Raw genomic sequence first — 576,716 nt, forward strand, 5'->3', positions numbered from 1 at the left:
CAAAATATTCAAAAACATTTTAATAACTATAAATGATGTTGCTTTCCAAAATGAACAAACTTACAGCGCTATCAGAATACACAACCCAACACCAAATCATACTTTTTTTTCCTTTAAATTCTTTGGTATGAAATGTTACCCCTAGGTTATATATTTGTAATTCTTTGGTTACTATCAAGATCTGATGTTTTTCTTGTGTTTCTAAACTATCTCTGTGTCCTCTGATGTAAATTCTTTGTTTACATATTTATGTTTTACATATGAATTTGAATAATATATTTATAAATAAGTAACATTAGCCTTTGCCATATTTTATGCTATTGCTTTTCCCATTCTCTTGTCTTTCTTTTCCTTTTATTTGTTTCTTTTGCTATTGCACTTTGTGAGAGGTTTCATGCTATGTAGTCAAATTTAGGTTTTCCTAGAAAGTGAATACACTGCCAGAATATCTTCCATTTATTCATTAATTCCACAGATATGTATTGGATGCTGATGATTATGAAACAAAGTAGCAAAGATGAGAAGCCATTTGCTCATTCTACTCTTTTGCCAGCAATGTTTCACAAAGCACCTGACTCATTGACTGTTAGCAGACTTGGAATGCCTTGAAGACCATGAGCAGGATAGGGAACAGGTTCTCACATCTCTTGCCTGAATCACTGAATTTTTACAAAAGGTAAGTTCAGTGATCCTAGCCTTTGCCTGTTCCTGTACGTAAGATAATGTCTGACAGGATTAATGATTATGCCTCAAATTCATGACCAGATGTAACTTCATACCCACACTTTGATGAGACTTTATTTGTATTAACCCATTTTCATACTGCTATGAAGAAATACCCAAGACTGCGTAGTTTATAAAGAAAAAGGCTTAATGGACTCACAGTTCCACATGGCTGGGAAAGCCTCACAATCATGGTAGAAGACAAAGGAGGAGCAAAGGCACATCTTACATGGCAGCAGGCAAGAGAGCATGTGCAGAGGAACTACCTTCTATAAAACCATCAGAGGCCAGGCACAGTGGCTCACACCTGTAATCCTAGCACTTTGGGAGTCCAAGGCAGGTGGATCATCTGAGGTCAGGCATTCAAAACCAGCCTGGCCAACATGGTGAAACCCCATATTTCAAAATTAGCTTGGTGTGGGGGCACACGCCTGTAATACCAGCTACTAGGGAGGCTGAGGCAGGAGAATCACTTGAACCTGGGAGGCGGAGGTTGCAGTGAGCCAAGAGCATGCTACTGCACTCCAGCCTGGGCAACAGAGCCAGACTTTGTGTCCAAAAAAAAAAAAAAAATGAAATAAAAATGAATAAATAAATCCATCAGAGCTCATGAGACTCAATACCATGACAACAGCTGAGGGTAACCAGCCCCTTAATTAAATTACTTACCACCAGGTCCCTCCCTTGATACTCGGGGATTATGGGAGCTACAATTCAAGATGAAATTTGGGGAGGGATGTAGCCAAACCATATCATTCCACCCCAGCCCCTCCAAAATCTCATGTCCTCACATTTCAAAACCAATCATGCCTTACCAACAGTTCCCCCAAAGTCTTAACTCATGTCAGCATTAACTCAAAAGTCTACAATCCAAAGTCTCCTCTGAGACAAGGCAAGTCCCTTCTGCCTATGAGCTTGTAAAACCATAAGCAAGTTAGTTACTTCCTAAATACCATGAGGGTACAAGCATTGGGTAAATACACCCATTCCAAATGGGAGAAATAGGCCAAAACACAGGGACTACAGGGCCCATGCAAGCCCAAAATCCAGCAGGGCAGTCAAATCTTAAAACTCCAAAATGATCTCTTTTAACTCCATGTCTCACATCCAGTTCACATTGATACAAGAGGTAGGTTGCCATGGTCTTGGGCAGCTCTGACCCTGTGGCTTTGCAAGATACAGCCTCTTTCCCAGCTGCTTTAACAGGCTGACATTGAGTGTCTCTGGCTTTCCCAGACACACGCTGCAAGCTGTTGGTGAATCTACCATCCTGGGGTCTGGAGGATGGTGGCCCTCTTCTCACAGCTCCACTAGGCACTGCCCCAGTAGGGACTCTGTGTGGGGGATCCCACCTGACATTTCCCTTCTGCATTGTCTTAGCAGAGGTCCTGCATGAGGGCCCTGCCCCTGCAGCACACCTCTGCCTGAACATCCCGGTGTTTCCATACATCCTCTGAAATCTAGGCAGGGTTCCCAAACCTCAATTCTTAACTTCTGTGCACCCACAGGCCCAACATGTGAGCAGCCTGAGACTGCACAAAGCAGCAAGGCCCTGGGCCCAGCCCACAAAACCCATTTTTCCTCCTTGGCCTCCTGGCTTGTGATGGGAGGGACTTCCAGGAAGACCTCTTACATACCCTGGAGACATTTTTCCCATTGTCATGGTGATTAACATTTGGCTTCTTGTTACTTATGCAAATTTCTGCAGCAGGCTTGAATTTCTCCCCACCAAATGGGTTTTTCTTTCCTAACATGTCATCAGGCTGCAAGTTTTCCTTTTATGCTCTGCTTCCTCTTGAACGCTTTGCCACTTAGAAATTTATTCTGTCAGGTACCCTAAACCATCTCTCTAAAATTCAAAGTTCCACAGATATCTAGGGCAGGGGCAAAATGCCACCAGTCTCTTTGCTAAAGCATAATAAGAATGACCTTTACTCCATTTCCCAAGTTCCTCATCTCCATCTGAGACCACCTCAGCCTGGACTTCTTTGTCCATGTCACTATTAGCATTTTGGTCAAAGCCACTCAACAAGTCTCCACGAAGTTCCAAACTTTCCTACGTCTTTCTGTCTTCTGAGCCCTCCAAGTCTCTAGGAAATTCCAGAGTTTCCCACATTTTCCTGTCTTCTTCTGAGCCCTCCAAACTCTTCCAACCTCTGCCTGTTACCCAGTTCCAAAGTTACTTCAACATTTTCTGTTAACTTTATAGCAGGACCCCACTATCTCAGTACCAATTTACTGTATTAGTCCATTTTCATATCGCTATGAAGAAATACCCAAGACTGGGTAATTTATAAAGAAAAAGAGATTTAATGGACTCACAGTTCCACTTGGCTGGGGAGGCCTTACAATCGTGGCAGAAGCAAAGGAGGCGCAAAGGCACATCTTACATGACAGCAGGCAAGAGAGCATGTGTGGAGGAACTGCCCTTTATGAAACCATCAGATTTTGTGAGATTTATTCACTATCTTGAGACTAATGGGAAAAACCTGTCCCCATGATTAAATTACCTCCCACCAGGTCCTACCATTGACACACTGGGATTATGGGAGCTACAATTCAAGATGAGATTTGAGTGGGGACACAGCCAAACCATATCATTAATATAATTTCTGAGCACATTTAATGTAACTTCTTAACACATGCAGAGCAACCACCACCTATGTTTAAGCTATGGGGTGAAATAATGTTTTGGAGCAATATAACAAACTCTCTGAAAGATTCTCCCAGGTTGCAATACTCAGTCAGACTTCTGAATAAAATTAACTTTAATTATTTAAAAGCCTGTTTTTTTTCCTTAGTTGACATAACGTACCAGGATATTGTAGCTGGAAATACGTAGGAGGTTCTTGCTCTCACAAATCTTACATTCCAGTAAGGAAAGCAGACAATAAGAAAAAAGAAAAATGAACACAATAAATTATGATGATACAAATAAGGTAAGATGATAGAAACTGAAGGGAGAGGGAGACACTACTTCAGTGGGGTGGTCAGTGAACACTTTCTCTCTGCAAAGGTAGTGTGAAATCTGAGACCTGAATGATGAGAAAGAACTAGCAATGCAAACATCTGAGGGCTACACATTTCTAATATTTATTTTTTACTAGTTCTATTTCATATTAATTTTATGTTTAACTCAAACTATCTGGAACGTATTTTGGTACAGGAGTCCCCCTTATCCGAGGGGGATATGTACCAAGGCCCCCAGTGGATACCTGAAATCACAAATAGCACTGAACCCTATATGTACTATGTTTTTTCCTGCATATATGTATCTATGATAAAGTTTAATTTATAAATTAGGCATAGTAAGAGATTTACAAAAATAATAATAAAATTGAACAATTATAACAATATACTGTATAAATCTTACATGAATGTGATCTCTCTCTCTCTCTCAAAATATGCTGTACTTACCTATTGCCAGACCACAGTTGACCATGGCTAACTGAAATCATGGAAAGCAAAACCACAAATAGGGAGGACTACTGTATATGCTATAAGATAATGTGTGAATTGTCTATTGCTCCATAACAAACCACCCAAAACTTTGTGATGTGTCCAAGCCCAAGGATGCAAGGTTCCAAGGTTCCAGGTCCCAAGGATGCCAGGAAACAGGATTCCCGGGAGGCCATTGCTATAATGATCTACCACTATTTTTACCAAAACTGGTATTTGTATTAGGCTGTTCTCCCATTGCTGTAAAGAAATACCTGAGAATGGCTAACTTATAAAGAGAAGAGGTTTAATTGGCTCATGGTTCCATAGGCTGTACAGGAAGCATGATACTAGCATCTTCTCAGCTTTTGGGGAAGCCTCAGGAAAGTTACAATCGTGGTGGAGGGCAAAGTGGGAGCCAGCACGTCACATGGCCAGAGCAGTGAGAGAGGGGGGAGGTGATGCACACTTTTTAAATGGCCAGATGTCAGGAGAACTCAGTGTCCTGAGGACAGTACCAAGGGAGATTGTGCTAAACCATTCATGAGTAATCCATTCATCCACCCCCGTGATCTAATCACCTCCCACAAGGCCCCACCTCCAACACTGGGGATGACAACCCCACATGAGATTTGGGTGGGGACACAGATTCCGTATGAGTATTGTTATTCAAAAAATTTTGTACATAGTCCTTACCTTTCCCATTTCCTTGTGATACTCTCTTATTAAATTGTTAGAAGAAATAGAATATTTCAGCTGGGTGCAGCCTGTAATCCCAGCATTTGGGAAGGCTGAAGCAGGTGGATCCCATGAGACCAGGAGTTCTGAGACCAGCCTGGCCAACATGGCGAAACCCCATCTCTACTAAAAATACAAAAATTAGCTGGGTGTGGTAGTGCGTGCCTGAAATCCCAGCTACTTGGGAGGTTGAGGCATGAGAATTGTTTGAACCTGGGAGGCAGAGGTTGCAGGGAGCCAAGATCACACCACTGCGCTCCAACCTGCACAGCAGAGCGAAAGTGTCTCAAAAAAAAAAAAAAAAAAAAAAAAAAAAGCAGTATTAGTATTTCTAGGTATTCTGTTCCTTCTACACATCTATTTTGAGGCCAGTGCCATGTTATTTTAATTATTGTTGCTTTTAATCTGTCCTAATATTTAGCCATTAGGGCTAACCATTTCACTGTATTTCATTGTTCACAAAATTATTTGATTTCACCTGAAAGTTTTCTAACCAAATTTTACACAAATTTGTTCAAGTTAAAAGAAATGCTACTTGGATTTTTAGTGGGATTATACAAAATCTATTAATAAGTTTAATAGAAATTGACATCTTTATATTTAGTCTTCTCATCTGAGAACATGGAGACCTATTTATTTAAGATATTTTTAAAAATTATTTTTGGCCAGGTGCAGTGGCTCATGCCTGTAATCCCAGCACTTTGGGAGGTCGAGGTGGGAAGATTGCCTGAGGTCAGGAGTTCGAGACCAGGCTAGCCAACATGGTGAAACCCCATCTCTACTAAAAATACAAAAAATTAGCTGGGCTTGGTGGTGTGCACCCATAGTCCCAGCTACTCAGGAGGCTGAGGCAGGAGAATTGCTTGAATCCAGGAGGCAGAGGTTGCAGTGAGCCAAGATCACGCCACTGCACTCCAGTCTGGCAAGAGAATGAGACTCCATCTCAAAAAAAAAAATATTTTCAATAAAACTTTAAGCCACAGAAATCTATGATTAAACTATTACCTAAGTATTTTTAACATTTGCTAAAACACTTTATGTATTTTTTATTTGGTAGGAAATATATAAAAATTATATATGTGCATAATATCTATAATATTCATTATATATTCAAATTAGTTATTGCCAATATACAGATCATATTTTATGTCCAACTGTTCTTTCATTGTTTTAATAAGAATTATTTTAGTAATGAAAATTATTTAAAAACTTTCGTTTGACAGACTGGACTTTTCTAGTTCTGTAATATCTGTCAATTATCTTTTTGTCTCTTTATAGTATTATTTCTTTTTCACAGCTTGTTATGGCGCAATATTTATAAAGTTGATAGCAATTAGCTTTTCTTATTTTTTGTTTTAAAATTAAGGTTTTAGCACCTTTTCATTAAGTTTATCATTAGTTACTGGATTAGAATACTCATTATCATGTTAAAGAAGTAGATTTGTATTCCTCTTTGTTCGTTTGTTTTTTTCATTTAACTGCTGATGTTTAAGTATAGGATAGAGGGAGCTTCCTACCTAAATGAAGGACATGAGCAGCTGTAAACACCATTCAATATTGGAAAGAATAATTCCTTTTATCTGTGAATATATGAGATAGCATTGTTTATAATTTGTATGGTTAGAATTGTTAACCATAGTCTGTGTTTGAACTAGAATTCAATTTAGTTATTCATTAATTTATTATCGAGATATTCATTAAGTGAGTTAAGACAATTTGGCAACTAATACCAAATATGAGTATTCGATTGATCAAAATTACACACACACACACACACACACACACACAGGCACACATATATATATTTCTGGCTTCTCTAATAAAAGTTTTATAACTGACCCTCACAGTAAATCACGCCACAAAGCCTATCCCTGCTCTTTTTACTGTTGTTCTTCAGTTGAGTGACAACTTAAGATTGACCCTACTGAATCTAAGATCACAATTATATCACTCTTTATTCTTGCTCCCTCCTCTTACCTATGTCCCTTCCATATCTTCTTTTTACTTCTCTTTTTCCCTCTGCTTCCTTATGCACCAAGAACACAATTGTGTTACTCATTCACTCAATGAATATTTATTAAGCACTATGTACCAGGTATTGTGCTAGGCACCAGCAATATAGGAGAGAGCAAAAATTGAACAAATTCCTGACCTTACAGAGCTCACACACAGTCCAGGGGAGCCAGACATGAATAATAGAAGCATTTATACAAATGTAAAAGTCTTAATAGGAGAGTTCCTAGTGGGGGATCCAACCATTTAAGAAAAATCAGAGTAAGTTTCTCTGAGGAAATGGACTGGGCTGAAATTAATGAGTTAGTGAGGCAGATATGGATAAGAGGGAAGAGCTTTCAAGGCAGAGGAAACAGCCCCTCCAAAGATATGTGGCAGAACAGAGCTTGGCGTATTAGAGGAACTTCTAGAATTGTACTGGTCTTGCAGTTCAGAGAACAAAGGGGAGAGTGCTAAATTGCTAAGGGGAGAGGTTGAATTGCTAAGCAAGTGCCACCTCTCTCCATGGACTTGTGGGGTCAGGTTAGATTTTGGTCTTTATCCTAAGGGCAAAAGAAAGCGTCACAGTGGGAAAGATTATGCTGCTTCCAATGAGGAAAACTGGGAAATGCTGTAGGTACAGCATTTGGAAGGCCATTGCCACAGTCCAGGCAATGGTAGCTTAGACCAGAGTGTTAAGAGTGGAGATGAAAAGTGAAGGGAACTAATAGGAATTTTAGAATTACAACTCAAAGAACACAATGATAGATTGTATTTGGGAAGTAAGAGAGAGGACAATTTCAAGGACAACTTTTAAATATCTGGCTTGTACAACTGAATGCACGGCAGTGCCATTTTTTAAAGCATAGGAACCACAGGAAGTGGAGGAGGTTTAGGATTTATATACAAGTGAAGTCTGCTTTAAATATTTATCCAGAGTAATTTGAAAGGAAAACTTACATAAACCTATTATAAATACTTGTGTGACTACTAAATAAATGTTGTTACAAAATAAAATGAGTGGAAAAGATACATTTAATCAGGATAAGAATATAGAACCTGAGAAGGATTTTATAATGTATTTTATACTATATAGTTCAATTGCTACAGGCAAGTCTGTTTGCTACAAAAGTCTGTGCTAAAACTATTTTATGGAAGCATTTCATATCTAACAGTCAAAATGTTTTTTGGGGCTGGGCATGGTGGCACACGCCGATATAATCCCAGCACGGTGGAAGGTCAAAGTGGGTAGATCACTTGAGGTCGGGAGTTCGAGACCAGCCCAGCCAACATGATGAAACCCTGTCTCTACTAAAAACACAAAAATTAGCCAGGCGTGGTGGCGGGTGCCTGTAATCCCAGCTACTCAGTAGGCTGAGGCATGAGAATTACTTGAACCTGGGAGGCAGAAGCTGCAGTGAGCCGAAATCATGCCACCGCGATCCAGCCTGGGTAACAGAGTGAAATGCCATCTCAAAAAAAAAAAAAAAATGGTTTTCAGAGCAAGGTAAAGTTCAATAAAAGGAAATTAAATATGTAATAAAATACAAATAGAAAAAAGTAATTAAAGCCAAAGGGCTTTCATTCTAGTGTATTTATATCATTTCCTTGTATTTATATGTATTTCCTATTATGATCTTGATATGGCACCACCTTAAATTCCTTTTCAGTTTTGCCTGAAATACTTTTCTTCCCTCCTTCCAGTGAGCCATTTAACAATAGTTTGTTATTCTGCTATAATCCATTTCCATCTCATGACCTTCTCATTAACTTCAGCCTAAGTCATAATAACATTGCTTCGATACAAGAACAGAGCAACTGCCCTTCAGTGTCTCATTTTTTGAAATCCTGTGCTATTATAAAATGCCATAATGACCTGGACATAAAGTCCTGTCAAAAACTTTAGCAATGTAAAACTTGCTGTCTCATTAAGAGTATAGTCCTCCATTGTTAAACAAGAAACCACCGGCTCTATTGGCATAAAGCCAATCAATAGAGAGTTTAGTTCTACATGAGGCTGAGAATTTTCTACAAGTGTAATTAATTTTATTCAGTTGATTTGTATTAAATTGTACATTGATTTTGTTCATTAAGCATCTTGTGACACTCTGAAATCCCAGGGACATTTAGTAGATATTTTAATCATACCACATATTGTAAAGTATGGGACATCCTGAAAGATCTCTCTTAGGAAGATATCAGAATAATGGAAAGGGTAGGGAGGAATGTGTGTGTTTTATAGAAAATTGTAGAAATGTACTGTGGTAGGCAAAACAATGGCTTCCTAAAGATGTCTCTGTCCTAATCCCTAGAACTTGTGAATATGTTACCTTATATGACAAAAGGGACTTTGCAAATGTATTAAAGTGAGGATACTGGGATAAGGAGATAATAATGAATTATCTGGATAGGCCCAGTATAATCACAGGGGTTCTTATAAGAGGAGGGCAAGGGGGTCAGAGAGGAGAAAGAGTTGTGAAGACCAAACCAGTGGTCACAGTGATGAAGGACCAGCAGCAAAGCCATGTCTGTTGCTTCTAGAGGCTGGAGAAGACAAAAAACTAATTTTCCCCTAGAGCCTGCAGAAGGAACATGGCTCTACCAACCCATTTTGGACTTCAGACCTACAGAGGTGCCAGATAATACATTTGCCTTATTTTAAGCCACTAAATATGTGGTTACTTATTATGGCAGCAATAGGAAACTAATACAGGCACCTCGGCTGTTAGCCATGTTTACCTCACTGGAGGTTTGGAAATGAAGAGTTGAAGAGGACTTTTATTCTCCATTCTTCATGTTATTTGAACTTTTATCATGGATTTATGTTCGTTTTATTATGGATCTATATTGCTTCTTAAATAAAAATAATTAAGAGTAAAACTAGCTAATATTAAGTGAAAAGATAGTGTAGAAAATTGTATAGAAAATTTTCCAACCATGAAAAAATAGAAAAATATAAGAAGGAAACTTACTAAAATGTTATCCAGTTGTTTTTCCTGAGTATTAAGAGTGTGCATGTTCTATTTTCATTTATCCTCTGAGTCACTCAAGTTATTCAGTAAGTATCTGCTCTGTGTTAAAGAATGTGCTAGGAACTGAGAATGCAGTGGGGAATAAGAGAGACACAATCTCTGCTGTCATGGAATAAGGCAGATTAAACAGATGATCAGACAAATTATTAATTAATTATATTGTAATAAGTTCAACCTAGGCAAAATACCAGTTGAAATCATCATGCACTAGGGCAATACAACATAGTCAGGAAATGCTTTCCTAAGGAATTTCAGCTTGGAATTTAATGAGAACTTTCCAGTGAGAGACAGGAAATAAAATTCTTTACAAAGAGGACATACCCCCTTTTTATCAGGAGAAAAATGAACATTTTAAATGTTTTTTTAAAAGAAATAACTAACATTTCTCCATCCTTTTATATCTGGTAACAGCAGCTGCTCAGTGCTGGAAATGGTCTGCTCTTTCTGCTTGATTTAGCCAAATTCAGTTTAATGATCAGATTTTTTTTTCTTTTGTTCAAACACTTCAGGCAAATGAAATATTTAAGTGAATAAATTGAGGCCACTAGACAAAAAAGTAAAATAATAATGGTTAAATATCTTCCTTATCCAGAGCTCACATTATTAAACTATTAGATCTAATACCTTTTGATCATCAATCTATAAAAAAAAAAGCTTGTGATAGGCCCTTAATATTCACTGACCTTGACAGAAATAAGACCCAGTGTCTTTGCCAGTTGAAGTTCTGTTTTTGCCCAGCCAAAGCTAAGAAACACAAATGAAGAAGCAAAGTACAAGAATTATTTTGAAATCAACACAAAATGTATCACTAATTGAATTTTTCTCAAAAGAATTTCATAGATGAAATCTGTATCACTAGGTACTAAAAAGCAAGAATTTCAAATTTCTCAGCTTTAGAACCTTCTCTTATAATTTCCAGAGGAGTAGTAATTTTCCAGAAGATGGTTTGGGATTACTTTCAGCACAAGAGCAGGGAGAATAACATCCCTGTAATGAATAGGCACTGATGATTTCATAGTTAATGATTAACATCTCTAGAAAAAAACAAAAAACAAAATAAAAATAGAGAGGCTATTAATAAATGTCTTGCCACCAAAAATCACTATGTGAATAATATGTTAACAATGTTATTTAATTGAGCCTTTTTGTTTGTTGTTTGCTTGCTTTCCAAAGAGAGCAGCCTCTTCAATAAATAATTGTTTACCAAGGTTTTAGAGCCATAATAAAGCTATATCTGAAGTCCTCCTGGAATTTGGATAAATTGTTCATTCTAGTTAACATAGCTAACTTTTTTCTTTATTTCTATAATGGAAACTAACATTAGCCCTATCACATAGGATTGTTAAAAAGATTAAATGAAATAATAAATGTGAAGTGTTCAGTACAGTGTCTGGCCTATGGTAAATTCTCAAGGAAAGCTGGTGCCACTTTTTTTTTTAGTATTGCTGTAATTATTATTAGGAGTCAGGAAGACTTCGCTGGGGAGGCAACATTAGAACTGGATCTTCAGGAAAGGAAAGAATAAGAAGGAGTAAGGGACCTGTTTGGAAGAGGCAAGGGGCATTTCAGGCAGATGTACAGAAACAGAGAAAGGCATGTTGTGAGCTTTTGAGGAAGGATGAGCAACCCGAGTAACTGAAACAGAGAGCATGGGCTTGAATAATAGGAAATGGTACTAGTCTGTGAAGAAACATGTGCTCTCTGCCAGAGTGCTAAACTTCTTCTTGTGAATAGTGCACAGCTATTAATTAAAGCAGCCTGAAATGGTGGCATGAGCCTGTAATTCCAGATACTCAACAGACTAAGCAGGGAGAATCTCTTGAGCCCAGAGTTTGAGACCAGCCTGGGCAACATAGCAAGACCCTGTCTCAAAAAAAAAAAAAAATTAAGCAGCAAGGTAATATGATCAAATGTATATTTTAGGAAGACAGCAATAAAGAAACTAGAAATAGTTAGACCATGATAATAGTTCATGTGAGAAAAGTAATAACTAACACATAATGTTTATTATGTGCCTATGTTAATTGTTTATCATATATTTATGTGCATTAATTCTTGTAACAGCTTTATAAAGCAGATGTTATTATTTTTGTCATTTTACATATGTACAACTGGGGCATACAGTTTTTATGTAATTTGCCTCAGGTTCCATGCCCAGTAGATGTTGAAGCTAGGATTCAAATTCTAGTAGTCTTACTCTTGAATTTGCACACTTAATGAATATCCTTCACTGCGTCTCAAGTAATAAGAGTCAGGCTAGAGAGCTGGCAGGGTGTCCTGCACCTGCATACCAACTGGTCAGGAGGGTTAGTCAGGAGGTTTGCTTGAGCCTAAGGGTTTGAGGCTGCAGGGAGCTATGATGGAGCCACTGCATCCAGCCTGAGCAACAGAGCAAAACCCTGTCCCTAAAACAAAATTTTTTTAAGCTACTTAAAAAAATAGGCTAAAGAAAAAAATGTAAGAACAGAAAGGGAAGTTGTATTCAACAGAATTGACTAGCTTGTTTTTTTAATGCCATGAAGACTTATTGGGTTCCTATCACCTGGCAAGCACCTGCAGCCACAACAATGAAAAAACAATTTTTAAAAAGCAGCTGCAACAATACAACAATGAAAAAACAATTAAAAAGCAATGGAAAGGCCTGTTCTTATAAAGTGTGTTTGCCAATGAAGGAGCAGACAATATGTGGGGCGGAGGCACATTGAAGGGAGGAAAGGTAAAATTTTACCTCTCTCCTCTTAGGACTTTTTGGCTAGGGCTGAGAATTAAATTGACATAAAAGAAATGAGTATAAAAAGACATAAAAGAGAAAAGCATATAAATCTATTTAATATAAGTTTTATGTGGCACAGTAGACTTCATAAGAAAAGACCTAAAGACCGAGTTAGAATCGAACACTTACATACTGAATTGGACAAAGAGTAGTAAATTATGAGACTGTGATGAGGCAAAGGGGCTTGGACAGGGTAGTTAACTGGGTAGAGAAGTGACTAGGAAGATAAGGGTTAGTTTAACCAGGTTTGTTTGTACAGAATTCTCCCCCTCTCAACTTCCTATTACTGAAAATAAGAATAGAACTTTCTTTCCAGTGCAGGAGGATTTTTCCATATGGGGGTTTTGTCTTCAACTTTCAGAAAGAAAAAGGGGAGGATTAGAGCACCTTTCTTGCAGCCACTGTTGTTCTTTTTCTAAAGTGTCTTTATATCAAAAATAATCCTTATGCCAAAGTGGTGTGTTTGCAGATGGCATATTCTGCCATCCTTCATTTCCCTCCTTTGAACCTTCCCCAAGAAGTTTCATAGTTCAGAAGCTGAGTTGATAGATTGCAACCCTATCTTACCAAAAATCTCTTACTCCTGGAGAACAGGTCAGTTCCATTAAACAAACAGTTGTGTTTCACTTTAGGAGACAATGTTGCAGGTGGGTTCCTACCAAAGTTAGGCCTCTATATGGTCCAAGCAATCAGGCATTTCTCTGGAAACAAACAAACAAACAAACAAACAAAATATCTGTTTATGAGTCCAGAGGGTAGCCAGTCAAGCAGATTTCTAGGTATTGGGCTCGAAGCATCTTCTTTTGCTGTCTGAATGTCTCTGGTGATGTCATCAGGTGTTACGGGTGAACTTTATGAGTAGCCCACACAGAAACAGTCATGAAGCTTGTTTAAATATGAGCTTTTGTGGTGATTTCTATGAAGTTTATATCAAGTCATCCAGCTTCAGCTTGCAAGGTTTTGGGAAAGGGGCAGATTTATTTTTTGTGATTTCAAGTCAGAAAGGTGGGAGAAAATTGGAAACGTTAGTTTGGAGAGTCACAGCCAGATATTGGAGGAAACTAGAAGAATTCAGGATACAGTCCAGTTTGCAGAAAGATAACAAAACCTCAAAGACAATGAACAAGGCTAGAATTGAATTGCTCTAGTTTTCTATAGTACACATAATTTTTCTCTCTATAGTCACCCTCATGTTTACCAAACCTAATCATAGTAAGACTAATTTGTTTGTAAAATAAGTCTAGTCTCATTAAATTTGGCCTGATTATTTAAATAAGCAAAGCAAGAATAGTGACTGGTCATATAGACACTTTTTAAATCTGCTTTGCTGGAACTTTTAATAAGGAATCTCTGATTAGACTTTTATAAGCCTCTCCATTCCAGACTCAGTGGTACATGCCTGTAGTCCCAGTTACTCAGGAGGCTGACACAGGAGGATTGTTTGAGCCCAAGAGTTCAAGACTAGCCTGGGAAACATAGCAAGACATCATCTCTAAAAAAATTACAGTAAATATATATACATAAATAGTTAAACATAGAATTAAAAAATAAAATAAAGGCTGGGCACAGTGGCTCATACCTGTAATCCCAGCACTTTGGGAGGCTGAGGCGGGTGGATCACCTGAGGTCAGGAGTTCAAGACCAGCCTGACCAACATGGAGAAACCCCGTCTCTACTAAAAATACAAAATTAGCTGGGCGTGGTGGCACATACCTATAATCCCAGCTACTCAGGAGGCTGAGGCAGGAGAATCGCTTGAACCTGGGAGGCGGAGGTTGCAGTGAGCTGAGATTGCGCCATTGCACTCCAGCCTGGGCAACAAGAGTGAAATTCTGTCTAAAAATAAATAAATAAAATAAAATAAAATAAAAATAAAAGCCTCTTCAAGCTAGAAAGCTAAGCTAGGGACTTTGCATTAGACTTCACCTAACTATAGACTTAGATGAATTCCTCATTTCTCAAGCCTCTCAAAATACTGTGAGCCTCCTGGGCCTACCAGGAAGTGACATTCCTCACTCACCTGTAGGGTTGGGATCCTTTGAAGCCAGATACCAGTCTTTTTTTTTTTCCTAAGTGGCTTTATGGGGTTCATAAAATCAACCTTAGTTCATTAAAACTGTCTGGTTATATCTGATCCTATGCACATAATTCTCCAATATGACATTCTAGTCAAAGCCTTGGTAATATAACCAATGTTTCCAATTATATCATATTACAAAGAAAATATATTTTTATTGAACTTATATAAATAACTATATTGTCATGAAAATAATACTCAATAAGAGTTTCTGAATTTTGGAGGGATCAGGTAGGGAATAGATAAATGCTTCAAATCTGTTTCCAAAGTATACTTTACTAGATTGCTGCAAGCTGTAACTGGCTTAAACAAAAAACAGAAAAAGTGTTCTTTAAATCTAGAAAACAAAATATTAAAGCGTTAATATAATGGTTTAATAAAGTCATAAAATAATAATCATCCTCATCAGTTTATTTACTCCCATTAATTACTTTTTGTTCTGCTTAATCCTGGGTTAGAAGTTTTGTGAATCAGTCAGTTTAGCCGTTAGATTTTTAGAAATTCTTACCAAGCTCAGTGGTATGATCTTAACGTTATCAGAAGCCTGCACTTGTCAGAGTCTTTTCCATGAACCTCTTTAAAGATAAAGGAATTTTGTCTGTAGTTGATTTTGGGAAAGTATCAGAGTAAAACAACTATCTGTGAATGACAAATGCTTTTAAATGGCCATGGTCAAAAATCTCATGAGAGATCATTACAATACAATTGATAAGAAAGTTTGGTTATTTCTGTGGCATGCAACATTTTCAGATAATAACTAGAATTATGACTGATGACATTATACCAGGACATACCAGATTTCTAGAAATTTTATACAATTTCTTTAATACTTATATTAATAATATATATTCCTACAAATAACACATAACCCTAATTATTTTAATATCTCTCTTTCAGAAAGATAAAAAACAAATCTTTTGAGATTTTCCAGGGGCCCACTGGAAAATCCCAAAGTTACTTTGAGGTCAAAAGCACTTTATTTAGAATTTGATCCTAGGAGTTCAAATGTTGTCAAAAATGTCAAAAGGTTTAAAACTCTTGATAAAACAGGATCACAGATCACTTTGAAACAATATTCAGTTATCTATTGTATTAGTCTGTCTGTGTTGCTACAGAGGAATACCTGAGACTGGGTAATTTATAAAGAAAAGAGGTTTATTTTAGCTCGTAGTTCTTCAGCCTGTACAGGAAGCATAGTGTTGACATGTCCTTCTGGTGAGTGCCTCAGAAAGCTTGCAGATAAGTGAAAGGGGAGCCAACATATTACATCATAAGAGAGGGAGCAAGAGAGTTGATGAGGAGGGGGTCGGGCTTTTTAAAGAACCAGCTCTTGCATGAACTCATTACTACTCATTACCACAGGGAGGGGACCAAGCCATTTATGAGCAATCTGCCCCCATGACCCAACACCTCCTGCTAGACCCCACCTCCAACATCAGGGGTCACTTTTCTTTCTTTCTCTCTTTCTCTCTTTCTTTCTTCCTCTCTTTCTCTCCTTCTCTCCTCTCCTTCTCCTCTTCCTTCTTTGCCCTTCCTTCCTTCCTTCCTTCCTTCCTTCCTTCCTTCCTTCCTCTCTCTCTCTCTCTCTCTCTCTCTTTCTTTCTTTCTTTCTTTCTTTCCTCTGAGACAGGTTCTCACTCTATTGCCCAAGCTGAAGTGCAGTGACACCATCTCGACTCACTGCAACCTTTGTCTCCCATGTTCAAGCAATTCTCCCACCTCAGTCTCCCAAGTAGCTGGAACCATAGGCACATGCCACCATGTCCAGCTATTTTTTTTATTTTCTGGTAGAGACAGGGTTTCACCATGTTGGCCAGGCTGGAGGGGGTCACATTTCAACATGAGATTTGGATGGGACAGATTTCCAAACCATATCATCTAGTGAAAAGATTTCAAAGACAAATACACAAAGTTGCATACTTGTAAAAATAAAACAAAAACTTTGCTCTTGGCCTCAAGATGAAGCTGAACATCTCCTTCCCAGCCACTGGCTGCCAGAAACTCATTGAAGTGGACGATGAATGCAAACTTCGTACATTTTATGAGAAGCGTATGGCCACAGAAGTTGCTGCTGACGCTCTGGGTGAAGAATGGAAGGGTTATGTGGTCTGAATCAGTGGTGGGAACGACAAACAAGGTTTCCCCATGAAGCAGGTGTCTTGACCCATGGCCGTGTCCGCCTGCTGCTGAGTAAGGGGCATTCCTGTTACAGACCAAGGAGAACGAGAGAAAGAAAGAGAAAATCAGTTCGTGGTTGCATTGTGGATGCCAATCTGAGCATTCTCAACTTGGTTATTGTAAAAAAAGGAGAGAAGGATATTCCTGGACTGACTGATACTACAGTGCCTCGCCGCCTGGACCCCAAAAGAGCTAGCAGAATCCGCAAACTTTTCAATCTCTCTAAAGAAGATGACGTCCGCCAGTATGTTGTGAGAAAGCCCTTAAACAAAGAAGGTAAGAAACCTAGGACCAAAGCACCCAAGATTCAGCGTCTTGTTACTCCACGTGTCTTGCAGCACAAACGGCGGCGTATTGCTCTGAAGAAGCAGTGTACTAAGAAAAACAAGGAAGAGGCTGGAGAATATGCTAAACTTTTGGCCAAAAGAATGAAGGAGGCTAAGGAGAAGTGCCAAGAACAAATTGCGAAGAGACGCAGACTTTCCTCTCTGCGAGCTTCTACTTCTAAGTCTGAATCCAGTCAGAAATAACTTTTTGAGTAACAAATAAATAAGATCAGACTCGGGGAAAAAAAAAAAAAAACTTTGCTCTTATAATGTCTTTTTTGTTGTTGAGACAAGGTCTCACTGTTGCCCAGGCTGGAGTGAAATGGTGCAATCATAGCTCACTGTAACTCTGAACTCCTAGGCTCAAGCAATCCTCCCACCTTAGCCTCCTGAGTAGCTGAGATTACAAGTGTGCACTATCATGCCCAGCTAATTTTTCATTTTTTGGTAGAGACCAGGTCTTTCTATGTTGTCCAAGCTAGCCTCAAACGCCTGGCATCAGCCATTCCTCCCACCTCAACCTCCTAAATTAGCACCGAGATTACAGGTATGATTCACCATGCATGGCCTTCTTTCAAAATCTGTTAATATTTTGTTTTCTTAAGTAATCAAGGACCTGATAAAGACAACAAGGAGCACGAAAAATTATTTTGATAATTTGATGATTGGACAGGTAATGAAAACTCTTGTACAAACATCAAGAAAACTTTGTTATTTTAACAGAGAAAAGACCAAATTCTAGTTTGCTCACTTGCTTGCTTGCTCTTGGCTCTCTCTCTGCCTCTCTCTTTTCCCAACTTTCTATATTGACTTAATTTTTGTCTTTTATTCTTCTCTTTTTAAAATTACAAAACAATCTTAAATAACCTCTAAACTAGGACAAAATTATTCTCCTTTTCCCTCAACAAAATTCATCTTTTTATGCCTCATAACTTTTCTTGCCAAAAACACATCCTACTTTCATTACATTCTTTGCATACAGAGTTTTGTTTCTTATTATTTCCAGTAGTTTTATGACATATTTTTTTTCAAATTTTAACCTTAATAACCCTAATTCCCAGTAACAACGAGAAATAAGCAATTTTGAACTTTGTGTTGTATAATAACATTCTGTCATGGATTAGGCAAGTTGTGAACAAACCATTTTATAATTTCTGAAGGCATAGGCCTCCTTCATAGCATAATTATTTTAATGTAACAAGAACACATTACTAACAGGTCCAAATATCTTTTGTCTTTGTATCAATTAAGAAGCTCAAGTAGATGAACTTATATTCAGTAATTAATGTTTTTGTATTTCATCTTATTTGTAAATGATCTAAATATTCAATTAATATTTATCTTTTAACTTAACTGAGTATAACTTTAAGATTTCAAATTTCCAGAAAGATTTTGGAAACCGTATTTAAGCAGATACATTTTTATAAAACATAATCATTCTTGTAAAGTTTATTTGTAAACTTTCATCCTATTTACATGTATTTAATTGACTTATTCTTTAAAATTATGTTTTGATTACTCATGAAAATTCCATGAGACATTAGACAAAGCTAGTCCTCTTTTTAAACTGTTTTTCTTATTGGCAGTTTTTATAACCTATTAGGCAACCATCAGATATCATTGAGGCAAAGCACCAGAAAATTTAAACATATAGCTTTCTTCCCCTTTACCATCATGCTAGACATACATTAAGAAATTTACTTTTACTGTGTGTTTTATTTTTAAGTTGAATTTATAATCTTAAAAACTTAAATGTCAAATAGAGATAACGTGGCTTGTTTGACTAGTAACCCCAGGTAGAAAAAAAATAATATTTGAATTATATTTAACATTGATAACCTGAAGACATACCTGTTTTTATTAAACCAACAAACTTGAGCTAGCTTTATTTACCAAAAATGATCCCAGCTCGTATGAACTCGGAAAACATGTGAGTTAGTCTCTATATTTCTCTCTCTATAAGCATTTATGTTTTTTTCTTTAAGACAATTAAATAGAGCTCTTTTACAAGTTGCTTTTGGCAATACCATCCAGAGGTAGAAAAAATATTATATATATCAGCAATCGCAGTCATACATAAACACATGGCCCAGATGCAAACAGAGATATTACAGCTTTCATTCTAAAATTTTAGCCGTGAATCAGGTATAATAACACAGAACTCACTAGTTTATCACAGTTTATAGAAGAAAAGTTGGTTCCAAACTGTGTTTCAGGCAGATGGAAAAAGTTAAGTTTACCTGCTCAGCTGGAGATGACTTTTTAAAAATATTTGTGGAGAAGACTTTTAAGATTTTTTATTTGCTCTTCATAGGTGATCTTATGGAGGCTATGAACTAGATTGGGGGAAAGGAAGTGTTACTCATGGTTTGGAGTTGTTTGGTTTTTAAGCCACTTTTTTTTTTTTTTTTTTTTTTTTGGTTCCAGCTGGGCTAGGCATAGAAATTGTTTTAGTTAACTCCTCAGATGTTTACATTGTGAAGACATAGTAAGGTTTACATCTCCAAGGGACTGAGAAAAGATGTGGGTTTTCTCCAAGAAAGAGTTTTGGAATATATTTGCCTATTATTAGGTATATAGGGTAATTTTTTCTTTTTGTTAAATATTTATATTACTTTGAGTGTAATGAGGTGCTTCTTAGTGTTTCAAGACAGAGAGTGAATTGGTGTTGAGAAAAGGGGAATTGTTGAGGAGCAGTTGAGTATTATTTCAGAATGAGTGACCAAGAAGATGATGCTGTTTTTATCACAGATGGTGAATACAAATTGGGTTGTGGGGGCTAATAGTGAATTCAGCCTCGAACATTTAGAGTTTGAATTACTTACTTAACCTCCAAGCTAAAACCATTGGTCTAGACTGAGCTTACTAGTAAAAGAGTCAAGGGCAAGCATCAATATTTGTAAGTCATAAGGTGATCCATAAGTGATGATTCCACAAAGGGAGCGCCTGCAGATCAGGGCTTAGGCAGAGAAACATCAAAAGCCAATGTGAGGCCAGGCAAGGTGGCTCACGCCTGTAATCCCAGCACTTTGGGAGGCCGAGGTGGGCAGATTGCCTGAGGTCAGGAGTTTGAGACCAGACTGGTCAACGTGGTGAAACCCATTTCTACTAAAAATACAAAAATTAGCCAGGTGTGGTGGTGGGTGCCTGTAATCCCAGCTACTCGGGAGGCTGAGCCAGGAGAATTGCTTGAACTGGGGTGGTGGAGGTTGCAGTGAGCTGAAATTGTGCCACTGCACTCATACTCCAGCCTGGGTGATAGAACGAAACTCAGTCTCAAAAAAAAAAAAAAAAAAAAAAAAAAAGCCAACCTGAAAGGAAGCAATCAGTGAGGCAGAAGAACCAAAAGGGAGGTAGGAGGTGTGCTGAAGAAAACCGAGTAAGAAAAAAATTGCAAGGAGAGAAGGAGTAAAGAGAGTACATGCAACAAGTATCAGGAAAGGAGAGACCTAGGGAATCGGGGCTAGATTTGAGGATTCCAATGTCATTATTATCTTTGCAATTAAAAATCATTCCCCATTTTCCACAGAAATGGATGCAGAGCCTCATCAGTTTAATTTCTGCAACAACCAGTACAATTACTTACATGCAACTGGTATAGATAGATAGCTGTATATTTTATGTTTCTGTTTTATGATTATAATGAATCCTTGTTTTACTTCCTGTTATTATTTTGTGTTTCCAATAGAGAGGTTCAATTAAGAGGCTGAAAAGCTTCAGGAAGAAATTTAAGGTGAATTGAAATGAGAGAGTAACATCAGCAAGATGATGAAAATGGAAGATCCCCTACTATCACTCCCTCCAAAAAAAATACAACTAGAAACTACTTAAAGATGAGAACGCAACCCTGAGTTCACCACAATTCAAGGGAGAATTCAAGAAACCTCTGGGGCCCTCAGAAATGAGAGAAGCTGTGACAGGTAAGAAAAATGGCCATTTCAGACATCACAGCCCCCTCCATCAAGCTGGCATAATGCCACTCATAGAGAATTTTCCTAGACTCCTGGTTTCTGAGGTAAGAAGAAGGAGTTGGAAGTGGACATAGAAGTGGACATACAATCTCCCCACCAGTCTGGGAATCTTCTCAGGAAGCCCACTTTTGCCCCATCCTATGGGAACAATGGGAGTGCCAGAGGGCTGAATTACATGGGATGAACTGAGACAAAGAGTGGAACACTGATCATAGCAACTGGCACGTGGATCTTGGCCGTTACTCTTCACTCCAATCAGTATGGACACCACATTGAAGAGACTGGCTGGCACTATAGTGCTTTCGTGGACACAGTCTGTGAGAAGGCCTGAATCCCTGGCCAGATTTCAACAAAGACTAGGTGTTCCCATGGAGCCTCTACTGAACCAGAAACAACTAGAAACGTTGGGACTGAGTTCCAGTGACTGCTTAAGTCTTCCACAAACTGGGAGACAGTGGCAGGGCAGCAATATAGCTCCAGGGCATTGTTAACTTAGTGCTCACTATAAGTTTTCCCCAGACTGGGAAACAGTGGCAGGACGAAAGTTAGTTCCAATGCAGTGATTTAGTTCTGGTACTCACTATAAATTCTCCCCACCCCAGAAAATAATAATAATAATAATAATAATAATAATAACAGCAGTTAAGTTCTGATACTAAGTAGTGAAGGTCTAATACCAAAGAACACACCTGCAAGAACTGGAAGAGGTAGCTATCTCCTAAAATGTGAAGGTATTAAAGCAAAGCCTCAAGAACTGTAAAAACTCAGAGAACTATGACCTTACCAAAAGAAATCAACAAAGCTCCAGTAATGGAGCCAGAAGAAGTGAAGATCTAGGAAATGTTAAACAGACAATTCAAAATAATCCTCTTAAAATAGAGAATCACAAGAAAATATGGATAGAAAAAAAATAAAATTTGGAAAGTGACCCAGTAACAAAATGAGATATTTGACAAATAAATAAAAGAAATAAGAAATGAAACAAACAAATCCTTTATTTCTAGGATTTCTCTGTTTCTAGAAACCCTACAAATGAAGGACACAATAACTAAACTGAAAAACTCATTAGAAAGTTTTGGCCGGGCATGGTGGCTCAAGCCTGTAATCCCAGCACTTTGGGAGGCTGAGACGGGTGGATCATGAGATCAGAAGATCAAGACCATCCTGGCTAACACGGTGAAACCCCGTCTCTACTAAAAAATACAAAAAACTAGCAGGGCGAGGTGGTGGGCTCCTGTAGTCCCAGCTACTCGGGAGGCTGAGGCAGGAGAATGGCGTAAACCAGGGAGGCGGAGCTTGCAGTAAGCTGAGATCCAGCCACTGCACTCCAGCCCGGGCGACAGAGCAAGACTCTGTCTCAAAAAACAAAAAGAAAGTTTTAACAGCAGACTTGATTAGAGAAAAGAATTAGTAAGTTTGAAGACAGCACATATGAAATTACCTAATCAGAGGAGGAAAAAAGACAAAAGAATTTGAAAGTGTAAAGAGGAACTTTTTAAGAGTTATGGCACATGATCAAGCAAACTAACCTCTGCATAGTAGGAATTCCCAAAGGAGGCAAGAGAGAAAAAAGCCTAGAAGGCATATTTAACAAAACAATGGTGAAAATTTCCCAAAGATGGAGAAAGAGGACACCATTCAGATACAGAAATCTCAGAGGTCATCAATCAAATTAAACCCAAAGAGGTAATCCCTAAGGCATATCATAATCAAATTAGCAAAAAATCAGAGACAAAAAATACTCACTGCAGCAAAATAAAAGAAAAATATTACATTAAACAAAGCACCAATACAGCTTTCACTGGATTTCACAGCAGAAATCCTACAGGCCAGGTGAGAATGGGATGCTTGAAAGTGCTGAAAGAAAAAAAATTAAAAACTGCCAACTAAGAATAATATGTCCAGCAAAGCTATTAAAACAAGAAGAGAGATAAAGACTTTCCCAGACAAACAAAAACTGAAGAAATTTGTCAACACCAGACCTGTGTTACAAGACATGCTAAAGAGAGTTCTTCAATCTGAAAGAAATGTATGCTAACATGTAACAAGAAACAATCTGCAGGTATGAAACTCATTGGTAAAAGAAAGAAAACAGACCAATTCAGAATACACCAATAGTGAAATTAGGGTAAGTAAATGACCTATATCTTAAATATGAAGATTAAAAGACAAAACCACTAAAAAGAATAACGACAACAATTTATTAAGAGATGCGCAATGTAAAAAATGTAAACTGAAACACGAAAAAGTCAAAATGTGGTGAGAGGATGGTATTGAAGTGTAGAGTTTGTTGTTTCTTATATTTTCTTTGCAATAAAATGTAAGTTACTATCAGTTTAAAATAACCTATTATAAATATAAGAGGGTTTTTGTAAGCCTCATGTTAACCATAAAGCAAAACCTACAATATATATGCTCAAAATAAATAGCATGAAATAAAAATGTGCTACTAGAGGAAATCACCTAACCACAAAGGAAGAGAGTGAGAAAGGAAAAAGGGAAGAATTCACAAAACAGCAAGAAGTCAAGTAACAAAATGGCAGTAGTAAACCCTTACTATGAATAATAACTTTGAATGTAAATGGATCAAATTGTCCAACCAAAACACATAGAGTGGCAAAATTCAACTGTATGCGATCTACAAGTACTTCACTTAATCTATAAAGACATTCACAGACTAAAAGTGAAGGAATGAAAAAAGATATTTCATGCAAATAGAAACCAAAAAGGAACAGGAATAGGTTTACTAATATCAGACAAACTAGACTTGAAGCCAAGAGTCATTTTCAAAATGACAAAAAAGAAGGCCATTATTTAATGATAAAGGAGACAGTACAGCAACAATACATAACAATTGTAAATATATTTGCACCCAATACTGGAGCACACAAATATGTAAAAAAGTTAATAGACCTAAAGGGAGAGATTGACTACAATAAATAGTAGTAGGAGATTTCAACACCGCCATTATCAGTGATGACCAGATCACTCAGACAGAAAAGTAACAAAGAAACATTGGAGTTAAACTGAACTCTAGACAAGGGAACATAACAGATATTTTATGTTATGCTATATTATATTTTATTTTATATTACAGATATTACAGAACATTCCATCCAACAGCTGCAGAATACACATTTTTCTCAACAGCACATAGAAGATTATCCAGGACAGATCATATGTTAGATCCCAAAACAAGTCTTGACACATTTTTTAAAAATCCAAATCATATCAAGTGCATTTCTTACCACAATTATTCCAATTATTCCACCATTCTGGAATAAAACTAGAAACCAGTTTTTAAAAAAGGAACACTGGAAATTGTACAAACTCATGGAAATTAAACAACATACTCCTGAACACTGAATGGGTCAATGAAGAAATTAAACGGAAATTTAAAATTATCTTCAGACAAATGAAAATGGAAACATGACATACGAAAACCTATGTAATATATCAAAGCAGTTCTAAGAGCAGTTCTGCAGCAATAAATGCCTACATCAAAAAAGCAGAAAGACTTCAAATAAACAACCTAAAGATCACCTCAAGGAACTGGACAAGCAAAAGCAAACCACACTCATAATTAGTAGAAGGAAAGAAATAATAAAGATGACAGTAGAGTAAAACTGAGACTAAAACAATACAAAAGATTGATGATGCAAAAATTGCATTCTTGAAATAATAAATGAAATTAACAAAACTTTAGCTAGACCAGAGAAAAGGGAGAGGACTCAAATAAATAAAATCAGAAACAAAAAAGGAGATATTACAATGGATACCACAGAAATAGAGAATCATTACAGATTATTAGGAATAACTGTATGCCAATAAATTGGGAAAACTAGAAAAAAACAGATTAATTCCTGGGCCCTTACAACCTACCAAGATGAAACCAGGAAGAAATAGAAAACCTGAACAGACCAATAACAAGTAATGAGATGGAAACAGTAATAAAAAGTCTCCCATCAAAGAAAAGCCCAAGATCTGATGGGTTCACTGTTGAATTCTACCAAACATTTAAAGAAGAATTAATATCAATTCTACACAAACTATTAAAAAATCTTGAAGAGGAAGGAATACTTCCAAACTCATTCTATAAGGCCAGCATTACCGAGATACCAAAACTAGACAAATACACAATTAAAAAAGAAAACCACAAACCAATTTCACTGATAAACATAGATGCAAAAATTCTTAATAAATTATCAGCAAACTGAATTCAACAACATATTACAAAAGATCATTCCATCATAGTCAAGTGAGATTTATCCAAGAGATGCAATAATGGTTCAACATATGCAAATCAGTAAACTTGATACACCACACTGACAGAATCAAAAATAAAAATTGTATGATCATTTCAATAAATGCTGAAAAAGTATTTGATAAATTTCAACATTTTTCCCATGATTAAAACTCTCAACTAATTGGGTATAGAGGGAACATACTTCAAAAAAATGAAGGTGATATGTGAAAAACCCACAGCTAACATACTGAATAAGGAAAAATTGACAACCTTTCCTCTAAGATCTGGAACACAACAAGGATCCCCATTTTCACCACTTTTTCAATAGATTACTGGAAGTTCTAGCCAGAAAAATTAGGCAAGAGAAAGAAAATAAAGGACATCTAAATTGCAAAGGAAGAAGTCAAGTTATCCTTGTTCACAGATGACATGATTCTATGTTTTGAAAACTTTATGATTCCATGAAGAAACTATAATAACTGATAAACAAATTTGGTAAAGTTGCAGGATACAAAATCAACATATAAGAATTAGTAGCACTTCTACATGCCAGTGGAAACAATCTGAAAACAATCAATAAAGTAATCCCATTTATAATAGCTACAAAAAATTGAAATAGCTAAAAATAAATTTAACTGAAGAAATGAAAGCTCTCTACAAGGAAAACTATAAACACTGATGAAAGAAGTTAAAGAAGACTCACAAAAAATGGAGTGATATCCCATGTTCATGGATTGGAATAATTAATATTGCTAATATGTCCATACTACCCAAAACAATCTACAGAGTCAGTGCAATCGCTATCAAAAACCAATGATATTATTCACAGAAGAATAAAAAAACAATTTTAAAATTTGTATGGAACCACTAAAGACCCCAAATAACCAAAGCAAACCTGAGAAAAAAAACAAAGCTGGAGGTATTACATGACCTGATTTCAGAATATACTGCAAGGCTATAGTAATAAAAACAGCAGTACTGTTATAAAAACAGACACTTAGGCCCAAAGGAACAGAATAGAGAACCCAGAAATCAATCCACATCGTATTTATAACCAACTTATTTTTGACAAAGGTACCAAGAACATACTTTGGGGAAAGAACAATCTCTTCAATACATGGGAAAACTAGATATCCATATCTAGTTATCCAGAAAAATAAAACTAGATTCCTATCCTTCACATATTCCAATACCAAATATAAAGGGATGAAAGATTTAAAAATAAGACCTGAAACTATGAAATTACTAAAAGAAAACAGCGAGGAATCACTTCAGGACATTGGTTTGGGCAAAGATGTTTGGGGTAAGACCTCAAAAGCACACACAGTAAAACCCAAGAATAGACAAGTGGGATTACATCAAGCTAAAAATGTTTTACATAGCAAAGAAAACAATCTACAAAGTTAAGAGACAACTTGCAGAATGGAAGAAAATATTTGCAAAGCATCCATCTGAAAAGTGATTACTGAACAGAATATATAAGGAACTCAAACAACTCAATAAGATAAAAACAAATAATTCAATTTTTAAAATGGACTAAAGATCTAAATAGACATTTCGCCAAAGCAGACATACAAATGGCAAAGAGGAATATAAGAAAAGTGTTCACTGCCACTAATACAAATCAAAACTACAGTGTGATATCATCTCACCCCAGTTAGAATGGCTACTATCAAAAAGACAAAAAATAACAAATGCTGGCAAAGATGTGGAGAAAGGGGAATGCTCATATACTGTGGGTGGGATAGTAAATTAGTGCTGCCTCTATGGAAAACAGTATGGAAATCTTCAAAAATTTAAAATAAATCCACCATACGATCTGCTGGGTATATATCCAAAAAAGAAAGGAAATCAGTACACCAAAGAGATATTGGAGGAAGAAGCAAAGCAAGATGGCCAGATGGAACCCTCCAGTGATTGTCCCCACTGCAGGAACACCAAATTGAACAAATATCTTTGCAAGAAAACACCTTCATAAGAAACAATAATCTGTTGAGCCTTCACAGTGCCTTGTTTTAACATGATATCAAGGAAAGAGGAACTGAAGAGGATAGGAAAGACAGTCTTGCACTGGCTACAGTACCCACCCCCCATCACAGGAAATGCATGGAAAGAAAATCTATGTGCTTGGGGGAGGGAGAGTGAAGTGATTGTGGGATTTTGCATTGGAACTCCATGCTGCCCTATCGCAGAGGAACCTAGCACAGGGAAGAATTCTGCCATTGCCCATGGAGGGAGCATATAGAATAGCCTCAGCCAAAGTAGGATCCTCCACTCCAAAGAAGTTCTGGCTAGCTCCACCATTGACTCACTAAAGTCACCTGGAGTCCTGAATATATTTGAAAGGCAGTCAGGCCACAAGGACTGCAGTCTCTAAGCAAGTCCTGGTGCTGCATTGGGCTCAAAGTCAGTGGACTTGGGGTGCAGCAACCCAGTGAAACATCAGTTGCTACAGCTAAGGGAATGCTTACATCACCCCTCCAACAACTCCAAGCAGTACAGCTCAAGTAGACTCCTTCCACTTGCAGAAAAGAGAGGGAAGATTACAGAGGACTTTGCCTTGCAACTTGGGGACCAGCTCAGCCACAGTGAACTAAAGCATCAGGCAGATTCCTGAAGCCCCTGATTCCAGGCCCTAATTTCTGGACAGTATTTCTAGACAGACCCTGTGCCAGAAGGCAACCCAATGCCCGGAAGGAAAAGACCCAGTACTGGCAGGATTCACCACCTGATGACTAAAGAGCTGTTGTCTTTGAATAAACATCACTGATAGCCAGGCAATAGTCACCATGGGCCTTGAGCAAGATAATAGCACTACGCTGACTTCAGATGTGATCCAGCACAGTCCCAGCTATGGTGGCCAGGGAAGTACTTGCATCACAACTCCCCTAGCATGGAAAGAGAAGCTCCTGTTTGGGATAAATGAGGGAAGAAAATGAGAGATCCTGCTTGGTAATTCAGGGGATTCTTTTGGATCTTACCCAAGCCCTCTTCGAGCCTGCAAGTGTCACAGTGTTACTGGGCTTGGGGTGCTCCCTAGTCCAGATACAGCTGCAGTGACCAGAGACTTAGATGACAATGTTCAATTCTCTCTGAATATCTCAAAAGCCTTCTCAGGAAAGATTGGTACAAATAAGCCCAGACTGTGAAGATAAGAATAAATACCTAACTCTTCAATGCCCAGGCATCAACAAACATCCGTAGGCATCAGGACCATCCAGGAAAACATGACCTCACCAAATAAACTAAATAAGGCACCAGTGACCAAACCTGCAGTGATAGAGATGTGTGAGCTTTCACACAGGGAATTCAAAATAGTTACTTTAAGGAAGCTCAACAAACTTCAAGATAACACAGACAAGGAATCCAGAATTATATCAAAAATTTTTAACAAAGAGATTGAAATGTTTTTTAAAAAGTAAGAAGAAATTCCGGAGTGGAAAAATTCAACTGACAAACTGAAAAATGCATCAGAGACTCTAAACAGCAGAATTGATTAAGCAGAAGAAAAAAAATTAGTGAGCTTCAAGACAGGGTTTATGAAAATACACAGTCAGAGGAGAAAAAAATAGAAATGAATAAAAAAGAATGAAGCATGCCTACAAGATATAGAAAACAGCATCAAAAGTGCAAACCTTAAGAGTTATTGGCTTTAAAGAAGAGGTAGAGAGATTGAGCTAGAAAGCTTATTCAAATAAATAACAGACCTTTCCAAACCTAGAGGAAGACACCAACATTCAAGTATAAGAAGGTCATAGAACACCAGGAAGATTTAACCCAAATAAGAATATCTCAAGATATTTAATAAACCCTCAAAGGTCAAGGATAAAGAAAGGATTCTAAAAGCAACAAAAGGAAAGAAGCAGATAACATATAAAGAGCTCCAATGTGTCTGGCAGACTTCCCAGTGGAAACCTTATAGTCCCGGAGATAGTGGCATGACATATTTGAAGTGCTGAAAGAAATAAAACGTTTATCCTAGAATAGTATATCCAGTGAAAATTCCTTGAAACATGAAGAAGAAATAAAGACTTTCCCACAAAAATAAAAGCTGAGTGATTTTGTCAACACCAGACCTATTCTACAAGAAATGCTAAAGGGACTCCTTCAATCTGAAAGAAAGGGTTGTTAATGAGCAATAAAAAATTATCCAAAGTTACAAAACACTGGTAAGAGTAAGTACACAGATAAATACAGAATACTCTAACACTGTAATTGTGATGTGTAAACCACTCATTTACTGAGTAGGAATACTAAAAGACAAACCTCTCAAATATAATAACTACAACAAAGTTTTAAGAGGCAGAGTGTATAAAAAGATAAGAAACAACAAAAAGTTTAAAAAGTCGGGGAATGGGCCGGGCGCGGTGGCTCAAGCCTGTAATCCCAGCACTTTGGGAGGCCGAGACGGGCGGATCATGAGGTCAGGAGATCGAGACCATCGTGGCTAATACGGTGAAACCCCGTCTCTACTAAAAAATACAAAAAACTAGCCGGGGGACGAGGCGGGCGCCTGTAGTCCCAGCTACTCGGGAGGCTGAGACAGGAGAATGGCGGGAACCCGGGAGGCAGAGCTTGCAGTGAGCTGAGATCCGGCCACTGCACTCCAGCCTGGGCCGCAGAGCAAGACTCCGTCTCAAAAAAAAAAAAAAAAAAAAAAAAAAAAAGAAAAAAAAAAAAGTCGGGGAATGGAGTTAAAGTGTAGAACTTTTATTAGTTTTCTCTTTGCTTTTTTGTTTTTGTTGTTTTTCTGTAATCAGAGTTAAGCTGTCATGAGTTTAAAATAATTAGTTATAAGATATCATTTACAAGTCTCATGGTAATCTCAAATTTTAAAAACCTACAACAGATACACACAAAAAAAAAAACAGCAAGAAATTAAAGCATACTACCAGAGAAAAATCAGTTTTACACAAAGAAACCAGGAAGGAAGGAAAACCAAAATCAACCAGAAAATAAATAAAATGGCAGTAGTACCATATGATCCAGCAATCTCAATACTGGGTTAAAAAAGATAGGAAATTGGTACATCCAAGAGATATCTGCACCCCCACGTGTATTGCAGCACTATTCACAATAGCCAAAATTTGGAATTAACCTAAGTATCCATCAACAGGTGAATGGATAGAGAAAATGTGGTACATATACACCAAGCTTGTCCAACCCATAGCCCATGAGCCACATGTGGCCCAGGATGGTTTTGAATGTAGTCCAACACAAATTCATAAACTTTCTTAAAATATTATGAGGGTTTTTTTGGGTTTTTTTTTTTTTAACTCATCAGCTATCATTAGTGTTAGTGTATTTTAAGTGTGGCCCAAGACAATTCTTCTCCCAGTGTGGCCCATGGAAGCTAAACTGTTGGACACCCCCAAATGGAATATTATTCAGCCTCTCATTTGCAACAACATGAACAGAACTGGAAGACATTGCATCAGGCACAGAAAGACAAATTTTGCATTTTCTCACTCATATTTGGGAGCTAAAAATTAAAACAATGGAACTTATGGAACTAGAAGGTAGAATGATGCTTACCAGAGGCTGGGAAATGTAGCAGAGAGTAGAATAAAGAGTGGGGATAGTTAATGGGTGTAAAAATACAGTTAGAATGAATAAGATCTAGTATTTAATAGCACAACTGGGTGACTTTATTTTTTTTAAGTTCGAGGTACATGTGCAGGATGTGCAGGTTTATTACATAGATAAATGTGTGTCAAGGGGGTTTGTAGTACAGATTATTTCATCAGCCAGGTGTTAAGCCTAATATCCATTAGTTAACTTTCCTGATCCTCTCCCTCCTCCTACCCTCTGAGAGACCCCAGTGTGCATTGCTTCCCTCTATGTGTCCATCTGTTCTAATCACTTAGCTCCTACTTCTAAGTGAGGACACGTGGTGTTTGGTTTTCTGTTCCCACATTAGTTTGCTAAGGATGATGGCCTACAGCTCCATCCATGTTCCTGCAAAGGACATGATCTCGTTCCCTTTTATGGCTGCATAATATTCCATGGTGTATATGTACCACATCTTTTTTATCCAGTCTATTGTTGATCGGCATTTAGGTTGATTCCATGTCTTTGCTATTGTGTATAGTGCTGCAGTAAACACACAAGTGCATGTGTCTTTATAATAGAACGATTTCTGTTCCATTGGGTATATACCCAGTAATGGGAGTGCTGGATCAAATGGTATTTCTGTGTCTAGGTCTTTGAGGGATCGTCACACTATCTTCCACAATGGTTGAACTAATTTACACTCCCACCAACAGTGAAAAGCATTCCTTTTTCTCCACAACCTTGCCAGCCTCTATTATTTTTTGACTTTTTAATAATAGCCATTCTGACTGATGTGAGATGATATCTCATTGTAGTTTTGATTTGCCTTTCTCTAATGATGAATGATACACAACTGGGTGACTTTAGTCAACAATAGTTTATTGTATATTTAAAAATAACTAAAATAGTGGAATTGGAATGGCACTAATATAAAGAAATGATGGATGTTTGAGGTGATGGATACTCCAATTACCCTGATGTGATTATTACACATTGTATGCCTATATCAAAACATCACGTGGACTCCATAAATATATGTACCTATTATATACCCATAATAATTAAAAATCCGTTAAAAAAAAGTCCCGGTGCAGTGACTCATTCCTATAATTCTAGCACTTTGGGAGGCCCGGGTGAGAAGATCACTTGAGACCAGGAGTTCAAGACCAGCCTGTGCAACATAGCAAGACTTTGCCTCTAAAAATAAATTTTTTTTTTTTTTTTTTTTTTTTTTTTTTTTTTTTTTTTTTTTGAGATGGAGTCTCGCTCTGTCGCCCGGGCTGGAGTGCAGTGGCTGGATCTCAGCTCACTGCAAGCTCCGCCTCCCGGGTTTATGCCATTCTCCTGCCTCAGCCTCCCGAGTAGCTGGGACTACAGGCGCCCGCCACCTCGCCCGGCTAGTTTTTTGTATTTTTTAGTAGAGACGGGGTTTCACAGTGTTAGCCAGGATGGTCTCGATCTCCTGACCTCGTGATCCGCCCGTCTCGGCCTCCCAAAGTGCTGGGATTACAGGCTTGAGCCACCGCGCCCGGCCTAAAAATAAAAATAAAAAAAACCAGGAACGGTGGCAAGCACCCGTAGCACTAGCTACTTGGGAAGCTGAGGGAGGAGGATCACATGAGTCCAGAAGTTAGAGGCTGCAGTGATCTATGACTGCACCACTGCAATCCAGCCTCAGCAACAGAGTGAGACCCTGTCTCTATGATTTTTTTTAAAAAAATTTACAGAGGTATCTGCACTTCCATGTTTATTGCAGCATTATTCACAATAGCCAAGATATAGAAGCAACCTAAGTGTCCCTCAATGGATAAATGGATAAAGAAAAAGTGGTATATATACACAATGAAATATTATTCAGCCATAAAAAATAATGAAATCCTGTTATGTGCAGCAACATGAAGGAAGTGGAGGACATTTTGCTAAGTGAAATAAGCCAGACGCAATAAAATAAATATTGCATGTTCTCATTCATATGTGGAAGCTAAAATGTTGATATCATGAAGAAATAAGCCAGATTCAATAAGACAAATATTGCATGTGGAAGCTAAAATGTTGATATCATGAAGATAGAGAATAGAATGATGGTTACCAGAGTCTGGGAAGGGTAGAGGCAAAGAGGATATGAAGAGAGATTGGTTAATGTGTACAAACATACAGTTATATAGAAGGAATAAGTTCCAGTGTTTGATAGCACAGTAGAGTGGCAAAAGTTAATAATTTATTGCGTATTTCTAACTAGCTAGAACAGAAGATTTGGAATGTTCCTAACACAAAGAAATGATAAATGTTGGGGGTGATGATTATCCTAATTATCCTGATTTAATCATCATACATTGTATGCTTGTATCAAAATATCATATATACTCCATAACTATGTACAATTATTATGTATCAATAAGATAAACAAATAATAAAATCAAATTGGAAGCAAGTGTATGTTTTCCAAGGGGAAATGGGGGAGGGAGTATGGTGGAGGGACTTCAGATATCTGAAAAGACAGACGGCCAAAAGCAAAAAGTAGTGGAGAGACGGTAATTAGACCAACTTAGTGGCCTGGCTGAAGGTTCTTTTATGAACGTTGTTGGCAGTAAAGCTAGAAAGCTCATTAGTGACAGAACACAGAGGAGCTTACATGTAAGACTCAACATGTTTGTTTATTCTCCTGCAATATGCAAACATGTTGCATATTGTATATATACATGTTGTATATACAAACATGAGGGATCCCCACAGACTAGGAAGTAAGGAAGACAAAGAACCAGACTACCATTAATGTGAGGATGGTGTGCAGTAGATTGTGGGCAGCAAGGCAAGTTCGTCTTTTCCCAGTTAGAGAGAGGTCAGGTGAGAACTAGTCTCTATTAAGTGGAAGTTTCATCAATCAAGTCACATCTAGAGTTAGAACAAGAGACTGAAAAACAAATACTCTGTGAAACACTTAGACCCAGAGCCAGGCTAGAACATCCAAAATCTATTTACTCATCTAAAAAGCAAGTTGAAATGTGTGAGCCAAGCTATGGAGCCAAAACAGGGTAAAGGTAACCGAGAGATCCAGCCAAGATGGACAGAGCAGAAGGAGGCAACAGTAGGAAATTTGTAAGTTAGAGTGCAACTACTGGGTTAATAGGCTGCCACAGGCCCTTGGGGAGAGTCAGAATGCAGATGGGGTTGCAAATATAAGAGATATTTCAAAATAATAATGCATGAGATTCGATGACGATTAGAAACCAAAAACGAGAATATTTGTCAACACAGTGACCAGAAAAATGGTAATGCCATTAACAGAAAGAGGGAGAAAAGTGAGGGTTAGTTCTGAAAGGTGGGGAGAAGATGAAGAGTATGCTTTTGGACATGTTACTTTGAGGTGATGCTAGATCCTAGTAGAAATCTCTTCATGGTCATTGAAATGTGAGATTGGAGGTCAGGATGGTAACCGGGCATTAGTTAATGTAGATATGCCACAGGGTGGGGTGGTATAGAAACGCCTGAAGTTTCAAAGAGGCAGAGGGTAAAAAGGGAGAACAATCGAGAGCCAAAACCAGAGTCTCACTATTTGGGACAAAAGTAGCAACAGAAAAAAAAAGAAGTGACTGAAGAGGTAAGAAAAAACTTAGACTGATGAAAAAGGTATGAAAAAAATTTAAAAAGATGAATGTCACAGAACCTGGAGAGGAATATACAAATGGCAGTGTTCACTAGGTCAGAGTAGAGGCCGTGGGATGATAGCTTCAGGTACTCACCCATGTGTCTTCCAGTCCCCTCTACATCCTCATCCTCTGCCCATTCCCCAGCAATTCCTCACATAAGTAGCTCCCCCTACTTGGTCAAGACATCATTGCCTCCAGGGGTAAGGAGAAAGAAATGGTCAACACTCATATTTTGAATTTTTAAGTAGGCTCTTGAAGCAAGTGTATGTTTTCCAAGGGGAAATGGGGGAGGGAGTATGGTGGAGGGACTTCAGATATCTGAAAAGACAGACGGCCAAAAGCAAAAAGTAGTGGAGAGACGGTAATTAGACCAACTTAGTGGCCTGGCTGAAGGTTCTTTTATGAACGTTGTTGGCAGTAAAGCTAGAAAGCTCATTAGTGACAGAACACAGAGGAGCTTACATGTAAGACTCAACATGTTTGTTTATTCTCCTGCAATATGCAAACATGTTGCATATTGTATATATACATGTTGTATATACAAACATGAGGGATCCCCACAGACTAGGAAGTAAGGAAGACAAACTAGGAAGTAAGTTTTTGAGTATTAAGAGATTGAGCTGTAGAACTGAGGTCTGGGATTTCTTCTTATAAAGAGCCAAGTAATACACACTTGCCATCCTCTCAGAAGTTTCAAGAGCAGAAGGAGAAAGCTTAGTCCTTGACAGGTCTGTATGGAAGGTCCTTATCCTGCCCACTCCAATAACTGGTCTTCGGGAAGGGTGATGGATACCAGGCCCACCATAAAACTTTGGGAGATTTCCATAAAGGAATTTGTGTCTGCTTCATATCTGCAACTCTGAAAATGAAGCACAGATGACCTCAAAGAAGTGCTTTGGACACAATGAGATGAAGTAGTGGGGCAGATAGCCTGATGGCAGCTCTGGGTTGTTCATAGCCCCAAAGAGGGTTGAGGCTGACCAAACCTTCCCTTCACTCCAGAGAATAAATTATACAAAGGAAACAGCCAGAGGCCCAAATATCTTACAGTCCACAAAGACCACATCTGAAGATACCAATGTGGACTGTGCAAATAGGAGACCAGATGCAGATCCAGTGTACGTGAGCATGCACAATTACCAGCCACCTCAGCAAATTCCAGAGCAGAATTCTCCGCTTATCCAATGCCACAACGCCATATGTGATACCCCCAGTCCATGCTCCCTCGCCAAAGGAGATGCCATCCTGGGAGAAGGGAAGAAAGGAAAGTGCTCTGAACTAGACTTCATTTAAACCTAAATCGTTGGGAAATTACTGTATTCTCCTGAGTTTACCTCGAGTAACAAGATAAAGCTTTCTGCCATCAGGAGGAAACAGGAGCTAGAAGTAGAAATTAAATTTAGTTATGGAAAAATAAAGTGAGTTGCCATTTTCGCACACATGAATTTGTGTCTGTGAAACTTGTCTCTGCTACACATACAAGCCTAACAACTATTTTGATCCATGAAAAATCACAATATTCTATTTTTGATACAGACAAGGCACAAAAATGCTAAAAAAAATTAAGGACAAAATTGTGCTTAAGCAATAAGTAACAGTGCTGCAGGTTATGGGTGTTGGTGAAAAATAAATTTTGCATTCTGTTGTATATAATTGGTACATTCTCTCGGTTTTTATTACTGCTCTTCCAGCGATGGCTATAAAGGGTAGCAAATATCATCTGTACAGCTTAAGTATATCAAATGCCATTCAATTTCTATTCTATGAATATATAAATGGAATCTCCCAGAAACAAGTCAATAGAATGTTTTTGAAATTACTTGAACAAAAGATCAATGTTTACCTCAAAATATCATATCGTGGAAGAAGGTGCTTTTAAAAATTTATTCATTATTTTGTCTGAGGGATGTAAGTAAAATGTAGTGTAATTTAGTCTAATGAAAAAAGCTTTATAAAGAAAATCTAACTCCATTTACTACTCTGAATTAATGTCATAGAATACTTATTAAGATCAAAAGAACAGTGTGCTACCTCAGTGCCAAGCATTGTTGGATTTAATCAATTTCAGATGTATACAACCCTGGCTTTCCCAGGCACCCCAACCAGATAGCAGAGAGGCAAGGGGGTGAGTATAGCAAAACTAAGTAATGAATGTAGGCTTTGATGCTGAACTTTTACCCAGCAGAATTACAAAATTCATCAGTTTTGCACTGCAAAATTTCTCAGGAACCTCAACTCTCTTCTGTTTTAGTGTTAATTCCTTTATCAGACGGGACTTACTGGGAGGTTCAGGAAGTCTTTGTTCCCCATGGTTTGCTCAAGAGTTCTAGTCTTAGCATGACATTATCAGTCTAGATAGATCCCGTCTCAATTTCTGATTAGTCCTTTCAGGTGTCCATTACAGAAAACCTGTAATGGGTATGTAGATTAGTTCTACTTCTAGGTGCTTCCTATAGTAGACAAAATGTATTAACCCTAAAATACAAAAGGCATTTCCACTGCAGAAACCCAAAATCCATTCTCTGGCACATACCATGATTCATGATTTATCAAAGGCTAGAAAGCTCATGCCTGCCAGGGGGCTCTCAGAATAAGACCATCACGCTCTCAGCTTCTACTTATCCAATGGCAAGAGTAAGGAGTGGAGGCAGGGAGACTTATGTCCTCTTGAACTCACAGTCCATCATCAGCAAACTCTTATTTTCTCAGTCTCTTCTGTCAACATTTCTCTCACCTTCTTGCTTTATTGTCAGCTTGGCTCTCCCGAGAGCCCTCTCATGTGGTAGCTGTTTTTCTTTCATATTTCTGAAAATATTGGGCCTGCAGATAACACAGAAGTAGGCGTCCTCCTTTTTTCATTCCAAATAATTCTCTTTTCATCCTCTCTAAAACTCTCTAGCTTTGAATCTCATATCACCTGACTAGATGATACCATTGCCTCTTCTTGTTGCAGTCTTCCACCAGATTTCAATTACAGCTCACGGTCACCTTCTTCAACATTATTGCTGTCTTAATTCTTCCTGATTTCAAAATCCACATAGATGATCCTTCCAATACTCTAGCCTGTAACTTCCTTTACCTCCCCTTCTCCAGGATCCTGTTTATCACCACCATTGCTCATTCTTATGGTATATCTTAGACCTTCAAATTACCAAAAATTGCAACTCTTCCTTAACCTAAATTTGCACCATCCATCTTCCTACCACCATCTATTTCCCTTCCCTCCCCTCCGTTCCCCTCCCCTCCCTTCCCCTCCTTCTCTCCCCTCCCCTCTCCTCCCCTCCTCTTTCCCGACAATGTCACACTGCATCCAGGCTGGAGTGCAGTGGCACAATCTCGCCTCACTGAAACCTCCACCTTTTAGGCTCAAGTGACCCTCCCATCCAGCCTCCCAAGTAGCTGAGACTACAGATGTATGCCACCACACAAGGCTAATTGTATTTTTTGTAGAGACAGGATCTCACTTTGTTGCCCAGGCTGGTCTCTAACTCCTGGGCTCAAGTAATCTGCCTGTCTTGGCCTCCCAAAGTGCTGGGATTATAGGCATGAGCCACCACACTGCCACTATTTTTCTTAGAACGCTGTCTCCAAAGATAAGATTTCTGACCATGTCAAAGCCAACAATCTATTGATTCTATCATCTTTTCACTTTTCGTCACCTCATCAAGGTCCTCACAGCCCTCTTTCTGTAACTTAACTTCTGTGTTCAATTATTATAATCAGTTCTCTTGTATTCATGCTTACTTCATCATGCTTCAGCATACAGCTTAGATGCTTGGCTAAAGCCTAAACCTTGTTAAATCCAACTCTCAATTGACAACATGCTCATATCCCACATCAAATCCATTACCAAACATGTCTTCAGAATATAACCTAAACACAACTGATTTTTGTCACCTCCCCCATCAACTCCCTGGTTTTTATCAGCTCCACCATCAACATCCTGGTCTAAGCCACCAACATCTCTCTCTGGATCATTGTGATAGCCTCCTGGTTTCTCTGCCCTTGCTCCCTAGACTCTGTGCTCCAAACAGTAGCCATAGTCAATCTGCAAGTCAGATCATGTCATTCCTCTGCTCAAAATACTCCAATCACTTCCATCTCATCCAAAGTAAAAGCTGAAGTCTTCAGAAAGACCTACGAGGGCATATCAAACAAATATTTGCAGTAAATAAATATTTGTTGAATGAATGAACATGGATGCATAAAGGACCATTCAAAAATTCATCCATAACACCTGGGGATGCCTTCTCTGTGCTCTCCTCCCTTCAAGGCTAAGAACTGCAGACTCAAAATGCATCTGACAGGCTCAAAATTGACATCTGATATACCCTCCAAACCATTAGTGGAATTTTTTTTAATTCAATTTGAACTCTGTGAGGTCAAGATTCAAGTGTTTATTTTTATAGCCCTATCACTTAACATGGTGCCTGGCTCAGAGTAGACATGCGTATATTTGCTGTGTACACTGCAAAATAAGATATGTGGGGGAGGAAAGGATCTATGTAGAATTGGCAAACCTGCCCAGAGTGGTTGGAGAAATTTTGGAACCAAGAATAAATAAATAAATCCCTGTTGCTACTCCTCATAAAGAGTACTGCAAAAAACTCTCACCTGGGAAAGATCATCATCAGAACTTAGCAGCTGCAATTTGAAGAGCCTATTCCCATGAATTTCCCATTGGGATCCACATCTGAAATTCTAGTCTGGTTTCTCTGTCCTTAATCTTTTAATCAGTAGGGAACTTCTTCCAGTTGGCAGTACAACACAAACTTCCTGTACATCAGTGTCAGTTGCTTTAGAGGATAACTGCCTACTTTTTTGGAATGACCCATTGGCTTCTCCAAAATGAATTTCATCTCTGTCACATAGCCTATATTTTAAAGCAAACTATCTTAAATGAATTCCTCTCAAATGTGATGGAATATCACCCAGGTATTTTTGTATGACATAGTAACAGAGACAAACAGATAGAAACTTTGTTTTATTTACATAAAATAAAAACATGTATGCTTTTATATTTATAGATACTTTCTGTAAAGAAAAATAAGACACTACTAATAGTAGGTACCCTTTGGCAATGGGATAAAATGTTGGCATAGAAGGTGAAAAAGTAGAATTTTCTTTTTCACTTCTATATCTTCTGAAATTTTAAATCCTTGAGTTTATGTTCTTGAGTTGTTAATTTTTTATTCAACAAAGATTTATCAAGCATATAATGTGGGCAAGGTGCCTATTGGGTAGACCAAAAGATAACTATCATTCAGCAGAAAATATAATTTCAACAATAAAAATCACTTCGTGTGCATGGATACTGGAATATATGAGAGGAAAGGAAGAAATCCCAGGAGACAAAGAACAAGATTCTAAATTCAGTTTAGCAGACATTCCAGAAACCAATAGATGTTAGTGAATATTTATCTGGTGCCACTGATGTGGGGTACTAGCTTGAATTTCTTCATTCACCCTTCACAGTGACATGGGATGTCAGGCTAGCATCTAGCCTGTGCTAGACCACATGCTGGATTCTTCTTTTGACCTAACAGAGTAAGGGGCCACCTGCTGCTCCAAGATGGCAGGGGGACTCATGGTTCTCCTGCAATGAAACCCCGCTATTGCATCCCCTTCAGCTCTACTGGGAGTTTTCACCTCCTGCAGATTCTCAGCACACAGGGCATACTATATCCGCTGGATATACACTTTTCTTTGCCCCTAGAATAACACACAGGGGGGAAGGTCAAACTCTCATTCAATGGTGACTTTTCCCATTAAATCCTCACAGCAGGTGTGCAGAGGAGCTCAATATCATCCCTCCCACCCACACTTAGTGGTCACTTCTGCTTCTCAGCATGTGTGTCCCTGCAATCTGAGCTCCTCTTCTTCTGCTAAAGTCCCTGCCTAGATTTCTCCTCAATTTGGGAAGAAAGTTGTATTATTTGTATATTTTGAAAATAGCTTAAATTAAGAAAAATTCCTAATTAATCTTTATAGAAATTCTGCAGATGTACTTTGTTTCTGTGTTGGCATGTCCACTGGTCTCACTGAAGCCACTTCACAATAATAATAACAGCTAACATTTAATGAACACTGATTCAAGCTTTGCATGTATTAACTCATTAAATACTCGCAACTCTCTACAGTAGTACTAATTTTATCTCCATTGTTCAGATGAGGAAATTAAGGCATTGAGAGCTTCAGCCACTTCCCAAAGAGCATAAGTGCCTTGCCATAAAGGGCAGAGCCGGGATTTAGATCCCGTCCATCAGACTCTAGACCCTGCCTTCTTAACTACTGTACACTGCTTCTTCTTATCCAAAAATGATTAAAAAGGGATTTTTCTAAGAATAAAAAAAAAAAATGAAGTGGACTTCAGTTCATTGTAGGTTTTCAAAGTAAAATTTTGACCACCTAGTTTCTATTCCACATTGGTTAAAACACAATGACATATATATTACAAAGAAATTTGTTATTTAAAAAAAGTTCCTAAAATCCTGCACAGGGGTGCAGGACAGTTGTCTTGGTGAACTTGCTTTGCAAAATTGACACAGAAAGCAGGGTCTGGTCTGACAGAATCATGGCTCTAGGGCAAAGAAAGAAGGGCAATAGCGCCCATACCCAGCCCAGGGCAGAGACACCAATCTGGGGCAACAGGGACTATACATGAAGCTGAATGATCTATGGAGAAGAAAAGGTAATGAGTGGGATGTAGTTCACCCCCGGACTTGCTACATCGATTGAGGCAGAGATAAAAAATGTGGAGACAGGGGAGCAAGTCTCATGACCCTCTGGTTGTTGGGTACCTATGTGATTACCCATTCCTGGAGCCCAAGAGCTCAGGAAGTGGGTACTCAGATGGCTCCTGAGGCATCTGAGTGAGAATCAGTGCTTACAGTGCAGGTCTTCACAAAAGGGGGGACTCAGGATCTAAAGAACAGATATGGAGAAAAGCCACGGACATCTCAGGCAGCATGGTCGGTGTGTTGGTCTGATAAACGAACACTGCAGATCCGACGTCTCAAGCTGAATAGTGCAATTAGAGATGAGGCCAAGGCCTCTAGGTCCAGTGTCCCCATACCCTTGTCAGATAAAACGAGAAAAGAGAAGAATTCAGACCTTTGAGGGGTTCTTGAGTACTGGAACCTACATGACAATATTTCCAGGTCACCTTAGTGGAAGAAATAAACTGATGGCATCACAGTGACCCATGGTGCTTATCTGCTTATGTATGGAGGTCTTTGGACCATTCTGGGTCCCAGTCACTGTGATTTCTACCTCTGAATGCATTATAGGTATTGACATTTTGGCTGCTTCTGACATAGAATACCTTAGCGGGGATATGCCTTTCATAGCTAAGAATTTGATCCATAACAGCAGGGTATATCCATTCCTGTTGGCAACCTAAGCTACCTAAGCCCCCATGGGTAATTCCACTAAAGCAGTATTGCATACTAAATGGAAAAAAAGGACATTACTTTGTTAATTCAGGACTTGCTACAGACAGAATGTTGCAACCCATTTTGTCATAATTTAATAGTCCAATTTGGCTGGTCAAAAACACCTATGGGGCACGGAAACTGACAAATGGACTCTTGAAGGATGAATATCCAAGACATTTGGGCAAGAAGCCAAAGAAGTATCCCAGATACAGTCAAGCAAAAATGATCAGCTCTGGTGGCACCCACTGATAAAAAAGAGGCCCAACAGGTTGTAGGCCTTTTGGGTACTAAAGACAGCATGTACCCCACCTAGGTGTTCTTTTGGCCCCCTTAGACAAGGTAACCTGCAAAACCACCAACTTTGAATGGGGCCTTTGTAGCACCAAGTCTTGGAAGCTGTCAACAAGCTGTGACATAAGCATTACCCTTGGAACACTTAGAGCCTGCTAACCTGATGAAATTAACAGGTATCCTCAACCTTCACACATATTGACTGGAGTCTGTGGCAACAGAAAACTGCCACCAGCTTATGCCAAATTCCTGGAGTTTGGATTCATACATTGCCTGAGGCAGATATATCCCCTTTTGAATGGTAACTCCTTGCTTGCTATTGGTACTGATGGCGACTGAATATCTTATAGGTGGCATGCCACATGGGAAGTTGTGACCTGAACTGGCCATGTCTCTTGGGCCTCAAAAACCCAACCAATAAAGTTGGACAGGTTTAGCAGAGGTCAACGATGAAATAAGAATGAGACATTTAAGGTCGGGCCCAGGTAGGATGCAAAGGGACTGCTCGGCTCTGTGAACAAATGGCTAGCTTGTTATAAGAGACCAAGTGACCCACAGGGAATGCTTTGACCCCTTCTACAGATATCTGGAACCCTAGATTCAAGACGTGTATACCTATACAATATGACATAGTTTATTGGTGCCTGTGAGAAAAACAAGCAGATGGGGTCCACCGGGATGCAGTCACCACCTGGCCAGCGTATGGCCATTTTTTTTTTTTTTTTTTTTTTTTGGAGACGGAGTCTCACTCTGTCACCTAGGTTGGAGTGCAGTGGCATGATCTTGGCTCACTGCAATCTCCACCTCCCGGGTTCAAGCAATTCTCCTGCCTCAGCCTCCCAAGTAGCTGTGACTGCAGGCACACACTGCCACACCTAGCTAATTTTTTGTATTTTAGTAGAGACAGGGTTTCACCATGTTTCCAGGCTGGTCTCGAACTCCTGAGCTCAGGCAATCTGCCTGCCTAGGCCTCGCAAAGTGCTACGATTACAAACGTGAGCCACCGCACCCAGCCAATTGCCGTCTTTTGACTGAGACTGGATATGAATGTTCCACCCAATGTGCCAAACTTTATGCAGAGGTGATTCCCATCACTGCAGGGTATAAAACCCAAAGCAGGCTGATTTTCAGAATCTCAGCTGCCATGCGAGTGAGGCACACAGAGATAAGACTGCATCTGCCCTGGGCAGTTTACCTGAATCTTAAAGACCAGTTCACTATGAATCCTAGGCTTCTGTTGTCCCTTGCTGCCTATGTGTAAGGAATAAACATCCTTCACATAACTCTTTGTGGGCAAGTGTTCTGTTTCACTGGACTCTGGCAAGTGATAGAAATGGGCACGGCTCAAGGTGCAGTGGATGAGATTTTTAGGATTCTCTCCTGGGATTGATACCAGTGCACAGTGAACCTGCTTCACAAGGGGTATCATAGCTGTAGCATTCTAGCAAAAAACTAGGAAGCAGTAGCTAGGGAGTGACCTAGAAGTAAACTGAATCATAGGGATGCAGGGATAAGAACTAATAGCATCAGTATCTTTGCTGTTTTTTATCAGGACCACTTAATTCCAGGAATTCTCTACAAAGCACTGGCAAAGCCCTGAAGACCCACAGTGGAAGGATGCCATTTCTGCACTGGAAGGGTTTGCAGTTTAATAGAGGAGACAGAGATAAACAGGTAACTTTGATAAAATGTGATAAGTATCTCAGGTTTATACAGGGCTTTCTTCATGAGAAGGAGTTCTTGGAAGGCCTCCTGATAGAGAAAATGAAAATGCCTGAGCTGAATCTTGGATGGATGATTCCAAGATTCCATGTACATAAGCAAAAGCAATAAGCCATGAAACAGCAGTGTGTGTGTGTGTATGTGTGTGTGTGTGTGTGTGTGTGAGAGAGAGAGAGAGAGAGAGAGAGAGAGAGAGAGAGAGAGAGAGAGAGAGAGAGAGAGAGAGAGAGAGAGAGAGAGAGACGTTTGGCTAAGAGTGGTGGTATGAGGACTGAGGGGATAGTGTCTACATGTGGCTAATTCAAGCAGAATACAGAATGGAGTGGAAGGAAGAGAGATAGGGAAGAGATGAGCAAGGATAATATCTATTTGCTTAAGAGTTTGAACTTTATGCCATAAGTAATGGAAGCCATGACAGTACAGTCATATTACACTGAAATTGTACTTGTTATATTCATGGTGCCTTTACATGTAGGAAAACTGATTTTCTCATTAATTTTCTAGAATAGTTTTATCAATAGTTTTTTCATATTGAGATGCAACTGTTTTCTTATAAATTGCTTTCCTTTTTATTTGTGCTTTATGTTACACCTTAAGAATTATTTTTACTTTTGGGGGATGTATACACAGGTAAGAGCATCAATGGGTCTAATAGCATTGAGGACTGCTGGCAAGGACAATAGATCTCAGTCTTTGGATTTCAAAAGCCCCCTTAAGTAGATATCCTTGGTGTTCTTCCAAGATTAGGATTGGGTAAGATTTTTGTAACCCAATGTCGTTTGAGGCTTCCTTTCAATGTCCTTTGGGATTTATGGAAATGGCTTGATGCCTTAATTTCAAGGTTGATGGGATTACAGGGCCCTCTCTATATCCTTCCTATGTCTCCACTCAGGTATCTTCTATTGGGCACAATGTTCAAGCCAGTAGTTTCCATAAAAAACAAAACAAAACAAAATATGATTTGGAGACATCACAGGGGAATCATCTCAAAACACACAGTGCAATCCAGGAAGCCAGGGTGGTGGAGTGGCAGGTGGGGTCAGAGCAGGGAGGCAAGGGGGGGAACAAGATGATAAAAGAATGCAGTGAGAAAAATGAGATATTAAGGTAAGAAATACTTGATCTTTTTCCTAATGTGACCTAAGATATCTTATGTGATAACAAACAAAATAATTTATAGTTAATAATTTAAATGGCTCAAATATTGTTTTTTATATCCTGGAAATGCTAACATCATTTCCTAAATGAAACAAAATATGTTACCATTAATTACATCAGAAAGCATTCAGTTAGTGGCAAAATGTGGAGGAAAAATATGTATTTTAAGGAAATTTCTAAATCAAACTACAAAAATATTGATAGCATTATTAATTTAAAAATAATTAATCTATTATGCTTATTATATCATGCTAGAAATCCAGCCAAGATTTGAAATTAAATAACTTGCCATTAATTTTTGTCAAGACTTTAAATATTTTCCAGCAATGAAGCTCTATCAAATTAAACCAAATTTCATTCTTTCTTCAGGATTATAATCTGTCTCGTAAGTTATCCTTCCAGACAATGAAGTTAGAGCGTCTAACCTTTAATGTGTAACATTAATAAACAAAGAAGTAAAATAAATATTATGGAGAAACAAACTACTTCTTGGCAAAGAGGATACAACCTACATTTTGTGTCTGTTTTCATTTCATTTCTAATCTTTTCAGCAGTTGTGAAAACAACTTGACACACGTATCATACACTGATAATAGTAACTCACATTTGTATCACAGTATAAAACAATGCTGTGGGCAAAGTGTGTGTAATCAACTTTATTTTGCAGATGAGGAAACCAAATATTTTCCTGTGGTGTCAGGACGCCTACAGTGTTTAGAGTTGACACTCAGACCCAACCAAGTTTCATACTGTTCCCATCAGGCCTATAGGACAATATTTCTCAAACCGAAAATCAGAGTGCAAGGTCTGGTAGATGAAGATTCCTGTCCTTTGACCTGAGAAGTCTGATCTAGTCCTTTAATATTGCAAATGGGCCATGAACGCCTTGGGATGTCCTGTGCCAAAAGACATAAATCTTAAATCCTAATTTTATATACTAAAAAGGGAGAAACGATTACTCTTCACTTTTCCCATTTGAGGCTTTGAGTTGTAACCAACACCAAGGTTTTGGGAGTATCCTATTTCACTAACATCTTCTAATTTAATAAACCAGAAAGGAAAAAAATAAAGTAAGACAATTGTACAAATGGCATATTTAAAGTTGTCGAGCCTTGAGGTGAAATTTTCTGGTTAAGATCTCAAACCCTGGATCCAGAATGCCTAGGCTGGAAATTCCTCTCCACTGTACCCTACATCACTGTATGACCTTGAGCCAGATACTTATTCACTTTGTGATTCAGTTTCCTTGTCTATATAATGAAGATGATGATATCACCTGTCTCCTAGGGTTGTTGAGAGATTTCAATTAACACATGTAAAGTTCAGGGTGTGTCCACTATTGTTCATTTCACAAGTATTTATTGAGTGCTTACTAGGTACAAGGCACTGGAGATACAGGAAAAAAGACACAACACTCATGAAACTGTCTCTTTTTATTTTCCTTTTTTATTTTATTTATTTATTTTTGAGACAGGGTCTCACTCTGTTGCCCAGGCTGGAGTGCAGTGGCATGATCATGGCTCTCTGCAGCCTCAAACTCCCAGGCTCAAGTGATTCTCCTGCTTCAGCCTCCCATGTAGCTGGGACTACAGGTGCATGCCCTGATGTCTGGCTAAATTTTTAAATTTTTCTTTTGTAGAAACAGGATCATGCTATGTTAACCAGGCTGGTTTCTAACTCCTAGCCTCAAACAATTCTCTTGCCTTAGCCTCCTGGAATGCTGAGATTACAGGCATGAGCCACCATGCCTGGCCTGGAACTTACTTTCTTATTGGGAGAAGGCCATCCAATAGAAACTATAAACAACAAACTGTCAAACTATAATTTGTTAGGTAGTGATCAGTAGTATATAGAAAAGTGAGGTGAGAGGAACAGGAAGTTCTGGGGCAGTCAGGGAAAGGAGGTTTACAGTTTAAAATAAGGTTGTCAAGGGAAGGAACCACTGAGAAGAGGACATTAGGGCAAAGGCATGAGGAGGTTAGGGAATAGACCACATGGTAATTTGAGGGAAGAGCAGTCCAGGCAGAAGAAACAGCAAGTGAAAGGCCCTGAGAAAGAACATACTTGGAGGGAGCTGGGAATCACAGGGAAGCAGAATGAAGAAGACAGAGAAAGATGGGAATAATAGGAGATAGGTCATGAGGTCAGAATAAAGGAATGAAGAAGTATTGTGTGTGTCTGTCTGTGTGTGTGTGTGTGTGTGTGTGTGAGTGTGTATGTAAGGGTAGGTTACATAGGGCACTTTTGGCCACTGTAAAATAATTTTGGGTTTTTCTCTGATGTGTGATGGGTTTTGAGCAAAGAATGACATGATTGGACTTAATTTTTGACAGCACCACTCTAGTTGCTGAGTTGACAATACAGGGGGGCAGCAGAAAGTGAAAGCAGGGAGACCAGCAGGAGGCTACTGCAAAAATGCAGGTGAGAAATGATGGCATTTGGACCAAGGTGGTGGTAGTGATGATGGTGAAGGGAAGTTAGATTCTGGATATGTTTTGAAGCTACAGTCAACAGGGTGTGAGTGATGAAAGAAAGATTCAAGAATAATCCCAAAGCCTCTGGCCTGGCCAACTGGCAGAATTCACTTGCCATTAACAGAGGTAGAAAAAGCTTTACAGGAACAAGGAGAAGAGGGGATGATCAGGAAGTTGATTTTGGAATATTAAATTGGAGGTGCCAATTAGACTTTAGAGTGGAATTATCAAGTAGGCATTGTATACAAAAGTTTCTGTAGTTTGAGTAAAGGTCTAGACTGAGGACATAAATTTGGAAAGACTAAGGGCACATAGATGGCATATAAAGCCATGAGGCTGGATGAGATCACAAAGGGAGTGGGTCCATACAGCGAAAAACGAGGTGTCCAAGGGCTAAGTGCTGGTGCCCTTCACAATTAGCAGTCAGGGAGGTGAAGAGGAACCAACGAAATAACAAAAATGGAACCGTCAGTGAGGTAGACAAAATGTGGAATGTATCATTCTGCTGACTCTGAACTCCAACTGATTTTTTTTCATCTGCTTTTAAAGAAGCAAATATGGCACAACAACAAGGTGAGGCAGAGCCTATAGCTAGAAAGCACTTAGTGCTCATAGATGAGTGGGGACAACAGAATATTTGAATTTGCAGGTGTCTCAAAACATCCAGGAGGATGATTGCTGTAGTTGTAACATGGAAGAGAGAGAGTCATTGTAATCACAGGCAGCAGAAACATGGAAGAGAGAGAGTCATTGTAATCACAGGCAGCAGAAACATCGGGGCAGTGTTGAAATTGTGAGTACACATGATTAGGAGATCAGATCTGAACTAAGAAAATTCAGAAAGAAACATTTTTATTTAAATAATAAAAGATAGATATCTAGGTATAGGAAATATCTGGATGCTTTACAGCTTCTCTATTTTTATATCAATGGTGTGGGTTATGTTTGCATACATTATGTCATCCTGAATTAGGAAGCTTGAATGATGTTTTTGCTGTTTTTTATTTAATGGATGTTAGTGAACATCTTTTTTGGTGTGGAGAAATGCGATGGATAAATAGGAAAAATAAATTACCAGAAACAAAATCTCAGCATCCTTTGTTATTTATATGATTATAGAATTGGTAAATTATACTATTTTAGGAGTACATTCTTGTTACTTGTTATTCTTTTCACAAATAGTCTGTTTTCTCCATACTTTTTCCATCTGGACATGTACCTATTTAGCTCTTTAAAAGGAATTAAAGTAATTTTTTGATGTTTCAGGACAAAATACTCCTACTAGTTTGGAGAAAGAGAACTGGGCGCTAAAAATAACCTAATTGGCAACCTTTTGAGTATTAAATAAAACATTCTCATCTCTCCATTTCCACTGTTTAAAAAACAAATCTCAAGGATTTCATTAATGTCTAAAGTTTATTTTCACATTTTATTCCTATTTGTTTTCCTATGACTCATTAAAGAATTATATTTTAGCTTAAAGATTCTACAAAGTAATACCAATAACAAACAGACTTTAACCTCAGTGTGGTTCTTGGCAAGTGCGGGCTGTCTACAATATATAGTAGGAAAATTGTCTAAGGCTAAGAGAGTCATCAAACCTTATTCATACAAAGCAAACAGTAAGCAAGGACCAGGGATTCCGACTTCCCTATTATAGAAAAAGTAAGACTTGTGGGAAAGGTGGGGGAAAAAAGAAAAAGAAAAAGTAACACAGCCACAGCATACAGTAATCATACTAATAGTAATTGCCAATGTTCACCATTGTTTATGTGTCAGGAACTGTATTTGAACTCTATGCATTTTACTTCTAATCCTTATACAATCCAGCAGGGTAGCTATTATTTTATCTTTTGTAAAGATAAAGAAATTGAGGCAGATAGATTAAGCAATGTGCCCAAGACCACACACCTAATAGGTGGCAGAACTGAGAAATGAAGCTGCTGTACTTCATGTCAAAACAGGCTCTATCATAGATCGTTTTTCTGCCTCACACTACTTCTACAATACATTGCTTCTTGAAAGAATGTAATTATTTAGACTTTTTGTGATCCAATTTACTGTTTACTCATTAATAGTGTGTAGGGAGTCAGAAATCCAGACTTGACAACCCAGGTATACAAAGTCAATATATATACTTTATTTTGTTTATGACTGCTCTAGACTTCCCCTGAACCCCTCATTTATTGTCTTAAAGCTTAGTGTCATATAATCATTTAAGTACCCATTTGGGTAGTACTCAGTTTTAGATAAACATATATCAGCTCTTGGGCAGCCTTCCCTTGCCTCCCTTTCTGAAATCGTCGTGATGTGATAAGGGCAGGATGTGGCCTGGTGAGGACATGACAGAAAAGACTTCTCAGGCACCAGATCCTCTGCTTCCTCTGGTCTGCTGAATGATGTCCTTTCTTTAGCTGTTGCTTGACCTAGAGCTACTAGAACCCAAAATCTGAAGCTTATACAATTCATGATCTGGAATCTACTGGCTTAGTCAGGGGTCAGTCTCCCCAACTAACTCTGGCTCATCTCAGGGGAAGGGAAAGGGATGAATGTATTCTTCCTAGACTACCCAGGGTTACTTGATTGATGCAGTCATTCCTGGATGTAACCACTGTTCTCTTTTATGAATGCTTCCACCGGGGTAGTGGCAGAGTTGTTCTCCCATTTCTGTGATTTTCACCATTGATCCAGTTTCTGACCTACTGCCTCAGTATGGGATGAATGGGGACCCAAAAGACTCAGATCCCTAAAACTCTCCACAGTCACTGGTGGTACTTTGTGAGACTGGGCCTGCTCAGTTGGAGAATATCTATTTAGCATAAGGCTACGTCCTTTTTATGCAGGGCCCCTTCCTCTTGTGCTGTAGCAATCCCCAGCAAGCCTGTGCTCCCTCCCATCTCATGGACGCTCTGCTGTATCTCTCAGGAGTAGTGAGCTTGTAGGGAAATTTCTTCTCCCAGATCACCCGGCTTACTACAGTGATATCATCTCTTGCCAGTGATCTCTCCCTCACTCCAACAGCCCCAGGGCAGAACAGCAAGCCCTGGGTCAGCAGACAACCACCAGGATTTGAGATGTCAGACTTTTCTTCTGCCAGCCTCTCCACCAACTTTAGGAGGGCACCTCTTGGGCTCCCTTCCTTCAGCTTCAAGAAACGGAAGCATTTGAGTGTTTCCTTCCTTCCTCCATGAAAGAGGAGGAGATAATCCCTAAAACACTCTACTCTCCCAGTCCCCCGGGGCTTCTTATCTTTCTCACTAGTAAAGATCATCAGTTCAGTTTGGCCTCTTTCGCCTGGGAATAAACCAGAAGTCTCGTACCAAGAACAGAGTCTTTGTAAAACTCTGCACCAGAAAGTTTAGTAATTTTACTCTCAATAAGGTGTTATTTCTTATAACCCCACACTGTGTGTCACCTGGAGCTGGAAAAGTTCTCCTGTAATACTTCACACTGTCCTGTTAGTCATCCAAAATGATGCCAAGTCATTTAAGATTCAAGATATTTTATTCATTTTTCTTCAATTCTTAATATAACTGTGTTTTTGTTTGTCTTTTTTTGTTTGTTGTTTAACAGATTTCCTTCATTTCCCTTCATGTGATGGTTTCCATTATGGTCACTGAAAGTTTGAAAATTTATAAAATGACTGCCTTCTGATCATTGTTACCGGTACTTTTTTAAGGAATAATTTTAATCAGATGCCCTTTGTATAAAACACAGTTTTTCACATAGCAAGCACAGAATCATAAAACTCAGATGTAAAGAGCTGTTACACATCAGCTGAAACAAATTTCTTCTTTTACAAATGAGAAAACTAAGACTCAGAGGGTTAAGTAATTTGGCCAGTGCCATATTGCTAGTTAATTAGCAGAGTTTGGTCAGGACTCCCTAGTTCTTCAGAACACATATAAATCTTGTAGCTGGAATTATTTGTGTAATTATGAATGTATAGTCTGACTTACTCCGCCCCCAAACACACATACACATACACACACACACTTAAGCTCTTTTCAAGGGGGAATTATCTGTTTTGTTCTCTGCTGAATCCCCAGTGCCTATCACAGACTCCTGAATATAAAAGGTGCTTAATAAATACCTATAAAATAAAGGAATGAATGAATGAGTGGATATATTCAACAGATAGTGTACAGATACTACTATTATTTAGACAGTAGTGCTTGGTTTGGGAGATGTAAAGATGAATAAGACAGGGTCCAGAAGAGAGGCAGACACAGAAACCAAGGGCACAGGAGCCCAGGGGAATGATTCATTCTGGGAAATTGTGTTTATTCTGGTCCTACATTGGGAAGGCAGCTCTAGGAAATATGTACAGAGCAGGGCAGCCCTGAAGACCTTCATCACCTCCTGCAAGATCCAGTACATAGATCTCCACTCAAGACCTTGTACACTATTTCCTCTTAGACAATTGCATATTGCATTTCTGTTCTGTTTTATTCTAGAAGAGTGGCTCATAGTAAGTTAAAAATACACCAATGTGTCCACAATTTCAGTGGAACAGATGACTCACAGTTCAAATCACATGAAGGGAAATGATTATAAGTCAGCTGTGAACTTATTGGTTCCAGAATAATTCAAGGCACTAGCCTGCCTAGTTCAGTGAAGACACTGGTGGAATTTTTTCCATATATCGTCCACAATCACGTGTAGAATTGATTTCCCAGTCTTCTCAGGAGCCTTTTGATGTTGCTATGTGGTGCTATAATATTAGAGAAGTTATGCAATAGTCAGGTTCAATTATTTTTTCCATCAATGAGGGCACCAAAGGAGAGAGATGAGGTTCCTTCTTTTCTGTGTTCATATTCAAACTTCCAGTCATGGGACTGTGAAAAAGGACGTGCTCTCAGCTCATATTAGCCACTCAACAAATTATTACCTGATCCTATTTTCCTAACAACTAATGAGAAAGTGGTATGTGCCACTAAAAAAGAATGGTGAACACTTCCCCAGGGGCGTAAGTTCTGCCCATCTATTAGATTTACCTTCTCTTTCCAGGACGATGCCCAGGTTGGGCACTCCACCCTATGACTGAGGTAAAGGTGAAGGTGCAGCTGCTAGATGTGGAAACGGTTAAAATAGGAAGCAAGTTTATATCACCAGTTCCCTCGTGCTAACATGGGTCAAGTATTTCAATGTGAAATGTCTCTTTTAGCAATTTAGCAGTGGGCAATGGCCATCAGCAGACTGTTTTCCAAGGGTCATTTGGGTAATATAAACCTTCTGTATAGAGTAAAATAACTAAGAAGGCTGGTTAAATGAAGATAACAGATAAATAAAGAAAAAAATACATATCAAATCTTAGAGAATGTGGGAAATATGCAGCAGAGATATTCAATAAAAAATCTTTTGTTAATCACAGAAATATAATTCTAGAGAACCTGGAAAGTAAAGAATAAGTTATTTGGCAGTCTTGAAAACAACAAAAAGGGGGTATTTATGCTATATAGTGTGTTTTGGCTGATAGAGATAAAATGACCAAGATCTTGAAACTGAATGTCTAGAGGTGCTAAATCAACAGTGTTTTAAAACTCCTGCTAAATGACCAATGCAGAAACAATACGAGAAAGCAAACAAAGAGCTCATTTGTTTCATTGCATACAGTATGAAAGTATATCTGTGAATTGGGATTAATAAGGTAGAGTTCTTCAAAGAGTTCATTGGAATCATTTGTACATATTCATATGTACACTCATATTATACATAATTCAGAGTGGAGATGATAGTTTCTCCTGTAAAAGGAGGTACAATTAGCAGTATCAGTGGACATGTAAAGCTATCTGGAACTGTCTACTGGTCTGGTTCCAGTACCTCTGCTCCTTGCCTAGTTGCTGATGACTGCCATGAAAGTGGTGATAGCTCACCATAAAATCATATTTACTGTTCAGAGAGCCTACACATTTAATAGAGATCAATGACATTTACTAATATTTACACAAACACAGAAAGTGAAATTACGTTGGTAATGAATAATTTAAATATTATGTATTCTCAAAATCCTTGAAATCAAACTTTATAACAACAATGAGTACCAAATTGCTTCTATAAATATATTTCTTATTTATGAAGATTCGACATATTTATTGGTTGAGTGGTCTAATGCCATAAGAAGCAAATTAGATTACAGCAAAATCCACTCTTTATTCAATAATTAAAACATTTCTAAACTCTAGATGCTAACATCTTTTCAAGCATTCAAGACTTTAGAGATGGTTCAAAGAAAAATAAGCCAACAAACCCATGTTTACTAAGAACCAGGGTAACAAATAAGCTTAAAAATACCCACTTTGAAGTTGCTCATAAAGACTTATATCAGCTAGTTTTTATAGCTGATTCATTACCACCGTTTCTAATTTGCTTTAGAATCAGCTTCCTGAAGAGAATGAGAAGGTAAATGTGGGGAAGTAGAAGTAGCAAGGGCAGACTGAGGGCTGGCTATGGAGAAAACTGATCATCCCTTTTCCACACTCCCTTAGGTTCTTTCCACCACATCTTTCTCAAGCTCAAATGACAAACTATTGCTCCAGTTATAATGTTTTCGATGCATTGATATTAATCACCGTTCTTATTCTAGTACTCCATGTACCTTGCCTCAAAAAAGTATATTTTAAAAAACCCTACAGGATTTTATGGGAAGCAGTTATTTCATGATGCAGAGGCCAAAAAAGCTTTATGAAGAAGATGATATTTCAACAAGATCCTTGAAGCAGGAAGAATTTAGCCACGCAGAACTGGGGAGGTATTCCAGGCAGACAGAGTACTCGGATCATCAGACAAGTGCACTCAATCAATTCAATGTGCATTTACAATGTGAGAGAGGGAGTGATGGTTAATGAGGATCAGGGTCTTCAATGATAGATTAAGAAATTCAGTAGGTAATGAATTGGAATTTGGAGGCTGAGAATTAGGTTTGGTTTCAACTCTGCACTTAACCAGCTCAATTAACCCTTGCAGTAGTTCAGTGAGCTAGGGATTAATATGCTTATTTTCACAAAAGAGAAAACTGAGGCTTGGACTGGTTAATAAATTGTGGACATCAGATAGCTGAGTAAGAATAAGACCAGGCTAGAAATTATGACTCCACAGCCTATACTCTTTCTACTCTGGTTTTATAGTCTCTTTGGTTTAGTAGCCTTTTCTTTTGGGGAGACCATGAGCATTTTGCCACACCGGCTATGACTTTGTTTCCTAAAAATCTAGCAAGTGCTTGGCATATAGTACGTGATCAATAAATGTTAGCTAAATGAAAGTGTGGATATCTAGCAAACCATTGTCATGGCAGAACTGGAGCACAGAAAAGCCAAGGCTGAAGATAAACAGGTAAAACAGTTGCCTGCTGAGAGGCCATTGGTGTAACCATAAGATAGATGAGTTGAAAGGTGTTTATAATAAATTTTAAAAGTATTTAATGAATACTTCAGGCTGAGCATAAGAATACTTTTTCCTTTCACTCTTATCAAATTGTAGATATGAAACGCCAGGGTGACCGTCCCCATGAAGCCACCAGGGCCATGTTAGGAAACTTCTTTTGAAAGTGGGTGCTCAGGATAACAGAGATATACAAAAACTTCTTCTCTTCTGCTTTCATAAAAGTGACAGAGATGGGAGACAGCCAAGGATCCCCAGTGAAATCCCCCTTCAAACCTAAAACAGCCTGAAGGCTGACAGACCAGACTGCTGGTCCTAGATGAAACCGGGACCCAGAGGGAGAACTGCCCGTTTACCCACATTTTCTCAACTAATTCTTCCTGAATAATGCCCACATGAGCACTGGGGGGATGGGGTAGAGCCACAGGAATCCATTCTTCGTGCAGTGGGGAGGAGCCTGGCCTCCCACTCTTGGGTGGTGGCCTGATGTGGTGTTCAATCTGTGATGTGGGAACCTGTTAGCAAGACCTCTCCTTTTTTTGCTGAGAGCTTTCTTTTAATAAATTTTGCTCTCCTCATCTTTCAATGTGTCTGCATGTCTAATCTTTCCTGGTCGTGTGATAAGAACCTGGTTTTAGCTGAACTAAGGAGCAAAAACGTCTGCATCAAAAGTAGTTACAACATTGAGACTTCCAACATTTCATTAGCATGAAATAATCTTCGTAAATAGCACCTTCCAATTTCTGAAAATTACAAACAAGAATATTGTGGAAGACAAGAGGAACACAATACAACATTTCCTTAAAAGGAATATGCCATGGGCTTGTGTTATATTTTCTGGAGGTGAGATGATTAACGACCTCTGAGAATCTATTTAGAGCTTGTAATTTGAAAATAGATTAACTGATGAGAAGCTGTGTTTTGATCCAAATAATGGAAGTGTAACAACAGGCTAGTTTTTAGAAATGGCATGAACAAGGTCATAACAATCTTTTTCTGTCCTAATGATTGCGATTCTGTAAAACTGGTGACCAGGGACAGCTGGATGGGAAGGACACCTAGCACCAATTATCAGGGATTAGTAGACACTCTATTTGTTTGATTTAAATTGCATCCTGTTTGTTAGCTACAGGCATGAGAGATAATCGTGAAGGCAATTCAAATGCTCAAGCACAACTCATAGTCATGAATAGAGAAACTTGGGTCTATAACTTGTTGCAATTAGTCTTCTTTTCCCCCATATCTCAAGATTAGTTAATGTTGATAGAATTTGAAAATGATAACCCTAGAAATAATGGAGCAAATACATTTACAAATTCAAAGCACATCAAGCAATGGGGCTGCATATGCTCACAAAACAGAAGTAATACTTAAATGTATTATAAATTACTCAAATCATAATTTTAGAGTATTTATTATGTACATGACACTATGATAAACTGCATAAGGGTACAACCATGAAGACACATGTTTGGCTCAAAGCAGATGAGAAAAACAAAGGTACATAAATAAGGAAAAAGGCAGGATAGAGGTACAAGTAACATTCTAAAGAGGATAAAGCAAGAAATCACTTAAATCCATTAGGGCTAAATAAAGATGGCTTTTATAGAGAAGGTTGTCTTTAAATGGAGTCTTGAAGGGATGGAAATATTTGACTAAGTATAAAACAGGAAACTAATTGTATTTATCAGGTTGGTGCAAAAGTAACTGCAGTTTTTGCCATTAAAAGCAATTACAAATGGCCAAAACTGCAATTACTTTTGCACCAATCTAATATTTTAAGGGTAAATAGCCATGTGAGGCTAGTGAGTACCATAATGGACAGTGAGGACAATGGTAACCACTCACATTTTTCCACAAGAGAGGGACGGGACGTTCTTGGAGAAATGTTTTAGTATTAGTTTTCCTCTGCACAATCTAAAATGTTGATTTATTTGGAGAAGGGAGCTCTTTAACTTAACCACTACTCATATAGCTCCAGTAGATCTTTAATTTTATGATTTCATCTTATTAGAAAAACAGTGCAAATGTTAATTGTATTGCAGAAGGACAATTAATAGAAGAAACGTAGTTAAACAGACTAGATAAAAACAGGAACAGATGGTAAATTCTGGTAAGTTTTAAAATTTTCTAGCACACCAACATGAATGCCTTGTGACTACTGAGAAAAAACACATTTTATTCCTTGGATGGAAAGATTTTTTGTTACTCATCCTAGACTAATTAGTGTATGTGTCATTAATACATTGTCCATGAGACATATAGTAAAGACAAAAATAGGCAATGTAAACAAGTCAGAAGGGCATACTGGTCCTGATACATATGTATAACTTAGAAATTTTAGGCCTCTAGGCTCACAGAATTGCTGCTTGTCAATAATGATAAAAAGGGAGCATAATAAAAACTCAAATGTGTTCTTTGCATTCTGTGAAAACAAATTTTTAAAAATAAACTGATCTGTTAGTTTTTCTCTAGGACCTCCAAAAGTTTTTACTTCTAAGCATATGTTAGAATATTTCTTTAAATCAAAACAATAATGCTTCTCTCTGTATTTTACCTGCAGCTTTGAAACTTAGAGGGTCTTTGCAGTTCAAGTTGCTCCCTTATTTATATCTATCATAGCCAAGTTAGGTTGACTGGTTGATGGAAGAAGACTAGATTTGATGGAATTACAGATTTCGCACGGGTAGGTAAAATATTCGTGCAGAATAGACATTGAAGTTCTAAAACATTTAAGTTGCAAGCATATCCTGAAGCAAATGTAAATTCCTCTCTTCTACTCTCACAGGAGGTTACCCAACGTGTGAGTCAACCTAACATGTAGGTTACCTTTGGAGCTCAAATGGCTGCTATAAGCCAAGGGTTGCAGATGAAAATGAAGAAATATGGTCAGTAAGCAGTAGGGAGAACCTACCATCTGCCAGATGCCCTTCAGAGCCAGTTGTCCTGTTGCTTCTCTGGGTTGCATAGAGTTCCTTACCATCTATCTGTTAAATAATTTTGTAAGTTAGTAAACTTCTTGAGGCCAATTAATTATCTCCATACTATCCGCAGGCCAAAAACCATGAAGTCATAATTGAGGTTTTCTTTTTCTCTCATATACTACATCCAAGCTGTCAAGAAACCCTATTTGTTCTATCTTCAAAATATATCTAGAATCTAACCAGTTCTCATTGTCTCTACTGCCAACATTTGAGCCCATGCTTTCGTCACCTCGTACCTGAGTCACAGTAGCCTTCCAAGTGTTCTCCCCACTCCTACCTTTTCTCTCTTACCCATACCTAAACCAGCAGACAGACAAGCCTTTTAAAATGTAAGTCAGATCATCTTAGTCTTGGCTTGAAACGTTTCTCTAACTTCCCGTTAGAGAAGAACTGACGATGGTTTACAAGGCCCCAAGTGCTTTGGCTGCATTCCTCTCTGTTCTTCTCCTCCCTCACCCTGTTCCTGCTACACTAGCCTCCTTGCTGTTGCCAGAAAGTGCCAGGAATCTGCCCTTGCTAGGACATTTGAAGTGGTTGCTCTCTCGCTTTCTCAAACCTTTGCTGGAATTTCACCTTCTCAATGAGGCCTTTCCTGACCACTCTATATAAAACTGAAGCCAGTCTTCTAGTTCTCCTTTACCCTCCTCTACTTTTTCTTTTCCCATGGTATTTATCACCATCTAACAACAATTTCATATACTTGTTTATTACATCTGTTGCAAATTATCTCCTGCTCCTAGATAAATGCTCCATGCACGTGTTTTATTCACCTACACGTCTGACAGCACAGCAGTGCCAGCAATGCCTGGCACACAGGAGATGCACAAGAAATATCTGTTGACTGAATGAATTATCCTAAAACACTATTTTTATTGTGACTCGTAAATGATGTATTTATACACCATTATATTTCTAGACATTACGAAGACATTGCTTGAGCTAGATTTTCTCAGCACCTAAACATACTCCTGCATGGTAAATCAGGAATCCCTATATATGGCATTTACTCTTTCAAGCCATCATGGTATAATTTTTAAAGACTTCAACATATTTGTGTTTTAAAATAGAAAGTTTACTTTTTCCTGCTAGGGTACCTTTCTAAATTTCTTTGGCTGAGTCCTAAGCATTCTATAGATACAGCTATAGATATTTGATTCCTCCATTCATCTGTACCTATGATGACTCAGGGAAACATTCCCAAGAGCCTGAAGGATGCTCAGCCCTTTGGAAGTCCTAGTCATCATCCCAATGGTTATTCCGTTGTTGTTGTTGTTGTTGTTGTTGTTGTTGTTGTTTTGAGACAGAGTCTTGCTCTGCTGCCCAGGCTGGAGTGCAGTGGTGTGATCTCAGCTCACTGCACGTTCCGCCTCCTGGGTTCAAGCCATTCTCCTGCCTCAGCCTCCTGAGTAGCTGGGACTACAGGCGCCCAACACCATGCCCGGCTAATTTTTTGTATTTTTAGTAGAGACAAGTTTTCACCGTGTTAGCCAGGATGGTCTCGATCTCCTGACCTCGTGATCCTCCCTCCTCGGCCTCCCACAGTGCTGGGATTACAGGCATGAGCCACCATGCCTGGTCCCTAATGATTATTCTTACTCCCATTTCCTCAGCTACTTCCACAGAACAGACCTGGAGCCTCTGCCCCTTTGCTTCAAATCAACAACTCTGATTTTCATCATCAGTTATCACTAACTGATATGTTCTTGTTTATGTCCTTTTTTGTATTTTTTATCACTATGTGATGTTGTTTATGCATTTTTATTTGCGTATTGTTCATCTGCACTTCTTACACAAACTCTTCACAGAATTTAAGTTCCTTGACAGCAAGGATCTTGTCTGTTATCCACTGCTATATCTCAGACCCTAGCATCCTCTCTCAAGGCGTGATGAGAAGAGAGTCTATCCGAAGACATCTGACATGCAGTAATCATTTTGATTTATTAGAGCTTGCAGGAAAGCATTTCCAAATAAACAAAGGGCCAAGGGCCATGAGCCTTCTATATACCTACACATAGAATTTCATCACAGGGAGTGAGAGGCCAGCTTTCCCACAGCAAGGATATAATTAATGGTCCTTGTCCTTTCTCTTTCCTCTCTTTCGAACCATTAGCTTGACTTTTAAGCATTATACCTCTCTCATGTAGCCCCTCCCTACAAAGCCACAACTTCCTTTGCAAAAGTGATTATGAACATCTTCCTCTTTCACACATCTCTCTCCACCCTGGCACACACCAAAATACACTGATTGTCCCTGCATAAGGCTACTTGAAAACTTGCCGTATCACCATTTACTACGTTTTTCAGGCTGTCTACAGTTTTTAGTGCAGTGCAGTCTTTCTTATCCATTCTCTTTTTACAAGCAAGTTGCCATCACTTGTCTGGTAACACTAAAGTACACGTAGAATTATGCATTTCTTCAAGGGAAGACAGGTGAGCCGTGCTCTGCCAGATTCTTGTCTGTAAAGGATGACCTTGAAAAGTCCTGGAGAAAGTGGCTTCTTCATTCCTACGTGTTTCACCTCCACTGTGCATGCTCACAAAGTAAGCCTTAATGCCACGGACCATCGTACTTTTCAAGCATCATTGCATAGGAAAGAGACACTGCTTTCACTACTGCCCTAGCCAATCTTAAATAAGGTAAAGAAATACTACAAGTTGGGACTGTAAGTGAAGAGGCATATTCTAAGGGCAAAAACCAATTTCCATGGAACTGAGATACCTGCCTCGTTTAAGGCAACCATATGACACACGGGTTCACAAGTGTTAAAACTTCATTTACTCCCGCAGGTAAAACAAAGCTGTACCTATAGTTAAGGCTTGAGCTGCAGTTGCTTCCGGAACAAGAAATAGAACCAAGAAAATATCTGCAAAGATGCACTTGAAATGGACATTCAGACTCTATAGTTTTTTAAAGCAGAGGCAGCGTTGCTTCTTTCTCCAGCCAGACTCCAGATACCAGTGCCTACCAAAGTGTCCTCTCTCACACACCCTCCTATACTGTTAGGCTTTGTGGGAAGTTAGAGATCATATTCTCTGGGGGCACGGACTACGGACTGTCTCCCAAACAGGCAATGAGAAGACATCTTAGTAGGGAATTGAGTCATCTTGGGAGCTGGGAGGAAGATGGGTTACACCTTGACAATGGTCTGCAGCAGGAAGATCCATCACCCATTATGCCTTAGCGCACCCACCCATACTCACTCATATTCCCCCAGGGGTGCTCTGATGCGACACTGTCCACGGGCTGCACACTCCTCAGGTCTAATTAATGATGCCCACCCTCCCCACCTACTAAACACATTTGCAATTTAAGCATCTCTAGCTCTCCACTACCACCCACCTTTCTCCTCCACTGTCCCTTCCTCTCCATAGAGATAATTAACTAGTTAACTACTTATTGGTCCTTCAGTTGATTAGGATTTCAGGCTCACACTAAGGCCTTATCCTAAAGTCTATAAAGATTTGTGACACCGACAGGGAAAAAATTTGAAACCAGCTAGCAAAACTTTCCTGAAGGAGAGAGATAATCAATATCTAAAAATTATCTTAAGGGTTGGATTCCATACCATGAATCCCCCTTTTCCTCCTTCCCCGCAGCTCCCTATAGTGAAAGATAGGTAACCTTAAGAATAAATGATAAATCCTGTGACTATTAGGTTTTTCCTGAGAGTTCCTCGGGGACCCGGAGGTAACCGTGTATATGCGTGCGTGTGTGTCTGTGTGTGTACAAGGTCCGGAGAAGCGAAACGGTGGCGGGTTCCTACAGACCCCGACCCTGTTCCCTTGGCCACCTGGTCCCGGGTAGCTGCATCCTTGCGCGGCGCACGCATGGAAGCGTCGCGCTCTGGCGCCGGTGCGGCACCGAGGGGTACGACGGCGACCCCCTGCGCGCGCCCGCCCCCACCCCCGCACCTCGCGCCCGCCCGCGCAGCGTGACCGGCAGCCGCCGCAGACCCGGTTCGGGGAGGCGCGGAGCGCGGCGCGCTGAACCGGAGAGGCAGGCGGGCGGGCTGCTGCCTTGCGTCCGCCACGCTGTCCTCCCTCCTCCGCTCCCTGCGCCCCACCCCTGGCGGCCGCGCTGCCTGGCAGCCCGGGAAGCCGCGGCACAGCTGCTCGGCGCCTGCAGCTCCGGCTCAGGGACTGCAACTGAAGCGGGGGCGGCGGGAGCGCGGAGACCACAGACCCCGGGGAGAGGCGGAGGGGGTCCCTGGCCTGGGCGGAGAGGCTGAGCTGAGTGCGTGTGAGAAAGAGGGCTGCACCGCTGCTCGGCGCGGACTCTGCCAGCCCCAGCGCCAGCCCCGGCTCAGGTCGCCGCAGCCCGGGATCCTCCCCGCTTGCGCCCCAAGGCACGCGCGGCACAGCCATGAACACCAACGATGCCAAGGAGTATCTGGCCCGGAGGGAAATCCCTCAGCTTTTTGAGGTAGGGGCTAGGGCTGGCCGACGGGCGGGAGCATCCGGGGACTGCATCTCGGGGGTTCCGGGTGAGGCAGCCGCGCCCCGTCCCACCTTCCCCACGCGGGGCATGTAATTGAAGGGGCTTGCAGAAGCGCACTCGCCCGGTCGCCCGCGGGTAGTCGCCTTTCCCGCGGGTTGCCAGGGTCCCTGTCAGATGGCTGGGCTTAGAAGCCTGCATCTTGCAGATCAAGTTTCAGTCTTCCAGCAGGGTTCTGAAAGCAGCCTGTCCCCATCGCGCCCCTCGGATGTGGACACCCAGGGTGGGCTCCAGACCGCGGCCGGGCCGCGCTTTCTGGGGGCGAGGGCCAGGCCAGGTGGCTGCACTATCGCCCAGCAGCGAGTAAAGATTCGAAACTGAGGGATCCAGAGCCCTAGTCACTCTACTTGTCCAGGGTTGGAACCCCTCGAGGAAAGAGGAAATGTGGACGGAGGCAGCCCTCCCCGGAGACAGCTTGGAAGAGAGGGATGAAGATGCAAAAAGCAAAACCCAACCTATCGAGTGCCACCTCCCCGGTGACAGGCCCCCAGCGTTGCTCTGCGCTTTCGCTGAATGAACTCCTGAGCACGTTTTTCCGTTGCCTAGGAAGGGTTGGGCCGCAGGTTTCGCCAGTGCTCGACAACCCACCTGGAGATAGCGGGTCCGGGAGGAAGCTGCGAGGTGGGCGGACTCCTGTTGCTCAGTCTTCAAACCGAAGCACAGCATCATCTGCACCGGGACCCGGAGTAGGGGGACACTTGGAGACTGAGAGAGAGGAGGCTTGAGGATTGAACCTTAGTCGGTTCTAAGCCACAGCCCCTGTCTCAGGTCGTTTTGGCTTCCTTTCCTTCTCTTCGTATTTGAATTTAAAAACATTCCTGAATCTCAAGTGCTTTTGCTTGAAGTGGGGGGAGGAGGAGAAAAGAATAGAAGCAAGCCAAGCTTCCTAAGAGAGCTCTGAAAGGGGAAATTCATTCTCTGCAAACCTCGTTCCCCATTTCTGAAAACTGATAGACTGATATCGTAAACTAAAGGTCGTGAGGGGGTTTTCCCTCCCGATTTGAGGGATTTGTTCTGTTAAAAGGAATTGTAAAGCACCACTGGAGAAAATAATTTTGCCTCAGTTTCCCTAAGCTGTCTTTAAAATGGGTTGCCATAATTACAGATCTTCTTTTCTTTCACCTGTATAAGCCACCGTTTTCAGGTCATCTGAAGTCAAGATTTCCAGGTGAACCACTCACTGAGCTTAACCGTGGTATGTGAAGCCCAAATCTACCAAATGTGTTACTCCTGCGTGAAAATAATTAGGTGGTGTTGCATAAGGACAGGTCTTGAGAATGTGTGGGAATCTTAAGGGTTGTTCATTTTTGTTTTAATTTTCAAAAAGTAAATATGGAAATTAAGAGGCTAAGGTTTTTCTCACAAAGATTGCTACTGAGATATATTTCATTTCTACGCTTCTGAAAGAATCATTAAAAACATCTGTAGGAGGACCACGTGATTGCAAAAATTCCTACATAGTACATCTTTTTTGTTTATAAATGTGGGTACTGTTTTTCCTCCTTGGTGGGAGGTAACCACAGAGAATTTTGATAGTTTATTAAAATCTACACCGTGTATGCAAATAAGTTATGGCTGGCCTTTTTGTTAAGGTTTTATGTTTTTTATTTACTTTTCTGCATATGAATGGGATAAATAATGCACACCCAGAAAAGGAAGTCAACTTGCTTGGGTGAAATACAGTAATGGACTTAGATTCACTTCTGGACAGTAAGAAGATGTAAGTAGACTGCTGGTGACCTCCAAAGGCTACATCCTTCAGTAAGACGAATCTGTGCTATGCGCAGCTCAAGAGGGAAGGAAAATCTGGCAGTTCTCCGTGTGATGAGTGTAGACTGTAAAACTAAATACTTAAGGTTTTTAAAATGGATTTTGCCCACCACAATATTCTAAGTGTACAAAGTTTAACAATTAGCTATCTACTAAACACCAAGATATTGGCCCCAGCTGTGGATATTAGAGGCCATTATAGACAAACTGATTATTGTATTGACGTATTGTCAGACAAGTAAATATATCTAACTGACCTTTTCAGATTTTTTCCTAATTTAAGACATCATGTAAGCCAAATGGAATATGGGATATCTCTGGTAGGTTCATGTTTGAAATGTGTTTCCGGTTTTAGATTTTTTTTAAACCACTTATTATTTTATCATGAGTTCTTAATTCTGGCTAACTTTATGGTGTGTATATTGATCTTGTACCTTACAACAGAGATTTGGCAATCAATTTGAATACTGTGGAAAGTCAAATTAGATTATTCAAGGTCTCAAAGGGTTCACTCAGAGACTGAGCAATAATATGTGCTGGTTGTCTTCAATCCCTGAGAGTGGCTGGCTATTAGAAAAAAAGATCTGAATTATCCGTGAAGGAATGGAACTCATGGCCCCATTTTAAAATCAATGCCCTTTGGAGAACCAGTTTTGTTTAAGGACGCTGGAAATGTATATTTTCAGAAAACAGTCATTGAGTGTGTTCACCCATTTCAGGCAATAGTAGGGATTAAAAGAGGGCATTTTGCAGATGGCACAGAGAATCTCATGTTTTCTTTTATCTCACACCACATTTCTGCAACAAGTACAGAGAAGAACATATGGGTTTTGGAATCAGAAACATTGAATTGAAATCCTGGGCCTAGGTGTTTCTAGTTGAGTAAACTGGAGTAGTCACTAACATCTCTGAGTTGTGATTTCCTAATCTATAAAATGGGGGTAATAAAGTCACACAGGGCTGAGAATGCACTGGGTATGCAAATGAATATATGACACAGAGGCTTTTATTTATTAATAAGATTAATACTGGCTTGGCATATGGGAGAAATGTGAGAAGCTCAACTGCAATGTGTGTGTATATAGGACAGATTTTGACAAACAAACTGGATTGGATGCCCAGGTAGTTTTTTCTGCTCCCTCTGCAATTGAACTTGGCTGATGAGGTGCACACTGTAGCTTACTCTATTTAGGATTTCAGAAAACAAACGTACCTGGTGAGAATTGCCTACCATTCTGAGCAAATTACACAGGATATAATTGAAAATAAAATACTGTATTTAAACAGATGTCAGCCCTTCAAAGGGTGTTTGGATGCTAACAATGTGTATTGGTAAGAATAATCCTTTATGCTTTTGCCATGAAATACTCCAAAGGAAAATCTTTTGTACATCAGTCCAGCTTCCAGGAATCAGCATTTCCAAACTGGTAGCATTTTTGGAAACTAGTACCAGTGACACATCAGACACTATGAACCAAAAAAGCAATAGCAGGATCATGCCTTTTTTCCTTTCCCATCTGGAATCTTAGTGGATATTGTAGTGACCTACTCTATGTCAAATAGTAATTTTTTTTTTTTAGTCTCAGACCTCAATTTTTTTGAGTCTCACTTAGATTTGAGCTTTGAGGGATTTTTTTTTTTTTTCCCAATTGGAAAACAGTTAAATATGCACCTACCAAATGCCAGGGAAAGCATCAGTATCTGGGGATTGAAAAATGAATGAGACTCACTCTGTGTTGTTGAAGAGCTTATAATTTAGAAGAAAGACCAGTGCATAACCCAGTGGTTTCAGTATAAATGACAAACAAGTATGATGTTTTATGCTGGATACCATGGGAACACAGAAGAAGGGGTTCACAGACCAACCTAGGGATTCAGAGAAGACTTCCTGGTAGTAATAATAACTAAAACCACCAACAAAGTTTGTTGGGCACTTACTGTGTGCCACGCACTTAATGTGCACTGTACAAATATGAAATTATTTAATTCTTTAAAAACTCTATGAGGTATTTATTATTACCCCGATTTTATAAAAGAAGAAACTGAGACTTAGAGACATAAAGGGTGGGTAGGAGTGAGACAAATAATGACTGGGGCATTTTCACATGCTGCATTTTATCTCACTGTGATAAAGTGAATGGCTCTTCCATTTTAAACGATCTAGTTGCCTGAATTGCTTAAGAGGCGGAGAATGCTGAACTGAAAACTAATTAGGCAAGAATTTAGGGGATTATCTTAATGATTCTATCAGATCGTAATTTCAACTCTGTTTATTAAAAGACAAATGCAAAGAACAAAAACTACCGGAATCCAAAGATGAGCCATAACACTATTTTAACAAAGGTGAGTGGGGCCACGTGCAGTGGCTCATGCCTGTAATCCCAACACTTTGGGAGGCCGAGGTGGGTGGATCACTTGAGGTCAGAAGTTCGAAACCAACCTGGCCAACATGGTGAAGCCCTGTCTCTACTAAAAATACAAAAAGTAGCTGGGCATAATGGTGTGCACCTGTAATCCCAGCTACTTGGAAGGCTGAGGCAGGAGAATCACTTGAACCAAGGAAGTGGAGGTTGCAGTGAGCCAAGATTATGCCACTGTACTCCAGCCTGGGCAGCAGAGTGAGACTGTATCTCAGAAAAATAAATTAAATTTAAAAAAAAAAAGGTGGGTTTAAAAGATATTTTATTTGTACATATTTTGTTTTATTTCAGAGCCTTTTGAATGGACTGATGTGTTCTAAGCCCGAAGACCCAGTAGAATACTTGGAAAGTTGTTTACAGAAAGTCAAGGAACTGGGTGGCTGTGACAAGGTGAAATGGGATACATTTGTAAGCCAGGAAAAGAAGACTTTACCTCCGCTAAATGGAGGACAGTCCCGGAGATCCTTTCTAAGAAATGGTAATGTATATGGAGAATAATAGACAGTTTTATTGTTACAGCAATTCTCTTTAAAACATGCCATATAGACTATACACAGTGATTTCATTTTTTGAGTTTACAAATGCCTGAAGTCCTTGGATCATGATTAATTTCTCTCTGCTACTAATTCTAATCACTTCCATAAAAAGACAAACAAGGCCGGGCGCGGTGGCTCAAGCCTGTAATCCCAGCACTTTGGGAGGCCGAGGCGGGCGGATCACGAGGTCAGGAGATCGAGACCATCCTGGCTAACATGGTGAAACCCCGTCTCTACTAAAAAAATACAAAAAACTAGCCGGGTGAGGTGGCAGGCGCCTGTAGTCCCAGCTACTCGGGAGGCTGAGGCAGGAGAATGGTGTAAACCCGGGAGGTGGTGCTTGCAGTGAGCTGAGATCCGGCCACTGCACTCCAGCCTGGGCGACAGAGCGAGACTCCGTCTCAAAAAAAAAAAAAAAAAAAAAAAGAATATAAAAAAAAAGACAAACAAAATTACAAACAAAAGTCCTTCTCAGGTCATATTGTCCAACAATTCACTAGAGGCTTAATGAAATTTTATATTACTGACTTCATTATTTTGCAAAATAAATTACATTAGCAAACTATACATACATTTTTCTTAAAATTGCAAATAAGATTTCTCACAATAAATGAATAGAATACAAGTATAATTGGTAGTTATTGAAGAGCAGTTCAGCATTTTTTTATTAACTAGAAAGAGATTAGGCTTACTAATGTTTCCAAGTTCAGAGTTCATAATAATGCATCTGCATAAATGCATGTAAAGTTTATACCAGTGATAAAAGAAAAACTTCAGCCAAATTAAATCTAAAGGAGTTTAATTGAGCAACAAACAATTCATGAACTGGGCAACCCCCAGAAACACAGCAGATGCACAGAGAAACCAGTGCAGCCACGTGGTGGAAGATTTATAGACAAAAAAAGGGAAATGACATACAGAAATCAGAAGTGAGGTACAGAATGGCTGGATTGGTTACAACTCAGCATTTGCCATGTTGAACACAGTTTGAACACTCAGTGTATAAATGGTTGAAGTGCAGCCACTGGGATCGGCCAAGACTCAGCTATTGTTACAGGTGCATACTCCCAAGTTAGGTTTTCAATCTTGTCTACCTATTAAGCTAGGTTGCAGTTTGTCCACAAGGTCTCAAATATAGAAGTATGGAGTCCTTCTCAGGTCATATTTAGTGCACTTTAACACTAGTTAATTCAGTAAAAATTTTTTAAGCATCTATTGAATGCAATGTATTAATTAATATGTTAATCTGGGCATTTGGGTGCTATAAAAGAAGTTGGAAAAGTAAACTTGTTTAAATTTTAGGAGTTGTTTAGAACTGAAAACTGTAGTTCATTAGAGAAGATTCATAGTGTTTTGATCTCTTTCTAAAACATGTGCTTATCAAAATTAGGGGTTCAACATGAGCCAACCAGCCTTTCAGCCTCTAGATGAAGTTGAGACATATTATAGTATGTGCAGATTGGAATCAGCTCAAATCAGGGGAAACTAAATTCTGTTCTAGTGGCCAAGATCATTACATTTTCAAAACTGAAACCATTCTCAAAAATCATACAACAAAAGGTTTATGCTATACAAACAGCCTCTGAAATGGAGACAATTCTGTCTGCAATGAATATAAGCAGGAAGCAAATCTTAGTTTGCTTAACCTTATTAGTCATGACCCACGTAGATTTTATTTGAATGCAGTGTGGGAAAAAGTCATAGTGTGCTAATTTTCAAGGAACACAAGCAAAAGAAGGCAAACAGAAATAGCTTTTCCTAAGAAACATCTCTAAAGAAAAGAGTCCTTCACCATTCATGCAGAAGTCAATGGTATGACCCTGACCAAATTTCCCAGTGCTGCTGAGAGGTAATGAGATGTCTGAAGCTGCTATTTAAAACTAATTTTGGAAACTTTCAAATGTTATAATGGACCAAAAAAACAGAGAAATAGTTGGAAAATTTTGGTGTGACTATAAGGTAATGAGATTAGCACTCTGAGTCTTAGCAATAAATCTCATTACTGTACAAGGTCTCTCACCGCTCTCTGTCTTACATAGCAGGAGGTAAAATAACACTCAGTACAAAATAAGCCATGTGGTTACATTCTGTGGGAAGTCCTAGGGTAAGGTTGTGTCTTTATATACTTACTAAATCAAATTTGCAACAAATATTTTGATTTGACCTTTAGGACCTTACAATACCAAAGGGATTTTTCTCTTACTATACAGTCTATTCATAGACCCACGTTCTGATTTGATAACCGAGCAGAGTCCCAGGTATAAAGTTCACTCTTTGTAAATCAGCGGGATTTCTGGTTCACTGAGAACAGCCTGATACACAGAGTAGCAAATGAACAGAATTGGAGTTTAGAACTCCAAACTGTGCAGACACAGCTTAGATATGCCCTCTCTGTGGGCAGCAGGTACTCATGGTTGTATCTTTTGCCAGTTGCTGCTGTAGCGTACCACTTAGTACATTACTACTTTGGTGAATAAATGATATTTTTGTGGGCTTGAACAGTTCATACACATCCCCAACATACGGGAAGCTTACTTCCCAGGGTGTCATCATACTTAATGTCTGGCTCCCTGTTAAATACATATCCCGTACTCTTGTTTGATCAAGCGAGGTAAATATGGGAATCTGCTTTATAAACCTTAAAGTACTAGTAAACTTCAGGTATACATTTTAAAAATTAAATCTGAGAAGCTATGACATCTACTTAGTCGGAAAGCTGCTCTGACTGGGTGTAAAAGTGACTGCAACAAAATAAAATCTTGATACTTCTATGTGATACTTTTTTATACTGTTACTTGGCCTGATTGTACATAGAAGCTAGGCAGGCCATGAGAGAATGGTAAGGACTGTGGCCAAGCTAGAGAGCAGAGCTAGAGAGAACAGTCATTGTTTAAAGACAAGTGCAAATTTTGCAAAAATGTCCAGCTGAACAAAACACATCTGTGGGGCTATGTTGGGTACACAAATTGTGAGTTTGGAATTCCCGATCTAGCAGGGTAAGCTAAAACAAGAATGTAAAATGTAGGCTTAATTTTCATTAAAATAAGATTGCATGTTAATTTTAGGTTCTCCATACCCACTTATACTTTACCAAAATTCCCACACTGGGATCTTTTAGTTAATCATCAAATACAAAATTTTCATATACCTATGGTGGTAAGAATGTGGCATCACATGGTCTTGTATCTGAAAGGTATGCTAAAAAACGGAAAATGATTTCTAAACTGATTGGTCCTGTAATAATACAATTCTATTTTATGAAATGCTTTATTCATGTGTGCTTTGACGGTTTTAGTTGTAATGTGTGGAATCGTTTATTACATTCAACAAAATTCCTAACTGCCCAGTGTCTTAAAGCATAGTGATTATTTCTAGAAATGAGTGATTCATACATTTTTTTGTAAAAATATTGCCTTAGCTATGTTAATGTGTTATTACTATGAAAAATTATTCTGTGAAATGAAACATTTTCATCATCTAATCAAGTTACTTTCCTAAGTTAAAATATGATAAAGCAAGGATTAAATTATTGGCTGACTGTCTTTAAAGCATTAAATATGAGGTAAGCATCCCTTTCTTTCTGCCACATGCATACAATTGAATAATTATCTGTAAATAAGAATTCTAATCCCATAACCCCAAACATTCATAGAGCCTGTCTTCCAGAATATCTCATTATCTTATATTCAACATGTCCAAAACCAAACACACTATATTTATTTCAAAACCAGCACTTACTTCTTTTCCTGTTTCCATGAAGTCAGCCGGTAAGTCAGTTGGGCAATAAATTAACCATTTATTGAGTACTACTATGTGTCAGACATTCTTTTAGGACTGAAAATCCAACCACCAGGAAAGAACAGACATGGCACCTTCCTTTGGGGACCTTATAGCCTAGCAGTGAAGTCAAGCAGTAGGAATATAAGAAGGAGCACAATGGCACCATAGGAAAATCATATGCTAAGGAATTAACCATGTTAACAAAGGACTGAATCTCACCTAGGCTGGGGTTCAGGATCGGCTTCCTGGAAGAGGTGATGTGCTTATACTTGGAGCCGAAAGCTAAGTGTGTGTTAGCTAGAGAAGGATGGGAGAGATTGTACCAGGGAACAGAGAAGAGAAGTTCCTGAGGCCGACAAAGAAGCTGTAATTTGGTTAGGAATGAGAGAAGTCCAATATTGCTGGAGCAGAAAAGAGAGGGCAGAAAGATACTATATGAAATGCAGTATGGTCCTTATCCTTTTAGACTTGAAACCTGGAAATTGTTTTTGAACTGTCACCTCCTTTCATTTCTCATATTCCAACCCTAATCATATCCTTCAGATCTGGCCATCCATTTCTATTTCCCCTGCTACCACTCTAGCCTAAGCCTTCATTTCTCATCTGTTGATTACTTTAACAGCCACCTAGCTGCTACTCTTTCTGTTCTTAGTCTTTCCCTGCTCCAATTCATTTTAACTAGCAGATTAACCTTCCTAAAGCATGTATTTCATTTCATTGTTTCCTTTCTCTTACCAGCCCTCCCCTGCAAATCCTCCACTGGCTTTCTACTAAAGCTAAACCCTTTACCATGGTAAAGGGTTCAGGGACCTCCACATTGAACCACGCTCTGCCCACCCATTTTATCTGCTGAGTTTTCTCCATGGGAAACTATTTCAGTAAGACATTCTTTTTATTATTAATTCAACAAATATTTATTGGACACTGACCATCTGCCAAGCACAGTTCTAGATCCCAGGGATACAGAGCTCCAGACTATAGGTGAGGCCCCTGCTCTCATGAAACTTATAATCCAATTGGAGAAGACAAACAATGATTGAATGGATAAATGAAAAAACTCTCAGATGGTGGAGTAGATACTGTGCAGAGCATTAGAGTGATGTCCCTGAGACTCACTAGGAGGCTGCACTAGATTAGAAAGTCAGTAAAGTCCTCTTGCAGTAGGTGACCTTTAAGGTAAAGTGTCAATGACAAGAAGCAGTCAGCCATGGGAGCAACAGGGGAAGAACATTTCAGGCAGTTGATTGTGGTGGCAAGCATGGAAGCAGGTAGATCAGTAAATAATCTATTATGATATTCCAGGTAAAATATGATGATGGCTTTGGAAGAGTTGTGATAGTAGAGATGGAGAGAAGCGTATGCATTTGGTATATGTTTTGCAAATAAAGTATTGGGAGTAGATGTGCAGAGAGAGGGAAGAAAGTAATCAAGGATAATGTTTCGAATTTTGTCTAATGTTGGATGAACTGATTAAATTTCAAGGCAGAGCAGGATACTGTTGTTGGTGCTTTTCCTGATGTAGCCCTTCCCAGCTCTTTCTAAAAGAGATCTACTGTCGTCTGCAGACTACCCAGTGCTTTTCATGAAGTTAAAATGAATCTAGTGGGTCCGTGGTCAATGGCCTTATTTATTGTATCAACAGAGAATGGAAAGTTCTAACGGATCAACATCCCTGGGAGGAGATGTGAGCCTTATGCCATGCTAAGATACAGTAGTCAGCAGAATTCCTCATGGAAGTCTAGGTGACCTCCTGTTTGCTTTGTGCGAGTGCCTTTCGGGTAGTTAGTGCTTCTCTGTGCCTCCTGGAATACTGACACCTGAGGTAAAGAAGAGGAAGCCATAAACTATATATCAACAACTGGTTGAGACCATCTCCCTAGTTTGGACTTGCCAGCCCTGTCCTCTGGTCCTTTTGAGTATGTCATTTGAATTTCTGACTCGGAGTCTTCGTACTGTTCCCACCAACTGGGTTATATTTCCTGCATTTCATCACCTGTGCTTGTCTTTCAAAGTTCAGGTCCTGCCTTCTTTGCAAGTCCTTTCTTACCACTGCAGCCCAAATGTAATTCATTAAATTACTGCGGTGTTTATCAGAGAGATACTCATTTTACCACTTATCATGACTGGTGTTCATACAGCTATAAGATATAAACATATAAGCTCTAGTTTATAAGCACTAAAGGGACAGGACTACATCTTATTCTTATACCAAATTACTCTTAACACACTAACATATCTGGCATGTTATAAACAGCAATAAATAACAAGTATTTGTTGCCATTATAGATACAAACGTAAACTTTTACATCTTTAAATCAAGTAGATTAAAAATAATAAGTAAATTGATAAAGTAAAACTAGATGATGTTACAAGATATTCCAATTGTAGGAATTATTTGCACCCTCCTACCGACTGTGATAGTACCTTAATTTTTTATTCATTATGCCACCAAGCCATTCCATTAGATCACAATAGCATTTCTGGGTCATAGTAAGCAGCTTATCTATATTTGTTGAATGAATGAAATACACAATATATAAGCATTAGCTTTATGGACAGGCAGCTGCATATGCTTGTGAAGGTTATGTACTACACAACTCCAGAGAGCACCATTTGCAGAGGCCATGATGTATGCAACCTACCAAACAAAACTAGGCAGTATCTGAGAAGGCTCCTCTTAGGGCAGAGGGTGGTAAAGTTTCATGAGCCAAGTTCATCTCACTGCCTGTTTTTATAAATGAAGTTTTATTGGAACACAGGCACACTGATTTGTTTATTATATTGTTTATGACTGCTTTCATACTACCATGGCTAAGTTGAATAGAAACTGCACGGCTCACAAAGCCCAAAATATTAACTATCTGCCGCTTTATGATAAAACCTGCTGACCACTAAGGGAGACTTCTTCCAGTTGAGAACAGAACAAACCCATTTAATTTTAAAATTGCTTTTACTAACTGTTTAAGTGTGAAGAGTGTTTTATTATGGTGTTTTTTCCTTTTCAAAGTTATCTTACTCTTTTGCAGTAATGCCTGAAAATTCAAACTTTCCATATCGGCGGTATGACCGGCTCCCTCCAATCCATCAATTCTCCATAGAAAGTGACACGGATCTCTCTGAGACTGCAGAGTTGATTGAGGAGTATGAGGTTTTTGATCCTACCAGACCTCGACCAAAAATCATTCTTGTTATAGGTATGAGGACAGAAAGTAACAATTCTCATACTGTTGCTACCTTTGTTTATATATTTACATTTCAAAAAAGTAAATCGTGTATTATATGTGCAAATACTTAGTTGGATGATGACAATCAATAGAAACAAAAGCTCAAGGGACAATAAATGGAAATATTCTTAGTATAAGTTGCAATAAAATAGAAATTGTTTTAATTATATAATCTAATGCCTATTGCATTTTCATAGATTCCTATTAAAATGTCATAGAAATTCTCTCTAATGAATTGAAAGTAATACCTTCAAGATTTATTATCCTGTGGTTTTATGTATTTAATCTTGATCACAGATAACTGAGCCAGTTGAAGTTTTCTAAGAGCTGGATGTGGTGGTAGTCCCAGCTAGTAGGGAGGCTGAGCCAGGAGGATCCCTTCAGCCCAGGAGTCCAGCCTGGGCAACATAGTGAGACTCTGTTTCTAGAAGAAAAAAAGAAAGTCTTTTAAACATGATGTGGTTTTTACCCCTTTGAACCAACAAATTAAATTTTTACTCACTATTAACTTTAGAGGGAAAAATAAATAATAATATATTGGTAAAGATTCATATAAATGAATCTTCTTTATGGCAAATTGGCACCTATAATAAATCCAAAGTTTCACTGTTAAAAGACAAACAAATCTAATAGAATAGTGTTTTACATAGCACATAACATCTGACTATTAGCCAAAATAACAATGATAATAGTTCATTTTAAAAGTTGCCACTATGAATCTTGTGTTGAATGTGGAAATATCAGCCCCATGACATTTCACAAGGAATAGAAAATGAAAATGTTTTAAATATTTTTGAAAAATTCCTTTTTGGTCAAGGAGGGAGGATCACTTGAGCCCAGGAGTTTCAGACCAGCCTGGTCAACATAGCAAGACCCTGTCTCTACAAAAAATTTTAAAAATTAGCTGGGCGTGGTGGCACACACCTGTAGTCCCAACTACTGGGGAGGCTGAAGTGGGAAGATAGCTTGAGCCCAGGAGTTCAAGGTTGCCGTGAACTCCACTGCACTCCAGTCTGGGTGACAGAGAGACCACATCTCAAAAAAAGAAAAAAAAAGTTGTGGCTATTTTTGCAAATTCTTTCTCAAAATCTATAAAAATCATGAAGAGACCTGTGAACATGCAACATGTAGTCATTGTTTCATATTCCAGTTAGAATCACCTTTCACAGAGATGACCAAAAGCAAAACTCTGGCATGAAATGTTCAAAGCTGTTCTAGCCGATTGCATTAACAGAGTACCAAATTTATAGAGACCCCATGCAAGGAAGTAGTGCTCCAGAGGACATAGCAATATTGACAACTAGGAAAAAAGCATGCAAATAAACACACCAAGCTATAACAAGAATTTAAGCTCACTAGACTAGAAGGAATGACATTTGTATATTTTAAAGTGAAATGAAAATGAAATTGCAAATATATCTAGCCCTGAATTGTTAAAGACAAAATTGCAGGAAGAGAGTTTAAAGTCAGTTTTTGAAGAGTTAAAATATTTTTTTGAAGAGTTAAAATATTTTTATGGTTTTATGGTAGCCACTGTTATGCCATAAATCTCTATTCTTGCAAGTGGAATGCATTCTTTTTGTGCTTAAAATTTTCAAGTCCTTACCTAGAAGACAAGGAAACACTTTAATAAATGATAGAACTACAGGTGAAAAATAATCGGGAATTATGTCATCATTTTATGATTTGTATGTGGACAGAACACATTCTTTCTATTTTGCTGTTCTTGCTGCTAGTAATAAAGTGTTGGTCATTATTAACAGGATGAACAAATGGAAGCTTGATTGTTCATGAAAATGGTTTGATAGCAAATTGATCTTGTATAAAAGAGCACAAATATTTTTTGTGTGTACTATGAATTTTATATGAAAATGATTAAAATATTTCAATAAACTAAGATCTTTGGAGAACATGTAAATGCTCAAATCTCTCCCACTTCACATTTCTTTCTATTCAGTGAAATCAACTTGTTTTCCGAGGTTGTGATTCTCATTATAGGCTTACATGCCGTATTGTAACATTTTATGCATTATAAGAATGATGAACCAATAAGTGTAATTAATTTTAAGAGGATTGAAACAAGGGAAGAAAGGAGAGGGTGGATCTTATGTTGTCTGAGAGAATTGGGGCAATTTTGTGACTTTTTTGGAATTATAAAATAATTGTACCTGAACCTTACAAATTTGTATTAGTTCCAACCTAAAAATGTGAGAGTGGGGTATAGATGCCCACATGGTTTCTCTTCTAGCACTGCAGAATTTTTTTAAGGCTGACTCTCTTGGAACAGATACGAATCTCTCTTATGTTAACATAATCATAAAATATCAGTGAGATGGACCCTAATATTTATAAGTATTAGAGATAAGTGAACAGAACAAAATTAAGCCCATTCTGGCTTCAGAAAATTAATTTGATAGGAACTTTCAGTTTTCAAAGTAAAATTGATTTGATAGAAACTTTCAGTAATTAAGCTCATCCAACAAATTAATGACAGAGAATATCTCTGTCAATTGTGCCAACTGCATTTTTTGTTGTCTACTGTTGCTTCCATTAGTTGACAAAAAATTTTTTTCCTGAAAGTACCATAACATTCTCAGTGTGTCTGAATTTTTTAAATTAACGGAGTGTATGATCTCTTAGTTTGGTGGTTGTGATTAAGTGTGGAAATATAGCTTCTGAAAGATACCTGATTCTTCAAGAAATAAAGCAGTTTGAATTTGTCAATGGAATTGGTCAGATAATTTTTTTATTTCAAGTCAATTCATGATTTGCCCATATATTAGTAGGTTAAAAGCAGCTATTTAAAACCAAAACTTACTTTTGATTTGAAAAATAATCTAGTAGAAGTATTTAATCCATTTTGATTTTATTTTGCATATGACAAGAGATAGGGATCTGGTTTCTTTCCTCTGTATATGGATGTCTAATTTTTCCAGCATCATTTATTGAAGAGACTGCTTTTTACACGGTGTGTGTTCTTGGCATCTTTGTGGAAAATGAGTTCACTGTAGGTGTGTGTGTTTGTTTCTGGGTTCTCTATTCTGTTCCATTGGTCTGTATGTCTGTTTTTACATTGCATAAAACTCTTGCATTCAAACAATATAAGGCAAGGACATGCACGAGCAAACATTTCAAAAAAGATTTAAATAAGCTGTGTAAATACTGGTGGGCCTGTGTCTAAAAATAATGGTTACATTTCACCGAATTACACATTAACTCTCTGTTGGCATGGAATCCATTATTGTTATTTTGATCGTTGTTTTTTATATCCCACAGATTTTTCTTTGATTACAGAAGGAAAAATGTTAGATTTTACATAGAAAAATGTCAAGATTTCTTTCAACTACATTGTTCAAAAAATTTTTTAATTAGCTATTTGCTCAAATAGGTAGAGGAAAAACCTGTATCTCACATTTAATACAGTTGGTCAAGACAATTCTTTCCTTGATGAAGTCTCTACTTGCTTTACATTCAAAGGCAGCACTGAGAAAGCCACAAATGGAAGCGTTAACCACCCTGCCTTGGTGACACAGAATCTGCATCCCAGATGAAGTAGTAGTTGTATAAAAGGGAGGTCCTTATTGTATCAGAAGATCACAGTTTTGCCTGTTTTAAATATTAGGTGGTCCAGGAAGCGGAAAGGGTACTCAGAGTTTGAAAATTGCAGAACGATATGGATTCAAATACATTTCTGTGGGAGAATTATTAAGAAAGAAGATCCACAGTACCAGCAGCAATAGGAAATGGAGTCTTATTGCCAAGATAATTACAACTGGAGAACTGGCCCCGCAGGTACTGCTGTATAATTTTCTTTTATTCTGCAAAATGTTTTCCTACCACTTGAGTATACTAAGTTTAACCGTGGGTTTTTTTTTTTTCATCCGTTCTGTTTATAAAAGGAAACAACAATTACAGAGATAAAACAAAAATTGATGCAAATACCTGATGAAGAGGGCATTGTTATTGATGGATTTCCACGAGATGTTGCCCAGGCTCTATCTTTTGAGGACCAAGTAAGAATGTCTCCTTATATTTTAAATGGACTATTTTTTGCTTAAAATTTTGGGAATAAAAACAAAAAGACTTCTTGGAAGACTTGTGGTGCTTTTGAATGAATTCTGGTCTGAAAATAGGCAAATACATCAGTATGGGTTGGCAGAAGGTCATTTCTTTGGCAAACACTTAAAAATTGAAGACAGTCTCTGCCAAAAGGAAAGATAGTTAATAATAGAATTCTTTTTATTGAAAAATGCAAATCTCTCTAAAATGTATTTCAAAATACTTTTCATACAATTGTTTTTTATCTTGAATTACTAAGAATAAACCTTATTCAGTACTGTCCAGGGATGCAAAACATTACCCTGTACTTATATTCATGCCAACTAAGGAAACTTTCTTCGAGTTGTGAAATACTGAACCACCTACGTAGATTAAGATAGGGTTCAGTTGCCAGAATTTGAGTAGGCTATGCCTGCTCAACCCCCAACACATCTGTTTTAAAGGAAAATAAATCAATTAAAGTGTTTTATATATCTATTTAAGCTTTAAAATCTCATGTTAATTGGTTTTTCATTTAAAAAAATTAAGGCTGGACTGAGTGGCTCATGCCTGTAATCCCAACAATTTGGAAGGCTGAGGTGGGTGGATGGCTTGAGCCCAGGAGTTCCAGACCAGCCTGGGCAATATGACAAAACCCCATCTCAAAAAAAAAAAAAAAAAAAACCTGGAAATTAACCAGGTATAGTGGCGCACACCTGTAGCCCCAGCTACTCAGGAGGCTAAAGGAGACTGAGAGGCAGGAGAATCACCTGAGCCCAGGACATCAAGACTACAGTGAGCCAAGATGGTACCACTGCACTCCAGCCTGGGTGACACAGCAAGACCCTGCTTCAAAAAAAATTTCTTTTAATTACAGAAGTAGTATATGCTCATACAAATTTTAAGTCTATCTGTAAAACGTGAAAGTCCATCAACACCCTCCCATCCCACTGCTCCTCCTTTCCTGAGAAATAGGAGTACTGTTAGGTTTGTTATATATTCTTCCAGACCTTTTTCTATACTTACATGCATACATGTATGGACACACATGCACATGCTCATATTCAAATGCATTCTAAATTTTCATAATGACTTTTGCAAGTTACATCAATGTTGAATGACAGTATCTTTTTCTAGAGACCCTTCCCAACCAGATGTGATTCATATGTAAAATTTTTGCCAACCTGATAAGTAAATGGCATTTTGTGTTTTAAATTTGCATTTCTTGGGTTACTATTAAGGTTAAGTATATTTTCATACACTCATTGGCCATTTGTATTTCTTCCTTATGTGAATTGCCTGTTCTCCTTTGCCCATTTTTCTACAGACTTTTAAATATTTTTCTTATTTATTTCAAGGAGCGTTTAACATATTACAGATACTGTATTATACAGTATTAGGTAAAATACGATGTCAGTTTATGTATCACATGAAAGAAGCCTGGAGTTGGGCAGTTCACGGCCAGGGTAGCTTTACAAAACATTTTTTTGAATGTTCCCGTTAATTGTTTTGGATCACCTATTGTGCTAGAATGTTTGCCTCCCCTTCTTAGGTTTCCTCTCCCACCGTAAGTCCAGAACCTCTGGTGCTCAGTCAGCTTAAGGGCTTGGTTCTAGTTGTTCTGGCTTTGAAGAGAGAAAAACTGGAAAATATCTGATGAAGTTTTGTTATTGCTGTTGCTACCACATTATATTCTGTTGAAAGCGGGTGCTATGGCAGTCATTCCATGTGATTCTTGGTTATTGGCAGAAGTGTGATAGGCAGAGAGGCAGGCATTGCCACCCAAACCTGGTTCTCCTACCCACATATTGAATGTGCTAAACTTGGTAGGGACAAGCAGATGAAGCTACTTGATTTTTTTTTTGTCTACTGCTTTTTAAACATGCTATGTTGAGTATCTTTCTTTTTTGTTGAACAATAACTCAGGAAGAGTCCCTGACTTTTCTGGTCACTTAAAAAACATTAACAAAAGATCTCATTTTCAGCTCTTAAAAAGTCCAGTCCAATCTAAATCAAAACTTTAATTTCTTACTCACTTTAACATATCTCTGCTGTCCCCAGCTTGGACCAGTTTCAGACTCAGAAACCTAAGGTGGTATATCAGAATCTTGAAATTCCTACTCATGTGACTTGCAGTAGATGGGAGAGGGAGGGAAGAAAGGATTCCCTCTTACATAGGGAAGAGGTAGGAAAAGCATAACCCTCTGGTAACTCTCTCTGGATACCTGATCAATCTACATCTTCTTTTATATAGCCTAGTGATAGGTAACAGTACTGATTTGGGGTCTGTTAGCAAATTCTATAGGATGGTCTGTTATCTCTATGTAGAATGTGCGGCAACTTACATTTATTGTTTTCAACCACATTTCTGAGACTGAAAAGGTCCAATTTAATATCTTCTTAGGATGGCATTCTAGCAGCCTGGAGGTTCTTTGCCACTGTGGGCAGTACAGAGGTGTCTGAGGTCGATGTCACCTTTGCTTATCCTGAAGGAGTTAAGCGGGTGCGGAGGCAAAGCTGAAATGTTTTTGTAAAGCAGTCTCAGGGTCAGCCCTGATTATTCTACACCCTATGTAGGCTTAAGCTTCTGGGGTGTCTTTTTTTCTGCTACCGTTTCTGACACCAAATGTGTGGGGTCTTCCACACCAATTCTCCAATTCTCCAACACCAACTGGGTGCCTAAGAATTCAGTTCAACTTGGACACTATCCAGAGTTAGTTCAGACCCCACAGGTTAAGAGCTCAGTTCCATCTGTTCCTGCTTCAGACATCAGTTGCAAGTCCCAGCAACCACCTGTACTTCTGATTGACAGTCTATAAATTCAGGATTTCCATAACACTCTCCACAGGTTGTATAATTCACTGCAGTGCCTCAGAACTCAGAAAAACACATTTAGTGGTTTATTATAAAGGATACAACTAAATATATATTTTTATTATACTGCATCTTCTCAAGGTTTTGCTTTAACTTAGTTTTTGTTTGTTTGTTTGTTCGTGTAAATATAGGCACATGCACACATACCAGCGTTTTCCCCAAGATTTCCCCACAGATCTGGGGTGTGAGAAAAGGTGAATTTCTGATGTCAGCCATATATGGGTGATGGTCAGACCACTGTAACAAAAGGGCCTAACACTTAAATGGCTTTTAGGATGAAGAAGTGTATTTTTCATCTTCTGGAATAGTCTCCATGTGAACAGTCCCGCTTGACTGGGCAGCTTTTTTCCTTGAGGTCACTGAGGGACCATGGTTCCTCCCAGGTTTTTCTGCTATCACCTAGGACACTGTCACTAGCCGGATGGTTGAAACAGGGTTGTCATCATATATGGGTTCCAGCTAGCATGGAAGGGGAAGAGAATGCGAAGTCTCAGATCTGGAAGTGACATCCATTGCTTTTGCTCACATGGCATTGCTGAGAATTTAGTCCTGTTGGAATTGGGAGGAAGGCCAGGAAGTAGAGTCCTGCTGGGCAACCAGGTGCCTGGCAGCAATGCTATTACTATAGACATCTGAGAGAACTAACTAGCAGCTTCTCCCACAGTTTGCCTCTCTGGCCATGCAAATGCCCGCCTGCTCCCTTCTTCCCACACCTACAATGTACTCACTCACTCCCCAAGTAAAACAACCAGAGTCCCATCAGTTAGTTCAAAAGTGGAGAAGCTCTATTCTCTATATAGTTTTCTTCATCAGGTCTAGCTTTGACTTCTCATACTCAGCCACCTGGAAACTGAACTTCAAGTTATCTTCTTTGTCTATCACTAATAAAGAGTAGAGGAGCAAGCCAAGGACAAGTGAAATAAAGGCTCCTATTTAAAAAAGGAAAGTTTGAGAATATATACAGTAGTCCCTGAACCATAGTGAATCCTGTTAGGCAGGGATTGCAAAGGTTCCTTGCCCTGGGAGTGCCTCTGAGAAGTTCTTCCTTGTCCATTATCTGCATGACACATTGAAGTAGTATATTGGAGACTAATATGCTCTTCTCTCCTTTTTTTTTTTTTTTTCCCCTAAGTGACAAGATCCTTCTCTGTCAGCCAGGGTGGAGTGCAGGGGCACTGTAGCTCACTGCATCCTCGAACTCCTGGACCACACTCAGCTAGTTTTTTAAAAACGTTTTCGTAGAGACAGGAGCTCCCTGTGTTACCCAGGTTGGTTTCAAACTCCTGGCCTCAAGTGATCATCCTCTCTCAGCCTCCTAAGTGCTGGGATTACAGGTGTGAGCCACAGCAACTGGCTGAAACCTGTTTTAAGTTAAAAAAGAAATGCCTTTTTTTTTGGCCTAGAATTATGTTTACTTTGGTAAAAACTATTTCTTTCCAAATTTGGTAGATTTCCTCTCAAAAAAGAGGAAAAAACAAAAAGCTTCCAGTCCGTGCTAGTAACTATATCATAAGGTCTTTTCCAGAGATAGTTATTAAGCTGCTTTCTTTTTTATCTTCCTGTTTTTCTTTTTTCTGTTTATAGATTGAGGGTACAAGTGCAGTTTCATTACATAGATATATTGCACAGTGGTGATTTCTTTGTTTTCTCATTTTAATGACAATTACCTTGAGGCCATCTAAAACAGTGGGCTTGGGTAGAAAGGCAACATCCTTAGTCTAGGTTTTGCTTCAGGGCTAGGTGCCCTTTTTTTGGTGGTAGTGGTGGGTTAATGGGAATTCTTTTTGCAACAGCCTAATCTCCTGCTGTTTGGAGGTGTACAAGCATACAAGCAGTTGGCTTGTTTAACCTTGCGTGGTCTTAAATTACTGGATACTTTCCTTTCTCTTACATGTGCTCACAAAGTAGTCAATTCTTTCTTGAGTTAATCTATTTCTTGTAATATATTGCTAAGCGCAGCAAAGAGCAGTCAACGTACACAGCCACTCTAGCTCTTTCTAGCCATGTATTTAGCTATGGGCTCCATTGGAACATGATCTGCTTCCCAAGTGATCACAGTAATAATGATGTTATGCCATGACATAACAGGGGTTATCAACTTTCCACTCTAAAATGTCTGTGCCCTTACTACCCAAGCAAATCAATGTCACATATTTTAGTTCTTTTGATATGGTAGCATCCCCCCTACTTATGTGACTATTGTCTGTATTATTTAGAGTAAATTCCAGGTGCTACAATAAAAAGATACAATGAACAGTAGCATAATACAGAAACTTATTTCTCTTTTATATAATGGATGGCCTCACTGTGAATGAGGGGAGGGCAGTTTCAGTTTTCACATTCATGCAGAGATGCAGGGTTTTTTCCAGCTCATTGTCCTTCCAACTCTAGAGCAACAGCTCCAAAATTTTTGGTCACAGGACCTCTTTACACTTTTTAAAAATTATTAAGGACCTCAAAAATCTTTCATTTATATGTGCTATATCTGTTGATATTCACCATATGAGAAATTAAAACAAATTTTAAAATAAGTATTTAAGTCCTTCAAAATAATAAATCCATACAAGTTAACCTGAACGACATATTTTTAGAAAAGTAATCATATTTTCCAAAACTTAAAAAGTGATTCAAGAGACATTGCTTTATGTATTTGCAAATCTCTTTAACTGCTAGCTAATAGAAGAGAGTTATATTCTCATATCTGCTTTTGTATTCAAACTGCTGTGACATCACACTTCCTGTAGCCACTGCAAAACTCCACTGTAGCTTTGTGAGAAAGTGAGAGTAAAAAAGGCACATAATGTCATAGTATTAGCAGGAAAATAGTCTGGACCTATGTCCTTCTGAAGGGGTCTTGATGATCCCCAGAGGTCTAAGAGCACAATTTCAGAACCACTGCCCTGGGGCATTGTAGACATCTGCATGGTGAAAGCTAGGTCACTGCCATGGCCAGGTTCCAGCTGATTGGAAGGGGAGGAGAGTGCAAAGGATATATGCTCAAATTCTTTTTTAAACGTTTTTATTTTAACTTTTGTGGGTACATAGTAGGTATATATGCTTAAGGGGCACATGAGATATTTGGATGCAGGCATGCAATGTGAAATAAGCACATCATGAAGAATGGGATATCCATCCCCTCAAGCATTTATCCATTGAGTTGCAAACAATCCAATTACTCTATTTAAGTTGTTTTAAAATGTACAATTATTATTGACTATAGTCTCCCTGTTATGCCGTCAAATAGTAGGTCTTATTCATTCTTTCTAACATTTTTATACCCATTAACCATCTCTGCCTCCATCCCCCGACACACCTGCAACCCCTTATTACCTACCCTTCCCAGCCTCTGATAACCATCCTTCTACTCTCTATCTCCATGACTTCAATTGTTCTGATTTTTAGTTCCCACAAATAAGTGAGAACATGTGATGTTTGTCTTTCTATGCCTGTCTTATTTTATTTAACATAATCATGTCCATCCATATTGTTGCATATGACAGGATCTCATTCATTTTTATGGCCAAATGGTAATCCGTTGTATATATGTACCACATTTTCTTTTTTTTTTTTTTTCTTTTCTTTTTTTTTGAGATGGAGTTTTGTTCTTGTTCCCCAGGCTGGAGTGCAATGGCACAGTCTCGGCTCACCGCAGCCTCCGCCTCCTGGATTCAAGCGATTCTCCTGCCTCAGCCTCCTGAGTAGCTGAGTTTATAGGCATGCGCCACCATGCCCAGCTAATTTTGTATTTTTAGTAGAGATGGGGTTTTCCATGTTGGTCAGGCTGGTCTCGAACTGCAGACCTCAGGTGATCCGCCAGCCTCAGCCTCCCAAAGTGCTGGGATTACAGGCATAAGCCACCATGCCCGGCTTTAGGTACCACATTTTCTTTATCCATTCATCTGTGGATGAACACTTAGTTTGCTTGCAAATCTTAGCTATTGTAAACAGTGCTGCAACAAACATAGGAGTGCAGATATCTCTTCGATATACTGATTTCCTTTCTTTTGGCTATATACCCAGCAGTGGGATTGCAGGATCATATGGGAGCTCCATTTTTAGTTTTTTGAGGAACCTCCAAACTGTTCTTCCTAGTGGTTGAACTAATTTACATTCCCATTAACAGTGCACAAGGACTCCCTTTTCTCCACATCCTCGTCAGTATTTGTTGTTGCCTGTCTTTTGTATATGAGACATTTAAGTGGGGTGACATGATATCTTATTGTAGTTTTGATTTGCATTTCTTTCATAATCAGTAATGTTGAACACTTTTTCACATGCCCATTTGCCATTTGTATATTATCTTTTGAGAATGTCTGTTCAAATCTTTTGCCTATCTTTTAATTAGATTTTTTTTCTATAGAGTTGTTTCAGCTCCTTGTATATTCTGGTTATTAATCCTTTGTCAGAAGGGTAGTTTGTAAATTTTTTTTGCAGCCCACCATTCTGTGGATTGTCTTTTTACTTTGTTGATTGTATCCTTTGCTGTGCAAAAGCTTTTAAATTTGGTGTGATCCCATTTGTCCATCTTTTCTTTGGTTGCCTGTGCTTATGGGGTATGGCTCAAGACATTTTTGCCCAGACCAATGTCCTGGAGATTTCCCCCAGTGTTTTCTTGTAGTGGTTTCATAGTTTGAGGTCTTGAATTTAAGTCTTTGATCTATTTTGATTTTATTTTTGTATATGGTGAAAGATAAGGGTCTAGTTTTATTTTTCTGCATATGGACATCCAGTTTTCCCAGACCATTTATTAAGGTAGAAAGAGACTGTCTTTTCTCAGTGTATGTTCTTGATACCTTTGTTGAAAATGAGTTCACTGCAAATATGTGGATTTATTTCTGGGTTCTCTATTCTATTTGGTCTATGTGTCTGTTTTCATACAGTACCATGCTGTTTTGGTTACTACAGCTCTGTAGTATAATTTGAAGTCAGGTAATGTGATTCTTGCAGTGTTGTTCTTTCTGCTCAGGATAACTTTGGCTATTCAGGGTCTTTTGTGGTTCTATATACATTTTAGAATTGTTTTTTTCTATTTCTGTGAAGAATGTCATTGGTATTTTGACAGGGAATAGATTGAATCTGTAGATTGCTTTGGGTAGTATGGATAGTTTAACAATACCATTTCTTCCAGTCCATGAAAATGGAATTTTTTTCATTTTTTGGTTTTTAGTTTCATTAGTGTTTTATAGTTTTCATTACAGAGATTGTTTGGTTAATTCCTAGATATTTAATTTTATGTGTAGCTGTTGTAAATGGGATTACTTTTTTATTTCTTTTTCACATTGTTCACCGTTGGCATATAGAAATGCTACTGATTTTTCTGTGTTGGTTTTGTATCCTGCAACTTCATTGAATTTGTTTATGAGTTCTAATAGTTTTCTTCTGGAGTCTTTAGGTTTTTTCAAATATAAGATTACATCATTTGCAAACAAGGGTAATTTGACTTCTTCCTATTCAATTTGGATGCCATTTATATATTTTTCATGTTTGATTGCTCTAGCTAGGACTTCTAGTACTATGTTGAATAATGGTGGTGACAGTAGGCATCCTTGTCATGTTCCCAATCTTAGAGGAAAGGCTTCAGCTTCTCCCCATTCAGTATGATACTAGCTGTGGGTCTGTCATATATGGCTTTTGTTATGTCGAGGAATCTTCCTTTTGTCTCCAGTTTTTTGAGGATTTTTATCATGAAGGGATGTTGAATTTTATCGAATACTTTTTCAGCATCAATTGAAATGATCGTGTGATTTTTACCCATCATTCTATTGATATAATGTACCATATTGATTGATTTATGTATGTTGAACCATCTTTGCATCCCTGAAATAAATCTTACTTGGTTATGATGAATAATCTTTCTACTGTATCGTTGAAATCAATTTGCTAGTTTGTTGGTTTTTTTTTTTTTTTTTTTTTGAGGATTTTTGCATCAATATTCATCAGAGACATTGGCTCTTGGTTTTCTCTTTTTTGATATGTCTTTCTCTGGTTTTGGTATCAGGGTAATACTGGCTTCATAAAATGACTTTGGAATTATTTCCTCCTCCTCTATTTTTTGGGATGGTTTGAATGTGATTGGTAGTAGTTCTTCTTTAAATGTTTGGTAGAATTCAACAGTGAAGCCATCTGGTCCCAGGCTTTTTCTTAACTGGGAGATTTTTTTATCTTTGATCTTGTTACTTGTTATTGGTCTATTCAGGTTTTGGATTTCTTCTTGATAAGAAGAAGGCATGCATCTTGGAATTTGTTCATTTCTTCTAGATTTCCCAATTTATTGGCATACAGCTGCTCATATTAGGCACTAATGATCCTTGAATTTCTGCAGTATTAGTTGTAATGTCTTCATTTTCATTTCCAATTTTATTTATTTGGATCTTCTCTCTTTTTTTTCCTAGTCTGGCTAAAAGCTGCAAATATTTTCTTTGTCAATTTCATTTTACTTTTCAAAAAAACAAATTTCTGTTTCCTTAACCTTTTATTGTTTTTTCATTTCAGTTTCATTTATTTCTGCTCTGATCTTTATTTCTTTTCTTCTACTAATTTTTTTGTTTGATTTGCTTTTGCTTTTTTAAATTCAGGATGCATATTTAGATTATTTATTTGAAATCTTTCCTGTTTTTTGATGTAGGCACTTATAGCTATAAACTTCCTTCTTAATACTGCTTTTGCTGTATTCCATAGATTTTGGTATGTTTTGTTTCCATTGTCATTTGTTTCAAAAATTTTTTCAGTTTCCTTCTTAATTTCTTGATTGACCAATTGGTCAATCAAGAAATTATATTTATATAATTATGTAATATATCACATGTATTTGTATTTTTTCCAGAATTATTCTTATTATTAATTTCTGTTTTTATTCCATTTTGGTCAGAGAAGATGCTTGATATTATTTTAATTTTTTTAATGCTTTAAGACTTATTTTGTGACCTAAAATATTGTCTGTCCTTGAGAATGATCCATGTGCTGAGGAAAAGAATGTGTTCTGCACCTCTTGGATGAAATGCTCTGTAAATATCTATTAGATACATTTGGTCCATAGGTGCAGATTAAGTATGAAGTTTCTTTGTTGATTTTCTGTCTGGAAGATCTGTCCAATGCTGAAAGTGAGGTGTTGAAGTCTCCAAATATTATTGTATTGTGGCCTATCTCTCTCTTTAGTTCTAATATTTCCTTTATCTATCTGGGTGCTCCCATGTTGTATGCATATGTATTTAAAATTGTATGTTCTCTTGCTGAATTGACCCCTTTATCATTATATAGTGACTTTTTTTGTCTCTTATTATAGCTTTTGTCTTAAAATCTATTTTGTCTGATACAAGTGTAGCAACTTCTCTTTTTTGGTTTCCATTCACATGGAATATCTTTTTCCATCTTTTTATTTTCAGTGTATGTGTGTCATTATAAGTGAAATGGGTTTCCTGTAGGCAACATATCAATGGGTCTTGTTTTTTTCATCTGTTCAGCCAGTCTATGTCTTTCAATTGGAGAGTTTAGTCCATTTACATTCAATATTATTATTGATAATTAAGGACTTACTCCTGCCATTTTGTCATTTGTTTTCTGGTTTTCTCGTGGTCTTCCCTTCCTTCTTTCTTGCATTCCTGTCTTCCTTTATGAAGATGATTTTCTCTGGTGATATCATTTAGGTTCCTCCTTTTTTTGTGTGTGTGTATCCATTGTATGTTTTTTGATTTGAGGTTGCCATGAGACTTGCAAATACTATCTTATAATCATTATTTTAACCTAATACTATTTGCGTAATCAAACAAGCAAAAAGAAAGCAAACACAAACTCACCTTAACTTCGTTTTAAACTTTTTGTTGTTTCTGCTTATATCTTATTGTACTATGTCATGAAAAGGTGCTGTCATTATTTTTGATGGTTTGTGATTTAGTCTTTCTAGTTAGGATAAGAGTAGTTTACATACCACACCTGCAGTGTTATAATATTCTGTGTTTTTCTGTGTACTTACTATTACCAGTTAGTTTTGCACCTTCAGGTGATTATTTATTGCTCAATAATGTCCTTTTCTTTCTGACTGAAGTACTCCTGTTAGCATTTCTTGTAGGACAAGCTTGGTATTGATGAAATTCCTCAGCTTTTGTTTGTCTGGGAAAGTCTTTATTTATCCTTTATGTTTGAAGGATATTTTCACGAGATACAGTATTCTAGGATGAAAGTTTTTCTCCTTCAACATTTTAAATATATCATACCACTCTCTCCTGGCTGGTAAAGTTTCCACTGAAATGTCTGCTGCCAGACGTGTTAGAGCTCCATGGTGTTATTTGTTTCTTTTTTCTTGCTGTTTTTAGAATCCTTTCTTTATCCTTGACCTTTGGGAGTTTGATTATTAAATGCCTTGAGGTAGTCTTCTTTGGGTTAAATCTGCTAGGTGTTCTAGAACTTCTTGTATTTGGATATTGAATCTTAGGAGTTCTCTGTTATTATCCCTTTGAATAAACTTTTTACCCCATCTCTTTCTTTACCTCCTCTCTAAGGCCAATAACTTACATTTGCCCTGTTGAGGCTACTTTCTAGATCCTGTAGGTATGTTTCATTGTTTTTATTCTTTTTTTCTTTTGTCTCCTCTGACTGTGTATTTTCAAATAGCCTCTCTGCATGCTCACTAATTTTTTCTTCTGCTTGCTTAACCAATTCTGCTGTTAAAGGACTGCGATGCATTTTTCAGCCCCAAAGTTTCTGCTTGATTCTTCAATCTCTTTGTTAAATTTATCTGGTAGAATTCTGAATTCCTTCTCTGTGTTATCTTGAATTTCTTGAAGTTTCCTCAACACAGTTGGTTTGAATTCTCTATCTGAAAGGTCACATATCTCTGTTTCTCCAGGATTAGCCCTTGGTGCCTTATTTAGTTCATTTGGTGAGGTCACGTTTTCCTGGATGGTGTCTGTGCCAGTAGATGTTCTTTGGTGTCTGGGCATTGAAGAGTCAGTTATTGTAGTCTTCACTGCCTGGGCGTATTTGTGACTGTCCTTCTTGGGGAGGCTTTCCAGATATTTGAAAGGTCTTGGGTGTTATGATCTAAGCTGTTTCCGCTTTAGGGGGCACCCCAAGCCCAGTAATGCTGTGGTTCTTGCAGACTCATGGAGGCCCTGCTTTGATGGTCTTGGATAAGATCTGGCAGAATTCTCTTGATTACCAGACAGAGATTCTTGTTCTCTTCCCTTACTTTCTCTGACACATACAGAGCCACCTAATGCTGGGGGTGGAGTGCCACAAGCACCCCTCTGGCCACCACCACTGTAACTACTCTGAGTCAGACCTGAAGCCAACAGAGTGCTGAGTCTCACCTTCTGTAACCACTCCCTGGCTACTGCCTATGTTCACTCAAGGTCCTTAGGCTTTACAATCAGCAAGTGGCAAATCCAGCCTGGTCTGTGTCCTTCTTTTCAGGGTGGTGAGTGGGTCCAGAAGTGCCATCCACGAGTCTGGGACCACAGTCAAAAACCTTAGAAGTCTACCTGCTATTCTGTTGTATTTCAGCTGTGCTGGCAGTCAAACACAAGACACAGTCCTTCTCACTCTCCCCTCCTCTTTCCAAAGGCAGAGAAGACTCACCCCATACCCATCATTACCCCTGGTCATGAGGAGTACTGCCAGACTATCACCAGTGGGTTTCCTTAAGGCCCAATATCTCTTAAGTCAGCTTGTGTGAATGCTGCCTGGCCTGGGACTCACCCTTCAGAGCAGTGGGCTTTCCTTTGGCCCAGAGCAGGTCCAAAAATGCCATCCAAGAGTAAAGTCCTGTAATTGGGGACCCCAAGAGCCCACCTGGTTCTCTATTCCCTGTAGCAGTGTTGGTGCCTGAAGCCAGCAAGTCTCAGAGGCTCACCAAGGCCATTGATCTAGAACCTAGGTATTCTGCTGGTTATTCAGGGCCTAGGGACTCTTCAGCTAGCAGGTGATGAATGCTGTCAGGAATGGGTTCTTTCTGTCAAGGCAGTGGATTTCTTTCTGGCCTACGGTGTGTCTAGAAAGGTCATCTGGGAGGTAGGGCCTGGAATGGGGGCCTCATGACTCTGACCAGCACCCTATCCTGCTGTGGCTGAGCTGGTATCTAAGATGCAAGACAAAGTCCTCCTCACTCTTCCCTCTCCTCTCCTTAAGCAGAAAGAAGAGGTCAACGTTTGGAGCTGTGAGCTGTGCAGTCTGGGATTAGAGGAGAAGTGATGCCAGCACTCCCTTGGCTGCCCCAGCTGGTGTCTTACTATGTCACATCCCCCCCTCCCCTGCCCTACCCGACCACTGTCTCTGGGCCTAGTTCAACCCTATGACTTCCCTATAAGTTGCAGTCCTTATGGCCTAGATTGCCTTTCAAGTTCACTTAGAGATTAAGAGCACTTTGGCCCTCAGTGGGTAGTGAGGTTTGTGGGAATTCAAGTTCCGATTTCTGGGATTGGTGATTCCCTCTGATTAGGGCTGGTTTAAATGCCCCTCTGTGGACAGACATTAGCTGAGTTTGGCCTAGTTTTCCTCTCTGCTCTAAGAGAACATCTATGACTTCAGTGCCTCACAATTGCTGTGTTCTCCCTCCCCCGCCACTTCTAGGGATGAGGGAGGGGTGGCATCTACAATTCAGGACTGTTTTTTCTATCTTGTCAGTACTTCTTTCAGCAATATGAAGTTCAAACCAGGTACTGTTAGTGCTCACCTGGTTTTTGGTTCTCATGAAGGTGTTTTTTCTGTGTACATAGTCATCAACTTGGTGTCTTTACAAGAGGGACGATGGTGGAGCTGTCTGTTCTGACATCTTGCTCTGCCTCAGGTGTGTGCTCAATTTCTTAAGTCCCAGACACATCATTTCTCACACTCCATTGATGAGAACTTAGGTGACATGGCTTTATCTCGACTATAAAGGAGGTGGGAAATGTGCTCAAGTGGTCAGTCATGGGTCTCTACAGAGCTGTTATCATGGAAGAAAGGAAAACAGGTTTCCGTAGACAACTAGGAGTCTACCACAAGCTGCTTGCTGTGCATAGCGCCATTTTTCCTTACTTCTCAGCCCAAGAGCTGGACTCTCCCAGTCCCCAGGCCTGTCATTTTAAAAGAAAAGGAGGACATAAGACTGTACTTATCTACCATAGTAGCCACCTGGCTGTACTTCCTGGCTTTGTATAGTAACTTCTTCGTGAACCTGGGAGGCGGAACTTGCAGTGAGCTGAGACAGCGCCACTGCACTCCAGCCTGGGCAAGAGCGAGACTCCGTCTCAAAAATAAATAAAAAAATAAATAAATAAGTAAAGTCTTTTTCTCACCTTTTGGCTTGATTGTTTAAAGGTTAGTGAGGGGAAAGGAATCAAGATAGGCAAGCATGGAAAAGTCTAAGATCTTTTCACTGCCAACTAAACATACTGCTAACCAAGATTTCACTAGATAGCCTAGAGTCCACAGTGAAAACCTAAGCAATGTGTTTTTAAAAGGTTATAGAATTTCATATTCATAGAATGGGAGTGAGGAGAAAAGATGGATTTCTATGGGGAGGATTTATTAACCAAATAGTAAAGCTGAAACCGGTAAGAGCTCCATGACGTTATTATTGAAAATGGAGTTCAAGACCAGCCTGGGCAACATGGCAAAACTCCATCTCTACAAAAAATACAAAAATTAGCTGGGTGTGATGACGTGTGCTGTAGTCCCAGCTACTTGGAAGGCTGAGGTGGGAAAATGGCTTGAGCCTGGGAGGCTGAGGCTGCAGTGAGCCCAGATGGTGCCACTGCACTCCAGCCTTGGTGACAGAGTGAGACACTGTCTTAAAAAAAAAAAAAAAAAAAAAAAAAAGTAAGACAACCAAACACCACATGTTCTCACTTACAAGTGGGAGCAGAGCAATGAGAACACATAGACACAAAAAGAGGACCAACACACACTGGGGCCTGCAGGGTGGTGGGGTCGGGCGTGGGAGAGCATTAGGAAAATTAGCTAATGCGTGCAGGGCTTAATACCTAAGTGATGGGTTGATATGTGTGCAAACTACTATGGCACACGTTTACCTATATACCTATGTAACAAACCTACACATCCTGCACATGTGTCCTGGAACTTAAAAATAAAAATTGAAAAAAAGAAAGATAATGAAGGAGGGAAGCCTATACCAAATCTATAAACACACACAAACACTCAAATTGATCGTGATTAATAATATATTCAACTCTCTGGTCCCAACTAATTTTCCAGTTTTATGTACCTATCTACACATTAGATATGCTGTACCACTTCCTATTTTTCACAGTGATCTGTTCCTGCTCTTTCCTCAGTGCTATTTATATAATTCTGTAACTTGCTTTTTTTCACTGTGCATTCTGTTTTTGAGCTTATCTGTGTTAATACATATAGACCTAGCTCATCCTTATAACGATTTCGTGTTACATTCTATAAATACATTGTATTTTATTAGTGAACATTCATGTTGCTTTAAAATTTGTTTTATCACCAGTACTTACCTTTTTATTGTAGGTTATCTGATGGATTAGAAATGTTTCTGTGTTGCTATTTTAATTTGCATTCGTCAAATTACTAGTGAACTGAAACATTTACAAATGTGTTTTTCATTTTATGAGAATTGTTCAAACAAAACCCTGCCCCCACTCTTTTCTTGTTAGATTGAGTTTTTAAAATCGATTTGGATGTTCTAGATACTAATTCTTTGCTACATATCTTATAATATTTTCTTCCATTTATATTTTTTCTCAGTCATGTTCAAGATATGTTTTGTCCTACAGAAATTTTAAATTGGAATTGGTGTATTTTTCATTATTTTTCCTTTGGCTTTTGCATTTGGATCTTAAGAAAGTGTTCCCTATAGTCTCATAAAAATCTTCTGTAGTTTTCTAGTTATTTTTAGTTTTGTTTTAAAGGTCCAGGTATTTATTCTATGTACACTAATTCTTTTGTATAGTGTGAGGTAGCAGTATAACTTTATTGTATGTTTTGAATTGAAATGAAAAATGTATTCAGTGGTCCAAAGAACATTTGTTGACTTGCGCATCTTTTCCTTCATTGAAATGACTTATTCCTGTATAGACACTGGTCTGTTTATGGTTCCTCTATTCAGTTCTTTTGTCTGTTTGCATATTTCTGCACCAATATCATGGTTTTAGTTGAAGAAATCTAAATTATATCCTGATATCCAAAGAACAATCCCACCCCTTCTGTTCTTTTTTAAGTTAAGTATGCCTATACATTTATTCTTTGTAAATTTTAGTATCAGTTTGTCAGATTCATAAAAAACTGCTGAGATTTTGATTTGAATTTCAATATAGATTATATTATATATATAGATTAATTTTAAGAGGACTCACATATTCCCATCCATGAACATTGTCATGTCACTCTGGTTATTCAAGTCTAGTTTTATGTTCTTCATTAAATAAGGTTTTATAGTTTTTCATATAAATATCTTACACAATTTTGTTAGTTTTGTTCGTAAGTATAATTGTTTATAGGTTTGCTACTATTATGAATGAGCTATTCTTCTCTAACCAATTCTTAACGCTCCATCTTTATAAAATTATTGTTTGTGTTTGTGGGTATTTCTGTTTGTCTCCCCAGACAGACTTCTCTTCTGTTCTCTTTACGGCAGAACTGACTCATTCATGTGGTAAACTTCCTTCTTTTCTTCTTCTCTTCTTACCACTGCCACCTCCAGGACCCTCACACCTGCCTGCTAACTCAGCACATTCCTTTACTACACTGAGTTCTATTAAATGTATTTGAAGTGGCAAATAAACATTTGTGTCGTGGGTATTCAGACAAAGGAAAGATTCAAGTGGCTGCATAAAAAGTGATCTTGAGTTCAATTTCTGAGATTCTTATTTCTCAGATCCTCATGTAAATCAATAGAGTTGATTACAGCATCAGCGAAGTATAGTAAGTTTGACTCTCATTCAGTACATACTACTGGCTAATTTACATACTACTGGCTAATTTACATACTACTCATACTACTGGCTAATTTATGGACCCTCTTGAAGCCTCGGTGTTTTCCTTTGAAGAATGAGAATAATAATATCTCACAGGATTATTGTGAAGATTAAATGATATAAAATATCTATAGTTCTAGCACAGTTTGGGGCTCATAGTAAACACTCAACAAAAGGAAGTCGTTATTGTCATTAGACCATATTAAAGATAAACACTCCATAGATTTATAAGGAGAAGAGCCAACTCTTCCCTTTCTTTTGTCAGAGCTTTTCCCCCCTGATATTGAATCCATTACTCATTGTCAGAGGCTTTGAAGGCAGAAGGACCAGGATCCTTCTAGGGACTGTTTTTCAAATTGGTTGATGAAACCCTTAGATGCCACCTTGAGGTGTTAAAGGCTACCCAGAACAGTTCTGATTTTGTTCTGTTCTGAGGTTCCATGTAAGACTTTGAAGAAGGTTTTCTACCACTTAGAATGACTGGAAACCACTCTAGTGATCTGTCAGCTAGAGTCCTGGGACATTTACACTACTGGGCAAGAAGCATTTAGAAGCCCACTAATGAGCACATCCCATCTCCCTCATCCCTTCCTCCCCTACTGCTCCTGAAGCAGAAAAGAAATAATAATTCATTATTTGCAGCCAGAAGGATGATAATCCAGAGTTCCAAAATAAGTCCATGGTAGGAGAAGTAATATTTAGGAAGTATGTGCCAAGTGCCAGGCACATAGCTGTGGTTTAAATATGTGCTGTGGTTTAAGTACGTGATTATAATTCACGTCAATCCTATGAGGAAGTTGTTGACAATCCCCTCTCTAACTCAGCATTGGGTGGTCTCACCCCTTCTAGGTACATGGATATGGGTTGAGTTGTATAGTCACTGTGCCCTTCACCGTAGTCTTCTATCAACTCTGCCTTCTAAGAATTGGTTCCTAAAGCAATCTAGGGTTGGGCATGGTAGCGCATGCCTGTACCCCAACACTTTGGGAGGCCAAGGCAAGCGATGACTTGAGGTCAAGAGTTCAAGACCAGCCTGGCCAATACGGCAAAACCCTGTCTCTACTAAAAATACAAAAATTAGCCAGGCATGGTGGCATATGCCTGTAATCCCAGCTACTTGAGAGGCTGAGGCGGGAGAATCACTTGAACCCAGGAGGCAGAGGTTGCAGTGAGGCAAGATTGCATCACCGCACTCCAGCCTAGGTGACAGAGTGAGACTCTATCAAAAAAAAAAAAAAAAAAAATCCCTCGAGCAATCTGATTCATTCACATCACCATGGATGCAATCAGCACAGACACCCATGGACCTGAGGTGTTCTCAGATGCACATCTTGGTTTTACATATTTAATATAGCCCAAAGTCCCTCGACTACATGTACTGTCTTTTCTTTCCATCCAGTTTTTCTTCCAACTTCTCCCTCTGAGGGATTGATCCCACAGTGCTGCCTTCTTCCCTGTCCTAATTAGGCTTGTATATTCACTTCTATGTGATTAACTTTTCAGGAGTGGTTTGGTGTCCCCAGCTGCCTTTTAAGAACCTATGCAGACCTTCCTTCATAATGATGCTGGCTAGTTCTCTTCCAAGTGTGTACCGAAAAAATTATTTCTGTGACCCCAAATGTTGCAAAGATCCAGACTTCTTTCTATTGTATTTATAGACACTGATTGATGTTAAACTGACCTGGTTTTTCCACCATTTCTATATTTTTTATTCTGTTTTTGGTACAAGCAAAGTATATTGTTTCTACAACAGTATTTATATTTGAATGTACACATTTTATTCCTGATTTTTACCATGTTATCACTTTCCTCCCCATCATTAGCTGTCATTATTCCACTTTACAGGTAAGGAAACCAAGGCTCAGGTGATAACTTGCTTAAAGCCACCAGCAGGCAAGAACAGAGCTAGGTTTCCAATCTTGCAGGGCGTACAGACTCTAGACCACTAGCTTTCTCTAACCTTGAGATCACAAACAGGTCGCCCTGAGGCTGAATGTGGGCTGCAGACAATTTTTTAGGTGTGCACCAAATTTTAAAATTGGGAGCTTACCAATTCAAAAGCAGACTTTTGCTTTTCTTGAAAATTTTGGAGATTTGGCAGCTTTGAGTCTACATTCCTACCTGTGAGTAGTGTCTGTTGTTAGGCAAGGTAGGTGCTCCCCAGTTCACAGCAGCTCCTCTTCCTCCCCAGCCCGGCCCTCTCTCTCCTTTCCATCACCAACCCAGTCCCCCAGCCCGGCCTTCTTTCTCCTTTCCATCACCAACCTGGTCTTTATAAGGCAATGGGAGTCCATACTCTACAGCACACTCTGTCCTCCCCTGTCTCAGCTATGGCCCTCTGCTGGCAGAACTGAGTCTGTGAGTTTGCTCTCCGTACCCTGTGGGCAGCTGCTGCCCTAATTCTTAGGATCCTGTTACTTATTTTACTTCTTTTTCAGTACAGCCTGTGCCCTCAGACAAAGATACCTATGCAGTCAGATCCTCTCCCTTACGCTGCTCCCTACAGGGCATGTCCAGTCCATCAAGATTCTCCCTAAAGGCACAACCTGTAAGAAAGCAGAAGTCTTTGCCTCTGCCTGCCACATATCTTCCATGAGGCAATGAAGTACAGAGCTAACTATTTGTTTGATGGACAAAGGGGAAGAGGGGGAGAAATTATAAAATAATTATAGTCATAGTAATGACAATATTGAACATATATTGAGAATTTACTATGCGCCATTGTTCTGAACCCATATATGTTAATATATTGATGTTGATCCTCAAAACAATCTTATGATATAAATAGAAGAGTTGCTGTAATTTTACATGTAAGGAGATGGAGGCTGCGTTTTCAAGGAGGCTGGGGAATCTGCTCCAAGTCACACGTATCAAGAGGCAGAGGTGGTATTTGAACCAGGCTGTCTGAACAGGTCCTGAGGCTTCAGTCTTAACTACCACCTACTTTTTTAGAAACATAGATTAATATGCCGGAATATTCTCTAGCTATAATTGTTGGGCTTTTATAACCTAAAATCAACTCATACTAAATGAATCAAACAAATGACAACCAAAAAAATAAAAATAAAGAAAAGACTGGGAGAAAGGACCAAGAAATACACATGATATAAACACAATACATTTAAAGATATTATTTTTGTACTTTTTAATGTAACAATTTGATTTTTTAAATTGATACACAATAATCATATATATTTATGGAGTACAGAATGATGTTTCAATAGATATAGTGTATAGTGATCAGATCAGGGTGATTAGCATATCCATCATCTCAAACATTGATCATTTCTGTATGTTGGGAATATTCAATGTCCTCCATCCTCCTTCTAGCTATTTGAAACTATATATTTATTGTTAAGTGTTGTCATCCTACAGTGGTATAGAACACTAGAACTTATTTCTTCAATCTAGCTATAAATTTGTAAAGGTACTATTTAATTCTAGCAGGAGAATAAAGTGAATGGGAGAGAGGAGAACACCTGTAAGGTCCATAGTATTCCAGATTATGAAATGACACCGGTATCTCAGGAGAAGATGAGAGCTTTTCACATAATCCTTCCAAGTAGTTTCATTTAACAACAGATATTTATTGAGATGCTATCATGTTCTGGGCTATTGTACTTTGTTCTGGAAACACAAAGATGAATGAATAATGTACCCTTATGGTAAAATACATGTACATATAATCATGCATAATAGAGTATAAATACATACAATGTTTAGCATATGGTCTCTCATTTTTTTTAAACTTTAATTTCAAATAGACAACACGTTTAGGTAGCTGAGTATTTTAAGGATATAAAATTACATACACTGGAAACTCTCTCATTCTTGTCCTCAGGTAACTTCCCAGAAAGCAGACACCTTATCCTTCCAGAGATATTTTATACAAGGAAGCATGTGTATAGACTCTTGCTCTCATATTTTTGTTTTTTTCACTTAATACATTGGATATTATTCTCCATACTTTTTTGATCATGCATACTACCAGTAAGTTATTTGAGCCCTTAGTATACATTAGAATGTGAACTGTAAAACATACACAAAGAATATTTAAGAAGTAGAGATGAAGGTGAAATAACCAATAACTTTAGCAATTTATATTTTATTTTAGTATAAAAACTATTTTATCTCACTAACATTTTAAGCACAATGTGATTTAAAATGAAACTACTTTGAAGAAACTTTATTAAAACTTTATGAGACAGGACTCAAAGATCTGATTAAAAACTTTATGAGACAGGATTCAAAGGTTTGATTAAAACTAAACTGACTGGATAGTGATTTTGTGTTGTCACACAAAAAAAATGTTTTGTCACAAAAAAAATGCCTCACAAAGTATGTAGATCCTATGTCACCAACAGGTGACTGTTTGGTACAGTGGGTGCCACAATGTCAGTCTATATGCCAAAGATTGGTGAAGCTTAATTTATTCTGCTTGTTAAATTTAAAAAGTCAATTTGAACAGAAGATCTAATATTTCTTTTTGCACCGCGATTTGTCATCTCGAGCCATCCTTCTGGATGTGTGCACCCTAGTTAAGGAATCCTGGGCTAGGGAATTGAATATGTCTGATACCAAACTCTCAGAGATCATGTGGGGAATGACTGAAGGAATAGTTTCTTTAACACAAATTCAAACTCCTGTTGAAAGCCGCAGTTCATGGTGGTGCTTTTGTTTTCTGAGATGTGGAGTATGCTGTTTATAAAAGTACTGATGCTTGGTGCTAGCAAACACGAAGCATTTTTACTTGGATCATAGTGGAGTGGTCATGATGGGAAGGGACTTTAAAGCCCCCACAACCTCCTAAATGCCACTCTTACTCAGTTGCATTCCTTCCGGCTTCTTGAGTAAACCAGAAAGGACTCCAGGAATTGTGCTTAGGAAGGTTGTGGCCCTGGAGCAAACACAGTCCTTGTGAACTCCATTTGTCATGCACTGTGGGATGAAAGAGAGTGAGGCCTGCTGAAGCATGTAGAATGACGATCTGTTCATTTTTTTTCTTTTTCTATTTGTGATTTCCTCTAGGATCTGTAATTTAGCCTCAGCATTGCCATTTAAGGAGTCTAAAATAGAGTAAGTTCTGAGTTTGAGTGAGTGAGAGTGGATATATGAAAAATTCTCAACTAAATATGGTTTTTAAAAAAATGTTAGAGATAAAAGAAAATTAACCCTCAGAGGGCTATGATCGTACTTGCATAGTGAATTGATTTGACAAACTCATAATTTGATTTGTGGTTCCTAAGGGAGACGAGTGATTTAATTTTAATTATGCAATATTTTTTCTAAGCATTAGCACTTTCATGAAAATATTAAAAGAAAATGTTATGCTTTCCCTTGGAACTAATGACTTAGAAGCTTGTTTATAATTATTTAATAATTAGGTTTTGAAATTGATAATATATTAATAGACGATGATTATTCATTTATTTTTATTGCAATGTGCTGTGATGCTACAAAAGACCATTAAAGTTAAAAGGCTGATGAGATTTTTATAATTGTCATATGCCAAGTGGAGAATCAATATCCAAACTTTGTATAAAGATAAAATTAGAGTCATCTTCAACTTTGCCATGTATATCAAGGCACGGTTGCTGCATAACAAATCAACCCAAAAACTTAATGGCTTAAAACAACAATATTTGTAATTTCACATGCTTTCTATGGGTCAGGAAATCAAGAACTGCTCAGCTGATTGGTTTCAACTCAACATCACTTCTGAGGTTGCATTTAAATGGTAGTTGGGGTTGCAGTAATCTCAAAGTCTTCTCAATCTGTATACCTCATGCTTGGTTTGGGAAGACTGAAACTGTTGGGGGTGGAACAACTGAGGCTCCTCAGGCATCTCTTCTCATCTCTCCGCATGGAAGTCTCAGGGTAGCTGGACTCCATAGCAGCTCAGGGCTCTAAAGGCATTAACTTGAGAGAGCCAGAAGGAAGCCCTATCACCTTTTGTAACCTAGCTTTAGAAGTCATAAACTGTCACTTCTATCACTTTCTATTTGTTAAGAATGAGCCACTAAGACTGGCCTATATTCAAGGGGAGGGGAATTAGAATCCACTTTTTAAAAAATAGGAGTGTTAAAAAAAAAACAAAAAACACTTGTTGACATGTTTTAAACCCCCATACCATAAAGGTCAATTAATAATAAATACCTGCCCATTTTTCACTTTGCTTATATGTGTCCCTTCCCTTAATTTCGTTTCTTGCTCATCTTTTCATGCTAGGTGTTCAGTCCCATCTATTTGAACTTTTAGAGTCTTCTCTCGACTACCTTCCCTGTCCTCATTCTTTCCACATCCAGTCTATCTTGTGTCCTATGGCCAGACTAATCTTTCTAAAAGACCACTGCCATTAGTTCACCCCTTTGATTGAAAACCTTTCGTGACAATTATTGTCCACAAACATGTTTCTCCCTCTATGGTTTGATTCAGAATCAAGTACATGTCTTGTTAAAAAATGCATATTGTCCAATCTCTCTGAGAGAATTGCTGAATTAGAATTTCTGGTGAGCGGAACCCAAGAATTGCAAGTTTACAAATCAGCAACCTTTAGTAAAGTTTATTCTTAAACACATTAACATGCAAACTTTAGTCTATAATGGCACACGGCAAAGATTCTCAGCCATAGCATGTTGTCATTAGTTATGAAACAAGTGGTCTGTTGCGAATAATAGTGAAGTACTGAAATTGGAGTGCATCCACTGTTATCCCAGTTGTATTAGTTCATTCTCACACTGTTATAAAGAAATACCTGAGACTGGGTAATTTATAAAGAAAAGAAGTTTAAGTGGCTCACGGCTCCACAGGCTGTAGATGTGTAGCATCTCCTTGGCGTCAATCATGGTGGAATCTTAAAGGGGAAGATGGCACTTCACATGGCTGGAGCAGGAGAAAGAAAGAGAGGTGGGGAGATGCTATAGACCTGTAAACAACTAGATCTCGTGAGAACTCACTCATTATGCAGGAGCATGGGGGTACGCTGCTAAACCACTCATGAGAACTTTGCCCCCATGATCTAATCACCTCTCACCTTCTCCAACACCGGAAATTAAAATTTGACATGAGATTTGGGTGGGGACATGATTCAAATCATATCATCAGTAATGTCACCTTCACTAGTCTTCACACTTTCTGACTGGAAGAGAAATTCCTTAGACTGTGAGGAATTTCAAGTAAGATGTGTTCCCAGTATTAATGTCATTCAGTGCATGAGTCTCCACAGAATCACTACCCTAAACAGTCTGATCTGAACAATCCGATCTGAGCAGGACCTGGCTTGTTTTACCACTGTGCCTTCAATACACTTTGTTCTTGCTCCCTCACTGCTTGTCTCTGCAATGGGTCTTCTTTTTTCTGCTTGTCCAGTCTCCCCTTCTCTTGGACACCTTCCTTTAGGACCCTAAGCATTGGAGATTTCTGTCTACTCTCCACTTGTTCAGCAAATTATGTTACAATTTACAATATTTATATGGCCCTTATCGCATAATGCTTTATATTGCTAATTATTAGTTCATCATATTCCTGCATCAGGTTCCAGCAGGAAAGCAATGGCATACTCAAATAGACTAAACAGAAGAGTGTTTAATAAAAGTGTGCATAGGACATGAGGAAACAATGGAAAGGTATGCATGGGACAAACAACAAAAGATAGTTCAATGCTGCAGGGCTGCTGGAAGTGGGTTCTGTTTCCATCCCTGGGCCTGCAAGTTCAAGAACTCAGAAAAAGACAAATGTATGAAGAAAGGTTCCTTATAGGGGCCTTGACCTTCAGTAGAGAGAGGTAGCCAGCTCATGATGATTCCACAGGATGAGAGCCAAGGGAATAAATATCAAGACTTTCCTTTCGTCCCTTCCTCTGATCTCCTACTGATGCTTACCGTTGGTCAAAAACAGCTGCAAGCCAGAGATCAAGAGAACTGATTTATACATTTCAGAAGAGTCACCAGGGCACAGAATTGAGGAGAAAATGGTGTAGAGTAGAGCTAGAGGGGCAAAGGGAAAATGGATAGCACAATCAGATTCATTGAGGGCTGAAACTCTTTCATCTATGTTTTGTATTACTCACGGCTCTGCAAGGCGCTGCCCACAGCAGTTGTTCAGTAACTGTGTCTTCATTCTTTTATGCCAGCACACACTGGTTTCATTCCCCTGGAATGCCTCATAAGGATGAGTGACAAAAGGCTTCCCAGTGGTAACATTTTGTATTTTCTGCACCGAGATTCACTTAAACAAAAACTATTTTATTTCCTTAATTTCCAGGCGTAATTTCCTTAATTTCTTTAATAGAAAAGACCAGTTTCTTGAGAAAATGCAGAGACAGTTATAATTTGGATATCTTAAGTAATTGCCAAAAATATAAATTCAAATTAAACTGGCTGTCATATATGTTGGAAGTCCAAGATACTATTCTCAGAACCTGCTGATTTAGTCTCACTGACTGTAAGCACATTGCATTCTTTGAAGAATGATTATGTGTACAAGTGTGCCCCACATTATGAGAAAAATGTTAGAGATGCTGAATTTCTAAAATGAATAAACAGGGTAATTATTTATTCTACAGAAGGTGTATTAGTCCATTCTCATGCTGCTATGCAGAAATACCCAAAACTGGTAATTTACAAAGAAAAGAGGTTTAATTGACTCACAGTTTTGCATGGCTGGGAAAGCCTCAGGAAACTTACAATCATGGCAGAAGACAAAGGGGAAGAAAGGCACCTTTTTCACAGGGCGGCAGGAAGAAGTGCTGAACAAAGTGGGGAAAGCCCCTTAGAAAACCATCAGGTCTCATGAGAACTCAGTATCATGAGAACAGCATGGGAGTAAATGCCCCCATGATTCAGTTACCACCCATCTGGTCCCTACCATGACACGTGGAGATTATGGGAACTACAATTCAAGATGAGATTTGGATGCGGACTCAGCCACACCGTATTGGAAGGATTTCTACCATAACGGAAAGATTAAAATAAGATTTTCATTATATGGGTAGAAATAAGCATACTTCGTTTTCACAAGAGACACTTTTGAAAAAATTAAAACGCAGGTTGAAAGTAAAGGATTAAAAAGGTATACCAGGCCAGGTGCAGTGGCTCATGCCTGTAATCTCAGCACTTTGGGAGGCCAAAGCAGGCGGATCACCTGAGGTCAGGAGTTTGGGACCAGCCTGGTCAATATGGTGAAACCCCATCTCTACTAAAAATACAAAAATTAGCCAGGTATGGTGGTGCATCCCTGTAATACCAGCTACTCAGGAGAATGAGGCAGGAGAATTGCTTGAATCTGGGAAGCAGAGGTTGCAGTGAGCCGAGATCACGCCATTGCACTCCAGCCTGGGCGTCGACAAGCAAGACTCTGTCTAAAAAAAAAAGGTATGCCGTGAAAACACTACACGTAAGAAAGCTGGAGTGATGTTACTGACATTAAAGTAGACTTCAGACAGTCTCACCAGAGACAGAAATATTTCATAGTGGTGAATGCATCAGTTCATCAGAAAGACATACAATTTATAAATGTGTATATACCTAATAAAAAGTTTCAATATACATAACTCAAAAATTGATAGAAATAAAGGAAGTAATATACAAGTGCACACTCATAATTGGAAATTTTAACAATTTTTTCTCAGTATTTAGTATAACAACTAGGCAAAATACCAGTACAGACATAGAAAATCTAAAGAACAAATAGACATGTCTAAAACACTGTATCAAACAACTGAATAATGCACAGTGTTTTTGACTGCATACGGTACCTTGACCAAGATAAGCCATTTACTAAGCCATTAAACAAGTCTCGGCCGGGTGCGGTTGCTCATGCCTGTAATCCCAGCACTTTGGGAGGCCAGGGCGGGCGGATCACCTGAGGTCAGGAGTTTGAGAGCAGCCTGGCCAACACAGCGAAACCCCATCTACTAAAAATATAAAACAGTTAGCTGGGCACAGTGGCATGTGCCTGAGTTTCAGCTACTCCGGAAGCTGAGGCAGGAGAATCGATTGAACCTGAGAGGCAGAGGTTGCAGTGAGCTGAGGTCTTGCCACTGTACTCCAGCATGGGCGATAGAGCGAGATTCCCTTTCAAAAAAAAAAAAGTCTCAATACATTTTAAAAGCTTGATGTTCTTTTTGATCATAGTAGCAGAAAAGCATTTGACAACATTGAACATAAGTTCATAAAAAACCCAGCAAATTAGGATTGGAAGGGAATTCTTGTCTGATGGGGAGCATCTACAAAAACCTATAGCTAACATCATACTTAATGGTCAAATGTTGGGTGCTGCCCCCTAATACTGGGAATTGTGAGGGTGTCAGCTTTTACAACAGCTTTAACAATGTTAAATAGAAATAGTAAAAGTTCTAAATAGTGGTCTGAGAAGTTCTAAATACTGCTCTGAGACAAGAAAAAGAAACAAAAGGCATAAATATAGGAAAGGAAGAACTAATACTGTCTATACTGTTGAAATACATGATTGTTTACAAAGAAAATCCTAAGGAATCTACAAAATGTTTACTAAAACTGTTAGTTAAATTTAGCAAGGTCATGGAATACAAGGTCAATGTACTAATCAATTGTATTTCTATATATTAGCAGCACATTTTTATGTACTATAAAAACAGGGTGAGCCATGTCTAGCTTATCGTTTAACTTTCCATGATGATTATTTCCTAAAATATTGACTGAGAAGAATAACATCTTTATTTTTAAAATAGCGTTGTTTGAATACATAGTCATGGGTATTTGTCCAAATATGTGGATGGGTTAGAGGGTGATATGCTTATGTTTGCTTTAGAAGAATGAGTAGTGACTAATTTATTAATGTGGTGAGTAGCCCTTGATTATTGCATTTAATCTGTTTGTAGTCCTTGGTTCTTTTTTTTCCTTTTTCCTTTTTTTTTTTTTTTTTTTTCTGTGAGTCATAGCCTAAAGAAATACTTTCCTTTCATGCTTTAACTAATGGTTTCCATGAGTACATTGATTCATAGAAGAGTAACTCAAGCACAGATTTTACAGGCTACTTTATCCCGCATCAGGTGACGGGTGGTCCCTCCCTCTGGGGGTTGCTGAGTCATTGCAGAGGGACCAAAGCTAGGCAAACAGGAGCCTTTTCTCAATCAACTGATACCAGAAGGATAGCTTTGCCATGTGGAGATTCTTGGGATTTAAAAAACAAAAACAGAAACATTAAAAACGGTCTTTGAACTAAAAAAGATTGGTAGCTACTGATCTCATTTTGTAAATGAGAAAACTGAGTCCCAGAGAGATTAAATGGCTGGCTGTAATTCACAAATCTAGTTAACGTGAGAGCTAGATTACGCACCTTACTGTCTTTTCCCCAGTGCTCTCTCTACGTAACTATACTATCTCCCTGAGCAGTAAAAAAGGTCAGTCTAGTCTCAAAGGACTGGGGTTTAGCATTCAAAAGATCCTCTCTGGAGTTAGATCCCAAAATGCTCTGAGCAGTGGACAACATATTAAAGTGAATTTTTAATTTTCCAAATGCCCTATTTTGTAAGAGAGAGTTCTGCTCTGTTTATTTCAAAAAAAATTTTTTTTCGAGATGGAGTTTCGCCCAGGCTGGAGTGCAGTGGCGTGATCTCGGCTCATTGCCACCTCCACCTCCCGGGTTCAAGCAATTCTCCTGCCTCAGCCTCCCCAAGTAGCTGCGACTACAGGCAAGCGCCACCACGCCTAGCTAATTTTTTTTGTATTTTTAGTAGAGACAGAGTTTCGCCATGTTGGCCAGGCTGGTCTCGAATGCCTAACCTCAGGGGATCCGCCCACCTTGGACTCCCGAAGTGCTGGGATTACAGGCGTGAACCACTGCACCCGGCCTGTTTTTCTCTATAGTCATCCCCTTATTACTGTTTCTCATGCATGTGTAACAGTTTGTAAATAGCATATTGTCTGTTTCTTTTCTGCTGAGTAAATAAATTTGCATTTAAGAAAACAATTTTGAATTTATATAGGAGAAAAATCTCCTTAAAAGTACCATAAACATTAGAGCAAATTATTAGAGCCAATCATTGATTCTTCTTGTCTGAAAACTTTTAGGAATTCTTTAATATTATTTTTGTACACATAAACACTCAATATTTACTGAATGAATGATCGAAATGAGTGAGCAAATGAATAATTAGAATGAATAATGGTTTAAAATCTCCAGCAGGCCTTTCCATATCTGAGCTTCTTTGCTTTCTATTATAATTTAATAATAAGCCTTTTGGAAATTAACTCAAATATATTCCACTTGAACTACCAAATATTCTAATAAATATCATTCTTTAGTCAGTGTGTGTTTATGTATGTATATGTGTGTGCATACATACACGTGTGTGTAGGTAGATATAATGCACAGAGAGAGAAAGAAATAGAGGAGAGCAATATTTGGAAAGGGTTTCCAGCTCAGATTAGTTTCTGTCGAAATCATTCATACATTTCCAAAAATAGGGAAACAATAAAGCACCAAATCAATAATCTAAAAATATCCTGTGAGAATGATTATGTTTCAGTGCTCTGGCTCCCTGCTAGAGCAGAAGACCAGGGTGAAAGCAGCTGCTGCTGCTGCAGCCAACAGAGACTCAAAAGTCTGGGTTCAACTCAAGGCACCAGCACAATTTGAAAAGACCCGTTCTTATAATAGCTATTGCCTTGTAGAGCATTGGCAATCTACCCATTTACTAATGAGAAAGTAGGGTGAAGATTAGCCTCCTGAAAACGCTGAAAATTAAAAAATGGCATGAACAATGTTAGGAAATAACTTCTCTGATTTTAGTTAAAAATGCCTCTTCTGTCCACCACTGCTTTAAAAATTCAATTAATTAAGTGTGGAACATATTTAAAAAATGTTCACCACCATTTGCGTGTGTGTGTGTGTGTGTGTGTGTGTGTGTGTGTGTGTGTCTTACTCATGGCTATAGAATAAGACTAAAACTAATTTTCATGTACGCCTATAGAGCCACCTCTTTTATGTGTATAAACCAATGGTGGCAAAAAGATTTCATCTTGTGTACCACATTCAAATTGCAATGACTCCTTAACCCTGTATGCTGAGAAGGATTCTGAAGCCGTATCTAAAAGTGCAGTGATAATTAGTAATGATGATTCTCTGCTCATCCCAGATATAAACCCACCTGAATGGGGCCATACCCCCCAGGATGTAGACTGCAGAGTTAAAAAGTTTGAATTCTCATCTCAGATGTTCTAGAAACCCTGAATCTACCAAGCCATTTATTAGATCTTTATAGGAAAAAAACAAAACCTCTACCTTCCTCCTGGAAGTTGGGTTGTAGTTAAAGGGGCATGGGGCGAGATGGGGAAATTGTTGAACAGAGACTGTTCCTGATTGTCTGAAGGAGACTTGCTTCCATGTATTCTGCAGATCATTTCATTGGGTAGTCTCTTGGCTTAGCATCCTCTTCTGGATGTGATGGTGACTACCAGGCCATCATCCTCTAACAAGAAACTTGAATTCATCACTCTCTATTACATCAGAGCAATTCAGAGCTGGATGCCAGATTATGCGCTACCTTTTTTTTCCTTTTTTCTTTTTTCTTTTTTCTTTTTTCTTTTTTTTTTTTTTTTTTGAGACAGAGGCTCGTTCTGTCATCCAGGCTGGTGTACAGTGGTGCAATCTCAGCTCACTACACTGCAACCTCCGCTTCCCGGGTTCAAGCAATTCTCCTGCCTCAACCTTCTGAGTAGCTAGGATTACAGGCACATGCCACCGTGCCCGGCTAATATTTGTAGGTTTTTTGTTGTTGTTGTTGTTGTTGTTTTGTATTTTGTATTTTTTGACGGGGTTTCACCATGTTGGTCAGGCGAACTCCTGACCTCGTGATCTGCCCGCCTTGGCCTCCCAAAATGTTGGGATGACAGGTGTAAGCCACCACGCCTGGCCGCTACTTTTAAAATACAAAATTCAGCTATTATATTTCTGGTAGTACTAAAATAAAATCTCCCTAATGAGTGATAGAAAGGTAATTTGATTATATCATAAGGGTTTCTCACAGAACCATTTTTGCCTGCCAGGACATAGACTTGGATGTAACTCCTTCTTTTCTTCCTCTCCCTACACACTTTTACGGGAAAAGCAGAGTCCTAAAAAGTTGCTGGGGAAAGACAACATGCCATATGGTCATGTGCTGCTCACATGGACCACAAGTTTCCAGACCTCAAGGCCCTCTTCTCTACCTCTGTTACACCCTGTGCTGGCCTCCATTTTGGAACTATATTCCAATATAGTGAAACTTCCATAGAATTTCGCTGTATTGAAATAACATTTTATGTGTCTGCTTCTACAATGGATTGGGAGAACCTTGTGGAGAGGGACTATGTCTTGCCCATTTTGCATCTCTTTCATCTAGTGTCATAGCTGACTCATAGTAAATGCTTAGTAAATGTTTGTTGAACTGAAGTGGACACCTATCAATGCATTTCCAGGTGGTTTTAGAACCATACTTGTCAGAAAATGTTTAAAAAGAAAAAGAAATGAATGAAGAATAGTGAGGTAGTTTAACCAGTTAAACATACATATTAAACAATTAATAAATGTTTATGGATTGAAGGAGTGGAAAAATGAATGATTCTTCCTTAATGTTTCTTATATGTAGGATGTGCAAGAAAAATTTGAGAACAAGATGCACTAAAGATATATTATCAAATTATGGCTGGACTTCGGGTGTTACTTAATGCCTCAAATATTAGCTAATAATATGTTTAAAGTATTTTTTTATTACCAATATGAAAGAGAAGAGTTATTCCGAGACAACTCTCTGAGATAAGCAGAGAGATCTGGTAAGACCTAATGAATAGAGTGCAATACCATCACTCCTCCATCCATTAATAACTTAATAGCCTTATGAATTTCTTTGGAGACAGTCATTGTGTTTGAGTGCTAAGAAATAAATGTGGATAAGTGTAAAATAGAACTATATTAAGTGTGAATCTTCTTTTGAAGTGTTAGCTTCTTTCAGCTACATAAATCAAAGTGACTTATTCCTAAAAAAGATACCAGTTTGCCTTTGGAATAACACCATAGTTTTTTTTTTAAGTACTTTCATATAAGTTTCAAATGGAAATCTTTAATAATGACATTTTGTGGCAAGTTTTTAGTCTGTTTTCCATTCAGTAAGTTTGTGCATGAAGCATTAATGGTACTATCTGATAATTTCTCACTCTTTTGTATTCTCCCAATATCAGTTCACATTTAATATACTCTGGAGTTTTATTTTCCTCCAAGAAATGCTTTTAAAAGTTTTGAAAATGTGCTTCTTCCTTTAAGAACATCTAAACCACTTTTCTAATACTGCCTTTGAATGGATGCGATATGTCTCAAAGTATAAAATCCAGTTGTCCAAAGTAGGTACATCATGGAGAAATAACACTGTTACTTCTTTTTTAAATGAATGCAATGAAATTAAAGATATATATTTTTAGTTATCTCCAAATTTTTTTGAAAACTAAAGATATATATTTTTAGTTAGCTCCAAATTTTTTTGAAAATTAATTGCTATGCAGATTAAATAGGAATTTGGACCACATGACCTTTAAGGATCCTTCTCAATCTTTGCTTCCATGAATTCATGAACATAGTAGTCAGTATAAGTCAGGATTGTGTTCACATACCAATAACAGAATCTCATGGGCAATCATTCCTATAGTCAGTATTATGAATTTAAATGTTAAATGTTTGTAAGGAGGCAGGTAGAGAGAGCTGGCTTAGAAGTTTGCTAAATGGGGCAGGGTGCAGTGCCTCATGTCTGTAATCCCAGCACTTTGAGAGGCCAAGGTGGCAGGATCGCTTGAGGCCAGGAGTTCAAGACCAGCCTAGGCAAAAGAGCAAGACCCTATCTCTACAAATAAATAAGTAAATAAATAAGCTGGGCATGGTGGCGTACACCAGTAGTCCCAGCTACTCAAGAGGCTGAAATGGGAGAATCACTTGAGCCAAAGAATTTGACTGTAGTGAACTATGACTGAGCCACTGCACTCCAGCCTGGGCAACAGAGCAAGATCCTATCTCAAAAAAAAAAAAAAAAAAAAAAGAAGAAGAAGTTTGCTAAATGATGACATTAACAACATGCTGAAGAAAATCCTTATAGTGATTTTTCTTGGCTGAGTCTGGCAACATCAGCCAACATTATCATCCAGTCATTTGACTACTTCTTGATAGATGCTGTTTGCAGTTTATTCAATCATGCATTACATGCACTAGTAATGAGGAGTCCATATACTGATCACCATGAACCAGGCAGGCATAGCTCACCCTGCAGGTGTAGAAACAACTGATGTATTTTTTAACTTTACTCATTTGCCTTCATTTCTCCCTCCCCTCCAATTTCAGAAAGTTATTTTGTCTTATTGCAGTGCTGTTTGCCTAGTGTTAGCACTTATGGTCATAAAGATCATGTTTTACATTATATGTTATTTGCCCTCTATTCATAAAGGGCACATAATTGTAGACAATTCAGGCTCATTAGCTCTTCCAGATGATCTGTTTGCCTCTAGTCTCTCCCCATCTAGTCTGCTGCCTGCACTGCCATTGGCACTGTAAAGCACAAAATAAAATATATTACTCCCATGTATATATAACAAAACCCCAGCTGCTTAGCATGGAAGACAATGCCAGCCCATCTAGTCTCAGTCTACCTTTCTAGAACTTCACTTCTAGCTCATAATAGGATCCTAGTAAATACTACCTGAATAAATTTGTAAACGAATGAAATAGATGCCTGAATAATCAAATTAGCAGTGAGGAAAAGACATCTTGGAGAAAAAAAATAGCTTTGTAACTTTACATTCATTTCCTTATTGTCAACCTGGTATATACTATTCATTAAAACTTCAGGCCAGGTGCAGTGGCTCACGCCTATAACTGCAGCACTTTGGGAGGCTGAGATGGGCAGATCATGAGGTCAGGAGTTCAAGACCAGCCTGACCAACATAGTGAAACCCTATCTCTACTAAAAATACAAAAAAACTAGCCGGGTGTGGTGGTGGGTGCCTATAATCCCAGCTACTCGGGAGGCTGAGACAGGAGAATCGCTTGAACCCAGGAGGCGGAGGTTGCAGTGAGCCGAGATTGCGCCATTGCACGCCAGCCTAGGTGACAGCGTGAGACTCCATCTCAAAAAAAAAAAAAAAAACCCTTCAATTTTTCTTCTTTATTAAATTCGTATATCTTGAGAGCCTAATGTACCCCAATCACTTTTATTGAAATGAAGATTTGAGCCATAAAAATCAAGCCACAGAAATATATGTTTCATAAACTAATTTTAATGATATATTTTTGAAACCATTAATGATATTCTCTGTTCAGCAGATATGATTAATTAGGCTTCTGAAAGGACAGAGTAACTTAGTAACTAATTTATTTACTAAAGTAGTAGAAACAATATGCATTTGGGGCTGTAAGAGATTACCACAGGATCATGGAAATGGATTGTGTCTTAGTTTCTTTTATGCTGTTATAGCAATACCACAGACTGGGTAATTTATAAAGAACAGAAGTGTATTTGGCTTATGGTCCTGGAGGCTGGGAAGCCTAAGAGGCTGTTGCCAGCATCTGGCAAGGGTCATCCAGTGGCAGAAGGGTGGATGAGAGAACACAGACAGCAAAGGGGGCTGAACTCCCACTGTAATGGTATTAATTGCCTCCCAAAGGCCCTACGTCTTAACACTAATACAATGGCAACTAAATTGCCAACATGTGAACTTTTGGTGGACATACTCAACAATAACAGATGGAATGCAGCTTTTCAACAGGAAATGGCTAAACCACCAAAATAAAATTTCATATACTAGTTGTCTCCCTGAAAAAAAAAAAAAAAAAAAAAAGCTTTTTTTTTCTTTTCATTTTCATGGTTAATCATATTGATATACTTTGGATTTTTATTGTTGTTATTATTTTACTTTTAAATACCCTACAACTTCACTAAGGTCCTGTCTTGACCAGTCATTTCTGTGTAGAAGTTTCATATAAAGAAGAGATTAAAACACACTTTCATGGGTCCCATTTCCAGAGATTCTGGTTCAGTAGAGCAGAATGGAGCTCATAAATTTGCATTTTTTTTAATGGAGTATTGCTATGTTGCCCAGGATGGTCCCAAACTCCTGGGCTGAACTGATCATTCCACCTCATCCTCCTGAGTAGCTGGAATTACGGGTGTGCCTCTGTGCCGGGCCATATGAATTTGCATTTCTAGCAGGCTTCTGGAGGATGCCTGAAGGCATACTAGTGCAAGGACTAGGCAACTAGTGCAAGGACTACCTTTTCAGAAACAAAACCATTCCTTTGCTCTGAAACTTTGTTATCAAACCCGAGGGGAGTCTCAAAATGCTATCTGAACCACATGGAGAATTCCTTTTATCTGGGCTGGGGATAGCCTGGAGCCTGGGACCAAAGCTGACCAAAGCCTCCTCCAACCCTAATTTCACCCCCAGTCTCAGGTTGTCCTGCTATAGTCATAAAAATGTTGATTCAGACAATGCTAGAAGAAGCCAGGAACTGGAGCCAGAGAATCATAAACTCTGTCAGTGCTTAGCTGCCCAACAGAGGTCTTCTGAGAATTAAGTCAGGCAGATCTCACTAGCTGCATAGAAAAAGGAAGTTCAAAAAAGAAAGATAAGCAGCAGACAGAAAGAAAGAAAGATGGATATTCTTCAGCCTCTTGGAGATAAAAGAGAGGCAAACCATACCTCTGCTCAGTATTATAGCACAGTGAAAAGTCGTTCTGACCGACTGTAGACACCTATTTTCTCCCCAAAAGTGAAGAGAGGGAATGAGGTTGGTTATACATGTGGCAAACATCTTCTCCTGTATAGCTGACATTTTCTTTCTCTTAATGGAGTAGTTAATAATAAGAATGTTTTTTCTATTTTAAAGCAAACAATTGTATCAAACTTTTCTTTTATGATTAGAGTTTTCTAGGTTCTGTTTGACAAATCCTTACCAACCCTAAGATATAGAAACTATTTTCTTATATATTATCTTCCAGACTATCATTTTGTCTTTCACATTTAGATCTGAAAATCCATCTAGAATGAATTGTTTGCATATCATATAATGTAAGGATTCCTTTTTTTTTCCATATGGACATCCACTTTACCCAGTATGATTTGTTGAAAAAACTGTCCTTTCCCCACTGCCTTGCAGAGCCACCCTTGCCATAAAGCAAATGCCCATATATTTGGGCAGTGAATCTGTCTCTAGGTTCTGTCTTCCGTTCCAGTGTTCTACTCGTTTTCCTTACAGCAATACCACACTATCTTTAATAAGTTTTATTGCTTTATTCTTTTTCCTCAAGATTGACTTGAAGATCACCTTGGTTATTCTTGATCTTTCTGCATTTCCAAATAAATTTGAATCAGCTTTTCAATTTCTGTATCCCTCCCCAGAAAACCTGTTGGAATTTAGGGATTACATTGAATCTATAGATCAATTTGGGGGAAAATGACATATTTTATGATATTAAGTGTTCCATCCATGAATATGGCACATGCCTCATTTTAAGTCTTCTTTAATGTCTACCAAGATTAGTATAGTGTTTTTGTACCATCCTTCATTAGATTTTCCCCCTAGGTAATTAAATGACTTTTAAAAATTTAATATTTTTATTTCAATTTTAAGTTATTTGTTGCTAGTACATAGAAATAAAGTTGATTTTTGTATATTAGCCTTATATGCAGACCATGCTAAATTTGCATATTCTAATAGTTTTAAATTTTTTAATTTTTAGATGTACAATCATATCGTATGCAAATAATGACAATCGTATTTCTTTCTTTCCAACCGTGTGTTTTATTTCTTTTTCGTGTCTTATTGAACTGTCTAAAATCTCCTTTACAATGTTAACTAGAAGTGCTGATAATGAGCATCTTTGTTTCAGTCCCAATCTCGAAGGGAAGGTTTCAACATTTCCCAATTAAGTATGATGCTTGCTATTCATTTTGTGAATTTATTCTTTATCACATGAAAGAAGACCTCTTGAATTCCTAGTTAGATAATAGTATCATGAATGAATGTTAAATATTACCAAAGCTTTTTCCATACTTATTAATTTATTAAGATTATCACATGATTTTCCCCTTTATTCACTTCATAAACTATAATGCTTGGTTTTTGAAAGGTAAATCAATTTTTCACCCATGGGTTAAATCCAAATTGGTCATGATATGTATAATCCTTTTTACATATTGATGGATTCATTTGCTATATTATTAGAATTTTTGTGTCTATGTTCATGAGTGAGATCAGCCTAAAATTTTTTTTTTTCCTCTAATGTTGTTCTCAGGCTTTGGATTATGGTGGCTGCATAAAATGAATTGGAAAGTATTCCCTTTTTTTGGTATTTTACAGAAGGCTTTTGTTATATTAGTTTCTAGTACATTTCACCAGTGAAACCACTTAGGTCTGGAGTTTTGTTTTTGTGAGAGTTTTGAATTATGGATTTAATATCTTTCATAAATATAGGACTATTTAGGCTTTCTGTTTATTCTTTTGTCAGTATGGAGAAGTTGAGTTTTTCTAGAAATCTGTTCTTTGTTTTTGAGACAGGGTCTCATTCTGTCACCCAGGCTGGAGTGCAGTGGCACCATCATGGCTCACTGCAGCCTTGACTTCCCCAGGCTCCGGTGATCCTCCCACCTTAGCCTCCCGAGTAGGTAGGACTACAGACACGCACTACCATGTCCCACCGAAATCTGTTCATTTTATATAAAATTTCCAAATTGTTTTCATAAAGTTATTCTTAATATCCTTTTGTAGCATGTTAAACTTTATAGGATATTTAGAGATTCATTTATTTTTATTTTCAATATTATTTGTGTCTTTTCTCTTTTTCTTCATAAGTTTTACCAGGGATTATCAATTTTATTAGTCTTTTCAAAGAACCAACCCCTTATCTATAATATGTTTATTTGATATTTTATTAATTTCTATTCTTTATCTTTTCTTCTTTCTACTTTTTAGTAGACCTTATAAGGTCTAAATTTTTCTTTTTTTTTTTTTTTTTTACCATTTTTACATGGATAGATCACTGATTTCAACCTCGCAAATGTTTTAGAATGTCATAATTTTGTTATAATTTAATATAAAATATTATTTTCTGCCATTGTGATTTTTTGACCCAGGAAATATATTAATATTAGTGTTATCATTTAATTTCAATACATGGGGATTTTCTAGCTATATTTTTATTAGTTATTTATTTATATATTTTTATTATTTATGCAGAGCTTATTTCTACTATAGCCATTGATGATTATATGATTTCAATCATTTCAAACTTGTTGAGGCTTCCTTTATGGCTCAGAATATGCTCAACTTTTATAACAACTTCTCTGTGTGTTTTTAAAGACTTTATCCTCAACTGGGTTGTTGCAGTGTTATAGGTAAATATTGGTTCGTCAATTGTGTGGAAATCTTCTATACGCTTACTGATTTTTTTGCTACTTATTCTATCAGTTGCTCAGAAAGATATATTAAAATTTGCTACTATGATTGTGGATTTGTGACTTTCTCCTTTTAGTTCTGTTCAAGTTCAGCTTTAAATACTTTGAGCTAGTTTACTAGGTCATGCAAATTAGAAGTTATTGTTTCTTCCTGGATAATTAAACCTTTTATCATAATGACATGGCACTCTTTAGCTCTAGGTAATACTTTTCTCCCTGCAGTATACTGCTATGTTTGATATTTGTATAGTTTTACCAGCTTTCTGTTGTTTAGTGTCTTCATGGTATGTTTTTTCATCCTTTTACCTTTAGCTTTTTTGTGTCTTAAAAGTGTACTGCTATATTGAACACCTCTGAGGCCCCACCTCATAACCTCTGAGTCCATCTTCTACTTGGCCATTTTTGCTGTGACTAGCTTTGTGCCAGTGTAGTGTGCAGTAACTCAAGGTGTATGTTTGGGTTTCTGCCCTGAGGCACTCCTGCACAGGAGAACCCAGCCTAACACACTCTTACGAGCAGCAGGTAGTTGAGTTTTATTTTTGTTTTTATCCAGTCCATATTTTTTAATTAAAATATTTATTCTGTTCAAATTTAGTGTAATTACTTATATACTTGGGTTTAATTCCAGTATTTTACAGTTTACCTTCTATTTGTTCCACTTGTTTTGTGTTTCTTCTCTCCTTTCTTATGTTTTTTGAGTTAAACAATTTTTGTTTTTTAATTCCCCCACCACCACCCGTGCTAGTTAATTATATCTTATGTGACTGACAGCTTTTTTAGTGGTTATTCTAGAGCAGGGGTCAGCAACCTATGGCCCATGTACCAAGTCCTACTGGTTGCCTGTCCTTGTAAATAAGTTTTATTGGGACACAGCCATGCCCATTATTTTGCCTATTGTCTGTGCTACTTGCACGCTACAAGACCATATGGTCTGCAAAGCCTGAAATATTTGCCATCTGGTCCTTTACAGAAAGAGTTTACCCACTCCTGTTCTAGAAATTATGGCATATTATCATTAACTTATTAATGTCTCATAGAAATCAGTACTTTTACAGTGGTAAAAGTACCCTTCCTGAACAAGTAAAAGACTTTAGAACAGTTGAACTTCATTTACCTGCCTCATGACTTATGTGCTGTCTTTATTTGTAAATACCACAAGATACTTTTACTATTCTTTTATAAGGTTAATATTTATTTAGGTTTACCTACATATTTACCATTTTCATTGCCCTTCATTCATTCATCTGGGCCAAGTTTCTATCCTGGATCATTTTTCTTCTAGCTAAAGAATACTCTTTGATGTTTTAATTACTCTAGAATTTCTGATGACAAATTCTCTCAGTTTTCATTTGTTTGGAAATGCTGTATTTAGTCTTCGGTTTTGAAAGTTTTTTTTTTTTTTTTTTTTTTTTTGCTGGATATAGAGATGTAGGTTGGCAGTTATTAAATATCAACAGTTTAAAGAAATCATGTCATTGTTTTCTGACTTTCATTGTTTCTTTTGAAAATTTAGCTGTCAGTCTGATTGTTGCTTCTCTGAAAATAATCTCTCATTTCTTTTTTGGCTGCTTTAAAGATTTTTTGGTCTCTCTAGGTTTTCAGTTTTACTATAATGTGCTTAGGTTTGAGTTTTCCATTTATTCTTGTTGGTTTTTATACTGCTTCTTGGATCTAGGATTTGATGACTTTTGTCAGTTTGGAAAATTCTTAGGTATTATATTTTCAAATATTGCTTCTTCATTTTCTCTTTTTCTAGAGCCTTCTAACCATGTCTCAGGTGTCTCTTTTGCTCCTTTCCATATTTTTTCTACCTTTTTCTTCTTTTGCTTCATTCTGGATTATTTTCTTCTGACTTGTCCTTTTTGTTCTCTTTTCGTTTGTCTCTGTTAAACACATTCAGTCCCCTTAATACAATAAAAGTTTGAGGGTATCCTGAATGAAATTTAGTTATCTGAGGGTGGTTCACACATACTCTTGATAGTATACCATTTTGGAGTTCCAGCAAAAGCCTAGGGGTGGGGTTTGATGTGGTTACTTTCTAGAGCCTCTTACCCTAGGTGGGCCCCATATACCACTTTTTGTCCTCTAACCCTGTGATCTGTTGAAAGCTCTGCCCAGAAATTATCTCCATGTTAAATGATAGTGAAGTCCAGTTGTCTGTCTTTTTTCCTTTTTTAGAAAGTTTTTGTTTCAACTGTGATTTTCTCTTTTCTTTAGTACTTTACTTTCCGGTTTCTGACAGTTTAGCTGATCTGAATTACGGAGTCTAGACCCTCTAACACTTCTTCATAAAGAATAGGACAGTCAAAAGTACTGACAGTTAAGAACAAGGAGCATTAAAATGAGCTCACTTTGCGGTCTGACACAATGAATATGTCTTTGCTTATACAAAGGCAGTCACAGGTTCTTTTTAACAGAATAGTCATTCAAGTAAAGGCTTTAAAAATGAACAGAGGAAGATTGAGTTGCCTGGGTAATGAAAGAAGAAAAAAAGACTGACTTTGTTGATTCTACAGGAGAAACAATATCAACAATTTGAAAGTTCACTTCCGTGTAGACAAAAGTGATGCCTCACTTTTTGGTTTTGTTGTTGTTTTGTAATTTATTTATTCACTCATTCAATCAGCACATGTTTTTTGAGAACATACACTAAGGAAAAGGATGCCAAGGATCCTATGACCACTATTTTGTTTGCTGATACTTCTCAACATTTCACAGTGAATTTCTTTAAAACTTTCAGGGTCTTCACATCTTTTAAAATAGAATGATGTCTGCTACTAAAGATGGGGGAAAACATGACAGTTTAAGTATAATTCCCCTTTAAAATGGAGCACTATTGGAGAACATGAGGCCGTAATACATGGTTCTATGCAGGGGTTACAAGGAATCCCATGAGCGTGCTTACGGCTGAGGTGGAGCAGTCAGCTGATTATGCCTACCTGCTGTGGTGATCTTGGCTATTTTGTATTTTAATTTTTTAAATTCCCAGTCGTATATTATTTATCTATTTATCCAGGCTTTAAAACGGTAGAAATTTACTTCTCATAGTTCTGGAGGCTAGGAAGTGCAAGATCAAGGCACTGGCATATTTGGTGTCTAGTGAGGGCCTGCTTCCTGGTTCATAGTGGTCTTATCTCTGTGCACTCACATGGTGAAAGGGACAGGGAATCTCTGGTTTCTGTCTTACAAGGGCACCAATCCCATTCATGCTTTTTATTTATTTGTGTATTCATTGTATGTTTTTTGGTTTGAGGTTACCATGAGGCTTGTGAATACTGTCTTTTAACCCTTTATTTATTTATTTGTTGAGACGGAGTCTCACTCTGTTGCCAAGCTGAAGTGCAGTAGCGTGATCTCATCTCACTGCAGCCTCCACCTCTCGGGTTCAAGTGATTCTCCTGTCTCAGCCTCCCGAGTAGCTGGCATTACACGCACGTGCCACCACGCCCAGCTAATTTTTGTATTTTTAGTAGAGACAAGGTTTTGCCATGTTGGTCAAGATGGTCTCGATCTCTTAACTTCATTATCTGCCCGCCTCAGCCTCCCAAAGTGATAGGATTGCAGGCGTGAGCCACCGCACCCGGCCCTAGCCCGATTTTAATCTGATAACAGTGCTGTTTGCATAAACAAACAAGCAAGTAAAAAGACAACTAATAAAAACTCTATGCCTTAACTTCATCCCCCCATTTTTAAACTTTTTTGTTGTTTTTATTTATATCTTATGTCTTGTAAAGTTGTCATTATTTTTGACTGGTGCATCATTTAGTCTTTCTACTTAGGATTAGAGTAGCTTACACACCACAGCTACAGTATTATAATATTCTGTGTTTTTTTGTGTGCATACTTACTATTGCCAGTGAGTTTTGTACCTTCATATGATTTCTTATTACTCATTAACTAACTTTTCTTTCTGGTTGAAGTACTCCCTTTAGCATTTCTTGTAGGACAGGTCTGGTGTTGATGATATCCCTCAGTTTTTGTTTGCCTGGGAAAATTTTTATTTCTCCATCATGTTTGAAGGATATTTTTGCTGGATATGCTATTCCAGGGTAATGGTATTTTTTTCCTTTAGCACTTTAAATATGTCATGCTACTCTCTCCTGGCTTGTAAGATTTCCACTGAACTAGTCATAAGGCATTAATTTATACCGAGGAAAGACGGCAAATTAATCACAGTTATAACATTCAATAGCTTAGTAGATTCAAGGTCATCTTTTTCAGACCTGAAGTTCCATTTATTGATCAAAAATCTTATATATCCCACTTAATTTTTCTGTAAACCTAAAACTGCTTGGAAAAAGTCTAACTAAAAACATACATAAACAAAATGCAATTTTATTCAAAGTATTAAAAACCACATAAATTTCAAGCTGTCACTAATATTTCAAAAGCGAATACCTGTAGTAAAAGACAGACTATAGTGATGATTGTAATCGTTGTAGTAATCGCACACGTGTAGAAGGCTATCCATGGCCTTACTGTGTCAAGGAAAGAGAAGCACTTACATTAACAGACTAAAACAAACAGAAAATGTATTAAAGTAAAACATTTCAGTGCGAAATGCAAAAAATGTAAAAATGCAAGAAGTTTTTATCTGCATTCAATGCTGAGTTAGTTTTTTCTTATGTTTTAATACACGTTATCACCAAACCAAGCACAATATATCGTTTTGTCAACAAAATTCTTATGTAATTTATTTAAAGTAAAATTTAAATTATATCTTTTATTATAGTGGCTAAAGCTGGATGTTACTGATAATTATGTTTATGAATTTTATAACATAATATTTGATAAAAATAAAAGCTTTAACTTCACGTAATCTCTTTATGATATATCACACAAATATTACAAGTGATTTTCTAATTTTTTAAGGTTTCTCAAAAATGATTTGCATGTTTTTTAAAAATTGGGAAATACTAACTTCTGAGTTAGGAGTTTATTCCTTACTTTACAGTTGGGAAACCTGAGGTTCAAAGGGGTTGAACAGTTTGCACAAGGACAAACAACTAATAGAAGGCAGATTCTAGATTCAAACCCAGGATTGTCTGATTCTACAATCCATGCTCCTAATCACCTTTCCTAGCATATTCCTGTGCTTACACAGTGGCAGTGAGAATTGGAAGACGAGATGTCTGAACAATGTTTTTTTGTTTTTTTTTTTTGAAACAGAGTCTTGCTCTTGCCGCCCAGGCTTGAGTGCAATGGCACGATCTCAGTTCACTGCAACCTCCGCTTCCCGGGTTCAAGTGAATCTCCTGCCTCAGTCTCCTGAGTAGCTGGGACTACAGGCACATGCCACCACACCCAGCTAATTTTTGTATTTTTAGTAGAGATGCGGTTTCACCATTTTGGCCAGGCTGGTCTCGAACTCCTGACCTCACGATCTGCCTGCCTTGGCCTCCCAAAGTGCTGGGATTACAGGCATGAACCAACGCACCTGGTCATTTGAACAATTTTTTAAAGACAAAATCAATAGGCAGCAGTGATAACTTGGATAGAAAGAAGTTTTGATGAGTAAGGGTTAGAATTGATACTAAGACTTCCAGCTAAGAGATTTAAGACAGGAGTGTTGCTACAGTAAAAATAAATAAGATGAGATTTTATTTAGGTGGGAAGTTGCTGAAATTAATTTTTGCCGAGTCACAGGTAACATTCAGACATAAATAGAGCTGTCACATAGACATTTGAAAATATAGGACTGGGGTGCTATTGAAAGTCAGTGCTGACAGTGGAGATTTGAACTTTATCAGCTAAAGGTAGTGGCTGAAACCAAAAGAGTAGAAGGACACGGAAAGAATGAGAACTTGGAGAGGGAGAAGAGTATGATCTAAGCCTTGGAAAACACCCCCACTTCAGGGATCTGAGGAGGAGCAAATGTGAGCAGAAGACAAAACAACAAAATAAAAAATAAGAAGTTAAAGGAGAACCAGAGCCACATAGAATTATGAAAACTAAGAGATAGTAACTGTGGCTAAAATGTATTAAGCACCTGGCATGAAGCATACATGCTGTGTATTTTATATTATTTAATCTTCATAATAACTCAAGGAGGCAGGTTCATGTATCTCTATTACAGATAAGGACATAGAGGTTTAGCAAGATTAAATTATGTGCCTATCGTTCAGCTGGTAAGTCCTGGGGCAAAAAACCTGGAATCCATGGCTCCCAGCCTCCCAAGTCCATCTTTTAACTAATGGTCTCCAGAGTGCACAAAGCAAACCACTGTGATATGGGAAAAAAATCATTAAAATTACAATGGTAGAATTCCATCCTTTAAAAATTGTATTTTTATATATATTTTACAATGTGCATTCTGTACTAGTATAATAATACATGCATATCATATGTACATGCCTAATTAGTAAATTAATAAGTAATTGGGGTATATGCTTAAAACATTTACTAATGTGAAGATGCCGTAAAACACTTTGGAGATTATTGCTTCAAACCACTATGCAAACTGTCTTTTTGCCTTCTCCCATTCTCAGTTATAAGCTGCATTCACCTCATATAGTCATGTTATGTTTTAAATGCAATGCTAGTTCTAATTTAGTTACATAGAAACTTTTTACTTCATAGGTTCTTTTCATGCCTCTCCTCAGTATTTTCTGAAATTTATGAAGACCTTTGGGCCTTTAGTACTTTGTGATAGTGAAAGGAACAGAGGCCTTAGACTAAACAGACTTGAGTTCAAATATTAACTTTTACTTTACTGACCATGTTTTCTCAGACAAGTACTTTAATTTCTCAGAGCCTCAGTTTGCTCATCTATGAAATGGAGATAACATTTACCTTGCAGATTGTTGTAAAATTTAGCAATATCTTTTTTTTTTTTTTTTGAGACGGAGTCTTGCTCTGTTGCCCAGGCTAGAGTGCAATGACACGATCTCGGCTCACTGCAACCTCTGCCTCCCAGGTTCAAGTGATTCTCCTGCCTCAGCCTCCTGAGTAGCTGGGATTACAGGTGCGCGCCACCACGCCTGGCTAATTTTTTTGTATTTTTAGTAGAGATGATTTCACCATGTTGGTCAACCTGGTATCAAACACCTGACCTCGTGATCCACCCACCTCGGCCTCCCAAAGTGCTGGGATTATAGGCATGAGCCACCAGGCCCGGCCAGCAATATCTTAAGGAAATAGCATTGGGCCTGGCATACAGTAGATAATTTTTAAATGGTACCAAATAGTAATCATAGCAATAGTACTTATTTACTGTAGAGAACACCTGTGGCTCAGTAGTTCCTCCCCTCTAAAATCAAGTCACATATACAATATTTTTAGCAAAGTTTGGCTGAGACTGTTCTTAATTCAACTTGGAAACTTATTTGAGCATGTATAAAAAGTGTTGGCTACTGCATATGGCCGCATGAGTTAGGGAATGCTATTTACATGGACTGCAGTGGGAAAGGCTGCTCCTGGCCTTGGGTAGAGCAGCAGCCCTGGAAATATACTGGCAAAAACATACAGGGCCAGGTATATGGCAGCCTCCACAGAACAACAGGAAATCGATGCAGCTGCCCACATGCATTGGTTGGTATGTTGAATACTTCTCTGTTTGTTGATGCTCTCCACAGATCTGTACCCCCGACTTGGTGGTATTCCTGGCTTGTGCTAATCAGAGACTCAAAGAAAGATTACTGAAGCGTGCAGAACAGCAGGGCCGACCAGACGACAATGTAAAAGCTACCCAAAGGAGACTAATGAACTTCAAGCAGAATGCTGCTCCATTGGTTAAATACTTCCAGGAAAAGGGGCTCATCATGACAGTAAGTTAGCTCAAGTTTTACAAGTCCAATACAAGAGTGCTCTTTCAGATCACTCATTAGCCTATGTTCTCATGTAGAAATCCTCTATACCTTAAAAAGTGGCTTTTTGGGGGTACAGAACCAATGGGAAAAAAATGTATCATTTTGACTTGGTTTGCCTTTTTAAGCCATAATGTTTTTTTTAAAACGTTCATTTTAATTTAATTGATTTTTATGAAAGAAGATAAATTTTAACCTTGGCCAAAATTCTTTAGTCCTCAAGTAGAAAAATGTTTTAAAATAACTGTCTGGGTGATTGTAAGCAATATTTGTCCAGTCTCTCCACTCTTCTGTCTGTCTTTGGAAGCCTAACAAAATTGATAGACCACACAGTTGATGTGGGGTGATTATCGATAGATTTAAGCGTTGTTTGTCATAATGTACTACATAAAGAAATGAGATTCTGACTCCACAGAAAAAGTTTCCTAAGGGTTTGACTTGTCATAAAGAAGTGATAATGTGTCAAAATGGGAGGTAGTCACCCTTCTGCTCCTTTGATGTAATGCAAATATTAATGTTTTCCTAAAATTTTAGTTTGTTTTGTGGCTGATGATATTCAGTGTGCCAATGAAAGATGACACTGAATCATTAGTTTGTACAGTTTATAGAATCTAGAACATTAGAGGTGAAGGTTCAGCTGAATTTATGATCATCACAACATCAGATTCCAGTATGAAAGTGTAGAGGAGACAAAGAGGTTAATGGGTCATCTGAAGAAAGCACTTTATGCAAGAAGACACTAAAACCACAGCAGCTCCTTGACAGCTGGATGGTGGCAGACCTTGGCAGAATCCTCCTCTCAGCCCTTGGACCCGGGCCAGTGGACCAAAGAGTTTTGTCTAGTTGGGTTACAAGCTTCTGTAGAGAATGTAATCAAAGCGATCCATGCCCATTGCAATAAAAAGCCCAAAAAGACTTTTTTTTCCACAAATTTTAGGTAAACCAGCTGAAGCCCATCCAGAGAGCTCCTGTGATCTTAACAATTTCTGGGTTAAAACTCTCTTCATTAGACTAGGATGCCCTCGGGCCTGAAAGAGACAGACATGACATTTGAAAAGTAATTTCTTTGCAATCTTTTTAGCACCATAAAGAAATATTCAACATGATTTGCTCTTTGAGTCAAAGTTGTCGTGTTGCAGAATTGTAAATCTGATCTGGAAATTGTTCACAATGCCAGGGTTCATATTTTGATTTAAAGCAGGCATTGAGTAATTTGGGAAAATCAGGGTGGATGCTTCTGTGGCTATGTTTTGTTGGGGTTTTTTTTTTTTTGTCTTGTTTTTTTGAGATGGAGTCTTGCTCTGTCGTCCAGGCTGAAGTGCAATGGCATGATCTCGGCTTAGTGCAACCTCCATCTCCCGGGTTCAAGCGATTCTCCTGACTCAGCCTCCCAAGTAGGTGGGATTACAGATGCCCGGCTAATTTTTTGTATTTTTAGTAGAGACAGGTTTCACCATGTTGGCCAGGCTGGTCTCGAACTTCTGACCTCATGATCTGCCCACCTTGGCCTCCCAAAGTGCTAGAATTATAGGCTGTTGTTCGTTTTTCTCACCAGTTACCAACACTAACTTCCACATTGTATCATAAAAAAAGAAATTTGCCCTACAAACCAAACCCCAACTGTAAGGTGCAAGGCCAGATTTAATTGATATTTGCAAGGCTCAAAGGTGTTACCAGAGTGTCTCTGATTACTCCCTGCTTGTCACATTCGTCATCACAAGCAGAGCAGATTTCTCAAATGAATGCGGAGTGGAGATTGTTAATTTACTAATATTTTGCATGGAGGTGAAATGCCATTGCCTCTAATTGAAGGAGTCAATAACAATGTGGATGACAGCCTGTAACCTCACTGCTAAAACCAAATGAGCTTTAAGATAAATGCTTCTAATTACTGAGATAAAACTTGCCTAGTAAAGTCACCTTTTGGAAAGCAATGAACGCAAACACAGGCTAAGCTCTGGGGAATATAATTTGAAAAAATTGTCTGACAAAGAAGCAAAACACGTGTCCTCTTTTAGAACCTGGATCATAGATTACTGCTGGAATTAAAATATATTTGGTGACACTTCTGCTTTTAAAGATGAGTTAAATAATAAAAATGATCATTTATATTAATAATAAGCATGTTAAGATTTTAATAAAAATCTGGGGATTAATAGACAAAACCCAAGTATTTCCTTTTCTCTGTAGTTTTTTTTTTTTTCCTTTTCTGCTACCTGCCCCTCCTAATTCATTCATTTACTCATTCAGTAAATATTTACTGAAAACCAGGATACTCTGCTAGGGGATAGGGATGCAGAGCTAAGTAAACAAAGGGTAAGGATCTTTATTTTGACACTGACATATTGCAGACACCTAGAACAGTACCTGCTCACTATATAGTAAGCTTCAGGAAATGAACAGAGCTTGCAGCATGTGAAGAAAGAGATTAAACAATCAGTTATTAAGTGTGATGACTGTTGAGTTATTATGTGTGATAATTGTGATGAATTATTAAGTGCAAAAATGTGCAGGGTGTCCTCACATATGTCATGCACTGTTTTAGGGATTGGAATTCCCTGTGGTGAATAGAACAGACTGTTTCCACACTCCAATAGCATTAATCACTTATCTCTGCACAGAGTTCTTAAGGGCCACAGAGACCATGTCCCTGTTTAGTACAGTTGAGAAACTTCATGTTGGTACTCCTCTTCTCTGGGGGTTTGGTGTCTGAATCCTGTCACTTGGAATCTCAGTTCCATTGCCATTTAATAATTTCATGATCCCCTACAAGGTACTAGCCTCTAGGACTTGATCTCTCTATCTGTAAATTGGAGGCAGTGTTACCTACCTCATAATATTGTTGTGTGGGTGAAATGAGAGAGTATACATAACATGGTAGATGATGGTAATGCAGAGGGCGTGTTTTAAGATGCTCCATGCGGCCGCTTTGCCTGATTCAGATTCCAGCTGCACCACCTACCACCTGTGTGACTTTCTGCAGGTTACTTATCCGCTCTGCAACTCATATGCCTTACCTGTAAAACAGGTATAGTCATCAATCCTACCTCAGCGTGATTGTGAGGATTAAATGGATGTCAATAGCTTAAAATGGTGTCTAGAATGATGTAAGCGTAAATGACGTGATTGATAGTCTTGTATAGTTTTTATATTTCTTCTTCTCTCTTCCTTCCCCAACAAATGCTCATCTTTTAGAACCTACAGTAACCACTAGCAATTCTTTGCTCTTTGAGGGAACTCTGTTGCCTTTTCTCCAATGCATAGGTTATTGAAGAAATCCAAAATGAATAGGTTGTAAAAACTTTAGACATAATTCACCTTTTTCTTTAAAGGTGTCTATTAATCAGTTATAAATTTGACTCAGTGTCTTCTTTAGCTTCTATAGTGTCTGTGTAATCAAGCGATATAATGGCAGTGTCTGTATAGTAAGAGACATCATTCCACTCTTTTTTCTTGTTTACTTCATTGACTATATCTGTTGGCAGATTTGACTAGAGAACAAACCCAGTTTGAAGAGAAAACCTAATCAGATTAGCCAAGAAAAACATACTGTTGCTGGAATACTGTATCTTACTGACATAGTTCCCATTACATGAACTTCTTCATTTTTATTCTTGTATTATACATGTCCATATGCAGTCATGTGTGCAAGTATGAATGAAAATAATATGAAATCATAAGGCTGGTATATTAAAGACTTCTTCATAGAATTTTCTCGCACATATTTATGTGTTGTCTTTAACTTACCGTGAGGTCGGATGTAATTCCTCAATACATCTTTTACTGCTTTATGCTTGTAATTAAAGATTAGGAGGCTGTGAGTTCCCAATGTTTGTCAGAAGATTTTTCTGGTAGTTTAGGTATTGCTGGATCAAGGAAAGCTACTTTTAGTATTGCTGAGTAAGCTGTGTTTCTTGACATTTTAGAGCACTTGAACTTGAAACTGTGTAACTCTTGAATAATAATTTCCCTTTTATAGATTTTTAAAGTTCCAATAAAATGTCTGTTTCATGATCATTTTTAATCTTTCTTGTAAAAGTTTTTTTTCAACTAGTCTTCATTTCAATCAGTCTCACCAAGTTGGAACACTTTTTTTTCTTTTTTTCAATTTATATTTTTTGTACATGAATAAGTTATTTAGTGGTTATTTCTGAGATTTTAGTATGCCCATCACCTGAGCAGTATTTACTGTACCCAATGTGTAGTCTTTGATCCCTCATCCCTCTCAGGAACCCTTTTTTAAGAAGCAGAATTAATTAAGACAGGTCAAGTTTTTGTAAGTTTGGTGAACTTTTTAAAAAATATATGCAATTTTGTTTATTTTTAAAGAAAAAGATCTTCTTAAAATGTGCAAAAAGAAAAGTTCAGATGCAATGTATATGTTATTTTTCCAAAATGCATTCAAAACTTTGTGCCATTAAATGTTCTATTCAGCCAGAAAAACATGGAATTCACCAGGGAAATGGATATACACTTATGTGCATTGAACAAATACTACTGAATATTGGTAATAATCATTAAAATCCACATTTAGCTTTAGACTGTGAAGTAAACAAATGGTCATTTTCCTTCTGGACTTTTTGTAGGAGTATAACTTGAAATCAGAGGTAAGCTGTGGTCACAGGATGTATGAAGAGGCCTACTAATTCATACCCAGGTTTACCAACTAAATCTCTTCAGCTGGGAAAGGCAAAGGCCGACAAAAGGTTAAAATCAGGATTATTTATTGTTCACCAATACCAGGTTTCCTGGGAAGTGGTCGAGGAATGTGAGGAGGGCTACAATGGCATTTAGCAAGGCTGTAGAGACCAATGATTCCCTAATGTTATTACTTACTAGGCCAGAAAAAAATATTTTTTAAGTAGGGGCAAGATGGCTTTTTAATTTTATAAAGTGAAGGCATTAGAAAAAAACTCCCAATACTTGCCTTATTTTTCTAATTTTGCTGCGGATTGGGAAACACTCATCACAAACCAGCATCAGTATTGGGAAACGAGTGACACAGAGAGCACAGTCCTGTCAAACTACACCATTGTTTATTACCAGACATTGCCCCCGAGTCCCAGATAACCCCATTCACACTACAGTTGCTTCATTTGCCCCATATCACTTCCTTCAAATTTGATAATCCCCGCATTATGCATTTCAGATTTACCACTGAAACTATGCACAGTTGACCCTTGAATAACACAAGGTTTGGGGTGCCAGCCCCCGTGCAATTGAAAATCCACTTGAAACTTTGACTCCCCCCAAACAGAACTACTACTAATAACTTACTGTCAACCAGAGCCTTATCAATAACATAAACAGCTGATTAACACATATTTTGTATGTTATACATATTATGTACTGATTCTTACCATAATGTAAGATAGAGAAAAGAAAATATTATTACTTAAGTCATGAGGAAGAGAAAATATATTTATTATTCATTAAGTGGAAATGGATCATCATAAAGTTCTTCATTCTTGTTATCCTCACATTGAGTACACTGAGGAGGAGGAGGAAGAAGAGGGGTTGGTGCTTCTGTCTCAGAGTGACAGAGGTGGACCAAAGTGGACCACGTTCTTCAAACCCAGGTCGTGAAGGATCCACTGTAATTCCCATCCCATCAGACACTCCTAGCCAAAGGAAAAATAAGTAGGAAGAGTAAAAGTTAGTTTAGAGAGAACTGCTGAATAATTATTTGTTAACTGACTTCACATTTCATAGGAACCAACACTAACATTTAAAGTATAATAGTTCATTTATCCCTAAACTCTCGATGTACAGCCACTGGTTAATTATCACCAACTCCACTTAGCATCACTGCACAGGTGGTGGAAATGGGAAGAAAAATAACCCAAAGGAGAAAAGAATTTTTTTTTTGATACAGAGTCTGGCTCTTTTGCCCAGGCTGAAGTGCAGTGGCGTGACCTCAGCTCACTGCAACCTCTGCCTCCCAGGTTCAAGCCATCCTCCCACCTCTGCCTCCCAAGTAGCTGGAATCACAGGTGTATGCCACCATGCCTGCCTAATTTTTTGTATGTTTTATAGAGACAGGGTCTCGCTTTGTTGCTCAGGCTGGTCTCGAACTCCTGAGCTAAAGCAATCCACCCACCTCAGCCTCCCAAAGTGCTGGGATTACAGGCATGAGCCACCACAACCAACCAGGAGAAAAGAAAACTAAACAGCATAAACACTTAACAGCAACCCACCTAAACATAAGAAAAGCAAACAAACGCGTTTGATAACAACTTGCCCAAACAAACCCATTCTCCTAAAATTACTAGGAAGAAAATTCCGTTACAGCTTCTCAATAGGTAAGGGGTTGATGCGTTTGTAATGTGTGACATAATGAAGCTGTATTTCCTTTAAGTACCATCACTTACATCCTGTTTAAGCATCCATTGTCATGTAACCAAAAGCTCCCACTAATTCCTGTTTGGTGGATTTAGTAACTGAGAAAATAGTTGAGGAAGGGTTTTTAAAGGTTAATAAATAGGAAAGGCTGTGGAAGTATTCTGGAAGATATTTATTTAGGTGACAGTGATATCTGTATTGACCTGGATATATGGTCCTCTAAATTGCTTCTCAGTTGCCAGAGTGTATTTAGATTAAGTAAACAGTGCCTTCTGGCACAAAACCTGATGCTGATAGAACCTCAGTGAGAGTGCTGAAGCAACATGAGAGATACCGTATCCATTTTTGACTGGAATAAAGAGCAGCTTAAAAGGAATCACATTCTCTGGGCAATAAGCACCTATCAAATCTTACTGTGTGTAGAGCTGCCAAGATGGTGCCGCCCTCAGAAAAGTCCTGTTGCTTCCCTAAGGAGCTTGCCATCTCTGGGGATTACTAGTGTTGCCCACTTGATTTACCTATTTACATACCAATTTGTAATTTTGGTTTTAAAATATCCGGAACTAAATCGAAAAGTGACTCTGATTACTTTCATATACTGTCATTATTGTGGGTTCTAAAACTAAAATGCCATGATCACAATTTCTCTTTCTGATCTTTTGGATGGAAAGGAAAATAAAAGCACAAAGATAAAGCCATTTGCTCACAAAATGGCAACCCGCATATAGCAAAGTATATCATCCACAGTCCTGGGCAGCAAATTCTGCTGGTTCCTGAACAGCATCAAAAACAACAGGAAGAACAAGCAGATACCACATTTATAACTCATTCTGGCATTCTGTCTCTGTCATAAGCAACGCCCTGACTCACAATTTTCCATACCCAAAGCTCCCTCACTTCCAGTCGTCTTCACACCCCGTAGGCAGAAAGCAAACCAAATGACTCAGCAAATGCATCTCTCTCTTGAAGTTGGAAACTGCTGCTGATTATATGACAGTCCTACTCTCAGCATCGGATGAGAAGAGCTCTTGCACCAAAAATGCAATATTTTATTGTGATGTTTTGCACAGGTATTAACAGGAAAAATAAGGAAGAACTTTAAAAATGAACAACTTCCTCCCCCAACAGAATGTAAAATGTTTTTCTGTTGATTTTATTATTACAGACACTCATAAAACAGAGTCCAAAGAGCCCCATGAACAATTTTTTAACCAACTGAAGTATAAAGCAAGGCCCTCACATGATAACTATAAAACAAATGTGGACAAAATCGAGATAATTCAAGTGAAGACATTTGGAGATTCACATTAAGAAAATTACATTTTCTTCCTCTAAAAAATAAAAAGTACTACTATTTTGAAAAAAAAAAAAAAAAAGAAAAGAAAATTCCGATTCCAAGAACTGTTATTGACAAGTCTGTCTATAAATACTTTAGTGAAGGTCTGTGCTATTTCTATGGACTGTCTTCAACAATACCTTGTCTTTTTAAATTTTTTAAAGCAAAAGAAAACAAATTACTAAATAGTTGGTAGCTAAATATCATGTCATACTAACAACTTCCTAAAACTCCGGTTTCAACCCTACAGGTTCTATATGTGTACACATGCACACACATATTTTTAGCTGGTTGATTCTCCAGGAGACACTCTGTGATCAGAACAATAATGTTGACAATAATGTCAACAAATATTCCAGACTTCAGAGTTAGGTCTTCATTTACTTTGAAATGTTATACTAAGACTTACTGGGAACATGAGTAAGAAAATAATATTTTGGGGCCAGGCGGGGTGGCTCATGCCTGTAATCCCAGCACTTTGGGAGGCAGAGGTGGGTGGATCACAAGGTCAGCAGATCGAGGCCATCCTGGCTAACATGGTGAAACCCCGTCTCTACTAAAAATACAAAAAGTTTGCCAGGCTTGGTGGCAGGCGCCTTTAGTCCCAGCTACTCGGGAGGCTGAGGCAGGAGAATGGTGTGAACCTGGGAGACAGAGCTTGCAGTGAGCTGAGATCGCACCACTGCACTCCAGCCTGGGCGACAGAGAGAAACTCTATCAAAAAAAAAAAAAGAAAATAATATTTTTGGTAATGTCCTTAGACTAAATTTTTTTCATGCTTAAGGCCAAACTAATTGGAATTAATCAATATCTTTTAAAGAGAGATGGCACTATAGTTAAAGTAAATGCCGCCCCCCCCCTCCGGCAAATAAAAGAAAAAGAATAAGCATTTAAGGGTTGCCAGTCAGGTAAATACAACAAAATATTATTAATAGATGGTGCCTTAGAAAACAATAGCTAACAATTCCTGAGTGCTTAATATGTGCCTAGTACTATTCAGAATGTTTCTGTTATCACTTATAAGTGGGATCTAAACGTTGATTACAATTACCTATATAACAAATTTGCACATGTACCTCTGAACCTAAAATAAACATTAGAAAAAAAACTAAAAAACAAGCCAAAAATGTTTTGCATGTGATAACTCATTATTTCTCACCTAATCTTGTTGGGGCAGATACTATTGTTATCTCCATTTTGTAAATGAGAAAGATGAAAGCACGTGAAAGTGTAGCCTACCAGGATCCCACAGGAGCGGTGGAGTCTCAACCCAGATCACACTGCTGGCCCCAAAGGCTGTTTTGTGATCATTCTGTTGTTCGTTTGTTAAAACGCTTTATCCAGGCCCTTGTCATTTGACAAGCATCTCTATGCAGCTGTCATCTCTTCATTTCTGTTTTTTAGAAAAGAATAAATGGGAAAATTAATTATATTTGGTACATTACATTGAGAAATTTTTAAAGTAATTTTTACTAGGTAATTCATAAAATTGATTAAGCACACATTAGAAGCAAAGAAATTATACTACAAATGGCCAATTGTTGGACCTTGTATTTTTGTTTATCTATACTACTATCTCCTTCTTGCTCAGTCCTACAAATCAAACATAAAACCAAGCCTTCAGTTCTGGGACAGGCAAAGCACTGTCCTTGTCTCCCTTAAGCCTTACAGTTCCATTTCCCCATGATGATAGTCCTTTTGTAGTAATTCATTCAAACCATTTTATTGAGGGCCTATGTATTCGTGGCACTGTTTTCATCAGACAACAGTGATCCTCCTTTTATTCAACAGCTATCTGTTGACATGCCTGATCATGACATTTTCCCATATCCAAGGTACCACAGCAGGCACTGCAAGGAATACAAAGATGATGTGGAGCCCGATCCTGTCTGCGGGGAGTTTGTGGTGCAGGCACACAGACGATAGAAACATAAATAACTTGAACTCAGCTGGGGAAGTGGTACGTGCCACCACACCAAAGTAATATAACAGGCCAGGAAGAATAAAGGGCAGGGAGTGAGTTCTTCCTGGAAAGATTAGGGAAGGCTCTCCTGGAAACATTGACCCTTGAAAGATGGGTAAGAGTTGGAACCCAGAAATAGGAAAGAAAGGCACGATAAGCAGACACAGGACATGAGTGTAGAACAGAGTACTGAGAATTAGAAACCGGGGGACAGAGGTGATGTCATCAAACTGAGCAAGGCACTGAAGTGCTAGGCTAAGGAGGAAGGGTTTTTCTGTTGGCAAGTGCCAGATTGAAAGGCTTGGAGCATGGGAGTGACACAGCTAGAAATAGTAAGCTGGTAGCTATGTGTGAAACAGTGAATGGAGGAAGCATCTGGAAGGGACGTGACAAGGGTCTGGACTGGGATAGTGATTGAGTGACACAGGTTTTACTTCTCTGTAGGGCAGACCTACAACCATCTGGCACAGATGGCAAACATGGGAGTAATTGAAAAAGTGCTATCAGGAGAAATAGCACTCAAAAATCACCTGCATCTGAGGTGTAACATAAATTTTCCCAGTTTAACCATTTTGGTTTACCCTTTGGATAGTGTTCATGGCAAGGTTGAAAGGAAAAGAGATAGGAAAGGAAAGGGAATGTAATCAGGACTCTGACAAGCTAAAGCGTTATCAAGTGACATTAAAATCCAAGCAAAGAGAAAGTAGATTCAGTTGAATCACCAGTTTTTCTTTCTACTAATAACTGTTTCAAAATAATTCATTGAGTGAATAAATTAATGAATTAGTTCAATCATTATAGGTATATGTGGAACTATTTATTTTCATGGCAGACAGCCCTGCACATCTTGTAGCAGTGAGGACATAATTCCATTAAAGCACTGTGCAATAATTGGTCTTCACCAAATATAAAACGTTTGTTTCATTACAATAAAAGAATAACTGAGCCAGGCGCAGTGGTTCATGTCTGTAATCCCAACACTTTGGGAGGCTGAAACGGGTGGATTGCTTGAGGCCAGGAATTGGAGACCATCTTGGGCAACATGGCAAAACCCCATCTGTACCAAAAATACAAAAAATTAGTTGGGCATGGTGGTGCACCTGTAGTCCCAGCTACTTGGGAAGCTGAGGTGGGAGGATCACTTGAGTCCAGGAGGTGGAGATTGCAATGAGCCATGATTGCAGCACTGCACTCCAGCCTGGGCAACAGAGCAAGACCCCGTCTCTAAATAAATAAATAAATAAATAGCCATGGCTTAAATAAACAGATTTATTTGACGTGTGTAAAAATATGTTCAGAAATGGATGATCTAGGGGTGGTACAATGACTAGATGGTGTCATCAAGGACCCAGGCCCCTTCTGTCTTTCTGTTCCAACATCTTTAATGCTTTCTCATAGTGACAAAATGACTACCACTGCTCTGGTCATCCAATTTACCTTCCACACAGAAAAAAGGTGAGATAGTAAAGGGCTAGGAAGCCACAGCTATTGTCTGTCTTTACGAAAGCAAAAGCTTTCCCATAAACCCCTGCTGCCTCCCTCATTGACTGGCTCCTGTGTCTCATTGGTCAGAAGTGGAGCATGTGTTTCCCCTACCTTCAGGGGAAGCTGCAAAATGGAGTTTTTAGCTTTACAGCCTCTGATATAGAGGAAGATAAAGGAGAAAGGAGCTAGAATAAATGAATGAGGCAACCTATTAACCACCAAAAGGTTAAAAATAATCCTTTTTTTCTGTTTGAAAAGATATGATAAAGTACATTTGCAAGTAATTCCTTTTTTTTTTTTTTTCTTGAGATGGAGTTTTGCTCTTGTTGCCCAGGCTGTAGTGCGGTGGTGCAATCTCAGCTCACTGCAACCTCTGCCTTCCAGTTTCAAGCGATTCTCCTGCCTCAGCCTCCCAAGTAGCAGGAATTACAGGCGTCCGCCACCACACCCGGCTAATTTTTGTATTTTTAGTAGAGACTATGGTTCACCATGTTGGCCAGGCTGGTCTCGAACTCCTGACCTTGTGATCTGCCCACCTCGGCCTCCCAAAGTGCTGGGATTACAAGAGTGAACCACTGCGCCTGGCCCATTTGCAAGTAATTCTATCAAAAACGGTTAAAATAGAAAATGTGCTTAATAATATTAGCTACTTTTCAGTAAGCACTTCCAATATACCAGACTCTTTATTCACCTTATATCTAATTCTTCCAGTCTTTTAAAATTAATGAAAGAAACAGAGGCTCAGAGAGGGTCAGGAATATGCCATAAAGCCTGAAGCCAGTAAATAAGGGCGCTGAGGGTTGAAATAAGTTCTATTTTGTAGATCCCTCAGTTAATGATAAGGAATTGAACCAGAACTTATGTCCAAGTAGAGTTAAACCCCCCTCTCAAAACAGCCAGAAAATATATTGATAATGCCTGTTAATGTGAACCTGGAGGTTTTTGCTGATTGAGAAGCGACAATACCTGCTAAAAGGTAAACTGAGGCACAATAAAATTTGAAAGAGTTTATTTGCACAAACAGCGATTGATGAATTGAGCAACTCCAAGCTGGAAATGGTTCAGGAGATCAAGCAAGGGATCACAAGGGGAAGGCTTTTCTGGAGCAAACATGGAAGGAAGTAAAGAAAAGAAAATATTTGATTGGTTACCATTATACAGTTGCCTTATTTGAGCTATCCTTCTGGAGAGTCCTTGGTTATATAAGTTATTTGGCAACTTCTGATGGGTTAGCCTTAAGTTTCATTTTTTCTTTAATATAGGCCTTTACAAGAAATAGCACAAGTTTTGTTTATGTTTGCAAATCGAGCAAAGTTAAGGTCACTTATGAGACCTAATTGGCTTTATCTGCTCAGAGATTCTTCAAGTCTGGTCTCCATTTTAATTTACCTTTACATACTTAACTATACTTTTTAAAAAATAAGAAATTTGTTTCTAGGAGATGTGAAGAACTAACATACTGTATCAAGTGCAGCGCCCACTGGTTTACACATTTTAAACTATTTTAATCACTCACCTCTGTCATGTAGGTATTAAAATTATTTAGTGCCAACCGGGCATGGTGGCTCAAGCCTGTAATCTCAGCACTTTGGGAGGCCAAGGCGGGCAGATTGCCTGAGGTCAGGAGGTCAAGACCAGCCTGGCCAACATGGTGAAACCCTGTCTCTACTAAAAATACAAAGATTAGGCAGGCATGGTGGTCCATGCCTGTAATCCCAGCTACTTGGTAAGCTGAGGCAGGAGAATGGCTTGAACCCGGGAGGTGGAAATCGTGCCACTGCACTCCAGCCTGGGCAGCAGAGCGAGACTCCATCTCAAGAAAAGAAAAAAAATTATTTAGTGCCTTGTGTGTGTCAGGTGTTTCTATTTAGATTATCTCATTTCAGGTAAAGATAGGGATTTGCTGCCTTTTCTTAAATAAACTCTAAACTCTGCAGTCTGACTCTTGCCTCACCCACTCTGCATCTCACTCTGACATTACTCATTGGTCCCAGTCTGCCCTGCTTCACCCTTCAGACTCAACTGCTGTTGTCTTCCTCACTATAATGGGCTTCCCTCATCTGTCTTTTTGCCTCCCACTCAGCTGGCCTCTGGAGGGTCCTTCTCCAGGCACAACTGCAGGATGTTTCCATCTAGTTTAACCCAACCTGGCAGGTGGGACACAGGCAGGTATGCAGACACGCCCCTGCTCTGAAGGAGCCCATGGAGAAAAGGGAGGAAAGGAGATCAGTGAGTGGTCTCATTGCATCTGACCATTGTAATGATAGGAGGAAGGATGTGCAAAAGGCTGCAAGAGGGAGTAAATTGCACCTGCCTTTCCATGATAACTCTGGTAGGACTGGACGAACTTGACACTCTGTGGAACAGAGATTATTCCATACATTCAAAGAAGAAATGAGGCATCTGAAATTTCTAAGTGGAGTTATAGCCACTACCAAGTTCAGGATTGGAAATGGGAGTAAGTGATGGGAAAGACAGAATCAAGAGCTAAGCAGCCAAGGAAGGAGTGGGGAATAAAATAAATTTTATCTAAACCATTCTAATTTCTTGTTGCTCTCTGCCCGCTCCAACAACCCCATTGAAGAATTTAATTTAGCTCAGTATAAAATAATCTACGAATATACTCATTCATCAATTTCTTTTTAGGCAATTATTCTGAGATTTCTAGCTAATGTGGGGTACTGAAAGATGTATGAAAATGTTGATTTTTGGCTTTAAGAGCTCCTAAATGAAGTAAGAAAGCCAACTCTGAATTTAAAGGGATGTCTGTGCAAAGGAAGCTTGAATGTGTGTAAGTTGTAATATGATGCAGGCTATTATTTTCAGCAGTCCACTTCGTAGGGACTGTGCAGCCAGCACAGTGCCAGACTGTAGTGGGTGCTTTCAAGTTATTTGTTACATTAATGCATACATTAATGAGTTGGACTACATCTGTTCATCCTAATAAGTTGAGAGTGAACAAGAACTTGTTTAGACTTCATTCACTAGGATTGAATAAGCAGCTTTTCAGTAATGCTTCAAATTTGAGCTTTCAAAAATTCATGCTTTCCACTGTGGTCTAGTCTCTAACCATTGCCAATTCACAGGTTATTTGAAGGTGTCAGCAACCATGAGAGATTTCTCAGAAAATACCAGAGTGTTGCTTCAAACAATTTCCACAATTGTTGTCAAGTTCAGGATCAAGGGGAAAAATAGAAGTAATAGATTTTTTGTAAAAAAAAAAAAAAAAAAAAAAAATCTTGTATCTTACCTGAAAGTTTAATTTCAAAAGATAGTGTTGTGTATTGTAAGATAGGATTTTTCCTCTATTCTGAAACTTATGCATAAAAATCTGAATACAGACATCACGATCACTTGATATATACTTGATAATGTTTATTTTTAATTTTTTTACCAAAGCTTTATTTAGAGTTCGTGTGTTCATGACAAATTAATTCTGGCAGAAGTCCAAAAAGATGATAAGGTCTCTTACAACTGAATGATTAATGCAGCAGTAATTTCCAACTAAATTCTGTCTGTCTCAGAAGATTTTGTAAAGCCTTAGGTGAAATCCTTTTGGCTCAATGAGCAGTTGCTGGATGACTGCAGTACCTGTGATTGCTGGCTCATTTCATTGGTTCAATCTGAATTCTTAAAACAATGAAATTTGATATTAAAAATATCAAGTAGTGCATTTTCTAAAATCCCATGGATAGGTAATTCCACAGTTGTACTGCTCCACTTCATATTCTGTGAATGAAAGCCCCACTTCAAAAATGTAAGACAAGAGAAGAAACATAGGAAACTTTAGTTATCTCAAATTTTCCTGTTACTTGTAGTTGTTCAAAATGGCATTCTCTGCAGCTAAGGACTTTTCCCTCTCCCTGCAGTCCTGATCAACCTCATCACCCTGCCTCGACCTGGATTTTTCTGGGAAGCCACCCCGGGGACAGATGCCCCACTCTGAGGTCCCATAACACCCCATTTTGAGTCCATTCATGGCAATTACGTTATTTTATAATTCTACCTCTTTATGATTCTGCCATCTTTCTACTATAACTCTGTCTTTATAATTCCACTGTCTGCTCTCCTTTTTATAATTCTGCTGTCATCATCAATATTTTATTTCCAGCACCTGGCTTGGAGCCCATAAGTTCACCTTCAATGTATATTTACTAAATGAATAGACTATTACTGGGTTGTGAATTTTTTGATGACCCTCGTTAAATGCACACACATATACACACACTTAATATATATAGTTAACACATGTGGGGGAAGAAAGAGCAAAAACAGAGCCGGAAAAAAATGTTTCCACTTGAAAACCATTTTTCCAATCTTCTCTGCAGTTGCTCGTAGGTAACACCTTTCAAGATCTCTAGTCTTTAAATTGCTGTAAACATGCTTTGTTTTCATTTTAAGACTGAGATCTCTTGGTTAAACTGCACATCAAATTTGGTCATTTTTTGCTTCTACACTCCCATAAAGTTAATTGAAATTCTTCAAATAATGCAAATTTCAGAAATAATGTGTGATGTCACTGAAACAAAAGCTCTATAAGAGGAAGTCTTTCAACTGAGTTCTTTACTATTGCATCCGTCTCCTAGAACACTGCCTGGTACATAGTAAGTGCTAAGTAAATATTTGTTGAGTGAAATGTAGATGTAAACCAACACCCTAATCGCTACCTGGATTTGGAAACATAAAGAGAAGAATCTAGAGAAGATGAACAGGACCAGACAAGTGAAAGCAACTCTTGTCTATCAAAGGACAAAAACAGGGCTGGTGATTAAAAACTCAGAAGGCAGGGGCAAACAGATCACAGTTCTAGGCCATTCACGAGTTCTTGACCTCTTGCCCAAGTTTTCAAAACTCTTAGGGTCTCAGTTCTACCATCTGAAAACTGAATTTCATAATGCCTGCCTCCTAAGTGGGCTGTGAGGATTGAGTGAGAAAAGGTGATTTAAGAACTAAGCACGGTGCCCAGCACAGAGAAAGCACTAGCAAGACACAGATATTCTTATTATTTTGATGAGTTTGGCCTTGGTACTGTCCAGAAGAATTATTAGTGCTATGGCAGCCGTATGTGCTATGTACTTTCACATACTAATTCTTTCAATGTATTGGATTTCTGACAAGAGAGAAATTCCCATATTCCAGTGGTAGTTTTTAAATCTCAGGAAAGTGGCTCCCACAGCTCCTATGAAACGATGAGCTGAGAAAAGTGAACACAGCTTAACAGTCAAAAGAAGTGTTGCCAAGCCTGTCACTAGCTATAAAAGCCCTTCAGAAGCTATTTGATAAGCTCTTGTGTTGATTTTTCTCTCTTCTTCTGTCTTCTTCTGATTTGGCTTCCACTCTCTGTTGATTTTTTCCCTTCTCTTTCTTTGAGCATGGTCTCAGTAGACACCAAGGACATTGGGTAGGACTGCCAATTTCATATTTTGTTCATGCCTATGTTATTCACAAACCTTCTCAATTTTTATTATATTCAAATAAACCTTATGCTGGTGAAATGTTGCAGGGGACTCAATGGTAAATATTACATTAAGCAAAATGTAGTGTGGTATGGTGGTCCAAGGGCTGACTTTGAAGTCACAAAGACCAGGGTTTGAATCCTGGCAAGTCTCTTAACCTCTCTAAGATGAAATGTCCTCATCTGTAAAATGGGAATGAAGATAACTGACTTGCAAGATTAATTAAGGATTATAGATAATATATATAAAGCTCTCCTATGATATGGGTGGTGAAATAAATTGTATATGTAGTTATTCACGTAATCTGTAATAGCATATACTCTAAAACAGAAATTATCTAATCAAAATATGTGCTAAATAATGACAAATAACAGTTTACATCATTGAGCACTTCACTGTGCTGGGCAACATCATGCAAATATGTTTCAGGAAGACGATAGGTACCCGGTGATCAATTCTCTTCTATTGCATGCTCAGTTATGTCTAATGTATATCTATTCAAAGTGATGGATTCCATGAGAAAACTGAAATCCAGTTCTGAGAGCTACTCATTACTTCTCAAAATGACTAAATCAGGAGACAACACCAACAGCTACTTATTTTAATGGAGACATTTTTCAGAAGAAATGTCAGCCACAAATCTGTCTTGGCAGTTGCACGCCATGTTATTTTCTGTCATTTTACTTTTCAACATTGGCAAGCGGGAGCTGCTGAAGGATGAGCAGCTTTCAAGTTTCTATCAATAGAAGGAAAATGGAGTCTGTTTACTTCTGTTTTTAATTTTTTCCATCTAAAAATCTCACACTTTCTTTTTAAAATGTAATATTTATGGAGAGGGGTGTGTGTGTGTGTGTGAGAGAGAGAGAGAGAGAGAGAGAGAGAAAGAGAGAGATCAAGCATGTGCTCATCTATGGGTGGTGCTGAGGGTCAAGAATGCAGAAGAATGTAAGAAGAAAGTAAAAATCATCCATTATTCTGAAGCCCAGAAATAACCACTGTTAACATTTTGAGTCTTTTTCTGTGCAGTGTTTTTCTATGATATTTTGACAGCATGATGGTTGAAATCATATTGTACTCTGCTTTAAAATTTTTTTAACTTGAAATTATTCATGAGCATGTTTACAAGTCACCAGCTGGGCAATTTATTTACCCCCAAAAGCCTCAGTAGTAATGACCCAGTGTTTCTAATTCACAGAGTTGGCATGAGGTTCAAATTAGAAAACACATGAGAACCCTTTGTAAGTCACTTACAGAAGGCACAAATAAAATTATTTATTCTTATGTCCATGTCTTGAGGAATCAAAAGGTCCCATTAATTACGCAGCTGCAAAATCCTCTGCAGGTCACTCTGAGGATCTAGAAAAGACCAAGACAACTCTTGGTCTGAAAGTTTACAGAATGATCCAGAGATAAAGCTAAAACATGAAAACATTAAGGAAAAAAGTAGCGGGTTAAGCTCTCCATTTGACTACAAGTAGAACTTTGTCTTATTTAAAAAGATTATCCAATACTGAATTCCTTCTATCCTTGGCTCTTTCCATTTGAAAATGAGTCATGCTTCAAAAAATTATTTTTTCTTACCTCAGACAAAAATTATAATTTTATCCACAATAATTTGATTTGTCAGTTGAATAGTAAGTTTCCTATCCCCTGAAAAAAAAAAAAAGAGGAAAGAAAAAGTGTATTTTTGTAAATTCAGATTATTTATAAGGATTGGTTTAAATTAAAACCAGTGTTTTTACTGAGGAAAAAAAAATCTTGAACTAAAACAAAAAAAGAAAAGGAAAAGAATAAAAGAATTATAAAAGAGAGCCCATTAAGATTCTATTAATTTATGTTATAGAAAAAATTAAAGCTATTTGTTTTTGCCACAAGCATATAAGGGATATTTTTTTCATAATTAACATGTTACTATGGAAAATCCATATGTAGTGCGTTAATGCCTGTAAGTTAAAATGGTTTTTATCTTTTTTCTTATCCTTTTCTACAAATTTTTTACATGTATTCTGTAAACTTTTTTGTAAAAAATTTTCTGCAAGTTTTTAACATGTATACAGTTGATAATCTGAAACAAATGCATAAAAATGGTTAAAACAGCGTATACTTGAAAGTAAAACATAAGTAAAAACGTAAGTAAGCCAGCCAGCTCAAATAAATGAGAAATGGGAGAATTCAGCTCAAATAGACAAAACATAGCAATATGATATCTACAGGAAACCAATGAAATATTTTCTATAAGGGAAAGTGCATACATAACTTATTCAAACTTCTTATAAATCCTCTCCCTATGTGATTCACTAGCTTTACTTCACATTATTTATTTGGTTTCATAGTATGTCAAACAGCTGTCAAATACAATGGCAGTGTTTTTTCCTCCCTTCATGAAGTCTACCAGGAGTTAAAAATATCAGAAGTTGTCCAAAGTTAAACAGCTTTGTCAGAAGCAGGAATTGAATTAATAGGCCAAGGGACGAACCTTGAGTTAGCTGGAGCTGAGAGATAGATTGGTAAGGGACCAAATAGAGTTTACCAGTATTCAGAAGACAAATAACACAGGAAAAAGGTCAAATGAAGCAGTTGGCACAAAGAGAGGGAAATGAATTTTCTTAGGGGCCAGCCCATAGAAAGCACTAGGGTTGTTTTCCCATTCATTAATTCGATAAGTATGCATTACCATTGGTGAATAGATTAGGGTTGAGTAACATTGACTAGAGAGCAACAAAACATCTGAGCCAAAGCAACATCTTAGGGTTGATAGAGGAAGAAGAGTCGGGGAGGGGAAGAGAAGGTGGTCAAAGAGGTGAGAGAAAAGGAGAATTGGGTATCATAGATGCTAAATTTAAAATGTTCCAGGGAGAGAAATGTCAACTGTCCAAAGTTGCTTCTCTGAGAAGTCAAGCAAGATGAGGACAGTAAAAGCCTGTCTGTTTCAACAGCTGGCAGGAAGTTTGTGAGTTTTATCATCTATTGCTTGTTGGGTGGATTGACAGAGACAGAAACCAGGCAGACAAGTTGGGGGGGGGTGTCAGAAAATGGAGCTGAATGAGCAGATGCAGAAGACTAAAGACATCTGACTGCAAAGGAAAAAAAAAAAACTAAGGCAGCAGTTAGAAGGGGAAAGGAGGAATGGAGAAAAGAGTTTTTGGTGTGTTTGTGTGCTTGTTTGTTTTGGTTTTGTATTACATTAGTTTTGGTTTTGGGAAAGAGAGACTTGAGCATGCTTCAGTGCTGGAAGAAGGTACACATTTGAGAGGGAGAGACTGATTTTAATCTGTGAATGTAAGCAGCCTTATCGAAAAGTCTAGAATAGATCAAAACCAGCAATTCAGCTAACTTCAATGAATATGTGTTGTCCTTATGGGCCAGGGATCAAACATGAACAAGATAAATTCCCTGCCTTTCAGAAGCTTGCTCATAGGAAGGATGTTCAGGCAACAGACAGGAAGCCACATAATTGTGACAAAATACAGTCCAGAAGAAAATTACCAGCAAAATAAAGACCAAAGCAAACCCACAAGCCACCACAAACTCTCCCTTCTAGCTTGGCCTCCTAATGCTCGCTGTCCAGTTTTCCTGTCCAAGCTTTGCTGCTCACTTGAGATGCTCCGGCTCTTCTATTCTACCTTTCAGATCCTATATTTTGGTGTCATTCATTATGTCACCTATTTTCCCTGACTACTCAAGTCTCTACCAGTCTCTTCTGTTTCGAAATTCCTTTACTACTTAATGTTTGTACCAGACATTTTGGTTCTTAAGTATTTCTTGAGAGGCAATTTGGTATTAAGGGAAGGAGCTCTAGTCTTTGGTCTCACAGTGACCTGGTTCAAATTCAGCTTCTATCACTTACTACCTATAGGACCTGACAGGTACTGTATTTAGTTTCTCCATCTCTAGAATGAACAGAGAAGTTTACCTCTGACAGTTTCTATTAAGACTAAGTGAAATAATATGTATAAAGCAACTTATACAAAGTTTGGGCTCTTAACCCAGATTGTGTGTGTCATGAGCCCGTTAGTCCGTTTTCATGCTGCTGTTACAGACATACTAAGACTGGGCAATTTACAAAGAAAGAGGTAAATTAGACTCACAGTTCCACATGGCTGGGGAGGCCTCACAATAATGGCAGAAGGCAAGGAGGAGCAAGTTACACCGTATGTAGATGACGGCAAGCAAAGAGAGCTTGTGCAGGGAAATTTCCATTTTTAAACCCATCAGATCTTGTGAGACTCATTCACTATCACAAGAACAGCACAGGAAGGACCCCCCTACTGCCCCCACCATAATTCAGTCACCTCCTACAGGGTTCTTCCCAGGACATGTGGGAATTGCAGGAGTTACAATTCTAGGTGAGATTTGGGTGGGGACACAGTCAAACCATATCACCCTGCTCTGCTGTGGCATCTTGGATAAGTGACTTAACGTGCCTGTGCCTCAGATTCCTCCTTACAAAAAAGGATTCCTAATTGGTGCCTATCTCATAGAGTTGTTGAGAAGAATGGGACAATAAGAAGAATGAGGGAATACACATATGGTGCTTAGAACACAACCAGGCTCCTAGGAAATAAATGTTTGCTGTGATTATTATTTTTTTTACTGCCATTATGTTATCACAGTAAAGGATAGTTTACTTAAAATGTTCGCAACTCACCCTCAAGCAATATTGACATTCTAGTTTTCAGATCATTTCACTCCGTGAGCACAATGTTTTAATTTTTAAAAACATTTTTGCATTCTTTTGATTTTTCTCTTTATTATGTGGTTTAAAAAGTGGGCTGTATTATATACGCTTCCTCAATTGTAGTTCAATACTTTAATACTCTAAACCTGCCATTATCTGTCCAAGCATATATTAATTAAATGACCTGGAAAGTCACAACTCATGAGCCACTGGAAAGATCACTATGGTATCAGCTAACCTTTCTTCATAGCCTATACTTCCTTATCATATACCAAAAATCCAAAAGATGATAAATAATTAAGACCCATAAAGTTACACATTATGCAAATCACAATCCCTTTTAAAAGCACCCCAACAGAAAACTTTCTCTAAGCAGGACATGAAGCATCAATGCACAGAAGAAATAGACATAATCATCAAACAAATTATAAAAACTTGTTTTACAAGTCATCAGAAAAATCAAATCAGTAGTAAGACTCCATGTTTATATGTGTCAAATTAAAAGAGATTGCTTTAAAGCATGATGTTCAGTGTTGGCTGGAAATATAAATTGTTGCCACTTTGAAAAGTAATTTGATAATATGAATCAAAATCCTTAGCCATGTGCATACACTTTGACCCAATAATTTCACTCTTAGAAATCTGTCTTGATGTAATGACCATAGATAAGGATAAGTGTTTATGAAGAAGAATATTCGTCAAACACATAATCACTTCTTTGGTAATCTCATTTACCCTCATGTCTATAAACTCCCTGTACAATGCTGACTCTCAAATTTGTATTTCCAAGCTTGACATCTTCCTTGAACTCTGTACTCCTATATGCAACTGCCCATTGACATCTCCACTCGGATGTCTAATAGGCGTCTCAGGTGTAACACATACAAACTGACCCCCTGCCTTCTGAGCCCCCAACACATACAACCCTATGCTATTCCCAGTCTTCTCCATTTCTGTTGGTGGCACCTCTATCCTTCTATAGGAGTCTGAGCCAAAAGCTTTGTGATCTTTGTCAATAAATCCTACTGGTTCTTCCTTCAAACCATATCCAGAATTCCACTTCCACAGCCTCCACCAACTACCACTCTTGTCCAAGCCACATCATCTCTCTCATGGATTCTTGCCATGGCCTCCTAACTAGTCTTCCTGCTTTCGACCTTGCCCTCTTACAGTCTAGTCACATAGCAGCTCACGGAAACATTTTTTAAAGCTAATCAGATGACATCACTTTCCTATTTGAACCCTTCAATGACGTCCACTCTCACTCAGAGTTAAATCCAAAGTCATTCCCATGGCCCACGAAGCCCTCTGTGTGATGTAGTATCCTGTTCTTTCGCTGACCTTATCAGCTCCTGCTTTGCTCTTTGTTTATCCCACTTCTCTCCCTGTCCCCACACTGTTCTTAGATGCCCCATGCACAATTCCACCTCAGGGCCTTTTGCTGTTCCCTCTGCTTCCATGCTCTGCCCTGATAGCCACATGGCTTGCTTCTTACTCCCTTCAAGTCTTTGTTCAAATGTTACCTTCTCATTGAGCTCTTCCTTGACCCACTATTAAAATGCAACTCCCCTTAACCACACCCCTGATCCTCCCTACCTGCTTTATTTTTCTCCAGGACATTTATTACTTTCTAGTGTAACATTTAATTTATGTTATTCATTGTCTACCTCTTCTGATTAGATTGTAAGCTCCATGAAGGCAGGGATTTTTTGTTTGTTTTATTCATTGCTGTGCAATGCCTAGAAAGGTGCATGGTACATGGAAGGTGTTCAATAAATATTCGTTGAATGCATTAATAAATTTGCAAGAGCAAAAAAAGGAAATAAAGTCCAACAATAGAATTATCAATTATATCATGGTACATTCAAACAATGATACGTTAATGGACGTTAAGAATTATGTTTTCAGAGACTTTTAATACCATAGAAATGTATAGGATTAAAAATTATCTTAACACATTATACTTTTTAAGTTTTGTTTTTTAATGGACATATAATAATTATACTTATTTATGGGACACATAGTGATATTTCAACACATATAAGGTGCAATGATCAGATCAAGGTAATTGAGTTATCTGTCATTTCAAACATTTATCATTTCTTTGTTTTGGGAACATTAACTATCTTCCTTCTAGCTATTTGAAATTGTATGACATGCTATTGTTAACTATAGTCATCCTATAGTAATATGTAACTCTAGGACTTATTCTATCTAGCTGTAATTTTGTAGCCCTTAACAAATCTCTGTATCATGCCCTTCCCCCTACTCTTCCTGGCCTCTAGCATCATTTGTTCTTTTTACTTCTGTGAGATCAACTTTTTTCAGTTTCCACCTATGAGTGAGAACATGTAGTATTTAATTTTCTGTTCCTGGCTTATTTTACTTAACATAATGTCCTTCAGTTCCATCCGTGTTGCTGCAAATGACAGGATTTCATTATTTTTTGTGACTGAATTCTATTCTATTGGGTGTGTATAGCACATTTAGTTTATCTATTCATCTGTTGATGCACACAGGTGGATTCCGTATCTTGGCTTTTGTGAATAGAGCTGCAATATACATGCGGGTACAGTTTACTGATTTCTTTTCCTTTGGATAAATGCCCAGTAGTGGGACTGCTGGACCATACAGTAGTTCTACTTTTAGTGTGTTAGAGGAGCCTCCATACTGTTCTCCGTAGTGGCTGTACTAGTTTACATTCCCAACAACAATGTGTGGCCTACCCCTTTCTTTGCACTTTCGCTAGCATTTGTTATTTTTTTTATCTTTTTGGTAACATTCATCCTAGCTGGATGAGATGATACCTCATTGTGTTTTTGATTTGCATTTCCTTGATGATTAGTGATACTGAACATTTTTTCATATATTTTTTGGCCATTTGTCTTCTTTTAAGAAATGCCTGTTAGGTCAATAGCTCATTTTTTAATTGGATTGTTTATGTTTCCGTATGTTTGAGTTCCTTGTATATTCTGGATCTTAATCTCCTGATGGATGAATAGTTCACAAATATCTTCTCCCATTCTGTGGGTTGTCTTTTTACTCTGTTAAAAAAAAAAATGGTTTTCCTGTCACCTGGGCTGAAGTGCAGTGGCATGATCCTGCAGCCTCAAACTCTTGGGTTTGGGCAATGTTATACTTTGTTTCATCTTGAAGGAAATATAGAAAATTCTTAACTCTGGTGTTCTCTAGGTCAGCTGTCCCCAACCTTTTTGGCACGAGGGACCAGTTTTGTGGAAGACAGTTTTTCCATGGGGATTGTTTCAGGATGAAACTGTTCCACCTCAGATGGTCAGACATTAGATTCTCATAAGAAGCACACAACCTGGATCCCTTGCATGTGCAGTTCACAATAGGGTTCATGCTTCTTTGAGAATCTAATGGCACTGCTGATCTGACAGGAGATGGAGCTCAGGCGGTAATGTTCCCTTGCCCGCTGCTCACTTCCTGCTGTGTGGCCCAGTTCCTAACAGGCCATGGGCAGGACCAGTCTGTGGCCTGGGACTTGGGGACCCCTGCTCTAGGTGATGTTTCCAAGAGGTTTCTTTTATCTCTTTTGTAATTCTCTTTTATTTCTAAATATGCACATTGCTTTTATAATCAGGTTTTTTTCAAAAGCTATATAATTCATGTTTCTTTTCAAAAAAAACATATAATGCCACTGCTTGGGTGATGGGTGCACCAGAATCTTAGAAATCACCACTAAAGAACTTATCCATGTAACCAAACACCACCTGTTCCCCAAACACCTATTGAAATAAAAATAAGAAGAATGGAAAACAATGTAGTGGAAATTAAATCATCATAATAATTATGGCTACTGTTGATTAAGGGTGTCAGAGACTTTATGCACAAGGGCTAGGTCTTCTATGGACATTATGGAAGAGACAGAAAAAACAAGTTTTGTAGTCAAATCCTACATAGTTTCTTTAAGCCTCTATTTGCTCATCTGTGAACTAGCCTAACAATACCTGCAGAGAATTTCTGTACAGATTAAATGAGATTAGGCATATAAAATATTTGGTCCAGCACCTAGCACATTGTAAGCCCTTGATAATTTGTAGGTGCTATTGCTATTTTTGTTTTGGTTGCCATCATTGTCTCTCATATGTTTAACCCCTTTAATTATAATATGGATAAGACTATTATATTTACAGAGATAAAATATTTGTCCAAGTTCACACAGCAAGTGAATGATAGATCCAGAATTTGTTTCATCCCTGCCGAGATGCAAAACCCATGCCTGGTCTCTCTACAACACCATTCTACCTCAACCCCAGGAATAAGGGTTGCAAAGTTATTTCGTGGTGAGCACAAAAGTGTATGGTATCAAGTTATCTCTACTCAGCTGCCTTATTTTTGGCATTCTCCTCTGGATGAATGTGTGAACATGAACCATATGTCTTAGAGTTAAACTTTCAGGAAAGAACGTGTGATTTTCAACTCATGGACAATTTTTAGTTTATAGGATCTCTACTCTTCAGTAAGGTCAAATCATAATGGCAAGAGGTTGTCACTGGGCTAAAATGCTGGTAAATTACTCAGTGACTTAAAATTGGCTTTTAACTTATATATACCTTAAGCAGAAGACTTAGTATTTTTTCTATCTTTAAAATAAAGGTTTTTGACTCATATTAGCCTTCGCCCATCATTGTTAAATGTCAGCGGTCTATCTGTGAATAGTATCATCTTCACTTCAGAAATGCCAAGGCTCTGAAGCTATTTTATGTTGGTCTTTGGTTCCAAAATTAATCATCCTCAGGCAAACTTGTGAGGTGTATTAAAGGAGGCTCTTTATTTCTTCCAATTGAATCATGAGTTCATCGTTTAATAGTTATACATGCATCCTTAAGGACTAATATAGTATATGGGTTGAGTATCCTTTAGACAAAATGCTTGGGACCAGAAGTGTTTCAGATTTGGGTTTTTTTTGGGGGGGGGGGTGGGATTTTGGATAATTTGCATATACATAGTGAGATATCTTGGGCATAGGACCCAAATCTAAACATGAAATTTATTTATGCTTTTTGGATTTTTGGTTTTTGTTTTTTGAGACAGGATCTCACTCTGTCACCCAGGCTGCAGGGCAGTGGAGCAACCATGGCCCACTGAGACCTCCCAGGCTCAAGCCATCCTCCTACCTCAGTTTCTCAAGTAGCTAGGAGCACAGGCATGCACCAGCACACCTGGCTAGTTTTTTTGTTTTTGTTTTTGTTTTTTTGTAGAGGCAGGGTTTCCCTGTGTTGCCCAGGCTCATTTATGAGAGAGAGAGAGAAATATACACACACACACACACACACACACACCTTATACACATAGTCTGAAGGTAATTTTATGCAATATTTTAAATAATTTTGTACATGAAACAAAGTTTGTGTACATTGAGCCATGAGAAAGCAAAGATGTCACTGTCTTAGCCATCCATGTGGACAATCTGTGGTTGTTGGCATCACCATCATTCATGACTCTGAATTCATATGGTAATGATAGGCAATCATTTTCTTATACTTACACATAAGGACTTAATGATAAAAAATATAGCATATCATTAATACAGTGAAAAAATAATGTGATCAGTGTAGCTAAGCAGTACAGTAGCATCACCAGAATCCCTGTTGTGGTTTTGATTTGCATATTTCTCTGATGGCTAGTGATGATGAGCATTTTTTCATGTGTCTGTTGACTGCATAAATGCCTTTTTTTGAGAATTGTCTGTTCATATCCTTTGCCCACTTTTTGATGCAGTTGTTTGTTTTTTTCTTGTAAACTTGTTTGAGTTCTTTGTAGGTTCTGGATATTAGCCCTTTGTCAGATGGGTAGATTGCAAAAATTTTCTCCCATTATGTAGGTTGCCTGTTCACTCTGATGGTAGTTTCTTTTGCTGTGCAGAAGCTCTTTAGTTTAATTAGATCCCGTTTGTCAATTTTGGCTTTTGTTGCCATTGCTTTTGGTGTTTTAGACATGAAGTCCTTGCCCATGCCTATGTCCTGAATGGTATTGCCTAGGTTTTCTTCAAGGGTTTTTATGGTTTTAGGTCTAACATGTAAGTCTCTAACCCATCTTGAATTAATTTTTGTATAAGGTGTAAGGAAGGGATCCAGTTTCAGCTTTTTACTTATGGTTAGCCAGTTTTCCCAGCACCATTTATGAAATAGGGAATCCTTTCCCCATTTCTTGTTTTTGTCAGGTTTGTCAAAGATCAGATGGTGTAGATGTGTGGTATTATTTCTGAGGACTCTGTTCTGTTCCATTGGTCTGTATCTCTTGTTTTGGTACCAGTACCATTCTGTTTTGGTTACTGTAGCATTGTAGCATAGTTTGAAGTCAGGTAGCATGATGCCTCCAGCTTTGTTCTTTTGGCTTAGGACTGTCTTGGCAATGCGGGCTCTTTTTTGGTTCCACATGAACTTTAAAGTAGTTTTTTCCAATTCTGTGAAGAAACTCATTGGTAGCTTAATGGGGATGGCATTGAATCTATAAATTACCTTGGGCAGTATGGCCATTTTCACAATGTTGATTCTTCCGATCCATAAGCATGGAATGTTCTTCCATTTGTTTGTGTCCTCTTTTATTTCATTGAGCAGTGGTTTGTAGTTCTCCTTGAAGAGGTCCTTCACATCCCTTATAAGTTGGATTCCTAGGTATTTTATTCTCTTTGAAGCAATTGTGAATGGGAATTCACTCATGATTTGGCTCTCTGTTTGTCTGTTATTGATGTATAAGAATGCTAGTGATTTCTGCACATTGATTTTGTATCCTGAGACTTTGCTGAAGTTGCTTATCAGCTTAAGGAGATTTTGGGCTGAGACGATGGAGTTTTCTAAATATACAATCATGTTATCTGCAAACAGGGACAATTTGACTTCCTCTTTTCCTAACTGAATACTCTTTATTTCTTTCTCTTGCCTGATTGCCCTGGCCAGAACTTCCAACACTATGTTGTATAGGAGTGGTGAGAGAATAGGAGTGGTGACAGAGGGCGTTTCCCTGTCTTGTGCCAGTTTTCAAGGGGAATGCTTCCAGTTTTTGCCCATTCAGTATGATATTGACTGTAGGTTTGTCATAAATAGCTTTTATTACTTTGAGATATGTTCCATCAATACCGAATTTATTGAGAGTTTTTAGCATGAAGGCCGTTGAATTTTGTCAAAGGCCTTTTCTGCATCTATTGAGATAATCATGTGGTTCTTGTCTTTGGTTCTGTTTATATGCTGGATTACGTTTATTGATTTGCATATGTTGAACCAGCCTTGCATCCCAGGGATGAAGCCCACTTGATCATGGTGGATAAGCTTTTTGATGTGCTGCTGGATTTGGTTTGCCAGTATTTTACTGAGGATTTTTGCATCAACGTTCATCAGGGATATTGGTCTAAAATTCTCTTTTTTTGTTGTGTCTCTGCCAGGCTTTGGTATCAGGATGATGTTGGCCTCATAAAACAAGTTAGGATTCCCTCTTTTTCTGTTGATTGGAATAATTTCAGAAGGAATGGTACCAGCTCCTCCTTGTACCTCTGGTAGAATTCGGCTGTGAATCCGTCTGGTCCTGGACTTTTTTTGGTTGGTAGGCTATTAATTATTGCCTCAATTTCAGAGCCTGTTATTCATCTATTCAGGGATTCAACTTCTTCCTGGTTTAGTCTTGGGAGAGTGTATGTGTCCAGGAATTTATCCATTTCTTCTAGGCTTTCTAGTTTATTTGTGTAGAGGTGTTTATAGTATTCTCTGATGGTTGTTTGTATTTCTGTGGGGTCGGTGGTGATATTAGTCTTGCTAGCGGTCTATCAATTTTGTTGATCTTTTCAAAAAACCAGCTCCTGAATTCATTGATTTTTTGAAGGGCTTTTTGTGTCTCTGTCTCCTTCAGTTCTGCTCTGATCTTAGTTATTTCTTGCCTTCTGCTAGCTTTTGAATGTGTTTGCTCTTGCTCCTCTAGTTCTTTCAATTGTGATGTTAGGGTGTCAGTTTTAGATCTTTCCTCCTTTCTCTTGTGGGCATTTAGTGCTATAAATTTCCCTCTACAGACTGCTTTAAATGTGTCCCAGAGATTCTGGTATGTTTTATCTTTGTTCTCATTGGTTTCAAAGAACATCTTTATTTCTGCCTTCATTTCGTTATGTACCCAGTAGTCATTCAGGAGCAGGTTGTTCAGTTTCCATGTAGTTGAGTGGTTTTGACTGAGTTTCTTAATCCTAAGTTCTAGATTGATTGCACTGTGATCTGAGAGACAGTTTGTTATAATTTCTGTTCTTTTACATTTGCTGAGGAGTGCTTTACTTCCAACTACGTGGTCAATTTTGAAATAAGTGCGATGTGGTGCTGAAAAGAATGTATATTCTGTTGATTTGGGGTGGAGAGTTCTGTGGATGTCTATTGGGTCTGCTTGGTGCAGAGTTGAGTTCAATTTCTGGATATCCTTGTTAACTTTCTGTCTCATTGATCTGTCTAATGTTGACAGTGGGGTGTTCAAGTCTCCCATTGTTATTTTATGGGAGTCTAAGTCTCTTTGTAAGTCTCTAAGGACTTGCTTTATGAATCTGGGTGCTCCTGTATTGGGTGCAGATATATTTAGGATAGTTATTCTTATTGCATTGATCCCTTTGCCATTACGTAATGACCTTCTTTGTCTCTTTTGATCTTTGTTGGTTTAAAGTCTGTTTTGTCAGAGACTAGGATTGCAACCCCTGCCTTTTTTTGTTTTCTATTTACTTGGTAGATCTTCCTCCATCCCTTTATTATGAGCCTATGTGTGTCTCTGCACATGAGATGGGTCTCCTGAATACAGCAAACTGATGGGTCTTGACTCTTTATCCAATTTGCCAGTCTCTGTCTTTTAATTGGACCATTTAGCCCATTTACATTTAAGGTTAATATTGTTATGTGTGAACTTGATCCTGTCATTATGATGTTAGCTGGTTATATTGCTCGTTAGTTGATGCGGTTTCTTCCTAACATTGATGGTCTTTACATTTTGGCATGTTTTTGCAATGGCTGGTACCGGTTGTTCCTTTCCATGTTTAGTGCTTCCTTCAGGATCTCTTGTAGGGCAGGCCTGGTGGTGACAAAATCTCTTAGTATTTGCTTGTCTGTAAAGGCTTTTATTTCTCCTTCACTTATGAAACTTAGTTTGGCTGGATATGAAATTCTGGCTTGAAAATTCTTTTCTTTAAGAATGTTGAATATCGGCCCCCACTCTCTTCTGGCTTGTAGAGTTTCTGCTGAGAGATCCACTGTTAGTCTGATGGGCTTCCCTTTGTGTGTAACCCGGCCTTTCTCTCTGGCTGCCCTTAACATTTTTTCCTTCTGAAAATTTCAACTTTGGTGAATCTGACAATTATGTGCCTTGGAGTTGCTCTTCTCGAAGAGTATCTTTGTGGCATTCTCTGTATTTCCTGAATTTGAATGTTAGTCTGCCTTGCTAGGTTGGGGAAGTTCTCCTGGATAATATCCTGCAGAGTGTTTTCCAACTTGGTTCCATTCTCCCTGTTACTTTCAGGTACACCAATCAGATGTAGATTTGGTCTTTTCACATAGTCCCATATTTCTTGGAGGCTTTGTTCATTTCTTTTTACTCTTGTTTCTCTAAACTTCTCTTCTAGCTTCATTTCATTCATTTGATCTTCAATCACTGATACCCTTTCTTCCAGTTGATCGAGTCAGTTACTAAAGCTTATGCACTTGTCGCATAGTTCTAGTGTCATGGTTTTCAGCTCTATCAGGTCATTTAAAGACTTCTCTATATTGGTTATTCTAGTTAGCCATTAGTCAAATCTTTTTTCAAGGTTTTTAGCTTCTTTGTGATGGGTTTGAACTTCCTCCTTTAGCTTGGAGAAGTTTGATCATCTGAAGCCTTCTTCTCTCAGCTCATCAAAGTCATTCTCCATCCAGCTTTCTTCCATTGCTGACAAGGAGCTGTGTTTCTTTGGAAGGGGAGAGGTGCTCTGATTTTTAGAATTTTCAGCTTTTCTGCACTGCTTTTTCCACATCTTCGTGGTTTTATCTACCTTTGGTCTTTGATGATGGTGACATACAGATGGGGTTTTGGTGTGCATGTCCTCTCTGTTTGTTAGTTTTCCTTCTAACAGTCAGGACCCTCAGCTGCAGATCTGTTGGAGTTTGCTTGAGGTCCACTCCAGACTCTGTTTGCCTGGGTATCAGCAGCGGAGGCTGCAGAAGAGTGAATGTTGCTGAACAGCAAATGTTGCTGCCCAGTTTTTCCTCTGGAAGCTTCGTCTCAGAGGGGTACCCGGCCGTGTGAGGTGTGATGCATCAGTCTGCCCCTAGTGGGGTGTGTCTCCCAGTTAGGCTAGTCGGGGGTCATGGACCCACTTGAGCAGACAGTCTGTCTGTTCTCAGATCTCAAACTCCATGCTGGGAGAACCAGTACTGTCTTCGGAGGTATCAGACAGGGACTTTTAAATCTGCAGAGGTTTCTGCTGCCTTTTGTTTGGCTATGCCGTGTCCCCAGAGGTGGAATCTACAGAGGCAGGCAGGCCTTCTTGAGCTGTGGTGGGCTCCACCCAATTCGAGCTTCCCATTGGCTTTGTTTACCCACTCAAGCCTCAGCAATGGCGGGCGCCCCTCCCCCAGCCTCGTTGCCACCTTGTAGTTAGATCTCAGGCTGCTGTGCTAGCAATGAGGGAGGCTCCGTGGGCGTGAGACCCTCCAAGCCAGGTGCAGGATATAATCTCCTGGTGTGCCCTTTGCTAAGACCCTTTGAAAAGCACAGTATTAGGGTGGGAGTGACCCGATATTCCAGGAGTTGTGTGTCACGGTTTCCTTTGCCTAGGAAAGGGAATTCCCTTCCCCCTTGCACTTCCCGGGTGAGGCAATGCCTCGCCCTGCTTTGGCTCTCACTCACTGGGCTGCACCCACTGTCCTGCACCCACTGTCTGACATGCCTCAGTGAGATGAACCCAATACCTCAGTTGGAAATGCAGAAATCACCTGTCTTCTGTGTCACTGATGCTGGGAGCTAGAGACTGGAGCTGTTCCTATTCGGCCATCTTGGAACCATCCCACTTTTTTCTTATGAAAGCAGATGCTCCTTTTATTTTTCCCTGATTTTCTTCTTCAGATAAATAATATATACTTCTCTCTTGGAATGTTGTAGGCTTTCCCAAATTATTCATAGTAATACAATCCTCTGTTGTCATGTTGATCGGCCATCACATGTATTAACCTTTTTGTCCCCTGTATCAACTCATCATAAGAGTTATATTAATTTTGGCCTCTTTATATAATCGGAAGACAAAAATGAGACCACACTTCCTTTTGCATTATATACAGTATAGAAAAATAGTAATTATTTAAATTACTTAATTATTTAAAATAAGAATGTATAATATTAGAATTCCTTGTACTGTAAAGAAATCATATATTACTTTAGAGGTAACCATTGCTTTCTAAAGGTAAGAAACATTTAAGAAGTTTCGCTCTCAGTCGCCACTGCCAGCTCGCGCACCTTGTTCTTCTGCCGCTCAACCGTCCTACCCCTCCACCAGTCGCAATGGAAGAAGAGATCGCCGTGCTGGTCGTTGACAATGGCTCCGGCATGTGCAAAGCTGGCTTTGCTGGGGACGATGCACCCCGAGCCGTGTTTCCCTCCATCGTTGGGCGTCCCCAACACCAGGGCATGATGGTGGGCATGGGCCAGAAGGACTCCTACGTGGGTGACAAGGCCCAGAGCAAGCGCGGCATCTTGACCCTGAAGTACCCTATCAAGCATGGCATTGTCACCAACTGGGATGACATGGAGAAAATCTGGCACCATACTTTCTACAATGAGCTCCACGTGGCCCCAGAGGAGCACCTGGTGCTGCTGACCGAGGCCCCCCTGAACCCTAAGGCCAACAGAGAGAAGATGACTCAGATTATGTTTGAGACCTTCAACACCCCGGCCATGTACGTGGCCATCCAGGCGTGCTGTCCCTCTATGCCTCTGGGCGCACCACTGGCATTGTCATGGACTCTGGAGACGGGGTCACCCACACGGTGCCCATCTATGAGGGCTACGCCCTCCCCCATGCTATCCTGCGTCTGGACCTGCCTGGCCGGGACCTGACCGACTACCTCATGAAGATCCTCACCGAGCGTGGCTACAGCTTCACCACCATGGCCGAGCGGGATATTGTGCGTGACATCAAGGAGAAGCTGTGCTATGTCGCCCTGGACTTCGAGCAGGAGATGGCCACCGCCGCATCGTCCTCTTCCCTGGAGAAGAGCTACGAGCTGCCTGATGGCCAGGTCATCACCATTGGCAATGAGCGGTTCCGGTGTCCAGAGGCGTTGTTCCAGCCTTCTTTCCTGGGCATGGAATCTTGCGGCATCCACAAGACCACCTTCAACTCTATCATGAAGTGTGACGTGGACATCCGCAAAGACCTGTATGCCAACACGGTGCTGTCTGGTGGCACCACCATGTACCCAGGCATTGCCGACAGGATGCAGAAAGAGATCACTGCCCTGGCACCCAGCACCATGAAGATCAAGATCATCGCACCCCCAGAACGCAAGTACTCAGTGTGGATCAGTGGCTCCATCTTGGCCTCACTGTCCACCTTCCAGCAGATGTGGATTAGCAAGCAGGAGTACGACGAGTCAGGCCCCTCCATCGTCCATCGCAAATGCTTCTAAATGGACTGAGCAGATGCGTAGCATTTGCTGCATGGGTTAATTCAGAAGTATAAATTTGCCCTTGGCAAATGCATACACCTCATGCTAGCCTCACGAAACTGGAATAAGCCTTCGAAAAGAAATTGTCCTTGAAGCTTGTATCTGATATCAGCACTGGATTGTAGAACTTGTTGCTGATTTTGACCGTGTATTCAAGTTAACTGTTCCCCTTGGTATTTGTTTAATACCCTGTACATATCTTTGAGTTCAACCTTTAGTACATGTGGCTTGGTCACTTCATGGCTGAGGTAAGAACGTTCTTGTGGAAGACAAGTCTGTGGCTTGGTGAGTCTGCGTGGCCAGCAGTCTCTGATCTGTGCAGGGTATTAATGTGTCAGGGCTTGAGTGTTCTGGGGTTTCTCTAGAGGCTGGCAAGGGCTCCTGAACCAGTTTCTGCCCTGCCAGTCTGTCAGGGTTGCAAAGTCCAAGCCATAGGACCCAGTTTTCTTAGCTGACGTTTTCTGCCAGAACACCGTGGGCTGTTACTTGCCTTGAGTTAGAAGCGGTTTGCATTTACACCTGTAAATTTATTCATCTTTTTTATTTATGTAAGGTTTTTTTGTACGCAATTCTCAATTCTTTTAAGAGATGACAACAAATTTTGGTTTTCTACTGTTATGTGAGAACATTAGGCCCCAGCAACACATCATTGTGTAAGGAAAAATAAAAGTGCTGCCGTAACAGAAAAAAAAAAAAGAAAAAAAAAAAAAGAAGTTTCAAAAAATGTCTTGACAAAAGCATTAAGGATAAATTTGTCATAAATTATTAAAGGAAAACAAACAAGTTTTAGAATTAAGAGTATAGTCACGCCCTTCCACAAAACACACTTTAATGCTGCTGCCAATAAATGGCATTTGCAATATGACATTTGCTATTAATGTGAGATAGCAGTTATATCTGCTTTGAGAAAGTCATATAATTTCTCCATGTTGCTTTTCTTCCCAAAGCAGCATCCAGGTTTCTAGGGAGGAACTTTTCCCCGCAGCGCCTGTTCTGTCCTTGCAGAACAAGGCTAACGTGGCAGGAGCTGCCTGCTGTGAGCCTGGGAGTAGAGACTAGTCAGATGTCTTCTAGAGGGTTCTGGTCCCACCCTGCTGGTCCTCACCTGCTCACACCTGTCCCAAGCAACGGGTACACAGCTTTTGTTTTCACACTTCACCTCCAGCCCCATGGAGAATTCCAGCAGTGAGCTTGGCTGCCTAACACTTTTCCCCATAAATCACTGAAAAGCTGAAATCTCAAAACTGAAAGGAAGCAACTAACAGACAAACTCTGTCTCACAAACTCACATGCAACCTCAAAGCCCTACAGGTTCTCTCAAAGTAAACTTTCACACCATGCAGAAAAAAGTACAAACGGACTTGGGGGGACTTGGATCACAATTTATTTTCCGACTTTTTGCATGATTACTAGATAATCCACCACATTTTAATGAAAGGGGTTTAAAAACTTTAAAGATGGGCCAGGCGCGGTGGCTTAAGCCTGTAATCCCAGCACTTTGGGAGGCCGAGACAGGTGGATCACGAGGTCAGGAGATCGAGACCATCCTGGCTAACACCATGAAACCCTGTCTCTACTAAAAAATACAAAAAACTAGCCGGGTGAGGTGGCGGGCGCCTGTAGTCCCAGCTACTTGGGAGGATGAGGCAGGAGAATGGCGTAAACCCAGGAGGCAGAGCTTGCAGTGAGCTGAGATCCGGCCACTGCACTCCAGCCTGGGCGATAGAGTGAGACTCCATCTCAAAAAAAAAAAAAAAACAAAAAAAAAAAACAAAAAAAAAAACAAAACTTTAAAGATGAAAATAAAAGTTAAAATTTAAAAAAAAACTTTAAAGATGGATCAAGATTCTCAAAGGGGACAATGGATAGAATGGAATGAAAATACTGAATGGCATTCTTCCTCTTGGCTGTTCTCCCATTTAGTACAGTCTCTTGTGCTGGAAAGTCGCAGAGAGTGGAAGGAAAGAAGTCTTTTACCTCACCGTGGGCAGAAAGTGAATGCCAGACTCCAACCCCAGACCAGTCCAGCTTGGCAAACTTGCTAAGCAGTGCCACGCCAGCAGCTTGGGAACTGGATTCTGGGATCCTCCATCCCAGCTGCACATAGGCTCGAGACAGGCCAGTGCCTCCCGAATCATTCAAGCACTCCTGAAGTTATTCTGGCTGTCCATTCCTATCCTAAGTTGACTATGAATGTCTTACTTTGTTCTACAGCTTCTTTCTGAAGTCTTCCTTTACCAGTTATGCTTTCTTCTTTCTAAATCATTTATGTGTGGCTGGATGTCACTTTCATTACCTACTGACTCCATCCTGTGCTGACCCAGAGAGGATGTGGGTATGGAAGGAACTATAAATATTTACATTCCCTTTCCATTTGCATGTCTACACACAGTTAAGGCACATCTCCCTTGCAGTCAGAATTCTGTTTAGGCTCTGATTCATAGTAATGTGCTTTTATTCCTAACCACAATTCTCACATGACCAGGACCCCTTCTTGGCACCATTTAGAGTCTTCCAAGGATATATTTATATGGGCTATTTAAAGGAACAGTACCACACTGTCCAGGAGCTGGTTATCCAGTCTATCTTTTCTGTATGCAAGAGGAGGAAGGGGCTCAATATTATAATTTTCCCTGAAGCCAGGAGATCTCCAGGTGGAAAGAGTACTTTACAGCACTGGAGGTGCTATTTGGAAATGGGGTTTCAACTCGATGGCACTATCAGGCCTGCTGGTAAGTCCTTCCCTATCTTGAGTACCTTAATCTAGTTAATTTTTTTTTCTCATGGTAACTCACCTCACAGGCATTTAATCATTCACTTGAGAGTATGGTGCAAAGAATGTGGGCTTCCAAGTAGGGAAGATGTAAGTGCTGACCTCTGACTCAACTGACACTGGAGCAATTTACTGTCCGTCTGGGTCAGTTTGCTTCTTTACAGACAGAAATGAATGATCCTCCTCTACAGGTTATTAGAAGGACTTAAAAAGATAAGGAGTTTGGCATTTAATAAATGGAAGTCTCTATGATTTCACTATTCCATAGATAGTATGCAGACTAAATAATAATGGAGGGAAAGGAAATTAATAGTTATTAAGTTCTGATACTTATTAACACTCCTTGGAAAGATCCATCATGGGAGAAGGAAGAAGGAAGGAGGTAACAGAATTAGGTGATTTTATTGGTCCTACCAAACTGCTTGACCCTCTCAGAAGTGATCAGTAGAAAGACTTGCACTTCTCCATGAAGGTGTGAGTTCATCGGAACCTTTGAGTTTCTTTTATCTGCTTCTAATTTTGTTTATCAATCTCTTTCCCAGTCCTTACTAATGCAACACGTGCTGTTAGCATGTCCTTGTCTTTGATAAACCACTTCAAATAATACCACATACTTTTCATACATTTTTAATCACTGTCACTTACCAGACCTTGAATAATAACACTAGATTTAAAACAACAAAAAAATTCCTTTGAAATGTTACAGTGAATTTTAGAAAAGTGCTTAATGAAAATTTAACAACAAAAATTGCACAACAAAGAGAAATGGATGCCATTTTCTCTGTCACAGTAAGTTACGAAAATGCAACCATTAACCCAATCATGATAATAATTTTTATGAGACCTTCAACACCAAAATTTAGACATCCAACGGCTTCCCACACACCACTCTCACCTTTTTCATGGAAAAACAGTTATTACATTTCAACACTCTGGGGAATTAAAAGAAGAGGTGTCTTCAACAAACTAGGCTTGTGGTTAAAATCTCTGTTTAATATTCTGAAAAAGAAGTATGACTCTTAGTCATTCTTAATACATTTATCTTACAGTGTCAAAATATCAATGTTTCCTAATGAGCTTCTAAACCTTATTTTTTCTTTGATCAAGAAAAAGTATCTACCAAATCACTTTGCATATATAAGGACTCAAAATTACTCATGCAAAAAGTAGTATTGGGTAAACAAGACTTTGAGAAGTCTTGTAGCCACCTGAATGTCACAATTTTCAAACATTGTGGTGTTCTTTTGAAATAAAATGTGTGTGTGTGTATGTGTGTGTGTGTGTGTGTGCATATGAAATGAAAGCATCTTGTATATATGAGTGAGTGCCCAATATTTGTTCTTAGAATTTTAACGTGAGCATTGACCAGTGACAAATCCCACATAAACACCACTTCAGTGGCTGCCTTGTATTCTATTGTAGGGATCTATGTCATTTGTTTGACCATTCTTTTATTCTTTGACGTTTAGGTTTCCAAGTTTTTAACCATTATAAAAATGTGACAAGCGTCTTTGCTTTCTTCATGTCCAGGCTTTTAATTATTTTTTCAGAATTGTGTCTAAGAAGGAAATTTCTGGTTCTTTCTTACCCTCTAGATACATATTGCAAAATTACTTTCCAGAATAAGCTTGTAACTGTTTATACTCCCACCAGTTGTGTAGGAAGTTCCCACTTCACAATACCCTTGCCAGCATGGGCACTCTCATTTAAAAAAAATATTTTACATTTGAGGCATAGACTTCAAAGATGAGAGTCTTAGATGACATTTAGTGTAACCTTTTTTTCAATAATTTGTCCTCCCAGTGCTCTAACTGTACATTCCTTGAGGAGGATTCTGTGTTATCTATTACTATAATCCCAATTGCTTACATATATTAATAGTAATACAGTAATGTTTGTATGTTATCTATTACTATAATCCAAATTGCTTACATATATTAATAGTAATACAGTAATGTTTGCTGAGGTAGTGAGTGAATATATAAATTAACATATGATTGAGGCCAGGTACGGTGGCTCACGCCTGTAATCCCAGCACTTTGGGAGGCCGAGGCAGGTGGATCACTTGAGGTCAGGAGTCGAGACCAGCCTGGCCAACATGGTGAAACCCTGCCTCTACTAAAAATACAGAAAGTAGCTGGGCATGGTGGTAGGCACTTGTAATCTCAGCTACTCGGGAGCCTGAGGCAGGACAATCGCTTGAACCCGGGAGATGGAAGTTTCAGTGAGCCGAGATTGTGCCACTGCACTCCAGCTGGGGCGGCAGAGCAAGACTCCGTCTCAAAAAAAAAAAAAACATATGATTGAATAGATGTCCTTAACAGATAGTCATCTAATTGTGAGATCGTATTCAAAATTTAACAGTGTACTCTCTGAAGTAAATTGTAAATTTACTTTTGCTTTTGAAGTTACCATATTCTTCATTTTTTAAATTACTGCTAAATCTTGAGCATTACACTGTAATAAGTATATCAGAAAAGCCTACTTAAAATATTATTCTAACATCAAAAATTGCCCAAGAAACTGTATGTATGCCTTTCAGCCCATAAAATACATATATAGAGTAAATGTGTCATTTCTGAGATTTTCATTTACAACACTGTCATTTCTCAATGGAATTAATTCTAGCTCAGAGTCTGTAAGAACTCACCTGAAATTAGATTGGTATCTCAGTGTCTTTACTGAGGCATGTACCAAAAATATAGAAATTAGTTTTAGCCTCTTATTTGCACCATTCTCTGTACTATCTCATAATAATTCAAAATGGGGTTTTTTGTTCTCTTGGCCAAGCAAATGCCCTTGGGCTTGCTTTTATGCTTTCTCTTTTACCTTGCTTGATAGTAAAGTGTCCAATTAATTCTCCAAGTAGTTATCATGAAATCCTCCCAAATAGAATTTCCTTCAGATTGAACTTCTCATTGCATTTCAGTTCAGTCCCTTTATGCCAATTGAGGTAATGCTTTTTTTTTTTTTTTTTTTTTTTTTTTTAGAACCAAGAGAAGGAAGCCCAAAGGTCAGGTTTAGTAATATACCTTCCAAATGTGCTTTATATTCCTGAGTCTCTTTTTCTATAAGTACAATTTTGTTTTAAAGAAAGAGTATATAGTAGAAAAACTTAAAAGTTGTCATTGAGGCCGAGGTGGAAAGATCACATCAGGCTAGTAGTGCAAGACCAACCTGAGCAGCACAATGAGACCCTATCTCTACACAAAATGTAAAAGCTTAGCCGGGTGTGGTGGCACCTATTTGTAGCTCTAGCTACTCAGGAGACCAAGGCAGAATATTGCTTGAGCCCAGGAGTTCAAAGTTACAGTGAGCTCTATGATCTCACCACTACACTCCAGCCTGGGCAACACAGCAAGACCCTGTCTCAAAAAAAAAAAAGTTATTGAAAAATCAGTTAAATATTCACTACATTTATCTGATTTGTCCATTTTAAGTATATTAGTAAATGCATTCTTACCAAACTCTTAATATTAATTATTTTCCTTTTGACATGGGCCTATGTACCCTCAGTAACAAGGTCACCATTTATTCTGTGCTTATTACATGCCAGACAATGAGCTAAGTGACTCATATTTATTATCTCATTTAGTCCTCTCAATAACGCTGTACTATAGGGTATTGTTAGTCTCACTTTATAAATGAGCAAACAGGCTCGAGAGACTTGAAGATACTTGGCAAAGTCACTGAGCTGAAGGGCAAGAGTGCTTTAATTGAGTCAAGCCAGTTCAGACCTTATGCTCATGATACTAGGAGGTAACATAGAGTAGTGCAGATCATCAACCTAAAGCAGGAATTTCAAACTAATTTTATCTGGCATGCCAGACTTGATCAGTAGCCCATTTACATGCTGTGTTGAGGCAGGTGAACAATTTGAGTTCTATCAGAAAGAGTGTCACATTCTGCAGTAAATGCAAGAAAAGGACATCAGGGCATACATGCTGCGGATCTGCCATCCCAGGCCTAAAAGAAACAATATGCAAACAAGTGGAAATGAGAACAGCCTCAGAGCTGTACTTCCCTAGGTGCTGACGCTCCATGCCCCATCTCCTACCTTCTGCTTGGGCTTTGTTAAATAGGCCAAGAGATTTTCTTTTTACAATCTCTATAGGTTGCAAATATTTTGATGGACTGGATCTTCAGCTGTTCTGCAAGCCTTCTTCCTAGGTCCCTGTCTGGGAGTATTCGCAATATGTCATCTGTAGAGCTGGGAAACTGAATCATCTTGGTGCTGCACTGGGCACTTTTCTCCTACAGCCACACAATGGAATGCAGCTCTTCAGAGACACTGTGATAATCAAATAGATTCAAAGCATTGGTTCCATATGGGAGATGGTGTAGTGCAAAGGATCATGGTTTGGAATGTGGAAGCCTGCGACTGAGTCTTCACCCTGCCACTTGCTATGTGTGTAACCTGATGACTTAACATCTGAACCTCTGTTTTCTCATCTGTGGGAATGAACACATCATGTTAATATTTATTTCCCTAGGCCGCTGTGATGCTTAACTGAGAGAATGAAGGTACAAATGTATTGTAAACTATCAAGACCTTGTTATTAGAGATTGCTGTAGTAGCTAATGCTGTTATTTTTAAAATGTTTAACAGTTTCTTATGAAAAACACAGCAGTAAAATTTATACTGCAGTGTTGAACACATTCAGCACAGCTTCAGACTCCTGGCTGTGTGTGAAAACTCCAAGAGGACACCACTGGTTTATGTCACTTGAGACTCCAGACATTGAACAGTAATTAGGGAACATGACAGTAATTTGATTTAAAGTCTGCAGCCACAGAGTTCAGGCTCCATCCCTCTCTCCTCATTCTCCCTCAGTGCACATCCAGGGGGAGGACAAGTAGGTCGAAGCAGACTCGGATGGTGCTTGCTAGCCAGAGATTAGAAAAAGTGAGCCCACCAGTTCTACAGTTGTGCAAAACCAAGCCAAAAAGTGAGCACTTCAGTGCACTCAATGCCAGAAAAAAAAAAAAAAAGAAAAACCTGTCTTACTTTTTTTGTTATTACTGACTTCATGAGTAGTGCATGTAACTATTTCTGTGGGTCTTATCTTTGATTTTTTTTCTCTTTGATTTTCAAAAAGAACCATTAACATTTTGATATTATGTTTACTGAGAGGTTGCACAATGTCAGCCAAAGTAAAAGGGATATGAATGAAATAAGAAATACAGAAGTCTGGCCAGGCACAGTGGCTCACGCCTGTCGTCCCAACACTTTGGGAAGACGAGGTGACAGGATGACTTGAGCTCAGGAGTTTGAGACCAGCTGGGCAGTGTAGTGAGACCTCCTCTCTACAAAAAGATAGAAAGTTAGCTGATCATCATGGAGCATTCTTCTGGTCCAGCCTTGGGAGGCTGAGGTGAAAGGATCGCTTGAGTCTGAAGGTTGAGGCTGCAGTGAGCCAAGATGGTGCCCCTGCACTCCTGCCTGGGCAACAGAGTGAAACTGTCTCAAAGAAAAGAAAGGAAATATGGAAGTCCTGCTTTAATCATTAAGTGACACCATTAAATAACACTGGTTTGTAGTAAAGCTGAAATAAGCAATTATGTGACTCTGCTTGAATATTTAAAGAAATAGGACAATAATTTGCCCCAAAAGTATGAAGCAGCTCCTCTCCCATCTTTTGTGGGCTGTTTCTCCCCTCAGACTCTGTGTTGTCTTTCTTGGTTTCTCTCTTGACTCTTGTCATACTCTTTATGGGAGCTCCAAACACATATATCAGACTCCCTGTCGGTGGTGTCCTCTCTACCTGGGTGTCCCACAACCAATTTAACACAGTTTATCCCAAGACTGAATTTATAGTTTCTTCCCATCCCCAAACCTGCTTCCTTCCTATGTCCCTTGCCTCAGTAAATGTCAGCACCATCTCCTAAGGAGCCTATGTCAAAAGCCTCAGTCATGCTAGACCACCCTCTCTCACTTAGGCCCATGTCCAATCAGTGGCCAAGTTCTCATCATCCCAGCCTCTTGATGTCTCTTCAGGTCAGACCCTCCTCACTAGTCCTGCTGCCACTGTTTTGATTTAGTCTCTTCCTCCCATGCCATCTTTTCTTACTGACATTACTACAATAACTCACTGCTTTCCCTTTTTCTAGCCTAGTCCCTTCCAACCAATATCCACATGCTTCATGGGTAATGTGTATGATCATGTCACTCAACTGCTTAAAATCCTTCAGTGCTTTCATATTATCTCTTGAATAAAATGAGGAGCTCTTGGCATGACACTTAGGGCTACTCTATCATGTTATCTTCTGACTGTACAGAAATACTAGTGGTTCCCTAAGTGGGTGATATAGTTCCACACTTCTGTGCTTTAAGAGATATTCCTTTACATGCCTTGTTTCTTTTTTTATTTAATATTTCTTCTTATCCTCTTAGCATCCCAGTGTACCTTTGCATGCCTTTTACCCTAGGAGAATGCCCACTGACTCTTTAAGCCTTAACTTGAATATCACAATCTTTATGAAACTTTTCTCCTTTGTGTTACTATAGCAACCTGTAAATACTTCCTTGATAGCACTTATTATGTTGTTTTATTATGAATTTTTTTAAACATCCTGAGACAATTTTATTCAAATTTCTTATATGCATCTCTAGCATCAGGGTATATGTCATCATAAAAGTCACTCTTTAAGTTCTCTCAGTTTTCCAGAATGCATCAACTTCACTTCTGTGTAAGCTGTTTGAGACACAGCACTTTAAAAATCCATGTAGGGTGTTATGAAAATTTTATCCCAAGTCTTGAATACCCATTTGAATAACATTTAATTTTTTTCACTCTTCATATATGTGCATGTTGATAATCTCTGCAATGTGATGACTTACATTATAAGGTCCTCACACTACAGGTGAAGCAGTATAGTAGTATATTTTTTTTAGATGGAGTTTTACTTCTGTTGTCCAGACTGGAGTGCAATGGCATGATGTCTGCTCACTGCAACCTCCACCTCCCTGGTACAAGCGATTCTCCTGCTTCAGCCTCCCAAGTAGCTGGAATTACAGGCGTGTGCCAACACACCTGCCTAATTTTGTATTTCTAGTAGAGACGGGGTTTCACCATGTTGGTCAGGCCGGTCTCGAATTCCTGACCACAAGTGATCCACCCGCCTTGGCCTCCCAAAGTGCTGGGATTACAGGCATGAGCCATTGCACCTGGCCAGTATAATAGTATTTGAAGGCAGACTCTGATTAATTAAAAATTCATATTAGAGCAAGTTTGGGTTAATAAAAAACCTGGAGAGAGAATATGTGAAAAAAATTTGCAGATGGAACTGAGGGAGCTCTCCAGGGAAGATAAAAGAGCTATTAAGGTAACAAGAACTGAGGTTGATACAATTAAAGTGTCAAGAATTCTTACAATCTCTAGGCTAAGGGGAGTTTTAGATAGGCAGGACAGCAAACTGCCATCAGTCTGAATAGGAAAGAGGTAAAATAAACAGTGTTGGAGGTGGGTTATTATTCCAGCTGTTGTGTTTGAGATGGGCCTGCTTTCATAGTCTTGAGAGGTCTGGGCAAAAACACATCACAGCAGGCACAAGAGAGAACATGCTGGGTTGCTGCTCTGTAAAAATCGTGTTTCTTAATCCTGCTCCCCAGGGCCACAGTTTTGTGGCCAGAATCTGTCATGTGCTCTTTGATTTTTGTGGGTCTGGGGTGATCCAGCATGAGAGGAACCAGTGGTTGACCGGGAAGGAGCACTGTGTGGCAGGGGTCCCTTGCTCTGGGCGAGCCCTGGCAGAAAGCTTCTGACGGCTATCTTCCCCATAGATAAATACCCTCCTTGCGATGGACACAGTTGGCATCTTCAGCGCCCCTTCTGGAGACTTGCCCACTGTGGTTCACAGAGCACATTAATCATCATCATTATCACAGATCCCAGAAAGGAAGAGGATTTAGGTTTCTTGCTTCCTTTCTCTGCTGGCAGCAGGTGACAGCAGAATTATTTATCTTTTGGACTTAGAGGAGTTGGTCTGGGACTCTGCACAGATTTAAAGGGCTGCTGGTTGTTGTATTTGGCGTCCTTTGTTCCTAGTAACCCAGGTAACCTTCATGGTGGCAGTATGATCCCCTGATACTGCAGGAAATGTGAGAGTGAAGGAGCATGTTCTGTGTTGTAAATTTATGACTTAATTAGTTATTTTCTTAACATCTTAGGTAGGAATTTGGGCTTAAGCAGGGCACATCTATCTTTAAAGAATACACAAGGTTTCCAAGTTGAAATTTGAAAGTAAAATAAATGTAAGGAACAGAAACAAGAGAGGTGATATACTTCATTACTACTGTTTTATCTCCATGCTTTTATTGCATGGGGATTTTTCTCAGATTTTAATTTGTATATTACATGAATCTAACAAGCATAAATAACGTATCTGGGTCAGTATTTAACATATACATTTCATAAAGGTCTTGAAAGCCAATGGGGTCTAAAACATGTTTGATTATTTCTGGTAAGAAGGCTGGATTTTAAATCTGCTTCTGTAGCATCTCAACAGCTTGCAGGGTTCCAAGGAACTCATAATTATTAATGATAAATCCTGAAGTTTCCCACTGAGCCCACAGAGTAAAGAATACTATTAAGAAAGCAGACACTGAATGAGCCAGCTGAAATGTGAAGACCACAAGAGTGCAGTTCCTGTTTGGCATCCTCCTCAGCAAGGTGGGATGCCGGAAGCAACTGCTGAGTGCAGCCCTGGAGGTTGGAAGGATAGTGGGGTGACAGGCACAACCCAGGCCTAGAGCCCCCAGAGCAATAATAATAACTCACGTTTATCAAGCACTTGCTGAGTGCCAGATTCTGTGCTAAGTACTTTATAGCCAATCCTCTCAAAACTGCCCCATTTTTGCAGACTAGAAACCGAGGTTAAGAGAGGGTAGGTAACTGCCTTAGGTCACACAACTAGTTAAGTGATAGAGCCAGGACTCTAGATCCTGCATTTCCAACCAGTTACACTCTACTGTTCCCCACATTTCATCTGGAGGAGGCTCACTCAGGTCCTCAAATATTTATTGACCATTTACAATGTACAACACATGTGCTAAGCCCCAGTGGAAAACTGTGAACATATTTACTGATTTAATCAACAAGCATTTATTGAGCATCTTCTCTGTACCAGGCACCGTGCTAAATAAGCACTGGGGAGTGCAAATATGGCTAAGACATGCTCTGTGACCTCAAGGAACGTATAGACTAGTGTTGGGCACAGACAAGTTATTCAACAGTCCTGGGTACCTTGTGCTGTCAAGATGTGTGCCACAGAGACAGAGCCATCTAACAAGGTCAGAGAAAGTCTCCAAAGAAGAGGTGGCCCTGAGTTGAGCCATGAAGGGAAGATAGGAATTCGCTGGGTAAAGTGTGGGGACCAGAGCATTCTAGCCAGAGAGAGCATGGAGGTGAAAGTGTGGCATGGTGAGGAAACTCCATTATGGCTGGAGTTTAGAATGAGGTGGGACTTGCAAGAAGTGACTCTGAAAATCCTAACTCCACTTTTCATTTTAATACTGTTAATGCTTTAAGGTTGAGGGTCTCTCAGAACATTAATTCTCTCTTTCTTAAGCAAAAGATTCATTTTGACACATGCTATAGATTGAATGTTTGTGTTCCCCCCGAATTTGTACATTGGAACCTAACATGTAATGGTATTAGGAAGTTGTTTCCACATCAACAACCTTTGGAAGGGGTCAGAGAGACCTTTGGGAGGTGATTAGGTAATACCCAGGTAGCTCACTTTTCCCTTCTACCCTGTGAAGTTATAGCAACAAGAATGTTTATAAACTGGAAAGAGGGCCCTCACCAGGCACTGAATCTGTCGGTGCCTTGATTTTGGACTTCTTCTCTGCCAGAACTGGAAAAAATAAATTTCTGTTGTTTGTAACTGACCTAATCTATGATATTTTGTTATACCCAATGGGCTAAGACAGCCCAGATTCCACTCATCTGTTTATTTCTTCCACAGATATTTAACACAGGCCAGCTGTGTACATGACACATGTACAAGACACCATGCTTGGAACCAAAAGAACAAAACATGGTCCTGCTTTCAAAGACATCGTATACATGAGGGCAAGACAGACATGCAAGCAAGCAGTAGCAAAATATTACTTTACTGAGTCCTTAATAGGAGGATATCCTTGATTTCACAGGGGTTTGCTTAACAGAGGTCTGAACAAAGGACATCTGAACAATTTTCTTCAACTCATAAATATTTGGGGTTCCCAGGTAACTCTATCTTATCATTACCACCATTCTCCTATTATTACCAACTAGAGCACTCAGAGTTCTCTATTGTGTATATTCAGCTAAATTATAGAGACACTGTTATTTAAAAGTAACTAACATCTTACTAGGTGAAATAAATTCCACATTGACATGGAGGCAACCCTAATAAGTACACTAGATAGCATTAAAATAAGCAAAGTAGGAGATTAATGAGAAAAATCTTAAATGCATTATTGCTTGCCAGACCTCCTTCGCCATGCACATGCCACCCCCCTCCACCCACCCTCCGCACAGGGAGAGGCTGCACAGGTTGAAGGTGGTTGCTGCATTGCTTAGGGATCTCAGGCAACCATTTTCACCAGCAGTTCCTCCATGAACTTTTATAAAACAGATTTTCAGACATTCTTTTCATTAAGAAATCTTTTTCTGCATTAAAAATGATATTAAGTCCTTTCAATCTTTTTCCCATAAATGAACCCAGATCCTTTTAAATTTCCTCATAAGACCCATTTTATAATCCTTTAATCTTTTTTGTTGTTGTTGTTTGTTTCTGTTTAGAAACTATGCTCAAAATGCAAAACTGGGGCAAATGATAATACCAGATTTAAATATAGCCATTTCTACTAAAGATGTAAAACACTTTCTTAAATATTTCATTTGTTTTAGAGACAGGGTCTCACTCTGTTACCTAGGCTGGAATGCAATAGTGTAATCACGGCTCACTGCAACCTCAAATTTCTAGGCTCAAATAATCCTCCCACCTCAGCTTCCTGAATAGGAATACAAGCATGCACCATCATGCCTGGCTAATTTTTAATTTTTTGTAGAGAGAGAATCTCACTCTGTTGCCCAAGCTGGTCTCAAACTCCTGGCCTCAAGTTATCCACCCGTCTCACCTTCCCAAAGTGCTGATATTACAGGCATGAGCCACTGCACCCAGCCTAGAACACATTTTTGTATGTTTTTATTCTATTTTATCCCACCAACCATCTGTGGATTCTTGGGCAAGTCATTAACATCTTGGGGCCTTGGTTTCCTCAACTGCTAATAAAGAGTTAACATGGATACTAGAGACTGTCTAACAGATCTTCTAGCCTTCAAACCCTGTAGTGATGTGATGTTATTGTTAATAATAATACTCTTTCATCCAGAATCACATTATTCTTGAGGCACCTGTCATCTTGAGCCTAAATACTGCCAAGTTTATTGCTAAAAGTAAAGCTTGTTCAGACAACCCACTTATGGTCCTAAATAAAAGAAATACAAAGAGAACAAATGAATATGTTCACCAATTCATTTGTTATACCTAAATAAAGCATATCCCTACAACACAGTTTAGTACCATATTAGAAAAACCATTATTATGATAAATGTCAGCAGAATGATTCAAAAACATCATAATGAGTATTTGAATAGATTGCTTTAAAAGACACTTGATAAAGTCATACATTCTTCTGGAGTTTTTGAAAAGTAAAGGTTAAGCATAAAATTACTCTTTTAAAGTAGCATTTACTGAAAATTAACAGTCACTATACTTAACAAAAATATATTACACACATTTCCAAACAAAACAAGAGTACACTTTAGTGCACTCAATTTATCTATATTATTAAGGATTCCTGCCACTGTGAGAAGTCATAAAAAATGGGGGATTAACACAGGAATAAAGAAAGACAAAGATTACCATTTGCAAACCATTTATGGTTGGGAAATCCAGGGTAATAAACTAAAAGCAATATGTGATGATCTAGAAAATCTAGTAAAGTGATCATAAAATGAACAATAATGAAGGAAAAGAGATGCCATTCCCTGTATCAATAAAAATAATAAATATCTACTACTTATGCTAATATGGCATTCTCTAGCACTGAATAAAAAAAATTATGAAACCTTCATGGGAAAAACAAAGGACTATTTGAGTAAAAGCCAATATATTTCTTGTTTTTGACCCTAATGTTGAAGAACAAAGTTACTACAATTCCAACTAAAATATCAAAAAGTAATATCAACATGTGAAGAACTTTATAAAATATGAAATACAGAGATATGTTAAATCAAGTATTTTTAAGTGGTAATAATACTCTAGGAAATGAGTAGCTGCCAATATAAATAAAAATAAGCCACAATGAACTCTAGTTGAATGAAACAGTTAAATATATGGGGTTTTTCCATTTAAACTGTAATATAATTGCTCCAATTATTAAGGAAAATATATTTCCCTTCACTGTTGAGCAAATAGGAGAAGGGTGAATGAATTTCATTATTAAAAGATTAAAAATATGTTATACTAGAGATATAATAAAACCACCATGAATATGACAGTTTCTTCATATCTAAATTTCACATTTTTAGAAAAACCTTAAGCATAATAGCAGGTCCTTATTCTACAGATGGGCACAAACAAACATTATTTAGAAAAAAACGTTCATACTTGGCTGCGAATCAAGGAAATATCAAGTAACCCAAACATGCAGTACCGCCTCACAACTACTTAAATCATCAAAAATAACGAAACTCTACAATGACAGAGCTGTAGAGTACATTCATACACTGCAGGCAGCAATGTTTTACACTATGGTTATAAAAGATAGTTGGAAGTATGTAACAAAATCTTTCAAAATCCTTTTAATGTGCAATATTTCTAGAACTATGTAGTGATGGTGATAATTATATCTACTATACTTATTGGAAAACTAATTAAGCCCTGCACTGGATGCTTTATAGATATTATTTCATATCCTTACTGATATGCTACAGGTGGACATTACTGACTGTGTTTTAAAGATAAGGAAATTGAGACTCAGAAAGCCTGCATAAGTCAATCAGATCAGAGATTCAAGTCTTGGTTTACCCAAGCTCTTTCGACCACCCCATGCTGCCTCTGAAACAATGCAAAAGAAAAACAGAAGAGAAAATAAGGAAAAAGAAAGAGGAAGAAAAATAAAAGAAATAGAACACCTTTCTGAATTAGTCCACATGCCCCATAACAGAAACTAGAAATAATTCAATGCCCAACAGTCACTATGGAAGTGAATTCAAAGTATATAAATAGCATCTATCAAAATGGACACACCCCTTGTTTGCAGCAGTACATCTAGGATCTGGTAATGATGACGCTACTTCTACAAATGATAACCAATTAGTGAATGGCAGGACTGAGGGTTGTTTGGTAGTTGTGGAGTGAGAGGCAGAATGGTATAGTGGAAGTACATTGCCTGGGTGCAAGTCCTGGCTCTGCCCCTTACTGGATGTATAACAGTAAGTTTAACTCTTAAACTCTATTCATCAACAGCCAAAATTTGTTGATTAATAGATTGCTATGAAGTGGGTGAGATGCTCAGGATAGGGCAGTTTTCTTCATGTATCAGTGACATTTTGGGTAGTCTGACTTCATGAAGGTAAATTGAGACTTTACAAAGCTTTTAAGTGTGTGTTTCTGTTTCTGTCTTCTGCCCCTTCCCTGCCCCCCCCCCAAATAATAAATATTTTGGCTACATTCTACTATTAGGCATCAAATTCCCACTGTTCATAAATATGTGTGGTCAACAAAAAGGCCTTTTGAGGAAAGCTTTCAATGTGAAAGCAGGTGCAATATACACAACAAAAAGCAATGAACCTGGAAGAAATGGAAACAACACAGGAAATGCGAGAAAACATTAGCAGTCTAGTTACATCTTCAGAGAAATATGAGGAAGTAGTGTCACCACAGAACAGGAACAGGATGCCATGAGAGAATTAATCAAGTAATAGAAAACAGTGGCATAATAGTATTTGGAGATGACAACCATAGGAGGTGAAAAGTGGTATAAGAGATAAATCCTAAAACTGAGAAATCAAGAAATAGCAGTCAAATATATTGTTTACAATGGCAATAACTTCCAGCGGAAACAGCTGAAGTAAAAATGAGTTTGCCTGCAAGAGAGCAGACTGCTATTTTTCATGAAGCCTTTTGATACCATATTATCTTTCTTTTTAAATTCTCTGTATATATTACTTTGATTTAATTATTTTTAAATTTTTTAAGAGGCTTGGAATAGTCATAACCTTGCTTAGTATAACAGTTGTGTTCCTGGCAATCATAGAGTAATTTTTAATAAATTAATCAATATTAATTCTCTTTGAGCCCTTAGTAAGTCAAATAAATTAGTTTAGGCTGTGTGTGAAATTTAGAGACTTGCAAGAAGTCCACTCCTTCCAAGAGTCTATCGTTTATTCAGGATGGCAATATTATAAGGCAGCATGTTCCAAATACTAAATAAGAGTAACAGCCTGACACTGTCTGTCTCTGGACTTAAGAGAGGAGATGATGTAGGCTTCAATTCATGGAGAAGGGGGCTAGAGCTGAGTGTTTAGAAGAAGCTTGTGATTACGCAGAGGGATGTGGAGGACTCTGGGGTGAAAGGGAGAGCACAGGAGTAGAGGCAGGCAGCTCATATGAGACTGTGAGATGAGTAGTAAACCAGGTTGGAAGAAGCATAAGATTTGTATTGAAAGAGTGGAGTAAAATCAGTATGAAAGGGCAGCCTGGAGACACCATGTCAGGGGTGGATTTCATCTCGTAGGAAATAATAAGTCCCTGAATGTCTTGTGTCTGCAAATTTCTGGAGTACATGAGAAAAGCTGTTACATATGTATAATGTGTAGTGACCAAGTCAGGGGTATTCAGGGTGTCCATCACCTGAGTACAATACATTTTTGTTAAGTATAGTCATCCTACTCTGTTCTCAACATCATTTAATTTATTCCCTTTATTTTAACCTATTTCTCTTAATCTTCCCCTCTCCCTACCTGCACTCACCCTTCCCAGTCTCTATTTTTTTCACTTCCTACCTCTATGTGTTCAAATTTTTTCTCTCTCACATATAAGTGAGAATATGCAATATTTGTCTTTTTGTGTCTGACTTATTTCACATAAGATAATGACCTCCAGTTCTACCCTTGTTGCTGCAGATGACAGGATTTCATTCTTTTTATGGCTGAATAGAATTCTGTTGTATAAATATGCTACATTTTCTTTATCCATTCATCTGTTCATGGATGCACAGGTTGATTTCATTTCTTAACTGTTGTGAATAGTGCTGCGCCTGAATGTTTTTGAGCAAGATGTAGGCAAGATCAACCTGCTGGTAGTATGTGGCTTGCTGTGACCAGAAGTCAAGAAGGAGTTAAGCAATTATTGCAAACTTCCAGCTAAGACATGAGAGTGACTTTAACTTGAACAATGGCATTGGCAATGGAAAGGAGGAATATTAAAATGTTAAATATACAAAACTTAGGGATACACAATTTTTTTCATCTCTAAGGAACATTAAATATTATTTTACCTTAATTGTCACTGTGAATTTCTAGAATGTCATTATAATCAATCAGAACTTTGACCAGCATGAGTTAACCACTGTTACTACTAAGTTGACAAGGCCAAGCAAAGAAACTCAAGGTTTTAGCTTACATTTAGAGCATCTTCGTGGACACAAATACAATTCCCATTAGGCATTCTGAAATGCAAAATATTTTTTAAAGTAACTTATGGATGCTTATCACTGCTTTCCTAAACCCCAATCAGACTTCCAGGCTGGAAACCACTGACTGGACCCAGAATGTCTTCATTTATAGGTGAAGAAGCTTAATCACATGTGTCCGAAAACATACTCTAAGTGATTATCAGCACGGAGTCAAAACAAGCCTCTTGCATCTTGCTTAAAGTTAGCTACATTCTGCTGGGAATTGACAGGACTTGGTATCTGATTAGTAACATTTTTAGGGAACAACTGAATCACTTGAAAAGCAAATAATGATCCTCTCATTTATCTTTTGTTTAAGACTGGCTTTCCATTAGTAAAGGTTTGCTCAAAGCAATGTAAACCATTATTTCTGTGTTAAAATTGGCTGCTAAAACCACCACCTGGATACTTTTGTCTAACATTGATTTTTCAGTTGCTTATTTTCTTATTATCCCACCATTTTAAATGACAAGCATTACTGTTTATTGATCCATTATGACATAATGCCATATTAACAATAATATTGTTTGAAAGTTCCATTGTCATGCATATATATAAATGAGGCTTTAAGAGACTCAAGGTTTGAATTCCTCTTATTCTACTCTGTAACCTTTGTTCTTCCATAATTCTGCAAATACAGTATCACAAGTGTTGGGCATTAATTGCTTATTCAGATCAACCTCACTGGTCTCCGTAGTGACATGCATATTTTATGATACAAGTCAAGCTGCTGGATTAACAGATGTTTGTCTTTAAAGGGAAGGAAAGGTGAAACAGCAGTCACAGCATCTCTGTCCCTGTATGCATTCAATGTTAAATGCTACATTTAGAGAACAAATTAATATGTGTATTATCTCTAAATTATCATCACCCCAAGCACTGCCCTCTGTCAGTAAATTATTTTCAGCATTCAGGTAGTCTTTGCCACTAAATCTTTAACATCTGAGAAACCCAAAGCCATGCAAAAGAACCTAGTTGTTCTTTTGGTTGTTTCGTTGTTGTTGTTGCATTAAGCATTCCTCATGTATGGGAAACTATGATAATTCAGAATGAAATGTGGGAGAAATACCTTTAAAACGTTATCAGCTACATAAAGCCTGACATTTAAGAAAACTATTATGCACTACTGAAAACAATGTGGCAAGTATAAGCTCTATGAAAAAAAAAAAAAAAGATTGATTACAGCCTCGAACTTTCTCCACCCAGGAGGTGGAGGCTGCAGTGAGCCGTGATCGCACCACTGCACTCCAAGTTGGCCAAAAGGAGAAAAAGAGAATGTGAAGTGTGAAGGCTCTTTTGATGGGGTGACTGGAAGGGCTTCTGTTGCGATGGACAGTCTGAGTCACAGACCACAAATTAAGGAAGCAAATTCAGAATATCAGGGAAGTGGAGGAAAGTAGAAGAGGAGAAGCAGGAGACTGGATGGAAGCAGAGCTAACTCTGAAATGAGGACTACCCTGTCTGGAAAATAGAAGACTTACTGATAGCCGAGTAGCATAATTAAGGATCAGTGAAGCTTACGACCTTGAGAACAGTAACTGACATCTTTGACTAGAGAGCAGCCTGAATTGCCGGGGAATGTATTGTGGGACCCTGTGAGGTATGAAAGAGGATATCCCAAGGCTGTCTTTCTGATGTCTCCAGAGAGATACTGTAGAATTACTTTGATGTGATACACTATTAGTAAAAGCCAAGACTACATCTGCCTGAGAAAAGAAAATAGTGGAAATAAGGGATTAGAAACATTCCATTTTCAAATGTGTAGTTAAGATGTTTGCAAATTCTTGTCCCAAACACCAGGAAAGAAAATGGATTAATCAATGACTGCTGCAAGAATAGTTTCTGGGCCTTGCTAATAGGAAAGAAGGAAGTATCATTATCTGGGCCACTGAGGCTGCCGGAAACAGCAGAAATGCTGCATTACATAAGTTAAGTACAGAAAAGTGACAGAAGGATGTAGTGAGAAGGAGAAGATGACTGCAGAAAAAAGGAAGATGGAGGAAATGAATACAATTTTAGCTTTTCATAGAACTGATAGTATGATTAATAGGAAATTTATGAAAATTTGGGAGGTTAAATAATTGCGAATTATTTTATGCATAGTATGACACCACAGTGTCTCTAAAATTTGTTCTTTAAGGCTGGGCACGGTGGCTCAAGCTTATAATCTCAGGACTTTGGGAGGCTGAGACGGACAGATTGCTTGAGCCCAGGAGTTCAAGACCAGCCTGGGCAACATGGTGAAACCCCATCTCTACAAAAAATACAAGAATCAACTGGGTGTGGTGGTGAATGCCTGTAGTCCCAGATACTCGGGAGGCTGAGGTGGGAGGTTCACTTGAACCCAGGAGGTGGAGGCTGCAGTGAGCCGTGATCGCACCACTGCACTCCAAGTTGGACAACAGAATGAGACTCTGTCTCAAAAAGAAAAAAAAAATCTTTTTTTTAAAAAAGGGTAATTTCGTGGCAAGCAGACTTCAAGCCTTTGGTCTGTCCAAATTCAGGAGTGAGAAGAGGGCTGGACATTCAAGGTCTATTTTAACCCTATAATTCTGTGATTTGGTAAAGGATTACCAGTTATGAAGGATAATTAGCCATTCAATAAGAGACCTGCAAAATATTAAGAAATTCATTCTGTTCATGTTCGACATTCCTACCCAGGTAAAATCAGTTATGCTTAATTTCTTTAAAAAGCCACGTAAGCACAATTTCTATTGGTGTGAAATCCCTGTACCAGGCACTCATCTATAATTATTTATAATTGCATTATTTGTCATGGCTTACAAAACACAGAGGCAAAAGATTTTACTAGAGCACATATTTCACCATGTGAAAATTATTTCCCTAGATTACTACATATATGTTGGATGGCCTCATTACTGAGTATCAGTAAACAGTTAACTGATAAAACTGTTACTCTGGACACTCAGGTGAGAGGGGAGAAGCCAATTTTAGCTCAGAGTTGATAATGCTAACAACTTACTTTTACATAGAAAGGCAAACCCAGACCACTTGTAATGAGTAAATGAAAAAAAGGCAATAGGAATAAACATGGAACCAGGGAGATCATCAAAATCACCGATCTGTTTTAAAAAAGTAGAAGGGCTTTTATTTCAACTTTGAAAGAACATAGGAAATGAAAGCAAACACAAAATGTTTAAAAGTCCTTAAATAATATTTTTGTTCGACTTAATTTACATCTATTAGATATATATAATACTGTATGTAGAAGATTTTTTATGTTTAAAGATGAGGAAGCTCTAAAAAAGCTAAAGTAACAAAGAAGGGCAGAGGCACCTTAATAAGAATACTTAAAATGTACGTGTACAATCACTTTGGAAGAATAATAGATTATTTGTATCTATGTATTTTAAGGAAGCTCTAGAAATAGTTGGTGCATTGCTATCAAACTTTATCAAAATAATCCATGAACAAACTTTGTCTTGGGTTGGATCTCCTAGCGGCAGACCCTCTGACAAGGTCTGTTGAGGGAGTGCTCTCAGAAGACACCTGTCATTGAACGAGGGGAAAAGCAGTAGGGAGGAAAAGGAGTCAGACACAAATAAATGGGTTCAGGAGAAATCTAGCCTCAGCCTGGTTGTACAGGCAGGTAGGATGATTATGGAAATAGCCCCAGGGGTTGAGGCCTGCTCCCAGACAGCACCCATTAGTTAAGAGCAGTCCTCCAGAGAAGGGTGCAGAAGTGAGCTCTTAGCTCTTAGCTGCCAACACTCACAACAGCTGAGGCATAGGCACATCAACCTGGTTTATATTTATTTGTCTCTCTCAGTACCTTCTTTATGCAAAAAAATATATATATGTATGTGTGTGTGTATATATATATACACATATATATCTATCTCCTCAGGCTGTTGTTGCAGTATCTGTCCATCGCAAGTGTTCAATTAATAGCTAATGGGTGAATAAACAGATGGATAGGTGCTACAAAAATAGACACTGAAGAACCAGATTCTAAGAAATAAATCATAATAATAACCAGCATCTGTAAAACATTTCCCATGTGCAGACTCACTGCATGGATTATTTTCATCAGGTAGGAATTGTTATTATCTTGATTTTATGCCTGCAGAAACTGAGATGGATGTTTTCCAGAGCCACATGGCTGTTGTGACATCAGAGCTGACACGTTTAACTTCTTCATTACACCAAATGCTCAGAAATTAGGAAAGTGAAATAAATGGGGTGAAACAAATATTGATAACCACTTATCCTGAGTCATTTATGGCTTCATAGAGTGGCTTTGTTTTCCTTTTAGAAGATAGAATTAACAGCTGCATTTTCCTCGTTCTATAGCAAAAGAGCAGGTATGTAGACTCCAATATTCTCCTTGAATAAAAATGAGAAATTCTAGAATCCTTGGATCATGCAGAGTAGTTGAAACATCCAGAAGATTCTTAGTATTTTTATTTGTCTCTGCTATATTACAGATTAACCATTGACTGTGAGCATATATAATTATACAGTCTAAATTGATTGTGTATGTTTAGGCCTGACTGTAGTTTAAAATATGCTACGAGTATTATTACAAGGCATGAGATTAAAATGGGTGTTAATTTTTCAGTATTCCTCCTAAGCACAAGTTTCCAAGCTCAAAATCTCATGAATCGAATGTGAAACAGCCTCTGATACATTTGAGGCCTTTCTAATGAGTTGCTTAGCTCTTCTTCAGGGTAATTACTGATTTATTCTATGCTGTATATGAGATAACTGACTTAAAGTTTAAGGCAAAATCCCTCTGTAATTCCCTTGACATATTAGAGAAAGAAATAAAATAACACATTTTAAACAAACACTAGTGTTTTCTTAAAGTGAGATAAGTATCTGGCTACTTACAAATCTTTAAAAATTATGTATCTGGATTTTAGAGAGAACCTATATTGGTTTCTCTTCAGTATGTGCCCAGGGGGTTGTGTTCAACTCTCTCGGCTGTCATTCAGCTGTGTTAATTGTGACTGGCAAACACAGAATCCAAATCTGCACATTCGTAATAATAGTTCTGAGTCTTTTGACAAGACAGCTAAGTAGGTCATGATTGTATGCCAAAAGGAAATGGCCTTTTGGTGGCCAAGGGAATGATTGGTGGGTTTTTTTTTTTTAATATAATTCATGGAAACCTATTCTGTGATCTAGTATTAATGTCATTGCTGTAGTTTCTCATTCCAAATTCATCACTTTGCCCGCCATGTCCCATTTTGCCCTTCCAACCAGGACATAGTAGTGGGATTTCCTTTAAAATATTTTTTATTTATTTTTATTTATATTTTTGAGACAGGGTCTTGCTCTGTCCCCTAGGCTGGAGTGCAGTGATGTGATCACAGCTCACTGCAGCCTCAACCTCCTGGGCTCAAGCAATCTTCCGACCTCAGTCTTCCAAGTAGCTGGGACTGCAGGTGTGCCCCACCACATGCAGCTATTTATTTTTATTTTTTATTTTTATTTTTTGTAGAGACAGGGTCTCACTATGTTTTCCAGGCTAGTAAAATCTTTTAAATCTCAGGAAAGCATTTTGTGATACTATAACTATAGTTATTACCGCCTTCAGAGTAAACACATCAATCTAGCTAGTTGTCAGGGCATAATTTTTGTAATACCTTATACTTCTTTTGGAGGCAAAGCCATTGAGACAGCAATTCATTTATTTATTCATTTATTCATTTGCAGGTCATCTCCTTTAAGTTAGTGTCTGCTTGGTTCAAAAGAGATTATGGAAAAATGAAAATTAGGCACAGATTGGGACAATTTGTTGCTATTGTGGCTTTTATTTCTCTTATCATTGTTATAATGGCATTTATGAAATAACTAAAACAGGGGATTTTTAAAAAGAAGTGATCATGAAAGCTAAGAAGTTGTCAGAAAGAGATGTAAGTCATTTTAGACTTAAAAGAATTTATCCTACCTCAAATACTTCCAGAAAATGTGGTTCTACATAGACAACCACTTGCCACTTCCCAGTATAATTGGCAACACTTAGATTTACTACATGCAAAGTTCTGTATATGGATTTTCTACCTTTCAGCATTCCATACCCACATGACACTATTTTCTAGATGAGGAAAGAAGATTAGAGAATCAGTAACTCCTCCAGAGTCACACAGCTAGTAAGGTGGACCTGGGATTTGATCCAAGTGGTCTACCTCTCCACGTCATCACTTCCCTTTAGTGTGACCTGTGGTCAAAGACAAACAATGCAGTATTGTTGACATTATTAAGGAACTGATTTCTCAAGTCAGATTTTAAAATAATGTAAATCTGGGCCGGGCGCAGTGGCTCATGCCTGTAATCCCAGCACTTTGGGAGGCTGAGGTGGGCGTATCACTTGAAGTCAGGAGTTCGAGAGCAGCCTGGCCAACGTGGTGAAACCCTGTCTCTACTAAAAATACAAAAATTAGCTGGGTGTGGTGACATGCACCTGTAGTTCCAGCTACTCGGGAGGCTGAGGCAGGAGGATTGCTGGAATCCAGGAGGTGGAGGTTGCAGTGAGCCAAGATCATGCCATTGCACTCCAGCCTGGATGACAAAGTGAGACTCTGTCTCAAAAAAAAAAAAAAAAAAAGTAAATCTGAATGTGTGCTTTGTGATTCATAAATTCTTATCAGATAAAGAGTATGTGGTGGGGCAGCCACAAACTCACACAAGGATCTTCATGGGCCTGGAATATTGTGGGCTCAAATTCTCTCTCTCCTATGACACTTTCTTTAATCTTCACGTCCACTTACTCCACAAACCCTTCTTAATCCTCCTTCCCTCTCTGAGACCAGTTAATCCTCCTTTCTCCTTTGATCTACTACTGTAGTTCTCTATACAGCTCTGTGACAGCCCTTATTTTGCATTACTGTTAGGGTTAAGTAAAAGTCTCCCTCACTGGATTGTGGGCTCTTTAAGGGCAAGAGTCCTATTTTACTGAACAATGAACCCTAGTGCATGGCATACAATGCATAGCAAGTTTTTGTAATGAATTAATTAATATAAATGGCTACACACTTAGTGGTGTCACTTTCTCAGTCACCTCTAATGAAAGTTCCTACTTGGACAGGGAGAAGACATTCATAACAGGTCAAAACATAACCTGTATTATATGATACTAGAGAAAAAACATCTTTTCATACTATCCACAACAAATGTAGGTACTCAGTAAATATTGGTTGAGTCATAATCAACTATTAGAAACTTCCAATGAGCTTGCGAATTCAAGAATTTACTGGGAAGTTTACCGAAAACTTAATTGTAACTCACATAGTTTTTAAGAATACTCTTATCTTATCTTAAAATGATCTAAGAATACTCAGGACAAGAGAACTTTAAATTTGCAGTCCCCTCAATAATTTTAAAAGTAAATATGAGGGCTCTCCTCTCCCTCAGTTGTTCCTACAGTGAAAGAAGGAGACCACTTTGGGAGAGTTCAAACATATTGCTGATCTCCTACACTGCTGGGGGACACAGTGGATTCTTTTCTTTCTGGATAAGAATGGAGCTCTGTTTGGAAGAAAAGGGGTCTTGCAAAATGTGATAAACTTTTGTTTAGAAGAAAAGGGGTCCTGCAAAATGTGATAAACTTTCTAAATACCCTACAAAGTCACTTTGTCATTTTGTAAAAGTGGACATACTGCCTTTGTTTTTGTGTGATCAAGTTTGACTCATTCTGCAGAGCCTGAGGGTTGCATTTAAAATTGGCATTAATTTTGTTTTTCTCAGGCTTAGCTTTTTTCCCTGAGGCTTCTAACAAATTCTAGTTAGCTTCTGTCTCTACTATTGACCATGTGTACCAAGTGGAATATTGTCTATAAAAATTCGAAGGCATCTGTTGCTTTGCAAAGACTATGTACCTTTTATGCGTTTGTAAGCTTATCAATTCCAGTCCCCTTTAGGAAGAGACTGACCATGCCCATGGTTGCAGAGGTGAAAATATAAAGAGAAGCAGACCTGACTTGAGGCAGCAGAAGGCTAAGAGGCTCTTCAGAGCCTGTGCTCACTTTGTCTTTGAGTGAAGCTGCATCTTTGCAGAACAGAATCTCTCATTGCTAATGTCTTTGGAAGGCTCAAGCATATTTGAAAAAAAAAAGAGGCATAACTAAAGAAAACATAATCTCAAACAAAAGTGATAGAGAAGGTAGAGCCAGGACACATATAAACAGGTTTTGATGGGATGAGAAGTTATTCGAAGGCCTCAAAATAACTGTAGGAAGCAAGAAAGAGCATCATCTCTTTCTTTTCAGAAGGATAATCCCAGGATTCTTCGTCTGTATCCCCTGACTCACTCTTCTTCATCCCTGCTATCAGCCCAACTCAACTACTGCCTGCAAGATCTATCAATACGATTCTTACTCAACAGGATCAACACTAGGCTATACATGAATCTGAACTTGCTGAGTTCGTAGTTCATTGATATGTGGCTAATAAAATTATTTTTCTCTATGAGCCACAATTCAGAAAATAAAATGTAGGTATGGATGGCAAGTAATCTCTTTTTCTACATGTTGCTTCCTGTCAAAGGTCTAGTCATTTTAGCAGAAGAATAAGAAGAGTAACTATCCATAGAGTTGAGTCAGCTAAATTCACATAAAGTCTTAGCATCAAAAGCATTTATAAGGATTTTTAAATCTATTTGCATATTTTCTTCCTCCGCCCATGGAGGTAAATGTCAATTCCATTATTATAAATCTGATTTCCAGTCTCATAATTTTCTTTGTCTCTCCTGCTTCACTTATATTTTTCCTAAAACTTGGGGAAAAATTGTTCAATTATCCAAAGAGCCCAGTGACTATTAAGTTGTTAAACAATCCCCCATTCTGTTTTCACTCTGTAATTATTTTTTAAATCAAGCTGTCATAGCCATCTTGCTAATAAGGTAATTATCTTGAAACAAAGATCAATTTGGTGTTTTGGGAACTTGGTGCAAACAATATTAACACAAAGTTATAGACCTGGGAATAGTAAGAAAAAAATGAGGCTGGTTCTTTAAACGACTCTGAATTTGGAAATGACCCTCAAGCTAAAAATAGGAAGGAAAAACAAATGAATGTGGGATAACTAGGAACATAGGGTTTGTTCTTCCCAGAACCAAAATAACTTAATGCTTAAGGGCACAGGCATTGTAGTAAGACAGACTTGAGTTCTTATCCAAGCGGTGTTCTTCTCTAATTGTATGACCGTAAGTAAGTACTTACCCCTTTAAATTCTTTCCTTGGGAAAGTGTTACGTTGGGATTGTTCTGGGATTTAACTGAGATGTTTGCAAGATGCTTTGCATATTACCTAGCATATATAGTAAATGCTTAATAAATAAGTGGTAACTCGTGCCATGCACATGAGCCCACCTGTCACATTCCTGTGTGCACAACACAGCACCCACTCACTATAGACACATGCCCAGGGATTTCTGGTAGAGAATAGTCAGCTACCAGGTGCTAAAATCCCAAGAAAGACTTCAAATAACTGTAAGAAGCAAGAAAGGACATGTCCCCTTCTCAGAAGAATCCCAAGATTTTAAGGCAGAGGCACCCTCATCTTCTTCAGAGAAGTTACATCTCTCTTACCTTCATTTCTTCTCACTGCTGTTCCTCTCCCTGGTATACCTTTCCTTTCCTTTCTTCACCTCCTTAGTCTCACTTGTTCAGAACCTCCCCGAGCCCCACATTACCACAGGTACCCACCTTCTGGCCCCCAGGACCTCCAAGCACACCTCCATCACAGCCCTTCCCACAATGAAGTCATGATTTTCTTATCAGTCTCTTAGCGCTTCCTCCGTCATGAGGGCAGAGATGTTGCTGTGTTTGACTGAATTAAATTATTTTCCCCAAGTCATCCTTACTTTGTGTCCACTTCTCCAACAGGGGGAAACATGAGCACAATTTTTCTAGCAGCTACTTTACTATCCAGAATGACTCTTCACTAGTCCAGTTAAATTTTTTTTTTGTAAATGTTAAGCCTCTCACTACTGGCAACATTAAATGTGTGTATTAACTAAAAAGAAATGTGGGCCAGGAGCACTGGCTCACATCTATAATTCTAGCACTTTGGGAAGCCAAGGCAGGAGAATCACTTGAACCCAAGAGTTCAAAACCAGCAACATAGTGAGACCTTGTCTCTACAAAAAATTTAAACATAAAAAGTTAGCTAGGCATGGTGCCACGTGCCTGTAGCCCCAGCTACTCAGGAGGCTGAGGCAGGAGCATCACTTGGCCCCAGAAGTTAGAGACTGCAGTGAGCTATAATCATCCCACTGCACTCCAGCCTAGGCAACAGAACAAGACCGTCTCTAAGTAAATGAATAAATAAAATTAAAATCAATTTGATTTAAAATCCAAATGTTGTTTATACTTTATTAGTGGAATCTCTCATCATAATGTCCTGTCTTCCTACTGCAAGTTGCATTCCCCTTAGTTTTCCATCTTCTAAGCTGTTCTTTTTTATTCCATTTGATCTCCATTGAATCTTACAATAATTATGAACTGACCATATTTGGCTATGGTAGTTAATGTCAACATTGCAGGAGATAAATTTTTTTAAAGGATGAATCATGTGGACTTAAATAAGTAATAATAAAAGGAAAGAGAAGGAAAATAATAAAAGAAAAAAGAATGAGCCTGATCTTCCTAGGGCCTAAATTAGCCCCTAGTCACACATCTGTTGCTCAGGCAGCACAGCAGTTTTTTTTTTTTTTTAGGCTTCCAGGGTACTACTTAGAGCTCTGTAGCAGGGAGACACTCGAGCATTAAAGAGAATGGAGCCCGTAATTAGGAGAGGTACCAACGTCACATGAGGCTGAAATTTGACTTCTGAGGCTCTAACGAATTTCTTTAGTTTGGAAGCTTTCTTGGCAAAGCTTTAAATCTCAATGCCACTACTTTGTAGTTTTGTAAAGCCTCAAATTGCTGGAATGCTGGGAGGAGAGAAGAGAAAATAGAAAGGGGAAAAGGGTATGTTAATTAATTTAATTTTCTGGTTAATTCAGCTTGACGAGTATTTGTCTAACTGCTGGGCTCAGAATGCTGTAGGTGCAGTAGAGAAAAAATGAGAACTGCACAGTGTAATTCTTGTCTAAAATGAGCATATCCATTTTCTCCATTTTCTCCCTTTAACACTTTCTTTACCAAGTCATTTCAAAGTATTTTAGTCCTCACTAGCGGTTTAATAAGTACAGAGAAGTCAATATGATTTAATCTTCCTTCCATGGTCATCTCCAATGACCAGTCTAATACCTCGAACAAAGTAGGTGTTCAATGTATCTTTATTGAATTGAATTGCATCTTGTAGATGGTATACGAGATTGGGTCCAATCTATATGGATATCAAGAGATATTCTAAAAGTTTATTTATTTAATAAAATCTATTAATCACCCTATTTTCTGGGCTACAGATCCCTTTCGTAGTCAACTTTTGATTGGGAAGCAATGCATTATCTAGTCAGTATCATCTTAATGAAATCTTAAATCCTCTTGGTATTTACTACATAAGGGTTTATTTCAGTCACCCCCATTAGAAGTAAGTGCTTTCTGCAGCAACTTAATTTGAGAAGTGCTCTGTCATAGTACCCAAAGATTAGCAAGCAGAATATTGGGCACTGGATATCCACTCATGATCTGGACATTGGTCAAGCTAAGGATGTTTGCTCTGGGGCTGTACCTGAATCTATAAAATTTAGACAATCAGCCACTGCAGCCACCCTCCCTTCAGCTAAAGAATTGTTCCAAACCCCAATTGCCACCACTGACTTGGATTCTTTTCTCTTGGGCCCTTTTCTCTCAACCACAACCTCCTGCATGGCCTGAAACCTAACCTCTCCCTTCTTATTGTTAGTGGTCTAGCTTTGAATCCACTATCCTAATTAGACAACCAGATCAAGGGGCTCTGGGAAAGGAGTCTGGAATGCTTTCTCTTAGTCAAAGGGGCTACGGGGTCAAAGCCCTGACTGGGCTGTGGGAGAGGGGCAGCTAAGCCGGGCCTATGTGTGTGGGTGCTGGTGGCTGGAACTCTGGGACAGAACCAAAGCAGCTTCTTTAGGAAGTGCCAGACCAGACATGGCCTATGTCAGACATCCATTCTGCCATCTCACAGAGGCTCTTAGAAGGGAGCTAGGCCCACTCTTCCTTTGATTTCTGAGGGAGACCTGAATAGTAATGAGAGGAGAAAAACAGAATCCATGCTAGATGACCTCAACCCTCTCAACAAACTAAAAGGCAGGGTTATTTGCAAAGAGGTTTTAGAAGGCTGCTGTGGGGTGCAACTAGAGTCAACAATAGACAAAGAGGATTACTGGGCAGTAGCCAGTTTCCCTGTAGCTTTAAGCTACCAAACCACAGAGACCCATAGGAGTTGGGAAGTCATCTGCCTCTTGCAGTCAACTTTGCCTGCCCTTGCTCCTTCTGATTTCCTGGCCAGTCTGCAGGAAAGTTCTTCTGCCAACAACCACAGCCACCCAGCAAGGTACATGCATCATGCAGAGAAACAGAATCACCTACTAAGGTCCCCAAATGGGGAATATGATAAAGAATATTTCAGTATATTGCATCTGGACCTGGCTTGGCACGGTTTCTGGGGATTCTTGGGAATCCATCCTAAGACTACTTCCAAAAGCCCTGCTTTGTTCTGCAAGTGCCCAGCTAAGATCTGATCCTGCCAGCCTTGGCACCTGCATCTGTCCGATGCAGACAGATGTGGATTTGGATCCCGGCTCTGCAATGTAGTTACACAACCTGGACGAGTTATTTAATCTCTTTGAAGCTCAGTTTTTGAAAATTTAAAATGGAGATAATGTTTTATAATGTTATTGTAGGAATCAAATAAATCCATATAAAATTCAAATGATAAATTACAATTGATAAAAAATGTATAAAGAAAACCTCTAATGCAGTGCATGGCACATAGTAGTTGTTCAATAAATGGCGTTACTTGGTGCTCCTGTTGTTGTTGAGTGCTGATGAAGATTTCAAAAAATATTCTCTGAGCTAATGTAGTAAGAATAATCAAAGTTATCTTAAGTTAGCCTTCTCTTCTAGCTTTCTGTAGCAGAATAAATCAAAGTCACTATTACATTGTTAAGCTTCAAGTTCAAGGAGAATTTTTTCATAAAACAGTTCATAAATATCATAACAATTTTCTCTGGTATGTCTTTATTGTGTTGACTTTTTCCCAATAAATTTCTCTGGGTGCTGCCTATATCCAGTGAAATAAAGATTCTGTACAGAAAGCTGAGAAAATAAGTCTTTTACTCAGATATACACAGCCTTCAAGCGTTCTGTACTCATCCCTTTGCATACCAATCATGTCTGTTTTTAATAGATGTCTTCTTTCATGATTTGTTCTTCTTTCATCCTGTTAAAAAAAAAAAATAGTATGTTCCACAGGGCTTGGTTCAGCAGAGCTGTACCACAGGAATTCTCATCAAAACATGGGACTGACTCGACTTTCTCAGAGAATTGTTCCCACCTATCTCACTCACCACATCCACTTAGGCGTCTCTCTTTCAAATTTTGTAGTTAATTATGAAGCTTTAGAAATATGGTTCTGCAAAGTGGTTTCAATGGTCGTTACTCCATTGCTGATAACTTCACTCCAGGCACCATGAGTTTTTAAAGTTTATTACTCTTTTAGTGCAATCTTCAATTTTTAGTTGAAGAAAAACAAAGCCATTACAAAGAGAACATCCATCAATCAATCTTTTGGAGGGACATCTCCAAACATGTAAAAGAAATTTTGAAGGGCCAGTTATTTGCATGTTGAAGGAGCTCCAGTAACAAACAAGAAATGCCATTGGTGGAGAGCCTGCTTAATTGAAATCTCTTGCATGAAACAAGGGAGAAGTAAAAATTTCAAGAAGCTCATTTGGTTCTTAGAGAATGACACTTATGGGATGTATAACACTGAAACAAAACAGCCAATTTATTTCCCCATCAAGAAGGAGAGGGAAAAAAAATGGGAGACAGACCTAAGTTTAATCAAAAGCAGAATCTCAGAGGAAAGATTGAACTGGCACCATCCTTTTTTAGTCCATTTAGGGTGTTTCATAGACTTAACATTGCTCATTATGTGGCAAGCCCTATCTCTATGGAGAAGATTAGGGCAGCCAATTGCAGTCTGAAAATCAGAGCCAAAAGAAAATAAAAACAAAAGCTCATTTCTGCCATTAAAAATGCAAATCATGATTGTAGTTTTTTCCTCAGATGGTGCATAATTCTCCTCCCTCTGCTATAATTCCGTTTCCTAATCTAGATATATTTTGTAGACTTTTGAAAGTTGTTGCTGCATTTGTTATTCAAATCAAAACGTGTATTGTGAATGAACTAGGGAATTTGGTGAGTATTTCATTTTGAAATTTCCAATTGACTTCTCTAGCCCTCTTACATTAAATGACATAAAACAGATTATGCAGACCACATCCTCTGAAAATTCTGTCCTTAGGAATAAGAAAAGGATTTTCTTAAGATTTCTAGACATTAAATAACAATTACCTAAAACATAGCATCCATCTAATCACAGAATATCAGAGCTGTGAACAACTTTAGACATCATCTGGTCTGTTGTCCTGCAATTATATCTCCCTGGATCCTTTTCTGACCCATGAGATGTAAATAAATTTTTATTCCTAGAAACTCATCACTCTACCTATACTACCGCTGCAACACTGTCACTCCTGCTATCCTTTGTATTTTGAAGTTAGCATCCTAGGTTCTTGTTCTTTAAAAAAATAAATAAATAAAGCATCGCTATTTGAATTTCAAAACACTGTTTAAAAATCCTAAAGCCGGCCGGGCACGGTGGCTCAAGCCTGTAATCCCAGCACTTTGGGAGGCCGAGACGGGTGGAGCACAAGGTCAGGAGATCGAGACCATCCTGGCTAACATGGTGAAACCCTGTCTCTACTAAAAAATACAAAAAACTAGCCGGGTGAGGTGGCGGGCGCCTGTAGTCCCAGCTACTCGGGAGGCTGAGGCAGGAGAATGGCGTGAACCCGGGAGGCGGAGCTTGCAGTGAGCTGAGATCTGGCCACTGCGCTCCAGTCTGGGCGACAGAGCGAGACTCCGTCTCAAAAAAAAAAAAAAAAAAAAAATCCTAAAGCCAAGAATACCTAATATACATATTAGGGCGTCACAATTTTTTCACTACTGACTTTTTATGAGATGGGATAAATCTTTGCTGTGAGGACGGCTGTCCTGGGTACTGTAGGGTAGTTAGCAGCATCCCTGGCAAGTAGCCCCCCGACCCCCCTGCAAGTGTGACAACCAAAAATGTCTCCAGCCATTGCCGCGTTTCCTTGGGGGAGTGCGGATCGCTCCTGGTTGTTAACTATCAACATATGTTGTTTTTGAAAAACAAGTGAGAAAAAAAGTTTGATGATCTAAAAGCCAGTTCGTCCTTCCCCGTACACACTACCACTCCAAAACTAAATGTCATCATTTTGTAAAAATCTTTGCCAATTAAGTGGCAATTATGATAATATTCAATCAGAATGCTCCTCAGGGTTCAGTGCCATATTGGCTAAAAGAATAAAAAGAAAAGTCCCAGGCCACTCTGGAGTTGTAGAAGTGAAATGCTGTAGAAAATGAAACCTGAGTTAATTCTGTGGTCCTGACATGAGAGTAAATTGATGTCAGCAGCATCTGCGCCATCCCATAGCTGAGTTGACTATATGAATGTTGCCTTCATTCCTCATGGCTCTGTGTTTGTATGTCCAAAGCTTAAGTGGTCAGTTGAAGAATCTACACGTGAACAGCTAGTACATAGTACTTATTCAACAAATACGTGTTAAATTATTTCATGAATTGTGCTTTACCTTTGCCTCTTGAATTGGACAATTAACCATTTTAATCTACGCTGGAAATAAAAATATTCTTGTTCAAATTAGTCGGAGGATATAAGATCACCTAGAAAGTCTCAAAGTTTCTTACATTTCTCACTCTGCATCCCCAAGTTTAAAAAAAAATGTGTATGTGAGAGAGGGAGAGATCATATGCGTGTACGTTACAGAAGCAATCAAAAATATATGGCACATGGTCTCTCAGCCCTAGGGTCTCAAAGAGAGAAATGAAAGTGACAATTTGTGTCAGGCTTTATGCTGGGCTGTTAAATAGACCATCTCTGTAGTCCTCACAACAATCCCTTGAGGTGGATATTATCACCACTATTGTATAGATGCTAAGAAATAAGTTGCTCAAAGTCAGACAGCTGCTACACGGGAGAGCAGAAACTCCAGTCAAGCACCAGCTGTGTTTTCAGCTGTCTGAGCCCGGTTTACAAACCTCCCGTGGCTCACTTGGCCTCATGTGCCCCCTTGGCCTCAGTTGCTTCTTGAATGGAGACCCTTGTCTGTCACTGCCCTGGCTGTCACCGCATATCCTAACCTTGGTGATGGCCCCAGCAAGCGTCTTCAAGGTTAAGGACTGGGCCTCATCATTCTCACTGTTGTGGGATCTCCTGCAGAGCCAGTACCTAGCCCCAACAGACCAGACTTAACAACGGCGCTGGCTCCTTTCAGCACTTCTAGATTCAAGGGCTGTGCTGCTCCCTGAGCGCTGGCTTCCCAGTGGCTGCTCAGAGAGACTGGACAGCGCAACCAAGAAGTGGGGGGACCCAACTCCCCGTAGGAAAACTTAGAGTGGTGAAAGACAGGAGACGGGCAAGAGCCAGCAGCTGAAGTTCCCTCACTCCCTCCCCCTACCAGACTGGCCTGAGAAAGCTCCATGTAGCCTTTCTAAAGACTGTTCTTATGGAGTTGGGGTGCAGCTCATCACATTGCCCTCCTTCTTTGCCTCACTCCCCTTTTCCACTTCACGCTCAACGCCCACATACCGTTAAAATGTTAACTTGGAGATTTTGCCTTAGTTTCCTTTTTCTAGGGAACTCTGGCTAAAACATAAATCTTTAATTTATAAAATGACAATGCTGCTGCCCATCCCTCAGAAGGTCAAGGAAAGATAGAAACGAAACCCCTCTTAGTAGATTTTTTTTTTTTTTTTTGAGATGGCATCTCGCTCTGTCGCCCAGGCTGGAGTGCAGTGGCGCAATCTCGGCTCACTGCAAACTCCGCCTCCCGGGTTCACGCCATTCTCCTGCCTCAGCCTCCCAAGTAGCTGGGACTATAGGCGCCCGCCACCTCGCCTGGCTAATTTTTTGTATTTTTAGTAGAGATGAGGTTTCACCATGTTAGCCAGGATGGTCTCCATCTCCTGACCTTGTGATCTGCCCGTCTCGGCCTCCCAAAGTGCTGGGATTACAGGCATGAGCCACCGCTCCCGGCCGCCTCTTATTAGATATTGCCCCAGACTGATGATAACTAACAGATATCGGAAAAGACAAACAGCCAGCATATGTGGATGTGAAAAGCAGTGCATTGAGATGGCACTCATTGTACCTTTGTGGCCACCTTGTATCTTCCCTAACAGTCCCTGCTTTTCTCCCCCTTGCTTTTAGACAAGGAGGGCAGTGTTAACACATACTGGAGCAGACTGGCTGTATTTGTCTGACTGTAATGATCGTATGCCATGTGGTAGGAGGAAGGTGTCAGTCATCCCAAGTTCAAGTCCTCGCTCTTCTGCTGATTAGCTTTATGACTTGAGAAGGTCATAAAATCTCTGGGTAAATATTTCCTCACCTATAAAGTCGAAATACGGAGCGTCAGAGAGCGGTAGGGGAAGGAAGAGCAATAAAGAAAGCTTTGAAGGAGCAGCCATTGACTTAGAAGGAAATCCAGGAAAGGATTTCTGTCCAGAAGTGTGAGAAGAAAGATTTTCAAGGCGGAGAGAGCGCCTGATATTTCAGAAGCCCCTGATAATTCAAGACTTTGCTGAGGTAAAACTGGTGCTGATAATTTTTTTATTTCTAAAAATCAAACAGGCCGGGCATGGTGGCTCACACCTGTAACCCCACACTTTGGGAGGCCAAGGCAGGTGGATCACTTAAGGCCGGAGTTCAAGACCAGCCTGACCAGCATGGTGAAACCCCATCTCTACTAAAATTACAAACATTAGCCAGGTGGGGTGGCACGTGCCTGTAATCCCAGCCACTCGGGAGGCTGATGCAGGAGAATTGCTTGAACCTGGGAGGCAGAGGTTGCAGCCAGCTGAGATGGTACCACTGCACTCCAGCCTGGGCAGCAGAGTGAATGAGACTCCATCTCAAAAAATAAATAAAGATAAGACAGAGCCTCTAAGAGAGAAGACCCAAAGCAAGACAATCATGGGCCTAAATCAGCAATGGCTGGAAGATGGTGATAACTTCACATAATTAAAAAGTTGGGCTTGATTTTATTCCACAGACCTTGTTATATAGAAACAACCAGCTATGCCTTGGGATCAAAATCCAGAGCAATCAAATAGAAATTACAGTGAATATGAACAAAAGGGAAAGCAGAAATAGAAGGAGGAGGAGAAGCAGGTGAAAAGAGAGGAGAAAAAGGAGAGGACATGGAAAAGGAGCTGGAAGATGAACAGGAAAAAGAAAGGAAAAGGGAAAATGAGGAACAATAGCTCAAGAAAAGACTAGTCAGCAAATCCCTCGTGGACACTCTCCAGGCAAAGTTTAAATTAAACAAGTACCCCACAATACAAGAGAGCCTAGCACTCTCATTTGATTTTGGCATTACATATAAACAGATAAGTCAAAGGTTTTGTAAAAAGAGGAAGAAATACAATAAAGAAATGTCCAAGGAAAAGCATAAGGAAAGACATAAGAGATGGGGTCTCACTCTGTTGCCCAGACTGGTCTCGAACTCCTGCCCTCAAGCGATCTTTCCACCTTGGCCTCCCAGAGTGCTGGGATTGCGGGCGTGAGCCACTGTGCCTGGCTGAGATGTTTTATATAACACCATTCTCACCGATCACATGGAGTTCTGAAAGGATAAACAGGAAAATATTAACCACCGTTAATTCTGTGGAGTAGAACTAAATGAGGGAAGTGCAAAGAGTTCCCAAACATTCTATTTTTACCCTACTGTGGATTTAAAGCTTTTATAATGGACATTAGTTGATTTTATTTAAGAAAAAAATAAAGAAATTAGCAACCTCTGGGAAAAAAAAAATACAGTAGAAATAACACTGTCTGCCTCACCTTTCCCAGGGGTTGATGTGACATAGTGAAAGCACTTTGAAGCATTATACAGACGCGCTTTAACAGTACAAAGGGAGGTAGGGAAATAACTTTCTAACTTAGCTTTTCCCTCACTAGCTTTTCCCAAATAATGAAATAGTTCAGTAGGAAAATATAAAGGAATAAATTACTTAAATAATCTGAAATATCTTCAAGATAATAATAAATAAGAATAAAAGCTAAAGGGTTGAGGCTTCCACCTCTCACCAAGTTGGAATAGAAAAGACTAGATTTTTCTTTTCCACATGAAACAGTCAAAAAAATAAACAGAAGAAAACCTATTTAAGAAAACAGTTTTCAAGACACTGGACATCAAGCAATGAAGTGGTCCCTGGTAGAAGGGAAACAAATGCAGTGAGCCCTGTGATTGCTTCAGAGCCTGGAGATATTTCCAGGCCACAGTGCAGGAAAAAGGAAACCCTTTGGAGGCTGGTGGACTCCAGGAGTTGAGGAGGTAGAGCTGAGAGTCCAAGAAATCGAGGTGGCTAGAGTTGCAGGAAAAAAGTATCAGAGATGAGAGAGATGCACAGATAACTCTGGAAATATGCAGAGGGCCCAATCAGTTATTCCGTGGCCACCTTGTGTCTGTCGTAATGATTGCCTGGTTTTCTCCCCTTGCTTTTAGACAGAAGGGGTGTGTTAATACTTACTGGAGTAGAACGGCTGCCTTTGTCTTACTATATTGATCATATGCCACCTGGTAGGATAGAAAAGTGTCAGTCATCCCAAGTTCAAATCCTAGCTCTTCTGCATGCACATGAGGAAATTGCCTGATGCTGAGAAAAAAAAAAAAAAACATCCAAAAGGATTAGAGGAAACAGTACCTGGTGCTCACACCAGGCTTGGAGTAGTGCCAGTGTCCGTCAGACAGACTGGAAAACTTAATAATTCACAAAACATTGGGGAGAGGCTTTGCTCAACAGTGGGGAATAATTAGCCCTAAACTAAACACTGCTCTGATCCAGCCTAACAAATCTTAAAAGCAAGACCTGAAAGATGAAACTGTTTCCAAGTAACTAAACTACATTCCAGAACAAAGCTTAAGAATATTTATAGAAATACAAAAATATCCAGCATCCAACAAGGTCAAATTGTAAATGTCTGGCATCCCGAAAAAATTAGCAGGCATGCAAAGAAACAGGAAAATATACCCCATAATGAGGTAAAAAAAATCAACCGAAACTGACTCAGAACTGACACAAATGTTAGAATTAACAGAGAAAGACATTAAAAGTAACTGTAAGTATATTTCAGATGTTCAAAAGCTTAAATGGAGACATGGAAAATTTTTTTTAAAGGCTCAAATCAAATATTTAGAGTTGAAAACTACAAAGTCTGAGATGAAGGATATCCAGGTTGGGCTTAACAATATATCCACACAATGGAATACTAATGAATAATGAAAAGGAATTAACTAAGGATATAACAACATTGATGAATCTCAGAATAATAGTGCTGAGTGAAAGAACGCAGACAAAAAATTACATACTGTATTATTCATTTTATGTAAAATCTAGAAAATGCAAAATAATCTGTAGTTACAGAAAGCACATAAATGGTTACCTGGGGAGAAGAGAAGGAAAAGGGATTCCAAAGGGACAAGAGGAGTCTTTGGGGGGTGATGGTATGTTAACAATTTTTATTTTTATGATGGTTTCACGGGTGTATACACATGTCAAAACTTATAATTTGTCTTTTAAAATATAATTTCAACTTTTATTTTGATTTGGGGATACCTGTGCAGATTTGTTACCTGGGTATGTTGCATGCTGCTGAGGTTTAGAGTATGATTGATGCCATCACCCAGGTAGTGAACACAGTACCCAATAGGTAGTTTTTCAAACCTTGTCCCCCTTCTTCCCTCTTCTCTTTAGCAGCCCCCAGTGTCTGTTGTTCTCGTCTTTATCTCCCTGTGTAAACAGTGTTTAGCTTCCACTTAAAAGTGAAAACATGTGGTATTTGGTTTTCTGCTCCTGTGCTAATTCACTTAGCATAATGGCTTCTAGATGTTTCCATGTTGCTGCAAAGGACATGATTTCATTCTTTTTTATGGCTGTGTCTTATTCTATGATATATATGTACCACATTTTCTTTATCCAGTACACCATTGCTGGCGACCCAGGCTGATTCCACGTCTTTGCTATTGTGAATAGTGCTGTAATGAACATATGAGTGCATTTGTCTTTTTAGTAGAATGATTTATTTTCTTTGGATATATACCCAGTAATGGAATTCCTGGGTCAAATGGTCAAAGAACCTGTTTTAAGTTCTTTGAGAAATCTCCAAACTGCATTCCACAGTGGCTGAACTAATTTGTATTCCCACCAATAGTAAAAACATTTCCTTTTCTCTGCAGCCTCTGTAGCATCTATCTTTTTTTGTCTCTTTTAATAATAGCCTTCTGACTGATGTGAGATGGTATCTCATTGTGGTTTTGATTTGCATTTATCTGATGATTAATGATGTGGAGCATTTTTTCAAGTCTTTTTTTGAGAAGTGTTTATGTCTTTTGCCCACTTTTTAATAGGGTTGTTTGTTTTTTGCTTGTTGAATTGTTTGTTTCTTATAAATTCTGGATATTAGACCTTTGGGCCGGGCGCGGTGGCTCACGCCTGTAATTCCAGCACTTTGGGAGGCCGAGGCGGGTTTTGTTGGATGTGTAGTTTGTGAATATTTTCTCTCATTCTGTAGGTTGTCTGTTTACTCTGTTGGTAGTTTATTTTGCTCTGCGAAAGCTCTTTAGTTTAATTAGATCCCACTTGTCAATTTTTAAAACTTATAATCTGCATACTTTAAATATGTGCAGTTAACTGTATATCACTCAGAACTCAGTAAAGCTATTTCATTTTTGTTTGTCATGTTATTTATTTTTTTCTTTTTTCTTTTTATTTTTGGTTTGGGGGCACATGTAAAGGTTTGTTACATAGGTAAACAGATGTCAAGGAGGTTTGTTATACTTGTTATTTCATCACCCAGGTATTAAGCACAGTATCTAATAGTTATCTTTTCTGTTTCTCTGCCTCCTCCCACTCTCCCCACTCAAGTAAACCCCAGTGTCTATTGATTCCTTCTTTGTGTTCATAAGTTCTTATCATTTAGCTCCCACTTACAAGTGAGGACATGTGGTATTTGGTTTTCTGTTCCTGCATTAGTTTTCTAAGGACAGTGACCTCCAGTTCCATCCATGTTCCCATAAAAGACATGACTTCATTCTTTTTTATGGCTGCATAGTATTCTGTGGTGTATATGTACCACATTTCCATTTTCCAGTCTGTCATTGATGGGCATTTAGGTTGATTCTATGTCTTTGCTATTGTGGATAGTGCTGCAATGAAGATTCATGTGCATGTGTCTTTATGGGAGAATGATTTATACTCCTCCAGGTATACACCGAGTGACGGGATTGCTGGGTCAAATAGTAGTTTTGCTTTTATTCTGCAAGGAATTGCTGTACTGCTTTCCACAATGGTTGAACTAATTTACACTCCCACCAACACAACCTCACTACCATCTGTTATTTTTTCACTTTTTAATAATAGTCATTCTGACTGGTATGAGATGGTATCTCATTGTGGCTTTGATTTGCATTTCTCTAATGATCAGTGATATTGAGCTTTTTTTTCATATGCTTGCTGGCTGCATGTATGTCTTCTTTTGAGATGTGTCTGTTCATGTCCTTTGCCCAATTTTTAATAGGGGCATTTGTTTTACTCTTGTAAATTTGTTTAGTTTCTTTTTAAGATGCTGGATAGTAGACCTTTGTCAGATGCATAGTTTGCAAATATTTTCTCCCGTTCTGTAGGTTGTCTGTTTACTCTGTTGGTAGTTTCTTTTGCAGTGCAGAAGCTCTCAAGTTTAATTAGATCCCACTTGTCAATTTTTGCTGTTGTTGCTGTTGCTTTTTGTATCTTTGTCATGAAATCTTTGCCCATTCCTATGTCCAGGATAGTATTGCCTAGGTTGTCTTCCAGGAATTTTATAGTTTTGGGCTTTACATCTAAGTCTTTAATCTATCTCGAGTTCATTTTTGTATATGGTGTAAGGAAGGAGTTCAGCTTCAGTCTTCTGCATATGGCTAGCCAGTTATCCCAGCACTATTTATTGAATAGGGAGTCTTTTCTGCATTGCTTGCTTTTGTCATAGTAAAGCTATTTTTAAAAACTGAAGAGACAAAAATGTGTTAACAAACCACTGAAAAACTCAGAAAATAGAGAATTCATAAATATAACTATGTCATTTTAAAATATTTAAAATTTTGTAAATTTTAGAGAATGCTAAAATAAATATTTAAATCTATAATTTTTGTTACATCTAAATCCGTAGAATCCATAGACTACATCTATAATACTGTATCTAGTATAGTATCTGAAATTTCGTTTGGAGGTTTCGTTGTTGTTGTTGTTGTTGTTGTTGTTGTTGTTGTTGTTGGAGACAGAGTCTCAGTCCGTCCCCCAGGCTGGAGTATAGCAGCGCCATCTTGGCTCACTACAACCTCTGCCTCCCGGGTTCAAGTGATTCTCGTGCCTCAGCCTCCCTAGTAGCTAGGACTACAGGCATGTGCTACCATTCCTGGCTAACTTTTTTGTATTTTTAGTAGAGATGGGGTTTTGCCATGTTGGCCAGGCTGGTCTCAAACTCCTGGCCTCAAGCAATCTGCCCATCTCGGCCTCCCAAAGTGCTAGGATTACAGGGGTGAGTCACTGCGCCCAGCCTTTTTGTTTTTTTTGTTTGTTTGTTTCGTTTTGTTTTGTTTTGTTTTTAAACAATAAGGTTAGAACATCTTTCCTCTTACTATTTAGAACTATATATTTTCATGTTTTTCAAATTAGAAAAATGAAGTCAGAAAGCCACAAGGTAAATTTCAGTTATTTTTTCCAAATGTACCCCATAAATTAAGAAAACATTACACATTTTTTTAACCATAAGTGACTGTACATTTACTCCCTAATACTCTTCTCTGTTCAATAGGAGGTCTGGGCTAAAACCCTCTAAATATCTGATTAAAGACTCAAATGCTTTAATTCCTGTTGTTCTGCTTCATTAGAGATACAGTTGTGTGATGGATGCTCATTATATTTTTGAATTAACTAATTTGTGCATTCTCACATTCCAAACTTGTCTGTCCTGATTTCCCCCAGTTTGATGCCGACCGTGATGAGGATGAGGTGTTCTATGACATCAGCATGGCAGTTGACAACAAGTTATTTCCAAACAAAGAGGCTGCAGCAGGTAAGTCACTGTGTCCTTTAGACAACAGTATGCCGTGATCACCTGCCAAATGTCTGGGGCTTTGTATTAATGGATGAAGCTCAACAAACTGCTGCAAGGTTTGAAGGATGACAAAGTCTCATACTTTCTGGTGTAAAAATAAAAGTACAAAACAAAGTAGAGAGGAAGGGCTATAAATCTGTTCCTTATGGTTGCTGCTTTTCTTCCAGTCATTGCACATGTAAATTACCAGGTAGTCACAATGTAACATAGGGCCTATGTTACTATAATAGAAAAATATCTAACCTAACCCATACTTTGTACAACAATTAAAATTTACAGTATCTCCAGGACCCCCTAACTCATATGATAGGTTTCTCCCTCGTTGCCTGAATAACACATCCCCTCCGATCTGGTAGCCACTCCCATTCCAACCCACAGCTCCCATGTGACCCTACCTCTTCTCTTCCTAAGTGCTCTTGCCTGGAACTTTGACTTTGGACACTGATGTAGAGTAATCATACTTCCTAATGTAGGCAATACTCATGGTTCTGTCCTGACCCTCCCCTCATTCTTTCCGTACTCTGACCCTGAGTCAACTCATTGTCACATGTGGCTTCAACATCAATTCCATGTGGATGACTCTCCAGTCTTAGTCTCAGTCCTGACCTTCTTTCTCCTGAGTAATGACCTCAAAGGGTAAAGACCAAAAGCTTGGGGCCGTGAAGAAAAAAGGCTAAACACTTAACATTTTAAATCACTATTTGAAGCCACCTAACGGTAGCTTCAAAGACAGACAGAATTACAAGAGTAAGGTGGTAATCTTTCTGGGCAGACCCACAGAACACAGGTAACTGATGTAAACTCATCTGCCTAACTTTCTGATGAGATTTATAAAAAGTTGGCCTATTGCAGGAAAGATGAAATATTGAGAATCATGTAAGATTATGAAAACATGACTATGGCTGTTCTGAAAAATACTATGACTCCTGTGCTTTTCAAGTTAATATTTTATTTAGATGATGCTTTAGAAACCTGTAATCCCAGCACTTTGGGAGGCTGAGGTGGGTGGATCACGAGGGCAGGAGATCGAGACCACGGTGAAATCCCATCTCTACTAACAACACACACAAAAAAAAATTAGCTGGGCGCAGTGGCAGACGACTGTAGTCCCAGCTACTCGGGAGGCTGAGGCAGGAGAATGGCGTGAACCTGGGAGGCGGAGCTTGCAGTGAGCCTAGGTAGCGCCACTGCACTCCAGCCTGGGCAACAGAGCGAGACTCTGTCTAAAAAAAAAAAAAAAGAAATAACTACTTCTAACGACAAATATCTAACTGCTAGATATCCTCAGTTTGCTAATACAGTGGGATGGAGTGGCTGATTTAAGCTGCCCCTTCTTTGGGACACCCAGCACTGTGTGGTGTTTCTCCACTAGAGAGCCTTGTGCCCTGCGGTGATGCAACTGTGCTGGTTTTTGTACCAATAGGAAACTGCCTGAGGACAGGTGCTGTGTCCACGTTCTCTTTAGGTCCCCTTGGTAAAGTGCATAGTGCCTGAGCCTTAGCAGCAGTTTCCAGGTGTTTACTTTCTCCTCTGTGTACCTCAGAGCTCGTAAACAAGACTGTGCTTATAGCCTCAACTCCCGCTAACTCTTCCACTCCTGAGACCTCCTGGAAGCTGGTTTCTGCTTCAGCCTTAGAATAAAACTGTTTCCTCTAAAACAGCCCTTGGGGAATAAAGTGCAGTAAACTAGAAGTAAAGGGTGCCAGATACTGTGTAGCTCCAGGGTACTGTCGCTGTTAAGGAACAATGGTGAAATCTCCTGGCTTATATATGTTGATGACTCACTCAATAAATAAGTCATATCCATGGCCTCTGCTCTGTGAATTGTCAGCCTCCAGGTTTGGTCCCTCCACTGTTTTTTTCTCTCTCAAGTCTCTTTCTGCAGAATCTCAGCTGCTCCACAGCTCCCATATCGCCTCCTATGAATGGCATCCAATTCTCTTTCTCTCACCTTGACCTTTCTCCAGGGAGCCAGGCAGAAGTGTTCTTGCCCTCACACTCCACACTGATCATCATTCCGCGGGGGCACCTTGGGAATCCAAACCTTTGTCTCTGTTCCCACCGCAGTCACCAAATGCTTTGTCATTCCTCATCCCTGGCCTCTCCTGTCTGTCATGAATCTCCTGCTGCCATGGGGATCTTCACAGAATGCAGCTCTAATCATTCTGCCTTTCTGAAAAACAAAACAAAACAAAACCCTCAATGACTCCTGCAGGCTGGTCACCAGTACCTTTAGCACAGAAGAAAGCCCCAAATCCTTTTCTTTCCTGCAGTGGTCCTGTTACTGCAACAACATCACCTCCCCCACGTCACTGGCACCAGCTTCACCCAGTTCCCTGAATACCTCAAGTTCCTTCCTGCCTTAGGCAATTTCCACCTGCTCTTCTCTCTGCTTAGAAAACACCTCTCCTCGTTTGCATCCTTTCACTCTCCCAACCCCATAGAGCCCCATCCTGCACCTGGCCAGATTCTATTTTGTGCCTCAGGGTAAACGTGGTGTTTTTCTCAAGGAGACTTCCTCAGACCCCACCCCAGACTAGATTAGGCCCTTGAATAGGACGCTGTGACCCACAGGTGTACCAGGACTTTTCTTAGAGACTACCATTGCTCTGATCGTCGGCTTCTTCAAGGCCTGTCTGCAGTGTCTCCCCCTCGATGGAGCCCTCCACTAACACTTACCAGCAAAGCCATCTGGCTGTGTCACTCAACTGCTCTGGGCCTCCATCTCCTTATCTATAAAGATGGAATAATAATAGCAGCTACCCCAGAGGATTGTTCTGAAGAATAAATGGTTTCTGTGTGCAAAGTATGTGGCTTTCACATTGAAAAGGCTGTTTATGAGTTCCTGTCTTTGCAGTGGATTTGAGGGCTCATGGGAAGAAACCACATCTTACACAATACAACTTTTCCCCCTTTTCCTGGGTCTACTTCTGCGGTCTTCTCCCTCTCTGCCTTCCTCCCTGCCCCAACCCTGTCCTGGAGTAACTGAAAAACTCCCCGCTTCCCCTTCTCACCCAGGACAGCCCACCAACACCCAGATCCCTCAAAGACTTCTAGTCCCAAATACCATCAGGATATTTTTCCAAGTAAATACAATGCTCTTCCTACACATTGTAATGAACCCTTTCCATGCCTGTGGAATTCGAGCTGGACTCTCAGTGCTTAATGCAGGTCAGGCACTTATAGGAGTCTTTTAATGTTTGTAGTGTGGATCAATGAGAGCAAGAACTGCAAAGGTAAAGTGGATGTGTCCTTTCCTTTTTACTCATTTGGTACATATGCACTGAACACATGTACCTTCTAAGTTTTGTTCTTAGGTTCAGAGATGAAACACAACCCTTACAGTTTAATTTTCATTAAAATTAAACTGTAATGAAACTGTTAACGAAAATTAAACTGTAAGCTACGCTGTAAGAGACAGGACAAGGGAGAAACTGCTTTCCTCAGAGGGTGCAGTTTAAGGGTTGGAGGAGTTTTATTCACAGACACCCTTCACTGCTTAAGAAGCTCTGCAATTGTAAGAGTGTCTTTATGGGGTACTCAAAGTGGGAGGAGGATTTTCCTACAACTTGGAGTTAAAGATCCACTAGGAGGAAAAACATATGAAACGTTGTCCCAGAAAGTCATATGGTTAGCCTCTGATACCTCTAAAGTCAATTTATATCATCTTCCCACTGAAATTTAAGGAGCCAACTCAAAAATAATATTTCCAAAGGCCGTTCTAAAACTAGTAGCCCTGGGTGCTTCCTCTGGGGTTCTGTATTTCAGCTCATACCTTTCTCTGTCATCTATAGAAAGAATATTTTTAAATCTGAAAAGAAATTGAAAAATTCAAACTAGGGGGAAATGAAAGCTACATGATCGCTTTTTCATAACATCCTAATTTTGCCGTCTTTTTTGAGTAACGAGATCATTGCAGTTGTTTTATGTGTTAAATTATTCAATGAAAGAAGGCAGTAATGTGTACATTTGTCTGTATTTTCCCTCTATTTTGTGTGTCAAAACTTAGACTGTTACTAAAGGTCCTGTTTCCAGCAAACCCAGAAACCAAGGCTAAAAGAAAATGAAAGCCATTCAATCATTATCCAAGCTAATAATGATATCCTTTGTCTGTTGCCTCCTATGATATATTAATACTGTTGCCAGGAGTAACAATGTTTCAAGAAATTTCATCCCTAATGATACAATATAATTCCTGTTAAAAGCATTTTATTGCGACAGAGCGAGACTCCGTCGAAAAAAGAAAAAAAAATTTTTTTGATTAGGAAATCCAATCTCTTCTTACTTATAAGCATGAAGCTTTCTTTTAAACAAAGGTCTTTTCATTCTACCATTGCTGAAGGTAGTTGTCTAATTATCTTGCTCCATTTTCAAGTATTCACGTGTAATATCTGTTAACTGAGTTGTTTAAGAGCCCTTCACGAGAAATGGATAATTTCCTGGACACTTACACTCTCCCAAGGCTAAACCAGGAAGAAGTTGAATCCCTGAATAGACCAATAGCAGGCTCTGAAATTGAGGCAACAATTAATAGCCTACCCACCAAAAAAAGTCCAGGACCAGATGGATTCACAGCTGAATTCTACCAGAGGTACAAGGAGGAGCTGGTACCATTCCTTCTGAAACTATTCCAATCAATAGAAAAAGAGGGAATCCTCCCTAACTCATTTTATGAGGCCAACATCATCCTGATACCAAAGCCTGGCAGAGACACAACAAAAAAAGAGAATTTTAGACCAATATCCCTGATGAACATTGATGCAAAAATCCTCAATAAAATACTGGCAAACCGGATTCAGCAGCACATCAAAAAGCTTATCCACCATGATCAAGTGGGCTTCATCCCTGGGATGCAAGGCTGGTTCAACATTCGCAAATCAATAAACGTAATCCAGCATATAAACAGAACCAAAGACAAGAACCACATGATTGTCTCAATAGATGCAGAAAAGGCTTTTGACAAAATTCAACAGCCCTTCATGCTAAAAACGCTCAATAAATTCGGTATTGATGGAACGTACCTCAAAATAATAAGAGCTATTTATGACAAACCCACAGCTAATATCATACTGAATGGGCAAAAACTGGAAAAATTCCCTTTGAAAACTGGCACAAGACAGGGATGCCCTCTCTCACCACTCCTATTCAACATAGTGTTGGAAGTTCTGGCTAGGGCAATCAGGCAAGAGAAAGAAATCAAGGGTATCCAGTTAGGAAAAGAAGAAGTCAAATTGTCCCTGTTTGCAGATGACATGATTGTATATTTAGAAAACCCCATCGTCTCAGCCCAAAATCTCCTTAAGCTGATAAGCAACTTCAGCAAAGTCTCAGGATACAAAATTAATGTGCAAAAATCACAAGCATTCTTATACACCAGCAACAGACAAGCAGAGAGCCAAATCAGGAATGAACTTCCATTCACAATTGCTTCAAAGAGAATAAAATACCTAGGAATCCAGCTTACAAGGGATGTAAAGGACCTCTTCAAGGAGAACTACAAACCACTGCTCAGTGAAATCAAAGAGGACACAAACAAATGGAAGAACATACCATGCTCATGGATAGGAAGAATCAATATCGTGAAAATGGCCATACTGCCCAAGGTTATTTATAGATTCAATGCCATCCCCATCAAGCTACCAATGAGTTTCTTCACAGAATTGGAAAAAACTGCTTTAAAGTTCATATGGAACGAAAAAAGAGCCCGCATTGCCAAGACAATCCTAAGTCAAAAGGACAAAGCTGGAGGCGTCACGCTACCTGACTTCAAACTATACTACAAGGCTACAGTAACCAAAACAGCATGGTACTGGTACCAAAACAGAGATATAGACCAATGGAACAGAACAGAGTCCTCAGAAATAATACCGCACATCTACAGCCATCTGATCTTTGACAAACCTGAGAGAAACAAGAAATGGGGAAAGGATTCCCTATTTAATAAATGGTGCTGGGAAAATTGGCTAGCCATAAGTAGAAAGCTGAAACTGGATCCTTTCCTTACCCCTTATACGAAGATTAATTCAAGATGGATTAGAGACTTAAATGTTAGACCTAATACCATAAAAACCCTAGAAGAAAATCTAGGTAGTACCATTCAGGACATAGGCATGGGCAAGGACTTCATGTCTAAAACACCAAAAGCAACGGCAGCAAAAGCCATAATTGACAAATGGGATCTAATTAAACTAAAGAGCTTTTGCACAGCAAAAGAAACTACCATCAGAGTGAACAGGCAACCTACAGAATGGGAGAAAATTTTTGCAACCTACTCATCTGACAAAGGGCTAATTTCCAGAATCTACAAAGAACTCAAACAAATATACGAGAAAAAAACAAACAACCCCATCAAAAAGTGGGGAAAGGATATGAACAGACATTTCTCAAAAGAAGATATTCATACAGCCAACAGACACATGAAAAAATGCTCATCATCACTGGCCATCAGAGAAATGCAAATCAAAACCACAATGAGATACCATCTCACGCCAGTTAGAATGGCAATCATTAAGAAGTCAGGAAACAACAGGTGTTGGAGAGGATGTGGAGAAATAGGAACACTTTTACACTGTTGGTGGGATTGTAAACTAGTTCAACCATTATGGAAAACAGTATGGCAATTCCTCAAGGATCTAGAACTAGATGTACCATATGACCCAGCCATCCCACTACTGGGTATATACCCAAAGGATTATAAATTAGTCTACTACAAAGACACATGTACACGTATGTTTATTGCGGCACTATTCACAATAGCAAAGACTTGGAATCAACCCAAATGTCCATCTGTGACAGACTGGATTAAGAAAATGTGGCACATATACACCATGGAATACTATGCAGCCATAAAAAAGGATGAGTTTGCGTCCTTTGTAGGGACATGGATGCAGCTGGAAACCATCATTCTTAGCAAACTATCACAAGAAGAGAAAACCAAACACCGCATGTTCTCACTCATAGGTGGGAACTGAACAATGAGATCACTTGGACTCGGGAAGGGGAACATCACACACTGGGGTCTATCATGGGGAGGGGGGAGGGGGGAGGAGGGAGGGATTGCATTGGGGAGTTATACATGATATAAATGATGAATTGATGGGTGCTGACGAGTTGATGGGTGCAGCACACCAACATGGCATAAGTATACATATGTAACAAACCTGCACGTTATGCACATGTACCCTAGAACTTAAAGTATAATAAAAAAAAAAAAAAAAAAAAAAAAAAAAAAGAGCCCTTCACGTTGTCCTTTTTGAAAACAATGGAAAGAATGGTTTCTAATTAAATAAAATAAGTAGGATGCAGGTACTAAAAGCAGCTCTATGTTTAATAAGATTTCACATTCAAATCACAGTACTCACTCCACATGAATCACTGTAAATACAGGTGAAGCGAAGGTATCGTTTGAATCCAATAGCTATCACCACTTCCACTAGTCAGTGGCAGATAATAATCATAGTGTGGAAGTAATGAAAGCCAGCTAAAATTTGTGTTATCTTTAATGATGCTGTCAATAGCAGCCACCTAGAAGGCAGCACTGATTGCTACCAGCTTGAATGAGACTCCTTAATTCCACTTCTGATTCTTCCATTTCCACAGCCACCCTGTGACCTGTGTCATCAACTATTCGCTGTTCCTCATCTTCTCAGCACACAGACTTGACAGTATGCTCCTCCAGGTCATTTCCTGTAGAGCACTATAGCAAAAGGGGGATCTGTATAAACCCATAAACCCATTTTGATTGCCCCTGCTTAGAATTTGGAGTCAGCATGGTGTGTTAGAAAGAGAGTAGGAGCTACTGGCTCTGCCTTTGGTCTCAGGCACTTTCTACATGACGTAGGCCAAGTTTTGTAACTTCTCTGCATCTCATTTTCCTCTTTTCTAAAATGAGAAGTGGGATTCTGTGAAACAGACATTGAAAGTAATGGCAAAAACCACAATTTCTTTTGCACCGACCTGATAGTTCTAAAATGTCTGTTATCTTATAATGGAAAAAATATATATATATATATATATTTTTTTTTTTTTTCTGATACTTACTGCCTCACAACATAGTGCAAACTGACCTTCAAACTGGGCTTTAAGACAGCCAAGTATTTTGGCCCCAAGATACATCTTGCAAAATTCTTTATTTGAAAAAAATACCAAAAGTTCAAAGATAGAAAAATTATATATAATCCCACTAATTTCAAAATATGTACGTAAATTAAAGCTTCCCACCTCTCCCTTCTGATCTCTGTTAACAGCATGGTGGATATTCTTGCCAACTCCATTCTAGCAACCACCTTATGAACAGTGGTCTGGCAAGGGCTGTGCTGACAGTGTGACTAGCATCACCCAGCGTTGTTCTGAACACACTTATGCAACTCTTAGTGGCAACTCTATGATTACTTCTCCAAAGTGGTTTGATGGTTTAATATGTCCATTTTGAAAAACTTCATCATCCTTTTAAAAAATGTAAAGACATAAACACAGTAAACACCGGCATTACTGCTTAGAACTTAATCAATTTGGTAATGGCTATTACTTTGTCAAGTTGGTAGACAGCAGGGACAATGATGAGAGAAGAGAAGGGAGAAAAAAGAGAAGAGATGAGAAAAGACTGTGTAAGGATATACCCCAACTCATTTTGAAAGAAAATATGAAAGCAACATCGGGGACAGGTCTATATCTGAGAAGTGTATGAGATGCTTAACATTTTTTAAAAATTTATATTCATTATGCATTACTCATTGCATATTCTGACTAAGAATTATTTGCCAAGGCCAAGTTTACAGTAAAACAATGTTTTTTCACAGGATATATAATATTTTATGGGCAGCACTGAATTCAGTCTTTCTGGATAGTTAGATGATGTATATTTCCCAGCAGGAAAGAGTTATTAAATGAGAATGATGAATCAGTTGTGCTTCAGAAGTCCCACTGTAAAAATTACCAGTTTAAGTCTGAGCCTTGGGGATTAATGGGTAAGTGATTTAATGAAACCTGTAGTACCTAAGGGAAATAATCTCTCTATTCATACATTAAGTTAACCTGATTTTTCTTACCTTCAGCAACTAAGATGACCTGAAGGCTTGAGGAAAAACTCAAGTTTTCATGGAGTAAGCAAACTTAGCCCTTCCTGTTTCTGGAAGCCCCTTACTCTCCTCCCACTCTGTGCTTTGCTCATGGTGTTCCTTCTACTTCCATTGTTATTGCAAATCTTGAAACTGCTCCCCCTCCTGGACAACCTGCATTTACCATCAAAATTCAAGATCATAGATTAGTACCTGATGAAGAATCTTAACTCCACCATCATCTCTACTACTAGTCAGAATTAGTAGCTCACTCTCTTGGGTTGCTGAACCTTTAGTAATAACCTCTTGTTGATAAATTATTCTTTCTCACAGTATTTTCTTCTTAAGGATGCAGACAGTATCCAGAGTCTCTGCATTTTCAATCTCCAGCAAAACATTGTACCTGGCAGATGAGAAGAGTCCAGAAATGTTTGTAAATTTAATGTAAGATAGGAAAATATGGAAACCTAGTAAGAGACGGTTTGCTTTAGAAACATACATGACAACCTCCATCCACTTATCTTTTCTTTCCTAATCTTAGGTTCAAGTGACCTTGATCCTTCAATGATATTGGACACAGGAGAGATCATTGATACAGGATCTGATTATGAAGATCAGGTAATTAAAATCTAAAAATAGTTCTTTATTTAAATGTTTTTAAGTTGAACCTTTGTAAGTGTTTTATGAAAATTTGAATTATAAAAACCCGTTTTGTGAAATATATACAGATAACTGATAACATATTACATGATAAATTACAGTAGTCTACAGCTTTCATTCACTAAGTTTGGCTTTTTGACACTCCCTTATCCAAAGATCCAAAACACAGTGAATTAAAGAAAGGTTTATCATCGAAAGTTAACATGGGATAGAAATGAGGTTCTCTTGCCCAAGAATTTGCCTGTGTCTCTATCCCTTCCCACTAATAAACTAATAATATTTACTGAGCATCAGCTACAGTTTCAGGGCTCTGCTATTTTATTGCTAACTGTATTAGTCCATTTTCAAGCTGCTGATAAAGACGTACCAGAGACTGGGCAGTTTACAAAAGAAAGAGGTTTAATGGAGAACTCACAGTTCCACATGACTGGGGAGACCTCACAATCATGGCAGAAGGCAAGGAGGAGCAAGTCACATCTTACATGGATGGCAGCAGGCAACGGGAGAACTTGTGCAGGGAAACTCCTGATTTTGAAACCATCGGATCTTGTGAGACCCATTCAGTATCAGAACAGCATGGAAAAGACCCACCCCCATGATTCAGTCATCTCCCACTGGCTCCTTCCCACAACTTGTGGGAATTACGGGAGCTACAAGATGAGATTTGGGTGGGGACACAGAGCCAAATTATATCACTAACCTGTGAAAGGGAATGATGACCAAGGAAAGCATAGCCAATAAGTTAAATACATTTTCTCTTTGAATAAAACTGAAGACATTTTTCTGGGTCATTTTCCTCTCAGCAGAAGAACTCTCTCTGCTGCTATATTTTAATGAACCAAAATAGTTGGCAAATGAGCCAACTCCCTAATTAGGTTTTATTTTTAAAAAAGAAAAATGTACAAAACTTTCTTCTGCCTCTCATCAGTGCTCCTCAGCAATGGCTAAAAGCCAAGGGAACATGTTCTTGGGGGAGGCTTTGTTCCCATCTTTAACTAATATTCATCACAAGTAAAGCAAACAGATCTGGCCAATGTCCCCATGTAATGGCTGGCTGTATATTTCATATACATATTCAGAAGCTATTTTCTTGAGTATAAAGTTCTTTCCTTATAGCACAAAGCAAGGAGATGATGTTGGCAAGTGCTATAATAGCTACACATGTTTATAGTAATTTTTAACATCTATTAAGCACTTACTACATGCAAAACGTTGTGCTGAGTTTCTTATATTAACTCACCAATTCTTCACAACATCTCTAGAAAGTAGGAATTATTATCTCTATATCACAGATGAAAAAATAGGGACTAGAAGAGTAATTTACCCAAGGTTATGTAAATAGTTTCACAGTAGGGATGTGAATTTAGGGCACATTCTCTAGCATACCCAAGACTAGGCAATTTACAAAAGAAATAGGTTGTACTGCCTCTGCACAATGAACTGCCTTGCATCCTAGCCTCCAAAGACAGGCCATTCAATGATATGTGTTGGGAGCCTTTTCAGTTGCGGACCCATAAGACCCCAGCAGAGGCTAATGCAAAACAGCCACTTACAATCTAAAATTACAGACTGCACAAAGAAATGATCCACAACAAGGAAGTCAGCTAGTTAAAGAAATGGAAGACTCCACACCCCCAAGAACCAGAAAGAACAGAAAAATCTAAAAGAAATCATAGTATAAGGATATCCAAAATATTGAAAGGGAAGATTAGAAGCCATGAAACAAATACATGAACAAATGGAAAAGAAGAAAGAAAAAGGGAAGAAACAGGCATTATAGGCACATACAAAAATATTGTCATTGAAATAGAAATTCAATTAACAGTTGAATAGTAGACTAGATGCCGCTAAAAAGGGACTTAATGATAGAGTAGAGGAAATTGCCATAGAATAAAACACAGAGCTAAATAGTTGTCAAATATGAGAAAGAACTTAGGAGACATTGAGGATAAAATGATTGGTTCAACATATTCTAAAAGGAATTCCAGAACGAGAGAATGGAGGGGATGGAGCCAAGGTTATATTTTAACAGATAATAGTTGAGAATTTTACAGAGATAAATAAGACGAGTCCCAGTCCCAAGATGGAAGGAACATATCCAGTCCTGAGCTGGATTTTTTTAAATCTTCATCTATTCTTTTTTCATTTAGTCATTCAACAAGTATTAATTGGACACCGACTGTGTAACAGTTTCAATTTAGGCACTTAGAATATAATTACGTAAAACAAGCAAGGAGTTAACATCAGAGTGGGGAAGACAGAGAGTAAACAATAAACATAGTAAATTAGTCAGTTTTCTAGAATGTCAGAGGTGATAAACTCTATGAGAAAAGAAAGTAGAACAGGGCAAGGGGGTTAGGAATGCTGGGGGAGGAACAGATTACTGCATTAATCAGGATGGTCTGTATTAAATGGTATGCCCTCATTAAAGAGGTGAGATTTGAGCAATGACTTAAAATATGACATAAACCAGCAGAAGATGGAAGAGAAAACTAAAATATTAAAAGTGAAAATATAGTGTTACAGCTCTTTTAGAATTTGTCTAGCAGGCTTTCTAGTTTTTGCTGGAAAGCTCAGAAAAAAAAAATTCTTTTAAAAAATTAAAAAGTGAAAATGCAATTCCTATAAAGGAATGACAATTTTGTTTGCGGCAGATTAAATGAAACAAAAGCTTGCATTTATTTAGCACCTACTGTAAACCAGGAAGGTGTTTTATGGTTTACATGCATTATTGCTGATCCTTACAATAACTCAGGAAGTAAGCCCTGTTAATCCCTAATTTACTGCCAAAGAAATTGAAGCTCACAAAAGTTAGTTGACTTCCCAAGACCATAAAGCTAGTAAGTTGTAGAGTCAGGAATCAAACTTTGATTTACCTGGCACCAAAATCTATTCTCCACTTTCCCCACTCCAATAAAGCCGTTAACAAGCTCGCTAGTAATCTTTTGCCAATTCCAGTTAACCGTTTTTAGTTATCTTTCTTGACCTTCGCTGTATTTGACACTGTATACTAGGGATCACCACACTTCTTCTGTAAAGGACCAGATAATGTAAATATTTTAGGCTTTGTGGGCCCATATGGTATCTGTGGCATCTACTCAAACTCTGCCATCATTGAGCAAAAGCAGCCATAACAATATGTAAATGAATGTGGCTTGGTTGCAGTAAAACTTTATTTGTGGATACTGAAATTAAAATTCCATATAATTTTCATGTAATTTATTTTGACCATTTAAAAATGTAAAATTCATTCTTGCTGAAAGGCCGTATAAGAATAGGCAGCAGGGTGCATTTGACTCCTGTCGTGAACTATTCCCCCATTCCTGACATTCTTTCCATTAACTTTTAACATTTCTAGAGCTTTTAATACTGGTCTGTGTGCTTCATATTTATTACCTCATTTTTTCCTCAGACAACTATATTATTATTATTCCAATTTTACTGATGAGGAATCTGAGGCACAGAGAAATTGAGAAGTTTACCCGGCCGGGCGCGGTGGCTCAAGCCTGTAATCCCAGCACTTTGGGAGGCCGAGACGGGCGGATCACGAGGTCAGGAGATGGAGACCATCCTGGCTAACACGGTGAAACCCTGTCTCTACTCAAAAGAATACAAAAAACTAGCGGGCGAGGTGGCGGGCGCCTGTAGTCCCAGCTACTCGGGAGGCTGAGGCAGGAGAATGGCGTGAACCCGGGAGGCGGAGCTTGCAGTGAGCCCAGATCGCGCCACTGCACTCCAGCCTGGGCGACGGAGCGAGACTCCGTCTCAAAAAAAAAAAAAAAAACAAAAAAAAAAAAACAAAAAAAGAAGTTTACCCAAAGTCACACGGTTGACAAGAGGTAAAGCCAGGATTCAAAAGGTAGAGCTAGGATTCAAATCCAGCTGTGTGACTCCAGAGCCAAGAGCAGGAAAGATAGGCTAGTTTGTGCTGGTATAATTAATAAAACTCAAAATCTGAGAACTTTCCTTCCAGAGTTCCTTTTACATGTGACCTCCAAAGGGATAATGGATGGGAAGGAGAAGAACTTGAGGAAGATGCACCTGCATTTAATTACACATTACCTCATCTCACATTCAGTAGCAACCCTAGTCACTGGCTCTACCTAGATGCAAAGAGGCTGAGAAATGGAGCTTATTTATGTGCCCAGGAAGGGAGAGATGGGCTTGGTGAGCACCAAGCCAGTCTCAGCCACAATGCTGCTTCTCCTAACCACAGGCTGCAGCACCTGCCTCCATGTGATCCCTCCCTCTTAGTTCTCGCTTCATTCATTCTTGGTTTCCTTGCTGAACTCCTCTCCATCAGTCCATTATTTAACTGTGGACACTCGCCAGCATACTGACCATGGCCCCTTCTCTCCTAACTGCACATGTTCTCCTATGAGAGGCTCAGTCACAGCCATGGTTTTGACTTCACTTAGAGCTTCCTGGTGAGCTCCTGTTGCATATGTCTGACTACTAAGTAACACCAGTTGGATTTCCCGTGTGCGTCTTGAATTCAACATGTCCAAAACCATGCTCACCATCTTCCCCCACAAAATCTGTTCTCCCTTCTGTTCTTCCTATTTCTGTGAATGATACCACCATTCTCCAGCTGCCCAAGCCAGACACAAGCCTCCTTCCTAGCCTCCTTCCTTTCTCTCTCTTCCTGCATCAGTTTGATCAGAAGCTACTCAGTTCTCCTCTGCAGGAGTTGCTGCTCCCACTCCACTGCCTGTGCTTTGGTTCACACCTTCAGCCTTCCTCCCTGGGACCATAGGGCCAGCCTCTTAACCAGTCTCCTTCCCTCAGTCTGCTCACCCATCAAATTATCTTCCTGAAAGCACACACAATCATGGCATTCCATGGCTTAAAACTTTCCTTGGCTCTTCATCGATTTCAGAATTAAACTGGAATCTCTTAGAAGATTCATAGAAACTTTCAAATCTGAATATGACCCCTACATTTTTCTCCAAATTCATCCATTGCCAGTTATCAAAACACACTGACTGCTCCAGCCACACAAAGCCTTTCTCAGTTCCCTCGAATGGATCGTGTTTGCACAGTCCCTTTTCTCTATATGGAAGCTTCCCCAACCCTATTGCTTCTGTCCCATGTGACCTCTACTCATTCAACTTCTGGACCAAGCTTCCGCTCTGAGAAACACTTCTCTTGTCACAGGATTGGTTCACCTTCTCAGGGGGCCCGTGATACTCTGTGTTGTAATGTTACCTTGCATTTCAGGTACTCTGTTCTGATATCTGTATCCTCAGTGCCTGCCATGGAGCCTGGCGTATGGCATATACCTAATAAATGCCCATTTGTTTAAAGCCAAGGACATGAATTCCAGTTCTTCTACTTAATGTGTGATGTTTTTATCTTACTGAGCCCCTTTTGAGCCTCAATTTTCCCTTCGAGAAAATGGTGGGGACAATCCCACTTAGAAGTACCGTTGACTGGGCGCAGTGGCTCACACCTGTAATCCCAGCACTTTGGGAGGCCAAGGTGGGTGGATCATGAGGCCAGGAGATCGAGACCATCCTGACTAACATGGTGAAACCCTGTCTCCACTAAAAATACAAAAGAAAAACAAAAAAATTAGCTGGGCGTGGTGGAGGGGTCTGTAGTCCCAGCTACTCAGGAGGCTGAAGCAGGAGAATGGTGTGAACCCGGGAGGCGGAGCTTGCAGTGAGCTGAGATCATGCCACTGCACTCCAGCCTGGGAGACAGTGAGACTCCATCTCAGAAAAAAAAAGAAGTACTGTTGTCAGAGGTAGGGAGTGCAGGGTACCTTGTACAGAACAAATGCTGCATAAATGTGAGTTCCCTACCCTCCCTCCTTCAAATATGACTGAACTTTTCAAGATAGCCTTCTATAGCTGACAGAGGCCACCACTTCTTCAACTAAGTGAATGCCAGTTGTCTGAGCACTTCTGATTTCTGGACCGGCATGTGAGGCACTTAGAAGTTGCTGCTCTATCCTAACAACCAGTAAAAAGCTGAACAACTGAAAAATAAACAATCTCTCTTAGATCTGTCAGAGAAGTGAGGTTACAGGACAAACCATTGCACCAAAGATTGGAAAGACAATCAGAGAATCACAACTTACTCAAACAGAAACCCACAAGCAAAAACGCCTGTGGAAGCCTGTACCAGGGCTGGAAACACTGAACAGTGACAACAGCTGGAGGTTCAGTGTGGACAATATGAGAGTTAAAAATCCCAGAGAGATCCAGTCATGGGACCCACACTTCTGTAAGTTTTACCTCCAGGAGCTTTGCCAGGTCCTCACAGTGAATATCTGAAAAAATTCCCCTCAGTCTTCTGGCAGTGGGAGGAGAAAAAAAAAAAAGAAAAACATTTTGAAATATGCTAAAGCATTCTGTTCTTCTTAACAGGGCCTACCCTCAGAAGAAACTATTTTACCAAGGCATAACATTCCTAGAGCAAGAGAAAATCCAACTCTAGCCCTCTCTAGCCATCCTGTCCCACCCAAAGGGAGAAGAAGTATCGAGAAGCACTGTCGAAGTTCACAGTCCAGGGCCACAGACTCACCAAAAAACTGAGACCTAATTATAGGACTGTAGAACAATTCCCCGGCCTCACAGCATTACTAAAGGTTATTTACTGTAGTTCCTTTTATTCAGTATATCATGTCCATCTGTCAAGGAAAAATTACAAGGTATGTCAAAAGGAAAAAACATTATTTGAATAGACTGACTAAGCATCAGAACCAGTCATATCTGGCAGGAATGTGGGATTATCAGACCAGGAATATTTTATTTTATTTTTTAGAGACAGAGTTTTGCTCTGTTGCCCAGGTTGAAGTGCAGTGGCATGATTATAGCTCACTGCAGCCTTGAGCTCCTCAGCTCAAGCAATCCTCTTGTCTCAGCCTCTTGAGTAGCTAGGACTACAGATGTACACCACTATGCCTGGCTAATTTTATTTTTTGTGTAGATGAGTCTTGCTGTGTTGCCCAGAATGGGAATTTTTTTAAACTATGATTAATATGCCAAAGACTTTAATGATAAAAAGTAGACAACATGCAAGAACAAATGGATAATGTAAGCAGAGAAGGAAATTCTAACACAGAAGCAAAAAGAAACTCTACAGATCAAAAACACTGTAATAGAGATGAAGAATGCCTTTGATGGGTACATTTAATAGACTGCACATGGCTGGGGAGAGAATCTCTGAGCTTCAGGATATGACAATAGAAACTTTCAAGACTGAAAAACAAAGGGAAAGACTGAAAAAACAGAACTGAATATCTGAGAAATGTAGGACAGCTACAAAAGATGTGACATATGCATAATGGGAATACCAGAAGGAAAAGAAAGAGAGTGATGAACAGAAGCAATATTTGAAGCAACATTAACTGAAAATTTCCCCTAGATTAATGAACAACACCAAACCACAGATCCAGGAATCTCAGAAAATACCAAGCAGGATAAATGCCCCCAAACAAAAGGCTTTTATATTCAAACTTCAGAAAATCAAAAATAGAGAAACAAATCTTGAAAGAAGCCAGATTTTAAAAATGCCTTACCTGTAGTAGAGTGAAGATCAAAATCATTTTTATTTTCTTTTCAGAAACTTTGCATGCAAGAAGAAAATGGAATAAAATATTTAAAGTGTTGAAAGAGGGGAATAAAGCACCAACCTAGAGTTCTGTACTCGACAAAGTTATCCTTCAGAAGTAAAGGAGAAATAGACACTTTCTGAGATCAACAAAAATTGGGGGAAATTGTTGCCAGCAGACATGCCTGGCAAGAAATGTTAAAAGAACTTCTTTAAATAAAAGAAAAATGACATAGGGCCATGCGTGGTGGCTCACGCCTGTAATCCCAGCACTTTGGGAGGCCGAGGCAGGCAGATTGCTTGAGGTCAGGAGTTTGAGACCAGCTTGGCCAACATGGTGAAACCCCATCTCTACTAAAAATACAAAAAGTTAGCCAGGTATGGTGGTCCACACCTGTAGTCCCAGCTACTCAGGAGGCTGAGGCAGGAGAATTGCTTGAACCCAGGAGGCACAGCTTGCAGTGAGCCAAGATCATGCCATTGCACTCCAGCCCAGGTGATAGAGCAAGACTCTGTCTCAAACAAAAAAAAAAGAAAAGAAAAGAAAAGAAAAATGACATACTTCAGAAACTAAAATCTATATAAAGAAAGGAAGAGCATGAGAGAATACATGAAGGTAAAATAAAGACATTTTTCTTATTCTTAACTGATCTAACAGATGAGTATGTTCAAAATAATAGCAACAATATATTTAATTATATATGCTTGTGATTCTGTATGCATGTTTACGTATAAGTGAAATAAATGAGAGCAATGATACAGAGAACAGAAGGGAGGAATTAGAAGTGTTTTGATATTACAAGATACTTTCACTACCCATGAAGCAGTAGAGTGTTATTTGAAAGTGGACTTGAAATAGTTGCAAATGTTTATTGCAAATTCCAGGACAATCAATTAAAAAAGTGAGGAAAGAAGTGTAAGTGGTATGCTCATAACGGAGAGAAAAAGACTCATAATGCTCAATTAAAACTACGAAAGGCAGAAAAAGTATGCAAGATAAAAATAGGAACAAAGAACAAAAGCAACAAATAGGAAACAGTAACAAATATGATATATATTAATCCAAGTATATCAATAATCACTTTAAATTTCAGTGGTCTAAACACACCTATCAAATGACAGAGATTGTCAGAATGGATCAAAAAATAAGACCCCACTATATGTTGTTTATAAGAAACCCACTTTCAGTATAAAGATACATATAGACTAAAAGTAAATAGAGAAAGATATACCATGAGTTGCTATATTAATTTCAGACAGAGCAGAATTCAGAGGAAGGAAAGTTATCAGAGATTTTTTAAAGCATTACGTAATGATAAAGAGGTTAATTCTCTAAGAGGACATAATAATTCTTAATATGTTTGTGCCTAACAACTAAGCATCAAAACACATAAGGTAAAAACTAGTAGAATAGCAAGGAGAAATAAGTGAATTCACTATTATAGCTGGAGACTTCAACACTCCTCTATCAGAAATGGGTAGATCCAACCAGAAGAAAATCAGTAAGGATGTGGTTGAACTCAATAATACCACTAAACACCACCAGTCACCTGGATATAACTGACATCTATAGACTGCTTTATCTAACAACAACAGAATACACGTTCTTCTCAAGCTCACATGGAATATTCACCAAGACTACATTCTGGGTCATAAAACATACCTTAACAAGTTTAAAAGAATATAAATCATACAGTGTCTGCTGTCAGACCACAGTCAAATTAAGATAGTATTCAATAACAGAAAGACAGAAAATCCTCAAATACCTGGTGATTAAACAACACATTTCTAAATAACACTTGGGTCAAATAAAAAACTTCCAGAGAAATGTTAAAAAATATTTTGAACTAAATGAAAATGAAAATTTAACAAAATTTGTGAGGTGCACCAAAAGCAGTGATAATGGGGAAATTTATACAATTGAATACATGTATTTGTATATACATTGAATTTGTGTATTAGAATAAAAGAAAAATTAAAATTAATAAAAGTCTCCACCGTAGAAAACTAGGAAAAGAAGTCCAAAGTAAGCCAAAGAAAAAAACTAATAAAAATTAAAGCAGAAATCAATGAAATTGTAAATACAAAATCAAAACAGAAAACCAACAAAACCAAAAGCTGGATCTTTGAAAAGAGCCATAAAATCAATGAGCCTCTAGCCAGGCTAACGAAGGAAAAAATAGAGAAACACAAATTATTATCAGAAATAGAAGATGAGAAATCACTACAGATCTCATGGACATGAAAAGGGTAATAAAGAAATATTATTAACAATGCTATGCCCAAGAATTTGATATGGAATGGGCCTTCTTTGAAAGACACAGCCAAAACTCATACAAGAAGGAACAAACTATCTGCATAGGTATATATTATTAAATAAATTGAATCAATAACTAATAATCTTCGAAAACAGAAAGCTCTAGGTTCACTGGTGAATTTTACCAAACATTTAAGGAAGAAATCATACCAATTCTCTATCAGAAGATAGAAGCAGAGGGAATATTTTCTAACTCATTCTATGAACTATCCTCTATATACCAACACTAGACAAAGACATTACAAAAAAAGAAAACTACGGACCAATATCTTTATAAGTGCAGATGTGAAAATCCTCAACAACATATGTAAAATGCCTACAGCTATCATCATACTTAATGATGAGAAATTTGAAGTTTTCCTGCTTTTCTGCTAAGAAAAGAAATGAGGCAAGGATGTCTCCTTTCGCCATTGCTTTTCAGCATTATTCCTGGAAGTCCAAGCTAATGCAGTAAGACAAGAAAATAAAAAGCATATGGATTAAGAAGGAATAAATAAAAGTGTCCTTGTTCATAGATGAACACATAAAGTGGGAATTCACTTATTTTTTTTTTTTTTTTTTTTTTTTTTTTGAGACGGAGTCTCGCTCTGTCACCCAGGCTGGAGTGCAGTGGCCAGACCTCAGCTCACTGCAAGCTCCGCCTCCCGGGTTTACACCATTCTCCTGCCTCAGCCTCCCGAGTAGCTGGGACTATAGGCGCCTGCCACCTCGCCCGGCTAGTATTTGTATTTTTTTTTTTTTTTAGTAGAGACGGGGTTTCACCGTGTTAGCCAGGATGGTCTCGATCTCCTGACCTCGTGATCCGCCCGTCTCGGCCTCCCAAAGTGCTGGGATTACAGGCTTGAGCCACCGTGCCCGGCCGGGAATTCACTTATTACCACAAGGACAGAACCAAGCCATTCATGAAGGATCTGCCTCCATGACCCGAACACCTCTCATAGGCCACATCTCCAACAGGGGAGGTCACATTTCAACATGAGATGGGATGGGACAGAACATCCAAACCATATCAATGACAATGGCTTTTTAGATATAGCACCAAAGGTGTAATCCATGAAAAAAGTTCATAATCTGGACTCCATTAAAATGTAAAACTTCTGCTAATTGTCTGAGCAGAGTGTGTAGAGTTGCTGAACCCACACACTAAATCTGAAAATGACACCAGATTGACAAAGTCACACCAAGAAAAATGTGTGCTGTTCCTCTTCTCTGTGTACTTTTTTTGTTCATTGAAAACACCTGCTCAACACAGAGAAAACTATCACTTAGGTTCTCAAAGCCTGAAGCCACACTTCTGCAGCTTCAGCTATCCAGGAGAACAATTACCCCACCAATAGCAGTAGGGATTTTTTTCCCATGGGACAAAAAGCCAAAACCAAAACCACCAATGAAAGTGATAGTCCAGGCCTTCCACTCCATCATTAGGCTTATTTGTACTTTTGTCCATTCAACAACTTCAGAGAAGGAGATGTGCAGCTTGTCTTCAGGCTTATGTTTTATCCGAGTTCTTAATTCCAACCCTCCTATCTTACTTAGAACCTTGCTCCATTCAACAATACTGCTTTTTTTCCACAATGCTCTCATCTGAAAAGTATCCTTCTCTGTCTACTAACCCACCACCTCTACTTTTAGGAAAGAAGGGAGCCATCAACAGTGCCAAATATCATAGAAAGGCCAAGTAGGATATTATCTTTCCTCTCCCCTTCCTTTTATCATCTAATTTGGTAAAGAGAAGTCGGCTCTTTGATCCCATGTCCTCACCTCCCATTCTGCCCTACAAACCATCTTTATTTCCAGTTCTTACAATGTCTGGGTCCCAAGACACTGATGACACTTCTACTTTCTCACAACTCTTGCCTCCCTTGGCTTATGCCAGCACTATGGCCATTATTTCCTTGTATCTTCTCCCCAACGTTGTTTCTCTTCCTCTGCCCTCTCTCTAAAGGTCGTGTTCACTAAGTTCCATCCTAGGACCTCTTATCTAATTACACAATGCTTCATCCAGGCTCATGCTTTCAACTTCACTAGTTTACTTATTTATTCAACTAATATTGAGAAAATTCAATATGCCAGACTCCATACGAGGTGCTGGGGGATACAGTGTGGGTAAAAGATGGCACAGTTCCTGCTAACATAGAGCGTATAGTAGAAATGGACAAGATAGAATAGTCAGAGAAATAAAGTTAAAACTGTCAAGTACTTGGGAGAATATGTGCATGGTGCTGTGTGTAGATGTGGTTGGTGAGGTGAGGAAAGGCTTCTCTAAGGCAAGAGATTTTTTTTTTTTTTGAGACAGAGTCTCACTCTGTTGCCCAGGCTGGAGTGCAGTGGCAAGACCTCGGCTCACAGCAAGCTGCAAGCTCTGCCTCCCAGGTTCACATCATTCTCCTGCCTCAGCCTCCCTAGTAACTGGGACTACAGGCACCCGTCACCACGCCCAGCTAATTTTTTGTATATTTAGTAGAGATAGGGTTTCACCATGTTAGCCAGGATGGTCTAGATCTCCTGACCTCGTGATCCACCCACCTCAGCCTCCCAAAGTGCTGGGATTACAGGAGTAAGCCACTGCACCCGGCCAGCAAGAGCTTCTTGAATTGAGATCTGAAAGATTGGTTGTAGGTAACCAAGTGTGTGGGAGAACAGGAAATAGGGGAGAAGAGAAAGGGATGTTCAAAAAGAGGAAATAGCAGGATGAGGCAGGAAGAAGCATGGCATCCAAAAGAAGACCAGTATAGCTGGAGTGCAGATGAGCCTGGAAAGTAGGGCTTTGTAGAGCAAGTTAGGGGTTTTAACTTCATTCTAAGAGCAATAGGGAACCTTGAAGAGTTGGGGTTTTTGAGGAGGGAGGAGAGTGTATTGACATAATTATATTTGTGTTTATTTTTTAAAACATTGTTCTGGCTGCAATGTGGAGAACACATTGGAGAAAAGCAATCTATGGGGTTCAAAAAAAAAAGGCATCTATGGAGTCCAGAGTGGGAGGCTACAGTGGTCCAAACAAGAGTTGATGGTGACACTGGAGTAAAAAAGGGGACAGAGAGAAAGAGGTGTATTTGAGAAGAACTTGTGACGAAAATCAACAGGACTTCATGTTGGAATGGATATGGCAGCCAATAGGGAGTGAGCTGTTGAAGATGACTTCTGGGCTTTCAACTTGTACAGCTGGGTAGACAGTGGTGGCATTCACTGAGAAAAGACGAGTTCTGTAAAGATAGGGCATGAGTGTAATTTTAGACATGCTGAGTTCAAAGTGCCTTAACACATCCAAGTAGAAAATTTCAGTAAGCAATTAAATATAAAGGTCTGGTGTTCAGAGGAAAGATCTGGGCTGGAAATACAAATTTATCAGCCTTTTTAATAATAGATAGGACCTGAATTTGTGAGTGGAGATGAGATAGAGAAAGAAAAAACAAAATTGAGAGGAGAAGAGGATCTATAGCTGAACACCAAGGAAATTTAAGGTCTTAGTAGAGAAAAGTGAAACAGCAGAAAGACGTAGAAGAAGCCATTAGAGAGATATGAGGAAAAATCAGTATAATGTAGTGTTCCAAAAGTCAGAGAAAACAGTATTTCAGGACACAGGGAGTGCCAAATGTGGCTGAAAAGATAAGGAAGAGAAAGACTGGAAAATAATCATTGAATATACAAACACGGAGGAAATTGAGGACTTTATAAAGAGCTATAAAATGAAGACACTTAAGCACATTTTAACTCACAGGAAAGATCTACTTGTTTGTGAAAAGGAGAATATACAAGTACAAGAGAGAGGAAAGTCTATCTGAATGTGGTAGGACTGGGTTTTTCAGCCCTGGTGGAGAGACTGGCATGAGACCAAGAGTCTCATGTGGGTTAAGACAGAAGGAACATTGATAGGATAGGAGGATGGGTTTGTATATTTAATGGTGGGAAGTCAATGAGTTCCTGTAAGATGACTTCCAGAGGCAAAGCCATCTGTTAAGATTTCAGGGTTTCAAGAGAGTAGAAGCCTGAACTGTTGTGAAATCTAGCGGGCAGTGTGCTAAGGAAACAAACAGGATTACCAAGCACTTCATTTGATATTAGTGAATTGACAGCCCATTTGACATTACTGACTAGAAATTTATTTTGACCAATCCATCATTTTCATTCCTTTAGCAAATGTTTATTGGGTGGCCTGAGGTGCCAGACACTCTTGTAGGTGCTATACTGAGTGTTGTGGAACTTCTAGCGGAACACAGAGAAGGTCAGTAATTTGGTTCACACAGTGATGAAATTTTACCAAATATGTGCTTCAGAAAGACAGAGAGCAAAACATTAGCAGAGTATCAGCAGTAATGACCTGAGGACTCTAAGCAGTTGAGGAAGGAAGTGGGTAGAGAACAGCTAGGGGCCAATGCCCAAAAGCACTAGAAGCATATTTGACTTCTTTAAAAGTGTAACTCTATGTCACTCTTTTAAATCAAGTGCTATCTCTTGATGTAAAAGAATATTTGATCCTAGCAATTTTGTCATTCTAACTAACAGGGAAATTCTCTAACAGAAAATGATATTTATTCAGAAATGGGCATTGCAATAGGAATATGGGTGCCATTGTAAACTATATGTGTATTCAGGGAGGTAAAGGAAGACAAAGGTTTTGTAAGAAAAAATGAGGAGGATTACATAATAGTTTTGAGATAATTGTCCTTGGCTACAAGGATAAGTAACAAAGGTGGTGTCAGTCGAAGTTTTGGACAGGCAATTGCTGGGCAGATGTCCTCAGAGAAGTGTTTTTTGTGTAACGTTGTGATGGCCTTTGCGTGAAGTTGTGGTTTTTGCAGAATCTTTTGTGGTAGTTTTGTTATCAAGAACTTGTGTGTGAAAATCTTCCCTTTACAGCCTTCCCAAGCACCGTTTTTCAGCTGTTTTTGGTTTTGTTTTTTCTTGTTAACACACGTAACTCTATTTTGATTCTGATAACTTTCACATTTCCCCCCTTTTGATCAAGATCTTTTTCTGAAAGTATCACCATTCAATCATCCTGTAGTTAGACTTTAATTGTCCCTTGGTGCCAGGATGTGTCCCAGATTGTTGGTCTGGTCCCACATCAGAAGAAGTGATTGGTGAATAGGAATCTGTGTCCAACACGTTTTAGCCACATTTGAGCAACAAGGGAGGCTTGGAGGAAATGGCTCTCAGGCTAAGCCTACCTGGAATTTATTGCTACATTCAGTTTTGTCTATTCCATAATATTTTGGCCATGATCTCAAAGCACTGGGCCAGCATTATTCTATTAGGAGTTGTACTTCTGCAGAAATTTAACAAGAAACAGGTACAAGTTTTAAAAACAAAAATATAAAATAAAATTAATAGTAATATAATAAATCCAAGTTTGTGTAATGGTTTTGAGCCATGATTCAGTCTTAAAGACAAACAATTGAATAAAGCAAATGGTTATTGAGAATTAGATGACATCTGTTGTTACCATGTGATCCATTTTAAAAATTCTGTGGATATGGGCCTCAGCTTCCCCAAAGGAATTTACCCAAGTATAACATGTAGTATTAGCAGAAGTATAGACTTTTTTATTATTTAAACAATAGATACCTAAGAGGTCAGATTCTTTTAAGTTATGAGCAGAAGCTACTGATTGTGAAATCTGAATTACATCATTATCTTGCCAAAGAAAAAGGTAAGCATATAAAGGAAAAAGTAAGAGGGGCAAGAGTCTCATTTTAATGGAGTGTCTTGGGAAACGCTGCCTACAGCATGAAGCCATCAACTTCTCTTGGCCTGCAGTTTGAACTCTCTGCTATGGCATCAGGTGGATTGGTAAACTTTCTGTGTGGCACAAGACTTGTCCTTCTTTTTTCAGGTATGAGACTTGTCTCTTGAAATTTATATCAAGTTGTCTAGCTTCAGCTTCTAAGACAGCAAGCACAGAGCAGTTTTTGCTCTTAGTTGGAGAGTTGCAGCCAAATACTGAAGAAAATTAGGAGAATTCAGGTTCTAATCAGGTCTACAGGTAGATGACAAGAACTTGAAAACAATCCACAGGGCCACAGCCTAATAATAGGTGTATTATAGTTTTTTTCTCTAGAAACATAACCTTTTCTCTCTATAGTCATCCTTATTTTTACCAAAGATAATCACAGTAAGACTAATTTGTTTGTAAAATAAGTTGAGTTTTATCAAATTTTGCCAGCAAGAATAGTGATTTTACTATGTAGTAATCTCAAACTTAAAAACTTTCTGAGGGTAGGAAGCCAAACTAAAACTGACTTCAGACTTTATCTGTAGTACCTATAAACAATTTAAATATGACACTTTAGTCAAAACTTTGATGATAAAACCAATGTTTCCCCTTGTATCCTAAGTAAACAATTATATTGTCATGAATAGTTTTCACATTTTGGAGGGATCAGGTAGGAAGAAAAAGTAAATGCTTTCACTTTTGTTCACAAATGTTTACTTTACCAAGTGGCTGTAAACTATAGATGGCTTAAGACAAAAAGTTTTCTTCAATCTGGAAAACAAAACATTGAGGAAAAGAACCAGCAATGTTTCAAATAAATAGGCTATAAAATTATTTTTATCGGTTCATTTAATTTCATGTAATTAATTTTTGTCCTGCTTGAGCCTGATTAGCAGCTTCATAAATTTATCAGTTTCTTCATGAGAGTTCTGAAAATTTTTATTTAGTACATAAATAATTTTTATTTATTTTATTATCTAATAACTTTGATCTTAAAGTTATTAGAAACTTGTATTTAAGACTACTTCTTAGAGTCTTTTCCATGAATCTGATTATGTCTTTAGAAAAGAACTCAAACCAGTAACCAAGGACGACAAAAAGATAGAAAACAACCATGGCTTAAAATCGGATGAAATCAGAAAAATAGAGTGCAAAGAAAAATAAATAAATAAATGAATGAAGTTTGATGAAAGTTCATGATAATGAGAAATTGACAAGGAAATTTGGTTACTTTGCGGCATACAACATAGTAAGAATTCTTACTGATATATTAGATTTCTAGAAGTTTTATATAATCTTGGAACATTCATATCAATAACATACTCATAAATGTAACTGAAAAAAGATCTAGCATCACTTATCATTTGACAATGCTTCCCATACACTTTACTAAATAAACCTAATCATTTAATATCTCTATAAGATGAGAGATACAGTCTTTGAGGCTCTCCAGGGCCCAACTGGAAAAATCACAAAATTAGTTTTAGGTCAGAAAGATTAAATTTAGAACTTGATCCTAGGGAAGCCTTTCAAAAAATGTCAAGAGGCCAAAAACTCTTGATCAAAATTGGATTACAGAAAGACTTCAAAAACAATACAGAAAGTTACATGGATATAAAACAAACAAACAAAAATCCTTAACTTTTCCAAAGCTCAATTTTCCTAAGTAATCAAAAAACATAATAAAGACAACATGAAGCACAGGAACTTACGAAAATCTTCATCTTAGGCCAGTTACCAAAAGGGGGGAAAAAAGCTTCCTGCAATATAATTGCTTCTTATGGGAAGCCTGTTTAAATAACCTGGAAGTCTAACCTGATGAAAACCTACTTGAATTTAATCAGACACAAGAAGAGTGTGTTCATTGTTATGAGTTTACATCATATCATAGAAGAAGTAAACAAAACTAGTACCTTGAGCTGAGGAATACATGGCTCTTAAAAAAAGTGAAAACATGGGGAATTGCCTGGTTACATGAAACAATTCAAACATATCAAGAAAAGCCAAGATTACAGAATCAAGATATACTGGAGGGAAACATTGCTCTTCTAGGGCTTCAAGTCAAACATTTGAGCATCAGGTCACAACAGCAGAGCTTGAAGTAGAGAAAAAAGTTTCAGCAGCTGACAAAAAGGTTGAAGGAGAGAGTTATCAACTTAGCCAAGCAAAAAGATGAATCCTCTCAAGGAGGACAGGAAAAGCAGAAGCAAGTATTGTATGACCTGCAAATCCTGTGCTGCAAGATACAGCAAAAATTGTACTTCTGAGATATGAATCTGAAAAGCTTCAAGAGGAAAACTACCTCAAGAAATAAAATTACCATCCTAAATGAAGAACATAGCACATTTAATTTGAAACTAGGGAAAGTAAATAGAGACTGTAAAACAGAGGCTGGGTGTGGTGGCTCACACCTGTAATCCCAGCACTTTGGGAGCCTGAAGCCGGGGGATCATGAGGTCAAGAGATTGAGACCATCCTGGCCTACATGGTGAAACCCTGTCTCTATTAAAAATACAAAAATTAGCTGGGCATGGTGGCATATGCCTGTAGTCCCAGCTACTCAGGAGGCTGAAGCAGGAGAATCTTTTGAACCCAGAAGGCAGAGGTTGCAGTGAGCCAAGATCACGTCGGCACTCCAGACTGGTGACAGAGCAAGACTCTGTCTCAAAAAAAAAAAAAAAAAGAAAAGAAAAGAAAACAAAAACAAAAAACAAAGAAGCTGCAGTTTAGAAGATGGCTGAAATTTTACAGAATTAAAAATCAAAGACTTTTACAAATTGAACTAAGAGCAGATGAATACTTCAAGAAAACTCTGTTGTTCTAATATAAGGAAACAAAATCTTAGTTTTATATCATAGTTGTAAATGAAGTTTTAACTTACAAACTAAATTATGTATATAATCGAAACTTAATTCTTAGAAAGACATACATAATTCCCTTTTATTTATAGCAAACTTGATTACATACAAAACTTTTTTTATGAAATTCATCCCTCACAAACCTTTCACGATCTGCACAGACCTTTGATGACATGCTTAAGTCGTTAATTTTGTCCTGTACTTTCACTTTTTAAAATAACAAGTCACCTTAGGATAAAACTTTGCTTTCCTTGTTCCCTTATTATTTTGAAAAATTATTCTCTTCTAACATTCCATGCCAAAAATACATCTTCACACTTACAACTTTCTTCACATCTCTGTTTCCTACTTACTGGTTCCTTTCTGTCTTGTTTCTATTTCCTTTCTAAATTCATATTTTGAAACAATCTTTAAATAACCTCTAAATTAGACAAATTTTTCTTTTTCTCAACAAAGAACATATTTTTATCCCTTTCTTGTCACTTTTCCTACCAAAAACACATTTTACTTTTATTGGTATGCTTTGTATGCAGAATTATATATATTAGTTAAAATTCAAACTCTTTTTTTTTTATTATTATACTTTAAGTTCTAGGGTACATGTGCATAACGTGCAGGTTTGTTACATATGTATACTTGTGCCATGTTGGTGTGCTGCACCCATCAACTCGTCAGCACCCATCAATTCATCATTTATATCATGTATAACTCCCCAATGCAATTCCTCGCCCTCCCCCCTCCCCATGATAGGCCCCAGTGTGTGATGTTCCCCTTCCGGAGTCCAAGTGATCTCATTGTTCAGTTCCCACCTATGAGTGAGAACATGCGGTGTTTGGTTTTCTCTTCTTGTGATAGTTTGCTAAGAATGATGGTTTCCAGCTACATCCATGTCCCTACAAAGGACGCAAACTCATCCTTTTTTATGGCTGCATAGTATTCCATGGTGTATATGTGCCACATTTTCTTAATCCAGTCTGTCACAGATGGACATTTGGGTTGATTCCAAGTCTTTGCTATTGTGAATAGTGCCACAATAAACATACGTGTGCATGTGTCTTTGTAGTAGAATAATTTATAATCCTTTGGATATATACCCAGTAGTGGGATGGCTGGGTCATACGGTACATCTAGTTCTAGATCCTTGAGGAATTGCCATACTGTTTTCCATAATGGTTGAACTAGTTTACAATCCCACCAACAGTGTAAAAGTGTTCCTATTTCTCCACATCCTCTCCAACACCTGTTGTTTCCTGACTTTTTAATGATTGCCATTCTAACTGGTGTGAGATGGTATCTCATTGTGGTTTTGATTTGCATTTCTCTGATGGCAAGTGATGATGAGCATTTTTTCATATGTCTGTTGGCTGTATGAATGTCTTCTTTTGAGAAATGTCTGTTCATATCCTTTGCCCACTTTTGGATGGGGTTGTTTGTTTTTTTCTTGTATATTTGTTTGAGTTCTTTGTAGATTCTGGATATTAGCCCTTTGTCAGATGAGTAGGTTGCAAAAATTTTCTCCCATTCTGTAGGTTGCCTGTTCACTCTGATGGTAGTTTCTTTTGCTGTGCAGAAGCTCTTTAGTTTAATTAGATCCCATTTGTCAAATTTGGCTTTTGCTGCCGTTGCTTTTGGTGCTTTAGACATGAAGTCCTTGCCCATGCCTATGTCCTGAATGGTACTACCTAGATTTTCTTCAGGGTTTTTATGGTATTAGGTCTAACATTTAAGTCTCTAATGCATCTTGAATTAATCTTCGTATGAGGAGTAAGGAAAGGATCCAGTTTCAGCTTTGTACTTATGGCTAGCCAATTTTCCCAGCACCATTTATTAAATAGGGAATCCTTTCCCCATTTCTTGTTTCTCTCAGGTTTGTCAAAGATCAGATGGCTGTAGATGTGTGGTATTATTTCTGAGGACTCTGTTCTGTTCCATTGGTCTATAGCTCTGTTTTGGTACCAGTACCATGCTGTTTTGGTTACTGTAGCCTTGTAGTAGAGTTTGAAGTCAGGTAGCGTGACGCCTCCAGCTTTGTCCTTTTGACTTAGGATTGTCTTGGCAATGCGGGCTCTTTTTTGGTTCCATATGAACTTTAAAGCAGTTTTTTCCAATTCTGTGAAGAAACTCATTGGTAGCTTGATGGGGATGGCATTGAATCTATAAATAACCTTGGGGAGTATGGCCATTTTCACGATATTGATTCTTCCTATCCATGAGCATGGTATGTTCTTCCATTTGTTTGTGTCCTCTTTTATTTCGCTGAGCAGTGGTTTGTAGTTCTCCTTGAAGAGGTCCTTGACATCCCTTGTAAGTTGGATTCCTAGGTATTTTATTCTCTTTGAAGCAATTGTGAATGGAATTTCATTCCTGATTTGGCTCTCTGTTTGTCTGTTACTGGTGTATAAGAATGCTTGTGATTTTTGCACATTAATTTTGTATCCTGAGACTTTGCTGAAGTTGCTTATCAGCTTAAGGAGATTTTGGGCTGAGACGATGGGGTTTTCTAAATATACAATCATGTCATCTGCAAACAGGGACAATTTGACTTCTTCTTTTCCTAACTGAATACCCTTGATTTCTTTCTCTTGCCTGATTGCCCTAGCCAGAACTTCCAACACTATGTTGAATAGGAGTGGTGAGAGAGGGCATCCCTGTCTTGTGCCAGTTTTCAAAGGGAATTTTTCCAGTTTTTGCCCATTCAGTATGATATTGGCTGTGGGTTGGTCATAAATAGCTCTTATTATTTTGAGGTACGTTCCATCAATACCGAATTTATTGAGCGTTTTTAGCATGAAGGGCTGTTGAATTTTGTCAAAAGCCTTTTCTGTATCTATTGAGATAATCATGTGGTTCTTGTCTTTGGTTCTGTTTATATGCTGAATTACGTTTATTGATTTGCGAATGTTGAACCAGCCTTGCATCCCAGGGATGAAGCCCACTTGATCATGGTGGATAAGCTTTTTGATGTGCTGCTGAATCCGGTTTGCCAGTATTTTATTGAGGATTTTTGCATCAATGTTCATCAGTGATATTGGTCTAAAATTTTCTTTTTTTGTTGTTTCTCTGCCAGGCTTTGGTATCAGGATGATGTTGGCCTCATAAAATGAGTTAGGGAGGATTCCCTCTTTTTCTATTGATTGGAATAGTTTCAGAAGGAATGGTACCAGCTCCTCCTTGTACCTCTGGTAGAATTCAGCTGTGAATCCATCTGGTCCTGGACTTTTTTTGGTGGGTAGGCTATTAATTGTTGCCTCAATTTCAGAGCCTGGTATCGGTCTATTCAGGGATTCAACTTCTTCCTGGTTTAGTCTTGGGAGAGTGTAAGTGTCCAGGAAATTATCCATTTCTTCTAGATTTTCTAGTTGATTTGCATAAAGGTGTTTATAGTATTCTCTGATGGTAGTTTGTATTTCTGTGGGGTCAGTGGTGATATCCCCTTTATCATTTTTTATTGCGTCTATTTGATTCCTCTCTCTTTTCTTCATTAGTCTTGCTAGCGGTCTGTCAATTTTGTTGATCTTTTCAAAAAACCAACTCCTGTATTCATTGATTTTTTGGAGGGTTTTTTGTGTCTCTATCTCCTTCAGTTCTGCTCTGATCTTAGTTATTTCTTGCCTTCTGCTAGCTTTTGAATGTGTTTGCTCTTGCCTCTCTAGTTCTTTTAATTGTGATGTTAGAGTGTCAATTTTAGATCTTTCCTGCTTTCTCTTGTGGGCATTTAGTGCTATAAATTTCCCTCTACACACTGCTTTAAATGTGTCCCAGAGATTCTGGTATGTTGTATCTTTGTTCTCATTGGTTTCAAAGAACATCTTTATTTCTGCCTTCATTTCGTTATGTACCCAGTAGTCATTCAGGAGCAGGTTGTTCAGTTTCCATGTAGTTGAGCGGTTTTGATTGAGTTTCTTAGTCCTGAGTTCTAGTTTGATTGCACTGTGGTCTGAGAGACAGTTTGTTATAATTTCTGTTCTTTTACATTTGCTGAGGAGTGCTTTACTTCCAATTATGTGGTCAATTTTGGAATAAGTGCGATGTGGTACTGAGAAGAATGTATATTCTGTTGATTTGGGGTGGAGAGTTCTATAGATGTCTACTAGGTCCGCTTGGTGCAGAGATGAGTTCAATTCCTGGATATCCTTGTTAACTTTCTGTCTCGTTGATCTGTCTAATGTTGACAGTGGAGTGTTGAAGTCTCCCATTAATATTGTATGGGAGTCTAAGTCTCTTTGTAAGTCTCTAAGGACTTGCTTTATGAATCTGGGTGCTCCTGTATTGGGTGCATATATATTTAGGATAGTTATCTCTTCCTATTGAATTGATCCCTTTACCATTATGTAATGGCCTTCTTTGTCTCTTTTGATCTTTGATGATTTAAAGTCTATTTTATCAGAGACTAGGATTGCAACCCCTGCTTTTTTTTGTTCTCCATTTGCTTGGTAGATATTCCTCCATCCCTTCATTTTGAGCCTATGTATGTCTCTGCATGTGAGATGGGTCTCCTGAATACAGCAGACTGATGGGTCTTGACTCTTTATCCAGTTTGCCAGTCTGTGTCTTTTAATTGGAGCATTTAGTCCATTAACATTTAAGGTTAATATTGTTATGTGTGAACTTGATCCTGCCATTATGATATTAACTGGTTATTTTGCTCGTTAGTTGATGCAGTTTCTTCCTAGCCTCGATGGTCTTTACATTTTGGCATGTTTATGCAATGGCTGGTACCGGTTGTTCCTTTCCATGTTTAGGGCTTCCTTCAGGGTCTCTTGTAAGGCAGGCCTGGTGGTGACAAAATCTCTAAGCATTTGCTTATCTGTAAAGGATTTTATTTCTCCTTCACTTATGAAACTTAGTTTGGCTGGATATGAAATTCTGGGTTGAAAATTCTTTTCTTTAAGAACGTTGAATATTGGCCCCCACTCTCTTCTGGCTTGGAGAGTTTCTGCCAAGAGATCTGCTGTTAGTCTGATGGGCTTCCCTTTGTGGGTAACCCGACCTTTCTCTCTGGCTGCCCTTAAGATTTTTTCCTTCATTTCAACTTTGGTGAATCTGGCAATTATGTGTCTTGGAGTTGCTCTTCTGGAGGAGTATCTTTGTGGCGTTCTCTGTATTTCCTGAATTTGAATGTTGGCCTGCCCTACTAGGTTGGGGAAGTTCTCCTGGATGATATCCTGAAGAGTGTTTTCCAACTTGGTTCCATTTTCCCCCTCACTTTCAGGCACTCCAATCAGACGTAGATTTGGTCTTTTTACATAATCCCATACTTCTTGCAGGCTTTGTTCATTTCTTTTTCTTCTTTTTTCTTTTGGTTTCTCTTCTCGCTTCATTTCATTCATTTGATCCTCAATCGCTGATACTCTTTCTTCCAGTTGATCGAGTCGGTTACTGAAGCTTGTGCATTTGTCACGTATTTCTCGTGTCATGGTTTTCATCTCTGTCATTTCGTTTATGACCTTCTCTGCATTAATTAGTCTAGCTGTCAATTCTTCCACTCTTTTTTCAAGATTTTTAGTTTCTTTGCGCTGGGTACGTAATTCCTCCTTTAGCTCTGAGAAGTTTGATGGACTGAAGCCTTCTTCTCTCATCTCGTCAAAGTCATTCTCTGACCAGCTTTGATCCGTTGCTGGCGATGGGCTGCACTCCTTTGCAGGGGGAGATGCACTCTTATTTTTTGAATTTCCAGCTTTTCTGCCCTGCTTTTTCCCCATCTTTGTGGTTTTATCTGTCTCTGGTATTTGATGATGGTGATGTACTGATGGGGTTTTGGTATAGGTGTCCTTCCTGTTTGATAGTTTTCCTTCTGACAGTCAGGACCCTCAGCTACAGGTCTGTTGGAGATTGCTTGAGGTCCACTTCAGACCCTGTTTGCCTGGGTATCAGCAGCAGAGGTTGCAGAAGATAGAATATTGCTGAACAGCGAGTGTACCTGTCTGATTCTTACTTTGGAAGCTTCCTCTCAGGGGTGTACTCCACCCTGTGAGGTGTGGGGTGTCAGACTGCCCCTAGTGGGGGATGTCTCCCAGTTAGGCTACTCAGCGGTCAGGGACCCACTTGAGCAGGCAGTCTGTCCCTTCTCAGATCTCAACCTCTGTGTTGGGAGATCCACTGCTCTCTGCAAAGCTGTCAGACAGAGTCGTTTGCGTCTGCAGAGGTTCTGCTACTTTTTTGTTGTTGTTATTTATCTGTGCCCTGTCACCAGAGGTGGAGTCTACAGAGACAGGCAGGTTTCCTTGAGCTGCTGTGAGCTCCACCCAGTTCGAGCTTCCCAGCGGCTTTGTTTACCTACTTAAGCCTCAGCAATGGCGGGCGCCCCTCCCCCAGCCTCGCTGCTGCCTTGCGGTTAGATCATAGACTGCTGTGGTAGCAATGAGGGAGGCTCCGTGGGCATGGGACCCTCCCGGCCAGATGTGGGATATATTCTCCTGGTGTGCCCATTTGCTTAAAGTGCAGTATTGGGGTGGGAGTTACCCGATTTTCCAGGTGTTGTGTGTCTCAGTTTCCCTGGCTAGGAAAAGGATTTCCCTTCCCCCTTGCGCTTCCCAGGTGAGGCAATGCCTCGCCCTGCTTCAGCTCTTGCTGGTCAGGCTGCAGCAGCTGACCAGCACCGATTGTCCGGCACTCCCTAGTGAGATGACCCCAGTACCTCATTTGAAAATGCAGAAATCACCAGTCTTCTGTGTCTCTCACGCTGGGAGTTGGAGACTGGAGCTGTTCCTATTCGGCCATCTTGCTCCGCCCCGCAATAAAATTCAAACTCTTAGTAACATTAATTTCTAATGAAAGTGTAAGAAGCAAGAAATTTTGAACTGTTCCATATCTGTATTTTATAGATAAGAATGATTTTATTATTTTGGAAACATGTTTTCTCATAATTTTAATGTGTATTAATGAACCCAAATATATTTGTTTTTCTATAAAATTTAAGAAGCCAAGAACAGACTTATATTTATGTTCAGCAAATTTTTTCAATATTTTATCTTATTTTGAAATGGCCCAGATACTTAATAAGTATCTGTTACTTAATTTAATGTAACTTTAAGATTTTAAGTTATCAAAGAGATTTTTTGAAACTAAGAAGAATTCATTTATAAATGATTATGCCATTTAAGTTCACCTAATTTATTTATTTTTTTTTATTTTTTTTTTTTTTTATTTTTTATTTTTTTTTGAGACGGAGTCTTGCTCTGCCGCCCAGGCTGGAGTGCAGTGGCCGGATCTCAGCTCACTGCAAGCTCCGCCTCCCGGGTTCACGCCATTCTCCTGTCTCAGCCTCCCGAGTAGCTGGGACTACAGGCGCCCACCTCGTCGTCCGGCTAGTTTTTTGTATTTTTTAGTAGATACGGGGTTTCACCGTATTAGCCAGGATGGTCTTGATCTCCTGACCTCATGATCCGCCCGTCTCGGCCTCCCAAAGTGCTGGGATTACAGGCTTGAGCCACCGCGCCCGGCCACCTAATTTATTTTTAACAACTATAACTATGTTACTTATGAAAACTAAGATATTAGACAAGGCTAGTAATTATTTCAGGCTATTTCCTTGTTAGCCATTTTTATAGACTGTGACTATTAAGCATTCCTCACCCAACTAAGAACCATAAAGTTAAATACTTCAGTATCTTGCCAATAATTCAGAAAATGTAGCTGCTTTCATTAAATCAACAATATTCAATTATTATTACTTATCAAGGAGTTACATAAACAAAGATCATTCTCTTTTTAGGGTGGATTCATAGTTCTATGACATTCATGTCAAACACTGACTCCTTAAAATATCTAACCAAGATAAACGTAAAACTGCCTGACCAGTAAACTCAGGCACAAATGTATGCTGACAATTATTAAGACATTTCTGTCTTTATTTTATCAACAATTTTAAAATCGGTTTACTTATCAAACATTTACCCAAGTCATGTGAACTTAAGAACTTTCAAGTGACTGTTATGTTTTTGATAAAATACTTGATTGAAGTGCTTAATTTTTCCCTTTAAGTCAATTAATTAATTAATTAGCTCTTTGATATATTTTGGTAGAAAAATACATACATATAACATAAAAACATACAGACAACATGAATACATCGAAGCAGATTCTTTAGCTTTCATTTTGAAATGTTAATCATGAGACAGCAAAACATAGTAATTTAAACTTACCACTTTATAAAAGGACAGTTGAATCCAAATTATATTTCTGACAAAATGGGAGCTGTTCACATGGCTAAATTGTATTTGCCCTGATAGGTGATCTTATGAAGGCTGTGGACCAAAGCTTTGGGTAAGGCAGTTTCCACAGCAGTTTGATTTTTAGAAACCTCTTTTTATCCTTCGAGTTTTCAATTAGTATAGGGGTTAAATATTCAAACGTTTTCATTTTAGATAGCACCAACTAAATTGTGTAGAAAAACAAAATATCCCAGTGGCCTTGAATTCCGGCAATAAATTTATCTTTTTATTTGTTTGTCTGATTTACTTGATTAGTCAATCCAGGTAAGACAGCATTTTAGTAAAAGGTATTTAAAGGCTTTTCTTCCCCCTCGGCTTTTCCTGGCTCACACACAGCAGACAAAGCAAAATTTTTATGTCAAAGATACCTTCTGTTATTCCTCTGAGCTCAAGATTTCGACCTGTTTGATCTGAGAGCCTAACTTTTGTAAACCTTGATCTAATTCTTTCCTTCGTAGACTATCTAACTTTTAATTAACTAAAGCAATTGTTAAATCACCCTAAGCAATTGCTAGTCAAGCAAAACTAAATTAACATTTCCAAAAGAGATGACTCTTAGGTGTACAGGATAGCTTGTTGGTTGTCATGGAACTACGGTAATTTGAAAGCCCTCTCTTTTTTTCTTATCTTGACTGAAATGCCCTTTAAAAAACTTATAAGTAGCTTTAGAAATAAGCAAAATTAGATTATTTTAATACAAGTGAAAAAGTTAGCAGATTCAGAGAAGCGGGGGTGGGGGGGAAAAGGAAAAAAACGAGAGGTTGAGAGCCTTTACATACCAGCATTTTGTTTTAACCCTGTATTTGGTACCAACAAGAAAAAAAAAGAAAACTTGGGAAGTTCAAATAATGCCTAAGATGGCCATTGGTTTAAAAATGTGCATGAGGAAAAACCATGCAGCTGGCTGGAGTCCCAGAAAAACTGGTATACCTTAATGTTTGACAATCTCATTTTGTTTCTTATTTGTCTCTTGAGAGAAAAGAAATCTATGCATTCTATCAGGGATTGTCAGGAGTTTGGTATTTTAGATAGTGGCAACCACCCTATGGTGGTGGCTTTTAGATAGTGGCTTTTAATTGGCCATCTCACACCTACCACCTTGAATGTTTATTTTTGCTCTGGGAAGATGTTCAAAAGCAAGCAAGAAGAGAAAAAAAAGTACAAGATTCAAATTATTTATAGATATGCATAACCAAACCAAAATGAAACCAAAATTAGAGTGCTCACAAAAATGTTAAGCCAGGCATGCTAATCAACCAGAATATCAAACTAGGTATGCAGACCAAAAGTGAATTCACCAGAAAAGACATGCATCACAAAGTACACATTCTATAAAAACCAGAGTACTCACACCAGAAGAACATTGTCCTTAAACTAGAAAGGGCTTGCCAGAAAAGACGAAAGTTTTTTATTATACCAGGGGGAATGCAAGGTCCATTTTTAAGGTGACCTTATAATCAAATCAGATCCCAAATAATGTCCAAAAAACTCACCAAAGGGAAGGAGTCAGAAAATCTGAGAAGAAATTCTCCAGGACCAAAAAGGCGACTCATAGAAACGAAGAACATAAAGGGCTCAGGTGATACTGCACTCCATTTCAGGGGCTGATAATCTATCTAAGGTGAGCTGACTTAGATCTCACTTCTGACACCATTTATATAATCCTAAATAAAAGAGAGAGAGAGACTCTCTGAAAGAAAATAATATTTATTTGGGAATGGACATTGCCATGGGAATACATTTGCCATAGTAATCTGTGTGCATATTTAGGGAGGTAAAGGAAGAGAGCATTTTCTAAATGAAAAATGAGGAAGATTACATAGTTTTTATTGATACATAATAGTTGTACACATGGGGAACATGTGATGTTTTGATATATGCATACAATGTGTAATGATCATGTAATTAGGATATCTGTCACCTCAAACATTTATCGTTTCTTTGTGTTGGGAACTTTACAAATCTAGCCATTTTGAAATACACAGTGAATTATTAACTATAGTCACCCTACTTTGCTATCAAACACTAGAAATTATTCCTTTTATCTAACTGTATTTTTGTACCCATTAAACAACCTCTCTTCATCTCCTCTCCCTCATCACTCTTCCTAGCCTCTGGTAACCAACATTTAACTCTCTGCCTCCATGAAATGTACTTTTTTAGTCATTACATTTGAGTCAGAACTGTGATATTAATCTTTTTGTCCCTGGCTTCTTTCGCTTAACATGATGTCCTCTAGTTCCATCCATACTGCTGCAAATGACAGTATTTGCTTCTTTTTTTATGGCCAAATTTTATATATATATATGTAAGTATATCTCATTTTCTTTATTCATTCATCCATTGATGGACACTTAGGTTGATTCCATGTCTTTGTTATTGTAAATAGTGCTGCAATAAATTTGGAAGTGCTATATCTCTTCAGTATACTGTTTTCTGGGGTTTTTTCATATCCTTTGTTCTTTTCTTGCCTTCTTATTTATTGTTATTGTGGTTTGGTGTGTTTTTTGTAGTGATAAGCTTTGATTCTTTTGTTTCTCTTTGGTGTATCTATTCCACCAGTGATTTTATACTTTCATGTTTTTTCATAATGGTGATGATTTTGCTTCCAGGTGCAGAGCTCCCTTGAGCATTTCTTGTGAGGCCAGTCTAGTGTTATTAAATTTCCTCAGTTTTTGGTTGTCTGGGAAGGACTTTATTTCTCCCTCATTTCTGAACGGTAGCTTTGTTGGATTTTGTATTCTTGCGTGACAAGTTTTTCCTATACTTTGATTATGTCATCTCATTCTCTTCTGGTCTCTAAGGTTTCTCCTGAGAAATCTGCTGTCCCTCTAATAGGGATTCCCTTATAAGTAGCTTTATGCTTTTCTCTTACTGTTTTTTAAAATCTCTCTTTGTCTTTGATTTTTGATAATTTGACTATAGTGTACTTTGGAGAGGACTTTTTTGATTGAATCTATTTGGGGACTTTTGAGTTTCCTGGATTTGAATGTCCATATCTCCCCTCAGACTTGGGAAGTTTCTAGCTATTATGTCATTAAATAGGTTTTTTTACACCCTTTACAACATCATCTCTTCCTGAAACTTCCAGAATAAAAATATTTGTTCACTTAATGGTGTCCCATAAGTCTTGTGGGCTGTCTTCAGTTTCTTTCATTCTTTTTTTTTCTCTGTCTAATTTATAATGGCCTATATTCAAGTTAAGTTCAGAGGTTCTTTCTTTTTTTCTTTTTTCTTTTTTTTTTTTTTTTCTTTCTTTTGAGACAGAATCTCATTCTGTCACCCAGGCTGGAGGGCAATGGCGTGCAATCTTGGCTCACTGCAACCTCCACCTCCCAGGTTCAAGCTATTCTCCTGCCTAAGCCTCCTGAGAAGCTGGGATTACAGGAGCCCACCATGCCCAGCTAATTTTTGTGTTTTTAGTAGAGATGGGGTTTCACCATGTTGGCCAGGCTGGGCTTGAACTCCTGACCTCAGGTAATTTGCCTGCCTCAGTCTCCCAAAGTGCTGAGATTACAGGCATGAGCCACTGTGCTCAGCCAGAGGTTCTTTGTTGCATTTTATCAAGTCTGCTGTTTAAGCTCTCTGTTGCATTTTTTATTTCATTCATTGAATTCTTCAGCTACAGGATTTCTGTTTAGTTTTTAAAATATCTCTGTTGTACTTCTCATTCATATCGTGAATTGTTTTCCTGATTTTCTTGAATTGTCCATCTGTATTTTCTAGTAAATCATTGAGTTTCCTTAAGATAATTATTTTTTAATTCCTTTTCCATCAATTCATTGATTTACTTTTTATTGGGGTCTGTTACTATAGAGTTATGTTCCTTTGGTGATGTTAAACTTCCATGCTTTTTTATGTTTCATGTGTCCCTGCATTCATGTCTGTGCATTTGGTGGAACAATCACCTCTTCCAAACTTTCTAGAGTAGCTTTCATAGAAAAAGACTCATCTACAGTTGGGTCCTGGTATGCTGGTTGGGAAAGACTTGGTGACTCTGTTTCCAAGTACGTGCCATTTTATAGTCTCTCTGCAGCTTCTTTGACTGTTGAACATCAGTAATAACTGTAGGCACCTCAGTGGTTTAGGCTGTAGGACTTTGTGGTAGCTGTAGTGGCAGTGTTTATTGTTAATATCCTCAGTGGCAAGGGCTTCTGGGGTTTTCCTATTCTTATTTTCCCCACAATGGGGACACTTAGCTGAGAGGATCCTTCTTGATGTCAGGTCTGACACACCCTAGAAGCAATTGCAGTGGTACTGGTCACAGAAGCAGATGCTCAGAATGACTGTGGGGCCAGGGTTCTATGCTCAAGATCTCTCAAACCTATTGTGACACTTGGGTATTGGGGTGCAGATTTGCTCTCTGTGGCAGCGTTGGAGGTAGGTTTTTCATAGAGCCGGTATCTGTGACTCTCCAGTGCCCCTAGCAGCTTGGGTCCAGGAGGTTGGGTTGTAGCTGTGATTCTGCCCCTGGGAGGCAGGGCACAGCCCTGGCCTGACTCCAAGGTATAAAGGATACTCTGGAGGTTTTTGCCCAGGGCAGAGGGTATGGTTGTAATTTGGAAACCTGAACCAGTAGGGCTTGGGGGCAACTCGGGTCCCTAGAGATGAGGCACTGTGTAGTGGTAATAGATGGGGAAAGGTATAGCAGTGGCTCAAAACTCAGCTTAGGGATGTCAAGCCATGGGGCAGGGATGATTCAAAAGCAGTTTAGACTCAGGAATGGAGGGCTGCCATGGCTACTCACACCCAGAGCAAGATACACTCCAGCAGTAATTCCATTTCCAAGATGATGTGTAGGGCAGTAGCCATGTGGGCACAGAGGGTGGGGCTCCTTATTTAGAGGGAAGAGAGCTGTATGGACTCCAGGTAGCCCCTTCAACCAGCCTTAAGTGCCTGTGAGGGCTGCAGAAGACCCCAGTGGTAAGGACTGTAGGTATCAAAGGTGCTGACAGGGGCTGCTGGAATTCTCTTGCTTACTTTTTCCCTATAGAGAGAAGTTCCTCCCGGTTCCCAGCTTATCCTAGCTGGGGGATAGGGTGGTGGAAGTCAAGTGTTTCCTTCTGTTGTCTGTGTGACCATCCTGAGTTTCTGTGCTCACCAGAGTTTCTGTTATTGTTTGGATGTACTCCAGTGCCCTCCTTCAGTTATTTTTATTAAAATGTAATTATTTCTTCATTGTTTTATCTGTCTTTGTTGAGGGGACAAGTGCTAAGGACTTCTAGACAGCTATCTTGCTGATGTCACCATCTGCATAATTGTTTTGAGATAATTATCCTTGGCTGCAAGGATCAATAACAAGGTTGATGTCAGTCCAAGGTTGGACGGGCAATTGCTTGGCAGATGACCCCCCACAGAAGCATTTTTTGTGTCAAGTAGCAATGGCCTTTGTGTAAAATTGTGGGGTTTGCAAATTTTTTTTTATTATTTTTATCAGGCATTTGTGCATGAGAATCCTTCCTTCATGACCTTCTCTGTCTCCATTTTTCAAGGTTGTTTTTAAAACAAGTGACTCCATTTTGATTCTGACAACTTTCACACCTACCAGGATTTAAAATTAAATTCTGTGTCTTCTGATTTGAGATCTTCTGTAATAATTAAACATTAATTTCCTGCCACTGAACTCCTAAAGCATTAGAGGCTCATACCTTAAGTCTTAGCAATTGATTATACATGTTGAGTATCCCTTACTCAAAATTATTGAGAATAGAAGTGTTTGGGATTTCAGATTTTTTCTGGTTTGGGATGCTCAACTGGTATTTACTTTATACTTCATTGTGTACTGACTCATATTACTCCCTAACTGTCTCCTACATGCTACATGCATCATTACAAATAAGAGCATGGAGTCTTAACCCAGATAGACCTGGATCAAATTACAGGTTGCAAGGTACCTAACCTCTTCAAGCCTGCATTTATTTGTCTGTAAAACTAACATAACTGCAGACTATTTTGATTAAAAGAGATAATCTATGTAAAAGCACCTATCACAGTAGACTCATCCAGTAAATATTTCTTCTTCTTTCTTTCCTTCTTAAGAGGGACACTGTACTTCTACCAGTACTTCTTTTGTGTCCACTGCACTGTGACAGGGACACTGTAGAGATCCAAATAGATTTAATGAATAAAATAATAATGCCATATTCCATGGCCAGAACAGAGTTTGCTGTGGGGGCTGTGTGTGTGTGTGTGTGTGTGTGTGTGTGTGTGTTCAACTGAATTTCCATAGTGATATTGAACTTCTAAATCAAGAAAAATATTTTTTCTAATTTATTTTTTAAATATTTTAAGTAAACTTTATTGTGTATGTCTAAGATATACAACATGATGTTAAGAGATACATCTATATAGTAAAATAATTATTACAGTGGAACAAATTGACATATCTATCATCACACATAGTTACCTTTTGTCCCCCCCCCCACCCAAGACATGAGCAGCTTTAAGATACTTATTTAGAAGAAATCCTGACTACAGTACACTATTATTAACTATAGTCCTCATGTTGTACATTACATCTTTTCACTTACGCATCCTACATATTTGTTACTTTGTATCCCTTGACCCATAGCTAACTATTTCCTGTTCTCTCCCTGCCACTGGCCAACCCTGATCCTAGTAACTACTATTTTATTCTCTCTCTCTCTATATATATATATATACACACACACACACACACATACACACACACACACACACACACATATATATATATAGTATATCACACCAAAAGCTCAGGCTACAAAAGCAAAAATAAATACATGGAACTATATCAAACTAAAAAGCTGCACAGTGAATGAAACAATAAATATGAAAGGCTGATATATATATATCAAATATATATAATATCAAATATATATATATATTTGACTTTTTTATAGAGATGGGGGATCTCACTTTCTTGACCCCAGGGGTCTTGAACTCCTGGGCTCAAGCAGTCCTCCCACCTTGGCCTCCCAAATCACTGGGATTATAGGTATAAAACACCATGGCTGGCCAATATTTGATCTTTATTTAAAGATTCCACATATAAGTGAGAGATCATGCAATATTTTTCTGTGTCTGACTTATTTCACTTAGAATGTCCTCCAGATCCATCCATGTTGTGACAAATGGCAGGATCTCTTTCTCTTTTATGGATGAATGATATTCTATTGGGATACCTAGATTGTTTCCCTATCTTGGCTATTGTGAATAATGCGGCAATGAGCATGGCAGTACAGACATATTTATGAGGTGGTGATTACATTTCCTTTGGATATGAAAGGGAGGGATTGCTGCATCGTATGGCAGTTCTACTTTATATTTCTTTAGGAACCTCCATATTGTTTTTCATAATGACTACACTATTCTACACACCCACAAACAGTGTACAAAAGCATTCCCTTTTCTTCACACCCTCACCAACAGTTATTATGTTGTCTGTTTGATAGCAGCAGTCCTCAAGTGTGAAGTGGTATCTCATGGTGGTTATTATTTGCATTTTCCTCATTATTACGGATGTTGAGTACGTTTTCATGTACCTGTTGGCTATTTTTAATATCATCTTTGGAGAAATGTCTATTCTAGTCCGTCGCCCATTTTGTAATCAGCTTATATATTTTCCTGCTACCAGAGTGTATGAGTTCTTTACAAATCTTGAATATTAACCACTTATCTGACATATGGTTTACAAATACTTTATGTATAGGTTAACCTTTCATATTTTATTTTTTGAGACAGAGTCTCACTTTGTCACCCAGACTGGAGTGCAGTGGCATGATCTCAGCTCACTGCAGCCTCCACCTCCGAGATTCAAGCAATTCTCCTGCCTCCTAAGTAGTAGCTGGGATTACAGGCACCTGCAACAATGCCCAGCTAATTTTTGTATTTTTGGTAGAGATGGGGTTTCACCATGTTGGCCAGGCTGGTCTTGAACTCCAGACCTCAAGATATCCACCTTCCTCAGCCTCCCAAAGTGCTGGGATTCCAGGTGTGAGCCACTGTGCCTGGCCAGCCTTTCATATTTATTGTTTCATTCACTGTGCAGTTTTTTAGTTTGATGTAGTTCCATGTATTTATTTTTGCTTTTGTAGCCTGAGCTTTTGGTGGGATATACAATAAATCATTGCCAAGGCCAATGTCAATACCTTTTCTCCTATGTTTTCTTTTAGGAGTTTTATTATTTCAGTCTTACTTTTGGGTCTCTTATCCATTTTGATTTGAGTTTTGTGCCTGGTGTAAAATAAGAGTCCAATTTCATTCTTTCGCAAGTGGAAATCTAGCTTTCCTAGCACCATTTATTGCAGAGATTATCCTTTCCCCATTGTGTCTTTTTGGTGGCCTTGCTGAAAATTGGTTGACATATATGTTTGAAATTATTTCTGGACTCTTTATTCTGTTCCACTGCTCTGTATTTCTGTTTTTATGCCAGTATCCTACTGTTTTGATTACTATAGCTTTGTAATATAATTTTAAATCTGGAAGTGTGATGCCTTCAACTTTGTTTTTCCTCTCAGAATTGCTTTGTGTATTCAGGATCTTTGGTGGATAAATACAAATTTTAGAATTGCTTTTTCTATTTCTGAGAAAAATATCTTTGGGATTTTGATAGGGATTGTGTTGAATATATATGTTGCTTTAGGTTGTATGGCCATTTTAACAATATTAATTACTCTGATCCATAAGCACTTATTTGTATCTTTTTAATTTCCTTCATCAATATTTTATAGCTTTCAGTATACAGGTCTTTCGCTTCCTTCATTAAATTTATTCCTAGCTATTTTACTGGTTTGATGCTATCATAAATGAGATTGTTTTCTTGTTTGTTGTTGTTGTTGTTATTGTTCAGGTCATTGGTCAATAAATATTACATTTAGACAAAGCATGTGTTAGCTTATATTTGTAAGGCTGATTTAAAATTAAAATAGTGCCATTCCCAAGGCAGTATATTTCAGTAACACAGTGCTGATTATAATTTGAGGACTTAGCAAGTTGTATCTGACACACTGAGTCCTGTTGCAGTAGGTAAGTCAAGGGTTTTGGGCAAGTCCTGTGAGGATCAGCTGAAGCCAGGAAGCTAGATGGCCAGATTTACCTCCCAGCTCTACAGGAAACACTTGTGCTTGATGGTGAAAGTCATTGGTGCGCTACTACAAAAATGAGAGCAGGGATATTAAAGAGGAACAGCGGTCAGAAGGATGTAAGTCTAGCTTTCCCCAAAGACTGAAATAAAAATACTTGCCACGGTTAGTTCAGGCAGCCAGCACTTTCTGGCTATCTCCATTGGCTGCTGAGACCAACTCGGTTGGGGAGACCCTAACCCAGCGGCGCTAGAGGAATTAAAGACACACACACAGAAATATAGAGGTGTGAAGTGGGAAATCAGGGGTCTCACAGCCTTCAGAGCTGAGAGCCCCAAACAGAGATTTACCCACATATTTATTAACAGCAAGCCAGTCATTAGCATTGTTTCTATAGATATTAAATTAACTAAAAGTATCCCTTATGGGAAATGAAGGGATGGGCTGAAATAAAGGAATAGGTTGGGCTAGTTAACTGCGGCAGAAGCGTGTCCTTAAGGCACAGATCACTCATGCTATTGCTTGTGGCTTAAGAATGCCTTTAAGTGGTTTTCCACCCTGGATTCCTTGCCCTCATTCCCCTAAACCCACAACCTTCCAACATGGACATTAGGACCATTATGAACATGTTACAGTGCTGCAGACATTCTGCTTATGGCCAGTTTTGGGGCCAGTTTATGGCCAGATTTTGAGGTGGGCTTGCTCACAACACGTCCCCCTTCTCTGATTTGCAAATCGATAAAAGCAAAGGCAGCTTTGTCACAGTGAGCTACTTCTTGCAGGAGTCAGGATCCACATCTGCAGACTATACAAAGACAGACAACACAGATTAAAAGCACAATCATCATTGAAATCACAGAACTTCCAAGTGTTTTTATCCATTTTAATGGTTACTAACTGCTAATTTGTCTACAGCTCCTTTAAGCACTCCAGTTCCTGGCATTAAGGTCAGGTGTGCCTGGGATGCTTTAAATATTTGCTCTTTAATTTTAAATTCTCATGTTAAGCTCCTAGAGTGGGCCATATCATTTGAGGTTGAAGTGCCACTATACTGCCATGTTTCCAGGTAATAGGAACTTTTGCCGTACTTCTTATCATTTCTACCATCTGACCATTTTGTTCAGATCATCTGAACATAATGTGGCCATGGCATGCAGACTGAGAGGTTCAATTCAAGCTAAACATCACCTTAGGGGACCAGTTAATAATGATTCCGTAGGAATCGTTGTGCAGCACCTCTGCCTGTTCTGCAAAGAAATATTCCTAAATAAGCAAGTTCATTTTTTCTAACTGGGTCCAATCCTGTTTACAAATAGGTTTTTGAGGGCAGTGTGCCCCAATTATAGGAGCAGATTTATTATGGTAAATACTGAGATCGGAAAGCATGTGTAATTGTGTCATAGAGTGATTGCATGCAGGCATTATTTCCAGCCAAGATGGATAAATATACCCAATAAGTATAATTGTTCTCTGTGTCAGCCCTTATTGAAGGAATACTCACGGCAGTGGTAGTAACCACTATCATAGCTACCATTAAATTATTCATTGTGACTGGTTGTCCCACTTTCCTCAGGTTTTCTTCTGCCATCTGTGATAGCTTCTTGATCTGTCCCCAGGTGGGTGGCTGTGTTCGACGGGTGTTGCCCGTGACAGTTGGGGTCCTCCACAGTGTCAGCCTTGATATGGCTGCAACTGGGGGGTCCTCGGGATCCTCCCAGAGTCTCTTCCTCAGCATCTGGCTCATGATAAGGTTTTAGGTGTCTTGATGGTATCCAAATCAGCTGTTGATTTTGGCCTGGAGAAACACAATCATAACCTCTACCCCAAGTTATTATTTTACCTATTTCCCAACTATTTGTATTTGGATCTCTCCACCAAATCAGTTGTTCTGCTTCTGTCTTTGCAACTGGTTTCTGTAGATGCTGTTCAGTTGCTGATAGCATCTGGCTTTTGGGCAGGCTCAAAAAATTTAAAGTTAATAATGCTAGATTCAGTTGTATCTGTGGGGTTCCATATTCTGTATTCTCTGTCTCCCCCTTTCTGCTTTTGCAACTGCTTTTTTAGGGAGATATTCATTCTTTCCACTATGGCTTGTCCTTGAGAATTGTATGGGATACCAGTAATGTGTTTAATATTCCACATAGAGAAAAATGTAGCTAGAGCTTGGCTAGTATAGCCTGGGGCATTATCTGTTTTAAAAGAAGCTGGAATGCCCATTGCCACAAACCACTGCAAAAGATGACGTTTAACACAGGTGGAAGACTCTCCTATTTGGTATGTAGCCCAAAGTGAGAAAAGGTGTTCACACATACATGTACATAAGCTAGTCTCCCAAACGAGGGAACAATGTGTGACATCCATTTGGCGAAGAGAGTTAGGTTCCAGTCCTCGAGGATTAACTCTTCCTGTAAAAGATGAGGAATGTACCATTTGGCAAATTGGGCATCGCTGGATAATATTTTTAGCTTCTTTCTAGGTAATGTAACTGTGTTTGAGACCAGAGGCATTAACATGGGTTAAATTGTGAAAGTGTCTAGCATTAGATATTGCATTAGCAACTAGGTGATCAGCCATTTGATTCCCTTCAGTCAAAGGTCCTGGAAGAGGTGTATGAGCCTTAATGTGAGTGATGTAAAAAGGATGCATTCTACTTCGAACTGCTGTTTGCAATTGGGTAAATAAAGTCATCAGTTGTTCATCTGTATGAAATTGTAACTGAGCATTTTCAATTAGCTATGTGGAATGAACTGTGTATGAAGAATCAGAAATCACATTAGTAAGCATATCAAAAGCAGTCAATACCTCAATTACAGCTACAAGTTCCACTTTTTCAGCTGAAGTATAGGGTGTCTGGAAAACTTTACTTTTTGATCCAGAATAAGAAGCTTTACCATTACTAGACCCATCTGTAAAACAATGAAAATGCTTAGCAGGCTGCAGGTTGTTTACTGCAGGAATTGTAAATGCAAACCATTCATAGTTTTGCTCAGCTAAAGAGATAGTAAAGAAACAGTCTTGCAAGATGGCCGAATAGGAACAGCTCCAGTCTCCAACTCCCAGCGCGAGCGACACAGAAGACCGGTGATTTCTGCATTTTCAACTGAGGTACTGGGGTCATCTCACTAGGGAGTGCCGGACAATCGGTGCTGGTCAGCTGCTGCAGCCTGACCAGCGAGAGCTGAAGCAGGGCGAGGCATCGCCTCACCTGGAAGCGCAAGGGGGAAGGGGATCCCTTTTCCTAGCCAGGGGAACTGAGACACACAACACCTGGAAAATCGGGTAACTCCCACCCCAATACTGCGCTGTAAGCATACAGGCACACCAGAATATATCCCACACCTGGCCGGGAGGGTCCCACGCCCACGAAGCCTCCCTCACTGCTAACACAGCAGTCTGCCGCGATCTATCCGCAAGGCAGCAGCGAGGCTGGGGGAGGGGCGCCCGCCATTGCTGAGGCTTAAGTAGGTAAACAAAGCCGCTGGGAAGCTCGAACTGTGTGGAGCTCACAGCAGCTCAAGGAAGCCTGCCTGTCTCTGTAGTCTCCACCTCTGGGGACAGCGCACAGCTGAAGACCAACAGGGGAAGTAGCGGGAGCCGGTGCAGACGCGAACGACTCTGTCTGACAGCATTGGGGAGAGCCTTGGGGAGAGCCGTGGATCTCCCAACGCGGAGGTTGAGATCTGAGAACGGACAGACTGCCTGCTCAGGTGTGTCCCTGACCCCTGAGTAGCCTAGCTGGGAGAAATCCCCCACTAGGGGCAGTCTGACACCCCACACCTCACAGGGTGGAGTACACCCCTGAGAGGAAACTTCCAAAGGAAGAATCAGACAGGTACACTCGCTGTTCAGCAATATTCTATCTTCGGCAACCTCTGCTGCTGATACCCAGGCAAACAGGGTCTGGAGTGGACCTCAAGCAATCTCCAACAGACCAACAGACAGTCCTTCTGACTGTCAGAAGGAAAACTATCAAACAGGAAGGACACCTATACCAAAACCCCATCAGTACGTCACCACCATCAAAGACCAGAGACAGATAAAACCACAAAGATGGGGAAGAAGCAGGGCAGAAAAGCTGGAAATTCAAAAAATAAGAGCGCATCTCCCCCTGCAAAGGAGCGCAGCCCATCGCCAGCAATGGATCAAAGCTGGTCAGAGAATGACTTGGACGAGAGGAGAGAAGGAGGCTTCAGTCCATCAAACTTATCAGAGCTAAAGGAGGAATTACGTACCCAGCGCAAAGAAACTAAAAATCTTGAAAAAAGAGTGGAAGAATTGACAGCTAGACTAATTAATGCAGAGAAGATCATAAACGAAATGACAGAGATGAAAACCATGACACGAGAAATACGTGACAAATGCACAAGCTTCAGTAACCGACTCGATCAACTGGAAGAAAGAGTATCAGCGATTGAAGATCAAATGAATGAAATGAAGCGAGAAGAGAAACCAAAAGAAAAAAGAAGAAAAAGAAATGAGCAAAGCCTGCAAGAAGTATGGGATTACGTAAAAAGACCAAATCTACGCCTGATTGGGGTGCCTGAAAGTGAGGGGGAAAATGGAACCAAGTTGGAAAACACTCTTCAGGAAATCATCCAGGAGAACTTCCCCAACCTAGTAGGGCAGGCCAACATTCAAATTCAGGAAATACAGAGAACGCCACAAAGATACTCCTCCAGAAGAGCAACTCCAAGACACATAATTGCCAGATTCACCAAAGTTGAAATGAAGGAAAAAATCTTAAGGGCAGCCAGAGAGAAAGGTCGGGTTACCCACAAAGGGAAGCCCATCAGACTAACAGCAGATCTCTCGGCAGAAACTCTCCAAGCCAGAAGAGAGTGGGGGCCAATATTCAACGTTCTTAAAGAAAAGAATTTTCAACCCAGAATTTCATATCCAGCCAAACTAAGTTTCATCAGTGAAGGAGAAATAAAATCCTTTACAGATAAGCAAATGCTTAGAGATTTTGTCACCACCAGGCCTGCCTTACAAGAGACCCTGAAGGAAGCACTAAACATGGAAAGGAACAACCGGTACCAGCCATCGCAAAAACATGCCAAAATGTAAAGACCATCGAGGCTAGGAAGAAACTGCATCAACTAACGAGCAAAATAACCAGTTAATATCATAATGGCAGGATCAAGTTCACACATAACAATATTAACCTTAAATGTTAATGGACTAAATGCTCCAATTAAAAGACACAGACTGGCAAACTGGATAAAGAGTCAAGACCCATCAGTCTGCTGTATTCAGGAGACCCATCTCACATGCAGAGACATACATAGGCTCAAAATAAAGGGATGGAGGAAGATCTACCAAGCAAATGGAGAACAAAAAAAAGCAGGGGTTGCAATCCTAGTCTCTGATAAAATAGACTTTAAACCATCAAAAATCAAAAGAGACAAAGAAGGCCATTACATAATGGTAAAGGGATCAATTCAACAGGAAGAGCTAACTCTCCTAAATATATATGCACCCAATACAGGAGCACCCAGATTCATAAAGCAAGTCCTTAGAGACTTACAAAGAGACTTAGACTCCCATACAATAATAATGGGAGACTTCAACACTCCGCTGTCAACATTAGACAGATCAACGAGACAGAAAGTTAACAAGGATATCCAGGAATTGAACTCATCTCTGCACCAAGCGGACCTAATAGACATCTATAGAACTCTCCACCCCAAATCAACAGAATATACATTCTTCTCAGCACCACATCGCACTTATTCCAAAATTGACCACATAATTGGAAGTAAAGCACTCCTCAGCAAATGTAAAAGAACAGAAATTATAACAAACTGTCTCTCAGACCACAGTGCAATCAAACTAGAACTCAGGACTAAGAAACTCAATCAAAACCGCTCAACTACATGGAAACTGAACAACCTGCTCCTGAATGACTACTGGGTACATAACGAAATGAAAGCAGAAATAAAGATGTTCTTTGAAACCAATGAGAACAAAGATACAACATACCAGAATCTCTGGGACACATTTAAAGCAGTGTGTAGAGGGAAATTTATAGCACTAAATGCCCACAAGAGAAAGCAGGAAAGATCTAAAATTGACACTCTAACATCACAATTAAAAGAACTAGAGAGGCAAGAGCAAACACATTCAAAAGCTAGCAGAAGGCAAGAAATAACTAAGATCAGAGCCGAACTGAAGGAGATAGAGACACAAAAAACCCTCCAAAAAATCAATGAATCCAGGAGTTGGTTTTTTGAAAAGATCAACAACATTGACAGACCGCTAGCAAGGCTAATAAAGAAGAAAAGAGAGAGGAATCAAATAGATGCAATAAAAAATGATAAAGGGGATATCACCACTGACCCCACAGAAATACAAACTACCATCAGAGAATACTATAAACGCCTCTATGCAAATCAACTAGAAAATCTAGAAGAAATGGATAATTTCCTGGACACTTACACTCTCCCAAGGCTAAACCAGGAAGAAGTTGAATCCCTGAATAGACCAATAGCAGGCTCTGAAATTGAGGCAACAATTAATAGCCTACCCACCAAAAAAAGTCCAGGACCAGATGGATTCACAGCTGAATTCTACCAGAGGTACAAGGAGGAGCTGGTACCATTCCTTCTGAAACTATTCCAATCAATAGAAAAAGAGGGAATCCTCCCTAACTCATTTTATGAGGCCAACATCATCCTGATACCAAAGCCTGGCAGAGACACAACAAAAAAAGAGAATTTTAGACCAATATCCCTGATGAACATTGATGCAAAAATTCTCAATAAAATACTGGCAAACCGGATTCAGCAGCACATCAAAAAGCTTATCCACCATGATCAAGTGGGCTTCATCCCTGGGATGCAAGGCTGGTTCAACATTCGCAAATCAATAAACGTAATCCAGCATATAAACAGAACCAAAGACAAGAACCACATGATTGTCTCAATAGATGCAGAAAAGGCTTTTGACAAAATTCAACAGCCCTTCATGCTAAAAACGCTCAATAAATTCGGTATTGATGGAACGTATCTCAAAATAATAAGAGCCATTTATGACAAACCCACAGCTAATATCATACTGAATGGGCAAAAACTGGAAAAATTCCCTTTGAAAACTGGCACAAGACAGGGATGCCCTCTCTCACCACTCCTATTCAACATAGTGTTGGAAGTTCTGGCTAGGGCAATCAGGCAAGAGAAAGAAATCAAGGGTATCCAGTTAGGAAAAGAAGAAGTCAAATTGTCCCTGTTTGCAGATGACATGATTGTATATTTAGAAAACCCCATCGTCTCAGCCCAAAATCTCCTTAAGCTGATAAGCAACTTCAGCAAAGTCTCAGGATACAAAATTAATGTGCAAAAATCACAAGCATTCTTATACACCAGTAACAGACAAGCAGAGAGCCAAATCAGGAATGAACTTCCATTCACAATAGCTTCAAAGAGAATAAAATACCTAGGAATCCAACTTACAAGGGATGTAAAGGACCTCTTCAAGGAGAACTACAAAGCACTGCTCAGTGAAATCAAAGAGGACACAAACAAATGGAAGAACATACCATGCTCATGGATAGGAAGAATCAATATCGTGAAAATGGCCATACTGCCCAAGGTTATTTATAGATTCAATGCCATCCCCATCAAGCTACCAATGAGTTTCTTCACAGAATTGGAAAAAACTGCTTTAAAGTTCATATGGAACAAAAAAAGAGCCCGCATTGCCAAGACAATCCTAAGTCAAAAGGACAAAGCTGGAGACATCACGCTACCTGACTTCAAACTCTACTACAAGGCTACAGTCACCAAAACAGCATGATACTGGTACCAAAACAGAGCTATAGACCAATGGAACAGAACAGAGTCCTCAGAAATAATACCGCACATCTACAGCCATCTGATCTTTGACAAACCTGAGAGAAACAAGAAATGGGGAAAGGATTCCCTATTTAATAAATGGTGCTGGGAAAATTGGCTAGCCATAAGTAGAAAGCTGAAACTGGATCCTTTCCTTACCCCTTATACGAAGATTAATTCAAGATGGATTATAGACTTAAATGTTAGACCTAATACCATAAAAACCCTAGAAGAAAATCTAGGTAGTACCATTCAGGACATAGGCATGGGCAAGGACTTCATGTCTAAAACACCAAAAGCAACGGCAGCAAAAGCAAAAATTGACAAATGGGATCTCATTAAACTAAAGAGCTTTTGCACAGCAAAAGAAACTACCATCAGAGTGAACAGGCAACCTACAGAATGGGAGAAAATTTTTGCAACCTACTCATCTGACAAAGGGCTAATATCCAGAATCTACAAAGAACTCAAACAAATATACGAGAAAAAAACAAACAACCCCATCAAAAAGTGGGGAAAGGATATGAACAGACATTTCTCAAAAGAAGATATTCATACAGCCAACAGACACATGAAAAAATGCTCATCGTCACTTGCCATCAGAGAAATGCAAATCAAAACCACAATGAGATACCATCTCACACCAGTTAGAATGGCAATCATTCAAAAGTCAGGAAACAACAGGTGTTGGAGAGGATGTGGAGAAATAGGAACACTTTTACACTGTTGGTGGGATTGTAAACTAGTTCAACCATTATGGAAAACAGTATGGCAATTCCTCAAGGATCTAGAACTAGATGTACCATATGACCCAGCCATCCCACTACTGGGTATATACCCAAAGGATTATAAATTATTCTACTACAAAGACACATGCACACGTATGTTTATTGCGGCAGTATTCACAATAGCAAAGACTTGGAATCAACCCAAATGTCCATCTGTGACAGACTGGATTAAGAAAATGTGGCACATATACACCATGGAATACTATGCAGCCATAAAAAAGGATGAGTTTGCGTCCTTTGTAGGGACATGGATGTAGCTGGAAACCATCATTCTTAGCAAACTATCACAAGAACAGAAAACCAAACACCACATGTTCTCACTCATAGGTGGGAACTGAACAATGAGATCACTTGGACTCGGGAAGGGGAACATCACACACTGGGGCCTATCATGGGGAGGGGGGAGGGGGGAGGAGGGAGGGATTGCATTGGGGAGTTATACATGATATAAATGATGAATTGATGGGTGCTGACGAGTTGATGGGCGCAGCACACCAACATGGCATAAGTATACATATGTAACAAACCTGCACGTTATGCACATGTACCCTAGAACTTAAAGTATAATAAAAAAAAAAAAGATAAAAAAAAAAAAAAAAGAAACAGTCTTTTAAATCTATGACTATTAAAGGCCAATTTTTTGGAATGATAGCAGGAGAAGGCAATCTTGGCTGTAAAGCTCCCATAGGTTGTATCACTGAATAGACAGCTCTTAAGCCAGTTAACATTCTCCATTTACCTGGTTTTTTCTTAATTAGGAAAACTGGAGAGTTCCAAGGGGAAAATGTTGGAACTATGTGCCCATTTTCTAATTGTTCAGTAACTAATTTCTCTAAAGCCACCAGTTTCTCTTTACTAACGGCCATTGTTCTATCCAAATTGGCTTAACTGTTAACCATTTTAAAGGTGTAGGTTCTGGAGGCTTAACAATGGCTGCCATCAAAAATGATATCCTAATCTTTGGCAGGAACTTTTTAAACCTTGCAAATGTTTTTCTAGTCCTGTACCAGGGACATTCCCCATTTCATACGTTGTATGTTGACTTTGAGGGCTATATAATTGTTCCAGAATTAGAACTTGTGCTCCCATTGTTGTAATAAATCTCTTCCCCATAAATTTATAGGTACAAAAGTTATAATTGGTTGAATAGTCCCAGGTTATCTGTCAGGCCCTTCACAACAAAATGTAACCACTTTGATATACTTTAGCGACTTTACCAACTACAACTATGTTAAATTGAGCAGGTTGAATTGGCCGTGCAGGCAGCCAGTGCTATAGAGAAGTGATTGAAATGTCTGCTCCTGTATCTACCAAACCTTTAAATTTCTTTCCCTGAATAGTTATTTCACAGGTAGGACATTTATCAGTAATTTGATTTACCCAATAAGCTGCTTTGCCTTGTTAATTTGTGCTTCCAAATCCTCCTGTTTGTTTAATTTCACTTTTCCCCATTCCCACATATGGCACAATCAGGAGCTGTGCTATCGCTCTCCCGGCTCTGCTTTCCAGGAAACAGAAGTAGATATAACAATTTGAATTTCCCCACTGTAATCTGAATCAATGACTCCTGTATGTATTTGTACCCCTTTTAAACTTAAACTAGACTTTCTTAAAAGTAATCTTATTGTCCCTGCTGGCAAGGGTCCACAGACTCCTGTTGGGACCTTTTGCAGGGTTCCCCAGGCACAAGACTCCCAGCTTTTGTGCAGCATAAATCTACTGTGGCACTACCGGCTGTGGTGGGGGACAGACATTGTACAGGGGTGAGGGAATAGCCTGAGCTGGAAATGCCCCAGTTTAGAATGGGGCCCAGGACAGGCCCCTCATGGCATTTCCCGAAATTGGGTTCCCTTCTTTATCAAACTTAGAGTGACACTGACTAGCCAAATGTTTTCCTTTTTCACATTTTGGACATATTTCAGGCTCAATAGTTTTCTTTTTTCCCCTATCTGGTGGCCTGACTCGCTGATTTTTTCTATATTCTTTTTTAGTATGACTATGTTTCCCACAGTTAAAACAAGCTCCAGGAAATGGAGTAATCCTTTATCCACTCTCAGTCCTGCCATTGCCTGTGCCAACAAAGTAGCTTCATGCAGATTACCTCCGATACCATCACAGGCCTTGATATAATCAACTAAATGTGCTTTCCCTCTGATAGGTCGCAGAGCAGCCTGGCAATTGGGATTAGCATTGTCGAAAGCTAATAACTGCAGCACTATATCCTGAGCAGCCAAATCTGCAATCATCTTTTTAAGAGACTCCTGTAACCAAGCTATAAAAATCAATGTATGGTTCTCTTGGTCCCTGTTTTATAGCACTAAAGGAAGTGTATTGTTCCCCACCTGAAGTGATTTTTTCCCAAGCTCTAATGCACACTCCTCTAAGCTGTTCTATGGCATCATCCTGCATGACCAGTTGTGCATCGAAACCAGCCCAGCCGCCAACCCCCAAAAGTTGGTCTGCAGTTATATTAATTTGAGGTTGGGCCTGGGCATTGTGAGGAGCCTGAATGGAAGCTTCATCTGCCCACCGAGTTTTAAATTGTAAGAACTGAGCAAGAGTTAGACAAGCTTGAGTAAGAGCATCCCAGTCAGTAGGAATCATCTGACTGGAAACAGCAACATTCTTTAACAGTCCCATTACAAAAGGAGAACCTGGTCCATACTGATTTATAGCTTGTTTAAATTCTTTGAGTAATTTAAAAGGAAAAGGCTCAAATGTAGCTATAATATTTCCCTCTTGATCTTGGGGGTGTATTTTAACTGGGAACTGCCAAGCCTCTAAATCACCCTCTCATCTAGCTTGCTGAATTCCTGCCTGAATAGAACTAAGAGGGGTCACTCAAGGCACTGCTCGAACAGCCACTGGGGCAACTATTTTTTGCACAGTGTCCTCTGGAAAAGAAAGATCCGGAGGGTGTTTTTCTTCAAAATAATAATGAGGGGGTGCAGAACAGTAGGGATGAACCTCTCCCTCCTTTGCCGCTTTAGCTTTAGCTGGCAAATAAACATGCTCTGTAACCTCTTCTGTTACTTCGCTATACTCTCCTTCCTCCTCATCATCAGTGTGAAAAAGTTCCAAGGTGGAACGAACCAGACCCCACACCTGTCCCATTGTTACCCTGATGCTTCTGAGCTCCCCTTCTTACTCACCACGGGGATTGCTTTAAGAGTACTCGGATGTCCTCCAGCTAGTTTTCCGTTCCAACCATTGCTCCGGCGACCCTTTGATCTGGATTTGAGCCCCCATGATGGATGCCACATGCTGAGAGCAGCTCAGTTGTGAAGACCCTAACCCAGCAGTGCTAGAGGAATTAAAGACACACACACACAGAAATATAGAGGTGTGAAGTGAGAAATCATGGGTCTCACAGCCTTCAGAGCTGAGAGCCCCAAACAGAGATTTACCCACATATTTATTAACAGCAAGCCAGTCATTAGCATTGTTTCTATAGATATTAAATTAACTAAAAGTATCCCTTATGGGAAATGAAGGGATGGGCTGAAATAAAGGAATAGGTTGGGCTGGTTAACTGCAGCAGGAGCATGTCCTTAAGGCACAGATCACTCATGCTATTGTTTGTGGCTTGAGAATGCCTTTAAGTAGTTTTCTGCCCTGGGCAGGCCAGGTGTTCCTTGCCCTCATTCCCGTAAACCCACAACCTTCCAGCATGGGTGTTAGGGCCATTATGAACATGTTACAGTGCTGCAGACATTCTGTTTATGGCCAGTTTTGGGGCCAGTTTATGGCCAGATTTTGTGGGACTTGCTCCCAACAATTGGCCTTGGGAAGTTAGGGCTAATTGATTCTTTCAGAAGAAAGACAAGTTCCACTTTTAAACTTCATAAATTAATATGGATAAATTTTCACCATTCTTGACTAAAAAGTCAGGAATGTCCTTCATAGTTTCAGTATAAATATTAAACAGCGACATTATATCACTTAGGTTGCCAATTCTGAGCCAGGAATTCAATAGATTTCCACTCTGAAGACATAAAAGTGAATGCCTCATCACTATGCATGTCTGGCATGCTCTGTCACAGGAATATAGAAGATAATTTTGCAGAAGGAAATGAAAACTCATAGAATTCTTTATTTCAAAGCAACAGGAGTTAGAAAACCTATGAAGGACTGATCAGTAGAGACTGTTTTCTTTTCAAAAACCCTGTTATTCTTGTCAGACAGGTATTATAATTAATTTCATGGCTTCTCTAACATCTTACTAACCCGATAACCTTGAATTCCAAGTAATTCTGAAGGCAAGATGAAAACATTTGTGTTAACACAATAGTATCACTGCCTAATAAAGAAAAGGAATTAGAACTCGCACGTGACCCATCATCTGGTATGTCTTGGAGCCTTAAAAGACAGGAAACTGTTGTTAATGAGAAACCAAATAACCTCCTGGGACTATTGTGTATTTACAAAAGGGTTGGGTAGTATGCAAAAACCTGAAAACCCAGTCTAAAAGCAAACATAGGCTTATAGGCTTATGCAAACTTAAATGTGGCTGGTAGGAGAGAGATGTGATGAGGTTGCCCTTTGTTCCTCATAGGTAGTTGCCAAGGAGCAGAAGTTACCATTGTCCAACCATTGTCCATCCAGGCTTAGGGCACCGATGAGCATGGAAGGGAGGCTGACAGGGGGCTGAGGGCAGCTCGGCTGAGGCCTGCAGGTTCCCCTCAGCATGAACAGCCTGGGTACTGTGGACAGCAGGTTGATGGCAGTAGAAAGCAGACAGGCCCTTGGGTGGAAAGGGGCAGGTCCTGCTGAAGCCCCACCTTCACACCAGGGATGGCCTGAAGCATGGGGGCCAGGCTGCCAGTTCCATAGACTGGAGTGAGAACTTGTGGTGCTCTGTTCAGGACCATCCATGGCCTCCCATGGGCCAATCAGCATACACTTCTTCCCCTCTGAAGCCCATAAAAACCCCAGACTCTGCCAAACTTGGGCAGACGATGGGACAACCTGCCTGCAGATAGGAAATACCCACTCTGGGTCTCCTCTCCACTGAGGGCTGCAGAGACATTGGAATGACCTGCCTGTGGATAGCAGCTACCCACTCTGGTCTCCTCTCCACTGAAGGATACAGGAACATCGGGACAACCTGCCTCTGGATAGGAACTACCCACTTCAAGTCTCCTGAGAGCTGTACTGTTACTTAATAAAGCACCTCTTTGCCTTGCTTACCCTCCAGTTTTCTGCATACCCTATTCTTCCTGGTTGCAAGATAAGAACTTGGGACCCGCTAAATGGCAGGACTGAAAGAGCTGTAACACAAACAGGACTGAAACATGCCCTTCACTCACCACATTGCAGACATGAAGAAGGAGGGAAGAAAGGAGAGAAGAGCTGTGGCCCTCTGGGGAACCCAGACTTAGGAACTCCATGAGCCAGGGCTCTAACACCCTCTTTGAGGCTCTGTGGTTCCAGTGTCTCCGAGCTTCCAGGTGCCACCGTGTTCCCTGGTGCCTACAGTGGAAGCCACTTGCAGTATGCCTGGTCCAGCCACAGCAGGGAGCTGGCACCAAGAATTGAGGTTTGGAAACCTCCACCTATATTTCAGAGGATGTATGGAAATGCCTGGATGTCCAGGCAGAAGTTTGCTGCGGGGTGGGCTCTCATAGAGAACCTCTGCTAGGGAAGTATGAAAGGGAAATGTGGGATCAAAGTCCCCACACAGAGTCCCTACTGGGGTGCCACCTAATGGAGATATGAGAAGAGGTCCCCTGTCCTCCAGACCCCAGAATTGTAGATCCACAGACAGTTTGCACCATGCACCTGGAAAAGCCGCAGACATTCAACACCAGCCCATGAAAGCAGCCAAAAGGTGGGGTACACCCCACAAAGTCACAGGGGCAGAGCTGCCCAAGACCATGGGAATCTACTTCTTGCATCAGTGTGACCTGGATGTGAGATATGGAGTCAAAGGAGATCATTCTGGAGCTTTAATATTTGACTGCCCTGCTGGATTTGAGAGTTGCATGGAGCCTGTAGCCCCTTCATTTTGGCAAATTTCTCCCATTTGAAATGGCTGTATTCACCTAGCGCCTGTACCTCCATTGTTTCTAGGAAGTAACTAACTTGCTTTTGATTTTACAGGCTTATAGGCAAAAGACACTTGCCTTGTCTCAGATGAGACTTTGGACTGTGGACTTTTGAGTTAATGCTGAAATTAATTGAGACTTTAGGGGACTGTTGGGAAGGCATGATTGGTTTTGAAATGTGAGGATATGATATTTGGGAGGGGCCAAGGGTGTAATGATATGGTTTGGCTGTGTCCGCACCCAAATCTCATCTTGAATTGTAACTCCCACAATTCCTGCCTTTTGTGGGAGGGACCTGGTGGGAGGTAATTGAATCATGGGAGGGACTGACATGCCCTGGAGACATTTTCCCCATTGTCTTGGGGATTAACATTCAGCTCCTCATTACTTATGCAAATTTCTGCAACTGGCTTGAATTTCTCCTTGGAAAATGGGATTTTCTTTTCTATTGCATTGTCTTGCTACAAATTTTCCAAACTTTATGCTGTTTCCCTTTTAAAACAAAATGTCTTTAACAACACCCAAGTCACATCTTGAATGCTTTGCTGCTTAGAAATTTCTTCCACCAGATACCCTAAGTCATCTCTTTCAAGTTCAAAGTTCCACAAATCTCTAGGGCAGGGGCAAAATGCTGCCAGTCTCTTTGCCAGAACATAGCAAGAGTCACCTTTGCTTCAGTTCCCAACAAGTTCCTCATCTCCATCTGAGACCCCCTCAGCCTGGACCTTATTGTTCGTATCACTGTCAGCATTTTTGTCAAAGCCATTCAACAAGTCTCTAAGAAGTTTCAAACTTTCCCACATTTTCCTGTCTTCTTCTGAGCCCTCCAAACTATTTCAGCATCTGCCTGTTACCCAGTTCCAAGGTCGCTTCCATATTTTCAGGTATCTTTTCAGCAATGCCCTACTCTACTGGTACCAATTTACTATATTAGTCGGTTTTCACACTGCTAATAAAGACATACCCCTTCTAACCAGCTGAGAACACCACTTAAAATGTCCAGGTTTTCATTGAATATTCATAACCTTTAAGAAAAATCAGAGTCAACAGTTTTTATTAAGTGTCTATCCTGTGCCAAGAGTTCTAATGATCTGGTTTAATCTTCACCACAACAGTAAAAAAAAAAATATATCATTACCCCCAGGGTCATACAACTACTAATGTCCTCACTCTAAGTTCATCTCTTTCCAATAAGGCATGCTGCTGCCCCAGAATCTATAATAACTATCCTCAACAACTTTCTCCTAACCCCCTCAAAACCTAGCTTGATTTTAACCTCATATTTGCAATCATGTAAGTTAATTTCTTCACAGGTTTGTAAAATGAGCAAGCTATGTAAATAGATGCCTAAGATTGTAAGAAATGTCAAGTTTGTGATTGCTTGTCTTTCAAGCATAATACTCTGATTTCCTTATTTTCTTAAATTTAATAACTCTTTTCTTATTTATAAAAGCAAAACTAAGCTGGTGCAGTGGTTCACGCCTGTAATCCCAGCACTTTTGGAGGTCAAAACAGAAGTATCATTTGAGCCCAGGAGTTCGAGACCACCCTGGGCAACGTAGTGAGCCCCCATCTCTAAAAATTCTTTTTTAATTAGCCAGGCATGATGGTATGTGCCTGTAGCCCTAGCTACTCAGGAAGCTGAGCTGGAAGGATCACTTGAGCCTGGGAGGTTGGGGCTGCAGTGAGCCATGATTCCACCACTGCACTACAGTCTAGGCAACAGAGAGACCCTGTCTTGAAAAAAAGTAAATACATAAAGACATAAAAGCAAAACTACATGCTATGGAAAATTTGAAAAAAAATGCAAAAAGTATAAAGAAGAAAATTAACATTGACATTATGAAGTATTTCCTTGATTGATAGACATTTAATAATGTTATAATCAGATTCTACATTTAATAATATAAAATTTCCATGTCATCAAATGATTTTTGTAAATACATTTTAATGGCACTATAAAATATAATTCTATAGAAACACCATCTTTATTTTCATCATTCCTTTATTGCAGAACACTATTTTTCTTTTCATCTTTTCACTGTTATAAATAATGCTGCCCTGGCACATCATGGCACATAAACTTTTCCTAAATCTCTGAATATTACTCTAGGAGTAAATAAGGACCAAAGGGTATAAAGGATAATATTTTCAAACCCTCTGAATCTCAGTTTGCACGTGTAAGTACTTGGATACATAGGAACTGCTTAATAAATAATCTTGAATGAATAAACATGACAGTAATGTCAGTCTCTCATGGTTGTACTTGCAGTTTTCCAAATCATTCTCTTCCTCTCAACTGTGCTTTTGTATATTCTATATTCTGTCGGGGATTGCCTTTGCACCATTTCACCTGGTTAACTGGTGCCTGTCCAGAGAAATCTCTCCTGACAAGACCCTCCTACCCTACCCCAGGGACCTGAAATCTGTCTAAGGTACCCACTTGAAGCAGTCTGTGCTTACTGAATTAATCATGTGGAACAATCACATGTTTCTACCTATGTCTGCCTGCCAGACTGTGAGTTCCTTGAGGACAAAGACTATGTTTTATTCATTTATTTATGTACTTTCCTCAGGGGCAGAAGGTCAAGTTAAACATATCTTTTGGTTCAGGGAAAATTGCCACTATTCCTGTGAAAGTCCATTTCTTATTTTCCCCCTTTGATATATTATTTTTTAATTTATTCTTTTTATATCCCCATAATCATCTTCCATTTCTCTCTCCTACACAAGCATCCATTATAATGTAATATATGTATCTTTTTGTTTGTATGTATTTTCAAAACGAGCTATGTTGTTCTATATATGTATGTCTTACTTAATTTTAATGAATTGACATACTTCTGTATCAAACACTTGTTTCTTGACTGGAATATCTTTAATTTTCAATAAATGCCCGTGGAATTATGAAGAAAAAAGGATAGCATTGCAATATCCTCCTTCTTTCTAATCAGATATACTTCAATAATACATCAAGAATTATTGATGGGGCAAAGGACTCCGAAGAGGAAGATTTTTAGATAAGGCTGTTTATTTAAATGTTTGGGATAAGAGCTGTCAAACTGGATCCAATTTAGTCCCACATGACTCATGATGCAGAGTATATTACACGCTAAAATATCTGCAGTCTATAGATCCACGAGGTAGTTCTCCAAAATGCCTCACCTGTGCGGCCAGGCTAGATTAAATGGTACCACAAGAACACGCAGTAGAACCTCTCATGCTTTTCCATGGAACAAGTTCACTCCACATTCAGTCCTTCATTCAGCCAAGCATAGATTGAACAAACAAGTTCCACTGGGCCTGGCTGTCTGCTAGTGCTTCCATGAGCTTCTAGAAACAACAATATCATTCAAAACATCCAGGAGTTCTTGTCATTTCCAAGCACACGTGCTTTCTTAAATACCCTCAGCCAGAGCCCAGAACATACCCATTTATCTTCCTATATTTCATTTGATCTCATTTTATCTGTGGAAGCGAATGTGTTTTTATTAAAGAGAAAAGAAATTTGTGGACATGAAACTAGGAAACAAAATTAAATAGATTGTATAAAATATTTCATACAGACTAAAAGCTATAGAGAATGATATAACAAACATCACATATCCCCTGCCCAGCTTAAGAAATAAAACATTGCAAATAACTGAAAACCTCTGTGCACCCCCTCTTTAGTCACATTGCTCTGATCTGTACCCAGAGATGTCCCTGTTCTGAATTCAGTGTCTGTCAATCCCATATTTGTCTTTCTATTTCTGCTACCTGTGTAGGTATGTCTCTAGAATGTTAGTTCCCGGAAAGCAAGTACTTTTCTTTGTTCGCTGATACATCACCAACACCTAGAGCAACATTTGGCACATGACAGGTTTTCAAAAAGTATTTATTAACTGTTGAATAAATAATGTATTCATAATAATGTCAGGATTTTTTCATATTTTAACCCCTTATAAAGTGTTTCATATTGTATATATCCTTCCGCAACTTAATTTGTTTGTTCAGTCTATGCTGATAATGTAACTCTGCTCCATTCATTTCATTGCAATATAGTGTTCCAATGTAAGATTAGAAGACAATTTATCTGTTCCAATGATGGGCATTTAGGTTGTTTCCAATTTCTAATATTGTAAATTTGTTGCAGTGAACGTCCTGATACTGTCTTTTTGCTCTATTATGTAAGCATTTTTCTATAATAAACAGCGGGGGAGAAAGTGGGAAGGGGCTGGCTCTTGCCTCTGCTATATTTCTTCCTCTTCTAAATCTCTAGATGAATGGGAAGTTGGGAAATCAGCTCAGTGCTCTGGGCATCAGCTTCCTCACAAGTAAGATGAGGCCATTTGGTCAGCCAGTCTTTCAATGGGTTTATGTATCTTCAACTTTATTATTAGCAACAATGGTATAAGTAGTTCGGAAAGGACTAACTTCCTCCATGTAAACTTTCTGTATTTTTCTGAATCAGTTTTGTTCCATGGCCCTATCTTATTGGTAAAGGAACTTTCATTCTCAGTCATGGTACAGGGAGCCCCTTCTTCCTCTTCTCCAGGGTCTTAATAGGGTCTGGAAAGACTCGCCTGGTCCAAAAAGTTTGAGGAAGAAGCTTCTAGTCTTCAGCTCTGTAGGGTCAACATGAGATGCTTATTGTTCAAGCCTGTGTGATCCACTCAAAAGTGGGCTGCTCTACTGCAGCATCCGTGCTGCTGTGACCGGATGGACCACAGGGAAAGTTGAGACCCCAGCTATCTACCTGCCAAACCCAGGACTGTCAGCAAGGGAATAGAGTTCAGGTCTTCTCCATATGTAAACTACCAACCCCTCTTTACTCTGGAATATTCTCACTCTCCTGGCTGGGATAGACAGTGTTGGTTCATTCCACTGCCCTCAAATCCTACTCCTGATTTATGTCATCTTGGTCAGTATTACCCCATCCACTCCAGGATCCCAGAGCCTAGCCATTCTCTCTCTCTCTCTCTCTCTCTCTCTCTCTCTCTCTCTCTCTCTCTCTCTCTCTCTCACACACACACACACACACACACAACACACACACACACACGAACCAACAGCAGGAAAAGAAAAAGATATGGTTACTTTCTCATCACATATCTAGCTAGCTTTATTTCTAGAGATTTTAATTATTTTTATTTTCATCAGCTTTATTTACTCTGAGAATTATTGCATTCTAACAAAACGTATTTAAATTCTGTAGACCAGACCATAGCTATATTGTTTAATTTATACTTTCCAAAGAGAGTTAATAGATTTACCAAAATAGGAAATTAATGTTTATCACCAAAACAAATCTTTATCAGGCAAAGTCAAGTTGAATATGTAACACTTATACCCGCAGCTCTTCAAAATGGAAAGGTTTTAACTGATTTCATCTGGCACACAAGTAATTGGATGACATTAGTCTTACACATTTTCTTGAGTGGGTCTAAGTTGCCATTTAAATGGATATTTTCTCTCTCAAGTTGTTCTTTCTTTTGTGGAGTTTAGTTCATACATTACAATCCTTATGAAGAGTTAAAACTTCAAGTGTCATCTTCTCTCTGGACAAAGATGTTGAGCAAGATAGTTAATCATGTTGCCGTTCCTTTTTTGCTCTGCGATAGGAAGCTTTTTCCACTGTCCAACGATGATTACCAGCTCACTTTTGCTGAGCACTCAGTTGGGGTCAGGTATTAAACTGAGTGTTTCACAAACTTCTTTATCCATACCAGAGCCCTATCTAGTGGGCATTAGTAAGCCCATTTCATAGATGAGAAAACTGAGACTCTGAGTGTGAAATTACTTGGCCAAAAACATCTAATATATCGCTAACGAAGGAATTGAACCACATCTCCCTGACTTCAAAACTGCTATAATCTGAATGATTGTTTTCCCCCAGAATTCACCTGTTGAAACCTAATCACCAATACGACCGTGCTGGGAGGTGGGGCTTTCGGGAGGTGATTAGGTCCTGAGGGCAGAGACATCAAGAAGACATAAGTCTCTTATAAAAAGGCCCCAGCTCGCCCCAGCAAGCTGCCTTGTCCATCCCACCATGAGAAGGAATCCCACGGTGGCAGGCAATGTTTGTTGGAGAACATGAACAGGGGAAGCCCCTAAAACAGTAGGTAATTCCTCAATAGTAAGTTTTGGGATGTAATAGTGAGGGCACAGCCAGAAGGCATCATCTATGATGGAAAAACAGCCCTCACCGGACACTGAATCTGCCAGAGCCTTCAACTTCCACTTCCCAGCATCCAGAACGGTGAGGTATAAATTTCCATTGCTTATAACTCACCTAGTCTATGATGTTTTATTATAGCAGTCCAAACAGATGAAGGCAAAATCTACTGCTCTACACCCAGTAGTCCTTGCCCTTGCTGCACATTAGAATCACCGGGTGAGCTGGTAAAACCTCCCCACATTCACGCCCCACCCCCAGAGATTCTGAGAGTGAAGGCTGAGCAAAGTTAGGTTTTAAAATCTCCCCCGGTGATTGTAATGTGCGTCTGGCATGAGACCCGCTGTAACTAGCTAGGAGGGCTGACAGCTGAAAGGGATCAAGTCTACAAGAATAGAGCAGAGCAAAAGCACCAGGAGTGGTGGTCTCCAAAATGTAAGAAAGAATGATTTTTAAAATTCATTTAAATGTGAAGGAAATGTGTTAATTCATGAAAGTGTCCCGTAAAATCAGAGAAGAGTACTTGAAGTGCCTAGGATTTTGCAGTTTCCATGCAGTTATTCAGCTCAGACTTCGTCCACTCTTAAGGCAGTGTCTGTTTGGAGAAAATGAATGGTGGAAGCCCCTAACACAGTAAGTAATTCCTCAATACTAAGAGTGAGATTTCATAGAATTTAGGGAACTGTAATGATAAGACTCTGCTACTGCAGTTGTTTCCTCAGCTGATTGAGCTCTGTGGCAAATTTTATCTTTGTTTTCCCCCAGGTTAAGGGCACTAGTTTCTGATCTCCCAGGAAACTTGGGATAAACCCCACCCTGACTGCAGCTCTCACCTCTTAGCATGGAGAGGTTTCGCGTGGCCTCTGCCTGAATACAGATGTCTCAGAAGGTTAACAGGCTGTTCTGGTGTTACACCTTGCTAGAGAAGACAGCTATCTTGACCTGGTTACATTTCTCTATCTCCAAGCTTGGGCTGGGGCCCAGGGGGAGAGTAAGAATTGACTGGGCAGAGAGCATGTGCCAGGAAGCAAGAACAGCACCTTCAAAGGCACAGACTTAAAGGAACGAGGATGGGCCTCAGTTCCAAGTCTGGAGACCAGCCGTCCCAGCTTACCTGGTAAAACCCCCCATCTGGGGAAACCCCTTCATCCTGAGCAAATGGGATGGTTGGTCACCCTAATTCCAAAGAACCATGCAGAATGGGAAAGAAGTGGCATGCAGGTCATCACCGAAGCCTAAAACCTGCTCTTCTCACCTGCTTCATGCAGCCTTTTCTGCAAACCAATGAACTCCTCTGTGTGGGCCTGTTTGAGTCTCATTCTAGTATCTGGGGTCTGTTATCTTCCTCTCTGTGCATCACCTCACTTTTCTGGAGCACATCCTGTAGTAGTTTCCTTAAAAAAAGTCAGTGGGAGGTACATTTTCTAAAAGTCTTCCATTGCAAATGGCTTTATTCTTTCCTCATAATTTTCTGACAGTTTGCCAGGGTTTTTAATCCTTGTTTTCACAAATCAGTTCTCCTCAAAATGTTGGAGGCATTGGGCCACTGTCTTCTACCTTGCCATATTGTGGTCAGGCGTTGTTCTGATTTTCAGTCCTCTATCCTTGTGACCTGTGCCCTCCTCTCTCCTCACATTCCTGGAAGTTTTAAAGACCTGTCGGTGTGCCTGGTGTTCTGAAGTATCCCGCTGATGTACCTTGGTGCAGATCTTCTTTCATTCACTGGGCTGCACACTTGCTGTGATCTCTCAATGTGGAGACTCAGGTCCCTCAAGCTTGGGACATTTTATAGTTGGTTTTTTTTCTTTACTCATTTTCTACCCTCTGCTCTTTCTGTTCTTGCTTTTTAGAATTGGATATAAGGCTTTTAGAATTGATTCTCTCCTTCTCTAATTAAATTTTCTCTCATTTTCTACCTAAATTTTCTACTACCTTCTGCTTTCTGCAGACTTCCTTAACTTCACCTTCCATCTGTTCTACTGAATTTATTTCAGCTGTCATAGTTACAATTTTCAAGAGCTCGTTCTTTCTTTAACTGTTCCTTTTTCAAACCATATGTTTTTAATTTTGTGGATTTCTTGTATCTTTCTGAGAATAATGTTTAAATTGCTTTCTAAATTTTGTCTGTTGCATTATTTTTGTTTCCATCGGATTTTGTTTGTTTATTGGGACCTCTTTCCTTTATATTTAAAAGTTCTCTCCTAAGTTTTGAGATTCATGGCTGTCCATTTGTATTCGTGTGTGCCCGGGGGCCACTGGAGTAGGAGGCTCAGCCAGTGGTGGGCTGTAGTCCAGCATATTTAGGCTGCCTATGAGCTTCCTATTTGCTATAACAAATTACCACAAACTTAGTGACTTAACACAAATTTATCATCTTACAGTTTGGGAGACTGGAAGTCCTAAAGTCAAGATGTCAACAGAAACCAGGCATGGTGCCCAGCCCCTGTAGTCCCAGCTACTCAAGAGGCTGAGGCGAGAGGATCACTGGAGCCTAGGAGTTAGAGGCTGCAGTGAGCTGTGATTGTGCCAGTCCACTCCAGCTTGAGAGGCAAGATGAGACCCCATTTCTTAAAAAGAAAAAAAAAAAAGCAAAACAAAACAAATGTCAGGGGTGGTTTCTTCTGGAAGCTCTAGGGGAAAATCCATTTCCTTGCCCTTTTCAGCTTCTAGAGGCTACACACTCCCTACCTTCTGCCATCTTTAAGGCCAGCCTTTTCAAATCTCTCGCTCCTCTATTGTCCCTTCTTCCTTGCTCTCTCACACTGCTTCTCTCATTATGTCTCCTCTCTGACAACGACCCTCTGTGCACCAACCCTGAGTAGTCAGTATCATCTCCCCACCTTAAGATCCTTAACTCAATCACCTTTGCAAAGTTCCTTTTTTAATGTAAAGTGTATTCGTCTATTTTCATGCTGCTGATAAAGACATACCTGAAACTGGTCCATTTACAAAGGAAAGAGGTTGAATGGAGAACTCACAGTTCCACATGACTAGGGAAGCCTCACGATCATGGCAGAAGGCAAGGAGGAGCAAGTCACATCTTACGTGGATGGCAGCAGCCAAAGAGAGAGCTTGTGCAGAGAAACTCCTGTTTTTAAAACCATCAGATCTCGTGAGATTCATTCACCATCAGGAGAACCGCATGGGAAGACCTGCCCCCAGAATTCAATCATCTCCCATCAGGTCCCACTACATAGGAATTATGGGAACTATAAGATGAGATTTGAGTGGGGACACAGAGCCAAAGCACATCATAAAGTAACATATTCACAGCTTCTGGGGATTAATACATGAACCTCTCTAGGCAGAGGAGTGGCATTATTTAGCTTAACACAGGCAGGGACCAGTCATTCCTAGTAGACCTCCAAAGCCACAAGAGAGAGACTTTGCTGTCTTTTTCTAAACAGGGAACTTCTGGTGTCTTGCCCAGGGAGCAGGATCCTGGCTGTTAGTTCCTCACTGCAAAGGGAGTTGGTGGTCCAGTTGCCACATAAGCACATTTTAATCTCATTTTCAGCCTCTGGCTTCCCTCATAGGTCCTGGGACCTGGGGCCTTTGTCTTCCACATGTATCCTACGTGGAAAACGTCCACATCACACTTCCACACTTTTCTCCGAAGGACTCAGTCATCTTATTTTTAAATAGATCTAATTTTATCACTGTCTTCCTTAAAACCCTTTTAATGGCTTCTCACTGCCCTTAAGAAGAATTTGAAACTCCTTACATGGATTATACTTTTCTAAATGGTTAGGCCCTTGCTCACCTCTCCAGCCAGTAACAGTTTTCCAAGCATTCTTTATGTCCCCTGCTGCAGCCAGCTTGGGGATTTTTCTTTGCCTATTTATTTCTCCATGTGCCCCACCACCACCATTACCCCAGAAGACTGGAAGATTCACAAAAGCAGAAACCACTGTCTTCACTCGTCTGTTTAACCCAGTGGTTCTCAAGCTTTAAGGAGCATAAGAATCATCTAGAGCACTGATTAGAACACAGTCCGTTGGGCCCCATCCCTACAGTTTCTGATTCAATAGGTCTGAAGTAGTCTAAGAATTTGCCTTTGTAGTGAGTCCTCAGGTAATGCTGATGGTCCAGGGACCACACTTTGAGAACCACAGATTTAACAAATACTTATTAAGCATTATCTTGTTCACCTCTATGAGCAGCAGCTACCATAGTATCTGGCCTGTAGTAGAACCTCAGTACATGGCAGCTATCACTATTATCATGATTAAAAAATGAGTTAGACAAGGAAGCAGGAAGAAGAAATACTGTGTATGTTTTTCTAGAGTTTCTTGAACTAGAAAACAGTTGCTTAACTGTGACTTCTGAATCATTAAAATATATTTTATAATATTTTAAAGAAATTGAATTTATAAACTTTAATTTAGTATAATGCAAGTACCAAGAAGAAACTGCCATTCAGTGAAACCTGTCAAGGCTCTAGATCGTATGGTCTTAATGAGCAGAACAATCACTTCAGGCTCAAAGTACCTCTGGTATCTCAGAGATATGACACACTTCCGGAACTTGCACAAGAATACAAATTTCATTAATAAAGGAGTCACTGAGGCATCGAGACAAAAATAAAGAGCATTTTATTTTACTTTATTTTATTTTATTTTATTTTATTTTATTTTATTTTATTTTTTGAGACGGAGTCTCGCTCTGTCGCCCAGGCTGGAGTGCAGTGGCTGGATCTCAGCTCACTGCAAGCTCCACCTCCCGGGTTCCCGCCATTCTCCTGCCTCAGCCTCCCGAGTAGCTGGGACTACAGGCGCCCGCCACCGCGCCCGGCTAGTTTTTTGTATTTTTTTAGTAGAGACGGGGTTTCACCGTATTAGCCAGGATGGTCTCGAACTCCTGACCTCGTGATCCGCCCGTCTCGGCCTCCCAAAGTGCTGGGATTACAGGTTTGAGCCACCGCACCCAGCTAAGAGCATTTTAAAACACAGAACTGTGTCCAATCAACGCTGATAAAGTGATTCAGACCTCACAGAATGGGTCACCATAGTCACAAATTAAGCAAAGGTGTAGATAAGAGATTATGTTATTGCTAACTTCATTGCAAAAGATGAATCAAATGAAGAGCATTTAGAATAGTAGCAAATGTACAGGAAATATACAAAGCAAGACAAAGAAAGAATGGATATTTGTACATAAACACACTCCTTCCTCCTTCAAACAGATCTGGTATTGAATCCAAATTAAAATTAGAACATACATTTGTTTGTTCATAGATATTGGCTCCAGTAAAAATAAAAGAAATATAATCTCTATTGTCTTTTAGAAGTTAATTTGCCAGTCCTGAGAATGCTCTATATTTCAACTTCATTTAAAATGATTCAGAAGGACAATCAAAATGCTGTATGCATACACAATGAAACACTATTCAGCCATAAAAAAGAACTAAATCCTGCTATTTGCAGCAATATGGATGAGCCTGGAGGACATTATCTTAAATGAAATAATCCAGGCACAGAGAGACAAACACTGCATTATTTCATTTTATGTGGAAATTTTTTTTTTTTTTTTTTTTGAGACGGAGTCTCACCCTGTCACCCAGGCTGGAGTGCAGTGATGCAATCTTGATTCACTGCAACCTCCGCCTCCTAGGTTCAAGCTATTCTCATGCCTCAGCCTCCCAAGTAGCTAGGATTACAGGTACATACCACCATGCCTGGCTAATTTTTGTATTTTTAGTAGAGATAGTGTTTCACCATATTGGCCAAGCTAGTCTTGCACTTCTGACCTCAAGTGATCCACCTGCCTCAGCCTCCCAAAGTGCTGGGATTACAGGTGTGAGCCACCACACCCAGCCTGTATGTGGAATTTTTAAAAGTTGATCTCACAGAAATAGAAAATAAAATATGGTTACCAGAGGCTAGGATGGTTAGTGGGGAGGGGGAAATGGGGAGATGTCAGTCAAAGCCCATATAATTACAGATAGATAGGAAGAATACATTCAAGAAATACATCGTGGACAGGCGCAGTGGCTTATGCCTGTAATCCCAGCACTTTGGGAGGCCAAGATGGGTGAATCATGAGGTCAAGAGATCAAGACCACCCTGGCCAACATGGTGAAACCCCGTCTCTACTAAAAATAGAAAAATTAGTGGGGCATGGTGGTGCGTGCCTGTAATCCTAGCTACTCAGAAGGCTGAGGCAGGAGAATCGCTTGAACCCAGGAGGCAGAGGTTGCATTGAGCAGAGATCGTGCCATTCCACTCCAGCCTGGGCAACAGGGTGAGACTCTGTCTCAAAAAAAAAAAAAAAAAGAAATCTATTGTACACATAGTGACTATAGTTAGCAAAGATATATTGTATTCTTGAAAAATACAAAGAAAGTGGATGTTAAGTGTTCTCACCACAAAAATGATAACTATGTGATGTATTTGTTAATTAGCTGGATTTAACCATTTCACAATGTACGTATACTCCAAAATGTGTGTGATAAATACATACAATTTTATCTGTCAATTTAAAGAAAGTGTTCTAGGAACATTTGAAGACTGAAAAGTTTTCTTTATAGAAAGATAAATAGTAGTCTTTAGAAAACCATTTCTGACTATGCTTTCTAAAAATATTTCCTATTTTTCCATAAGCTCTTATCCTACTCAAAATTCATAGACAGGAGAGTCAATGGCGTGTATTATACACACCATAAACTTTTAGCATTACAACTTCCACACAAGAAAGTGATCGGGCCAAGGAACCCTTTCACTGCCTTGATCTAGTGGGGCTGGGCCTGGCATGTTGTAGATGCTTAACAAATATTTGTTGGATGGATGGATGGATGGATGGATTGATGGATAGATGAATGGGCAGATGAATGGATGATTTATATGTGAGTCCTGAATTTTCGGTTTAAAATTTTTTTTACTTGAGCAATACATATTCATTTTTTAAATATTATAAAATATAGATATTTAAAAGGTAAAGCATCTATAACCATGCACTCATATTTAAGCTATTTAATATGCTAATATCTTAATTTTTATTATAAATTCTTGTGTATATATATACATTTTTATAAAAAGGGGATCACGGTATATCCACTATTTAGTTACCTGTCTATTCACATAATATGTTATGAATCTCTTTCAGTATTAATACATATAGCTTTCTCACTATCATTTTTAATAGCTGTATAAAAGTAGGAAAAATACAATAATTTGGGTATTTTCTGGGCTTCCTAAGCCTCAATTTCAGAATTAAAATCAATAAATACGATGGTACTATTCCTTATACTTTAAAACAATAAAACTGAGTTTGTTGAAAATACCATTGAGATAGCTAAGAAAATAATTATTACTGATAACTTGAACCCTGCTTTACTGGAGAAAATAATTTGTCTCAATTCTGCATAATGTAGAAGCTCTGCAATCCTTAAAGTTATCTTAAAATGTATTCTAGTTTATTATGACTAGCTTGATTATGCTCCTGCTGCCTTATTTGCAATTTAGTACCAAATCTTTCTTTTTATGATGTGCAAAGAATCTAGATTCTAATGGGATTCTCATAAACGTGGATTACTTAGGTATGGATTAATGAACCATTACAAATGAATTACAGAACTTATAGACATGGGAGGCGGGGGACCTTCTTCTCTCCTAATGTTTAAGGAGGGCCCAATAACAAGCACCCCAACTCCTCCTTGCCTGACTTCTGAACAATTGAGAAGTCCCCAGTTTCTCCCTCTCCGGGGAGGAGTAAGTGAGGGGTCAGAGCTCAGCACAGTTAGTCTGATCATGATCAGCTTAGTTCACATTGATTGAGAGCTTTATGGTTTTTGTACCTCTCACTTAACTCAAGAAAATGTTAACGTGTCAATTCAACAAACACATATTGAACATCTACTAAATGTCAGGCATTTTGTCAGATTCTGGGGTTGCAAAACTTAATCAAGATTCACCTAGCCCTTGCTTTCAAAGATATGCCTCTTGGGAAAGATAGGCAATTTAAAAACATTCCCTCACTATGTGAGTGTCTTGATTAAGATTCTTTAGGTTGGCCGGGCGCGGTGGCTCAAGCCTGTAATCCCAGCACTTTGGGAGGCCGAGACGGGCGGATCACGAGGTCAGGAGATCGAGACCATCCTGGCTAACACGGTGAAACCCCGTCTCTACTAAAAAATACAAAAAAATTAGCCAGGCGAGGTGGCGGGCGCCTGTAGTTCCAGCTACTCGGGAGGCTGAGGCAGGAGAATGGCGTGAACCCGGGAGGCGGAGCTTGCAGTGAGCTGAGATCCGGCCACAGCACTCCAGCCTGGGCGGCAGAGCGAGACTCCGTCTCAAAAAAAAAAAAAAAAAAAAAAAAAAAAAAGATTATTTAGGTTGTAAGACACAAAAACCTGTTTAGCTTCAAAAGAAAAAAAAAGGGTAAATTTATTGTAAACCTTTGGAGACCTCTCAAAAATCCAAGAAGGAATGCATCTGAACCCTAGGAACAGTGTGGAACTGAGTGCAGAAAGGTCATTAAGAATTTCCCTCTGTTGTGTGTCTGTTTCCCTCTATTTTTCCCTTATTATAGGCCTGTTTCTTCCCCTAGTTACATAGTAAAAGCATCTACCAACTGGTACAACCAGCAGGGAGGTCAGCCTCTTTCAGTCTAAATTCCTGGGGAAGGATGCTCATTGTCCAAGCTTGGTTGAGGTACACTCCTTATTCAATCACCTGCAGTCAGGCTCACATTATAGGGGCAGGAGGGATGCTAAGCAGAGTCCAATAGGTGTCCAGTATATTGAGAATTATAAAAGTGCTATGGGTTAATGAGGAAGGAGCCACTTACTCTGCCTTTTACATTCAAGGTACTATGAAAGATGAAAAGTTGAATAAAATACACAACTAACTCTGACATAGGACAGAATATTGTTGTAGGACTTCTGCTTAGTTCAGCTAAAGACGGGATCCTTTGTCCCACAACCATAAAAATTCAGGCTTACAGACAATTTGAATGGTAAGATAGTTTTAATGGGTGAAAAGGAAGAAAAGGGGGAAACAGGGACTCTCTCAAGGCCAGAGTCCCCTGCTAGAGTGCTTCCCATGCGGCAGATTGAATCCCAGGTTCCACACAGGAAGAAGAGAGGCCAGGCTTCTTCCTGCTGCAAAAGGTGCCAACTTTTGGAGGCTCCACCCCAGTGCGCAGGCCGGTTGGAATTTTTACGGGGACCTCCTCCCACCTGGCTGTCTCAGTACGCTGTGATGTGCATGGTTACAGAGATGTAACATGCTCAGTGAACACATTGGAGGGGAGACTGGTTCCAATGAGGGAAGAAGAGTGACTTGAGTTCAGTCTTAAAACGAGTCTTTTAATCAGATGAGTTGGGTAGGTAGCTAGGCAGGTCATTCTAGATGAAGATGACAGGCTGAACAGATGACAGGGCATATTGAGGGACAGCCAGGAGGATGTATGGGCTCATCAGTGGCAAAGATAAGCCTACGGGATAGGCTGGCCCAGATCAGAAAGAACTTTGCATACTATAGTAGTGTAAAGTCCCTGGCAGCCTTGGAGCAGAGCAATAACATGGAAACATAACATTGCCACCCATGTGGATAATGGACTGAAGTGGAGAGACTGGTTTCAGGGATGCTAGTCAGGAGGGCATTTAAATTATTAGGGCAAAAGAGATGATGGAGGTGCAGCCAGGGGAGAAGCAGGGGGAATAATGAGAGGAGAGAGAGATTTAGGAGAACAAGGGAGAGCGAATATCCAGTACCTTTTATCTAATTCAGGAATTAAATTCTGATGGCAGACTCTGGGAACTCTTTGCCAAGAACTTGGGTGCTAACTTAGTGGTTGTTCTTGGAAAGAGGAAGCAGCCTCTTCCCTTTGCTTCTCTGCTTCTCACTGTGCTTGCCCTCCTGCTCTGCACACTGCTTAAATATTGTTAGCTGGTGGAAGGTTTGAATCCTGATGAAATGTCCAAACCCTCTCTTCCTGGGATATAGTTTTCTCATTCATGAAATGGAGGTGCTGCCACTTCGGGGTCCCATAAAGAGATAATGCTGATGCCAGGCCAGGGAAAAAAGCAATACTCAGATTACCTTTTCAAAAAGTTCACTGCAACGTTCAGTAGATGAAAAATGTGTAGCTGTAATTCATTGAAGGTAATGAGTTGTCTGTTCTTAAGTTATCATGGCAACTGCTCGATTAAGTGAAAAAAAAAGAAATAAATATGCTACAGTTTCTCTTGAGCTCAACATTCTTTAAAAAGAAAACAAAAAGTAATATGCTTGATGAGATATTTTCTCCAAAGCTTTCCTAGGACTTTGCATTTCCTTGCTTTGCATCTTAACCGGGACGTCTTACTCACCTGCTGCATACTGGGCTGAATGCTAGAGTTGTCGTTCGTGGTTGGGAACACATGCACCTTAAATGTTCCCCTCAGAATGCTCTTTGATAATGTTTGCTTACACCGATGCTGAGACAGAATTCTAAGGTGGTGGAGTGGAGCCTGTATCAGAAGAGTAAGTGAGAGTAGTGGGTGGGTTCTAGCACTGGATGTGACCCCAAACTTTCTTTATAACTTTAAACAAGCAATATGACTTTTCTGAAAATATGAATAATAGTTCCTGCTTTGACCGTACTAAGAAACAAATGATATAATAATGACATCTTGCATTTGTACAAGAATTTACAAAATGCTTGCGATCCTCTTGTTTCCTCTTAGTAGCCACCCTCTGGAGTGAACATCGTTCTTCCCACTTGAGACGGAAGGAAAACTTCCAGGCCATGCTTTACACAGAGTCTCGAGTGATCTTTATTAAAAAGCACAAAACTGATCACGCCACTTCCCAGCTCCCAGCCCTCTGATGTCTTACTTCTTGTTGCTCCTGGGATAAAACCTGACTGCCTCACCATGGCCCGTGAGGCTCTGCTGGATTCCTCTGTGCACTGTCCTCCCAGCTCTCTGAACCCCAGCCTGACTGGCTTGCTTTCAGCTTCTCTAAGACGTGTGCTGCTCTTCCTGCAGCTCTTTGCATCCGCTGGTGCTCTTCCTGGGATTTGTTTGTCACTCCCCACCCATCCACCCTTCCTTTTCCTTCCCTTCCCTACTTGCCCAACTTAGAGTCTACTCCTCAGCCCAATCTAGATCAGAGCTCCTGTTTTAATTATCCTAGAACTCTATACTTCATATGCACCTGTGTTTAACATACATTTATTTATATCGTTACCTAATATCAGTTTGCTAGACACCAGGCTTCATGAGGAGAGGGACCATGTTTGTTAACCTGCCACTGCACCCCCGTCCTGGGCACAGTACCTGACAGATCAGGACAGATCATGCCCTCGAAACTGAATAAAGACCTCATTGATGTTAACTAGAGTGCACAGCAGAATTTGGCCCAAACCTAGTGACTTAGCCCATTTTGTGCTGCTGCAACAAAATGTCACAGACTAGGTGATTTATAAAAAGCGAAAATTTAATCCTCACAGTTCTGGAGTCTGGAAACCAAGATCAAGGTGCCAGCATCTGGTGAGGGCCTTTTTTGCTACATCCTCACATGTTGGAACACAGAAGGGCAGCAGAGAGCCCACATCCACAAGCCCTTTTTAAGAGGACTCTGCCCTCATGATCTAAACACCTCCCAGTGGTCCCCACCTTCTAACACTGTTGCACTGGGGATTCAGTTTTCAACACATGAGTTTTGGAGGGGACCAAAACATTCAAACCATAGCAACCATAGCACCCAGGGTAGGGATCTAGTGCTTTTGCCAACATACCACACTGCATTGCAGGTAGTAGAAATGAAAATATTTTCCATGTGGAAAGCAACATATAAATGCAAGACACTGAAATGTAAAGAAAATACAGTAGCTTCTATGGGACCACATTAACTTAGATGTGAACATGCATCAAGTTGTAACTCTCCCTGAATTGTAACATACTCCTGCATAGAAAAATCATATCAAATTGCCTCATTTATTCATTCATGGATAGGGAAAAATGCATGGAGTCTTTGGAGTTCAATCCCCTGGGTCAGGGTATCAGCTCTTTTACATACCAGGGGTGAGACGTTGGACCTTGTGTCTCTCCTCCCCCAAGCCTCCCTTTCTTTCCTTGTAAGGTAGAGGCTCCTGATTTTTCCTTCACAGGATTTCTGTGAACAGACTCACAACAATGAACACATTCACAACAAAGAGAAGTTCTCTTTCCACCCCACAGACTTCTGTTCTGTGCAGAGCCTGCTGCTCAGTAATAAGTAAAAAAAGAACAGGAAAAACACTTTGGAAATCCAAGGCTGATGATTTAGAAATGTGCTTTTGTGAAGCTGATGTTCAAAGGTAAAAACTGTTTTGAGCATAAAACATTTTATAGTCTACTTAGTTCTCATATGGTAATTTCGTACCTGATATTTTTCTAAAATATATACTAATGTGTCAAATCCATGGCATAATCTTCTCTGTATTTACTCCTCTTTAAGGCTTTTAATTCTTTGATTCTAGTACACAGAAAGAAAAACCATGAAGAGGCATTGATGATAAGTGTTGATTCCAGCCTATGAAATATTCCCACTGTCCTTTGAAGTTTTGGGTCTTTACAGCCTCGGGGAAGAAGGGGAGGAGGCTGCTCTGAATTCATACAGTATATCTGGGAGGACCAGCCCTGTCCTCTCTCAAGGTGGACTGGTTTCAGAAGCAGTCAGCCTGCCCTGCACTTACATCATCCCTTCCTCATCATCCCTCACCTGGTGCTCACAACAGTATCATCATGTAAGCACGAGAAAGGAATGGTTCCTCTATTATGAGCCAGTGAAGACCAAGACCAGCAGCAGCAGCTCCAGAATGTTTACAGGGGAGGGGCTTAATTGCTGGGGTAGGGTCACAGGGGGTCTTAGAGGACTGGCCTGAGGCCACTTTAGTACATCAAGCCCCTTGGCTTATCAATGGAGGCATGTTTATTTGAACTCTTGAGGGGGGATGGGAGACGTGGTTGCAGTGTCTGACTGACACCATTGAAGTGGCTTTTGCAAAAGCAGTGAAACTCTGCTTTGCTTCTTTTCCCTGTACTCTCTTTCCTTAATATTTAATATGGAAAAAATTGATAAACTTTCACCTCAAGTCAGGCCACTGCTAGCCCATATGGTGCTTTTGTGCACATTAGAAAAAGATCCCCCTCTTGGCAGACGCATCAGTGAGACACACAGGTTGGTGACTGGATTCAGTCCCTACTCAGCTCCTTAGCCAGGAATATTTGTGCAGTGCACAACTGTAGAGCTGTACCTGGCAGCCGTGCCTCAGAGGCAGGCCTGTGGCTTCAGGTCCCAGGAAAGGGCTGCCTTCACTCAGTGGCAAGGGTCCAGCCCTGGATTTTGAATTTCCCAGCTTTTAAGAGTTAACTCTCATGCTTGCTTTTCTGACCTGAGCCTCTTTCATTTCTGCTTTTGGCAGTTTTCTTTTTTCTGTACCACATTATATATGAAGGACTTTCAGAAGTAGAAAAGAGCAGGCCGGTTTCCTTGGTTCCTCCATCTATTTGTGTTTGGTACTTGATTGAATGTGTGCTTTTCCAGATGATGTCACCATGTCTTTAAATAGTCCTCAAATACTCTTTGCTAAAGGCTTTTCAAAAGACAGTAAAATGTTTCTCTTTACCTGCTTTGGAGCTTAGTACTGAGATTTTTAAGACAAACAGGAGCTATAAAGGCTGGCTTTTGAGTTCAACACATTTCCAGGAGGCACAGAACTCGACTAGGTCACTCAAAAAACCAACCTGGTAGCTGTCTTCTGCATTATCTTGGGGAAATTATAGCAGAGAGCCAAAATAGAAAGGGTAAAAGTCCTTGGGCTAAAGGATTTTCGGATATTGTTTCAAAGTAAGAAGTGCTGCATATTCAGTTAGCTGTTGCTGTGCCACTGCCTAGATCTTAGTGGCTTAAAACAACATCCATTTATTATTCCTCTTGGTTACTTTTGGAGGGAAGGAGGGTTGGCTGAGCAGTTCCACTGATCTAGACTGGGCTCAGTTGATCTCAGCTCACTCACACATCTGCAGTGGGATGGACAGTTTTGTGTGTCAACTTTGCTAAGCTATTGTACCCAGTTATTTAATCAAATACTAATCTAAGTGTTGCTGTGAAGGTGTTTTGTAGATTTGATTAACATCTACAATCAGTTGACTTTAAGTAAAGGAGAATTCCTCAGTAACCTGGGTGAGCCTCATCCAATTCATTGAAAAACCTTTAGAACAAGATTGAGGTTTCCCAAAGGAAGAAGGAATTCTGCCTGTGGCCCGCAGTGAGAGCTCTTGCCCAAGAGTTTCCAGCCTGCCCACCTGCCCTATGGATTTCAGACTTACCTAACCAGCACCTACAATTGTGTAAGCCAATTTCTTGCAATAATCTCATAGCTATAGACAGCGACATAAATAAACAACAGGTTCTGTATCTTTATAGAACCCTAACTAATCCATGTGGTCAGCTGCTGGGTCAGCCAGAGCCTTGCTGATCTGGGATGGCCTCAGCTGGGATGACCCAAACTCTGCTCCATGTGGTCCCTCATTCTCATGTCCTCATGGCAGTGGCAGGAGCCTAAGGGAGGAAATGGAAGCATGCAAGATACTTGAAGCATAGCCTTGGACTGTAACCTCTTGCTCATTCTATTGGCTGAACAGCAAGTAACAAGACTGGCACAGGTTAAAGGGTGGGGGGAAAATAATCACTTCTGGATGTGAGGATCTACAAAGTGACATTGTAGGGGGCATGAATGCAGGGAAAAGTGAACATCTGAGACTACAATTGTCATTGATCTGCCATAGGCAGTTTGGTACAATGGTGCAGGAAAGGACAAACATCAGAATGTTTTGTAACTTCCAATATGCCTTTTTCCTCTCCTTAAGGGAGTTAAAACTATGAAGTAAAATACTCATAGTTTTAATTTTCTCACTTACAGATAAAGGATAATGAAGCTTACTTTGTAGTGTTAGCATGAGAATAATGAGAGCTACAAAAGCATCTGTTGCACTACTTGTCAGGAGCTCAATAAATAATGCATCCCTGGCCAGGCGCAGTGGCTCACACCTGTATTCCCAGCACTTAGTGAAGCCAAGGCAGGAGGATCAATTGAGCTCAGGAGTTTGAGAGCAGCCTGGGCAACCTGGCAAAATCCTGTCTCCACAAAAAATACAAAAATCAGCCAGGCATGGTGGTATGTGCCTGTAATCCCAGCTACTCAGATGGCTGAGGTGGGAAGATCGCTTGAGCCTGGGAGGCAGAGGTTGCAGTGAGCTGAGATGATGCCACTGCACTCCAGCCTGGATGACAGAGTGAGACCCTCACTCAAATAATAATAATAATAATATTAGTAAGAACACATCTGTTTACCAGCAACCCTTGAGCATGTACTGCATGTAAGAATAAAGAAGACAAAATAAATTGGAGGCACAGGACTGGAAATTTATTTAAGTGTCTTTGTAGATTGATATTCATAGGCAAAAACTGTGTTCAATAGAAAATATTTGTTTGACAAATAGTTTAGTCTTATGTGGTAATTCCACCACAGTTTTGAATTTATAGGTAAAAATCACCTTATGACCACAAACACAACCCAGTCCCCATAATTTGTCTTCATGATTTTGAATTTTCTTATTTTATGGCACATTTAGAAGATATATATATATCTATATTATATACAGATATATATTTTTTTTGAGACAGAGTCTCACTCTGTGGCCCAGGCTGGAGTGCAGTGGCACGATCTTGGCTCACTGCAACCTCTGCCTCCCAGGTTCAAGCGATTCTCCTGCCTCAGCCTCCTGAGTACCTGGGACTACAGGTGTGTGTCACCGTGCCTGGCTAATTTTTTTGTATTTATAGTAGAGACACAGTTTTACCATGTTAGCCAGGATGGTCTCAATCTCCTGACCTCGTCATCTGCCCGCCTCAGCCTCCCAAAGTGCTGGGATTACAGGTGTGAGCCACAGCACTTGGCCTAGAAGATACATTTTTTAAAGTTGGTGCCCAGATTTTGGAATCAAGCAGACCTGAATTCAAACTCTATCTCACACACTTTCTAGCTCTGTGATTGAGGCACATCCCCTAAGCCCTAAGACACAGCTTTAGATCTGTAAAATGGGGATGGTAATACCTCCTTCAGTTGGCTTCTGTGGTAAGCAAATTAAATAATGTAAAGTAAATATAGTTATTGTTATTATAACCAGTATAGTATGATGATAGAAACATTCATTCAGGGTTTAGAGTGCACTGACATGCTTTCTGAATTGTTTCCACTGCCCATTTACTTCACTTCTTCATACTTTTCCCCACTGCAGTAGTACTGACCTTTATTAAACTAGCATATTGGGGCTGGTTAGAGACTTATCTTCTGCAACTGGAGTAGTATGGAGTTTGATCTAGAAACCATAGAACTTGTGGATCTTAAAGCCTATCCCCAAAGATTGCCAATGCAAAGGAAGTATCTGTCACTGGAGTGCCAAAAGACATATGGAATGCCACATAAGGTGGCATTAAAAGCCCACAGCAAATTACATTGGTAGTAATGAAGATAAAGTCATCATAATTAATAATGAAAAAGCAAGAATAGCAGCAAAATGCATCCTTCCTGAAAACTGTTAAGATTGCCAGTTTCAGTATGTGTACATATTCTGTAGGAGCATTGAACATTATCAGCCTTGTACAGCAGCCAGATTCTTAAGAAAATGCTGAATTGGAGTTCTCCAAAGCTCTACAAACATGCTGAGCTTAGGTTATGGATTCCAAATATTCTTAACCCTTAATAACTTATTTATTAGATTAATGATAAGTACCTTTTAAATGTAGGCCAAAATGAAATTCTATATACTCATACCAGTATTCACCCAAGAAAGGATTTTGCAGTTGTGCATAAGTTAAGCAGGATTCAGTGAACTTGCTGCCTGCCACCTGCAAGTAACCTAGCTAAAATTGTCATAAATAATTAAAAATGTTATTTTCTTCCTTACCCACATTTTAAAGGTAGATGATCCCAGAGTTGGTCCAGCAGAGACACAAGGTCACATGGGGCCTAGGCAGTTTCCCTATTTCCATCTGCCCTCCTTAACGCCTAGGGGATGCCTCCTTTTGTGGTTGCAGGGTGGCAGTGGTGGATCCAAATGTGGCATCTCACACAACCACTTGTAAAACCAGAATGGGAGAGTGAGGCTGATTCTCCCATGTGTGTCTCTCTTTTTTAATAGAGAAAACATCTTTCTCCCAAAGTCCCCCAAAATATTGCTTTTCACATCCTGTTGGCCCTGATTTTGTCACAGACCCATACCCATAATGCAAGGGAGGATGGAAATGCAAGGATGTGGCATTTTCTGCATCCAGAAAGAGAAGTGGGCTCTACCTGCAAGAAAAGAAGAGAGAGGAAGGGCCGGGCACAGTGGCTCACTCCTGTAATCCCAGGACTTTGGGAGGCCAAGGCAGGTGGATCACTTGAGCTCAGGAGTTCAAGAACAGCCTGGACAACATGATAAAACACCATCTCTACTAAAAATTAAAAAGTGTTTTAAAAGGCTGGGTATGGTGGCACATACCTGTGGTCCCAGTTACTGAGGAGGCTGAGGTGAGAGAATCACTTGACTCCAAGTAGCAGAGGTTGCAGTGAACTGAGATGATGCCACTGCACTCCAGCCTGGGTGACAGAGTGAGACCTTGTCTCAAAAAAAAAAAAAAAAAGGAAGACTGAGGAAGATTGGGCATCTAATAGTGTCTGCCAAAGAGGTCACTGAGGGAGGAGCAAGAAAGGACTCTGGAGCCACCCATTCCACCTTCCCCAGTAGTAGCCCCATTCATATCAGTCTTAGATGTTACACTTCCCTGTGAGATTTTGTTTGACCAAAAGCTTCCATGGATAAAATCATTTGCAAATCTTGATTTTGGCACACACTCAAATACCTAATATACTCAGTGACTCAAAACTGACTGCTCCCCATTCCATTCCCAGCACCTGGAACAGTTCCTAGCACGTAGTAGAAGTTTGTATGGATTTCCTATCATCACCATAGCAGATTGCCACAAACTTGGTGGATAGAAGAGCACACATTTACGATCTTATAGTTCTGGAAGTCAGGAGTCCCAAATAATTTTCACTGGGCTAAAATCAAGGTGTCAGCAAGATTGCAATTCTTCTGGAGGCTCTAGGGGGAAATCCATTTCCCTGCGTTTTTCAGATTCTAGTTGCCCACATCCCTTGGCTTGTGACTTCTTCCATCAGTGGCATCATTCTCACCTCTGCTTCTATCACCACCTCTCCTCTGACTCTGACCCTCTTGACTCTTTCTTAGAAGGACCCTTGTGATTGCATTGAGCCCACCCAGATCATCCAGGATGATCTCCCCATCTCAGGATCCTTAACTTATCCACATCTGCAAAATCCCTTTGGCCATGTAAGGTAACATACTCACAAGTTCCAAGTATTAGGACATGGACATCTTTGGTGGGGGTGGGAGGATTATTCTGTCTACCACAGAACTCAATAAATATTGGTTGAATTGTTGCATGAGCAGTAGAATCTCAGCATTGGGTTTTTTTGTTGTTGTCGGGGCGGGGAGTGTTTTGTTTGTTTTGTTTTGTTTGAGACAGGGTCTCACTCTGTTGCCCAGGCTGGAGTGCAGTGGTGTGATCACAGCTCACTGCAGCCTCAAATTCCTGGCCTCAAGCTATCCTCCCACCTCAGCCTCTCAAAATACTGGGATTACAGGCATGAGCCACCATGCCCAGCCTCAGAAGCTTCTTTAGACAGCACCTAATCTAACCTCCTACACAGTCTAAGAATCTCTTGACTGCCAGATAGTTATTCTGCCTCCACTTGAACACCTCTGGTGCTGGGATCTTCAAATCTACCCTTCCAGGATTGGACGGCTACAGACCTTAAACATTTAGACCTTTCTAAATGCCTATGCACTGATACTACTTCCGCCCTTCTTCCTTCTGGAGAAATCTACTGACTGTATCTTCTCTATCACTATTTTTACTGTATTTTGAAAAAAGAAACTGTCTTCTTCTTATATTCATCATTTACAAATCTTTACTTAGCACATCTCTGTTAGTCATTTGGGTGCAAAAAGATAAAAGACAGCCCCATCTTTGAGAAGGATTTTGGAAAGGCAAATTCTACACATACGCAGTTAAGTAGCAATACAATTAAATGAGATCATCTATGTAAAGTGCTTAGTGCTGTCCCTGGCATATAGCAAATGCTCTTGTTGCTGTTCTTACCACTCACACATGCTCTGAGCCAAATGGATTATTCACGGGGAGTTTGGTGAGGGTAAAGTGACTGCCAAAGGCTCAGGGAGGAGGGGAGGTGGAAGAAGGGGCAGAATGTAAACAAGCTCAGGGCAAATATATATATATCTGTATAGCTCTATATGGAGCCTTTATATATATATGGTACCTAACAAAAGTAAGAGACAAGCCAGTGTGCTCTGTAATTCCCAGTGACTGAAGCTCAGCTTTGCCATTTTATTTCTGTTTTACAAGGAATTAGAAAGCAAAGAGGTAAAGGTCAAATAACTCTCCTTGGCAAGACTAGTCAGACGTGACTTTATGGCCAACTTTAACTTTATATGAAATTAAAATGGGAACTTTGCCCCTTCCTTTAAACCACCAGCCTAACAAAGGTTTTCTTAACAATGGTGCCACATTTGGCATCTGAAGACAAGATCAAAGTGTTTCATAATCTTCTGGCAGAGAGTTGAGTTAAACACATATTTGAGATGATGAAAACAGGAACTTAGAGAAAAACAGTGAGAAAAATTTTTCTGTAAAATTTCTTATTAGAGACAGTAATATTGCAATTTATACATAAGAGAAGAAAAATACCATTTCTCCTAGAGAACTAGGTCCATTAAAGCAGTTTATATAGAGAAGCTGCAATTTAATACAACTGGAAAAAGGTTAGCCTAGCATCCACCACATTTTTTTGAACCCTGTTTACTCAGTTATACAAGTACTTTACAGCAAGCAGACCTCCAATTGTGTAGTTCAGTGAATGAGAAATGGGACTTGCTGTGGAATAAATTGTGGGGTGTAACTAAATTACATACCATTTCCCATATTTTTTTTCTTTCAAATTGCCCATTACTTTAAACCACTCAAAATTTCTCAAGGACCAGTCTCCCTTCTCCCTGGTGATAAAATGTAGTTATGTTTTTATTTTTCAATATTCTCCTGCTGAAGTAACAAGAGATTTCAAAACTTCATTCACAGTTTACCAGTAAAACCTGTAAAATTCATTTTAAGATCATTGGTTAAGCACGATCCAGCTTCAGCTCCACTTTTAGCAAATGAATCCGTCTTCATTTCTATTCATATGACACCAGGAGCATTTCTAACGATGCCCCTCCCTGCTCACCATACTCTGTCATCCTGCACTTGATACACGGATGTGTCATCTCACTCCACCCAGGTCAGCCGGAGGAAGGCAGAACTTGGACTTACGGAATCGGGAAGCCCGACCCACCAGGGCAACCTGCACAAGTTGCATAAGCTTTCTGAGCTTCAGTTTCCTCCTCTGAAAAATGGGAAACATCAAACTTCCCTACTTCCTAGTTTTTTTCTGAGATCAGATGAGATTGCACATGCTGAAAACACTCTAAGTGCTACTGAAAAAATAGTTCCAGTAATCATTTTTTAAAATTGTTTAATGTGTAAGATGTTTTGCTGTTTGAAAAAAAAAAAAGTATAAGGAAAGTGCAAAAAAAAATTCATTTTCAAGTAAAAAGATGGGGAAATAGCCTGATCTATTTTTGATTGTTCTTGTGTGTGTGTGTGTGTGTGTGTGTGTGTGTGTGTGTGTGTGTGTGTGTGTTCTGAGACAGGATCTCACTCTGTCATTGAGGCTAGAGTGTACCAGTGCAGTCATGGCTCACTGCAGCCTCAACCTCCTAGGCCCAAGTCATCCTCCAGCCTTAGCCTCCTGAGTAACTGGGACTACAGGCGCACACCACCTTGCCCAGCTAATTTTTTAAATTTTTTGTAGAGCAGGGTCTCACTATGTTGCCCAGGCTAGTCTCAAACTCCTGGGCTCAAATGACCCTCCCTCCTTGGCCTTCCAAAGTGCTGGGATTACAGATGTGAGCCACCACATCTGGCCTGGTTGTTCTTTTTTAAATTACTATTCCATCCTGTTAAGATTCTGCCCCTCAGTGAAGTGAACCCTTCCAAGAACTACAAGAAATTTTTTTGCTCCACCTGTATCCCCACCACCCTGCTATTACTTCCTGTAACCAGAGGGAAGTCACCAGACCAATTTAAATAGAAATCTAGGAAAATCCTCATATGCTAGCATTTCATGGTTCATGACTCTTCCAGAATTTGGGTTATTCTGTTTAGTATTCACTGAGGTAAGAAAAAATTAGAAGACTGCCCTTACATTATCTTAGAGACTAAGGAATCGCTGTTAAATCCTTTTTTTTTTTTTTTTTTTTTTTTTTTTTTGCGTTTTGAAGTTATCTGTATTCAGTGTCAGAAAAACAAAGTCTCCTTTTTTTTGCAGCATTCATTTGTGAATGTTAGAGCAAGAAATTAATCTTAACTGTAACATTTTAATGTCAAGTAAGCCCCTTTCTCGTAATCCCATTTGAAGTTATACACATTTTGCTACCATGAAACACACACGCTGGTTAATACAAACAAGTTACTCTGGACTGGGAAGACACCCCAAAATGACATATTACTTCCTTCTCCTTCTGAGGAAAACTTTAATTTTATGGCCTCCAAAAGCATTTTTAAAAACCAAAACTGTTTAAGGAAGGACAGTAGGCATATCTGAATACATGATTGTCATCTCCAAGAGCAGTAAGAGGATGCTGCTGAGGAAGAAGAGGTTAGTGTCAGAGAGCTGACTTCAAAGTTCAGCCCACCTCTTGTGCCGTGGGAAGCTCAGGCACATCCCCATCCTGTGGTCCCTCAGAATCTCTTTTTTTAATTTATTTATTTATTTATTTATTTATTTATTTATTTATTTATTTATTTTATTATACTTTAAGTTCTAGGGTACATGTGCATAACGTGCAGGTTTGTTACATATGTATACTTATGCCATGTTGGTGTGCTGCGCCCATCAACTCGTCAGCACCCATCAATTCATCATTTATATCATGTATAACTCCCCAATGCAATCCCTCCCCCCTCCCCCTCCCCATGATAGGCCCCAGTGTGTGATGTTCCCCTTCCCAAGTCCAAGTGATCTCATTGTTCAGTTCCCACCTATAAGTGAGAACATGCGGTGTTTGGTTTTCTCTTCTTGTGATAGTTTTCTAAGAATGATGGTTTCCAGCTGCATCCATGTCCCTACAAAGGACGCAAACTCATCCTTTTTTATGGCTGCATAGTATTCCATGGTGTATATGTGCCATATTTTCCTAATCCAGTCTGTCACAGATGGACATTTGGGTTGATTCCAAGTCTTTGCTATTGTGAATAGTGCCGCAATAAACATACGTGTGCATGTGTCTTTGTAGTAGAATAAATTATAATCCTTTGGGTATATACCCAGTAGTGGGATGGCTGGGTCATATGGTACATCTAGTTCTAGATCCTTGAGGAATTGTCATACTGTTTTCCATAATGGTTGAACTAGTTTACAATCCCACCAACAGTGTAAAAGTGTTCCTATTTCTCCACATCCTCTCCAACACCTGTTGTTTCCTGACTTTTTAATGATTGCCGTTCTAACTGGTGTGAGATGGTATCTCATTGTGGTTTTGATTTGCATTTCTCTGATGGCGAGTGATGATGAGCATTTTTTCATGTGTCTGTTGGCTGTATGAATGTCTTCTTTTGAGAAATGTCTGTTCATATCCTTTGCCCACTTTTGGATGGGGTTGTTTGTTTTTTTCTTGTATATTTGTTTGAGTTCTTTGTAGATTGTGGATATTAGCCCTTTGTCAGATGAGTAGATTGCAAAAATTTTCTCCCATTCTGTAGGTTGCCTGTTCACTCTGATGGTAGTTTCTTTTGCTGTGCAGAAGCTCTTTAGTTTAATTGGATCCCATTTGTCAATTTTGGCTTTTGCTGCCATTGCTTTTGGTGTTTTAGACATGAAGTCCTTGCCCATGCCTATGTCCTGAATGGTACTACCTAGATTTTCTTCTAGGGTTTTTATGGTATTAGGTCTAACATTTAAGTCTCTAATGCATCTTGAATTAATCTTCGTATAAGGAGTAAGGAAAGGATCCAGTTTCAGCTTTGTACTTATGGCTAGCCAATTTTCCCAGCACCATTTATTAAATAGGGAATCCTTTCCCCATTTCTTGTTTCTCTCAGGTTTGTCAAAGATCAGATGGCTGTAGATGTGTGGTATTATTTCTGAGGACTCTGTTCTGTTCCATTGGTCTATAGCTCTGTTTTGGTACCAGTACCATGCTGTTTTGGTTACTGTAGCCTTGTAGTAGAGTTTGAAGTCAGGTAGCGTGACGCCTCCAGCTTTGTCCTTTTGACTTAGGATTGTCTTGGCAATGCGGGCTCTTTTTTGGTTCCATATGAACTTTAAAGCAGTTTTTTCCAATTCTGTGAAGAAACTCATTGGTAGCTTGATGGGGATGGCATTGAATCTATAAATAACCTTGGGCAGTATGGCCATTTTCACGATATTGATTCTTCCTATCCATGAGCATGGTATGTTCTTCCATTTGTTTGTGTCCTGTTTGATTTCACTGAGCAGTGGTTTGTAGTTCTCCTTGAAGAGGTCCTTGACATCCCTTGTAAGTTGGATTCCTAGGTATTTTATTCTCTTTGAAGCAATTGTGAATGGAAGTTCATTCCTGATTTGGCTCTCTGCTTGTCTGTTACTGGTGTATAAGAATGCTTGTGATTTTTGCACATTAATTTTGTATCCTGAGACTTTGCTGAAGTTGCTTATCAGCTTACTGAGACAATGGGGTTTTCTAAATATACAATCATGTCATCTGCAAACAGGGACAATTTGACTTCTTCTTTTCCTAACTGAATACCCTTGATTTCTTTCTCTTGCCTGATTGCCCTAGCCAGAACTTCCAACACTATGTTGAATAGGAGTGGTAAGAGAGGGCATCCCTGTCTTGTGCCAGTTTTCAAAGGGAATTTTTCCACTTTTTGCCCATTCAGTATGATATTAACTGTGGGTTGGTCATAAATAGCTCTTATTATTTTGAGGTACGTTCCATCAATACCGAATTTATTGAGCGTTTTTAGCATGAAGGGCTGTTGAATTTTGTCAAAAGCCTTTTCTGCATCTATTGAGATAATCATGTGGTTCTTGTCTTTGGTTCTGTTTATATGCTGGATTACGTTTATTGATTTGCGAATGTTGAACCAGCCTTGCATCACAGGGATGAAGCCCACTTGATCATGGTGGATAAGCTTTTTGATGTGCTGCTGAATCCGATTTGCCAGTATTTTATTGAGGATTTTTGCATCGATGTTCATCAGGGATATTGGTCTAAAATTCTCTTTTTTTGTTGTGTCTCTGCCAGGCTTTGGTATCAGGATGATGTTGGCCTCATAAAATGAGTTAGGGAGGATTCCCTCTTTTTCTATTGATTGGAATAGTTTCAGAAGGAATGGTACCAGCTTCTCCTTGTACCTCTGGTAGAATTCAGCTGTGAATCCATCTGGTCCTGGACTTTTTTTGGTGGGTAGGCTATTAATTGTTGCCTCAATTTCAGAGCCTGCTATTGGTCTATTCAGGGATTCAACTTCTTCCTGGTTTAGTCTTGGGAGAGTGTAAGTGTCCAGGAAATTACCCATTTCTTCTAGATTTTCTAGTTGATTTGCATAGAGGTGTTTATAGTATTCTCTGATGGTAGTTTGTATTTCTGTGGGGTCGGTGGTGATATCCCCTTTATCATTTTTTATTGCGTCTATTTGATTCCTCTCTCTTTTCTTCTTTATTAGTCTTGCTAGTGGTCTGTCAATTTTGTTGATCTTTTCAAAAAACCAACTCCTGGATTCATTGATTTTTTGGAGGGTTTTTTGTGTCTCTATCTCCTTCAGTTCTGCTCTGATCTTAGTTATTTCTTGCCTTCTGCTAGCTTTTGAATGTGTTTGCTCTTGCCTCTCTAGTTCTTTTAATTGTGATGTTAGAGTGTCAATTTTAGATCTTTCCTGCTTTCTCTTGTGGGCATTTAGTGCTATAAATTTCCCTCTACACACTGCTTTAAATGTGTCCCAGAGATTCTGGTATGTTGTATCTTTGTTCTCATTGGTTTCAAAGAACATCTTTATTTCTGCTTTCATTTCGTTATGTACCCAGTAGTCATTCAGGAGCAGGTTGTTCAGTTTCCATGTAGTTGAGTGGTTTTGAGTGAGTTTCTTAGTCCTGAGTTCTAGTTTGATTGCACTGTGGTCTGAGAGACAGTTTGTTATAATTTCTGTTCTTTTACATTTGCTGAGGAGTGCTTTACTTCCAATTATGTGGTCAATTTTGGAATAAGTGCAATGTGGTGCTGAGAAGAATGTATATTCTGTTGATTTGGGGTGGAGAGTTCTATAGATGTCTATTAGGTCCGCTTGGTGCAGAGATGAGTTCAATTCCTGGATATCCTTGTTAACTTTCTGTCTCGTTGATCTGTCTAATGTTGACAGTGGAGTGTTGAAGTCTCCCATTATTATTGTATGGGAGTCTAAGTCTCTTTGTAAGTCTCTAAGGACTTGCTTTATGAATCTTGGTGCTCCTGTATTGGGTGCATATATATTTAGGATAGTTAGCTCTTCCTGTTGAATTGATCCCTTTACCATTATGTAATGGCCTTGTCTCTTTTGATCTTTGATGGTTTAAAGTCTGTTTTATCAGAGACTAGGATTGCAAACCCTGCTTTTTTGTTCTCCATTTGCTTGGTAGATCTTCCTCCATCCCTTTATTTTGAGCCTATGTATGTCTCTGCATGTGAGTTGGGTCTCCTGAATACAGCAGACTGATGGGTCTTGACTCTTTATCCAGTTTTCCAGTCTGTGTCTTTTAATTGGAGCATTTAGTCCATTAACATTTAAGGTTAATATTGTTCTGTGTGAACTTGATCCAGCCATTATGATATTAACTGGTTATTTTGCTCGTTAGTTGATGCAGTTTCTTCCTAGCCTCGATGGTCTTTACATTTTGGCATGTTTTTGCAATGGCTGGTACCGGTTGTTCCTTTCCATGTTTAGGGCTTCCTTCAGGGTCTCTTGTAAGGCGGGCCTGGCGGTGACAAAATCTCTAAGCATTTGCTTATCTGTAAAGGATTTTATTTCTCCTTCACTGATGAAACTTAGTTTGCCTGGATATGAAATTCTGGGTTGAAAATTCTTTTCTTTAAGAACGTTGAATATTGGCCCCCACTCTCTTCTGGCTTGTAGAGTTTCTGCCAAGAGATCTGCTGTTAGTCTGATGGGCTTCCCTTTGTGGGTAACCCGACCTTTCTCTCTGGCTGCCCTTAAGATTTTTTCCTTCATTTCAACTTTGGTGAATCTGGCAATTATGTGTCTTGGAGTTGCTCTTCTTGAGCAGTATCTTTGTGGCATTCTCTGTATTTCCTGAATTTGAATGTTGGCCTGCCCTACTAGGTTGGGGAAGTTCTCCTGGATGATATCCTCAAGAGTGTTTTCCAACTTGGTTCCATTTTCCCCCTCACTTTCAGGCACCCCAATCAGACGTAGATTTGGTCTTTTTACATAATCCCATACTTCTTGCAGGCTTTGTTCATTTCTTTTTCTTCTTTTTTCTTTTGGTTTCTCTTCTCGCTTCATTTCATTCATTTGATCCTCAATCGCTGATACTCTTTCTTCCAGTTGATCGAGTCGGTTACTGAAGCTTGTGCATTTGTCACGTATTTCTCGTGTCATGGTTTTCATCTCTGTCATTTCATTTATGACCTTCTCTGCATTAATTAGTCTAGCTGTCAATTCTTCCACTCTTTTTTCAAGATTTTTCGTTTCTTTGCGCTGGGTACGTAATTCCTCCTTTAGCTCTGAGAAGTTTGATGGACTGAAGCCTTCTTCTCTCATCTCGTCAAAGTCATTCTCTGACCAGCTTTGATCCGTTGCTGGCGATGGGCTGCGCTCCTTTGCAGGGGGAGATGCGCTCTTATTTTTTGAATTTCCAGCTTTTCTGCCCTGCTTCTTCCCCATCTTTGTGGTTTTATCTGTCTCTGGTCTTTGATGATGGTGATGTACTGATGGGGTTTTGGTATAGGTGTCCTTCCTGTTTGATAGTTTTCCTTCTGACAGTCAGGACCCTCAGCTATAGGTCTTTTGGAGATTGCTTGAGGTCCACTCCAGACCCTGTTTGCCTGGGTATCAGCAGCAGAGGTTGCAGAAGATAGAATATTGCTGAACAGCGAGTGTACCTGTCTGATTCTTACTTTGGAAGCTTCATCTCAGGGGTGTACTCCACCCTGTGAGGTGTGGGGTGTCAGACTGCCCCTAGTGGGGGATGTCTCCCAGTTAGGCTACTCAGGGGTCAGGGACCCACTTGAGCAGGCAGTCTGTCCGTTCTCAGATCTCAACCTCCGTGTTGGGAGATCCACTGATCTCTTCAAAGCTGTCAGACAGAGTCGTTCGCGTCTGCACAGGCCTCTGCTGCTTCCCCTGTTGTTTTTTAGCTGTGCCCTGTCCCCAGAGGTGGAGTCTACAGAGACAGGCAGGTTTCCTTGAGCCCAGAATCTCAACTACAGGTTCCTCATCCATGAGGTTGCAGGGGGAGTCCAGTGAGATCGTGTCTGCAAACAGGCTTTCAAGCTGAAAAACATTATTTCAATGTCAGCTTCTTATGGTGAGGTGATTTGTGATATGGTCTGACTCTGTGTCCCCACCCAAATCTCATCTTGTCCCATAATTCCCACATGTTATGGGAGGGACCAGGTGGGAGATGATTGAATCATGGAGGCGGGTCTTTCCTTTGCTGTTCTCATGATAGTGAACGGATCTCAGGAGATCTGATGGTTTTAAAAATGGGAGTTTCTTTGCACAAGCTCTCCTTCCCTGCTGCCATCCATTTAAGATATGACTTGCTCCTCCTTCCCTTCTGCCATAATTGTGAAGGTTCCCCAGCCACATGGGACCATGAGTTCTCCATTAAACCTCTTTCCTTTGTAAGTTGCCCAATCTCAGGTATGTTTTTATCAGCTGTGTGAAAACAGACTAATACAATCTACTGTGACAATGCCACAGAAATTGGTTCTGTCACCAGGGGCAGTCACTATGCTGTAATCAAAGCCAGTTGAAGAAGATAGTTTCTTAAAATTGGTGAACCCATCTGTGAAACTAAGTTGTTCTATTTTGATCTACCTCATTTAAAATTCAATAATTCAAGGAAATGGGAACGACTAGACATGCATATCTTAAGGTGGTGATGATAGGCACCCTGATCCTAAAGGAAAGCACAGACATATACCCCAATTAGCCACTCTAACAATAGTACCAGAACCCAGTCTTGCAAAACTAGTTTTTTTTGTGTACACACCTACACAGGGAAATAAGTTTGAATGTGGGTTCCTTTTGCCCTCCTAATGGGTCTTGATTGACTGGAAGATGAGGGATAGAGACCAAAGCAAGTCTGTAATCCAAATCTGCAGTTTCCCATAGCCACTAATCCTACTTTGAGGTTGTAAATGTGTGCCTTCAATAGAATTCTAGATTTCTCCTCATCAATTACCAACATATTACCCAATCTATAGCATCAAAATGATGTAGCAACCTGAAATTGTCTTTTTTTTTTTTTTTTTTTTTTTTTTTTTGAGGCAGAGTTTTGCTCTTGTTGCCCAGGCTGGAGTGCAGTGGCACAATCTCAGCTCACCGCAACCTCCGCCTCTCAGGTTCAAGGGATTCTCCTGCCTCAGCTTCCCGAGTACCTGGGATCACATGCCTGGCTAATTTTTGTATTTTTAGTAGAGACGGGGTTTCTCCATGTTGATCAGGCTGGTCTTGAACTCCCAACCTCAGGTGATCCACCCGCCTCAGCCTCCCAAAGTGCTGGGATTACAGGCGTGAGCCCCCGCGCCCGGCCTGAAACTGTCTGGTGTTAATGGGCTTGCTGCAGCTTCTCCCACCTTAACCATATTAATCACAGCATTGCAGGCTGTGCCTTGGCCCCATACTTGTGAGTCATAAAAGGCATTTACATCAAATCTGTGACTATATTTATACTCTCTCTTTCTGTCAGTTCAGAAGATTTAGTATCCCACTTCATGAACCTCAAAACCTAGTTTAATACTATGGAAAGTCACCTATGTCTCACTGTGCACACAAAGCCTAACTCCATAATTCAGACTTAAGGTGACAAAGGGCGGACTAGATGGAGCCTCAACACAGAAAAAGGCCGGAACGCAAAGAGTCACCCACAGACACTCAGAGTGGTGGCTAATGGGTTGAGTCTTCATTAGCCTCAACCCATCAAGTGATGCCTCATTGAAGAGGAAGTTCCAAGGTGACTGGGCATAAACACCTTATCAGGCTACAGTCTTTGCCTCCTTGTCCAAGTGGCATTCTGAAATTCATGCCTTTCATGCAGAACACACCCAACATTTGAAAAGTAACAAGATTTAGTGCTTACAGGGGCTGTTTGGTATCTTTTTCACCAAAACCAGAAGTGTTTCCCATTCACCCCGAGTGTGTGTGTGTGTGTGTGTGTGTGTGTGTGTGTGTGTGTGTGTATAAGATACCAGATTAATTTTGTTTACAAAATATTCACATTGGAACCATGAGGTTTATTGAGAGTCCCTGGAAAATTACACCCTCCAAGCAAACATCTCATTCACCTGGGCTTTCATATCAGTGCACCGCATTCCTGGTGAGAGTTGATGAGAGGTGCATCTCTGTCCCAGCAACCTGTTCACTGTTGATGAATTAATGAAAATAAACCTGGGACTCATGTGAAGCATTTGAGCAAGTGTAATAGAAGGCTGTGAATAAGAGCTATGGATACAAATAGGTCAGACTCAAGAAGCCCGGCAGAGGTCAGATGGCCCCTTTTACAGTGGGATGCACTGTTTTGGGAATTCAGATTAACCACGATCAGACTCCCCAGACATGATAGCCATATACAAGAGAGATCTAATGCAGCCCAGCCTATAAGGTGGGTGTAAGTCTGATCATCTAACAGTAATACTAACAATTGAGGGAGAGGACTCCATGGTTTCCTCTCCACATTACCTAGATATATTGAATAGCTGTTTGACAAACAAGCAGATTTAGATTAAACGGCCCTTTTCCAGGAAATACTCTTGAGCCTCTTCTATGCAGCTGCACCTTAGGTAAACTTATTAATTGCTTCAAATAGGTCCCTGTCTTAAATCCAAAATTCCCTGAGAATTTGGGAACTCCTCAAGGTCCCTGTCTTGAGGAGTAATTGATATTTTTCCCCTAGAAGCAGAGCCTGAGATGAGAAGTCTCATGCAAGTGCATTATTAGGGAGCCCTCTGAGGAGAAGCCGGATAGGGCAGGGGTAAGGATGTGGTCCTGGCTCCATCCTATCTTCAGCCTGAGACCACAGTGAGCTCTGGGGTCCAGCTTGCACCATGGATTCATCCCATCTTCAGGCAGGGAGCCAGACTGCAGTGGGCCCTTAGCAGCAGTTTGGTGGATGGGTGCCTGGCCAGGTAAGCAGAGGGGAGGGGATGCCCCTACACTGATGAGACCAAATCCATAGGAGCCATGCAGAGTGGCAAAAGAAGTGGTTCTCATCCCATCCTGACTTCACTAAGGACATGATGGCATGGTCGTGGGCCCCTCGCATGACCTCTCTGAACATCAGTTTCCTCATCCGTAAAATGGAAGAGTGGATGGCAGGGTTGGATTAGGTGATCTCTAAACTCCAAGCTCTGAATTGCGATAATTTCAACAAGGGAAGTGGTGGAGAGGCTTGTTGAGGAATAACTGATGTTTTTTCTATTCACAGAAGAGAATTCATTAATGTAAATATGTCCCTGAATGACCACTCCATTAAAAGCTCTTCTCTTACCTGGAATGGCACTGAATGCACAGGCAACTCTAAGAGATGGGCAGTAAAATTTCCCTGAAGGCATATATTCTAAACAGGATGGCAAGAATCTGTCTTTAAATCAAGTGTTTTGAGGGCAGTTTACCTCAAGAGAGGGTTAATACAACCAGACAACCTCATTTAACTGACCCAGGCATCAAAAGAGGCAAGAGGCTGATGTAAAGCAAAGCCAGAGGCTGTCCCTTCAAAATGGTACAACCTCTATGGGGAGCAGTTTGGCAAAATTCTATCAAAATTATAAATACATTTACTCTTTGACCATGCGGTCCCCTCTCTTGAAATTTAGCCTGCAGTATGAAATGATATTTATGCAAATTTACTCACTATGCCACTTTTTCCAAAAAAAAAGTCCAAGACTGGAAACTACTCACTGATCCATCAATAAAGAACTAATTAACAGCAATTATGGTACCATACATACAATAGAATACTGTGCAACTGACATTGTTTGGTACTGAGACCATTCTGTACTTATATGGAAATTTCTCCAGGATACACTGATCAGAGAAAAAGCAAATGGAGGAGGAATGTATTATAGAATAGTATTATATCATAAACACATATGTATATATTTAAAAAAGCATAATTCTTTTATATAAGATATGGAGATCATAATATCTATTTATGTTCACATGTATCCCTGGATGTCTAGAAGTCATTTTTGTGTACCTTAAGAACAATCTGTATAAGTGGTTACCTATAAGGGTTGACAGAGTGGAGAAATGATACAGATGAAGACAGAGGTGAGAGTGAGAGTTCTCACCTAGTGCCTTTTTATAAAATTTTCTTCTGAATTTTTTTCCAAACACCATGGGCCACTCCATAAGGAAGACAGCATCTGTTTGATTAAAAAACAAAATGAAAAATTTAAAGGTAGGCATCAATAAAAACTGATCACCCCAACTTCCTTTATTTCATGCTTTGGTTCGGGGATTGGCAAGTTATGGCTGAATAGTTGCCCTGTAGGGGACGGGCACGGTGGCTCACGTCTATAATCCCAGCACTTTGAAAGGCCGAGGTAGGCAGATCACTTGAGGTCAGGAGTTTGAGACCAGCCTGGCCAACATGGTGAAACCCTGTCTCTACTAAAAATACAAAAATTAGCCCAGCACGGTGGCACATGCCTGTACTCCCAGCTACTGGGGAGGCTGAGGCCCAACTTGTTTGAACCCAGGAAGTGGAGGTTGCAGTGAGCCGAGATTGCACCACTGTGCTCCAGTCTGGGCAACAGGGCGAGACTATGTCTCACAAAAAAAAAAAAAAAAAAAGTAGTTGCTACAGGAGAACAGGAGACACAGTGGCTCACGATGATGAAAGTAGTTACTATCTGGCCCTTTATAGAAAATGATTGCCAACCCCAGCTTTAAAATCTGGAGTTACTCACAAAACAGCTGTGATCACACCTACTAGTAAGCTTCTGATATCAAAGGATTTTGTCTTCTTGAAGTCAGCCTTCCTGTCCACAGATAGCTTTTGCACTTAAAAACAAAACAAAACAAAACAAAAAACAGTGAGATACTGTACTGGTTAAGAAGAGAGCATGCACTCAGGACAGATGACCAGGTTTAATTTTGAGCTCTGTTCCTCACTACCCTGTCACCTCTGGCAAGTTAACTTTAGAATTCATTAATTTTAGAATTCTCAGCGTCTTTGTCTGTAAAATGTTGTCCCTCATAAAATTGTTTGGAAATGCCTCCCTCTTACAGTTGTTTGGAAGTTCAAGTATGCCAGTGTTGCCAAGGAGTTCAGCACAATAACTGCTGTTATTATTATCTAATATTGTGATTTTTTTAACAGGGTGATGACCAGTTAAATGTATTTGGAGAGGACACCATGGAAGGTGAGTTTTCCTTACTGATCAGATCAAAGGTGTCATTACAGTAACTTTGACCATGCCTTTTTAATTAAACATCAACTTAAGAAATAAAATATTAACAGCATCACTTTTCCCTTAGCCAGGGAGCATGATTAAGAGTAGAACTCTTTGGGTCTCTCCTGCCTCCATCCATGTAAAGAACCAAAGGGGTGCATTACTAACAGATGCATTTCCTAACTGCCCAGAGAACAGGACTCCGGAGAGGCTCAGCGAAAAGAGGATGCTCTACTGAAATATCTTTGAAACATGCTTAACACCAGGTCCCCACTGGAAGATTCAAGTATATAATAGCATCCAAAGCTCTTCCACAAGTCCTGCAGTAAAAGCAGTTGTTAAACTTTAATTCAACATTCTTTAAACATAATTGAAACACAAAAGCCTTTTTCCTGCATGGTAGTTACTGTTCTGCCTGTACCTTTGGGACCCAACCTATCCTACACCAGGATTATACTGCTTTGTAATTTTTGTCATACTAAAAGTTTTGCAAATGGCCTGGTGCAGTGGCTCACACCTGTAATCCCAGCACTTTGGAAGGCCAAGGCAGGTGGATCACTTGAGGTCGGGAATTCAAGACCAGCCTGGCCAATATGGTGAAACCCTGTGTCTATTAAAAACACAAAACAATTTAGAAAGGCATGGTGGTGCACACCTGTAATCCCAGTTATTCAGGAGGCTGAGGCAGGAGAATTGCTTGAACCCAAGACGATGAGGTTTCAGTGAGCCAAGGTTGCATCACTGCACTCCAGCCTGGGTGACAGAGTGAGACTACATCTCAAAAAAAAAAAAAAAAAAAGTCTTGGAAAAAGTAAAAATTCCATCCATAACTAGCTATGCAAGTAACTGAAAATAGATATGATTATGTGAATTTAGGACTATCCAAAAAAGAAAAGGTTCATAATTGTCCTAAGTAAAAATACCTTCTAACATTTCTACACTGTAATAAAAGTTATAATATAAGTCATGGAAATATATTTATAGTATTGATTCTAAACACATATAAGTAAGTGAGTTGGCTTTTTAAATAACCCCAGCTCTAATCCTGCATAGATCCATGAGCACAAGGTGGTAAGTAAAGTGTCATCTGATGATAATGGCAGGAGCAGTATGTGAAAATCACAGTCACCAAATGACATCATGGTGATTCATGAGGAGAGGTACAAATATATGAGCCATAACTTAGCTGTCACTTAGCTAAGTGCAAATAATCAACTTGGTCTCAACTGGGTAGGGGATGACTGATTGCCTAATAAATTTTCCCTTTTATTCTAGTTATAAAATTAACACATACTGTAGAAATTTTTTCAGGTATAAAATAAGAGCCATTTAAAATCTTATGACGTATAAATGATCATGGTTAATGTTTTGGTACATTTCATTCCAATGCATTGCCTATATATCTATTTTTACATAGTTGAGAATGCATATGTATATATAAGTATCTCCAAATGTTTTGTATATATCATAACATAAACATGTTCCCATGTCATTAAAAAACTATATACTTAATTTGTAATGACTACATTAGATGAATGTCATGTATCATCATTAATTTTAAAATAACTATTTTTGAAAACTGAAATAGGATACAATCATACCCCAAAAAATCAAAATAATAACCAGGGTCATTTTCCTGGATTGCAAATAGACTCAGAGTTCCTCAGCTTCGTAAACACTAACTCACAGGCTGGAGAACCTGAGCTGACCATCTGGTCCCACATGTTAGGAACACCAGTGTATCTGCCTTTAATAGAAAACTCCAAACAATATAAGGTGTTTCCTGTCACCATGGGTTATTCTGTAAGGAGACTGGATTTGATTTAAAAATTCATTTTGTTTGTTTGCTTTTTGTTATGGAAACCATATGGTTTCAACGATCCCAAACTTACTTCTGTCCTCTGTTTCCAGCTCTTTCTCAGCTCTTTGTTCCCAACCCAAATCATCATGCCCCATGCTCTCTCTTTCTCAGGTAGAGCTGGGACTTCACTCAGCTAATTGTGAATTCCTACAAAATGTGGTATTGTGCATATAAATGAACTACCCCAATTTCACTAAAAAATGTTTCCTGACTGTCAGAATAATGATCTAACTTTCAAAAGTAGTTATCTACAGAAAATATGAACTGTTGTTACTCAGATAGATTTATTTTAAAAGGAAATTTTATATCACTACCTTAAATGGAAAATAACAATTTGCTCTAAGCAGAAACTATGTTTAAAAATATTATTTTCCAGATACTCTACTTGTGTTTTAACCATCTGTATTAAAAGGAAGCTTAGCAAATGTTTTAAACATGAAATAACACCGAACTGAGATACTTAGGATGATTTAAAAGTAATTTTTTAAAATAGTTTTCTTTGTGATTCATGCTATTTAATGACATAAATTTTTGCCACCAAAAGTTGATCATGCATGTTAAAATAAAAATACCTTACCAGGATAGGGAAATAAGACTGATATGGCCAGGGTGCGGTGCTCACGCCTATAATCCCAGCACTTTGGGAGGCCAAGGCAGGGGGATCACTTGAGACCAGGAGTTCAACACCAGCCTGGCCAACATGGTGAAACCCCCGCTCTACTAAAAATACAAAAAGTAGTCAGGTGTGGTGGCATGCCTGTAATCCCAGCTATTCGGGAGCCTGAGACAGGAGAATGGCTTGAACCTGGGAGGTGGAAGTTGCGGTGAGTCAGGATAAAGACACTGCACTCTAGCCTGGGCAACAGAGTGAGACCGTCTCACAAACAAACAAAAAGACTGAAATGGTCATTGGTGCTTACTAATTGTAGCCTGTTCACACATTTATTCAACTTCAAGCCTTTGTTATCAAATAAAACTACAAGATTTGGGTTTTTACATAACATGAGTAAAACCAGGGCTTCAATACAGTTTTTCTTGCCAATAACTTAAGTTATTTTTATTTTGAAGGTTTCATGGAAGATTTGAGAAAGTGTAAAATTATTTTCATGATTGGTGAGTAGCAGCCCTTGCATTTTCTAACAATACAATTGCTAATAATAAGAATTTGGTAGTGAAAAAGACTATTTATTTCTCACCCTATTTTGAAGTCTTTTTGGTCAAAATAGCACCCCAAGTTTTCCAGGTTCTTTCTTTCATGTATGCAGTTTTATATTGCTTTGGGATTTGTATCTTTTCAGCATGGGAAAAGCAGGACTTGAAAGAATGTCAGACTTCTGAGTTTAGCTCTACAGTAACAAAGTGCATTAAAAGGGTAAGAGGTTGTCATGGGTTAAAATCTAACACACATGTTTTCTGTTTGAACACTGACCCTCTCCTTCCTAAACTGAATGCATCAGTTGCCACATGTTCAAATATACCTCAATAGCCAGACCCTGTATTCTACACAGCAAACAGAAAAAACTGTCTAATTTGCTCTTTGCTCTAGTACAGTGAAACTTATTGATGGATTAATTGTGGGAGAAAATGTGTTTGAGGTCTACCAACATTTTCTGAGCACCCACTATGCTCAATTAATCCTTATACAATCCCATTACCTAGTCCATTCCTATTACATATCTATTATATAGACAAGAAAACTGAGAGACTCAGGAAAGTTAAGGAACTTGTCCAAGGTTATGAAGCTAATGGTGTGTGAGAGCCAGATTTCCAGTTTTCCTCATGGAAATAAAGGGAATTGGTTGTGCCGTAGTTAAAAATGCACAAAAAAGGACAAATATTATCCTTTCAAAACTTAGTACTTTTTCCTGTAATCATTCAAGGGCCTCAAAAAATTAGCACACCTACCTGTACATTTTCCAGAAAATGTCTATTTATATTCAGAAATAGTGAAAAGGTCCACACCTCCTCAATGAGTGGGAAAGGAATGGTTGTCAACACTACAGAAATATAATCAGATAAACTTAGATTCTTGCAAGTTAAAATCAGAATGCCTCCTTGGAAATCTCTGAGTAAAGTTCCCTCATTATTAGATGAGGAAACTGAGGCCCAGGGAAGTTAAGGGGTCTGATCACAGTCATTCCATTAACTGGTAGCAGGGAGGGGACCAGGGTCGCTGACTGAAATTCCTCACTCCAGGCTTCTCCCTCCTCCACACACAACTCAGTTGTGTTGGTTGTTAACCTGAATGCAAACTGTCTCACACATTCCGCCATCTGACACATGCTTATTAAATATTGAACCCCGCTGGGTAGTGAGGATTCACCGAGCTGCCATCTTAGATGAAGAGAATAATGGATATATCATTAACCTTGAAAAGTATTAGGAAGGAACCAAAGAGCTGAAATAGGGAACAGCCTGGGTCAAGTGTTCGGAGTAAAATTAGGTGATTACTTTAGAGAGGGTGACTAGGGAAGGCTTCCCTAAGAACGTAACATTTAAGCAGAGAGAGAAAAGGAGAGATGAGCCCAGTGAAGGGATGAATGGGAGGTGAGAGGAGGCAAAGAGAACAGTGTGTGTCAAGCAGTGGGAATTGTTGAGACCTGCCTTAGGTCCATTTGTCATCTGCTTACCTCTAGTTGACCTTAACCTTGGGAACTGGATGGACTCTTCCTACACTTAGTTTATGTTTTTTTCAGAAAGTAAAACTTTGTTGCTTATATCTCTTATTGAAGAGTAGCCCAATGTCATAATTTCAAAGGAAAATCAGTTGTGCTATAGATTACTAAAATTCCCTTTTCCACATAAATTTTAATAATCAATTTTCTTGGCATCCAGACCATACACAGAGTCTTATATTTTCTATTCAATTTTTATATTAGGAGCCACGTTAGGAAAAGGGGAGACCCTTTAAACTTGACAGCTAGGAATTCAAAGTAGGAGCCTGTATTAGTCAGAGTTCTCTAGAGGGAAGGAACTAATAGAATACATCTATACATATAGGAATTTATTAAATATTAACTTACGTGATCACAAGGTCCCACAATAGGTTGTCTGCAAGCTGAGGAGCAAGGAGAGCCAGTCCAAGTCGCCAAACTGAAGAACTTGGAGTTTGAGGGCAGGAAGCATCCAGACATCCAGACAGGGGGAGACATATAGGCTGAGAGGGTAGGCCAGTCTCTCCTTTTCACTTTTTTCTGCCTGCTTTATATTTGCTGGCAGCTGATTGGATTGTGCTCACCAGATTAAGAGTGGATCTGCCTTCCCCAGCCCACTGACTCAAATGTTCATCTCTTTTGGGAACACCCATACAGACACACCCAGGATCAATACTTTGTATCCCTCAATCCAATCAAGTTCACACTTGGTATTAACCATCACAGAGCCCTTTATTATCACATAGAAATCTGTGTTTTTAAAAATGTGGTCCAAAGAAGCTTCCAAAAATAATACAGTATGTTTTGTGGTTGTTGTTACTGTCTTGGCAGTAATATTACCTCAGACTTATCCATTGTTTAACACTCACAGTTGAACTGTGAAATGTATTGTCAAATGCCACTTCCTCTCTCTAGGCATAACTAAAGACCTCACCTGTTACTAAGTCCTGTGCCCTTCAGAAGGTCAGACAGCACAGTAGAAGATCTTTGGAATTAGACAAAGCTCGAGACCTCCAAGGGTCCATAGATCACCCTCTAAGAATTGCTGCACTGAGCAAAAGATTTTTCTTCTATCTAACCAAACTCCCCTGTATTTCAATTTACGGATCAGTCACTCTTCTGGTAAAAGAGATTTCAGCTTACTGTTTGGGCCATAGAAGGTACAAAGCCACTGTGATACAAGGAAAAATGACTGCTCTTTTTCTAGTGTACATACTGGACTCTGAGAATTAAGGCCTTAGTTCTAAATACTTCCTTGACAGGTGGCAGAATGGTATTTTGGAACTGCTTTATTATAAGTCAGTTTAAACCTTATAAAAATATTCCAGATGTCATAGACACACCCATAGCTGTTTTGATGAGTTTTAATAATCAAAAGTCAGTTTCTTTCAGTGAAACAGTGTGGTTTTGTCTATTTGAGAAGATGGCTGAATTGTCACTTTTCAAATTATTGTCTTGGCATATACCCAAAAAACACTGGGGCTGTGGTATTAGCCAGAATCTAGGTTGACGTCCTCACTATTTGTCTTAAGACAAAATTAATACTCCTAAAGCATTCTTCCCCTGTTTTAACATATCCATTAGCTCCTTTTTGTCCACAGAAAGGTCTAGACTTCTTAGACTGGCCTTCTGGTCTTTCCCATTTCCCATCACACTCCCATGTCAATCTTTGGCTCCAGCCATGCCTGCATCCTTATTATCGCTTGAGCTTGTCGCACTTTGCCAGCACTTTCATTTGAAATGTCTTCTACCCTATTAATCATGCCCCAAGGTCAGAGTTAAGTTCTAGCTCCCTGAGAACTCAGCTGAATCACCAGCCTTCCTCTCTGCACTCCTTCTCCCTTGTGTCTACATCATTCATTCGGTACTACTTAATGACTAGAACAACAAATATTTGTTGGAATAATGAATTCTTTAAGAAGCAGTGTGGTCTGTTTCCATAACAACCAAAATTGCAATTGGGATTCTTGGCCTAGAACTGACAAGCAGCTTGTTGCTGCTATGGCTTTTTCTTGCAGGATGGTTTTCATGTTAATTAGGAGCCTAATCAGATGCTCCTTTCTCCACGAAGCTGCTACCATCTCACTGAGAACAAGTAAAAGCAACTTTTCCCCTGAGCTGGTGCTGTTTCTTGCTCATTTGCAGGGCAGTAGTCATGGATGGGAGCAGGTGATAGCACTGATGGTCATCTGAGTAGAAAAAATGTTCAGGGCAAGTGTACCATCTGCACCAAAGAGGAGGGTGGCAAGGACGGACCCAGTCGACCCTTTGAATAGTATGTGAATAGTACATTCTTGTTCCCGAAGAAAACAGCTCAGTAGCTGTTTATAAATAAAATACCTTTCAAAGAACAAAGAAGGGATCCCACACGGTAGGTCCAGATGATCGAAAGGACTGAAAAAGATGCTATGGACTTCGGTTGTTCACATACAAGATATAAGAACCTGCGCTGATATACAAGACAGGAACTCAATCATTTCTGATAACTGAACATTGTTTGGTAAATGTAAAAATATCCTTTAAAGAGCCTCATTATGTCCCACTAACAGGTTCCTACAGTTTTTCACAACCTTTTCTGGTATATTTCTTTCCTTTTTTCTTTCTTTTTTTCTTTTCAATCTCTTGATCATTATTTTGCTATAAGCCCATTTATTTTGGCTTCTTTTTCCCTTCTCCATTTTTCATTGCCTGCCTATGCCCAAAATGTGACATAATCTAAATTCCTCCTAATTTATACCCAAAGCTTGGGTAGAAGTGCTCCAATTTGGAAAACACATCTGACTTTTCAGGTGAGCTATGATGTTAATGACATAATGATCAAGACATCATTCAAAGGCCATAGCTTTCGATGTGTCAGGGACACAGGTGGCCTGGTGTACATTGCCATTAGTGCTGTGATAAACTGTTTTTAGTAGTGAGCTTTGGGAGGTATTTCGGCAATATTTTATGTTAATTTCTGCGTTTTTAACCACTGCACAAATAGTCCTATCTATTTTCCTAAGGAAAACTGGAGAAATAAGAGTTTTTGCTTAAAACTCAATATTGGAATGCCTGCCACTATTTCATTATAGCCATGTTGCCATTTCATTATTGCCTTATTATTAAAAAAACATGAACTGAAATTTTTTTTTTTTTTGAAACGGAGTTTCACCCTTTCTCCCAGGCTGGAGTGCAGTGGTGCTATCTTGGCTCACTGCCACCTCCGCATTCTGCTTTCAAGTGATTCTCCTGCCTCAACATCCTGAGTAGCTGGAATTATAGGCACCCGCCACCATGCCTGGGTAATTTTTATGTTTTTAGTAGAGACGGAGTTTCACCATGTTGGCCAGGCTGGTCTCAATCTCCTGACCTCGTGATCCACCTGCCTCGGCCTCCCAAAGTGCTGGGATTACAGGCATGAGCCCCCGTGCCCGGCCATGCATTGATTTTTTTAAAGTCTCTACTTGGTGCTTAACATGAACACTTTTGATGGAATTGACTCACATATTTGGTTAAATTAGATATGAAAGAAATTGGATTATTTTAACTCAGTGTGGCTGTAACAGCAGCCAACATTTATTGAGCGGTTAACACATACCAGACACTGCATAAAGCACTTTATAATGTTATCTTACTGAATGCTCATACCCATCCTCTGGAGTAAGCACAATTACTATCCTGATTTTTCGAGTAAGACATTAGGGAGTTCAGTTATTTGCTAGTAAGTGGTGGATCTGGAGGTTGAAAGCATGAATTTTGGCAAAAAACACTGCCTGTTGTTTTTGTTTTTTCTTGAAGTGACAGGCTTTATTTATTTTCAAGAAAATTTCTGCCAGATACTGAAGTCTGAAAAAAAACACAGTTTGTTTGTTAGATGCTCTTTCAGAAAGTAGACACAGTGTTCACTTTTAAAAGCAACTGATTCAGCTACTTAAATAATCACACAAGGCCGGGCGCAGTGGCTCAAGCCTGTAATCCCAGCACTTTGGGAGGCCGAGACGGGCGGATCACGAGGTCAGGAGTTCGAGACCATCCTGGCTAACACGGTGAAACCCCGTCTCTACTAAAAAATACAAAAAAAGCTAGCCAGGCGAGGTGGCTGGCGCCTGTAGTCCCAGCTACTCGGGAGGCTGAGGCAGGAGAATGGCGTAAACCCGGGAGGCGGAGCTTGCAGTGAGCTGAGATCCGGCCACTGCACTCCAGCCTGGGCGACAGAGCGAGACTCCATCTCAAAAAAATTAAAAAAAATTTAAAAAATTAAAAAAAAAATAATCACACAAGTGCTTTTCCCAAAACAAAAGCAAAAACCATAGGTGTGCTAAAGAGTCTTATGTGTATTTCCCATTTTGTCACACAGAATATTAAAATGATGTGTGCTTAAGGGTAAAAATTAAATAAAATGTGTCTTTTTTACTGCTTCATCAAGGGCATTCTTATGTAACATTGGCATTTTCTTTCTTTTCTCTGGTTTTAACTGTGAGTACGTGGTAGTGAAGCACACAACTAGTACAGCAGGACTAGTAACACTGCTGCCATGCACCACAGGTTTACAACCATTGCTTCTGCACCACCTCCGAAAAGCTAATAATCTCTTAGTGTTATAATGAATATAGGGGACCTCTAATGTCTGTGGACCACACTTTGAGAACCACTATCATGGGGTTACTTGGGGGTTGGGGTGGGTGTGTTGAGCACGTACGTAGGACAGAGAGAAACCCCAGATATAGTACTTAGGGATCTCAAAGGGAAAAAGTTCCTCATGCCTTTCCAAGCAAATAACCTCACAAATGTGAAGAAGAGGTCAGGGGGAAAATAGTGTGTCTGCTGAACGCCCTGTTTCTCTGGGCTCCTGTTGGCCTGGAAAAAGTTCTGAGTGTTTCTCTCTGGCCAGTGGTGCAACGGGTGCCTAAAAGGAAAGTCTGTGCACTTGTCAGAAGAAGGCAAAGAGGCTATAGCAGGAGGTCTCAAAGCAGGGGGCTGGATGGAAGGTGGAGGGGGTACAGCCCAGAGGAGCAACAGCACCAGGAAGAACCAGAACTGAAGGGAGGGCAAAGAAAACCTGCAAGGTGGGAGAATGGCCCTGACATGGAGACTGAACTTTGAACTGGACTATCAAAGTTATCAAAAATCACTGGACTGGACTAAGAAAACCCAGACTGGATTTGATTGAGTTTCCACTCTGAAGTGAAATCGGGCAACTCATGAGCTGGGGGCGGGTGTGATGGTTAATTTTAGGTGTCAACTTGACTAGGTTAAGGGATATACAGCTAGCTGGTAGAGCATTATTTCTGGCTGTGTCTGTGAAGGTATTTCCAGAAGAGACTGGCATTTGAATCAGTGGACTGAGTAAGGAAGATCCACCCTCACCAATGTGGGTGGGCACCATCCAGTCTGTTCTGGCTCAGCTAGAACCAAACAGCTGAGGAAAGATGAATTTGCTCTCTCTCTTCTGGAGCTGGGTCATCCATTTTCTCCTGCCCTTGGACACCAGCAGCAGCCCCCTACCACCCCACCAGGTTCTCGGGTCTTTGGACTCAGACTGAACCCCCCCACCTTCCCTGTTCCTCTGCTTGTAGAAGGCCTATTATGGAACTCCTTGGCCTTCATAATGGGGTGAACCAATTCTCATAATAAGCCCGTGTATATATATGGGCTTGTAATGGGAATAAGAAGCAACAGGATATATACACCCTGTTGCTTCTGTTTCTCTGGAGAACGTTGACATGCAGCTGGGGTCACCTAGAAAATAAGTTGCCATCTGACTCCCCAGCCTTTGGCCTGGCCCAACTGGAGCACTGTTCCAGCTCCAAACACAGGCACCAGATCTCCACAGTTCTTTCTCCCCTGAAGGGATGCAGACACCAAGGGCCTCTTTCACACTCTCCCAGGCTGGACACCTGTATTTTCAAAGTCCAGGCCATTCAGAATGGGAGAGTAAAGAAAAAGAGACATTGGACTGCTTTCCAAGAGAGCCTCAAATGCGTTTACCAACTAATGGGATATATTTCTAATATTGGAGAAATGTGGGCATTTTGTGGTGACAATGATCCTACTTAATTATATAAACCTTTTCACTGCAAAAAGGCTGTAATGTTTAACTAGAATGCAATGCATTCTTCATTTAATCAAAGCAAATTAATAAGCCTTTATCAAGGGCTTACTATGCTCAAAGAACCATGAAATCCAGAAAGACATAAAACGGTCCTTGCAACACTGCATGACATGGCAGGAATTTAGGACTCATCTAGAAGGGCAAATTACTGTTAAACAGAAAAGAGCCCAAGTACATGAGGTTACCCGGTGAAGGGAATTGGAGGCCTCATACTCATTGGGTCCCTACCCATTGGTTGAAATCTTTTTGGAAGCACTATTAATTCATCAACTAAGGCACCTGGTGAAGTTTTAGGCATTTGGCCTGTTCACTAAAGGCTAAGTGTATTCAAGGAAATGGCCAATCTTCTTGTCTGTGTAGTCCTGCTTATTGATTAGCAATTGAGTAAGGGGACATCTCCAGGCTGACTCACTGAGAGCCTCTTTTGCTTTTTTAGAGAGCCATTCTGAATGATCAGGGGACACTGGCAGATGCTGCAGGATCTAGCAGGCCCCAGCACTGGAGAGGAGAGAGTACCCAAAGTCTTGTGTTTGTTCCCAAGTTCTGTGTACCCTTGGGCCAACCCCTTATCTCCTCTGGATTTCTTTTAAAATAACAAAATCTCTGTCAGCTCCAAATTTGAGTGACTAACAAGTTAACATGTTGATAAGTGTTCTTTTAATTGGAAACTTGTACAACAGAGACATAGCCCAAGTATAAGTGAAGCGTGAAGGCAATTAAATAAGTCAAATACCCCATCCTCTAGCCTTAAAATGTTCATTTTAATTATCTAATAACAAGACTAAAACTAACATATACTGGTGACCTACTGTGTTCCAGATACTGTGCTGTCTTCATATGTAGTATCTTTTTTTTTTTTTTTTTTTTTTTGAGACGGAGTCTTGCTCTGTTGCCCAGGCTGGAGTGCAGTGGCTCGATCTCAACTCACTACAAGCTCTGCCTCCTGGGTTCACACCATTCTGTCTCAGCCTCCTGAGTAGCTGGGACTACAGGCACCCGCCACCATGCCCGGCTAATTTTTTTGTATTTTTAGTAGAAACGGGCTTTCACCACATTAGCCAGGATGGTCTCGATCTCCTGACCTCATGCTCTGCCTGACTCAGCCTCCCAAAGTGCTGGGATTACAGGCCTGAGCCACCGCCCCCGGCCCCCATATGCAGTATCTTATTTAATCCTAACACCAGTCATCAGCACTCATATTCTTCCCCATTTTACAGGGAAGAAATTGAAGAAATCAAGGCTCAAAAAGGTTAAATAACTTTCCCAGGGTTACACAGTTACTAAGTGACAGAATTGAGACTCAGACCCAAGTTTCTCAGACATCAAAGCCCGTGCTCTAAAAGTGTCTGTAGATACAAAGCAAGGAAACCAAAATGTAGGTGAAGTTGTGGGAATATAGTGGGTGAGGGAAGTCTGCCATAATTATTTGAATAAGTGCTGCAATTTTCTGTTTTACTTTGCTCCTGTATATCTAGCCATTGATGTCTGAAAACAAAGGTCAAATATGATACAAAGTGAATATTAATGACAAAGACCTCTGTTTACCCCAGCCATGTTTCTCTCAATTATGTAAAATTCCATTTTAACTTCAAAACAGGAAACAATTTGAACCCATAAAAGTATCCTAAACCATCACTGAAAGTACAGTGATTTCAGAATTTGTGCTGTCTTTTACCATAAAGAAATAGCAAAGGCACCTGTTTTGTGAGCATTGCCAAAACTACTTCTGAGGGCCATTGGCGGCAATCAGCAAGTGTTTGCACCTGTGATGCTGGGTGGGTCTGAGGGAACCTGGTCATGCTGAGATTTTCTCTGTGGGTGGGATGGAGTAGCTCCCCTGTATACTGATCTCAAATAGTGGCCTAGTGTGGAGGTAGAGGGGGGAAAATCCTATACAAGCAGATATATAGACTTAAAGGAGGGTGCTTAAACTCCCCACATGATAAAGATATTCTCTCCCTGCTATAGTACATTCATCCATTAGGTATATATGGCTTTGGGTGAATTTTGTTAGTTCATTTGACACATTTATTGAGTTTCTACTATGTATCAGCAAAATGGCAGCCTAAGGATACAAAGATGAAAGGCAAGGCTCCCTAGTCTCAAGGAGCTCATGTTGTAGGGAAGAAGCCAACAAATAGCACAGCTTGGCACACACAATGGCAGAGGCGCAGGCCATGGGGAGCAAGACTGAAGTAGGGATCAGGGTTGAGAGAGGAACTGAGAGCTGAGTCCAAAAGAAGAAAAGGAATTGGCCAAGTGCTAAGTGGGAAGAAAGTGAGGGTGAGCCCAGGGCAAGGACTGAGGACACGGTATGTGCAGGAGGGAGCCTCAGAGATGAGATGGATGGGAAGTGGTAAGAGCAGAGCTGGAGACAAGGCAAAATCTGGGTCATGAGAGGCTGTGATCCAAGGAGAGGTAGTATGAACTTCATCCTGTGGCAGTGAGGCACCATGAAAGCTTTTACTTCCAACTTCAGATGGAGCACTCTGGCAACCAGGACAGGAAGCCTAGGCTTCAGCACAAGGTCAGCCGAGGTCATCAGAATGGTCATTCAGGTAAGGAAAAAGGAGACAGTTGAGGTGAAAAAAGAAAAGCAGATCCAAGAGATTTAGGAGGGAGAATCAACGGACCATAAAGATCCACTGTGGGAACAGGTGAATGAGAGGACCTGAGCATGCCTCAGAAGCAGCTGGTTTAAACAGCCACATGGATGGAAGTGCCATGCAAAGAGAAGGAATTTGCAGAAGAAATCAATTTTGAGAGACAGATGAGTTCAGTTTTAAACTTTTTTGTTTGTTGTTGTTGTCAGCCTTTGTCACCCAGGCTGAAGTGCAGTGATGCAATCATGGCTCACTGCAGCCTCAACTTCCCAAGTTCAGGTGATCCTGCCACCTCAGTCCCCGGAGTAGCTGAGACTACAGGCACACACCACCACATCTGGCTTAGTTTTTGTATTTTTTGATAGAGAGAGGGTTTCACCATGTTTCCCAGGCTGGTTTTAAACTCTTGGGCTCAAGCCATCTACCCACCTTGGCCTCCCAAAGCACTGGGATTACAGTCATGAGCCACTGCACCTGGCCAGTTTTAAACATCTTAAGATTGAGGTGCTTATGGGACATCCAAGCAGTGATGTCCATTAAAAAAGAGATTTTTCACAGCTGATACCAAAAAGACAAGTTCTGGCTATAGATAAAGATGTGAAGCCATGTGTGTGCAGGAAGTCAACCAGTGAACTTAGGGAGGGTGAGGCTGGAAGAGAGCTAAGACCTGGAGCCTTCTCAAGACCCCTGCCAGAGCCAGAGGAGAAGAGCACAGGGAGGAAAGTGGAACATCTAGAGCACATGGCATCACAGAAGGCAAGGGAGGAGAGTTTCCATCTGGGAAAGGTTCACTGAAATGTAATGAAAATTGTCTGTGGAGTTTGGCAACAGGTGAGTCATTGGTGACTGGTGACAGCAGTTCCGGAGGAACAGGAAGGGGTAAAGTCAGAGGGTTAGGGGTGACTGGGAGGTAAGTAAATGAGGATCTGTCTGTACAGACTACACTTTCAAGAAAGTTGACTCTGAGAGAAGAGAAAGAGTTAAGACTATTTAAAGGAAAGTGAATATTCAGGGTGGAATATTTTTAAAATGAGAGACTCAAACTCATTTGTATAAAGAGGGAGGCATTACAGGCTTTAGTCAAGAGTAACGCTACATGAGTTCAAACGCCGGTTCCTACGTGTACAGCTGTGTGACCTTGGGCATCATCCTTACACTCACTGTTCCTCAGTTTCCTCACCTGTCCTGTGGAAGTAATGATCGTACCTAGGTCATGGGGTTGATGGGAGAGTGAAATAAGTTAGAACATGCAACAGGGCTCCTAGTGAATACAAACATTAGCTGTCACTGTAGCTACTCTATGCAGAGGGAGGGGAGACATCCAATGAGAGGGAGAGAGTCTTGAGAAAAGGAGGATGAGGATGGATTCAGAAGTGAATTGGAACAAGGAAAGGAACAAGATGAGGAAACCGTAACAGAAGTTTAGAGGTTAGATTCCTGTTTGTTTCCTCAGTGTTTCTTCCTCAACGTTTCCTGTTAAAATTAAACACTCCCTAAGGGACTGAGCTGTTAAGTGGTGTTTCACCTACACCCAGCTGTAGTTGGCTGAGATCAGTCAGTTGAAATGAGAATGTGTCTCTAAAGCCCTGGGCTTCAGCCTGCCTATATGCTGCCATTTTCTCTAGCTGACACATTCTTGCAGTTGTTTACAACAACCCAGCCCTGCAGGAGACCCTTTTACCATAGGAGACGGTTTTTTGCCTTGAAGAATGAAGCAGAGTAACAAGCCAGTGATTTAGGGGGTCAGTGACTATTTTGGCCCTCCAAATGTAACACTCACAAAGTGTTTCCTTTCCAGTTTGCTCCAGGCTCCTCTGAACCAGGAGTCTGAGTGTTTTCTTAGCTGCAAATGAAAACATATTTAAACCAACCATCAGGTGGTTAAGGCAATAAAGAGCTCTTTCCTCTTGTAACAAAATGTGGCTGTTTTGCTTTACTGTGACTTATGTTCTTGTGACCCAGGTGATTTTTTTTCTCATATTTGTCTGGGGCCCTAACTCTGAAGATGTTCCTCCTGGTTCTGCCAGGCTGCAGGGAATGCCTTCAACTAGCAAGTGGGTCACGCGTTACTGCCACACATCCACCCATCACCACCGGCCCAGTGGCTTTGGTATAAAGTTATGTATGATCCTGTTTGGACTAACTCTTGTAGTCAATGCAGGAAAAGCTGGTGGGGAAGAGCCACAAGCAGAACACACTGGTTTTTTTGGAAGTCCTCAGCATGGTCTGGGTGGAGCCATTGAGGCAAGCGCTGAGACTACCTCTCATTCCAACATCTGCTGTTGAGAAAGGAAGACAATGTTCAGCAATGAGAAACCTGGCCGAGGCCAGCCAGCAGATGCCTAGAGAGACCCCTTGGGAACCCCTTCAGAGGACGATTTGCTAGAAGGCAGTGATGACCAGTTGATTGGAGGGTGACCTTTACTAAATCTCCTAGATGACAGAGAGCATGCCCCTTTTCCTTTTTCTTTCTTTTCTTTTTTTTTTTTTTTTTTTTTTTTTTTTTTGCTTCTGCAGCACCTATCAGGATGCCTGGCATTTAGTAGGTATTCAGTATATGTCTTTAGAATGAATGAATGGAATGGAATGGAATGGAGTGGAAAATGATGAAAGCTCAGATTAAGTTACTTCCCCCACAAGTTCCTCAAACTCAGGTGTGACTAATACAGACCCATTATCAGAAGCAAATGTACTAATCTGTCTTCCAGTAATAACCATCTCAGAGCCATAACGATAAGAGCAGAGGTTTGAGGTAAAACAATGAGGCATGGCTATTTTTAAGAACCAACCATAGGCCGGGCGCGGTGGCTCAAGCCTGTAATCCCAGCACTTTGGGAGGCCGAGACGGGCGGATCACGAGGTCAGGAGATCGAGACCATCCTGGCTAATACGGTGAAACCCCGTCTCTACTAAAAAATACAAAAAACCAGCCGGGCGACGAGGCGGGCGCCTGTAGTCCCAGCTACTCGGGAGGCTGAGACAGGAGAATGGCGTCAACCCGGGAGGCGGAGCTTGCAGTGAGCTGAGAGCCGGCCACTGCACTCCAGCCTGGGCGGCAGAGCAAGACTCCGTCTCAAAAAAAAAAAAAAAAAAAAAAAAAAAAAAAAGAACCAACCATAACTAAGAAACTCTTCCTCTGGTCCTGAAGGATCAATGTGGGGTCTTTATAAAGTCTTTATGGCCCCTTCCCACAAAATAAATAAAACCAAAAGCAATACAGCTTTTGATAAATTTGCCTTAGTAAGGTAGCACACAGTTTTCCATGTTAGAATCAGGTTCTAGTCCACCATTAGGTAGCTGACATCATCAGGAAGCCAAGTCAAAATATAAAACAAATAACAATTACATTGATGATACAGATCCCAAATGCCACCATCCTTCAAAGAATGGAGTGTGTACTGGAGTTGATGTGTTGATAAAGTGTCCATTAAAGACAAAAGAAGGCCAGGCACAGTGGCTCACTCCTGTAATCCCAGCACTTGCGGAGGCCAAGGCGGGCAGATTGCATGAGGTCAGGAGTTCGAGATCAGCCTGAGCAACGTGGTGAAACCCCGTCTCTACTAAAAACATAAAAAAGTTAGCCAGGTGTGGTGGGTGCATATAATCCCAGCTATTCTGGAGGCTGAGGCAGGAGAATCTCTTGAACCTATGAGGCAGAGGTTGCAGTGAGCCAAGATCACACCATTGCACTCCAGCCTGGGCAGCAAAGTGAGACTCCATCTCACAAAAGAAAAAAAAAAGAATAAGCAAAGGCTGAATTATCCATCATTGTTGTGATAAGTACGGTCGTGTTCTTTTGTTTTGTTTTGTTTTGTTCTTGTTTTTGTTTTTGTTTTTTATATGTTCCCACCCATCACAGAACTTACAGTCTGTTCAGTGAAGCCAGAATTCATGCTTATGAAAACTTCGGAGCCCATACAGGGCAGTGCAGAATTAACTGAAAAGGAACCATTCAGTGAAGGTTAACAGAGATGAGAGGACAAAGAAAGCACAATGGTTGGAGCCTCTTCCTAGAAAAGCTGAGAACCGAGGGAGTCTCAAAGAATGGATGGGATTCCCTAAGTTCGAGAGAGGGCTGAGGAGGGAGGGATTGCAAGCAGGCAGATTCCAAGTTAGGAGCAAATCACAGCAGTAGGGATATGCCCCTCATGGCCCAGGAACGAGAAGGAGATGGGCCAAACCTTGAAAGGCCTGGATGTATGAATGTGATGTTGACTGAAGACCAGTCCAGAGCTGGTGAGCAGGGCAGGCAAGGAAACACCAGGAGGACAAACTGCCCGCCACAAATTCTCCCGTATACAGTCATGCATCACTTAACAACGGGGGTGCATTCTGAGGAATACCTCATCAGGTAATTTCCTTGTCATGAGAACATCCTAGTGTGTACTCACACAAACCTAGATGGCGTAGCCTACTATGCACCTAGGGTATGTGGTATAGCCTATTGCTCCCAGGCTACAAACCCATGCAGCATGTTACTATACCAAATAGCCTAAATACGTAGTAACACCATGGTAAGTATTTGTGTTTTATTTTTTATTTTATTTTTTTATTTTTTTTATTTTTATTTATTTATTTATTTTTTTTTTTGAAACGGAGTCTCGCTCTGTCGCCCGGGCTGGAGTGCAGTATTTGTGTTTTAAACATAGAAAAGACACAGTAAAAATACAGTGTATTATAGTATCAGGGGACCATCCTCTATGCAGTTCATCATTGAGCAAAATGTTGTTATGCAGCCCATGACTGGACATTATACCTTCTCCTTTTACTTTTTTCTTTTAATACTGTCCATGAATGTAAGGGTGGGAGGATGCAAATATAGAAAAAGGTTTACATTTAAAGTAGCTCAGGTCAAACAAAATTAGAGCCCTTGTCTTCTAGTATTCTCCAAAGAAGAAAGAATCCTGAACTAAAATATTAGCCCCAGTGCTGTACAACATCACTGGATAGTGTAAAATCAGAGACTGTGCCTATTTTACTCACTCCTCTCTGGCAGGAGGAGCACAGAGCTCAAAGAGGGGTTACTCTAGCTTAATTCCTAATCAAGTCAGGAAGTGAATCTTGAACATCACTGACAGATAACTATCTAGTCTTGACTTCAGTACTTCGAGTGCCAGGGATATTCACTATCCTATTAATAATAGATGACTAATAACAATTGCCCCTCTTTGAACTCTGAATCAGTTAGGATTTTGTTTGGTTGAAAGTTTCTTTAAAAAACAACTGTAGTTAAACAAGGTAAAAATGTATTTTATGTAAATTTTAGGTACAAGCAGTTATAGTAGTGGTATGACCTGCTGTGGCCTCAGAGACTCAGGTTCCCTATATTTTTCTGCTCCTTTGTGTGGCTTCTCCAGAGTTATCTCATGTCCTAAAATGGTTGCTGAAGCTCCAGCCCTTATGTCCTAAGCCCATTAAAAAGGAAAGAGGAAATGGGGCAGAAGAACTTGCCTCTTCCCTTTAAGGTCACTGCCTGGAAGTTGCATTCACCATTCCACTGACATCTCATTGGTCAGGAAGACAATTCTACCTGCAAGGAAGTCTGGTAAATGTAGTCCATGTTTCAGATAGCCATGTGCCCACAATAAAAATCATGAGGTTTAATTTTTTACAAAGAAGGAGAAAGTAGATATTATGTTCCTATGACAGAGTCTAATGTAGGCCTCCGCCTGGAAAATCCAGGAAAAATCGATTTGGCTTTAAAAAAAAAAAAAAAAAAGTTTTGGTTTTTAATCTTCCTTGGTAGGACCGTGCTCACCAAAACAATAGGAAGAAGATGCTCGTCTGTGGAGTGGCTGCTACCAACAGTGTCCATGGCGGCAGCAGAATTTAGCTGCATCTCCCAGAGGCCTACAGTTTACTCTCAAAGTCAGAACATAGCAAGTAGGCAGAAGCTGCACCCCTGCTTTTGAAGTCCTTCTTTTGGAGCTGTCCAACAATCCCTCTTGGACTACTCACCAAAGCCCCAGGAATGCCATATACTTCTGTGGTATAGGTGAACTCAGGAGGCACTGTCCTAGCCTTGAGCCCTAGTGGAAGACACTGGCTGCATCCACTTGGTCTCCCCAGCAGAGGAGATGGTGCGTTTCTATTGGGCATCTGTTGTCCATAGGAAAGTCTTCCTAAGACTGAGTCAAAACCTGCTCTGTCAAAAATCCAGTATTTAGGCACTTCTGTCTGGTGTCCTAGGCTCTATATCTAGTACATAATTAAAATCACCTACCAGGTTTTTCACCAAAAATAAAAATTGCTAAGAGTTAACATTGTAACATGAAATTAAGACTACTAAAAACCATCAGTTTCACATGCCAGGCCTGTGAGGAAGTGAAATGTGCTTTTAGTAAAAGATTATAAGGAGGCATGGGAATGTACATTTTTGCCTAGTTTGGAGGGTTAAAGGATTATTTAAAATTAGACATGATAAACCTTAAAGTTTGAGCAAGTTTTAGAAGGCTTGTGAAAAATTAATTGTAAAAGATTTTGTGTATGAACATATTGGCTAAATTTAAAGGGGTTTTATTCAGTTTTTTCCATGCTTTTGGAATAAAGCAAAACATGGTTTTCTAAGAGCACAGATCTGTTCTTTAACAAGAATTTGTAAAGAGTTATAAAAGGTTTATGAGAAGCTCACCTTATGGTCAAACTGATTTAGACCGGATAGATTTGTCTATATGGTTTTATTAAAAATTGGGATTGAGGCCGGATACAGTGGCTCACGCCTATAATCCCAGCACTTTGGGAGGCTGAGGTGGACAGATCACCTGAGGTCAGGGGTTCAAGACCAGCCTAGCCAACATAGTGAAACCCCGTCTCTACTAAATATACCAAAACAAAATGAGCCAGGTGTGGTGGCGGGTGCCTGTAATCCCAGCTACTTGGAAGGCTGAGGCAGGAGAATTGCTTGAACCCAGGAGGTGGAGATTGCAGGGAGCCAAGATTGTGCCACTGCACTCCAGCCTAGATGACAAAAGACTGTCTCAAAAAAAAAAAAAAAAAAAAAATGTGGTTGAAAAAAATTTTTCACTATTTAGTCTAGTCCTGCCGTACAGAGGAAATTAGCTTTCTCTCCACCCTGCCCATTCAAATATTTGAAGACATATACGCTTTTCTTGTGATTTATGTCTTCATCCAATTAAAAACATGCAGCTTCTTCTGTTGTAAGTTATAAGTTCAAGAGCAGGGTGCTATCTTCTTGTCTCTGTGTCCCCAGTCCTTCCACTGCCTAGCTCATTTGGATTCCTTACATTTTCTGGTGGAATGAATAATAAATTCTACTTTTATTATTTTCCCCTAAGTCATGTCTCTTTAGACACATGCAGCCCAAATCTTTCCTAAAACAGATTGGCCAGAACATTTTTAAATTTAAGGATTTCTTTTCTTTTTACAGAAAATAATACATCTTCATTCTAGAAAACGTGTATCAATAATAACCAAATCACAAACAGCCCAATGCCTGGGAATGAATACTATTAGTATTTTGATTTATATTCCTCTTAGTTTTTTTTTCTGTGTATGTATATATATTTTAATGTACATTTTTCATCGGAATGAGATCATAAAATTTTAAAACCCACTTTTTATGCTTAACAAAACCTCAAGGGCATCTTTCCAAGATAGTATACCTGAATATGCCATGTCATTTTTTAAAGTTCTTTTGTAATTCAACCGAAATAGAAAAACAGAAAAGTGCACAAGTCCTAAGTATTCTGTTTGATGAAATTTCGCTAATTGGATGCATGTGTCTTACCAAGATGCAGATTAGGAAATTGAACGTGACCAGAACCTCAGAAGTCTCCCTTGTGTCTCGTCCTCATCACTACTCCCTGCAAGGACTACCATAGACATTTTTAAACTTCCATAAATGGAATCACACTGTATAACTGTATATATTATTTAGTATCTGCCTTCTTTCAGCATATCAGTTTAATGACTACATCCTATTCCTTTATGTTGCTGTAATATAATTTATTCAGTTTATACCTATTGTCGTATTGTCATAATACATTATTTTTTTCATTATTTTTGCTTTTACTAAAAATTCTGTAATGAATATCTATGTACTAAAGCAGTGATTTTTTTCTGTTTAGGTAAAATTCACAGATATGAATTAAACTTTTAAGTTTTTCTTACTTATATTGCCAAGTTGCCCTTCAAATCAGTTGTGCCCATTTTATGTTCCCATCACAATGTGTAAGACTCCCAGTTTCCTCAATGTGGTCTAGAATTGAATATAATACCTCAGACGTAATCCAACTAACATTCGCCCTGAATGTCTCACTTCCCTTTACTGTACACAAATAGACTGCAAGCACAGATAATCTCCAAGTTCTCTGACAAAGAAAAAGTTAGGGTGATAGTGCTGGAAATGACCTTGGAACAACAAGACGCTTATTTTCCATCAACAAGCTTATTTTAAGATGAGAATCCAGAAGTCCAAAGAGGTAAGCTTTCAGAGCAGATTCCCAAAGAAAACCAAATTAGAAAACTACATGTAGGAAAAAAGCAGCAGAGAAACAAAATGTGTCTTTAGCAGTTACCTATGGGGAGTGAAACTATTTTTCTTCTTCATTTTACTTTTCTGAATTATCTAAATCTTCAGGAAAGAGCATATATTTCTTGCACAGTGGAGAAAAAAAAGCATTTCTTTAAAAGAAGAGGGCAGACATGGTGGTGCACACCTGTAATCCCAGCACTTTGGGAGACCGAGGCAAGTGGATAGCTTGAGGCCAGGAGTTCGAGACTAACCTGGCCAACATGGTGAAACCCTGTCTCTACTAAAAATGAAAAATTAAAATTAAAAAGAAAATTAGCTGAACATGGTGGTGCACGTTGCACGCCTGTAATCTCAGCTACTCAGGAGGCTGAGGCACGAGAATCACTTCAACCTGGGAGGTGGAGGTGGAGATGGCAGTGAACCAAAATCAGCAGCCTGGGCAACAGAGCAAGACTCCATCTCAAAAAATAAAATAAAATAAATAAGTAAATAGAAGGAAAAATAGAAAGGAGGAGGTGAATTTGTAAGTTTCCTATTCTATACACTTAATATATGCCTAAGACTTGGTACAAAGTAGGCTACAAAATAGGAAAAATGGTGTGTTTAAAAATCTGGAAGAGGCAGGGCACTCTAGAACAATGAATTCCAAGAATTCAGAAACCCAAGCAAGCAGAACCTGAGTGAAGTGACTTTTGAAAAGCAGCTCTGGTCCGTCAATTTGGAAAAATAAATGTGCTTGATGAGCTGGGTCTGGAACAGGCCCTGGAGACCTCTGGGTGAAGAAACAAAGGATCGGTGTTTGGTTGGTTGGTTGGTTGGTTGGTTGTTTAGTTGGCTTTTTCATTTTTTTGTGGTTTTTTAATTTTTCTGTAGATTCGTATTCAGCTGAAAGGACAAGTGATTTTATGGTGTTTTCTTATGAGCAGTTTACAAATCTTGTCTCTGTCTCTGTGGGGTTAGGGTACTGTGAGCTATAGGAGCTCACCAGCTTCATGGGGTAAAAACATTTCAGAACCACCACCAATAGGCACCAGGAAAGGTGTCTGCCCTTTCCTGTCACCTGAGACCTGAACCTTCCTCATTTTCTGTCCACGTAAAAGCTGGAGTCTTGGCATTTGGTTTCAGAGTCTTGATTAATGAGGGATTTCACATCTCGCTGTGGCTGTGGTGGATGTTGGCTGAATGAATCGTAAAATCAAAGAGTGTTAATTAGGACATAAATGAAATCACATCCCTAAAGTCTACTATTTATAGTTAATAAGTGGGCCAGGCACAGTGGCTCACGCCTGTAATCCTAGCACTCTGGGAGGCCGAGGTGGGCAGATCACTTGAGGCCAGGAGTTTGAGACCAGCCTGGCCAAGATGGTGAATCCCCATCCCTACTAAAAATACAAAAATTAGGTGGGCATGGTGGCACAGCCTGTAATCCCAGCTATTCTGGAGGCTAAGTCAGGAGAATCGCTTGAACCCAGAAGGCAAAGGCTGCAGCAAGCCAAGATCACGCCACTGCACTCCAGCCTAAGTAAGAGAGTGAGACTCAGTCTCAAAAAAAAAAAAAAAAAAAAAAAAGTGAATAAGTGATGGGGCCTGATAGGGTTGCCAGATTTAACAAATAAAAATATAAGAGCCATAGTTAGATTTGAATTGTAGATAAACAATGACATGGTGTTTAGTATAAGTCTCATGCAGGATTTGACTGGGTGTCCTGTATTTCATCTGGCCAGCTGATGGGGCCATGATGAAAGCCCAGCTCCCAGTGACCATTCCAGTCAACTGCAGGCTGTGCAGTGCATTTCCCAAAGGAAGTCTGTCTGATTTCCAGAAAGACAGGTCAGAAGGGCCCCACATATGAGAGGCTGTAGAGTTTAGTGGTACCAGGGTACAGCTGGCCCTTGGCATGGTTTCTTCATCTGTGATAGGATTACAAACAGCACCTTCTTCAAATAGCTGTTGTAAGAATTAAATAATTACAAATAGAACATATAAAACAGATATTTATTAGATAAAATATCAAGCCAAAAGTATTGTGACTTTTATCTGAATAGTCTCCAATGACTTCTCACACATATTTGGTCTCTCAACTACACCACTGGTGCAAAATAGGCCACAGTTCCCCTACTATTCTCTCCAGCTTTATGCTAAGAAAACCAAAAACTCCCTTTGTCTGCGAGAGGTATGGCCCTGATTTTGATAAGGCAATAAGGATTTTTATTAACCATCATAATAATTGTTCATTCATGATAGAAAACCATCATCTAGCATTATTACATTGTAAATATAAAAAGAAAAATCATCAAAGGCTTCCTGCAGTGACACTGGGGAGCTCACAGCGAATTGCCTTCCTTAGGTTATCTAATCTAGAAGTTCCAAATCAGGCTAATCATCAGAATCACTGGGGAATTATCCTTTTTTATTATGAAAATATTTCAAACATACAGCAAAGCTGAAAGACTATTACAGTGAACACTTGTATACCCACCACCTAGAGTCTTCAGTTAACATCTTACTACAAGTTGAGTATCCCTAATCCAAAAATCCAAAATCCAAAATGTTCCAAAATCCTCATCTTTTTGCATGCCAATGCGATGCTCAAAGAAAATGCTCTTTGGAGCATTTGGGATTTTGAATTTTAGGATTTGGGATGCTCAACTAGTAAGTATAATGCAAATATCCCAAAATCAAAAAAAAATTAAAATATAAAACACTTCTGATCCCAAGCATTTCAGATAAGGAGTGCTCCTGTATATATTGTCTTGTTACATATCTGTCCCTCTATTCATCCATCAATACATCTCTTTTTCTTGTACACTTCAAAGTAAATTGAAGATGTCTGTACACTTTCCCTGGGGAATTTTCTAAAACCCTTAAGTTCCCAAGCCTCAGCCCAGAGATGTACAGATCTGCTAATTCAGGAATTTTTCCAAACAACTCCCCAGCTTCACTCTGGTAACCATGCTGATGGAGCCCTTATTAGCTGAAACATTACCAGTCTCATGGCAAAGGGAAAAGACCTGGCACACCATGTGCTGGGTGTAAAAACCTGCTTAAAACCAGTACACATCCGCCTCTGCCCACATTTCATTGACCAAAGCAAGTCCCCTGGAACCCTTAACTTCAAGAAGTTTGGGGCAGGCTGGGCATGGTGGCTCTCACCTGTAATCCCAGCACTTTGAAGGCTGAGGTGGGCGGATCACCTGAGTCAGGAGTTCAAGACCAGCCTGGCCAACATGGCAAAACCCCGTCTCTACTGAAAATACAGAAAATAGCCAGGCGTGGTGGTGGGTGTCCTGTAATCCCAGCTACTCCGGAGGCTGAGGCAGGAGAATCACTTGAACCCTGGTGGCAGAGGTTGGAGTGAGCCAAGATCGCGCCATTGCACTCCAGCTTGGGCGACAGAGCAAGACTCCATCTCAAAAAGAAAAGGAAAAAGAAAGAAAAGAAAGAAAGTGGGGAAGAGTCACCCTTCCACAGGCACAGGGAGAAGCACTATGGAAGGAAAGCTGGAATATTTAAGGAAGTAATACAATCTAACACAGGAAGCCACTCATTTAATTCAGCCTCTTCTCTTTACAAACAGAGAAGCCAGCACCCAGAGAGGCAAAGTGACTCTCCCAGAATCACTCGGCTAGTTCAAAGGAGGAGTGGTCAAGAACAAAGGTCCCCTAATTGACTTTCTTGTTATGTACAGGGTTGCCTTTGTTGATATACTATACACAGGCACTGATAAATAAGGCACGGTTTCTACCATCAAGACATTCCCAGTCCCATTTAAAGTTTTTCCATATAACCTTCAGCTGACCCTGGCATATTTCCACATATTCACCAAATAACCTGAAGCAGTCAGTGCATTTCAGAACTAATAAAGATGTTGTCTTTGAGGATAAAGATCTATTTATCTCAATTGTTTTCGGTCCAAGAGTGTCAGTTCCCAGCAACAGCCTGCTGAAGCTCGGCACAGTGATGCAGTTCTTCCCAGATGGAGAAGGTTTCAAGTGACTCATAGGCCCAGACTGGTTGAGGATCATTCCTAGGGCACAGTCAGTTCATGATCTGATGGCATAATAGTTTTTCTCAGAAAAGAGTCATTCGTTCACAAAAACCTCAACCCAACATAAGGACCTATTTTCATTTAGGGAGAAAGAAATATTTCAACAGTCAGAAATATGATAGATTTCTAAAATATGGAGATTAGAAATAAGATAGTTTGATTTGCAAAAGATATTTGATCCTCTCACTAGCTGTAACTGGGAAGACTATGCGCCTTTAAAGGTGTTAAAACAGTACCAGGATATAAAACTGCTTTGTCCAACCTTTGTAAGCTCATGGAATTTTAGTGGGAATAAGTTAGAGTTAGAAAGACTTTTAAACATCACCAACAGTAGCTGCCACATTTTGCAGATAATAATTATGATGCTTATTATGCGTTTCACTTTGCCAGCTACCGATCCAAGAGATTCACATGCATTATTTTGCCCTCACAACCAACAGGCATTGTGACCACCCCCATTTTCTAACTGAAGAGGTTGAAGCTCAAAGCAGGTATGTGACTTGATCAAAGTCATCTAACCAGATGGAGAATGGTCTGAGGTGTGAACCTGGAATTCAAGCCCTTGGGTCCCGTGATCCTCTTATGTGAAAGGAGCAGAGTTGTCACTTTCGTAGGGCCATAGGCTCCTGGACACTGGCTGTCATTAACAATTGTCTGTGACACTGGGCCAGGTTCTGTGGGGATGCCAGCCTAAGTGAAGTGGTTTCTGCCCTCCGCAAGCTTCGGCCTGGCAAAGAAAGGAAGAAAACGTGAGCAAACTGTGTGTGCTAGAAGCCAGAGAAAGAGAGAATTTTTAGATGTTGGTCGTTGGTGTTACAGAGTCAAAGGTATCAAAGACTAGAAGCAAGCCAACAAGTAATATGACAAATATGCAATCGCTGTTGAACTGTAAAAGAGCAATTTCAGAGTGTGATGAGATAGGAGATAGTTTCCAAGAGGATAGGGAGTCAATAAATGAAGAGGAAATGGAAACAGGCAGTTTTCCGCTGCTAACACAAAAAAAAAGAATATAAAGATAACTCAGAGGACACACGCAATGGTAGAAATATTTTCATTTGGACTGGGGAAGAACCAAACATGATGTTATACAGAAGAAAAGATGCCAACCAAGAGAAATATATTTCATATGGACAAAAAAGAGAGCATCAGGTTTTTGGAGCAGGCAGAAGAGGATCCATTTATCATTAAATTTTTTAGTCTTTCAGCTGCTATTATGAAGTGTCTATTATATTTCAGGCACTGTATTTGGGCACCATGGCGAGCAAAGCAGACCCAGATTCCACACTCAGATATCATAGAACCTAATAAGGAAGACAAAATGTTAAGTAAATAATATATATCCATATAAACTAGATACATGTATCCATACATACATATGCTTTGTCTATCTATTAATATGTTTTATATGTATATAATTTCTCTGCTTTGGCTCCTGTAAAATATAATGTATATATTTATATTATATATATTTGTATTTTGTATATATTCAAATTTATATTTTACAGGAGCCAAAGCAGAGAAATCATATGTATAGTACCACAATAGCTATTAAAATAGTACCACAATATAAAAAAAAGCTGTGTCCAACCTTTGTAAGATTATGGAATTTTACTAGGAAGAAGCTAAAAGGATTTCTAACCATCACCAATAGGAACTGCTTCATTTTACAGATAATAATTCTGATCCTTATTGTGTGGACTGGGGAAAACTGAGCATGATATTATACAGAAAAGAAGCTGCCAACCAAGAGAAATAAATTTCATATGGACAAAAAAAGAGGGTATGAAGTCATCTGTAATATATGTATATATTTTACAGGAGCCAAGGCAGATAAATGAGCCTTAAGCTAAATGGCATGAAGTTTTCCAAACAGGAGAAAGAAGGATAGAGGGCAAAGGACGAAGACATCAATGTTCTGAAAATGCTGAGGAAATGAGACAGTCTTCATCTTATTGAGTAAGAGGGTTAAACATGTGAAGAAGAGAGAAATGAGGATGTGTTTGAAGGACAGTGGGAAGTATTAGCATCCACTCATGGACGTCCAATTAATGTCCAACTTGATACCAGGAAAAAAGAAGGATATTTGCCAAGAAGCACTAAAAACTATTATGAAGTTAGATAGCATGACTCATTTGGTTCAGTTTTCGGACTTTCTCAAGGGAACTCTTAGCAGCCCAGAGTAGATGCAAATAAAGCCTATGGTGGGCTGGGCAGGGAGAGCAGGCTGATGGTGACACAGCAGGTTCCATAGAACTGAAGTGGGGCAAAGGATTCAAAGTTGCTAGAAAGAGCCTGGCATCTAGCTAGCTAGGGAGGTAAGTGGAGCCCAAAGGGAATGGGCCAACCCAGTATGGTCATAACGATGGCAAGGAACAAGTTGAGAAGAAGTGAGGTCAAGGGAAAAGCGAAAGGGAGAGAAAGATGTTATCAGAGTGGGAGAATACATCCAAATAACGAACGCTGAGGTTCAGCCAGAGCCGCGGGGGGCTGAAATTGGGTTAGTGAGGAAGGTCATTGGTACTGAGGAGGCTTAAAGATCTCTCAGACTGGGCTGGAATAGGAATTGAAGCCTGGAAAGCTTTGCTGATAGCAATTAAACCCAGAGAATACTGTTCTCTCTGCTTTGAAACTTAGAGAAAATAAACATTGAGTTTTCTAAACTAGATACATGTATCTTCACATACACTGTCACATATATACACGTGTGTGTGACACAGAGAGAGAAAGAGAGATCGTGCACACACGGATATATCTTAAGTACCTGCAAGTGGTCTGGAAGTCTGGAAGTAATGGCTAGTCCCCAGATTCATTACTGACTTTGGATTATGTTTAATTTAAACCTTGATGTGCCAGACAGTGTAACTCAGAAAGAGCTATGGAGGTGTATAACCCCCCTTCATTGTAAATAGCTTTTACCAAGCACCAATATTTTAACAGAGAGATGTTAACAGGAAAATTTTCATTGACATTTGGGAGAACAGGGGACAAATTTCATAGACTATTCAAATGTAGACTTGACAAAGCTTGGCAACTGGTCGGGTATGGGAGATGAGGAGGTAGAGCCTCAAGTGGAATGAGGCAGAAAGTTGGTGATTATTTCCCCCCCATTTTACAGATGAAGAAACTAAGATTCAGAGAAATTAAAAGATTGCTCTGTAACCACGTGACTAGTAAGTGGCAGAACCAGTGTTGATTGTCAGATCACCCGTCCTGTGCCCTTCATAATACTTCATACTCCTCCACTTCCACCGCTGTGCAGAGGCAGAGCCCTTTCATGCTCCAGCTTCCATTACTGAAGACACCAGGCTCAGCCTTATGCCATCTTTCCCACACTTCCCTTGTGCTGGCAAAGGTGATTAATTACCCTTCCCCTTCCTATGGAGTCCCAGCCAGTGCTTCTGTGATGGTGTTTACAGGCCCCACTCATAGAACCTATCACACTGCTGTGATGATGGTTCACCTGCCCGTCCTCCCCACTAGACTGTGACCTCTCTGATGGAAAAGACCCAGTTCTGGGTCTTTTCATTTCTAATGCTTAGCAGTGTGAAACCCACACTAGCTGTCCAACAGATGTTTCTTTAAAAGGAGCTGTATCAATTAAGCTTCATGCTTAATTCCAGGTAACATCCTGGAGTTAGTAAGATGCAATAAAATGTCAACAAAGGTCATTTTAGGCTGGGCCCGGTGGCTCATGCCTGTAATCCCAGCACTTTGGGGGCCAAGGTGGGTGGATCACTTGAGGTCAGGAGTTCGAGACCAACCTGGTCAACAAGGTGAAACCCTGCCTCTACTAAAAATACAAAAATTAGCCAGTAGTGGTGGCACTCGCCTGTAGTCCCAGCTACTCGGGAGGCTGAGGCAGGAGAATTGCTTGAACCTGGGAGGCGGAGGCTGGTCCTTATCTTAAGGAGCCTAGCTAATGAATCCAGGCTCTATCTCACAAGAGAGGATTGCTCCTGTCAATACAAAGCAAACTGGAAGAGGTGACCCACGTGGGCATGCTGAGGTGATGCAGGTGGTTTCAGTTCTACCTCTCAAAGAACATCAGGTACCGAAGAGAAGGCAGACTTAGACTCCCTAGGCTGGCAATTCCCATGCAGTCGTCTCCCCTCCCTTCCTTCTATGGCAATGCTGTCGAGACCTGTAGGGACATGACTTACTGAGATGGGAAGTGGACGCTCACAGTACCTGCACTTTTCACAATATAGCACCTTTGGCCTCACAGGGAACGCTTTTTACATTTTCCACCTTTTTGTGAGGTATTTACAGACATCTTCAAAATAGAATCTCATATTCCACACCTCTTTGTGAATCACATCATGTGGTATGGTGTATGGGCTTGTTCAGGGGTCCCAGCCTTGGGTAATGATACACTAAAAATTAGTGAGATGATAGTAAATGTGACAGCTCCTGCCTCTCATCAGTCATCTTGCCACCAGAGGACACAGCCCACTCATTCTGAGATGTGGTTCCTCAAAATATCTTTTGCTGTGTAACAAATTATCCTGGAGGGATATCAAGGCCCCATTGTTTTTTATTTAAAAGTCATCAGTTAAGATCTCAAAGATATGTCAGTGGCAGTATATGAAAATTTATGTTTCTACCAGCAATTTTTGTGCTTTCACTGCAGTGATAAAATCACTTTGTTCTTCAGTTTGGAGCCAAGGGAAGAATCAAGCTATTGTGTAGATTACTTAAAATTCCACAGTGCCTGCGCCATTTGGCCAAAGAATGCTAAAAATTTGCAGCTGTTGCTCCCACGAAAGTTTCTAACTGGGGCAGCGGCTGCTGTTCAACACACAGCTGTTGTTAATTTGAGCTGAAGATTTTTAATTGCCTTTGTGTCGACATTTATTAAATAACATTTTAGAGGAACAAAAACTGTAATAGTCATATTAGCAGGATGCTGAAGGAAGAAAATAATTGGAACATGGCATTTTTGCCTTGTAAGCCAAGTCTGAAAATACCTTTTCCACATGGAGGGCTCCCAGCCATCCCAGGAAAAGCATTTCCAGGTAAATCCAGCCGCAGAAACCATGATGGCCTTTGCAGGAGCTCAGCCACTTCACCCCTTAGTCATTTACCTGGAAGCACTTCTTCTCCGGAGTGGCCTCCTTGTTCCCACACTCTCCATTCCCATTATACCGAGAGACAGGAGGCATAGTGCTTACAGTAAACATAGCATTAGCTGGCAGTTGGCTGCTTCTTTAAGTGGTCTGCATTATTTTGGGGAGCCTCTATGATTGCTGTTTTCCTGTTACATCCGGCCTATCCCTGACAATACTATGAGGGGTCTGACTTCCTCCCCATTTGGCTTAGAGCAGCTGTATAGATGAGCAGAAGATAGAAAACTCAGATCTTTCCTGGATTTTCTGGCAAAGCAAAGAAGGGGAAACGAGGGGCCGTTCTATTAAAAAGGATCAACAACTAATGTCCCTTAAGAGGGAAGTTGCAAACTGCACAAAGAAAGGAGCTTTAAGTATGAAAAAAGGCAAACCAGGAAAATTGCAAAATGAGTTGTAAATCCTCATTACCATACTAAAATTTCAATTGTCAGGCATTTATGGCGAACTTACGATGTGCAAGGTGCTGTGTAATGTGCTCAGGGCACCCAGAGAAGCCTGCAGGGCCGGCGACCAGTGAGGGAGCTGCAGCCCAAGAGTGAGGCAGGCAGGGATTACACGGCGCTGTTTACAGCATTGGCTCCAACAGAGTTGAGGATGAGAGGTCTGGCTCCTGCCAGAAGGGGGAAGCATGTGATCTGGGCCTAAGGGCTGAGGAAGACCTTGATCATTAGAAAAAAGGATGAATGTGGCCAGGCACAGTGGCTCAGGCCTGTAATCCCAGAAATTTGACAGGCTGAGGTGAGAGGATCGCTTGAGGCCTGGAGTTCAAGACCAGCCTGGGCAACATAGCAAGAGACTCTGTTTCTACAAAAAATTTAAAAATTAGCTGGGTGTGGTGGTGTGTACTTGTAGTCCCAGCTACTCAAGAGGCTAAGGCAAGAAGATTGCTTCAGCCCAGGAGTTTTGAGTTCAAGGATGCAGTGAGCTGTGATTGTGCCACTGCACTCCAGCCTGGGGACAGAGCAAGACCCTATTTCAAAGAAAAAAAAAAGAAAGAAAGAAAGACAAGATGAATGAGTAAAGAAAATGTGCTGGAATATAGAATATTCAGCCATAAAAGACAGAAATGCTGCCATTGGTGACAACATATTGGAAGACATTAATGCTAAGTGAAATAAGCCAGGCACAGAAAGACAAATACTGCATGATCTCACATGTACGTGGAATCTTAAAAAGTCAAATTCATAGAAGCAGATAGTAAGAATGGTGGTTGCCAGGGGCTGGGGAAGTGAGGAGAAGTGGTTCTGGAGACCTCATGTATAGCATGATGGCTACAGTTAACAACACTGTATTATATACTTGAAATTAGCTAAGAGAATAGATGTGAAATGTCTTTAGCACAAAAAAAAAAGGTTAACTATATGAGATGCAGGTTTATTAACTTGATTGTGGTAATCATTTCACAATATATATGTATATCGAATCGTCACATTGTACACCTTAAATTTATAGTTTTATCAATGATACCTCAATAAAGCTGGGGGAGAAAACAAAGAGAAGAGAAGGAAGGAAGGGCCTTTCAAGCTGAGGACCAAGAAGAACAAAAGCATGGTATCCTGGAAAAGTCTATATGGGCATAGGAGGCCACTGAATGCTATGGAGGTGGGAGTGCCCTACTTTCCAGACACATGGAAAGCATTGAAAGAACTGTGTTAGTCCAAGAACTGTGTTAGTTGGACATGACAGTGCTGGAGGAGGGTAAGAAATGGGGGAGAGGGATCCGGCGCAGTGGCTCATGCCTGTAATCCCAGTACTTTAGGAGGCTGAGGCGGGTGGATCACTTGAGGCCAGGAGTTCGAGACCAGCCTGGCCAATGTGGTGAAACCCTGTCTGTATCAAAAAATACAAAACTTTGCCAGGCATGGTGGCGTGCACCTGTAATCCCAGCTAATTGGGAGGCTGAGGCAGGAGAATCACTTGAACCTGGGGGGTGGAGGTTGCAGTGAGGTGACATTGCACCACTGCACTCCAGCCTGGGTGATAGAGCAAGACTCCATCTCAAACAAAAAAAAAAAAAAAAAAAAAAAGAAAAGAAGAAGAAATGGGGGGAAAGATGCTGGAGAGGTAAAGTAGGACTAGATTCTGGAGAGCTGGGATGCTGCTGTAGGGAATTTGAATTTTACTCTGGGGGCATAGGAGGCCAATGAGTACTATGGAGGTGGGAGTGCCCTGCTTTCCAGGCACATCATCCTGCTAGCAAATCTTTGGGGCTCCAAAGCCCCTCCCATTCTGACATGCGGAGATGGAGTTATCTCCATATGCCAGGCAGACAGGATGAGGACCTGAAGTGTGGCGAGGTCAATGTGGCCACAGTGGGGAGGAGAGAAGGGAACGCCTCTGAGAGTCAGAGCTCAGGCCTCAAGTCCTAGGCTTGCTACTCACTAGCAGTGCAGCTTACCCAATGGAGTTAACTTCTCTGTGCCTCTGCTTCCTCATCTGTAAAATGGGAATAATAACAGTGCATGCCTCTTAAGTTTATTTTATATAACCTCATACGTAATACCTAAAATGTTTAGAATAGTGGCTGGTACAATGAGCACTTGACAAAGGTTAGCTATTATTATTATTTTCAGATGTAAAATCCTGTGACTTAACTGATTGAACTTAGAGGGCAAGGGAAAGAGTCAAAGACATACTATTCATGAAAGGGACATGGTAGATACTCAGAATTGATCATAGCTAGGGAAAAAATAAGAAAGAAAACATATTGAGGGACATTCTACAAAATAACTATTCATAATCATCAAATGTGTCAAGGAACCCACAGAAACTGTTCCATACTGAAGGAGAGCAGAAGGACATGACAACTAAAGGCAATGTGTGATCCTGAACTTGACCCATTGACTTCAGAGGACATTATGGAGTCAATTGGGACAATTCAATTGAAATTTGGAGGGGTCCAAGGATATCATTATGAAGGAGGAGGTGCTTGTTTCCTTGTTTGTGGGAAATGACACTAAAAGGTTCTGGAGTAAAGAGGCATCCAATTAGCAACTTATTCCCAAATGTTTCTGAAAGTTCTTTGTTCTCACAACTCTTTTGTAAGTTTGAGATTGCTGAAAATAAAAACACTTATTTTCTTAAATTAAAAGCTAGCATTTGTTGAGCATTCACTATCAGGAATTGTGGCCAGTGCTTTGCACATGAGCGGGTTCAGTTCTCCAAGGAAACTTCTCTGACTTTGCATCTCTACCAAAACGGAGCCAAGTGCCCCTCCTCTGTGCCCCCAGAGTAGGTTGCACTCCTCTTCACTAACTGCCCATGACCATGAGTTACAAGTGGTCTATGAAAAGTAACTGTTTGTTTTTCTGTAACACCTGCCCCCTTCTGCTTCATGGATAGTCTAAGCTCTTTAAAGGTAAGGGCTGTATCCCATTCTCCACTTGCATCCACCACTCTCAGCACAGCTCCTGGTATAGCAAATCCGAAGCTCCCAATACATGCTTGGTGACTGGAACACTGAGGCTTGCTCACCGTGGTGACTACCATTAAAAATGAGGCACCAGACTTGGAATGCATGTCTGACACATGACTTCTTTTCAAGGTGGTCCTGGCTCTGGCAAAGGCACACAGTGTGAAAAGCTGGTGGAAAAATATGGATTTACACATCTCTCAACTGGCGAGCTCCTGCGTAAGGAACTGGCATCAGAATCTGAAAGAAGCAAATTGATCAGAGACATTATGGAACGTGGAGACCTGGTGCCCTCAGTAAGCAACACGGCCTGCCGCCCGACACTACTGCCCTTCCTGTCTGGGGAGATCTTTGGGGTTTTTGTAAGGAATCTGAGCTGCTGGAACTAAGAAACCCACAGAAACAATAGCTGTATTTTATTTCCCTCCTTTGCAGCAATCCACATGCAGGCAGGTCTACAGCAGACAGCCCTTCTGCCCAACCAGGTCGAGCTGGCCCAGGCTCCTTCCATCTTGTTTGTCTACCAGACCCCGAATGTTGGCCTAATTTCACATTTTCCCCCCAAATTGATCCCACTTTAGAACTGGAGAAGTTTCAAAATAGAAGTGAGTGTGGTGCAGCAGAGCCCAGAATTAGAAACCCCCAGAAAATATAAAATAATGCTTTGGTCTAGTCCTGGGAGGTATGATGGCATTATCTTGAAATTTGCTATCTTCTTGTATAATTTAAGAATATCCCCTTTTCTGGCCGGGCGCGGTGGCTCAAGCCTGTAATCCCAGCACTTTGGGAAGCCGAGACGGGTGGATCACGAGGTCAGGAGATCGAGACCATCCTGGCTAACACGGTGAAACCCCGTCTCTACTAAAAAATACAAAAAACTAGCCGGGCGAGGTGGCAGGCGCCTGTAGTCCCAGCTACTCGGGAGGCTGAGGCAGGAGAATGGCGTAAACCCGGGAGGCGGAGCTTGCAGTGAGCTGAGATCCGGCCACTGCACTCCAGCCTGGGCGACAGAGGGAGACTCCGTCTCAAAAAAAAAAAAAAACAAAAAACAAACAAACAAAAAAAAGAATATCCCCTTTTCTATCTTTTTTCTTCTTAAGTCACCATCCATCTCTGAGAAGCTGGATGGTAGGGATATCAAGAAATATTCATCCCTGTCACACGGGGTCCCATGCTAGGCTCTGTAATGAGGGCTGTATGAGACAGTCTCTGTTAGCAATAGAGCTGTCTGGTTCCTCTCTAACCAGTTTCCCACCTGGAAGCCAGAAGGGTCCTCATGAAAGGAAAACAGACCATTACAATTACCACTTAGCTGGCTTCCTGGAGCCCACCCTTTTCCCTACAGTCTCCTCTTTCCACAGCAGCTGTTATCGGAAAGGGGTCCCGATCCAGACCCCAAGAGACCGTTCTTGGATCTTGTGCAAGAAAGAATTCAGGGCGAGTTGTAAAGTGAAAGGAAGTTTATTAAGAAAGTAGAGCCGAGCGCGGTGGCTCGCGCCTGTGATCCCAGCACTTTGGGAGGCTGAGGCGGGCGGATCACGAGGTCAGGAGATCGAGACCATCCTGGCTAACACAGTGAAACCCTGTCTCTACTAAAAATACAAAAAAATTAGCCGGGCATGGTGGCGGGCGTCTGTAGTCCCAGCTACTCAGGAGGCTGAGGCAGGAGAATGGCCTGAACCCAGGAGGCAGAGCTTGCAGTGAGCCGAGCTCGCGTCACTGCACTCCAGCCTGGGCGACAGAGCGAGACTCCGTCTCAAAAAAAAAAGAGGAAAGTAGAGGAATAAAAGAATGGCTACTGCATGGACAGAGCAGCCCCGAAGGCTGCTGATTACCCATTTTATAGATTATTTCTTGATGATATGCTAAACAAGGGGTGCATTATTCATGCCTCCCCTTTTTGACCATATAGGGTAACTTCCTGACATTGCTGTGGCATTTGTAAACTGTCATGGCACTGGTGGGAGTGTAGCAGTGAGGACGACCAGAGGTCACTCTTGTTGCCATCTTGTTTTTGGTGGGTTTTACCCAGTTTCTCTACTGCAGCCTGTTTTATCAGCAAGGTCTTTATGACCTGTATCTTGTGCTGACCTCCTATCTCATCCTGTGACTTAGAATGCTTAACCTGGCTGGGCGCGGTGGCTCATGCCTGTAATCCCAGCACTTTGGGAGGCCGAGGCAGGTGAATCACGAGGTCAGAAGTTCGAGACCAGCCTGGCCAACATGGTGAAAACCCCTCTCTACTAAAAATGCAAAAAATTAGCTGGGTGTGGTGGCGGGCACCTATAATCCCAGCTACTTGGAAGACTGAGGCAGGAGAATCGCTTGAACCTGGGAGGCGGAGGTTACAGTGAACCAAGATCATGCCTCTGCACTCCAGCCCAGGCGACAATGTGAGACTCGGTCTTAAAAAAAAAAAAAAAAAAAAGAACACCTTAACCTTCTGGACATGCAGCCCAGTAGGTCTTAGCCTTATTTTATCCAGCCTTTATTCAAGATGGAGTTTCTCTGATTCAAACACCTGTGACACAGCCAGAATGATTTCTTTAAAGCATTTACCAAAGTGCGTTATTCCCTTCCTCAAAACCTTCCAATGGCTGCCCACTGCACTTAGGATGAAATCCACAGTCCTTCCTGCAGCTCTGGCCTCCAGCTCCCTCTCCAGTGTTATTTCCCACCACTCTCACCTTGCTCACTCCCACCCACCACTAGCCTCCTTGTTCCTCCCACACGTCAGACTGTTCCTGCCTCAGGGCCTTTGCATTTGCTCTGTCTGCAGCCTGATGCTCTCTCTTCATACAGTCACACAGTTTGCTCCTTTACTTCATCCAGATCTCCACTTCAGTGTTACACTTTATCGGATGCCTTCCCTGACCACCCTATAGAAAGTGACACCTCTAGCATTCTGTACCTCTTTGTCCTGCTTTGATTTTGTACCTATCAGTTATCTGTAGCTGACTCTTCATTATATATTTATTCATCAATATTGTCTGTCTTCTTCATTAGAATATAAACTTCATGAGGACTTCATTCATGATTATCTAGGGATAGATTCTGACCACACTCGCAATGGCCGCATTCCCCAAGCCCCTGCCAGAAGGCACACATCCCACAAGCAGGGAGTTCCTCCACTGGCAGCTGATTGCATTTTTCCTCTACCGATTTCCAGACTCTGGTGTATTTCTCCTACTTCATTTACCATAAGCACTTGTTAAATACAAATTTTCAACAAAGAAAGTGATCTTGCTTGAAAATGCTACTTTACATCTACCAAAAGTCTTTTAAGTAGATGTCAAATTTTATTAAATATTTACTGGAAAAAGGTTAACAGCAAAATACCTTTTTTTTTTTTGAGACATAGACTCGCTTATCACCCAGGCTGGAGTGCAGTGGCGCGATCTTGGCTCACTGCAGTTTCTGCCTCCCGAGTTCAAGCGATTCTCCTGCCTTCGCCTCCCGAGTTGCTGAGATTACAGGCGCCCACCACGGTGATGCCCGGCTACTTTTTGTATTTTTAGTAGAGATGGGGTTTTGCCATGGTGGTCAGGCTGGTCTTGAACTCCTGACCTCAGGTGATCTGACCACCTCGGCCTCTCAAAGTGCTAGAATTACAGGCATGAGCCACCGCACCCAGAGTAAAATACTTTTTATACCGTGTTTTTGTCTAGTTTTAAATTGCCATTATGCCTAATTCATGGAGTGATACCATATAAAATACAGCTACCTTATCTAATCTAAGATGCCAATATTTTAAGACAGATAACTGGTAAGAATATGCCAGTAAGAAAAAAATACTAACAATTAAACTATGATACAGAACTGATTATAAATACCTGCCAATTTCATAGATATTAAAATATAGGGTGGAGTGGAAGAGTGAAATGAAATATGGTCAATCGCTGTCTGCTGTTCACCTTATCTGAACCTTCCTCCCTCCCTCAGTGGATGACTGAAGGAGACTTGGGGTACTTCTAGTGTTCTGTGAAGGAGCTCAGGTCCTGACCACTCTCGCTTTGCTCCAGGGCATCGTTCTGGAGCTCCTGAAGGAGGCCATGGTGGCCAGCCTCGGGGACACCAGGGGCTTCCTGATTGACGGCTATCCTCGGGAGGTGAAGCAAGGGGAAGAGTTTGGACGCAGGGTGAGTGGTTGTTATGGGGATCCTTCCAGAAGAAAGATAGGGTACATCATTGAGGTTGGGGGATAATTCAAAGTCTATGTCTTTCCCAATTACATTAATGAAAACTTTCCATTACAAGGGGCAGAAACTTGACTCAAATTAGAAATTTTTAAAAAGGTGTAGATTTATTGACTTAAGTAACTAAAACACCCAGCAGTGGTTTTGATTTAGTTGACTCCAGATATCCAAATGTGTTCATCAATTGTCTGACTCTCTCTCTCTCTAATTCTCTTTCCTTTGTGTTGGCCTCATTTTCTTCCTGATCAAGGCTTACCTTCTACCATCTAAGTGGCCTCATAGAAAAGTGTTTCTGTTTCCCAGTGGGTCCAGCAAAAGACCCAGAGTTATGTTTCCTTATCCTGGATTTGGTCACAGTCCCATCATCACCGAGCCAATCACTGTGGTCAAGAGGGAAGGGGAGGGAATATGCTGGCTGGCCCAGCCTAGAGGACTAGGGAAGGATGGGAAGGGAGGAGGCGGCAAGGGCACCACACCAGAACCACACGGGGAAGGAAAATTACCCCCAGGAAAAGTAGGGCTGCCTTTACAAGAAGACGGGGGAATGGGTGCTGGACAGGCAGAATCAGAACTACACACCACCCTCCCACTATCCTCCCACCATCCTGCCTCCCAGCCCACCCTCTCCTAGTGAGGGCCTCTTGAGATTCTATATGGTTTTAGAATGCTGTTTCTATTCCTGGAAAAAAAAAACAAAACCCCATTGGGATTTTGATAGGGATTACATTAAATTTGTAGATCATTTTGAGTAATATTGACATCTGAGCAATATTAAGCCTTTCATGGATTGTTTTAGATTTTGTTTATTCTGATCTTCTAGCCAACGTCTAGGCTGTGGATAAGTCCCTAGGGATACATTCTAAGTAACTGAAGAACAGGAATATTTTCCTTATACCACCTTAGAATCAAGGCCTGTGCAGGGCTGGGGGTTGGAGGGGATACAAAGAGAGGAAGGTGTGGTCCAACTGTTGAGAAGCTTCTTGTCTATGAGGACTGGCAGTTGTGTAAACATGACACTAAAATACAATTGCAGATGTGTAACAACTGCTGCAGGATCAACAGTGTTTACTGAGGTTCAGGCTTTTCCCACTTACCTTGCCCTTGAACTTAAGATTAGAAGAGCTCTGAGAGAGCCTCCAGGAAAGTCAGGACAGGTCCGGTGCAGTTTTTGGAAGTGATGGAAATAAAAGTCTTTTCTTTTTTTTTTTTTTTTTTTAATTTTTTTGATACGGAGTCTCACTCTGTCGCCCAGGCTGGAGTCCGTGGTGCGATCTCAGCTCACTGCAAGCTCCGCCTCCTGGGTTCACGCTGTTCTCCTGCCTCAGCCTCCCGAGTAGCTGGGACTACAGGCGCCCGCCACCACACCCTGCTAATTTTTTGTATTTTTAGTAGAGACATGGTTTCACCGTGTTAGCCAGGATGGTCTCGATCTCTTGACCTTGTGATCCACCCTCCTTGGCTTCCCAAAGTGCTGGGATTACAGGCATGAACCACCGTGCCCGGCCAAGTCTTTTTTTTTTTTTTTTTTTTTTATTGCTCTGAGAGAATATTCTTGTGAAATCGTCAAATGATCAAGGAAAAGATGTAGAGTAAATAAATAAGGCTCTCTCTCTCTCAGTCAACAACAAAATTTAAACTATAATCCTTCTTCTTCTTTGGGGAATTTTAAAACTGAGTCTGAAGGCAAACCCCAGAACTTAGGCCTATGGGGTTCCACACCATTCTGAGCAATGACAGCCCTGGAGCTTCCCAAGGTGGAATAATTAAAGCATGTCACTTATGTACTCTGGAGTCAGAAAACCTAGGTTTTCACCTCTGTCATATATTATGGAGATAATAATACCTGTTAACACCTATTTAAAAGGTTTTGTAAACATCAGATCATACAACATACATAAATGTCTTCTAAGCTATAAAAGTTTATAAAATAGTATCTAGTTTAGCATCACTCATTTGTTAATCACACCTCATACAAACTTCTAAAATTCCTGCTCCATCACCACTTCCTCCTTTGCTTTAAACCCAGTTGGGGTGAGCTCACAGCTCTATGCAGCCCATTGGTCTGTCCTCTGGCCTTGGGGTAAGTATGAATTCAAATGATCCATGTGATCTTCCCTAAAGTAAAGCAAAATCCTTCCTCTCCCACTGTGGTCCCTGTTCAGACAGGTTTTAGAATGTGGCATAGAAGCCGCCTGACTAGAACTAAGGAACAAGAAAGTCATCAACATGGTGACTGGACACTTACACCCAATGCTAAAATTCATGATGCCTTTTCAAACAACACACAGGTGACCTATTTCATTACTGAGCCTACAACCCTTAAGTGAGATTTTAGACATCTACAAAGACAGTTTCTTACATACTGCTGGGAGGAACTTACAGAGACCAAAAGTGACACTGATTTGTCTCTGGACAGTAACTTTGGAAGATTCTAGTATCAATTAAGCGGGTGTGCAAGACAACACATGCAGCCCTCCAGAATGAGCACCTGCTTTAAACCTGACCAGATGGCCAGGCATGGTGGCTCATTCCTGTAATCCCAGCACTTTGGGAGGCCAAGGCAGGCAGATCACCTGAGGTCAGGAGTTCGAGACCAGCCAGACCAACATGGTGAAACCCCGTCTCTACTAAAAATACAAAATTAGCCGGGCATGGTGGCACATGCCTGTAATCCCAGCTACTCGGGAGGCTGAGGCAGGAGTATTGCTTGAACCCAGGAGGCAGAGGTTGCAGTGAGCCAAGATTGCACCATTGTACCTCAGCCTGGGTGACAGAGTGAAACTCCATCTCAAAAAATAATAATAATAATAAAACCTGACCAGATAAACAAAGATGCTATAAACACAGAATGAGCTACTGTTGACTCATTACTGCCCTGCAGGGCCCTTCATTTGTAGCTCCCCTCCAAATTATAGGCAAAAAATTCATTTGAAATTTGACAAAGACAAATGCAGACATCTGATTTTCCCTAGAGATTCAAAGTAGTCAGCTTGGTTGAAAGCATATATTTCCCATTTGTGCATCAGGCCTGCAACTACGTTTGAGGTCCATTCAAGCCTGGAGAGGTTTTAACCAACCCACAAAAATCTCACCAGCCTTTCTGTGTCACCGAGATTGATGTGTCCAATGCATTGGACCATCAGTTCCTTTAAAAATTCAGTTAGTTAGGCTGACACTTTTGCATACCTGTAGCTGAGTTGTCCGAGATGCAAGGTCCTTTGACGATTTCCTTGGCCACTGCATATGACCTCGCTAAAAGTCAAATGCAAACTAATGTCCACAGCTTAAGGGTAAGTCTATGTGTGGTTTCTCTGTTACCTTCCTATCTTCTATTCCCCAAGCTGGTTTTGTCCCTGTTGAATTACAACCTATGCCTTCAGTTTGCAGCATGATTTATTGGAGGAGGGGCTGTGTGTATGTACATGTATGTGTGCATGTATGCATGTAGATGTGTGTAACAGGGCAGAAGGAATATGAGAGAGGAGTCAGAGTTTCTGATCACCATCCTCATTCCCCACTCCCACTGAGAACCCCTGCTTATAGTGACTCTGGTGTGAACAGGCCTGTATTTGGAGCCTGGCTTTGTAACTCGTTGGCTGGTAAGCAAATCAGCTAACTTTGTAGACCTCCATCTCCTCTTCTACAAAATGTTGATTGGAAATATGTACCTCAGTGATTGTTGGGAAGATTGGATGGGATCCTTGACAAGTGCCTTTACACATTTATACATATGGTGTTCAATAAATCTTTACAGTTTTTTCAATAACGTGTATTTTTTCTGACTATAGAAATAAAAATATAATATGAAACCATACACACAAAAAAAAGAATAACTAACCATCCAGTGATAATACCTTTAATATTTGATGTATATTCTTGCCATCTTTGTTCTGCCCGTTTTTGCATAGTTAAAATCATACAGAACATAGGAATAATAATTATTTTTTGAGTACTTACAGTGTGCCAGGAACTGAACTCAATGCTTTACACATGCCATTTGATTAATTTTTAAAGTCCTACTTAATAGGTGTTAGTAACCCCATTTTATCGATTTTTTTTTCTTTTTTTTTTTGAGATGGAGTCTTGCTCTCTTACCCAGGCTGGAGTGCAGCAGCGTGATCTCAGCTCACTGCAACCTCTGCCTCCCGGCCTCAAGCGATTTTCCTGCCTCAGCAGCTGGGATTATAGGCGCCCACCACCATGCTCAGCTAATTTTTGTATTTTTAGTAGAGATGGGATTTCATCATGTTGGTCAGGCTGGTCTTGAACTCCTGACCTCGTGATCTGCCCACTTTGGCCTCCCAAAGTGCTGGGACTACCGGTGTGAACCATTTTATAGATTCTTACCATCTTGAGAAGGGCTCTGTGCTTAGCCTGACTCCCTGGTGTGAAATCGAAATGCTTTCCAGTATTAAGCCAATCTCATACTCAACACCAGCCAAATTAACCACATATTAACAGAAGTCATATTAATGGAAGTCATATTAACAGAAGTCATATTAATAGAAGTAGAATGCATGGGTTTGCTCTTGGCTTTTCCCTCCCAAAAGACTCTTAGGTGAAATTCTGCCTTTAGCCAGCGTACATACGTAACTCTCGTGGAGGTGGGAATGATGGCTTCACAGTGATCCCTCGGCCTCACTACTCTCAACCATCTCAAGACACTTCATTGACAGAACCAGTGTTTGTGTTTATAAGTATATTCTAATCTTCAGAATGAGCTCTTAACACGTACACACACATGCACACATGCACAAAGTTTGAGTCTGGCCAAGGGAATGTCCAGTTGGTGTGTTCGAGTTGTTTAGAATTGTGGACAGCCCTGGAGGCCACATAGGATTTTCCACTTGAGATGTTCTGCTCTCTTCTTCTGATTCCTGGTTCGCTGCAGAACTTAGAGCTGCGTGGTGGTGTGGAGGGAGAAGGTATATATCAATTGAGTAGTATTACTGTCGTTAGGGTTGTGTGTTCAGGAATGCTGGAATGACCCAGATATTCCTCCTCTAGTGAGGTTCCCCCAAGGGGACATACCTCAGGGTGACAGCAAATGAGAAGTAGGCACACCACTTTCTTTTCAGCCAGGGCCCTTTCCTGCCAGCGTAGGGAGACTCTGGTAGACATGCTGGAGCGTGTGACTTAGGCTAAAAGCCTGAGTGAGGCCACTGACTCTTTCTAGACCTAAATCTGACCAGTGGGATACTTTACAGGTCAAAAGATGACTATGTTGCCAAGCCCGCCTTAAATAACATTAGCTCCATTTATGTAGTGTTTGAAGTGGATCAGGGGTTTTACATGTACAAACTCATTTAACCCTCACAATAGTCCTGTGAGTCAAACACTATTATTATCCTCATTTTTAAATGAGGAAACTGAGGCACACACCAAGAATAAGATAGTTGTTATTCTCAACAAAGAGAGTTCGTGGATGGCATGGAGAGCTCCTGCCCACTGGTAAACACGGGCTAACACCCATTCTGACTTAATCAGAAGAAAACTAAGGTGGAGGTGGAGTCAGAGGGCAGGAGGGCAAACTTCTCCTCCCGCTCCGTTTGCTGGAATGACCAAAGCAAAACCATGATCACAGCCCATGATGCTGATGTCCTCGTGCTGGTGGGCTGCCCTCATGCCCTGAGGGATGCAAGGATGAGCGTGGTCCCATTAGATCCCAAGAGGCAGAAGAGGCGGCTTCTGAAAACTAAAATAAGTGAGTAGGCACCCCACTCCACTCGCTCCCTTTCCCATGGCCCTGCTCTCCTCTCCTAGTTCCATTTGGCCCACCCAGCTTCTTGCCCAAGCCTCATTCTGAAGGCGCTGGCTCTCTCCATCAGGGTGAGGTCACCAGGCTTTGGGGTTACATGCATCTGCTTCAGGCCTGTCACTCACTAGTCCCTAGTGACCTTGGCAAGGTTAACCTCTGAGGGTCTCCATTTCCTCATCCTTAAAGTGGGGAATAATTGTACTTCCCAGCAAGGGTGCCAGAGGGCTTAAGGGATGGCTGTTTGTAAAGCCCTTAGCACAGTGAAGCTTAGCCAGCTGCTGAAATGTTGCTGATGGCGCCTCAGCAGCCCTTCCAAGGGCACTTGTTTTCTAACTAAGGTCCCCTGAAAATCAAAGGCCATGGAGAATCCAATAATACTGGTGGGAGAGCCCCAGGGTGCCAACGGGGTGATGTTGGGGGCAGGCCAATGCCCCGAAGTCTCTGATCCATTCAGCCACCTCTGCTCGCCTGCTGACTTGATGTTGAAGACTAACCACAGTCCGGTGATAACAGAGCAGAGCTGGGAGCCAGACAGCTACTCCAAGGGACTTTCTAATGATGCATAGCAAAGCATTTTGAAAAAGAAATTAAATGGTATCTCATTCAAACATTTCAAAAAATTGAGGTATTAAAAACAAATGGTTCAGGTCACTTCCAAATAGAATAACTGATCAATAGCTTTTTTATATAGGAAGAGAGTACTGATTCCAGGAGAGAGAGTTTAGGTCAAAACCCCTAGTTTTGGCACAGGAAAATGGCTTGGCAGAGTAGCTGATCAAACTATGATGTTGTGAAGACTCAGCGAGGGATCTTGTTAAGATGCAGACTCTAGGCTGGGCGTGGTGGTTCATACCTGTAATCCCAGTACTTTGGGAGGCTGAGGTGGGCGGATCACTTGAGGTCAGGAGTTCTTGACCAGCCTGGCCATCATGGTGAAACCTTGTCTCTACTAAAAATACAAAAATTAACCCCGTGTGGTGGTGCACACCTGTAATCCCAGCTACTTGGGATTACAAGGCTAGACAGGAGGATTGCTTGAACCTGGGAGGCAGAGGTTGCAGTGATCACATCACTGCACTCCAGCCTGCTCTCCGGAGACAGACTCTGTCACAAAAAAAAAAAAAAAAAAAAAATGCAGATTCTGCTTCAGCAGGTCACATGTTATACCTGAGAGTCTGCATTTTTAACAAGCTTCCAAGACATGATGCTGGTCCAGGGGCCACACTTTCCACATCAGTGTGGAAGAAAAAGCTACCTCTCTGCCCCGTGCTTATTTTGGTCTAACAGGTCATTTGTTGCCGTCTCCTTCTCAGTGACACATAATCTTTCTTTGTACCTGTGTCCCTGAATTATCTTTCCTGTCTCCACGAGTGGCCTGAAAATGACCCCACAATTGGAAAAATCGCCTGGCTGCCTCATGCAACCCTAACCCGAAGTTGTTTCAGAGAGAACATTAAGCCGCCTCCCAAGCTCGCCCTCTGCTGGTGAACAATGGTCATTTTTTTCTCTAAACCCTCACCCAGCCTTTCTTGCTGCACAAATGCTCTTCTTTTTTTTCCTTCCAATTAATACAGACAGAAGAGTCGCATGACCTATTCCAGAAGTTTATTGCACTGTTGTAGATTTTGGAGAGTGTTTCCACTCTGTTCCTTAAAGTACACCCCTCAGAGGAGGTAGATAAATGTTTGACCAACACTGTCTGGCAACTCATGATGTTGTGAGTTCTCTGTGTTGCCTAAACATCCTCTTCTTGACTGAACTTTGTTCTCATCCCACCCCACACACTTTCTACAGTGGTGGCAAGCCTTCATTTACTCACAGCTCGAATATGGCAAGGTCACGGGGAGTAATGGTTTCCTTTGATGCAGGATTGGAGGAGGATGCAAAGTAAGCATGTTCCAGAGACAAAAGAACATTTAAGAGAAGGATATGGAGATGGGAGACTCATACCACAGATCATACCACCATCACTTATTCATTAAAACATTTCTTCATCACCTACTGTGTGCAAGACTTGGGACTAGGTGCGAAGAATTCTTAATCCCTGCACACGGGGAACCTAAGCCTCATAGAGGAAATAAACGTAATAGTGAATCATTAGTGTCTGCCGTATGCCAAGGAGCATACGTATATTACCTTATTTAATTTTATTTCATCCTCACAGCAATCCTATGATCATCCTCATTGTATGAATGAGAAAACTCAGATGCAGAGAAGTTGAGTCAGACTTCTAGTTAATGAGGAAGTCAGTTGAACAATATGTAAGCCTGGCCCAGTGGCATGTGTGTGTAGCCCCAGCTACTCCAGAGGCTGAGGCAAGAGGACTACTTGAGTCCAGGAGTTCAAGACTGTATAGTGCACTATAATTATGCCTGTGAATAGCCATTGCATTCCAGCCTGGGCATCCGAGCGAAACCCCATCTCTTACAAAATAAAATAAAATACAAACTTTAAACAACAATTTGTTATTATCTCTCATGGTTCTGGAGGTTATGGGGCTCAGCGGGCTGGTTCTCACTTGGAGTTCCTTATGCAATTGCACTCAGAAAGTGGCTGGGGCTGAGGTCCATGTCTGGAGCCAGGGCTGGGATGTCTAAAACAGTTGAGGGCTGGTGGGCATCTCCATCCACATGGCCTCTCCACATGGCTAACTTGGCCTTCCTCTCAGACTGGCAGTCTCAGGATAGTTGGACGTCTTAGGTGGCAGCGGACTCCCCGCTGCAGCGAGTGTTCCACAAAACCAGACAGAAACTGCAGAATTTCTTGTGACCTGGACTCTAAAATCATGGACATTGTTTCTGCTATAGTCTGTTGGTCAAAACAATTACAGGTCAGATTCAAGGTGTTTCTGTGTCTCAGTGGGAGAGTAGCTTACGAGTAAAGCGAGATAACAAATTGATGGAGCCCATACTGGAGACAAGTCATGACACCAGGGTTTGACCCTAAGCAGCCTGACTCCAGCCTCTGTGTGCTCAAGCATTATGCCCCACTCACCTGACACAGTACAGGCACAGCCACAGAATGCCACCTGTGGCTGTTATAAGATATCATGGTGGCTTCTAGGAGAAGTGATTAGCTCTGCCTCAGGTGGTCAGCAAAGGCTTCACATTAGAGGAAACACCCCCTCACACATACATACTCCTTTCAGTGCAGAAGACAGACAGTGGCTGCAGTGGGTGGCACATGTGCCCCTGCATCACGTGAGGTGGCGTAAAAGCTGAGGGCGAGAGGCAGCTCTGAGGCAGCGTGTGGAAGGGAACTGACCTAGAAGAGGGAGCTATGGAGTCCAGTCCCAGTTGCACCACAGTATAATGCTGGGACCTTGAGGGGAACCAGAAGGCCAAGAAAGGAAAAACCATGGCCCTGGGCCTTTCCAGAACATCAGCAGGGTGAGGTTTCTGACTGTGTTGTGCTCCACTCCCTTCTCCAGATTGGAGACCCTCACTTGGTGATCTGTATGGACTGCTCGGCGGACACCATGACCAACCGCCTACTCCAAAGGAGCCAGAGCAGCCTGCCTGCGGACGACACCACCAAGACCATCGCCAAGCGCCTGGAAGCCTACTACCGAGCGTCCATCCCTGTGATCGCCTACTACGAGACAAAAACACAGCTACACAAGGCAAGTCGCTTCACTTTCCCCTCTGAAATAAGCCGCTTACTTTTTTTTTTTTTTTTTTTTATGAAAAGAGAAAAAGCTGAGAACATTTTAGTTAAGGGATCTGGGAATTAGAACTCTGTGCAGCTGCAGCACTGGGGCCTAAAGGCCGAGCGCAGTGGCTCTTGCCTGTAATCCCAACACTGTGGGAGGTCAAGGCAGGTGTATTGCTTGAGCCCAGGAGTTCAAGACCAGCCTAAGCAACATAGCGAGACCCCCCGCCTCTGCAAAAAATCAGCTGGGTATGGTACACATGCCTGTCATCCTAGCTACTCAAGAGGCTGAGGTAGGAGGATTGCTTGAGCCCTAGAGGTGGAGGCTGTAGTGAGCTGAGATTGTGCCACTACACTCCAGCCTGGGCAACGGAGCAAGACCCTGTCTCAAAGAAAACAACAACAACAACAAGAATTTGGACCAAAATATGAATCCTTTACTCTTCACTTTTGTTTCAATCAAAATTAAATATCTGTCATCATATAGACCATAAAAAGGTGGTCATGTAATTTTCACAGATGACCTTATAGTTGCTGAAAACAACTCCTTTTTCCCAAAAAAAGAGAGAGAGGGAGAGAGGAAGGAAAGAAGGGAGGGAGGGAGGGAGGAAGGAAAGAAGGGAGGGAGGGAGGGAGGCAGGCATGAATGAGATGTAGGCTCTGCCACTGACTCTGGACTATGAGATTATTCACTAGAGCTAAGATTCAATCACTTTGAATTTCTATAATTTTACATCATTCACAATTGGCTCTTGGCTCCTTTGCCTCAATTTCTTGTGATAACCAACATTTTTAGAAGAGGCTGCATATGGGACCAGGAGAGTAGAACAATGAGTAAAACAATGAAGATAGTGTGAGGAAACGAGTGTATCTACCTACTGATCATGAGCTCTCTGCTGAGTCACCGTCAATTTCATGAATTTGGGAAAACTGCCCAGTTCTCATCCTTCCACTCATCCCATAACTATGTATCAGGCTCCCATAGTCCATCAATTGCACTAGTGGTTTGGATGCAAATAAATAAGATTCTCGAATCCTTGCAAAGCTTAGGGTTTCACTAGGAGAGAGAGACAAACATGTGATCACACAACAAGATCAAAGCAAGCACAGAGTGTGTGGCAAGGGCCCTTTCCTCCAGTGTAAGGGGAAAGGAAAGGATCCAGGAAGGTGGCCTGAGGAGGACTCGGCTGAGTCTCTGAAGTGGGGGTGCACGCCACACCAGAGAAGCCCCAAGTGGAGAAGGTCAGGAAAACCAAGTAACTCCACGAGGCTGTGACATAAAGTGCCGAGGAAAAGAGGGTTGAGAGATGGAGATGGAGAGGCAAGCAAGGACTAGATGAAGATGGATCATATGTGGGAGCAAATAATTGTCCTGTGAGTGATGGGAACTACCAAAGGGGCAGGAATAATCAGGATTTCAATCTAGAAAGCTCAATCCATCATCCTTATAGAGAATGGATGCAAGAAGGTAAGGCTAGGAGACCACTGAGAGGCTAGAACAGTATCCAGGAACAAATCCATAAGGATGACAGAGTGAGCTTTTGTCCAGGAACCAAATCCTGAGGACTCGAACCAGAGAAGAGAGTGTGGGATCTCTTGCTGTTCACAGGATAGGAGACATCGTCAATAAATAACAAACTTGTCTCTGAGGAAGATACATTACTGATTCCTTCGGGGGAAACCATTGATAATTCTTATCTTCTAACTCTGTTAATGGTCCACTTTACGGAATCCTAAGAAACACTGGGTATAGAAGTCTGAAAGATGCCTCTCCATTTAACTCAGAGTGTCAAATATGTGGCATGAGAGCCATCATCCCCCCACTTCCGCATCCATGGCAGCCATTGCTAGTTTATCCCAGCACTGTTTCTCAGTAAACAGATGTGGCCTGAGAATGTTTGTCAACACAGCACTCCAGGCAGCTACTGCCTATTAATAGGACTTGATGTGCAACATGAGACTTATTTGTTGTGCTTTGTATTACCTCTGACTGCCACATTTTTAAAATAAAGACTTTGATCTTTAAAAACAGGGCCAGGTGCAGTGGCTCCCACCTGTTATTCCAGTGCTTTGGGAGGCCAAGACAGGAGGATTACTGGAGTCCAGGAGTTTCAAGATCAGCCTAGGCAACATTTCAAGACCATCTCTCCAAAAAATGCAAAAATTAGCTGGACGTGGTGGTATATCTCTGTGGTCTCAGCTACTTGGGAGACTGAAATGGGAGGATCACTTGAGCCTGGGAGGTCAAGGCTGCAGTTTGCCATGATCGCACCACTGCACTCCAGCCTGGGCAACAGAGCAAGACTGTCTCTCAAACAAAAAAATAAAATAAAATAAAACAAACAAAAAGTACATTATATAAGAGCAATGTCTTAAGAATTCAGGGCTGCAAAGGCCTTTCCAAAATTAGATTATCTAGTGATTTCCACCTTTTGAGCAGCCTGGAACATGCACAGAAGTTACCCAGGTAGAAAGATTTCTTCCATCTGGGCACGGTGGCTCACGCCTATAATCCCAGCAGTTTGGGAGGTCAAGGCAGGCTGATCACTTGAGGCCAGGAGTTCAAGACTAGCTTGGCCAATATGGTGAAACCCCATCTCTATTAAAAATACAAAAATTAGCCAGGCACGGTGGTGCATGCCTGTAATCCCAGCTACTTGGGAGGCTGAGGCAGGAGAATCACTTGAATCCAGGAGACGGAGGTTGCAGTGAACTGAGATGGTGCCACTGCACTCCAGCCTGGGTGACAGTGTGAGACTCCATCTAAAAAAAAAAAAAAAAAAATCCTGGTGTGGTGGCACTTGCCTGTAATCCCAGCTACTCAGGATGCTAAGGCAGAAGAATCACTTGAACCCAGGAGAAAGAGGCTGCAGTGAGCCAAAATCGCACCACTGCACGCCAGCCTGGGTGACAGAGAGAGTCCCTGTCTCAAAAAATAAAAAAAAAAAAAGAAAGAAAGAAAGCTATTTCTTCCACTATTAAGATTTGTAAAGGTGGGAAAATTCCTAATTCAGGATTTAACCACTTTTAGAATTGGAAAATCCCTCTTAGCTCTCTGTTGTATTATTCCAACCTGAATTCTACAAACTCACAAATGACTGCTCATGAGTACAGGGTTGAGTTCTCAGGCACATCTGATTTCTGGAATCTTCCTTAGAGCTTTCTAAGTTAATGGTGTCCAAAAGACCAGATTACAACACATTTAAAGATCTTCATTGGCTTTTATTCATGATTCTAGAACTGGGCAGACCTCAGGACCAGAAAAATGTTTGAAGAATTAGCCACATGGTCAAGCAATATTTATGTTTAGAAAACAGAAGCTAGGAACAGAGGTTAATTAGTTACAGCCTTACGTGAATCAGCTGGCCACCTACGACTGACTTAAGCTCAGCTGCTGTAACTACCAAAACTCAGCCATCTGTTACAGTGTGTACACCCAAGTTGTTTGTTTCCATTTAGCACGGATGACTCCACGTTGGTTGGTTTGGTCTGTTGGGCCCAGAACAGGAGCCTAGTCCAAACCAATGGCCTCCTACAAATTTTATTTAATGGTGGAAAAGAAGTTTGCAGCCCCCTTTGGCTCATCTCTTCAACTTCCCCTGCATTTTAGAGATGCTGGCAGCTGGGTACGTGGTGAGGTAACATTATGATCCACTGCACAAATATGTAAAACCTCTCCAGCCCAGACTGCAGAGCAACATGAGCTCCAGCCTTCAGGACTCCCAGAGAGCCTCAGGGAGGCTGCTTCATCCCACTGCCTCTGCCCAGGGCCATCCCCTACCCACACAGCTGCAAAGATGAACAGTCCCCCCTACACACCTAGCATAGAGACAGTGTGTGCTGGGCCCGGGAAGCAGAGATTTGTCTGCAGGTACCTGTGGGGTTTGCCAGCAGCTAGGACGACAGAGCGAGGACTGCAGGAGAAGCAGGGGAGGGGATAGGATTGTTTGCCGCTGGAGAGGGAGAAAGCCTCTGGCCCGTTCTTTGTCTGGCCTCTGGGTGTTTGCCCAGTCCTCTTGCATCAGCTTAATATCCCTTGGTTTCTAAGTAACAGCTTGTGGCCTGCTCCTGTGATGCTGCTTGAACTGTTTGCCCCTCCTCCCTGTTGTTTTACTGGATCCAAGACAGGGCTGCTCACCCAGGAGGACCTCTGGGTCACTTAAGGAGCTTTCTTAAAACTAGGTGGGGCTGGTGAATGCACTTCAAGAAAGCAAGTGAGACGAATCAGCAGTTCTGTGAGATTTATTTAGGAATGAAAGCCACAGGGTGAGCCAACTCATGCAGCCCACAAATAGGCCAGAAGCACCCCCCTCAGGCCTCTACCCAGCAATGCTGACACTGAACCCATCAGCTGACACCCACATCCCCCGCCCCATGACAGTCAGCCCTGTGGCCACCAGCTAGCTAAAGAAAGTGCAACAAAGTTTCAAACAAAGAGAATTTTTAAAGCAAAGCAGAATGTATACAGCTACTCCCTTATTCTTTATGTCATCATAATGCCATCCTTGTAAAATAAAGTTAGAATTTCTTATAACATGCCCACCGGAGATGGAAGTATACGTGATACAGGTGTACCCCTTTCTGCCTGTTTTCCTCCCTCTCAGAAAGCAGAGCTTTGCCCTACCTCCAAGAAAGAATTCGAACAGAACTTTCCTCCATTCCATCCCCCACCTCCCTGCACTGGGGCCAGGCAGCGTTCATCAGTCATGGCACTTCCTACCAAGTCTGAACGCTGCCTCAGAAACTTGCTCAACACAGCAGGATGGACCATCACCCCCAAGTGACTAGAGTTAGCCTATAAGAAGAAGTTTTCTTTCACCTTAGCGAGATAATTTATTATGGCATAAATGACTGAAATGTAGCATTTGGGGATGAAAAGCACAGTTACTAGCCAAAGACTCCCTGCGGGGGTGGGGGGCGGAATATGGGCCTGTGCACCAGAAAGCCCCAGGTACACTTTCGTCAACTTCGGTGAGTCGTTTCACTGCTTCACCTGTCAGTTCTTCTTCCTAAAGTGGATAGAACACGATCTACTAGAATTTACCAAGTCTATTATTATAAAAGTAACACATACTTGCTTTATAAAATGTAGAAAACTGGTCAGGTGTGGTGGCACATGTCTATAATCACAGCAGTTTAAAAAACCAAGGCAAGTGTGGGTCACTGGAGCCTAGGAGTCCTTTTTTTTTTTTTTTTTTTTTATGAGAAGAGTCTCTGTCACCCAAGCTGGAGCGCGATGGCGTAATCTTGGCTCACTACAACCTCTGCCTCCCGGGTTCAAGCCATTCTCCTGCCTCAGCCTCATGAGTAGCTGGGATTACAGGCACCCACCACCATGCCTGGCTAATTTTTTGTATTTTTAGTAGAGACGGGGTTTCACTGGTTTGGCCAGGCCGGTCTCGAACTCCTGACCTCATGATCCACCCGCCTTGGCCTCCCAAAGTGCTGGGATTACAGGCGTGAGCCACCGCGCCCAGCCAGGAGCCTGGGAGTACTTGACTATCCTGGGCAATGTGGCAAAACCCATTTCTACAAAAATACAAAAGTTAGCCGGGCATCTGTGGTCACAACCACTCAGGGGACTAAGGTGGGAGGATCATTTGAGCCCAGGAGGTCGAGGCTGCAGGGAGCCAAGATGGTGCCACTGCACTCACCTGGCAAGATCCTGTTTCCAAAAAAAGAGAAAAGAAAGAAAATATAGAAAACTGGGTAGTCCCACCACTCAGAGGCAAACATTTTGGAGTGTTTCCACCACACCTTTTTGCTGTGAATTTTAAAAACTTGATTGTTATTGTAGGTAATACTGAGCCAGACTCCGTGGTTGTAGGTAACAGGTGCCAACTCTGCTGGCCTAACCTGAAACGCAGAACTTTTATCAGGTTAGAAGACTCAAGACTGAGGCACAGAAGGCTCCAGAGGGCGTGTGGGATCAGGTCTAAAAAGCTCCCAGTGCTCCCCACTGCTTCACAAACACCTTTCTAAGCCAGGGGTTTTTTTTCTTTCTCTGGCCTACAAGCCAGAATATGCTCACCTGACAGCTTTCGCATTTGTACGTTACCACGGCACTGTGATTCCCAGTTCCAGATTCCTGAGAGAAATGATGTGGTCGGCCTTGCTTTGCTCAGGGACTTCTTGGCCATCTTAGCTATAGACGGGCAGCTGGGATCACGAGGGAGCTTTTTCCTGTGTTCTGTACTTTACTGAGTGCATATGGTATGTTTGGGACCCGACACTTGGTGCTGGGGACACAGCAGTCAACGTGACAAAGCCCCTCACTGAAAAGAGAAAAACAGGCCAGGCATGGTGGCTCACACCTGTAATCCCCGCCCTTTGGGAGGCCAAGGCGGGTGGATCACTTGAGGCCAGGAGTTCGAGACTAGCCTGGCAACATGGCAAAACCCCGTCTCTACTAAAAATATAAAAACTAGTTGGACGTGGTGGTGCACATCTGTAATCCCAGCTACTAGGGAGGCTGAGGCACGAGAATTGCTTGAACCCAGGAGGCGGAATTTGCAGTAAGCCAAAATCACGCCACTGCACTCTGGCCTGGGTGACAAAACGAGACTCAGTCTCAAAAAAAATATATAATGAAAAAGAGCCAAACAGTATACAAGAAAATAAAGCAACCACTAACAAGTTCTGTGGATAAAACAAAACAGAATTCATTGCTAGGAGCAAGCACTGCGGGCAGCTGTTTGGAAAGTCTGAGGAGGTAGCATTTGAATTAGGACCTGACTGATATAAACATGGTCACCTGGGACTCTTCCCTGTGAAGCAGATGGAGGACAAGGAATACCCAGAGAGAAGGGCTTGTTGTGAGCTGAGAGAAACCACAGAAACAGCTATCTCAAGTGGCATAGGCAGAATTATATCAAATGATATTTAAAGCCTCTTTTTTAACTAAGTATACGAGTAACAACTACACGTTGTTTAAAAAAGAAACAAACTAGAAAATTTAAGAATATAAAGGTAAACATTAAAATTATTCAGAATTCTTCCACCCAAAGATAATCACCAATGAACATTATATTTCCTTACATTTTGTTTTTTCCATTTTTTATGTACATTTTATTCATGGCATAATTAGCCCAGAAACACCCCAGGCCATAGATGAAGAGGGTCTGATAACAGACTATATCTGTCCCTGTGTTGTTTGCTACTCTTAACTGATTAAAAAAATAAAAAGAGAGCCCAGTGACTCATTAAACATGAGTTTTACTGACACAGAAAATCAAGTTCCTTGGCAACTCTGCTTTTGTAGAGGAGATAACAAGCTTTTTTCCTCAGCGATTCTGCTGCTGCAATGTCCCCACTTTGTAAATAGTTTGACCGTTTCCATTAGGTCCTGAGATGCAATGGTCCTCATTGTTCTGGTCACCATGCTGTCAGGAGAAGCCCTATGAATTGAGGCACGAAGAGTGAGAAGTCCCTTCAGTTTCTGGTATTACTGAGGAAAGTGGAAGCAGAAGGTACCATAAGGTCACATTTCACCGCCTGGTTGCAAAATCTACTGGGTCCCCAAGTTTGGAGTCTAACACAAGTAAAGGAAAACCCAAAATTCCTTTTATACCTTGAATTCTCTGTACCAAATTCTTAATTTTGATTCTTCTTTCAGTTGGCTAAAGTAACTAATTTTTAGTTCAGTTTCTCAGTGAATATCAGAGAATGCCATTATAGTGTCTTCACGCACAAATGACAATTTCACTAACATAATTTAAGTTATAATAAGTATTTTTCTACCAAAAGTCAATAAACATAGCTCTACTGGTTTTTTGGTTGTTTGTTTTGAGACAGGGTCTCTCTGTGTTGCCCAGTCGGGTTTGCAGGGGTGCAATTACGGCTCACTGCAGCCTCAACTTCCCTGGGCCCAAGTAATCCTCCCACTTCAGCCTCCCAAGTAGCTGGGACCACAGACATGAACCCCTGGTAATAGCAAGCAGTCCAAGTTTTCAGAATTCTTGTGACTATTCTCATTTTGGAGGGTCTTCACAAGTATTTTAGTAGGAAGCTGGGAAGCTGTATCGGGATGCTGGCCAGATTCCATACAAAGTAGGAGCAGGGACGATGGAGGGAATATTTTTGATCTCTGGTTAGTTGAATCTGCAGGTGCAGAACTTTGGATACAGAGAGTAGACTGTATATATTTATGTGTGTATGTGCGAGTACACACACACACACACACACACAGTCATCCATCACTTAACAGTAGGGATATGATCTGAGAAATGCATCATTAGGCAATTTTGTCGTTGCGCAAACATCAGAGAGTGTACTTACAGAAATCTAGATGGTATAGCTCACTACACACTACAGCCTGTCACTGTATTGAATACCATGGCAATTGTAACACAATGGTAACCGTTTGTATATCTAAACATATCGAAATATGCAAAGATACAGTAAAAATACAGAATTAAAAAATGTCAGTGGTAAACTTGCTGTATAGAGTGTTTACCATGAATCGAGCTTTCAGGACTGGCAGGTGCTCTGAATGAGTCATTGAATGAACGTGAAGGCCTAGGACGTTGCTGTATACTACTGTAGGCTTTATAAACACTGTATACTTAGGCTATGCTACATTTATAAAATATTTTTCTTCAATAATAGATTAACTTTGGCTTACTATAACCTTTTTACTTTATAAGCTTTTAAAATTTTTTCACTTTTTGACTGTTTCATAGAACTTAACTTAAAACACAAACACATTGTACAGACGTACAAAAGTATTTTTTCTTTATATCCTTATTCTATAAGGTTTTTCCTATTTAAAAAAAATCTTTTTTTACTTTTTAAGCTTTTTTTTACTTAAAAACTCAGATGGAGACACACACATTCACCTAGGCCTGCCTACACGGGGTTAGAATCATCATGCCACTGTCTTTACCTCCGTATCTTGCCCACTGGAAGGTCTTCAGGGCAGTAACATGCCTGGAGCTGTCACCTGCTTTGATAACAAGGCCTTTTTCTGGAACATTCCTGAAGGACCTGCCTGAGGCTGTTTGACAGCTCTTTTTTGACAAGTAGAAAAAATGCACACTGAAATAATAATTGAAAGTATAATATAGGAAATACATAAACCAGTAACATAGTTGTTTATCATCATTATCAAGCACTGTGTACTTTACATAATTGTACATGCTATAGTTTTACAACACCGGCAGCACAGTGGATTTCTTTACACCAGCATCACCACAAACACATGAGTAATCCATTGCGCTCTGACATTATGATGGCTACCACATCACAAGGCGCTGGAAATGTTTCAGCTTCATTATAATCTTATGAGACTGCCATTGTATAAGCAGTCTGTCATTGACCAAAACATTGTTTTCGGTGCATGACTATATATACACACACACACAATTCACAATGCTCCTCACAACCTTGCTTCCCTCAAATAACCAATGTGAACAGCTTATTGTGTATCTTTCCACCTCTCTTCCCTTCCTCCTTTTCCTCCTCCTCCTGTTGTCTTTCTCTCTTTCTTCTCTTCTTTCCCCCAGCCCCTCATTCTTTCTCTCTGAAATCAAACTGTTTACTACAGACACACACACACACACACACAAAACCACGATGGGGGGTGTGATTTCATGCAAATACTACAAAGCTGTACACATTTCTGCAAAACACCTCCAGGTCAACACATCACAATATTGTTTTCTTTTTCATAGCTATATAATATGCCACAATATAGATGTTCTATAGTTTATTCAACTAGGTTGTTTTAGTTTAGTTTGGTTGTTTTTGTCTACTACTAACAACTATGTGGTGGAAAGACATGCTTACTTAGATTTTTTTCTAGTAGGAGAGACTGCTGAGCTATTGTAAGCAGAGGCTGATTTCTTTTTTTTTTTTTTTTTTGAGGCGGAGTCTCGCTCTGTCGCCCGGACTGGAGTGCAGTGGCCGGATCTCAGCTCACTGCAAGCTCCACCTCCCGGGTTTACGCCATTCTCCTGCCTCAGCCTCCCGAGCAGCTGGGACTACAGGTGCCCGCCACCTCGCCCGGCTAGTTTTTGTATTTTTAGTAGAGACGGGGTTTCACTGTGTTAGCCAGGATGGTCTCGATCTCCTGACCTCGTGATCCGCCCGTCTCTGCCTCTCAAAGTGCTGGGATTACAGGCTTAAGCCACCGCGCCCGGCCAGCAGAGGCTGATTTCTTTTAACCCATTCATTTCTACTCCCATGGCTCTCCATGTTGCCCTGGGAAGAGTTCTTTGAAGTGTAACTATGCTTTGGAATTTCCCAGCTCCTTGCTGCTTGCCCTCCTTTATCAGTGCCCCACCTTCGCTGGGGGTGCTTATCAGTTTCAAGTCTGAAGCATCCCTGCATTTCATCTGGGCCTGCCTTGGTTGACAACTAGAAACCTAGATTTAGATACAGCCCTCCCTCCTGCTGCTGCAGTGAAGAGAAAGGTGTGCCCGAAGGAGAGAGTGACGTAGAGGAACCCTAAGGTTCTGTCCTCTCACTTGACAAATGAAGCATAAATCTTCCATCTGGTTCTGAAAGACTTAAGAGACTTTTTCTTTATGACTGCTTAAAATAGTCTTCTCTCCACCCCCTTTCCTTCCTGATTGTCAGACCTTCACCAGACTCCTACAAAGACCTTTTGATTCAGTGCAATACTGTTTGCACCCCTGCGGTCCTGCTGAAATGAGTTGTGCTTGCTGCATGCGTGTCTCCTCCCCAAACAGCAAGCAGAAGAGAATTCCAGGCCCTTTTGACTCATCTGTACACATTCTTGATTTCTACCTCTGTGGTTGTTACAATCACATAATAGATTTTGCCTTTCCCCATCTTACGGCACCCCCTTCACTAAGGTCCACTTTAACTCAGAACTCCTCCTGGAGTCACTGACATGAATTCTACCAGCAAAGAATTGGCGCTATTCTATGTAAGATCTTTGACATGCTCAGCAGACATTTACTGGGCATCTCTAAGGTCCAAGGCATGCCACTTAATGCTGGGAATTCATAGGAAAAGACATGTGCTTATAATCCCAGCACTTAGGGAGGCTGAGGAGGGCAGATCACTTGAGGTCAGGAGTTCGAGACCAGTCTGGCCAACATGGTGAAACTCTGTCTCTACTAAAAATACAAAAATTAGATGGGTGTGGTGGTGTGCATCTGTAATCCCAGCTACTCGGGAGGAAGCTGAGGCACAAGAATTGTTTGAACCCATGAGGCAGAGGTTGCAGTAAGCTGAGATCGCACCACTGCGCTCCAGCCTGAACAACAGTGTGAGACTCCGTCTCTACACAAAACAAAACAAAATAGACTTGTGAAACTCTGACATATGAAACCCCAGCGAAGTGGTAGGTGCCGTAATAGGATCTACAAATGCTCCAGGCCTTTAGGAGCACAGAACTCAGGCCTGGGGAGGTAAGTAAAGGCTTCAGAGAAAAGAGGACATTTGAGCTGGGTCCTAAAGGATGAAGAGAAACTCAAGCCAGATGGAGGAGAGGGAACAAAGCCACTGACTCGTGAAAGAGCCAGGAATGCTGGCCCAGATGAAGTGCCAAACAGATGAATTAAAGTCGTGACAGATGAGACTAAAGAGCAAGATTGAAGCAAGCAGTAAAGGACTTTGAATCCATTCATTCATTCATTCCTCCTGTATTTAATAAATTTGCTAGCTTAGCACTGACAAAAGAAATATAATGTGGGCCACATGTATAATTTAAACTTTTCTAGTAGACACATAAACAAAGAAAGGTAAAAAGAAACAGGTGAAATTAATTTAACAATATAGTTTATGTAACCTAATATAGCCTAAGTATCATTGCAACATGTAATCAATATAAAATTCTTTTTTTTTTTTTTTTTTTTTTTGAGACAGAGTCTCACTCTGTTGCCAGGCTGGAGTGCAGTGGCACGATCTTGGCTCACTGCAACCTCCACCTCCTGGGTTCAAACGATTCTCCTGCCTCAGCCTCCCGGGTAGCTGCAAGTACAGGTGCATGCCACCACACCTGGCTAATTTTTGCATTTTTAGTAGAGATGGGGTTTCGTCATGTTGGCCATGATGGTCTCAATCTCTTGACCTCTTGATCTGCCCACCTCAGCCTCCCAAAGTGCTGAGATTACAGATGTGAGCCACCGTGCCCAGCCATAAAATTCTTAATGAAATATTTTTACATTTTTTTTATGAACTATGTATTCAAAATCTGGTACTTAGGGCTTTACCTCAAATGTAGCTGCTAAGTTTCCATAAAAAATACTGGAACTATATTTATATTTCATAAAATTTACAGTTGAAAAGTAGATTTCACATACCCAAGTCATTCCAAAGATAGTTTTTAATTTTCCACAAATTGGGTCAAATACCAGGTTTAAATATTAGATTAATTTTAATTAAACAGTATTAAAAATTCAGTTCCTTTCTTGTGCTAGTCAGATTTCAAGTGCTCCGAAACCATGTGTGGCTAGGGGCTACACCATATTGCATAGTTCTAGCCTACCCAAGGATGTTTGGACTGAATCCTGAAAGTACTCAGTTCTGGGAGGGAAACACTGAGAAACTTTAAACAGGAAAATGATTGAGCAGGTGTTTTAGAGAGGTCATTTTAGAGGGGATGATGTTTTTTCATATCTGCTAAAAGATGTTATTCAAAACTTTAGGCAGAACGGAGAGAAAGAGAAAAGGAAAAACAGTTACTTAAAACGTGTAAGTGGACAAGCTGCACGAGCTATGGGAAGTCCTATTTAGAGAAGCCATTAATGTGCTGATTATAAATCATCCTTATATTTTTGCTGAAGTTTGTCCTTAAATCTCTCTAAAGTCAATGTATATATAGTCCTCCTTCTTTCTATGGCCTTGATAATGAGAACTCTGTGGCCTGACTGGATATGTGAACTGGATGACCCCCTATGAGCAGCCTTTTACATAACCCCAACTTTTGAAAACTGCATTTGATGATTTTCCCCAGACCATGCCCAGGTTCTGCACACTCAGGTCTGCCTTGCTGAGCCGCTGGTGTTATCCTCTGGCAGTTAGGGATCCCTGTGGTGTGAGGCTGTGTCTTGTTTAACAGGGGACAAGATTAGAAAAGGAAAGTGCTAGCACATAGAGTGTGATCCTAAACCACGCTGTAACAGCTTGGCTTTGTCCCAGAGGTTCCATGGTGCCAATACATGAAAAATAAAATGAAACTCTAGCAATGGTTTCAACCATGTGGGAAAATTCAGGAAAAACACCACTAGACATAGGCAATGTTTGGACCAGCCAACCGTTTTATGATTTACAAATCCATGGAACTAAAGAGAAAGAGTAAACAAAATGTGTAATTCCCAAAGCGGTGTAATTGCTTTCCTCATTTAGTAATATGTTCTGTTGACTGCTGGGTAGAAATATCATCACTGCTCTACTTTTCCTACAAGAAGTCAGGTAAAAACTCAAAAATTTACTATTTCCTCTTCACTTGCTTTAGCTTTTTTTTTTTTTTTTTTTTTTTTTTGAGACAGAATTTCACTCTGTTGCTCAGCTCACTGCAACCTCTGCCTCCCGGGCTCAAGCGATTCTCCTGCCTCAGCCTCCCGAGTAGCAGGAATTACAGGCGCCCACCACCACACCCTGCTACTTTTTGTATTTTTAGTGGAGACCGGGTTTCACTATGTTGGCCAGGCTGGTCTTGAACTCCTGACCTCAGGTGATTCACCCGCCTCAGCATCCCAAAGTGCTGGGATTACAGGCATGAGCCACTGCACCTGGCCTGCTTTTAGCTTTTTAATGAAATAATATTTTGCTGTACTTGTCAGAACATCACTGCAGGATTTTATATCACGTCTCAGACCAAAAATGGTACATTCTTTTTTATGCTTCTTTCTTTCTTAAAATTTTTATTTTTTGTGGGTACATATTAGTGTATATATTTATGGGATAGGTAAGATACTTTGCTATAGGCATGCAGTGTGCAGTGATCACATCAGGGGAAATGAGGTATCTATCACCTCAAGCATTTGTCCTTTCTTTGTGTTACAGATAATCCAATTATAGTCTTTTAGTTATTTTTAAGTGTACAATAAGTTATTGTTGCCTAGAGTCACCATTTTGTGCTATCAAATACTAGATGATCGCATTCATTCTATCTACCTAAATTTTGGTATCCATTAGCCATTCCCACTTCCCCTCTCCTTTCCCAGACACTGGTAACTATCAATCTACTGTCTGTCTCCATGAGTTCAATTGCTCTAACATTTAGCTCTCAGAAATAAGTGAGAACATTCGAAGTCTGTCTTTCTGAGCCTAGTTTATTTCACTTAACATGACCTCCAGTTCCATACGTGTTGTTGCAAATGACAGGATCTCATTCTTATAGCTGAATAGTACTCCATTGTGTATATGTACCACATTTTCTTTTCTTTTTTTTTTTTTTTTTTTTGAGACAGGATCTCACTGTCACCCAGGCTGGAGTACAGTGGCATGATCATGGCTTACTGCAGCCTCAAACTCCTAGGCTCAAGTGATCCTCCCACCTCAGCTCTTTTATTTATTTATTTTTTAAGGGACAGGGTCTTACCCTGTTGTCCGGCTGGAGTGAGTGCAGTAGCTCCATCATAGCTCATTTTAGCCTCAAGCTCCTGGCCTCAAGCCATCCTTCACCTCAGCCTCTCCAGTAGCTAGGACTACAGGCATGTGTCTAGCTGATTTTTTTTATTTTTGTAGAGACACTTTATTTCCCAAGCTGGTCTCGAGCTGAAGCAATCCTCCTAACTCAGCCTCCCAAAGCATGAGCAGTTTACAGGCGTAAGCCACTCCATCCGGCTGGTAAATTTTTGAAGTCAGAAGCAAATCTACTTACCTAGTTTCTAACTAAATTAAATACATTAAGACCTCATACATACTGACTTTGCTGACTCAGAATTGCAGATCTTTTGGAGAAAGGTCACGATGAAACTTACTTTTGACTATTCATGATAAAAGAGGGTTACTATGAATTAATATTATAATAATTGATTATGGAGTAAACATACTCTATGTTGGAGGACATACTACTTTCAAGTTTGCACAATTACTGAGGAAGTCTCATTCACAGAAAACAGTCAGTAAGCTGATTGTGCAGGACTGTTCTCTGTTTGCTAAGGACATTAAACACCAGTACCTTATAAGCTAATTGGTTTAAATTTGCTAAAGCTCTAAGCACCAAGAAAAGTTCCTGTAACTTTGAAAGCATTTAGTAAATTGGTTCTTTTCCATTTCCTTTGAGTTGCAGTTATATACAAAAAGATAAATGCCACTTATTCTCTTAAAATACTCTCCACATGGGAATTAGATGAGCAAAGAGAACCTACTTTGAGACTTAGGAAGAATCGAGGTAACCTGTAGAACCAAAGGAGAACTTTGGAGAGTAGACAAAAGGCTTTGTTCCCACCCAGTTCAACTGGGCTCTCTTTTGCTCCTTAAAAATACACTTCAGGCCATGGGCAGTGGCTCCCACCTGTAATTCTAGCACTTGGGAGACTGAGGCAGGCGGATCACCTGAGGTCAGAAGTCAGAGAGCAGCCTGGCCAACATGGTGAAACCCTGTCTCTACTAAAAATACAAAAATTAGCTGGGCATGGTGGCACATGCCTGTAATCCCAGCTACTTGGGAGGCTGAGGCAGGAGAATTGTTTGAACCTGGGAGGTGGGGGTTGCAGTGAGCTGAGATCATACCATTGCACTCCAGCCTGGGTGACAAGAGCGAAACTCCGTCTCAAAACAAAACAAAACAAAATGCACTTCAGGAATCCAGCCTTATCCCACCACGCACACACACGCATACACGCCTTCTGTAAGACAACAGAAATTGCCTCACTGCCTTTATTCTCAAAACTTGGCATCTTGGTCCTAAGGAGGATCCCAACTAACTTCACGGAGTTTTCTACTCACCAAAGTAAAAGACTGCTTTTCCCATCTAGAAAGCCTTATCATTTGATTTTGTCTTTAAACCTACCCACATCTTTGGGCTCCACAGGGGCAAGCACTACAGCACATGACTCTGGTTGGCAATAAGCAGTTTTTTAATTTCATTAAGAAGTCCCCGTATTTAAGCCACAAAACAAAATGAGGAGGGGGATTAGGGAGGGAAATAGAGGTGGGCAATGGTCCACTGAGAGCTCCGGGACCCCGCCTCAGCCCTCCCCAAAACATCAGCTCTGGCCTGATTGACAGAAAATAACTAGCACTGTCCTTGAGGTGCTGTGTGCTGAGTCCTCTGTGCTGAAACCAAGTCGCCTTGTTTTAAGAAGGCAGAATGCGTTCTCCTTCCATAAAGCCCAGACTGCAGAAAATGGGCTTTAAGAACATGCTTCTTGCCCCACAGCAGTTCATTTCTGTGAGGAAAGGAAGAGCAAATGTGGGAATAGAGGATACATTCTTTTGTTTACCTTTTTGGTTTTTTGCCTTTCTACCTAGAGCCAGGCACGGGGGATACTATGCTGAGTAATGGCCTCGTGCTAGCAGAGCTTACTGTCTAGCTGGATGTTGACAAAGGTTCTCTGCTGACCAAACTTTAGTCAGACTCTTGAACCTTCTCCTAGGCCCATCTGTGCACTTCCTTGTAAAACCTGCTAAATCACTTTAGCAAGATCCCTACACTCAATATCTGATTGGGGTGCTCATCCTCCATCATCCCCAGGTGCTGTCTGATCATGTTGGTCTGTCTTCAGCAAGGGTCCTGTCAGGTCGGTAGCCAGAATTTTCCTTACTCCTGATGTTGTTACCTCTTAGTAATTTTCCATCCACTGACTCCCATCCTGCTCCTTGACTATAAATTCCCACTTGCCCACGCTGTATTCAGAGTTGAGTCCCATCCCTCCCCCTCGCTGCAAAATTCTGTTGCCGTAGTCCCTATCTATACCCATCGTAATGGTCCCCAATAAAGCCTCCCTTACCATGCTTTAACAAGAATCATTGAACATTTTTTTTCTTTAACAATGTACAGGCCTGGCGCAGTGGCTCAAGCCTGTAATCCCAGCACTTTGGGAGGCCGAGACGGGTGGATCACGAGGTCAGGAGATCGAGACCATCCTGGCTAACACGGTGAAACCCCGTCTCTACTAAAAAATACAAAAAAAAAAAAAAAAAAAAAAAAAAAAAAAAAACTAGCCGGGCGAAGTGGCAGGCACCTGTAGTCCCAGCTACTCGGGAGGCTGAGGCAGGAGAATGGTGTAAACCCAGGAGGCGGAGCTTGCAGTGAGCTGAGATCCAGCCACTGCACTCCAGCCTGGGCGACTGAGCAAGACTCCATCTCAAAAAAAAAAAAAAAAAAAAAAAAAATTGGGTTAAGGCTGGGTTTTATCTGACCAAGAAGCGAAAAGTTAAATGTGGCACTGAATTGCAACCAGTGCATGTCCACTGTGATAGTCAGTGGGGAAGGTAATACAGAAAGAGCCTTTAGTTCACTGTGATAGTAAAAGGCAGAAGGTAATAGAGTACATTCAAAGGTTATTGTAATGAACAAATGTATTTTTATCAGAGTCTAAAAGAAATCCTGAACAAGGATCAACCCAATTTATGTGAGTATAACACTGGCATTATGTTGAATGACCAAGTTATCAGTTATGAAACATGGAGGAAATAGAACATAATAAATGTGTTCTTGGCCACCCACAGTGGCTCACACCTATAATTTCAGCACTTTGGGAGGCTGAGGTGGGAGGATCGCTTGAGGTCAGGACTTCAAGCCCAGCCTGGGCAACATAGCAAGACCCCATCTCTACATAAACATACAAAAAATTAGCTGGACATGGTGGCACATGCCTATAGTCTCAGCTACTTGGGAAGCTGAGGCAGGAGGATTACTTGAGCCCAGGAGTTAGAGGTTACAGTGAGCTATGATCTCGCTACTGCACTCCAGCCTGGTGAGAGAGTGAAACCTTACCTCTTTAAAAAAAAAAAAAAAGTGTTCTTTAAAAAAATTGTGTATTAATAGTGTTAAAAGACACATTATGAGTATGAGAAACATAGGTACGGTTTTCTTTTGGAAAGAAGATAAATTTAGAAAATCATATATAAAGTTGGGAATGTTAGGTAGTAATAGTTGCAGAAGACAGATTGGAGGAGAGAAATGTTTCAGGGCCCAGGAGCAGAAATAGAACATGCTAAGTCAGTTAAATGCAAGGAACTGGTGGAATTCAGCAAGAGGCTGGAGAACAGATAAATCATGAGGAAGATGCTGCAAAATATCCACCACTTTGTGAGGACAAGAAAGGGCCCTAGAACACAGTTGGAGTTTGCACAGATGAAGGAGAGGGCATCACTGAGGCTGAAAGTCCCACTCCACGCGTGCCTCAATTAGGCAGTGATATTGTAGTGAGAAAATTCACGTGCATTTGAAGTAGACGGTCACTTGGAGTCATTCCCTAGGCTACTTATCTTCCTCTTCTGGGGAAGATCTGGGGCTGATCTGGGGAAGTGTTTGTGCCAAAGACGAAAAATTGGATCACTAGGGTGAAGAACTTACATTATGCACAAAATAGTTGTATTTGAGTCTTTGTCCTCATGGAACTTCTTGGGGACCAGTGACAGACTTGATGCATTTTCCACTGATACAATCATGGACAGTGTAAATAATAAATCAAGTGTTTGTGGATTGATACCTTCTTACCCGTCCCTGCTACAGGGGAGGAAACCTGAGAAGGGGCAGGAATGTGAGCTAGCAACCCCTTCCTTTCCTCCCTCCTCCCAGCGTTTGATGAGGTGAGGTCAGGTGACTGTACAGTGGGCTGTGGGCGGAAACAGATTTGCTGAAAAGAGATGAGGAAGGAAGACATCCCAAGGCCTGTTTGGAACATTCAGGTTAAATGCAGCATAGCATTATTCAGCAATAAAAAGGAACCAAGTATTGATATCCACTACAACATAAATGAACCTTGAAAATATTATGCCAAGAAACCAGTCACAAAAGACCCTATATTGTGTGATTCCATTGATATAAAATGTCCCAAATAGGCAAATCTATGGAGACACCTCATTCCAGCCTATTTTTCCAGCTTCCTCTTTTTCTCTGCCTGCCCTCATCATCCCATGCAGCATTTGCTCTGTCCTCAACAAATGACCCACTGTTCGCTGAAAAATTGATGTGCTTTCAGATCTCTACACCTTTGCCACCTTTATTATCTTCCAGTACATGTCTGTTCTTCTAGGCCCAGCTTAACTAGCAACACCAAACTAAACTGAACAATCCTGATGCCTGCTGAGAGGAGCTCATCCCCACTAAAAAGTGAGCTCAGATCTGGAATAGCATAGAACATCCAGGCTGGAACCAGACCTGGAGGTTATCTAGTCCTAGTTCCGTCCCTTCATTTGATAGAGGAGGAAACTGAGGCCCCAAGAGGATGAATGGCCTGTCAAGTCCTGAAGCACACTGAGGGCAATCCCAGGCACGCCTCATACAGGGCTCTTTGCTCTTTGCCTTGCACTTCCACCTCTCTGCAGTTTTTTTGTTTTGTTTTGTTTTCAGTTTTTTTTATTTTATGTTTTTTTTTTGAGACGGAGTCTCACTCTGTTGCCCAGGCTGGAGTGCAGTGGCGCAATCTCAGCTCACTGCAAGTTCTGCCTCCCGGGTTCACACCATTCTCCTGCCTCAGCCTCCCGAGTAGCTGGGACTACAGGCACCCACCACCACACCCAGCAATTTTATATATATATATATATATATATATATATATTCAGTAGAGATGGGGTTTCACCGTGTTAGCCAGGATGGTCTCAATATCCTGACCCATGATCCGCCTTCCTCGGCCTTCCAAAGTGCTGGGATTACAGGTGTGAGCCACCGCGCCAGGCCTCTGCAGTTATTTTTGATGGAGCAAATATTTATCAAATATTTTCTGTGTACCCATATTTTATGATGTCAGCCCATTCCTTAAAAACTCGTACATGGGCTGGGCACAGTGGCTCCCACCTTAATCCCAGCACTTTGGGAGGCTGAGGCAGGTAGATTACTTGAGGTCAGGAGTCCAAGATCAGCCTGGCCACATGGTGAAACCCCATCTCTACTAAAAAGACAAATGGCCAGACATAGTGGCACACACCTATAATCCCAGCTACTCAGGTGTCTGAGGCAGAAGAATCACTTGAACTTGGGAGGCAGAGGCTGCAGTAAGCCAAGATCGCACCACTGCACTCCAGCCTGGCAACAGAGCAAGACCCTGTTTTAAAAAACATAAAAAACAAAACAAAACAGAAAAACAGTTCTCACATGGTTCCTCATTATCGTCATGCAATAGGGAACATAAGCCTTTTCATAGCCCAGCCTGTCATTACAATTCCAGCTTCACTCCTTGCTACTCCCCCTCATATCTGGCCATCCACCATTTTGAACTGGTCAGCATAGTGTAGTAAAGTCAAGACGTGCAGAGACTTCAAAATCAAAGGCCTGGGTGTGAACCAGTTCTCTCCACTTACTTAACCACATTATCTTGAAAAATTTAATTCATCTTTCAGAGCCCCTGTTTCATCATCTGTAAAACTGGGATAACAAGACTTCTCTTCCAAGATCATTAACAGGATTACTTTGGTTATTTAAAAAGCATTTCTGTGCCATTACTAGTAATGTTTATCATTTTAAATGATGACAACTATTACTTTCCTCAGAAAGCTTCTCTGCCCTCCCAACATTATGGAAGGTGCCCCTTTAGCTCCTGTGTTTACCTCCTAACAGTGTAAATTCCTGTTGAATGTTCATCTCTACCACTGAGCATGAGCTCTTGGAAAACAGGACCCTTGTTTCTCATTCAACTTGGTAACTCCAAAACATTGATGATAACCAGGAAATGCTTGTTGGTTGAAAGGAAAAGGAGGAAGAAGTAAAGCAATAAGCAAGGTGCTGTGGGGGCCATGAACATGGCAAAGGCTAAGCCCCTACCATCCAGATGTAGAACCTCTAGCTGGACAGACAGACAAATTGCAGATTGCTGTATTTGAGTCTCCTGCAAGGATAAAGTATGACATATTTATGAGAGGGGAAAAGAACTTTTAAAAAACTTATTTTTTCCTTATTGTGGGCTATATCATACATACAGGAATGCATACAAGTAGTATGTAGAGTTTGAGGAATAAAATGAACACTCATATAACCACCATGCAGGACGAGAAATAGAAGAGAATTGCAGAAGCTCCACCCTCCCCATATGTCTCCCCTGTCACAGCTTCCTTCCTCTCCCCAAGAAGTAACTACTGTCCTGGCTTTCATGATAATCATTTCCTTGCTTCTATCTTTATGACTTTATTGCCTATGTATGGATCCCTAACCAAAATAGCTTTTTTTTTTAACCTTATATAAACTGAACCCTACTGTATTCATATTCTGAGACTGGCTTGTATCCCTCAAGCTTGTGAAATTAATCCATGTTGTTGAAATAGCTGTGGTTCTTTTTCTTTTAATTACTATAGTATTCCATTATATGACTATGTCACAATTTATCCATCTATTGTTAATGGACATACAGGATTTTTCCAGTTTGGGAATGACAAACAGTCATTATATTAATATTGTTGTATCCATTAATATTGTTGTATCCATTTTCTCCAGTATTTAAACATGCAACATTCTTTTTGTTGATGGTGTTAAGAATTCATTCTACCTCTGGAAGCAGTGAAATCCCTAGGGATAGAAAAAGGCAAACTAGTTTGCACAAAGAAGATTTGGATAGGTAGACCAGAGTCTCAAAGTGTGCTTGAGAATGTATGTTTGAAAACTTTGTGTTTCTCGAAGTGTGCTCCAGGATGGCCCACAACAAAATCATGTGGAGAATTTGTTAAATACACAGATTAAAGACCCAGTCCAAACCCACCAAACAAGACCCTCTGCAGATATGGCCTGGAAAGCTGTGTTTCAGCAAGTTTACCACCCACCCCCACGACTCATGTAGATCACCAACCCTCTACCTTTTTTTTTTCATTTGTTAGCATTTAGTTAAGCTCCCTCCTTGTGGCTTCAAGTCACCAGGACACAGCCTCCCTACTTCCCCCTATATATACATCCTTAATCTTCTCCCAGCTCTCCTGCTGAAGAACTTGGCCTTCATGACAGCGGGCTACTTTGGGAGTTTCCCTTCCTCAGAATTCTGCAGTAGCCCATAGCACTCCATCAATGATGGGAGCAGCTCCAACCTGTTTTTTTATTATTATTATTATTATTATTATTATTATTTTTGTCAGCGTGTGATGACTCATGTCTCTTGACTGACCAAGGTCTACATTTGTCAAGGTCGAGAGTTGGGCAGAAGCCCTGGTTTCTCTTTAAGTGGTAATGCCTCATAACCAACTTTACCAAAGTAACCTGGGTGACACTTGTGGAAGTTGATGCACGCCAACAGCATTCCCCTGGCCTCCCACGTGCTTCCTGTGCTTGGCCAGGCCTTTACTTTCCGTAGACGATACAGGTGTAATGGAACAAATCTCAGCGGTCAGTGCAATGTTAGGACAGGGGAAGGCGCAGTACTTTTGTGCCCATAAAATCAGCTTCCCTTGAAATGTCCTCCTTGGGCTGGCATGTCAACAGTCTCCAAGCAGACTTTGCCTTTAGCACACCTACACACTGTGGTCCTAGCCTTTTGCTTTCTTCTCCACACCTCTCTCCCTCATCCCCCAATCTCTCCCCTATTCCCAAATGCAACAGAACACTCAGAAGTCTCATTTTAAGTAACTCCAAAGTCTTTCCATGACCATAGCAATGCTTTACCTAGGGACTTGTTTTAAATAGGTCTTCCTTTTTAGAGAAGTCTTAGGTTCACCGCAAAATTGAGCAGCGTTCCCATATACTAGTTACACTGCTCTAAAAATCCTGTACTCTACCTTCTCATCTCCCCCTGCCCTCTGCTCATCAATCACTGATCTTTTTAAACCTGTCTCCAGTTTTGGTTTTTCCAGAATGTCATATAATTGGAACCAAACAATATGTACCCTCTTCAGAAAAGCCTGTATCACTGAGTAATATAAAGTTTAGCGCTGAATAATACTCCCCTGTGTATCCGGATATATCAGTTTATCCATCCATTAAAATACTGAAGATCATCCTGGGTGCTTCCAGGTTTTGTCAATTATGCATGAAGTTGCTGTCAACATCCATATGCAGGCTTTTGGGTAGATGTTCAGGTTTCAACCCATTTGGGTAAAACACCAAGAAGTGCAATTGCTAAAAAGTATGGTAACAGTATGTTCAGTTTAAGAAACTGCAGTGTCTTCTGAAGTGGGTGTACCGTTTTGTGTTCCCACAAGCAATGAGTGAGAGTTCCTCTTGCTCCATGTCCTCACCAGCATTTGGTGGTGTCAGTGCTTTGGATTTTGGCTATTCTAATAGATATGTAGTGGTACTTCATTGTTGTTTTGAGACATGTAGTTTTAAAACCACTACTCTTCACTTTTTTCTCTGTGTTTTTGGGGGTCTTGTGTTTTAAAATTTTGCAGAGTAAATTATGAGCAAGTGATAGTGATCTTTCATTATTAAACATGATTTTATTTACAAATATTTCAGACTAACTCTTTTTTTCCTTTTAAATATAGATAAATGCAGAGGGAACACCAGAGGACGTTTTTCTTCAACTCTGCACAGCTATTGACTCTATTTTCTGAAGGCGAAAATGCATGTCTGTTAGAGTGGAAACAGAGAAAAACATTAAAAAGTTCATTCCTTAACACAATGTTTCAAGTTAAACCTTTTGTGCCCCCTGCCCCTGCTCCCCCACCCCCTAAATCCTGACAGCACTGTTTGCTTCCCAGCTAGACCTGTGTGAGAGGTATCTGGAAATCATGCATGGTGTATTTGGGACTATCAACCTCTTCTCCACACTTCAGACAACTGTCTGCACTCAGAGCACACACACTTTGTATCATGCAGGCCACACTCAGAGCTAGTCAGTACATATAAACAGTGGTGCAGTACCAGTCTGTGCCCGTTGTGATTACAGGCCTTGCTAGACCCTGATCATCTGGTTCTCCTCTCATTAAGCATCCCCTAACTCCCAGTCACATCTTCTTCTCCCCAAGATTTACATACTGTTCCCCAGTGGAGGCCCCTGGCACAGGGGACAGCCCTGGCCATCTTCCTTTGGTGTCTGGCTGTTTCGTCAATTCTCATCCTCTGGTGGCTCACAGCCATAAGGTGAGTTGATTACACAATGCCTTGTACATGATATAGAGGCATCAAGCAAAATTTGACAGAAATTTTAAAATATGAAATTGTATAGCTTTTCCAAGATGGTAAAACCCACGTTAGTCATCAGTAACATTATCTATTATTTTTAAGAAACTTGGAATACTGTCATTATGGCTAAGGGAACAAATCTGATAAATTGTGTAACCTAGTCTCTTCTCTACATGGTGATGCATTTCAGCAATTATAAATTAGTATATATGACCAAAAGTAATTTAAAAGCATGAGATATTTGCAATTTCATTCATTGGGCACATATCAAATTATAATTTTGATTTTAAATGGTCACCCAGTTATCTGTTTCCAAGCAAGTAAAAAATACCATAACAAACCTGATGTGGGTAGGAGGGGCATGTCAGTAAGTGGTATGTTCAATCTTGTGTTTGTTTCATATGGGCCCTTTCCAGAAGTTTGCAAACCTTGTCATACCCATATGCAAAATTGTGTTTCCTTGCATTAAACCAGTGAAGTTTGGGTTTTCTTTTGTGCTATCAGTTGTAAAATCAGAGCTTCTTATATATTATACTGGAATAACTGCATCTTCCACTCAGTCACTACAAAAAAACATAGTTTCAGTTTGCATGATTTTTTTTTTCCTTCAATGGTTGTGCAGATAAGGATCCATTTCTGGGATAGAATTGTATTTTTTAAGTCTTTTTTTTTCTTGAAATGGATATGTACAAATAAAATAAATGGAAGACAGGATAACTCTTTTTCTATTTATTTGTAACTCACATCATTCTTGAAAGCATTTGAAGCCTTATTCCAAACAGAATTAGAGGTGAACACAGACATAGTCAAGATTTACGATACGCTTATATGTTTTTAATTTTAGCTATAGATCAGTTTTGAGTTATTACAGAGAGAACTCAATGTATTCACGATACATGGTAACTTTCATATTTCCTTTTTCTCTAGCACTTATTCTGAAACAGAAATGTCAGTGTTTACTAAAGAAGAAATTAAATTTCTTTGGTTACAATTATGTCTCTATTAACAAAAGGGGGCATGTTCCCACAACTCCAACAGTTGTCATATACTTTATTAGTACCCCAAGTTGTCACACTCTCTATCGGGGAGCGTAAGTACTTGAGCAAACTGGGAACAAAAAAAGGTTACAGGAAGAAAATCATCAGTTGTGCCAGAAAACATAAAATGACTCTTTGTAGGGATTAACATTCTTGAAACACATACCATATACTGGCAAACACAGTCCATGCCCAGCACAGCTCTGACTGCATAGGTAAGGAAAATGAGACAGCAGAGGGGCAGAAAGGTCCAGCCATCTTTTACAGGCTCTTACGGCTACAGCTGACAGCCACCTTGAAAAATTTAGCAAGGGTAAATGGCTTTGCCCCTGAAGAGTATCTAGAAGTGCGAATCAACTCTTCTCTAGAACACATTGCTGATTTGAATGGCTTGAAATGATACCACTACTTTAAAGTCCTAAGATTTTAATACTGGAAAAGACCTTAGAGGTCTCTGTCTAGCAAAAGACTTGTGTGTATGTAGAAGACATCAGAACATAATCTAAACTCCTTTACAATGATGTATATTCAAGGCCACATCTGAGCTGGCCTGTGCCCTCTTTGATGCCATCAAGTACTACTCTCCTCTTGCTCATTTGGCTTAAGCTACTCTGGCCATCTTATGTTGCCAGAACAAGCCACGGTCTACTGGCTCAGGGCCTGTGTGCTATTGCTATCCTTCTGCCTCTTCCTACAGATTATTCATGCAGCGAATTCCCTTGCTCCATTCTGGTTTCTATTTGAATTTATCCTGGCCAATAGAGGATTTCTCTGCTTATTCCATCTAAAATGGCAGACTATTCGCCATTCTCCCATTATTATTTTTCTCTGAGCATATTTATCTTCTTAGCATTTATCCCTGCCTGAAATGAATAGTTTTTATTTTACTTACTTATTGCTGGTCTTCTGCATTAGATTATAACCTCCATAAGGACACGGCTTGGTATCTCCAATCCCAAACACAGTAATTACTATTGAGAGCTAACATATTTAACATACTCTCTGCACCTCCAGTTTTCTCACGTATACAATGGAGAACATAATAGTAATGAAACTCACAGAGGAACTGTGAGGATTAAACAAAAGTTAGTAAGACACATGAATCATTTACTAGCTCCTAAGGTGCAATGAAAGGTAGTTCTTTGTAAAAACTTACTGAATGATTCACTTCCACGACTGGGACTAAGACCCAGAATTTTCACTCCAGTGTCTTTTCCATTACCTTTTTTTTTTTTTGAGACAGCATTCTCCCCCAGGCTATTATGCCATGGCACCATCTTGGCTCACCGCAGCCCCAACTTCCCAAGTTCAGGTGATCCCCCAACCTCAGCCTCCCGAGTAGCTAAGACTACAGCCATGCGCCACCATGCCCGGCTAATTTTTTTGTATTTTTAGTAAAGATAGGGTTTTGCCATGTTGCCCAGGCTGGTCTTGAACTCCTGGGCTTAAGCAATCCACCTGCCTCGGCCTCCCAAAGTGTTGGGATTACAGACGTGAGCCACTGTGCCCAGCCCCATTACATTACTCTTAAAAACATGGAAGAGAATCAAGATACTAGGGCCCTACAGAGAACCAAAACCACCTCTGCCACCCAGTGTTGAACCACAGCCTTCGGGTAAGACAGAATCCAATTCCCCCGTCCTCTCACATCACTGTCAAGATGACCTTCTGATGCAAGGCCTCTAAGGATCTCACAGACACACTCAGTAATAGGTGGTGTCTCTTAAGTTCCTGGAGAAAAAAAATGTAAACTCACCAAAATGTTGGTCATACAACCAACACATATTTATTATCGATTAAATGCCAGGCCCTAGAGATACAGACAGACATGGATGGTCTCTGTTCTCATGGAGCTAAATGTATGATAACTCTGAAAAGTCTAGTTAACTAGCTACATGAACTGTAGAAAAAAAAGTTGTATCTTTTTTCTGGGATCACATAAATAGAAGAACACTTTTCATCAAGAAATAAAAACAGTTTACAGCCTGAACAGGACAATGTCTTCATAAGCTTGTGGAAGAACCTACTGAAATCTGAAGACTCCCAATCCCATCCAGTGCATCCACAGATGAACAACAGGCTTCAAACTTCATTATCCACAATAAGAAATAGTTTTATATAGCACACAACACTTATATATATGATTGAAAAAGACATTTCACAAAACTATCTTTATTACATGTGATGTACCATTTTCTCTATTTCATTTTTTTAAATGTTCCTCATACCTAGTAAATTTTTGTGTTCTGTGAATTAATTTAAACAAAAAGGGGAAGGGGGGAAAACAGACAAGGCATACTATTAGGTTAAGTGAGAAGCACCCAACATGCATAGAAGAAAATCCTACCCGAGGCAGGAAACACAAGCTGTAGTCCCAGCTTTGCCTGAGACTTTGCAAGCCTGGACATATGCTCAGGTCTGTACTCTTAGAAAGCACACGACATCAGGAAAACAGAATGTAAGGCAACACCTGCACACCTCCACTCCTAACACCTAGTGTTGCCTGACACAAGGGGAAATTCCTGCTCAGGAAACAGGGTAGTAAGGCAGACGCTGACTCTGAAGTAATCTGTCTAGGTTAAAATTCAAGCATCACCGCTTTACTAACTATATGACCTTGGGCAGGTTAGTTAACTTCTCTCTGGCTAGATTTCCTCATATGACAACAGGATAATAAATGAACCTGCCTCATAGAGTTAAGAATTAGTTATTATATGCTTGCTTGGCACATAGTAAACACTGTATCAGTGTTTTCTGTTATTATTATGCATCACACAAAAGGAAACCTCCTCTGCCTAAACCTTACAGCAATGGTTTTAGATATTAAAAGTTTCTTAAGATGTGCAAATAACTTGAGCACAATATATCAGGAAATAGATCTTATCTACTGAATACCACTGAATAAGCAATGCTTTAGCAAGTAGGTCTTTTACAGTCTGTTTTAGCTTTCAGTCCAATAATTCTCTGTAGGCAAATGGTGGCCTACTGGCAAATGACAGCTCTGCCCATTATTCCTCCAACTCTCAAATTAAAACAACAACAAAACACTACCTACTACTATCCGAACTTCGGGCCTTTTAAAACCATGGGGGCTATTTGCTTGGAGCTGAAAAATGCAAAACAAACACACCTTCTGCTCAAGCGAAAAATCCTCTTTATTACTCAAAAATTTCAAAAAATGTTTGCCCTTGAAAAATGCATTCAAGTGGTTTGTCTATTCCATTTATATAACAATTGTATCACTCATAGCCCTCTTCCAAAGCATACATCATACTTTATGGAATTTTTGAATGGATCCGAATGGCTTTCCAAAACTAACTGGTATTATTTCTACACAAACATAGAAGTTACCATCAAGTGTTACTATCTTGTCTAATTACAAGTTGAAAGCAGATCTTCTGGCATATTCACAAACCATTTAATATAAAAATGCCCAGAATGCTAATGATTTCCCTCTTCACCCCACTAATAATTCCAGGGTGAGAAGTTAAGCTCAAGTCCATTTACTTTTCCTTCTGTTATGATATATTATATCTATATCATCAGTGATCTTTAATCAATATATTACTTTAAAATTCTCATATTTCTATATTTAAAATTCTATTACTTTTCTCAATTAAAAAACAATTCAGGGTATGATTTTAGTACCCTGCTATGTACTGAAGAGAACTAGTAAATAATGTTCCCTTGATTTAAAATAGGAAAAAACAGGTGATTCTAAAAATTGGGTCAAATATAACAATCAATCTTAGAATATTTATACTATCTTTTCCTATAGTTAATAATAATTTCTAGGAAACAAGGTGATTTTTCAAAAGCTATCTGTTTAAATACATGGGGGGCTTATTTTCATGAGACAAAACTAGAAAAAAAAAATTTCAACTTTAGTATTCACACCTCAGCATTAATAATTGCCTTTTTCTTTAACCATGGTCTGTGTTTCCTTTTTGTAAGCTAGTTTAATTTAGTGTTTTGGCATACACTGAGTAAAAAACATTACCATCTTTTACAGGGTTGCTTAAGATCACCCTCTTTTCCATAATATATTCCTTATTCTTCATAAATGATGGAAAGAAAACTCTTAAATATGTGAAGCAAACCATTTTTAAAAATACCAATTTCTGGTTTTAACACTGGTTAAAAAAAAAAAAAAAAATCCAAAATCTAACCAAAAGGAAGTCACAACAAACATTCTATAATATAAACAGACAGTATCCACATAGTTTATTTCTCACAGTTCTCCTGACAAATGAACATCATTCAAGAACATACTGTATACACAGATAAGAAGAAACATACAAAATGTTTTAAATGATGCACAACAAAATCCAGCAGTATAAAAGAATGCATGTGAACTCTTGCTCACTGCGCAGACTAAATTTAATCACTTGTTTAAATAGTAATAAAAATACAATCTTTTATGGATCTTGTGCAGACTACAAAAGAGGGAAATTGTTACCATATATATGATTTTTATATTAGGCAGTTTTCTTTGATGAGTTGTACTGACAACTCCAAATACAGAGGCAGAAGGCTGTGTATTTTAAAGGAATTAATGTTGTGAATTAGAGACTTTACACAGTTACTACCACTGGCACTTTTCACCATAGTTTGTACACATCACATGATCATCTTATATAACATTACATTTAAAAAATATATCTGAGTGACAATTTTATAACATTCACACACCATGAGCTGGTTAAGGAAGCAGTGGCACAGTTGCCTCCTGTAGTGCTTCACTGTTGGTAATTAAGGACAATTCATTGTGGTTAAAAGAAATTAGGTATCAATATGATTAAGCAGCTCCAATTTACTAAAGGCCATCAATGACCACCACTGGGACAGTGAGTTCTTTTAAAGTGTATATCCTAGAAGCAAACACCATCATTGGTTAAAACTTTGTCTAAAGAAGTGAGTTTCTGTGCTGAAAACTATTTTCACAAAACTGAAGGCTACTAAACTGTTTTAATATAAATACTTTGTCTTCTCATTATCATATTTATCACCAAGTTCTTTGAAACCTTTGGAATTTACTCTCTCTTTAATGTGTGCTCTCGTTCCATCTCACCCATTTAAGATCACCACCTAAAATGCGGTGGTGAAAAATTCACCAGGGAAACCCTTTGCTCACCAGGAATGTTCAGCTGCTGAACAGTGATCTAGAGCCACAACGGTGCAGAGCTGTACTTGACGAGAACACTCAGGAAGCTCTCATGCTGTGAGTGTCATTTCTGGGAAAGCAGAGAATCTTTCCAAACTGTGCACATAATTAACAATGATACCATTGCTATGTGTTGAAGAGGACTAGTAAATGATGTTCTCTTCCATGTCATCTGTTTGCTGGAAAGTAGTTTGGGTCAAGGTAATTATAACTGGTGCCCTGAGACACACAGTAGTCTCTGTCTAAGAATGTCTCTGACCTATAAATAGGTTCTAATTGGTGATCTTCCTTGTGAATATCTGTTTCATGTAGGCTGCAAAGAAAAAAAGACATATATCATTACAAGGTATTGGATGCATTTTAGTCTGTGTATTACACAGCTTCCTCACAGCTCTCCCTGTTTAAATCCATTAATCTATCAAAATCTCTAATGAAAAGTTACTTGATATGTGGTATGATTACAGGAAAAAATTAATTGCCTAGAACAACAAAGTTTAATTCACTAAGTGTGACTATTAATATTTTCTATGTTTGGAAATCAAATTCACTAATGGCTGAGAAGCTCTTTTCTTGTCTAAGTTGAAGACTGACAATGAAGAAAATACTTACCAGTCTGAACAAGAATCACAGAAATCCAAAGACATTTCTGGAGGACAATCCTGGCAATGCCACCGAACACCCTGGATGGGTTCTATGCCACAGTTATCACACTATAACAGATTCAGAGAGAAAATGTATTAAATTATACTGTTCCACGACCTTTTTTATTTTCCACAAGGAAACATACGATGTGCACATAGACATCTTCTCCTCTCTCTCCATGCACAGGACAGTAATATACCACACAAATGGTTATATGTCAGAGATAATTTCCAGCAAACTAGGTAAAATTCCATCCACTCAACATCAAGGTATGCGTGAGTGAGAGGAACATTATAAGGGATAATCTTCAATCAGCTTAAATTTATTTAAAAATTTTTAAAAGTAAATCATATTCAACTTGGGTGTTTTGTTATTTGTAACCATCTACTTGAAAGGTACCTCAGACCACTGTATGATGACTATGGTTGAGAAACAGAGAGTTAATACTATAGTTAAAACTATCCAAATATGATACAGAATTGTTTTAACAGGTTCTCTTGGCTAACATAAACGCAGGCAACAGTAAAATTCTGTCTAAACTTTTATCTTATTGAGTCGCTCTCCAAAGCCTAAAGACTCCTAATAACCAATGCCCATCAGGTCAAAAAGGCAGATCTGGCTCTTTTTCAGCATGGTGGCATCATGATAGTCCTCAGAGTATTCTGTGCACTTTTGGAAATCAAAAGATATATCATTTCTAGTTTCTTTGATCATCTGGTCAACTATAGTGGCTGACAGACTGGCAAACAAGCCATGGCTGGGTTTTGCAGGAAAATTAGGAGAAGGGAAGCAAGTTTCTTTTTGAAAGGCCAGAGCTGCCAGTTAGGAAAATCTCTAATGGAGAAGTAGGGTCACTGAAAGATCAAGAGGGAAAATCATTTAATAGAGTATGATTACTGCCTACTCTAGAGGATCAAAGGTACAACTTTGTTTTCAATTTGGTTTACCAGTCACAGCACACATCAGTATTTTCCTGTCTACCCACCAACACTACCAAGTTTATGGTCTCCTTATTACTTCCTCCAGTCCAACCAAATCAATTCTAATGCCTCAAGGCTTCTCAAGCTTGCCAATCCTTATTTCCATGGCCACCAGTCAAGTTCAGGACACCCTCATCTTTTGTCTAAATTATCAAAAGAATCTCTAACCGGTTTCCTTGACTCTAGTCTTGCCTTCCTCTAATTAAGTTTCCATACTATGGCCAAAATGATGAGGGGAAAAGCTGGTCAGTTTCAAACCCACTGCTTTCCTAAAGATCATCACCCCCAATAGTTTAAGTAACTAGAATGATCTTTCCAAAACGTAAATTTCATATTACTTTCTGCTTAAAATCATTCAATGGTTCCCCCACAACCTCAGGACAGTGTGAGCTCCTTGGCAAAATTTCCAAGGCGGTGCAAGCAGCCTCTAACTACTTTCTAGTATGTACTCTAGCCACACTCAACTATTTTGTTTAACTTCTCTAAATACCTTATGAGAATGAAAACAGCATAAGGGCAAGAACTGAGTCTGTCTTGTTTACTGCTGAATCTCTAGCACTTAGCAAAGTGCCTGGAACATAATGTGTATTACAAAATTCTGTGGAATAAGTATATGTATTTCTATTAGTCTCTCAATCAGAAAGGGAAAAAAAACCCATTTCTGATCCATGGACAACAGCAACAAAAAAGAGAAACAGCTAAACAAAAGCACCTCACATTTTACCTCAATTGATAGCTACCTGTATGTTTGTCTTCACTCTAGTAAATAATATACTCTTCACATCAGGAACGATGGCACCACTACTTTGTATAAATGAATGGGATAGAAGATAAACTTTTTTCCTACATGCTTAGCAATTCTGGAGTTTAACACTACAGAAACCACTTTAACTCTTATCACCCTTTTAAATTAAATGAATACTCCAGCCTGGCCAACATGGTGAAACCCCATCTCTACTAAAAATACAAAAATTAGCTGGGCGTAGTGGCACACACCTGTAATCCCAGCTACTTGGGTGGCTGAGGCATGAGAATCGCCTGAACCCAGGAGGCAGAGGTTGCGGTGAGCTGAGATCATGCCACTGCACTCTAGCCTGGGCAACAGAGCGAGACTCTGTCTTTAAATAAATAAATAAACAAATAAAATTAAATGAATACTAAAATTAAGTAGAACTTACCTTAAAGCCCACATGTTGCACAAATCCACTTTCAGCTTGCATTTGCTGAAGTTTCTGCTTCTTTAACTTTTTAAACTGTAATAGTTCTTTATATTCAGGTAAATTCCTATACATGATAGGAATACTTTCATCATCCTATCAAAAAATAAAAAATAAAAATGGTTTGGTAATGAAAATGAATTAAGGGTAAGAAATAGTGATACAGAATATTTTTCTACTGATATTTTTCATTTTTAAAATACCTTTTAGTACTCACAGAAAATTAGTGCTGCTATTAGCAGTATTTTCCACTAATGCTTTTGGAGGACTTTTTTAAAAACATAATAGTAATTCTGAATTGTAGCAGACTGCTTCAATGCAGGTAAAAGGGAAGCACGGCCATGATTCTCACCTCTGTTACACACTAGTGCAAACCCAATCCCATCTTTACATTTTCACGGTTACCTGAGTGACTTGTAATCTACTTCTCCCTCATTTAAGGAAGTTTCTCTTCTCCAATCTAACAGATTCTTACATTTGCTCCTGTAAACATGACACTTTCTCAATAACAAACAAACCAATCTCTGCTCGTTTTTTGCTCTGTACTCCCAATGATCAATGTAGAACATTTCTCTCTTACTCAACAGGATGAACTGAGTTACAAAGATGACTATTTACAATAGACTGTAAAAGAAATAAACAGTAAAAACTACATAAATGAATTAAGTAGGCCAGGCGCAGTGGTTCACACCTGTAATCCCAGCACTTTGGGAGGCCGAGGTGGGCAGACCACTTTATGTCAGGAGTTCAAGACCAGTCTGGCCAACATGGCAAAAGCCCGTCACTACTAAAAATACAAAAATTAGCTGGGCATGGTGGCACGCGCCTATAATCCCAGCTACTCGGGAAGCTGAGGCAGGAGAATTGCTTGTACCTGGGAGGTGGAGGTTGCAGTGAGCCAAGACTGTGCCACTGCACTCCAGCCTGGGAGACAGAGCGAGACTCCGTCTCAAAATTTAAAAATTAATATATTAAATTGAAGTATCCCTTAATAAACTGGTCTTCAAGGTATAAAATCTATTTATGATTCCGAACTTTTAGATACATATGTTCAGGACCATCCCCCACCTCCCAATTGACGAGCAGTTTTCTACTCAAAAATGTTAACATGCAAAATTTGTCTATTTAAAATTGCTGACAATACTGTGGTTCATCATCCTAGACAACTTCAAGATGATCACAGATGCCCAACTCGCTATTTCTGGCCTCTAATCTTAGACTGATTCTACTGAAATGATCTTCATCTTCATTCCTTCTCAGAGTCTCCCATTCCAACAGCCATACCTTGGACCTTGCCTTCAACTCTTAAGTGTTTTACATCCAAAATATTAAGCCTAGATTTCCTACCTCCACTGTTATTCCTACTTCTCTCATATTCTCACCCCAAATAATCAGCTTTTTTTTTAACCTCATTGAGATTTCTAATCACTATTCTGCTTCCTATTCTCCCAATTCATTTGTGCTCTGCCACCCAGGATCCATTTCTTTCCTTTGCTACTCATGACTGATCCCATGCTCACTAATTTCCTGAAAGCATCCACAATTCTCTGATCCATGTTCTGTAAATTCCCAATCCTGGACCAGACAAGCCCTACCCCACCCATTCCTCCTGCTACATTAGGTATTAAGTGCTATGTTATTTTACATCAAGAAAACAAAAACTTACACAAAGCAGCCCAAGTCAGAAATCTAAGTGTTATCCTCAGTTTTTCACTCCATCTTATATCGAATGTAACAAATCCTGTCATTTCTTAATACCTTCTACAATCTCTCTCAAATCGGTCCTCTAGTATCCACCCCCTCCTTTGCCCCTACTATTACTTAAAAGTTCCCAATGGTTTCCTGACTATCTACAGCATCAAGTCCAAAGTCTTCAGCTGAGTAAAAGATTCTTTACAATTTCACACTTCATCGATCTTATCTCCCACTTTTTCCTGGTTTTTTTTGCTTTGTTTTGTTTTTGTTTTTGTTTTAAGAGAGGGTTTCTGTCACCCAGACTGGAGTGTAATGGTGGGGTTCTCTGCAACCTTAACCTCCAAAGCTCAAGTGATTCTCCCACCTCAGCCTCCTGAGTAGCTGGGATGACAGGTGCACACCACCAAGCCTGGCTAATTTGTGTGTGTGTGTGTGTGTGTGTGTGTGTGTAGAGATGGGTTTCGTCATGTTGCTCAGGCTGGTCTCAAACTTCTGGGCTCAAGTGATTTGTTCCTCTAGGCCTCACTTATTGCTGGGATTACAGCACAAGCCACTGTGCCTGGCCCCACTATCCATTTCAAATTCTTGTCAACTAAAGATGTTAGATGATTATTACCATCCTGTGTCACCACTGAGAAAGACAACATAAGTAATGCTATACACTAATAAATAAGTGACCCAAATAATTAGATAATATAGTAAGAAATGTCATAATGAAATTTACTTAATTCAGGTATTTTGCAAAGGCAAAGAGTGTAAACACTTCTAATTTTTAAATTTGCATTTAAATGCTAAGGATATGATTAAATGTGATCAGCAAGGCTAAGATTAAGAAAAGTTAAATCACCTCACACCTAGTAGGTGGCTACTACTAAAAACAGAAAACAAAAAATAACCAATGTTGGCAAAGATGTAAATAAACTGGAATCCTTGTGTACTGCTGGTGAGAATGTAAATAGTACAGCTCCTATGGAAAACAGTATATGGTGGTTCCTCAAAAAGTTTAACATAAAATTACCATACAATCTAGCAATTCTACTTCCCAAAAGAACTGAAAGCAGGATATTTGCATACCCATGTTCACAGTAGCATTATTCACAACAGCCAAAAGGTGGAAGCAACCCAAGTATCCATCAACAAATGAACGGATAAACAAAATGTGGTACACAATGGAATACAATGCAGCCTTAAAAAGGAAATTGTGATACATGCTACAAAATGGATGAACCTTGAAGAGCATATGCTGGGTGAAACAAGCCAGTCACAAAAAGGACAAATACTGTATGCTTCCACTTATTTGAGGAATGCAGAGTAGTCAAATTTATAGATACAGAAAGCAGAATAATGATTGCCAGAGGCTAGAAAGAGGGGTGTTGGGGAGATGTTTAATAGGTACAGAGTTTCAGTCAGGTAAGCTGAGAGTTCTGGAGACTGGCTGCACAATAATGTGACTGTACATAGCACTGCTGAACTCTATACTATAAAAATGGTGAGGACGGTAAATTTCATGTTATGTGTATTTTACCATAATTAAAACAAAATTTTTTAAACCTCATAGATTTCCTAATCATTATCACTTTAAACTTACTTAAAGGAGACTAATATCAAATGGAGCTAAAACTGTATACAGATTTTGAGCCACAGAGTAAATAACATATAAATAATTGTTCCAGCTATTGCTTTTTGAAAAGATAAACTAAAATCTATAAATTTTTCCACAAGATGCTTCATAAATAAACATTTTGAGTAGCTATTTTAAAGTGATCAAATAATTTTAACTGGCACTCATTTTTAAATAAATAAACTCAACAACAAAAATTACATCAAATCCAATCCACTCTACTGTATTTTGCCAATTTGTCAAACTGTACCTTTGGGTTTTGTTTTTTTTGTGGGTTTTTCTGAGGGTTTTGGGTTTTTTTGTTTTGTTTTGTTTTCTGAGACAGAATCTCACTCTATCCCCCAGGCTGGCGTGCAGTGGCACAATCTCGGCTCACTGCAAACCTCTGCCTCCTGGGTTCAAGCGATCCTCCTGCCTCGGCCTCCCAAGTAGCTGGGACTACAAGCATGCGCCACCATGCCCAGCTAATTTTTGTATTTTTAGTAGAGACGGGGTTTCACCATGTTAGCCAGGTTGGTCTCCAACACTTGACCTCATGATCTGCCCACCTCAGCCTCCTGAAGTGCTGGATGACAGGTGTGAGACACCGTGCCTGGCCTTTTTTTTTTTTTTAAAAGACAGAGTCTCCCTCTGTCGCCCAGGCTGGAATGCAGTGGCATCATCCAGGTTCACTGCAGGCCCAATCTTCCAGGCTCAAGTAATCCTCCCATCTCAGCCTCTTGAGTAGATGGGAGTTCAGGAATGCACCACCATGCCAGGCTAAAAATTTTTTCTTTTTTCTTTTTTGTAGAGATGGGGTCTCAATATGTTGCCCAGGCTGGTCCTGAACTCCAAGGCTCAAGTGATCCTCCTGCCTCAGCTTCCAACGGTACTAGGACTACAGTTGTGAGCCACCACGCCTAGCCAAATAGTACTTCTTTTAAGTACTCCACCACCACTCCTCATCTGGCCAACTTTTATCCATACTTCAAGTACCATCTTCACTGTCACCCTCTCAGGTCTTCCCCTGAAACTCTCAATCTAAATTAAGTACCTCTTAAATAATTATGTTAGCATCTATTTTTCCTTTGAAGCACTTTTTAATTTATTTTTTTGGAGATGGAGCTTTTGCTCCTGTTGCCCAGACTGGAGTGCAGAGCCGCAATCCCAGCTACTGGCAACCTCCACCTCCCAGGTTCAGGCAATTCTCCCGCCTCAGCCTCCTGAGTAGCTGAGATTACAGGCACGCGCCACTATGCCCGGCTAATTTTTGTTTTGTTTTGTTTTTTTAGTAGAGACAAAGTTTTACCATGTTGGCCAGGCTGGTCTTGAACTCCTGACCTCAGGTGATCTGCCCGCCTCAGCCTCCCAAAGTGCTGGGATTACAGGCGTGAGCCACAGTGCCTGGTCTGAAGCACTTCTTTAAATGTGTGATTTACTGATGTGATTACACATTTATCTTCTCCCACAAGACTAAAATTTATGAGCACAAAGATCAGACATATTTTGTTCATAACTATGTATTTAACCCCTAGCAAAGCCTAATAGTAAATTTAAATAAACATTTCTCAGATGTACAAATCTAATCATCACAAAGTATGAAATTATACATAAATGCTAATGTTTAAGACAGCAGATATTAGTCATTTTTCAAAAGGCAAGTTTAAAAGGAAATTAAAAAATTTTTATGAATACAGAAGGTGGTTTGATATCAAAGTATACAATCAGTATTTGATTAATCTAGCTATAGAACAAAGGATCTTACTTTTTATTTGATAACTTTTCATTAAAATATCCTTTTCCAATTCTATATAATCAGACTATTAAGGAAGATATAGGGTAATGTTTATGTCCTTTAATCAAGGAATCAGAATCAGGTTAAGTATTGAGAAAATAATTTCAGGAATAGTAAAATAATAAAAAATATTAATAGCAACAAACAGAAACCCCCATATATGTAAAGTAAATAAAGTGAATTAACCTAAATTAATATTCAACCATGGCAACAACTGAGAGGAATTATTTATTCCAAGATAATTTAAAAACCAATTTGACTTTACTTCTGTAGAGGGATATATATATAAAAGACAAAATAAAGAACTGAAAAACAAACTGTTTTCAGGAACTGTATTAATAGTAGTGTTGGTTATTAATATATTCTGAGATTGTTCTGAGCAGTGTGAGACAAAGGAAGTAAGTATTACATTGATGTCATTGAGAACTGTGACTTTTAACCTGGAGAAAGGAGATACATATTTAAGATCAATTAGGGTAGATAAAAGTCCTAGAGTTCTTAAATTGAATTTGAAATTAAAATATGAACTTAATGATGTCTTTCATCCTTAAATAAAATAAAAATGTATCGTATTTCCCAGCTCTGTCCATTAACAGGCCTAGAAACAATGATGAACCCAGCAGCAAGTAACATTACTACAGTCAGGATATAGTCTTTAAATACCATTTCCCAGTAAAAAGAACTGACTCTGGGTCTGAGTCAGGAAATATACAAGATGAGCCTGGATTTTCCTTGTTAAAATGGGTATTAAAGAAGCTATTAAACACTATTAAGAGTCTTATCAGAAGAACTTAGAAGCCAACTTAAAGAGGCTACAACTAACCAAAGATGGGCCAGTTTGAACACTAACAAAGGCAGTGACAGAAATGAACTGAAATACATTAAATACATTTACGGCCAATAGTTTATAAGAATACAAAAAATTTTTAAACCTCATTGGTCATCTTTGAAGGATATGAGAAAATGAACTCATTATTTTAAAAACCAGAAAATAGGTCAGGCATGGTGGCTCATGCCTACAATCTCAGCACTTTGGGAGGCCGAGGCAGGCGGATGATGAGGTCAGGAGATCGAGACCATCCTGGCCAACATGGTGAACCCCCGCCTCTACTGAAAATACAAAAATTAGCTGGGCATGGTGGCACATGCCTGTAGTCTCAGCTACTCAGGAGGCTGAGGCAGGAGAATCATTTGAACCTGGGAGGCAGAGGCTGCAGCGAGCCGAGATCGCACCACTGCACTCCAGCCTGAGCGACAGAGCGAGACTTTGTCTAAAAAAAAGAAAAAGAAAAAGAAAATAAAGGGAGAATCGAGCAATTATCCGACCTTTTCTATATGTACCTCAGAGTAACCAAATAGTTGACTGGGGGGCAGGGAGATTACTTTATAGAATAGTCCATCAAGTAAATGAAAAAATGATAGCATAATCACTATTCTGTAACATCTAATGAATTAATCAATCTAGGCAATGATCAGTGGCTGTTATGCCAAAAAAAGAGACAACCAGGCTGACAAAAGTAAACTTGAAGTAGTCCTGCCCACCCTAACAAACAAATACATCTGAATCTCATCAATGCTCTTAAACTACTATGAATTTACAGGAAGTTCAGAAAACAGAGGAACAGATTAAATGACAACAAGAAGATGTAATCAATAAAATCCATATTAGAAAATTCTATAGGACAGATGAACCAGTTCTTCAACAAAAACATTGTGAGAGGGAAAAAAGGAAAGTGAAAGAGGGAGAATGAACCTATTGTGACTTATGGGCTTTATTTGGATCCAAACTCGAACAAATTAGAAAAAAAATCATGAACGGTGACTATACATTTACCTATATAACAAATTACCTTTTATAAATATGAAAGTTATGTTGTGTAGTATCTGGGACTTGCTCCCAAATAATCCAGAGCAGAGTTGAGGTGGGTAGGGAGGGAGTAGAGATTAAAATAAGGTAGCCTCAGGTTGGTAATTGTTAAGGTTCATTATACTATTCTATTTTTGTATGTTTGAAATTTTCCTCACAAAAGCACATTACTTAAAAACTATACATGTGACTTGTTCATTAAAAGAAACCAACATTCTCTGAAGAGTGGAATACTTAGAAAATCCTACTCTCTTCTATACCTTGATGTGTATAATAACTAAATAGGTAACTTACTGATGCATCTTCAACAGCAGTGTTCATGTGGCTATGAAAACAAGATCGGTCATCATCTTCATCCATATACACTGGTGGTTCATGGGAAGTCATGAAAGTGGAAGGCTTAAAGAGATGCTTATTAAGAGGGTGCTGTCGTCTGCTTGTTGAAGACTAAATAAGAAAACAAATTTTTAATTGGGACAGTGAAAAATCATTACAAGAATCAAAAATATAAAAAATACAATGTTACTTCCAACAAGTCTATCAGAAGAATTTCACTCTATCTTTTAGCATACTTTTATGTTGTTGCTTTCTCTATGCTTTCTGTGTTTTTAAGCATAACTAGCCTTAAAAAAATTTCTTTTAAATGTAGGGGAAATACTCCAACAATGGTAAAATGAACCACATGCTCAGTATCTAGCTTGTATTTGTATCCCCAGCATTTATCATACTCTTGGCAGTCAAATGCTTGCTGCACTGAACTCTTATGATAATCTTACAGAAGATCAGAGAGGATGAAGTGGCCTATGCCAGGAATAAAACTACCCAATAAAAGGAAAATTTCTATAACATTATGAATATCTGAAAATACTTATCTAACATTGATTGGCTGCTTATTCTATGCCAGGGGTGTCCAATCTTTGGCTTCCCTGGGCTACATTAGAAGAAGAATTGTCTTGGGCCACACATAAAATACACTAACACTAAAAAAAAAGAAGAAACTCTTGCAATGTTTTAAGAAAGTTTATCAATCTGTGCTGGGCCACATTCAAAGCTGCCCTGGGCCACAGGTGGTACGTGGGCCATGGGTTGGACAAGCTTGCTCTATGCCAATGTCATTTAATCCTTACAACATTCTGATAAAGTAGTTATCATCACCTCTAATTTAAAGTTAAGAAAACTGAGGACAGGGAGGTTAGGTTTCTTGTTCAGTGTGTCGCAGCTAGATAGTGGTAGAACAAGGATTATAAACTAGGCCTGTGTGGTGCCCAAATTCTCACTTTCTACCACTATGCTGCCTGCTTGTCTTGATCAATAGCACAGTCACAAAGAACACCCTTAGCTACATGGAGAACCATCATTTCACCTGTTTCCAAATTTAAACTTTAACCATGGCAAGCAATCATTGTAAATATAGCTGTACTAGATCTTCACAGCCAAAATACAGTACACCTAAGGGAAAAAAACACATGTAGGTTCTCCAGTATTCCTTTTGTTATCATTATCCAGTGTTAACTATGAAAACATATGGTTACAACACATCTATAACGTTAGCTTAGAAATTAACCATGAAAATTAGAACTCTTACATTAAACACTGATTAACGTAAGGTTCCGATATGCCACAGTTATAGGATGAACTCTACATATCTAACACAGGTTATGCTATATTTGGTGGAAAATCCAAAACATTTAAAACAATTGGCAAATTAAAACAAGCTTCCAAAGCTTGGTTAAAAAAAATTTTTTTTTTAATTTGTAAAACATGAAACTGTATAGACAATATTCTTAATGTAAAATTACATTAAATAGCTTCAGTATGGAAGGGTAACAGCACTAGATATACTCTTAGCTTCTCTTTACGAGAAAGATGGTTGTGGTGGGGAGGGGAAAGTACCAGGATAACTTACTAAGGAAACTTAAAACAGCCAATTAGGTGTCTTTATTTTTTGCTATTACAAGAAACTGGCTTTTTTTTTTTTTTTTGAGATGGAATCTCCCTCTGTCACCAATGCTGGAGTGCAGTGATGCAATCTCGACTCACTACAACCTCCACCTCCCAGGTTCAAGTGATTCTTCTGCCTCAGCCTCCCGAGTAGCTGGGACTGCAGGCACGCGCCACCATGCCCAGCTAATTTTTGTATTCTTAGTAGAGATGAGGTTTCACCATATTGGTCAGGCTGGTCCTGACCTCATGATCTACTGAACTCAGCCTCCCATAGTGCTGGGATTACAGGCCACCATGCCAGGCCGAAACTGGCCACATTTTAATGTAGTATCCTGTTTGGGAAAGAAACAGTAGCTTCTCCACCGTAGAAGGCAACAGAGAATAGTAGAAAAAGCATGGCACCAGAATGAGAGAGAATCAGTGGTTCCCAGACTTAGCAGCTAAGTGACCAGATAATTCACTCAACATACCCGAGGGCCCAGTTTCCTTATCTAATAAAAAGTTTTAGAACAGTAGAGTCTGGCTCAGAGCCCTCAATATAACAGCTATTAATATTATGTCAGTAAAGTGAAGATGATAAGACTATTTATACTTCAAGAATTGTAGTAAGGATTAAATAAAATATTTTATTTTTTTAAAGACATGGGACCTCGCTATGTTGCCTAAGTTGGACTCGAACTCCTGGCCTCAAGTGCTCCTCATGCCTCAGCCTCCCAAGTAGCTGGGGCAACAGGTGCACACCACTGTGCCTGGCTTTAGAATATAATAAACCTTTCTATTCTTGGATTTATATAGCATTATCTACAAAACAGAAATTGATTGTATTTATTAAATAATCAAATAGCCTAAAAACGTTACCCTCACAAAGCCCTTTCTAACATATTTTGAATCTAAAATCTTTCAAGTAGCACTCATTCATATTACTCCTAAGAATGAAGAATCATTAAAGCTCACAGAATTTCACTGAGTAGCAATAATAGAGTCCTTACCCTGCGTTTATGCACAATATAAGGAAATGCTTAGAATGAACAGAAGTTTTAAAATACAGCAACACTATTCTGTCAAATGTGTACATTTTTACATAGTCATTCTTACTTTAATAAATTTAATCTACAGTTTACTTTTATGTTCTTTTACCTTTTTGGAGTATATATATAAGTTTGGTGTTCTGCCTGGTACTGGAATGCCAGCTTTCGTTAGCTTTATGAAATACTTCTGTACTCGGCTGGCAACCTAAAGAAACATGACAAGTCTCTTAACACAATGAGATGACGTACAATACCTGAGTTGTTTTTAAAAATTAAAACATACATGAGTATCTAATGAATGCTAAGAATTCAATACTCATCATGAATCTAAAAATAACAATAAACTGTCACCAAATACACATATATTTTAAAATCTAGGCCAAACAAAAATTATTCAAGTAAATTTAAATTTGATTCTAAAGCTAAACACATATTTCAACTTATGAACACTTACCTCTGTAGTACAAAAACACATCTATTAATATAGATGGGAATATGATGGAGTAAACTGCAAGATACATTTTTAGAAAGACAACCAGGGAATACTAAGGCAATGAAACAAATCTGTTTGCACAGTATAACCAAAAAGTTTACAATTAGTATACTTAGTAAGCAATCAAGAGAAACTAAGCCCATTATATGTTCATTTTTTAATACTTCGTAATGATCCAAAGCAGAAGTATCTCAAGTTACTTGTTTCTGAAATCAACAAAAATATATACAATTAAAACACACACACACACACACACACACACACACACACACACACACACACACACATATACTACAGCACTCTGTAGCTGAAAGTGTTATGGCAGATCGCCCAATGTCAGCATTATTCTCCTTTATTAAAAAACTACCAAAAGCATGCCAGCAATCTGCAGTCATCTCCTCAATTACCTGTTTTGCTGTCCTGTTGCCCAATTCATCTGCTATCTTCTGCCACCGTCGAGATTCTACTTCTTCAGGAGGGTATTTGATGAGTAGCTGTTCCAGTTTTTTCTAAACCATACCCAAGACCAAATTTAAGAAAATATGTATTTAATTTTAAATACTGTATTTCTAAATAAATACATTCACATTTCATTTCCAAGTGTAATACTCTCTCCCATCTTTGGGGGTTACATTATTAGAAACCCTCATGGTAGGAAAAATTTCTAGTTAGAAACTTAAGACTTCACAGGGAACAATGAAATTAGAGAATAAACTTATGAAAAAGAGTTTACAAAAGTTTTCTATTCACGTAAGTAAAAAGATCTCATAAGAAAACAGAAAATAAGTAAACAAATTGGTAGATTACAAATTTTAGTGATTTCCACTGACCATCTTTTCTTACTGGACTATGTCTTTCCCCTTATAGTTTTAACAAAAACGTGTAAATTCACTTAAATTTCAACTATTAAAAGAAGCTTTTCCTTCTTTTGTGTGGTCCTTTATTCAAATATTTGATTTTAATATTCCTTCTTGTCTCCTATATCTTCTCATAGTTGCAGAAGATGCAGAAAAATCTGGATGCTTGAAATAAATAAAGATTTCCCAAAGCTTTTTATAAACTGCTAAACATATAGCTGTGGGGTTAATAACCATATGAGACAAAGATGTGCCTCAAACTTCACCCACTAACAACCCTAGCCAGTAGCCAAAAACAATGTTAGCTGTATGCCAACGCTGACTGGCTTCCTCATCTCCCTTCAACAACAAAAACAAGAATGCACTTTGAAGCTCAGTTTTACTGGCCCCAGGTTTTTCTCTCTCCCAAAGCTACATTACAGAAACATCTATTTTATTCCATCCACTTCTACTGCCCTCTCAAAACCCAGGTTCCTTCTTTTAAAATTATCCCCAAATTCTCAAAATCCAAAATTCTTGAAGTATGCAAAAAGGTATACAAAAATAAGCCTAAATATTTAAAACTCATGGTTAACAGGTATCACAAACAACAATATACACCTGACTCAAAATATAGACTCTTTTCTTTTTGAGATAGACTCTCACTCTGTTGCCCAGCCTGGAGTGCAGTGGCACGATCCTGGCTCAACACAACCTCTGCCTCCTGTGTTCAAGCAATTCTCCCGCCTCAGCCTCCCGAGTAGCTGGGATTATATATGCACAGGCCATCACGCCCAACTAATTTCTGTATTTTTAGTAGAGACAGGGTTTCACCATGTTGGCCAGGTTGGTCTTGAACTCCTGACTTCAAGTGATCCACCCACATCAGCCTCACAAAGTGCTGGGATTACAGGCGTAAGCCTCATAATACTGACTCTAATGTTAACTGTTTACTTTTATTTTTTAAGCCTACACAATTTTGAAATATCTATTACCTGTTCTTCAACAGTCCACAATTGGTTAAATGTTTCAGGTTTGGTATCATCACACAGGCGTCCTCTTATCATCTGCACGTAAGACAAGGCTTTTGTCAGAGAGAAAATAACAACATCTAACCTGTGATATAGCCAAATAAACACACAAATTGTGGAATTTTTAAATTAATTTTGAAATATTTGAGTAAATTTTTTTTAATGTATATGCTTTTTGTTTTTACTGTTTACAAAATGTCTTCACATTATTTTATTTCGTTTGGTTTTATACTCCCAGCAATACTGTGAAAGACATAATAGTACTGTAACTTCATGTTTTAAAAAAGGAAAAGGAAATGTGGGCTCAGAATTGAAAAGTAACATGCCCACTGAGGGTCATCTACTAAGAGTGGCAAGGCCAGGACTCAAATCCTGGTCACATTTCACTACACACAAAGGAGCTACTATTTTTAGACTAAATACTATGTGTCGGATCCTGTACTAGGCACATTGCATACACTACCTATTTAATCCTCAGCAACAACCCTACGACATAGGTAATATTAACAACATTTTATACAAAAGGAAACCACAGCTTAAGAGACCTCAACATCAAGAGACCTCAACGTAAATGATGTCTGAAGGTTCACGGCTAGTAAGTTAGGACTCCAACCTAAGTTTCTCTTAATTTCAAAGTTCCTATCTCCTTTGTCTTCCAGTGAAAGACTGCTTTAATTTTAAAAACACAAACCACAAAATGTTAAAATGTTTTGTCTAAAATTCAAATTTTCCTACTCCAATATTTCACACTGCTTACCTGAGGACGACTGCTTGAGCCTTCTGGACCATCACTCAAAGGCAACATAGAATATGAAAGGGACTCTCCATCCTTCTTAGGATCTAAAGGACTTTTTGGTCTAGCAGGTAAACCTACTGAAAAATAAGACCACATACAGAACCATTAAAGCAAAACGTTGCCAGATATTTTTCTACTTACATTCTTATCATATGATTTCTTACCTTTATCAAAAACTAGCTTAACTCTTCTAGTATGTCTTTTACGATTTTTAAATTCTCTTTCAAAGTTCCCAAGGCTATGGGTATATTGGTCCCACACGATCTCAGGCAACTGAACAACTCTCTGTGGATACGGAAGCCCTATATCAGCCTGGGGGTAGGGGAGAAAAAACAAGATAAAGTAAAAGTCTAAATTTAATTAAAGAAATAATCAACCACAGTCAAATTTTCAGATGACTCCAAATCCAAATAATCAACGGGGCATTTCTATTCATGTTTAAATCCAAATGACAATAAAGTTAATTAATATAGTCTAAATATTAAATGCTAAAGATGGTAAGTGAATAAATGAATTTAGCAAAACCTAAGTACTACTTCTAGATGGAGGGCAGTGTCTTTTAAAATAATGATAGTAATATTAAATAAAACTAACAACCCATAAATGTTCTCTGCATTCCATATACCAATATATATCACCAGTTTCATTAATATGAACTAAGAGGAATTCTTTATATGCCCACTAAAACAAACATGTTACAAGTCAACAACATAACTAATATGATAAATCTAAATAAAATAGGCAAATTGAGTTTATATGAACAAACCCAGAAAAATAGAAGAATCAACGTTTTAAATTAAACCTAGCAGGAAAATTTTTTTCCAAAGAACATAGGACTTTCATGGTAGTTTTTTTTTTTTTTTTAATTAAAAAAAAAAAAAATTCCCAGACACTAATAACTTCATGGTTATTAAAGTATCTTAATTTAATATATTTGTGTCTTTTTATAAAAAATTATTAAGATGGTCAACATCACATCTTTATTTCTGAAATAAAGTAAAAAGAAATTCCATTCTAGGCTGAGCGCAGTGACTCAAGCCTGTAATCTCAGCACTTTGGGAGGCCGAGGCTGGTGGAACACTTCAGGTCAGGAGTTTCAGACCAACCTGGCCAACATGGTGAAACCCAGTCTCTACTAAAAATTAAAAAATTAGCCAGGCGTGGTGCAGCGCACTTGCAGTCCCAGATACTCAGGAGGCTGACGCAGGAGAATTGCTTGAACCCAGGAGGCAGAGGTTGCAGTGAACCGAGATCAGGCCCCACTGCACTACAGCCTGGGTGACCTAGTGAGACTCCAACTCAAAAAAAACAAAACAAAACAAAACAAAATAAATGAAAGTCTGTTCAAACTAAACCTGAAAGTGAAGAAACAGGAAATAATCAACAGCATACAAATCTAGTAAATATGCCTAATTGTATCCTTTTGCCTACCCGGGAAAGTAAATGAAATGAAATTAAGGTTAATGAATTTTTCATTAGTATTTACTTTACTAACACTATCTGTTTTAGTTGAATTCATTGTAAATAACCATTATAAGTCTTATATCTTTTTGTACCAGCAAATTATTTAATAACAGCAATGCAGAATCAATAAACACTTAAAGGGGCCTCATTTTAACACAGAAGATACACCAAAATTCTAAAAACGTTAGAGTTTTAACAAATCAACATATAGACTCTACATCTATTATGATATTCAGTGTTTTCTACAAGTATGAAGAGAAAGAAATGTTTACCAACTAAATAATATACCTAGAAACATTCAAATAATAAATTAACACATCTAGTGAAATAAGGTCCCCAGAGCTGCTCTCCTAATACCTGGTAGAGCATTTTAGTAACTAATTCAAAACAGGTAACTCATAAAGATACTAAAGTTGTCACACAAGATAAGATTTCATTTCTTTTTTAAGAAGAGGATTCTTTTTCATCGTTTTTCAGTTCTAATCTTTTCATACAATGCTGATTAATATTATACCTCTGAAATTTAATGAACAATTAGTGGGTCCCTATTACAGCACAAATGCACATCAAGATCATCTCCATATTTACACACCAAGAAACTCATTATAAAAACCTGTATCGCTTTTAAGTGGTTAAGTGTTAAGCATGAAAGTTCTGTTTTAAGGAAAACAATATTATGGAGAATTTTCACATTTAAAAAAGGCATTTCAGAATTAAGTAAAATTTATACTTCTTCCTCATGGACTTGACTATCGTAACTCTAAAGATATTTTAAAATAGATTTTGTTTTGATCACCATTGTTTTCTCTCTCAATATGCACAAAAGTACTAGCGTGCAAAAGTAACCCAGAAACAAATGTAGTTAATCAATTCTGAAGTATTTTTTTATTTTAGCTTTACTAATCCCTAAGTCCTGATACAGAGGAGGAAAAATACTCAAAGAAGGGGAAGATAACAGGAAAAGCTAGAAAAAAAATGGCTAAGGAATAGGACAAGTTCCCATACAAATATCCAATAAAAGCTTCTAGCTATTTTCATTTGGATATATTTTATTGTGTGCCTGGTGGAGGTGGAAGAAGTTAGTATCTTGCCTTAAGTAGTACGGCTAATTATAGATGAAAAAAACTAAACATTTTAAAAAGTATATACCCATAAAAAAGAATTAGCCAAATTCTCTTAAGCTATTCCCAAACAGATCTAAGTAAATCTTAAAAAGGGTTCAATGTATACCTTCTTCTGGAGTTTTTCCACAAATCCAATGGGATTTTTTAGTGCTTCTCTCTGGTGTCTGCCTAAACTTTCAAGGTCTTGGACTGCTTGAGAACGCTGAGCCTCGAGTACAGCAATCGTCTGCAGTAGTCTCTGATAACTACAGAGACAAAGAAAAATATTTCACAAAAATTTGCTAGTAACAACAATAAATAAAAACTGAGTTCAAGCCATGATCTACTATTAAGTCACACAGTCTTTTAAGAGTTACCTGAAAGAGTTTAGTAAAACATATTACTGGGAATAAATGAGATCTTCCTGAGTTACGAAGTACCTACAGAAAATAAGAGTTAGAGAAAGCAAAGCCTTCTTCCCCCATCTTAAGTTTTTAATTCTTGAACCTGAACAAGCACCAAAATAAAAGAGCATTTTGACTTTCCAACAATCAAAGTCATTAAGAAACTGCTAGATTAAAAAAAAATTAAAATTATAAAATCTTAACACTAGGAGGGATCACTCAATTCAGGCACTTCGTTGTACTCTGTTGAAATAAGGAATCTGAGGCATGTTTTCTCGCCAAGAGACACATGACAATGTCACATAATTCCAAAGTGATCTTAGTCTCATGGTTTCCATTTGCTCTATTATACCCTCCCTCCTATTTGAAAGATTTACTTTTCCATCAACAAATCTGTTATTTTTTTCCTCCACATGAAAGATAAAGACAAATGTTCAATTCTTAAGTATTAATCATTTAAAGAGAAGAAAGGCCATAGAGATATTTATTCTTTTCTGTTTGCAAAGGTCCATTTGGCAAAACAAACATACAGTTTTACCCACACAAATGTATTACAAGTCATTATCCTGAAATCTCACTATAATACATGTATTCTAATATTCTCCCTCTGTTTAAATTGTCTTGCCTCTCTAGTATTTAATTTCACATTACCAATACACATAGAGAAACATGTTAAACCCAAAGCTCTGAATGTTCAAATACATTTTGCAAAACAACTCAAGGAAAAGTCACTCCAAGTTCACTTTTAAATAATTGGTTAAAACCTTAAAGTATAAGCAAAACACAATTTTTCTATATGGCTTCAAGTAACTTTCATTTTGTTTCCTACTAGACTGTAAACTCCATATGGCAAGTTCATCTTTTCGTTCATTGTTTTGTTTAGCTAGTATGCAACATACTTCCCAGCACGTAGATGCTCAGGAGATATTTTCTAAATGAATAGATTTTCTGAATCTTTTAAGTTCAGAAGTAACCAAACTAGCAGAAGTATCAAAGGTGAAATACTGCAGTTTTGAGGTTCACAGGCCATGGTGTCATGGCAACATGATGTTCTCTATCAGAATACTTTTCTCAGCCTGCTGTCTAAAACAAATCTTATTCTTGTTTTCAAGACCTTGTTAACTAATCTTTGATGAAATTTTTGATAATTAAGGTAAAACTGCTAACACTGAAGGGCAAGATTCCTCTCCAGCTAGAGATATTTCATTTAAAACTAGAACTAGGAGTAGGAAAGGCAGGGCTATACTAAGTCACTACAGGATAAATTACAGAGGGTAAATCTAAACTCACTTTCACTAATCCTTCTTTTGCTTTGAGGTGTATGCAGTCTACAAATCCTGTCTCAGCTGGCTGTTTCTACTAAGCAGGCTCACATAGGCTCAATCTTAGGGTGATGGTAGTGATCTGAGTGCTAGAAGCTATCCTCTCTAGGCAATACTCTTAATTGTCATACTGCACCTTCAGAATTCCTATCCCACTAGCTAAATACAACCAAAGACTTATATTGTCTCTATCCCTGTTTTAAGCAGGAGTTACACACTTCAGTATCACTTTAAAAACAACTGTGAATATATTAAAACTTCAGTAAAAGGTATAGGCACAGTAACAATAAGGCACAAGTAAAAACAGGGTTATGAAAAAACAAGCTTGAAAAAGGTGCTACAGTCAATTACAATGGCGGCTGTCTTTTTGTTAGGTTTGGAGCAAACGGACACTGGGAAGAAGGGCCTCTAATTTGAAGTCAACAAATTACCACAATTTTACAATATGTAAATTATTCCACAATAAATCTGACTTTAAAAAATTCCAATAAAGATGGCAAATAAAGCACAATTCTTCAATTCTGCTTCCATTTAGCTAAGACAAAATGATTATCAGATTGGAAGTCCTATGATAAACATGGGAAAAGTCTTCAAGCTCAAAATAATGAAGACTCTAAGAAAATAGTAAATTCAAATCTTCTATCCCAGATAATTGGATTTCCCAGCGTACTCAGACACTGCACCAGTAAGATTACTACGTGTGTGTGTGTGTGTGTGTGTGTGTGTGTATATATATATATATCCATGAGCAGATATGGAAGAAATTATTTAAACAAAACCGGAGTGACATCTAAAAAACAGTAAACATAGACAAATCTGTTTTCAATACCGCTCACCCACCTACACAAGCAAACTACAGAAGCTGATCCAGGCATGAATCCAAAGGCAAGATTCATTTTTCATTAATTCAACAATTATCTAGTAAGAAAACAAGGCATTATCCTAAAAGCTTTAGTAATTATCAAGATAAACCAGGCATGCAGTCTAAGTATAATAGAGGAGCTACAATTATACCATGGAGGAACTGGATGAAGTACAAATGGGGCTGGATTGGTTGTGTTGCTGGGGATGGAGGATGGGTATATGAGGGTCCATCATACTAGTCTGTCTACTTTTAATGTTTTAAATTCCCACAATGAATGTTTAAAAATCAATTCCAACTCTGACCCTTTTTTTTTTTTTTTGAGACGGAGTCTCGTTCTGTCGCCCAGGCTGGAGTGCAGTGGTGCGATCTCGGCTCACTGCAAACTCTGCCTCCTGGGTTCACGCCATTCTCCTGCCTCAGCCTCCTTAGTAGCTGGGACTACAGGCACCTGCCACCACGCCCAGCTAATTTTTTGTATTTTTAGTAGAGACGGAGTTTCACCGTGTTAGCCAGGATAGCCTCAATCTCCTGACCTCGTGATCCACCCGCCTCGGCCCGCCGAAGTACTGGCCTCCCAAAGTGCTGGGATTACAGGCCTGAGCCACCACCCCCGGCTCTTTGACCCATATTAATGGGGGAGGTGAGGACTGTACTACTCCTTCTGGGCTGATCAGATCACAGTTGCCACTGCATTCAGCTATGCTTTGAGAAAGACAAACAGGTTCATGAATAGACAAGATGGATGAGAAACAATGTAAGATGAAATAACAATACAGTTGGCCCTTGAACAACACAACACAGTTTGAACTCCATGGATCCACTTATATGCAAATTTTCTTCTACCTCTGACATCCCTGAGACAGCAAGACCAACCCCTCCTCTTCCTCCTCTACCTCAGCCTACTCCATGTGAGGACAATGAGGGTGAAGACTTTTAGACTGGCCCACTTTCACTTAATGAATAGTAAATACATTTTCTCTTTATTATGATTGTCTTAATAACATTTTCTGTTTCTAGTTTACTTTGTTGCAAGAATACAGTATAAAATACATGTAACAGACAACATTTGTGTTAATCAACTGTTCGTGTTATATAGTAAAGCTTCTGGGTCAACAGTAGGCTATTAGTAGTTAAGTTTTAGGGGAGTCAAAAGTTATATGTGGATTTTCAACTACGCAGGAGGTCTATGCCCAATCCCTGTGTTGTTGAAGGGTCAACTGTGGTGTCTGACATTTACTGAATGTGTACTACATGCCAGACAAATGTTGTATTTTAAATGTAATAACTCAATCCTCACAGTAACTTTATGACCCTGGACCAACATTCTTAATTTTAAACACAAGGAAACCAAGCACAGATTAAGTAACTCCCCAAGATCATACCAGCTATTTATGGTGGAGCTGCTATGTGAGGAATGGTTAAAGACTCTGAGAATATTTAGTCAAGAAATGAAAACCTCCACTAGAATACCATTTCCATTTTTATTTAACAAACAGCTATGCAGGAAAAAAAAATAGACTTGTTTTATAGAGTATAAAGGGTCAAACCAGGAGCAAATTGTGATAAAGACACAATATGAAGAAAAACTTTGTCTCAGTCAAAATTAATAAAGGTGGTAGGATAGCACCCTATCACCACAGATATTCAGACAGGTATCTAAAAGAAATTCAAGCACTAAAAACCTGAAACGTTTTAATTCCAGTAAAATATCCAGCTTTTACATTGGCTACTCATTGAACCAAGCAAGAGAATAGAATAACTTAAAACAAAATTACACATATTTTTTGCATGGATAAAATCATAGTTATACCTTTTCCATAAGGATAGCTATGTTAAATCTACTAAAATTATTTGCTATTTATGTCTAAATCTAAATCTTACACAATGCTAACAACAGCAAACTTACTTGTGTCAAAGAATTAGGGTTTTCTTATTTTCGCCTTTTGAGACAGGGAGTTTATTGTGTTACCCTGGCAGGCGGGCAGTGTCAGATTATGGCTCACTGCAGCCTCTACCGCTCAAGCTCAAGAAATTCTCTCACTTCAGCCTCCCAAGTAGCTGGGACAAGTGTGCACCACCATGCCCAGCTAATTTTTTAATTTTTTGTAGAGACAAGGTCTCACTGTGTTGCCCAGGCTGATCTCAAACTCCTGGCCTCAAGCTTTCCTCCCACCTTGGCCTCCCAAAGTGCTGGGATTACAGGCATAAGTCACCACACCCAACCAGAACTGTTTTTAATTTTATATCTCCAACATAAGACATTTTAGTTTTATATATTTGGCCAAAGTATAAATGCCCTTTCAAGTCCTTATCTAAGTTATTTTTACTACTTTTCAATATCTAAGTCCTCTTGAATTCTTTATTTACATTTATGAATATAAAAACATTTATATGAAAGAGTATAGGGTAAAAATCCTGATATCTAAAGAGAACGTTAAGGAATTAGTAATCTGGAGGTTGATTTACTTACTTACTTACTTATCTATTTATTTGTTTGACAGTCTCACTCTATCACCCAGGTTGAAGGGCAGTGGTGCAATCATGGCTCACTGCAGCTTCAAACTCCTGGGCTGAAGTGATCCTCTCGCCTCAGCCTCCCGAGTACCTAGGGCCACAGGTATGCCACCTTTCCCAGTGAATTTTGTTCTGTGGGGTTTTGTTTTGTTTTTTTGTAGGGACAGGGTCTCGCTTTGTTGCCCAGGCTGGTCTCAAACTCCTGACTTCAAACGCTCCTCCCGCCAGAGCCTCCGAAAGTGCTAGGATTATAGGCATGAATCGCTGTGCTTGGCCTATAAGTTAATTTTACTGTCCAATTTCTAGGCAGTAATATTACATACACAATAATCAGGGAGGGATGGAAGGAAGGAGTGCAGGAGGGAGGCATAGACAGGCAGACAGAAACAGAAGGAAAGATTTTATATTCAACTGCATCAGAATCTTTTTCAAAAAACTAGATTTCCATTTCTACTGTGGTAACAACCCTTAAGATTCCATGGGCATTTGTAATCTTAAAAAAACTAATGGAGAAACATTTTTTAAAATCCCTATCAAGGACACCCTGCCAAAATATCAGTCTGATTCTTCAAAAGTCATTAAATAGTGTCATTAAAAACAAAAAAGAGGGCCAGGTGCAGTGGCTCACACCTGTAATACCAGCACTTTGGGAGGCCAAGGCAGGCAGATCACCAGAGGTCAAGGGTTCGAGACTAGCCTGGCCAATATGGTGAAGACCTATCTCTACTAAATACAAAAATTAGCTGGACATGGTGGTGCATGCCTGTAATCTCAGCTACCTGGGAGGCTGAGGCAGGAGAACTGCTTGAACCCGGGAGGTGGAGGTTGTTGTAAGCTGAGATCATGCCATTGCACTCCAGCCTGGGTGACAGAGCAAGATTCTGTCTCAAAAAACAAAAAAAGAGGGAGAGCTATTTTACAACAGGAGTCTAACTAAAGTTTTATCGGAACATAGCCACACTCATTTGTTTACATAATTTCTATGGCTACTTTCCAGCTATAATAACAAAGAGGAAGAGCTGCAATACAATCACATTATCCACAAAGCCTAAACTATTTACTATCTGGTCCTTTAAGAAAGTTTGCCAAGCCATGCTCTAGATTAAAGGACACAGGGACATGACAAGCAAATGTAATGCATAATCTTGGGCTAGATCCCCTCAGGCGTTAAACAGCTATAAAGGACATTTTTGTGGATAAATGGAAAAATCTAAATATAGATTGTGGAGTATATAATTTTATTGTACCAATGTTAAATTGCTGGAGTATAATAATGGTATTTAAAGTTATACAGGGAAATGCCCTTCTTTTTAGGAGATATTTGCTGAAGTATAAGAGGATACAGCCCACTTTTAAATGACTCGGCAATTTTAAAAGTACATTATACCAGATGGGAAGGAAAATAAGGGTAAAAGGAGAGAAAATACATTAGAAAATGTTAAGTTGTTAACAACTGGTGAATTTAGGTGAAGGTTATGCAGATTCTTATCATATTACTGTTTTAGTTTTTCTAAGTTTTATACTTTTCCTAAATAAAAACCAAGGAATAAAAAGTCTTCATTATACTTTGCTACTCAAAAAGAGCAGCTTGATTTTCCTATGAACACTGAGCCTCATTAAACATACTGAAAACAACCAGAAGACATCAGGTGACTTAACAATAAATGTATGTATACAGCACACAAAATTTTAAAAATCAGTGAAATAAGAGCTATATAATAAGATGCTTTCTCTTCCTTAATGAAGGGCTCAAAGAGTTTACAGGAAGTGCCAATTCCGTAACTCACAAATAATCTCTCACTTTCTTTCTCTTTCTTTTCTTCCCTCCCTCTCTCCTTCTCCCTCTTCGTTCTTTTCTTTCATTAGAGATGGTGTCTCACTCTGCTGCCCAGGCTGGAGTACACAATCATAGCTCACTGCAGCCTCAAACTCCAGGGCTCAAGTGATCCTCCCACCCCAGCCTCCCAAGCAGCTGGGACTACAGGCGCATAGCACCATGCCTGGTTAATTTTAAAAACATTTTTTATAGATAGGTTCTTGCTATGTGGCTCAAATTGGTCTTGAACTCCTGGCCTCAAGGGATCCTTCCAGGTCAGCCTACCAAAGTGCTGGGATTACAAGGCATAAGCCAGGCCCACTCACTTTCAATGAAACTCCAGAAGTCAATGGTGATCAAAAGCCTTTTATGATACTCTGTATTAAGACATAAACTAATACCTCAGCTCCCAATAATATGCCTTTCAGGTATAAAGATCAATTCTGTATTGAAAATAAGTAAAATCCTGAATTTAAAATGAGCAAAGCAAAAATCAGGTACCTGTAATATTTTAAAAGTATGGACAAATCAGCAAGACACTAAGGCTTTATTAACAGGCCAAAATCTAAGTGAAAGAATAAACAGGGGCAAAAGGAGAACTAAAATTGCTTTTGACTTGAGGGCAGGTACCGAACCATGCAAGCTTGAGCTCAGTTTTATAGACTTCACTTTCACTTGGCCAAGGAACATAAGACAAAGCCACCAAGGTAGATACTGTAATAGGAAACTCTCTCCACATTGAACTGGGACCATATCCCTCACTCCAACCCCCAAGGAGAGCTGCCTTTGGACTGAGGAAAGAAGACATATTTTACTGCCCCAAATTATATTACCTGAGTGGTCCCCTAAACCTCAATCCATGACTACAGTTTAAGTCAATGGCCCTGGACAGGGACACAACCCCTTCCCACCTCCAATGCTGAATCAAGATACCCACAGAAGCAAATGCAATCCTGTCTAGAGAAATATATTTTCATCCTGGGCCTCAAAGATAATCCATAAGTAATTTTCCAAAGAAAATGAACAGCTCACATTTAAAAAAAAAAAAAAAATGTTTGTTTTTTTTTTTGAGACAAGAGTTTCACTCTGTCCCCCAGGATGGAGTGCAGTGGTGGGATCTCAGCTCACTGCAACCTCCGTCTCCCGGGTTCAAGTGATTCTCCTGCCTCAGCCTCTGAGTAGCTGGGATTACAGGTACACACCACCACGCCTGGCTATTTTTTGTATTTTTAGTAGAGACGGGGTTTCACCATATTGGTCAGGCTGGTTTCAAAATCCTGACCTCAAGTGACCTGCCCACCCTGGCCTCCCAAAGTGTTGGGATTACAGGCATGAGTGACAGTGCCCAGCCTGTTCACATTAAAAAATTATCAAGCATGCAAGAAAGCAAGACACAAACAATAAGAATAAAAGGTGAGCTCAAAAATATTTGTAAGGTATAGGAAACTACAAAAATTGAATATGTAGCTCTGAAAAGGAAGCAAATAAAATATTTAAAAATATAGTAACTAAAACTAAAATCTCAGTGGGTTCAAATTTTCACTTCTGGAAAACACAGATGAGGCAAATTCAGAACAAACTCTTCCCTGAAGACAACCAATATAAAGCTGGAGAAAATATTTTAAAGTTCTTAAAAGCATCAAAGAGCTAACAAAACTGTGAGTTATTACAAGGCAAAGATCCACAAGATGGAAACCAGAAAGATAAAACATGTTTTGGGGGCACTTTTGCCTGGAGCAATTTATTGATCCAGAAGAGAGGACTGAGAGGCTGAGCAGTCCTTTTGACAGCTTAAAACAGCAGAAGATCAGAGTTGGAGTCTAGGGCCTATCAAGGGAGAACTTTAAAACCAGTCCAGCCTTTGGGCTGAGATCCTGAAGGTCTATACCTTAGAACTAAGTATGAATAGGAAGCAAACAGCTTTCTCAGAACAGACGAGAATATCTCAGTTTGGAATTAATTAGTAAAGCTAAGGATGTACATACCCTAAGACCCAGACATCCCATACCTAGGTACAACCTCAAGAGACTCTTGAATATACATAGTGTAAGACATATGTTCATAGCAGCATTATTAACAACCCCAAAGTCCATCTAATATGATGCTTAATATAGCAATGAAAATTGACAACTATTTACATCAACACATATAAATATCACAAACATAATGTATTACAAATGGACAGATACAGTGTGGTTCAAAAGCATGAAAAACTAAACTTTATTATTAAAGGATACACACATAGGTGATTAAAAGCTTTTAAAACAGCAAAGAATTATTTTCTCAAAAGATCATATTTACCTCTGGGAAGAGGAAAGGGGCAAGGTATAACTGAAGAACTATTCCTAGGAGACTTGTGAAGTGTGATCAATATTTTATTTCTTAACCTGGATAGTGGTTAAACAATGATAGGTTATTTGATTTCATAATTACTCTATAACTGTGCATAAATATTTCATTAGTCTTATACGCATAAGAAATTGCATAATTTTTTTTAAAGGGAAAATAACTTTTCTAGGAAGAAAATGTTACAAAGAGATCACCTGCACTCTTTTAGAACTTTAAGATTCACCTAAGAGTCCTAGTTCAAGTCCTAGCTCTACCAACAACTAACCATGGTATTCAAGTCATTAAACCTTGGGTCTTGCTTCTTTGTCTTTAAAATGAAAACAGACAAGACAGATAATTGCAAAAGCTTTTTTTCTAAGCAAAATATTCAAGGATCCTAAGATACTTGTACTACTCAGGTCACTTGTTACTACATATCCTTTCTGACTTGTAAATGGATTCCATTTATGTTGTATACACAAATACAGCATTAAGTTTCCGCTCTCCGCTTTCTTCATAAAGAATCAATCTGACAATTGGGCCTATCAGCTCTGCCCACAGCTAGAAGTATGCAAAGTTACTGCCCTCAAAGAGGAGAATATTTAAAAACACCTATGTGATAAGTTTCTCCTACTTCATAGTGTCTACTCATAAGGCATTAATAACATTTCTCTCACAAAAGACACTTCTAAAAGGAAATTATCAGGAATATTATGGTGGGTTTATGAAGACACTGGCTGTTCCCTAGGTCACTAAATAGTACACCTCCTGAAGGAGAAAATGTTTAGGTACACCTATCCCTTTAGATCTTAAAATAAATGTCTTATTTTATCATATTGTATGATTTTTAAGAGAAGAGCCATTTTTCTACATCTTTAATGTTGTATAGTAAAGTTCAAGAAACAATGCTCATAAAAATGAAAACAGAAACTACAAAAGAAAATAAGTGCTGCTGGGCCGGGCGCGGTGGCTCAAGCCTGTAATCCCAGCACTTTGGGAGGCCGAGACGGGCGGATCACGAGGTCAGGAGATCAAGACCATCCTGGCTAACACAGTGAAACCCCGTCTCTACTAAAAAATACAAAAAAGTAGCCCGGCGAGGTGGCGGGCACCTGTAGTCCCAGCTATTCGGGAGGCTGAGGCAGGAGAATGGCGTGAACCCGGGAGGCGGAGCTTGCAGTGAGCCGAGATCCGGCCACTGCACTCCAGCCTGGGCGACAGAGCAAGACTCCGTCTCAAAAAAAAAAAAAAAAAAAAAAAAAAAAAAGAAAATAAGTGCTGAGTAGTTATACAGATGGATGACTTTTCAGTGACGATAGTTCAGATATAGTTCTAGATTATGTTTAGAGCATTGTTTTAATATTCTGTTTATGACATCTTGGGAGTTAAGTATACTAAAGGAACATACAAGCCTCAATTCTTTGCAACACTTGACACTTAGATGAACACATAAAAGACAAACTTGCCAAATTTATGAATCTGAAGCTGAGAAAGATAACAAACACTATAGATTTTAAAAATCAGGATTAAGAAATAACAGGCAAGCTAGAAAACTAGACCAACAACAAGATAACGTTGAACCACATAAACAGAAAATATGGCATTGAATTACAAAACAACCAGATAAGTATAGGATGGCATGAACTTGCCTTGACAGGCTCCCCAGCCCCCCAACCAAAAAAAATTGTGGTCCTCTCAGCTGGATCATTGGCTTACAATGAGGTAAAGTATAAAGTGCTGCTCAAAAAACATGTAATATTATCTTGAACTTGCATCAACCCATTCAAACGCTTACCACACACATTCACTGTATGTTCTGTTACATCAACCATTCTAAAGGATGCACATATAACCAACATGCAGCACTACCTTCAAGACCATTACAATTTAGGGAAGGAGATGTGACTGTGTGAACAGTTGCTATTTAAATATTGAAAAATAAGAAAGCTTATAAAATTCTTAGTCAATTCCTAGAATTTGCTAGACTTTTAATGATTAATATACTCTAAGAGAAATACACACATGCAAAATTTAACTAGCCATGATGAATGCATAAGCATGTTATGAACAAAATGATCATTTCAGGGAGATACAAACCATGCATCATATAAGAAGTAAAAAGCAAGCTGAATCCTGAAAAATAGATGGAATTTCAAAAGGAAAGGTAAAAAGAGGTTAAGACATTCTAGACAGAATATCAAATATTACACCTTATCAGGCTCTTAGTTTCCCCTTCTACAAAATAGGACAGTCTCCAAAATCTCTGTCCAATTCCAGAATCCCCAGGAAGCAGAGCATCTATACATTTTTTTAAACTTCACAGATTATTGTGAACCATGCCCTTCACAAATTGTTGTAAAGCATACCATTCTAATGCAATAGGGAGTAAATGCAAGTTTTAAACAAACAATGATTATACAAGGAAACATTTGCATTTGGAAGGCTAATATGATCACAATGTATAAGATAAACTTGAGAGAGAAGAAAATGGCAAAGGAAACTTCATAAAGAGCTATGTAGCTGACATATAAAATTACACTCTGAGCATCCTATTTAGAACTGAAGTTGTTAATCAACTATGGCTCTGAAAAGCAGAAAACTTAAAGAAGAGCGTATACTGAAAAGCAGAAGAGGGTATACTGATTCAAGATATGAATACTTGCTACGTAGAAAAGAGAACAGACCTATTTCAAGTCATCCCACAGTCAAATCCATATCACTGAGTAGAATTTCTGGGGAGGAATCTGAGGCTTAACACCAAGTAAAGAATTTGTTATAACAAACAATGGTATGTATTATTTCATAAAGTAGTGAATTCCCTAGAACTAGATAAACTGAAACAGATATTGAATGACTGACCATCAAAGGATGCTGCGGAGAGGTGGTATATGAGATGGAAGTTTGCATTAGACTTTAATCAAAGTTATTCTAAATCAATGTTTCTAAAGATACTCGGAAAGAACATTTAAAAAAATTTCTTCAGTCTAAAAGGCTATATATACTTTATGATTCTCATCATATGACAATTCATAAAAGGCAAAACTACAGAGACAATAAAAACATCAGTAGTTCCTAGAAGTTTAACGTGGTTGGAGAAGGGTTGCATACATGAAGCAAAGGGAACGTTTTTTTTAGACGGAACTTTTTTTCCAGACTGGTGAAATTTTTCCATATAACACTGCAATGTTGGGTATATAATACTATGCATTTATCAAAACTCATAAACCTTTAAAGCACAAAGAATGAATCTGAATGTATACAAAAAAAATTTTTTTTTTTTTTTTTTTTGAGACGGAGTCCCGTTCTGTCCAGTCTGGAGTGCAGTGGCGCGATCTTGGCTCATTGTAAGCTCCGCCTCCCAGGTTCACGCCATTCTCCTGCCTCAGCCTGCCGAGTAGCTGGGACTACAGGCGCCGGCCACCACGCCCGGCTAATACTTTGTATTTTTAGTAGAGACGGGGTTTCACTGTGTTAGCCAGGATGGTCTCCATCTCCTGACCTCCTGATCCCGCCCGCCTCGGCCTCCCAAAGTGCTGGGATTACAGGCGTGAGCCAGGGCGCCCCGCCTCGCTAATTTTTTTAAAGTCATTTACAAGTTCAGGAATAAAAGAATCTGTATCAAGAATGTCTCAAACAACCTCACTGAGGGGCAGGAAGAAAAGGTGCTGACCTAAATAACTGGAAATGAGTGGCATCTGTAAGACTAAAGGCAAGAGGAACTGTACATAGCACTGTATTCTAGTTGATAGAGTTTTTCACAATTCATAATTAACAATTCTAATACTGATGTCCATATATAATGAAATTAAATAATTAAATGGTTGACAGGTGGCCAGGATTGCCACTTCTGGGGTGGGAGTGGAAATGTACAGATAAACAAGGGAAGGAGGTTAGAATGATCCATGTGGTAATGGATTAGAGTTGGGAGTCATTACATGAACTCAAGTTTAGCTCAGTTTATAGATACATGCATATACATGGGTTCATATACACACACTTTCTTGCTGTATCAGCTGAGACAGCTAAATAAAAGTAATAATGCCCAGCAGCAATAACCACATTTGGTATCCAAATTTTGGTTTCTAATACCATTCTCCAATAGGAACGAGGGTTCCCTGGACAGATGGCTGATTCTAGAACTACGGCAGGAAATATACAAAATGAGCGTCAAGTATTTTATAGTGCCAAGAAGTAGGAAGCGCTCAAAAAACAACAAAAAAAGATATCACCTTGATGGGGTTATATCACAGGGACACAAGAGCCAATAGAAAGGTTCCCAACAGCCGAAAACTGAAACAATTTAAGCAACAATAAATATAGCAGTACCACCTTATAATCCAAAGTATAAAACAACTGTCAGTCCACACTGATATAAATGAGTAAATAAATACATGAGGAAAAAGAGAAAAATTCTCCCTTGAAGAATTCCAAATAACTTACGCAGACACTCTGCCCTCAAGAATAGGGCAAGAATAGGGAACACAGCTCCCCGTTACTTCAGTGTGGCCTGTGCATAGTGACTTCCTTCCAAAGAATACAGTATGAAAAGGGGAGAAAAAAGAATTACAGTGGAGAAACCTGACCAACACGACCTCAGCTGGGTGATTAAAGTCACATCAATAGCAATAAATCTTATTGACAGTGTGCACGCTGGTAGCATGTGATAGAAACGGCATTTTACTTCTGTTGTTTTCCTCTCAAAAACCCATAACCCCAGTCTAATCATGAGAAAAATATCAGACAAATTCAAACAGAGAGGCATCTGTAATACCGGACTAATACCCCTCGGAACTGTTCAGATCAACAACAACAAGGCAAGTCTGAAAAACTGCTCCAGCCAAGCGAAGACTCACGAGACATGAAAACTAAATGTAATGTGATATCCTACATGGGATTCTGAAACAGAAAAAGGACATTAGGTGAAAACTAAGGAACTCAATAATGTATAAAGTTAAGTTAATAATAACAATGTTGATTCATTAATTGCAACAAATGTACCATACCATACTACTGTAAGATAGTAATAATAGAGGAAATTGGGTACAGAGTATACAGCAACCCTGTAATATGTTCTAGACATTTCTGTAAATCTAAAACTATGCTTTTTAAAAAGTCTGTTTTAAAAAATAAATACAGTTGACCCTTGAGCAACAACAGGGGTTAGGAGCACAGATGCTCCCAGTGCAGTCTAAAATACTTTTAACTCCCCAAAACTTAACTACTAAGACTACTGTTGACCCAGAAGCCTTACCATATAACATAAACAGTCGATTAACAGATATTTTGTATGTTACCTATAATACATACTATATTCTTACAATAAAGTAAGCTAGAGAACAGAAAATGTTATTCAGAAAATCATAAGGAAGAGAAAATATATTTACTACTCATTAAGTAGAAGTGGACCATCCTAAAGGTCTTCATCCTCATTCTCCTCATGTTGAATAGGCTGAGGAGAAGGAAGAGGAGGGGTTGATCTTGCTGTTTCAGCGGTGTCAGAAGAAGGAAAAAATTTGCATTTCCGTGGACCTGCGCAGTTTGAACCCATGTACTATAAATATAAATTTATCAACCTTCCTTGTAGCCACTATTGCTTTATCTTGGGCTAGCAAATGAGAAAGTATTTAGTTAAGGTACATATTTAAGATTGTACCAGTTGAAATACCACAATTTAAGAGATCCCATCTGATTAATTAATTTAAAATTAACCTTTTTATGTTAGCAAATGTATTGCCATTTATTTCTGGTTAAACTTTAAGACATAGTGCAATCATGCCACCAGTTCTGGAACTCACCAATTTGTAAATGATTCTCAGCTGCTATCTAGACTCAATGGAGGGATTTATTCGAAATACCTTTTTAGATATTATCTGTATTCTACTAAAGAGTGACAGCTGCTAAAGCACTTCCCATGTTGTAAAACCTTTCTCAAACAAATCTAATCTTTAGACCTACTACAGTTATATAACTTAAGCTATTAAGTAAGTACACTTCTACTCTTTCAATTTTAGTGCTTTAGCACAGTAGTTAAAACAGGCACCATTATATCTGGCACAGCTGCTATATATTCTTAATACATTCTGATGCGGAGGCTGGAGAGAGGACAAATTCAAGGCAACAGTCCCTTCAATTTAGTAATGGCAGTCCTTTTATACAATCATATTAGACCAACTTAAGTATTTACAGGACAGTGGTTTTTAAAGAGTATTTAAATAAATAAATAAATGGTAAAAGTAGTATTCAGGTGTATGAGCATCCAGTAAGGGCTCAGTTTATATAAATTTTAAACTCGACGAAATTAAAACTTTTAAAGAAATTATTTTTTAGCTATTTGCTACCTTATAATATTATTCATTATAATTTTACAGTTCTGTTAATTTTATTCTTTATACCGGTATTACCTTATACTCTCATTCCACAAATATTTACTGAATATACACTAGTTATGATTATATATGTAATCATACTTATACTTGATGAAAAACCCTTTGAAATAGGTATTATTACCACTTTACAGATGACATAAACGAAATTCAGAAAAGTATGGGTGGAAGATTCTTGCCATAAAATTCTTTTCATAATATAATTATTTACATATACTAATTTATCTGTAATACTGAGCTCAGATTTTATACATTGGGACAGTTAGCCTATATCTAAAACTCAGTAATGATCCAAAAATCTAAATGGGGCCTTCATTTCTTGCCTTACTTTCAAATACAGCAGAACGAGTAAAAAAACTAGTCTGTTTAACAACTCTTCCTGATCTTATTCATCTGCTAGTAAAAATACTAATCCAGTAACAGAATACAAAGGCAGAGAAAGAAGAGTATTAGAATTTTTTTAAAAATTAAATGTATAATATATATCAGAGTAGACAATCTTCTAACAAAACATGTCATTTGTAATTTAAAAGTTTTGATAACCTCAAACAATTGTACAAAAACACTTGCCTCTTTCCAAAAAGTCTTCATTATATATGTTATCTGTGTTAGTCCTCAGAAAGAAGTATATTTTCTAATGTGTTTCAGATGTTATTTTCTCTTGCATAAAAGGTTTCATCAGCAATCTTGAAAATATAGCCATTCTTTCAATGGCCTCTATTACAAAGTTTACCTGGCTTCTCTTCCCAGAATCTACCTTAATTTGGAAGGTAGACTACATCCACATTAGAGTGCACAATATGTGTATGTCCCTACGAGACTTAAAAAAAAAAAAAAAAAAGATCATGTTTGACAACTAGGCTGTATTTTCCTTGTTTTGTTTATTTGGCTTAAAACTGTAAGAAAAGATTAGCCACTTGGAGTGGTTTATATAGAAGGTTTAAATAAGCCAAATATATACTTAGGCTAAAGTAAAGATGTTTAATATACTTTTTCTTAGTTCCAAATACCTGAAGAATCAGCAACATTTCACCCATTTATTCATTAATTCATTTACCTATTAAGCTAAGGTACTGTACTAAGCACTGAGATCAAACGGTGAACAAATAGACAAAGAACTTTTCCTAACAGAGGATATCAGTCAAGGGAGAAAGCTGAGAAAATTATATTTATTTACACAGTTAAGTAAATAAAATACCAGGTGTTAAGTGCTATAAAGAGAGAAGCACATAATATAGGAGGGCATCAAACAAAAATCTCTAAGGGTTAGGGGTGGCTTCCCAAAAGAAGTTCAACAGAGACCATGCAGAAGAGAGAGAATTAGCTAAGAAAAGGAGTAAAAAGGAAAGGGTACCGGGGTTTGTTCCAAACAGAAGAGATATCATGCAGAAACATTTCTAGGCAAAGCACGGGACTTTAACACCACAAACAGCTTTGGTGTGACTTGGAGTGAAGAAAGAGTTGAGGCTCAAGAGGAAGAAAGGAATCAATTACACAGTGCTCTATAAAACCAAGACTGGACTCAGACTAGACTAACTAGGGTGGAGTTTTAACCTGGAGAATCACAATAGTTTTGCATTTTACAAAGATCATTCACATCAGAACAAGAAGAATGGATTCGAATGGAACAAGACTCTACAGGAAGACCAATTAAGGAGCTGTTGTGATAATTCAAGAGAAAATGGACTGTATTAAGGTAGTGGGGATGGAGATAGAAAAAGTAAGTAGGGTGAATTTGAGAGCTTTGTAAGATAGGCCCTATAGAACTTGGTGACTGTCTAGACAAAAATAATACCACAGAAACTGAAAACAATGTTTGGAGAAGGAGGGTATGATCTACAAAACCGACTACTAATGAAGAATCTAAGGTAAAACAATGAGATGTCTCCACTGGACTTCACACAAGGAAATCACTAGTAAGTCACTTCAGTGGAATGATGGGGGTCAAACCTAGATTTCAGTGGTTTAAGAGTAAGTGAAAGACGAACAAAATAGAAATAGAAAATAGAATCAAGTTATTCCAAAAATTGTGAAAGGAAGAAAATTAGAACAGTAGTTGTAAAAGTATATAGGATATAAAAAAGAGGATTTTTTAAATAAGAAAAAATTTTATCATGTTTAAATGCTGATAGGAACAGGGCCAATAGAAAGGTTGATTTTGAAAAATCAGTGAAGAGTGAGAATAAGTAGAGCAATGTCCCAAAAGGGATGGGACTGAATTCACTGGCAGTAGGCTTAGCTTAGAGTAAAAGAGAGAAAGAGACCCTTCATTTCCCTGTTTAAAAGACTGTTTACAATATCATCATCATTTTGCATTGAAAAATTAGTACTTACAAGATACTATGCTAAGGCCTTTACAACCTCTAGGAGTACTGTTAAGTATTACTGCCCTCACTTTATAGATTAGGAAACCAAACTTCAAGAAGGTTAACTAACCTTGCCTAAGGTTTCAAGGGTGGATTTGAACCCACCTAAGCCTGACTGCCAAGAGCATAATCAATAGGTTATATACTCTCAGGAAGGATGGGGACAGATACAGACAAATTAGGTTTGGTGGCAAGATGTTGGCTGAGGAAGTTCTGCTCTGCTAATCTGCTGAATGAGGAGATGGCAGCTTAATGAAAGTGAAAAAGATTTTAAACATGAAGAAAAAGCTGGTTAGAGAAACATGGAAGGTACAGGGCACCTGAAAGGCGCCCAACTATAAATGGAAACCATGCATTTAGAGTTGTAGCAATATGCAGAAGTATGTGATTTTTCTTCAACAAGAGCAAAGTAAAGACAATGGGTGAAAGGAAGAAAAACTGTTGGCAAGAAAGCTATGCACTTAAAGAACAGGCAATCTAAGCCACATAAGTAAAGGAAGCAAGTATAGGTAAGGGGGAATACAGAAAAGGTGCAGCTGTAACGAAATAAAGAACTTCATGTATTCTTCTATGTATTTATTTCTCGATTATCACTTGTCCACCTATTCAGGGTAAACCAACAGCAGAACAGTGTGCATATTTGTTGATTGATAAAATTAAAGAATCTATAATCTAAAGCACTGGCTTTGACCAAAGGTAATTACTCTAGCACTGAAATATTGTACTTGGAACCCTAAATCATAATGCCAGTGACCAACCAGAATTTCATTTATCATTAAGAACACTACATAAGAGGAAATAGATGCAGGTCCAGACAAAACCATTATTTTTACTGATTTTTTTTTTTTTTCCCTCAAGGTGGAATCTTGCTCAGCTGCCCAGGCTGGAGTGCAATGGCGTGATCAGGGCTCACTGCAACCTCTGCTTCCTGAGTTCAGGTGATTCTCCTGCCTCTGCCTCCCCAGGAGCTGGGATTACAGACGTGCAGCACCACATCTGGCTAATTTTTATATTTTTAGTAGAGACGGGGTTTCACCAGGTTGGCTAGGCTGGTATTGAACTCTTGACCTAGTGATCTGCCCACCTCAGCCTCCCAAAGTGCTGGGATTACAGGCAGGAGTCACCACACTCGGCTACATGAGTTATGAGTATGATGAACAGAGTACTGCAATTGTTTTCACTCTATCTTCAAGGCAGTTTTAATTAGTCAGACCTAGGACTCTGAACTTAAATAAAAATTGCCATATCTAGCAGTGGAAAAAAAAAAATAACTTCTGAAAACCAGAACATACCTATTTCTTCCAAGTACCTGTCAACTTTTTTTTTTTAACTTTTTTTTTTAACAATTATTTAAAAAAAAAAAGAAAAAAAAAAGAGTCTTACTCTGTTGCCCAGGCTGGAGTGCAGTAGGATACGATCATGGCTCACTGCAGCCTCGATCTCCTGGGCTGAATCAATCCTCCCACCTCAACCTCCCATGTAGCTGGGACTACAGACACAAGCCACCATGCCCAGGTAATTTTTGTATTTTCTGTAGAGTCAGGGTTTTGCCATGTTGCCCAGACTGGTCTTAAACTCCTGGGCTCAAGTGATCCTCCCAACCTTGGACTCTCAAAGTGCTAGGATTACAGGAATGAGACACCATGCCTGGCCCCAACTATTAATACAACAGAAATCATACCATGAAAAACAGTATCTATGTTTTCTTTGCCTCAATAATTTTCTTCCAAGCAAAGTGAAGATGGTATTTCTCTTCCACCTGCAAAAGTAGGATCATGGAAATCTCTTAAGAATAAAAGAAAAAGCTTCTAAGGGTCAGGTTTCTCAAAGTGGTGTGAGGACTAGATTATCTGCATGAATATCCCTAAGACGCAAAGTTAAACATCCAGGTACCTATTTCCCATCCCAAATCTACTAAAACACTCTCTAAATGCAGACCTAGGAATCTACATTTTTAACAGGACAAGGCAAAATTTTTTTATACTCAAGGTCGAATACATAAGTTATATAAAGATTATGAGCCACCAATTCAAAGAGCTTCCCCTTAAAAAAAAAAAAAAAGGAATATTTCAGATCTCAGATCTTATTTCTGACATAATACTTTTAACAACAAAATTCTTATTTCTGACAACAAAATCAAAATATCAAGCAGGCTGGGTGGAGCAGCTCATGCCTATAATCCTAGCACTCTGGAAGGCTGATGCAGGAGGATAACTTGATGCCTGGATTTTGAGACTAGCCCAGGCAACATAGTGAGAACCCATCCCTACAAAAAAACTTTTTTTAATTACTGAGTATGGTGGTCCACACCTGTAGTCCTAGCTACTCAGGAGGCTGAACTGGGAGGAATGCTTGAGCCCCAGATTCAAAGCTGCAGGCTGCCATGTCTCCAATTATGAGTAGCCACCGCACTCTAGCCTAGTCTAGAGATAATGTAGTGAGATGCTGGTTTTAAAAAATTAGTAATAGAGATGACTGAGGCTTCACAGATTAATTAAATCAGATTATCTAAGGCAAGACTAGGCATTCGTATATTTTTATAACATCCCAAGTGATTCTTTTTTTTTTTTTTGTGAGACAGAGTCTCGCTCTGTTGCCCAGGCTGGAGTGCAGTGGCTGGATCTCAGCTCACTGCAAGCTCCGCCTCCCAGGTTTACGCCATTCTCCTGCCTCAGCCTCCCAAGTAGCTGGGACTACAGGCGCCCGCCACCTCGCCCGGCTAATTTTTTTGTATTTTTTAGTAGAGACGGGGTTTCACCGGGTTAGCCAGGATGGTCTCGATCTCCTGACCTCGTGATCCGCCCGTCTCAGCCTCCCAAAGTGCTGGAATTATAGGCTTGAGCCACCGCGCCCGGCCCATCCCAAGTCATTCTAATGTGCAGCTAGATTTGAAAACCACTATGCTGTATCATTCTTAAAAAGAAATAGATTCATTAGGAATTACTAGTAATAGAAAACAAACTGCTATTCACGAGTAAAATGAAGGAATGAAATAACTCTAACCATTAAGGTACAAAGATAATGTATAACTGCAATAAAATTTTTTTGAAGTATTTGCAGGCTAGATTTCTAAAATCTTCATAAATCAAGAAAGCAAGAATTACCAGTATCATCTACTAGAAGTAATATTTCTAGTAAACTATGTGAGAACAGGCAACTCAAGCATCCCTTGTGTTCTAAACCCATTCCCTAGATCAATAACCTTGTTGAATGTCTGTATACTTTTGAATGTAAATATGTTTAAATTAAGACTTACCACACCTCAAAATATTTCAATAAGCATTTGATAGCATCAGTTTACACTTAACCATATTCTTTTTCCTTTTTTTCTCTGCCACTGTAGTGCAAAATACACTTAACCACATTCCAAAGTTTCCTATGTTGTATCTGATAAAATTTTCTAAAAGAATGCTTGTCATTGTTTATAGACCAGCTCCATTATCCACTTATACATGTATCCCCACCAACACACAAATTTTTTTAACTCAAAGTGTAGGAGAAAATTTTTCACTTAGAAGATTTTGACTGAAAAAAGTCCTAAAGAGGGGCAGAGCAAGATAGCCGAGTATAAGACTCCACCGATGGTCCCCCCAAAAGGAACACTATATCTAACAACTATCTACCCCCCAAAAAAAGCACCTTCATGAGACCCAAAAATCAGGTGAACACTCACAGTACTTGGTTTTAACTTCATGTTGCTAAAGAGGCAATGAAGAGGGTAGGAAAGACAGTCTTGAATTGTAGATGCCACCCCTTCCCCATCCCCTAGCAGTGACCGCAAGGCATGGAGAGAAATTCTATGATTAACGAGAGGGAGAAGGCACTCATTATGAGACTACATTAAATTCAGCGCAGCCCTGTCACAGCAGAAAGCAAAACCAGGCAGCTAACGCCCGCTCACACCAGCCCTAGCCAGAGGGCAATCGTTCAGTTCCAGCAACCCTGGACACCTGGGCTAAAGTGCTCTAGAGCATTAAATAAACTTGAAAGGCAGCCCAGGCCACAGCTGCAGTTCCTAGGCAAGTCCTAGTTGTCAGCTGGGCTCAAAGCCAGGAGACATGGAGGGCATGTGACTTACTGAGACACCAGCCAGAGCAGTTACAGGAGTACCTGTACCATCCTTCCCCTAACCACAGGCAACACAGCTCGTGACCCCTTTCTTTTACTTGAGGAAAGGAGAGAGAAAAGTAATAAGGACTTTGTCTTGCATCTTGGTTATAAGCTCAGCCGCAGTAGGACAGGGAACCAGACAAGGTCATGAGGCCCCCATTCCAGGCCACAGCTCCCAAATAACATTTCTAAACACACCCTGGACCAGAAAGGAACCCACTGCCTTGAAGGGAAGGAACCAGTCCCGGCAGCATCCAGGACTAAAGAGCCTGTAGGCCTTGAATAACCAGCAGTGACACTCAGGTAGTATACCATGGGCCTTGGGTGAGACTCTGAAATGTGCTGGTTTCAGGTGAGACCTAGCACATTCCCAGCTATGATGGCTATGGTGAGAAACTCCTTCCGCTTAAGAAAAGCAGACGGAAAAGCAAAGGGGATTTTGTCTTGTACCTTAAGTATCAGCTCAGCCACAGTGGGACAGAGCACCAAGCAGGCTCTTGGGGTCCCCAATTCCAGGCCTTAGCTCTTAGATGGCATTTCTGGACTTGCCCTGAGCCAGAAGGGGGCCCACTACCCTGAAGTGTTACTCCCCGACCTGGCAGCATTGACCACGAGTTGACTGAAGAGGCCTTGGGCCTTCAGTGAAATTTAGTGGTAGCCTGACAGTACTCCCCATGGGCCTGTGGTGATGGTGGCCATGGGGTGAGGCTCCTCTGCCTATGGCATGCAGGGAAAAGTGGAAAGCACCACGTCTCGTGGTTTGAGTGCTAGCTCGGCTGCAGGGGAATAGAACACCAGGTAGATATCTAAAGTCTTTTACTTCAGTCCCTGGCTCCTGGATGGCATCTCTAGACCTGCCCAGTGCCTCAGGGAACTCACCGCCCTGAAGGGAACTACACATGCCTGGCTGGGGTTGCTACATGAATACAAAGCCCTAGAGCCTTTAATGAACATAGGCTGTAGCCAGGTAGTGGATATAGCGGGCCTTGGGTGAGACCCAGTGCTGTGCTGACTTCAAGTCTGACCAAGCCCCGTCCCAGTGGTGGTGGCCACATGGGTGCTTGTCACCTCATGCCCAGCCCTAAGCAGCTCAGCACAGAGAAACGCTATTTGAGAGAAAGGGAAGAGAAAAAGAATCTCTGCCTGGTAATCCAGAGAATTCTTTCAGATCTTATCCAAGACCACCAAGGTAGTATGTCTGTAAGAACTACAATGTTCCTGGGCTTGGGGTGCCCTCTAATACAGATATAGCTTAGATCCCAACACTCAAGTCCTTTCCAATACCTGGAAAGCCTTCCCAAGGACAGGTTCAAACAAGCCCAGACTGAGAAGACTAAAATAAACACCCAGCTCCTCAATGTCCAGACACTAATGAACATCTACTACAAGCATCAAGACCACACAGGAAAACAGAACCTCACCAAATGAACTAAATAAGGCACCAGAGACCAATCTTAGAGAAACAGAGATATGTGACCTTTCAGACAGAGAATTCAAAATAGCTGTGTGTCTGTTCTCATGCTACTAATAAAGATATACTCGAGACTGGGTAATTTAGAAAGGAAAGAGGTTTAATTGACTCACAATTCCACATGGCTGGAGAGTCCTCACAATCATGGCTGAAGGCAAATGAGGAGCAAAGTCACATGTTACACGGGGGCATGCAAAAGGACTTGTGCAGTGGAATGTCCAGTTATAAAACCATCAGCTCTTGGGTGACTTACTCACTACTATAAGAATAATATGCAGGAAACCATCCCCATGTTCAATTATCTCCACCTGGCCCTGCCCTTGACACATGGGGATTATTACAATTCAAGGTGAGACTTGGGTGGACACAGCCAAACCATATCAAACTGTTTTGAGGAAACTCAAAGAAATTCAAGATATCATTGAGAAATAATTCAAAACTCTATCAGATAAATCTAACAAAGAGATTGAAAGAAAAAGAATCCAACAGAAATTCTTCAGCTGAAAAATGCAACTGATATACTAAAGAATGAATCAGAGTCTGTTAACAGAAAAACTGATCACACAGAAGAAAGAATTAGTGAGCTTTAAGATAGGCTATTTGAAAATACACAGAGCAGGCCAGGCACAGTGGCTCAGACCTATAATCCCAGCACTTTCGGAGGCCGAGGCAGGCGGATCACGAGGTCAGGAGTTTGAGACCAGCCTGGCAAATATGGTGAAACCTCATCTCTCCTAAAAATACAAAATTAGCTGGGTGTGGTGACATATGCCTGTAGTCCCAGCTATGGGAGGCTGAGGCAGGAGAATTGCTTGAACCTGGGAGGCAGACGTTGCAGTAAGTTGAAATCATGCCGCTGCACTCCAACCTGGGCGATAGAATAAGACTCTGTCTCCAAAAGAAAAAAAAAGAAAAAAAGAAAATAAAGAAAGAAAAAAAATATACAGAAAAAACAACAAAACAACACAAGAATACAAAACAATGAAGCATGACTACAGGATCCAGAAAATAGCCTCACAAGGGCAAATCTAAGAGCTATTAGCCTTAAAGAGGAGGCAAAGAAAGAGATAAGGGTAGAAAGTTTATTCAAAAGGATAAGAACAGAGAACTTCCCAAACCTAGAGAAAGGTATCCAAGTACAAGAAGGTTCTAGAAAACCAAGGAGATTTAGCCCAAAGAAAACTACCTCAAGTCATTTAATAATCAAACTCCCAAAGGTCAAGGATAAAGAGAGGATTCTAAAACAGCAAATGAAAAGAAACAAATTACAACATAGCTCCAATGTATCTGGCAGCAGACTTTTCAGTGGAAAGTTCACAGGCCCAAAGAGAGTGGCATGACAAACTTAAAGTGCTGAAGAAAAAAAATTTTACCCTAGAATAGTATATGCAATGAAAATATGCTTTAAACATGAAGGAGAAATAATGACTTTCCCAAACAAAATCTGAGGGATTTCATCAACATCAGACTTGTCCTACAAGAAATGCTAAAGGAAGTAATTCAATCAGGAAGAAAAGGACATTAATGAGCAATAAGAAATCATTTGAAGGTACAAAACTCACTGGCAACAGTAAGTACCCAGGAAAACACAGAATAATATAACACTGTAACTGGTGTGTAAGCTTACTCTTAAGTAGAAAGATTAAAAGATGAACCAATCAAAAATAACTACAACTTTTCAAGACATAGACAGGACAAAAAGATATAAAACAATAAAAAGTTAAAAAGCAGAGGGACAAGGTTAAAGTGTAGAGTTTGTTTAAGTCTTCTTTTTGCTTATTTGTTTATGCAGGCAGTGTGAAGTTGTTAAAACAATGGGTTAAAGATAGTCTCTGCAAGCCTCATGGTAACCTCACCTCAAATGAAAAAACATACAACACATACACAAAAAATAAAATGGTAGACATTAAATCACAACACCAGAGAAAATCACCTTCACTAAAAAAAATACAGGAAGAGAGGATCACAAAACAACCAGAAAATAAATAACAAAATAGCAGTAGTGTTTACTTATCAGTAATAACATTAAATGTAAATGGACTAAATTCTCCAATCAAAAGACACAGACTGGTTGAATGGATGAAAAAAAAACAACACCCATGGATTTGCTGCCTACAAGAAACACACATCACCTATAAAGACAGATAAACACTGAAAATAAAGGGATGAAAAAAGATATTTCATGCCAATGGAAACCAAAAAAGCACAGGAATAGCTATACTTTTATCAAACAAAATACATTTTAAGACAAAATCTATAAAAAGAGACAAAGAAGGTCACTATATAATGATAAAGGGGTCAATTCAGCAAGAGGCTATATCAATTAGAAATATCTATGCACTCAACACTGAAGCACTCAGATATATAAAGCAAATATTGCTAAGAGCTAAAGAGAGAGACAGACCCCAATACAATAACAGCTGGAAATTTCAACACCCCACTTTCAGCATTGGACTGAGCTTCCAGACAGAAAAATAAACAAAAAAACAGCAGACTTAATCTGCACTGTAGACCAAATGGACCTAACAGATACAGAACATTTCATCCAATGTCTGCAGAATACACATCCTTTACCTCAGCAAATGGGTCATTTTTGAGGACATGTTAGGTCACAAAACAAGTCTGAAAACATTCAAAAAAACTAAAAATAATATCAAGCATCTTCTCTGATCACAATGGAATAAAACTAGAAATCAGTAACAAGAAGATTTTGGAAACAATACCAACATATGTAAATTAAACAATACGCTCCTGAATGACCTGTGAGTCAATGAAGAAATTTAAAAGGAAAGTGAAAAATTTCTTGAAACAAATGATAATTAAAACACAACATACCATAACCTATAGGATACAGCAAAAGCCATGCTAAAAGGAAAGTTTATAGGTATCAGTGCCAACACAAAAAAACAAAAAACTTCAAATAGATAACCTAAAATGCATCTATGCATCTTAAAGAGCAAACCAAACCCAAAATTAGAAGAAATCATATAGATCAGAAGTAAATGAAATTGAAACAAAGAAAATAATACAAATGATCAATTGGAAAAGACAAACAAAATTGAAAAACCTTTGGCCAGACTTAAAAAAAAAAGAGCTCCAAATAAAATCAGAGATAAAAAAAAAAAGCAGACATTACAATCAACACCACAGAAATTCAAAGGATCATTACAGCAACTAATTGCTCTAACTGGAAAATCTGGAATAGATAAATTCCTAGATACAACCTGCCAAGACTAAGCCATGAATAAATCCAAAACCTGAATAGACCAATAACAAGTAACAAGATCAAAGCCATAATAAAAAGTCTCCCAGTAAAGAAAACTCTGGAACCCAATGGCTTCACTGCTGAATTCTACCAAACATTTAAAGATGAACTAATACCAATCCTACTCAAACTATACCAAAAAATAGAAGAGGAGGGAATACTTCTAAACTCATTATATGAAGTATTACCCTGATACTCAAACCAGACAAAGACACGTTAAAAAAAGAAAACTACAGGCCAATATCTCTGATGACTGTTGATATAAAAACCCTCAACAAAATACAAGGAAACCAAATTCAACAATACATTTAAAAAAAATTCATCACCGGGCGCGGTGGCTCAAGCCTGTAATCCCAGCACTTTGGGAGGCCGAGACGGGCGGATCACGAGGTCATGAGATCGAGACCATCCTGGCTAACATGGTGAAACCCCGTCTCTACTAAAAAATACAAAAAACTAGCCGGGCGAGGTGGCGGGCGCCTGTAGTCCCAGCTACCCGGAAGGCTGAGGCAGGAGAATGTCGTGAACCCGGGAGGCGGAGCTTACAGTGAGCTGAGATCCGGCCACTGCACTCCAGCCTCGGCGACAGAGCGAGACTCTGTCTCAAAAAGAAAAAAAAAAAAAATCATCATGGCCATTAGGATTTATCCCTGGGATGAAAAGATGGTTCAACATATGCAAATCAATGTGATACATCATATCAATAGAATGAAGGACAAAAACTGTATGATCATTTCAATTGGTGCAGAAAAAGCATTGGCAAAGTTTGACATCCCTTCTTGATTACAAAAAAAAAAACACTCTCAACAAATTAAATATAGAAGGAATGTACCTCAACACCCTCAACACAATAAAGGCCATATACAACAATCACATAGCTAACATCGCACTCAATGGTGAAAAGTTGAATGCTTTTCCTCTAGGATCTGAAAAAAGACAAGGATCCCCATGCTAACCACTTCCGTTCAACCCAGTAACAGAAGTCCTAGACAGAGCAATTAGTCAAGAGAAAGAAAGAAATAGCATCTAAATTGGCAAGGAAAAAATTAAATTGTCACCATTTGCAGATGACATGATCTTATACATAGAAAACCCTAAAGACTCTACAAAAACACTTTTAGAATAAACAAACTTAGTATTAGTAAAGTTGCAGGATACAAAATCAAAATACAATAATCAGTAGCATTTCTATACACTAACAATGAACTATACAAAAAAGAAACCAGGAAAACAATCCCATTTAAAAATAGCTACCAAAAAACAAACAAACAAAAACCAACACACACCAAAAAAAAACCACAAAAAAACCCCCTTAGTTATTAAACTAACCAAGAAGGTAAAAAAAACTGAAAACTATAAAATACTGATGAAAGAAATTGAAGAAGATGGAAATACATGGGAAGAATTAATATTGTTAATTCTTAATATTGTTAAAATGTCCATACTACTCGAAGCAACCTACAGATTTAATGCAATCCCTATCAAAATTCCAATGTCATTTTTCACAGATATAGAAAAAACAATCCTAAAATTTTTATGGAACCACAAAAGACTCTAAATAGCCAAAGCAATCTTGAGCAAAAATCAAAAACAAAACCCAAAGCCGGAAGCATCACACTCAATGATTTCAAAATATACTACACAAAGGTATTACAATCAAAATAAGGCGGCGAAAACACACAGTAAGGGGAAACTGTATACCCACAAGCATAAGAACAAAAGTAGACCTTTATCCAATACCATATACAAAAATCAAATGAAAATGGGTGAAAGACCTAAATGTAAGACCCGAAACCATAAACCAGAAGAGAACATAGGAGGAAAGCTCCTCAACGTTGGTGTTGGCAAAGATGTTTTGGGTAATACACAAAAAGCTTAGGCTACAAGGTAAAAATAAATGAGACTACCTCAAACTAAAAAGCTTCTACGCAGCAAAGGAAACAATCAACAAAATAAAAAGGCAACCTACACAACAGGAAAAATATTTGCAAACCACATATCTGATAAGGGATTAGTATCTAAACTTTAAAGACAAATAATCCAATTTAAAAATGAGCAAAGGAGTTGAACAGACATTTCTCCAAAGACATAAAAATGGTCAACGGGTATATGAAAAGGTACTCAACATCACTAATCATCAGGGAAATGCAAATTAAGTCCACTATATGATATAACCTCACACCCATAAGGATGGCTGTTAGCAAAAAGACAGATGATAATAAATGCTGGTTGGGGGTGTAGAGAAAAGGAAACCCTAGCACACTGCTGGTGGAAATGTAGATTGATACAACCATTACAGTAAACACTATGGAAGTTGCTGAAGAAATGTTTACAAGAACTACCATATGACATAGCAATCCCTCCTCTGGGCATTTACACAAAGGAGATGCCCAGTGGCATAAAGATATCTGCACTCCCATGTTCACTGAAGTATTATTCACAATAGCTAAGATATGGAAACAACCTAAATGTCCACTGACAGACAATGGACAAAGAAATGTGGTACACATATATACAATGAAATACTATTCAATTTTTTAAAAGAAGATACTGCCATTTGCCACAACACCAAAAAGACCTAGAGGCCATTATGCTACATGAAATAAGCCAGACACAGAAAAACAAATATTGCGTGATCTCATTTATATGTGGAATATTAGAAAAGAAAAAGAGCTCTAATACGCAGAGATAATGAAACAGTGGATACCACTGGCGGGGCGGGGGGGGCGGGGGGGTGGGTGGGAAAAGAGAATATGAGGAGACATAGGTCAAAGGATACAAAATTGTAGATACCTAGAATGATCAAGTATAGAGAGCTAATATACAGCATGAAGACTAAAGTTAATAAATTATATTAGAGATTTTTATTAAGTAAGCAGATTTTAGTGGCTCTTGTCACCAAAAAGGTAACTATATGAGATGATAGATACATTGATGTGTTTCACGACAGTAACCACTTACTACCTATATGTATCCTATAACATATTACAAACTCCAAATCTATACAATAAAATTTATTATTTTCTAAATAAAGTATCTGACAGTCTTTACTTCTACCAATTCTTTAGGTTGCAGTTGACACATTTTGCCTTCAGTAAATCATTTAAGACATTGCATTTAGTTGAGTTACACTTTCAAATCCCAACCACACAATGAACCTGTGAAGACTAGGTCTTAAAATCAAGATATTTACTACATTATTTATTAGAACCAAGATAAATGAAACTCATTATTCTTCACTGCTATGCCATGCCTTTAAAAAAAAAAAAAAAAGCATCTATTTTTAAATTCTGCTTCTCAGGTATCTATAATTAAAGAGTTTCTTGGTATATGTTTATATGGTAGGTAGAGACTGACGAACCAAAATGTCTCATCTCTAGTGTTGCAGTAGGTAAAGAGACTTTTTTAAAAGAGGAAATAAATTAAATTATCCATTTATTAGAATAAAATAAAGACATCCAGCCAAGGACCTTTCTCTTTTCTCCTGACTGTCTCCATTCCTTGCCATACACATACCAGGAGTGCTATTCCTACCTAATAAACTAAACAAGTTATATCCATATTGAGTTTTCCCCTATGCTGAAGATATATTAAAACTTAAGAATCTAACTAGGATCTCTTTAAGCATAGTCTATAATACATTTTTAATATATCAAAAATTTCAAAGGGCCCTTAGACTGAATGACACAATAACTCAATAACAAATACAAACCAGTTAAAGCTCTGCAGTGCTACCTCTGATGCAGACTGCATGACATCTTTTTAAAAATATAGCAAGCCCTACAAAACACAGCTATAAACAATAGAAAATTATTTTAAATGAGTATCTCAACTAAGGTCTTCCAGCAACACAAAACAGATTAATGACATGATACTAATATAAAATATTTTTAAAGTATGTTTTTAAACATATGCAGATTGCTATCAAGACTTAAACACAACCCTTCAATTACTTTAGCCACTGAATGTTTCTGACAGTAGCTTATCAAGACACATCCAATGCTGCAAAATTCGATGCCTCTTCTAAGCTGACTCTAGTTATGCAAAATTAATGGAACAGCAACTACAGACGCCACATAATCATAGAGTACCAAGGCTAGAAGTTACCACCTCAAGGATAAACACAACCTCTTCATCTCACAATTGAAAAAATGAAGTTCAAAGAGATTGACTCCTTCATGATGACCCAGCTAAGGGCTAAGATCCCCATTAACGTCTCCTGATTCTGTAGCTTAGTTCTGTTTCCTCATCAGCACAAGAAAACTAAAGTTAGTTTCTGGTTAAAAATTACTTTTAAATCCCCTATATCTTTATGAGACTAAATTTTGTTTTTCATTATTTAAATATTTTATAATACAAGATAAACTCAGTGCAAAAATGTAAAACATGAAAAGAAATAAAGTTCCAATAACCTTTATACCATAAAGTTATCACTTTTTTAAGCTTTAAGAAAAAATTAAATTTTAAGAAGTTTAATATACTGTAAATCAACATATAGGGGAATATGTTACTAGATAAATTTCTTGTTCTAAAGGTTCCAAATCCCACAAAGTGTTTATCTACTTTCAAATCAAAATAGGACTTCAGGTTCTAACCATGGTCATGAAACTAGACGTTAAAATCTATTTCTACTATTAATGAAGAAAATATAAATAGAACATTCATGTTTATGGCCATACCAGCCTGAACATGCCCAATCTTACCTGATCTCGGAAGCTAAGCAGGGTAAGGCGTGATAGGCTTTAAAAAAAAAAGAAAATTTCATTCTTCAGGGAAGCATTAACTGAATTGGGCAGCAGGAGTGCAGATGACACAGTGGTGGCAGCAAGAGTGGAGGAATCCAGAGCAATCACTGCTTCCACACTGGTACAACTGCTCACTCTTTTCTCTATGCTTTTACAATTGATGATCAATAGACCAAACAATTTAAGGAAGCTTTCTTCCTACCTAACAACAAAATGGTGACATCACAGTAAATGAATTTAGGATAGCCAAGGGTCATTCAAATTTCAACAGATGCAGAATTACAAAATATAATCAAAGAAAGTTACCTATAACAGTATGAATTCCCAGAATGCTTTTTACCAATATGTTTAGAAAAAGACACAGAGAGGGGGAAAAAATCCACAAAATATTCTGAATCTTTAAACAAGTATGGCAACGGTTAAAATCAATGTGGAGAAACTACATCATATACAACAAACTTGGGATCTAGCTTCAAAAACCTCAATCTAGGAAAAAAGATGGTTAAATTAATGGTCCACTAAGTGTTACATGCTATATGGTGTACATGCAAAATGCCTATGGAGTTGTTCTGCTGGAATTCTTTCAAGCCAAATTTATGAGTCACATTTATTTAGTTCAGGTTAGTGAGGAATGAAAGGACGTAAGTTTCACTATTTATAATTTCATTTTTGACAAAAAAAATTTCTCCATGTTACGTATTTCTGCATAATTAAAAATTCTAGTAAAAATTAAATATCATTTAAAAAGAACTGCCACCACTGAGGATATTCTGCAAACTGTTCCAAAAGTTGTCCAAATATATTTTGAACAACAAGGATTGAGTCCAGTAAAATGAGACACTGATTCTTATAAAAAGGAAAACATTCTATTTGGTTTTATTTTTTAGATAAAGCTTGGTAATTCAGTAGTGCTACCTTACAGGCATATGCAACCTAATGTAACCACTACATAATTCCTGTGTGTCAAACAGCACCCCCCCACACACACACAAAATTGGTTTTTCTTTTTAATCACAATCTAAAAAGGAAATAACCACAATGACATGGAACACACTGTGTATAATGTTTATACACATTATACACTCTGAGTTATTTTTATTTAATAATTTGTCTCTTAAAGAATTCTCATTAATTGGTCAGACATGCTTCTTACCCCTGCCCTTGAGGAAATCATGACTCTTTCCCCCTCAATCACTGATTTTTCTTTAAATGCCAAATGCTCATATTTATTATCATTAGTATTATTGGCTTCACAGTTTCCAAGTATAAAGAACATTAACAACTTTCTAATGCCCAAGAACACTCCAGTGGTCTTCCTAGGAACACCTGCCACATTTAAAATGTCAGTGCAGTTTTAATAGATGACACCATTTGTTTAAAAGCAACCCAAGTTATTTTCAAGACTGTTAAGTAAATGTCCACTGAGCCCTGTAGTTTCTCTAAATGTGTTACTAGGATTCTATAACCTATATACTTCAAGAGAATCTGGCACTATGTTTAAAAACTTCCCCTAAATGCTAAAGTAAAAAATCATTGAGCAACAGGCGGCTTTTCCTTATTAAAAACAACAATTTTCACACTTTTTGCTCTATGCATCTCTACTGGTAAAAAATAAAAATTGTCAGTCGGGCATGAAGGCTCACGCCTGTAATCCCAGCACTTTGGGAGGCCGAGGCGGACGGATCACGAGGTCAGGAGTTCAAGACCAGCCTGGCCAATATGGTGAAACACCATCTCTACTAAAAAAAAATACAAAAATTAGCCAGACATAGTGGCACCCACCTGTAGTCCCAGCCCAGCAGGGAGACTGAGGCAGGAGAATCGCTGTAATCCAGGAGGCGGAGGTTGCAGTGAGCCAAGATCGTGCCACTGCACTCCAGCCTGGGAGACACAGTGAGACTCTGTCTCTAAAATAAATAAATAAATAAAATAAAAATTGTCAGGCTTGTTCCCAATATATGTATACTTACTTATAAACTATATGTTCTACTATACTTAAAGGAATTACAAATACATGTTATAATGTATTTCAAAAAACCCAGACATTCTTAAAATGAGCAAAAACCCTCTAAATAGTATTTTCATCCTATCTCCCAGTGGATGATCTTGTGCATACCCTGGTATGCACATAATCCCGCCATGCTTTAGTTTCATCTGTCTTACTGTGGTAAAAATCACATAAAATTTACCTTTTTAACCATTTTAAAGTATATAATCCAGTGGCACTTAGTACATTCACAATGTTGTGCAACCATCACCATTATCCAGTTCCAAAACATTTTCATCACCCTAAAAGAAAATCCTATACACATTACGCAGTCAGTCCTCATTCTACCCTTCCCCGACCCCCTGGGTAAACATTCATCTGCTTTCAGTCTCTATAAATTTGCCTCTTCTGGATTATTTCATATAAACAGAAACATACATGACCTATTGTGTCTGGTTTCTTTCATTAGTACAATGGTTTCAAGATTCATTCATATTGTAGCTTCATTACTTTTTACAGTTGAATACCATTCCATTGTGTTGATATACCTTGTTGTGATGTATCCATTCATCAACTGATGAACGCTTGAACTGTTTCCACCTTTCGGCTATTGTGAATTGTGCTGCTGTGAACACCTGTGTACAAGTTTCTGCTTAAACACCTATTTTTCATTATTTGGAGTATACATCTAAAAGTGGAATTGCTGAGCTGGGCGTGGTGACTCACGCCTGTAATCCCAGCACTTTGGGAGGCCTAGGTGAGCGAATCACTTGAGGTCAGGCATTGGAGACCAGCCAAGCCAACATGGTGAAACCCTGTTTCTACTTTAAAAAAAAAAAAAAAAAAAATTAGGCAGGCATGGTGGCAAGCACCTGTAGTCTGAGCTACTTGGGAGCCTGAGACAGAAGAATCACTTGAACCCAGAAGGCGGAGGTTGCAGTGAAACAAGATTGCACCACTGCACTCCAGCCTGGGTGACAGAGGAAAACTCCAGCTAAATAAATAAATAAATAAATAAATAAATAAATAAATAAATAAATAAATAAATAAATATGGAACTGCTGAATCATATAGGTAATTCTATGTTTAACTTACTGAGGAACCACCAAACTGTCATCCACAGTGGGTGCACCATTTTACCCTGCCACCAGCAATGTATAAGTGTTTCCATATCTCATTTTATAAACAATGAATTGACCAAGAATACAATTTTACCCAAAAAACAAAATGGTCTATAATGGGCATGTTTTGGCAGCCTACCAACCTGTCCTCATACCTTTTTGCTGGAGGATATACCCTTGCTCTAGAAGAGTAGACTAATGCAGGCTTTTTTTTTTTTTTTGCCCAATAATCACACCCCTAACAATTGTTAATTCGCCCAGGGATGGACTGACCAAGGAAGCCAATCTATTGGATAGTCAAAAACCAGGTTCTCTTTAGAGACTGTGACAAGGCTCTGGGAATAAAATGTCATATAAAGTTGGGATCATGACAAGCACAGTAGGAAGCCAATGTCATTTGCAAAATGAAATTTCAGGGGAAAGGAAGAAAGTGTGCAAAAAACATTAATAAAATAAGAAAAACTAGCCTGTACTGTACAAAGACAAGCAGTGGTGAGAGAGTATATATAATCTTGAATACTGACAGGTTATAATTTCATGAGACCTGCCTCGAATTTGTTTTCTGATCATGAGTATTCATAAGATTGTTTGCTATCATTTATTTAAAATAAACCCCTTTGTTGAGATACTGAGTGAATTTCTGATTCCTGCAACTAACAAGCTCCAAGCAAGTTCTGATTACCGTAACTTTATTGTCCTTGTTAGTTTTAAATAGCTTAAAGAAGTTATTTACTAGTTACTGAATTTAAGTAACTTGTATAGGAAATTTTAAAAGAATCTGTCAGTGTTTTTTAACCACATTATTATAGCCTTCAAAAATCGGTATTTTTCCCCTGAAGACTCAAAGATTCTTATGGGAAAAGACCTTAAAAGATGACCTTTTCAATTTATCCCTAGGTTCTGCTTTTCTAAATATATGCCACAGAATTATTGAGTTTTCTCTCTTAAAATAGAAAGCTGAATTCAACTATATTATGGCTAATAGAACAAAAATTTCACAATCATCTAGAAAAACACCCCTGACAACCAGTCACATCAAGATTCCCTTGATATTTCCCTACTCCAGAATTTTAGATTGCCCATTCTATGAAACAATCCACTGTAAAATCTAAAATGTTTACCTCTTATTCTAGTATTACAAATACATAAAAGTTTCATATAATACAGACAAATTAAATAACTTCTAGTTAAAAACTAACACGGTAACGAACAACACACCTCAAATATACCCCAAACTACATGTATGTTAAACTATATGTATGCTATCATTTCATAGTAACTCCAAAGACACAGGACATGTCATTTTAAATTAATTCTAGCATCTACTCAAAATTATGAGTTTTTACAGAGAAAGTTGAGTACTATCCTCTACTGAAAATCTTTGAACAGACACACATAAAAAGGCAAGGACACACATTTTCTTTGAAGTCCTTCAATTCAATAAAGACAACCACAATCAAATTCTTAACCACTCTGTAGGCTTCTAAAGCCTACTGGCAAAACTCTAGACTGTAAAATTATACTTACAATCATACAAAACATTCTCATAATACCAAATATAAATTTATTTTATAATACAATGACTTCTTCTCTTTGGAAGTCTGGTATTATTAAAAACTGAACTTACATTTCTTATATGACCATGTAAAAACATGATTTTACCACTAGGTAACAAACTCGGACAACTCATCTGTAAACATAAGACTCCTCTTATATGTCTCCCCATAGCTCAGTTAAACGAACCATATGAATGATGGTATCACATATTTATCTTTTCTTTTGAAAATTTAAATGTTAAAAAAATCACTAATGCTATGTAAAATTCAGAATCTTGAAAGTCAAATAATGATATTAAAATTTTTCTACTATGAAAAGCACACTAAATTTTTCTCTGACATTTCCAAAGCAGGATAATGCTTGAAATTTCACCACTGATGTATCAACCAACCAGAAAGACATGATTCCCTCAAAGAGCTTATGGTCTCTTGTACACATTTACAGGCAATCATAACTACAACACAGCACACAAGGAGCAACTAATAATCAGTCTTGAAGATAAGAAAGATTTCTCAGAGAATATGATGTCCAAATTGCGAAAGGCTTCTCCCTTCGTAGAAGTAGCACAATAACTAAGAAAACAGGGGAAAGGTAGAGCAGGCAGTTAGGCATATGAGGAGGCCTAGAGTTAGAGAACATAATTCAGGAACTAAGGAAATCAAGATTCAGTTGGAATAGAATGTAGAGGGAGAGGCAGACAGTAAAAGACATGTTTAAAAATCATGCAGTGATTCATTTTAAAGAGTCGATTTTATTCTAAGACATTTACTCCAGCTACAGTATAAGAGTTCATTGGCAAAGTAAACTAGCACCACAGAAAGCAAATAAGTATGTTAAGTAATCCAGAAAACAGATGACAGTGGCCTATGGATGGATGGAAGGATGGATGGATGGATGGATGGAGGAAGGAAGGAAGGAAGGAAGGAAGGAAGGAAGGAAGGAAGGAAGGAAGGAAGGAAAAGAAAGAAGAAAGAAAAGAAAAGAAAAGAAAAGAAAAAGAAAAAGAAAGAAAGAAAGAAAGAAAGAAAGAAAGAAAGAAAGAAAGAAAGAAAGAAAGAAAGAAAGAAAGAAAGAAAGAAAAAGAAAGAAAGAAAGAAAGAAAAGGGAAAGGGAAAAGGAAAGGAGAAAAGAGGAAAGAGGAAAGAGAAAAGGAAAGGGAGAGGGAGAGGGAAAGGGAGAGGAAAGGAAGAAACTGAGTTGAATCAGTAAGAACAGTAGGAGAGGAAGGTGTAGTAAACAAGTAAGTAGTTGAAGAATACTTGGCTTTTTCTGGATTGGGCAAGTAAAAGACTCCCCCAAATTCGGGAAAAAATGTGATTATTCAGTATGAGTATGAAAGAAGAAATAAGTTCAGTTTCAGACATGTTCCATTGGGTATACTATGGGACATGGAAATGCAGCTATCTACTAAACAGCCTGATACTCAAGAATAATCTGAGTTGGTGACAGGCATTTCAAAATTCATCAGTATATAGATAGTAATTTAAGCCACAGCAGTGAGTGGGAACACCCAGAGAGAGCATGCAAAGGAAGAAGAACAAAGCCAATAACTGAAGCCTAAGCAGTGCCAAAAGTTAAGGGCAAGAACACAGAAAGGAGTCCAAAACCATGTATATAATACACTAATTATAATTACAGAAATCAAAATAAAGTTTTTTTGTAGAAACAAAAGCTTAGCATCATACTGCCAGCTAAAAATACTTGGAAGGCAGTTGTAGAGTTCCTCAAATCTAGCCCAATCACCTTGATTTGGTAAATAATTTAAAATAAACTTTAACAATATAGTGAGATTCTAGATCTAAATAATATAAGCATCTTAAAATAAAAACATTATCTAGTTATAATCAGTGTCTCAAAAAAACACTACTGGCCAGGCACAGAGGCTCATAACTGTAATCCCAAGACTTTGGGAGGATCACTTGACACCCAAAGTTCATGACCAGCCTAGGCAACACAGAAAAGACCCTGTCTCTACAAAAAATTAAATAAAATTAGAAAGTTGAGGCAGGAGGATCGCTTGAGCCCAGGAGTTCAAGGCTGCAGTGAGCCATGATTGTGTCACTGTACTTCAGCCTGGGTGACAGAGTGAGACCCTCCCTTTAAAAAAAAAAAAAAAATCCAGTGAAGAAAGAGTTTGGGGAAAAAATTAAGAAATAAAAATTTAAATTTAAATTTAAAAAAATAAAGTCCAGTCATGGTGCCTCACACCTGTAATCCCAGCACTTTGGGAGGCCAAGGCAGGAGGATAGCTTGAGCCCAAGAGTTTGACACCAGCCTGGGCAACATGGCAAAACCCCATCTCTACAAGAAAATATAAAAATTAGCCACATGTGGTGGTGTGCACCTGTAGTCCCAGCTACTCGGGAGGCCAAGGCAGGAGGATCTCCTGTGCCCAGGAAATCGAGGCTGCAGTAAGGCATGATCACACCACTGTACTCCAGCCTGGGCAACACAGCGAGACCCTGTCTCAAAAAAATATAAACATAATAATGATAAAATAAAAGAAGATACTTCCAGTTTTTATTGTAATCTTTTTCAGTCTCACATCTTACACTCATTGCCAATAAGAAAGTAACATGATCCTTCCCTCTAAGTTTAAGCATAATCTTAATTATGTTTTGAGAACCTTTAGTTAAAAAATATGAATGCGTTAATAATTGAAGGGTTGGGTGTGCTGGCCGACGCCTGTAATCCCAATACTTTGGGAAGCTGAGGAAGGAGGCCAGGAGTTCAAAACTAGCCTGGGCAACATAGTGAGGCCTTATCTCTATTTAAAAAAAAAAAAAAAAAAAAAATTAGCCAGGTGTGGTGGCACACACCTGCTACTCGGGCAGCTGAGGTGGGAGGATTGCTTGAGCCAGAGGGACTGAGGCTGCAGTGAGCCTAGATTGTGCCACTGCACTACAACCTGGGTGACAGAGTAAGTGAGAACCTATCTCAAAAGAAACAAAACAAAACAAACAAAATAAACTAAAAGGAATGATAATGTAAAACAAGTGAAAAATAGCAAAACAAAAAACACCTGAATAAAATTTTTCCAACATAAATGGTAAAAATTAAAGTATAAGGAAAAACAGATTTCTCTAAAATACTCTATATTTAAATTTATTTAAAAAGAAAACCATGTACTAGAAACTGGATTAAACTGATAAGCCACATAAAAAGAGCATATTCACCGTGGCTTTATTACAACACTATACAGCAAATCTGGTACAACAAAAATCCTTGAAATATCTATGAAAAATAGCTAACAAATACATAATTCCTTAGACTCTTAGAATTACCATTTCAAACCTAGTAAAAAAGTTTCATATCTTCTTGTGTGTCACATTCTCTCTTTTACCCATCCTCATGAGCTTTACCTCACCAGTAACCTAATCTTTATTTCTGTTCCAACCTCAGCAACACCTAATCATAACTAAAACAAGTAGGTAAAAGTTACCGTCATTCTTCAATTAAAATTCCTACTCTTCCAATTTCTGACTTCAACTTCTTTAAAAAAAGAAGTTGCTGAAACTGTTTTTTAAGGTGTAAGTAAAAGCTCTCCCAAGGTAATCCCCAGATAATCAAATCGCAGGCTTGGGGTTGAGTATTATAGGAAGAAAACATACCCAGTGCATATTAAAATTATATCAGAGACATCCACTTACAGTCATAACACTAACTGATACGGAATGGCCATCCTGCCATCCACAACTACAAAACTGGAGAAAATATACAAATAATAACTATTTCCAAACATTAGACAACAGACAGCCTGCAACTGTGATCTGTGAAAGAGGGCAAACAAACGAAATAAGCCCTATTATCACCCTCTCTTTCTACTTGGAAGTACTATCAGTACTATAGAACAGGGACGTGTGTTGCTGAGCAGAGACAGAAAACAGTTTGGGGAAGCTGTAGCAGCTAGAATTTGTGGGACGGAGTATCAAAAAGGAAGAAGCAACACAGAAAGACAAACAATGCTATCTGCATAGAGGTCCTCTCGAGTCTGGCTGAATATAATGCTGCACACATACAAGATGAGACTCCACAAACCAAGCAAAGAACAACTACCAAGGAGCTATATAAAGAACAACTAACAGTGTCCTCACAAGGCTAGAAACATTCAGGATTCTATCAACCATAGTAAACTACCTCTTTAAACAAGGTATCACTAAGGCCATACTACAGAAGGTTAACCAAGATCTAGAGAACAGGCTACTCTGTACTTCCCCTAACAAAGGTAAGCATAAGCCTTAAGAGGACCAAGTTTATCCCCAAATTAACTGCCTGTCAGAACAAATGTCAACATTTTTTTTTTTTTTTTTTTTTTTTTTTTTTTGAGACGGAGTCTCGCTCTGTCACCCAGGCTGGAGTGCAGTGGCCGGATCTCAGCTCACTGCAAGCTCCGCCTCCCGGGTTCACGCCATTCTCCTGCCTCAGCCTCCCGAGTAGCTGGGACTACAGGTGCCCGCCACCTTGCCCGGCTAGTTTTTTGTACTTTTTAGTAGAGACGGGGTTTCACCGTGTTAGCCAGGATGGTCTCGATCTCCTGACCTCGTGATCCGCCCGTCTCGGCCTCCCAAAGTGCTGGGATTACAGGCTTGAGCCACCGCGCCCGGCCAAATGTCAACATTTTTTAAGGGAAGAAAACAAAACCCTGACCCTCAGCAACATATGTACAATGTCTATAATCCAGTTTCCAAGATTAGTAGACATGTGTGAAAATTCTATCATAGCACACCACAGAAAATCTTGCCTGAGAGGGTCCTGCACGAATTATTAGTCTCCTCTGGCTACATTCAGATTTTCCCCATGTTAAAATCAGAGAATAAAGAGATAAACAAAAGCAGCTTTCCACAATAAAAGAAATAAAAGTTAAACAAAAAGACTCCACTGAAAAGTGAGACCAAAAAAAAAAAAAAGAGAGAAGTAGGCACAAGACAGATCTTCCCATTTATTACTATACATTATAATATCTGGTAACATGAAACAACACAAAAAACGGCAAATATGGTATACTCTTCTTACTAATATGTAAAAATACAACATTCCTAAACCTACTTGTGAAATAATAAAAAATAAATATATTGGTCTCTACTCCCAGTTCTGGGCATAGAGTTCCTAAAACTCTTGTAAATAGGGATACTAGAAAAATCTTTGTTCCTAATAGTTGGTCTTTGATCTCAGTTCCTGACACACAGCTCCTAAGACCTCTACAATTTTCTGAGTGACAGCAGTGCCTGACAGAGTTCCTGAATCCCTTAGAATTTCCTGGATGACAGGAGACCCTTTTGTTCTAATAAATTCACTCTGGGTGGAGTCCTGGGTGGAAGATGGTCATTATAAAGAGCAAGCCATCATTACAACTTACAAGCCCCAACTCTTGTATGCTCTGGGGAGGTTAGAGGAGCTGGAGATTGAGTTAATAATCATGCATGCCTGAGAAATGAAGCTCTATTTTGAAAAACCCCTAAAAGACAAAGTTTAGAAGCTACTAGATTGGTGAACACATCTACGAGCTATGAGGGTGGCCGACCCAAACTCCACAGGAAAGAGCTTCTGTGCCTGGGACCCTTCCAGATCTTGCCGTACATCTCTCTTCATCTGACTCTTCATTTGGATCCTTTGAAATATCCTTCATAATTTTTTTTTTTTTTTTTTTTTTTTTTGAGACGGAGTCTTGCTCTGTCGCCCTGACTGGAGTGCAGTGGCGCGATCTCCGCTCACTGCAAGCTCCGCCTCCCGGGTTTACGCCATTCTCCTGCCTCAGCCTCCCGAGTAGCTGGGACTACAGGCGCCCGCCACCTCGCCCGGCTAGTTTTTTGTATTTTTTAGTAGAGACGGGGTTTCACCGTGTTAGCCAGGATGATCTCGATCTCCTGACCTCGAGATCCGCCCGTCTCGGCCTCCCAAAGTGCTGGGATTACAGGCTTGAGCCACCGCGCCCGGCCTATCCTTCATAATTAATTGGCCACAATAAATAAATAGCTTTCCTGAGGTCTGTGAGCCACTCTAGCAAATTACTGAATCTGAGGAGGGGCTGGTGGGAACCTCCAGTTTGTAGTCAAGTCAGACAGAAACTGTGGGTAATCTGATGACCTACCATTTGTGATTGGCTTCTGAAGTGGGAGGCAGTCTTGCAGGATGGAGACCTTAACCTGTGGGGTCTGCACTAACTACAGCTAATGTCAGAATATTGAATGGAATTGTAGGACATCCAACTGAGTCAGAGAATTGGTCAGTGGGAAAAATCACCACAAATCTGGTCACAGAAGTGTTGAGTGTGAGTACAGAGAAAAACAGTTGAGGTTTCCTATAGATCTGGTGTCAGAATTGAAGTACTCAGACAGAGCGAGTATAGAAGGAAAAAAGTTGGTTTTCTGTACACTTCTATAAAAAATTACCAAAATTAAGTTTCTGCAACTAAAAGCTAAGCTTCAATTAGTGTCAAAATTGTAGATAAGTAATTGTTTCAGATGGGGTTTATTGCTAAATAAGTCTTTCTTACCATATATAAGGAAACAATTATTGTTTCTCTATTCAGAATTTAGATCTGGTAACTTACATAAACACAGCCCCCAAACCAGAAAGCATACAAACAAGAAAATACAATCAAACATCCCACACACTAACACATATTCATTCAAAGATAAACTCCTCAATATATCAATCACTAAAGAACCATGAGACATAATTCTGACAGTGTTATTCTGATATCCAAGTTCAAAGAAAACTAAAAGAGGTCAATTAGAAGGAAAGTCTTATTTACTAAAGAAAGGTACTATAATAGCAGTGACTTGTGAAAGCCAACAAAAACGAAGAAGATAATAAAAAGTCACAGAACTTAGAAAAGAACATAGAAAAGAAACAGAGTATAAGAACACAAAAAACCAAGCAGCCCAAAATCATTTACCACAGGAAAAAAACAGACCTACTCTGGCAATGATGCCAGAAAAGTATTACTTCATAACCTCTGTCAAAAGATGAACCTAAATCAAAAAGAAAAGGTTAAGTGTGGCCAGCTATGGTGGCTCACACCTGTAATCCCAGCACTTTGGGATGCTGAGGTGGGCAGATCACTTGAGGTCAGGAGTTCAAGACCAGCCTGGCCAACATGGTGAAACCCCATCTCTACAAAAAAAAAAAAAAAAAAAACTAGCCAGGTATGGTGGCACATGCCTGTAATCCCAACTACTCAGGAGGCTGAGGCAGGAGAATCGCTTGAACCTGGGAGGCAGAGGTTACAGTGAGCTGAGATGGTACCACTGCACTCCAGCCTGGGTGACAGAGTGAGACCCTGTCTCAAAAAGAAAAGAAAAGGTTAAATTATACTTGGGTACAAATATACTTGGATTACGGCAGACAGTTACTTTTAGATACCATCTAAAGTAGTTGAAACAAAACAAGTTGATATTCAAAGGAAAAAGCAAAAACTTCACTTAATGTTTTGATTAGTCAGTGGGTTTACTCTACTTACAAGCAAAACTTACATATTTTAGAGCAGCAGTCCCCAATCTTTTTGACACTGGGAACCAGTTTCCTGAAGTACAATTTTTTCCACAGACTGGGTGGTGGGGGTTCACGAGGGGTGGTTTCAGGATGATTCAAGCACATTACATTTATTGTGCACTTTATTTCTATTATTCTTATTATTCCATTGTAATATCTAATGAAATAATTATACAACTCACTATAATGTAGAATCAGTGGGAGCCCTGAGCTTGTTTTCCTGCAACTAGAAGATCTCATCTAGGGGTGACAGGAGACAGTGACAGATCATCAGGCATTAGATTCTCATAAGGAGAGTGCAACCTAGATCCCTCACATGCACAGTTCACAATAGAGTTCATGCTCCTATGAGAATCTAATTTCACTACTGATCTGACAGGAGGTGCAGCTCAGGGAGAAGCAGCTGTAAATACAGATGAAGCTTTGCTTGCTTGCCCGCTGCTCACTGGTTGGGGACCCGTTTTAGAAAGCTACCTCTCTCCTTCCATTAATCTTTGTGCCAGACTAGAGGGGTAAATCTGGCTATTATCCTACAGCCTTTTCTGGTGAGTTGAGAAGGTATACCAAGCATGAGTTTTCCTCAGTAATCTTTGACTTTAATATACCTAATGCATTCTAAAATACCCCAGAGTATTCTTTTCAAATTATCCAAATCCTCTATTTGAAATCAAGCTATAGCCATAGTTTTATTTCACCAGTTTATTCTTCACAAATAAGATGTTCTTTAAAATAGTGAACATGAAAGTATTTCATTCAATAAATAAAGCAAATTACTTACCTATAATGCTGGTTCTGTAACAAATAAAAATCAGATAATCAGATAATCAATAACAGAGCTTAACCTCAGGGTAAACAATTCCTGACAACTGAGTCCCCAAGATCTGCTCCATGGGGTTTCTCAACACAGAAACAAACCCAAAAGTCCATGAAATAAGTCCTCATTGGATGAGGTAACCAAGTACAGTTCAAACTAGTAATTAAAAGATAGAAGTTTGATCCTATTTAGTAATTCATTATGTTACTTAAAATTAATAATTTAAAAATCTTAATTACGAGTTAGGAAATGGGGACTGTATAACAGTACCTATCCTGTCTACTTTCAAACTGTCATGATAGTCAAACGAGAAACTAATGAAACTGATTTGTAAATTATGAAGCACAATACAAATGTAATCTTATTCAGGGCAGGATGACTCCTCTAGTGATTTTTAAGCAAGATTCTGGAGTTTTTCTGGTCCCTTGAAAGAAATTACTTTGACCAACAGTAAAAGTAGACTCTCAATAAGTAAATCTCCAAGAACTGATTAAGATTTTCTCTATGCAGCTTCCAAAATTGATTAAATATCAAATGTTTGTTTAATCAACTATGAAATAAGCATGGTGCAATAGAAGGACATATTATAATTATTTACTATCATTAATATTTTCCAAAAACCAAGTTTAACACTACAATTCTTAGAAACTGTTTAATGTGGCTTGAAAATAATACGTTCACCTGCAGAGTACCTGAGCAACACTCTTAGATGAGCGATAACTATCTTACAGGTTCATTATGTAGAAACTTAAGAACTGGTATAAATGTTAGCAATCTGTTATCATTAAGTTAATCTTTGTAAGATCTCAAGAATCTAGAATCCCTAAATTTGACTTTTCACCCCCTTATCTGTTCATGAAATGTTATAATACCAACAATCCTTAAATGAAGATACCCAAGGTCTTTCAAACAAATTTATTTAAGTAATGTCGCACAATGATAATTCAGAGGCAGTTGACCAAATCACATTTTCATTTAGAAGTTTATTTTCCAGTGATTACGTTTTGAATTGGAAGAAATGCTCTGAACATTAAAGCCTAAGACCTAAAATCTTCCACACTTGCGCTTCCTGGAGCCAGACCTTCAAAATTTAGAGATCTGTTTCAGTGCTCCTGTTTCAAAAATTAGCAAGAGGTCAATTCCCAAACAGAAAGGGCAATCACAGTTATGTAAACAATCTCATTCAGGGAGGCTATTTAAGCCAAAAAAGAAGTTATTAGGTACTGTATTATCTACCACTTTAACAGATTCTATCAACCCTGAAGATCAAAGAGCTTTCAAATAAAGAATATTTCTTTTGATCCTCCACCCCTAATCTTTCAGAAGTCATGTCTAATAAAATAATCCACAGATGGAATCTTGCCAGAGAAAAAGATATTCTCTGGTTCCTTTCTCACAGTGGGGTTCTCCATTTGTAAAAATAAATATATAAAAGAACACTGTGGATTTACGCGCTAGAGAAGAGGGATGGCATCTAGACAGGCATCAAGCTAGTACCCAGAACATCCACAGATTTGTTTCCCTGGTCTATTGCCTAACTTATCATAAATTACATCTAAGACTAGGACTCTACACAATACTTTTGCAAACATTTACAAGTGATCAGATGACCTTATATGGGATATCTTTGCACACAAGACAGATAAACTATAAGCTGAACACTAGGATAGAAGGCTGTTGATCACTGTTAGCTTGGAGGAAAAATTTCAACTAGAGTAACACAGAGTTATGTCCCCCTGGCTCTAGACAAACAACTATGCCATGCTCAGTATTTTCTGTTAACAACCTACTTTTAAAACTGGCTATCAGGAAGTATTCATTCCCTACTGGTAGAGATATTCATATTTAGGCTGGGCAATGCTCAACCTTGGTTTCAAAAAGCAATTACCTGGAGAACTTTTCTAGCATAGGGAGAATAAGGAAGAGAAGTAACATTTGACAAGGTATATACACGTGTGTACAGGACAGTAATAAACCATCTCCTTCAAGTGCCTTTTTTTAAACCCAAGTGCTTTTTAACATCATTTTCAAACTGCCAGAAATTTACTTGAGACTTGAAAGCACTAGACAGATGTCATGATGCTATTTTTAGCAATGGCAACTTGGATTAAAAAGAGCCAACATTATATCCAACCATCTCTTGGCTCTAGACAAAAAGCATAGGAATGAAGGTATAGGGGAGGAAAGAGAGACTATACTGAAAGAGATTAGATCTGACATGATCAAACACCCTCTCCCAATTTTCCTTAAATTAGCTCTGAGATGCTAATCACGATACTCCATCTCACTTCTGATTTGCTTCCTTTGAAAAAAACAAAAAAGATAAAGTTTCAAAAGTGCTATCCTGGCCCGATGCAGCGGCTCGTGCCTGTAATCCCAGCATTTTGGGAGGCCAAGGCGGGCAGATCACTTGAGTCCAGGAGTTCAAGATCAGCCTGGACAACATGGCGAACCCCTGTCTCAACTAAAATTACAAAAAATTAGACAGGTGTGATGGTGTGCACCTGTAAGCCCCAGCAACGTGGGAGGCTGAGGTGGAAGGACAATCTAAGCCTGGGAGGTCAAAGCTGTGGTGAGCCATGACTGTGCCACTGTACTCCAGCCCGGTTGATAAGAGTGAAACCCTGTCTCCAAAAAAAAAAAAGTGCTATGCTTCAAATGATCTGGAGCAAGGCAAAAAAGGAAGAATCAGTAATTTGTTTTCCCCAATGTCACCCAATGAAGCATTAATTTGAAAACACTGTCCTAACAAAGCAACTAGCATCCAAATTCCAAAGGACTCTCTATATCTTAAGGAACGCATGAAAAATAAACATATAAAAGCACACTATATTAAATGTATAAAAGCACCCATTAAGCTGTATTGTTCTCATCCTCAAAGGGTTATGAATGTGGAATATCAATGTTATGACTGTATCTTTAGATAACTGTTTTATGTGAACATCATCCTTCAGAATTATTATCAGGCAATCTCTTACAAAAAGTAATACTGTAGTGAATTACTAGAAAAAAAATTTCCACAATCAATAACCAGTCAAGATTAAAACAATAAAAAGCAAAGAACAGAATATATATCATTTTATAAAAATTCACATTTCTTTAGTTTTTGGTATTTTCCTAAGACATATGCTCTCCTTCCCTGCACTGCAGATAAACAGGTCTAGTTTTAAAAACTGATACTAGGCCAGGTGCAGTGGCTCATGCCTACACCCAATACTTTGGGAGGCTGAGGTGGGAGGATCAATCGAGCCCAGGAGATTAAGACCTGCCTGGGCACCATGGCGAAACCCTGCCTCTACAAAATACAAAAAAATATTAGCCAGGCGTGGTGGCATGCACCTGTAGTCCCAGCTACTTGGGAGGCTGAGAAGGGAGGATTGCTTGAGCCCAGGGAAGTCAAGGTTGCAGTGAGCCACGATTGCACCTCTGTACTCCAGCCTGGGCAATGGAGCGAGATGCTGCCTCAGGAAAAAAAAAAAAAAAAAAAAAACTGTTAGTATATATGAACAGCAGAACTCAACTTATTTCTAATACAAAAAAAAACTTCATTTATGAGTTGTTCTGCTATCTAAAATTAGACTTCAAATATTCCAAATACTCGAGACTCTAACATTTTCACAAAATTGTAAAATGCTCAGATGACATGAACTATCAAATACAATATTAAAATAGTATTTCAAAAGAGCAGAAGAAAACTTTTCAGAAGAGAGGCCTATGCTGAAAGATCACTGTATTACCATATACAAATCTAAACTATCTACAATGTATGGCAAAAATAAAAATATGTCCCCACAACCAGGATTTGATACTTTGATTTGACACATACTAGGGTCTGGCAATTGTCACAACAAAACTATTAGAAATGTTCCTCAAATCAAAGTATTTATGTAGTCTATATAATCTGATTGTGGTATTAATTCAAAAGCCTACCCTGTAGGAGTAAAGGTAATTAACTTATTACATAAGTCTGTCTTTTACCGTTGCTAATCATGATATTTAAGAGCACTGTGTGTTATAGTTCCTTTCAGGATTATCTAGACATAGTAAGCTCCAAATCTTGTGTTACAGCCCTGAATATAGGAAATCTAAGCAAGTAATATTGTGAAAATTTTGGATACAGAATTCTTTATTTAAAACAGTGACTTAGCAAGGTTGAGAGCTGGTAATATTTTAAGATACAGTCTTCCTTTATATTTAGTATCAGGAAAAGCTATGTCAAATGTTTTATGTAAACTATCCAGTAGACTAACTCTTGCTAATATGTTAATTACAATATACTGCATAGTGTTAATAGTAATATCCACTTCTCTAAGTCACAAAAGTCAAAGATGATGCATAAAGCACATTTTTTAATAAAAAATTTTAATTCGGAATTAAATGTAAGTAAGATAAAAGTAGGTATCAAGCCTGCCAGACTTCACATATCTGGATGACATCTAAGCACTCATTAATTGTTCTATGCTACCTAGAATTATAAATCAAAGCACACTGTGGCAACTCGATGTGTTTCCATTTTATAAATTAACTAAAAATGATATAAAACATATTAAAACAACAAAAACGCTACCAACCATGTCTTTTCTAATTGAGACAAGAAATATCAGAACTGGAAAGACCATGCTATCATAGAACACATGTGTAAAGTTGAGTTTAAAAGTCTTTTTTTGGAGTTTTTCTAAGAGTTGAGAAAATCATGTTAAACCTAAAATTTTAGTGAAAACATTAATTTTAGCTGTAATAAAAACACCATGAATAGACATTTATGAATAGATACCGAAAAACTTGGGGAATAATAAACAAAGCAGAATTCATGGTTACCATATTTACACATACTCTTTGTTGTGTTTCAGTGCCACATGATCTGATTCAAAGTAATAAACATCAGGATCATCATCTTCCTCTTCTGTAATGTGCTGACTGGCACTCTCTTTGGCAGATGGCAAATGTCCAATATTGAGTCTTGCCTCGGAGGGCAGTTTACTTAGTCCTTCACTTCCACAATTTTGAGAGTCACAACATATCCCTTTTTCATTTTGAGAAATTTCACCAGGATTTGTGGGAGACTGACTTACATTATCACTAACAGTTGCATTTGTTTCATTAGGACTAAGATTATTCTCCTCAAATTGTCCATTTTCTCTGTAAGGAGAACTGTTTTTAGTAGGACTACCTCTGGTAGGGGCTGCCCTTCGTGGTGAGGTTCTCAGAGTATAACGATGTTCTTGAGGTTCTGATAAAGACATCATTTGAGTTGAAACACAGTCTAGAACAGAAGATGGTTCAGGTTCTCCGGAGGCTGGCATACTCTCAAGACTTGTGTCCAGGTTGTTACTGGTGTTTTCTTTACACTGCTCTTTTGAGGCACTGCTATCTCCCACCACATCTACTTCCTCCTCAGAATCCCTTAAAGATGACTGAGTTTCAGAAAAGGGCCCTGCAGCTGGCTCAGTAGTCAGCTGATTAACATGTTCCACAGGCAGGCAGGCAGTTACTATTTTGTGGTCCTCCAACTTGACCTGCACTTGTGAATTTGTGCAAGGCACGTTATGGTCTATATAACTGTCCTCCTTCCTACTATCAAGGAACACTGAAGTTTGGGTATCCGAATCCCCATTTTCAGCTACTGATTTTTCCTGTAACACATAGGAACCAATGCTATTTTGTTTAGTGTTCCCATCAGGCTGACAGTCATCACAGTTTATAACAGCTGAATCACTGTCATCGACACCATTGACAGCCAAATAGCCTGTGATTTCTTCAACTACTGCAGAATTAAGAGGCCCTTCCTCACTGACATTCACCTTTTTAATTTCCCTTTTCTCACAATCATCCAGTATAAGACATCGACAAGCTCGTTTAGTCCCTTGAAAATCTGCATCATTGTCCACTACTGTACTCCTCTGTTCTACTGACTCCTTGTCTGATTTTATAGGTGAATCTTCTTCTGAACTGTTTGGTGCTTCAGATCTAAGACAACGCTTAATTCTTTTTAAAACTGGTGAAACAGGTTCTGTTTGCCTTCTCTCACAATTTTCTATAGCCTGTCTTTCTATGTTATCCTTTTCTGAAGAAGAAAGTCCTCTTTTCCTAGGGCTTACCCATGATTCTCGGGTACTCTGCTGTTTTAAATCAGTGGTTCTCCCATTATTATTTCCTTTCTGAATTGGCACAGGCTCTGGTCTCTTCTTTGGTGATCTTGATCGTACTTGAGAGTTAGAAGAGATTTCTTCAGGATGCGCAATGCTACGATTCCTTAAAGTTCTACCACAAAAAGATTCATCCAAGCCGTTTAACCCCACTGTTGATCTTGTAACACGAGTAGATCGGGAAGCAGCCATACTATGGCAAGTCCCTACAATACGGTCATCATGATCCACTCATTGGGAAACCTTCAAAAATGTAAACAAAATAATGAGAAAAAGGTAACAGTTAATATACCTAGAACGAAAGTATAAAGCTATAACTTTTTTAATCCAAGTATACTCGGACGTTATGGTCTATATAACTGTTTATATAACTGCCAATATTAAATTATGTGACAAAAATTCTTTAACATTTCCAATAATGATATAAATTATAGCTAACAAGTATACACACTTAATATATTCCATGAGTCTTTCTATATGACTTACATACATCAACTCACTTAAGTCTCATAACAACTCAGGTACTACTATCATCCCTACTTCACGAATAAGATTAAGGCACACTCTGAGTAATCTATCCAAGGTCACAATTCTAGTAAGTGGCAGGGCAGGACTCTAGAGACCATACCTGCCTCACTGTGTATTTGCCTCTCAGATAGGCATAAAATACCCAAAAAATATCTATCCTAAAGATGTGATTTCATTTTGGTCATTAAAATAATAATCTTCAGCCGGGCACGGTGGCTCATGCCTGTAATCCCAGCAGTTTGAGGCCTGAGGCAGGAGGATCACGAGGTCAGGAGTTCAAGACCAGCCTGACCAACATGGTGAAACCCTGTGTCTACTAAAAATACAAAAATTAGCCAGGTGTGGTGGCACACACCTGTAATCCCAGCTACTGAGGAGGCTTAGGCAGGAAAATTACTTGAATCCGGGAGGCAGAGATTGCAGTGAGCTGAGATCACGCCACTGCACTCCAGCCTCGGCGACAGAGCGAGACTCCGTTTCAAAAACAAATAAATTAAATAAATAAATAAATAAATAAATAAATAAATAAATAAATAAATAATCTTGAACTTATATAGCAGCTATCTTCCAAAAACTATTCCAATCATTTCTCCTGTTCTTTCAAAATGTTCCTGGTATATAGAAAGGCAGGCTCTCCTCTTTTTAATTTACTTTTGCCAAAATGAGCTTCAGTTCAAATCCCTTAGTAACTAATAATCTGGCATCCAAAAAATTTTGCTTGCAGTATTTTTCATAACTAAATAGATAAAAATCACAATGCTAGCTTGCATTGGCTAAGAATAAAACAAAGCAAACCCAAGCCTTCCTAGTCTCTAAAAGCCATAAATTAGTAGGTGAAAGGTAGTGTTCCAAAGACCAGAAAAATGGCAAAGAAGCCTCTGAAGCAAATACTCACATTTAAGAAATCAAGACTACTCATATAATCCCACCCTTTCCTTCTTTGAACTCCTGTGTATAGCATATGCCAGTGCCAGTTTTAATGTGTGGTTTGGGAGATGAAAAGGTATTCTGGTGTGGATGCTTGAGGTTTATATGACAGAAATATAAGGGATATAGAAAAATGCCTGGATTGATCCATTTGGGTAAACTAGTGAGTTGGTGATATTTTCCAGAGGCTCTCCCATCAAGCAAAATAAAGGAGCTGTTAACATTTGAAGTCTCTATTCCCCTGCTCCTCTTCTGTTTAGTTTTCACAAAGTACCCTGTCATTTTACTGCCTAACTTTGAGTGAGATGCAGGATGATTAGCTAGAGAAAGAGGCCAGTGGTGGCAATAGTGCCAAGTTTCACAGTCCCTTCCTCCTGCCTTTGGTCATCAACAGTCTCCCTTCATATGTAAACCTCAAAATGCCATTCTGACTCCTCTCCCTAAAAATCAAACACAATCTCTCCTTTGCTTCAACAAGAAGTATCTAATAGTGGAAAGGCTGGAAGAATTACAGAAGACACAGCAACATGCTACCACATATAAAAAAGAAACACTAAAGGAAATAATCTCCCTGTTCCTGCCTGCTGACAAGTGAGAAAGTACCCTGTAAATATTTAAGTGGGCTGAATTTAGTGTTGTCTCCGAGTATGGCATACTTTTAAATTTTTAATTAACAATTTTTTAAAATCTTGTAAGAATCACAAAACCAGCCCTGGAATTAAAGCATGTTTATTTGTTCTAGAGAATTTCATAGCAATCAAGTGAACAATGAGTACGAGACACCAATCAGAACTTAGAAACACATTTATTACAGTAGTAAACTTTTATTGTTTTGGGGATTCCTTAAAAGAACTGCTGACATTTAATTCTCATTTGCTAATAAATTATCATTAAGATTAAATCTTTCTGTTTTTTTCATGGGTAACAAACACTGAGTGTCCCATAATTTTCCACTTTTAGTTATAAAACATTTAAGTTAAACTTCAAATGATGTTTTAGAAGAACACAAACTGGCCAGGGACAGTGGCTCATGCCTGTAATCCCAGCACTTTGGGAGGTTGAGGCAGATGGATCACTTGAGGTCAGGAGTTTGTGACCAGCCTGGCCAACATGGTGAAACCCCGTCTCTACTAAACATACAAAAACTAGCAGGGCATGGTGGCACATGCCTGTAATCCCAGCTACTCGGGAGGCTGAGGCAGGAGAATCACTTGAACCCAGGAGGCAAAGGTTGCAGTGAGCCAAGATCACGCCACTGCACTCCAGGCTGGGCAACAGAGCGAGACTCTGTCTCAAAAAAAAATAAAAAGAAAAGAACATAAATTGAAATATATGAAAAGCAACTTGTTTCATGTATCCAAATCTGGCACTCTAAAATGTTAAGATTACTTATTTTTAAATATTAAATATGTACGTAAACACACAAAAAAGCATAAGATTAAGTTAATTTAATAAATAAAATGCCTACGAAATCTAATCCATATTATCTTTAATGCAAATTTAATTATACTCATAATTTATGGTTCAAAAATAATACTGGCAATAGAAATACTTTTTAAACACAAAAAAGAATCTGTTAATCGTTACTTTTCAAAATGCAATCCCAATTAAGGGCCTATAAACCTCTTCAATTATTCCAATAATCAGTAATAAGACTTCCTTAACCTTTTCTTTCCACACCAATCCGAATGGGAGCAAAATCTGCCTTGCAGTACAAACTTCTCAAAGAGAGACTATTTTGGATGAAATGAACCTATTATTAGTAGTACTAAGAACCTGTTTTTTATACATATAATTTTTGCTAAAAAATATCACCTATAAGCTGGTCGTGGTGGCTCAAGCCTGTAATCCCAGCACTTTGGGAAACCAAGGTAAGTGGATCACTTGAGCCCAGGAATTCGAGACCAAACTGGGCAACATGGTGAAACCCTGTCTCTACTAAAAATACAAAAAATTTATCCAGGTGTAATGGCGCATGTCTGTAGTCCCAGGTACTAGGGAGGCTGAGTGGGAGGATCACCTGAGCCTGGGAAGTCAAGGGTGCAGTGATGTGACTGCCCTTCAGCCTGGGTGACGGGAGCAAGGCCCTGTCTCGAATGAAAAAAAAAAAAAAAATCACATATAGTGAGGCCTATCTTACTTCTTCACCATTCCACTGATTAAAATATGAAAACATTGATTAATATGAAAGTTAAATAAAATATGAAAACACTGATTAATATAAAAGATTAAGTCTCTTTTCATTTCTTCTACACCCTAAAAATGCTTTCATTTCACTCAATAACTAGAACAAAGCCCTAGTTTTAGGATTCTCAAATTCTGTGCTATTGGGCTGTACTGAAAGAGAACTTGTTTTATAACAAGGATCCTTGTGGTACCTCAGACTCTTGCAACTCAATCATGGGCATCTCCTGGAAGCTTGTTAGAAATGCAGAATATGCCTGCCCCAGACCTACCAGTGAATTAGGTTCCTAGGTGATTCATGTATGTATTAGGGTTTGAGAAACACTGCCTTAGGCTACTGAAGTCAGACAGAATTCTACTAAGAGTCATCAAGTTTCAAACTAAATTAGACCTATTTATAATATATTCTTTAATTTCTTACTGGATCCTAATAATAAAAAAAAAATACATAAGGCCAAGGAAGCACCAAATGGAAGACTATAAAAATATCTTGCCTGAAATTAACATGTGATGTGCACTTGAGGTAATAAACTGGTTAAAATTATTAAGATCAGAGTTAAACAAAATTTTGCTAATCTTCCCTCTGATGAATTTTTTCTGTTCTGATCTTTTTCTTCACATCTTTTCTATTTTGGATAGGCATATATAAAAGGCACATACTTTCTATAATCATCTAATAAACTGAATGCAAAATTCAGTTAATAAAAAGGGACCAAAAATGTCTACATTAGCCAGGCGCGGGGGCAGGGAAGTGGGGGCACCTACAGTCACAGATACTCAGGAGGCTGAGTCAAGAGGATCACCTGAGCCCAGGAGTTTGAGAACTGCCTGGACAATGGTAAGAGCCTATCTCTTAGAAAATAAAAAATAAAAAGTCTGTATTATCTCAACCAAGTCTCAACATTGTTTTGTCATGCTTAGCAAAATATTATAGACTAAAGCAGTTGTTTTCCTCATTTTAGCTGCATCACAAAAAGTTTCTTAAGAATACAATGAAGCTTAGAGTACAAAATTGTATTTCTGCCAAATATTAAGGAATAAAAATGAACTTATTTACAAATTATCTCAGGAAATACCCCTGTTGGCTAACAAAATAAGAGGTATATGGTCAAAAACTTAGACAGCATCTGTCTGAAATTAGAAACGCAATCACTCTAGTTTTAGAAATAAGGGAAGCCATTAATTAACATATTCATATGGGCAAAATCCAATCTAACAACTACACTGGAGTTTTTCCTATACATTATCTACCAAATAATGAATAGTGGCACTTTCTAGAATACAGAGGAAAGAGAGTGTGGTCAGTAACTAGAATTAACCAGACTCCTTTCCTCTCTTCCCCACCTTCATGAATTATCATCCTATTGGAGGCCATATCTTAGAAGGACCACTCAACCAAATTTCAACTTGTCCATTCATATTAAGCCCTGAATCCTACCTACGATTTCACATATCCTACCCACATATTTGCTGCTGAACTGCCCTCCCATAAATTTGAATCTACTGTTACCCAAATATAACTATAGGATTCTGAAAAACACTCTTTGAAGCATTATCAGCTATGTTTCAGGTCATAAATTTCCAGCTCCTGTGATCGTACCTGTAGAACTGTATCAATAAGAACTAAAAGGAATAATAATTATTAAACAAAAAAGGCCCACCTAATGACATACTTCTCTAGCTATTTACTTAAGAGAAAGAAATTTCAAAAAGATATTTCAAAGACCTTGCCTATAAGCGTTTTTTCCCTACTATAATCACCAAAATGGTAAAGTTTATTTTGGGAATTGAGGAGCTGGCAATCTTCCATCACACCAATGTTCTAGCTAATATTTATTATCATAATATTTAGTTTTATTAAGTGAACAATTTTTAGTAAACTGGTCATGATACCAGTATATATTCATGTAGACAAACCAAAGTAAAAGGAAAAAAGAGCAAATGCAACTGGAAAGTGTTACCAATATGATTCTTTCTCTAGTTGTCTAGAATATAAACAAACTATTTAATAATGTTGAGGCCATTTTTGTCATGTAATTATTTTTAAGACAATACCTCAGCAGTGCAATTACCACCATATCTATAATGTTAAAAGTAGAAGCATAACTGGTAACCCACCCATGCAATTCAACTTAAGGTTCTTAAATAGTCACTTCTTTGAAGTCTGGGAACTCTATTATGTACGGTCTTATATAAAAAGACTTGTTAATTCTTTCTCATTAAGAGAAACTGATATATGACAGATGGTCGGTAGATTGGTAGGTAGGTAGGTAGGTAGGTAGGTAAGCAGGCAGACAAGCAGTCAGACAGACAAAAGTAAATGAAGACACACTTCAAAAGACAATCGGGAAAAGGAAGTCAAGGAATTTCATAATGCCTCCTGAGTCAAAAATTCCAACATAATCAGTCACTTCATTTATACCCCTGTTGAAAAAAAAAAAGGTGGGGAGGAATATTTCATTCCTAACCCATTCCCTGTAGCTCCATACTTCTATAAACAGCTAGCCAAACTACAATTTGCCACACAGAGGATGTATGGAAAAATAACAAATCTCCCCATCTCAAAAAAAAAAAAAAAAAGAAGTCAAACTATAGTTGTCTTCACTACTGCAAAACTAAATAACTTACCTGTACAACCAAAGATCTATCATTGTGGAAATATAATCTCTTTTCCTTATATCCTGAAGGAGTTGGAGCTATGATCTAGAATGGAGCTTAAGCATCAGGGTTTCAGACTCTCTCAGCTTCAGCCATGGAGAATACTAGAACCTCCTAAATTTCTTTCTTTAAAATAAAATAATGAAAAAAAAGGATTAAAGAAGATGATGAACGTATGCTAATAGATTTACTCCTTCTATAATAAGAAGAAATAAAGGTACAGAATCTGTTCACAGTGACATCTTTCATGCTTCTTGGTACTCCGTAGCCTCGAGGATACTAAGAAACTGAAACGGGACTTTTAGAAATCATCAAAAGCAAATCAAAAAGATCCTGAAATATACCAAATCCTTACAACTCAATATTAGTTTGAACTGAGTCAAAATGTGACTTGCTCTTTTCTAGACACTGCTGTAAGGCAGTATTTTTTGGCAGTGATCTAAAGATTGCCCTTGAAAACATTTCTCATAACAGAATTTATAATATCATCTCTTACTCTGGTCCTAAAGGACTTTCCAAATTCTCGATATCAAGTATACATAACCATTTAGGTTATGCATAAAAAAATCACACAAATAACCAAATCTTCTATACCCATAGGATAACCTGGATGCTTATTAAAGTGCTACAAAATTCAATTACAAAAGGACATTTTTATTATTTTTGGCATATGTATTTTTTACAAGAACAAGAACAACAAGGATTTTCCGGTTTTAGTACCCAATTCGCCAGATAATTTAATTAATCTAATCACATTTCATTTCTTAGAACGGTCTGGTTAATTTTTACTTTATAATAATTTATTATGATATCTTTTTCAAAGAATGTACAGGCCAGGTGCAGTGGCTCACATCTGTAATCCCTGCACTTTGGGAGGTCGAGGCAGGTGGATCACAAGGTCAGGAGTTTGAGGCCAGCCTGGCCAACACGGTGAAACCCCATCTCTACTAAAAATACAAAAACTTTAGCCAGGCATGGTGGCATACACCTGTAATCCTAGCTACTCAGGAGGCTGAGGCAGGAGAATCGCTTGAACCTGGGAGGCAGAGGTTACAGTAAGCCAAGACCGCCCCATTGTACTTCAGCCTGGGCAACAAGAGCGAAACTCAGTCTCAAAAAAAAAAAAAAAGTACAATCTGGCTAAATGGGTTACTATGAGTGCCCATCCGAAAACAAGGAAGACGACTAAAACAAGACCAGTAGATGTTTATGATAGAAACTGTCACTTTATTATAAGCATAAAACTAGATATTATAATAATGATACATTTTGGGGGAAGTATTACAACTTAAAGACTGATATAATTACAAAATCTTGTAATGACTAGGCAGACTTACTGCCTAGTAAAAGTAGGTTACTGCTCTATTCAGCTAGAAAGGGAATAGGGCTAATAATATCTAATAGATGCCATCTCTCCCAAACATGCCCTGGAAATGCTTTAAAAACCACTAGGTAGGAAAATTGTCTAATAACCATTTAATACTACAGTACACTAAGAAATGTTCTAAGTTAACATGGGGAGAAGCTCAGTGAAAACATGATCCTACAAAAAGTAACCCCTGACTTGAAAATCTACTCTTTTTATAACAGACTCCAAGTGCCAACTCCTTTGTACCAAACACTGAAGCGTTTCACAAACATGGCAAAACATTATATTCTACAGTGTGTGATGGTAGCAGCAATCATCAAAAGCAAAGAGCATCTACAACTTAAAGTATATCTCTGAGCATACTGGAATGTGCCCTAGTGGCAGTCTATCAAGTTCTAACCAACCACTTAACTACTCTATTTGAATAGAGTTCACTATAGGAACATTATCCACTACGATATTTAGCAGACAAGAACATCTGCAACTGTTATTTTCACAGAGCTGATACTTACAGCTGAGCTCTATTGGCATTAAGATAGACAGGATCCTGCAGTGTTTTGTAAAAGCCTGATACACTGAAAAAGAAACTTCAATCAATTACTTCTAACTAAACCCCACTTGGCCTTAATTAAGATTACATTATTTTCTTACCTTTTAAAAAGCGTTTCGCCTAGTATTTGATCCCCACGCGTCTGTATTTATCTGTCATCACTGTTAATTGTCCATGTTACACTGAGACTTCAGGTATTATTTATTTATATGGTCGTACTAGAACAACTTGATATCTGTGAAGGGAAACCATAATATAATCACTATAGATGTGTTACGGTTTACAAATTTGTGAATAAAAGTGGTAATATTTCCAAACACTTATATAGCACACTTCATTTTCTACTAAACTTCACAAATAATTCCTTACATTTAGCTGTGAAATATGTGTCTTCAACAAACCAATATGATTGGCTAACACTTCCAAGTTCTTCTCAGAGAGCACCCACATACAAGTTTTCTAAATTTAAGTCTAAACTTAAATCCTTACAAATTGAAGAGCTCCTCAGGTACCTTTTCTTACTACCAAGATAGATATATGTCATTTTCCTTAAGTCTACAATTGCTCTCCATTAATACAAAAGTACTTTTTTGTGTATTTTATATTTTATGGAATAAATCTATAATGCTTAAAAACGAAGTAAAAAAAGATAATGACTGTCCTTTAAATGTCACTTTAAACATCTGATACCATTCTCAAGCAATTTTGGAAGTAAACAGAAAATAAATGTTATTTAAAATAAACTGAGATATAGGTGCACAAACATTCCTTAAAGGTAAGCTTCTTAAAACAGACTTGGTGATGATTACAGGTCTGAGAAATAGATACACACACTTATAGTGATGACCAAAAGCACTGTACAGAATTTTAAATAATTTTAACCAGTTTATCGGTGAAAAAAGAGCTATAAAAGAACGTTCATTCATACCTATCAGAGAAAGCAGCGTATGAATGGCATTCTAAAACATTTCATCATGCTGTACCACTCCACTACACAGTAAAAAGTACAAATCTACATGGAAAATAGAGATAACCTGGCGAGGCATGGTGGCTCATGCCTGTAATCCCAGCACTTTGGGAGGCCAAGGCAGGAGGATCCCTTGAGCTCAGGCATTCGAGACCAGCATGGGCAACATAGTGAGCCCTCTTCTCTACAAAAAAAAATGAACAAAATTAGCCAGGCGTGGTTGTGTGTGTCTGTAGTCCCAACTACTTGGGAGGCTGAGGTGGGAGGATCATCTGAGCCCAGGAGATTGAGGCTGCAGTGAGCCGTGATCGTGCCACCGCACTATAACCTAGGCAACAGAGTAAACCCTATCTCAAAAAAAAAAAATTTTTTTTAATGTAAATGCAGATAACCTTACACATGCTTTCTGGATAAAGTTATTAGGAATGACAACCATTCAGATATTCTCAGTGAGAAGTTTCATTAACAATAGAGCGATTAAAAAACTATTGTCTATCCTCAAACACAATTCCTTATTCGTTTTCAAACATTAAAAATATATAAGTAAAACCATAAAAAAATTAACACTTTGGGATGACAAGGCAGAAGGATCACTTGAGCCTGGGAGTTTGAAACCATCCTGGGCAACAAAGTGAGGTCTCATCTGTACAACAAATAGAAAAAGGTAGCCACGTGTGGTGGTGTGCACCTGTAATCCCAGCTGCTAGGGAGGATCCTTAGAGCTGCAGTGAGACCTGGTTGCATCACTGCATTCCAGCCTGGGTGACGAAGAAAAAAAAACACACACACAGATCTAACTAATGTTTAGGTTTAAAAATTGTCATGACCTCTCTTGTACCAAAAGCAAGGAAATTAAACTAGCCAAAACTCTTGTAGCCCCTATACTGTGTTCTTCACTTCATTCAACATACATTTCAAACTTAAGCATTCTGCAAAACTGTTATATGCTTTCTGCAGCAGAAATACTTCTTTGAATTATGACAATACACAGTAATTTTTTCATTTGAACTATTTAACTACAGTAACTTACTTCTAGAAGTTTAAAAAACAGCATTTTGTCATTTAAAAAGCATACAAAATGGAAAGCAAACTATCTAAGTCCTATTCCTAAAGCCATCTTATTTATTCCCTTGGAACAGAGCTTTGCTTGTTTTCATGTACTAATAAAATTCATTGACCATTCAAGTGTTCCAAAAGCAAACCCAAAACCAATCTTCACTGAAAGAATTACTCTTCCTACTTCTTGCAGTCTTAACACTGGTACTACTGTATTAAATAGATTACATGATCTCAGATTCACAGCACACATGTAATCACTTCAAAAGACTACGTAAATCTCACTAGAAGATACAGCTCTAGTGATATAACCAGGATATAAGCCACATAACTTACTATTAAAATAAAACAATGAAGTTCAAAGCTAACCACAATCCCTAAATTTTTGGGCAAAATATTTTTTAATTTTATAAGAGCTTGGAAAAAATTTAAAAGGAAGGTCATACAACAGAGTCATATTTATTACCTGATTCTTGTTGTAAGTGAAAATACCACATATGGGCACTATACTATGATTTTAAATGATTTTATAAGAAAGAGACATTCAATTCAATGTCAGTTGTAAAAAGCATTAAGATACGGTCAAAGACACAAATACCTTTCTTTTTTTCTTTTTTTCTTTTTTTTTTAGACGGAGTTTCACTCTTGTTGCCCAAGCTGGAGTGCGATGGTACGATCTTGGCTCACTGCAACCACTGCCTCCTGGATTCAAGTAAGTCTCCTGCCTCAGCCTCCCAAGTAGCTGGGATTACAGGCGCCTGCCACCACGTCCATTTAATTTTTGTACTTTTAGCAGAGATAGGGTTTTGCCATGTTGGTCAGGCTGGTCTCAAATCCTGACCTCAGGTGATCGACCCACCTTGGCCTCCCCAAGTGCTGGGATTACAGGCATGAGCCACCACGCCCAGCCCAGAAACACCTTTCCTAGATAATTAAGCTTTCACAGTTACTTGCTATAAAGAGCTGAACCAAATTTTCATTTGGTACAAATTATTATCAAAGAAGAGTTTTATTTTTAAGATTATTATCAAAGAAGAGTACCTTTATAATTTAAGATTATTATCAAAGAAGAGTACCTTTTTCTGGCTCCCTAAATTGCTCAGAACCACATGTTCAGTGTCTTGGATACCTTCTATAGATTTTCAAAGATAAGCCTATTTCACAGTCAGCAGAAAGATAGTAGGAAGAGTACAGGATTTGGTGGAGGAGACAGAAATGTGATTCTCTGTCATCAATAATTATTTCACCACGAGCAAGTCACTTTGCCTATCTGTGCTTTATCTATAAAACGAAAGACATATCTGCCTACTACCTCTCAGAGTTATTGTGAAGTTTGAAAGAGATCACATCTGTGAAGTACTTCAGGTTACTGACTCCCAAATTTTAGTGTGTCTAAGAAATACCTGGACCCAATCACCTCTTAAATTAAGATTCAGAAGGCCTGAACACAAATGCATAAATTTTCATTGTCAATTAAGCACTTCAGGTCACTCCAACGTATGGGCTCCCAATGATGATCATACTTTGAAACAACTACATCAGTTTCTTCTAAAACACTATAGTGTTTGGGCTGGACACGATGGCTCATGCTGGTAATCTCAGCTCTCTAAGAGACCGAGGCAGAAGGATCACTTTGAGGCCAGGAGTTTGAGACCAGCTTGGGTAACATGGCAAGACCCTGTCTCTACAGAAAAAAAAAAAAAAAAATGCACACAATAAATTAGTGGAGCATGGTGGTGTGCACCTGTTGTAATCCTAGCTACTCAGGAAGCAAGAGGCCTGGAGTTCGAGGCTGCAGGCTACAGTAAGCTATGATCACACCAATGCACTCCAGCCTGGGCAACCAAGTGAGGCCCTGTCTCTAAAAAATTAATTAATTAATTAAAAGAAATAAAACTTTAGTGTTCATAAGCATTAAATCTAGGTACATGTTCAAAATACAAATTTCTAGCTAGGCGCAGTCACACATGCCTACAGTCCCAGCTACTTGGGAGGCTGAGGGAGGAGGACTGCTTGAGTCCAGGAGTTCTAAGTTGTAGTACACTATGTCAATCAGGTGTCTGCATTAAGTTTGGCATCAATATGGTGACCTCAGGACAGCAGGGGACGACCAGGTCGCCTAAGGAGGTGAGAACGGGCCCAGGTCGGAAACACAGCAGGTCTAAACTTCCATGCTGATCAGTAGTGAGACTGCACCTATGAATAGCCACTGCACTCCAATTTGGGGAAAAGAGACCCTGTCTCTTAAAAAAAAAAAAAAAAAGAAGAAAATGAAATAAAATACAAATTTCTAAACCTCATCCTTAAAAATCCAGATTTAGGCCAGGCGCAGTGGCTCACGCCTGTAATCCAATACTTTGGGAGGCTGAGGCGGGTAAATTACCTGAGGTCAGGAGTTCGAGACCAGCCTGGCCAACATGATGAAACCTGTCTCTACTAAAAATATAAAATTAGCCAAGTGTGGTGGCGTGTGCCTGTAATCCCAGTTACTCGGGAGGCTGAGTGAGAAGAACTGCTTGAACCTGGGAGGTGGTGGGTGCAGTGAGCCGAGATCGCACCACTGCACTCCAGCCTGGGTGACAAAATGAGACTCCATTTCAAAAAAAAAAAAAAATTTCAGATTCCATAAACTTGGAATGGAGCATACAATCTTCATTTATCATCATTTAGGAGATTCAGATGTAAATGAGTTATGATACACCCTTTTAGAAATCCTAAACTAGATTCTTCCTCCTAAATATTTCTCAAATTGTTCCTACCTCTGTAGTATCATCATCCATGACCAACCTTAGGCTGTCATTTGAATTCACCCAAATGCCTTCTAATTAGTCTCTCTACTTTAAGTCTTTTTTTTCTCTCTCTCTCTGAGACAGGGTCTCACTCTGTTGCCCAGGCTGGAATGTAGTGGCTCAATCACTGCTCACTACAGCCTTCAACATCCCAGGCTCAAATGATCCTCCCACCTCAGCCTCCTAAGTAGCTGAGACTACTGGTGCATGCTACTACACCCAGCTAATTTTTGTATTTTTTGTAGAGACAGGGTTTCACACCATGTTGCCCAGGCTAGTCCTGAACTCCTGGGCTCAAGTGATCCTCCCACCTCAGCCTCTCAAAGTGCTGGGATTACAGATGTGAGTTACTGCGCCCAGCTCTGCTTTCATTAAGTCTTATCCTTTAAAAATGCATGATCTACAGAATGATATGTCATTCTCCTATCTAAAACTCTTCCAAAGATTTATGCTTCTTGCCAAGATAGAATAACAGGCATGAAACTTATGCTCCAACCGGAAACAACTAAAAATCTGGACCAAAAAAAATGTATGAAAATTATTTCTGACAAAAGAAACCAGACAATACAGGACAGTGATCAATGAAAAAGAAAAAATAAATGGGGCAAAGACTACAATTTACTTACTGGAGAATTTCTCCAGTTTACTTACTGGAAAATTTCTAAGCTGCAGAGAAAGGAAGGTGTCCCAAGCAAGCTCAGTGGTTTTCTGGAGTTAAGATAATGAAGTGAGGAGTTTAGGGGAGGCCAAGGTAGCTACAGTCTCCCAGAACATAGTGCCACAGAGGAGAGAGCAGAAAGGAGAGGCAAGGTCTCAGATAATCTGCAGGGGACCTCCTTAAATTTTGAGCTGAGTACTGATCAGTAAAACAGGGGAAGACATCCACAGGCAAGAGTATGCCAGAAAACATGTAATAACTGAAGGGTAGGTGGTATGTAGTTTCTAGTTTATAGGGTTACTAATGTTTGTGGTATATAACTTCCACCACAGCCAATTTCAAGCTACCAACATATCAGTGAATGAGAATCTGAAAAAAATACATGGCAACACATTATACATTACATAGTGTTTCTACCATAAGAACATAATAAGGCTGGCTGCAGCAGCTCACATCTATAATCCCAGAACTCTGGGAGGCCAAGGCAGGTGGATCACTTGAGGCCAGGAGTTCAAGACCAGCCTAGCCAGCCAACATGGCGAAAACTCATCTATACTAAAAATACAAAAATTAGCAGGGCATGGTGGTGCACACCTGTGGTGCCAGCTACTCAGGAGGCTGAGGCATGAGACTAGCTTAAACCCGGGAGGTGGGAGGTTGCAGTGAGCTGAGATTGTGCCACTGAACTCCAGCCTGGCCAACAGAGTGAGACTGTCTCAGAAAGGAAAAAAAAAAAAAAAAAAAAAAAACCAGGACCCAATAGATATAAATTACCATGAGTGCATAAAAATAGCAATATAAAATAATATAGTTACATGAGGTAATGAGTTTTGAGCATTTACTATCTTTGTTCATAATAAGTGATTTAATTATAAGTTTATATAATTTAATTCCCTTAAGAATTAAGCTAGCTCACAAATTTCCTGATATTTTAACAATTGGCTCTCATGAGCCAGCTCAAGTATACCACCACACGTGGTTCACATAGTCGGGAATAACTGGTTAACCTACTAGCCACAGTAGAAAACCTCATAATTCGTGGGACATAAAGTACAATGCTCAGTACCACACTGCATCAGTAGTGGTGCAAACTGAGCTCTAAACTAAAGACTATTCTGGTCTCATCTAACAAAGAGAAAAGCAAGCCTCAAAAGGATAAAGCCATTTCCAATGAACTCCACTGTGTCCCAGAACAGAGCCCAAGAATATTTATGGGAATAAAAAAAAAAAATCTAGCACCAAACAAGGTAAAATTGAGAATGCCTGGAATCCAATCAGAAATTACCAAACAGGCCAAGTGTGGTGGTTCACGCTTGTAATTTCAACACTTTGGGAGGCTAAGGTGGGCGACTGCTTGAGCCCAGGAGTTTGAGACCAGCCTGAAACACATGACAAGACCCCATTTCTACAAAAATTAGCCAGATGTGGTGGCGCATGCCTGTAGTTCCAGGTTCTTGAGAGGCCATGGTGGCAGTTTTGCTTGAACCCAGGAGGCTGAGGCTGCAATGAGCCACGATCATGCCCCTGCACTCCAGCCTAGGTGAGAGTGAAATCTTGTCTCAAAAATAAAAAAAAATCATATGAAGAAGCAGGAAAATACCACTTAAAATCAGAAAAAGCAATCGACAGAGAAAGAACTGTACACGACAGTCACTAGACAAGAATATTAAATCAGTTATAACTGTAGTTCTTATGTTCGAAGTGGTAGATGGACATATTAAGCATGCTAAGGAGAGATACAGGAGTCTTTTTAACGCAAATTGATTCTTCTACTTAGAAAAATACCAAGTTTGGAATGAAAAATATGCTGGGATTAGACACTGAAAAGAAAAGGTCAATCAATCTGACGTCATAGCAATAGAAACCTAACAGATAGAAACAAGAGTGGAAACAAAACCATGAATGAGATGTAGAATATCATCAAAACGCCTATAACATGGGTAACTGAAGTCCCCAAAAGACTGAAAGAGAAACAGAAAAAATATTGGAAGAAATGATCCCAAACTTTGTAAATAGGATGGAAATGACGAATTCACAGATCAAAGAAGCTCAATAAGCTGGGCATGGTGGCTCAGTGCTGTAATCCCAGCACTTTGTGAGGCCAAGGAAGGTGGATCACTTGAGGTCAGGAGTTTGAGACCAGCCTGGCCAACATAGTGAAACCATATATCTACTAAAAATACAAAAATCAGCCAGGAGTGGTGGTGTGTGCCTGTGGTCCCAGCTACTTGGGAGGTTGAGGCATAAGAATCACTTGAACATGGGAAGCAGAAGCTGTAATGAGGTGAGATTGCACCACTTCACTCCAGACTGGGTGACAGAGCGAGACTCCATCTCAAAAAAACAAAATACAAAGAAGCTCAATAAACCCAAGCACAAGAAACATGACTAAAACTACAGTAAGCCAGCTCATAACTAAACTGCTTAAAAGTCAGTAATATAAAGAATATCTTAAAAGCAGAGAAAAACAACACACTACAGGCACAGAGAGGAAAGTAAGAATGACAGCAGACTTCTCGGTGGAAACATATGCCAGAAGACAGTAAGGTATATCTTTGAGGTACTGAAAAAAACTGTCAACCAAAAATTCTACTCTCAAAAAAATGTGCTTCAAAAAATAAGGCAACATAAAAATTATTTCAAACTTAAAACAGTAAAAGAGCCCATCATAGACAGACATGCATTATACGAAATGTTAAAAGAGGTTCTTTAGGCAGAAGGAAAAGATGCTAGATGGAAGTCTAGATGTATCCAAAGGAATATAAAGCACCAGAAATGGTAAATATTAAGATAACTATAAAAAACTTTTCCTGGCCGGGTGCAGTGGCTCATGCCTGTAATCCCAACACTTTGGGAGGCCAAGGTGGACGGATCACCTGAGGTCAGGAGTTCAAGACCAGCCTGACCAACATGGAGAAACCCCATCTCTACTAAAAATACAAAATTAGCCGGGCGTGGTGGCGTATGTCTGTAATCCTAGCTACTCGGGAGGCTGAGGCAGGAGAATCACTTGAACCTGGGAGGCAGAGGTTGCAGTGAGCCAAGATCGCACCACTGCACTCCAGCCTGGGCAACAAGAATAAAACTCCGTCTCAAAAAAAAACAAAAAAACAAAACAAAAAAATTTTCCCCTTAGTTTTTAAACATAAATAACTGATAAAAAGATACCAATATACTGTACAGTTTATAACATAAATGGGGGTAAATGTAATAGCACAAATGTGGGAAAGGGGACATACAATGTAAGATTCTTATACTACATGTAAAGTTATATAACAGCACTTCAGGGTATGCTATGATAAATTAAGACGTATACTATAAATTTTAAAACCACCACTAAAAAGCAGATGAACAGAGAAAAAGTAATAGTTAAACAGCTAACAAAAGAAACAAAGTAAGAACATGTTTTAAAGACTCAATCCAAAGGACAGCAAAATAAGAGAAGAAAGGGAACAAAGAGCACAAAGAAAAAATAAAAAGCCAATAGCAAAGTGATAGATTTAAACTTTATCAAAAATCACTTTCATACAGCCATTTCAACTGTAAATAGTCCAAAAATAGTTTCAAGCAGTTTAGTTATTTGGAAGCAGTTACTTGGAAGGAATAACAAAAAATGAACATAAAAAGATTCAGGTCATTTAAACTGTGACCACAATGAAATTAAATCAGAAATCAGTGATTAAAAAAATACATCTCAAAAATCCTCAAATATCTGGAAATAAATAATATGCTTCTAAATGACCCATTAAGTCAAAGAAGAAATCAAAGGGAATTAATGTAGCATATCAAAATATCTGGGGAGCAGCAAAAGCAGCATTTACAGAGAAATCTAAAGCAGTAAACATATGTTAGAAAAAAAGGAGGGTCTCAAATGATGTCAGCTTCTACCTTAAGAAACTAGAAAACAAAGGATACTATAATCCACAGAAAAAGAAGAAAAAATAATAATGAGCAGAAATCAATGAAATAGGAAACAAAAAAGCAATAGAGAAAAATCAATGAACCAATAGCTAATTCCTTAAGAAAAATCAATAAAATTGACAAATCTCTAGACAGACTCATCAGGAACAAAGTACAAATTATCAACATTAAGAAAGAAAGAAGAGATGTTGCTATAGTTTCTATAGATGTTTTAAAAGATGGTTCTATAGATATTTTCCCAACAAGGGTACCAAAACAATTCAATGAGGACATAATAATCTTTCCAACAAATGCTGCTAGGACAACTGGATATCCACCTACAAAAGAACCACACTGAACCCCTACCTCACACCATATACAAAAATTAACTCAGGATGAACCAAATGTTCTTGGATGATAATGTTCTTGCCAAGCATCGTGGCTCACACCTGTAAACCCAGCACTTTAGGAGGCTGAGAGAAGAGCATAGCTTGGGCCCAGGAGTTCGCAACCAGCCTGGGTAACACAGAGACCCCATCTCTACAAAAAATGAACAACATTAGTTGGGCAAAGTGGTGTGTGCCTGTGATCCCAGCTACTTGGGAGGCAGAAGTGGGAGGATCACTTGAGCCCAGGAGGTTGCACTGAACCAAGAACATGCCTCCGCACCCCAACCTGGATGACAGAGAGAGATAATCTGTCTTTAAAAATAAAATACGCTGACAAATCTTTGTGCAAATAGGTGCAATTCTTTGTGATCTTGGATTAAACAATAATTTCTTACATATGATGCTAAAAGCGTAACTAACAAGGACAAATGTGTGATTCCACTTACTATATGAGTTTACCTAAAATTGTCAAATTAGTAAAAACAAAAAGCAGAATGGTGGTTGCCAGGGACTGAGGGAGGGGGAAATGTCAAGTCATTGCTTAATGAGTTATAGTTATGCAAAATGAAAAACATTCTGGAGATGGACCATGGTGATGGTTACACATTATATGAGACTGCATTTAATGCCACTAACCTGTAAACTTTAAAAATGGTTAAAATGGGGCCGGGCACGGTGGCTCATACCTATAATCCCAGTACTTTGGGAGGCCGAGGTGGGAAGATCACAAGGTCAGAAGATCAAGAACATCTTGGCCAACATGGTGAAACATGTCTCTACTAAAAACACAAAAATTAGCCGGGAATGATGGCACACACCTCTAGTCCCAGCTACTCTGGAGGCTGAGGCAGGAGAATCGCTCCAACCTGGCAGGCAGAGACTGCAGTGAGCCAAGATCGCACCACTGCACTCCAGCCTGGGCGACGAGAACAAAACGCCATCTCCAAAAAAAAAAGGTTAAAATGGTCATTTTTATGTTACATATATTTTGCCACAATTAAAAAATAAAAATTGAAAAAGCACAAGCAACCAAAGAAAAATACAGATAAATGGGGATCATCTAAATTAAAACCTTTTGTGCTTCAAAGAACTCAAGAGAATAAAAAGATAACTCACAGAATGGGAGAAAATATTTGTGATCATCTATCTATAAAAACCCTTACAACTTAATAAAAAGATAAACCTGTGGCCGGGCGCGGTGGCTCAAGCCTGTAATCCCAGCACTTTGGGAGGCCGAGACGGGCGGATCACGAGGTCAGGAGATCGAGACCACCCTGGCTAACATGGTGAAACCCCATCTCTACTAAAAAATACAAAAAACTAGCCGGGCAAGGTGGCGGGCGCCTGTAGTCCCAGCTACTCGGGAGGCTGAGGCAGGAGAATGGCATAAACCCAGGAGGTGGAGCTTGCAGTGAGCTGAGATCCGGCCACTGCACTCCAGCCTGGGCGACAGAGCGAGACTCCGTCTCAAAAAAAAAAAAAAAAAAGATAAACCTAATCTAAAAATGGGCAAAAGACTTAAACAGATATTTCTGCAAATAAGACACACAAATAGCCAATAAGCACATGAAAAAATGCTCAATATCATTAGCCCTCAGGGATATGCAAATCAAAACCACAGTGAGATACTTAACACCCACTAGTATGGATATAATAAAAAAGACAACAAAAATATATGTTGGCAAAGATGTAGAGTTATGTGCATCCTCATACACTGCTGGTAGGAATGCAAAATGGTGCAGCTGCTTTGGAAAATTGTTTGGCAGTTCCTCAACAAGTTAAACATAGAATTACCATATGACCCTAGAATTCCATTCTTAGGTATACACCCAAAAATAAAGGAAAACATATGTCCACACAAAAACTTGCTCAAAATTGTTCATAGCAGCATTATTCATAATAGTTATAAAGTGGAAACAACTTAAATGTCCATCAACTGCTGAGTGAATAAACAAAACAAGGAATATCATATCAATACAATGAAATACTGTTAAGTCATATAAAGGAGTGAGGTATTGATAAACACTGGAACATGGATGAACCTTAAAAACATCATGCTAACTGAAGGAAGTCACTCACAAATGTTACATATTGTATGATTCCCATTTATATAAAATATCCTGAACAGGCCAGGTGCAGTGGTTGACACCTGTAATCCCAGCACACTAAGGGGCCTAGACAGGAGGATCACTTGAACTGCAGGAGTTCGAGACCAGTCTGGGCAACATGGTAAGATCTCGTTTCTATAAAAAATTAAAAAATTAGCCAGGCATAGTTGCACATGCCCCAGCTGCTCAGAAGGATGAGGCAAGAGGACTGCTTGAACCTGAGAGTTTGAGGCTGCGGTGAGCCATGATCGTGCCACTGCATTCCAGCCTGGGCAAAAGGGTAAGATTCTGAAAGAAGAAAAAAAGGAGGGGAGGGGAGGGGAAGCAGGGAGGAAGGGAGGAAAGAGAGGAAGGGAGGAAAGGAAGAAGGGAAGAAGGGAGGGAGGGAGAGAGGGATGGAGGGAGGGAGGGAGGGAGGGAGGAAGGAAGGAAGGAAGGAAGGAAGGAAGGAAGGAAGGAAGGAAGGAAGGAAGGAAGGAAGGAAAAAGAGAAGTGATTGCAGAGACTGTGGGAGGGAGGAAATAGGAGAAAGTGAGTGCTATAGGTATGGGGTTTCTTTTTAGAGTGATGCAAGTATTGTGCAATTAGGTACTGTTGATGGTTGCCCTATTTTGTAAATATACTAAAAATCATCGAATTGTACACCTAAAAGGGTGATTTTTATGGTTAAGTGTATATCTCATTTTTTTTTTAAAGATAAGAGAATAGGCCAGAGGCGATGGCTCACACCTGTAATCCCAACACTTTGGGAGGGCAAGGTGGGCGGATCACCTGAGGTTGCGAGTTTGAGACCAGCCTGCCCAACATGGAGAAACCCCATCTCTACTAAAAATACAAAATTAGCCGGGCATAGTGGCGTATGCCTGTAATCCCAGCTACTTGGAGGCTGAGGCAGGAGAATCACTTGAACCTGGGAGGCGGAGGTTGCAGTGAGCCGAGATCACGCCACTGCACTCCAGCGTGGGCAACAAGAGTGAAACTCTGTCTCCAAATATATATATATATAGGGACATTACAAATAACTTCATGTCAATAAACCTAATTATTTAGATGAAATGGACAAATTCCATGAAAAACCGCAAACTCCCCAAAACTCACTCAAGAAATTATTTCTTAAATATCCTTAAAGAAAGTGAAGTTCTAGGTAAAAACTTAGCAACAAATAAATTCCAGGCCAAGGTGAGTTCACTAGTAAATTCTGACTATGCCACTTGATATACATTTAAGGAAAAAATAATCCTAATTCTACCCAAACTCTTCTAGAAAACTGAAGAGGAAGATTTCCCAACTCATTGCATGAGGCCAGCATTAGTCTAATTTCAAAACCAGACAAAAAATTACAAGAAAATTGAACTACAAACCTATATCACTTATAAACATAGATGCAAAACTCCAAACAACTTTTTAACAAACCAAACCTAATAATATTTTTTAAATAATACACCATGACCAAATGGTGTTTATCCCCAAAATGTTAAGACTGGCTTACATGGACATAAGGATGGTTCAATGCAATTCACTCTATATTAACAGACTAAAAAAACAAAACCGAAAAGAAAAAAAAAGAACATAAGATCATCTATACAAATATAGAAAAGAGGTTTTAACACCAACCTAGCATCCCTCTACGGTGACAGAATGCAGATCAGTAATTACCAGGCGATGTGGGAGAGGTGAGAGCAGCAGTAGGGAGAAATTAGAAAACAGTATGAGAAAACTTTGGGGACATGAATTTGGTAATAATCTTGATTGCAGTGATGGTTGCACAGTATATACATTTATCAAAACTTATAACAAATTATATACTTTAAACATTTACAGCCAGGTATTCCTCAATAAAGTTGTTTCAAAATAAATCCAAGAAACAAAACACTTTCAAAGATACAAGTTAAAATCTAAGCATCTTAATGGAGATACAAATTGTATCTGGCCTTTCCATCTCTAATTCTACTCTAAATCTTCCCCAGCAGTTAACCAGATCTAAATTTCAATCTCATATCACAGAGGTTTTCAATCACAGCAAGTATCAGAATCACCCATGACATTTCAGAAAAAAGAAAATAGGAGTTTCTCATTCCACAGGTCTGGAATTCAGTACAGCTGTGATTTATTTTGTCTTTTTTTGAATTGAAACGAAGTCTCGCTCTGTCACCCAGGCTGGAGTGCAATGGCACAATCTTGGCTGACTGCACCCTCCACCTCCTGGCTTCAAGCAATTCTCCTGCCTCAGCCTCCCAAGTAGCTGGGACTACAGGTGCCCACCACCACACCCAGCTGAGTTTTGTATTTTTAGTAGAGATGGGGTTTTACCATGTTGACCAGGCTGGTCTCAAACTCCTGACCTCAGGTGATCTGTCTGCCTTGGCCTCCCCAACTGCTGGGATTACAGGCATGAGCCATTGTGGCTGGCCATTTTTTGTCTTTTTAAAATTTTTTATTACTTTTAACTTTTCTGCTGAAAGACAGTATACATAAAGAGAAGTGCAAAATAATAAAACTATAGCTTGATGAACTATCACAAAATGTAGAGGTATGTATTATTTAAAAGTTCCAAAGATATGATGAACAGCCAAAAACGATTACCTCTGTCCCAAACATCTTTCCCTTCCTTGCTCACCTACCATTTACCTTGTTCTTTAAGTCACAAATCAGACGCACCCACCTACTTCAAGAACCTGTGTCCCCAGGGAACCCTGTTCATAGCTCTTACCATACCACTTGCCTTTAAAAAGTGTTTTTTTTTAACTTTTTAAAGGTAAGAATCCTTAAATAAATTATGTCCTGGGAAAAAAGAAAGTAAAGCTACTCTAGTTAAAAGCAAGGGTAAAGTGACTACAAGATAGTAAACTTGCCTACCCTCCCTCAAACTATTCCCCCACCAGGAATTTCAAGATTACTATTTACTACACTAATCTATTCACTTGTCTGTTTCATCCATTAACACTGTTTTGTAGCAAAGCCTATCTTATTTTTCATTTTCTTTGTGCCTAGAAAACATTCATTAAACATTATTATTTGGACATTATTCAAACTAAGCATGGAGAATAAATCAGTAAGGTTATAAAAAAAAGTCTGAAGGGGAAGAGTAGCTGTACAGGCCTTGAAATAGAAATGGGCAAAACTGGAACAAGGCCAATGAGGCTGAAACCTAACAGACAAAGGGAAAAAGTATCATAAAATGAGCTTTTAAGTAGACAGATGCCAGACCATAAAGGGCTCTCTAAGCTGTAGCAGAAATTTGATGGGTTTGTTTGTTTTGAGATGGAGTCTCGCTCTGTTGCCCAGGCTGGAGTGCAATGGCGCGATCTCGGCTCACTGCAACCTCCACCTCCCAGGTTCAAGCGATTCTTCTGCCTCAGCCTCCTGAGTAGCTGGGATTACAGGCATGCACCACCATGCCCGGATAATTTTGTATTTTTAGTAGAGATGGGGTTTCACCATGCTGGCCAGGCTGGTCTCAAACTCCTGACCTCAGAGGATGATCTGCCTGCCTCTGCTTCCCGAAGTGTTGGAATTACAGGCGTGAGCCACTGAGCTCGGCCTTGATCAGTATTTGTTTTATGTTTCTTTTTAAGTTTTATCTGGATTATTTATTCTATTGAAGTAAATGATGAGAATGACACATAATCCAACATACATTTTTAAAAGATTATTCTGGCTGCTGTGTGAATGTGAACTCAGTGCATAATGGGAGATGAACAACAGTACAATAATAAATGTGATCAAAGCCAGGTACAGAGGCTCATCATGCCTTAATCTCAACATTTCAGGAGGCAGAGGCAGGTGGATCACTTGAGCCCAGGAGTTTGAGAACAGCCTAGGCAACATGGCAAAACCCCACCTCTACAAAAGATGCAAAAATTAGCTGGGTGTGGTGGTGCACACCTTTAGTCCCAGCTACTGGGCAGGCTGAAGTGGGAGGATCACTTGAGGCCAGGAGGTCAAGGTTGCAATGTACTATACATAATTGTATACTATACATAATTGTATGTGCCATACTGTAGTGCAGTTTACTTTGCACCAGCATCACCACAAACACATGAGCACAACATTACAGTACAACTTTATAACAGCTACCACATCACTAGGCAATGGGAATTTTTCAGCTTTGTTATAGTCTCATGGGCCCACCAGGGTATATGCGATCTGTCCTTGACCAAAACCTAATTATGTAGTATTTGTCTATTCCACTCGCAACTAACCACTTACTTGCTGCGACCTGACAACCATTTCTTACTTGTGAAATTGGCGGGGGGCGGCGGGGGCAGGGAAGCATTCCTACCAAACAGAATTGTCCTAAGAATTAACTGAAATAAATCAAGTAGACTAGCCCCGGCACATAGTACAAAAATCAACAAATGAAATAATGATTGCCAGCATTTATTATGTGCAATATACCACATACTATATTATATATATATATATATATAATCTTATTTAAAACTCTCAAAAACCTATGGAAGCAGGTACTAATATTATCCCTATTTAACAGATGATAAAACAGAGGCTTAAGAATATTAAATACAGGAGGCCAAGGCGGGCAGATCACTTCAGCCCAGAAGTTTGAGACCAGCCTAGGCAACATGGTGAAATCCCATCTCCACAAAAAATTTCAAAAATTAGCCAGGTGTGATATGATGACAGGCGCCTGTGGGCCCAGCCACTCAGGGGGCGAGGTGCAAGGATTCATCTTGAGCCCAGCAGGTTGAGGCTGCAGTGAACTGAGATCATAGCACTGCACTCCAGGACAGGTGACGGACTGAGACCCTATCTCAAAAAACAAATTTCCAGTATCGCAAAGCTAGTTAAGTGGCAGAATACAAAGTCTTATCCACTCTACTGACACTGTGCTTTACAATAACAAAGAACTTGCTCATTATATTTCCACAATCTCAAAAGTAGACAGCTGAGACATCATATTCATTTCCCAAATGGTATATGGCAACAGACTCAAGAAATGCCTATGATCACACAACTAATAAAGCCAGAATATGAAGCTAAGTCTTTTTTTTATTATTATTATTGAGATGGAATTTCACTCTTGTCCAGGCTGGAGTGCAGTGGCACAATCTTGGCTCACTGCAACCTCCGCCTTCTGGTTTCAAGCAATTCTCCTGTCTCAGCCTCCCAAGTAACTGGTATTACAGACATGCACCACCACACCTGGTTAATTTTTTGTATTTTCAGTAGAGACAGGGTTTCAACATGTTGGCCAGGCTGGTCTTGAACTCCTGACCTCATGATCCACCTACCTCGGCCACCCAAAGTGCTGGGATTATAGGTGATGCCTAAATTGAGCTCAATCTGTAAGACTCTATGGCTCTCTGCATTGTAATAATGTATAACACTTAGTGTATAAACACTTAGAATGAGGATCTTCTTACCATCTCATACCAGTTAGAATGGCAATCATTAAAAAATCAGGAAACAACAAGTGCTGGAGAGGATGTGGAGAAATAGGAACACTTTTACACTGTTGGTGGGACTGTAAACTAGTTCAACCATTGTGGAAAACAGTATAGCGATTTCTCAAGGATCTGGAACTAGAAATACCATTTGACCCAGCCATCCCATTACTGGGGATATACTCAAAGGATTATGTCATGCTGCTATAAAGACACATGCACACGTCTGTTTATTGTGGCACTATTCACAATAGCAAAAACTTGGAATCAACCCAAATGTCCATCAGTAACAGACTGGATTAAGAAAATGTGGCACATAAACCCCATAGAATACTATGCAGCCATAAAAAAGGATGTGTTCGTGTCCTTTGTGGGGACATGGATGCAGCTGGAAACCATCATTCTCAGCAAACTATGGCAAGGACAGAACACCAAATACTGCATGTTCTCACTCATAGGTGGGAACTGAACAATGAGATCACTTGGACACAGGAAGGGGATCATCACACACCGGGTCCTGTTGTGGGGAGCAGCGGGGAGGGAGAGCATTAGGAGATATACCTAATGTAAATGACAAGTTAATGGGTGCAGCACACCAACATGGCACATGTATACATATGTAACAAACCTGCACATTGTGCACATGTACCCTAGAACTTAAAGTATAATAAAAAAAAAAAAAAAAAAGAATGAGGATCTTCTTCCAAAAGAGGGGTATGTCTGAAAAATAGATACACGATCTATGATAAAAAAATTCCTCCCAATGGCCGTCAACATTCAAGTTTTCAAGAAGCTAAAATAGAGATTAATTTGAAAATATCAATGACAACTGTACCCTAATTGTATAAAATTTGTGAGAAACCCAGTACTAATCAGAAGAAGAGATTCTGACAGGTCTATTACTGTTTCCTGTGGTATGTTTCTTGTTTAATAAATGATATCACTTAACAGAGAATTAGAGGTGAGAATTTAATACTTCTTTGTAAGTCATTCAGTCTCTCCTATAAAATCATTCTCTTCGTTCACAGAGATGGAAAAGATATCCATCTATCTATGGAGAGGCATGGGTACCAAATATAAGGCACTATATAAGGCCTGATGCCAAAAGGGCCAGTTATGTTTATTTCCTATTTATCTCCAACACTAGAAAAGAGAAGCAAGCTTAGTCCCTTTTCTATGCTTGTAACAGAATACCACAAATTAGGTAATTTATGGAAAATAAATTCCTTCCTTTCTTTCTTTTTAAATAGAGACAAGTTCTATGTTGCCCAAGCTGGTCTTGAACTCCTGGACTCGAGCAATCCTCCCACCTCTGCCCCTCAAAGGGCTGGGATTACAGGTATGAGCCACCACACCCAGCCAAGAAATTTATTTCTTACAGTTACGGAGGCTGAAGTCCAAGATCAAGGAGTTGTCTCTGGTGAGAGCCTTCTTGCTCAGGAGGATTCTCTGAAGAGATCTGAGGTAGCACAGAGCATCACAAGATGAGAAGGCTGAGTGTGCTAATGTGCTAGCTTAGGTCTCTCTTCCTCTTCTTATAAAGCCACCAGTTCTCCTCCCATGATAATCCATTAATCCATTAACCAATTAATCCATTAATCCATTCATGAGAACAGAGACTTCATGATCCAATCACCTCTTAAAGGCCCTACCTCTCAACAGTGCCATATTGGGGATTAAGTTTCAACATGAGTTTTGGATGGGACATTCAAACCACAGCATATCATAAGCCAATAAAAGAGTTAATATTTATATAATGTGATCAAGTAAAGGGTTTTTAAGATCAAAATTAATATTCTTCTCGCATTACCTTTACTTTGATTGGGTTTAGTCAAGTTTAAGCCCCCTCAGCCATGTGAGGACACAGTGAGAAGACGGCCACTTATAAACCAGCAACTGGGCCCTTGCCAACATTTAGTCTGCCCTTGGACTTCTCAGCCTCCAGAACCATGAGAAGTGAATGACTGTTGTTTATTTGTACCCAGTCTATGGTTTTGTTACAGCTGCCCAAACAGACTAAGACAATAGCTAATGAGACAGACAAGGCAGATAGATAAAACTCGCCTTGCAGGTAGCAAAAAATAAAGCTGAATTTGTCAGCAGTCAAGCAACAGAAGCAGAGCACTAATATGACATTGTTTAAACATTCTGACTTAGCTCAGCCTGAACCCAAATAAATACCCTGGACTTTTCAGTTTCATAAAATCCCTTTGTTGATCTATGACTTAGAAGAAGAAATGAGATGAGAAGGCACCATATATCATTCTTAGGTCCAAACCAGCTTGTTAAATCCTGGAACAGACTAACTTGAAAATGATTATTGGACTAGCAAGATTGATTCATTTCAAGATACATTAGTTTAGTACATACTGTGTACTATGTACTTATCATTAAGACATAATCTCAGCTCTGGATAGCCATTCATCTTCAATGGACATTCATAAATGAAGCATAAATAATTCAGCAAGGCCTAGGTGAAATGCCTGATATAAAAATCCATCTATATCTATTTTTACAAATGTTTCCCTTTCATCAACTTACAGTTTTCCTCACAAAGCTATATCTTATAGCTGTCTAAACTGTATACTGCATTTTGAAAATGCTTACAAAAAAATTTTACTTCTTTGCTTGCTTTAAATATTTTTTAAATTTGTCAATTAGTTAAATTTAGGAAAAAATTCAAAATTTCCATTAATTTAGTAATATTTATCCTTAAGGATGTTATTTAATGTCAGTTTTTTTTTTTTAAGCCAGTCACAAGTATTAATAAATGACTACTTAATCCTCTCTAAAAGACATGCTCCATCTGTCTTAAGAATTCTCAATGGTTTCTGTCAACACAACAATCAAGAACAAGTAAGACTAGGAAAAGTCTTAAAAGCAAATAAAGGCCGGGCGCGGTGGTTCAAGCCTGTAATCCCAGCACTTTGGGAGGCCGAGAGGGGCGGATCACGAGGTCAGGAGATTGAGACCATCCTGGCTAACACAGTGAAACCCAGTCTCTACTAAAAATACAAAAACTAGCCGGGCGAGGTGGCGGGCGCCTGTAGTCCCAGCTACTCGGGAGGCTGAGGCAGGAGAATGGCGTAAACCCGGGAGGCGGAGCTTGCAGTGAGCTGAGATCCGGCCACTGCACTCCAGTCCGGGCGACAGAGCGAGACACCGCCTCAAAAAAAAAAAAAAAAAGCAAATAAAATAATCTAAATGAGACAAATGAAGGTAAAGATTCATAATGAGTTAGGATAGTTTACCATTTCTCATGGGACAGAGTCCTCCCTGAAATATCTTTTTTCTTTTTTTTGAGACGGAGTCTGGCTCTGTCGCCCGGGCTGGAGTGCAGTGGCCGGATCTCCGCTCACTGCAAACTCCGCCTCCCGGGTTCACGCCATTCTCCTGCCTCAGCCTCCCGAGTAGCTGGGACTACAGGCGCCCGCCACCTCGCCCGGCTAGCTTTTTGTATTTTTTAGTAGAGACGGGGTTTCACCGTGTTAGCCAGGATGGTCTCGATCTCCTGACCTCGTGATCCGCCCGTCTCGGCCTCCCAAAGTGCTGGGATTACAGGCTTGAGCCACCTGCGCCCGGCCCTGAAATATCTTTTGATATCAATGTCAAGGTCTGAATATCAAAATACTGAAACCTTGAATCTTATCAGATATGCACCACTGCTCTAAATTCTTGCATTTGTACTGTCTTTAGAGGGCACAAAAACTTTTCTCAGCATATTAACCAACCTCTAAGCTGGATTCTCTGCCACCTCTAAAAATCTATAGGACAGGTAAAGGAGTTCCCAAGCTAGTTTCAATATTTCAAAAACCCTAAGTGTCATAACAGATCATATATAGTTGATTCTCATAAAGTTGCCATGAACACTGAATTATCAAATACTCAATACTAAGAGAAATTCAGAGTGAAGTTCCTGCTAGCCTCTGATTAAAATATTTTCAACAGCCTAACAACACATATCCTTGTTTTATCTGTGCTTTTCTTTAAAAACACTTTTATTTGTTTATTTACTTACTTACTTATTACTTTTCGAGACACAGTCTCACTTTGCTGCCCAGACTGGAGTGCAGCAGTGGCGAGATCTCGGCTCACTGAAACCTCCGCCTCCCGGGTTCAAGCGATTCTCATGCCTCAGCCTCCTGAGTAGCTGGAATTACTGGTGTGCGCCACCAGGCTCAGCCAAATTTTTTCTATTTTTAGTAGAGATGGGGTTTCACTATGTTGGCCAGACTGGTCTGTAACTCCTAGCCTCAAGTGATCGGCCCACCTTGGCCTCCCAAAGTGCTAGGATTACAGGCGAGAGCCACCACGCCCAGCCTAAAAACACTTTTATATCGCTGACTCATAAACACTAACTCACAGTCAACAGCACTGTAACTTTTCATCACAGCCTTCTTGCACTTAGGAACACTATAGACAGCACTTTAGCACTACACTTAGGGGCAATTTTAAACAGTGAAACCACCTCTTTAAAAAAAAGTGGGGAAGATATAACACTAAGTAAATAGAAAAGACAGCTAGAACAAGAAGGCAGAGTGTCATTTTGTTTAACCTCATTTGGAAATGCGTACATCAAACAACTCAAATTTCACCACTCTGAACATGTCCACAAATGACTGCAAAAGTGCCAGACGTATTGATTTGGGGGTTACAAATAAGTTTTAGCCAGTAAATGAGTTCACAAATGTGGAATCCGAGAATAATGAGAACAGACTACTGTCATCCCTCAGTATACATGGGGATTGGTTCTGGGACTCCGAGTATAGGTAGCCAATAAACAATTGTTAAATTATTTATTTAACAAGCACTTAGTATCCAATAAATGTTAAATGAATGGATAATTATACAAAATATAATAATTTAGACACATCAACAATAAAAAGTACAAATATAGCTTACCCCATTTCAACAACCACTTAACATACTAGTGTAGGGCCAGGCACGGTGGCTCACTCCTGTAATCCCAGCACTTTAGGAGGCCAGGGTGGGTGGATCACCTGAGGTCAGGAGTTCGAGACTAGCCTGGCCAACATGGCAAAACCCTGTCTCTACTAAAAACACAAAAATTAGCTGGACTGAGTGGTGCACACCTGTAATCCCAGCTACTCGGGAGGCTGAGGCAGGAGAATCTCTTGAACCTGGGAGGTGGAGGTTGCGGTGAGCTGAGATTGCGCCACTGCACTCCTGCCTGGACAACAGAGCAAGACTTCGTCTCAAAAAAATAAATGAAAAAAATAAAATAAATAAAATAAATAAATAAATACTAGTGTATTCTCTTCCATTCTTATTTCAACATGCATTTTTAAAATCAGAATTTACACAACACACACTTTCGGCATCCTGCATTTATTCCCCACTTAAGCCACATAATTAAGGGCTAAATTGTTTGGTTGGGATTTTTTTATTTTTTAGAGACAGGGTCTCACTCTGTCACCCAGGCTGGAATGCAATGGCGAGATTACTGTTCACTGCAGCCTTGATCTCCCAGGCTCAAACGAACCTCCCAGCTTAGCCTCCCAAGTAGCTGGGACTACAGGTGTGAGCACCACCATGTCCTGGCTAATTTTTTTTCTTCTTCTTCTTTTTAGTAGAGACAAGGTCTCCCTGGGCAACCCCAGGCTGATCTCCAACTCCTGGGCTCAAGCGATCCTCCTGCCTAGGCCTCCCAAAATGTTGGGATTACAGGCGTGAGCCATACCGCCCAGTCTAAAATTGATAATGGCCATATAAAACCGTATAAATAGTTTCTAATTTAACCATTTCCATTCGGTTAGGACATTGCTTCTGATATTTTACTATTTATTATTTAAAATGCTGTGATTAACATTCTTGCATACTCTGTGTCTGCATTTGATTATTACCTTAAAACAGACTTACTGGGTCATAGAATATAAATGTTTCCATCCTTGAAGGACACTGTCAGGTGGCTTTTAAGATAAAGCTTCATTTGTTAAAAATTCTAAATGCATTTTTAAATGACTATGCAAGAAAGTTCATTAAAATGTATTTCTGAAGCATACTTTACATAGAAGACTTATAATAGGCTTTACTAATTTGCTATCACTCAATGTAGCTTTAAGTGTTTTGTTTTAGTATTACTAATGAAAGAAAAATGTTTAATTTAGTTTAACTAATTTGATTATCTCATTGAATTTTTCTAAAATACTTAATTTTTAAATTTAAGAAACCAGTTCAGCCGGGTGTGGTAGCTCACTCCTGCAATCCTAGCACTATGGGAGGCCAAGGTGGGCGAATCACCTGAGGTCAGGAGCTCAAGATCATCCTGGCCAACATGGTGAAACCCGCCTGGCCAACATGGTGAAACCCCATCTCTATTAAAAATACAAAACTTAGCTAGGCAGAGTGGCGGGTACCTGTAATCCCCGCTACTTGGGAGGCTGAGGCAGGAGAATCACTTCAGCTCAGGAGCTGGAGGCTGCAGTAAGCCAAGATCACGCCATTACACTCCAGCCCGGGCAACAAGAGCAAAACTCCATCCAAAACAAAAACAAAAAAACAATGGAACAGAAAAACCAAGTAAATTTCCAATGCAATGACTAAAAGGGCTCTCAAAAGTTATTCAGCCTAGAAGACATACCCTAGTGGCTTTTCTGACACTTAGCTGCCCTGTCACAGAGGAATGATTAAGGGCATTGCAGTTAGATACCTGGTAACAAATTACAACCTCTTTGAGGAGAGATTAACTACTTTTCTCTTCCATGAAAGAAAAAGGCACATCAATCTTGAATAATTATCATTCCATATCAGATTATGGAACACCTGGCATAAAGTGGGCACTCAAAATTGCTTTCTTTTTCCAAGTTAGAGGAGTCTCTTAAATCACAAGACACCCCATTTTCATTTCTTGATTATAGTTTCAAATTGCTAACGCGGAATATTTTTTGTTTTCCAGATTAGGTCTTGCTCTGTTGCCCAGGCTAGAGTGCAGTAACACGATCACAGCTCACTGCAACCTTGAACTCTTGGGCTCAAGCAATTCTCCCACCTAAATCTCCTGAGTAGCTAGGACTACAGGCACAAGCCATCAAGCCTGGCTTTTTTTTTTTGAGATGGAGTCTCACTCTGTCGCCCAGGCTGATACAGTGGCACGATCTAGGCTCACTGCAACATCTGCCTCCCAGGTTCAAGCAATTCTTCTGCATCAGCCTCCCAAGTAGCTGGGACTACAGGCCCGGCTAATCTTTGTATTGTTAGTAGAGATGGGACCATATTGGCCAAGCTGGTCTCAAACTTCTGACCTCATGATTTACCCGCCTCAGCCTCTCAAAGTGCTGGGATTACAGACATGAGCCACTGCGCCCAGCCTGGCTTTTTTTTTTTTTGGAGCGACAAGGTCTCGCTATGTTGCCCAGACTGGTCTCAAACTCCTGGGCTCAGGGCATCCTCCTCCCTTGGCCTCCCAAAGTGCTGGGATTACAGGTATAAACCAATGTGCCCCACCCAACAAGGTATTTTTAAACATGAAGCAAAAAAACTTAAGATATCACAAATGTGGAAGGGTGGGAAATGTGAACATACACTTCAGTGGCTGGAATTGAAAGTATCAGTGTACTCACCCTGAATCTAACCACAAGAAAACACTGGAAATTCAAACTGAGGGACACTAAATACCTCGCCTAATCTCTTAAAAAATGTCAAGAAATTTGAGGCTAGGATGGACATGGTGGCTCAGGCCTGTAATACCAGCTACTTGGGAGGCTAAAGCAGGAGGATCACTTGAGTCTGGGAGGTCAAAGCTACAGTGAACCAAATTCATGCCACTACACTCCGGGCTGAGTGACAAAGTGACACCCTGTCTCAAAATATAAATACATACAGAAATGTGAGGCCAGGTGCTGTGGCTCACGCCTGTAATCTTAACACTTCGGGAGGCCAAGGCAGGAGGATCCCCTGATCTCAGGAGTTGGAGACCAGCCTGGATAATACAGTGACGCTCTGTCTCTACAAAAAAGCATAACATTAGCCAGGCATGGTAGCACGTGCCTGTGGTCCCAGCTATTAGGGAGGCTGACGTGAAAAGATTGCCTGGGCCTGGGAGGTGGAAGCTGCAGTGAACCATGATCACACCACTGCACTCCAGGCTGGGTAACACAATGAGACCCGGTCTCGAAAAAAATAATTAATTAAAAAAAGAATTTGACTAACTGTTCCAGATTAAAGGAGACTGGAGAGACATAAAATGCAATGTATAATCTTTGATTTTAAAAAGCTCTGAAAGTAATTATTAAGATAATTGACAAAATCTGATTGTGGACTGTAAATCAGATAACATATTAATGTTAAATTTCTGAATTTTGATCATTGTAACTGCAGTTAAGAGAATACCCTAGTTCTCAGAAAGAAAAGTCTGGTGGTATCCTAGATCTAATTCTGCTCTGCGGAACAACTCATTACAGCCCTGCATTACCTGAAAACAACTGTCCCCTTCCCTCCTTCACTCATTCCTATAAAGTCTTCCTTCTCCACAGAAAGCACTCTCAATTCCTTCAAAGGTTTTCATGGGTTACCCTCCTGACATATCTATCTTTTCATTTACTTTTCTTAAAGTGTAGCTTTCAGAAATAAGGCCAACATTGTAAATGTGTCCTAACCAACATGGAATAAATATTATATCCCTTATTATGGACAAAATCCTATTAATGAAGCCTGGTAGTTCTTTTTTTCTTCTTCTTCTTTAAGCAACTCACCAGTTGGATGTCTGAGACCATATAAACTCAAACTCCTAATAATATACAACCAATAAACCCTATTTATTCTATCTCCAAAATGTCTCAAAAAACAAACAAACAAACAAACAAACAATCTACTCTTTCTCTTTTATTGTTATTGCTCCAGCTCAGGCCATCATCATTCTATTTAAACAACTGTAGTAGCCTAAGTAGTAGCCTAATGAGAGAATCTCTCATTCCAATCTACTCTATTTGCCCACAAATATATCTGTCTTCATAAACACTGACCTGAATCTGATTTTTCAGTACCTTAAAGAAGAATCGGGAGGGAAAGAAAGCAGATGACTTTCTCTCCTCTTCAATTCCTAGAAAACTCTTATTCCTCAAAGTCCAATTCAATGATCCATCAGAATTAACTGCTCTCTACTTTGCTCCCATAATGCTTAATAATTCTATCATAAAATCACAATGTATAGTTTGATATATCTATATTCTCTATTCAATTATAGGCTCCTTGAAGGAATAAAGCAATACATTTTTTATTCTCTTAGTACATACAATGCCATAACATTGATTAATTGAAAATTTTAGTCATATAACTTTTTCTATCTGAATTCCATATTTTTTTAATTCCACACTTTTAAGCAGCTCACACTATAGGTTTCTGCCTGTAGTTTCAGACAGAACTTACAAGTTGTTTTAGTTATCCTTGCCAGCTAAATTGTTCTGACATTTTATAAGCACAACTGTACATTTATTCAAAACATTAATGAAAATATTAAAATGGACAACAAAAAGTAGCTTTTTAGATACTTTTTTCTTGCTAACAGTATTTAAGAAAGTTTATTTTACACTATTAATGAAATGTTCTTAATGCTGATGAGCTAAGCCTGTATTTCTCTGCCTCTTTTCCAAGGCATACCTAGGAAAACAATCTCCAAAACTACTGCTTTCCTTTTTAAAAATAAGACTTTATGCTGTTCCTAGTCTTCTGGCATACTTTGTGTAACAACAAATTAACAAAAGCTATCAATACCTCTCAGTTCCTTAATGTCTTTAAAATGATCTAAAACCTGTGCCATCAGCCAGACAGATAATGGATTCCTGGAATCCAATCAAGTGGTGAAGTAATCTCGGTGAGGTTTACAAAACTTGATCTGGCAATAGAGTTAAAAAGCAATTACAAAAAAATTACAAAAGGTCTTAAACTTCAATTTAGAAGAAACCAACATCAACTTAGAGTTCCACTGTTACTATACCGACAATTTTTACTAACGGTTCATTATGTTCATCTGTGACATAAGAAAAACCACCTAGACAAAGGTAGTTTCCAAGGCCAATGTCAGGCTGATAAACAGCCTGTCAAGAGATGGTAACTGAACTGTGGACATAAAGTATGTCACAGGAATCTCAACTTGCTTAAGAGAGCAAAACTGTTCCCGTACGTAAGTGACTGCCGAACCTCCATGATTAATTAGAATATTGACATTAAGTATATCAAACTCATGATACCAATACTGTGTGGTTTAAAACTATTCTAAATATTTTTTAAGTTCTTATAATGTTGAAGAGAATTTTAACATTATAGATGATGATAGTTTCTAAATTTAAAATAGAAACTGACTTCACACTTATGATTTTAAGTTTAAAAGTGTAAGAATATTTAGCATAGTTAATAAGAATACTGGAATGTTTAAGAAAATTTGTGATTCACTATAAGTCTCATTTATTAAATTTAAAATTTTAATATTTACCAATTATAACTCAACAAAGCTAGAGAAAATATAAAATTTTAAAGTTTTAAAGTATTTGGGAAGCCGGGTGTGGTGGCTCATACCTGTAATTCCAGCACTTTGGGAGGCCGAGGCGGGCAGATCACCTGACGTCAGAGTTCGAGACCAGCAGACGGCCAACATGGCAAAACCCAGTCTCTACTAAGATACAAAAATCAGCTGGGTGTGGTGGCACACGCCTGTAATCTCAGCTACTCGAGAGGCTGAGGCAGGAGAATCGCTTGAGCCCAGGAGGCGGAGGTTGCAGTAAGCCGAGATTGTACCACTACATTCCAGCCTGGGAGACACAGTAAGACTCCATCTCAAAAACAAAGTATTTGGGAAAACCCTACTTGTTGAAATTTACTCCACAAGGAATAGTGCTTAAAAATAAAACAGTATATCAAATGTATAAATATAGGGAATGTACTTAAGCAGCAGTAGTACTGGTAATAGCTAACATTCACACTGCAATGTTCCTAGGGCTCACAACCTTGTTCCAACACTTTACTGTATAGATTCATGCATTCTGGCATGTTGGCTCATGCCTGTAAACCCAGCACTTTCGGAGGCCAAGGCGGACAGATCACTTGAGGTCAGGAGTTTAAGACCAGCCTGTTTACCAACATGGTGAAACCCTGCCTCTACTAATAATATAAAAATTAGCCAGGTGTGGCAGTGCACACTTGTAATCCCAGCTACTTGGGAAGCTGAGGTGGGAAGATCGCTTAAACCCAGGAGGCAGAGGTTGCAGTGAGCCAAGCTCGTGCCACTGCACTCCAGCCTGGGCGACACAGAGCCAGACTCCATCTCAAAAAATAGTAACAAGATAAATACTTATATGGACTAAACGTGTGTGTGTGTCCCCATTCATGTGTTGAAATCAGTCTCAAAAAAAACAATAAATAAATTAATTCATTCAGCAAGTATTCACTGATCATCTACCATGAACTAGGCATCATTCCAAGCTCTAATAACTGCAGCAGAAAAAACATAATCCCATTCTTCATGGATTTTTTTTTTTTTTTTTTTTTTTTTTTTTTGAGACAGAGTCTCGCTCTGTCGCCCAGGCTGGAGTGCAATGGCTGGATCTCAGCTCACTGCAAGCTCCGCCTCCCGGGTTTACGCCATTCTCCTGCCTCAGCCTCCGGAGTAGCTGGGATTATAGGCGCCCGCCACCTCGCCCGGCTAGTTTTTTGTATTTTTAGTAGAGACGGGGTTTCACCATGTTAGCCAGGATGGTCTCGATCTCCTGACCTCGTGATCCGCCCGTCTCGGCCTCCCAAAGTGCTAGGATTACAGGCTTGAGCCACCGCGCCCGGCCTTCATGGATCTTATATTCTTAGAAGAGACAAACAAATATCAGGTATGATCATTACTATTAAGAAAAACCAAGGAAAGTGAAGGAAGAAGATACTATTTTAGGTAGTATAATGAGGTTCACACCAATGAGCACCATTCACATTGAAGTCTATGTAAATGATGTCCCTTAAAAACTCCCTCAGGGAAAACCTTTCTAGCTGAGGTAACATTTGAACCCAAGAAGGAAGGGAACGGGCCATGAAAATATTTGAGAAGAGTATTCCTGGAAAAGAAAACAAGTATAGATGCCATTTTACCCAAGGATATTTTAAGGGAGACTTAATCCTGTTCAATTATAATTACTAGGCTATGAATCAAAGTCCTCCCTCACTCAGAAAAAGTGTTCTTCGTTTATAGTTAATGTGCTAGTTAATGGAATAAGAAAATATATAAGTTGAATTTGAAGACAAGTTTTTACATTGATGATTTTAATTACTCAATATTTTAGAAAAGCAAACATTGTAAACAGCTCTACAACCAAAAGCAGCCACTGACATCAATAAACTCAAACTGACACTTCATTGTTCTAAGTATTTTACGGGAATTGGAGCTCTAAATTTCTTTAACGAAAGTAGATGCTCTTTATCATGTAACATACCAAGGAATAAAACTTCGTCTTTAAACAGCTTTTTCTTAACCATCTCCCTTCCAGTATGAAAACCATTCTCCTACACATAAAACAGAAGTTGGGCATTTCTCATTATCTATCTCCCTAATCAAAAGGCTTCTTTCTTCCTTATTGATGTCGCTTTGAATTTGGCAGAAACTAGCCCTTTTTATTGCCCTTAAACATTTTTACAACCCTCACCTCACTCCAGCTCTATCTAGCTTATATTCTTATATTCTTATATTCTATCTATTCTTATATTACAGCTCTATCTAGCCTACCCACATTCCTAATTATCTTCCTTTTTTCCTACCCATTTCCTCTTCATACATTACACAGATTGTGAATGATCTATTAAGTGAACGAAAGAATGTTTCCTAGCCCTAAACACTACTGTGCACATCACTTTAAATCCTATCAATAAGTCAAATGATTTTTTAAATTAACCTTATATACAATTAGTTAAATGGGTATCTTTTCCTTTTTTTTTTTTTTTTGAGAGTCTCGCTCTGTTGCCCAGACTGGAGTGCAATGGCGTGACTCGGCTTACTGCAACCTCCACCTACTGGGTTCAAGTGATTCTCCTAACTCAGTCCTCCAAGTAGCTGGGATTACATGCACCTGCCACCACGCCCGGCTAATTTTTGTATTTTTTTGTAGAGACACAGGGCTTTGCCATGTTGGCCAGGCTGGTCTTGAACTCCTGACCTCAGGGGATCCGCCCACCTCAGCCTCCGAAAGTGCTGGGATTACAGGCATGAGCCGCTACACCCGGCTAATGGGTATCCTTGATATGTTTTTCTTTTGAAAAAATTTACTTATGAGGAAGTCATATTAATTTCTTTAGATTACTCATGTTTTTCTTCCCCAATGGAATTTTTTTTTTGAAATTTTAATAACAGGTTTCATTTTTAAAAGCCTTCTATCAATATTGATTGCTTAAACTATCTGTGGTCATCACCAGTTTCTTTTCTGAACTTTCTGAAACCTGCTTTTCTGGGAATTGCTATCTAAGATAAACTCCAAGCCAGCATAGAATGATCACTACCTTTCGATTCCCATCACTTCAATTTCTAGCTGGGAGGCATGGAAAAGCACGGGCTTTGGAGTCAGATATTTGTCACTTACTAGCTGTGTGACAAACTTCTCTGAGCCTCTGTTTCCACGTCAATAAACTAACAAATAGCATTTACTGAGCATCTATTTTATATCAAGTACATTATATACTCTCTATATACGTAGAAAGTACCATATCTATTTATAATAAGGAAAACAAAGCTTAGAAATAAGTAACTTGCTTAAAATTACAGAGCTCATATGATCGCACCACTGCATTCCAGCCTGGGCAACAGAGCAAGACCCTGTCTCAAAAAAAAAAAAAAAAAAAAAAAAGTTACAGAGCTCATAAGTGCTAGAGCCAGGATTTAAATCAAAGTCTATCTGATTCCAAGTCCATGTTCTTTTTACTACACCACAAAAAAGTGACAATAAAAACAGTCCATTTGCTCAAAACAGATGTTCAATAACAGTTAATTCTATATCTAAGTGTTCTTCCTTTTTGGTAAGAATCAACTTCATACCAGCAATTCTCTTCAACTTTTAGGAGATTAAACTGCCAAAAAAAACAAGAATTTATCAGAAGCTCTGATCATCTTTATTAGTGAATTATTTAATTAATCAAACCCAAAAACTGTATCAAACTATGCCAAACATATTCTTCAGATATTTCTGTGCTACCAAAAAAAAAAGCTTTACGCACAACCATATCCAAAGTCAGCACACTGTGTGATTATTCATCCCCAGAGTTCTTAAAATACATACCTTGTAGACATAAAGCTCTCAAGAGAAAGTGTCATTCTTGAGAGGCATTCAGATCAAGACAACGGAAACACACAGTAGTTTGCCAGAATCCAAATAACCACCACAGACAAGAACTCTGAGGTTGTCAATATAATCATGGAACTATAGATATTAAGTTTCTCTTAATTATCTTCTCTTTCTCTTCTCCCCACTTCTTCTTCATACATTACATAGATTGTGAATGGTCCATTAAGTGAATGAAAGAACATTTCCTAGCCCTAAACACTACTGTTCACATCACTTTAAATCCTATCAATAAGTTAAACTGATGTAAGCAAACAGAAATTAACAGCTAGAATAGCATTAAACTTTCTCAGTTTTCTTTTTTTTCTTTTCTTTTTTTTTTTTAAGATGGAGTCTCGCTCTGTTGCCCAGACTTGAGTGAAGTGGTGCAATCTCAGCTCACTGCAACCTCTGCCCCTCCAGGTGCAAGCGATTCTCCTGCCTTAGCCTCCAGAATAGCTGGGATTACAGGCGCCCACCACCACGCCTGGCTAATGTTTGTATTTTTAGTAGAGACGGGGTTTGTCCATGTTGGCCAGGCTGGTCTTGAACTCCTGACCTCAGGTGATCCACCCACCTCAGCCTCCCAAAGAGCTACTATTACAGGTGTGAGCCACTGCGCCCCGGCCTCTCAGTTTCTTAAAAGTTTAAAAAGGTTTATACATTACAGTTTATAGGTAGCTTTTATTACTAAGAACTTCTAAAATGCACCAGCTGATTTAAAAAAAAAAGAAAAGAAAAAAAACTGTAATAGGCGGAAGGTGGGAATGACTTAAAACAGGTAAAAGAGATCATTTTGGTGTGACAGAAATGTTCTAAAATTGGATTGAGGTAATAGTTGCATGGCACTGTAATTTTACTAAAAAGCACTGAATTGTGCACTTAAAAAGAATATGATTAAGAAATTCCCCCCAAAAACCTATTAATACAATAAATATTGTGACCCCACCCCAAATTACTCCCTTGAAATTAATACCAGTATTTAGGTCTATTATCAGGCAAATCTCCATGTTTTACTTCAATCAAACTCCAAAGCATAATTTTAGTACATGGGGGCCTCCAGATACTGAATTGCATTGTTATCCTCCTTACTAAACCAATACAATTCTAGAACATAACAGCATGCAAAAAAAATTTTTTTTCTTTTTTTTTGGGACAGAGTCTCACTCTGTCGCCCAGGCTAAGTGCAATGGCATAATCTCGGTTCACTGCAAGCTCCGCCTCCTGGGTTCAAGTGATTCTCCTACCTCAGCCTCCCCGAATAGCTGGGAGTCCAGCACGTGTGGCTAATTTTTTGTTTTAGTAGAGACGGGGTTTCGCCATGTTGGCCAAGTTTGTCTCGAACTCCTGACCTCAGGTGATCCGCCCACCTCAGCCTCCCAAGTGCTGGGATTACAGGCATTATGAGCCACTGCACCTGGCCGAGCATGCAAATTTTCACCACAAACATTAACCAGTTTAAGAGTTGCCTTACTGAAATTACACACAAAAACAAAATCTATTAAGGCAACAGAGTCTGGATGGATAACACCACCCTGATGAACAGACTTCTATGAAAATTATCAGAATCAAACTGGAGTAGTAGTAGTGTTTTGTTTTTTAATAAAACAAAACAAAATGAAACAAAACAAAAACCACCCTGACAAACAGCCAGGGAAGGCCATGAAGGAAGGGCTCTCATGAGGGTAATGCATGATAAAAACTATCACAAAAGACTCTGCAAAAACTACCACCTTATACAAAACGTGACAAAAAAAAAACAAGCCAGGTGCATGGTACATACACACCTGTAGTCCCAGCTACCCAAGAAGCAGAAAGATTGCTTGAACCCAGGAGTTCACATCTAGCCTGGGAAGCAGAGCAACACTCTGTTTGTTGTTGTTGTTGTTGTTGTTGTTGTTGTTTTGGGGGGGGTGGTTTTAAACTTCTATGAGGACATCTGCCCAGCAACTGCCGGTCCAACCTCAGAATGGAGGCACTTTACTTATTGACCCTTGCAGCCAAGAATAATTATCTCAAAATAATTAGGAAATCCTCCTCACTTTTCCTTTAAAAACTTTTGTCTTCTTTTACCTCCCTGTATATGCACATGGTTTACTATACCAACAATATTCCCACTCCAATGCCCTATTCCCAAATAAACATCATTTTCGTATAGAAAGCCTCTGTTATTTAGGTTGACAAGACCAAAGTATTCAAACCACAGCTGTTTCCACTTCTGATTGTTCTGGTGAATATAAGACTTGAAAAAAAATTCAAATGTCACTGTAAAATGTGATACCAAAAAAATTCATTAGAATATAATCTATGGCACTGGAACAAGGACAGACATATATGCACACAAATGGTACTGAAGATACATATGAAGATAGCACCTCAAACTCCAAAACTCCACAGTTTGAGTGCTAAGGTTCAAATCCCAAACCCTGCATTTAGCACCTGTGCGACACCAAGCACGATACCCCTTTGCTTTATTTATAGAATGAGGGTTACAGTAACCCTCTGTATAAGGTTGTAGGGAGTACTAATGATAATGAATAGAGTATCTAGCATGTATCTGGCCCACAGCAAATGTCCGATAAATTTTAGTTATTAGTACTACTTTTGTAATAGTTTTTAAAATCACCTAAAGCAGCTCTTTTCAATCTTCAATATACATACAAACCACCTGGAATCTAGTTACAGTAGTTCCCTCCCCCCATCCACAATCGATACATTCCCAAGATGCCCCCGCTCCCCTTCACCCCCCTCCCGCCCCTGTGGATACCTGAAATTGAGGATAGTACCAAACTGGATATATACTATGTTTTTTCAGTCTGATAACTGAGATGGCTACTAAGTGATTAACCAGTGGGAAGCATACAAAGTATGGACACGCTGGACAAAGGGATGATTCACATCCCAGGCAGGACCAGAGGGACAATAAGAGATTTCATCAGAATACTCAAAAGGGCACACAATTTAAAACATTGTTTATTTCTTGAATTTCCCATTTAATATGTTCAGTCCAAGGAAAGCAAAACTGAAGATAAGAGTGCAGGAGAGACTACTGTAAAATGAGATTCTGATATTCAGAATCTGTTATATGAGAGGTCCGGAGTGCAGTGTGAAATTTGAATTTCTAGTAAATTCCCTGATAGGTGCCAGGAACTATAAAGTTACAAGGATGGCTGTCAAACTTTAGCACACACCAGAATCCTCTAGTGGTCTAGTTTAAAACACAGATTTCTGGGTTCCATCTCCAGAGTTTGAGAAAATCTGCATTTGTAAAATTCCCAAGTGATGCTCTGCTGCTATGCCCAGAACCATATACTGTATTGAGAACTATTGATCAAAGGTTCTCATCTAGGATATGTATCAGAATCACTTGTGGGGTTTTTGTCTGTTCATTTTGTTTTTTAATGCAGATACCCTGACTATACCCAAGTAGTGCTACAAAGTGTGGTCTCCTGACCTACTAAATCTGAAATTCTAAGGGCAGAGCCCAGCAATCTATTATTTAAAACAAGTAACTTTCAGGCGATTATGATGAATGATAAATACTGAGAACCACTGCCATATATCTACAAATAAATCAAAAGATCCTTGGAGACATTCTCCTAAATAAACAAAGAGAAGTACCTACCTGTGTGCTTGGCTTAGGTCACACTGGAAAATGCTCTGACTAGTTCACTAGGTAGGAACGGTATTTATTCAAATTTAGAAGTAACTCTATAACCATTACAAAAGTCAGTTAATCTCTCCCCCATTCTTCAGGAGATAATGTTTCCCTATGGCATGACGATGTTTCCCCCAAGTCAGACATTTAAACTCTCCAAATTAAAAAACAAATGATTTTTTTTTTTTTAGAAATTAGGCTAAAACTTTACAATCATTTAATTTCCACAAAAGCTCAGCAAATAAAAGATGACTGAAGTACAGGACTGCTAAGCATACACATTACTCTTAATCATGACCAAAATATCTAATTTCAACAACTATTTGCCATTTATAATATTCTGGCCCTAACACTTACTGACTGAAATAACCAAAATTCGCTTATAAAGGAAATTAAGCCTTTATATTAATTATATTAATTATATGCACATATCATCCAGGCATATCATAACCATAGGACTTATATGAAAGAAAAATTATGTACAGGAATACAGTCATAAATCTATGACTTTCCTTAAAATTAAGAAAGTGAAATGGGACGAAAATACAAAAGGAGAACTCCCGAGAAGAAAGCTGCACTTTATGGCCAGGCAGGGTGGCTCACGCCTGTAATCCCTACACTTTGGGAGGCCAAGGCAGGCAGATCACCTGAGGTCAGGAGTTCGAAACCAGCCTGGACAACATGGAGAAACCCCGCCTATACTAAAAATACAAAAATTAGCCAGGCGTGGTGGTGGGCGCCTGTAATCCCAGCTACTCAGGAGGCTGAGGCACGAGAATCGCTTGAACTCAGGAGCTGAAGTTTGCAGTGAGCCAAGACTGCGCCACTGCTCTCCATCCTGGGTGACAGAGTGAGACTCTGCCACACACACACACACACACACACACAAAAAGTTGCACTTTACACTTGAAGCTAGCCTGAAAGGGGTTAATAAGCTGGTAAGGCTCTTAGTTGATTCCCAATATTTTACCAGCCTTTTTGATTTTATAATCTACACACCACAATGTTGTACTGTTCATGAACATAAAAATTGTACTGTTCATAAATGTAAGTATTTTGAAAGTAAAGTGGCTTAAACTTAAATTGGAATCTTTTTCTTGGTGGGGAGGCTCACAACATGCTTTGAAATAACTGAAGATACTACATGGTATCATAAAAATTAGAATGGGAATCACGTTTGAGGAATTCAAAGAATGAAAAGAAAGCTACCAACTCATAAAAGTCCAAATGGCCATTAGCTGGCCAGGAATCCTGTACTATAGTTTTTAAAACAAAATTTTTAAGTAGGAAAAAACAAAACAAAAGCAACTGAGGTACTGCATAAGCCATCAGTGACAAAAATTTTAAAATATACTGTTTACCCAAATAGCATTAAAACACAAAAGAAGGCTACCACAGAGTCTAAAACAAAGAAGGCTTTTATTTGATGTCCCCTCCTAGGAGTTCTTGAAAACTATGAATGCCATGAGAAAAATGTCTAAGTGTTGAGATCTCCAGGTACAAATCAGGTTGAGTTATAGGATTTCTCAGGTTACTCATATTAGAACAGGATGAAGACACAATAAAACAGTTGAATCTCACAAACATAACATAGAGCAAAAAAGGCCAAACACAAAAACAATACAAACTGTATAAATCCTAGGCTCAAAAGCAAACAATTCTATGATACTAGACATCAAAAGTGGTTTCTCTTGGTGGGGGGTGGCACCTAGGGACCATTAATGACCGGAATAAACACAGAAGTTTTTGGAGTTCTGACAGTGTTCCTCTTAGTGACGGTTACACCAGTGTGTTTACACTGAAAATTCACTGAGGTGTACATTTATGAGAACTTTCTACGTGTACTAGACTTTAATTGCATTTACCTTTATTTAAAAAGAAGGAAAAAGAGATTTCTCCTTAGGAAAAGACACATTGGCCAGGTACAGTGGCTCACGCCTGTAATCTCAGCACTTTGGGAGGCCGAGATGGGCGGATCACTTGAGGTCAGGAGTTCAAGACCAGTCTCGCCAACATGGCGAAACCCTATCTCTACGAAAAATACAAAAATGAGCCAGGCATAGTGGTGCATGTCTGTAGTCCCAGCTACTCAGGAGGCTAAGTCAGGAGAATTGCTTGAAATCAGGAGGCAGAGGTTGCAATGAGCCAAGATCATGCCACTGCACTCCAGCCTGGGCAACAGAGTAAGACTCGGTCTCAAAAAAAAAAAAAAAAAAAAATTACTGCAAAAACACCATAAAAATCTACATATGGTGAAGACAGTTCAGGTAAGAATTATAGGTTTGGGGTGGGGAGTGGAGAGTTAATATACAGAAGTATCGGCTGGGCGCGGTGGCTCAAGCCTGTAATCCCAGCACTTTGGGAGGCCGAGAGGGGCGGATCACGAGGTCAGGAAATCGAGACCATCCTGGCTAACAAGGTGAAACCCCGTCTCTACTAAAAAATATAAAAAACTAGCTGGGCGAGGTGGCGGGCGCTTGTAGTCCCAGCTACTCGGGAGGCTGAGCCAGGAGAATGGCATAAACCCAGGAGGCAGAGTTTGCAGTGAGCTGAGATCCAGCCACTGCACTCCAGCCTGGGTGACAGAGCGAGACTCCGTCTCAAAAAAAAAAAAAAAAAAAAAAAAAATACAGAAGTATTACATCCCCAATAATCTATGGAAATAAAAAAAGTAAATAAAAGAGAAAGTATTACAAAGTTCTTCAAGGGCTATCAGTGGATAAATCTCACACACACCCCTTTGCCAGGAGAAATAATCTTGGTAGTTCCCTCTATAATACAGCCAAGCCACCTAAAAGCATTATTTCGTTTCATTTATGAAACACATCAATCTGCTTTCCAATGGGAAAGTGTGTAACAATGGCAGGATCTATTTTCCTTGAACTTCCGACCAATTAAAAAAAAACTTTAAAAACTAGTAAGGAGGGTAAATAGTGCCAGAATATAATTAAGCAACTCTATTTCCTGGACCATTTCAGTGACATTTTGAAAAAGCAACTCATCTCTCATGGGGCAGCAAAATTTCAATAGCAAAAAAGGTGTAAGTTATGTTCCAATCCCTTTAAATCTCACCATAACCCAAGATAGAAGGAAATTACATCACATCGAATTGTTCATCTTCAATTCTCTGTAGGTGTTCTTTAAGCACAGGACACACTTTTTTTTTTCAAATATTTATTATTTTTTCACACTCAGAGTTACTTAATCTGGCTTTTCTTACTAGCATTATTGTAACCAGAAAAATCTGTGAACAAAAAACATTAAAGCCATTTAATAAAATTAACAGCTTTGCAGCCATCACAATTTCAAAATGTAAACAAACATAAATACCTTTTTTCAATTATTTTGAGATCACAAATTATTTCATAACAGAAAAAAAAGGCATCATAGTAAACAGTAAGCATTTTCAGTATTAAAAACGCTCTCTTGACATAGATACCTTCCTAAAGCTTACTTGAATGTCTTGTGTTATTAAATTTCAGTACATGTATCATACTGCTATCTCAACATCTGAAGAAAAAAGTTACTGTGATTCTGTAACCCAAGTGCTACAGCTTTAAATGAAAAATTTTAGTATATTAGAGGTATATGATATCAAGTTGTATACTGCTGTTTAACACTCTAAGCATACATCCTAAACTGTTAATTTTAGAAGTTAATTTCTCTAATTCCCCAAAATCTGCCAAAGTAGTTTTTCTCCTTACAGTTTGTTGTTGGGGGTTTTTTGACACAGGGTCTCACTGTGTCACCCAGGCTGGAGTGTAGGGGCGCAATCTGGGTTCACTATAGCCTCAACCTTTTGGGGTCAAGTGATCCTTCCACCTCATCCTCCCCAGTAGCTGAAACTACAGGCACAAGCCACCACACCAGGATAATTTTGTGTATTTTTTGTAGAGATGAGGTCACACTACGTTGCCCAGGCTGGTGTCGAACTCCTGGGCTGAAGCAATCCTCCCACTTCAGTTTCCCAAAGTGTTGGGATTACAGGCATGAGCCACTGTGGCCAGCATAGTACTTTTAAGTAGTTTCATATTTTATCTCTGTTCAAGAAGGGGGAAATTTTCATTGAATGCAACTGAATTATGTGGCATGGAAAAATCTTATTTCAAATTTTGGCTGACAAGAAAAGGAATTATAAAACATTGTTTTGTTAAAAAATAAGCTTTATTATTCTCAACTTACAGTAATCTTAAAAATAAATAAGGAAACAAACACCACAATAAGAAAGCCAAGGCAAAATATATTAAACATATCATAGAACCATCTAAAAACAATATGAATGTTTTTAAGGATTGGGATAAAAATAAACAATTTAAAATAAAAATGATTAAAATGTAAAAATGAAGCATAACAAAAAAATGAGAAAAATTTAAAAATTAAATAAAGCATTATTTAAACGAGTTGAGAAAATTACCAATGTGGAGGAAAATATTTAAATTCTCATTTCACACCAATGCCAGATGAGGTAAAAACTTAAATTTATTTAAATCTAACTTAGAAAAACTAAACAAACAGAATTAAACCAATATTGTTTATTACAGTTCTAAAAAGGGAGGAATTTCATAAAATCAGTAGAACAAAATTATATCAAGATGTTTGGGCTGGGCACGGTGGCTCACCCCTGTAATCCCAGCACTTTGGCAGACCGAGGCAAGCAGATCACACCTCAGGTCAAGAGTTCCAGACCAGCCTGACCAACAAGGCGAAACCCCATCTCTACAAAAATACAAAAATTAGCTGGGCATGGTAGTATGCATCTGTAGTCCCAGTTACTCAGGAGGCTGAGGCAGGAGAATCACTTGAACCTGGGGGATAGAGGCTGCAGTGAGCCGAGATGGTGCCACTGCACTGCAGCCTGTGCAATAGAGCAAGACTGCATCTCAAAACAAACAAACAAACAAAAAGATGTTTGATTGCAATCATGTTAAAATCTATTTATCTTCAAAGATCACAAGATAAATACATCTATAAACATGCTTCACCTCAGTAATTAAAGAAATAAAGCACAATATGTCATACATCCCCATTAAACCTTTATAAAAAACGTGAAGTGTTGATGAGTAAAGGGTAACAACCACTGGAAAGAGAATACAAATTTATCCCTTTTCATTAATATTGTGCAGTATGTTTTAAGAGCCTTTAACATGTACCTAAAAAATCAATTCTGGCAATACACAAGAGAGAGATAATACTATATACAAGAAACGTGTATATGTTCTTTGCATGGGGGGTAACATGATATGTTCACTGCACAGAATATTTTACAATCATTTATAATGATAGTTATTAAGATGCATTGTGAGAATGGGAAAGTGTTACCTAACAGTAGGTTAAAAAGCAGGACATCAAACTAAATGTTTTTACCCAGAAATATGTAAAAAATATACATTAAAATAATGGAAGCAATATATCAAAATTCTAATAATAATTCTATTAATTCCCAAGATCTAATTCCTCAAGCCAGCTTTCAAAATCATTAAAATACATACACACACCTTATACACAAGTCAAAGACTATCTACCACTAATGGAAGCATAAGGTTTAAATTAACATACTAAATTAGACAGAGAAGGCCAGCAATGCAACGAAGAAAACTCACTACAAAAACCTGGCACCTTAGGACACTTAGGCTAATAGACTCAATACCAGGATTCAAAACTATACAACTGAATCATATGCATAGGTCATTTACTAATTCTAATTATCTGCTTTACTATTTTCTTCATTAGCAAATGTGCTAATCTTTAGGCAACTGGTTGTTCATTACTGATATCAAATATTAAATATAACAGAGTCTTGTTTGGGAGTTTCCTTGAAATATTAAGTAGAAGGATAAATAGGTTAAAATAATAAAATAAAACAAAGGAAGTTCCACACACAACAGTACCATTTTTATTTGGTATCATCTGATAAGGAGAGATCTACAAGTAAATTTTCCAGAAAACTGAAACGTAACATTTAATTAACAGTTTTGAAAATGTTTACTTTTATAGCAATCTCAAAAGACACCAATTTCTTACTTCCTTAAACATAATACACAGAATAAAGGTTTATTATTAAAGTCATCATTGTCACGCATCATCTTACTAGGATGCTCTATGATACTGTCATTCCTTCAGAAGTTAATGATTATAGGAGTGTATGTCTTTATGTAATGGCCTTAAAACACTATTCTACCATAGTTCCACCTACTTTTTAATAGTTCTTCCTTTTCCCCTGAAGATGTCATTTCAGCTGCCAATGTCCCTAACTCCAATGGCCAACACTGAAGATTTTTATCTGTGGACTACTTCCAATTAGTTGTTTCCTAATAAAGGCTAATGGCTTATTATACTTGGTTGCAGTCATTTTGAAGGCTTACAGATTTTTTCATGTCCAGGATTTCTGCTATGTTTCAAATGGCTGAGGTCATTAGCAATAAATGTCAGTTGAATCACTGACTCTATCTTACAAATATACTGGAGTTCCAAAAACAACAGTAATAATAATACCTGAATAGTATGATTAATCACAAAGTGATAGTCTCCTCAGGGCAAGTTACTCACTCCTCTCTAATAAGACAAAAATTACCTACATAAATGAGAAAGATCAGCTGAAAAGAAAAACAGAAAAAGTGAAAAGCAAAGGGTCAAACAAAATAATCAAGTCAAGACTTTGGACTTTGGGAAATATTTACTGAGAGTGGTTTTCAGAGTACAATTATAGTAGTTATCAGAGCATTAACGACAGAAATTTGCACCAGAGTGTACACCAAATCTCTAGTAAATACTACTACAAAAATGAAACTCTTCTAGCAACTATTCCTTGTAGGCAACTCCAAACTGAATTTTCATATGAAATTTAGGTGTTTTTATTTTATTTTTGACCCATGGTCCCACTCTGTTGCCCAGGCTGGAGTGCAATGGTGCAATCACAGTTCACTGCAGTCTCAACCTTCTGGGCTCAAGCGATCCTCCGATCTCAGCCTCCCAAGTAGCTGGTACTACAGGCATGCACTACCACGCCCAGTTTTTTTTTTGTTTTTTTGTTTTTTTTCGGTAGAAACATGGTCTGACTATGTTGTTGCTGGTCTCAAGCAATCCTCCCACCTCAGTCTCCCAAAGTGCTGGTATTACAGGCGTGAGCCACCAGGCCAGCTTAAGGTAACTTAAAGTTACAGGTTTGTGGAAACTGGCATGGTGTCAGACCTTAAGAAAAAAATTCAAGTGAGAACAAATCAGTATTATATTATCACTGTTACTAATTTCCTCTGATCACTGAAGTTCATTAGCTCTCATCATTTATATGACTGTAATAATTGAGAAAAATGAAAATTAAATTTCTTGGTTATTTAAATTTTACTCAAGCAAAAACAAACCATGTAAAAACACATTTTTCCTCTTCCTTGGATTTTTCTCAGTATATTTCTACCAAGTACAAATAATTTCGTGTCTGTAAAAGACTGGTAATTACCAAGACCCACTACTGAAAAGTTTATAAAACGAAAGTCCTAAGAATAAGGAACATATATTATTTCATAGATCAGATGTACGTGGACTATTAAAGGCCGAGTTACCAAGCTAAATTTATGCAGATACCTTTGCAAAGGTCATTGTAGAACTGTGACCTTCAAACTCATTGTCACTTTCACAATTTTCTACTACTAAAAATAATGGTAAAATGTACTTGACAAATGTTATTTAACTGAATAGCTTTATCTAAAGTAAAGAATTCACAAGGTTTCAATTAAGTATCACCTTAAGCTGCTGACTTTTATGACAGGAAATATCCAGCAATTCTGTGAACGGACCCAGGACTGTCTTAAAAAAAGATGAGGAGAAAGTTGCCTCAAATACTGACTCGGCTGTCCTCCAACTATTATGAGCCTAACTATTCTTGGACCATGGCTCTTCACTCACTGTCAACCTTCTACATTCCTCTTTTCTCCTCAACTTGTCCAATTCCATTTCAACATCAACCTCTACACTCCCAACATCCCCTTTTCCTCTTTCCAACATCGTATCTCTCAACGCTCACTTCTATTCCTCAACATTTCTACTTGCACTGTTACAACAAAAAACCACATTGCCCAAAGAGTGGACACTTTTCTTGTGTGACTGGTCTGGTAAATATTAGTACTGGTAGGTTTAAGGGGGAAATTACAAAAACAACACTTACAAAATGATAGCCACTTAGCAACTTCAAGTATATATACCTTTGTTTGTACCAACTACTGATATGTCAACCACTCTCCAATTGAGATCACTAAATTGCAGGGTCAGAACTACCATTTTAATCACACTGATAAACTTTTAAAACGTCTGAAAAACTCCTATATAGTTAGGTTACAGTTTAGAATATATAATATATAAAGTTAAATATGTAACAAACATTAAACATAAAAATATAAAACTCAAGTGATAAAACATTAATTTATTTAAATATTGTTTTACATGTACTTTCTGTGCAAAGCTACCAAGCACAATAAATCAACTTTACTGCAAAAGTAAGTCATTTGTGATATTTTCACAAGATTATACTACCAAAAAAATCAGTACAAACAAAAAAATCTGCTTTTTATCTAAGTATGCATACATGAGTCTTGACAAATAGGCACATACCACTAAACAAAAATTTAATTTGGCTAAAAAATGTTTACTGATTGCCAACGTTGTGTTGACACCCCATTAAAACAACACTTTCTCCCCTTCATTTAAGAAACAAAAACTAAACTAAAACATGGAAATATCTGGAATGATACAGAGCAACCACAAAGGCTGGTTACAGAGATTTAAGACTCAGGAATGGAACTTTGTGGTACCTTGAAATAAGTACTGTGTTACTCTATACTATATACCTCTGTATGACGTGCAGGGAAAAAAAAGCTTTTGTAGTTTTAAAAAACAAACTATGAATGAATTAACTAGTCATCTGATTCGTTTTGTAATTAACTCCCCACTCCCTATTTAGTACTGCAACTACTTAAAATAAAAATCCAAACACTACTTAAGAATACGAAAAAACAAAGGTATATTGTAAATTGATTTCTGAGACATTAGGGAATTGGAGAGAAATATTAAATTGATTTCAAACTCATTTAAGAAAAATAAAGCTCAAACTCTGATACCAAAGTTTGAGTTTGCTCTTTACTAAAAAGTCGACCTGAGGCCGGGCGCGGTGGCTCACGCCTGTACAGTGCTGTAATCCCAGCACTTTGGGAGGCTGAGGGAGGTGGATCACTTGGGGTCAGGAATTTGAGACTAGCCTGCCAACACGGTGAAACCCCGTCTTTACTAAAAATACAAAAATTAGCCGGGCGTGGTGAAGCGCGACTGTAAACCCAGCTACTCGCTACTCGCTACTCGAGAGGCTGAGGCAGGAGAATCGCTTGAACCTGGGAGGCGGAGGTTGCAATGAGCCGAGATCGCCCCACTGCACTTCAGCCTAGGCGACAAGAGCGAGACTCCGTCTCAAAAAAATAAAAATAAAAATTCACATGAAACCGTCTGTTACCCTAACCATCCCTAAACATCAAAGATGGCAACGTCAGTAACACAGTGGTAATTAAAACCCTACCGATAACTGAGTTAATAGGCACGTACAAAATGATTAAAAGCAGGATTTTCTTCTGACCTTAGGTGCTATCAGAGACATAATGGGCCCTCCAAATACTGCCAAAAGTTACTGAAAATACGAAGTCAGGGTGATGAGCAAATGACACCCAGAGAAAAGAGATGGGAGGAGTTCTGTTTCAGGAGACTGGAGACAGGTACTGCAGCAGAAAACGCGACAAAATAGTTAACAGGTCTGGAATACTTTAGAAAATGGCAACAAGGTAAAAACTGACAAGAACGTTTTAAAGTAAGAGGAACGGTATCCAATGGAATCATCAGGTCTGCACGAGCACGGCTCCGGACTTCCAGTGAGTGGGACAGGGTGGAACTATCACTGCGTGGGGAGAAGGACCCGGCTGAGGGGTGCATATGCTTTTGCAGGTGGCGGAGCGCCCGCAGGGGGATGGGGAGGGCAGCGTTGCCTCAATGGGGTTACTGTATTCCCTTCAAGACTATAGGAAGCTGATACAGCACGTATCCCGGCACCAAGAGGCACTCGCCCTGGGCCCCTCCCTAACGACTTGCCTTGTAGAAAGAGTTGCGGGTCCCAGGTCCCCGGAACCCAAGGCTCCGCCATCCAGGACAACTGCTCTGCCAACGAGGTCCCGCGAGAATCGAGAGATCTCGCGATACAAACACACTCGCATCTCGCGAGCTTCCTCTAACATGGCGGTACAGCAAAAAATCAGTATTTCGGAACTTAAAAAGCACTTCACTAACAGTGTAGTGAACATTTAAAACACTGAGTAGGAAGTCTTTTCCGCTTCATATGTCTCCTCCTTTCCCCTTGTACAGAAGAAAAGCGGCAATCTTAAAAACCTCCAATTACCACGGTTATACTACACAAACACAGCACAACGCGCTGCCTCAGCCGGCCTCCTTGTCACGTGGAAACAGATTTTCGGCGTGCCCATCACGTGGGCCGCCACTGAGCGAGCGCGCGCCCGACGCCCTCCCAGGAGCCCTCCCCGCCCCCCTTTCGCCCGCGCACACGTGCGCGCGCACCCCCGCCCCACGTGGGGGCTTCGCCGTCACAGCCGTCGCAGTCGTCGCCTCCAGCCCACCCCCTCCCAGTACTTGGCTCCAAATCCGGGTCCCAAGCCGATCGTTTGCCACCCCCATTCCCTCCCCCTTCATTCTCCCTCCCCCGTGTCTGGCCCTCACCACGTGCCCCGAGCTCCTGCTCACCTTTCACGCGGGGTCGGACGCCACGGGCCACTTGGGGAGGCGCCGCCGCCTTGGCCGCTCTCCGCCCCCGCCACGGCACTTGCTCGGGTGGCCACCGCTGCAGGAAGCTCGATAGCGGCGCCCCGGCGCTTCCAGGTGGGTCCCCGCCTCCAGCTCCTGCCACTTCCCGCAGCACCAGCGGCTCCTTCCGGTCCCCTCCTTTCTCCTCCTCGTTGGGACGGGCGGGCGGCGGCGGCGGCGACTGCTGCTGCTGTTGTTGCTGCTGCTGCTGCTGCTGCAGGCGCGCTCACTACACCGCCTGCTGGTAACCGCGGCCCGTGCAGCGCCCGCGGGTCGGGGGTTGCCGAGGCCCTTCCCGGCCCATCCCTGCCCCTGGGCGAAGGTTGGTCTTCCGAGAGCGGGTTGCAGTCCATCCCTTGCAATTGTCCAACCTGGCCCTAGCAGAGGAAAAGCGTCCTCGTAGCTCCGCCGTTGGAAATCGGCTTCATCCTACCCTTTGTGGCCTCCTGAGAGATTTGTAAACCCCACCTCCCTTAGCACTGTGGTCTCAAGCCAGGAGAACATCCATATGTGTATTTATGATGATGCTTCTGCCTCTCCTCGTTCACCTCTGGCTTTCTAGCTGGTACCACACCACGCAAACTCCAACCACTTCGGGCCTTTGCGCTTGCTGATTTCTCTGACAGAACATTTCCTCCAGATTTTTTTTAACTCGTCGATGTTCGATGCATATTTCAGGTCCCTTCTCAGAGGGCTGCCCAGACCACTGTATCCAAAAAAGTACACCTGCACCATTGCTGTAACTCTGTACCTGCTTTTATTTCTTCATAACAGTTACAACTTCCAGACCTTATTTATTTGTCAGTATCCTCACCACCAAGAATGTAAGATTTTTAAAAGCAGGGACTTAGTAAACTATTTTGCTCATTACTGTATCCCCAGAATTGTGCCTGGCACAAAGCAGTGCTCAGTAATATCAAAACAGATCTACCAAATATATTGAGCATGTAGGAAAATGAAGCCCCACACACATTAATGAAGATAAACAACATCATTTATGAGCTGTGGAAAAACAGCTAAACCTCCTTCCCTGGCTATAAAGATTATGTTCCAAAAATATAAAATCCAGTGGTAGAAGCCATTAACCCGCGCTCTTCTTTGACAGTTGTCCAGTACTGCTTCATTACTTTTGTTTTCCTTTGGAACATTATTTTTTTTTTAAGGCAAGTGAATACATGTTGTGCCTTCTTTTATGTTGCTAATAAAAGTTATTAAATGGTGTTTTGTATTTTAGCTTTGAGTTCAAAGTAACATCTACTTCAAGAAAAAGGGTTACATGTTTTTATATTAATTAACACATCAAGTATTTATTGAACATACCAGTGTTTCTGGGTGGCAGTATGTCAAAAAAAAAAGGGGGTGGTGGGCACGGTGGCTCACGCCTGTAATCCCATCACTTTGGGAGGCCGTGATGGGCAGATCACCTGAGGTGTCAGGAGTTAAAGACTAGTCTGGCCAACATGGTGAAACTTCATCTCTATTAAAAATAGAAAAATTGGCCAGGTGTGGTGGCACACACCTGTTATCCCATGTAATCCCAGCTACTTGGGAACCTGAGGCAGCAGAATCACTCGAACCCAGGAGGTGAAGGTTGCAGTGAGCCGAGATCGCGCCACTGCACTCCAGCCTGGGCAACGGAGCAAGAGTCTGTCTCAAAAATAAAAAAGGAAAGATAAAACATACTAGTGCCCTATACTAAGACTTACAAAAGTAAGCACGTTTCCCTAACTTGCTCTTTCTACTTATAGAGCTATTATAATATTATATTATAATAAGCTATTATAATAGCTATTATAATAGCCATACTTAGCATGCTTTTGATTCCTATGTGCCAAGCCAAATGCTGTGTACTTTTCTATGTTACCCTGTTTTGGGCTTCTGACAATCCTATGAGATATATACTATTTGTATATATATAGGCCTTGAGATGCACTTTTCAGACCCCACTTCAGGAATAAAGAACTGAGCTGCTGCCGCCAAGAGTCATGCCCATAGCAAGCCATCGGTTGTCAGCCCCTTTCAGGCACGCCAGTGTCACAGTGTCATAATGTTCTCAGAGAGGCCACATCCAGTGACTGATCAATGCAGGGATAAAAGGCTCAGCCCTCTCACCTCCATTTGGTACAATTCTGATGGATTTTCTCATCTCCTGCAGAACAACTTGCAGGATCAGCTAAGGCATTCCACTGAGACTTCATTGAAGCCTAGCTGCTTCTGCCCAATTCAGCTTTTCTTCCCTCCCACAAGTGATGATTCCAAAAGCATTCCCTAATAAATCTCCTGCACACTAGTCATGTAAGAGTGCGCTTCCTGGGAACCCAGCCTGTAACACTGTTTGTATTCTTCTATTGATAAAACAAGTAACTTGTCCATTTGAACTGCAGAAGGTTCTATATAGATACAAGAATAAAGTATTATGGGAGCGCAGGAGGGCTTCTGGGAAAGGCTTCTTACAAGGATTGGCATTTAAGTTACAGGATGACTTTGCTAAGAAGAGAAAAAAGATAATTCTCGGCTAAGGGAACTGCATGAATGAGTATGTGAATGGGAGAGGACTACAAGTAACCCCAAATGGCTGGACTGTAGGGTCTTTGGGGAATCCCTACAGGATAAGGAGAAAGCACTTCATGGACGGTAAAGACGGTAGCCAAGAAAAAACTTCAGGCCTGAGAATAACCCTTAGCCAAGTGGAAAGGGATAGGAGCCCCTGAGATCCTCAATTAAGAGTGCGAAAGGGGAGTTTCATTGCTCCTGGAAAAGGGAACCACTGCCAACCTTGCTGGCAAATACCACTCCCTAATTACGACATATGCATTCCTACATGGCCTTTGTTATTTTGTTGTTTTCTTTTTTTTTCTTTTGGAGACAGGATGTTGTTGCTCTGTTGCCCAAGCTGGTGTGTACTGGCACAGTCTAGGCTCACTGCAGCCACCCATGTCCCTTGTAGTTCAGATACACACCTCCGTGCCCAGTTAATTTTTGTATTTTTTATAGAGATGGGGTTTTGCCATGTTGTCCAGGCTGGTCTCAAAACTCCTGGCCTCAAGCTATCCACCCACCTCGGCCTCCCAAAGTACTGGGATTACAGGCCTGAGCCACTACGCCTGGCCCCCTTTGTTATTTTCATCTAGGATCACAGAATATTGAAGAAGGAAGATACATTAACATCAACTAATTCAGCAGTTTGTACAATCTTTTCTGAAGCACTGGAAATTTCTTGTATACTCATATTCTTATGCCAGGATCCAATATTTGAGCCAAATAAAAGAGGACCTGGGAGTAGGCAATCAGCTGACATTTTCCTCTATCCCTTACCACATCAGGTAAGATGCCACCTCAGAACACACTTTGCAAATCATTGATGTAGTTCTTTCTTTCAACAAATATGCCAGGTGCCATACAAGGTGCTAGAGATACAGTGGTGAACAAAGCAAGCACAGTTTCTACTCGGACAGAGCCCACAGTCTAGGGAGGGAGGCTGACATTTAAAATATAATCACATAAATTGAAACTGATTAGTACCATTCATGAAAAGTGCAGGTCATACGTCTGGGAAGTGAGGAGCGCCTCTGCCCAGCTGCGGCCCCATCTGGAAAGTGATGGGGGCCTCTGCCCGGCCGTCCAACTGTCTGGGAAGTAAGGAGCGCCACTGCCCAGCCACTGCACCATCTAGGATGTCAGGAGCCCCTCTGCCCGGCCTGCACTCTCTGGGAAGTGAGGAGCGCCTCTGCCTGGCCCCCACCCCTTCTGAGAAGTGAAGAGCACCTCTGCCCAGCCCCCGCCCCGTCCGGAAGTGAGGAGCATGTCTGCCCCGCCGCCCCACCGTCTGGGAAGTGAGGAGCACCTCTGCCCGGCCCCCACCCCGTCGGTGAAGTGAGGAGTGTCTCTGCCCAGTCCCCTCATTGTCTGGGAAGTGAGAGCACCTCTGCCCGGCCGCTGCCCCATCTGGGAAGTGAGGAGCGACTCTGCCCCGTCCCCTCATTGTCTAGGAAGTGAGGAGCATCTCTGCCCGGTCCCCTCATTGTCTGGGAAGTGAGGAGCACCTCTGCCTGGCCCCCGCCCTGTCTGGGAAGTGAGGAGCACCTCTGCCCCACCGCCCCACCGTCTGGGAAGTGAGGAACACCTCTGCCCGGTCCCCGCCCCGTTTGGGAAGTGAGGAGCATCTCTGTCCCGCTGCTCCACCGTCTGGGAAGTGAGAAGCTCCTCTGCCCGGCCCCCACCCCATCTAGGAAGTGAGGAGCGCCTCTGCCTGGCCCCCATCACCCTCTGGAAAGTGAGAAGCGCCTCTGCCCAAAGGCCCACCGTCCGGGAAGTGAGGAGCGCCTCTGCCTGGCCCCCATCACCCTCTGGAAAGTGAGAAGCGCCTCTGCCCAAAGGCCCACCGTCCGGGAAGTGAGGAGCACCTCTGCCCGGCCCCCCACCGTCTGGGAAGTGAGGAGTGCCTCTGCCCTGCCCCCCCACCCACCATCTGGGAAGTGAGGAGCACCTCTGCCTGCCCCAACCCCACCGTCTGGGAAGTGAGAAGCACCTCTGCCCTTCCCCCCACCAACTCTGGGAAGGGAGGAGAACCTCTGCGGGCCCTCCCATTGTCTGGGAAGTGAGGAGCGCCTCTGCCCTGCGTCCTCCCCGCCACCACACCCTCTGGGAAGTGAGGAGCGCCTCTGCCCAGGCCCCCCACTGTCCAGTGAGGAGCCCCTCTGCCCGCCCCCCCAGCCCACACCCACCCGGCCCCGTCTGGGAAGTGAGGAGCGCCTCTGCCCGGCCCACCCCATCGTCTGGGAAGTGAGGAGCCCTCTGCCTGGCCCCCACCCCATCTGGAAAGTGAGGAGCGCCTCTGCCTGGCCGTCCCCCGCCCCCCATACACACACCCCATCTGGGAAGTGAGGAGCGCCTCTGCCAGCCGCTGTGCAACCCTCCAAGGGTGAAGTGACAGCCTTGTGTGTGATCTTTTTGCCCTCCCCAAGTTTGCATTTTCGACATTAAAGTTTACTTTTTAATTAAGTTTTAAATTGGAGAATATAAAAAAAAAAGTGCAGGTCACTATAAGAATATGTCCATATGCCCAAAAGTACATACATGTTCTAAAGTACTTCTGAGGAAGCAACATCCAATCTGAGATGAAGTATGCATTCACTACTTCTAAAGTGTGAATGCATTTAGGAGTTGGGCAAAGGTGGGAAAAACACTCCAGAGAAAGAAAACAGTTGATGCAAAGCCCCCTACATGGGATGGAAGTTATTATTTATTTACTATTACTACTTACTATTGCCTGAAAGAAACCACTGTTTTTTTCCCCCTGTATATAAAATCTGATATGAAGTCATATATCCTAATTCACTGGATCATGAGCTTTTTTTCTATGTATTAAATATTCTTCAAAAACCCCAAGAAATGGGCCAACCATGGTGGCTCACACCTGTAATCCCAGCACTTTGGGAGGGCAATGTGGGAGAATCACTTGAAGTCAGGAGTTCAGGCCTAGTCTGGGCAACATAGCAACATCCCATCTCTACAAAAAATATTTTAAAATTAGCCAGGCATGGTGGTACACACCTGTACTCCCAGCTACTCCGGAGGCTAAGGCAGAAGGATCACCTGAGAGCCAAGGAGTTCGAGGCTGCAGTGAGCTATGATGATGCGAGTGTAGCCCAGCCTGGGCAACACAGTGGGACCCCATCTCTAAAAAATAAAAATAAACCCTGATAAATGATTGCATAATTTATTTAACCACTCTTCTATTTGAGGACACTATCATGGCATTATGATTGGTTTAATGAGTGCCCTCATGTCCAAACACAGTATATGTCCAGATCTTTTGGGGGCTGAATCTCTAAGATTTGGGTAGTTGAATTAGTGGGAAGTGAAAGGAGAGTCTAGGATTCCTGGCTTGGGTGACCAGGGAGATGGAGGTGTTATTGATGACCACAGAAAATACTAAAGTAGGAGCAAGTTTAGAGGGGGGAATGATGTGTTTCATTAGGGTATACTGAGTTTCAGGCAACCCCAGTACATCTAAATGAAGCACCCAAGAGTCAGTTAGATACATGTCGAGGATGCTGGCTTCAGGTCTGAGCTGGAAGTACAGGTTTGTGAGTCTTTAGCTTAGAAATAGTAACTGGAACCTGAGGTTTAGATTTGGTTACCCAGGGAGAGCACAGAGTGAGAAAAACAAAACCAAGAACAAAACCCTGAGAAGCACTGACATTGTTGAGGGCAAGGAAGAAAGTAAAAACCACAGAGGAGAAATGAGGGACCAGAACTGTAAAGGAAAATTGAACAGTAGTAACCAAAAGCCAGTGAGGAAGAAATTTGAAAATGGAGTCCTAAATGTGAACTTATTAGACAAATTTACCAGGAACCTGTTTTGTCTCATACATTATGTTAAACACAAGGGGGGGAACAAGACAAAACCTTCTGGTGCCTACTGTCTGGTGGGGAAGACATTGTTATACATCACCAAAAAGGCCAATATATTTGGCATATTTTTAACAATTATACCTTGCTTATTTCTAAAAATACATGTAGCTTACCCAAAAAAATCAGTATAATGGGTAAAACAATTCAAAATAATTAAAATGAGAAATTTAGGGCAAAAAGAAAATAGAAACAAAAATGATGCACAAAAATATATGCTTGTTGGATGCAGGGGCTCACACGTCTGCAGTCCCAGGACTTTGGGAGGCCAAGCTAGACGGACTGCTTGAGCACAGAGTTCAAGGCCAACCTGGGCAACATAGCGAGACCCCATCTCTACAAAAAATAAAAATAAATTAGCCAGGTGTGGTGACGCATGCCTGTGGTCCCAGCCTGTGGTCCCAGCTGAGCCTGAGGTAGAAGGATTGCTTGAGCATGGGAGGTTAAGGCTGTAGTGAGCCATGCCCATGCAACTCCAGCCTAGGCAACACTGCACAACTGTCTCAAAATAAATAATTTTTTTAAAAATACATACTCTAAGGTCCTGAAAACTTCCTTTAAGCTTTGTAGCAGATGTTGTAACAAGGAAAAACAAAATCAGTTATAACAGGTTTAGTATGCCTAGGGTAACAAATATTCTGCCCAAAGGAGGCATTACTACTCCAGGACTAAGACTAAAGATGAATTTCTCTGAGTTTCTCACAATGACATCATGTGAAGAGTATCCTTAACAGCATCTTTCCAGTAAATCCAACAGTTAATTTTATGGGACTCCTTATTACAACATCTCTCAATCTAGGCTGAAAGCAATTCTGTGGGCTTGGAAGAGGTAAACAGCACATCCTAGGTAGGAAACTCTTACAGTCTGACTGTGTGTGTTTCAAATTAGCATGACTTCCACCCTAAAAACAAGCATTTCTGCATAAATTTCCTAACAAGGTTGTTCTCCTATATTACTGGTTATCATACTCAAGAAACTCAACATTGATATACTATTACCGAATATCTAATACATAGTCTATATTCAAATTTCCCAAACTGTTCCACTGTGGTTCCTTAGATACTATCTCTTCCAATCCAGGGCCCAACCTAGGATCACACATTGCATTTAGTAGTCATGTTCTCTTAATCTTCATCTAGCCTTTTTCTGTCTATCATAACACTAATTTTTTAGAATTCAGGCAAGCTGTGTTTATAACGTATGCCTTTAAAAAAATTATCCTGGCTGGGCGCAGTGGTTCACGCCTGTAATCCCAGCACTTTGGGAGGCCAAGGTGGACAGATCACCTGAGGTCAGGAGTTGAGACCAGCCTCGCCAATATGGGGAAACCCCGTCTCTACTAACAATAGAAAGAAAAAATTAGCTGGGCATGGTGGCAGGCAACTGTAATCCCAGCTACTCGGGAGGCCGAGGCAGGAGAATCGCTTGAACCTGGGAGGTGGAGGTTGCAGTGAGCCAAGATTGTGCCACTGCACTCCAACGTGGGCGACAAGAGCAAAACTCCATCTCAAAAAAAAAAAAAAAAAGTTATCCCAAGGGCTGGGCACGGTGGCTCACGCCTGTGAGCCCAGCACTTTGGGAGACAGAGGCAGGTGGATCACTTGGAGGTCAGGAGTTTGAGATCAGTCTGACCAACATGGTCAAACCCAGTTCCTACAAAAATACAAAAATTAGCTGGGTGGGGTGGCGTGCACCTATAGTCCCAGCTACTCAGGAGGCAGAGGCAGGAGAATCACTTGAACTGAGCCAAGATCACATCACTGCACTCCAGCCTGGACAACAGAGTGAGACTCTGTCTCAAAAAAAAAAAAAGAAAAGAAAAAGAAAAAAATTATCTTGAGTAAACAGACAACCCATAGAGTGGGAGAAAATATTCACAAACTACGTATCTGACAAAGGACTAATATCCAGGATCTACAAGGAACTCAAACAAATCAGCATGAAAAAAAAAAAAATCCCATCAATAAGTGGGCAAAGGACATGAAGAGACAATTCTCAAAAGAAGATATACAAACAGCTAACAAACATGAAAAAATGCTCATCACTAATTAGCAGGGAAATGCAAATTAAAACTGTAATGACATACCACCTTACTCCTGCAAGAATGGCCATAATTAAAAAGTCAAAAAATAATAGATGTTGGCATGGATGTGGTGAAAAGGGAACACTTTTACACTGCTGGTGGAAATGTAAACTAGTACAACTACTATGGAAAACAGTATGGAGAGTCCTTAAAGAACTAAAAGTAGAAATACCATTCGATCCAGCAATCCCACTACTGGGTATCCACCCAAAGGAAAAGAAGTCATATGAAAAAGACACATGCACATGCATCTTTATAGCAGCACAATTCACAGGTGCAAAGATATGCAACCAACCTAAGTACCTGTCAACCAACAAATGGATAAGGAAAACATGGTATATGGGCACAGAGGCTCACACCTATAATCCCAGCACTTTGGGAGGCCGAGGCAGGCAGATCACCTGAGGTCAGGAGTTCGAGACCAGCCTGGCCAATATGTTGAAGCCCTGACTCTACTAAAAATACAGAAATTAGCTGGGCGTGGTGGCAGGCACCTGTAATCCCAGCTACTCAGGAGGCTGAAGTAGGAGAATTGTTCGAACCCAGGAGGTGGAGGTTGCAGTGAGCCAAGATTGCACCATTGCACCTCAGCCTGGGCAACAAGAGTGAAACTCTGTCTCAAGGCAAAAAAAAAAAAAAGGGGGAAAATGTGGTATATATACACCATGGACTACTACTCAGCCATAAAAAGGAATGAAATAATGTCTTTTGCGGCAACTTGGATGGAACTGGTATTCTAAGTAACTCAGGAATGGAAAATCAAATGTCATATGTTCTCACAAGTGGAAGTTAAGCTATGAGGATGCGATGGCATACGAGTGATATAATGGACTTTGGGAACTGGGATGTAAGTTTGGGAGGGGCTGAGGCAAAAAGACTACATATTAGGTAAAATGTACACTGCTCGGGTGACTAGTGCACCAAAATCTCAGAAATCACCACTAAAGAATGTATCCATGGTAACCAAAAACCACCTGTACCCCTAAAACTATTTAAATTTAAATATAAAAAGTTATCTTGCTTCTCTTCTTAGATCCAGATTAAATATTTTTGACAGGACTCTTACATAACTAATGTTGCATCCTTAGAAATCACACATTTTGGGCCTAGCATGTGGTGGCTCACGCCTGTAATCCCAGCACTTTGGGAGGCTGAGGCGGGCGGATCACTTGAGGTCAGGAGTTTGAGACCAGCCTAACCAACATGGTGAAACCCCGTCTCTACTAAAAATACAAAAATTTAGCCAGGCATGGTGGCGTGCACCTGTAGTCCCAGCTACTCAGGAGGCTGAGGCAGGAGAATCACCTGAACCTGAGAGGCAGAGGTTGAAGTGCACAGCACTGCACTTCAGCCTGTGCGACAGAGAGACTCCATTTCAAAAAAAAATTACACATTTTGAAAAGGAGAAAAAGAATGATGAATTACACCACCAAGTGCCAATTATGTTGTATATATTATATATAACAATACACATAATCATCATAATCCTATGACTGAGTGTGGCAGATATGAAGATTGCTGTTCAGACCCCTCTTCTAGAAAGCACTTGCTGTGCAGCTGAGAGGAAGAAGGGTGGGTGACAATCTCTGTTAGCTCCATCAGGGTCAAGCTGAGTTTATTCTTTTTCAGGTAGCCACTAGTCAGTGACAGAACAAGGCCTAGTGACAATACAAGGGCCTAGTCATTTCTGCCCAATGCAGGGCTCCTCCAATGGGTAATCTTAGCTCCATATTGCCTTATGGGCCTGGCAGAGAATTTGTCAGGTCTGCATCATTCTGGTTACTCCTCCTGCTCAATCCTGTTCCTCTCATTTTCTTTCATCTGTGTTATTCCCCAACAAATCATATGCATGTAGTAACACTATCTCAGTGTCTGCTTCCTGGAAAGCCCAAACTACAACATTCTCATTTAGCAAATGAAGAAAACTGGAAATCAGAGAACTTTAAATATTGTTCCAAATCATAGTTAATATAGCTACTAGGATTTGAATTTAAACAAATGGACTTCAGGGCCTCAAAAGTAATCACCTTCGTATTATAAATCAAGACTCTTTTATCTTTTTTTTTTTTTTTTAGACAGAGTTTTGCTCTTGTTGCCCAGGCTGGAGTTCAGTGGCACGATCTCAGCTCACTGCAACCTCCACCTCACGGGTTCAAGCAATTCTCCTGCCTCAGCCTCCCAAGTAGCTGGGATTACAGGCACATGCCACCACACCCAGCTAATTTTGTATTTTTAGTAGAGATGGGGTTTCACCATGTTGGTCAGGCTGGTCTCAAACTCCTGACCTCAAGTGATCCACCCACGTTGGCCTCCCAGAGTGCTAGGATTACAGGGCATGAGCCACCATGCCCAGCCTATAAATCAATAGACTCTTAACACATATAGGCTCTCACTAGCCTTTGATTGCAATTTGCCTAATTCTCAGCTTAAGTACTTCTAGGAAAATCATCCTTAGAGAAACTATTTCTTTCATCCCACATCTGTCAACACATTGATCAATCTTTAGCTCCGAGTCTATGGTATTGCTAGCCCTTTACTTAACATATTATGCATTTTGACAATTATAATGTAAAAAAGATTGGCTGGTCATGGTGGCTATATATATATATAAGCACTTTAGTAAAATGAAACAATCTAAGTTTCAATAAATAACAATCATTAAAAACAAATCTTTTTTGATTAACCACTAAATACTAGGCATTACACTAAATTCTGGTGATTCAAAAAAAATCAATAACATTCAGACCGTGACGAAGATCATAGAATCATATTTTACTATATATTTTTACAAACTTCAAGTAGATCTTAAATGGCTGCTTATTAAAATTCATTTCATTAAACATCAAAATTGTACTACACTGATGACCAGCCCAGCAATAAAGTCTGACTTTGTCTCTACAAAAAATAAAACAAATTATCCAGGTGTGGTGGTGCACACCTGTGGTCTCAGGTACTCAGGAGGCTGAGATGGCAGGATCGCTTGATCCCAAGAGATGGAGACTGCAGCGAGCTGTATTCAATGCTGGGCACTCCAGCCTGGGTGACAGAGCTCGAGAAACCCTGTCTAAAAGAACTAAAATAATAAATAAAAACTGACTTTACTACACTGAATGACTTGTTTGCATACTTCTGATTAAGAAATAAGAGGCCGAGTGCAGTGATTCACACCTATAACCCCAGTTCTTTGGGAGGCCGAGGTGGCTGGATCACATGAGCCCAGGAGTTTGAAACCAGCCTGGGCAAAATGGTGAAACCTCATCTCTACCAAAAAATAGATAAAAATTAGCCAGTCTCATAACCTGGTCTCAAAATAAATAAATATTTTAAAATAAACTGGCTGGGCACAGTGGTTCACATCTGTAATCCCAACACTTTGGGAAACCAAGGCAGGTGGATCACCTGAGGTCAGGAGTTCGAAACTAGTCAGGCCAACATGGCGAAACCCTATCTCTACTAAAAATACAAAAATTAGCTGGGCGTGGTGGTTCATGCCTGTAACCCCAGCTACTTGGGAGGCTGAGGCAGGAGAATCACTTGAACCCGAGAGGTGGAGGTTGCAGTGAGCCAAGACTGTGCCACTGCATTCCAGCCTAGGCAAGGGTGAGACTCTGTCTCAAAAGAATACATAAATCAAATAAAATAGAAACAGCAAGAAGGTATTAATATTAACAAACTTTATACCTTTTACCTTTAACGTCTATCAAATAAATTCAACATTCAAGTTTTACATTTTAAAATCATTTTTATTGAGCTAATTTTAACAACATTGCTTTAGCTGGTGACAGCTGCCCCAAAGCAAAACAAAGCCATCATGAATGCTATTCAGCATCCTCAATGTAATCCAGTATGTTTTCGTACTTGGAATATAGTTAAACTTTTGACATTACATAATCAAGCAAACAGCAGTGCATACTATATTATTCAAAAAGACTTTATCTATTTCATTTAAAAAATCAAGCTACAAGTGGCCTTGGTTTTATCACCAATCGCAGTGACACATTCCACACTTCATGCTCTCAAAATAAAAAGTGCCCTAAAACTAACTCTAAGTTTTTTAGTTACTGACATTAATACTAACCAGAGTTACAGGAATTGAAGTTTAACATTGTACAATATAAGCGGCAATAAGTTACTGATATTTGCTGACAAATTCCACTCAAACTAAATACATCCTTGATACATTCAAAAAGACATTTTGTAAATTTTAATAAGCTAGTGTATATGCTGCAGTGCAAAAAAAGTGACACCCTAGTTTCCTGAGCTTTAGGAAATTAACAATTTTCTGACTACTACTTTCAACTTAAAATAGGCTCTCTATTATATGAAGCCATGATAAAACTACACAATTAAATTAGGCTTTTGGAGAACTGAAAGACTGGTCAGAGTTACAGTGATTTAGGGTAATGAAAAAGTTTTCAAAGTAAAAGTATTTACAACACTACAAAGGATACTATGGATCTGCATGTAGTACAAAGATTAAAGATAACCTACTGATTTCACAATTGTCCCTCCTCTTTCAAAAATATTACACTGGGCCAGGCGCTGTAGCTTACACCTGTAATCCCAGCACTTTGGGTGGCCAAGGTGGATGGATCACCTGAGGTCAGGAGTTTGAGACCAGCCTGGCCAACATGGTGCAACCGCATCTCTACTGAAATACAAAAATTAGCTGGGCGTGGTGGCAGGTGCCTATAATCCCAGCTACTCAAGAGGCTGAGGCAGGAGAATCGCTTGAACCCAAGAGGCGGAGGTTGCAGTGAGCAGAGGTCGCACCACCGCACTCCAGCCTGGGTGACAGAGGAAGACTCTGTCTCAAAGAAAAATTACACTGAAAGACTTTATGGTAAGTATTTAAAATTAAATATACCAACCCGTGGTATATTACACATTTTAATATATTCTTCCATAATGCCCACTAAGAAGAAATAAATGGGATAAATGATGAAAAAAAAACAAAGAAAATAAACACGCTTTTAGGAATGTTTTCGCATGTGTACATGTCAGGGGACATGAAAATGATTCCTCATTAGAACTCTCTACATCCTAAAAATTACAAAGACCGAGTTTCTACTTCAATTTTTTCTTCTGCTTGAAGTATATCTGGATCAACATGAACAACCGGAGGTCGTAGGATTACTTCAGGCCCTCCACCATAAATAGACTGCAGAAAATTCCATGTTTCTTCAGAAATCTGGCCAGAATCTGCTCCTTAAAATTATGTAGAAGAAATAATGTTTACAAACCTACATTCATACTGCAAAAGCTTTCATAATGTACCCCCCAGCATGAATCTTCTAGGGATAACTGAGAACTTTTGGAACATGAATCCGCAGACTACCAGCCCATATTGTTATAAGCTGCAACATACGGTTTGTCTCAAAATGTCAGAGATGCTTTTTCTTAGCTCTTACCAACAGCCTTAAGACCTTTCCTCAGATAAAAAAATAGTGGCTGCTTTCCATTATTTGCCCTAGTTAATGTATGGATTACATTCTTCAGCTGGGTAAAAAAGTACTATAGATGACTAATGATAACATATTTCTAACAGTGACAAATCACTCACAAGTAAAAGCTTAAATACGAGTCAAACTTACCTTGCCTAAGTATCACATTACCACATTTAGTGACTGCAATCTTAGTATTGTCAATAGGACCTGGAGGATCTAAAGGAAAATATATCAAAATGTATTTTTCAAAGAAATGTAACAAAAATTGTGTAATTTTGTGCTTGACAAAATTGTGACCTGTAACTATATTATCAGATTGGTTATTTCTTAGCCAAATTATTATTATTATTATTATTATTTTTGAGATGGAGTCTCGCCCTGTCGCCCAGGCTGGAGTACAGTGGCACGACCTCAGCTCACTGCAAGCTCCACCTCGGGTTCAAGTGATTCTCCTGCCTCAGCCTCCTGAGTAGCTGGGATTACAGGCACACGCCATCATGCCCAGCTAATTTTTGCTTTTTTTTAGTAGAAATGGCGTTCACCATGTTGGTCAGGCTGGTCTTGAACTCCTGACCTCATGATCCGCCCACCTCAGCCTCACAAAGTGCTGGGATTACAGGCATGAGCTACCGCGCCTGGCCTAGGTTAATTCTTAATGTCTTCTCCTGAGCTTCTTCGTTTTTAGTTCTTAGTTCCCCCAAAACAGAACCAGGAAAGAAGATAAGAGAGGCTTGTTCACAACTATCACAGTCTAACAGAAATTATTGTTTAACTCTCTGTTTGGGGATTACAAGTCAAAATGTACCACTAATGCTAAAAAATAGCAATTCCTTTGTAACTTTAAAGAAATTATACAATTAATGTGCTTCAGATTATCAAAGTAACATTAAAAACAATAAAAGCATTATAAAGGAAAGTGTTTAAATATATTCTTTTTAAAATTTAAGGCAAAAGTGAACCACATGGTCATCATCAAAAGCTGTAAAAGAAACTTAAATTTACAATAAAATAAAAAAAAACCATTAAAAAGTGGGCAAAGACCATGAACACTTCTCAAAAGAAGACGCTAAGGCAGGACACTCGCCTGAACCCAGGAGGAGGTTGCAGTGAGCTGAGATCTCACCACTCCACTACAGCCTGAGCGACAAAGTGAGCCTCTACCTCAAAAAAAAAGAAGAGTCAAGAAACAAGAGATGCTGGCAAGGCTGTGAAGAAATAGGAACACTTTTACACTGTTGGTGGGAATGTAAATTAGTTCAACCATTGTGGAAGACAGTGTGGCGATTCCTCAAAGACCTAGAACCAGAAATACCATTTGACCCAGCAATCCCATTACTGGATATATATCATTCTGTTATAAAGATACATGCACACATATGTTCATGGCAGCACTATTCACAACAGCAAAGACAGGGAATCAACCTAAATGATCATCTATGATAGACTGGATAAAGAAAATGTGGTAAATATACACCATGGAATACCATGCAGCCATAAAAAGGAAAGAAATTATGTCCTATGCAGGTACATGGATGGAACTGGAAGCCCTTATCCTCAGCAAACTAATGCAGAAACAAAAAACCAAACACTGCATGTTCTCACTAGTAAGTGGGAGCCGAACAATGAGAACACAAGGACACAGGGAGGAGAACACACACTGGGGCCTGTTGCAGGGTGGCTGGGGTATGAGGGGCGGGAGAGCAACAGGAAAAACAGCTAATGCATGCTGGGCTTGATACCTAGGTAATGGGTTGATAGGTGCAGCAAACCGCCATGGCACACGTTTACCTATGTAACAAACCTGCACATCCTGCACATGTATGCTGGAACTTACAAAATAAAAATACAATTTTTTTAAAGGTGTAGAAAAGTCAGATAAGGTGGTGAGCACCTACAGTCCCAGCTACTCAGGAGGCTGAGGCAAGGGGATCACTGGAGCCCAGGAGTTTGAGGCCAGCCTGGGCAATATAGAGAACACTCAGTAATTCAGCACTTTGGGAGGCCAAGGTGGGTGCATTCCTCGAGCACAGGAGTTCCTGGACAACACTGTGAGACCATATCTCTACAATTAATTTTTAAAAATAATTTTTAAATTAGCCAAGTGTGGTAGTACATGCCTGTGGTCCCAACTACTCAGGAGATGGAGGTAGGAGGATCGCATGGGCTGAGAGGTCAGGGCTGCAGTGAGCCATGATCACACTGCTGTACTTCAACCTGGGCAACAGAGGTAAGACCTTGTCTCTATTAATTAAAAATTTTAAAAAGTAAATACATAAATACAAAAAAGCTTTAACCGGGCATATTGTTGCAGCCTTTTTCACATATCAGAATATCTTTTTGTTTGTTTGTTTGTTTAAAGACAAAGTCTTGCTCTGTTGGCCACACTGGAATACAGTGGCCATGATCTCAGTTCACTGCAGCCTCCGCCTCGCGAATTCAAGCAATTCTCCTGCCTCAGCCTCCTGAGTAGCTGGGATTACAGGTACCTGCCACCACATCTGGCTAATTTTTGTATTTTTAGTAGAGACAGGGTTTCACTATGTTGGTCAGGCTGGTCTTGAACTCCTGACCTGAGGTGATCCACCCGCCTCGGCCTCCCAAAGTGCTGGGATTACAGGCGTAAGCCACCGCACCCGGCACATATCAGAGTATCTTATTTTCAAATTATTAAATATTGTTATACAATTTTACTTTAAAAGTCCACTGTATTGAATAAACCATAACTTAAGCAACCTCTTACTCCTTATAAAGATTTCCAAAATTTTTTCAATATTAAGATCACAGATTTACTTTGTTCAGTTCTCTTATTCCTGCTATAATTCATAAAATAAGTTTAACAAAATTTAAAACCAACAGAATATAAACTAGAACGTGAAGATCCCTGAGGACAGGATTTTTTTCTCTTCTGTTCAATAGTGTAATCCCAAGTACACATAGATATTCAAGAAATATTTGTCAAACAAAAAAACAAGTAATATACCAAAAAAAACTTTTTCAGTCAACCACTTACCTCCATCTTTACCCTTCACAAAACTTTCCCATTCTCTAAACCACTGCATACTGATGCAATAAAAAGTAGCTGGAGAGTCCTCTTCTTGGAACGCTCTATTAAGCTAGAAGGGGAAAAAAAAAACAATCACCTAGTATCTAAAACTTGCTTTATGGCAAAAAATACAATCACTCCACTTCAGTGTTTGATAACTCAGCACTTTCGGAGGCTGAGGCAGGAGGAGTCTTTGAACCCAGGAGTTCAAAACCAGCCTGGGCAACATCGTGAGAACATCCCTACAAAAAAAAAAAAAAAAAAAAAAAATTATTTTTTATTTTTATTTATTTATTTTTGAGATAGAGTTTTGCTGTTGTTGCCCAGGCTGGAGTGCAATGGCACGATCTGGGTTCACTGCAACCTCTGCCTCCCAAATTCAAGCAATTCTCCAGCCTCAGCCTCCTGGGTAGCTGGGATTACAGGTGCCTGCCACCACACCTGGCTAATTTTTGTATTTTTAGTAGAGATGAGGTTTTCACCATGTTAGCCAGGCTGGTCTTGAACTCCTGACCTCAAGTGATCCACCTGCCTCGGGCTCCCAAAGTGCTGGGACTATAGACGTGAGCCACCGAACTCAGCCTATACAAAAAAAATTAGCTGTGTGAGGTAATTCGTGCCTCCAGTCCCAGCTATTCGAGAAGCTGAGGTAGGAGGATAGCTTGAGCTAAGAAGGTTGAGACTACAGTGAGCCATGATTGTGCCACTATACTCCAGCCTGGGTGACAGAATAAGACCCTGTCTCAAAAAAAAAAAAAAGTGGTACAGTAAGATGTACCCTAACTTAGTACTAGGATATGTGGTAGCAATATGAATAAACAATTCTAGGTTCTGTCTCAAAATTTAACAAGTAAACATAAAAGGGGCATAAAGATTGGGTAAATGAAGATGGTCAAGACAAAGTCTTCAAAACAATAAATACTGCACATATTTATTAAAAATCTAATGCATAAACTTTATTTATGTACACATATTATATCCATAGTCTATACTTTGTTTACTTAAGATACTGGTAGACAACTTGCTGTTACCTGCCATGCTGCAATGAATGATTTTCTACATGTCATTTCACAAGCAATATACATAAATGTATAGGTAAATTCTAAAAAGCGGTGGGACAGTCCCTGAAAACCAATTCCCTCTTCCAGCTCTTAGGCCTAAGGAATGGGTATGTGACTCAAACTATACACAACTCTACCAGAAATAAAAATCTTCAGAGAAGTGACCTAATGGTTAGAATGGAATCACTCCAATGTCAACTCAGGTAGATACTCAGGGCTACCTTAGTTCTCAAACTTTTGGAGGTATGGGTTTTCAATTTTTATTCTTAGTAAATTTCTTTTTTGCCAGGTTAGCCAGTTAAAAAAAACCCAAGCGACAGAAAAACTGATACAGAAAGAGAAGCACAAGCAAAAGAGGCTCGGGAAAATTAAGGGTATTTGGAATTAATCTAATTGTAGCAGTGTATAAGACTCCTAAAAATATCTCATGATGGGCAATTAAATCCATGGAACACACTACCTGTGGACAAAGACAACCAAGTTCAGATTATATAATTCCTCTAATCAAATTAATCAACCCCCTGTGGTTGTCCACAGATTTCCTTATAAAAATAGCCCAGACACACCTCCATGATCTCCCCCCATAATCTGACCTCATCTTCTTTCTTCCTCATTTTTCACTGGTGGTCATACTGGCCACTTTGTTATTTCCAGAATCAAACAAATACACCCCTGCCTCACAAGGCTTTTGCACTAACCCTTCTTTTTGCAGGTATCTGAATGACTATCTCCCTTACCTCCTTTAAGTCTTTGCTTAAATGTCATCTTCTCAATGAAGCCTATTTTGACCATCCTGTTTAAAACTCCAACCTGGGCTGGGCGCGGTAGCTCACGCCTGTAATCCCAGCATCACAGATCACTTACGGATCACTTGAGGTGGGGAGTTCGAGACCAGTCTGGCCAACATGGTGAAACCTCATCTCTACTAATACAAAAATTAGCCAGGCGTGGTGGTGGGTGCCTGTAATCCCAGCTACTCGGGAGGCTGAGGCAGGAGAATCACTTGAACCCAAGAGGAGGAGGGTGCAGTGGGCCGAGATCACGCCACTGTACTCCAGCCTGGACAAAAAAGCAATACTCCATCTCAAAAATAAAATAAAATCAAAATAAAATATAAAACTCCAACCTGACTCCTCCCCCTCACCACTATAATCTTGGTGCCTCTGATTCTATTCATTATTTACCTTTTCCATTGTACCCATCACCTTTTAATATAATATATAACATATTTATCAAATATAAGCTCTGGCATGGCACAGTGGCTCACCTGAGACCAGAAAATTCAAGACCAGCCTGGGCAACATGGTAAACCCCACCTCTACTAAAAATACAAAAAAAAATTAGCTGGGGGTGGTGGCACATGCCTATAGTCCCAGCTATTCATCAGGAGGCTGATGTGGAGGATCTCTTGAGCGTGGGAGATCAAGGCTGCAGAAAGCTGTGACCATGCCACCACACTCCAGCCCGGGCAAAAGAGCAACATCTTGTCTCAAAAAAAAAAAAAAAAAAAAGTATGTGTGTGTGTATATATATGTACGTGTGTGTATGTATGTATACATAAGCTCTCTGAGGGCAAAGATCTTTCTGGGACACAAGGTAGCTAGCTGCTTCGGTGGAACAATAAAATGTAAAATGCTGTGGCAGTCTCTGATGGTTAACAAAGAAATCAAGGCATATTTGTCTCAAGGCATGGAATTAAAATTGGGGCTTTCTGTAATGAGAAACTTATCCCTAGAGAACTGAGATTTCTAAAATGTAATGTCAGACCGAATCTGCCAGATGCTGGATTATAACAACCATTAAATTCATAATTATAACAACCATTAAATTCATACCACTACCATGTTTAAACACTTTCAGGACTTACTTTATCTTTGGTATTAAGAAGTTACTTCCTATGTGTTTAGGTAGAAGCTTTTTAAAATTTAGTTAAGCATAGTTACCTCATTAATTTAAGGATGTGTTTCTCTCTAGTTCTGGGAAATTTATCTAAATGGTTACTCTAAACGTAGTTCTCACCCTGTTCTCTTTTAAAAAATACATAATAGAAAAATATTGGATCCTATAGCTATTCAACATGTCAAAACTTTTCTTCCTTCTGTCTGCTTATCTTTTTGTGCTTTACCTTGGGAGAAATCTTTCCGCTACATCTTTCAGCATACTAATTTGCTCTCCAATAGTATTTATTTTGCCATTCAATCAACCCATGTATTGAGGTTTTGTTTTGTTATTTAGGATGCAATTTCCTGATGTATCTCCCTGAATATCAATCATACTTCACATGTCTACATTCACTGCTCTACCTAGGCAGATACCTTTATGCTTGCTGCCTGGTACAGTGCAACAGGTAGAATGCTAGGGTCATCACGGTATCTGCCACTTCCAAGATTAAAGCCCACATAGTCATTTCCTGTGGCACTTGCTTGCTTCTTTGATCTGATCCTATCTGCTTTTTCAGTTTTTCAGAAACTTCACCTAGCTTCCAATCCACCAAGGGCACCTATTTTTATATTCCAGTGTTATTTTTGTTAACACATGTGCTTTGTTTAAAAAAAAAGGGGGGGGGGGCTGAATAAAACAAACAAAAAAAACCCTAATATTTACAGAATAATAATAAGAGGTTTGCACTTTTTTTTTTTTTTTTTTTTTTTGGTGACGTAATCTCACTCTGTCATCCAGGCTGGAATACAATGGTGTGATCTCAACTCACTGCAATCTCCACCTTCCCGGTTCAAGCAAATCTCCTGCCTCAGCCTCCCAAGTAGGTGGGATTATAGGCGCCCGCCACCACACCTGGCTAATTTTTGTATTTTTAGTAAAGATGGGGTTTCACCATGTTGGCCAGGCTGGTCTTGAACTCCTGACCTCAAGTCATCCACCTGCCTCAGCCTCCCAAGGTGCTGGGATTACAGGCGTGAGCCACTGAGCCCGGTCAATTTTATTTATTTTTAAAGACAGGGTCTTGCTCTGTTGCCCAGGCTGGAGTACAGGGTCACGGTCAGAGCTCCCTGTAATCTCCAACTCCTAGGCTCAAGCAATCTTCCCTCCTTAGCCTCCTAAAGTGCAAGAAAGGCGTAAGTCACCTTGCCCAGTCCCAGATTTGCTTTAACAACAAAACAACAACAACAACAACAACAACAATTTTATTAAGGTGTAATCCTCCCACTCTTCGTGTGGACTTCAATGGTTTTCTGTAAATTTATAGTTGTGCAACTGTCACCACAATCCAGCTCAGAGCCCTCCAACAGCCACAAAAGCTGTCCTGCACCAGTTTGCAATCAGTTCCCCTTCTCTTGGTCCTTGAAATCGCTAATCATTTGTCTCCACACTTTTTCCCTTTTTAGAAATTTCATATAAATGAATTAGACATTATATAGTCTTTTGTAAGTCTGTCTTACACTTGGCATAATGTTTCTAATATTTGTCCATGTTGCTGCATGGATCAGTATGCCATGACCTTTTTACTGCTGAGTAGCATTTTATTATACAACTATAACACATTTTGCTTATCCATTTGTCGGATGACAGACATTTCAATTGTTTCTAGTTTTGGGCAATTATGAACAATACTGCCATAAACATTTGTTTACATGTTTTATGTTAATATAAATTTCCATTTCTCTGGAATGAATACCTAAGAGTGGGATTGTTGGGTCATGTACTAGGAGTTGAACCTACAAGAAATTACCAAACTGTTTATCATTTGGCACACAGCATTTTGTATCCTCATCACTGATATTCATAGGAATTCCCTAATGACTGAGACTGTGTACTTTTAATGTGCTTATCAGCGCTATCTTCTTAAGGGTAATTTCTATTCAAATCTTTTGCCTATTTTCCAATTGGAATATTTGTTTACTTATTGAGTTGTATGTTCTTTATATAGTCTGGATAAGAGTCCTTTGATGACGCATGATTTTTAAACACCTATAACTTACACTGGATTTAGGTCTACATTCCTAACTCAGTGTTTTACCAAGTACCACTATTCTTGGACTTAGTGAATGACTCATTCATAACCATAATATCCTACACTGGCTCTGACCTTGGAATTCATTTTACACAAAAGAAATGAAGAAATAGGCTTACTTTCATAAAATTCACTGATGTTACCATGTGCTATCATTTGCAAAAGATGTTGGCCTACTGGACTTAGTTTTTTTGTGTGGGTGGCAACACTTTGTGAGTTTGGTATTATCTTACACGATGACGTATATGCTCCAAATTAGAAACCAATATATGGTGGTTTTTCCCATAACCAGAATACATAAACCTAGGAATCAGGTAAAGGAAATAAGAGAGCTCATCTACTACTACCTACTGACATATTCACAAAAGTTTTGCTTCCCATACTCACAACTTCGGCCTCTACTAAATGTGGAAGATTTGTATCCCGAGGGAACACAACAACAATTTGACTGGACTGAAAGTTGAGACAGCCCTCTGGCCATTTTGAGTTTCTCATGTCACTGAATCAGCAAGAAAAGAGGAGGTTACAGTACTGGCTGCAATGACTGATCCCAGTTATAAAAGGTAAATAAAATGAACACTACATTACTACACAATAGGAACAAAGAGGATTATGTTGGGAAACCAGATTATACCCACTGTATTAGTTTCAGAGGAATGCTGTAACAGAGTGCCACAAATTTGGAAAATGAAAAGGTATTCATTCTCTCTGTTTTGGAGACCAGAAATCCAAAATCCCAGTGTCAGCAGAACCATTCTCCCTGTAGAGGCTCTAGGGGAAGATTCCATTCCTTGCCTATCATGCTTCTAAAGCTTCTACTTTGCAGCTGTATCATTCCAACGTCTGCCTCCATCTTCATGATTTTCACCTCTTCTCTGTGTATCTCTCTGCTGTGTATCTCTGTGAAAGGTCACTTACTGGATTTAGGGCCCATTCAGACAACTGAGGATGATCTCATCTCAAAAATCCTTACATATGCAAATACCCCTTTTTCAAGTAAGGTCACATTCACCAATAAGGTTAATTTACAGAGATTAGAGTATGGAAATATCTTTTTGGGAACCACCATTCAACCCACTATAGGCACCATTTAGTATTTCCATATTCAGAGAAATCTAATACAGACAAGACTACTAAGGGTTCAAACCCTTCAGAAATGAAGGTCTTGGGTTATTTTATGAGGTAAACACATTTACAACCAGCCAAGGTATTGGCTGAGAACAGAGGAAATAAGGAAAGAGTAGTGATCAGCTATAGATACATATTTCTTCCTTGCTCCATGTACATATTTATAAATATTTACCAGATGTTGAAATAACTACCAATTTATTTTTTTCCTTTCATTTGACTACTATTATAAGGTATGTTGGTGGTTAACATTATAGTTCATTCTTTAGATCACAGAGTGTAACAGGGAAAAGCGTGACTATACTGTCTGAACTAAAAGATTTATGAACATCATTTAGAAATAGGTATAGTGACTGATGGGACTTTGGGTCTCCCAAATATGGGGAAAGGGCAAAGGAAACACATACTGGTGCAGGAGCCTAGTTGTATTACGTCAGGCAGAAGCATGATATTGTTGCCACTGTTGTTTGGTTGTGTAAGTGCATATGGGTGCTGGGTTGACAAAGGGGTAGGCTGTGCTGTATTATCTGTTAATGAACATCATTTTCATTTATTCATATACTCCTTTCTGTGAAGACAAGCCTACATTTTACAGGATCCATTGCCAGTAGTATGCCAGACTATATATAACCATGATATATGAAATATATGAAAGGTATAAGAAAGAAAAACGATTTCCCCCTCTGGTGGCAGCTTTGGGTAGTCTTGAGGCATCCACAGATAGCATAAGTAGGGTTTTGCCACCACTTCTAAGCATCTTCCAAAGAATCCAATCTCACTTAGTATTGTACGTAGCTAACATCTTTAACAGCAGCATCCTGTGTCTTCTGGGCATCATCTTGAGTAATTCGCTTGGGTCCTGATAGTAGCAGTAGCTTCTCAGGTTTCTGAGCATTGTCACAGGCAGACAGCTGAAATCGTTTCCAAGGGCTTTATGCAGTTTTGAATTTTTTTTAACTCTGAAGCAATCTGAAACTTACAGGAAAACTCCAAGTATACAAAGAAATTTTCTTTACCTAGTTCGATTTCAGAATAAGTTGAACAGATGTTCCTTTCTTCCAAACAGATTGTTGTTTTATAAAATGTCCCTCAGTTTGGGTTTGTGACTTTCCTCATTTGAGATTCAGGTTATCCACCTGTGTATCAAAGAAGTGGTGCCATGTTCTTCTAATTGTACACTATTCTGGCACATAATTTTTATTTGTTTCATTTCTTTTTTTCTTTCTTTCAAGATACAAAGTCTCGCTACATTGTCCAGGCTAGTCTTAAACTCCTGGGCTCAAGTGATCCTCTTGCCTCGCCTCCTGAATAACTGGAACTTACAGGCACACACCAGCACACCCAACTAATTGATTTGTTTCATTTTTAATGATGCTCATTTTATCTTCATCGAGATAGTGTCAGGATTCTCTGCTGAAATTTAGTCTTTTCCCTTTGTAATTAATAAGTGTTTAATGAGGGAGTTAAGTTGAAATGATGTAAACATTCCATTCCTCATCCTTTCCTTTATTCATTTATTTATTTATACTAATATGGATGCAATATCTCCTATTTTATTTAATGAGGTTGTATATTACTAAAATTTATTTTGAGGCTAGGCACATTAGTTTATGCTTGTAATCCCAGAGCTTTGGGAGGCAGAGGCAGGAAAATCGCTTGAGGCCAGGCATTAGAGACCAGTCTGGGCAAGACAGCAAGACACTGTCTCTACAAAAAAAATTTTTCTTTAATTAGCCACACATGGTGGTGTGCATCTGTAGTCCTAGCTACTCGGATGCTGAGGCAGGAGGATCCCTTGAGCCTAGGAGTTCAATGTTACAGTGAACTATGACCAGCCACTGCACTCCACAGTCTGGTGACAGAATGAGACCCTGTCTTTTAAAATGAAATTCAGAAATATATAGATATATATAGATACATATCTATATATCTATATTTTATATACATTTGAATTGAACGTATTCTCTCTCTATATATATAGAACATATTCTCTCTATATATAAAGTTACATATAGATCTATCCAGATATAGACCTATCTAGATAGACCTGTATTTGTTTATTAAGGTCAGTGACTTTATCAGTTTATTGCTTAACCTGCTCTATCTATATTTCATATACAGATCTAGATACAGATCTATCTAGATAGACCTAGAGAGCTAGGTATGATCAATCCTACTGGAGTAATCAATAGATTGGAGTAATCAATCTATATATAGATATAGATATCTATATAAATATATATATATCTCTCTCTCTCTCTGAGAGACAGGTATGATCAATCCTACTGGAGTAATCATTGATACAAGGCACTTTCAGTGAGAGTTAAGAAATATTAAGTTTCTATACATGCATACACACACACACACACACACACGTACACGTCCATATTTACTCAGTTATTATCACGAGTTCACAAAGATACCCATAACTCCAATCCAATAACAATACAAGGTACCGTTTAGTTTTCTCCTTTTCCATATTTGAAACTTCCTCATCTGACAATGAGAAACTTGGCACTCATTACACTTATGACTTGATCATTTTCCCATATGGAACCAATCGCTCACTGCCACTACCACCACTATGCTGTACCCTTGTAGCCACCAATGTCAGGCCAATATGGGCATCCCTTCTCATTCTGCCTGGGCTCTAACACTCTTGATTGGGCTCATGCCACTCACTATACAGAAGTTATCTTTACCCTGTGTGGTTATAAAACACCATCCTTGGCCACTGCTTCCCTCCCATCCACAATGTGGTAACCCTATCCCACTTCTAGATTTCCTGAAAGTCAGCAGTGGTCTTCTTGGCCTCAACTGCCCAGTCCCTTCGATAGTAATGTAACGCTCTCATTCCCTATATTCTGATTCTATTCAAAATACTTAGAATAGCTTCTATTAATCAAACCCTGACACAGTCATTCGCCATTATTTAAGCATTGATAGAAAAAACTATTTTTAATATTCAACTAAAGTTTGCTTCCTTAGATTCAAGAAGGAAGCCCAAGTAAAATAAATAAATTCATACCCATATCTTTTTTTTTATGTAAAATTTACTTTACTTTAGGCAAGGACACAAAAAAAGCCCTGAATCAATGAGGAAAAGCAGGTGTGTGTGTGTGTGTCTACACATGTGCAGGAAAGGAATAATATGAAACATACTGGACATCTTATTTTGATCTGCTTAATATCTTCTCCCCTGCTTTTACTAAAAGAATTTTTTTTCTTGCAGTATTACTCCTCCCCATAATAGTGTCTCAGTAGATTTATCAATGAACATGTCTCTCAGATGATCCAGTTTTTCAAGTGGAGCTATGTTACTGACAGCAGCACTGCAGAGACTTCTTGCTACCTCGATAATTGGAAGGGTACTATTCCTTGCCCATAAAACCTGGTTGTTCATTCTTTTTATTTTATGACCACACTTTCTGTTGCTTACAATTAAGGGACACCTCATAATATGTTCAGTTTGTGAAAAATGGGTATATTTATAAGCTCAGGAGTCTCTCAAAAAAACAAAATAATAATATATCTCACAAAAGAATGAAAGTAGTACATGCAGTCTGGATAGACTACAGACAACACTAACTTAAGAAAACCTGTAATTTTCCATTTCAAAAAGATTTCTGCCAGTGCCAATACATTAAAAAAAAAAAATTATTGTCAATCCATAAAAACAAAAACCCACAAAGGGGTCAAGCACAGTGACTCATGCCTATAATCCCAGCACTTCGTGGGGCCAATACGGTGGATCACATGAGGTCAGGAGTTCGAGACCAGCATGGCCAACGCGGCAAAACCCTGTCTCTACTAAAAATACAAAAATTAGCCAGGCGTGGTGGGGCACGCCAGTTGAGTTGGGAAGCTGAGGCAGAAGAATCGCTTGAACCTAGGAGACGGAGGTTGCTGTGAGCCGAGATTGCACCACTGCACTCCAGCCTGGGCGACAGAGTAAGATTTTGTCCCATACACACACACACACACACAAAAAAAAAAAAACACAAAGGGAGAACATAACTCAACAGAACTGTAGTGAACTGCCTGAGGTCATTCACCATTATGCACCTAGAACACTTGAAATCTATTACAACTCTTTCATCCAATCATTTTATTAATATCATATAGCTGATAATTGTCAGGTCTTCATCTTTATCCTAGATCAATTTGAAAAGTATCAGTTTTTTACCCGGATAAAAATTTCCAACTCAGTTTTTCTTCTCTTTTCAATTTTCTCCGCCTCAATCTGGCAAGTGTGACAAATGTACAGATGGTTAACAGCTGGTCCTCCACCATACCTAAAGCATGAAAAATTTAAGAATTAAAATTATGGCAAGCTTAAGAAAGCTTATGTTCTAGGAAGTTTGTTTCTAACATTTAAGTCAGTGGCCAAATACCCAGTAAAAATAAATTATCTTAATAAAATTCTCAAAGTAATATAAAAACCAAAAACCATATAAGGACTTGTTATTATGTTTATTAAGGTCAGTGACTTTATCAGTTTATTGCTTAACTTGCTTTATCTATATTTCAACTCTCCCTTACTTCTGCTCCAAAATGTTAGAGCCAACAACAAAGTAAAAGAAGTGATTTCAAAAATTATCATACAACATATAAATGTTAAATTACACATCACAGTCATAGTCAAGTTGTCAAATGAAGGCCTCCCCTAGCCTCTCAGTTAAGAAGCATTGAATGTATGAATTATTTTTAATATTTAATTAAAGAAAACATAATTAGTAGGAAATTTGTGGTGCAAAATGTTTTAAAATAAAGGTCAGAAGTTGCAAGACCAACCTGGCCAACATGGTGAAACCCCGTCTCTATCAAAAATACAAAAATTAGCCAGGCGTGGTGACGTGCGCCTGTAATCCCAGGTACTCGGGAGGCTGAGGCACAAGAATCACTTGAAACTGGGTGGCAGAGGTTGCAGTGAGCCGAGATCACACCACTGCACTCCAGACTGGGTGACAGAGCGAGACTCCATCTTAAAATTTTTTAATTTACGGCCGGGCGCGGTGGCTCAAGCCTGTAATCCCAGCTCTTTGGGAGGCCGAGACGGGCGGATCACAAGGTCAGGAGATCGAGACCATCCTGGCTAACCCGGTGAAACCCCGTCTCTACTAAAAAATATAAAAAACTAGCCGGGCGAGGTGGCGGGCGCTTGTAGTCCCAGCTACTCGGGAGGCTGAGGCAGGAGAATGACGTAAACCTGGGAGGCGGAGCTTGCAGTGAGCTGAGATCCGGCCACTGCACTCCAGCCTAGGTGACAGAGCGAGACTCCGTCTCAAAAAAAAAAAAAAAAAAAAAAAAAATTTTTAAATTTACAATGTTAAGGCCGGGCCCAGTGGTGCATGCCTGTAATCCCAGTACTTTGGGAGGCCGAGGCGGCCATATGGCTTGAGCCCAGGAGTTCAAGACCAGCCCGGGCACATGGTGAAACCCCATCTCTACAAAAAAAAAAAAACCCCAAAATTAGCCAGACATGGTGATGCACGCCTGTGATCCCAGCTACTCGGCAGGCTGAAGCGAGAGGACCACTTGACCCTAGGTGGTAGAGGCTGCAATGAGCCGAGATCATGCCACTGCACTCCAGCCTGGGTAACAGAGCAAGACTTTGTCTCAAGAAAAAGAAAAAAAAAATTTACAATTTAAGAGTAAGATACTCAATTGTCGGAGTATATACATACGTAAAATTTTAGTGTGGGGATATGCAAAATATTTTAAACAAAGTACTTAAATTACCACAGCATACCTTTGCAGACAATTAGAACAAAAAAATTAAAATTAATTATCTAGACTATGCCACAGTAGCTACAAAGTCTTCCTACTCACACTTTATAATGAATAAGTGAAGGAAAAAGAATAAACATACAGCACAATGAGCATCTGTGAAATAATCCAATCCCCTTTTAACCAGTTTAACTGACTTTCACAACACTGTATGGTCTGATTTAAAAAACAAACCTGCTATATAGGTTATCCCAAATGTTCTGAGGCAGCATCAAAACCAGGTCTTCAATATAACCAGCTTTTCTTGGAGGAACACCTAAAAAAAAAAAATTTAAACATATTTGTTTCATGCTTTTAATTATACTCCTTTCAAAGATTAAACTCATTTTTTTAACAATAACTAAATGACTGATCAATCCTCATTGTTTTTTTAAGTGGCAGGGTCTTGTTCTGTCACCCAGTCTAGAGAGTACAGTGGCAAGATCATGGCTCACAGCAGCCTCAAAATTTCTGGGCTCAAGGGATCCTCCCACCCCCGCCTCCTGCATAGCTGGGACTAGAGGCATGCTTCAACACACCCAGCTAACTTTTTTATTTTTTTGTAGAAACAGGCTCTCATTATGTTGCCTAGGCTGGTCTCAAACTCATGAACTCAAATGATCCTCCTGCTTTGGCCTCCCAAAGTGCTGGGATTAGAGGCATGAGCCATTGTGTCTGGCCATTTTTTTGAGTCAAGGTCTCACTCTGTCACCCAGGCTGGAGTGCAGCAGCATGACCATGGCTCACTGCAACCTCAACTCTAGGGCTCAAGGAGTCCTCCTGCCTCAGCCTCCTGAGACATTGGGATTACAGGTGTGAGCCACTGCACCCAGCTCAATCATTGTTCTTACATTCTCTCTCCCAAGAAAGGTAATTATCAAGCATTTTTGGTGACTGTGTTTTCTCAAGATGAACACACACCTTAAAATTTCTATGTCCAATACATGTATCCCTATCCCTTTTGGTTTCACTATAAACATAATTACCATGAATATCCCATCTTCAACCTTGAAGTTTAATCAGCATCATACAAAGGTCCTATTTATTGTAGTAACAAACATTAACACAGCCAATCTCACAAGGGCCAAAGTTACATTTAATTATGAGGCTTTTTTTTCTTAAATCCCAGATACATTTCCATACTTGGGAAAAAAGCCAGCTATTCATTTAGACAATGGGGTTAAGAGCCACCAATATAGCGGGCAGATAAAATCACCAGCACAGGAATGCCTAAGTAGGAAAAATGATGTATAATGGAGGAGCTCACTGTAATGTAAACAGCTGTTTTATGTATCTGACTCTACTATGAAATTTGAGCTTTCACAGAAGAAAAAGGATCTTTAGTGTCCTTAGGCACTAGCAAAAAGTTTAGAAAGCATGTACTCAGTAAATATATGTTCAATAAAGAAGCTAGAGATTACCTATAATTAAAAAGGACAGGTGAATTTCTCAAACCATTAAGTTTGAAAGCAGGTGGGGAAATAGGAAATAAGTGTGTGAGGAAAATTCTTGGCTCTCCTAATTTGCAAATTATTTTACAGCAAACTTCTAACACTGCTTTGCATTACAGGATTTCTTACCTCCATGAATACAAAGAAAGTCATTATTTGAAATAGGGCCAGGTTCGGCAAAGGTCTTAAATTTATTTAGCCACTGTCGAGAAATATAAAACTGAAGGAGACTTGGTTCCATTATGTTCAACAAATTTGATATCCTTCTCCTCTCTTTTTGTGCCTCTTCACTGCTCTTCCTATTAATGACAATGATTAAATTCAATATGCATTTTACTACATTACTAGTAGATGGATTTTTCTTCTTATTAGACTTAGCACACCTATTAACACTATTAGGTCTTGGGAATTTCAAGAGAAATATACTTTGTATTATCCACCAAATACATTACATACCCATAGGGATGACACTGCATCTTATCTACGGGTATCCACATAACTACTGGAACACAGTAAGCATTCAAATGTTTGTTAATAAGATCAAGCTAAATAATTAAACTGCTTCTGTTTCAGGAGCTAGCACCTTCTTTTGTAAGATGCTAAAAAATACCAAATATTTTTATAGTAATACTTCCATTATTAGCTACTTTAGGAGAAAATTTGGTACTTAATTCAGACCATCAATGCCTAATTTTTAAATTATAATTTTTTTTTTTTTTTTTTTTTTTTTTAGATGGAGTCTCACTCTGTTGCCCAGGCTGGAGTGCAGTGGCACAATCTAGGCTCACTGCAACCTCCACCCATGGGGTTAAACTGATTCTCCTGCCTCAGCCTCCCGAGTAGCTGGGATTACAGATGACTGCCACCACACCTGGCTAAGTTTTGTATTTTTATTAGAGACAGGGTTTCATCATCTTGGCCAGACTGGTCTTGACCTTGTGATCCACCCACCTCGGCCTCCCAAAGTGCTGTGATTACAGGCGTGAGCCACCACGCCCAGCCCTAAAATTAATCTCTCTAAAACAAAATAAATCCCTTTGCTCTTCAAGTAAATGATTTAGCATTTTCTGAACAAAGAATCATCTACATATACAGCCTTTTACTGTATTTTACCGTAATGAAATAGGAGGAAAGCAATTTCTAATCTTGACTTAGCAATCCATTAGAATGTCTTAGAAATCACTGATAAGCCCAAACTGTGAGATGTTCTTTCACATCTATAGCTATTTCCATTACCTATAGAAAAGAACATAAGCTTCTGCATTTTGTACAGTAGATTCTGAAACTTCAGTGACACTCTGATCATCAAATTCATACCAGAGATTATTTAGATTGTTTCGGCAGTAGGCTATATAGTGTCCACCTGAATTTGAGGGAAAAGAAATCATTACAGTAATACAAAAACAACACAAGAAAGGAAGATAAACATTTTATATTTCCAGTGCCTAGCACAGTAGCTGGAACATCGGAAGAACTATGCTTGTATTTTTTTTCAATTTGCATGCTTGCCACCATTCCTTCATCACTTGATGACAGAACATGTAATTTTATTTTTTATTTTTTATTTTTTAAGAGACAGTCTTGCTCTGTTCCCCAAGCTGGAGTGCAGTGAAGGGATCACAGGTCACTGCAGCCTCAAATTTCTGGGCTCAAGCCATCCTCTTGCCTCAGCCTCCTGAGTAATTGGAATTACATGTGCACATCCCCACAACCAGCGAATTTATTTTTATTTTTTTAGAGATGGGGTGTTGCCATGTTGTCCAGGCTGTTCTCAAACTCCTAGTCTCAAGTGATCCTTCTGCCTCAGCCTACAAAGGTGCTGGGATTACAGACATGAGTCACTAACACCTGCCAGGGTCTGTACCGCAGACCCTGACCCAGTGACGATGAATGAAGTACACTGACACAGATATTCTGCTTTGCCAGTCCAGCTGAACATCCGGGCCACTTACAGACTTCAAGAAGAGTGCTGTAAGCAGTTGGGACCAAAGCCTCGACCAGCCAGTGAGACTCACATTTGTTCAGTACAGATTAACTGACAAAGCCTTGAGTCAGCACCACTAGAGGGTAAATGACATTGCAAACCTTCCAAGTAGAAAGCAATTAAGCACCCAGTAAATCAAAGGTTAGTCTTAGGACCACATGGGTAAACAAGCTAGTTAGATCAACTCCCCATATTCCTTTGTTTCTACTCTAATTTATTTAACTAAGGGGACAAGGCTGCCTTCAGCCAAGTACTATACGTAAAAACTCCCAGCCCTCCAGAAGGGTTTGTGTATATTTTCTATAACTACAATGTTTCCCACCAGCCTGACTGAACCCCCACAAACACCTAGCTATTAGAAAACATTATCTTTTTTTTTTTTTTTTTTTTTGAGACGGAGCTTCGCTCTTGTTGCCCAGGCTAGAGTGCAATGGTGCAATCTCAGCTCACTGCAACCTCTACCTTCCGGGTTCAAGCTATTCTGCTAGCTCAGCCTCCCGACTAGCTGGGATTACAAGCACCCACCACCATGCCCGGCTAATGTTTTCTATTTTTAGTAAAGACAGAGTTTCATCATGTTGACCAGGCTAGTCACAAACTGACCTCAGATGATCCACCTGCCTCAGCCTCCCAAAGTGCTGGGATTATAGGTGTGAGCCACCACACCCAGTTAGAACACATAATCTTAAAAAAACCCAGTAAAAAAAAAAAAAAAAAAAAAAAAAAAAACCCAGTAAAAAATCATGTTAGGGCCAGGCGTGGTGGTTCACACCTGTAATCCCAGCACTTTGGGAGGCCGAGGCAGGTGGATCACGAGGTCAAGAGATCGAGACGATCCTGGCTAACATGGTGAAACCCTGTCTCCACTAAAAATACAAAAAAATTAGCCATGTGTGGTAGTAGACGCCTGTAGTCCCAGCTACTTGGGAGGCTGAGGCAGGAGAATGGTGTGAACCCGGGTGGTGGAGGTTGCAGTGAGCCAAGAACATGCCACTGCACTCCAGCCTGGGCAACAGAGCAAGACTCCGTCTCAAAAAAAACAAAAAAAATCATGTTAATGCCTTATTATTTAACTGTATATAATTTTCAATATTGGAAACATCATAGTAAAAATATTTAATTTCATAAAATTGACATGTTTTTAATAATTAGCAGTAACATCTGTTTTTAACTTTTTTTCTTTTAGATATTCAGACATTATTTAAAAGATCAATTAGGATGTTTAATTTTTTTTTTTTTTTTTTTTGTAGAGATGGGGTTTCATGATGTTGCCCAGACTGGTCTCAAACTTCTGGCTTTAAGTGATTCTCCCACCTCAGTCTCCCAAAAGGCTGGTATTACAGGTATGAGCCACCATCCCTAGGCTTATTTTAATTTTTTTTTTTAATCTAAGAACATCTGTTAAACCTATATACTTACTACTTGCAGTTCCATGATGGCAAATGACTGACAGAAGATCATAAGTCACAATTTGAGCTGGACTATCCTTAGCAAGAAATGGCTGAAGATCCAAGCCTTCTAGTGGAAATGAAACATGGGTACTGATTTTGGTGGAAAACATTAGTTCATGTCTGAATCTTTTAAGGTGGATGCATAAAATCTAAAAGAATAAAATTCAAAACGAATTTGTCAATACAGAAAACAAAAAGCATTATAATAGGTAATACTTAGTAATATTTTTATTCAACAAGCAAGAAACTGAGGTGTTCAATCAAAATAAAACTATAAAGTTATTTAGATTTTTATTTAGTTTTAAATGCTAAAGGAGTCTATTCAATATATACTTAAGTGTCAAGGTTAAGTATTAATCTGCAATTATAACCTGCTTCCAGAGATGTTAAAAATATGGAAATGGTGAAACAAGGTACTTTCTAAGTTCACTGCCATTTGTTTTTCTAATTTTACACTTTAGACCTGGCAAGATCCCACGAGTATGATTACAATTTGTTCAACATAGCACACTGTTGTTGTTGTTTTTTTTTTTTTTTTGAGACGGAGTCTCGCTCTGTCGCCCGGGCTGGAGTACAGTGGCCGGATCTCAGCTCACTGCAAGCTCCGCCTCCTGGGTTTACGCCATTCTCCCGCCTCAGCCTCCCGGGTAGCTGGGACTACAGGCGCCCACCACTTCGCCCGGCTAGTTTTTTGTATTTTTTAGTAGAGACGGGGTTTCACCGTGTTAACCAGGATGGTCTCGATCTCCTGACCTCGTGATCCGCCCGTCTCGGCCTCCCAAAGTGCTGGGATTACAGGCTTGAGCCACCGCGCCCGGCCCATAGCACACTGTTAAAGGGCACTTACAGTATTTAACTTAATATTTTAAAAATGAATAATCTTAAAAAGGCACGCATAGCAACCATTCAATTCTTCAACCAAGCAAAGAGAATTTATTACTACATTTTGCTACATTAATACTTTATGTTCCTACCACATAATACAAGTTGAGCTAAAATAATGTCCATACCTCAGGAAACTTCTGTACTTTACAAAACTTTACTCCATTTCTCAACCTAAGGGGAGAAAAGAGAAAATCAATTAGTCTACAAAAAAACTTAGTATATTTAAATTTGCAGCAAAAATATTTTAGAAAATGCAGAGATCCAGCCAGGCCAACATGGTGAAATCCCGTCTCTACTAAAAATACAAAATTAGCCAGGCATGGTGGCACATGCCTGCAGTCCCAGATACTCGGGAGGCGGAGGTAGGAGAATCACTTGAACCCAGGAGGCGGAGTTTGCAGAGAGCCGAGATCGCACCACTGTACTCCAACCTGGGCTGGAGTGAGACCCTCTCTGAAAAAAAAAAAAAAAAAACAGAACAAGAAAAGAAAGAAAGGGAAAGGAAGGGAAAGGGGAAGGGCAAGGGCAAGGGCAAGGGCAAGGGCAAGGCAAGGCAAGGCAGAGACAAAAGATATCAGACTAGAAATACTTGCCACTGAATTATGTTACATGTATACATTAAATATCTTAATCAAAACACTGGAGTTCCTTATTGCAAAAAATAATTAAAACTGGCCGGGTGCGGTGGCTCACGCCTGTAATCTCAGCACTTTAGGAGGCCAAGGCGGGCAGATCATAAGGTCAGGAGATTGAGACAATCCTGGCCAACATGGTGAAACCCCATGTCTACTAAAATACAAAAAATTAGACGGGCACGGTGGCATGTGCCTGTAGTCCCAGCTACTGAGGAGGTTGAGGCAGAGCAATCACTTGAACCCAGGAGGCGGAGGCTGCAGTGAGCCAATATCGTGCCACTGCACTCCAGCCTGGCGACAGAGCAAGACTCCATCTCAAAAAATAATAATAGTAATTTGAACCAACATATCAGTAATCAAAAATTTAGAGAGTTATATAACTCTTTGGTGAAACTTGTTTTAACAAATGTGCTACTGTCTATGGTGTGGCTATGCCTTTAAAACATCTAGATATTAAGTAAAACCAGATAAAGCAAAATCTCAGTTTTATAAAATGTGTAGTTCAAGTTAATATATCAAAATCTTAGCCAGGCACCATGGCTCACACCTATAATCCCAGCATTTTGGGAGGCCGAGGTGGGCAGATCACCTGAGGTCAGGAGTTCAAGACTAGCCTGACCAATATGGCAAAACCCCATCTCTACTAAAAATACAAAAATTAGCTGGGTGTGGTGGCAAGCACCTGTAATCCCAGCTACTCGAGAGGTTCAGGCAGGGAAAATTGCTTGAACCCAGAAGGCAGAGGTTGCAGTGGGCTGAGACTACACCACTGCACTCCAGCCTGGGTGACACAGCAAGGCTCCTTCTCAAAAAAAAAAAAAAAAAAAAAAGTCTTGGCCGGGCACAGTGGCTCACGCTTGTAATTTCAGCATTTTGGGAAGCCAATGTTGGCAAATCGTTGTGAGCCAAGGACTTTGCAACCAGCCTGCACAACATGACAAAACCCCATCTCTACAAAAAATACAAATTAGCCAGGCATGGTGCATGCATCTGTAGTCCCAGCTACTTGAGAGGCTGAGGCAGGAGGATCGCTTGTGACCAGGAAGCTGAGGCTGCAAAGAGCTGTAATCATGGTACTGAACCTTCAGCCTTAGTGACAGAATGAGACTATGTCTCAAACGAAAAAAAAAAACAAAAAAAAACTTTATTCTTACATGTGGTAAAAAGATAAAGGATGGGTATTTTTGTTTGTTTGTTTGTTTGTTTTTTGAGACGGAGTCTGGCTCTGTCGCCCAGGCTGGAGTGCAGTGGCCGGATCTCAGCTCACTGCAAGCTCCGCCTCCCAGGTTTACGCCATTCTCCTGCCTCAGCCTCCGGAGTAGCTGGGACTACAGGCGCCCGCCACCTCACCTGGCTAGTTTTTTGTATTTTTTAGTAGAGACGGGGTTTCACCGTGTTAGCCAGGATGGTCTCGATTTCCTGACCTCGTGATCCGCCCGTCTCGGCCTCCCAAAGTGCTGGGATTACAGGCTTGAGTCACCACGCCCAGCCAAGGATGGTTATTATTAATAATCAAAATTAATACACATTTGACAGATCTCTACTTTGAATTTGGAGGTAGATGCAAGGTTCTTTTCCATCTTCCCTGTTATCTTTTTCCTAGTATGCTTTGCTTTACAAGGAACAATCCCTTTCCAAGCCAACTTCCTTTTCAGCAGTCAGCTAGGGCTTCAAGAACAAAGTGATAAAATGTCTCCAAAAGTAGAAGTCAGCTTTCTCATCTTTATCAACCAAATAGTATACCATTCCTTTCTGTCATGTCATGATCAGTTGCAGATCAATGTTTCCTTGAGGTTACTGCCAAGAAGTAGAAGTCTGTATTATTCCAGATCTTATTAGCAGGCCGTTGTATTTCTATTATAGAGATTGAGAAGAAATTTCCAGTTCACTCTGCCTCACAAATAGTTGCTTTTCGCCAAGTCTTCCAACACTTTTTTCTGACTTACCACTAAGAAGCATTGAAAGTCTAAATTGATTACAAGATAGAAAAAGGCAGCTGGTAGTAGATGTAAACAAAATCAGACTTTAGCTGTCTTTCTTGTCTGCCACTGTAACAGCAGATAACATCGAAGTTGGTATAACCTTTAGGAATTTTATGTAGATCTGAAACTTTGTACCTTTTACTTCCTGAATCTAGCCTGTTAAAATGGTAATTCAGAAGAAAATATTGTCTTATTTAGGAAAATGTTTTACGCAAAATCACGTACAGATTTCATCCCTCAAAGTATACTCTCTCACATCTTAGATAGGCCTATTAAATCTGTCAAATTTTTACCTTACATTTGTTTCACAAAACAGCTAATCTCTATTATTACTAGCATAAAGCTTTCTGGCCTATATTTTTCTAAATACAGGGCAAATTTAACTCCACATACCCAATTCTAAAAACCAAGAAAAATATACAACATGAAATTAAAAGCACTGTCAATGTCACTTACTTTTTGCATTTTTCACAACTGTACATATTGTCACCTGCAAATAAAACAGATGTGGCATTGGTTTCAAATTAACAGCAAATTGCTTATTATGGTCCTGTAATTCTTTGATTTTGCCCCATGCTGACCTCCCATCACAGTAAAACAAGGTTCCCTTTTTTCAGTCTATGCTCATGAATCAGGTTACTGTTTACCTTCCCCTCCCTTAACTCCTGCCAACACTGAAGACCTACCTCAAATAGTATCTTTTCCATTTATTCATTGAACAAAACTTACTGAGTGCCTGTCATATGTCCAAGCAAGGTACTAGATACACAAAAATAGTGAATGACCTTAAATGATACGGAGTAGTTCACAATTACAGACACATAAATAAGTCCATTATTTTGATTGAGTTTGCCCTTCTATGGATCTCAGAACAGTTTTAAAACATTTCACCGCCGGGTGCGGTGGCTCACGCCTGTAATCCCAGCACTTTGGGAGGCCGAGGCGGGCGGATCACAAGGTCAGGAGATTGACACCATCCTGGTGAACACTGTGAAACCCCGTATCTACTAAAAATACAAAAAAATCAGCTGGGCATGGTGGCGGGCACCTGTAGTTCCAGCTACTCGGGAGGCTGAGGCAGGAAAATGGCATGAACCTGGGGGGTGGAGCTTGCAGTAAGCAGAGATCGTGCCACTTCACTCACTCCAGCCTGGGCAACAGAGCGAGATTCCGTCTCAAAAAAAAAAAAAAAAAAAAAAAATTCACCTATCATTTGTCTTATACCACAGGAATTCACATGAATTACTTCAGGATGTGATTTTTCTTGTTATATTTATATTATCAAGGTGGACACTAACCTAATGCCAATATGTGAAAGTACTATTAAGCTGTCTTAAAACTTAGCTTTTATGAATACATTTTATTATTTAGTCCCACTTGTATTTTAGATTCACCTACAACAATTCAGCCATAGATATTACTGTATTTCTTACCTTTTAGTTCATCTCTGGCAAAGAAGGCAGCAAGACAATCTTGCAAGGTTACTACTGGACCCCAAAACCAGCTAGGGACACATGAGACAACAAACCTGAAACATCATTGATAGAAAAAAAAGGAAATGTTCTGCCAGTACAGCAGAAACAGCAGTTTTAACAATCATGTAATACAAAGAAAATAAATGCATACCTCTTCACATATTCCATGAAAAAAGCTATCCACCCTTGTGGAGCATATGCTTCGCCACATGATCCTGCTTTGACTATAGAAGTTGGATGACTTGATGAATGCAGCTTAGCAAGGTCTTCCTTGCCAGGAATTGGCAAGGACAGATCTTGAAAGGTCTCGAGGGTTACAGACACCTAAAATTGTTTCGTGTTTTAAAAATGGGATGAACATAATGCAGCAAAACATTTACAAGGTTAGATTTTAGACTCTAAAGATCAAAGCATGTTTAAATACGAAAAACAAAAAAAAACACACACAAATTGAACAGCTTTAATAGTCATAATAGCAAAAAAAAAAAAAAAACACTTGCTCTGTATCAGGTATCTTCACATAAGCCCTGTGCAGTAGCTATTAGCATCCCCATTACAATCACAGATGCTGCAACATTAAACACCCCAAATCCAGCCACTGCATCTTGAGGTCCAAACTCTTAAGCACTATCGTTATTTATTTTTGAAAACTGACCTTGATGGTAGTTTTAAAATTTTTTTTTAAAAAACGTGAGGCAAAACCTGGCATCTAATTTTAAATAGCTAAAAATATGTCTGATAATTTCACTTAAATATTTAGTACCAAAATAACCTACATTAAAATGATCCTATTGAAAGTTCTTAGATCTGACTTGAGATTCCAACACAATAATTGAAATCTTTTTTGTTTTTGAGATGTTATTTTACATTCATCATTGCACTAAAGTAAAACCGTACTTAAGAAAAGCTCAAAGAAACTTTGAAGGATTGAAGTGTTATTAAAAAATTCATGATTTTAATTTATGCCTTGGTTATTATCTATGAATTTGATACTACCTTTAGTATCTGAGTACCAACCTAAACCTGGAAAAATATTTACAAACCATATTATAACCAAATGTAAAAGATACATTCACAGCTTTGTACCTGTGAATATCAACAAATTCCCAGTATATAAATTTCATCAGCCTGGGAGAATATGCAGGTGTTACCAATTCTTTTGCTGAGCAACTTCTCGCCTTTATATGTAACCAAAATAGATGACGAAGGATAATATGTGCCTGTCCAATGATGGGTCACCATCCTTTAAACAGGATGCTGCTACTTCCAAAAAAGTAAATTCTACACCTAGAATCAATTTGTATTGATGTAAACACAATAAATGCATGTATGATCATCAATAGCAAAGAGAAGGAATTAAACTTTTCACATCATCTTGTCACATTTTTAAACAGCATTTGACAGGAATTTTCTGTGTATTCTAATACCCTCATACTCACCCTGTCACAAGTCAGACACTGCACTGAACTAATGATTGTTCCATCAAATATGTCTGAAATAACACTTCTGTATTTCTTGTGCTGTTTTTTTCTCTTTGGAGATGCAGACTGAGCTAGGATCAAAAAACATTAAAAAAAAAAAAATTAAAGCAGCTCCTTTCACATTTTTCTCTGGAATCTTTTTTTGTCTTGTCAATCTTACTTGTATATGATCTCTAGAATCCTTAAACTGTAAAACTTACTGTGTTGATAAGGAAATTTTCAAAATACTCTTCAAAAGAGCATAAGTATTAAAAAAAGAAAAGAAACCAAGCAGACAAGGCTTAAGATGTTTGTTGTTGTTGTTTTGTTTTGAGACGGAGTCTCGCATTGTCATCCACGCTGGAGAAGAGTGGCACAATCTCGGCTCACTGTAAGCTCCGCCTCCTGGGCTCATGCCATTCTCCTGCCTCAGACTCCTAAGTAGCTGGGACTACAGGTGCCTGCCACCATGCCCAGCTAAGTTTTTGTATTTTCAGTAGAGACAGGGTTTCACCATGTTAGCCAGGATGGTCTTGATCTCCTGACCTCATGATCTGCCCGCTGGGATTACAGGTGCGAGCCACCGCGCCTGGCCTGTTGTTTCTTTAAAAGTATGATTCTTGGCCACCATAAATGTACATATAAGAAAAGGAACAACTTCTAAATTAGCACAATATTCATCACTGGGATGTTACTTAAATGTTCTACAAGCCTTGAAGAGGTTAGAAAGTGAGGGAAAGATGATGAAAGTCATCATCAGGCTGAAGATGAAATAGAAGGGGTTCGGTCTCCCTATCCTGATTTCAGAGCAATTCTGTTTTCACTTATTTGTTTTGGTTTCCAAGCAAGGCTTTATTTGAAGAAAAGATTCCATTATTTAAAGTTTTTAAGAGTTCTTTATATATTTCTGGATACATGTCCTTTGCTAGCTGTATGATTTATAAATATATCCAACCTTATCTTCCCATTCTCTGAACATCCTTTGTCAACAAAAATTTTTAATTTTTTTCTTTAATGGATCATGCTTTTAACGTCTTTAAGAACCCTTTGTCTAACCCAAGGCCATGAAGACTTTCTCCTATGTTTTCTTCTAAGAAAACATAATACTGGAACTCTCATATATACCTGGAAGGAATACTAAATGGTAGACACTCTGGTAAAAAGTCTGGCAGTTTAATACAACTATAAGCATTAAACAAACATAAAACCCAGTAATCCCACTTCTAGGTATTTGTCCTAGACAAATGAAAACATGTTCTTACAAAAACCTGTACATAAATTTTAGACCAACATTATTCATAATTGCCAAAAACTGGAAACAATTCAAAAGTCTACTAATAAGTAAGTAAAAAAATAGTGGTATACCCATAAAAAATGAAATATTAGGCCAGGCACGGTGGCTCATGCCTGTAATCCCAGCACTTTGGGAGGCAGAGGCAGGCAGATCACGAGGTCAGGAGTTCGAGACCAGCATGGTCCATCTCTACTAAAAATACAAAAAATTAGCCAGGTATGGTGGTGCACACCTGTAGTCTCAGCTACTCGGGAGGCTGAGGCAGGAGAATTGCTTGAACGTGGCAGGCGAAGACTGCAGTGAGCAAAGATTGCACCACTCCACTCCAGCCTGGGCGATAGTGAGACTCCGTCTCAAAACAAAACAAAAAGAAACATTACTTGGTAATAAAAGGAACAAACTATTCAGACATGCAGTAACATGACTGAATCTCAAATGCATTATCCTGAGAGGCAAACCTGTTTCAAAAGACTACATATAAAAAGATTTTAGAAAATCAAGACTACATACTATATGATTCCATTTATATGACATTCTAGGAAAAGGCAAAACAATAAGAAAAGAGGATCAAGGGTGCCAGAACATAGGAGTAGAGAGATGATCTGGTTACGAAGTAGTACTATGCAGGAATTCTTTGCGGTGTTAGAACTGTTCAGTATTCCGTTTGTGGTGGAGTAACAAGAATCCATGCTGCAGGTGTTAAAATTCATAAAGCTCTACACAAGAAAAAGTGAATTCAACTGTATGTAAAATTTTAAAAACAGAGTACCAACACACAAAATTTGTAATCATGTCTATGTAAAATTATGCTATCAATTTTAGAAGATCAAACCATATTTCATAATTAACACTTTAAATTATCAAGAATCAAAACCATCATTTTAAACTAAGACCCAAAGCAAAAGAGACTAAGTAAGAGAAACTTTTTACCTTTTTTGTGTGGTGGTGCCAATCCTGGCCATAAATTGCCTGATTTAGGAGGGCTTGCTGATAAACGTGGATTAACACCTTCATTTGATGGAAGGATCTGTGGTGTAGACAGGTCATTCGAATGGACATCAGTGATATATTCTGTAAGATTTAAAATTTGTATTATTACCTTAAATTGGAAAATTATTCTAACTGTCCAGTAATGTTAATTTAAAGGTTTCTTAATTTGATACCTTGAACACAATTCATATCAACAAATGTCAAGTTAAATACTTAACAAAGTGCTTACTAAGCAAAATAACAGTAACCTTCTACCCAGAAATCCAACTAATTTTTGTTTGTTTATTTATTTTGAGACAGAGTCTCCCTCTGTCCCCCAGGCTGGAGTGCAGAGGTGCAATCTCGGCTCACTGTAACCTCCACCTCCCGGATTTAAGCAATTCTCCTGCTTCAGCTTCCCAAGTAGCTGAGATTACAGGCATGTACCACCAGGCCCGGCTCATTTTTGTATTTTTAGTAGAGATGGGGTTTCACCACGTTGGCCAGGTTTGTCTCAAACTCCTGGCCTCAAGTGATCCACCCACTTTGGCCTCCCAAAGTATTGGGATTATAGATGTGAACCACCATGCCCGACCCCAACTAATGTTTATAACACACTACTATTACAGGCAGTTTAGGAAGTAAGCAGCGGAAATACAAAGCCAAAAAGGATCTTGTTTGTCCAAATACAGCATTAAAAAAAAAAAAAGAGGCTAGGCTGGGTGGCTAACGCCTATAATCCCAACACTGGGAGGCCAAGGTGGGAAGACTGCTTGAGCCCAGGAGTTCAAGACCAACCTGGGCAACATCATGAGACCCCCCCATCTCTACAAAAAAAATCTAAAAATTAGCTGGGCATGGTGGTGTACGCCTGTAGTGCCAGCTACTCAAGAGGCTGAGGTGCGAGGATCACTTGAGCCCAGGAGGTCGAGGCTGTGGTGAGATGTGATCATGCCACTGCACTCCAGCCTGGGTGATGGAATGAGACCCTGTTTCAGAAGAAAAAAAAAAAAAAGATATTCAGGACTTTTTTTAGAAGTTCAAAACCATGTGAAAGAAAAACAGATTATTCTCCCAAACTAACATAATAATCAAAATCAAGAAATGTAGGTATAAAGTAATCATAAATTATTTTGTTCTTACTGTAATAAAAGAAAAAACACACCACTTCATCAGGAAAGAACCTTTTTTAAGAATTATAAGATGAATCAAGAAAATATAAGCTATCTTAATTGTTTGCTTTGGATTCCTAGTGCCTAACATATTCCAGGGCAAGGGAATGTGCTCAGTAACTATTTGAGTGAAGAAAAGAGAATTGTTCATAAGAGATCTTGAAAGGGGATGTACTCAGAAATTTTTCCAGATAACGCAAAATCGTTTCTCACACAGGCATTTCTCAATTTTTCAACCATGACTAAATCAGACTGCATAATATTGGGAGTGAAAAAACAACTCACTCTAGGACTTTCTGAAGGGAATAAAGCTAATGAGATTTAGATTGGGAGTTGGTAATTTTTTCCTCTAACGGACCAGAGAGTAAGTATTTTAGGTTTGTGTGCCTTACAGACTTCACCAGATTTTTTTCATTAAGCCCTTAAAACACCTAAAAGCTCAGACTCCTGACTTAGGTTATCCCCTAATTACTATATATAAGAACAAACCTGTTACAGAGCAATAAAAGATGAGTATGTCCCTAATCAGGCTTAACTGGGCTTTTGACAAGAAAATCCTGGACAGCAGTCAAAGCTAAGTCTTTCAATACTGATACCTGACATATTTATTCACTAACAATTTCTACACAAGATCAGCATAATTAAGGAGCCTAACACTCTTAGTCTTCCTGACTAGAAAGCATCTGTGCACTTTACACAAGTGAACCACAAATCTTCCTATAGTTAAGAATATTTCTCAAGAAGAAATTTTGGATTCATTCAAATACCTAAATAAATTGTTTAGTTACTCTCACTCTTCAGTAATTACAGAAAAAAAACTTTTTTACATTACATGTCTGCCACTTATTTTAAGATCACATAATTTGAATCTCTAACAGCCTAATTTTGTGTGCTTGGAAAACTAAATACCACATTTTAAGCCAAGATGAGTTAACTCTTGAAGAGATAAATTACAAAGCAATTCAACTTTCATTTGGCCACATGCTCTTTCTCAAAGAACACTGACTAGTATCATGGCATAATCTATCACAGCAGGGCTCACTAATAGTTAATTAAACTTCTACACTAAAACACATCTGATGTGACTCCAATGACAACAATCTTAATCTACTAATGTATATAATTAGAAAATTGCAATTTGGGTTATTTGCTTTTTTCCAGGATCACAATATAATTTGCTTAAAATAAAAGAGAAAATTCTGGGAAGTCCAATTTTTTAGATTACTGCATGACTATACAAAAGACATCTGATGAAATGTTTACTTCAAAAGGAGGATTAATTTCTTATATAATCAAATGACCCCAAAATTTCTTTTCCTCAGGTTCTATAATTTTATGACTAATACTCACATGCAAATACTGCTAAACTATAATTCTAATTAGAAATACCCAAAGTAACAATTAAACACTCATGTCTACAAATTAAATACTATCATTTTCATGAACAAACTACTGAATTGTCACCTGAAGCTCTGCTGTGTATTTGCACTTTGACAGTTTCCTGGTTGTTTAAGTCAACTGTTTCAGATATAGAGTCTCTATCTTTATCTAATTCGCCTTCAGAATTTACTTTATTAATCTTATTGCATATCTTCTCTTTTTGCCAATCTTTTGACATTTCTGAATTGTTTTCATCATCCTGAATTAACATTGTTGTTTCATTATTATCTTCAGAGAAGCCTCTAGAGCCATTTTCATTTTCTGCTTTATCACTGTTGCTACAAGATTCACAAGACTGAAAATCTACATCCGACTGGCTCTTGTCTTCTTCCATTGTCTCCTCAGTGGTTATGGTTTGCGGATCTTCTTCTACTTCCATGACTTGCTCTTTCAGTTCTTCATGAAGCAGATCCATTAAACATCGAAGGAATTCTTGAGCATCCTAATATATCAGCAACATAATGTTACCACTTCATTACATGTGTATATAGAAACATAAGGGAAAATATACAAAATATCATTATCAACTTTTATAAACATACAGCACTATATTGAGAAAATACCAGTTTGTAGAGCATAAAGCACTAGAGAAATGAAGATGCACTCACTTCCAAAAAGTTAGGTAAATAAAGTTTTCTTTTTTTGAGATGGGGTCTCATTCTGTTGTCCAAGCTGGAATGCTGTGGCATGACCACAGCTCACTGTAGCCTCGATCCCCCAGGTTCAAGCAATTCTCCCACCTCAGCCTTCTTAGTAGCTGGGACCACATGTATGAGCCATCACACCCAGATGATATATATTTTTAAATTATTTTTAGAAATGAGGTCTCCCTATGTTACCCAGGCTGGTCTCAAGCCCCTGGGCTCAAGCAGTCCGCCGACCGTGGCCTCCTAAAGTGCTGGGATTACAGGCATGAGTCATCACGCCCAGTCAGATAAAAATTTTAATAAACTGAAGATGATCTAAAGGTCAACTTCAGCTGGATATAGGAGTTCATGCTTGTAATCCTAACATTTAGGGAGACCAAGGAGGGAGGATCGTTTGAGTCAGGAGTTCAAGACCAGCCGGGGCAACATAATGAGACATTCACTCTTATTTAAAAAAAAAAAAAAAAAAGGCTGGGTACAGTGCCTCATGACTGTAATCCAACACTTTGGGAGGCCAAGAAGGGTGGATCACCTGAGGTCAGGAGTTCAAGTCCGGCTTGACCAACATGGTGAAACCCTATCTCTACTAAAAATACAAAAATTAGCCGGGCATGGTGGCACACACCTGTAATCCCAGTTACTCCAGAGGCTGAGGCAGGAGAATCGCTTGAACCCAGGAGCTGGAGGCTGCAGTGAGCCAAGATTGCACCACTGCACTACAGCCTGGGCGACAGAGCGAGACTCTGCCTCAAAAACAGATAAAGATAAAGGGAAGTTGAAAAAATATAAACAATGAACAAGAAAAAGGGTTACTTTTCTTGGCAAAAGAAAGACACAAGGAGTGATGACCCCAAAAGATAAGTGGACCAAAAAAAAAAAACATAATGGCATTTTCCAAATTTATTTAGATTAAAATTACAAAAGAAAAGCAATAAACTAACCTGCTGAGAATACCCCCGAAATGTTGGATTTACAGTTTTAATTCCTTGAAACAGATTAGTAGGCACAACAGATCCTGGCCTGAGCAAGAAAACATTTTTAAAGAGTAATTTTTGTTATTTTTAATTTTTATTTTAAAAATTAACAACCAATAATTCAAAGTGTTAAATAAATTGAAAATTACGTTTCAAAAAAATCATTCAAAACTGCCTAATATGTTTCACAAGCACATCAGAACACCTTATCCTCGATATTTTAAGTGATATTTTACTGCCATACTCATCCTCAATTAAATGATTATGCTTCACCCCATGACTTTTCAAAAATGCAAATTTCCCAAATAGTTCTAAAACAAAATTATTAACATATTACAGTAAACTGTGATCCTAATGCTAAACTTTAGAACAAATAAACATAAGCAGGAAAATATTCATATAGTATTTAGGGTCCGATTTTATCATTGTGAGAATGCCTACTCCTGAATATAAAACTCTAAAGTTCCAGTAACAGCAGCTGTATAGCAGCTTTAACATTCCAACACTATATCACCAGTCCAAATACTTCCAGACTTCCATGACACCTTCATCTGCTTCTAAACTTCTCTGACACCTTACATTCAGCTTCAAATGTAACATACCTGAAACAAAGCTGTCTCAAATCTGTCTCTCTTCTACTTTTTTCTGGCTCCATAAATGGACCTGCATCCTTTAAATATTTATAATATTCATTTAAAACTTTAATAAAGAAGAAAAGTATGTTAAGTTACATACCTGCTTTTATGCCACAGCTCTGTCATTAGTTTGAGATAACTTTTACAAATGGCAGGTTTCTTATCTGTTCGTGCTAGTCCTCCACAATCAAGAAAAAACTGTGTCAAAGGTGGGCTAATTTTAAAAAGAGAAAAATGTTAGAGTAGAGTCAAAGCTAATACTGATAATTTCTAGTCATTCAATTAACTGACAACACGTACATCCCTAGAGCTGTCATTTCTTTCTTTGATCCCTTTTACAGCTTCACTTTCATTACTTCATAAAGAGCTCAGTCCTTTCAAATCAGATTTGGCCCCACCATATCAAGAGTCCTCCATGCTGCCAGATACACTTTTCAGTCTCCACTCAGTAACATTTGCCACAGACGACCATGCCCTCATTCTTGAACAAATCTTCTCTGGACTATTGTATGCATTTTCCTACTTTTCCTCTTTACCTCTTAAAATTCCTTTTTCCTCTTTATTGCTCTTTTTGGCCCCAGACATGTAAATGTAAGGATTCCTCAGGACTTGATCCTATGACTTTTCCCTATATACTTTTCTTCCCTGGGCGATCTAAAATTTTCAACCATATTCCAATCATGGTCAAATTTATATAAAGCCAACCATGTCATCTAAATTTCAGATTTATATCAAATGCCCAAACTGAACAGGATAAAAATTTAACTTTCAAGTGAACCTGCACTTCCTCCAGCCTTCTACATTCCATTATTTGGTACTAATATTTCTTGGTGGCTCAAGTTAGCAATTTATAAGGAAGTATAGTCTGTCATGAGTTCGATTAGCTTGAGGGAATCTCCATAAATCTACTTATAGGAAACTGACTGGGCAAAGGACCAAATTCTGACCTACATAAACCAAACCCCCTATGAAGGCAGTTAGATAACCAAGAAGCCATCTCTTTGCCCAGTGTAATCCTTTTTTTTTTTTTTTTCGGTAGAGACAGCGTCTTGTTATGTTGCCCAAGCTGGTTCCAGAACTCCTGGGCTCAAGCAATCCTCCCACCTTAGCCTCCCAAAGTGCTACAGGCATGAGCCACCACACCCAGCCACCAATAGTGTAATCGTATCAGCCACATCTTTTTCAATGAAATCAGAGGAATTACAAAGTAAATCCATGGAAGCAGTATTGCGCAGTAATCAACAAAAGATCTACAAAAACAAACATACACATAAAAATCTCAGATTCAGAATTTTGTCCCCGCCAGGCATGGTGGGTCATGTCTGTAATTCCAATACTTTGGGAGGCCAAGGCAGGACATGACTCAAGGACAGGAGTTCAAGACTAGCCTGGGCAACATAGCAAAAACCCATCTCTACAAAACTTTTAAAACATTATCTGGGAGCAGTGGCATGCACCTGTGGTCCTAGCTACTTGGCAGGCTGAGGCAGGAAGATCCCTTGAACCCAAGAGTTTGAGGCTGCAGTGAGCCACGATCACTCCACTGCACTCCAGCCTGGGTGACAGAGTAAGATTCTGTCTCTAACTTAAAAAAAAAAAAAAAGGGCCGGGTGCGGTGGCTCATGCCTGTAATTCTAGCACTTTGGGAGGCCGAGGCGGGCGAATCATGAGGTCAGGAGATCGAGACCAACTCGGCTAACACGGTGAAACCCCATCTCTACTAAAAATACAAAACTTAGCTGGGTGTGGTGGCCGGTGCCTGTAGTCCCAGCTACTCAGGAGGCTGAGCTGAGATCACATCACCGCACTCCAGACTGGCGACAGAGCGACACTCCGTCTCAAAAAAAAAACAAAAAAACAACAAACAAAAACCAGAATTCTGCCAGTACTTACTAGCTGGTTACATTGGCAAAGTTATTTAAACTTCTGTGTCTGGTTTTCTTATCTGTATAAAAATAACAATAGCAACAACCTACAGGTCTCTTAGGATTGTACTGTTAAACTTTGAATCTCCTCTCCCTTTCTCTACCCACATCCTATCAATCAATCATCCTCCTAAAAATGTTTATCTCCAATTCCTTCACTCTTTTCCTACCACCCTAGATGATGTAAACTACCACTACTTCTTGCCTAAATCATTATCATAGTCTCCTAGCTGGTCTTTCAAATTTCACTCACTTCCCCCTCCAATTCACTGTCCACGTGGCAACCACAGTAATATTTTAAAAATATAGATTATTAGCTACCCTACTATACAAACACTTCAATGGTATTGTACTACTATGAGAATAAAGACCTACATCTTTAATGTGGCCTACATAACCTAGACCCTTGTCATTCAGCTCTATGATTACTGTACCCTGTCACACATATTTTCTTCCAGTTGCTCAAATGTGTCAAGCTCTTTCCCATTCCAAGGCTGCTTACAAGGAGCATTCTGCTAGGAATGTTCTCCCCATCCTTTCAAACAACCAGCTCATAATCATTCCTCAAGTTTCAGAGTAAATGTCTCTTCTTTTTTTTTGAGACGGAGTCTCACACTGTCACCCGGGCTGGAGTGCAATAGCATGACCTTGGCTCACTGTAACCTCCACCTCCAAGGTTTACGTGATTCTCCTGCCTCAGCCTCCCAAGTAGCTGGGATTACAGGTGCACACCACCACACCTGGCTACTTTTTTGTATTTTTAGTAGTGACAGGGTTTCACTATGTTGGCCAGACTGGTCTCAAACTCCTGACCTCGTGATCCACCCGCCTCAGTCTCCCAAAGTGCTGGGATTACAGGTGTGAACCACCACACCTGGCCTAAATGTCTCTTCTTTAACGTCCGAGCGCAGTGGCCCATGCCTATAATCCCAGCACTTTGGGAGGCCGAGGCAAGTGAATCACTTGAGCCCAGGAGTTGGAAACCAGCCTGGGCAACAAGGCAAAACTCCATCTCTACAAAAAATTTAAAAATTAGCCATGTTTGGTGGCACGTGCCTGTAGTCTCAGCTACTCAGGAGGCTGAAGCAGGAGGATCACACAAACCTGGGAGGCAGAGTGGCAGTGAGCCAAAATCGCGCCACTGTGCTCTAGCCTGGGCAACAGAGTGAGACCCAGCCAAAAAAAAAAAAAATAAAAGTGTCTTCTTCAAAGATGTATTCTCTGATTACTTAATAAAAATTGGGTTATCTTTATTTCACAAGGTTATGAAACATAAGAAAACTGAAGGCAAAATATTTATGGAGGCAAAATATTATGTCTAAACAAAAATTAGATTATTTTGGGAAGAAGTACAGGTTTAATATCCCTAATACAAAATACAAAAATCAAAATGCTCCAAAATCCACAACTTTTTGAATCCCAACATGATATTCAAAGGAAATGCTCATTGGAGCATTTCAAATACTGGATTTTTGGATAAGGGATGCTCAACCAGTAAGTATAATGCAAATAAATACTCCAAAATCCAGAAAAATCTGAAACACTTCTGATTCCCAGCATTTCATAAGAGGGATACTCAACCTGTAGACATATGTTGAATCTCCAATCACTGCTCTATAATTTAATCCAGGAGAAAGGGTAATGTCAAAGTCAGTGATTTCTGAATTTTGGTCCAGACTCAATGCATCTAAATTTAAAGGGTAATATCACCTGACTCAATGCATCCAAACTTAAGAGTAAAACCACCTGACATATCTATTTTGTAAGACTACGATTACAAAAAAAAAAATCTGACTCCTTTATTAAAGGCTTTCCATCTACAGAAAAATATAAAATATTTTCATAAGATCTCTGCATTAAAAGTGATCTGAATAATTAGTTCACACTCTTCGTTTTCTAGATGTAAGAAACAATAACTTGCTCAAAGACACACAACTACCCAGGGTTTACACAAGGACCAGCAGCCTCAAGAAACTACAGGCATACATACAGTAACATCACTGGGACAAGAATGGGTTATGTCCCAAACCAGATTCTTGCCTGTTCTACCTTGAGAGTTAGTCAACTACTATAGTTGCATGGTTTTCTGCTCAAAAAGTAACTTTAAAAATCATACAAACAAAACAAAATTAATTTCTCTATTTACCAATTAGAAAGAGCCTGCAAAGCTGCATTCATGTAACAAGTATTTCCAATATTTTTCAAACCTGTAAGACCTATTAAGAAAAAATATACATGAAGTCATCATTCAATAAAGCAAAATGACTCAATTTTAGGGGTCACTAATATGGTTCCCAAATTACACTAAGGACCGCAGAAATACAATACAGCAACTTGAACAATTCAGAGAGGTCACACTTTTGGAAGCCTTACAATCACCAAACATTTTGTTTGTTTTGTTTTGACGGAGTCTCGCTCTGTCGCCCAGGCTGGAGTGCAGTGGTGCAATCTCGGCTCATTGCAAGCTCCGCCTCCCAGGTTCACACCATTCTCCTGCCTCAGCCTCCTGAGTAGCTGGGACTACAGGCACCCGCCACCACACCCAGCTAATTTTTTGTATTTTTAGTAGAGACGGGGTTTCACTGCGTTAGCCAGGATGGTCTCGATCTCCTGACCTCGTGATCTGCCTGCCTCAGCCTCCCAAAGTGCTGGGATTACAGGCGTGAGCCACGGCACCTGGCCACAATCACCAAAATTTTGAGTTTTACATAAGTTCAAGGATTAAACAGTTCAATCTTTGAAATTTGCACAGGAAGAACAGCCTTTCCTATTAACATTTAAGACTAGATGTTTTTAAAAATCATTAATTGAGGCTTTTACATTTATTATAACTAAAGTTTAATTATTTTGAGAAATAGTTTAATGACAATGCAAAAAAGTTCATGTCATGATAAATGATAAACATCCTTTTCCTTTCCATTTCAATGTATTGCATTGAAAGTAGTATTTATGCCGGGCGTGGTGGCTCACACCTGTAATCCCAGCACTTTGGGAGGCCAAGGCAGCCGGATCACGAGGTCAGGAGATAGAGACAATCCTGTCTAACAGGGTGAAACCCCATCTCTACTAAAAATACAAAAAATTCTAAAGGCGTGGTGGCAGGCGCCTGTAGTCCCAGCTACTCAGGAGGCTGAGGCAGAAGAATGGCATGAACCCAGGAGGCGGAGCTTGCAGTGAGCCGAGATCACACCATTGCACTCCACCCTGGGCAACAGAGCGAGACTCCATCTCAAAAAAAAACCAAAAAACAAAAAAGAAAGTAGTATTTATTAGGTTGAACCATAGGATACTGCTGACAATCTACAAAAACAGCAATTTCATATGGTTCAAGCTAATACGAAAACGAAGCCATTTGACTTATCACTTCCATATATATAGTCAAGTTCACTTTCATCAGTTTACTTTCATTATTAAAAGATGAAATAAATACTAAAAAAAAGTTATAAATGCTATTTGGATTTGGAGCAAAATGAAGAAAATTTAAAATTCTAAAAACCTCTAAAACGAGACTGAACTACCACTTACTGATAAGTATCCAGTAAAATTAATACTGTGGGCTAAATTAATGGGTTAAAACTGGGAAATACATAAAATATTTATAAATTAGTCATGTCAAGCTTAAACGAAAGCGTTAATTTCCAGATAATTATCTAAATATACATTCAATATACCACTAGTATCAATTATAAAACAGAAATTTTTAAGTTTATACTAACAACAGTGGGCCTAAAAGAATATGGAAAATCCAAATAGACTGGTTCTCAATTTAGGGGAAGAAGGGAGAAGTGTATCACCTGATTTTTTCCAAATGTTTTCCCCTGAAAATTCTGCTAAGGGAATACCTTAATACCTAATACCTCCCCATCACTGACAATAGAAAAATGAGTTGAGAAACACTGTTAAAACAGACCTCAAAAGGCAAGTTAAGCAAAAAGATCGTAAGGTTCAACTGCACAAGAGTAAGTAGGATCCTAGCTTTGGTAAACTGATACCAGAGAAACCAAAAGCTTGTTTTGCAAATAAAATTTTACTAGGCCAAATTTCAAAGTCCTTTTGTTGTAATTATCAACCCCGTTTTACCTCCATATTTTGAAACTTTTATATTATATGGTTTTCTAAAGAAAAGGGCAGTGCTATACAAGGGTTACACTGGATTATTTTACCTCTTGCCCTAAGTTCATCTTCTTCGTCCACTTCTATATCCAGATCATCAAATACGGCAACCAGAGGAGTTTTTAATGTTGTATTACTGGGTATTTTAAAATCCTTGATAACAAAAAAAGAGAGCACACTTGAACAAATCCTTAAATTTAAAAAAAGCTTTAATTGTAACTTACATAACATCTATACCATAAAAATTATTGAGATGTTATTTTAATAGCGGAACCATAAGAATTTGTGGTATTAGCAATTAAAGTAAACTTACATTTCTGTTTTAAAGGAAATAAGGATCTACCCTAGGTAATAGCATGTCAGCCCCACTTTATTAACATACGTATTTGAGTTAAAAAGGCACTTTTTATGACTGAATTTTCTGAATTAAAACTCCACAATAACTGCAAGTATGTGACATTAAAAAGTCACATAGCTAAAAAGACCTCTGAAGGATACTATCGTACATTGTCTTCTCAGATCTAATTTTCTACTGGGAAAAAGGCAAAAGTTTTTCATCATAACACATTATCTGTAGACTTCTATAATCTCTCCTGGTAGTACTATATTTACTATATTTACACTTTTTTTTTTTTTTTTTCTGAAACAGTCTCACTCTGTTGCCAGGCTGGAGTGCAGTGGCATGATCTCGGCTCACTGCAACCTCCACCTCCAGGTTCAAACGCTTCTCCTGCCTCAGCCTCCTGAGTAGCTGGGACTATAGGTGCATGCCACCATGCCCAACTAATTTTTGTATTTTTAGGAGAGAGGGGGTTTCACCATGTTGGCTAGAATGATCTTGATCTGTTAACCTCATGATCCGTCCACCTCGGCCTCCCGAAGTGCTGGGATTACAGGTATGAGACACCACATCCGGCCTGCACGATTTTATGCATATTAAATAGTTCAAGCACTTACTTTAAAAATATTCTAATATTAATTTCCAACAACTGGCTTGATTCAGAGGTTGCAACTGATAACCTGTTACCCAAATGCTAGCAAACACTTAAAAAAAAAATTTTTTTTTGAGCTACAGTTTAAAAAATTCGGAGATGACAAACAAAAATCAAAATTTGAAAGTTCTCTTGTAGTTATCAGAAGCTTGAACTACAATGAACCAACATTCAGCAACACCCAAACAGAGAAGGAAACTAAATAGCAGCATAAATTTAGCATGTACTCTGGTTCTCCAAGTTATTATAGCCTTACTTTACCTCTAAAATGCAGGCATATGCACTAATTCCCAACCATTTTACTTTCCTGACATCTGTAGAGACTGGACATTTGAGTAGACTTCATACTCCCATTTTGTTTTTATAAAGTAATTGCTTTTAAAAAGATACATGCTCACTACAAAATATCTAAATGCATAGAAGTACAGAGACTTAAAAGAAATCACTTGAAATTTTACTATCTAGAAAAAATGTCTATTTGAAAAATCTTATTAATATTTGTATGGCTTCCAATATTTTACTATTTTGCAAATATTCTGTGGTAAACTGGATTCAAATGTTGCATGTAAGTTTTGGTCTACTAAAGAAATCTATCTGAACAACTTTTTTCTTCTGAACAATTTCGTCAACAATGGGATCATAAGGAAGTTGCATGAAATTAAGTTTACGCCTTTTATATGTTAACATATTTACAAGTCATCAGAAAATTATTAACAAGCCATCAGGAAAGTATCGGTATACTTTTTCTAACAGATTCAACATTAATTAAAGTTCGTAATCTTGATCTTTTCTGGTAGAAATGGCAACAGACAGCTTATTTAACTTACTTCTCTAGTAAGTGATGCTGACAATTTTGCCTTCATAGATTATTAGTTTCTTGTGTGATTAAACTTTGGTCATAACATCACACTTTTTTCTTTTTTTAAATTTTTTCTACTTATTACCATTCAGATATCTTCAGTGGGACAAACTTTTGTTAATAATGTAAGAGGATTCAATAAAACTACCATTTTCATACTACCTGGACTTCTGAAAAAGACTAAACATGTTTGTGAATGATAAATAGGTATAAGCCGGAGAAATAGTAATGGTTATAATTAACTAAAGCCATTCAACTGAGAAATTGAAAATGCAATAAATTACTCTTTGACTAAAATCTAGCCACCTTAAGTTATATCATGTGTAAGGCAAGCAAATTTATTATCACAAATGTCTACCATAAGAACGTGATACAAACATACAACAGAAAAACCTGAGAGTTGGTATCAGTGAACAAATACAGAAATATGTGATTTCTATAATACACGAGGAAAAAAACTCGCTCTTCATCAAATCTGATCAAATTCTGATCAAACGATGATCAGAATAAGAAGCCAACTATTCTAAGTTAATTTCCTTTTCCCTATTTTTCTATGAGTTAAAAATTCTGAAAATTAAGTGATAAATTCTGTGAGGAAACCTATACGTTTTCTAAGTCTCTTGATCCAAAAGGAGAAAAACCTCTTTTTTTTTTTTTTTAGTTGGAGTCTCGCTCTGTCAGCTAGGCTGGAGTACAGTGGCGCAGTCTCGGCTCACTGCCAGCTACGCCTCCCAGGTTCATGCCATTCTCTTGCCTCAGCCTCCCAAGTAGCTGGGACTACAGGCGCCCGCCATCACGCCCGGCTAATGTTTTGTATTTTTAGTAGAGATGGGGTTTCACCATGTTAGCCAGGATGGTCTCGATCTCCTGACCTCGTGATCTGGCCGCCTAAGGCTCCCAAAGTGCTGGGATTACAGGCGTGAGCCACTGCGCCCAGCCCAAAGGGAGAAAAATCTTTAACCAAAGACTGATGCTAAGCTTTATTATATTCTACTTTGTTTTCAATAATAAGTAAAATGTTCACAGTAATAAAAAGGGGATGGAAGGGAGGACAGAATAGGGAAGAGAGCTGAATTAGTAACTGTCATTCCCTATCAAAGAAGGCCTACCACCTTTCTTGGAATCAGATTTACCAGAAAAAGATAAAGACTACTTGAGTCATTTAAAAAAAAAAAAAAAAAAAACTTTAAAAATTCATTAGGGGCTTTTCCATCTTCAGACAGGTGGGCTTCAATCTCACCCTAATCTATCACTCTAAGCAACACAAGAAAGGGGAGCATGAGAACTTTATTTGAGAGAAAAAAGGCACATTACAGAAATTTTCAAAGTACAGGTTAGGCAGTATTCCTTTTTAAAATTTTAGCTACATAACAAATTCTGAAATTATTACCTGAATGTTTTACAGCTTAACTAAGTGGATCTAGATTATTACCTGGACACTGTTTTCTTGTATTTGGTGAGGTTGTCTTACATGAGGCAATGAAGGCTGAGTTCCTAATTTCCTATCCAAAAATACTTCTTTGCTGCAAGCATAACACCATACTCGAAGAGTGGTAAGGTTCACAGTTAGATAATGTTTTGTCTCCTATATCATTTCACAGTAGAGGGAAAAGAGGAACCAAAATTACATATACTTGAAAACAGTTATTCAAAAGATAACAGAAGATAAACTGCTGGCCTTTGATGAGTAACAATATACTCAAAAGCCAGTTTAGAATACCAAAAAAAAAATTCTTTAGATAAACTTCTAAGGTATAATGAACAGTAACAATATGTAAGCCTACTCTAGAAATTACTCTGCCATCTTCCCCCTCACTATTCATTATATAAAAAAAAAAATGCAGGAGTAAAAGACCTTGCTTTGCAGTCTGCAAATAAACATAACACAAGAAAATAATTAACAATAGCTAGTAACTACTCTAAGAAATCAGAATGGCAAAAGAACACAAATGACATGAGTCAAAGCATAAAACAGCTCTAGCAATATAGAACATATAATCCTGGAAAGATAAAAGCCTAGCCTTTCTCACAGTTCCACTAGAGAATTAAGCCCTACAAAAAATGATCTAAGTGACTAATTTCTCAATTCTCCCAAGGGTGGGACACAGTAAGTACCATTTTAGATGCACAGAAAGAAGTAAATGATATACAATGATGCCTTCGGGTTTGGGTATTCAGGCTTAATTAATTCTCTAGAGGAATCCTGGTTGAGAACAGTTGATGCTGTAGCGGTATCAATGTGCATCTTAAAACACAGTCATTCGAGAAACTTTCCATTTAGAATGGGAGGTCTACATAACACTATAGAAGAGGCATGCCAGAGTTACATGAGAAGTACTAAACAACCAGAGCAAAGCAGAAAGGTGAGTCCAGTTAGGATGATGTGCAGGAAAAGGCAATATGACACGAGCTGAGACTTTAAGAAGTTAGCCAGGCTATCTCATAAACCTAAGTACCCATTCTCTCTCGGGCTTCAACCTCCTAATACGCCAGCTATCACCTCCAAGTATCTGGAGATGTCTGGATGTACACTTTTTTTTCTTTTTTTGAGATGGAGTTTCGTTCTTGTTGCCCAGGCTGGAGTACAATGGCACAATCTTGGCTCACTGCAACCTCCGCCTCCCAGGTTCAAACAATTCTCCTGCCTCAGCCTCCCGAGTAGCTGGGATTACAGGTGTCTGCCACCATACTCAACTAATTTTTTTGAATTTTTAATAGAGACGGGGTTTCGCCATGTTGGCTAGGCTGGTCTCGAACTCCTGACCTCAGGTGATCTGCCTGCCTCAGCCTTCCGAAGTGCTGGGATTACAGGTGTGAGCCACTGCACCCAGCCAGATGTACGCTTTTGAAATCAGTGCTTTCTTAATCACAACCTCATTTTAACGTTCATCCTCCTAGCAATTCCCTTCCCCACCTTTCACAGAGAATGTAAGTGAAGTTTTAACTTAGAGCGCAAACTTGAATTAATAATGTTATACTGGCTTTCCCTTTCCTTCAGGTACTTTTTTAACAAGTCTTCCATTAAATTTTTTATATACATACCTGAGAATGTATGGTGCTGTGATCTACTTGTGATTCACCACAGCCAACATATGAACATCTATTCTATAAATAATTATATAGGAAGAAAAATAAGATACTTTATAATATACATGTAAATTTACAACAGCATTACAATTATATTTACAATTAAGTTTGGATTACCTGTTTTAAACTCAATGAGTAAATGACTTTCCAGTCATAAAATTTAACCAAATGTTTCCAGGCACAAAATAAAACCAGAAGATATATTTCTAAGCTAAAAGCTATGTCATTTCTAATAAAAGGCAAGCATAAAATACCTGAGTGATTTAATAAAAACTGCAAAAGCATTATAAATTAAGATCTTTCCAAAGTTTATTTTTTGTAATCAATAATGACCTTTAAAAGCAAGTTTAATTTACAAAAATCACTTTAAGTGTCAAAAATTTTCTGGTTATGATTATTCAGATCCAAATTTATTATTATTATAGTAATCTTTTCAGGAAAAAAACAGTACACACCTCCAGGCATGCCCAAAGATTCGGTCCTCGGACTTTACAATCCTGACAAGTACCCTATAAAAAGAAATAAAAAAGACAACATTGGTTATATTGACACAAACCCATACAATTCACTAATGCACTGACATTATACATATTTTTAAAACATGGCTCATAGAGTATTATAACAATTTATGAAAACTACATATTCAAGAGAAAAGTGAAGTTTTTCAAGGAAGAAAAAACCTGTTTCTTACATGAGATTTTTGTATCAAATCTTCTTTTGTTATTTCACCAACTGAATCCAAATGTGGACAATGATTTCGAAAAGCTGACATTTTGTTAGGAATTTTTTCCTGTTTCCCAAGACTTTCAAAATGAGGTAACACCTATAGGAAAAGTAACACACACACAAAAATTAATAAGTGAATGCTTACAATGCCCGCAAAGATTCCAAAAAAAAATAAAAAAATAAAAAATGCTAACATATTAAAAATGATTAAGATAAAACGTAAGAATGATATGTTTATAAGTTTGCCCTGTAAAAGAGTGTATTCTCAAACATAGATGAGTTTTCAGAATTGAAGTTAATTTGAACATTGGAAATTTCTCTACTACATAAACATTTTATTAAAATTGACATCTATAAATAAATGTAAGTTTGTTTTTCCATGACTTTTGCTGCTTTTCCACTCTCTCATTTCACGTTTTATAGATAAATAAAAGGGGGGAATATTCACATTATTCAATTGTGAAGCATTTTTATCCTTTTTCTTAAAAAAAAAAAAAAAAACTAATCCTTAGGCTAGACTAGCAGTTGAAAAAAAAAAAACCTTCAAGTAGAAAGCTTCATTTTTCTACTAATAGGACCCCCTACTGATGGCGTAAATTAAATCATCTGGTATCTTGGCCTTATACCAGGATAGGCACTAAATTATATCAGGGTTTCTCAATCCCGGCACTGCTGACACTTAGGGTCAGATAATTCTTTGCTGTGAGGTATTGTCCTGTGCATTGCAGGTTATTTGGCAACATCCCCGCTTCTATCCACAAAAGACAGACGATCCCTGCCACCACTCTGAGCTCTGATGACCAGCGTCTCTAGACAGTATCAAATTATATCCTCTGGGGAACAAAATCTCTCTAGGTTTGAGAACCCCATTTTCATGATCTTTACAACCCCTAAAGTAGGTGCCATTATTAGCTTCATTTGCATATAAGGCTAAGAGACACAAACTTTACTGATTCCACAGCGTCTGATTCAAGTAAAGTGAATGATTTCCAAACAAAGGTCTCAAGTCTAATTCGGTATTTCTAGATCTTTTGGTTGTACCTTTTCACTAACAGGGTTTTTCAAGCTCTTAATTCAACTTTGAGGTTTGAGAACACTTTCCCAAAAAAAGTTAAGAATTTGCTAGGACAGAAAGAAACAGTTTAAAAGTCTGAACTTCAGAAACATTGTAAATTTAATTTATTTTGTGGTTTATAAGTTATCCATGCAGGTCTATGTAATACTTTATAACTATATACAACCCCTTTGTTACCCTATAGCTTATATAAGACTGTCTGTGTGCCTTTTATTAATTAATTAATTTATTTATTTATTTTTGAGACAGAGTTTCACTCTTGTTACCCAGTCTGGAGTGCAATCGCATGATCTCAGCTCACCGCAAACTTCACCTCCCAGGTTCAAGTGATTCTCCGGCCTCAGCCTCCCAAGTAGCTAGAATTACATGCATGCGCCACCACACCCGACTAATTTTTTTGTACTTTTAGTAGAGATGGGCTTTCTCTATGTTGGTCAGGCTGATCTCAAACTCCCGACCTCAGGTGATCTGCCTGCCTCAGCCTCCCAAAGTCCTGGGATTACAGGTGTGAGCCACTGTGCCTGGCCTCTGTCTGCCTTTTAAACCCATTGCAATAAATTTGCAGAAATATTAACACATTAGTAAATACGTTTTTAAATTATACTTTAAGTTCTAGGGTACATGTGCACAACATGCAGGTTTGTGTAAATACATTTTTTTAAGTTAAAAAAAAAGAACAAAATCAAATCAAATAATCAATTCACTATTACACTGCAATGCACAAAATTCAGCAGGAACTACTCTTAGGGTTAATAGTGCAAACATTTCTTTTTTCTTTTGAGACAGGGCCTCATTCTGTCACTCACACTGTAGTACAACAGGACAAACACAACTCACTGCAGCCTCAACCTCCTGGTCTCAAACCATCCTCCTGTCTCAGCCTCCCGTGTAGCTACAACTACAGGTGCATGCCATGTGATTAGACTACCCCAACCCAGAGAAAACACCACGGAAAAGGATTGGGTAAAACAATTCTCAAAGCCTTTAAGGGTTGTTTGTATTCTCACCAGCCACAGTTGAAAGACACCATAATAGAGGAAATAAAGTACTCAGAATGGCATTGCCTCAATAATGGGAAGAAATTATCCTTAATCTAAAGGTTACTCTGGTTCTGCCTTTAAAAAGTTCAAAAAGGGCCAGGCGCAGTGGCTCACCCTGTAATCCCAACACTTTGGGAGGCCAGGTGGGCAGATCACGAGGTCAGGAGATCGAGAACATCCTGGGGGTTAGTAGAGAAACCCCATCTCTACTAAAAATATAAACATTAGCTGGGTGTGCTGGTATGCACCTGTAGTCCCAGCTACTCAGGAGGCTGAGACAGGAGAATTGCTTGAACCCAGGAGGCGGAGGTTGCAGTGAGCCGAGATCGCGCCACTGCAATCCAGACTGGGGACAGAGCAAGACTGTCCAAAAAAAAAAAAAAGTTCAAAAAGAAGTCTTAAAAGGATCAAACTGTTCTGAAGGAACTATGTTCAGAACAAAGCTTAAGGACATTTAAAGGAATGAAAAAATTCAGTACCCAACAAGGTGAAAATCACAATGACTGGCATCCAATAAAAAACAGGCCGGGCGCGGTGGCTCAAGCCTGTAATCCCAGCACTTTGGGAGGCCGAGATGGGCGGATCATGAGGTCAGGAGATCGAGACCATCCTGGCTAATACGGTGAAACCCCGTCTCTACTAAAAAATACAAAAAACTAGCCAGGCGACGAGGCGGGCGCCTGTAGTCCCAGCTACTCGGGAGGCTGAGACAGGAGAATGGCGTGAACCCGGGAGGCGGAGCTTGCAGTGAGCTGAGAGCCGGCCACTGCACTCCAGCCTGGGCGGCAGAGCAAGACTCCGTCTCAAAAAAAAAAAAAAAAAAAAAAAAAAAAAAAAAAGGCATTCTAAGAAGGAAAATCTGACTCACAGTGATAGAACATCAGTGATATGGGGGAAAATGTTCAAATTTGATGAAAACTAGAGCCCTATAGATCCACAAGCAATTTAAACTCAGCACAAAACACACAAACTACACCAAGCACATCAAAAACAAATTGCTTAAAACTAGTAATAAAAAGAAAATCTTAAAAAGTAGCCAACAGGCTAGGTACAGTAGCTAATGCCTATAATCTCAGCACTTAGGGAGGCCAAGGCAGGAGGATTCCTTAAGCTCAAGAGTTAGAGACCAGCCTGGGCAACATAGTGAGACCTCGTCTCTACTAAAAATTTAAAAAATCGGCCGGGCGCGGTGGCTCAAGCCTGTAATCCCAGCACTTTGGGAGGCCGAGACGGGCGGATCACGAGGTCAGGAGATCGAGACCATCCTGGCTAACACGGTGAAACCCCGTCTCTACTAAAAATACAGAAACTAGCCGGGCGAGGTGGCGGGCGCCTGTAGTCCCAGCTACTCGGGAGGCTGAGGCAGGAGAATGGCGTAAACCCGGGAGGCGGAGCTTGCAGTGAGCTGAGATCTGGCCACTGCACTCCAGCCTGGGCGACAGAGCGAGACTCCGCCTCAAAAAAAAAAAAAAAAAAAAAAAAAAATTTAAAAAATCATCCAGGCATGGTGGCACGTGCCTATAGTCCCAGCTACTCATGAGGCTGAGGTGGGAGGATCACCTGAGCCCAGGAGATGGCAGCTACAGTGAGCTGTGATCATACCACTGCATTTCAGCCTGAGTGACACAGCAAGACCCTGTGTCAAAAACAAAAACAAATTTGGAATAAGTGTGATGTGGTGCTGTGAAGAATGTATATTCTGTTGACTTGGGGTGGAAAGTTCTGTAGATGTCTATTAGGTCCACTTGGTGCTGAGCTGAGTTCAAGTCCTGGATATCCTTGTAAACTTTCCGCTCGTTGATCTGTCTAATGTTGACAGTGGGGTGTTAAAGTCTCCAATTATTACTGTATGGGAGTCTAAGTCTCTTTGGAGGTCTCTAAGGACTTGCTTTATGAATCTGGGATGCTCCCGTATTGGGTGCATATATATTTAGGATAGTTAGCTCTTCTTGTTGAATTGATCCCTTCAACATTATGTAATGGCCTTGTCTCTTCTGATCTTTGTTGGTTTAAAGTCTGTTTTATCAGAGACTAGGATTGCAACCCCTGCTTTTTCTTTTGTTTTCCATTTGCTTGGTAGATCTTCCTCCATCCCTTTATTTTGAGCCTATGTGTGTGTCTGCACTTGAGATGGGACCCCTGAATACAGCACACTGGTGGGTCTTAACTTCGTATCCAATTTGCCAGTCTTTTTTAACTGGGACATTTAGCCCATTTACACTTAAGGTTAATATTATTATGTGTGAATCTGATCCTATCATCATGATGTTAGCTGGTTATTTTGCTCATTAGTTGATGCAGTTTCTTCCTAGCATTGATGGTTTTCACATTTTGACATGTTACTGCAGTGGCTGGTACCAGTTGTTCCTTTCCATGTTTAGTGCTTCCTTCAGGAGCTCTTGTAAGCAAAATCGACCACATAGTTGGAAGTAAAGCACTCCTCAGCAAATGTAAAGGACAGAAATTATAACAAACTGTCTCTTAGACCACAGTGCAATCAAATTAGAACTCAGGATGAAGAAACTCACTCAAAACCACACAACTACATGGAAATTGAACGACTTGCTCCTGAATGACTACTGGGTAAATAACGAAATGAAGGCACAAATAAAGATGTTCTTTGAAACTTTTCCAATGAGAACAAAGACATAACATACCAGAATCTCTGGGACACATTTAAGCAGTGTGCAGAGGGAAATTTATAGCACTAAATGCCCACAAGAGAAAGCAGAAAAGATCTAAAATTGACACCCTAACATCACAATTAAAAGAACAAGAGAAGAAACAGCAAACACAGTCAAAAGCTAGCAGAAGGCAAGAAATAACTAAGATCAGAGCAGAACTGAAGGAGATAGACACACAAAAAACCCTTTAAAAAAATCAATGAATCCAGGAGTTGGTTTTTTGAAAAGATCAACAAAATTGATAGACTGCTAGCAAGACTAATAAACAAGAAAAGAGAGAAGAATCAAACAGACGCAATAAAAAATGATAAAGGGGATATCACCACCGATCCACAGAAATACACACTACCATCAGAGAATACTATAAACACCTCTATGCAAATAAACTAGAAAATCTAGAAGAAATGGATAAACTCCTGGACACATACACTCTCCCAAGACTAAACCAGGAAGAAGTTGAATCCCTAATTAGACCAATAACAGGCTCTGAAATTGAGGCAATAATTAATAGCCTACCAACCAAAAAAAGTCCAGGACCAGACAGATTCACAGCCAAATCCTACCAGAGGTACAAAGAGGAGATGGTACCATTCCTTCTGAAAGTATTCCAATCAGTAGAAAAAGAGGGAACCCTCCCTAACTCATTTTATGAGGCCAACATCATTCTGATACCAAAGCCTGGTAGAAACACAACAAAAAAAGAGAATTTTAGACCCATATCCCTGAGGAACATCGATGCAAAAAACCTCAATAAAATACTGGCAAACCGAATCCAGCAGCACATCAAAAAGCTTATCCACCATGATCAAGTGGGCTTCATCCCTGGGATGCAAGGCTGGTTCAACACATGCAAATCAATACACATAATCCGTCATATAAACAGAACTGAAGACAAAACCACATGATTATCGCAATAGATGCAGAAAAGGCCTTCGACAAAATTCCACAGCCCTTCATGCTAAAAACGCTCCACAAATTCGGTATTGATGGGACATATCTCAAAATAATAAGAGCCATTTATGACAAACCCACAGTCAATATCATACTGAATGGGCAAAAACTGGAAGCATTCCCTTTGAAAACTGGCACAAGACAGGGATGCCCTCTCTCACCACTCCTATTCAACTCAGTATTGGAAGTTCTGGCCAGTGCAATCAGGCAGGAGAAAGAAATAAAGGGTATTCAATTATGAATTGAGGAAACCAAATTATCCCTGTTTGCAGATGACATGATTGTATATTTAGAAAACCCCATCGTCTCAGCCCAAAATCTCCTTAAGCTGATAAGCAACTTCAGCAAAGTCTCAGGATACAAAATCAATGTGCAAAAATCACAAGCATTACTATACACCAATAACAGACAAACAGAGAGCCAAATCATGAGTGAATTCCCATTCACAATCGCTTCAAAAAGAATAAAATGCCTAGGAATCCAACTTACAAGGGGTGTGAAGGACCTCTTCTTCAAGGAGAACTACAAACCACTGCTCAGTGAAGTAAAAGAGAACACAAACAAATGGAAGAACATGCCATGCTCATAGATAGGAAGAATCAATACTGTGAAAATGGCCATACTGCCCAAGGTAATTTATAGATTCAATGCCATCCCCATCAAGCTACCAATGACTTTCTTCACAGAATTGGAAAAAACTACTTTAAAGTTCATATGGAACCAAAAAAGAGCCTGCATTGCCAAGACAATCCTAAGCAAAAAGAGCAAAGCTAGAGGCATCATGCTACCTGACTTCAAATTATACTACAAGGCTACAGTAACCAAAACAGCTATACTGTTTTGGTTACTGTACCAAAACAGAGATATAGACCAATGGAACAGAACAGAGTCCTCAGAAATAATACCACACATCTACAACCATCTGATCTTTGACAAACCTAACAAAAACAAGAAATGGGGAAAGGATTCCCTATTTAATAAATGGTACTAGGAAAACTGGCTAGCCATATGTAGAAAGCTAAAACTGGATCTCTTCCTTACACCTTATACAAAAACTAATTCGGCCGGGTGCAGTGGCCCAGGCCTGTAATCCCAGCACTTTGGGAGGCTGAGGCAGGTGGATGACAAGGTCAGGAGAACGAGCCCATCCTGGCTAACACGGTGAAACCCCGTCTCTACTAAAAATACAAAAAATTAGCCGGGCGCGGTGGGGGGTGCCTGTAGTCCCAGTTGCTCAGAAGGCTGAGGCAGGAGAATGGCGTAAACCCAGGAGGCAGAGTTTGCAGTGAGCCAAGATCGCACCACGGCACTCCAGTCTGAGAGACACAGCCAGACTCTGTCTCAAAAAAAAAAGAAAAAAAAGAAGACAGTTATACAGCCAACAGACACATGAAAAAATGCTCATCATCATTAGTCGTCAGAGAAATGCAAATCAAAACCACAATGAGATACCATCTCATACCAGTTAGAATGGTGATCACTAAAAAGTCAGGAAACAACAGGTGCTGGAGGGGATGTGGAGAAATAGGAATGTTTTTACACTGTTGGTGGGACTGTAAACTAGTTCCACCATTGTGGAAGACAGTGTGGTGATTCCTCAAGAATATAGAACTAGAAATACCATTTGACCCAGCAATCCCATTACTGGATATATACCCAAAGGATTATACATCATGCTACTATAAAGACACATGCACACATATGTTTATTGAAGCACTATTCACAATAGCAAAGACTTGGAATCAACCCAAATGTCCATCAATGATAGACTGTATTAAGAAAAGGTGGCACATATACACCATGGAATACTATGCAGCCATAAAAAGGGATGAGTTCATGTCCTTTGTAGGGACATGGATGAAGCTGGAAACCATCATTCTGAGCAAACTATCACAAGGACAGAAAAGCAAACACCACATGTTCTCACTCACAGGTGGGAACTGAACAATGAGAACACTCGGGCACAGGGCAGGGAACATCACACACTGGGACCTGTCATGGGGTGGGGGCAGGGGGAGGGATGGCATTAAGAGAAATACCTATTGTAAATGACAAGTTAATGGGTGCAGCACACCAACATGGCACATGTATACATATGTAACAAACTGCATGTTGTGCACATGTACCCTAGAACTTAAAAGTATACTTAAAAAACAATAATAATATTAAAAAAACACAGCCAACAAAGACCCACAATATTCAGAAGAACAAAGAAGGACAGAGGGCTTCTCACTGGAGATAACGTTATACAAGCCAGAAAACACTAGGGCAACATCTTTAAAGCACCAAAAAAAACCTGTTAACATAGAATTCCATACATGACAAACATCTTACAAAAAAGAAAGACCTCTTTAGATATACAAAAGCGGAAAAAATTTATCACTAGCATACCTGCACTATAAAATCTGTATGTATCTTTCAATATTTTTCTATGCTCACGTAATCATACAAAAGCAGACACATGCAGCCTTCTTCAGTCATCATTTCTTCAACAAACATGTAATCATTTACTTTTCTGAATCCTCCTCTTACTCAGGGTAAGGGAGAATTTAATGAACAGCCCTCTATGTCATTTTCATGGGTACACGATACTTCATGATGCATGCACTGTGTAGATTATTTAATCAATTCTCCCCTTGATGGACATTCACTTTGTTTCCACATTCTGCCAATAAAAACATCCTTATAGGTCAGGTGTGGTGGTTCACACCAGTAATCCCAGCACTTTGGGAGGCCGAAGTGAGTGGATCACTTGAAGTCAGGAGTTCAAGACCAGCCTGGCCAACACGGTGAAACCCCGTCCCTAGCAAAAATACAAAAATTAGCCAGGCATGATGGCACATGTCTGTAATTCCAGATACTTGGGAGGCTGAGGCAGAAGAATCACTTGAATCTGGGAGGCGGAGGTTGCAGTGAGTCGAGATGGCAACAGAGCAAGATACTTTCTCAAAACAAACAAACATCCTTATAGGACAGGTGCAGTGGCTCACACCTGTAATCCCAACACTTTGGGAGGCTGAGACAGGGATTATTTGAGCCCAACAGTTCGAGAACAACCATGGTTAACAAAGAAGACCTCATCTCCACAAAAAAATTAAAAAATTAGCTAGGCATTGTGTGCATGCCTATAGTGCTGGCTACACGGGAGGCTGAGGTAGGATAATCCCTTTAGCCCAGGAGGTCAAGCCTGCAGTTCATGCTGCTGCATTTCAGCCTGGGTGGCAGAGCAAGACTCTGTCTTCCAAAAAAAAAAAACAACCTTATAAATATTATGAATATTACCTTACATGGGCTGGTTTTGAAAAATAGGTTTTGTAAGATTACTTTCCAAAGGGTCTACACCTGGTCAGGCACAGTGGCTCACACCTGGAATCCCAGCTTTAGAGGCTGAGGCGGGCAGATCACTGGAGGTCAGGAGTTCGAGACCAGCCTGGCCAACACAGTGAAACCCCATCTTTACTACAAACACAGTGAAACCCGTCTCTACTAAAAATACAAAAATTAGCCGGGCATGGTGGTGCGCACCTGTAATCCCAGCTACTAGGCAGGCTGAAGCACAAGAATCGCTTAAACCTGGGAGGCACAGGTTGCAGTGAGCCAAGACTGTGCCACTGCACTCCAGCCTGGGCAAAAGAGTAAGACTGTCTAAAAACAACAACAACAAAAAAAAAAATAAAGGGCCTATACCAACTTACATTTCATTAACAATGTAAGGGAATACCATTTTCTGCACAGCAACACTATTCTTTATAAGTAAAAGGTATTGCTTTTTAATTCTGTCATTTGAAGGGCATGTTATAATATTTCACTAGTACTTTAATTTACGTTACCCTGACAACCATTAAGTTTGAACGTCTTTTCATAAATGTTACAGCCTTCTGGATTTGTTCTTTTATTAATTTTCTTTAAATCTTTTGCCCTTTTTACTATTGGGTCCATAACCTCTTCTTTTAAAATTAATTCTCTATCCTCTATATTGTAAAATATTTTTTCAAACTTACCTACCTACCTTTCTAATTGTGGTAAACACCATGCTGAAAAGATTGCCCTGTCCCCACTGAATGGTCTTGGCGTCACTGTCAAAAATCATTTGATTATATACAGTACATAAGGATTTGTTTCTGGGCTTGCTTTTTTTTTTTTTTTTTTTTTAAAGAGATAGTGTCTTGCTCTGTTACTCAGGCTGGAGTCCAGTGGCATGATCATAGCTCACTGCAACCTCCAACTCCAAGACCCAAACAATTCCGCTGCCGCAGCCTTCCAAGCAGCTAGAACTACAGGTGTGAGCCACGCCACCTGGCTGATTTTTTACTTTTTTTGTGGAGACAAAGTCTTGCTATGTTGACCAGGCTGGTCTCAAACTCCTAGCCTCAAGCAGTCTTCCTAACCTTGGACTCCCAAAGCGATGGGATTACAGGCATGAGCCACTGCACCAAGCCTATTTCTAATCTATTCCATTGGCCAATATGTCTGTCTTAATGTCAATACTGTTATTAAATTTCTTATGGTATCCTTTACCATTAAAACGTTTTAATTTTTACAAAATTAAATATGCCTCTTATAATAGCTTCTGAGTTTCTTATCTTCACATTTCCTTTATCCTAGTTCATATAACTAAATCTGTAGAATATCCTTAAGTATTTCTACAAGGCTTTGATCTATCTGGAATTTATCTTAAGACAGGAACTCAATTTTATTTTCTTCTAGATGGGCAGACAGTTGTACCAGCACCACTTATTAAACAATCTCCCCATTTCCCACTGAACTGTAATACTACCTTTATCTTTTATTAAATCTGCACACATACTGGATTATTATTCACTTTTACTGTTTAAATGCATTTACCAGAACCTCTTAAGACAATACTGAATACAAATGTGATCATGGGCATCCCCACATCCCCATCAAATTTCTAATTTTAATGCTCTTGACATTTAGGATATTTGCTGTAATTTCCCTCTATTTTTAATTTACTTATTTTATTAGAAATGGTCTTGATGGGCTGGGCATGGTGGCTTATATCTGTAATCCCCGCAATTTGGGAGGCTGAGGTGGGCGGATCACAACATCAGGAGTTCGAGATCAGCCTGACCAATATGGTGAAACCCCATCTCTACTAAAAATACAAAAATTGGCCAGGCATGGTGGCAGGTGCCTGCAGTCTCAGCTACTCAGGAGGCTGAGGCAGAAGAATCACTTGAACCTGGAAGGAAGAGGCTGCAGTGAGCCAAGACTGTGCCACTGCACTCCAGCCTGGGTGACAGAGTGAGACTCCATCTCAAAAAAAAAAAAAAAAAAGAGAGAAAAAGAAAAAGAAATGGTCTTGATGAACTCTGGCTAATATTGTATTTAGAAATTCTGCATTTCTAGACATAAGCGAGACTGTTCTTTTTGGCAGCATTCCTTTTTTTTTCCCTCTGCTACTTGAATCAGGATTGGCAGCATTTTTATCAGAGAGAAAATATGTGTGCTTCACAGAATGCATTGACTAGTTTTGCATTCTTGATCGTGGAAAAGAGAGTTCCTTTTTATTATGATGATTTGTTGTTCTTCATAAATGAAACTCAGCTGTGAAACCATATGCTATGCTGCCTCTGTCAAGGACCAGTCTTCCATCATTTTTCCAAACCTTTCATGGGGATTGGGCAATTAACATTTTTACTTCTTGGGTCAATTTTACTCATTTACATTTTGCTATAACAACATCCATTTTCTCTTGAAATAACTTTGACATTATAGCATTACATGTATATTCTCAAGAAAATTTGCAAAAGATTCCATTAATGTCTCCTGTATTTGAGGTCTATGGTGTCTACTCATTCCTAATCTTGTATATTTTTATTCCATATTTTTTTCTTCTACAAGATGTTTATCTAGATTACTGGTATTTTGCAAAGAACCAGTTTTGGGATTTATTTATCTTCTCCACTATTTTTGTTCTGATCTGTTTTCAATTCCATTAATATCCATATCCTACTCGCCTTTGGTTTTATTTATCTATCTATCTATCTATCTATCTATCTATCTATCTATCTATCTATCTATTGGACACGGAGTCTCACTCTGCTGCCCAGGCTGGAGTGCAGTGGGGCAATCTTGGCTCACTGCAACCTCCACCTCCCAGGTTCATACGATTCTCATCTCAGCCTCCCAAATAGCTGGGACTACAGGCCTGTACCACCACGGCTGGTTAATTTTTGTATTTTTAGTAGAGACGAGGTTTCACCATGTTGGCCAGGCTGGTCTCAAACTCGTGACCTCAGGTGATCCACTCTCCTCAGCCTCCCAAAGTGCTGGAATTACAGGCATGAGCCACCGCACCCGGCCTGGTTTTATTTTCTTAATCCCTAAAGATGAGTATTGAGTGCTTTGTTTACTGAAAGTATTTAAGTTATGTATTTTCCTCTAAAGTAAAAATTCTGCTGTTTGCCAATGAAATTAAGATGTTCTTTTCACTGCTTTTTAGGCAATACTATGTTGCCTCAGAGGAAAGAAATGGGATCAGAGGATTGAAAAGAAACTTCCAAGATAAATATTTTTTTCTAAAATCTCAAGCAAAAAATAAGATTAAAATAAATTCTCTCTGCGGATAGCTGAGATTAAAAAAAGAATAAAACATAAATTATCTCCATTCTGTTATTAATTTTGTAGTATCTAAACAATTTAATAAGAATTGGCAGGCCGGGCGCGGTGGCTCACGCCTGTAATCCCAGCACTTTGGGAGGCTGAGACGGGCGGATCACAAGGTCAGGAGATCGAGACCATCCTGGCTAACACGGTGAAACCCCGTCTCTACTAAAAAAATACAAAAAACTAGCCGGGCGAGGTGGCGGGCCCCTGTAGTCCCAGCTACTCGGGAGGCTGAGGCAGGAGAATGGCGTAAACCCGGGAGGCGGAGCTTGCAGTGAGCTGAGATCCGGCCACTGCACTCCAGCCCGGGCAACAGAGCAAGACTCCGCCTCAAAAAAAAAAAAAAAAAAGAAAAGAAAAAAAAAGAATTGGCTGGGCAGGGCTGGGTGTGATGGCTGACACCTGCAATTCCAGAATTTTGGGAGGCTGAAGTAGGTGGATCACCTGAGGTCAGGAGTCTGAGACCAGCCTGGCCAACATGGTGAAACCCCTTCTTTACTAAAAATACAAAAATTAGTTGTGCATAGTGGTGGGTGCCTGTAATCCCAGCTACTCGGGAGGCTGAAGCAGGAGAATCACTTGAATCCGGGAGGCAGAGGTTGCAGTGAGCTGTGATCATGCCACTGCACTCCAGCCTGGGCAACAGAGCAAGGCTCCATCTCAATTAAAAAAAAAAAAAAAAAAAAAAAGAATTGGCTGGGCAGCTGGGTATGGTGGCTCAGGTCTGTAATGCAAGCACTTTGGGAGGCCAAGGCGGGAAGATCATTTGAGCTGATGAGTTCAAGACCAGCCTGGGCAACATGGTGAAACCCCATCTCTCTACAGAAAATACAAAAATCAGTCCAGCATGGTGGTGCACACCTGTAGTTCCGCTGAGGCAGGAGAATCCCTTGCGCCCAGGAGGCAAAGGTTGCAGTGAGCCAAGATTGCGCCACTGCAGCCTATGCAACACAGCGAGACTCTGATTAAAAAAAAAAAAAAAAGAAAGAAAGAAAAAGGAAAAGAATTAGTGCATGTAAACAAAGGCTAACAATTTATCCCAAGGATATTCAGTATCCCATACAATTAAGTATAATGTTATCAAAATAGAAAACCCTTAGTATTCTTGTTACCTAGTTTTTACTCAGTTTATTTACTAAGGTAATAAAATTATTCTTTTATTCCTTTATTTGACATAGATTTATTGAGCGTAGGGTATTCAGATACAGTAGGGTAAGACAATGGGAGTTCTTAGCTACTTCGATTTCTTCTCAAATTGTACACCAAAAGAAAGAAGGCATGTATACTTCCATTCTTGTCTGATAATTTAGTCACAGGAGATGAGTATTAGACATTAGAAAAACCAGAAAATGATTGTTTATAGAAATGCTATTGTCCAATCCACAGAAGTAGATTTTGTAAAACTAAGACTCCTGTAGAAGCTTGTGACTTACAAGTTGGAACTCACAAAAAGTGCACAAGATTTTATCTCAGTTTGTCCTCATCTTTGTAATCTTGTGTCTGGCAGCTTTTTCCTCTATCTGCCACACTAACTGGACTACTGTTAGTTTTCTCACCAATAATGATGGCAGTAACACCACTGAAAATTTTTCCAGATGAAAACGACTGCACTCATGCTCTATGATGTACAGCTGCAGTGGCTCAATTGCTCGTCTGCATTAAAGTAAATTCAGAACTGCTTCTGGGCTGGGCATGGTGGCTCACAACTGCAATCCCAGCACTTTAGGAGACTGAGGCGGGAGGACTGCTTGAGCCCATGAGTTCAAGACCAGCCTGGGCAACATGGCAAAACCCTGTCTCTACCCCAAAAAAATACAAAAAAGCATTATTCTCAAAAAATAAAAAAATAAGCTAAAATTAACAGGACGAAATTTAATAATGATGGATGTGATATTCGACATTAGGGTTCAAAGAATCTACCATATAAACTGAGACCCAAAAAAGGGGTCAGGTATTTGGATTACAGACCCTTGAAGAAGTAGCAATTCCTACTCAATTCATCAACAGAACAATAGGTTTCAAGGTTTTAGAATAAAAAGAGTAACTAGTCTTGCTGGGTACAGTGGCTCACACCTGTAATCCCAGGACTTTGGGAGGCAAGGGCATGAGAATCGCTTGAGGCCAAGAGTTCAAGACCAGCCTAGGCAACGGAGTGATACCCATTCCCCATCTTTACAAAAAAAAAATAATAATTTTTTAATTGAATAGTGAAAAGGGGAAAATAAAAATAATTTTCTTTTTTTTTTTTTTTTTGAGACGGAGTCTCGCTCTGCCGCCCAGGCTAGAGTGCAGTGGCCGGATCTCAGCTCACTGCAAGCTCCACCTCCCGGGTTTACGCCATTCTCCTGCCTCAGCCTCCCGAGTAGCTGGGATTACAGGCGCCCGCCACCTCGCCCGGCTAGTTTTTTGTATTCTTTTAGAAGAGACGAGGTTTCACCGTGTTAGCCAGGATGGTCTCGATCTCCTGACCTCGTGATCCTCCCGTCTCGGCCTCCCAAAGTGCTGGGATTACAGGCTTGAGCCACCGCGCCCAGCCAGAAAAATAATTTTCTAAAAAAGAAGAGTAGCCTCTCATAAACTAATGTCTTCATAAACTAATGTACTCATAAACTAAGCAGATTATATCTGGAATACAGTATTTTATTTAAGAAGAATACTAAAAGCTACAGAATAAAAGTGCCTCTCATAGAAAATCTTAAAAGAAATAATTTGAAAACTGTATAAGATAGCACTGTGCTGAGAGTAAAGTTTCTGGAGCAAGACTCTACTATCTCCTAGATTTGGGACCAGTGGTAAATTTCTTCTCTTTGCCTTAGTTCCCTCATCTAAAAAACTGATCTAATTACAAATATCCACTTCATAGAGTTTTGGTGAAGATTAATATACAATACTTTAACCAATTATATAATTACACATGTTAATATATAATTACATATTATATATTAGTATACATAAAGTACTTAGAAGAGGGTGATATAGTAAGTACTCAGTAAATGTCAACCATTAAGAACTGAAAGCATGGATGTCTAAACAGCAGAAGGCAAAAGATGCCAGGACTTGACACACATGTTCCAATTGAACATGATGACCAAAGGGATCCTTTCTTTTCTATGCAACTTGAGCAAGTCAGAACAGCATACCCAATCGATGGTGAAGACTTTGGTTCAAATATAGATGAACTTTCATGGAAGGAGCATGTTCCCCATAA

At 39.4% G+C, this 576,716-nt stretch overlaps 4 protein-coding genes, 1 non-coding gene and 2 pseudogenes across 14 annotated transcripts in view; 5 read left to right on the forward strand and 2 right to left on the reverse strand.

Annotated features, from left to right (window-relative positions):
* Positions 1–16,732: 16,732 nt before the first annotated feature.
* LOC104668286 (40S ribosomal protein S6-like) lies at positions 16,733–17,516 on the forward strand. Its single transcript, XM_030942324.1, has 2 exons — positions 16,733–16,871; positions 16,928–17,516. Exons 1-2 carry the CDS (start codon positions 16,733–16,735, stop codon positions 17,479–17,481), a joined length of 693 nt encoding a protein of 230 aa, XP_030798184.1. The 3' UTR covers positions 17,482–17,516.
* A 44,654-nt stretch (positions 17,517–62,170) lies between these two features.
* On the forward strand, positions 62,171–373,085 carry AK5 (adenylate kinase 5). Of its 2 annotated transcripts, none has more exons than XM_030913359.1 (14): positions 62,171–62,562; positions 67,116–67,302; positions 74,167–74,334; positions 77,987–78,156; positions 78,264–78,377; positions 124,234–124,425; positions 201,143–201,233; positions 210,873–210,949; positions 300,278–300,320; positions 303,280–303,324; positions 334,772–334,935; positions 338,662–338,778; positions 348,024–348,215; positions 371,732–373,085. In XM_030913359.1, the coding sequence occupies exons 1-14, from the start codon at positions 62,503–62,505 to the stop codon at positions 371,798–371,800; spliced, it is 1,689 nt and encodes a 562-aa protein (XP_030769219.1). In that variant the 5' UTR covers positions 62,171–62,502; the 3' UTR covers positions 371,801–373,085. The 2 variants fall into 2 exon arrangements, with proteins under 2 accessions (XP_030769219.1, XP_030769220.1); XM_030913360.1 differs by lacking the exon at positions 62,171–62,562 and adding an exon at positions 62,793–63,802 and having other exon boundaries at positions 67,118–67,302; positions 371,732–371,866.
* On the forward strand, positions 157,233–159,108 carry LOC104668285 (annotated as a pseudogene). The gene has a single exon (XR_004052211.1). The product of XR_004052211.1 is annotated as an actin, cytoplasmic 2-like (transcript).
* LOC115892366 lies at positions 161,094–195,635 on the forward strand (annotated as a pseudogene).
* LOC115892522 lies at positions 213,507–213,568 on the forward strand. The gene has a single exon (XR_004052395.1). It is a non-coding gene; the product is annotated as a U7 small nuclear RNA (small nuclear RNA).
* A 2,479-nt stretch (positions 373,086–375,564) lies between the features above and the next one.
* On the reverse strand, positions 375,565–502,162 carry ZZZ3 (zinc finger ZZ-type containing 3). Of its 7 annotated transcripts, none has more exons than XM_030913362.1 (15): positions 501,334–501,425; positions 456,089–456,222; positions 455,950–456,012; positions 454,039–454,194; positions 446,459–448,014; positions 397,191–397,329; positions 394,661–394,808; positions 394,458–394,573; positions 393,665–393,736; positions 392,241–392,342; positions 391,450–391,545; positions 388,663–388,815; positions 381,373–381,507; positions 379,182–379,282; positions 375,565–378,885 (listed from the first exon to the last, which is right to left on the reverse strand). In XM_030913362.1, exons 5-15 carry the CDS (start codon positions 447,961–447,963, stop codon positions 378,741–378,743), a joined length of 2,712 nt encoding a protein of 903 aa, XP_030769222.1. In that variant the 5' UTR covers positions 447,964–448,014; positions 454,039–454,194; positions 455,950–456,012; positions 456,089–456,222; positions 501,334–501,425; the 3' UTR covers positions 375,565–378,740. The 7 variants fall into 7 exon arrangements, with proteins under 7 accessions (XP_030769222.1, XP_030769225.1, XP_030769221.1 ...); XM_030913365.1 differs by lacking the exon at positions 501,334–501,425 and adding an exon at positions 501,997–502,162 and having other exon boundaries at positions 377,603–378,885; positions 394,458–394,570; XM_030913361.1 differs by lacking the exon at positions 501,334–501,425 and adding an exon at positions 501,997–502,162 and having other exon boundaries at positions 377,603–378,885.
* Positions 502,163–514,276: 12,114 nt separating this feature from the next.
* USP33 (ubiquitin specific peptidase 33) overlaps positions 514,277–576,716 on the reverse strand; it is a 68,488-nt gene continuing 6,048 nt past the window's right edge. The window contains exons 2-24 of one of the 2 annotated variants that reach the window (XM_010380667.2): positions 561,094–561,225; positions 560,858–560,911; positions 560,358–560,420; positions 558,748–558,900; positions 555,515–555,617; positions 553,498–553,567; positions 549,527–549,640; positions 548,759–548,837; positions 547,195–547,612; positions 544,520–544,660; positions 542,275–542,387; positions 540,987–541,159; positions 540,794–540,864; positions 539,817–539,850; positions 536,869–536,914; positions 535,827–536,007; positions 533,660–533,786; positions 532,553–532,722; positions 531,168–531,249; positions 529,390–529,498; positions 519,012–519,114; positions 516,149–516,217; positions 514,277–515,762 (exon numbers count right to left, since the gene is read on the reverse strand). In XM_010380667.2, the coding sequence (XP_010378969.1) occupies positions 515,605–515,762; positions 516,149–516,217; positions 519,012–519,114; positions 529,390–529,498; positions 531,168–531,249; positions 532,553–532,722; positions 533,660–533,786; positions 535,827–536,007; positions 536,869–536,914; positions 539,817–539,850; positions 540,794–540,864; positions 540,987–541,159; positions 542,275–542,387; positions 544,520–544,660; positions 547,195–547,612; positions 548,759–548,837; positions 549,527–549,640; positions 553,498–553,567; positions 555,515–555,617; positions 558,748–558,900; positions 560,358–560,420; positions 560,858–560,911; positions 561,094–561,174 (2,712 nt within the window). In that variant the 5' untranslated portion in view covers positions 561,175–561,225 and the 3' untranslated portion in view covers positions 514,277–515,604. Of the gene's footprint in view, positions 515,763–516,148; positions 516,218–519,011; positions 519,115–529,389; positions 529,499–531,167; positions 531,250–532,552; positions 532,723–533,659; positions 533,787–535,826; positions 536,008–536,868; positions 536,915–539,816; positions 539,851–540,793; positions 540,889–540,986; positions 541,160–542,274; positions 542,388–544,519; positions 544,661–547,194; positions 547,613–548,758; positions 548,838–549,526; positions 549,641–553,497; positions 553,568–555,514; positions 555,618–558,747; positions 558,901–560,357; positions 560,421–560,857; positions 560,912–561,093; positions 561,226–576,716 lie in introns of both variants that reach the window. The other variant, XM_010380666.2, reaches the window with a different exon arrangement.

Source organism: Rhinopithecus roxellana, chromosome 12 (genome assembly GCF_007565055.1).
Source record: "Rhinopithecus roxellana isolate Shanxi Qingling chromosome 12, ASM756505v1, whole genome shotgun sequence".
Classification (NCBI taxonomy): Eukaryota; Metazoa; Chordata; class Mammalia; order Primates; family Cercopithecidae; genus Rhinopithecus; species Rhinopithecus roxellana.

Coding starts and splice junctions, on each gene's coding strand:
- ZZZ3 (XM_030913362.1), bottom strand. CDS start 447,963: ATGGCTGCTTCCCGATCTACTCGTGTTACAAGATCAACAGTGGGGTTA. Junction 397,330..446,458: donor GCACTGAAACACAACAAAGA/GTATGTGTAAAT, acceptor TTGTCTCTGTAG/TTATCAGAGACTACTGCAGA. Junction 378,886..379,181: donor TGTGATTCTTGTTCAGACTG/GTAAGTATTTTC, acceptor TTTTCTTTGCAG/CCTACATGAAACAGATATTC.
- AK5 (XM_030913359.1), top strand. CDS start 62,503: ATGAACACCAACGATGCCAAGGAGTATCTGGCCCGGAGGGAAATCCCT. Junction 201,234..210,872: donor AAACAAAGAGGCTGCAGCAG/GTAAGTCACTGT, acceptor TCCTAATCTTAG/GTTCAAGTGACCTTGATCCT. Junction 338,779..348,023: donor GGGAAGAGTTTGGACGCAGG/GTGAGTGGTTGT, acceptor TCCCTTCTCCAG/ATTGGAGACCCTCACTTGGT.
- LOC104668286 (XM_030942324.1), top strand. CDS start 16,733: ATGAAGCTGAACATCTCCTTCCCAGCCACTGGCTGCCAGAAACTCATT. Junction 16,872..16,927: donor TCTGGGTGAAGAATGGAAGG/GTTATGTGGTCT, acceptor CCCATGAAGCAG/GTGTCTTGACCCATGGCCGT.